The sequence below is a fragment of the Manis javanica genome, chromosome 2, assembly GCF_040802235.1.
Source record: "Manis javanica isolate MJ-LG chromosome 2, MJ_LKY, whole genome shotgun sequence".
In the NCBI taxonomy this organism is placed as follows: domain Eukaryota; kingdom Metazoa; phylum Chordata; class Mammalia; order Pholidota; family Manidae; genus Manis; species Manis javanica.
Window position 1 is genome coordinate 84,117,588 of NC_133157.1, and position 472,655 is coordinate 84,590,242.

At 43.5% G+C, this 472,655-nt stretch overlaps 2 protein-coding genes, 3 long non-coding RNA genes and 1 pseudogene across 18 annotated transcripts; 5 read left to right on the forward strand and 1 right to left on the reverse strand.

The window, feature by feature from the left end:
• Positions 1 to 14,244: 14,244 nt before the first annotated feature.
• Positions 14,245 to 39,149, reverse strand: FBP1 (fructose-bisphosphatase 1). Its single transcript, XM_017654204.3, has 8 exons — positions 38,878 to 39,149; positions 38,472 to 38,743; positions 28,465 to 28,627; positions 26,494 to 26,586; positions 20,491 to 20,631; positions 17,444 to 17,581; positions 16,266 to 16,385; positions 14,245 to 14,674 (listed from the first exon to the last, which is right to left on the reverse strand). Exons 1-8 carry the CDS (start codon positions 38,935 to 38,937, stop codon positions 14,483 to 14,485), a joined length of 1,179 nt encoding a protein of 392 aa, XP_017509693.3. The 5' UTR covers positions 38,938 to 39,149; the 3' UTR covers positions 14,245 to 14,482.
• A 20,497-nt stretch (positions 39,150 to 59,646) lies between these two features.
• LOC108393436 (cell cycle control protein 50A pseudogene) lies at positions 59,647 to 61,014 on the forward strand (annotated as a pseudogene).
• Positions 61,015 to 65,624: 4,610 nt separating this feature from the next.
• Positions 65,625 to 70,752, forward strand: LOC108393439 (uncharacterized). Its single transcript, XR_012127788.1, has 3 exons — positions 65,625 to 65,905; positions 67,534 to 67,737; positions 69,529 to 70,752. It is a non-coding gene; the product is annotated as an uncharacterized lncRNA (long non-coding RNA).
• Positions 70,753 to 88,720: 17,968 nt separating this feature from the next.
• LOC140845076 (uncharacterized) lies at positions 88,721 to 93,140 on the forward strand. Its single transcript, XR_012123717.1, has 3 exons — positions 88,721 to 89,038; positions 91,878 to 92,004; positions 92,580 to 93,140. It is a non-coding gene; the product is annotated as an uncharacterized lncRNA (long non-coding RNA).
• Positions 93,141 to 124,715: 31,575 nt separating this feature from the next.
• Positions 124,716 to 465,370, forward strand: AOPEP (aminopeptidase O (putative)). Of its 14 annotated transcripts, XR_012127789.1 has the most exons (19): positions 124,717 to 124,844; positions 165,227 to 165,389; positions 167,789 to 168,724; positions 179,150 to 179,316; positions 205,888 to 206,041; positions 213,458 to 213,703; positions 311,520 to 311,709; positions 315,567 to 315,673; positions 334,498 to 334,600; positions 335,255 to 335,362; positions 352,256 to 352,299; positions 364,439 to 364,499; positions 395,364 to 395,426; positions 395,575 to 395,646; positions 444,400 to 444,516; positions 459,906 to 459,992; positions 461,492 to 461,635; positions 464,109 to 464,283; positions 464,796 to 465,370. XR_012127789.1 is itself a non-coding variant. In XM_036991155.2 (18 exons), the coding sequence occupies exons 3-17, from the start codon at positions 167,928 to 167,930 to the stop codon at positions 461,630 to 461,632; spliced, it is 2,457 nt and encodes an 818-aa protein (XP_036847050.1). In that variant the 5' UTR covers positions 124,718 to 124,844; positions 165,227 to 165,389; positions 167,789 to 167,927; the 3' UTR covers positions 461,633 to 461,635; positions 464,796 to 465,370. The 14 variants fall into 14 exon arrangements, 10 of the variants coding, with proteins under 10 accessions (XP_036847056.2, XP_073084870.1, XP_073084871.1 ...); XM_036991155.2 differs by lacking the exon at positions 464,109 to 464,283 and having other exon boundaries at positions 124,718 to 124,844; XM_036991156.2 differs by lacking the exon at positions 464,109 to 464,283 and having other exon boundaries at positions 124,779 to 124,844; positions 165,264 to 165,389.
• A 2,550-nt stretch (positions 465,371 to 467,920) lies between these two features.
• Positions 467,921 to 472,275, forward strand: LOC140847724 (uncharacterized). The gene is made up of 2 exons (XR_012127793.1): positions 467,921 to 471,669; positions 471,764 to 472,275. It is a non-coding gene; the product is annotated as an uncharacterized lncRNA (long non-coding RNA).
• Positions 472,276 to 472,655: the final 380 nt, after the last annotated feature.

Here is a 472,655-nt window from a genome sequence, read left to right on the forward strand (position 1 = left end):
CATTTCACAAAACAGTAGAATATGTATATTGCTCTGCAATTTGATTTTTTTTCCCTTTGAAAGTTATTTCAGTCAGAATGTGTTTAGTGAAAGTAATAGAAAACTCAGAGTGATTTAAATATGGGAATTCATTTGTCTTTTATATTCTCATGAGTCCACTAGGAGGTGGCTGCTTGCATTCATTGAGCTGCTCAAATGTGCCCTTAGGGACCCCTCTCTGTCTTTATAACCCTTGGTCAGCTGGCTTTTGCCTCCAAGCTTGTCATCTCGTGGGCACAAAATGGCAAGCACTGCCCTGAGCATGTAGCCACACTGAAGACCCAAAGTGGGGAGGACAGCTCCAACCACATCAGGTCCCTTCTGTTCGGAAAGAAGTATTTCCCTAGAACGCACCCCGCAACATGCTGGTAGACTTCCACTTCCGTAGCACTGGCCAGATTTGTGTCATGCAGTGATCCTGCCGAGGAGCTGGCACTGGTCCTGGACCAAGCAAGCTGAAGGCCATGACAAGACATCTTGGAAATGTGCCCATGCCAGTACACAGAGACATACTGCCTTCCAGTGTGCACTCAGTTTGATTATCTTGGAAATGTCTGCTGCGATCCTGCAACAATCCTGCAACAAACTTCCTTATCTTTGTGCCTGTACTTGTGCTGGTGTGAGGGCTTCAGTGAGATTCAGCTCTAGGAGGGGAACTGCTCTGTCAGAACATCAGCAGGATATAAATTCAAAAACTCTCTTGTTCTTTCCCAAGAGCTCTGTAGACTGTAGAGCTCTGCAGACTGTAGAATGAAACTTTTCTTTCTGACATGTCATGTTGCCATTAGCAAATAACAACTTTGTTTTTCACATGGGAGATCAATGATGACTCTTCTGACATAATGAAAAAAGAGCAGAGGCAGGATATTAGGAATTCTGGGCCAATGAATAAGAGTAGCCTGCCTGACAGTTTCCGGGTTTCCTTTGAAGTTTAACATCATCTTATTAAGGGTCTCCCACATGATAGTGTAAAACAAAGCCACTCATGGTGGACCCTAGACAAATAAACATGTGTATTCACACAAACACCCGTTCATGAATATTTATAGCAGTGCTGTTTATAATTGTCAGAAACTGCAAACACCCAAATGGTATCCAATGGTGAAGAGATCAACAGTGGTAGATCCATAAAATGTAATAGCATTCACCAATAAAAAAGATCAAACCATTGTTACATGTAGCACTGCGATGAATCAGAAAGATGTTATGCTAAGTGAAAGAAGCCAGTCTGAAAAGACTGCACACTGCATGATTCCATTCATATGATATTTTTGAAGAGACAAAATTATATATAGAGAAAACAACTCCAAGGTTGCCGGTGGTTAGGGGTATGAGGAGGGGTCAGGATGGAGCTGTTGTGCACCCTGATCATGGTGATGCTAACTTGAATCTATACGTGTGTTAAAATTCAAAGAACTTGCATATTTTTTAAAACTCATTTTAAACTGCAAAACAAATACAAAGTAGACCATGTCCTGGTCCATGATGAAGTAAGTAGAAAAAAGGAAGTATTTAGAAGTCTCTACAGCAATTTTCCTATTATGTTTGTTCTGAGTATATTTATTAAAATTCAACTAAAATGTAGCAATAAGGTATAATTTAAATTTATAAATATAATTACAATCTAACTAAACAATTGATACCTGTATTTTGTATATATTTGTTTATTTCATTTTTCCAGTATTTTTTAGCATTTTATTTTTAAGTGACATTAAGTATATTCACACTGTTGCATAACCATCACCACCATCATTTATCTCCAGAACTTGCTCATTTTCCCAAAGTGAAATTCTGTGCCTGTTAAGTAATAACTTTCTATTCCCTCTCAATCCCTAGCCCTCAGCAACCACCATTCTACTTTCTGTCTCTGTGAATTTGATTAGTCTAGGTACTTCAAATAACTGGAATCACACAGATTCTGTCTTATTTCACTTTTGTGTTTGGATTATTTCACTTAGTGTAATGATTCATCCATGTTGCAGCATGTGTCTGAAATTTCTGTCCTTTTTCAAGCTTAAAGATATTTCATTGGGTGGATATCCTACATTTTGTTATCCATTAACAATGCTGCCATGAACATGGTACAACAAGTATCTGTGAAAGCCCCTGTTTTCAATTTTTGGGATGTATATTCCCAGAAGTGGAATTGCTGAATCATATGGCAGTTCTGTGTTTAAGTTCTTGAGGAAACACTGTACTAGTTTCCATTCCCACCAGCAGTGCCCAGGAGTTCTGACGTCTCCACGTCTTGCCAGTAGTTGTTATTTTCTGTTGTTTTGATAACAGCCATCCTAATGGGAGTGGAGTGGTTTCTCATTGTGGCTTTAATTGGCATTTCCCTAATGATTAGTGAGGTTGAACATGTTTTCATGTGTACTGGCCTTTCCAATAATGCTTTTTTATTATGGTTTTTTAAAGTATCTGTTCCAAGAGACTGGAAGTCAAACAAATCAACAAACCAGTGCTTCAGCACAAAGGCATAGAGAAGCATTGGTGCCCAGCAGGCTGCGGATGTTAAGAATAAGCAAAAGACTGGGTAATTTGGGGATCAGTCAAATTCATCCATACAGGGATCCCTAGGAGGGACTGCTATTTCTGCCACCGTGGAGCCCAGGCAGACAGCTGAGTGCAGCAATCATAGCCCTTTGCGGCAACATTTAAGTGTTGGAAGTTTGAGTACCCACCCGTCTAAAATTGCAGCTGATGACCTTTCAGCAATTGCCAAAGTTCTTTCAGGGCACCCAACAGGCAGAAACTTGCAGCGCAGCTGTGGTGACACCCCAGGGGAAGGGACAGCAGGACCCAGCTCACATTTATTTCAGTAACACTGCTACACTGATGAGCACAAAGCTATCTATGGCCTTGCTCTTAGTGGAAGATGCTCACAGACCCAAGTCTGAGTAAATAAGGGTACGCACACCCTCCGTGCTCATGTGTAAGGCAAGGACCTCGATGAGGAACTATAACGTACCTCTGAGGGATCAGCTTTGTGAGCAAACTCGGCAAGAGGCTTTACATACACTCCTGTAATCCCAACGTGTCAGATTTTTTCAACTTTTCAAACAGAAAAGGTGTTATTAGAAGACATTATGCCACCAAGTAAAACTTCAAAAAATTCTGCAATTATGGCAAAATATTTAAAAATATCAGCACATTTGTCCCCACGGGCCCAGTACTTCCTACATACCAAACACTGACCACTGACGCCATTTTAACCTGCATCACATGGGGAATCTGATGGCTTGCTGATCACATTCTGTTTTTCTCAGGCACCGATGAAATCAGCTTGATGCTTAAGAATCAGGGTAAAAGGGTAATAGAAAGCCAAGGTGGGAAATACAGAATATAGTTTCTACTTTCCTAGAACATAGTTATACCAAGTCCAGATCTCAATATACAAGAAATTTATAGGAAATTACTATGTACATTTTTCAAATGCAAAAGCAAAGTTAAAGTGGAAGTAGCTTATGTTAGACCTATATTTTTAATTCTGTGTGACCCATTGTGTCTTTTATTTATATTCTCATCATACTATGCTTTTTAAAAATACTTTAAGAACTTTATTTTTTACAGCAGTTTGGGTTTACAATGAAATTGAGAGGAGGTACAGAGATTTCCCACTTCCCCTGTACCCACACATGCATATCCCCATCCCACCCAGTTATCAGCATCACTCACCAGAATGATATATTTTTTACAAAGACTAAACCTACATTGATAAATCATAATCACCCAAAGTCCACAGTTCACCTTAGGGCTGACACTTGATGTAGATTTTGTGGGTTGAACAAATGTATAATGACATATATTCATTATTATAATATTATACAGAGTATGTTCACTGAACTAAAATCTCTCCGTGCTCTGCCTGTTCATCTCTCCTTGCTACCTTTACTCATGGCAACCACAATCTTTTTACTGTCTCCATTTTTTTACTTCTTCTGGAATGGCATATAGTTAGAATCACATAGCATGTAGCCTTTCCAGATTGGCTTCTTTCTTTTCGTAATATGTATCTAAGTTTCCTCCAGGTCTTTTCATGGCTTGTAGCTCATTTTTTTTGGACACTGAATAATATCTCGCCGTCTGGATGTTCTGCAGTTTTCTTACCCATCACCTCCTGCAGGACATCTTGGTTTCTTCCAAGTTTGGACAATTATGAATAAAGCTGCTGTGAACATCCTCCGCAGGTTTTTGTATGGATATAAGTTTGCAGCTCCTTTGGGTAAATACCAAGGAGTGTGACTGCTGGATTATATGGTAAAAGCGTGTTTAGTTTTACAAGAAACTTTCAACTGTCTTACAAAGCGGCTGGACCATTTTGCCTTCCTGCCAGTGATGAAACAAAGTTCCTGTTGGTCCACATCCTTGCTAGTATTTGGTATTGCCAGTGTTCTGTATTTTGCTCATTCTGACAGGTGTGTAGAGGAGTCTCATTGTTGTTTTCATTTGCATTTCCCTGATGACATGTGAAGGGGAGGGTCTTTTCATTTGCTTATTTGCCATTTGTATATTCTCTTTGCTGAGGTGTCTGGCCCATTTTTAAATTGGTTGTTTGTTTTCTTACTGTTGAGTTTTAAGAGTTAGTATATTTTGAATAAAAGTCCTTTATCAGATGTGTGTTTTTCAAATATTTTCTCCCAGACTGTGGCTAATCTTCTCATTCTCTTGATATTGTCCTTTCTAAAGAAGAAGTTTCAATTTTAATGAAGGCCAGTGTATCAATTACTTCTTTCATAAATTATGTCTTTGGTGTTGTGTCTAAAAAGGCATCACCATACCTAAGGTCATCTAGGTTTTCTTTTATATTATCTTCTAGGAGTTTTATAGTTTTGCATTTTATATTTAGGCTTATTATTCATTTTGAGTTAATTTTTGTGGAGGGTGGAGGGTCTGTGTCTAGATTTATTTTTTGTGTGTGGATGTCTACTTGTTCCAGCACCATTTTCTTTTTTTTTTTAATTTTGGTATTATTAATAATCAATTACATGAGCAACATTGTGGTTACTAGGTTCCCCCCCTTATTAAGTCCCCCCACAAATCCCATTACAGTCACTGTCCATCAGCATAGTAAGATGCTATAGAATCACTACTTGTCTTCTCTGTGCTATACTGCCTTCCCCATGCCCCCGCCCCACATTATGTGTGCTAATCATAATGCCCCCTTTCCCCTTTATCCCTCCCTTCCCACCCATCCTCCCCAGTCCCTTTCCCTTTGGTAACTGTTAGTCCATTCTAGGGTCTGTAAGTCTGCTGCTGTTTAGTCAGCACCATTTTCAAGAGACTATCTTTGCTCCCTTGTATTGCCATTGCTCCTTTGTCAAAGATCAGTTGACTGTAGGGGTCTGTTTCCAGATCTCTACTCTGTTCTCTTGATCTATTTGTCTATACTTTCACCAATACCACACTATCTTGATTACTGTAGCTCTATAGTAAGTCTTAAGGTTGGGTAGTGTCAGTCCTCCAACTTTTTTCTTCTCCTTCAACATTGTATTGGCTATTCTGGGTATTTTGCCTCTCCATATTAACCTTAGAACCAATTTTGCAATAGCCATAAAATAACTTGATGGTATTTTGATTGGGATTGCAAGATGGGAAGAACTGATATCTGACAATACTGAGTCTTCCTATCCATGAACATGGGATAACTTCCATTGATTAGTTCTTCTTTGATCTTATTCATCAGTTTTGTAGTTTCCTTCATATAGATCTTTTACATATTTTGTTAGATTTATGCCAAGTATTTCACTCTATTGGGTGCTAGTGTAAGTAGTACTGTGTTTTTAATTTCAAATTTCAGCTGTTCACTGTTAGTAGAAGAAAGAAATTAATTTTTGTATATTAACCTTGAATCCTGAAACTATAATTGCTTATTAGTTCTAGGAGTTTTCTGGTCAATTAGTTTGGATTTTCTACATAGACAATAATGTCATTTGTGAATTAAAAAAACCTATCTATAGATTCTTTTTAGATAGTCTTTATCAAGTTGAGAAAGTTCCCATCTATTCCTAGCTTACTCAGACTTTTTATCAAAAATGGATTTTGTCAAACGTTTTTTGTGCGTCTATTGATTGTGATCCTATGATTTTTTTCTTTTTTAGTCTTTTTATGTGATGGATTACATTCTTTGATTTTTAAATGTTCCAGCCTTCCATACCTGGATAAATCCCACTTGGTCATGTTATATAATTCTTTTTAAAGTTTTTGGAATTCACTTTGCTGATATTTTATAAAGGATTTTGCATCTATGTTCATTAGAGTTATTGTTCTGTACGTTTCTTATCCTGCAATGTCTTTGTCTGTTTTGGTGTTAGGGTAACATTGATCTCACTGAAAGAGTCAGAAAGAATTTCCTCTGCTTCTATCCTTTGTAAGAGATCATAGAGAATTGGTATTATTTATTCCTTAAATGTTGGTAGAATTTACCAGTGAACCTATCTGGCCTTTGTGCTTTCTTTTTTGGAAGGATATTCATCATTGATTCAATTTCTTTAACAGAAATTAGCCTATTCAGATCATCTATTTCTATTGTATAGTTTTGGTAAATTGTGTCTTTCAAAGGATTGGTCCCTTTCATTTAGACTGTCAAATTTGCATAGAGTTGTTCATAATGCTCCTTTATTATTGTTTTAATTTCCATGGATTCTGCAGTGATGTTCCCTCTTTCATTTCTGATAATAGCAATTTTCATCTTTTCTCTTTTTTTTTTGTAAACCTAGCTAGAGGCTTATCAATTTTATTGATCTTTTCAAATAACAGCTTTTGGTTAAGGTTGATTTTTTTGTTTTTAATTTCACTGATTTCTGCCGTAGTTTGATTATTCATTTTCTTCTGCTTACTTTGGATTTAATTTGTTCTTCTTTTCCTTATTTCCTGTGTTGGAAACTTGGATGACTGACTTTAGATCTTTCTTCTTTTCTAATAAACATATTCAATGCTAGAAATTTCCTTCCAAGCACTGCTTTCATTGCATCCCAAAAATTTAATGAGTTTTGTTTTTATTTTCACTTTAAAAAATAAATACTTAAAAAATATTTTAAAATTTCTCTTGAGATTTTTTTCTTTCACCCATGTTATTTAAAAGTGTGTTGTTGAACTTCCATATATTTTGAGATTTTCCAGTTATCTTTCTGCTGATTTCTAGTTTATTTCCATTGTGATTGAAGAACTGACATTGAATGACTTCTCGTCTTTTAAATTTGTTAGGTGTGTTTTATAGCCCAGAATATGGTTTATGTTGCTGAACGTTCCATATGAGATGTTGTTGTTGGAAGAAATAGTCTATAGATGTCAATTAGATGTTGTTAAGCTCAACAATGTCTTTTTTGCTTTTCTGTCTGACAGAACTGTCCACCTCTGACAGAGGAGTATTGAAGTCTTCAACTATGATAATGGATTAACCATTTCCCCTGCTGTTCTATCAGTTTAGCTTCAAGCTATATGAGACTCTGTTGTTTGGCATGCACACATTAAGGATTATAATGTCTTCTTGGAGAACTGACCTCATTGCCCTTTTCTAATACCCTTCTTTATCTGTGATAGGTTTCCTTACTTTGAATTCTGCTCTGTTTAAAATTAATATAGGTACTCCAGCTTTCTTTTTCCATTAGTATTTGCATGGTATATTTTTTCCATCCATTTACTTTTAATCTGTATGTGTTTTATGTTAAAGTGGGTTTCTTGCAAACAACATATGATATTGGGGTCAGGTGTTTCTATTTACTCAGTCTCTGTCATGTAATTGGTACACTTAGACCACTGACATTCAAAGCATTTATTGACAGTTGGATTTGTTTTTACAATATGTTACTGTTTTCTGATTGTTACCTTTGTTCTTTATTCCCATTGTTGTCTTTCATTCCTTTTCTGCCTTTTGTTGTTTTAATTGATCACTTTATATGATTCCATTTTCTCCTTTCTTAGCATATCACTTAAACTTTTTTAAAACTTTTTTTAGTGGTTTCCCTAGAATTTGCAATATACATTTACATCTAATCCAAGTTCACTTTCAAATACTATCTATATCACTTCATTGGTATATATAATAACAAAATAATCCTAATTCTTTCTTCCCATCCTATGTGTCATTGCTGTCATTCATTTCACTTTTATATACATATACATAAGCAGACATAATAGAATACTTTATTGCCATTATTTTGTTACATCATTGAGAATAAGAGAAATAAAAATTTTTATTTTACCTTCATTTTTTTCTTCTTCAATGCTCTTCCTTTGTCCATGAAGATCCAAGTCTCTGACTGTATCATTTTCCTTCTCTCTGAAGAACTTCTTTTAACATTTCTTACAAGACAAATCTAGGGGCAACAAATCCTCTCAATTTTTGTTTGTCTGAGACAGTTTTTATTTCTCCTATATTCTTGAAGGATAATTTCACAGGGTACAGAATTCAAAGGTTGGTGGGTTTTTTCTCTCAACACTTTAAATATTTCACTCCACTGCCTTCTTGTTTATATGGTTTCTGGGAAGTCGTATATGATTCTTATCCTTGTTCCCTATAGGCACAGTATTTATTTCCTCTGGTTTCTTCCAGGATTTTTCTTTGATTTGTGGTTTGAAAATATTATGCCTAGGTATGTGTGTGTACGTTTGAGTTTATCCTGTGTTGTATTCTTGGAATTTCCTGTCTGTGGTTGGTGACTGACATTAATTTGGGGAGATTCTGTCATTATTGTTTCACATATTGCTTCTGTTCCTCTCTCTTCTCCTTCTGGCTTTCCCCTTACATGTATGTTACACCTTTTGTAGTTGTTCCACAGTCTTGAATATTTTCTATTTTTTAGGATTTATTCTCTTAGTCTTTTGGTTTTCAAAATTCCATTCATATATCCTAAAGCTCAGTTTCTTTCCTCAGCCATGTTCAGTCTGCTGATAAGCCCATCAAAGGCATTCTTCACTTCTGTGACGGACTTTTTTCTCTCTCGTTTCTTTTTGGTTCTTCATTAGAATTTCCATCTCTCTGCTTACATAGCCTGTCTGTCCTTGCATGCTGTTTATATTATCCATTAGTGCCCTTAGCATATGCATCCTAGTGGTTTTAAACTCCAGGTTTTATCATTTCAACATCCCTGCCATGTCTGATTCTGATGCTTGTTCTCTCTTCAACTTTGCCTTTTGGTGTGCGCCTCAGTTTCTTCTTGATAGCTTTGTGATGTACTAGGTAAGAAGAAATGCCTTTAGTGATGTGGTGGTGAAGTGAGGGGGCAAGGAAAGTGTCCTATATCCTGTGAGTTGAACTGTTTTTTTAGTGAGCTGCTGCCTCTGGACTATGAACTCACAAGTGTTTCTCAGATTTTTCTCCCCACTGGGATGTATTGGGCTGGAGTTGGGTATTCCTTTCACCAGGTCAGTTAGGCTCTGATAATTAATATCTGAGCAAGTTAGGCTTTTATTTACTTATTAACTGGTTTCCCCCTGAGGGCAGGTCTTAATAAGAACAGAATACTCTGGTTTGTTTCAAAATGGTTCCTTGGTCCTCCGCCTGTCGGAAGGCTGAGGGAATTTTTCCGAGATATTTACTATTGGTACCCGGTTTAACTCCTGGAAGTTAAACTCACACTGTTGTAGGACTCCTCCTCAGCTTGATTAGGTGTTGTAACTCCAGGGAAAAATCCCGGGGCAAAATACCTTTGAAACTGAAATCAGTCAAAGGGAGAAATAAAGTGGTAGGAACCCATTTATTTCTTAGAAGCAGTCCACTTCTGCTCTCCTGTGTCTCTCACCACCAGGCTGCAGAAGAAGGGGCCCCCACCCAAGCTCTCAGGTACAGATAAGCCCTCCCTTGCCCTTGTAATTACCTATTGATATGGAGATAGACTAGTTCTCTCCACCCCTTGGAAACACCTATTGCGTGAAGATGCACTAAAACCAGGTGAGAGATTCTGAAAATACTGCAATTTTACCCACAGGTGTCCTGGAGTTTTTAACCCTCAGGCTTGCCCACATGGAGCCTCCAACTCTTCATCAATTCCAATCCAGGTTTTCACACCCTGGGACTGGCTCCTGCAGCAGTTTTCCATGTCTCTGCTCCAGGAAGTCATGACTGCCTTTATTCACCTATCTGTGTCTCCAGTAGTGGGGGCAGCAGAGGTTTGCCCTGTGTCTTCCCTTGTCTTATGAATCCAGGGACAGTTGTTGAATTTGTTCAGATTTTCCTTTGTTAGGATAGAGTGGCAACTTCCAACCTCCTTACTTGCAGAACCAGCCCAACATACGCTTTTCCTTGTAACCTCAATACCCAATGGCAGACATTCTTGGGGTACCTGCTCAGCCCATGACCCCACCTTGGAGGAAAATGCACCCTGCCACTAAGAGGAAGACTCAAGGGACATTTTTATTATGTGACCCCAGGCTCTGGCTGCAGCTGATTGGACCAGAGGTAGACACTTGACACAAGGTGAGCCAATCATTTTTTCTTTCTTAGAAACTTGGCTTGAGACAGAGACACTAGTGAATTGGACGATAATGCTAGAACCAAGAAGGGTGTGTTCTTACATAAGCTATCTTCTGCAATGGCTACTGGGTTTCATGAGATCACCTTGAATCCTTCCCCAAAATTCCCTCCTGATTTAGATAGAATGAGTGGGTTTCTGTTATTTACAATGAAAATGGCCTTGATTACAATAGGTAGTACAATTAACATTTTACAAATGAAGAAACTGAGATTCAGAGAGGTTAAAAACACCTTCCCCATACTCACTCTTGGGCAGGACTGCTATTGGCGGGAGTAACAAATAAGCCCCAAATCCAGGAGCTTAGTACAGTAAATGTTTATTTCTCCCTCCCCTACCAGTCTGGGGTAGACAAGCTGGCGGCCCAGGCACACACTCCCATCATGCGGTATTGTCTTGGAAATGCACAGCTTCTAGGGCTGGGTGGAAGGGAAGAATGAGGGTGAAGCACCATGTACTGGGTTTCACTTGGAAGCAGTGCACCTCATTCCCACCCGCATCCCATTGGCCAAACCCAGTCACACAGTCCTACTAAATGCAAAGGGAGCTAGGAAATGTCGGTTTCCTGTGAATCCAGGAAGAATGAGTGGTGAGCATCTAGCTGATCTCTCCTGGCTCACACAACTGGTGAGTGGCAGAGGCAGGACTTGACCTCAGGTTAACCTGACCCGAGCACAGGGCACGTCAGAGTCAGTCTCTGTGCCATGCTACATCCTCGGCAGCCTGCCAGTATTCCCAGCAGGCAGAGGTGTGAGGCCCCATACTCACCACCATCCTTCTCTGCTCTGCCACACCTCAGCCTGTGAAAGACCAGGGAAGAGCTGCACCTGAGCAGCAGCTATTCAGACCTTCAGAGAAATGGGAAGTTGGTTTTCAGTGACAGGGCAGGGCCGCTGTGAATTTAATCCTTCAGATCCCTAGGACTGTGCCATCAGCAGCCTCTGCATGTCTTAAGCTCCTGTTTGAGGGAAATGGCCATGTGAAGGAAGACTCTCTGGGCTCTGCTGCACGAGGAGCCTTGAATTATACCCCTTGGGGCACATGGTTAGAAAACACAACCAAGGGCTTTGTCTCCTGGGCAGCGGCAGTAAGTTCCCTCAGACCCGGGGCCTAAAACAGCCACAGTTCATTCTCTCACAGTCCTGGAGGCCTGAAGTTGGAAATCAAGGAGCCGGCAGGGCCGCGTCCCCCACAGGATCTCAGGAGGAACCCTTCCTTGGCTCTTCCAGCCTCGGGTGGCTGTCGGCAGTCCTTGGGTTCCAGGCCACATCACTCCAGTCACCGCCTCTGTCTGCACACTGCCTTCTCCACACGGTCTCTTAGAAGAACAATAATCACTGGATTTAGGGCCCACCTGGGGAGTCTGGGATTATCTCAAAGTCCTTAATTAAATTACATCTGCAAAGACCCTTTTTCTAAGTAAGGTCAAATCACAGGTTCCCGAGATTCAGATGAGGACATGTCTTCTTGGGGCCACCATTCAACCCACTATAGGTATCTTGAAATTATTCTCAAGTCGGAAGTTGAGAACCAAGCCATCGTCATTCTGGGGACTTTGAGAACCAAAGACATTCACATGGAACTTCTATCCCCATCCTGGTCACAGGGAGTCCCTTCAAATGCCCAGCAGCATAGCACATGGCAAAGCCAGGGCACATAGGTGCTTTGAGTCAAACTGGAAGGATCCTCTCTTCACTTCTGGCAAAGGACACAGAGTAGCATGTATGCCGTTACAAACTCTTTTACTGATTTGCTTTAAAATACTTAGAATTTAGGTTTACCTTAGACAGTGAGGGGTATGAACCAAGTCAGACCTGTAGGTGTGAATGGGGAGACATGGGGGCCTCTTCCCAAATCCCACCAATGCTGTCACCAAGGAACCTAATGGAAAATCCCTAGAAGTCAAATACTTGAGTGATTCGAGGGAGAGCACGATCCTTTCCACAGGGAACATCACGTGCTCTGACCGGGAGTGGAAGGAGCTCCCAAATTAGGTAAGTGTGACGTTGTGGAGGCTGAGAAACAGCTGAGAAACAGCAAACCTGAGTCCCTGCCAAGTCAGAGTTCTCCTCTGTCCACAATGTTTGGGGAATACCATCCCTTCACCCTCATTGATGAAGCACGTCTCAGGGTTTCTGAGGTCAAATCCAACTCTGACATTCCAAGAATCCTCACAGAGAATTACTTATTTGTGCTGCTCTTTCTCTGGGCCTGTGTCTGTCTTCCTTTCTCAGAGAGGGAGGGAAAGACTGGATGCGTCCATGGTAGGACACAAAGCATCTGCTGGAAACGCCCAGTCAAGAAAACCAACAGCTCCTTCAAAAGATGCCACACAGAACATACACACAAAAGCAGAGGAAAGGGATCTTTTTGTGATTCTGCTTGGTTTCCTCAGTGCCCTGGGCTGGGGAGTATCACTTCCTACCCAGCTGCCCAAATACTAGCAAATGGCTCCTAGACCACCACCTCCCCTCAGTACTTGGAGAACCAGAAGTTACCAGAACTGAGTTACAAGGAGGTTAATACTGAAAAGGTGCTTTGTGAGTTAGGGGACTTTGCTGAGAGAACTAACCACAGCTGGAGTGGTCCTGGGTCCAGACAGTAGACAAAGCAGTCACAATACTTAAGATCAAACTGTTTCCTGCTGGAACAATGTGGGATTAATGAGGGTTGTTGGCAGAGAAAGGGCAGCATTTACACAGACACGTGTTTCAAGTTCACAAGTAGAAAACATACATCTTATATATATTAAATACTTAAAATATTAACTATTTTAATTAACAAACCTATTTGATTAAATAATATTACATATTTATATAGCAAATAATGTATTTATTATATATTTATACAGAAAATTTTAATCTAGATCTCTAAAAGGTCACAGATGTTTCTTACCATTTCATATTGTAAGATAAATTCTAGCCAGAATAAGCAGGCAAAGAGAGGCAACAAAGGGCCAGGTAATTTATTTAAATACCCCCAGGTGACTTCTATGACCTCTGGCAAAAAGGCCATAGAACCTCACCCGGGGGTATTTAAATAAATTACCTGGCCCTTTGTTGTCTCTCTTTGCCTGCTTATTCTGGCTAGAATTTATCTTACACATATAATTTTTTCATGATCTTGGAATTCTAGTCCAGAAAGAATCAGGGTCAGAAACCGTTTATATACAGAGCATAGTGAGAAATACACTTGCTTGAAACAAATTGTATTTCCTTAAATTTTGTTTTATGATAAATCTTTTTCCTTATGGTAACTGGACCTTAGGAATTATTAGGCTTTGTTAGTTCAATAAAGTGTTATGATTTTGTACAAGTCACCGTTGAATAATAACGTACCCTTCATTTTGACTCAGGTGGTTACACCCATGTAGGCCAAGAGGTCCTGGTGGGTACCACCACTAACTTCTCACCTGCCCAGTCCCCAGGCCGGCATCAATAGCCCTGCTCCGGTTGGTTCTACAGACCCAGACCTGAATGGGTAGCACATAGAAGAAACACGTTAACTCCAAGTTTAGTGGCCAGACGGTCTGCATTCACAGCCCAGTTCTGTAGCTCACTGGCTGGAGAGCTTGGGCAGATACTCACCTTTCTGTCCTCCATTCGGTCATCTGTGAAATGGGTTATTCACTGTACCCAAGTTATAAGGTCCTTGTGAAGATCAAATGAGTAATGCTATATGCATTAGCTGTTATAATTATCATTAGCATTATTTGACACAAAACAGCAAAGACTTTTTGTTTTAGAAAAATGAAGAGTATGTTTATTTCTCCTCTATCCACCAGGGCATTATTGAGACAGCATTTTGGTTAGGCAGTGCCAGGCATTACGAAGTATTTGGGGGTGAACGTACCCACATTGTTTATTTCTGCTGTCTAGAACTGATGGTATAATGCATGGTTAAAATGGGTAGTGCTGTAAAGGAAAGGTCCAGATAAAAAGCCATCTTCTCGTGGTGGCAAAGCCAGCTTTTCATTTGGCCGCGTGCTTCTTAGAGATCTCCAGGAACTCCATCACGTCATCCGGGGACCCCAAGATGACTGGCGCCCTCTGGTGGATGTCAGTGGGAACGACGTCCAATATAGCTTCTTTTCCAGTGGTAGCCAAGCCTCCCGCCTTCTCCATGACGTAGGCCATTGGGTTACATTCGTACAGCAGTCTCAGCTGGAAAACAAGAGCCGGGAGCAGCATACTCATACCAGAAGGCATCTCATAGAAAAGGGATCTGTGCCATAGCAAAATTGTGCAGAGCCCATGGGATGACTGATACTCTCCCTTTCCCCCTGTGAGGTTCTAATAGTTTCCCCAAGGCTGTATTGAAGACCAAATGGTTAATTTAACTATTTGGTTAAATTAAGCCATTCATCAAGCCAGAGCCTGCAATAGATTGCCTAATGCAATGTGAGGCAGACCACCCGGGCTCGGGACTGAGTGACACTTTGGCAGAGCTGATGGCTGGCTCCCTTCTCTTTATAGCCCAGAAGCTGAACCTAATGAGCGATTCTGTTTTGGATGGAACTTTGCCTATTCTAAAAGCATTTAAGAAGTCCATGGTAGTGTCTGGCTGCAGACATCTGGAAAGCAGACTGGCTTCTCCAAACAGTATGATATTGTTTGCAACTCTATGCATTCCTTTTATAATTCTCCTAAGGCTTCAGGGTTGGGATTTAGTATATTATACGTCTTGGCATTTACTCTTAAATATTTTTTATTGTATGCATTTTCATGCGGTCTGCCTACTGAGCAGACAGCTTTTTGCAGGTGTTTCCTGATTCTATTTCCATACAGGTGTCATGGCCAGGTTTGCAAAACTGAAAAAAAAAAAAAAGAAACCTCAATATTTGTGGTAAGAAACAATTTTTTGAGGCATTAGAGAAAAATGTTGTAAAGTAATTGAATCACATTGGCTAGGGGGCCTACAGTGGTTATGACAAGAGTGGTGTGTTAAGTAAGAAAGAACGCCCTCAGTGAACCGGACGCCACATGTAAGCACAGATCTGAACATACCTGAAATATATAGATTTCTAATTGTCTTAAGAGAATTACTGCTTCTATTCATACCCTCACATTAAAAAAAAAAAATGACGATAACCTGTCTATTGGGAAAAACAAAGGGAGTACACTTGGGCAGAGAACACACTGTCACTCTGTGTGAAAGAAAAGTGGGGTGTCCCTTAACCAACATAAGCGAGCACAGCCCACCCCCTAGCTTGCCAGAAAGTTGCAGGCATTTAGACTGATGCAGTCAGTGGTAGCAGCCTACCTGAAAGTTCCATTTTGCCCAGAGATTCTTTCCTTCCCTACAAAGGTATAATTTTCCAAACAGCAAATGCCAGCTCATTCGTTATTTCTACTTTATGCCTTTTGAAAGCAATCAAAGAAAACCTCTATTTGGAACACTTATTTGATTTGCTGCCTTGGTAATGAGGCTGGGCTGTTTTATTTCACTTTATGAATAGAAATCATTCTGTACGAGCCAAACCATGTACCCGCTGGAGGCACTAAGCACCCTTAGTCTCCTGCCCATAACACTATTACTTATCTTTAGTGGAAAGGCTCTCAAGAGACCATTTTTAGCTGATACTGCCTGGCTTTAACTAGCACAACCTTTAATCTAGTAAAGAATATACCACAGACACCCTTAGCACCCTACTCAGCATACAACAGCTATCATAACCTTTCTTTCTTCCTAAGTCAAATCCAGGGCTGCAAATGAAATGCGCTGCTTCTCAACCACCTTTCGGGGAATGTTTACCTTTCCTTTGGGGCTCTTCTTGTTCGCTGGGTACAGAAAGATCCCTCCATAGACCAGGGTGCGGTGGACATCAGCCACCATGGAGCCCACATACCTGGCACCATAGGGTGCTGAGTTATCCTGCAGAATTAAGACCACCAGTAATTAGGGTTGCAGAAAAGAGAGTTCTCTTGTGCCCTGTACACTTACTTGATAAAATGATCACTTAATGACCATTACACTTATTTGACTCAATGATCACTTAACGACCTCTGTGGTGTGCATTTGGGGCCATGCTCAGAAATGTGATGAACTCCCGTCCCAAGGAACAGACAATGGAATAATGGAGACAGTCTCATACACCCAGCTATGGGCCAAATCACCTGCATGGTTGGTTCCAGCTATGGGGTTGGGCAGGCATCACAAAACTGTACCATTTGGCAGGAACTTGCAGGTTGAGGAGGATTTTGCCAAGCTAAGGGGTTGGGCAAGGGTGGGTGGCAACAGCCCAAGCACAGGCCAGGCCACGCAGAGAGGCAGATACCGTCCACCCTGACCCGGGGCGGGGCCGGTACACAGGTGCAGAGCTTTGGGATTGGGAGGGCAATGTAGGGTGAAGTGGAAGGAGACATGATAAAGCTGGAGAGAGGGCTTGGGACCAGCTCTGAGGCCCTGAATGTCAAGTAACAGCATTTGGGCTTCCTCCTCAGAACACAACAGCCTTCAATGGCATTTGCAAGAGTATAACAAAGCTGGATATTCTCACATAAAACCAGTTCTACAAGTAGCTTTTTATTCTCCTTCTATTCAGTAATTTGTAACCTCTTCAGAGATGTACCAAGATGGACACTCTCAGTCTTGAATGAGTGATGGAAATCAGTCAGACCCTGTGGGGCAGGTGCCTAGGTGCAAGAACCCCATTTTGTACCATCTGGGATCAGGGACCCCAGAAGTGAAATGTTTCACTGCCGTGAACTCTTTCATCTGGCTGACTTTATTATCTGGATTTTCTTCTGCCAAGAACAGGTGGCAAAGGCTGAAACAGACTCTCAGGCTCTGATGTTTGGGGGCGGGAGTTCCAGTCCCGGGTACCTAGGGGGCAACTCAGTCACGAGGCCAAACCTCCACCTCCAGGGTAAATCATGAGCCACTGGGTCTCTGCATAAGTCAGGGGCCCACCCCCAGGAGCCCCTACTTACTGGGGGGAACTTCTTCTTCTGGACGTACTCAGTGACTGCAGGGTCTAATTCCTTGGTGTAGCCCTCATTGAGGCTGTAGATGCTCCCTTTCTTTTTGATCTTCACATTTCTGTCCACCAAAATGAACTCTCCAATGGCCTGGGAAGCAGGAAGAAGGGCAGAGGTGAACAGCCAGCTACCTCCTCCTGGCCGGGATGGGGCCTGTGTGAGGGCGGGACCGGGAAGGCTCTGGGTGCTTCTCCCGGCCCTGGGGCACTGGAGGCTCCAGCCACTTCTCCGAGAACTGTGGACTGTGCATAAGAGGCTGGGATGGCGACAGCAGAGGATAAACATGACTTCCGACTTTGCTTTTAAGTGGTTTCAGTAAAACCAGAAAGAAGCCACATAGATACAGGGAGGGCAGAAATATGTAAAGAGCACCAAACCTGATGGAGAGTAAGACGTGTGTGTCCAAAGCAACATAAGATGTACACACCTTTGGAAAAACCCACTGGTGCAGACAGAGCTGGGACACCAGGAGAGGCGGCGGCTGAGCCCAGCTCTGCGTGCCTGCCTTGACGATGGTTTCCCTCCCATGTGTTGCCACAGAGAAGAGCAGAAGCCCGAGCTTTGATTCACCACATGTGTAACTTCAGGGGCCTTTGCTTACTTATCTGCCAAGTGTTTCCCACAACCTGTCCTCCCAAGTCCCAGGGCTGAGCTGATGTTCGTGGGCTTAGGTTCTTCAGAGGACACTGGATTTGAGAGAATAACTGAGGATTGTCTGAGGCTCCTTTGTGCTGTTGCTGAGCAGGGTTGAGGCTCTGCCCACGTGGGCAAGGTGTTGCCCCAGAAGGCAAGAGTTAAGGAGAAGGCAGACACAACAGCCCCTCCCCAGCCTTGCATTTATAGCAAAGATGGACTCCTGCAGACAGGGATGTGTCTGACCTGGAGGAAGGGAGGGAGAGAAGAGGAGGAGGAAGAGAAAGAGAAAGGGAATGAGGAAGGCAAAGGGAAGAGAGAGGAGAGACTAGAATTAACAGTGCTCATTGAAAGGTATCATTGTGAGCAATTTTTTTTCTTCTATGCTTTTTTTTTTTTGCATTTCCAAAAATTTTGACCACACATATGTAGAAATATTCTTCTATAATCAGGAAATTAACTAATTGGATAAACACCTTTACAAAAAGTCTAGAAAACGAAGCCATTAAACAACACAGGCTGCAAAGCTCATGCAGCCATGCTTCACAGATGCCCCGCCTGGTACCCAGCCAGAGCATCCCAGGCACAAAGAAGGCAAGTCTCCTGTCTGTGGAGACAAGACACTGGAAAGCTTTTTGGAAGTTAAAGCCTGCTAGAAATGCAAACAAGCTGTCTCCATCTTTGTAGCAGGAACCATCAGCCTGTCCTTGCTGTGAGCCTAATTGAAGAGCATGCTCAGCTGGTCACAGGCTCACCCGGCAGGCATGTGGGCGCAGAGGGTTAATGAGGTGGACGCAGGCAGCCAGCAGGGAATGTTATAGGGAGCCTGCAAGGCTCCGAACAGAGGGGCTGTTAGGGCTGAGGAGGCAAGACTAAAATACACACAAACTTACTCCCGGAGACACAGGTCTGCAATCTGGAAACAAGAAGATATTTAATTTTTTTCTATACATCCTTTAGCTTAAAGGTTGAGCAGAGAAATCAGCAGGAGTGGCAAATGTAGTAGAAATCTGCAAACAGCAGTGATTTTGGAAAGCTTGCCCTGGCTCAGAGTGGACTTTGCTCTGGTTCTGCCGTTCATTTTCCCCTGAGCTTTGCCTCATTTGGAGGCTTGAGCTAGCCCTCGTTCATTTATTAAGCACCAGTACTTCCAGGGAGGCAAAGTCCAGTTGTGTGAGAGATTAGGAAATGAAGGCAGGCCACATTCTTGTTGTCATGACCTGCAGCTCACACAAACCTGGGACCTCGCCATGAGCAGCCTGTCTGCACAGGATCCCAGTGGCTGTTTGCACCTTGTGTCCACTTGTCAGCAAAAAGCACTATGTAAAGTTTCACTGATGTCTTACAAGGCATTTCTAAACCTAAAAGGTATTTATAAACCCAGCTCTTTGCCCCTTGCAACACTGGCTCAAATGGATAATGAACATGTGGACCTGTTGAAGATGATTCTATGGAGTCTATCTATTAAATATTTGAGCCAAATATTTAAAGAGATTTCTTTTCCCAATTTACCTGCTCTGTTGAAACTGTCATCTAATTGAATATATAAATCACTCCAATAAATAGACATGTGGAAGAAGTTGTCCATGAATTAAAACTGTTCACAAGTGCTTTTCATGGCACCTCAGGCTCCTCTCCATGAGGCAGCTTTTCTCTATAAGGTGGACTAAGGAATTATTCTTCATGTCCTCCTTTGTTTTCACTTCCTTGAGGCCATCAAAGCCTTCTCAAAACTGCAAGTATTCACCATGGTTCTGCGTGCATGTGCACAGCATCAAATCAACTTTGTGAGAAAGCAACACAGTCCACTGCTTCAGGAGGGACACCCACCCACCTCGGGAAAGGGAGCTAGTAATGGATACAGTGGGTGGCAGACAGACCATCTACAGGCCCCATCTGGTCCATACATGTGTCTCTCTTGACTAGCACAGTGTTTTACATTATGCATTTTCAAACTCCAGTATTTCGTGAAACACTGGAAGCCTTGGCAAGACTGAGCCCCTCTTCCCAAACAGTAACAATTGCTGGACCTCTTGGGTTCACTATAGTCCCCCCCGACTTCCCTGACCTTCCCAGCTCAGCTCATTCACTGATTTAGATGGCCTGTCTGGCCTCAGTGGGTATTTGAATCAGTGGAGTAATGTCCATTCCAAGAAATTAAGCATGGAACAAATACCATTTCTCACTGTGTTCTGGACAAATATCATTTCTCATTTTGATCATCTTCTCATGACATGGACATTGTCCCTCCATTTCCGTCACCCCATCGTCTCTGTCCCTCCATGGGCCTCATGGCCCACTTCTACATGCCCCTCATGCACACACCCAGACACGCACAGCACCGACACTCCCAGGGGGTCTCTCACCGGGTCCAGCATGAAGCAGTTGACGCCACTCGCCATGGCCAGGACCAGCATGGTGGCACTGCCATAGAGCGCATAGCCAGCAGCCACCAGGTTCCGGCCTGGCTGCAAAGCATCCTTTTCAGAAGGCTCATCAGTTGAATTCTAGGACAAGAAAAAAAACATGTTTTTGTTTTGTGGTTCTTTTTTCCAGTTCAACCATTACCAAGATGCATTATCAAGGTGCTCTCCTAATGAAACAGGGCCTCGTCCCCGAGGGGCCTTCCTCCACACATCAGTAATATCCTGATTCTATCACCACAGCAGTCTTCCCACCATACCCCAGACTTCCTGCATCTGCATCCTTCTTTCCAATCAGGGTCCTTCTCCAATTTTACTAATCTGATATTCTCTCATTTCTCCATTATCACTTTCAAAAAACAGCATGCTTTCTTGCCAGCATCCACTAATTTAATCTTATTGCAGGCAGCCATGTCTTTCACCTGCCGACTCCATCTTTATTTAAGCAAATTAAGACTGAAGGGCTGTGAGTCTGGCGAGGAAATGAGTTTCCGCAGCCCTTGCCCCCGAGAGCAGTGTGGTCCATATTACTCACACATCCAACATTTTCTCAGAAATATTTAGCCCAGCTCTCCAGAGTCATTATAGGATTTCAATTTTTTGGACCAGGACCCACAGTAAAAAATGTATTTTACATCACAAACCAGTACCCGCACACATATGCACACACAACCACAGAGATTTAATGAAACAAGACTTAGACTATGACATGCCCTCCAACCTTGTCTATTTTTTTTTTTTTTTTTGCAGCTATGATTTTTTTTTTTTTTTTTTTTTTGAGAGGGCATCTCTCATATTTATTGATCAAATGGTTGTTAACAACAATAAAATTCAGTATAGGGGGGTCGATGCTCAATGTACAATCATTAATCCATCTCAAGCCTAATTCTCGTCAGTCTCCAATCTTCTGAAGCATAACGAACAAGTTCTTACATGGTGAACGAATTCTTACAGAGTGAATAAATTCTTACATGGTGAACAGTACAAGGGCATTCATCACAGAAACTTTCGGTTTTGATCATGCAATATGACCTATAAACCATCAGGTCAAATATGAATATTCATTTGATCTTTGTACTTGATTTATATGTTGATCCCACATTTCTCCTATTATTATTATTATTTTTATTTTTAATAAAATGCTGAAGTGGTAGGTAGATGCAAGATAAAGGTAGAAAACATAGTTTAGTGCTGTAAGAAGGCAAATGTAGATGATCAGATGATCAGGTGTGTGCCTATGGACTAAGTATTAATCCAGGCTAGACAAGGGCAGCAAGACATCCACGGATGCAGAAGATTTCTCTCAAAGCAGGGGGGGTGAGGTTCTGAGCCTCACCTCTGTTGATCCCCAAATTCTCACCTGATGGCCCCCCTGCGACTGTGCCTGTCTTCAACCTTGTCTATTTTTGTCATTAAGAACATAACCCACTGCATAGTGCGACCCACAGTTTGTCAATACTAGAGCACAATCTCCAGGGCATGGCTCCTAATCAGTGACTGCTAACTGGTTAATTATCTTCTTTACTAGCATTTGATTGGCTCCTTCAGTCCTCAAGATAGCCCCAGACAAATATTTCAGCTTGAATAATCTCTACTTGAATTTAAACAGAAACAAGAATGGGCAATATCTACCAATGTCATTTATTCTTTCCCCAACCAGAGATTCCAGAAGGGCATCGCTATCATGATACTGGAGATGGAGGGCACCCCAGCAAAAGTGTCCCAAGTAACTTATTCCTGTAACGTTTGAAAGCACGGTCCAGAGATCATTTGCATCAGAACCACTTGGGACATGTTTAAAAATGCATATTCTGGGGCTGCGGTCTGGACTTACTAAGGTGGATCCTGGGAATCCATTTTACCACGCATGACGGAACTGACTCTTGCACTGATGTTTAAGAACTACTCACATAAAAGGAAGAGGCATGAAAACCGTTTCTCATTTTCCCTCTTATCCTTATGCTTCATAAATGGTTTTCATCTAGATGGTTGGGTGTGGGGTCAAGTTATTTGATTTAGTTTGGTTTTAAGTCACAGGGCAGAGCAGTGCAGCTCCACGTGGACTATACACAGCACCACAAAGTCGAGCTGTCTTCCCCAACTCCAAATCTTGCCTGTGTACAACCCTGTAAAAGGAAACAGCTTCCTTCAAAGCCAGTGACATAGTAGTTAGACTGTGACCCTAACTATCCTCCAGCAAATACCTGCTTAATTTAACCCTCCCAGTAGAGCACAAAACCAGACAAAGGCATTCTCTAAGCAAGTGAGCTGACTGGAAGCCAGTAGAGGCTTGAGGTAATCAGTTCTTCACGAAGAAAAGTCCCCTGGAGATTCACCTCACCCAGAAGCACCCATGCCTGCCTGTGGTAAGGGTTCAATAGTAAACAGCCCTTCCCTGAAATGCTGTCAATAAATAATCTTACCCCTGGGCTTCCAAGAAATAAGAAATGGTAACATTGTCTATGATCCACACACTCAAAAGAGAAAATGAATGCCACTGAATTACAGATTTGGAGGAATTCTTCTCTAGCCTGACCTCTCGAATGCATGAATTCCATTCCTGCACACCCCCAGCAGTATATGCCTTTGCTCCACGGGGTCCATTACATTCCCAGGCAGATGCCCTCTGAGCCCCACCTATCTCTGCCAGTCCTAGGCCACCATCTGCTGCAGGTATTGGACTCCAACCCATAAGGAGTCCAGGGGCAGACACCATAGATGCCCGAGACCCGAGGTGGTGGAGGAGGAGGTCGGGCAGAAGTGGGTGGGGCTGTCTTGTCACTCGATAGTCTTCCCTCAGAGGGGAGGCCAAACCCTCCTTAGAGGGTCTAACAGGGCATTTGGCAGAGTCGCTGTAATTCAGTGTTGTTCACTTACAATTGTACCAGGCAACTAGCAGACGAACAGATACGTAAGCTGAGGTTGGTCCCTGCCCTCAGCATGAACACTGATGGGTTTTGCATGGCCAGCATCCATCACACTTCCGCTGACAACGGCACCTTTACCTCCCGCACGACACTGCCTCCCTTGAGCTCAGCTCAAGTTCTACCTGGCGAACCAGACCACTGCAAGCCTCAGGCCACAGGGATTGGTTGAGGGGTGGGCACGTGACCTAAGCAAAGTCAATCAGAGCCAATGAGATGATATTCTTGGAATTGTTGGAAGAGAAGCTTGCAGTTTTCGATTGGGTTACTGAGAGGATTAAATGTGAGCCCAAGGTTGCTGGGAGCCGTTTGGTCACCAAGGGGGAGGGATGCAGTGTTGATGGAGAGGACGTGTGTCCTGATTGCACAGTCTGAGCCTCTGAATGCAGTGGCCCCTGAAGCCAGTCAACTCAACTGGCTTTCTAGTTCCTTAAGCCAATAAGGCTCTTTTTCCTGCCTTCCTCCCTTCCTTTTTTCCTTCTACTAAGTTAGTTTGAATTGTGACACTACCCATTGAATCTTAATATGCAAGACAAATAATAGTAATAGCCAACATTTATTGAACACTTTTTATGTGCCAGCCCGTTTTCAGTGCACTGTACTTAATTTTCAGTACTTCCATTTTACAGATAAGAAAACAAAGCACAGAAAGGTTACCTTGCCTAAGGTCCCACAGAGATAGCAGGTGTCTGTATCAGGAAGCTACATTCCATAAGGATATTAAGATGTCTCCCCATGCTCGGTTAAGGGAAGTGAATTGGATTCTGAGGCTGCAAGAGTGCTTCTGAAACTCTGCTTTTAGTTGTGGGGACTGGATATTTTTAAAGGATGTTGTAAATTAGAATGTGTCCGGTGGGGGTGACCAAGTAGAAAGGAGTCTAAAAATCACGTCATATGAAAGATGTTTAAAGATTATTTTTTTAAAGGAAGGGGGAGGGGAGGAACGCTGTTAACAAACAAGTAAAAAAGTCTTGTTTTCTGATGCTCTAAGAAGCAAAATGAGCAACAGGGAAACAGATTTGACTCAATTTTAGACCACGATGGTCACTCAGTACCTCAGGAGAGTTCCACCCCTCCCCATGTCTCCAGCCAGGAGGTGCTGGGCAGGACCTGCCTGGAACACTGAGCCATGCACCCTTCGAGGTCCCACCACAGCCTGTTTCCAGGCATGCATGACATGAGCCAGACCTGATCAGTTGCCAGGTTCCAGTTACCGATGCTGTACCCCCAGGCACTGAATTCTAGCCCAGAGCCACTTCTGCAGAGCAGGCAATGGCTCAGACACATTGCTGTTTATGCCCCAAAACCCTCAAATGGCTTCAAACAATCAGTAAAATATTTGAAAATTGAAATGATTTAAAGGTGGGTGTCACACTCACCCTTTTTTTCCCATCTTTTCAGAGTCACTTGAGGTTTACTGAGAAGAGCTTGGAGACTCTGTAGAGCTGTTCTAGTATTTGTAATCAAGCTGCTATTGCAAGGTGCTATAATTTAGTTGGTAGCCAATGTCTCTCAGTTTCCTAGGTTTTTTTTTCCCCCTTAAAAGGAACTTTATTTGAGGTTGAGTTGGAGCCTGGGGCTGGCAAACATCAACACTGCTTTAGTCTTGCTGGAGTCATTAGCCAAGCGGCGGCTTCCTTCATATGAAGAATTCTGCTACAAATATCTTGCTATACTATAGATGTCCTACTCTGTAGGTAAACTGCCTCCTCCGCGTCTGTCACAGGAATGGAAGAGAGGGCTGTCGTCCTTGCCTTTCTGGCTGGGGTACCAGAGCCTTCGGCTACTCACACTGCCTTGGACCTGCCTCTCAGCCAAGGCAGCAGAATACATGCCAGTGGCGAACGAGAAGTGTCCCATGGTGGCCCTACGCTCCACACATTTGAGAGGAGATTAAGTACAATGCTAGGCAGCAAGTCACTTTGAAAAATAAAGTACAAATTGTGGCCAGCTGTTAAGTTACGACCTCTGTACGCTGCAACGTGAGAGTTGAAGGAACTCAGTCAGCTGAACAAGCTGCCTCACCCAGGAAGACGAAGAAGCGGGCTGAACAGCAAATCTGAGGTTTTATTTCCGAAATAAACAAGAGCTGAAGCCAAGAGGATGTATTTTAGATTTCATAATGTTTGATGATAGGCCCATGGGCATTCATTCTGGTTTTCACCTGAGTGTTCTTCCACTACTCCCACACACTCACGCTCTGGGAAGGGAAGGGAGGCTCTGGAGGTAGAGGGACCAGCCCAGGTCACACAGGCAGAAGACCCAGGGCAGGAGTCCTGATCCCCACGCTGTGACAGTGTGCAGCAAACTCTTCCCACAAATGGACGGACGGCAAGCATTCTAAGCTTTACCATCACACGGTCTCTGTCACAGCTACTGAACCCTGCTGGAGCAGCTCAATATCAGCCAAAGGCAGTATGTACAAAGTGACCTGACCATACACTGTTAGAACTTTATTTACAGATAGTGAAAATTAAATTGCATATAAATGTCCTGGGTCATGAAATATTATTCTCTGGATATTTTTTTAGCTGTTTAAAAATGCAAAAAGGCTATTCTTTGCTCACAGGCTGTACCAATCAGGCAATAGGCTGCATTTGGCCCCCCAGGGGTTCATAGTTTGCAAGCTCCTGATTTGGAGGACTTACAGGACAGCTCTGATATAAATAATCTCTACTGTCATACTTCACAATTCTCAGTTCACAGTATTGTAACTGTAACTGACCTACACTGTCCTTTATTTTTAATCTCATTTTCCATCACAGATGCAAGGTAAGTTAGAAGAGTGAAATACCTTTCTCTTGACACCCATGTTCTATTATATTTTCTTTTAAACAACTCAATGAATCATCATTATGCAATTAAGGCTGGAAAAGTCAGAATGTGAAATACAAATCTATTCAAACCTCAGAGTTTCATGACACACAAACTGGCTGCTCCATCAATAGTGAAACAGGACTGGTCACTCAACCTTAACTTTCCCTTTGATCCCAAGCCGGGGGCTTGACATATCACATTTTACCTTTCTGTAGATGCCAAAAATGGTTCCAATGGACACAAGGCAGTCAATGTTGGAAGATCCATCAAGGGGATCAAAACAGACCACATATTTACCCTGAGCAAAGAAAATGAAAAGACTTTACTTTTGAAATCAACATGTTATAACAAAACAGAGAATATACACTAAAGGGCTAAAAAGGGAACCTAGGGGCAAGTTGTGTCTTATTTACATATACTGTGTCATGGAAGGTATGAGGCGGCATGCAGAATGAAAATAACAATGACCACAAAATACATATGCCAAAAGATGACTAGGCAGAGAAAATACAACTTAGAATATGAGGTGTAGATGAAGATGGTGGAATACAGATGGCATAAGCATAACTGCCTACATCACTGAGGTAGCTGAAGCATAATTTGAAGCATAATTTTGGTTGAGTCTCCTGAGAGCCAAAGCAAAAAAGAAACAAGGTTAGTCACTTATTTATTTTTATTTATAAGGGAAAAAAATAACAATTCCTTGGCTGAAGCAGAGACAACATTAAGATCAGTAAGAAACTTCTCATGCAGATCTTAGAATGACACTTGAAGCAGAGGGGCACGGAGCTCTCAACAATACCCCACAGGACTTCCCAGAGAAGCGACCTGCTGATGTAGTGAGATGACCCAAATCCCATTCTTTGCACAGGATTTTCAGTGGTGTGCTGGGGCTGGCTGGTATCAGCTCTCAGGGGCTAATGGCACACATCCCTTCCCAGCTCTGCTTTCAGTGATGTGGGGTTGCTAGCGTGAGATCAACTACAGGAGAGATTTATACACCCGAAGCTGGCGAGTGCTACAAATTCTGGATTGTTTTCAGAGGCAGTCTACCAGTACACCACTGGAGATTCTCCATATCCAAATTTACCACTTCAGATGTGGTTTTTAAATGTTCTGCACCAAATTAAGACATTTCTTTGATTCTCTGACCTTTTGCTCTTAACAAATCACCCTGGCTGATACAGGAGAAACTGTCATCTGGAAAACAGGAACATGCCTCACAGAGGCAAGACTGGAGCTCAAGAAGTCTGGGGTGACTGACAGAAAATATTAAATAACAAATTCAATCCACATGCCTAAAACTGCCAAGTACCATGAGAAGCCCAGCAGAGAAAAATATGAATTTGACTCTGACAGCCATAGTCTTTTAGGAATGATGTAAGACAAGTTAATGGGATGTGGTTCCCCACCCCTCTTATAAAGGTCAGGATTGATACCAGGCAGCCTCTTTAAATTCTTCTGGTGGCTTTTTTCTGTTTCCACACCTCCCTGTCCCCAGATCATCTCAAACAGGGAAAGAAAACAAGCCTACACAGCTGCACTTCACATCTCCAAAGGTTTTGTTATTATCACATGATTGTTGTTTTATAAAAGCTGGGTATACTCTTTCACTCACTTCTTCAAATTCATTGTTAAGCCCCTACAATGTGCCATGTACTGTGCTAGAGGCTGGGACACAGAAAAGAATATGTGTCGTTTTCTGCCCTCAAAGAGCAGTCAAATTAATGGGATGCCAAGGGATTCCGAGGCATAAATCAGTGACAGGAAATGTGAGCAGCTTAGATTGGCGGTAGGGTTGCCTGTGAAGGTTGTGAATTTGGTGGGTGGAGATGAGGCAAAAGAAGTCATTAATGGAAGCCAGACTTTGAAGAGTCCTGAACATGACAGTACAAAGCAAAGTTAGGGTGGAGATGAATGTAAGTATGTAGAATCTCTCCAATGCATGAGGACAAGGGAGAGATGATAATGGCATGAACTGCAGGGTTGTGTGGACAGTGGAGGATAGACTGGAGATACACGGTGAGGGAGAATCTGCGCAATGATGACTGATGGTCCTGGAAGGATCTAGAATGATTCCTAGGAACCCAGCTTGGCTGAACAAGTGGAGCCATTGATGAAGTTAGGAGGGAAAATGGCTACATTAAAACTCTAAGCAGCAGAAGTGCAGACTCACCCTTTTCTCAGGTTCTACTATTATGGCATGTTTATTTTCTTCTGACACAAGAACACAGGTAGCGAAGGAAGACTTTAACATGTTAATCACCAGGTCGTTGGAGAGGACATCCAGCTTCTTCACCTGATCACCAGTCACATTGGTAGAGCCTGCAATTCCATAGCTGAGGGAAGAAAGACCACAAAAAATAAGCCATGACCTCCAGAATATGTCGAGGCATCTGGAAACCCCCCTGAAAGAAGGTGCTTAATAGGATTTCGAAAAAAGGAAAGACACACAGTTCCAGAGACATGGAACAAGAAGAATGCTCATCCCTCTGGACTGGCTCCTGGACACAATACTGTCACTCACCTGTCCAGTACCAGTCATGGCCCCCAGCACACCTTTGTGATTAAATCTGTGTTTCTCAACCTTTTTTAATGGCCTTTACAGAGCTTCTTTAGCCTTTCTTTCCCCTAATCACACTCTTCTATGAGATTTTAACTTTAATACTACAGATAGAGTGTATATCTGTTTATGCACTATCTGTATATCTGTACTTTATACATAAAAAGATTGATTTGCCACCTCCTCCAAGAACCAGTTTTTACCCCTGAATGCATGGGTCACTGTATGGTGGATCATTTGAGACAGAGCAAATCAAGGAAACCTGGGTAGAAGGGAGCCAGACATGGAAGCTAAGCCAAAGGATACTATGATTTTATAGCTGAAATATTCCTAAAAAGAAAGAAATATTGGCTAGTCCCACCATCTCACTTTATAGAGGAGGAAGCTTGTTCCATGACACAGCCCTAACACCTAAAGTGAGGAAAAAATGTTAATTTTCTTGTTTACTCTCTCAAGGGAGCGCTCATTCAGGGTTTGCACGTGCTGGTGGGGAGGCGTCTCGGAGGGCCCCAGGCTTCATTCACCACCACACTAGTGTGGTAGGTTATCCCTTACTTCAGGAGGAAGAGGACAGAGGGTGTTTTTCCCCACTGTGTCCCTGCTTCCAGTACACCGTAGGCCCTCAATAAATACCTGATGAATGGCATTCCTTGAGGAAAGCAGAAACCTGAGCCTGAAGGAATGGGTTTAGGAGATGAGCTTCTCTGGTGGCTCTGTGCCACCCCATGCAGGAGGGAGTGGCTGGCATGGTCCCCAGAGGGGCAGCTCCGGGGAGGCCCGGGAGCTGGGGCACAGGTGCAAGGGACCCTAGGCAGGCATGGCCCACGTCCCACCTGCTCAGGTGACTCACTCAGCAGGACGGGGGAAGAGTGGCCAGGCCAAGGTCTCCTACTCAGAAGCTTCCTAACGGCCATGCGAGTGTTCACTGATGCTACAGATCATCCCTGGGCACACAGTGTGCCCAGGAACTGAGCGCTCGGATTACAGGGCTCAACAGCACAGAGAAGCCCCCGGCCCTCGTGGCACTCCTATCCTAGTGTGTGAGGCAGCCGAGAAACCAGTAAGTGCTTAGAATGAATCTGGAAATGTCAGGTAGAGACAGGGCTTCTCATACAACTAAACAAGAAGCCTGACAGGGTGGAGGCGGGGTTAAATGGCCAAGGAAAGTCACACCGCAAAGGGCCATTCAAGCTGGATGGTATCTTGAATGTTTTTCACAAGAAAGGGAGGGTATGAAAAAGCCCTAAAGGAGCCCAAATAAGTCTGCCAGTACTGACTCCAAAATATAGCCCAATTTATCCAAAGAAAAAGGGAATTTTTTTTTTCAAGTATTTCCAAATGGGGGGAAGGAGGGCCCGTGCTTATTTATGGAAGTAACTTTTTAAACCTAGAAGTCTTTTTCCCATGACGGGAGAGATCCAGCGAGCTCTGAAATGCAGGCAGAGGGGACCCAGAGGGGAGGCCCTGCAAGGTCAGTCCTGCTGGCCAAGCACAGGCTGGGCTCCCTGTGGCCATGTCCCAAATGCGGTCTCCATCATGTTTGTGGAACTGGACGGCGTAGGGAAGTTCCTGATCACTGGACTGCATTTTCTCAGTGTGTGGCCCCGGCAGGGGGCCAAACAGAAGGGAGAAGCAGCTCCTCCTGCAGGCCCAGGCCGGGCTGGGCTGTCGAGGTTACAGCCAGGGGCAGGGTGGCGGACTTGAGCGGCAGAGACCACCGTCTGGGCTCCCCACTGCTGTTCCAGGGCTCTGAGGTGGCTCCTGCCCCTGGGACTCGGCAGGCAACAGGTGTCGGGTGGCACCACACCACCCACCGCAGGATGAGCACCGTGCTGACAACTGGTCTCTTCTCTGGCTCTGCCTCCCTTTCCTCTTTCCTTTATCCCAGCTGAGCGTCCCTCCTCTGTTCAACCAGAAGGACCCTTCTCCAACTATCCTCGTTAAGCATAAAAAAATCACATGGAGACAGGATATTCTGAGCCCCTCAAACTCCAGATTCAGGCACTGTGTAATCTTTCATGACCTTCTGAGGGAGTGTTTCCCTGGTGAGACCTGGAGGTAAGAAAGTCTGGTACAAATCACAGCAAAGTGATTCTAAGGTAGAAACACGGTTTAGGAGAGTGAGTTCCCAGGCTGCTATGTGGACAGTAATTATACCTGCATCTCCCTCATATCACTCGGTGTTACCTGCAATGCCTCTTAGCACATGAAGTCAGCCCTGACTCGTGTTTCTCATAGGGTCCTATATTACTCTGCTCAGGAATGACGAGTTGAGCTTCTCCCAGCACAGCACAGACAAGGCCTTGAAGGGTTCAAGGTGTCCCCAGGGGAACATGTTTCCACAGGTCAATGAAAAGCCAGAAGCAGGCATGGCTTCTGCAACTCTGATAATGAAAAAAGTCCTCAGAAATATGTTCCAGGAACCAATTAGCTGAAGAACACATGGAGTTAATTTTCTCCACTAGTTTGCAGAAAGTCCCTTAGCAACAATAAATTTCTGCATTCTGTTAAAAAGAGAGACACAGACCCACTGTGGGGTCCCTTCTGTGGGGCCAAGCCACCACAATGGGGCTTAATACCTAACCTAATTATAGTTTCAACCCTTCCCAGAAATGTAGTCAGTCAGGGTGGATAAGCTAATGTCACAATGCCCTCTCCATCCCCAAAGGGAGGTGAGCTAATCTAAGGATAAGATGAGACCCTTATCTGTACCTTCTCTCACACAAAGAACATCGACATGTCTAGAGCATGATCTTTTAGGACACCACCAAGATGCATCCATGCCACACTGCTTGGTGTATTGATAAAGGTAACCTCTTTTCTGCACATATCCCTCACTCTAGAAAAACTATTTAAGAAGTCTCCAGACAAAGAGGCCCTAGAACAGTTTATCAGAGCACTGACAGGTTGCTCTTGGCCATCGTCCTCAGTGAGACTAGGTGTAAACTGTACCTTTCTTAAACATAACAGATGTGATTTCAGTTAACAGTTCTGACCAATCACCATTCCTCAAAGGCCTGGAAGGAAAGATGAACAAGAGTCTTCACTGTAGACAGATGGCCACATGGAGAAAGCAGTGTAACCTGCCTGTGGAATCCTCAGCAGGAATAGGCCTCGAGTGCTGGCAATAAGGTCCACACCTTTGCTTGGCCACTTGAACTGGGGCTTGGAAAATGCATCAACTGTGTGCCCCAGAACAGAGTTCTAGGTTGACTCCAGGAGAGCCCAGCAGAGGCCAGATGCCCAGCCTGGTTGGCAAGGAGCTTCCATACCAGCCGATGTGAAAAGGCACCAGCACCAGCTGCCTCCATGGGACCTGAGCAATGCCTCTCACACACCACCTGGCCCTTTCTCAGAGCTGAGTGTGCCAGCATCAGGCAGCACTGGGGGCTGCAGAGATGTGGGCAAACCATTGTGCAACCTTGTTGGAAAAGCCAACTGTGCCCAATAAACAATGGAGACAGAGACAAGCCAGGAGGGTGAAGGGGTGGGCTGACCTGAAGGGCTGGCTCAGCTCCCTCTCCCGCCCCACCCAGGGAAGGTTTCGGGAGCAGCCGCGCACTGGTCACTCAGGGGCAGGGACATTACTCTGACTGAGCCAGGGACTTGATCTGCTAAGGAAGCTTCTCCCCAGTCCAAGTCACCACAGAGGGAACGGCAACCCAGGGGCTGTTCTCCAAGGACAGGGACTCCAGATCACTGGGGTGCAAACCCAACTCTGCTGCGGGCAAAGCACCCGTGGGCACGTCACTCAGCAACTCTGATCTTTGATTCTTCATAAGGTGGGAATTTTGTGTATTGGCTTCCTAGTATGTAGAGAGGGGGAGCACATGAATTGATATGGGTAAGGAGCTTCAAACAGAGCTGGCACCCGGGCAAGTGAGCAAGAAATGTCACCATGTCATTCCTGAGGCTGATCTCCCCCGGCGGTAACATAGCCACACTGAGAGGCAAGGAGGGTCCTGGCAAGAGCACTGCCCGGGGAGACCTGGCTCCAGGCTCCCCCTGTCCCCCTCACTGGCTGTGTGTCAAGATGTCTCCACTCCCTGACGGACCGTCTCTTTCTCCAGGTTCTGGAAGGATGGGAGCTCACTCAAGTGGTGCATGTGGTTCACAGCAGCCAATGGGGGGCCTTCATTGCTCTTAACAGAGCCCTGTAGGCAGCTGGTAAGTAAACATGGGTGACAAAGGGGAGGGGAAACCAGTTTTGCAACAGCTTGTGGGAAGAGAGCCAGGGCCCAACCTTGTCACAGGTAATTGGCCACAAAACAAAGGCTCCCTGGAGTCTGCTGGAGATACTATTTAATTTGAGATGCTTAGAACATTTCACTTCAATTTTACTCAAATTAGTTGGCATGCAGTCCAAGTAATTCCAGGCGGAAAAGCACCTGTCAGGGGTTAAGCCCCTGTGACTGGTCCCTTTTAAACTCCTAGAAACACTAAAGTTCTCTTTTTGGGGCTTGCGGAACAAGAATCGATTTGAGAAGCTGCTGTCCATAATATGCCTTCTTTTACTTTTACTGTAAATGTCACTGAAAATTTGAAAAGCTGGAAGTCATTTGAGATTTTAATTCATACAATGAGAAACTCCTTAGAAAGATGGGTTACTTTGGCCAGTCTTTCAAAATCCTTAGAAATTTGGATTAAATATTAGCATTGTTTTTCAAATCTGCATATTGTTTCTAGAATGGAATGAGCCATTTCCCAGCCATAAAGTTTGTGATTTGGGATGACCAGGGGTGAGCTGCCTTTACCATTTCTGAAGCACAGCCCTAGACAGGGTCAGAGCCAGAACCACACTTGGGGAAGAGCTCTCCACGGCTTCCTCGATTTGTTAACTAACTTCAGATCATTCTCCCATAGTGTCAACATGACCACGTGAAGCAGGCAACATTTTTAGAGCAACCGGAAGAGCCAAGCGCGGCAGCTTTCAGAACACCCAGCTGAAGAAAGGGGAGGCTGATTGTTCTTTCATCCTTACACTAAAGTTGAAGATAACAATGACCTGTTATTGATTAATTTCAAAGTAAATGTCCAACTGTTCATCTAGCTGGAAACATCCAAGGGTCAGATCAGAAATAAGAGGTGACAAACAGAGCAGCTTTCAAAGGTCACAAACCCCAACTTTGGCCTGTGTTCATGTTGGCCAAAAATAGGCAAACAGAAGGGAACCCAGCTCCATCTCTCTCCAACTCCCTCTCCCTCCAACTGCGCTCTGAAGCCCGGCCTGGTCCCTGCCAAATCCAGTCCTGGTTTTCTTCTCCTCTTCCTCTCTGTCTCAAAGAAGATGTTCCGGAATCCAGTGGGCAAATGTTAAGTCAGCACTTCATGCCTGACGTCCAGAACACTCCCAGCTGGATAGGGTGTCACACCTCAAGTTCAGCATTTCCAAAATGTTGCAGTCATCACCTCACCCACTCATCCCCAGCCTCTGAAGACCAGCTCCTCCTCTGGAATTCTGGTTGGGGTTTGGTCTGTTTCATTTTCTGCTGGCACAGTCCTGCTCCCCGCTGCTAGAGCCCACTCCTTGAGAACCTAACTCACTGCCTTCTCCTCCAACCCACCAATTCCCCAGGCTCTCTGCCACTCCCCTACACCTGTCCAGTTGGTGTTCTCCGCATCTCAGCTTTCCCTCTTCAACTCTATACTTTCAGCCATATTGTCCCTGCATGAATCTCTTATCAAGCCACTGCCCACCTCAGAAACCTGCACTCTCTCCCCTTTGCATAGCCCCTGAATGTATAAAGTATTCACCTTTGCCATTTGGGGGTCTCCCAATGCATCCCCAATTCAACATCCACAAACACCCCACCATATGTGCCCCATGTTCAGTCAAACCAGAGGAGCAGATTTTTGGGAAACATTTTCCCACCTGGTTTCTGTTTGGATCTTTCCTTACCCACCTGCCCAGCAACAAATGCTCTCCAGCCCTCAGGCCTTCTGACCACCTCTGGCTTCCCACTGCAAATGCCCACCCTGATCTCCACCTTGCAGTCTGGCACTTCTATGAAAACATCTTTCAGTATCTCTATCGTGTTTTATAATAACTAGATCTATACATGTCTTACTCTCCCAACAGCAAAAACTATGTGCTATTCTCTCTCAAACTATTACAGAAATTTGTACATTGTGGGTGTTCAATAACATTTTGTTGAACTGAATGGAACAACTCAAGTGAATTCTTCAAGCAGTGATTTAGAAACATGCACAGAAGTCAACTCCACGTGCCTAAAGCTGAAGTCTAAGCTACCAGAGGACCACTTTCTCCTAAAAGAATTAAGATAAAGAAGGTGGGCAAAGAATTCATCAGATCCATGTACAGGCTGCTGACTATTCTCATGAGAGAACAAAAGGCTGGTACCCCTGTCTGGACTGGCATCCCTCCTTCCCTGACCATGGGTGGTAAGCAGCCAGAAGCACAGAGATAAGGCTTCAAGGACAGGTTTGCTAGAGCAATGCTAGAGCAAGAAGTCAATGGCTTCTTGGGATGAAATTCTTTACTCACATTAAAAAATGTCAATAGATGAGATTTAGAGTTGGGTGAGCTTTAATTGTTGTCTAAAACATAAAGAAAAAGATACATGGTATGGTGAAAAGAGCCCCAAACTGGCCTCCCCTTCCCTGGCCTCAGGGTCCTCACCCACACAGACAGGAGTTGGACTATGTGACTTCTGAATCTTTCAGCTTAAAATTCTATGATTCTGTGAACATCTTATAGGAGCAATGGAAGTGGCTACAACTGTAACTCTTGGTTGAGTGAGGGAGACAGAGACAGAGACAGAGGGTTCCAAGCTCTCTGCTTAAACTTCTGATATGTCCCTGCAGAGATGTCAGGTTGAGCTCTATAGACAGGTTTCTGTGAGGCTCCTGTAAACCTGTGATTACCTTGTCCTGCTGGGTACACGCCTTTCTAGGGCAAGTCTTCAGTGAACAAGCTATTTGCAGGTACTCTGGCCTCTTCATCCAGGACATCAAGCTGATAACGGAATGTAATTTGGAGGCCTGCCTTGAGATCTTGTCTTACTGCTGCCTGCCCTACTGAGACAGCCCGACTCTCATTTTCCCTCCAGGAGTACTGCTCCTGCCCTGTCAGCTACCCACACAACTAGGCATCAACTCCTGTCTCACAGGTACAACACTGTTTGAAATACTCCTGGGCAAACCTATGAAAAGCCCAAACATAGGGTAAGAGTTAAATAGTTTCTGATATCTGTGAAGTGACCCACAAAACACAGTTAAAAAGGAAGTGGCTTTGTATGTCCTGATATTAAAAGATGTCCATTATACATTACTGAATGATGAAAGAAAATTGTAGAATGTTAAGTGTGATCCCATTTTGTTTGCTATTTACATATAATCTATGTAAATACATATCCACGTACAAATTCCTTTGTACAGTTCCCACTATCAAAATCCCACCATCTGTGGTTATTTAAAGGGTGCAGAAGATACATCTTAAGGAAGTTTTGTGCTTCTGAGTCTCTTTGGGGATAAGAAAGATACAACACATTTTTAAAATAGTACAAGAAATGACAAGCACTCTTTTTCCAAAAGTTTCCTGGTCTCAAAAGCTGTAAGGACATCTGTACTTGCTGAAAATTAAGTTTGAAGTAAGACTTTAACTGTGTGTTTCTTAACCAAGACTCTTAGAAATACATTATTAACAGGGGCCAAAGGTGAAACAGCAATGGAGCCACCACCTTCTTGACATACTTGTCCCAATTCCCCCTCCCAGTAAGGCCATCCCTGCTCGACATCTGACAACAAAAGTGATCCACACTCCTTCCTTAAGCACTGGCTCCCCCAGCCCATCCTGTGGGACCTAGGCCAAACAGCTTCCAGAAAAGTAATGCAGGCCACAGGGGTTGCACTTTTTCAGATCAGCTATGAGCATCATTTTTGGGGGGCTCCTTCCTAAGTGCAGGAAATGTTAGAAGGCGTGTGGGCAGTCTGAACCCAGGTACCCTTCAGCTAAAGTGAGGACCAAGCTAAATACCAGAGTAAACCAAAGGGTATTTGTGCTATTTACAGAAAGTCTCACAAGTTTCCTTTGAATCCCAAGTCCCATGATTCCTCTGCCACAGGAATGTGATCTGCAGGCCGGCAGCTTGGGCACCCCGGCCATAGAAGAACATGGGAATGCAGAGTCTCAGGCCCCACCCCAAAGGTCTTGCACGTGGGCTTTTTTGCTGGAGAGCTCTGGGCACACAGGCTTCCACCCAGCCTGCTGATGGTTGTCCTTGCTCCTAGGAGTAAGACTTATTTAGGGCCAAGGAGATACTGGATTAGAAACCTGACTTGGGACCCCAGTTCACTCCCAAGGGAGTGAAGGAGGTCAAAAAAGAGAAAGGGAAATGTTAGGCAGGAAAATAGATACGAGAGAGAATTAAGGCCAATAAAGTCCATCACAAGGGACTCAAAAAGTTAATCAATTAAAACTAGATACCAGAAAAGACTCAGTTAATGAGTTAATCAATTAAAGCTCAAAAGTCCAGGGGCAACCTACAATGTTTGAATATTCCCCAGATAAGGGAAAGTATCTGAGCACAGCCCGTGTCTTCATTGTGTCAATTAGATCATGCCACTGTAAGATTTACTTTGGCCTGCTAGAAGGCCCAGCTATAAACAGTATAATAAAGACAGGAAAGATTCCACCTTAGAGCTAAACTTGCATTTTAAAACCCAAGAAGTTAAGAAGTATGATTCTTAACATATTCTTTAGCAAACAGACAATAACTCAGCCCAGCTGGGAGACAGGGCATGCAGTCTTGATTGATATGCTCCCAAACCAGGAAGCTGCTATCATGGGAGGGATTCAGAGTAGTAAATTTCTTGTGTTAAGCTAATTTTGCAGAATTACCAGGAGAACTGGTAAAAAACTTAATGTCTCATCAAAGATAAACATCTTGAGACCACTTAACAAGTCCACACCCCCAGCTCTTTGTCACATTACTGAAAAAAATCTTTAAAAGGGGGAACCTCCAACCTTTCAAGAGTTCCTCTCTCTGAGGTCGCTTGCACTTTCTAAGTGTGTAGCCTTAAACTTTCTCTCTCCAACCTTTTAGGGCACCTCTCTTCCCTGAGGTCGTCTGTACTTTTGCTCTCTTTAAATAAATAACTTTAAATAAAACTTTGACTCTGCTTCAATAGTGTGTCTCTGCCCTTCAATTCTTTGCTGGGGTGGGGACAAGAACCGAGGAAAATACACAATGACCCCCTAACATTAAGGAAAAGTGTGGGCACCCGCATGTCCCTGTACGAGGCTGGGCTGGGTCGGCTGGGCAACCAGGTGCTCACCCCCTCGCCCCATCCAGTTTCACCAGCAGGCTGAGGGGGTGGCAACGCAGGCTGCTCAGCTCAGGGGGTTAGGTTTCAGGATGGAGGCAGGTGTGGACGGGCCTCCCGGGCGGGGGGCGGGGGTAAGGCAGCCCCAAGCTCAAGGGAGGACAGAACCAGGGCTTGAGTGCAGGTGGGCAACTTCTGGAAAGAAGGGCTATCAGAGACTGACACACAGACTCCCAGCGGGCTGAGAGCGGGGAGCCACAGGACTAGACGTGGGACTGCCAGGCAGTCCCGAAACGGACAGAGGGACGCGGCCGCCGGCCGAAGGCCTGACTCACAGGTGCGCGATGCCCGCCTTGCGCACGGCGGTGGAGATGGCTTTGACCGCCGTGCAGAGCGAGTTGAGCAGCTGGGTCATCTCGCCCGTGCCGCGGGCCTTCCGGCCCTCCTCCATGACAAAGCGGGTCAGGGTCACGATGTCCGTGTCGAAGGCCGCCTGGTCGGCCATGCTGGGGCCGGGCTGCGGCGCGCTGGGCGGCAGGTGCGGGAGGCGGGCGGCGGCGGGACACGGACTGGCAGCCGCTGGTCCTGTACGCTCGCGGCTGCAGCGCTGGGCCGGGATGGCCCGGGGAAGCCTATAGGCGCGGGTCTGCCGGCCCCGCCCCGCCCAGAGCTCCCGCGCCGCCCCGAGCCAGGTGGCAGGGTCCCTCCCAGCCCCGGCGCTACCGCCCAGTGCCTCCCCACCTCCGCTTCCTCCTGCGTTGGTCCCCCGCGCTGTGCAGCGCTGCTCCGGGCCTCCTGCATTTCTCCTTCAGTCCCCACAACCAGTGTGGGTGAAATTGTAGTATTTCAAGAATATCTCGCCTGGCTTTAGTGCATCTACATATCAACGGGCGTTCCTAGAGGGTGGAGAGAAGTAGTTCATCTCCATTATTAATGGATAATTACCTGGGCGATGGAAGGCTTATCTGAACCTGAGAGGTTAGGGGGAAGTCTTGCTTGCTTCTGCCAGAGCAGGAAAGAGAAATGCCCTGGACCGCAGTTTGTAAGCAATAAACGGGTTTTAAACTTTATTTCTCCTTTTGACTGATTTCGGTTTGGGAGGTCACGGTTTCCCCCGACACAGTAAAGAGAAGTGACGGGCTCAGCCCAGGCGGCTGTACCTGGTCTCCGCGCACGTGGTTCCAGCGCTTCGGTTCCCTCCCCCGCGTTCCCACCTAGCCCCTGCTGCCTGCCCTGGGTCCACCCCTCCTTGGCCTGTCACCTCGCTCTTCTGCCTGCTCCCGCACCTGTGCGAGAGCCCATGTCTGGATGTTTTATTCAGGCCTCCTCCTGTCAAGATTGCAGAGCTACTGGGGACCTTCGTCTCCAGTACGTGCTTTTTGCAGAGAAAACAGAAAAAAGCGTCTCCCGGTACCATACTGAGGCCAGAGACTCCACAGTCCACACCCTGGCAGCTTTGTACCACAGGGCTGCTGTGTTAAGGCAGTTCGTTCATGGAACTACACCAATTGGGCACCTACTGTGTGCCACTTGCCCTGGAGTAGAGCCTGAGCAAAGCAGGTGGAATTCCCTTCTTCTTTGACCTTACATTTTAACAGACTATAAAAAATAAATAAATAATATATTAGTACATTAAATTGAAATAGGAAATGGAGATGGGGTGGGAGAGTAGGGTTAAATAGATTATGAAGAAAATGTTCACTGAGAAAGCGACGTGAGCAAAGACCTGATGGATTTGAGGCAGGTGCAGGTGGACATGGGGAGAAGCTTGCTTTCCAGAGAGGAGCAAGTGCAAAGGCCCTGAGGTGCAGAGTGGTGACATGTTGGAAGAATGGCTAGGGCCAGTGGGGCTGGACTAGAGCTAGCCAGGGGCAAGGGGGCAATAAGACTAAGAGGGGAGGGGAGGGGAGGACAGGTGTGCCGCCTGGGGTTCAAGTAAGGTTTGGCTTTGGCTTTGAGGAAACCACTGGACAGTTTCCAAGAGAGGAGAGGCATGATCTACCCTTTGTTTCACATTCCAGCTGCTGTGTTAATATTAGAAGAGAGAAGACAGAGGCTGGTGAGGTTACCAAGAGACAGTGATGCAGGGCGGTAACAGTGGGGGTGGGGAGAATGGCTGGATTTGGGATTGAAGGTCCATCTGACAGGTTTGTTGATAGATGAGATGAGAGAAAGGGCAGGCAGGATGATTCTAAGGGTTAGAGCCTGAGCAACTGGAGGGATAGGGAGGCCCTTTGCAGAGTAGTTTGGGCATGGGGTTGGGGAAATGAAGTCATTACAGGATACAGTAAATCTGAAGTGCCTATTAGACATCCAAGGGAATGTCCACTCGGATTTATCAGTCTGGAGTTCAGGGAAGAGATCCACACGGAGATACAAACTGGATAGGTATTTGGAGCCGTGAGGCTGGAAGGCATCACCAAGGAAGGGGTCAGCTGAAAGCCAAGAGGTCTTGCGTCCCCAGCTTCTGCGGCTTCAGGGGCCCCGTGCAGGTACTGGCGACAGGCTCCGTAATCTCTGGGAATATAGACTCCAGACAGCCAGCTGTAACACCAACAGCCACTGAGTGCTTGCCAAGCGTCGGGCCCTTGCTGAGGCTTCAGATGCCCTCAGCCCAGCGCCCTTCTACTCATACAGATGAGGGAACTGAGGCTTCTCTAGGCCAAATAACTTGCCCTAGATTCAAAGCCTGGTCTATCTGATCCCAAACCCCACATTCCCACCGGCCTGCTGGGTCCCTGCTAGGTGACAATCACTGTGGCAAGGCTCTGAGCCTGCCAACTACAAGCTTCAAAAACCTGCTCTACACAAGTAGTGACTCTGTGGCATCTCACTACATGATGGACAGTGACTGCAATGGGGTGCGGGGGGACTTGATAATATGGGGAATGTAGTAACCACAATGTTGTTCATGTGAAACCTTCATGAGATTGTATATCAATGATACCTTAATAAAAAAAATTCTGCTCTACAAATTGTCTTCCTGTGAGTTCTAGAGTTACTTCTTGGGCCTGTGCTCATTTATTATTTTACTCAGCCAACAGTTATTGAGCACCCGCTGTGTGCCCAAACCGTACCACATGCTGGGTTACAGTGGTGAGGAGGACAGACACATCTCTGTCCACGTGAGGCTTATATGCTTTGTGGGAGAGATAGGAGGCAGAATCACACAATACACAAAGATACAAAACGATTTCAGGGAGCAAAGAGTGCTGTGAAGACCATATCACAGGGCATAGAGGTAAGAATTAATCAGGAAATTTTCTTAGGAAATGACCTTTGATTCCAGACTGAACAAAAAAAAGACTGGAGCAAATGAAGAGCTCATAGAAGAACATAAAGAAAAACAAGCAAAGAGCTACAGGTGCATAGGCCCTGAGGCACAGATGGGCTGGTGCATTCAGGGAAGAGCAGGAGGGCCAGAGCGGGTAGGAGGGCAGTGGAGGGGAAGGGCTATAGGAAACTGTGTTGGGAAGGGAAGCAAGGACCAGATTATGGCAGACCCCTCAGGTGTTAATGAGACCCTGAGGTTCTATTTAGAGTGTGGTGAGAAGCACTGGACGGTGTGAAGCTGGACAGAGATATGACCTAATCTAAATGCGTGAGAATGTGCTGTAGGGGGTCATGCTGAGAGCGGAAGGCCCAGCAGAATGAATCTGATCCAGCCTCTACTTGGCAGCTTGTCATACGTGTGAAGACTGCTGTCATATTCCTCGTAAGTCTTACTTCTCCACTAAATATTTTCAGTTCCCTCAATTGTTCCTCTTTGGCAAGGTTTTGAGGTTCCTCCCATCCTGCTTTGGACCCACTCACTTCTTGAAGCTCCTTCCCACACAATGCTCTGTTTCTATGACTTGTCATGTTCTCCATCTGCTCCACCTCACCCCAGTGGGCCATTCTCCTATATTAAAGAGTAGCTTCATTGTCTTGCCCCTGCTGATAGTATTAGGAACAGGCTGGCTGTTGCAGCAGTGGGCTGGGGCAGACGAAGAAGCTGAGCTATGGTGCAGCTGCAACAAAGAGCTCAGCCAGCCCTGCAGAGAGCTCTGAGGCTGGGATGGCCCTTTACACTTGTCCTGAGTTGGCAGCCAAGAATTCCATCCACATGTCAGTCTGTTATTAGTTACGCTTTGTCTGGAAAGGGGCATGACATGGAGAGGGGGCTCTCTTCTGCCAAGGCAATAGTCACAAGAACTGGGGAACAACTTCTTTGTCATTCATGAAGAGCTGGTGGCATATCCCAGCATCCACTATAATGAGCAACAAAGATGAGCTGGGCAGGCAGCAGGGGTCTGTGGGTCACCACTCTCATCTGTCCCCAGGAAGGGGCACATGTGACGACAGGCATTTTCAGATCTGTGTTCTACCAGCTCAGCTTCTCCCCCTGGTTCCAGCAAAACTCCAGAGTTGAACTCATATGGCCCAAATAAGTGGCTATTTCTCAGCCAACAATTGTTATATGAATAACCATGGCTGTGCTCAAGGGTATAAAGATGCTAATAATTACAAACATCAGTACTACACCTCTTACATAGATTTAATGAAATCATGAGTAACGTCACAGTGCCTAGAAATTAGTTGCTCAATCTGCAGTTGCAGCTGCTGTTGTCATTAGGGTTTCAACAGGTATCGAGGGTTTGTCACCAGGGTAGAACATTCTGGAGCCATGGAGGGATATGAAATAGCATGAGAAATCTGAAGGTGATTTTGAGGGGCCGTGAGTTAGCCAGGCTGACAACAAAGTTTCACTGAGAGAATAACCGACAGGCCTGGGAAGTAGGTTGGCTGACCCTGTGGAGGGTTTAAGCCCAGAAGTAAGGAGTTGGTAATTGTCCTGTAGCCACTGCCACTCCAGGGGAGGATAGGTTTGTTACCTGTCCGCAACAAATACAGCAACTCAGAGCAAAATGTTAGAGCAATTTGAACAAATGTATCTCTATCAAATCTAATAATAAAAACTGAGGACCTGTATCATGTCTTTTTTATTTCATTTTTCTAGAAATTCTTTATCATAGTTTACAAAAACAATCACCCGTAATGGATCAAAAATATTTTTTAAAACTGATTCTTCATCACAGAGTTTGAGAATGCCAGAAGTTGAGGATGCCAGAAGGCCATCAAAGTTGTACGGTGGATGACATGTTACCGGGTTCTACTTTTTCTGGAGGTAACACGTAGGGCGGTTGACGTGGAGAGAAAAAGGAGGCAGAGATGTTAGGTAGGAGGCTCCTGTGACCATCTGGGTGGAAGTCAACACAGACCAGCAGGGGCAGAGATCTCAGGAAGGAAGGAGTCCAGGGCGGGTGGCTGCTTTTCCACCAGCGCACATGAGGGTGTCAATGTGTAAAGAGAATGGTAATGAGTTAAGTACCCAGGTAGGGCTCTACTCAGGAGCCCCGTGTTTCAGATGCTGCGTGGACTGAATCTGGGGCTCGGAGCACAGTATTTGGGCAGGACGACGGTGCTGCCTGTCTGATCCTGCAGATCCGTAATCTCAGCATTACCCTGGCTCTGCTGTGTTCCTGGGCCCCCACATCCAACCAGGCTAGGTCCATTCTGCTGCTGGGACAGCTCTCCTGTCTCCCTGCTTCTTGCCAGTCCCCATTCCCTTGTCTTCCATCTCTGCCTCCATGTTTTTCTCTCTCCTGAAGGCACTCAGGTCACTTCCCCACTCCAGAACCTCTCATGGCTCCCCACTGTCTGGGAAAAACAAACCCGGCTGTCTAACAGAACACTGAAGACCCGGAACCCCCACTGCCGCCGGAGCCCCCATGCCCTCCTAAACTCCCCTTTCTCCTCTCCTGCGCTCCAGCAGCCCCCTCCCTGCTCTGGAACAGCCCCTGGCACTTTTGTTCACCTGGCCTCTCACAGCTCACTCTGTGATGATGAATTTGTACCTCCAGAGTGGGACAAACTCTCCATGGATACTGCACTGAACAAAAGGGTGCGCAGGAAAATGACCATGTCATTCTCAGAGTGGGGGCCCACCCGAGACTGTCTTCCCTGTGATGGCCTTTTGTTTCAGCAAACAAGAGGCACGGTCAGAAAGAGGGCACATGGGCTTCTTGCATGGGTCCTTGGTGCCTGTTCTGTAGTCTAACGTCCCTTGGGACAGAAGGAAGCAGGGAAGAGGCTCCTTTATCTTTCAGGGTCTTGACTGCAATAGGAGCTTTGGTGTATAGGGGAATTATAATGCACTGAATATGTAGGGATGGATCAACCCAGGTCCCACAGTCTACTGAAGTGTTTCACCCCCTTTACACTAGAGGAAAACAAAGCTTAGACAGGTTTACTCTTGTGCCTAATGCCACACAGAGCAGAAGTAGCAGAGTGCGGATTTGAATGCAGGCACTAAACTTATTGCTTCTTTATCATCAGATGAAATAGAGAAAGAGAACACCCAGATTCCAGAGCCAGCCCTGCTAGAAACCAGACCACCACAGGCCTGTCACTCATCTCTGGGCCAAGCTGCCTCATTTGTAAAGTAAGGAGGTGGAGCTAAATGTTCTTGCAAAATTCCTTTCTTCTCTTGCATTCTTTGAGTAATAATAGGTGGTATTTGTTGAGTGCTTATTACACACTCAGCTTTATGTAAGTGAGCTTTTAAGCAAATTATCTCATCTGATCCCACATACCCTTATGAATAACTGCAGCTATGGTTTCCCCTTTGACAAACAAGGGAACTGGTTTGGAGAAGTTAAGTAACTCCCCCAATGTCACACAGCTAGTAAGCAGGCGAGCAAGGTTCTAACTCAGATGAGCTGACTCCAGAGTCCACACTCAAACTATCTGTTTCCAGGATCCCCTAGTCCCTGTCTTGGGTGAGGCCCAGCTCCCTCCTTCCTCAAAGCTGGGCCACCACTGTTTCCTCACCTCAGTCTACCCCTCCCCCAGGCTCACTGTCCTTGTCCTGGGTAATTTCTGATCACCAGGCAGGGTTTCAGAGGCCCAGTGGCCTGGTGCTGGGTTGGCTACCCTCCCGTGGGCTCCTACTGCCACCTGGACCTCCTCCATGATGTACTTCTTACACTGCTGCGCACCTGCCTGGCTTCTCTCTGCCCTCCAGGCTGGGCAATAATGTCCAAGGAGGTCAGGAACTGCCCTGTCATCTCCAGGCATGCAGCAAAGCATTGCACTGTGAAGGGAAAATGTGTCCATTTAGAGCAGCACTTGAATGCTGCTTCACCTTAACTGGTTCTAACTGGCTGAAGTGGCCCAGGATGATGGCCCCATCCTGGATCTCACAGCAGCCTCTTCTGGGATCAAGGGACAGTGGGACTTTTTCTAAACTATCCTATCCAGAATGCATGTTGTCAAGAAAAACAAAACCCTTCCCTTGACCCCCTTACTCTTCTCCAGCTACCATTTCATAGTCAAATCTCTTGAGAAAATGGAAAATGGATCAATAAGTATAAAAACATCCCCATTTCCTCACACTATGGCATGTTAACTTTGACCTCCATTTGGCATGGGAAGAACTCTCGCCAGGGTTGTGAGGACTTCCACTTTCCTCAGACATTTCTCAGTTCTCCTCTTGACTTCTCAGGAATGTTAGACATTGCCAATGACTCCCTTTTTCTTGCAACACTCTCTTGGTTTCTTTGTCACATAACTTCCTGCTTTGCCTTTTATCTGTCTGGATTCCTCATGGGCAGTGGTAATCTCTGAAGGCCGCCCATGGGTTTAATTACCACCTGTTTTCTGATGGCTTCTAAACTCCAATTTCCCTTTCAGATCTCCCCTTGGAGCTCCAGGTTCCTGTATCCAAATGCAATTGCTTCTTTTTAAGACTTGTTTAGAACGCAACCAAACTGACAGGAAGATACAGAAATTTCCATAGACTCCCTGCCCCACACATGCATAGCTCCCCCATCATCATCAGTCTCCAGAACAGTCCATTGTTACCGAGGCCTGGCATCATAATGGCCCACAGTCCACTGTTTACCTTAGGGCTGCTCTTGGTGGTGCACATTCTGTGGGTTTGGGCAAATGTATAGTGACATACATCTACCACTATAATATCATATATAGTATTCTTACTGCCCTAAAAACCTTCTGTGCTCTCCCTATCCTTCCCTCCCCACTGCACCCCACCCCTGACAACCACTAACCTTTTTAAGCTTTCCATAGTTTTGCCTCTTCCAAAATGTCATGTAGTTGGAATTGTATGTAGTCTTTTCAGATTGACTTCTTTAACTTAGTAATATGTGTCTAAGCTTCTTCCATGTCTTTTTATGGCTTGATAGTTCTTTTCTTTTTAGTGTTGAATACTATTCCATTGTCTGGATATGCCACAATTTACCTATCCATCACCAATTGAAGGACATCTTGGCTGCTTCCAAGCAATTGCATCTTGGCAATTATGAATAAAGCTGCTGTAAACATCCTTCTGCAGGATTTTGGGTGGACCTAAGTTTTCAGCTCCTTTGCGCTAATACCAAGGAGTGTGATGGCTCAACCTTATGGCAAGAGTATGTTTATTTTTGTAAGAACCATGAAACTGCCTTCCAGAGCAGCTGTACCATTTTGCACTCCTAACCAGCAATGGATCTGAGTTCCTGTTCTTCCACAAGCTCACCAGCAGTTAGTGTTGTCAGCCCCAATTGCCTCTTGAGTTCTGCATCTAGATGTCTCAAAGCATATATACCCAACTCTACCCTGGTCTTCCCACCTCCTTCACACCAAACCAAATCTTCATCCAGCATTTCATGTCTTGGCTGCTGGCATGACCAAATGGTCAGAAACCTGGGATTCTTCTTTCATACGCTGCCCGGTCCTCTATATTCAGCCCACTCCCAACATTCTTTTTCATTTTTTCTTCTTCCTGTCCTTTGGATTGGGCCAGTTTTCTTTAGCTCCTCTGGTGCCCCTCCAGGCCAACCTAGACTATGGCAGAAGCCTCCTAATTGGTCTCCTCGTATCTACCCTATTCTCTTGGTACAGCCCAAGTGATGCTTTCAAAACTTTGAAATGACCATAAAACTCCCCTGTTTAAAATATTCCAATGACTTTGTTTAAAATAAAACCAAAATGTTGACCCTGGTTCTGGCCCAGCCCACCTCTCCCATGTCATCTCCCATATTCCACACAGCCCCTCCTTCCCTCTTTCCAGTTCAGAAAAATGGTGCCCCCTCCACCCCACCACAGGGCCTTTACACATGGGGTTTTCTGAGTTGGACACTCTTCTCCCCCTGTCATTTGCCTGGTTCTGTCCTACTCATCCTTCTATCTCAGTCAACATCATTTCCGTAGCAGTGTATTCCCTGACCTTGGCCAGGTTTATGCATTATGGAAATAAGTTTTCTTCCTCCAGGGCCCTTATACCAGTGTGTAAACCATATCCACTGATGTAACTACATGATCAATACCTCTCTCCTCCCAATAGCTTGTTCACTCTCTGCAAGCAGGGTGTATCTATTTTGCTCACTGTTTGATCCCCAAGTATTATTAACATAGGACCAGTTAAGGAAGACTGTGGGCCCTCAATGAATATTTGTCAAATTACAATTTAATGTGGGGGGAAAAAAGAGAGGGAAATAAAGCTGTTAGTTGTGAGTTCTCTGAAAGAGTGGGCTATGATGAATTCACTACTGCACCTTTATAACCTGGGAAAATGTTCTATGCCTTGCACTTTTGGGGGTTTAATAAATATTGATAGGGCTGGATTGAACTGAATTGAACTGATATGACAAGCCATCAGTCAGAGTGCCATACACCTCCATTCTGATATGTGTCTTGAGCTATCATTTCCTGAGCATGTCACCATGTGCTTATTACTCTGCTGAGAACTTCTAACATGTTACCCCAGATAGTCCTGAGGGTACCATGAGATGGACATTATTTTTCAATTTTTATAAATGAAAGAGCTGTACCAGACAAGGTCTCTTTGGGAAATAGATGACACACTCAACTTAGGGTGATTTCAAGAACAAGACTATGTATGGGGAGAAAGCCAGACACATGAGAGGATGTAGTATTCCAGGGCCCATAGAGGCTAGGAGGACTTCATTATTACTCTAAGGCCTGAGGGTTACCAGAACCTACCCACAAAGAGAACAGGATGTGGGGAGCTGGCTGTTAGGGGCTGAGACTGTGGGTTGAGGGATGTGGCCAGTCCATGGTGACCCTGAAGGAGCATGAGCAAAATACATCAGCTTCACTTTTCTCCCTCTCTTGAGGCACTGCATTGGCTGGATCCAACTGGAGGCCAGAAAGCAAGGGAAGCCTTGATGCTCTGCTGTGGGTCAGCCTCCCAGGCCTACAGCAACTAGAGAAGGATGGGGGTTTGAGCTAGAGGTGTGAACTAAAGATGCCCAGCACAAGTCGCAGGAGAACAGCACCCAGAGCCAGAGCCTCCTCTTCAAGGTCCAGACTGCCTGCCTCCAAAGACCTCAGAAGGCGCAGACTGGATGTGCATGCACTGCCTTCTCAGAACAGGAACCTTGGAACCGCTTCTCCCAGCCAAATATTGATGAGCGTATGTCTGAGACCAAGTCATTGTGTCATCAGGCCGCAGTGAAACCTCAGCTTGGACAGGGGAGGGTTTGTGACTCTGATTGAGAAAGAATTCTCAAGCAGGTCAGATGAGTGCAGGTAAGGAAGGAGTTCATTAAAGCAAGAGTAGTAGTAAATGGCAGCAGCCATGCAGGCAGTGGTAAGGAAGTACAGAGGGAGGAAAGGAAAGTTCATTGAATGCCTGCTTGGCATGGGGCAGATCCCTTGCCAACTCCTGAAGCCAGGGGTCACGTGGCATCCAGTGTCCATTTGGATCTGCATGGCATGGGAGCTAAGCCTCTACCACCCCAGGATTTGGCTGAGCCACAGAGCGCTGGATGGAATGAGATTATGTTCTGAGAAATTCCCAAAGCAAAGACAGGAGATTCTCAGGCAGGCTGCTAGAGAGCATGATGTACAACCGCAGTTCTGTCCAGGTCACCCAGGCAATGGGAACTTGCAAGCCCAAATTAGAGATCTTAATAGCCCTCCCCTCCTTGTATGAAGTAGAACAGAGAGAGAGAGAGAGAGAGAAAGAGAGAGAGAGAAGACTAGTGCTTAAGTCTAGAAAATTGAATGAAATAGCAAAGTAACGAAGACACTTACCACTGGGAAAAGGGGTCTCATTTATCTCCCAAGAGCCTTGGAAGAGAACGGAGAGAAAACACAATAAGCTGAGCAGTGAGAAGGCTTTATTTAAGGCAAAGCACGTACTGAAGCCTCAGAGACGAGGTGCATTTATAGGCTCAGGACTTGTCTTTTAAGGATTTTCAAGAATGGGATAAAGGGTCAGGGGAATGTGGGCTTGACATGTGGTCCCATGATGTCTGTCTTTAGTGAGAGACATCGCCACCATCTATGGTCAGTCCTCTGGAAGTTCTGGAATATAAACTCAGCACAAGGAATTTATTGATCCTATTCTTCTCCAAGTTAATGATTACCCTCAAGCAGTGGGGGCATATCATTTAGGACTACTTGCCCAGCCTTAAGATAGGGCCGGTTGTTGGCCAATTACCAAAAAGTACATTAGGAATCTTACCTCCTAACTCCCTCGTTTTTAAAATGGAATCTTAGCCTTATGATGAGGTCATTTCTGTTCTCACTATACTGTTTATATGGGCATTTTTCATCATAGGCAGGAAACATTAATCATGATGCTTGTCCCATGTCCCTGCTCTACCTCAATGGCAAGGATGGCATGGGTAAAGGTCAGGAGGATACAGAAAGTACAGAGAGAACATGTCAGGGTGGTTACCACCCCCAGCAACATCCCGCATCTTGGGAGATCTAGCGTGAAGCAGGGAGAGAGAGTCTACCGTGAACTTACCAGTCCACAGGCTTGGGAGGCAGCATGAAATCCAGTCGTCTTGATGACTCATGCTCTGGATCCAATTCTATCCTTTAAAACAGATGGCCTGAGAACATTGCTCACTTGATGTCTATTTCACATTGAATTAAAATCTGGTGGCTGGGGCTCCAGGGATACATCCTGTGTCTTTAGGCAGTGCCTCAATTTCTAAAATGAGTACCAAAGAACATGGGACATCCCAATACTCACATAATCTTAATGTCTATCTGCAAAGGAAGCACAATGAGCCATTATCTTCTATTTATGAACATTCTTTCTAATATCTTCCTCCTACCCTCAACAGAAGCTTTCTAGACCAGCGATATCTGCTAGCTGAAAGAGAGATCTGAAAATCACTTGTTCAGGGGCACCAGCTCTAGCGAACTTGTCTCAGTGGTGATGGTCACTCCTCCAGCTCTTAATAATAAAATCCAACTCTTTGCTGGCCAAACTCTTTTTTATTATGGTGCCACAGGCTGCTTAAAATTTTTATGTCTTTGTCCAGTTTGCATAAACCTGACATCAATAACTTTTTGTCCTATATATTGCCCCTACTCCCACTGTACCAAATTATTAGATGTATTTATATATGGATGTATTTAAAGAACATATTCTCAGATAATAGAAGAATGTCAGATTTGGCCATAGCTTTTATACTTCTCAATGTACAAGTCAAACTGGATTAGGCTTAGACCAAATGTTGACATCCAGAACAGAATATTAGGACAGTAGCACTAAAGAGAACTGTAGTGGGTTGAAAGGTGAGCCCCTCCAAAAGATATACCTGGAACCTCTGAATGTGGCCTTGTTGGGAAAAAGTTTCTTTGCAGGTATAATTAAGAATGTTGAGATGAGATCCTCCAGAATTCCCCAGGTGGGACCTAAATCCAATGACAAGAGTCCTTAGAAGGGAAAGGCAGAGAGAGATTTGAGATGCACAGAGAAGGTGACATGAGGAGGAGGCGGAGGCTGAATGATGCAGCCAACAAACCAAGGAACTCCCAGAGCTGCCAGAAGCTGAAAGAGCCAAGGAAGGGCCATTAAGGGAAGCATAGCCCTGCAGACACCATGCTTCAGGTTTGACTTCCAGAAATGTGAGTGTCTCGCCAATGGGTTTCAGCCCAGGGCAAGTTTATTATGGATTCAGTGAAACTGAGGAATGACAATGGAATGCTCTTGGGGTGAAAGGGTTTATTACCCGGCTTGTTCTCCTGGCCATAGATCAAGCACTAGAACTGCATCTGCATCCAACAGTCTGCAGTCTGCAATCCTCCTTCATCCCTGCCTCCTCCCAGAGCACTGGGCAGAGCTCTTTATATAGTGACTCAGTCAATAAGAGCTTATTGCCTACGGGTGTGGAAGCGGTAACCCAGCAGCAGGCCAGTTACATAATCAACTAGTTTAGGTTCAGGTGAGGATCCTGGCCATAGGAACCCTCATTTATACATAGTGAGGGAATACATTTCTGTTGTTTTAAGTATTCATTCATAACAACTTGTTATGGCAGCCACAGGAAACAAATCCAGGAACTATTCATAGCCCCTGATTGAATTCCTTCATTTTATAGATGAGAAAAACAATAGCTTTAGCAGCTATGAAATGTTTCACATAATTGATTGCATGCAATCTTCAGAGCAACTCTGTGATGTAGCAGTTACTGCTTAAGAGGAGGGAACTTAAGGCCAGAGAGATGCATCCTAGAATAATGGCTGAGCAGCTTGGCAGCAGGTGGATTCTTCTTGAAAAGCTCATACTTTTCCCACCAAATCTCTCTGCCTATGGCTCAGAGAGGTCCATCAAAATGTCCACATCACACAGCTGGTAAGAATCAGTCTATAATACAGACTCCCCATTTTTGCTCCAGGAGTCTGCCCAGGGACAATGGTGGCACCTTCAGGTCAAAACTGTTGAACAGTTAAGAGATTGGTTCAATGGGACAATCTTGAAGCTCATGACCTAGATCCTGGGCTAAATAAAAATTGATGTCTCAAAAAAACAGGGGCAGCAAGCTGCAGGTTATTTGAATGAATGGTACAGGCTGTTCAATTGTTTAGGAAATATGCTTTACAATTCTCCAAACACTCAGACAACCAAGATCATCAACAATTCTCCCAGGCCAAGCTGGTTTGGGGGACCCTCTAGCTGTTCTGGTCTGTCTTGTCAAATTCTTTATTTATGTGCAGCAAGGGGCACCACATCAAAGTCCTAGTGCTTCTAGTGGTAATGAGTGAATAATCCAGTTGAGCAAGTAATCAAAGAACAATAACAGTTGTTCTTGCGATAAAGCCCCCCAGTTTGCAATTACTTAGCAGTTTAAATTCACTTCATTTGGAAAATTTTGCCTCTGCAGCAGGCTGAGGTTCGCATTCGGAGGCCAATTAGATTTAAATTGGGAGTTACACATTAGCTGGGGAGACTGAATTCATTTGGGGTTATTTGCAGCTTTAATAATAATCCAGTCAGGGCCATCCTTTGGAACATTCTTTTGCCTCAGTGGGTGCTGGAGGTGACTGAATACCTGGCAGAGATGCTCTCAGTGTTGTGTGTGGCCAGGCAAGTGACCTCAGGCTCTTTTGTCACCAGATTCTGCTCTAGACCCATTCTTCCAGCTGCTTTGGAAGTCACAAGAAGTGAGGAATTCTATCAAGATCTTCCTTTTAAAAAACAGATTTATTAAGATGCAATTAACAAACAATAAACTGAACATATTTCAACTGTACAATTTGTTAGTTTTGACATATGTATATACCTGTTTACCCTTACTTCAAAATAATCAACATATTGCCTCCCCCCCAATTTGCTTATGTCCACTTATAACCTCTTCCTCCCTGGCTTCACACAAACTCAGGCAACCACTGGTCTGCTTTTTGTAACTATAGATTAGTTTGTATTTTCAGACATTTCGTATAAATGAAATTATACAATATTGTCTTGCCAATGGGTTTGAGCCCAGGGACCATACTCAGCTTTATTTATGTGGGCTCCCAATTTTGGCAGAAGCCCTTGGAGTCAATATCAGCTTTGCTCTTGCATCTTTGGGATGTAGTGGGGGGATGGAATTATTCTGTCTGGATCAGAGATGGGAAAGCTGACTTCCCTGACAGTTCATTCTGCCTTGAGGCAGTGATTACAAAGTGCACATCAGACCCCAGGAAATCACTCCCTCCTTGATATGCTTATGGCTGTGCTGTATGGCCCAATCAGGGTGATTTACCATCCTCCCCCACTAGATTACAGGCATATGCTGAGCTCATACAGGTGTTAAGGGAGCTAGGCATGAAAAATGACATCTATAGTCTGGAGAATTATGGCCCAGATGAGGAGCCTTTTACTGCAGGGATGAGAAATGTGGTGCTTCAAATGCTCCCCTGTCCCTCTTTGGGCCCCTAATGGCCATTCTTGCCCATCACTTAGTGTAGCCCATAAATGAGGTTACCCATATGGTAGTAGACTTGGGAGAGGCAACCCATGAAAGTTATAAGGACCCAGATGTGGGTTAATTTAATAGGGGCAGGAGCAGAAAGAAGGAAATTAGATGGGAAGTCAAATAGAATCTTACTGGAGTTGTGGCAACAACTGAAACTAGAGCAGCAGTTCCAGTCACTGAGAACAAAAAGGCAGAGGCCAGAGACAGAGCCACAAGTCCAGCCTGTGTGTTTATAAGACTTCCTGCTGGAGAGTGAGCCAACCTCACCTTAACCCACACAGAAAGATGATTTGGGGACACAGTTTAACTGAGGGGAACATCAAGGTATCCAGGTTTAACTGAGGGACCAGGATGGATCAGAGGCCACATGTTGAAATATATATCCATTGGTCACCAGTGCACATACAATGTGTCCAGGCTCTGGTAGACACAGGGACTGAATGTTCACTGATTTATGGCAACCCTGAGCAGTTTTCTGGAACCCCCACTGTTATAGGCAGATACAGGGATAAGGCTATCAGAGTGAGACAAGCCCAAATCCCACTGGGAATAGGTAGTCTACCCCCAAAGGAGTATACTGTGTATGTCTCTCCCATCCCCAAACATATTTTGGGGATACATATCCTGCAGGGCCTATGGTTGCAGACCACCGCAGGTAAGTTCAGACTGAGGATACATGTAGTAAAGGCAGTTACAAGGGGTCATGCTAAGCACCTGCCCATAGCTTTGCCTGTAACTTGTTGGGTGTATAATACCAAACAATACAAATTAACTAAAGAAATTTCTTTATGCCTACAAGGCATAAAGAAATTGGAGAAACCCTCCAGGAACTGGAGAGGGTGGGTGTTATAAAGCCCACCCATAGTTCTTTCAATTCCCCAGTGTAGCCAGTAAAAAAGCCAGATGACTCCTAGGGTATGACCATGGATTACAGGGAGTTGAATAAAGTCACACCCCCTTTGCATGCTGCTGTCACTTCTATTGCAGACCTAATGGATACCTTCAGTCACAAGCTAGGAACATATTATTATGTTGTGGATCTTGCTAATGCTTTCTTCTCTATTGACACAGCACAGGAAAGTCAGGCCTTTGACTTCAGGCCTTTGACACAGCACCTTTGACTTCAGGTGGTAAGGCTGGCAGTGGACATTCACTGTCCTTACACAGGGATACCTCCACAGTCCCACCATTTGTCATGGACTTGTAGCTGAGGACTTGGCCACATGGACAAAACCACAAACAGTGTGGCTCTATCACTACATTGATGATATCATTATATCACTGATGATATCATGCTCACGTCCGATTCTCCTGCAGATTTAGAAGGAGGAGTTCCTAGACTGCTGCAGCATCTATAGAAGAAAGTATGGGCTGTGAAAGGCACCAAGGTTCAGGGACCTGATTTGTTTTTAAAGTTCTTGGGGGTTGTCTGGTTGTATAAAAACAAAGTTGTCCCAGAAGCAGTCATTGATAAAGTTCAGGCCTTCCCTATCCCTATAACTGTGGCATTGTTACAGGAGTTTTTGGGTCTTCTAGACTTCTGCAGAGTGTTTATCCCAAACTTCGCAGGAATTCTGAGGCCCTTATACTGTTTGGTATGAAAGGGTGTCAGATGGGACTGGAATGAGACATGTGCATCTGCTTTTACTACAGCAAAATGGGCAGACAAGGCTGTGCAGGCCTTGAGTGTGATAGACCCATCAAGGCCCTGTGAGCTTCATGTTCATGTGACTGAAGACGGTTATGGTTGGGGTCTCTCACAGTGGCTTGAACGAATTCACCAACCTATTGGATTCTGGTTGCAACTAGGGAAAGGAGCAGAGGTCTGATATACCTTAGTAGAAAAATAACTGGCTGCCATGTATCATACCCTGCTGGCTACAGAACCCATCAATGGCCATGATAATGGTAATAAACACCTATCCCATCTCAGGGTGGGTATAAGACTGTACCCAAAAGCCAAGGAGTGGTGCGGCACAGACACCTACACTCACCAAGTAGGGTGCATACCTACAGCAGCATAGTGCCCTTTCCACTAACCCCTTGAGTGAAGAACTCCAATGCTTATTGGGGCCAGTGACATATACTAGTGAAAGGCGGGAAGTATTTACTTTAGAACTATTCATAGCAGAGAGTCCTTATTGTGAGGGAAGAGCCCCTATACCAGAAGATGCATGGTACACAGACATCTTCAGCTGTGGGCAGCCCCCAAAATGGAGGGCCATAGCTTTCCATCCTAAGACAGAGACAATATGAATGGAGGATGGAGAGGGAAAGAGCAGCAATGGGCTGAGTTGTGGGCAGTGTGGCTTGTGATCAGCCAGGAGCCCACCCCTGTAGCTGTCTGCACTGACAGCTGGGCTGTCTATTGGGGCTTGACCCTGTGGCTACTGACATTGTACCATGCCAACTGGATGGTTGGTCACCAGCTCCTTTGTGGGCAAAAGTTGTGGCAAGACTGAATGGGCTCGTGGTCAGACTAAAACAGTTACAGTATATCATATGACAGGTCATTTTCCACTGGCATCCCCAAGAAAACAGTGAAGCAGATGAATTGGCCCAGGTATGCTGGCTAGAAGGAAAGTCTGCTTCTGATGTAGCTCAATGGTTACATCAGGGTTTGTTGCACATAGGACAAAAGACAATGCGGGTTGTAGCCCATTGGTGGGGCCTACCTTTGACCTTTGAAGAAGTCAGCAGAGCCCAGGAGGAGTGCATTGTATGATCTAAAATGGACTTATACCAAGTCCTGCAGCAATCTGGGATAATAACTAAGGGGCTGATACCCCTCATCAGGTGGCAGATGGACTATATTGGGCCTCTCCCTATGTCAGAAGGGTACCAATATGCCATGAATTGTGTGGACACAGCTACTGGACTTCTGGTTGCTTTTCCTACACATTGTGCAAACCAATGGATGATCAAAAGAGGCCTGGAGTGTCTCTTTGTAGCCCATGAGCAACTGTAGGTGAGTGAGAGTGATCAAGGCACCCACTTTACTGGACATACACTAAAAGAATGGGTACAATAATTAGGAATCAAATGGAAGTTTTATGTACCATATAAACCTACCATGGCAGGCATGATAGAAAGGTACAACGGTTTGTTAAAATCTGTACTGAAGTCAGACACCAATAGTCCATGGGGATGGTCAGTCTGCTTATGGACAATGCTACAGCGTTTGAATGAGAAACCCTGTAAGGGAGTCCTGAGCCCCATAAACATGCTAACACATATTGTTGCCTCCCTTATACAACTGCAAGTACAAACCAAGGAAGAATCATTAAAGCCAAGGTTTGGCTGCCAGAATATCTTGCTGTCAGCACTAACTGCACTAAACCCTGGAGACTCCATTGAGTGGATGTGGCCCTGGACATTCTGACACATGGACCAATGATGGCTGGTTCTCCTGGCACCTGGGGGACAAGGCCTGGAAGCTGGCCTCCTGTGCATTCCTGGAGTAACAGCAGAGTGGCCCCCAAAGATCACAGTAGTATATCCTGAATGGCCAGAATGTAAGAGCATCTTACCAGGGAGTTTTATTTCGTCATTATGGCCAGTGCATGTACCTCCAGTAGCACTATATATAGACCCCTCAGTAACTCCCATGGGAAGAGGTATAAAGGTATAGTAAGACCTGGATGGGACCCCCTTCCTGTTACAGTTCTATCACAGGACCACTCTCTTGCATGCATCCCTCCTGATGGACAAGATTTGCCTATGTCAGTGTCATTAAAACATGTATCTTATCGCCCGTGAGGTCTTTGTGGATTGGACACACACCCTAGCAAATAACTGCTACTCACTAGGGTGTATGGAGCTCCCTAGCTGTACCACTACTGGCCTCTCCTGGAAAGTGCAAACCATGAACTGGGACTGGTGTGAATATAACTGGGATGACTGCTTGGTGGCAATTAATTTACTTGAGCTTGAGGCCAACTATTATTATTATAATTATTGTTGTCACAAGATTCCAGCATTCTTGCACAGGGACCACTGCAGAAGATTGATTTCTTCTGTAGCAAGTGCAAGTCATGAACTCATCTGAGTAGAACTGGTTTGAATACAGCTGGAATGACCTCCTCAGCCTTGAGGATTATCATAATTTTTATTATCTGTAGGTTGTTATCTTCTGTTGCTGTTGTGGAATCTGGTTACAATACTCCAGCTTTCTCTCACAGGGACCATCACGGAAGATTGAGAGTGTGGAGATTGTGAGGCAAGAATCATGGAGGGGTGTAGTAAGAGGAAAATGGAAGTGCCTATGGCCAGGATCCTCACCTGAACCTAAACTACTTGATGATGTAACTGGCCTGCTACTGGGTTACCGTTTCCACACCCATAGGCAATAAGTTATTATTGACTGAGTCACTATATAAAGAGCTCTGCCTAGTGCTCTGTACAGAGGCAGATATGGAAGTGGATTATGGACTTCAGACTGCTGGATGCAGACATGATTCTAGTGCTCAAAATACTGCCATGAGAATAAAACTGGGTATAAACTCTCTTACCATCAAGAATGTTCCATTGTTATTTCTCAGTCTCACTGAACCATAGTGAACTTGCCCTGGGCTGAAACCCTCAGGTAAGACAGTCTCAAAGAACAACAGGTAATAAAAGCTCCTGATCCTAATTGGTGGCAGGGCCAGGTATTCTGTTTAATACCACATTCTATCTATTCTGTCATCTACCGATCTATTTTGATCTTTCTATTCAGCTGTTGAGAAATGTGGGCTCTTCCCAGTCTGCGACTGTTACAAATGAGGTGCCTCAAAATTGATGTACTTACACGTTCATTTCTTTTGAGAAAATACCTAGGAGTGGAAGGGCTGAATCATATGGTTAAGTTTATGTTAACTTTTTAAGAAACCACCAAACTGTTTTCCACAGCCACTGTACCATTTTATGTTCTCATCAGTAGCGTATGAAAGTTCCAGTCGATCTACATTCTCATGAGCACTTTGTATGGTTATTCATTTTAATGTTAGCCATTCTAAGAGGTGTGTAGTGGTATCTCATTATGATTTTAACTTGCATTCCCATAACGACAATTTTCGTATGCTTATTTGCCAAGTGTGTATCTTTCCCAGTGAAGTGTCTGTTCAAATCTTTTGTCCATTGTTTAAGTTTGGTTTGTTGTTTTCTTGCTGAGTTTTCAAAGTTCTTTACGTATTTTAAGCACTCAAGTCTTTTATCAAATACATGATTTGCAAATATTTTCTCCCAGACAGTGGTTTGTCTTTTCATTGTCTTAACATTGTAATTGGAGGGTTGAAGTTCTTTATTTTGAGGAAGTCCCGCTGACCAACTTTTCTTTTGTGAATTGTGTTTTGTGTCATTTCTAAATACCTCTTTGCTTAGCTCGTTTACAAAATTTCCTGTTTCCTTCTAGATTTTTACAGTTTTAGGCTAATCTTTAGATTATGATATATTTTCAGTTAATTTTTATATTTGGTGCAAGGTACAAATCTGAGTTCAAATCTTTGCATATGGAAATCCAATTGCTCAGCACCTTCCTTTCTCCACTGCATTGCTTTTCGATTTTATCAAAGTCAGTTGTCCATATATGTATGCATCTCATTTCTGGACTCCCTGTTTCATTCCATTGATCCCAGTACCATATGTTTTTATTGTTATAGCTTTGAAGTAAGTCTTGAAGTCACATAAGTGCTAGTTCCCCAACTTTGTTCTTTTTAAGTTGTTTTGGCTATTCCTGTTTCTTCAAGTCGGATGGTAAACCTAGTCTCTGTCATTTCCCAGTGGGTTGGAAGTCCGAAGACTCTTTGAAAATTCCTGATTAGAATTTCTAATAATTTTTTCTCTTACATGACTGTATCGATTTTCATTTATAGCAGCTGATTCCCTTTTTATTATTACATTATTACTATTATATATTATATATTACCATTATTACCACTATCATTATTAGGCTTTAAAATGCATTCTGGGTCGTCACAGGGCCTATAGCCCTGGCGCGTCCACCTTTTCCCTCCCCGTTCCGCTCTCCTCCCTTTCCCCTCCCCGTTCCGCCCTCCTCCCTTTCCCCTCCCCGTTCCGCCCTCCTCCCTTTCCCCTCCCCGTTCCGCCCTCCTCCCTTTCCCCTCCTCCTTCCGCCCTCCTCCCTTTCCCCTCCCCCTTCCCCCCTCCTCCCTTTCCCCTCCTCCTTCCGCCCTCCTCCCTTTCCCCTCCCCCTTCCGCCCTCCTCCCTTTCTCCTCCCCGTTCCGCCCTCCTCCCTTTCCCCTCCTCCTTCCGCCCTCCTCCCGTTTCCCCTGCCCCGGCCCCTCAGTCCGTCCCCACTTCCTCCGCCCCTCCCTCTGGCGTCCGCCTCATCCGCGGGAGGCTGTCCCGCCCCTTCCGCCCTCCTCGCGGGGGCGAGAGCGGCAGCGGTGCTCGCGAGTCTTCCGTCAGGGTCAACGGGCGGGTCCCCGGGGCGGCCTCCCTGCGCGTCGCCGAGCCGCGCCGCGGGGGGCGATGGCGATGACCTACAACGCGAAGCGTGAGGTGGACGGCGGGCCCCTATGTGCCCGTGGGGGCGCCGCGAAGAGCCGCACGCCGGGCACCACGGCCTTCAAACAGCATCGGTTGCCTGCCTGGCAGCCCATCCTGACGGCCGGCCCGGGGCTTTCCACCGTCTTCATCATCGGCCTCATCTTCATCCCCATCAGCATCGGCATCGCCGTCACTTCCAACAGCGGCCGCGAGATCGAGACGGATTATACCGGAACAAACCCTTCCAGTCCCTGCAATAAATGTTTGTCTCCACATGTGACACCTTGTGCTTGTACCAGTAACTTCACACTGGAACAGCCATTTGAGGGCAATGTGTTTATGTATTACGGGCTAATTTCTATCAAAACCATCGTCGTTATGTGAAATCTCGAGATGATAGTCAACTAAATGGAGATTCTAGTGCTTTACTTAACCCCGGTAAGGAATGTGAGCCTTATCGAAGAAATGAAGACAAACCAATGGCTCCTTAGGGCGCCATTGCCAACAGCATGTTTAATGATGCATTATAGAGTTGTTTCTGGTTGGCAGTGAATCTGATCCTATGTCTCTTCATTTGTAAAAGAAAGGGATTGCTTGCTTGGTGGACAGATAAAAATGTGAAATCCAGAAATCTCCCTGTAGGAGAAACACTGGAAGAACGATACAAAGGTACAACAAAGCCAGTAAACTGGATTAAACCAATATACATGCTGGATTCTGAACCAGACAATAATGGGTTCATAAAGGGGGAGTTTATTGTTTGGATGTGTACTGCAGCATTACCTATTTTTCGTAAGTTATATCGTTGTACAGAGTGGAAAAGTCATTTACACGCCACATTACCAGCTGGATGATACTATTTGAATATCACATACAATTATCCTGTACATTCTTTTTTTTGGTTATTAACCTTTGAGTTTTTTTTATATCATTAATATACACTTACATGAGCAGCATTGTGGTTACTAGATTCCCCCCATTATCAAGTCCTCACCACATACCCCATTACAGTCACTGTCCATCAGCGTAGTAAGATGCTATAGAATCACTACTTGTCTTCTCTCTGCTGTACTGCCTTCCCTGTGCCACCCGCTACATTGTGTGTGCTAATTATAATGCCCTTTTCTGTACATTCTTTTGATGGACGAAAATTGATTATCTTGAGCACTATTTTATGGATGGGAAGAAAAAAACCAATTTTGGTGATTGCTTACATCACTATTGGATCCATCTCCTTCCTTCTGGGAGTTGTATTGCTAGTAATTAACCATAAATATAGAAACAGTAGTAATAACTGCTGACATTACCATTTAATTTTATATTCTGAAAACATTTACTGCATGTGCATCCAGGCCGTCCTATTCAACCTAGCTTTTAAGTGCTTATGTCTGGTTAGTATGTCATTTTTGAAGTTGGCACATAACTTTTTTTTCTTAAACAGTCTTTGTCCTTTGCATCTTGCTTATGGATGACTTATGAAAATTTATGACGGGTATAAAACAAATTAGCTCTGTTGATCATATCAATACTGTAACTGCTGAAATGATGTCTGCTTTTGTTGGGACAGGCCAGTGACGCAGAGGCTCTTTCATGTGAAGCGTGCCTCCTGCTTCAATGTTCTTGCTGTGTTGATAATAGCATATAGACATATGATGCTGTGCATGTGCACCTGTCGTGTGAAGAAAGGATTACAAGATGTATGAGTATAATGACTTGTTAACCTTCCAGGATTCAGAGTTATGAAAAGACGAAAGACCAAATCTAAATAAAACACTTCGTCATTTTCAAAATAAATAAATTAAATTAAATTAAATAATAAAATAAAATAAAATGCATTCTAATCTTTCATTTGTTATAATTATTCCTCAGAGTCAGGGAAGGGCAGAAAGTCAAGAAGAAATTTTCTGACCAGGAAAGAGGCTTGATTTTCTACTGTTTTAATTCTCTTCTTACTAAAAATTCCTATAGAGTAAGTTTTCTCAAATTCTGGTGTACATCAGAATCATTAGAGGAGTGTACTTTAAAAATACAGATCCCCAACACTCCCTCTCTCCAACCCAGCATCTCAGAGTACAGGCAATCTGTAGGATATTTTTAAGCCAGTATTCAGGGGACTGTGATGTATACCAAAGGTTAGGAGCCTCCATTATAGAGAAGCCTTGCAGACCACCTAGACCAGGCACTGGAAAAGTACTAAGTTGTAAATTTCTCTCCTCAGTATTCCCATTCCTTTTTACCCCTCCACGTAGGCTCTTACATCTCTCTGTCTATCCCTAGCAGAGTAGACTTTCACAAATTATTTCAAGTGTTGTTCTAGAAATACCATATTGGCACGTTTTCTCACACTGCCTTCCAAATCACACAGTCAACAGCTTCGTGGGAGATTCTGCCTGCCCCAAGCCCTGCTGGATTATTGGTTCAGGGTGCATATAAGCAAACATCAGCCTTGGGCGGACTGGGTAAACGAAGCAGTGGATGCAGTGTGGACCCCTGCAAAGCGGTGAATGAGCTGGGCCAGTCAGTGCCTACACTGTGCAAAATATGCAGAATCGGTCAGTCCAGAGACAAATCAGACTGGTGGCTGCCAGGGCCTATGGGGAGATGGGGTGGGGAGTGACTTCTTAGGGTTACGGGCTTTCTTTTGAGGTGACGCAATGTTTTGGAACTAGACAGAGGTGGTGGCTGCACTAAATGCCAGGAATTGTTTGCTTTAAAATGGTGAATTTTATGTTATGCGAATTTCCTCTAAAGAACAAAAGGTGGGGAAGTGGGTGCTATAGTGACACCCTTAGGGCCCCCAGGGAAAGTGTTCCATGGGAGAGCCTAGGGGACACACCCCATGTCAGGCATGTGCTGGTGAGGGGATGTCATTCAGTTCTGTGTGGCCACCTCTGCAGGGCCGACAACACGAGAGGAAGGCACAGAACCTGGCTCTCTGAGAGCAGTTGGGGTGACAGGATCCCGAAGCACCTGAGGCCAGGTGGCAGTGTTTACCTGACCCAGGTTGGGAGTGGGCATGATTGCGCCGCAATTACTGTAAGTCTCAGCAGGTCAGAGGGGCAGCTGAGAGGCTGGACCCACAGGGCCTGCATAGGTGCTTCGTATATGTAACAGTATATATATGTAATAAAACACAAAGAACCAGCAGGTTCCTTAGAAACTTGGGATAACCCTCAGGTGCTCAGGCTTTGCTGGGGGAGCTGGGCACACCAGGTCGGGCCCCTTGGGTATGGGCACCGTTGTGGGTGGGGAGGAGGGGTCTCCTGAAGATAAGTCCATATCTGGGATTGAATATTGGGTGAAGAGGCAATCCTCAGACGGAAACGGAGGCGAATGGCAGGCCCCAGGTAGATGAGAGAGGGAAGTCCTCTCTCTTTTGCTCTGTGTCTTTTTCAATGGCCTGGATTTTGAGGACTTTGCCTCGTTGATGGTATTCCAGGATGACATGGGACAAAAGCCCCGAATAAGTGGTGGCAGGCCAGCAGCTAAACTCAGAGACATCCCTGTGAGACAGTAGGTCCTGAATGTGCCTGTATGTCAGAATCCCACAAAAGCCTTAAAATATTGCACACACACACACACCCCCCCCGGGTCCTATCCCCATGACAGTTCTTTCAGAAGGTTGAGGAGGGAAAGGGCAAGTGGGAATCGTATTTTCAAATATCAATTCAGGTCATTTTAAGGTGCTCTTCCAATATGAGCTCAACTGCTTTAGGGAATCTTGCAGTGCCATGGACGACGAGGGAAACGTGAACCAGGGTGAACAGAGTCCCAGGGATGAGGAGGCGCCTGTAGAGCCACAGTGAAGGGTTTGGATTTTATCCTTTTTGCAAGAAGACACTGGAGCATTATAAATGGGGAGTGATAGGATTGATTCACACTTTCAGAATTATCATCTCAGAGCTATTAAAATACTACAATACTAAAGGGGTATTATTATCCACTCATGAGAAAAGTCAGATTGTAAGCTTTTAGGGTCACTTCCCTTCATATCTCCACTGTCTTCAGAGTTTTATCTTAAAGCAGAGATGAGTTAGTCATTTGAACATTTTACCATGGAATAACAAAGCCACAGGGTTGGGAAAAGCCTCAAGAGGACACCTAGTTCAACCTGCCAACCAGGCAGGTTTGTACCTAAATCATGTCAGGGAGAGGAAACCTGACGTTTGTGCCACTGCTGACTCTGAGGATCAGTTTCCCATATTCCCTGGTGTGATAAGATCACCACCACTCTGATGAGAAATTTGAATAGTAAAGAAATTAAACAACAAGAAAACAAGAAACTAAAAAATCCCTGGGACCTTTGGATACTCCAAATACCGTCTGCTTAAATCCCCCCTCTGAAAACTCCAATCTACCATTGGACCTTTTACATAAAATTACATCGGTTCAAATCCATTCCACAAATGTTGATGGAGCACCAAGTACCTGCACGGTGCTCTGCAGGACACAGGGGAGTGACTGATACCTAAGACACATTCTGAAATGGAAAGTTAGGCCTCTTAAACATCATGTCAAAGGAGATACTTATAAACATGGGAGCACGATCACTATATACCATTATGTGAAAATAGTCACGCCCTATCTGATACTGTTTTGGTAAAACCAAAGAAAGTTGAGAGAGAGAGAAGGATTGGAATAATCCTCAAGTTACAGGTATAAAATTTTAAACAAAGACATATGATATGTGTTTAAAAATGATGTGTATAATTGGAAAATTATATCACAGGACTTCTAGTTTACATCACTTGCTAGTATAAGAAAAGGTAACGTAATAAGGAGAGAGCAAAACACAAAATGAAATGAGGAAGCCTCCTTGCAGGATGGCAGGAGGGGAAGAAACACTGAAAAATCTGCCAAGATCCACGTCACCCTGGTCTTTTTTCAATCCTGGTAACTTTGCTGTTTCAAGCACATGCTGACACACGCCAGTAATGGGAACATATTAGAGTACCAGTGCCCGGAAGAATCCATCTGGCTTTCAAACGTGGTTCCATTATGGGTTTCCATGGCGCCTCCAGGTCCAGAGTGTGGGGAACGTGTCCCCTGGAGCTCAAACAAAATGACAAAGGGACGCTCCGGCTCTATGGCAGCAGATAACATTTCCTTTTCCCACAGAACCACAGAGCCTTTTAAACAGCAAATGGAATAAAGATGTGGGCAGAAGGCCCCCTCCCTGGGGATAAACAGATGGGGAGGAAGAAAGTAGAAAGCAGGTGTATTGCCAAAGAAAAATCAGGAACGTGAAAAACAACAAAATTTCAGAGTTAATTACACACTACTCTTCAAGGAATGAGAGATAAGAAGCCAGAAAAATACTAATTCAATAAAGGTCGAACAGACAATTCTTTCCCTAGTAGGAAAGAAAGGGAGAAGCGAGGAGCATCTTTAAACGCTGGCAATTATGCAAATGGAGAAAGAGTAAAGACTAAATTTCACTGGCCATGAAAGCCCACGTAATGAGGGAGGCTGCCAGAGACAAAACACGGTCTGAAGTGTTTACCGTCTGGAGCACACCAACAGCTCGGGAGGCATTTAGAACACATTATCTGAGTTGTGAAAAATTACCCTCAGAAATCTCAGAAATTAATCAAGGAGTTAAACATTTATTAAAAACAAGCTTAGAGATTATAGGGGAAAGGTCAGGTCTCAAGGGCCAGCGAAAGCTGGGTCAGCTAGTTTCTGTACCGTTTTCTGGTTGTGTTTGACCTGGAGCACGAGGTCCAGATGAAGTGGGGCTCCTGGAGGCCCCATCGGCGTCGACGGCCTCCAGTCCGCCCACAGGGAGAGAGCTGCTGGTGTAAGCTGTTCTTGCGAGAAGTCCATGATGCAACCCAACCATTGAACGACCCGGGACTCCTGACCTCCATGACGTTCGTACCCAGGGGAGGGATGCCAGCGTTTATTTGCAGCCAGCTACCTGCTAGGCTTGAGTACTGGGCAATGTTCAAAATCAAACCCAGCCCGTCTTTCCGTCCACAGTTGCCGAGGCCTAGACTGCAATGCCCAGGTGAGTGAGGCACTTGCTGTGGGTGACAGACTTCTGCCTGCCACCGTTTTGGTCAAATTGGAAAGGTCATTTGAATGGACAAGAGAGTCCGATGCGCTTCTTAGCTCAAGACTGAAGACGGGAGACATGCACAGAGTTATGCTGGAGGTGGTGAAGAAGAGGGTTTTTCCTGTTGTCTAGAGAGTTTGTACACACACCCCTCTGTGTGCGAGTCCTTGTCACATCAGGAGTGAGACCCAGCAAGCGTCTGATCTTTATGAACCTTTGCCAAAATGTGATGGGACAGAATCTTCAGGTAGTTCAAGAAGTGGAAACAAAAGGGAAAATTTCCTGTCCTCCTACCTTGGACTCATTTACCTTTTCATGAAGACCCAATTCCTGGTTCCTTTCCCTGTAACTCCATGAATTCAGACGTACATGAACATTTTACATGACCACATTTTCACCAGAAAAGGAAGAAAAGGAAGTAAGATTTTTAAAAAATCCCCTTAGCATCCTTTACTCACATTAGAATTTGCAGCAGATATCCTGAACTTCCTAAAGTTCTGTGACACCCTAAATGTCCTGTTCTCTCAGGTGGATGCTGTTTGGGGAGGTGAAAGTGGAATGGTTATGGGCTTTGGAGTGAAAAAGGTCCAGGTCTTCCAATGCCAGATTTGTCAATTCCTAGTTGTGTGACCTTGAACAAAATTTAATCTCACTGAATCTCTGTTTCATTGCTTGTAAAGTGGAAATAATAACATCTACCTTGTGGGAACATTCAGTGCAAAAATGCACATGAGATAAGATGCACTCAACACAGTGATTAGAGCATAGAACAATCTCAGCAAATAGTCACTATCATTATTATTATTGTGACTAGAATTTTGAAATAAATTTTTTCTTTGAACGATTCATTTAAAACCTTTGTATGGGCTTTAATATGTGCCACCTTCTGGACTAAATGTGCCATATGAATGTATGCAGGTATATCATGACAAAGCCCTCAACATGAAAAATATTGCCTACAAATGTTAAGAAGAAAAAATCAAAATTTTCCTAGCCTCCAGTAAATCTTGTTGAGCCAGGTTTATGTATTATTTAAGCGGGTTTTAGTTTCCCCCTCAAATTGAAGGTAACCTCTGGCATTCTTCCTGATGCCTAGAGTTTTGAGTTCTGGTGGTGTTTACATTTCAATGCCCTACAGGTCCAGGAAGTTCAGGTGATGACATCATATAAACTCCAAAATAAAAGTACGATGTGGAAACATTTGTGTTTCAAGTGATGTGCATTAGTATTCAGAGAAAGGAAGAAAGGACGGCTCCTTGCAGAACTCCTTCTGAATGTAACTTATTGTAAATTTAAGCCTCACACTTAGAAGAGTGAGATGTATTAGTCAGGGTTCAGCAGCAGAAAATAGAGGTGCCTATCAGGAGTTGGAAGAACAGGCCTCCAGGGGCTGCTGCCCTGCCATCATCAGGTAGCGAATCAAGAAGCTGCCCCAGAACTGTTGCCTCTGGGATTTTTGTACTTTTGATGCAAGTCTGGGATTGAAAGCCTTGTGGTCTCAGCTATTCTCTTAGAACCACATTTCTTGCCCCAGATGTGTTGGCAGAAACTAAAGTCCCCCCGTGCCTCTTGACCCCCAGGTAGCTGCGCTGTAAACACTGTTGCTCCATCACAAAGTTTGGCAGCAGCAAGATGCTCTGTGCTAACTTCACCTTCAAACATCATGGGGGTGCATTTAATGGAAGTACCCCAGGTCCAGAACCCAGCTGTAGGAGTCTGGAAAGGAGCTTTCTTACTTCTGAAGGAGGTACAGGAAGGCACTCTAGAAGGAGCTGGAAATAATGGTGAGTACCTACCCATCCCAGCATTGTAAGTTGGGTGGGGCAGGGCGGGGCTCAGAAGCTAAAGAACCAAATGTGACCATTGGCTGTGCCCTTACTCATAACTACCTGATCATGGTTAAAGTTCTTGGTTCCTTCCTGTGTACAGCAAAGAAGCTGGGCTATACTCTGAGCACCTTGATAGTTTTTGAAATAAAAATGTGCTTCTATGAAGAACATGTAAGACCATCTTCTGGCACCATCCGCCTGCCATTTACCTCCCAAAAAGAGTGTTGTTTTGTCTTTGTGGTTATTGTCCTTCCTTGGAAGTTTATGGTGGTAGCTGAATCTTAACTGTTTTCTGCTTACAGGGATCCCCCAGATGCCCTCTGACACATCCTAGCTGGGATCTTTAGAAAACAATGGAATTGGCTGTAGTTAGAAATAGGAAAAGGACAGGAAAAAAAGTTGGCAGAGCTGTGGTTCTCTGATCCCACATCTAAATTTCCAAAAGAGTCCCTGAATTGCTTGTGCTGTCAGCCAATATTCCCTGAGCCAGTTCTGTGAACATAACTGAGCTGGAAAACCTGATTCATGACTTGTATCAGCCTAGCTCATGCATTGGGTTGATATATACCCTAAGAAAATCCTTCTTAAAAAATTGTTACAGCAGTGCTGCTCAGACTGCAGTGTGCACTCAGATCTCCTGGGGTCCTGTTAAAGCAGATCCTGACTCAGAGGGTCAGGGGTAGGGTCTGAGATTGGGTGTCTGACAAATTCAGGTGCTTTGCTGAATTTGCGTGGTAGACCATCTTGGAGCAGTGAGGTCTCAGTTTGCATGCACTACACACCCACCCCTGCCTCAGTGCGTGAGTTAAAATGCAAGTTATCTGCTAGACTGTCTTAAACTGAAGATTCTGACCCTGAAGATAAGGAGCTGAAGGATCTGGATTTTTTTCCCAGTAAATATTAACTAGTGATCCTTCCATAAAGGCTCAGAGACACATATCCCCCGGTATCTGGTCTGTAGTTTCTCCCCCTGCCATATTGTCCTATTTCCTTGCCCACTCTTCTGAAGCTAATTCTCTGGGCTTGGGCCTCATTTCCTCATCTGTAAAATGGGGATAGAGACATCTACTGCATACTGGTTGGAGGAATGGGTGAGACACTGCATGGCAAGAGTACTTAGTGTATTACTAGAAGCTTTGAAATGTTACTTGTTCCCTTGTCATGATTATTGTTATCATTGCCTCAAATTTAATTCACCTTGGCACCTCTCCTGTCGGGCATAACAAAAGAAGTCTCCTCAATATTCTCTCTCATTTCCATACATAGAAAACACGCTATTCACTCTTGAAGGATAAGGGTGAATGCGGAATGGTATGAGATGGAGAATTTTAAAAGCTTGCAAATTTTTAGACTGATGTGAAACCCTGTGACTTTATAGAACTGCTTGGCATAGTAAGTTATGGTAAGAAAAAGGAGAAAAATGTGACCAAAAAAAAAATTGAGCAAGTAATCAGAAAAGTAGACATAAGTTAAGAATGAGGATGGTCATGGCAGCTTTATGTATAATGACAAAGAAATTGGAAACACCCTATCATATTATATCCTTGTTTTTCTTTATAGTATTACCATCCAGCTGCGAACTGCCTGATAAAGTAGTTTTACCTGGCTTTGAACTTAATATATATGGAATCATACTATGTATATTCTTTCATTCAACATCATCTTGTTATGTTTTCTGTCTATTTGTTTTCATTGCTACATGGCATTCAGCTAATGTGTTCTTTGTTATTTCTTCCTTCTCCATAGCCTTCCCTGAGCAAACAGACCCACTGCCTCCATGCCCCAGGGATAACAATGCTACAACTGATCAGGTTAAAATGCTTTTTTTATTACTATTATTTCAAGAGCCCAGATCCTCAAAGATTTTTAGCTTAAACGGATTTACTGCAGGGTGTCTCCACCTCCACCTTGTGGACATTCTGGTACAGCTGACTCTCCACTGTGGAACTATCCTGTGCCACGAAAGGTGTCCAGCAGCATCCCTGACCTCTGTTGACTAGGTGCCAGTAGCACCTACTCCATCCTCCACTGTGACAACCAAAAATGTCTCCAAACATTGCCAAATAGCCCCTGGGGGGCAAAGTTGCCCCAACTTAGAACCATCTAGTTGGAAGAATAAGTAAAGAGCCAATGTAAACTGCTCCAACCACATGAAAATTCTCTGGAAGAGAAATTAAGAGGGTCATAAAGGAACACAGAGAGATGCTGGCACAAGATGCCTGTGAGATGGGCTCTATAGACAACCCCCAACTTACAGCCAGGTCCTGGGGTTCAGGGTCAAACGACTGAAACTCCATGTTGGGATCCCAAGCAGAAGACACCCATGTTCCCCATGCCCAGAGAGATGCCAAGGCACATGTTCTCCTGTGCCCATCAGGATGGGAGAAAAAGCTATTTACGCAGGCAGGTCCAAGACAGCCTCAACAGAGCTTCCTGCAGCCCAGAGAAAGCTGAGAGCTGCTGAATTTGTGGTGAGCACCTAAGGGTTATAACAAGACAACACAGGTGACCAGCAGCTGGGCTAGGGAAGGTAGAGCAGCGATCTGCATGCATCAGTGGCTACATTACATAAAAGCAAAAATGAAGATGACACCAAGGACCAGACACTGCCCTCCCCCACTGATGACTTGAATCCACTTAAGCCCCCTAAGAAATTGGGCACAAGTCCAGAAAATGCAAGGCAGATCTGAATTGACTGATAATTATAATTCCACAGTTAGGCAAAATAGGAGCTTAAGAGAAAATTACTGTTTAAAAATAATTTGAATCCAGGTCAATTAGACAAGAAAAAAGGAGTAGAAGGCATCCACATTGATAAGGAAGGAAGAAGTAAAACTGCCTGTATTCTCAGATGACATAATTTTGCATATAGAAAACCCTGAGGCATACTTACATACCAAAAACAAAAAACAAGAAAAAACCTACCAGAACTAAGAAACAAGTTTGCAGGATACAGGATCAAACAAAAACCTATTGTATTTCTAAACACTAGTAATGAACAATCCAAAAATGAAATAAAGAATTCAATGTTCAATATACAACAGTGTTAGAAAGACATTCAGGAATATACTTAACAAAAGAAGTATACAGGACTTGTGTTCAGAAACTATAAAATACTGTTGAAAGAAACTAAAAAGACCTAAATAAATGAAAAGACATCCCATGTTCGTGGATTGGAAGATTTAATATTATTAAGATGGTGATAATCCTCAAATTGTTCTACAGATTCAACAAAATCCCTATCTATCGAAACACCAGTTGCCTTCTTTGCAGAAATTGGAAGGTTGATCGTAGAATTCATATAGAGATGCAAGAGACCCCAAATAGCCAAAACAAGCCTGAAAAGAACAAACTAGGAAAACTCATACTTCAGTTATGAAGTTATAGTATAATCAAAACAGTGTGGTACTGGCATAAGAGTAAACATAGATCAATGGAATAGAATTGAGAATCCAGAAGTAAACCATTACATTTATGGCCAGTTGATTTTTAACAAGTGTGCTGAGACAATTCAATGAAGAAAGAATAATCTCTTCAACAAATGCTGAGACAACCTCATATCCACAAGAAGTTGGACCCACACCTCACACCACATACAAAAACTAATGCAAAATGAATAAAAACCTAAATGTAAGAGCCAAAAATATAAAATTCTTAGAAAATATGTGTTAACCTTTATGCCTTTAAATTAGGCAATGGGTTCTCATCTAGTACACCAAAAACACAAGCAGATTTTTAAAATAGTAAATTAGACCATTAAAATTAGAAAACTTTTGTGCTGTAAAGGACACTACTAAAAAAGTGAAAAAAACAATATACAGAATGGGAGAAAAATTTGCAAATCATATAACTGGCCACAGTTATTCTGGTGCACCAGAATAGCTTATTTTAATTTTTAAATTTGTTCTTTCTGTGGTCTTAGCAGCACCATACAACCAGGGTTCATGTGTTGGCCAATCTCCCCCCACCCATCTCCATCTCGGGTTGCCTAGATGATACCAAACACACCTTTGGGCTGTTCCACAATTCTGAACTTTGTGGATTGTAGTATTTTATATAAAATATAGATAATATTTTACTAAACTAATTTAATAGTTTAATAAAAATGTAGACTCTTCTTCACCCTCTTTCTAACAGAGCAATCCCTGTGTTTGCTTATCTCTCTGCTGGTATTCCTACATTTTTATTTCCATCCCTGACTCTGGGTCTTTAACTGCCCAGAGAAGCAGCCACAGTGAATTATTCTACTGTGACTTTCTCTGAACATAAATACTTCCTACTTCCTAAAACCAAGCCTTGAAAGTAGCTTCTCTTTACCTCTCTCTGTCTGCCAGTATTAACAGCAATATTTTCACAACTCTTGATAGCTTATTATGGATTCTCACTCATCTCATTTCACTTGCACAAGATCCTTGTGAGATCTTATAGCCATTTCCACTTCAGAGCAGCAGGAAGCTGAGACACAAAGAGTGGCAGATCCAGGACTCAAACCCAGGTCTAAAACATCCAAATCTAATAGCACTGTTCTCATTCCCACCAACCCTAAGCCTCTGTGGAGACTCTGATGCCTCCTTCCACTCCTACACAGCTAGTCCATCCCCAAGATTCAGACTGAGCCTGGGACGAGCTCACAGAAGGTGGCCGCTGATGAGGGTCTTGTGTTACCTCTTCCTTTGTAACCTTTCACCAGGTGGCCCTTCTTGTTCCCACACACATTGCAGGATGGTACGCAGGCTTCAGCATCGCCTGGAGGGCGTGTTAAGCATGACTGCTGGACCCCACCCCAAGAGTTTCTGATTCACTAGGCCTGGGTACAGCCTAAGAATCTGCACTTGCAGCTCCCTGCTGGCCTTCGCTCCCTATCCCAGGTCCTCTGTACACCATGGTTCTACTGACTGGCAGTCTCGTCTGTCTTCCCAACCAGACTGCCTCGTGTCAGCCCACCAGGCCTGGCATGTGAGGCTCCTCACAGTCAGACCTGACCCTTGTCCTGAGTTTGAAACCCCTGTGAGGCTCCTCACAGTCTGACCTAACCCTTCTCCTGAGTTCCACCCCCTGCTGCCAATAACTAGCACTTTGACCTGCAAGCACTCAGCCTCTTCAAGGTCAGTTTCCACCTCTGAAAAATGAAATGCTTATTTTGTGGGGCTCTTGACAGGATTAAAGGAGAATAATTTTAAAAGGCCCAACACAACCAAATGACCAGTAGGTATTCAGTAAACCCTACTATTATTTTTTCCCATTCTGCCCCTTGACTGTGGCATGCATATTTCCCTTCTCTACCTACCTCTTCCCCCAGCCTAGAATATCAGCTCTTTTCAGCCCCTTTTCTCCAATCAAGCCCTTTCCATACTTTCAGACTTTGCCTCAAGTCCACAGCTCCATTGATTTGTCCAGCCTGTGGGAACCAGCCTTTCTCTCTTAAATCTGGAGCCCTTAGCTACCTGTTTTCACACAAAACACTCATTAGTCCACAATTTCATACTGCCTTCTTACAACATCCTTTCCACTACTGCATTAGCTCATTGTCACATATTTTCAACTAAATTGTAGGAAGCTCATGCAGTATTTGCATATTAATAATGTCCATAGCCCCACCCAAAATCTCCAGCAGTATTTGCTGAATGAAAAGTTGTATTGTACCAGACTCAACTGAGAATTAAAATATTCAGTTGTATGGCATAAAGAGAAGTAATATGCAACATGAGAATACTGATTATTAAATGTCTTGGCTTCAGACATTAATTTGGCTGTGGGGACTGGATCTGTTCTCAGCAGGGCTTGGAGTATTTTGTAAGCATGAGTTTCTTGGCTGAAATGCACCACTCTGCAGTGAAACCTGTAACCATTCAAAATAAGTGAATTCCATATGCAGGAAAAGTTGAGAGCCAACTCTGGGAACTTTGATTTTCTTACCTCCCACATTTAAAGGAACCACTCTTGTCCCAGTGAGACAACAGACGCAGACATGAACTTTTGTTCTTGGTCTACAGGATATTTTTTTGAAAGGTGGGGAGGGGAGAGGGGGGACAAACAATTTGGAATAAAGATTTCCAGCATTCTCTGTATTCCTGAAACAATGTTGAAATAGACATTTTCCCAAGGAAGCCATTATAAGCTATTGTGTTTGACCATTGCAGAGCTGGTCTTTTCCATTCAAAGCTATTTAATGTTTGCTTATTATTATTCCTGCAGAAACATTTTTGGATCCCATCCTTTCCCTCCACTCTCATGAATATGGTCAAAATAGTTGCACATTGCCATTGGACCAGGTTTCACGTCTGCCACCACACCTAGCTATCTCCACTGTTACTTTGTGGCTGGCTGAGCAGAAGTAACTCATCATTTCATAGATGAATAGAAACTCTGGTCATTGGCTGAACTCTTAGGAGTTCCTTTCTTCTTTTCTGAATACCTGCAATTGTTAAGGTTTTAAATTCATTATCCTGTTTAATCCTCAAAATGCCTCATGGGGAGATCATACAGTTGTCTTTCTTTGACAGAAGACAGAGGACCAACAGGCGAGATGGCATAACTCAGAAGTGACAGGCATTTGGCCATCTCAGGGGTATATATTGACCAACTGGGATACAAGGGACAGGAAAGCATTGGGCAGATAGTTCCACATCTCCCATGGAGTGGTCACTCTTCCAGAAAATTCCCCCTTGGGGAATGGACATACCTGCGGCACAGTCTGCTGTTTCTTTTTGTGGCTCATTGAGATGCCATGGCCAGTGCAGTAATGTGTTCCATCACATTGATTCACATCTTTTTCTGCCTCACACCACCCTTTTCCTTTACCCTCACTGCCCAAGGGTTGTGCCTCCCAAATAAAATATCAGCACCTTAACCATTCTTCAGGCTCTGCTTTCTTGAGGACCTCGGTCAAGGAAAATTATTTTACATTGCCAATTTACAAAATTTGGTTATTGTTTTTAAAATTGCTCACTGAGTCATAAAGAGAATAATGAGCATAGTAACATAAACCAGAACTCAGAAAAGCATCTCAAATGTAAGCAGTGGGCAGGAATACCTAGTGAATATGGAATGAGTCTGTGTGGATCAAATAAGCGATCATTTCACATAAGAAACAGAAAAAGAAAAAGGTCAAGTTGAATGTGTATTGTCTTTGATTAAATTTTGTCAAACTTTTGCTTTATTTTCACACAAAACAATCTGAGTTCCCTAGTGGCACAACTGAGTTTTTATAGGACAAGCACAAGTTTGTGCTTTGTGGTATGCTAAAGAGGAGGCCAAAACCATAGAGACAGCATTTGAATATGCATCCCTTTTAGTAAAAACAAGTAGTTTACTTAGCTGCCATGAATCTTATAAAACCAGTCCCAAATTTACAAATGTTATGCCAGGAGAAAAAGCAGAGAAATTTATTCACAAAATTCTGGCACAAAACATCTCTATGGACATCACATAAAATTCAATGGCATAAAATGTGGAAAAGCCAATATTATATGTGCATGAGCAGGTATTTTACTTCATAGCTGGATAAAATGCTCATGTTGAACATATGAGTCAACTTTTGGCCCATGTACAAGTCAAGTTAGGCTGGACTATATACGGTAACAAACAAACCCTGAAACCATGCCTCTAAAGCCTGCTGCAGCTGGGGGACCCCCTTCCATGTTGTAGCTGGGCCATGTAGCACAAGGGTCTTTCAAGGTCCCTGCAGCATGGAAGAGATGAAGGAGGCATACTGGCTCTTAAATACATTGGTCTGGAAATGACACGCTGAGAAATGCCAGTAGGAGACAAGGTGGGTACAACATAACATAATGATCGTCCCTGCCATAGCACTTGTATGAGGGACAAGAATGAATCACTTTGTCCTTGCTGCTTACCCATGAGAACCCATACTATGGGAAATGACATGTGTGTGTGACCTGGAAGAGCTGTCATGGGATCTGTGTCCTCAAGAGGGGGATTGCCAGATAAAGACAGGAAGCTATGTCTGAGTGTCAATCCACACTCAGGATCATTATCCCCAGAGAATAGCCAGTGGCTGATGGCATGCATGCTCCAGATCTTGAGTCTGTGTTTAAGGAAATGAAGAAAAGTGCACCTGTAATCCAAATGGATGTACTTTTAGTATATGGATTATAGGTGCAATTTTCCTCTTGGCAAGAAACAAACAGCAAATACAAGACATTATTTTCCTGAAATGAATTGTGACAGCTGTCAAAGTGAAGAATACTCACATGAGGTTTTGAAGTGAAGAATGATAATTTCAGTAAAAATCATTTCTGTGATTTCTGGAAGTTTGTTCAGGTGACATCTGGCAGAAAAATTTTCAGTATCTTGGAAGATCTAAATCAATTGCATCAGACCCAAACTACAAAAATTCTTAGCATTGGGAATAGCCTATCTGGATTTCATAAGACAGCCAAGCTGTATTGTAAATGCTCAGCCCCTGAGAACTGGACTCTTCCCAACTCCAAGTGATTCCTTCACTCGTAGGTGACATAGACCTATGTTGTTGGGCCTATTTAAAGACTCAATTATTTCCAGGAATATATGCAACCCAAGAGTGGGTTAGGCACCCATTCACCACTGTCTCCCAAGCTGAAACACTCCATCTTTCAGCCTTTAAGCAGGATAAGCCCGTGTCACATCACACTGCAGATGCTAAGAGGCCTCCTAAGGAGAAGCTTCCTCATGCTGTAACTCATTAGAAATAAGAAATAAAAAAAAGAGCAAATGGGAACCCTCACCTTTGTATCCACTTACTTTCTACTAGATGCATAAAAATAACAAATATTTTTATTGAAATTTTTGATGTTTTCCTGAAACTTTTAAGTTTTCCTGAAATTGCCAAATATTCACGGCAAACCATTTATAAATGAAAAAATGTTCTGGGAACACCTTACTTGCTCCAGTGAACAGCCTCTGGGGAGTTGGTAGAGTTGCAGGGCTTGTCTTTTCTGTGAGCTGCTAGGCCCCAGGGGAGGTTGGGGGTGGGAAGCCACAGGCCTTATGCCCCTTGTGGTCCCTTTACCTCCTTCTGTTCCCTTTGTCCGCTGTACTGCAGGTCTGAGCAGGAATATCCAAATCCCTAGGGTCCAGATGGTGAAGTTCCATCTAGATGTGAAGCAGATACTCACTTATTAAGGGCCTGGAGGCCAAGAGCAACTATCAGCCAACAGAAAAGTTGAGACGCAGTGACTCTGAATCCCAGGGGAGACAGGAAGGCTCTGCTGATGCTGTGGGCTGTCTAATGTCACAGCATTTCTCCTCTTTCTCTCTCTCTCTCTCTCTGTCTCTCTCTCTTTTGCCTGCAACTATCCATAAGAAATATGTTTCCCAACACAACCCAATACATCTTCATATATATATATATATATATATATATATATGTGCACACATTTATAATGGAAACAAGTTTCCCAAATCAGTACTTCCCCTTCCCCTTTAAAATGTATTCAGATATTTTATCTTATTTTCCATTCTATCCTATGTTTTCCATTCTATCCTATGCTATTTCATTTTTTAAAATGTTGCTCAAATGGGGAACAGATCCGTGGTTTCCAGGGCCTTGAACAAAAGGGTGATGGGGGAGAGGGTGGCTATAAGGGGGTAACATCCCCTTCCGTGGAGAGGGAGAGCTCTGTATCCTGATTGTGGTGGTACAAATCTACATGTCATGAAATTATACACACACAAAGGTGTGCATGGAACAGCTGGTGAAATCTGAGTAAGGTCTATCATTGCAGTAGCTAAATGTACTGGGCCAATATCAAGTTCTTGGTTTTGATGTGATACTGACAACCATTAGTAAAATGTAACACTGGGGAAGCTAGTGGTGGGCATGGGACCTCTCTGAACTATTTTTGCAAGTTCTTGTTCATCTACAATTATTTCAAAACAAAAGTTTTAAAAAATACTACTTAAGACCCATCCAATTGATGTCATGAGGTCACAGCCCATTGTTTAGAAACTAAACCCTATCTCACCGAGGGCAGGTGCTGGATGGGCCTGCAGCTGTAGCTACACACACTAATTCGTCTGAAGAGGTGCTCAGCCTGCGCACACTTACACTTGAGCTGCCCAGAACACCACCCTTTAGCCCTGATATCCACCCCATGGACTGGCTGCCAAGGGCTGCATTCAGGAGACAGGCTTTGTTCCATTGCCTCTGTGCATCATCCTCTGAATGTCCCTACCCTATCCCACCCCCCTAAAAAAAGAGACACTAGCTCCTCATTCCACTTCCCAGACATTAGAAGCGTTTCTCAAAGTGTGGCCCTCTACCCCCTACCTCCCTCACGTCTTTGCTAAGAACGCAGATTCCTGGTACTCATTCAGACTTACTTAACTAAGCTTTTCGGGGGTGGAGTGTGAAAATACACATTTTAAACAAGCTCTGCAGAGATTTCATCATTATTGGGATTTATTATCTTATTAGCTCCCAAGTTATCAGGAGACTTGGAGACATTTGCAAAAGCTGGACACGTGAATACGTGGGATGTCGGTTCCAACAGATGCTGGACGTGTGGCTGTGTTTAGAAGTTCCTTCTTGTGAAAATAGGATTTCTGAGGGTGGCTTTCTCTCCAACTTAGGCAATAAAGTTTCCATGTTGACATAAGCCATGTTTCCTGCCTTTTGTGACAAAAACATTACTATGTAGTGACTCAGTTTCCCCAAGTGTGGGGACAAAATTCCAGTTATCTCCCTAATTCACAGCACTTCCCTAGATGGTGACCATTTGTTCTCAGATGGAAGTGACATTAGCATAAATGGGTGCATATTTTATAAACACAGGCGCATGTGTTTCATATACTACCTAAATTTATTTACACATTCTGTAAACACATGTATATACAGAGCCACATGGACACTTTTAGGGGAGCAAGTGGAATGTTCTGCTCATGTAAACACCACAGTTGATGCCTTGGGGGCTTTTTCCTCAGGTGGCAAATGGGTTACCACTCAGAAGCTCTCAGTTACTACCTTTCCCCAGGTAAAAATGCACCCTGCAGTGTGAGTCAGCCTCTATAATTTTCTCAACCCTCTCCCTCCCTTCAGAAAGTCTTGGCCTTTATTGGAAAACTAACACATCCTAAAATGGTAATGATTTCTAATAAGTCAGTATCATGGCCTTCTCAGATAGCATATCTCTAGGTAAATTCCTAATACCTGACCTTAATGAGGGGAAGTTTGATTAGGTTGTGAGATCATTACTTTCTGTCAATTAGATCTCACAGCTCCCTTCTGATTACACCAAAGGTCTTGGACATTCTTGAAGTCAAGTTAAAATGAACCTAATTCTGGAAAGTCAGACTTTCACCAAGCTGGGGGTGGGATGAAAAGGCAGTAATGATACTCGTAGGTGATGAAATAGTCTCTCTACTAAGCCTCCCCCATGAGAGTGAAATAGATCTAAATGTTATCTCTTGCATCAGGGATACTTAACAATCAGTTAAGCTGTGTCCCCTGAGCTCAATGAGACATTTTTTTTTACTAGGTACTAAATATAATACGAGGGAAAGGAATGTTAGGTAGAAACTGTGCTCCCCAGAGTTCCCTTAATTTAAATGGTGTGTTGTACTTCCACAGACCAGGTGATCCCTTTATTTTTTTGCTTTCTTTAATTTTGTTAAGCATTTTTTTTTCTGATAGTGAAAGCAAAAATAATAGCTATCTCCTGCAGAAGACTTCTGCACCAGACACATGCTAAGCCCTTTACATGCATCCTTAGAAAAGGCCTACAGGGTTGCTATTCTTGTCCGCACTTTATAAAGATGAGAAAACAGATGTCCAGAAAAAGCCAATAGCCTGCTCAAGATTAAATAGCTAGTTAGTAGCTGAGCCAAGATCTGAACCCAGTGCCATGAGCTGGGTTGAATAATGTTCCCCCAAATTCATGCACTACCCAGAACGTTGGAGTGTGACCTTATCTGGAGAAGGGTCATTACAAGGGCATTTGGTTATGAGGACTCATAATGTGACTGATGTCTATAAGAGAAGAAAGGGACACACGCACAGGGAGAAAACCCCACGGTGACGGGGAGGCAGAGACGGGGGTGCTGAGGATTCCCAGCAACGCCAGAGGCCTAAAGACTCGGAACAGATTCTTCCCTAGAGCTTCTGAGACAGAACGGCCCTCCCGGCACCCCACTTTCAGACTTCCGGCCTCCGGGTCTGCCAGATGGGAAGTCTGTGTGGTTTTAACCTGCCCGGGGTGCGCTTCTTTGTTGCAGCAGCCCCAGGAGCGAATACAGCCCATGCTGGGCCCTACAACCTGTTTACAAAGAAAAGGCTTTACCCAGTGCTCGTGACCCCACATCCCGAAGCCAATAGCTGCGAATTGTGGATTCTCAGGTTTTCTTCACTTCCTCCTCTGACCATCCCACCCGCTTGCACCTTTTTGCTGTTACTACCTGCTCTTCTGTTTGACCAGCTGTACTCTCACCGAGAAGAGCTTGTGAAACCGAGAAGTTTCCATGGCAGGAAACATGGCTTATGTCAACACGGAAACTGCGAACCCAGCCCCCTCTGTGTTCTCCCCCGTCCCTGTCACCGTCATCACCCCAGCTCACTGCAGTGGGCCCCGCTGAGACGGCCAGCAGGCCCATCTTTGTTCTGGAGCACGGGCAGAGACCAGAACAGCTGGCTAGGGGCGAGATGCCCAGAAGATGGCAGTGTGGATCATAAAACCCCACTATCCACACAAGGACCTTTAACCACCAGCCCATGGGTCCTGGTTGGAGAGTAGGCGGCAGGTGGCGGGCACGGAGCTCCGGGCCTTTGCGAACAATCTGGGAAACAACTGTCAGGCCATCAACTAGTCTGAGGGGCCACTTGGAGTGGGTTTTTTCCAGCTTGTAAAGCCTTTTCCTCCCGTTAAGGAGAAGCATTGAGCTATGTCTGTATCCTCACTGATGGTTCAGGCATTAGAGATTTCTGTCACCAAAATTTCTGTGTATCAGTTGTAGTTCGCTATGCCGTCCCCTACACATCTGAGGGTTTAAGGCTGGCATCTCAGTCCCTGTGTGTATAGGTTGAGGGTAAAAGGAGAAGGCTGAGAAAGAATGACATGAAAGCTGGAAGGAGCAGGGAAACAGAGCACCAGTCCACTAACTCAGTGCTCTGACCCTGGGGCACCCGCTTACCCGACCTGAACCTAAGTACCCTTGTGTGTTGTGTTTGGTTGTCACGGGCAAAATGTCTACTATGCTGACTCTGAACTGTTGGAATGCAGCTAAAATGAGGAAATGACTATTAAAACCATAAAATATTTTTATTATCAATTCTTTTCATAGAATGTTTGCAAATCACTGTGGTCTAGCAGTGATTCTCAAACATTATCTTGGATCAGAATCACCTTATTAGACCTGCTTATTAAACCATAGCCTTGTGGGCCCAGACTTTTGTACTCAGCAAGTCTGGGTGGGCCAATCTGCAGCCCCGAGAAATCCACAGGTGGCACTGAGGCTGCCTGCGAGGAGGACAGCATGAGAGCCCCCGACTAGAACAAGGGGAGGAGAACTGGGTACTTCTGAAGCCTACATTTCCTGCTACTTTTTAATGCAAAGTTAACTAAATTATTTTCAAAAAATTAGGAAACACAGCCCTAGTCTCTATCCTGTGTGCATACTCCATGCCGAGATGTGGCCTAATGGGAAACTATCTTACAGATCATGTTACTCCAGTGGGTATCGAGCTTGCACAAGTGTTTTCTGCCTCTGACACCTGCAATAGCCTGTCACCATGGCTGCTGAAGCACAGTGGAATCAGCATGGCCTGCAGGGTCCTTCAAAGGCCAGGGGAAAGCTTGCTCAGACCAGGTTGTCTTGGGAATGCTACAAGAGGCAGTTGGAGGTGGTGGGGTCCCTGCTGGCCTTCCAGCCCCTTCTCCTGCTCTGTTTTTGCCACACTACCCAATGCCTTCTAGGATACTTCCCCCTTTATTGGTCTATTTCTTGTTTACAGTCTATCTTTCTCTCTGCCTTCCCCCAGACAAAAAGAGCAGGGAGTTTTCTTCACTTTTATCTATGTCCCAAGAACAATGGCTGGCAAATAACAGCCCCACAAACATTTCATTTCATTGAATGGATGCATAAATTCTGGCAGTGCCCTGCCTTCCAATGACTTACTATTTCCCAAAGCTTATTTGAGCCTACTTACCACCTTCCCGAATGGTATGAGGATCGGGGCATTGTTTCAGCACAATGCACGCTAATCATGATGAACTATACAATCCAGGCATTTGGGGAGGAGGCCCCAAATATTTGCTCAGGTCTTACACCCATCAAAATTCACATAATTCAATCAGGCGTTAACCCATGTCAGTGAACATGGAATTATAGAACCAAAAAAGTTAGCACTGGAAGGGGCTGAGAGACTCTCTAACTCCTGGCACTTTTCAGATCACGAATAGGAAGCCCCTTCCCACTGCTGGCTGAGCAGCAGATGAGGAATAAGGGCCAGGCTCTGCTTCTGAGGCCAGAGCTCCTGCCTAGGGTGTCGGGGAGAAACCTCACGATGACAGTGAGTCCCACCACTGTGCCCTCCTGGTACCCACACGCGGAAAGAGTGTGAATGAGACTGACGACTGGCGAGCGGCTCCCGTCTTGCTCAGCGTCTTCCACTTTGTTGATCTCCAGATAATACATCCTGCATTCAACACAATTAAAAGTTTCCATTCACACTCTCGCAGCACATGGTGGGGTGTGCCACATTTAGGGTTTACCAAAGCTCCTGGATTTTCTACACTGCACAGATTCTGAGGTCGAGCTATTTTCACCAGTTTGATATTCTGTCTTGTCTGATTCTGTAACTTGTGATTTGGGTTTTGCAATGAAACCAGTTGCTGGTTTAGCAAGGTGGTTTCAAGATAATGATTCAGATTCTGCATTGAAAACCTTAATAGACTAGGAAGATATAAAAGTGAGACTCAGAGGAACCAGATGCTCAGAGAAGGCATAACACGAAGCAAATGGATAGGGACACCCAAATGAATGCTCCCCAAGTCCAACAAGTTGACAGACACCATTAGTAGGATGAACATCCTTTGAACCCTGATAATGCTGTACATGGTGAGCCAACTGCTTCATCTTTAGGAACGTTTACTTCCCCACCATCCTGTAATGTATATTCCAGACTGAACCACATAAAACTGTTATTTTTATAAGTCAATAAAGGTTGAATAGCAGCAATATCATTTGGCTCAAATTAAAAATTATCATACCCATTTTCTAGATAATGAATCTGAGCTTCAAGGGGATAAATAAACCACCCTTGGTCAGCTGGCTAGAAAATGATGAGTAGCATATTTTAAACCCAAATCTGATAGATTCCAAAGCCCATTCTCTTTCTACTATATTGCGGGGCTAGAAAGAAGGTTAAGCTTAGGAAGAGCCATAGATGTGCTATACTGTACAGTATACTGCTCAACATTTGTTAATAACTTACAGTTCTTTACTCTTCCTTTACAGTCATAAATAATGCACTTTAGGAGAAGGGCAAGTGCCATCTTGAAGGAGACCTAACTTCTGAAAGAACCGCAAATGGCTGTTTCCAGGTTATCAAATTTTAATAACATTATTTTGTTGCAATATTGCATCTATCCTTTTAAAGAGAATGTTCCAAGAACTCATTATGTGATTATAAAATAATAAGGCTCTTTTCATCGAGTGATGAACACCCTAAGACAACAGCCTACAAAAGCCTTCAGGGTCTGGCGCTTGACTATCTATGTCTAGAGGCGTCCCTTGCCCTGACCTCACTTCTGGTTTCTGCTGTACTGGGCTCCTTACTATTTTCTAACACCCATGTTCTTCCTTCCATGCCTTTATTTACTTTATTTTTATATACAAAGTAAAAAAACACACAATAGATGATCCTGCCCTTCTCTGCCTAGAATGCCCTTCCCCCCTGATCTTTGCTCACCTGCCAGGTGAGCCCATCCTCCAAGACCTAGACGGGGCTTCCCCGTTCCTGTCCCAGGGAGGGCACATGCTCTCCTCTTGCTCCTGCCTCAGCTGCCCAGTAAACATCTCTTTGCCTGTCAGCAAGTTCCTCAGGAGAGGAGACTTCTTTTCTCCATCTCTGGGTCTTCATGTCTGTTGATGGGTGAATGAACGGCTGGTCTGTGCCCCTCAGAACTCCAAGGCAAAAAAATCCAATCAATGAAGCAGACTGCCACAGTTTTACATCACTGTCACTCTGCTATATCCTGAGTGATTTCCTTAATGTTAGCCAGCTCAGTGTGGAAGGTCATAATGCTGTCACAGGGGAGAGAGGCCCAGGGGAGAAGACGGGAAAAGGCAACTATGTGATTTGAACTGATGGGACAGTGTATGTGACTGGCTGTCTCTATACCCTTGTTTAATGCTCTTTGTTCCCTAATAGGCCTGGTTGATTCCTTAATAAGGTGGATCTCTTTCTTGTCCCTAGTCCTATTCTTATAGTGTAAGAGGAGTCACAATTTCTCTCAGTAGGGGAACTTCTCGTCATAAACCCTGTCGGAGTCCTACTGGGTATACACTGGAACAAAGCATAATGGCAGTGCAGGTGCCAGAACAGTGTTCTGTAAAGAAAGGGACAGATAGTAAATAGTTTAGACTTTGTGGGTCAAGAGACAAAATCAAGGCAATTTTGTGTAAATGCTTATATGACCATTTAAATGTACTATTGAAACCTTAAAAAAAAACATCCTTGAGCTGGCAGGCAGTGGGCCAGATATGGACTGTGGGATGTGGTTTGCCAACCCAGGGTGCAGTGGATTGAGAGCAGGACTTGAGGTAAGGAGAGCTGGCCTCAAGCCCTTATTTGGTCACTAACCATGTGGCCTTCAGCAGTGTCACCTAGGGCAGAAGCCCTCCTAGATATTGTCCAATGGGAAGGCTCCACTTTTGAGGGCTGAGACAGAGTTAGGGGTCCTGGCTGACCTCCGCACTCCAGGGCCCAGGGGGGGCTCCGGATCCTTGATCCTAGTGGAGCAACAGAAGAAAGGAACATGGTTATGGCTCTTGACACCCAGGGGACAGACCATGAGCACGAGTCCCAGCCCAACACAACATTTATGGACTTGGGATGCTGGGCCCTGGATAAAGTGAAGGAACTGTGGAAGATGGAGCTTCCATGGCCAGGATGCCTGCTTGCACCTGACCTACTTGCCCACTTGACACACTCTGTGCTGTCTCATGACCCCTCACGGTGAGCATGTGTTGTGGGCTTGTGCTGGTCCGTAGAGCACATGCAGGCTTGGGGCGAACTCTGCCTACCATGCAGGCAGCGCTCACACACGTTGGCAACAAGCCACTATCTGTGCTGCTGTATGCAGACCCCCGCCTAGGGCTCCAAGCAGGCTGAGGATGGCGGGCTCGCCGCTTTGGATGCACTAGATGGGGTCTATGTGCTTCCCCAGCAGTGCAAGAATAAAGCTGGGTATGAACCCTTTTCCCAATGCTCCCTTGTCGTTTTCTGATCTCGCCGAATTCTGAGTGAACTTGCCAGAAACTGAAATCCAGCACTATATGGCCTCAAGCCAGTGCAGAGACCATGGCTCAACCAGAGGCCCCAGCCAACATCTGCCTCTGTGCCCAAAGGTGCTTCTCATCATCAGGGCTCTGCTTCCCCTCTGAGCTGGGAATTAGTGGCACTCAAGCTCCTTATCCAGGGATGTAGTAAGCACCGGGGTTCTCATAGGGTCTGCAGTGTGCTCCTGGGGGCATCCAAAAATGTGCAGAGGTATTTCTTTTCGGTCCATTGACTATCAGGGAAGGGCATTTGCCAGAGACAGCACACGTTCTGTAATTCAAGGAGGAGACCCACACAATGAAGGCATGTTCTGACCAAGTGCCATTGGTGTCCCCACTGCAAAACACTGCTACTGAGGCACTTTGCTGTCCCTGGGCTGTTGGAATGGGGAGGGGGTATCCCCATTACCTTTAGCTCTGAGGAGACTCACCTTCCTCATCTTGTCTCAGAGATGCTTGCAAGGATCAAGAAATAACACATGTGAAAGTCTTTTGCAGTCTCACTATATCAATCATTGTTTTGTTACAAACGTGTCCTCAGGTGAATCCTGAATGTGGTGCCCTGCTTAAAAATAAATTAGATACAACTTACCTGCAGTTAAGTGCACAAATTGGCACAACTCAGTGACTTTCCACAGATGTGTACACACCACTCCACCACCTAGGTGGAGATATAGGATGCTCTTGTCACTCAGGAAGGTCTGTCATACCTCTTTCCAGACCACACCCCTCCCAGAGGCAATCACTGCTCTGAGCTCTTCATAGATTACTGTTGCCTATTCTTGGACTTCATGTAAGTGAACTCATACAGTCTACATTCTTTTGCGTCTTCTTTTGAGATTCGGCCATATTGCTGCTTGTACCAGTAGTTTGTCCCTTTTTACTGGTGTGTCCTGACCCATCTTTTTTAGGCCACAAGGACTTTTTCAGTTGCAAATTCATAGCAGAAACAACAAAGAGTCAGTCCATCCATAGCCTGAGTCTGTGCCTGGCCTCTTTGTGGCCTCACTCTACGCTTGGGGAATGACAAACATAATTTGCTGTCAGCCATGATGGGTTAGGACAAACAAGGTCTTTGAGGGGTAAGGGTTCTGTTCACTTAAATGTATTAATCTACTTGTTTTTTCTTCAAATCAAAATTCTGCTTGTTTCATATTTCACTGTTTTATTTGCATAGAAATAAGACAGACAGACTCCCCTCTCAACGTGAGAGCATGGCGCTTAACAAGACGTTCACGCCCTGCAAACAAGATGTGGGGGCACAGAATGGAAAACGCCACTGAGCCCTTTCCTGGCTGCCTGCCATTCTGTGAATACTTAATGATATATTTATTTTTAAAGCCAACTATTCTCAGGCTTAGGCCAAATTTTCCTTTGCTAATATGGCCTTTTCTTGTCTTCAATCCAAAACAGATTGAGGATCAAGAAAGATATATTCTATCCACAGTTTTATTTCACCAATAGTCTGTTCAATTTCCACTAATCATTTACATATCTTTAAATATTGGTACTAAAGAACACAAGGTAAATGCATAGAGCCCAAGTTAAGCATTCCCAGGAGATTCCCAGGTGCAGGCAAGATGGGGCTGTTTGGTCTGGTAACTCCCATTGCTGGAGGTGACACGCCCCTGAAGGAAATGGATGAGTGGTAGGAAACAGTGTCTTTAAACTACCTATGGGTTTAGGTACATTGTAAGGCAAATGTCTAACACATTTTCTGTAACTGTCAACGGTGCCATATTCAGTTTAGTCCGGACTCCTTAGAGGCTAAAAGAAACCCAGGGAGAAATACCCCTGAAATGTGGCTGTACGTTATCAGCATCCCAGGACAGCCTCTGTATTCATGGCACTCTGTCTCAGAGCTCACCCGCTTGGCTCACCCTGTGCTGCTGTCCCACTAAGGTGTGTGAGGGGCCAACAGATTCTGCAGGCGATGCAGCTAGTGGGCAGGGCAGGCCTTGCCGCATCTCCAATTTCGCCTCCAGTTCATACTGAATGCTGCACTAAGACAAGCACCGGATCAAAGGTTCATGAAAAGGCAGAGACCCTATTTTAAAATAGGTAAATATAAAGTCTTGACTGTAGAATCAGAATGGTGTTGTTTCATTTGCTTCATTTGGCCCAGGAACTGATTAAAAACAATCAGGTATGATGGCGTATTGCCTGCTTCACGAGGCCAGTGACTGTTTAGTTCACTGTTATATCCTTGGTGCCTAGACCAGTGCCTCACACATAGGAGGTAGTCTTCTAATACTTGCGGAATAAATGAGAGGATGTACAAATGAAGGGGTGGGGGAAGGAAGGAAGAACAAGGTCCAGATGGGTCAAGTGCTTGCCAAGACCCCACCACTACAGTAACCTGGATATTCAGGAGGGATTGATCATAACTACCACTCCTCTATTACATCTTTTACGTTGTCTTCATCTCCATCAGCAGCATTCATTGTCTTTACAGGGAGGGGAGCACAAGGGAGGCCGGGGGTAGAACAGGAAGAGGTCGCCAGTTTTCTAGATATTTGTATGAGTCATCTGAGTTAGTGTACATCCTCTCTGCGAAAGGGAGCAATGAAGTTGCTTCGGGATAGAGGTGGTGAGGAGGTAACCAGAAATTTGCTATCTTACTGCATGTCTTTCACATCCACATGCCGCAATGTATCAGAGGCCTTAGCAGGCTGTGACTGTTCTAATTCCACAGATATTAGAGGTCTGGGTAGTAAGCTGCCCTGAGGGCCTTCCGTCCAATCTACTTTTTTTTCTTTAAACATAGCACCTACAATTCTGGTGTACCACCAGACATGCCTGTTGAAAAGGTAGAGTTAATAGTTGATGCTCTTTTTTCTTTATGCTTAGAGTATACTAGAGAAAACTATCTGCTCATGAATATGCAAATAATTGATTTAAAGTCTAACTAATTTGTAGGAAAATTCTTGAATCATCTCTGGGTGTTCTAGGAATTCAGTATTTCTCAGTGCAAAAATCAAAACTCCTACTCAGATGCACCAAATGGAGACTTGGCTGCCTTTGAAGCATCAAATTTACTCAGACAAATGAAGTCCACACTAAGGAGAGAATGTGCCTGATTCTGTCTGATGTTCCAAATGCTTCTTTGCTTAAGAATCACTCCAAAGGGATGCCAGTGTAGACAATGCAGCTTTATACTAAAGGGTGGATTCAATCCAGCTCAATATTACCTATTTATGCTTCAAAAAATTATAAGGCCCACAGCAAGGAGAGGGAGGAACCTGCACAAAAAGAAAATGTATATGTTTTCAGGACAGAAGATGCCAAGATGGTAATGGTACCAAAGAGCCTTTTTAAAAATGTATGTGTGAACTTTCTTTCTCTTTATAGCCTATGTTTTCAAGAAAGAGAGTGCACAAATCCATGACTTCACAGCATTTTCTACCAAAAGGAAAATTATAGTAACCGAGTGTACCTGCAAGCTCGTAGTTCTCCTGGGCAGCCATCTTTAGGTTTATGCCAGAGGCTAATTAAGGCACCTGTGACTAGAGCAGGCCAAAATGAATTTTCTTACAGCTTCCCCTTCATCTCTCAGAATGGTGTCATTGAATGCTCAGGCTGTGAAGTGCTAAAGAGAGCCTGTTTCCATGGCACTATGGGTCATTCTGGATCACCAAGGAGATGTGCACAGAATGTCATGAAGCTTTAAAGAGTTACAATAGAACCTGCGTGGAGGCCAAGCAGTATATGGACAGTTATCTTTCTTTGTAAACAGCTCCTGAAGCCAGAGGGAGCACAGGTAGGAGGCAGGAAACAATGACGTGAATGGCACTGCAGGGCCACTCTGCAGGCTTCCTGGCCAGGGCCTCGTGAGTGGCGCAGCATGGCTCAGAGCTTTACAGGGACCTGAGGATTGGGAATGCCAAATTGCCCACCCTCTTGGCAGATGCAGTTGACCACAGGCAGCTCCTGAGTTATAGGGCTACAGTGTATGGCCACCTGATACGGCTCATACTTGAGCAAGTGCCGGTGGGCTTTCCTAACAGAGATGTATTAGCCGAGTCAGTTTACCTCATTGTTTCCATGAGCACTGTGATTTGAAGAGCCAGGAGTTAGGTTATAGTCCATGAACCAAATCTGTTTCATATAAACATTTTTTTTAGAATGGAGTGGCCCTATTTCATTCTCAAGTGAAAATTACGTAGCCAGACTCCTCTGTTTTTACTGTTTCCATGTGTCTAGGCAGTATTTGGGTCCTTAACCTTATGGAGACATAAACGTCTGTGTTGATGTTGAACAAAACACATGATTACCACCAACTACCCAGCATGTGTTACTAATACCCACTATGGTTCCAGGTGCCAGGAGATAGCATTGATCAGAAAGCTATAATACCTGCTCTTAAGAAGATGATCTTACCACATATTAAAGTGATCAACAACACAAGACAGCCCAAGAAAAGGGCAAAGAAAGTACAGCAGTTTGAATTATAATTAGAAGAATGTGAGGGGAAACAGAGATCAGGAGGGATAAGTGTAGCTTGATAAGATCAGGGAAGATGGAAAGTTATGGGTGACTTTTAAGGAGGGATAAAAAGAGTGAAGGGACAAGTGGGAAGTGTTACAAGACTAGTCCAACTAGAATAAAAAGTTGTCTATATTCCACCTGCAAGCTATCTCAGATGCAAAGCTAAGGAATTTAAAGTTGTTTTTATAGATACTGGGGAGATGTAAAAGGTTCTTAACAAGGAACAAGGAACTTCTGTCATCTAGGACTATTTTATCATAAGTGAAAGAGAAGTCAGCTTGACTTGGCCTAAACAGTGCAGGGAGTGTCTTGTTTACAGTATGGAAATGTCCGCAGGTGTTATGGCTTCAGGTGAGGCTTGATCTAGCAGTCCCAGCAAGGCCATCAGGGGCTGGTTCCTGTCTATGTCAGCTTCATCTCCCAGCCCCACACTGTCCCCACCTTCCCATCCCATCTTCCTCATAGGCAGCTCCAGCCTCTACCCTCGCAGTGGGAAAACAGCAGTGGCCACTTTAGACCTCAGATCTCCTCCCACACCTTAGAGGCAGAGCGAGCATCTTCTCTGACAGCATCTGTGGAAGAAAGAGGAAGCTTGTCTTCCTCAGGCCTTATTTGTCTTCTGTGTCTTGATGGATCTGATTGTGCTGCTGGTATATCTGGGAACCAGAGGAGGAGGAGAGGAGGTAAATGGCAGAAGCCAACAGGCTTAAACCAGCCGGAGCCCATGCCTGGAGTGGGAGGTGGAGTCGATCCCTCCCAAGCCGAGGGGCTCAGAATGAGTTGAGATATCCAAGTGCTGGATGTTCTTGTGAGAGATGTTCTTAGGGAGAATGGCCATTGGGTGGCCAAAATGACAGATGTCCCCGAGAGGGAATAACATGGTAAAAAGATTATGTGACAGGAAAGACCAGTTTAAAAAATTGAAAGAGGTGTGAGCTAACTGCCTAGTTAGCCAACTCCCCGGCTCCACGTAGGCTTGTGTGCACACACCTCATCCCTTTTATGTCAGCAAGTCTTAGGAAGGAGTCATCTTGTTCCCTATAGACCCGAGGGTGATTTCTCAAGTAGAAAGAATTCTTAAATTTTTGTTTGGTAATAAACGAGTTACCTTCCTACAGATGCCAGCGTTTTCCAGAAACCGTATGTGTAGTTTCCAAGTTTATTCTGCTTGCTGACCAGCCAGGAGAAGGCAATAGGCATTCAGAGTTCATGAAGAAAGTGTGGTCGGCCTTGAAAACTGCCCTTTGTATGTGTGTGTTCTTTTTATTAAACCACTGGACTCAGCCCTTTGGCCCTCACAGAAGCAAAGTTTGACGCTGACTTCACTGGGAGAAGGAAGCCACATTTTCAAGAGAAGGGCACTTTTTGTCTGGCTCCAGCCAGTGTAGCCAGAACCCATTGTGAACCACAAAGCTGTCTGTGGGCAGACTGGGAGCACCCACCAGGCCCAGCCAGCTGTCTTGCCTCCTTCAATGAAGTCACAGTTATTGCGGCCACCATAGGTCAGGGCTCTAGCACCAGCTGTGAGGGCTTAGTGTCCGGGCTGCTCAGCGTTTCCAGGGTGGGGGAGAGAGGTGGGTGTGCCCTGCCTGGCCTCCTACTTCGGAAGCTCACATGCTGACCCTGCTCTGGGCTTCTCTGCCACCACTGGAGCTGTTGCAAATGAATGCAATCCCGGGCTAATACAAGACTAGGCAGCTCGGGGTGGAAATCCTGAAATGAGAAGGGTTGGCTGAAGGGAAGGCAGCAAGTTCAAAGGGAGATGGTTTGGCAGGGACCAGAGACTTGTTCCTTAGTGAGTGTGTCTGAGGTGGACATGACTCTCCAGCCCCAGGAGGGACTCCTTAATGCTTGGAAGGTTTTTAATTCATGTGAGCAGGCTGGGCCATAACAGCTCTTGATTGGGAAGGAAAATGCAAGTTCAAGTCAGAAAGAAAAATAAAGAGCAAAGCAGAAGTGTTCCACTGCCAGCCTGTGTTTGTTTCAACTCAACAAACAGCTGGAGATTTACTCTTATCCTCTCTGGCAGTGAACTGACTCAGAATGAGGAACATTGATTTGCTGTTAAGAACAAGGGCACTGGGTTTTAAAAAATCCTCTCCCCCTTGCAGATGGCACACCCTTCTTAAACACAGCAGCTGACGAACAGCCCACTGAAGACAACATTGCATGTCTGAAAAATGCAATACGGATGAGAAGCAAAGAGAATGGGAAACTGGACTGAGTAACAGGGCCGAGGTAAAGAGAGGCAGAGAATGGGGACCAGATGAGTCAGGAGGAGTGGGATAGGTGAGAGGTGAAAGGGGTTCTCTCCGTATGTGACTGGTCACTTAGTACTGAGGTTCTCGGCAGTGACGGGGGGTGAGGCAGAGCCATCCCCAGGAGCCAGAAGCCTCTCCGCTGAGTGCTGGTCATCGAAACCAAGACTTCTGTGTTTAGTTTCGGGTGGTTTCCAGCACATCTCCGTATTTTATGCTTACTTCTCAATTGCTTTACTAACTCTAGACTATTTACTAACTCTGATAAGAAGATGGTGTTTTAGTTTATCCCATCTCTTCCTCCCACATCTAGTGTTTTCCAGTTAGATGATAATTATCAGATCTTCTGTGGGGGAATCTCTGTAACTATGAGCAATAGACTATACTTAAGTATTATTATAGTATAATAAATAGTATACATCAGTCTCTAGTTTTTCTTCTAGCAACTCCTCGCTTCATAAGATGAGGATGTTGCCTAAGTGGGGCTTGTCTCCTCCTTCCCTGCCCTCCCGTGCCCACCCCATGGTGGTCACACCCTTACCTCTATGTCTCCAGGATGCTGCCTGAACTCCACCGAGTCTTCTGTGCCTCATTTGGCTGAGACAAGCTCTAGAAGGCGGACAGTACACGGAAGCTCTGGAACCGCTCTCTTAGTCTTGGTCACTCCTGAAGGGACACTCTCCGAAGTCAACTGCATTATCAAGAACCAACTCACAGAAGCATCTGTTTGATTGAGAGACATAATCGTAACAGAGAGTTTTAGACAGCATCCCACTCATTTCCCCTGCCCAAGAGGTTTAAGATATAACCTCTCTGAGCCTTCTTGCTTCAGTCATTGAAACTGCATAAATCAGCACCATTTCATCTGGGAAACAATTTGTTCCTTAACAGCCCTTCTGGATGCAGAGGACAGAAGACTAAACTACAAAGGCCAGAACTTTTGGCAGTCAAATGCCCCATTTTGATTGGTAGCGGTTTCAAATTGCATTAATCAACATTTAGTGGTGCCACTTGAATTATTTTCTAAATATATAGAACTCAAGAACACTTCTTTCCACTAATGGAGATCTAAATGTGACTATGGTTCATAGGAAAAAATTTGCCTTTTGAAATATAAGCTGGAAAAATTTCTATTGCAAGCTGACATTTCTTGATAAGCGAGAGAAAACAATGCTCACATATTACTTAAATCTTAGAGTACATGCAGTCGGATGGCAGTACTAAACGTATTCTAAGCAGCTACTAAGATGACCAACTGTCCCAGTTTGCCTGGAACTTTCCCAGTTTTAGCACTGAAAGTCACACATCCCAGGAAACCCCTCAGTTCTGGGCAAACCCAAGACAGTTGATCACCCTACATATGGTAACAATGATGATAGTCATATTATTTGTGCTTATTTTGAACCAGCTGTTATACTAAGCAATTTAGATAGTTTTCAAATTTAATCTTCACAATAACCATCCAAAGTAAGGATTATTATCCCCATTTTAGAGATGGAAAAACTACATCCTGACAAAGTTAAAAACCTTTCCCAAGTCACATGACCAATAAGTGGCTGAGCTAAGATTCAAACTCAGGTTGACACCATACTTGCTCCTGTATTAAAACAAATTCCATAGCATTTTGGATAGGCTGTCAGATAAAACACAGGGCGCCCAATAAGATTAAATCTCAAATAAGCAACAAATCAAATTTTAGTGTTATATTCCAGTTGCATGGGGCATATTGATAGTAAAAATAATGGGTTGTTTATCCAAAATTCAAATTTAACTGGATGGCTTTTGTTTTTATTTGCTAAATCTGACAGCCCTAATTTGGAACAATCCTCTTTTCCAGTAAAAATAAGTTTTTATTGATGCTTTATGTGACCCAATATATTTATGGGCTGGTGAGATCCAGCGAAGCTCAGATTTCAAGTTAAAGGAAGTCAAAGAAATTATAGCAAAAATGCATCCACATGTTGCTTTATTTGAGAACCTGTTGATCTAAATTGCCACTCGCTGAGGTAACCTAATAATTATGATCCATTTGACTATGAGAGTGAAATGAAAGTAGGGGACATTTACTCTTTCATTTGTCTGTTCTTTCACTGCGTACTGAGTGCCTACTATGTTCCAGGGACTGTTCCAGATATTGGGTTACAGCCAAACAAAGCAAAGCCCTTATAGAGCTTACATGTTCTAGGGAGGGAGTGGGCATTAAATGGATCCACTAGTAATATGGTTTCTGGAAGTGGCAAGTGCTATGAAAGAGAATAGAGCAGGGTAAGGGCACCAAATGGAGGTGTTATCCGATATTGATACAGTCAAGGGAAGGTATCCAGGGAGGAATAAAACCCTGAATGAAGGGAGCAAAGCCTTCTGTGCATCTGAGAGGAAAGACGTGAGGCAGTGGGGATGGCAAGGGCCTAGGGCCAAGGTGAGCTAGGGCTGGCGTGGCAGAGGCATAGCACCGGGACTGCAGGCTGCTGAGTCAACTGTAGGATGGGAGGCAGGGAGGCCAGAGGGAAAGAGGCAGGTGCTAGTCACTCAGGGCCAAGTGGCCATGATCAGAACCTTGGGTTTTATGCTAGTAAGAAGGGCTGGGAGCTGGATGATAAACGATCAGACTGATGTTCAAGGGCTCACTTCAGATGCCGTGGAAATGAAGGTGCTCTTGAAAAGTAGAGAGTGATGCTGGCAGCCTGCGTTCAGACAGAAGCAGTAGAGAGCAGTGGTATTGTGCCTGGGATTCCTTCAGACAATGTGGCCCAGGCAAGCACAACATTTAAAGTCACCATCAATGACTCAGATGACTCTCCAAGGTTAAGGAGCACCTGTATTTTAAATTACAGTCAACCATGTGGACGGACCATTAGTTCTGTGCTTCTCCATATGGCTGCACTTTGGAGCCACCCAGGGGACTGGGAGAAGATGTTCCAGTCCCACCCTGAGACATTCTGCAAGTGCAAGCCTCAACAGCAGGATTTAAAAATCTCCTTGATGATGACTATGTGCAGCCGAGTTGAACGTTTCTGGAGAGAACAGTGGACACCTGAGTGTGAGGCAGATGATGTTCAGGCACAAGGCAGGAAAGGCCAAGGGCAGATAAACAAGCTCCAAGAATTCAGTGGCAGTGCTTTGTTCTCAAACAAGTTCTATTACAGACACTCAAAAATGGCTGGAAACACGTGGTTTCAAACACCTCTGCTCTGGAGAGGCAGGACAGGAGTCCTGTACCACACATACCTAGGAGCAGCCCTGGTCTCCCTCACCTTCTGCTTCTCTCTCCCATTCGCACTTAGAGGCACAACTGGTCATCACTAGGTATGTCCCCACACTGTTACCTCACCCCCAAAGCCTGCCATGGCCAAGTGGTGACTCACTTGCCAGTGTCATGTCCTTCATCAGTTTTTGCCCAGGTCAACTCAGTTTCCAGGGCACATGTGGGCCTTGGAGATGGCGGAGTAAACGAGGAGGTAACCACACTGTGGTCCTTTTGTTCCTTTCCAGGGAAGGCATATGGTGACCACCCTCCTGTGCTCCCAGGAGCAGCCCTGAAATTCCCTTGCCATTGATGGGAAAAGTCAAACAAAAATCAAAGTAATAATCAATGTCACTTAGTGAATTAGTGATGGAGACAGGAACAAAATCCAGACTTTCTAACTTGGGGATCCTCTTCTTTTAAGTCTGAATGGCTTTTTTAATTTTAATCCAGCTGTGCTGAGTTAATAAGACTTTGACAAGATCCAGTCCTGTATTTTGTAGAGTTAACATATTTGATATTTACCTCAGCTATTTGTTGTCCATTTCGTAAGTTCTGTTTGTCTTCCCAGATGCAAGCTATTTGGCAGTGTATAATCACATACAACTGTTTACAACATTTACCATTTGCTTTCAAGTCTTGCCAAGAAGGACTTGGTGTAAACTAGCTGTCTGCAGCCACCACCCTAAGTTAAGCCTTTAAAAGGGTCTAATCGGGCCTACATAAATAAACAAAATTATATGGAAAATAGCTCCATATGAATTTACCACACTGCTGGCCAGCTGGTCAATACACAGCCCTTCTCTCCTATGGAACAGATAGGATTAAATCTTACTCAGGACAGTACTTACTCAGATCTACATAATGATTACAGAAAGCTAAGTTTTAATTTAGAACCCCATGCAAACCCTAGACTCACATACACACAGAGAGAGAGACATGAGAAAAATACTTTCAGTGGCAATAAATTGCAATCATGTGGTTAGAAAAGCTTCACTCTGACTTTTATTTTCAGGGAAAATGATCAGTGAAGCAAATTTCCTATCTGCTCATTAGAAGGCCAATGGGCAGGTCATGACAATTGGGGGCCTACAGATGGTTTGATCGTATTTTAAACCAATAAAAGACATCAGTAAAAATTCACCAACTAACTGCTTAGGCATATGAAAGAACCTAAAGCATAAGGGAAGCCAGCATCTTTCTGAAAATACTCAGCACAATCAACCCCTCACTGTAAAATAACTCAGCACTTAGCTCTTCCTGACAGGGCTGCAAGGGCTCTGTGGCCCACTCTTTGAATATGAAAACTATACAGTATGATGTAGGACCTTTAGAACTGGCTGAGAATTCATGTTAATAATCACTGGGGTAAGAAGTGAATTTTATGTTAATTTCTTCAATAAATGTTACCTGAATTCTCACTGTGTGTTGGGTCCTGTGCCAGGTGCCAGAGGCCAGAGCAGGAGATTTACGAAGATACGGAAGGCCTAGTTTTTGCTCTAAAGGAATAAAAGTCTAGGAGATTTTGTCTTCTATGCCTTTCTTCATTCTCATTCTTCTGGTGGAAAGCCCTCCCCTGCTCCTTCAGAGTAGGCACACATCCTTTAGAAACTTTTCAACTGCTGTTTGTACCCTTATTCATGGCTAACTCCTTCTGCTTTAAATCACATGTTCTTAGAAAAGCCTGCATGTTCCACAGTGCTCTGAGGACAAGGTCGGATCATGTTGCTCTTTGCATCCTGTGCTTAGCAAGATGGTCGGATCATGTTGCTCTTTGCATCCTGTGCTTAGCAAGATAGGTGTTCAATAAATAATCTGTTCGATCGATAAATGAATGAATAGCAGTGATATTTCTTTGAAAAATAGCGAGGTATTTTAATGCTCCTTTGGAGTGTTTGGATTTACCTCCTCTGAAGTGGTACCAGAATGGTATTTAAGCTTGTCCAGTTGCTTAATTAGTACTGGAAAGGTTTATGTTGGCTAAAATACTGGGAGAGCATTTTTGTTTCATCTAGAAAATTTTGTTTAAAATGTCTTCTTTGGAATTATTGTTGATTTGGGAGTATGTATGATGAGGGTATTATGGTTATGTTTAAAAGGGAGAGTCCTTGTATATCAGAAATACATACTGAAATATTTAGAGATGAAATTAGATGATATCTGGAAATTTCTTCACAATAACTGAGGGATCAAGAGGACTTGAGATGAAGAAAGACCAGCCATGAGTTGACTGGTGGGATGATGGATACATGGAAGTTCATTAGACTATTCCTTCTACTTTTGCATATGTTTAAAATTTTTCATAATAACAATTTTTAAATTTTTCACATTTACAGAAGAGGAGAATCTGGTGTAAGGGTCACAACTGGACAATAAATACACAAGCACTGTCCTAAGTTTCTCCTGCTCAAAGTGCCTACGACACTACATTTTTTGGATGAAGTAAAAGTAACAAATGCATACTTGCTCCATTTCCAACCACTCTATTTCTCAGGCCTTAAATATTGCCATCTTCCTGGGAGCTAAGGTTCATGGTCAAGGATTGCAACTCAACATTTCCTGTTATAAGTGCATTTGTTATACCTGTGACAGATTCAGAGGACTTGAGTAGACAAAGGAAAAAAATGTACTCCAATACCAGGATCTCAGTCCAAAAATATCTTGAGCTCAGTCCTGGGCCACCTCCATCCAGGAGGAGTAAGTGGATTTCTCACCTCCCACCCACACGTGTTCCAGTCTAGCAATTTTCATGGGTCATGTATTTCTTGGATAGGGTGGTTAGATAAAATATACAATGCTAAGTTAAATTTGAATTTCAGATAAATAACAAATAATACTTTAAGATAAGTATGTCTCAAATACTGCAAAAATACTTATTTTTATTTGCTAAATCTAACAACCTTACTCTTAGTTCTAGGTGGTATAACTCAATAGTTAGAGTAGTTGACTGATTAAAGAACTATTTTCCTTATTTAGTTGGTTTAATTATTCTGAAAAGCCTCACTCAGCTCTGCCCTTCACTAGAACCATGAACTAAAAAAGGCCCAACTTTCTACTCAAAAGCACCAAACTCTAAAGAATACCTGTGTTTTTAAATATGGTTATTTTTTATTTTAAGCAAAATAACACACATTGTTAAAATAAAATCAAATAATATGAAAAGGCTGATAATAAAGAAGGTGGCTCCTGCCTTACCCTCTCCTGAGTCCTGGATCTACTCACCCTTTAGAGCCAATAGTGAGGAGAGGCGTCCAATCCTGCAGCTGCCTTCACAGCACTGAAAAATGGTCTCATACTGTTATTTCTTGAGTAATCCATTTTATTTTAGTGGTGTATATTGAGTTTCTTTTGCTTGGTGATTTCATTTTTTTCCCACTATTCTCATTCTCTCTTGCTGGTTTTATTACTACTTTTAGGGAAGTCAATAATCAAGTGTTTGCTTCATTATGACCACTGCCATGGAATGAATTCTGTCCCTCCCAGAATTCATACACTGAAGCCTTAACCCCCAACATGATGATGGTTATGATGGTGGTGATGGTATGTGGAAATGGGGTCTTTGGGCGGTAATTAGACTGAGATGAGGTCATGAAGGTGGGGCTCGCATGATGATGTTAGTTCCCTTATAAGAAGAAGAGATACCAGAGCTCCCTCACTCTCTGCCATGTGAAGGCGCAGCAAGAAAGCAGCTGGCTCCAAGCCAGAGAATTCTCACCAGGAATAGAATCTACCAGCACCTTGATATTGGACTCCCAGGTCTCTGTGTCTGCTGCTTAAGCCATTCAGTCAGGTCGTTTTGTTATAACAGCCTGAGTAGACGAATGCCACCATACATATACTCACTGCAGAGCCAAGTAAAGTATTATGATTACATTTTCTTTCATTCATTGTTTTTAGAATTAAGGGTTTCCTTTTGTATTTGCATATCCTTAATTATTTGTATAGGTTCTATTACAGTGCAATTCAAAATATGGCCCCATAGACCAACAATATCAACACTACCTAGGAACTTACCAGAAATGCTGGAACAATTGGATATTCATAGGTTAAAAAAAAAAGAAAAAAATAACAAATTTCAATCCATACCTTATACCCTTTGCAAAAATTAACTTCAAATGTATTATAGACCTAAACTATAAAGCTCCCAGAAGAAGGCATAGGAGAAAATCTTTGTGACTACAGATTTCTTAGACAAAGATTTCTTAGATATGATCTCAAAAACATTATTCATAAAAGAATAAAATTGACAAATTGGGCTTTACCAAAATTCAGAACTTACACTGTTTGAAAAACACTTTAAGATAATGAAAGCCAGGTTACATACTAGGGAAATATTTTCAACACATATGTGTGATAAATATTTATGCACACTATAAAGAATTCTCAAACTCAGTAATAAAAAAAAACAGCCCAATAGAAAATGGGAAAAAGATTTCAACAGATACTTTATCAAAGAAGGTAGATGGATGGCAAATAAGTAGATGAAAAGACACTCAGTATCATTAGTCTTAGGGTCATGCAAATTAAAATCACATGATATGACTACAAATTTACTAAAACAGCTAAAACTACAAAGACTGACCATACCAAATGTTGACAAGGATGTGGAAGAACTGGAACTCTTATACACTGTTGGTACAACTACTTTGGAGAACAGTTTGGCAGTTCGTTAAAAAGTTAAATGTATGATCCAGGCATTCCATTACTAGGTATTTATCCAAGAGGAATGAAAGCATTTGTTCCCACAAAGACTTGTACATGAATATTTGTAACAGCCTTATTTGTAATAACCCCAAATGGAAACAACACAAATGTCTGTCAACAGGTGAATGGATTAAGAGATTGTGATGTATCTGTACAATGGAATTCTACTTAGCAATAATAAAAAGGAATAAACTACTGATACACACTATGACATGGATGAATCTCAAAATAATTATGCTTTCGAAGAAGCGAGAGTGTATATTGTAGGATCCCATTTATATGAAATTCTAGAAAATGTTGCTAAGCTATGGTGACAGAAAAAGACCTGTGGTTGCCTTAGGAGGGGAAGGAGTGTGGGAAGATTACAAAGGGACAAGAAAAACCTTTCTGGGGTGATGTTAGGATGTCACAGGTGCACACAATTGCAAAAAAATATAAAAATTTACACTTTAAATATGTATAGTTTATTGTATGTCGATTATCCCTGCAAAGCATGGTGTCATGTGGATTGAGGGGAAAGCAAGGAGAGTGTTTCTTTTAGGGCAGCTTTACAGCAGAGGGGAGATGTTTGTAACTATCAGCAGCATTGTCAAAAAAATACCAAGGAAAGTTCATGGCAAGGGTGATATAAAAGAGAAATATTAGTTGCCGATGTATCTGGTCTGCACCAGTGCAAACAACTGCAAATATCTCATCAGGACAGCAAACTAATGCTGCACCAGGCTGTGTGTTTAGCTGGTGGTGACAGCCTTGCTGCCCGTCTAGTCCCAGGTCGCCCTTCTTGCATACTGATCAGCGGGTGCATGTTGTCACCTACAAAGCTTTTCATCGCCCAGTGCAGTGTTTCATCTTCCAGTTGTTTTGAAATTTGAGCCATGATCAGTTGTAGTTTCTTTCTCAGAAATGCTGATCAGTGGAGTACGATGTCATCAGAGAACTATTTCTTGCAATCACTCTCAAGTGTCTCCATGAATTGTCTCTGTCTCTATTCTCTCCTACTGTTACCTCTTACCTCAAATGACCTGGGATATCTAGGAGAGGTTGGATAGACTGGTTCAGGGCCACTGAACCTGTGACTTTGTGCCCTTGCTTCCCCCCTCCCCCCGCCCACCTGCCAACCTTTTATGCTTTGCTTCTGTCATGATTCCAGGAAACGTAGTTTAATCCCAAGTGTGCTGCAGTGTAAGGGATTCCAGAAAGTTCCCCCAGGGTGATCATAAGGGATCTGGATCTGAATGGGGTGTTAAACATTCCAAAGACCCTCTCAAATTGGTATTTGGGGATATTTGAGGGGACATCAGTTTTCCTCCACTATTGGGTGCCTTGAAAAACCTGACCTACATCCAGAGATTTCCAGTGATTTGAACTCCTTGGCTTGCATTGTCAGTTCCTCAGAAGTCTAGGACCTCAGCACAGTAGGAGTGGTGACAACATGCCAGGACATTCTGGAGTTCCGTGTGTCCATACACAGGCAGAATTACACAAATGCTGCTCTAATTAAAGCCACGGGGCTTGTTTTAACAAAGCTCAGAAATCCGTGAAATCCAGGACTGGAATGTCAAAGTGTCTTCAATCAACCTTGATGTAAACTCTCCTCATTGGAAGCTGGCACAGCTCAAGCCAGGCCATCTGGTGTTCCTTCTTATGATGGCTAAAGCCACCCTCACTGTGTCTGGAAAAATAAAGCAGATTTGCAAACCTTATGAAAGATTCATGCAGGATTCTGTGTTGTGCTAGTGGACTTATATTTTCAGAAAAGCCATGAAATGTCTGCCACTCTTAAAGACTAGAATTCATGCTCAAATCATCATTGGAGGTATAAAGTCCACCAGTGACATATCTGCCAACATAAGACCTTTGAAATGGAAAAAGTAAAACAGAAGATGCTGAAATTATTTATGGCTGTAGCTAGAGATCTGCAAGCTTTACTTCACGGCTTGATACATCATCCAAACACTGAACAGCATTTGTGTTCAGCTGAGATAGAACTAGAATTAATAGGGTAATGTCATCCAAGAGTGTCTATTATTAATTCTTAATAGCATGACAGTATTTTCCCTGATGGAGACATTTAATATTCTGGAATCAGAGTGAAGAGTAATATATTAGGAAATAAGTGCTATTTCTCTATCGTCCCCCACAGAGGGCCACCTATGTACAAAATGGTCTTTTTCTTTCCGTCATTTATTCCTTTTTTCTTCTTCGAAGTTGTCACCTTCTGCTCGAAGTAATGGACCAAACAGGTGTCATAAATGGCTCCTTTGTACCCATTGGCACAGGACCATGTACCCAATAAATGCTCATTAAATTGATCTCATAAGGGAACTTTTTGGAAACTCTCCAACTGCTATTAAGAGAGGTAGCAGTCTGTACTGGTTAGTAGCTGCCTTAGTTTGGGTTCCCCCAAAAGCAGGCCCCGAGGCAGGCATTTAGGTGCAAGTAATTTCTATGGAAGTTGGTCCCAGGAAGCACTGAGGGAAAGTTAGGGAAAGGAGAGCCAGTGAAGGGTAAATTAATGATCAAGTTAGCTCTGCGGGCAGCTGAGACTGATCCCTGCTGGGGGCCCTTAGAGAGACTGAGTGGAGCATATCTCAGAATCACCTGAGTGAGGGGTGAGGAAGCTGGACTCCTCATCTCCCAACTCCTCTCCTCACTGGCTCCAGCCGAGGGGCACTTCTGTGAGGTGATTAAATCCCTGTGCACAGGTCTAACAGATGCCACGAGCCAAAGAAGGCCCTCATGCAGAGATAGCCAAGAAGCCCGCAAGCGTGCTGTTGGCAGGTGGCCTCCTGGGTGGAACCAGGGGAATGTGGGCAGGATAGTAACCGCAGCTTCTATGAAAACCCTGGCCAGGCAGACCTCCATCGAAATCCTCATTCTGCAACTGACCAGCTGTTTGGTTTTGGACAAGTTAGTTAATCTAAACATTGATTTCTTCTTCCCGGAGAACAATAATAGTAGTAATAGTAACACACACCTGGTGGTGGTTCCATATCAGGGGTGTTAGGAAGGAGTGCTAAAGGATTTGTTTGGAAGCTGCCTTTCTATAATAAGTACTCTGTGGTTCTTCCGATGTATTTATTCATACGGGGTGGCTGTTGGAGGTTATGAGATTGCCCAGCTTCCCTAAAGCGAGATCAATGGGGCTGCCATTGTATTTACCTTAGAGATAAGCAAATGTGATTACTCTTTTGCTTAAGGCTCTCCAATGGCTTCCCATTACTGTAAAACCTGGTCTCTCCCTATCACTCAAACATTCTTTCCTACTTTTCCCCTCCTCTAAGTTCCTTGGATGTACTATGCATCTGTCGGATCTTTGCACACGCTGTCCCTCCTGGAATGCCACTCAGCCCTCATGTCCACAGGCTAACCTGACCTTCCACCACTTAACACCTCAGCGTAAGGCTCCCACTGTTCTCCCGGCCTGGGCCAGTGCTGCCTTCCCCCACTCGACTCCCACTCTGATGTCACCTATTATCCTCTCTGGAGGGCAGGGAGTTGATATTCAGGTGCCTTAAATGTCAGCTCCCAACATAAAAGCCATTCCTAGGCTAGAGAGGTAAAATGCAGAACACAAAGACTTCTTGGGATGGAGGACAACTAACTATTCCCCATCTGCAGCTATGACACGAAGAACAAACCCAAATTAATATCCTGCCTAGTTATCTCATCTAAAGCTGGTTCCAGACCTTATCCATATCCATTCATAATTAATGTAGGAAAAAAGTTGTTTAATGCTTGAAAGTCCTCTTACATATGTATTATTTTTGTAAAATACACTTCCCCTCAATGTAGAACTTCACAGGCAACAGCTGCTTTGACCATGGGCCTTTTTTGAGTGCATTTCAATCAATGAAACTACTTACTAATGTCTGTTCTTCCTTTAATGCATCCAGAAGAAAATATGGAACCAGCAGTTTCCCTGAATAAAAAACCAAAAACGTAGATGGAAAACAGGAGACATTTGGCAGAACACATAAATGTTTTTTTTCTGTTCAAAAGAACCTCCCAAGAGCCTTTGCAATGTGACTTCACCTCCCACACCCTCCCCCGCCACAACACACACAGCTCCTGCTCTTGAAAACTCAGATGGTATTAAGGAGCTACATGATTTTTTAAAAAACACATAAACATTGGCAATCAGAATGTTGAGGAAAATTCATGCTGTCCCAAGTGCAACTTTATCATAGGCCTTCTTCCTCTTAGAAACTAAAGGTAGATACAGAGAGAGGGAATGTTATGATTCTCCTCAAATTGATTCTATCTTTTCGGTCTTGAGAATTTGAAAACAATGTTGCCCCTCAAATTAGGTTTAAATAACTTAAAAGAGACTGAAGTTAATGAGCAAGAACATAAAAATAGCCCACAGTGAAAAATCTTGTTGGATCTCTAACGGATCTCCATGATGTAATTACCCACATCAGTTTTCTGGCAGCAGTAATAGTGTTCACGGCAAGAAATCTTACTAAAAATTGTTCTGCTATGGTCATTCTTACTCTCAATGGTGCAGCTATATATGCCCAAGGGGTATGCAAGTATTTAACTTAAGATTGCATCTGGTGATCTACGGATTTTAATTAAGTTTTGCTGGGGGCTGCAGAAAAGGGTGGGAGACAGCAGCATTGCTGAGCTGAAAAGATTTACCTTTCTCTCCTCTGTAAACTACTATTCCCATATTGCCATGTGACAGGCCAACATTACCTAGAGCTACATGTCTGGAAACTTTGCATGATTAGCACAGGAATTTGTGTCGTTGGCTAGGTTGGGTATTTTTACACTCCTGGCTACAAGAAATTAGACTTGGAAATCACCTTCCCCCCACTCCCTTCCAAAGAACGACACTCAGCAGCCTTGCTTGTGTCACGTGACTTGCCTCTGGCTGGAGATGACTGGATTGGGGTAGACACTTGACCTGAAATGGTCTTAATCATACTCGTTCTTTCAGTGACTTGTAATTGGAATTGAGATCTGCTGTCTCTCAGGAGGAGATATAGACTTGAGTATTCTGGGATGACCATCTTGCCTATTGCATGGCTAGAGATTCATAGAAAGTAGATATAGCAAGAGAGGAGAGTATAAGAGAAGTTCTTGAAAACAAGAGAAGAGAGGGAAGAGAGTTCTACAGGCTTCCCATGATTCCTGTGACCCAGCTGATTCCTGTTTTTGGGTTCTGGGAGTCACTACTGTTTTGTTTTTTTTTTTTTTTTGAGAGGGCATCTCTCATATTTATTGATCAAATGGTTGTCAACAACAATAAAATTCTGTATAGGGGAGTCAATGCTCAATGCACAATCATTAATCCACCCCAAACCTAATTCTCGTCAGTCTCCAATCTTCTGAAGCATAACCAACAAGTTCTTACATGGTGAACGAATTCTTACATAGTGAATAAGTTCTTACATGGTGAACAGTACAAGGGCAGTCATCACAGAAACTTTCGGTTTTGATCACGCATTATGAACTATAAACAATCAGGTCAAATATGAATTATTCGTTTCATTTTTATACTTGATTTATATGTGGATCCCACATTTCTCCCTTTATTATTATTATTATTTTTTTTTTTTTGAGAGGGCATCTCTCATATTTATTGATCAAATGGTTGTTAACAACAATAAAATTCAGTATAGGGGGGTCAACGCTCAATGTACAATCATTAATCCATCTCAAGCCTAATTCTCGTCAGTCTCCAATCTTCTGAAGCATAATGAACAAGTTCTTACATGGTGAACTAATTTTTACATAGTGAATAAATTCTTACATGGTGAACAGTACAAGGGCATTCATCACAAAAACTTTCGGTTTTGATCATGCATTATGACCTATAAACAATCAGGTCAAATATGAATATTCGTTTGATTTTTGTACTTGATTTATATGTTGATCCCACATTTCTCCTATTATTATTATTATTTTTATTTTTAATAAAATGCTGAAGTGGTAGGTAGATGCAAGATAAAGGTAGAAAACATAGTTTAGTGCTGTAAGAGGGCAAATGTAGATGATCAGATGATCAGGTGTGTGCCTATGGACTAAGTATTAATCCAGGCTAGACAAGGGCAGCAAGACATCCACGGATGCAGAAGATTTCTCTCAAAGCAGGGGGGGTGAGGTTCTGAGCCTCACCTCTGTTGATCCCCAAATTCTCACCTGATGGCCCCCCTGCGACTGTGCCTGTCTTAGGTTATTCCTCCCTTGAGGAATCTTACCCGTCTCTGGCTAACCAGTCATCTTCCAGGGCCATACAGGGAAATGTAAAGTTGGTAAGTGAGAGAGAAGCCATATTGTTTGCAAAGGTTAGCTTTTTACTTCTTTGCAGATTTATGCCCTGTGGCTTCTATGCCCAGCACTTGTCTCTAGGTATCTTTACCACCTGGAGGAATTATGATACTCGGTAAATTCGATATGAGGCATGAATTCTATTTAAGGGTTGTAATTAGGAAGGAAGAAGAAAAGCTATAGATGTAGCATATGAAGGAAACATGGGAGGATTGATTATTTCTTTGACATATCTTCTTGTATAGTACTTAAGTATGTATAGGTTTTAAACTACTAACTAATTTGCACACACATATTAACATAATAGGAATACGGTGACATAAACAAAGCAAATCTATAATTACCATCCATCTCCAGTGAAGCCAAGAAAACCATTTAGGCACCCTAGGCATTTGTGAAAATTTATCTATGATATGATGGATATTGTCCAACTGTACTTAGATAAATTAAAGCAGCCCATTTCTGGGACCTGTTCACATCCCATATGTTCTTTTAACCATAGATAGTCTATAGTCATGAGATTTTGGAGTGCTACAACTTGCACCCCTCCCAACTCCTTGTTGAGTTCCAACAGTACAGATCCGGTCAAATTCGTTGTCTCACTGTATGCACATGCCAGCCTAGACATCTCCCTCCTTATTCCTATGGCAAGTCCAGGAGACGGTGGGCTGGATGCAGCCACAACCGCAGCATCGTCCGGATCCCTGTGGAGGCTTTTTGATGATCATCCCCCAGCACAAGTCCTCCAGAGAGTGCTGATGCCGGAAGCTCCTCCTCATATCGTATCTTAGTTCATTTTCTGGGTATCCAAGCTAGGCCTTGATCTTCTGCATAGAAACAAACAGACCCTTTGCCCACACTTTGACATGCCCTCTATACCACTGTGCAGAACTCATTGGAGGTCAGCACACAGTAACTGCTTTTTTTTTTTTTTTAATTAAGAGAAAGGAATATTATCAGAAAAGAGTACCTCCATAGCTGATCATCTGACATCCTTTAAGTGATCAAAATTAAGGATATTTAAAGCATGCGTTGATCTTTGATTTACCAATAGTTTTATCCTGTCAAGGAGTAATCCCCCTTTTCTTTCTTTCTTTCTTTTTTTTTTTTTAATTTTTAATCTACACTTACATGAAGAATACTATGTTTACTATGCTCTCCCCTATATCAGGACCCACTAACAACCACATTACGGTTACTGTCCATCAGCTTAGCAAAATGTTGTAGAGTCACTACTTGTCCTCTCTGTGTTGTGCACCCCACCCTCCCCTTTCTCCCTCCCCCCCATGCATGCTAATCTTAATACCCCCCTTCTTCTTCCCCCCCCTATCCCTCCCTGCCCACCCATCCTCCCCAGTTCCTTTCCCTTTGGTACCTGTTAGTCCATTTTTGGGTTCTGTAATTCCACTGCTGTTTTGTTCCTTCAGTTTTTCCTTTGTTCTTATGCTCCTCAGATGAGTGAAATCATTTGGTATTTCTCTTTCTCCGCTTGGCTTATTTCACTGAGCATAATACTCTCCAGCTCCATCCATGTTGCTGCAAATGGTAGGATTTTTCCTCTTCTTATGGCTGAGTAGTATTCCATTGTGTCTATGTACCACATCTTCTTTATCCATTCATCTACCGATGGACATTTAGGTTGCTTCCAATTCTTGGCTATTGTAAATAGCGCTGCGATAAACATAGGGGTGCATCTGTCTTTCTCAAACTTGATTGCTGCGTTCTTAGGGTAAATTCCTAGGAGTGGAATTCCTGGGTCAAATGGTAGGTCTGTTTTGAGCATTTTGATGAACCTCCATACTGCTTTCCACAATGGTTGAACTAATTTACATTCCCACCAGCAGTGTAAGAGGGTTCCCCTTTCTCCACAGCCTCGCCAACACTTGTTGTTCTTTGTCTTTTGGATGGCAGCTATCCTTACTGGTGTGAGGTGATACCTCATTGTAGTTTTAATTTGCATTTCTCTGATAATTAGCGATGTGGAGCATCTTTTCATGTGTCTCTTGGCCATCTGTATTTCTTTTTTGGAGAACTGTCTGTTCAGTTCCTCTGCCCATTTTTTAATTGGGTTATTTGTTTTTTGTTTGTTGAGGCGTGTGAGCTCTTTATATATTCTGGACGTCCAGCCTTTATCGGATCTGTCATTTTCAAATATATTCTCCCATACTGTAGGGTTCCTTTTTGTTCTATTGATGGTGTCTTTCGCTGTACAGAAGCTTTTCAGCTTAATGTAGTCCCACTTGCTCATTTTTGCTGTTGTTTTCCTTGCCCGGGGAGATATGTTCAAGAAGAGGTCACTCATGTTTATGTCTAAGAGGTTTTTGCCTATGTTTTTTTCCAAGAGTTTAATGGTTTCATGACTTACATTCAGGTCTTTGATCCATTTTGAGTTTACCTTTGTATATGGGGTTAGACAATGGTCCAGTTTCATTCTCCTACATGTAGCTGTCCAGTTTTGCCAGCACCATCTGTTGAAGAGACTGTCATTTTGCCATTGTATGTCCATGTCTCCTTTATCAAATATTAATTGACCATATATGTTTGGGTTAATTTCTGGGGTCTCTAATCTGTTCTAATGGTCTGTGGCTCTGTTCTTGCGCCAGTACCAAATTGTCTTGATTACTACGGCTTTGTAGTAGAGCTTGAAGTTGGGGAGTGAGATCCCCCCAACTTTATTCTTCTTTTTCAGGATTGCTTTGGTATTCGGGGTCTTTGGTGTTTCCATATGAATTTTTGAATTATTTGTTCCAATTCACTGAAGAATGTTGCTGGTAATTTGAGAGGGATTGCATCAAATCTGTATATTGCTTTGGGCAGGATGGCCATTTTGATGATATTAATTCTTCCTAGCCATGAGCATGGGATGAGTTTCCATTTATTAGTGTCCCCTTTAATTTCTCTTAAGAGTGACTTGTAGTTTTCAGAGTATAAGTCTTTCACTTCTTTGGTTAGGTTTATTCCTAGGTATTTTATTCTTTTTGATGCAATGGTGAATGGAATTGTTTTCCTGATTTCTCTTTCTATTGATTCGTTGTTAGTGTATAGGAAAGCTACAGATTTCTGTGTGTTAATTTTGTATCCTGCAACTTTGCTGTATTCCGATATCAGTTCTAGTAGTTTTGGAGTGGAGTCTTTAGGGTTTTTTATGTACAGTATCATATCATCTGCAAATAGTGACAGTTTAACTTCTTCTTTACCAATCTGGATTCCTTGTATTTCTTTGTTTTGTCTGATTGCCGTGGCTAGGACCTCCAGTACTATGTTAAATAACAGTGGGGAGAGTGGGCATCCCTGTCTGGTTCCCGATCTCAGAGAATATGCTTTCAGCTTCTCGCTGTTCAGTATAATGCTGGCTGTGGGTTTATCATATATGGCCTTTATTATGTTGAGGCACTTGCCCTCTATTCCCATTTTGCTGAGAGTTTTTATCATGAATGGATGTTGAATTTTGTCAAATGCTTTTTCAGCATCTATGGAGATGATCATGTGGTTTTTGTCTTTCTTTTTGTTGATGTGGTGGATGATGTTGATGGATTTTCGAACGTTGTACCATCCTTGCATCCCTGGGATGAACCCCACTTGGTCATGGTGTATGATCCTTTTGATATACTGTTGAATTCTGTTTGCTAATATTTTATTGAGTATTTTTGCATCTACATTCATCAGGGATATTGGTCTGTAATTTTCTTTTTTGGTGGGGTCTTTGCCTGGTTTTGGTATTAGGGTGATGTTGGCCTCATAGAATGTGTTTGGGAGTATTCCCTCTTCTTCTATTTTTTGGAACACTTTAAGGAGAATGGGTATTATGTCTTCTCTGTGTGTCTGATAAAATTCTGAGGTAAATCCGTCCGGCCCCGGGCTTTTGTTCTTGGGTAGTTTTTTGATTACCGTTTCAATTTCTTTGCTCGTAATTGGTTTGTTTAACTTTTGTGTTTCTTCCTTGGTCAGTCTTGGGAGGTTGTATTTTTCTAGGAAGTTGTCCATTTCTTCTAGGTTTTCCAGCTTGTTGGCATATAGGTTTTCATAGTAGTCTTTAATAATTCTTTGTATTTCTGTGGAGTCTGTCGTGATTTTTCCATTCTCATTTCTGATTATGTTGATTTGTGTTGACTCTCTTTTTCTCTTAATAAGTTGGGCTAGAGGCTTATCTATTTTGTTTATTTTCTCAAAGAACCAGCTCTTGGTTTCGTTGATTTTTGCTATTGTTTTATTCTTCTCAATTTTGTTTATTTCTTCTCTGATCTTTATTATGTCCCTCCTTCTGCTGACTTTAGGCCTCATTTGTTCTTCTTTTTCCAGTTTTAATAATTGTGATGTTAGACTATTCATTTGGGATTGTTCTTCCTTCTTCAAGTGTGCCTGGATTGCTATATATTTTCCTCTTAAGACTGCTTTCGCTGCATCCCACAGAAGTTGGGGCTTAGTGTTGTTGTTGTCATTTGTTTCTATATATTCCTTGATCTCTATTTTGATTTGTTTATTGATCCATTGATTATTTAGTAGCATGTTGTTAAGCCTCCATGTGTTTGTGAGCCTTTTTGTTTTCTTTGTAGAATTTATTTCTACTTTCATACCTTTTTGGTCTGAAAAATTGGTTGGTAGAATTTCAATATTTTGGAATTTACTGAGGCTCTTTTTGTGAGCTAGTATGTGGTCTATTCTGGAGAATGTTCCATGTGCACTTGAGAAGAATGTATATCCTGTTGCTTTTGGATGTAGAGTTCTATAGATGTCTATTAGGTCCATCTGTTCTAGTGTGTTGTTCAGTGCCTGTGTGTCTTTACTTATTTTCTGCCCGGTGTATCTATCCTTTGGGGTGAGTGTGTTGAAGTCTCCTACAATGAATGCATTGCAGTCTATTTCCCTCTTTAGTTCTGTTAGTATTTGCTTCACATATGCTGGTGCTCCTGTATTGGGTGCATATATATTTAGAATGGTTATATCCTCTTGTTGAACTGAGCCCTTTATCATTATGTAGTGTCCTTCTTTATCTCTTGTTACTCTTTGTTTTGAAGTCTATTTTGTCTGATATTAGTACTGTAACCCCTGCTTTCTTCTCACTGTTGTTTGCCTGAAATATGTTTTTCCATCCCTTGACTTTTAGTCTATGCTTATCTTTGGGTTTAAGGTGAGTTTCTTGTAAGCAGCATATAGATGGGTCTTGCTTTTTTATCCATTCTATTACTCTGTGTCTTTTGATTGGTGCATTAAGTCCATTTACATTTAGGGTGACTATTGAGAGATATGTACTTATTGCCATTGCAGGCTTTAGATTCGTGGTTACCAAAGGTTCAAGGTTAGCTTCTTTAGTATCTTACTGCCTAACTTAGCTCGCTTATTGAGCTGTTATATACACTGTCTGGAGATTCTTTTCTTCTCTTCCTTCTTATTCCTCCTCCTCCATTCTTCATATGTTTTGTGTTTTGTTCTGTGCTCACTTTAGGGGTGCTCCCATTTAGAGCAGTCCCTGTAGGATGCCCTGTAGAGGTGGTTTGTGGGAAGCAAAATCCCTCAGCTTTTGCTTGTCTGGGAATTGTTTAATCCCACCATCATATTTAAATGATAGTGTGCTGGATACAGTATCCTTGGTTCAAGGCCCTTCTGTTTCATTGCATTAAGTATATCATGCCATTCTCTTCTGGCCTGTAGGATTTCTGTCGAGAAGTCTGATGTTAGCCTGATGGGTTTTCCTTTATAGGTGACCTTTTTCTCTCTAGCTGCCTTTAATACTCTTTCCTTGTCCTTGATCCTTGCCATTTTAATTACTATGTGTCTTGGTGTTGTCCTCCTTGGATCCTTTCTGTTGGGAGTTCTGTGTAATTCCATGGTCTGTTCGATTATTTCCTCCCCCACTTTGGGGAAGTTTTCAGCAATTATTTCTTCAAAGAGACTTTCTATCCCTTTTCCTCTTTCTTCTTCTTCTGGTATCCCTATAATACGAATATTATTCCTTTTGGTTTGGTCACATATTTCTCTTAGTGTTGTTTCATTCCTGGAGATCCTTTTATCTCTCTCTATGTCAGCTTCTATACGTTCCTGTTCTCTGGTTTCTATTCCTTCAATGGCCTCTTGCATCTTATCCATTCTGCTTATAAATCCTTCCAGGGATTGTTTCACTTCTGTGATCTCCTTCCTGACATCTGTGATCTCCTTCCGGACTTCATCCCACTGCTCTTGCATTTTTCTCTTCATCTCATCCCACTGCTCTTGCATTTTTCTCTGCATCTCATCCCATTGCTCTTGCATTTTTCTCTGCATCTCTGTCAGCATGTTCATGATTTTTATTTTGAATTCTTTTTCAGGAGGACTAGTTAGGTCTGTCTCCCTCTCAGGTGTTGTCTCTGTGATCTTTGTCTGCCTGTAGTTTTGCCTTTTCATGGTGATAGAGATAGTTTGCAGAGCTGGTACAAGTGACCGCTGGAAGAGCTTCCTTCTTGTTGGTTTGTGGCCTTCTCCTGGGAGAATAGCGACTTCTAGTGGCTTGTGCTGGGCAGCTGTGCACAGACAGGGCTTCTGCTTCCTGCCCAGTTGCTATGGGGTTTATCTCCACTGTTGCTGTGGGCTTGGCCTGGCTGGGGCTATTCCTCCAAAATGGTGGAGCCCCGTTGGAGGGGGAGCGGCCGGGAGGCTATTTATCTCCTTAAGGGGCCTCTGTGCTCCCTGCTGCCCAGGGGTTTAGAGTGCCCAGAGATCCCCAGATTCCCTGCCTCTGGTCTAAGTGACCTGTCCTGCCCCTTTAAGACTTCCAAAAAGCACTCTCCAAACCAAAACAACAAGAGCAACAATGAGAGAGGGAACAGAAAGAAAAAAAAAGGAAAAAACACGTGATTTATTATTTTTTTTTGTCCTCAGGTGCCGGTCCCAGGCACCCGCTCACTGGTCCTGCTGCCCTGTCTCCCTAGCAGCAGGGTCCCTGTCCTTTCAAGGCTTCCAAAAAGCACCCACCCACCGGTCCCGCAGGGAAAGAACGCTCGATATTCTTTGTCCTCAGGCGCTGGTCCCAGGCACCCGCTCACCAGTCCCACCGCCCTGCCTCCCTAGCACCGGGGTCCCTGTCCCTTTAAGGCTACCAAAAAGCACTCGCCAAAAAGAGAAAAAAAAAAAGGGAAAAACGCGCGATTTCCTCCATCCTCAGGTGCCGGTCTCAGGCACCCACCCACCGGTCCCACCGCGAAAAATGCAGGATATTCTTTGTCCTCAGGTGCTGGTCCCAGGCACCCGCTCACCAGTCCCAGTGCCCTGCCTCCCTAGCACCGGGGTCCCTGTCCCTTTTAGGCTTCCAAAAAGCACTCGCAAAAAAGAGAAAAAAAAAGGGGGAAAAACGCACGATTTCCTCTGTCCTCAAGTGCCGGTCTCAGGCACCCACCCACCGGTCCCACAGGGAAAAACGTGGGATATTCTTTGTCCTCAGGCGCCGGTCCCAGGCACCCACTCACCAGTCCCGCCGCCCTGCCTCCCTAGCACCGGGTCCCTGTCCCTTTAAGGCTTCCAAAAAGCGCTCGCCAAAAAGAGAAAAAAAAAGGGGGAAAAACGCGCGATTTCCTCCGTCCTCAGGCGCCGGCCTCAGGCACCCGCCCGCCGGTCCCGCAGGGAGAAACGCGGGATATTCTTTGTCCTCAGGCGTCGGTCCCAGGCACCTGCTCACCGGTCCCGCCACCCTGCCTCCCTAGCAACGGGGGCCCATCCCTTTAAGGCTTCCAAAAAGCACTCGCCAAAAAAAAACCGCTCCGGTTTCTTTCCACCCGCCGGGAGCCGGGGGAGGGGCTCTATTTTAGGAAGATTTTTCTTTGTTATATTTTCATAGCTCTATGTGTTTTTGGGAGGAGATTTCCACTGCTCTACTCACGCCGCCATCCTGGCTCCGCCCCGAGTCACTACTGTTTTTATATAATACATTCTCTTGCATGATACTTGAAACCAGGGTCCCAACACAAGCATCTAGCCAGGGGTGACCTTTTGTTACGAGACAAGAGTTTAGTGTTTATCAATCCTTTTATGGAAGTGTTTGTATTTTAAATGGATTTTTACATCAGAATCCTTAAAACATTGTTATTACTGGCTGTAATGGTATTAGAAAAATTCAGTGACTTTTGAAAGGCTTTCAAATCAAGTTGGATCCCACAGAGTCTTAGGAAAAGATATCTTTAGGTTGGAACAAATAGCAAGTTTTTGCTACTACTTGAGAAACCTTTATTTTTGGTGGGAAAATGGACTCCAGTTCTTCCTATTCCCAGCACTATCTTTGGTGACCACCACATGACCTGCAGGGTGAGCCCTCCTAGTTACTGACTGGCTGGGTTACCAGGACACAGTCCCTTGTGAGGGGACCCAACCAGAAGGGTTATGCCATTGGATTTGTGCATGAGTGAATATTACATAGGGCTGTGTGAACTCGATATCTAAGTATATGAGATAAATTATGTATTAGAGAGCTGTGTATTAGATATTGATAGATAGAGACAAAGATAGGTATTAGATTAAACTATGCTTCCCTTAGTTCCATCCATAGGGAATATTTATCTTTTCGTATGTCTGCTTTCCTGCCTCCCAAAAGCATGGGCACAAAAGTCATACAAGAGTCTTGTCTTTCATGCACCCATTCTTTCAATAAATAAGTATGTACTGAGCCCTCCCTTGACCTCTCAGAGCCAGGTTTGAGACAGGCTGCCCATGTTAGCCTGAGGCTGGCAAGACACTTAGTCCCTCCCATTCTGTCAGCCAGAATGACCATCCTAGAGATATGCCAGGCTATCTTCCTTTGACCTCTTCCCTTCTACCTTCAGCTTTTTGGGTTTCTCAACATCCATCTCTCCTCCCCAATTTTACCGTCATTTCCTGGTTTGTTTTTTGCTGTATGAAACCACTGAGGACACTGGTCCAGAGCTCTGACCTCTAATGTAATAGACTGCTTTTATCTCCACAATGGCATAGATATTCTTCAATGTCAGGGACATATTTTTTCATCTTTGTATCCTCAGAGCCCAGAATTGCACCTGCTATGCTGATAGCATGCAGGAAACATTGTTGAAAGAAAAGAGTAAATGTGGCTGTACAACCCACATCAAATTGGCGAGAATGCATCTGTAAGTGTCGCACCCTCTTTACCATTAAATGTGCCCCAGCATTAGAGAAGGAAAGAGACACAGAGATGAGGGTAGAGGGGCTCTCTTTTCTAGAAGCCAGAGGCTCTGTGCCTACCATGGCTGAGTCATTTTAGTGTTTATTTTTATTGGACTCCTTGTGTCTCCTTGGTAAAAAATAAATATTTCATTATGAACGCCATTCTTTTTCCAGGAATCACCATATTCCATCCTCACTGGCAACAATTCCTTGATCCCTCCCTGTGTCTCTTGTTTTTTATTTTTAGTAAAAGCAGCATCATTTTCTGCCTCAGGGCTCTTGGAAATGACCCGGTCCCTTCAAGTCACAGACCCTCCTGTTCACTTCTGGCATTAGCCACCAGTGCTAATGATAGGATCTGTGGCCCAAACTGCTGGGAACTTGCAAATATTTCAAATCCTACATTTTTATTTTGACACATTCATCCCACCTGTCTCTCATCAGTCCATAGTGAGTTTTAGAGAGAATTTTTTACCATAGCTCCTGCCTTAGGAGATGATGACATGCAAACCTAAGCTGGGTGCAATATGCTCACTCCCTTTGGTCTGACATGTGGGTGGACAATGGAGACATTAAATGGGCCAGAGACATGGCAGACAGGCTCAGGCTAATTTCTATATTCTTAAGGAAGTTCTATTAAGAGTTTATAGGCTTATGTAACTATGTTCACTAGGCAAAGTTAGAAGAGTAGAAATTTGAAATTAAAAAATGCACAAAATCATTCTCATATAAGTGAGATTGCAAGCTCAGAGAAGTTGAGTGAGTTGCTGGGATTGTATAGGTAATGAATGTGAATAATCATGGATTTTCCTTCAGTGGGAGGGGGTTTAGTGGACCACTCATACCCAGAAATCCTGGGGCCTCCTGTAACCAGGCAAAACACATCTTTGCATGACAATGAAGACCCATTTCCTTCCTGTAAACTCTTTAGAGTTCAGCCCCAAACAGTGGGGCGGGCATACCAAACACTGCGCTAGATCGTGTTAGAGTTACTCAAAAACGGTGCTGTGAAGGTGGTTTAAAGCCAATGTACAGCACAGCAGATCCTGGAGAAGCGTCCATTTAGCCCATTCAAAGAGAAAGATGGTAGCGACAGAGACAAAAAGAACAGGAGTGAGAGCAGAGCCGTCAGCAGCGAGCACCACTGACGCATGGAAGCAAGGCCTGGCATGGACAAGTGAAGAGACAAACCTGCAACACAAAAAGTGCTGGCATTCGTCCTCTCCTTTTTGAATTGCCAACGACAAAAATTAATTGCGACTAGCAGCAGCAGCAAAACGCTTCCTTCAGGGCTAAACCCTGGGAAGTTGGGGGCACGGTCGGCCCGGCTGCAGCTCCCCGACCACGTAGGCGCCCTGCTCCCGCTCCTTCCCTTCCAGCCCATGGTCCCCATGCGGGCTCCCTCCGATCTGTCACCCCACAAGCATGGGGGGTCGGCACCGGCGGCCTCGCTCCCCCTCTAGCCCAATGTTCTTTTCTCAGGAGGTAAAAAATCTGCCCGGAGCACTTGGCAGCCTTCCCCGCCCATCCCACAGACCAGGCTGTGCCAGCTGGCCGCCCTGGGCTCCGCAGGACGCCGGCAGCGGCAGAGAGGATGGGATTCCCCAGCTGGCTTAGATCTGTAACTGTCGGAACTCCACCGGGGCTCAAGGGGTGGGGGGGGGCTATCTTTTCTCAGGCCAGGGGATCTTCTCCCAGGAACCCAGGGCACTGGTTAGCAGGGGAAAGCAGGTTGATCGGTAGGACACAGTGAGTGAGGCTGCGGGCGTTAAGGACTGGCTTCACTAAGAAACTGACTTTAGGAGTTACTGCTGTCAGATAGTATCTCCTCCAATCCTCTGCTCTGTGGTTTCAATGTTTGGCGTTTCTGCAGCAAGCCTCCACTTCTTCCAAGAGGATTTTTCTTTCTGCTGTTCAAGTCTGCATGAGATCTGCAAATGACGCTACTGTGTACTTCTTTTTGACAACTAGTCCTTGCATGAGGTTTGGTAGAAGAAACAGACTCCCAAATAAAGTGACTTAAGAAAAAAGGGCGGCTTGTTTCCTTTGGCTGAATTGCAGAGGTAGACAAGTTCAGAGCTGGTCTGGTGGCTCTGTGCACAGGACTCAGGGAGCCAGACTCCACCCTGTTGCTTTCCCATAAGGCTCCCAAGGTTGGATTACAACCCAAGAGGCTGTTCTAGAAGCAGCCAACACATGTGCATTCCAGTCCATGGGAAGGAAGATGGAAGATGACAGACTTGCGTCCCATCTGTTTATAAGGGGGCTGCCACATTGCACTTCCTCTTCCTGCCATCAGCCTGCACTTAGCAAAGGGCTGCAAGGGACGCTGAAGAAGTGTTGTCTTTGTTCTTAGTGGCAGTTGTTCATTTCAGATGGACTGCTCCATCATCTAAAAACTGAGGGCTCTGTTCCTGAAGAAAGAGGCAGCATAGTGAGGGGCAGCAGCAGCCTCTGTATTCCCTTCCTGCACTGTAGGTATTTTACTTGAGCCAAGTCAGAAATTCTTCTCAAGTTGATAAACTGCACTAAATCTCAGTTGGCATGCGATCAGATTTCATGGAGCTGGTAGCGTCAGAGGGAAAAATATTCATTGATGAAAAGCACATCTGAAACTAGGCTCTATGTACTTCAATTGTGCCAGAACTTAGGAAAATACCTTTGCTTGTGGAATGAATAGAAAATCATAAATATGAGATTTAGAACTGGAGGACTAGCTAAGGATCTCCATGAGTTATTGAAAGAGTACAAAGTGTTGGTTCTGTCATTTTGATCCTGTGAGGTGATGACTTTAGTGTATATGAACACAAACATTTAAAATTATACCTACATCAATAATTTTAATCAAAAAATGTATTTTCTAGAAAATTATTTTTAAAACAGATTTGACAGCATTAGAAGTGAAACTTTCTGAACACTTTTGGGGCCTGATAAAAACTTCTCTTTCGTGAGAAATGTTTTGATAGACCTTTGAGATCTATCTTTAAGAAGTAATATGCAAATTAAGGTAAGCCAAAAGGGAGGGTAGAGTAGACTTCACATTCAGTTTCCATCTAAAAATGAAAACTGTATTAAAAATGTCTGAAGAATGAATCTATGAAACCAGAACGAGGGAAAGTTAAAAAAAAAAGGTAGTGAGCTTTGATTCCTTAAATTTTCTTTTTAACCTATTTTTCTATGAAGAGTGAAAAGTTTGTTGATAGTTACCAAATCATGTTTGAAAATAAAGTATTTATGACATTGCTGTGCTTGTGTGTCAGGAATATAAAATGACTTAAAATCTACCTTTTTCTATGTATTTTGAGATTTGAGAAACTGATTTAAAATTCCCAGATTTTTTTAATCTTTCAAATTCAAACTAAAGCATCTCCTCTGTAGGAAAGATGGCACTTAAGTAATTATAACTTTCACTGTTGTGCCAAAAAACCTTCACAGAACATACATTATATTTGACATAAACCAGAGTCAAATCCTAGAAATGGATTTCTTCAAAAAGAATTACATTTTTTTCATAATAATTTGCTTTGCAAAATATAACTGACCCTATATGACCAGGAGCAGGTGGAAATAAAAAAGACATTGCAAGGGGATGGTTATTCTTCTGAGTACAAACATAACAGTATAGAGCTTCACTGGAGCCTGACTATGACTGGTACTGTAGGAATGACTCAGAAAAACAAGACACTCCTATTTAGTGGGTTGCTATCTTGGCTCCAGTTGTTTCGCTGATGTATACAGACTTTTAAGTGCACACTTCTCCATTTTTCTGAGTTCTTTTTACCCTAAATCATCAAACTAAGTAAACTCTTGCATGTAAACCAACTTTTTATGTGACTATCAGAAATCATCATGCGTTTGATTTCAGATTCGTTTTAAAATTCTACTTGAAATTTTTAAAATACTATGTTAAACTCTTTTATATAAGAAAAGTTATTTTCTGGAGTAAATCTCATTATGCCAACTTAATGCCATGATCAACTTTATATTACAGTGAAACTGTTTCTTGTTTATTTTACTAAAATTATTTTTACTGGAGCCAGTTCCAATTCTTTTACATGTAAACATTACACTGCAGTTATAATTTAGTATTATTTTTTTTCTTCAGGAAAAATTATAGCTATCATAGCATCAGACATTATGAGCTTTCTTTTGTGGTTCATTAATCAAGACCAAATTTTTTTCTGAACAAATTTCATAGATCTAAATTTTGTCAAGACAGTTTGATTTTTCATCAGCTTTTAACAAATGACAATTTTTACCTAGTTTTCCTCTATTTTTCCAGTTTTGCATGTTAATGATCGTTTCTTTTTTAGTTTTTATTCTGTAACAGATGTCCAGTTTTAGCCACTGTTAATCTTGTTTTGTATTGATCATTTCTATCAAGTCTAGTTTTTTCTGTCAACCTGGTCACAATATACTTGGTATTAAAGCAGCCAGGCAAAAATCCACAAAGAATTGTAGGTAACGATTGTGATATGTTCAGTAGCTTTATAAAACAAACTTTTACAAATGGAACAGATCTTGGAATCACCTAGTTTAAATCCTGTCATTTTACAAGTGAGACAACTGAGGTGCAGAGTGACCTCTCCAAAGAGAGATAAGGAAACTGTAGGCAAAGGCAGTGGCTAGGAAGGATGGAGGTGATGGGCAGATGTGGTAATATCGTGAAGATCAAGGTCAAGTCCAATACTGTGGAGACCAAGATCAAGTCCAAGATTTGGTTGGACTGTGGGATGTGGGAGAGGGATGAGTCTGGGATGATCCTGGATTTCAGGCTTTGAAGATTGGGTGGAAGTTGGTGCTATTAACTGAGACAGATTCTTGAGTAGGTTAGGTTTGAGGGTGGGGTAGATGATGAGTTGTTTTAAATGTCAACTTTGAGGCTCTAAACTGCACATCTACATGGAATTTGAGTATTTCAAAAAGAAACTTGTAAAAGGTTTAGGTGGAGCTCTTGCGAGTTATCAGCTTACAGGTGGTAGTCACAAAAGAGTAGACAAAGTCACCACTCTGGGAAAATATCCACCGAGGACGTAAAGTCTTGGCCTGCAGGTGTGTTTTGTTTTGTCTAAAATAACTGTTTAACAAAATTCAAATTAGCGACAAACATTTAAAATTTGGGAGATTTCATGTAAGTATCTGTGTACTGATTTCTTAAAAATGAGAGAAACTGATAGGATGCCAACATCCAAAAGACGGAGGAACAACAAATCCTGGTGAGGATGTGGAGAAAGGGGAACCCTCCTACACTGTTGGTGGGAATGTAAATTATTCAACCATTGTGGAAAGCAGTATGGAGGTTCCTCAAAAAACTAAAAATAGAAATATTATTTGACCCAGGAATTCCACTCCTAGGAATTTATCTGAAGAAAACAAGATCCCGGATTCAAAAAGACATATGCACCCCTGTGTTTATCACATCACTATTTACAATAGCAAAGATACGGAAACAACCTAAATTGGTTGCTAACAATGGTAAAGGACATACAACGGGGAAGCAACCTAAGTTCAGTAGATGAAAGGATAAAGAAGAGGTGGTACATATACACAAAGGAATATTATTCAGCCATAAGAAGAAAAGAAATCCTACCCTTTGCAACAACATGGATGGAGCTAGAGGGTATTATGCTCAGTGAAATAAGGCAGGCAGAGAAAGACAAGTACCAAATGATTTCCCTCATTTGTGAAGTATAACAATGAAGAAAAACTGATGAAACAAAACAGCAGCAGACTTACAGACTCCAAGAAGGGACTAGTGGTTACCAAAGGGGAGGGGTGTGGGAGGGCAGGTGGGGAGGGAGGGAGAAGGGGATTAAACGGCATTATGATAAGCACACATAATGTAGGGGTGGGCACAGGGAAGGCAGTATAGCACAGAGAAGACAAGTAGTGACTCTATAGCATCTTACTAGGCTGATGAACAGTGACTGCAGTGGGTATGTGTGGGGGGCACTTGATAATATGGGTGAATGTAATAACCACAATGTTGCTCATGTGAAACCTTTATAAGATTATATATCAATGATACCTTAATAAAATAAATAAATAAACAAGAGGAACTGACATTACTGGGCTGGCCTTCCTGTTTGGCAGAAATCAACTAGAGCTGAGTAGAGACCATGAACTCCAGTACTCCATCGTCTCTATCCAAGACCTTCACTCCTTTGGGTTCCCTGCCTGGGCTCTGTAGGCTTTTCAGTTTGCAGCTTCTGATGTAGCATAAAAAGATCAAGGAGGATGATGAACTAGCAGAAAGAGAAATCAGAAAAACAATTCCATTCACAATTGCATCAAAAAGAATAAAATACCTAGGAATAAACCTAACCAATGAAGTGAAAGACCTATACTTTGAAAACTACAATACACTCATGAAAGAAATTTAAAAAGATACGAATAAATGGAAATACATCCCATGCTCATGGATAGAAAGAATTAATATTGTCAAAATGGCCACCCTGCCTAAAGCAATCTACAGAGTCAATGCAATTCCTACCAAAATACCAACAGCATTTTTCAGTGAACTAGAGCAAATTGTTCTAAGATTCATATGGAACCACAAAGGACCCCAAATAGCTAAAGCAATCCTGAGAAGGAAGAATAAAGCTGGGGGATTATGTTCCCCAACTTCAAGTTCTACTACAAAGCCACAGTAATCAAGACAATTTGGTACTGGCAGAAGAACAGAACAACAGACCAATGGAACAGACTAGAGACCCCTGATAATAAACCCAATCATATTTGGTCAATTAATATACAATAAAGGAGCTATGGACATACAATGGGGAAATGACAGCCTCTTCAACAACTGGTGTTTGCAAAACTGGAGAGCTACATGCAAGAGAAGGAAACTGGATTATTGTCTAAACCCACACAAAAAAGTAAACTCGAAATGTATCAAAGACCTGAATGTAAGTCGTGAAACCATAAAACTCTGAGAAAAAGACATAGGCAAAAATCTGAATATAAACATGAGCAAATTCTTCCTGAATGCATCTCCTTGAGCAAGGGAAACAAAAGCAAAAATGAACACATGGGACTACATCAAACTAAAAAGCTTCTGTAGGATAAAGTTCACCATCAACAGAACAAAAAGGCATCCTACAGTATGGGAGAATATATTTGTAAACTACATATCTGACAAGGGGTTAACATCCAAAATAAATAAAGAACTCACACACCTCAATACCCAAAAAGCAAATAACCATATTAAAAAATGGGCAGAGGATATGAAGAGACAATTCTCCAAAGTAGAATTCAGATGGCCAAAAGACACATGAAAAGATGCTCTGCATCACTAATCATCAGGGAAATGCAAATTACAACCACAATGAGATATCACCTCACACCAGTAAGGATGGCCAACATCGAAAATACTAAGAACAAATGCTGGTGAGGATGTGGAGAAAGGGGAACCCTCCTACACTGCTGGTGGGAATGTAAGCTAGTTCAACCATTGTGGAAAGCAATATGGAGGTTCCTCAAAAACTAAAAATAGAAATACCATTTGACCCGGGAATCATATTCCTTGGAATTTACCCTAAGAATAGAACTTCTCAGATTCAATAAGACATATGCACCCCTATGTTTATCGCAGCACTATTTACAATAGCCAAGATATGGAAGCAACCTAAGTGTCCATCAGTAGATGAATGGATAAAGAAGAGGTGGTACATATACACAATGGAATACTATTCAGCCATAAGAAAGAAACAAATCCTATCATTTGCAACAACATGGATAGAGCTGGAGGATATTATGCTCAGTGAAATAAGCCAGGCGGAGAAAGACAAGTACCAAATGATTTCCCTCATTTGTGGAGTATAACAATGAAACAGAACTGAAGGAACAAAGTAGCAGCAGCCTCAGAGACTCCAAGAAGGGACTAGTGGTTACCAAAAAGGAGGGGTGTGGGAGGGTGGGTGGGGAGGGAGGGAGAAGGGGATTGAGGGGTATTATGTTTAGTTCACATGGACACATGGTGTGAGGGGTCACGGGGAATACAGCACAGCACAGAGAAGGCAAATAGTGAGTCTGTGGCATCTTACTACACTGATAGACAGTGACTGCATTGGGGTAGGGGTGGGGATTTGATACTATGGGTAAATGTAGTAACCACATTGTTTTTTCATGTGAAACCTTCATAAGAGTGTATATCCATAATTAATTAATAAAAAATAAATAAAAGATCCTCCCCCCCACCAAAAAAGAAAAGATCATGGAGGAAAAAGTTAGGAAAAGGGAAAGAAAGAGGAGCCCTTTGATTGAAACTGAGCTGAAATGGTCAGAGAGGTACAAAGGAACAAAGGGATCAGGGTTGAAAAGAGGAGCAGCAAATCACATGATCTCTTAAAAACTCTCTTAGCCATATTATCCAACTTTTTGCTCAGGTCCCAAATTTAAGAGTCATTTTTGATAGCTTTTTGTCTCTTACGTACATACCTAATCTATCTCCAAGTGTGTCATATCCACCTCCAAATTATCCCCTAAATTTGTCCATGTCTCTTCATCATTTCTTATCTGATAATTGCTAAAGTAGCTGTTCTCTCAGCATCTTTTCTTGCCTCCCCATAGAGCAGCCGGGGTGATCTTCTAAGACGGGATCCTGTCACTCATACCTTTGTAACTCTTCACTGGCTTCTCATTATACTTAAAGTTTGTGCTTCTTACAATGAGTGACCCGGGAAGGCTCTGCCAAAGCTCCATTTGCCTTGCTGATCTCAGCTCCTACTGTCACCACTACCTACTTCCTCATTCTCTGGGTCACCACATTCTGTTCCCTCCTCATAGCTTTTCATCTTTTTTGTCAGTCTTCTTGGTTGCTCGTCCTCAGAACTTCACAGAGCTGTCTTCTCTTCTCAGTTCAATAAGCCTCTTCAGAGGGCACTTCCTTGATATCTAAACTACTTTATCTCCTTTAGTTTCTTAGTATTTTTCTGAGCAGCTGTTTTTCTTCCACACACTCAGGATCTCTACGAACGCATCTGAGTTATTCAATGGTCGCTTTCTCAACTAGAACGAAATCTCCATGAGGGTAGGCACAGAGGTGTTTGTTCACCGCTGGACCCCCGGATTCTGTAACCGTGCTTGCCTGGTGCATAGGACGTCAATAAATTGTAGTGGAGTGAAAATCTATACAAAGGTTGTATATAGCAGAGGCAGAGTAAAACAAGGGGCCAAAAGTGCACTTTTGTATTTCAGTCACATTTTTTTCTTACGTATCCATAAGATTTTGCTGTTAGGAGAAGTTGGGTAACAAGACAACCCTACAAAGACCACTCACGCCATCCCATGCCCGCGGCACCTCTGCGCCTGCGCACACTAGCCCCGTGGCCGAGCCCCGCTCTCCCAAGGGGGCGGGCCAAGCCGTCTGCGGCCCGGGCGCGTGTGGGTGACGTCACTCAGCGTGGCCTGGGTCGTCCGTGGTAACCCTGAGTCTGCGGAAGTGGAGATCGGTGGGCAGGCAGCTGAGACAGGTAACCTCTGGTCTCCCCGTTGGGTCCCACCTTTCCCCGCTCCGGCGCCGGGAGGGCAGCAGGGACTGCCTCAGCCCGTTCCGAAGGCGACCGAGAACTCGCCCCTACCCCGTCTTTCCTTGGTCGGCAAGGTCCCCATTCCCTTCCAGTCTTCCCAGACTCCTGAGGCTGTGCTGTTCCTGGGGCTGGGCTGAGCGGCCACTTCTCTCCGCCTGCACTTGAGGGGTGGCCATGGGCTCTGTCTCTCCCCTCCCTCGTGGCGCAGACCCTTCCTCAGCCCCCGGGGCCGCCTACTTCCTCTCTCGCTTCCAGGCCCACCTCACCCGCTCCCCTCCGCTCGTTGCTTCACGAGACTCCAGCCCTGTTTATGGAGACAGAATGTTTATTTCCATGGGCAGTGTAACTCATCCCCTCCCCCTCCCCCACGAGGATCCTTACTGAGGGCACCAAGTTTTGAGTTTCGGTGTTTCTCAAGCTCATTCGTTCTCTGCGGTCTGCAGTTTTGCTCATTAACGGCTGTATTTGTTGGATAAGGAGGTGGTGCAATAATGTGAAAATCTCTTGTGATAAATTCATGATCCGAATGGGATCCAGTCAGCTATTGAGATGGATGGAACAGTTAAACTGTTCCTGTTTCCTGGAAATTTTTTTTGGTTTTCAAGAAATGACAATTCCCCTTGCAAAGTTAGCCATCAAAATAAATAAGCAACAGAACCCCACCAGGAATATTTAGGGCGCAAACAATAATAGGATTCATATTGTTGATGAAGGAATTTGGGTTATTACAAAAGCAACCTGACTAGATAGGGGAGGAGAAGCAGGATTCTGAAATCTTTGATCTCACTGATGGTTTGGTTTTCTATCTTCTTGTACTCTAAGTATGTTACATTTTTTAATACAGCATTATCATACTTAGCAAAATTTTAATTTGATTCTTCTATTTGTGGGACAGAGTAGAATAAGGTTAGGGAGTTAATAGTAGTTGCTCGTTGTTGCATGAATTGTGTTCAGCACTTTGCACATGTTTTCTCCTTAGTTTACACAACAACCTTTGAGTTAGGGATTACTCTCCTCAATTTACAGAGAAGGCAACCGAGGCTTAGTTATGTGAAATTAACTTGCCAAAATTTATAGTGACTAAATGGTGGAGCCAGGCTTTAAGTTCAGATTTGTGTGTGACTTCAAAGTTGTTTTTTAAATAACTCTACTACTAACAATCAAATTCTAGGCTTTTCAAAATAGTTACATGTTAATTCTGTGAGTTTGTTCACTCATCTGTCCAAATGATTTGACACTTTCTAATATCTTTAGTATTAAGTTTAATATGCCTGGAATTAAAATACCTGGAAAGCTTAATTTTTTACTCCCTTACATACCACATTCACCATCCTCATCTTTACGAATGAGGTAAGTGGCAAATAAGATTGCTCAGTACAGTCCTTGTGTTTGGAGCCCTCAGAGAATGAAAAATTTTTTGATAGTTGAAAGCTTTATTCCTTTAGAAATGAAAATCATAATGGCTGCCTTGGATGAAAAATTTTTAAATGCACTAAACAATCCCTTGCCTTCTTAAACGCTAGGTATACTGAACACATTTTAACCTCCCTTTATGTTTCAACTTTGTAACATTATTAGTCTGGTTTTTGCCTTAGGTTCTTTGAAAATTGCATGCTAGTTCTCTGAAAATTATTATTCCTTGAATGATATTTGATATATGGTAGTTACTGAGTTTACTAGGGAATTAAATTATCCTAACTAGAATCCCTTATCCTAAGCCATTCTGGGAAAAATGGTAACTTAACTAAATTCATTTTCAATGTGTCTTTGTAATATGCCTTTTTCTTGGGGTGTTTGGAGTAGGGATTTCAAATATTTCATTTTATATATATCAAAATAATGGACTTCAGTTTCTGTTTTCAATTTGGGGATATTTTAGTGACTGAAATTATGGTTTATCAGTACATGGGAACCCTCTCTACTTCTGAATTGAATACCAGTTGATTTACACATCCATTTATGGTGCCCTGCTCAAGTATACTACTGCACTCATGTTACGATGTTTCTATATGGATAAATACCTCCTCATAAAGCCACCCTTATTCATTGACCTCACATACAGGTATCTCCTCAGTGTAGTTCTCTTTCTCTTTCCCTTCAAGTTGCTAAAAAAAAAAAATTGTATCAACAAAGTGAAATAATGTTCCTTATGTAATTTGCAAAGTATGGACCCATTTTCAGGTATGTATTTTAAACCAAGGCCAGCTAAGAATTGATACTGATTCCTTTGGTGTCCACAGTTAGGAACTTGAGAATACATGACCTATCATTTATTTTAATCCCATTAAGACTGATACTGATTTTTAACTTTCTTGTTGAAAATACAGGCTGTGTTTTTAAAAATACTTTTTAAAATTGTGGTACAGTAGTCATAGTATAAAATTACTATTTTAGCCACTTTTAAGTGTACATTTCATTGGCATTAAGCACATTATCCTGTTATTTAGTTATCATCATTATCCATTTCCAGAATTTTTTTATCTTTCCAAACAGAAATTCTATACCCATTAAACACAACTCCCCATTCTCCTTAATCCCTACCCCAGCTCCTTGTAAACTATTCTGCTTTGTGTCTCTATGGATTTGCCTCATCTAGGTACTTGATATAGGTGGAATCATATACTATTAATCGTTTTGTATCTGATTTATTTCACTTGGCATGTTTTCAAGGTTCATCCAAGTTTTAACATGTATCAGAATTTCATTCCTTTTTATGGTTCAATGTTACTCTGTTTTATGTAAATGCTATACTTTTGATGCATGTTGAATTATGCTTCTTTCTGCTTCTGATTTCATGTGGTATGAACTTAACACCTGGTGATTGAATTTGACTGTGAGCTCTAGAGGATAGGAATGAAAATATCAACAGTGATACCACTGTTATTGAACTATGAACAAAATATCTGGTAACAGTGTTAAACTGGAACTTGAGTATACTTTATAGTGTTGTTTTCTCACTAATATTTAGTCTGAGAACAGTGAGGACAATAATAATAATGATAACATTACCTAGAATATCTATATCGTGCTGACAGTATGCCAGGCATTATTCCCAGCACTTGACCTGTGAAGTAGGCACTGTCATTGTTCTATTTTACAGATGAAGAAACTGAGGCCCAGAGAAATGAAATGAATTGTTAAAATTTCCAGGCTGGCAGGTGGTGAAATTGGGATTTGGATCCAGGCTGTGTGGCCCCTGAGTTGATTTACCCTAAGGTTTGAGCTGCAACTTAGGTTGGTGTCAGCTTTGTGGTTGTTTTGCTGGCAACATCTGTCCTCCATCCTCTCCTTTTATGCCATTTAAAAAAATAAATTACTTCTTAGCTCAAAGGGCAGCTGAACCCAAACTGTCAAAAGAGTGACAGGTGCTTCTCCATGGATGGGGGTGATTACACTGGGATGGAATTTGGACTGCATTTTCACTGCTTAGTGCGGGTTACCTTTCTTTTGAGAGCCTGTCCCTGAAAAGCAGATTCTGAAGCTTTCTCTGACCTCATATTCCATACACAATGTGTTGGTGGTTGACTTTAGATAGTGTACAATTCCCACACGATTTTCCTGTGGGTGGAAAGAGCATTCTGTTCATAATATTACTGGCTGTCAGAATGGTTTGTGGCACTCTCATTTTGTTGCTAACTCATTACTCTGTATTGCTTTATTCCTGAAGAAATTATTTTGAAATAGCATTTTTATATGCATGATAAATTTCTCTATGATTTTTTCCTGGCTTTTTCTTTTGCTTACATTCTATTTCTTTGACACTTGCAATTGAAGGTTTAGTTTTTTAAATTGATGGGAATCAGGATATACTTGATATATTTTGGCAGCAAAGGTGACAGCCTGTTTCTCTTGCGCTAATGCTGTTTTGCCTATGTGGCCAGTGTGGTGCATACTTGGGGGTATGAACTGTCTGAGTAATGTCTGGTAGAAATAGAAACATAGAGTGTGTATGAAGGGCTCAAAGGTCCTTTGATACATCACTTTACTCTTCACTCAGCAGTTGAGAATCTGAAGCCTGAGATGATTACATGATTTGCCTATATTTATACAGTTTTAAGGTCCATTTTAAAGAGAAGAATCCCTAGGTTTGGGGGTCCTTTGGCATCTACCTCATTGTATTTATGGTGCCTCCTTACTTATAAGAGGGGACTCGCATTTTTTTACTCCTATGTCCTTATTAATCTTATGATAGCATGTTCTAGGTGAGAGACAATGACCTGATTAGGTTGCAGAGGCAAAGAGCTAATGTGATGGATTCAAGAGAAACTTAAATTGTAGGACATCACAATTGCTTGTATCTAGGTGAGAGTAAGAAATCTGGTATCCCCAGGACTATAGCTTAGATAACTGGGTAGATGGTAATGTCATTCACTAGGAAAACTTAGAAGAGATCAGGAGGTTATATGGATTTGAAGTGAGTATTGAATGGATTGCATAGAAAAGCAGGAAAGATTAAAGCTGGAGCTATGGGGCACACCAACATCCAAGAAGTGGGAGAAGGAAGGGCCAAAAAGGTAGGAAGATACAGAGGAGAGAATGGTATCACAAATACTAAAAGAGGAGAGGATTTTAAGGAGGGCCTGGTAATTTGTGTTACTGCTCCAAAATTAAGGACTTAAAGAACCCACTGAGGTTGGTAAGTAGGGAGTCATTTGCATCCACTATGGAATTCTAGTAAGGACTTGAGCAGTGAGTAGTGGACTGAAAGGGAGATGGAGAACTGGAGATGGGGAGTGAGGACAGTTATTTTAAGGAATTTGGCTGTAAGGAGAAAGGAGAGTTGGAGGAAGAAGTGGACGTAAGGAAGGGTTTTTGTTCATTTGTGGGTTTTTTCCCGTAAGAGATTGGAGCATTCGTGTACTCCTGAGGTGTGAAGGGCTGGAAAAGAAGAAGAGGTCGGGGTCGAGGATTTAGAAGCTGGGTGATTGGTGAAGCCAGGTTCCAGAGGAGGACGGTGAGATGACATCCACAGCACAGCCATGATCAGAGACAGCTGGGGCAGGAGGGATGCTTCTTCCCCTCTCCCAAGGGGGATGAGAGAGAGGTGGACACATTTGTAGGATGGGGAAGGAGTATGTGGAACTTCTTGTGTAATGGTAGCAAAATTTCTGAAGTAAAGTAGGTTAATTTGCTGATACTGAGTGTGGATTTGGTGGGGTGGGGATTGAGGGGAGAAGACGTGTGGCATAGTCACTGATGAGAAAGGACAGGAGTTGAGCTGGTGACTAGAGACATGAAGAGTTGCCTGCCTAGTAATGTGGAGGGTCCTGCTGAGGTTGGAATCTGAATACGTAGTCAGCCATTCTGGTTGTCTGTGTTTATTTAGCTTTTTGTTGAGCTTAGCACACTAAGTTTAGAAGTGGAAAATTTGGATGATTTAATTAGATAAGGGTTAGGTTTAAAGAACAGGTGTGTCAGAAGGATGAAATGGCGACAGAACTGAGGTTAAAATGTTCTGAGAGTGATTGAAGAAATGGACTACCTTATGTAGAGAAGGCCACAGAGCAGGATTCTCAACTTCAGGAACATTTGTAATTCTGTCTTGTGGGGGCTGTCCTAAGTGTTGTAGAGCGTTTGGTACCCCAGGACAATAAATAATGTCTCCAGACATTGCCAGTTGTTCTTTGAGGAGCCAAATCACCCCCAACTGAGAGCCACTGCCCTAGAATCAGAGAGAGCAGAGAGATGAGGGAATGGAAAAGCCCAGGAACTGGAGTCTCAGTAAAGTAAGTTAAAAGGGTTGGCAAGTAAGCAAGAGAAAGAGTAGGGAGAATAGGGGGTTGTGTTCTGAGATTAGACTATGGAAATTCAATCTGGCATAGATGTTGCTGTTCCAGGTAATGAAAATGTGAAGAATGAACCGTTGGTTCCCTGAGTAGAGTGAAGGCCAAGGTTGTCGGCACTGAGTAGGTAATTTTGGGAGAGAGAGAAAATAGCCTGTAGTTATAAAGTAAGTTGGAAAAGCAGCAGAGGGACAGCCTAAGAGTTTAAGAAATGAAACAAGAAGTAAGACTTTCTGGATGTTTTTTCATACTCTGCCCATCAAGTGTGTCTTGATTCTTTTTCTATCAATTTCCTGAATGTGTCCTTCCCTTCTGTGCTGTGTTAAAAAGTTAAAGAATTTATCCAGCTTGTTTGGGTTTTTTTTGTATTTTTTAAAGAGTAGTTTTTTTTTTTTGTTTCTTTTTCTATATTTTCTTAGTCTGATTTTGTGACCTTTTACCTCTGAGTATAACTAGTGTTCAAAGGGCCCTGGTTCTGCCCATTTCAGAGCTTTTTTTCTGCATTTGGCATTTTATTTATAAAGTCTACTTTCTTTGGCAGATGAAACATACCCTTCCATCTTAGACTTAAATCTTAGAAATTTTTTTGCCTTTTCCTCCTATTATATTCTCTTTTTTTTTTGAACAAAGACCAGATATATTCTTTATTATTGCACAATTGATAAATTTGATTTCTCTGAAAATTTCTTATACATGGAATTTTTTATGTCTGACTTCTTTTACTTAGCATGTTTTTGAGTTCATCTCTATCAGTTTTTCTTTTCATGACTGAATAGTATTCCATTATATGGATAACATTTTGTTTATCTGTTAACCAGCTAATGAACATTTGGACTGTTTCCAGTTTTTGACTATTAAGAATAATACTTCTCTGAGCATTTGCATTCAAGTCTTTGTATAGACATGTGTTTTAATGCCTTTTGGGTTGAAACCTATGAGTGGAATTGCTAAGTCATATGAGTAACTTTTTTAAAAAAAGTTTTTTATTAAGGTATTGATATATACTCTTATGAAGGTGTCACATGAAAAAACAATGTAGTTACTACATTTACCCAATTATCAAGTCCCCACCATACCCCAATGCAGTCACTGTCCATCAGTGTAGTAAGATGCCACAGATTCACTATTTGCCTTCTCCGTTACACTGTTTTCCCCATGACCCCCCCCGCCCCCCGCCGTGACCATGTGTACTAAACATAATACCCCTCAGTCCCCATCCCCCTCCCTCCCGACCCGCTCTCCCAAACCTCTCCCCTTTGGTAACCACTAGCCTCTTCTTGTAGTTTCTGAGTCTGTTGCTATTTTGCTCCTTCAGTTTTGCTTCATTGTTATACTCCACAAATGAGGGAAATCATTTGGCATTTGTCTTTCTCCGCCTGGCTTATTTCACTGAGCATAATATCCTCCAGCTCCATCCATGTTGTTGCAAATGGTAGGATTTGTTTTCTTCTTATGGCTGAATGATATTCCATTGTGTATATGTACCACCTCTTCTTTATCCATTCATCTAGTGATGGACACTTAGGTTGCTTCCATATCTTGGCTATTGTAAATAGTGCTGCGATAAACATAGGGGTGCATACGTCTTATTGAATCTGAGAAGTTCTATTTTTAGGGTAAATTCCAAGGAATATGATTCCCGGGTCAAATGGTATTTCTATTTTTAGTTTTTGAGGAACCTCCATATTGCTTTCCACAATGGTTGAACTAGCTTACACTCCCATCAGCAGTGTAGGAGGGTTCCCCTTTCTCCACATCCTCACCAGCATTTGTTCTTAGTCTTTTCGATGCTGGCCATCCTAACTGGTGTGAGATGATATCTCATTGTGGTTTTAATTTGCATTTCCCTGATGATTAATGATGTAGAATATCTTTTCATGTTTCTGTTGGCCATCTGAATTTCTTCTTTGGAGAATTGTCTCTTCATATCCTCTGTCTATTTTTTAATTGGGTTATTTGCCTTTTGGGTGTTGAGGCATGTCAGTTCTTTATATATTTTGGATGTTACCCCCTTGTCAGATATGTCATTTACAAATATATTCTCCCATACTGTAGGATGCCTTTTTGTTCTGTTGATGGTGAACTTTATCCTACAGAAGCTTTTTAGTTTGATGTAGTCCCATGTGTTCATTTTTGCTTTTGTTTCCCTTGCTCAAGAAGATGCATTCAGGAAGAAGTTGCTCATGCTTATATTCAGGAGATTTTTGCCTATGTTTTTTTCTAAGAGTTTTATGGTTTCATTACTTACATTCAGGTCTTTGATACATTTTGAGTTTACTTTTATGCATGGGGTTAAACAGTAGTCCAGTTTCCTTCTCTTGCATGTTGCTCTCCAGTTTTGCCAACACCAGTTGTTGAAGAGGCTGCAATTTCCTCATTGTATGTCCAGAGCTCCTTTATCATATATTAATTGACCGTATATGGTTGGGTTTATTATCAGGGGTCTCTAGTCTGTTCCATTGGTCTGTTGTTCTGTTCTTGTGCCAGTACCAAATTGTCTTGATTACTGTGACTTTGTAGTAGAGCTTGAAGTTGGAGAATGTAATCCCCCAGCTTTGTTCTTCCTTCTCAGGATTGCTTTGGCTATTTGGGGTCTTTTGTGGTTTCTTTTTTCTTTTTTGAGAGGGCATCTCTCATATTTATTGATCAAATGGTTGTTAACAACAATCAAATTCTGTATAGGGGAGTCAACCCTCAATGCACAATCATTAATCCATCTCAAGCCTAATTCTCGTCAGTCTCCAATCTTCTGAAGCATAACGAACACGTTCTTACATGGTGAACAAATTCTTGCATAGTGAATAAGTTCTTACATGGTGAACAGTACAAGGGCAGTCATCACAGAAACTTTCGGTTTTGATCACACATTATGAACTATAAACAATCAGGTGAAATATGAAAATTCGTTTGATTTTTATACTTGATTTATATGTGGATCCCACATTTCTCCCTTTATTATTATTATTATTATTATTATTTTTAATAAAATGCCGAAGTGGTAGGTAGATGCAAGATAAAGGTAGAAAACATAGTTTAGTGTTGTAAGAGCAATTGTAGATGATCAGGTGTATGCCTGTAGACTGTATGTTAATCCAAGCTTCTTTTGTGGCTTCATATGAATTTTAGAACGATTTGCTCTAGTTCATTGAAGAATGCTGTTGGTATTTTGGTAGGAATTGCATTGACTCTATAGATTGCTTTAGGCAGGATGGCCATTTTGACAATATTAATTCTGCCTATCCATGAGCACGGGATATGTTTTCATTTATTGGTATCTTCTTTAATTTCTCTCATGAGTGTCTTGTAGTTTTCAGAGTTCAGGTCTTTCACTTTATTGGTTAGATTTATTCCTAGGTATTTTATTGTTTTTGATGCAACTGTGAATGGAATTGTTTTCCTGATTTCTCTTTCTGCTAGTTCATTGTCCTATTCTCTTCTCTTTTGCTCTTTTGGTTCACGTTTATTTTTGATATATAATTACATGTATGTACAATGTTGATTGAGAAATAATTGTAATGGACTCCATAAAGAGGACATGAACTACTTATAGAATATGCCTTTAAATGCTCTTTCCTGTGTTCGATAAATCAAAACTTCCAGTGGAACTTGGTTTTTTACCTTCTCTTAATGAGCTTATCATGTATTACTCATCAAGAAAGAATGGGTACTAACTCCCACCCCTTTTAGGAAGCATCAAAAAATAAACCTTATCCACAGATACAAGCTGACCTAGGTTTTGTTGTATCACAAGTGTCCTTGCAAAGTAGGAAGTAAGTAGGTGGCATTAACCCTTGACATTTTTGCTTCATTCTCACACAAGTTGTTCTTCGTAGAAGCTGATCTATTTGATTTAGTATAAAAAACAGCTTCTATCAAGGAATATACAATGATTGCTAAAACCCCAATTGGTCATTAATAATGATTTTTATGGCCTTCTTATGATTATTTCTAAGATAAAGATTAATTTATTACCTCAGTGAAGATCAGTATTCATACAGACCTGATTTGTTTTAGTGTTTAGATCTAACATTTCAAAGGAGAAATGGATTGCCCTCTCCAACTATAAAAATGGCTATTCATACAAAACAGAAAAGCATGCCAGGAGACATTTTGTCAAAGAAGTTACACTTTAAAAAGCATCAGCATTCAAAAAGACATACGTGCCCCTATGTTTATCGTAGCACTGTTTGCAATAGCCAAGAAATGGAAGTAACCTAAGTGTCCATCAGTAGATGAATGGGTAACGAAGATGTGTTACATATACACAATGGAATATATTCAGCCATAAGAAGAAAACAAATTCTGCCATTTGCAACAGCATGGATGGAGCTAGAGGGTATTATGCTCAGTGAAATAAGCCAGGCAGAGAAAGACAAATACCAAATGATTTCACTCATCTGTGGAGTATAAGAACAAAGAAAAACTGAAGGAACAAAATAGCAGCAGACTCACAGAACCCAAGAATGGACTAGCATTACCAAAGGGAAAGGGACTGGGGAGGATGGGTGGGAAGGGAAGGATAAGGGGAGAAAGGGGCATTACAATTAGCACACATAATGTAGGAGGGTGCACAGGGAAGGCAGTATAGCACAGAGATGACAAGTAGTGATTCTATAGCATCTTACTGTGTTGATGGACAGTGACTGTAATTGGGTATGTGGTGGGGACTTGATAATGGGGGGAATCTAGTAACCACAGTGTTGCTCATGTAATTGTATATTAATGATACCAAAAAAGAAAAGGGCAGCAGCATTATATCCCATGGTTTGCTCTCTAGTGGCAGATGACACTAACCCATCTGTGCTCAGTCTGCAGCCATGCTTGGTACTTGGACAGATACAGGATTCTTCAGTGGTCACGTAGGAGCAAATGATGCCCAGTGACTTTAACTATTATTTATACTAAATCTTTTTGATTCAGAACATGGCTTAATGTGTTTTCTAATAAAAATAGTGTTTTAGGTCCTGGAAATACCATGGTTACAGTATGTGTTGTGTTTAGTCATTTTTTTACAATGATTTAAGAGAATCGTATTTTTTTTCACACCACATGGTAAATTATTAATGACATACAGTATTTGTAATATTTAAGCAGCTATGACTAACACTTTGAAAACATCCTTCTCTATTCAGATAGTTCTATATTTGTTTTCCAGTTTTACCCTCTTTTGTTAGGCATATATCAAAGTCTCAAAGAAAAGTGAACGGTTTAACTTTACTTTCAAGACTTCCTAATTAATTTTAAATGGTCCTCAGATTAAGTGTCATTTATGTGTTCAAATCTAGAGGATAATTGAGCTTCTGAAGATCTTCTAAAGATTTTTATCTTGCTCCCAAATTCTTTTCAATTTCTAGGAATTTGTTGATGTCTCTTTTCTTGGGAAGGATGAACTACATACTTGTTCAATTCACTGCTTAGAATCTGATGCTCAGAGTATATTTTAAACCTTGATGAGATGCATTTGAAAGCTGTTTTGAGAGAATGGGGCATCCATTCATAGTGTGTAAATTCTGGACCCATGTCTGAGTTGAGGAATCTGTTACATATTTATTGCCACAAATGACCAGAATATAAATATTGAGATCTGAATGCTTTTTGATATTTCTATAGAATCTTTGAGTTCATACTTGACCTAACTTTGCCTTTAGACTCAGTACTCATCGGTGAGTTTGCTGTGGCTGTAGTCCTATGACAGTCACCAAATAAATCAGTAAATCGAGGGCGCCTGTCATGGTTTCTGAGTAAAAGAAGTATAGTTTCCTGAGACAGGAAAAGAGGGACCTCTTACCCTTCCTAAAGCTTTCCTGCTGTAGGAATTCTGGTTTCCTTAAGAGGACAGAAAGGTTGTCTGTGTATGGTAGGAAGTGGGGGTGTAGGGTCAGACAGAGACCAGCCAGGTATTGGGTGAGGGAGATGAAGAGTGTTCATCCCTGGAGTTGCCAAGAAAGGACAAGCTTATCACCCATACTGCAAGATTTACATGATGGGAACTTGAAGATGTTGAGTAGCAAGAGTCCCACACAAGAAGCCCTGCAACTGGCTGGAGCATTTGCCAGATGGAGCTGTTTTTGAGCACCATTGGACTCCACAGTGAATCCTGTCTTGCTGGTTGGGAAGAGACCAGAGTTAGATGAAGCCAGTGATTCTCAGTGTCTGATCTCTGGACCAGCATCAGTGTCACCTGAAACTTGTTTGAATGACAGATTCTTGGAGCCTGGGAGTCTGTGCTTTAACAAGATCTTCAGAAGATTCTAAATGCACAAATTTGAAAACCACTTGTGCAGGCAAGTCAAAGTGGTTGAGAACCACTTTGTCTAACTTTGTTGGCAAAGTCACATCACTAAGAAAGAATGAGTGGAAACTTCACTGTGTGCTGGACATCCTTTACTCTTTATGTAGAGATGGCCGTCCTTCCTCCTACTGAGTAAGCTGTGTGTCAAGCTGAAGGATAGAAGAGATACTTTACCTTCATTATAAATAGTAACATTGTGCTTACAGGTGGAGATACCCTCCCTTCATTGCTGCAGTTCACACTGGATTCGAAATTCTGCCAAACTGTCATGGGAGAGAGCTTTTCACCTTGCCTCCTTTTTCATTTTAAATACTTACTCTTTTATTCTTTTTTTTTTTGTACTTCATATGTGTGGTGACCTGTGAGGTCCTCTTCTCATGGCTTTGTAAAATCAAGAGTTGGTTCAAGTAGCTAAGTGGTTCACAAGCACTAGGATACTAAGAATTACCTGGACATCTTAAAATATGGATTTTTGGCCCCTATCCCTGGAGATTCTGATTTAGTAGATTTGACATAATATCCAAGAATTTGTATGTTTTTTTATTTTTATTTTGTTACCATTAATCTACAATTACATGAAGAACATTATGTTTACTAGGGTCCCCCCTTCACCAAGTCCCCCCCACAAACCCCATCAGTCACTGTCCATCAGCATAGTAAGATGTTGTAGAATCACTACTTGTCTTCTCTGTGTTGCACAGCCTCCCCATGCCCCACTCCACATTATAGATTCTAATCGTAATGCCCCCTTTCTTTTTCCCCACCCTTATCCCTCCCTTTCCTCCTATTCTCCCCAGTCCCTTTCCCTTTGGTAACTGTTAGTCCATTCTTGGGTTCTCTGATTCTGCTGCTGTTTTGTTCCTTAAGTTTTTCTTTGTTCTTTTACTCCACATATGAGTGAAATCATTTGGTATTTGTCTTTCTCTGCCTGGCTTATTTCACTGAACATAATACCCTCTAGCTCCATCCATATTGTTGCAAATGATAAGATTTGTTTCTTTTTTATGGCCAAATAATATTCCATTGTGTATATGTACCACATCTTCTTTATTCATTCATCTACTGATGGACACTTAGGTTGCTTCCATTTCTTGGCTATTGTGAATAGTGCTATGATAAACATAGGGGTGAATCTGTCTTTTTCAAACTGGGCTGCTGCATTCTTAGGGTAAATTCCTAAAAGTGGAATTCCTGGGTCAAATGGTATTTCTATTTTGAGCTTTTTGAGGAACCTCCATACTGCTTTCCATAGTTGTTGAACTAATTTAGATTCCCACCATCAGTGTAGGAGGGTTTCCCTTTCTCTACAACCTCGCCAACATTTGTTTTTGTTTGTCTTTTGGATGGTAGCCATCCTTACTGGTGTGAGGTGATATGTCATTGTGGTTTTAATTTGCATTTCTCTGATAACTAGTGATGTGGAGCATCTTTTCATGTGCCTGTTGGCCATCTGAATTTCTTCTTTGGAGAACTGTCTGTTCAGCTCCTCTGCCCATTTTTTAATTGGATTATTTGATTTTTGTTTGTTGAGGTGCGTGAGCTCTTTGTATATTTTGGATGTCAGCCCTTTATTGGATCTGTCATTTATGAATATATTCTCCCATACTGTAGGGTACCTTTTTGTTCTATTGATGGTGTCCTTTGCTGTACAGAAGCTTTTCAGCTTGATATAGTCCCACTTGTTCATTTTTGCTTTTGTTTCCCTTGCCCGGGGAGATATGTTCATGAAGAAGTCGCTCATGTTTATGTCCAAGAGATTTTTGCCTATGTTTTTTTCTAAGAGTTTTATGGTTTCATGACTTACATTCAGGTCTCTGATCCATTTTGAATTTACTTTTGCGTATGGGGTTAGACAGTGATCCAGTTTCATTCTCTTACATGTAGCTGTCCAGTTTTGCCAGCACCATCTGTTGAAGAGACTGTCATTTCCCCATTGTATGTCCATGGCTCCTTTATCATATATTAATTAACCATATATGTTTGAGTTAATGTCTGGAGTCTCTATTCTGTTCCGCTGGTCTGTGGCTCTGTTCTTGTACCAGTACGAAATTGTCTTGATTACTGTGGCTTTGTAGTAGAGCTTGAAGTTGGGGAGTGAGATCCCCCCCACTTTATTCTTCCTTCTCAGGATTGCTTTGGCTACTCAGGGTCTTTGGTGTTTCCAAATGAATTTTAGAACTATTTGTTCCAGTTTGTTTAAGAATGCTGTTGGTATTTTGATAGGGATTGCATCAAATCTGTATATTGCTTTGGGCAGGATGGCCATTTTGATGATATTAATTCTTCCTATCCATGAGCATGGGATGAATTTCCATTTGTTAGTTTCCTCTTTAATTTCTCTCATGAGTGTCTTGTAGTTTTCAGGGTTAGGTTTATTCCTAGATATTTTATTCTTAATGATGCAGTTGTGAATGGAATTGTTTTCCTTATTTCTCTTTCTGCTAGTTCATCGTTAGTATATAGTAATGCAACAGATGTCTGTGCATTGATTTTGTATTCTGCAACTTTGCTGAATTCAGTTATTAGGTCTAGTAGTTTTGGGATGGATTCTTTAGGGTTTTTTATGTAAAATATATATCATGTCATCTGCACACAGTGACAGTTTAAGTTCTTTACCAATCGGAATGCCTTTTATTTCTTTGTGTTGTCTTTTTGCTGTGGCCAGGACCTCCAGTACTATGTTGAATAAAAGTTGGGAGAGTGGGCATCCTTGTCTTGTTCCCGATCTTAAGGGACAAGCTTTCAGCTTCTTGCTGTTAATTATGATATTGGCTGTAGGTTTGTCATATATGGCCTTTATATGTTGAGGTACTTGGCCTCTATACCCATTTTGTTGAGAGTTTTTATCATGAATGGATGTTGAAATTTGTCAAATGCTTTTTCAGCATCTGTGGAGATGTCTATGTGATTTTTGTCCTTTTTGTTGATATGGTGTATGCTTTTGATGGATTTTTGAATATTGTACCATCCTTGCACCCCTGGAATAAATCCTACTTGATCATGATGGATGGTCTTTTTGAATTTGGTTTGCTAATATTTTGTTGAGTATTTTTCATCTATGTTCATCAGGGATATAGGTCTGTAATTTTCTTTTTTTCTGTGGTGTCTTTCCCTGGTTTTGGTATTAGAATGGTGCTGGCCTCATAGAATGAGTTTGGAGGTATTCTCTCCTACTTTTTGGAAAGCTTTGAGGAGGCTGGGTATTAGGTCTTCACTAAATGTTTGGTAAAATTCAGTGGTGAAGCCATTGTGTCCAGCAGTTTTGTTCTTAGGTAGTTTTTTGATTACCAGTTAAATTCTGTTGTTGGTAATTGGTCTGTTCAGATTTTCTGTTTCTTCCTTGGAAAGTTGTATTTTTCTAGAAAGTTGTCCATTTCTTCTAGGCTATCCAATTTGTTCGCATATAATTTTTTATAGTATTCTCTAATAAAGCTTTGTATTTCTGTCATGCCCATAGTGATTTTTCTTTCTCATTTCTGATTCTGCTTATGTATGTAGACTCTCTTTGTTTCTTGATAAGTCTTGCTATGGGTTTATCTATTTTGTTAATTTTGTTGAAACACCAGCTCCTGCTTTCATTCATTCTGTTGTTTCATTCTCCTCAGTTTTTGTTTATTTCTTCTCTGATCTTTATTATGTCCCTCCTTCTACAGACTTTGGGCCTCATTTGTTCTTTTTCAATTTTCATTAATTGTGAGTTTAGACTGTTCATTCCTGAGGTAAGCCTGTATTGCAATATACTTCTCTCTTAGCTCAGCCTTCGCTGTGTCCCATAAACTCTGCAGTGTTGAGGTACTGTTTTCATTTGTCTCCATATATTGCCTGATCTTTGTTTTTATTTGGTCATTGATCCATTGATTATTTAGGGGCATGTTGTTAAGCCTCCATGTATTTGTGGGCTTTTTGTTTTCTTTTCATAATTTATTTCTAGTTTCCTACCTTTGTGGTCTAAGAAGCAGGTTGGTACAATTTCAATCCTTCTGAATTTACTGAGGCTCTTTTTGTGCCCTAGTATATGATCTATTCTTGAAAATGTTCCGTATGCACTTGAGAAGAATGTGTGTCCTGCTCCTTTAGGGTGGAGTGTTCTGTAGATGTCTGTTTGTTCCCTCTGTTCCAATGTGTTGTTCAGTGCCTCTGTCTCCTTACTTATTTTCCATCTGGTTGATCTGTTCTTTGGAGTGAGTGGTGAAGTCTCCTAAAATGAATGCATTGTATTTTATTTCCCCCTTTAATTCTGTTAGTATTTGTTTCATGTATTTAGGTGCTCCTATGTTGGGTGCATATATATTTATAATGGTTATATAGTCTTGTTGGACTGACCCCTTTATTATTATGTAATGTCCTTCTTTGTCTCTTGTTACTTTCTTTGTTTTAAAGTCTATTTTGTCTGATCCAAGTACTACAACTCCTGCTTTTTTCTCGCTGTTAGTTGCATGAAATATCTTTTTCCATCCCTTTACTTTTAGTCTGTGTATGTCTTTGGGTTTAAAGTGAGTCTCTTGTAGGCAGCATATAGATGGGTCTTGCTTTTTTATCCATTTTATTACTCTGCGTTTTTTAATTGGTGCATTCAGTCCATTTACATTTAGGGTGATTATTGAAAGATACGTACTTATTGCCATTGCAGGCTTTAGATTTGTTGTTACCAAAGGTTCAAGGTTAGCTTCTTTACTATCTAACTATCTAACTTAACTCGCTTATTAAGCTATTATAAGCACAGTCTGATGATTCTTTATTTCTCTCCCTTCTATTCCTTCTCTTCCATTCTTTATATGTTAGGTGTTTTATTCTGTACTCTTTTGTGTTTCCTCTGACTGCTTTTGTGGGTAGTTGATTTTATTTTTTGCCTTTGGTTAGTATTTGGTTGGTGTGCTTTCTTTGCTGTGATTTTATTTTCTGTGGTGACATCTATTTAGTCTTAGGAGTGCTCCCATGTAGAACAGTCCCTCTAAAATACCCTGTAGAGGTGGTTTCTGGGAGGTAAATTCCCTCAACTTTTGCTTGTCTGGGAATTGTTTAATCCCTCCTTCGTATTTAAATGATAATCGTGCTGGATACAGTATTCTTGGTTCAAGGCCCTTCTGTTTCATTGCATTAAATATATCATGTCATTCTCTTCTGGCCTGTAAGGTTTCTTTTGAGATGTCTGATGGTAGCCTAATAGGTTTTCCTTTGTAGGTGACCTTTTTTCTCTCTCTGGCTGCCTTTAATACTCTGTCCTTGTTTTTGATCTTTGCCATTTTAATTATTATATGTCTTGGTGTTGTCTTCCTTGGGTCCCTTGTGTTGGGAGTTCTGTGGACCTCCATGGTCTGAGAGACTATTTCTTCCCCAATTTGGGGAAGTTTTCAGCAATTATTTCTTCAAAGACACTTTGTATCCCTTTTTCTCTCTCTTCTTCTTCTGGTACCCCTATAATGCGAATATTGTTACGTTTGTATTGGTCACACAGTTCTCTTAATATTCTTTCATTCCTGGAGATCCTTTTATCTCTCTGCATCAGCTTCTCTGTGTTCCTGTTCTCTGATTTCTATTCCATTAATGGCCTTTTGCATCTCTTCCAGTCTGCTCTTAAGTCCTTCCAGAGATTGTTTTATTTCTGTATTCTCCCTCCCATCTTTATCCTTTAACTCTTGCATATTTCTCTGCAGATCCATCAGCATGTTTATGACCTTTATTTTGAATTCTTTTTCAGAGAGATTGGTTTAGTCTATCTTCCCAGGCCCTCTCTTGGGTGTTGTCTGGGTAATTCTGTACTGGCTGAAATTCTACTCCCTTTTCATGGTGATAGAGGTAGCTGTAGGCAGATAGCGTGTGTGTCAGCTGGGAGAATACAAAGTCCTTTCCTGCTTGCTGGTCGCCTTGCCCTTCTCCAGTGCCTGTGTTGGTTACCTGCACTCCTGGAGCAGCCACCGGGTTAGTCCCCTAAGCTGCTGTGGGTGGGGTCTCCATCAGGGTAGCACAGAGCCCTGCTGGGAGTGGCAGGTGTGCCAGGTGTGCTCTCCTGTGAGAGTGGTGCCCCTGCCAGGCAGCTCACACTGGTGGCGACCTTTGAGTCTGGCCTGGGCAGCTATGCACTGGGAGGAACTTATGGGCAGCTGCTGGGGGGTGCAGCTGCTCCTGGGCTGCTCTGCTGCCACCACTGCGGGCTTGCGCGGGCTGCTCCTGGGCTGCTCAGCCACCACTGCTGCCGGCTCACTCGGGTCACTCTCCTGCTACTGGGCCAGTGTGTCGGGGTCCACGCCAGTTGGGGGAACAACTGGCAGGCTGCTTATCGCCGTGAGGGGCTTCAGAGCTGCGCTGCCGCCCAGAGGGTTAGGTCCCTTAGAGTTCCCTGGGATTTCCAGCTGCTGGGCTGAATGTGCTGGGATGATTTCCTCCAGCTGTGAGGTCCCTTTAAGACTTTCTAAAAGCACTGGCTTTTCTTTTCTCCCAGGAGAGCCGGTTGCGGGGACCCACTCGTAGGTGTTGCTTTTCTGTTTCTCTAATATCCAGCACACTGTGCACTATGTGTCTGTGCTCCTGGTGCAGATTACTAGAACTGGTTGTTTAGCAATCCTGGACTTTCACTCCCTCCCCGCTCTGACTCCTTTCTTCCCTCTGGGGAGCTGGGGTGGAGGGGGGCGCTCAGGTCCTGCCGTGCTGCAGCTTGTGTCTTGCCCCCTTCGTGTGATGCTGATTTCTCGCAGATGTAGATGTAGCCCAGCTGTTGTACTGTATCCACTGGTGTCTCTTTTAAGAACAGTTGTATTTGTTGTATTTTCAAAAATATATATGTTTTTGGGAGGACATTTCTGCTGAGCTACTCATGCCGCTATCTTGACTCCCATCCAAGGATCAATGGGTTTTATAGTCAGTGTAGGGAAGAGTTGGATAAAAGAAAGAATTCAAAGGAGTAGAATTTAAAAGTTGACAACTGACTGGATAAAGTTACAAAGGAGAGGAGTCAAGGTCAGGCTGAACTTTCAGGCCCAGTGGAAGGTGATGCCACCATGACAGATGGAAATGTGGAAGTTGGTGTGTGTTGGGGAATAATAGAGGACCAGTTGGATGCAGAGCAAAGGCCAAAACTAGATGGTAGCTGTCAGCGAGCAAGGGAAAACACATTCTGTTGTCATTATCATTGTCCAGTAGTAAAACCTGAGCAACTTTAAGGCTCCAATCTGCTGAGAGTTGGGAAAGTAGATGTGGGAAGGAGAAGGAGGTGGTGGTGTTCCATGCCCTGTGCAGCAGTGAAGAACAGGCCATGGAGTGAACCTGGGGCTGCCTGAAGAGGAGTAGAGCAGTAACCAGATAACTAGTGGTAGACAGCAACCTAGGGGTGTAGGTAGAAGGGGAGTGCATGGGAATTTGCAAATCCCTTGGATTCAAACTGCAAAGTATGAGATGGGGCATTGTTGGCAGTGACATCAGTCTGGCTGTGTGGCCAGTGTTCAGTGAGCAGGGACTAGATGCCCTAGAGGGAGCATCCATGTGATGGTGTGAAATCGTGGTCCTGACCCAGTCAAGGAGATTGGGCTTCTCATTCCATCTGATGCTCAGTATATGAGTCCTGAATAACAACTGATGGGGGAGGGAGGGAGTGGGGTTGTTCAGTTCCAGTCGTAGTCAAAAAAAGAAAAAAATATGGTACAAAATGGATTTAAGATAAGATTATTTCAGCCTTTATCTTAAACACAATTATTATTTGCTAGGAGCATGAAAAAAACATAAGCATAATTCTAAACATTATAAAATTTGAAATGTGCCTCAAAACCCCTACCTGTCAAAGTAATCTTAGTGATTTTTCATTTTCATTGAACTTTCTATTAGGTATTAAGTGGGACACAAACTGGGCAGAGATGAAATATCTACTGTTTATCCCTTCCTTAGCCTAATGATTCTCCTGTCACGGTCCTGCGCTCAGACCTCAGGTTTCCCCTCACCCTTTGCTCTTGTCTGTGCTGGGCCTCTTTGGTTTTCCATATGTCATAGACACAAAGTAGCATGTTATGGTGTCTACCTGAGGGGAATTGCCCCCAGGCAAGCTCACTCTGAATTCAGTGAGATGTGAGACCAACAGAAGAATGTTGGGGTGAAAAAGGGTTTATACCAAGCTTTATTTTCAGGGTGGCTGGTCGAGTGCTGGAATCAAGTCTGCCTCTGGCAAGTCTGCAGTCCATTTCTATCTCTGCCTCTAGGCAGTGCACTGGGAGGAGCTCTTTATATAGTAACACTGTCAATAAGGGCTCATTGCCATCAGGTATGGGAGCAGTGGCCTAGTAGTAGGCCAGTTACATCATCAAGTAGTTTAGGGTCTGGTGAAGATCCTGGTCATAGGAACTTCCATTTCCCCCACATGTGGTTACTCTATAGGAAGGATTGCCATTCAGTGGAGGCCCTGGATATAGTGGTTAAGGATACTGGAGTCTAGCTGCTTGAGTTCACATCTTGGTAATCATGGGCCCTTAGCCTCTGTTAGCATCATTTTCTTGTCTGTAAAGGGAGATAGTAAGAATAAAAAGGATTGCAGCAGATTAGGAGTTAGATACATAGTAAGCATCAAGTATTTAGATTATCTCTGATAGATGTTTCCACTGTGTGTTGCCTGAGGGTTTCAGTCCCGAGCAAGTTCACTCTGGATTCAGTGAGATCGAACCATGACAATGGAATATTGGGGGTAAAAGGGTTTATACCCAGCTTTATTCTTGTGGTGGCAGGTAGAGTGCTAGAATCTTGTCTACCTCAGGGCAAGTCTGCATGCAGCAAGCTGGTATCTGCCTCCAGGCCTTTCTGCCTCCTCACAGCCCCAGAGCACTAGGTGGAGCTCTTTATATGGAGTCAGTAATAACTAATTGCTCACACGTGTGCACGCTTGCACCTGTGAGCACTACATGTGTGCAGTGAGCGAGAAAACCAGGGTCAGGAGGATCCTGGCCATGCAACTTCCATTTTCTCTACACATTGCCTTTTGCTAATTTTAAATTTTTCATAGGTGAGCTTTTAAAAAAGCTGACAAATCAAGTTATTTGCCTCTGGATAATGGAGAGTTGTCAGTATATATCAGTCCTGTGTCTTAAGTAGCAAAGGCCAAGGAAAGTGGGAAGTATAAAGGGATTAGAAGAGGACACATCAAGCTTGACAGGAGAGGTGTACCCACAGCAGGCCATGCTATGACTGATCAGTTCTTTGTTGTGTTCTATTGACATGTCTGTAACAGTTTGACATAGAAAGGCTATTTTCTAGTTTAAAAATTCAGGTATTTCATGTGAAAACTTTAATTATTGATGGTTCCAGGGAAAGAGTCAGTTTTGATTAAGACCATTACCCAAGGAGGACTTAGATGTTGCAGTTCAGCAGGTAAATAACCTTTCCATTGCCTTCAGTGGTTAGTCCATTGGGCAACTGTGGCTTTTTGAAAAAGGAGTGGGAAAGTGAAATCTCCCCTCTAGCTATAAGGAGTTCTCCCAGGAGTCCTTTTCCGACCACTCTGCTGTAGTTTAGCTGAAGCAGCACACTTGAGAAAACTGAAACAAGTCCTGCTTTGGAAGCAGGTAGCAATCAAAGGGATAAATTCCTTTCTGTTTGAAAATAGAGTGAAATCACTTGCAGTCTGATCTTCACAATCCAATGCCTGCCGATAATGTGAGCATGAACACATTAGGTGCCAAAGAGGATGGGATGGCATCTGGACACTACGATGTGATCAGAGTAAACACAGGCTGTTGTCAGGGAAGCTGAATTCCATCTTATCACATCAGGTGGAGGCACAGCTCAATGTAGCCATATACTGACTTGAGTAAAAACAGTTTTTGTTTTCAATGCTTACATTTTAGATCTCTCCTTCCCCCTGACTGGGTATAAAAAAGTATAAATCAAGCCACAGCTGACAGTGATTTGCTTTCTTTATCTGGGAAAAGGTCTTTGACTTGTTCTGTCTGGCTGCACTCACTGATCTTCATCACAAGCACTTTTTATAATTCCTACAACGTTCACTCCAGTTGGTGGTGGTGGGTGGATTTTGCACATACATATCACAATCAGGGCTTTCATTATGTGATCACAAATCATACACAGCCATTCTATATGCTTCATGAAAGCAGTAAATTTAAAGAAAAGAGAGGCTGTTTAAAATAAGACCAGAGAACACAGTTTATCTTATTTACAGTTTGGCTTAAAGATTGGTATTTAAGTTAATATCATACCACATGTGCTAATCCTGCAAAGTGTTGCACATTTTTATTCATAGTTAAGTGAATAAAGCAAAATCCCCTTTTCATTATGTTATCTTGCATTATTTACTCAGTGATAAATGACATTGCCTTGCAGGTATGAGTTCTGCAATGAAAGACCCTATTGTAGAAAATATTTATATGGGAAGGTGGGGGTGGCAGGTTGTTAGGGTTACGGGTCCAGAGGGGATTTAAACTCTAGTGTCCTGGTACTTGTTCAGTTAAAACATACATCTTAATGTTGTTTTTAGCACCGTATTTTTACTCATAGTTAAAGAAAAATAAAAGGGAATGAAAAGGGGAAAAGCTTAACATTAAAATGCTAGGAACTGAATAAAATGACTGAAGGCCTATCATCATATCCTAAACTCAAAAGACTAAAACTGTAACAGAGATAACAGTGATCCTTTAACTGACTTGCTTCTGCTGTTTAAAAATGACTTCAACTTTAAAGTTTTTTTTTAACTATTTTTTTAACTATTTTTTTTTAACTATTTAAGGATAACAATTTCCACCAAATTGGGGAAATTTAAAAATGAGAAGCTAAAAAAAAAGTTCTGAGGGATCAGAGAGATTAATAGCAGCCCAAACCTTTGAGTAGAAAACCTGTTCCATGCTCTGTCAGTTTGTTCAGTATTCATGAGATCTTTCCAAAGAAGGAAAGCTAGATGTTTTGGAGGGAGGGTTAGTCTTTTAGAATATATTTATTTTGAAATAGTAAGAATAACTAAACAAATAGGATGAAATACCCATTTTGAATAAAGTAGAAATTAGTTCAGTCTCCATTCATTCAACAATTTTGGATAATTTAAGCAGAAATAGCTGCTGTGTTGCTAAGTGCAAAATAAGGACTTCCTAACAAATTACAAAATAGATAAGATTTTAGTACTAACATATTTGGGGCACATATGCTCCTCACACCCATTCATTCAGCACTTAAAAAATAATTCCATTGTTTTTTGGTCCTCCATTATTTTTTATGAGAAGTCAAGCATCATTTTGATGAGAGGCCAATGGTCATTTGTGTCGTTGTCCCCCTACATGAAATGTCATTTTGTTCTGGCTACTTTCAGGATTTTTTTCTTAATTTTTGGTTTTCAGCAGTTTGAGTATAATGTGCCTTGGTAGGGTTTCCTTTGCATTTAACCTGCTTGGTTCAGGTTCTTGTGCCTTTAGATTCATATCTCTCACCAAATTTGGAAAATTTTAACTATTCCAAAAATAAATGGTTTCTTTTGTAATACTTTTAGGTTTACCGAAGAGTTGCAAAGATAGTATAAAGTTCCCACATATGTATCACCCAGCCTCTCATAATGTTAAACTCTAACACAATCATGGTGTATTTGTTAAACTAAAAAAATAATAACAATGCTATTAACTACAGTTCTTCACTAATATCCTTTTACCCCCTGCTGTCCCCATTATAGCCAGTCTAGGATACTATGTTATAATTTATCACCATATCCCCAAATCTCCTTCAGTCTGTAAGAGCTTCTCAGATTTTATTTAAATTTTTTATTAAGGTATTATTGATATACACTCTTATGAAGGTTTCACATGAAAAAACAATGTGGTTACTACATTTACCCCTATTATCAAGTCCCCACCCATACCCCAATGCAGCCACTGTCCCATCAGTGAAGTAGGATGCCACAGATCCACTATGTGCCTTCTCTGTACTACACTGTTCTCCCCATGATCCCCCACACCATGTGCACTAAACAAAATACCCCTCAATCCCCTTCTCCCTCCCTCCCCAGTCACCCTCCTACAACCCTCCCCTTTGGTAACCACTAGTTCCTTCTTGTAGTCTCTGAGTCTGATACCATTTTGTTCCCTCAGTTTTACTTGATTATTATACTCCACAAATGAGGGAAATCATTTGGCACTTGTCTTTCTCTGCCTGACTTATTTCACTGAGCATAATGTCCTCCAGCTCCATCCATGTTGTTGCCAATGGTAGGATTTGTTTCTTTCTTATGGCTGAATAGTATTCCATTGTGTAAATGTACCACATCTTCTTTATCCATTCATCTACTGATGGACACTTAGGTTGCTTCCATTTCTTGGCTATTGTAAATGGTGCTGTGATAAACATAGTGGTGCATATGTCTTTTTCAAACTGGGCTGCTGCATTCTTAGGGTAAATTCCTAGAAGTGGAATTCCTGGGTCAAATGGTATTTCTATTTTAAGTTTTTTGAGGAACCTCCATACTACTTTCTACAATGGTTGAACTTATTTACATTCCCACCAGCAGTGTAGGAGGGTTCCCCTTTCTCCACATCCTTGATAACATTTGTTGTCATTTGTCTTTTGGATGGTGGCTACCTTACTGGTGTGAGGTGATAGCTCATTGTGGTTTTAATTTGCATTTCTTTGATGATTAGTGATGTGGAGCATCTTTTCATGTGCTTGTTGGCCATCTGAATTTCTTCTTTGGAGAAGTGTCTGTTCAGATCCTCCACACAATTTTTTAATCAGTTTATTTGCTTTTTGTTTGTTGAGGTGCGTGAGCTCTTTATGTATTTTGGATGTCAACCCCTTATCAGATAAGTCATTTCTGAATATATTCTACCATAATATAGTATGTCTTTTTGTTCTGGTGATGATGTTCTTTGCTGTACAGAAGCTTTTCAGCTTGATATAGTCCCACTTGTTCATCTTTGCTTTTGTTTCCCTTGCCCGGGGGGATATGTTCATAAAGAAGTTGCTCATGTTTATGTCAAAGAGATTTTTGCCTATGTTGTTTTCTAAGAGTGTTATGATTTCATGACTTGCATTCAGGTCTTTGATCCATTTTGAATTTACTTTTGTGTATGGGGTTAGACAATGATCCAGTTTCATTCTCTTACATGTAGCTGTCCAGTTTTGCCAACACCAGCTGTTGAAGAGGCAGTCATTTCCCATTGTATGTCCATGGCTCCTTTATTGTATATTAATTGACTATATATGGTTGGGTTTATATCAGGGCTCTCTAGTATGTTCCACTGGTTTGTGGGTCTCTTCTTGTGCCAATACCAAATTGTCTTGATTACTGTGGCTTTGTAGTAGAGCTTGAAGTTGGGAAGCGAGATTCCCCCCACTTTATTCTTCCTTCTCAGGATTGCTTTGTCTATTTGGGGTCTTTTGTGGTTCCATATGAATTTTTGAACTATATGTTTCAATTCGTTGAAGAATGCTGTTGGTATTTTGATAGAGATTGCATTGAATCTGTAGATTGCTGTAGGCAGGATGGCCATTTTGACAATATTAGTTCTTCCTAGCCAAGAGCATAGGATGAATTTCCATTTGTTAGTGTCCTTTTTAATTTCTCTTAGAAGTGTCCTGTAGTTTTCAGAGTTCAGGTCTTTCACTTCCTTGGTTAGGTTTATTCCTAGGTATTTTATTCATTTTGATGCAATTGTGAATTGAATTGTTTTTCTAATTTCTGTCTCTGCTAGTTTATTGTTAGTGTATAGGAATGCAACGTATTTCTGTGTTTTAATTTTGTATCCTGCAACTTTGCTGAATTCAGATATTAGTTCTAGTAGTTTTGGAGTGGATTCTTTAGGGTTTTTTATGTACAATATGTCATCTGCAAACAGGGACAGTTTACCTTCTTCCTTGCCAATCTGGATGCCTTTTATTTCTTTGTGTTGTCTGATCGCCATGGCTAGGACTTCCAGTACTATGTTGAATAGAAGTGGGGAGAGTGGGCATCCTTTGTCTTGTTCCCGATCTTAAAGGAAAAACTTTCAGCTTTTCGCTGTTAAGTATAATGTTGACTGTGGGTTTGTCATATATGGCCTTTATTATGTTGAGGTACTTACCTTCTATAGCCATTTTGTTGAGAGTTTTTATCATGAATAGATGTTGAATTTTGTCAAAAGCTTTTTCATCATGTATGGAGATGATCATGTGGTTTTTGTCCTTCTTTTTGTTGATGTGGTAGATGATGTTGATGGATTTTCAAATGTTGTATCATACTTGCATCCCTGGAATAAATCCTACTTTATCATGATGGTGATCTTTTTGATGTATTTTTGAATTTGGTTTGCTAATATTTTGTTGAGTATTTTTGCACCTGTGTTCATCAGGGATATTGGTCTGTAATTTTCTTTTTCTGTGGTATCTTTGCCTGGTTTTGGTATTAGCATGATGCTGGCCTCATAGAATGAGTTTGGGAGTATTCCCTCCACTTCTATTTTTTGGAAAACTTCAAGGAGAATGGGTATTAGGTCTTCACTAAATGTTTGATAAAATTCAGCGGTGAAGGCATCTGGTCCAGGGGTTTTGTTCTTAGGTGTTTTTTTTGCTTACCAATTCAATTTTGTTGCTGGTAATTGGTCTGTTCAGGTTTTTTGTTTCTTCCTTGGTCAGCCTTGGAAGGTTGTATTTTTCTAGAAAGTTGTCCATTTCTTCTAGGTTATCCAGTTTGTTAGCATATAATTTTTCATAGTATTCTCTAATAATTCTTTATATTTCTGTGGTGTCCATCATAATTTTTCCTTTCTCATTTCTGATTCCGTTTATGTGTGTAGACTCTCTTTATTTTCTTGATACATCTGGTAGGGGTTTATCTATTTTGTTTATTTTCTTGAAGAACCGCTCTTGCTTTCATTGATTCTTTCTATTGTTTTATTCTTCTCAATTTTATTTATGTCTGCTCTAATCTTTATTATGTCCCTCCTTTTACTGACTTTGGGCCTCATTTGTTGTTCTTTTTCTAGTTACATTAATTGTGAGTTTAGACTGCTCATATGGGTTAGTTCTTCTTTCCTGAGGTAGGCCTGTATTACAATATACTTTCCTCTTAGCATGGCCTTTGCTGCGTCCCACAGATTTTGCATTGTTGAATTATTGTTGTCATTTGTCTCCATATATTGCTTGGTCTCTGTTTTTATTTGGTCATTGATCCACTGGTTATTTAGGAGCATGTTGTGATGCCTCCATGTCTTTGTCAGGTTTTTTCATTTTCTTTGCATAATTTATTTCTAGTTTCATGCGTTTGTGATCTGAGAAACTGGTTGGTACAATTTCAATCTTTTTGAATTTACTGAGGCTCTTTTTGTGGTCTAGTATATGATCTATTCTTGAAAATGTTCCATATGCACTTGAGAAGAATGTGTATTCTGTTGCTTTTGGGTTTAGAGTTCTGTAGATGTCTGTTAGGTCCATCTGTTCTGTTGTGTTGTTCAGTGCCTCTGTCTCCTTACTTTTCTTCTGTCTGGTTGATATGTCCTTCAGAGTGAGTGGAGTGTTGAATTCTAGAAGAAATGCATTGCATTCTATTTTCCCTTTTAATTCTGTTAGTATTTGTTTCACGTATGTATGTGGGTGCTCCTGTGTTGGGAGCGTATAGATATTTATAACGGTTATATCTTGTTGGATTGACCACTTTATCATTATATAATGTCCTTCTTTGTATTTTGTTACTTTCTGCATTTTGAAGTCTATTTTGTCCAATACAAGTATTGTAACTCCTGCTTATTTCTCTCTGTTAGTTCCATGAAATATCTTTTTCCATCCCTTTATTTTTAGTCTGTGTATGTCTTTGGGTTTAAAGTGAGTCTCTTGCAGGCAGCATATAGATGGGTCTTGTTTTTTTATCCATTCAATGACTCTATGTCTTTTGATTGGTGCATTCAGTCCATTTCCATTTCAGGTGATTAATGATAGGTTTGTACTTATTTCCATTGCAGGCTTTAGATTCATGGTTACCAAAGGTTCACGGTTAATTTTCTTACTATCTAAGAATCTAAGTTAACACACTTAATATGCTGTTACAAACAGAATCTAAATGTTCTTTTCTTTTTCTCCTACTTTTTCTTCCTCCTGCATTCTTTATATATTAGGTATCATATTCTGTATTCTTTGTCTATCCCTTGATTGACTCTGGGTATAGTCAATTTAATTTTGCATTTGCTTAGTAATTAGCTGTTCTACTTTCTTTACTGTGGTTTTATTACCTCTGGTGACAGCTATTAAACCTTAGGAATACTTCCATCTATAGCAGTCCCTCCAAAATACACTGTAGAGATGGTTTGTGGGAGGTAAATTCTCTCAGCTTTTGCCTATCTGGAAACTGTTTAGTCCCTACTTCAAATTTAAATGATAATCTTGCCGCATAAAGTAATTTTGGTTTGAGGCCCTTCTGCTTCATTGCATTAAATACATCATGCCACTCCCTTCTCGCCTGTAAGGTTTCTGCTGAGAAGTCTGATGGTGGTCTGATGAGCTTTCCTTTGTATGTGATCTTATTTCTCTCTCTGGCTGCTTTTAATAGTCTGTCCTTATCCTAGATCTTTGCCAGTTTAATTACTGTATGTCTCGGTGTTGTCCTCCTTGAGTCCTTTGTGTTGGGAGATCTGTGCATCTCCATAGCCTGAGAGACTATCTCCTTCCTCAGATTGGCGAAGTTTTCAGCAATTACCTCCTCAAAGACACTGTCTATCCCTTTTTCTCTTTTCTTTTTCTGGTACCCCTGTAATGCGAATATTGTTCCGTTTGAATTGGTCACACAGTTCTCTCAACATTCTTTCATTCTTAGAGATCCTTTTTTCTCTTTGTGCCTCAGCTTCTTTGTATTCCTCTTCTCTGGTTTCTATTTCATTTGTCACCCCCTCCACTGTATCTAATCTATTTTTAATACCCTCCATTGTGCTGTTCAATCATTGGATCTCTGACCAGAATTCATTCCTGATTTCTTGAATATCTTTCCATACCTCCTTGAGCATTAATGAATTTTATTTTGAACTCCCTTTCAGGAAGATTCATGAGGCCCATGCCATCTTTCTCAGGAGTTGTGTTAATAATTTTGCTCTGAACCAGGTTCCTTTGGTGTTTGATACTTCTGTATGGCACCCTCTAGTTTTCAGAAACTCTATGCTCTGGAGCTCCTGAGCCCCTGAAGCAATCTCGGGGGTCACAGGGGAGTGGTATTGGTGCTTGGGGGAGGAAAGAGCTGTTTCCTGCTTCCTGGCTGCTATGCCCGTCTCCACTTCCTGAACCAGTGGGCCGAGCACAGAGGTATAAGCCTCTATGCTTTGCGTTTATAGTTGCTATGGACAGATCTTCCCTCTGTTTGGCCTAACGCCAGGGTAGAGTTTGCCAGTTTGTGAGCCAGGTGGGGCTGGCTGGTAGAAAAGCGCAGTTGGCTTGGTATCATGGAGTGGGTCCTTGGAGCTATGTAGCTAGCCAGGGAGCTGGACCACCTGAAAATTGTGAAAGTGCCCAACCTGCTGGGCAGAGTGCACCTGGACAGTTTTGTCTACCTGTCCTTTCTCCTGGACAGGTTCAGCTCTGTGCAGTCCTTGCCCCGTTAGCAGCCCTCTTGCTAAGGGCTTCCTTGTTAGGAAGTCTCTCAGACTACCCATCTTTCTTTTGTCCCAGAGCAGCCAGATATGGAGCCCTGCTTTCCTCAAGCAGCTGGAATCTCAGTCTCCCCAGGAACTCTGCCCATCTTAACTTTCCAATCCCCTAATCATGAGAGTATCATGAAAGCACCATGAAATGTAGGTTTGCGCTCCCAGAGCAGATCTCTGGAGTTAGGTATTTGGCAGTTCCTGGCCTCTACTCCCTCCCTACTCCATTTCTCTTCCTCCTGCCGGTGAGCTGGGGTGGGGGAAGGACTTGGATCCCGCCGGGCCACAGCTTTGGTATGTTACCCTGTTCCATGAGGTCTGTTCTTTTCTCCGGTGTATGCAGTCTGTCTCAGTCCTCTTTCCTGTTGCTCTTTCAGGATTAGTTGTATTAATTATATTTTCGTATTATATGCAGTTTTAGGAGGAACCCTCTGTCTGACCTCTCACACAGCCATTGTTAATCCTCTGAGCTTTTCGGATTTTACATGCTTCTCATTGTCCTGATATTTTTGAAGAATATTAGTCAAGTATTTTTTAGAATGTCCATCAGTGTTGGTTTCCTGTTTTCTTATGCTTAGAGGTTATGGATTTCAGAAAAAATACTATGGCGGTAAGGGTTCCTTCATATCAAACCATATCAGGGGTAAAGATATTGATATAGCTTATCACTGATGATGATAACCTTGATAATGAGGTTAAGTTTACTTATGTCTGCCAGATTACTCTACTGTAAACTTAGTGTTTTTCCTTTTCCAATCTCTATTCTTTGGAAGTGTTAGAAATGGCATAAAACTAAATATGATTTATTCCCAGAGGAATTAGCCTTTAAATAAAAGGTATTGACAGGAAGCCTACGTGTCAGAACATGTACCAAGGAGTCACTTTGGCTAGAAGGGGAAGGGAAATTGAGAAAGAGCGGGCTGTGTCTCACTTCAAAAAAAAAAAAAAGAAAAAGTTTTAAACCAGCAAATAAAATTAAGACAAATGTAAAGAAAGCCTAATATGGGTATAACTGGCTTAGATGACATCCAGGAAAGAATTGAATCCTGTAGTACTCAGCCAATGAAGAACCAGGGGATGGACTTGTGCGCAGAGGAATTAATTGCTTATTGTAACCCCCTGAGTGTGCCTGCTCACCAGACACCTGATCTTGCAAGACCACCATTAAAGGCTTTGCTCTGCTATTCTCTTTGATTCCGTGTCCACTTTTTAAGTTTGGACTAGTGAGCATGTTTCTCACAGAAGCAAGTCACTTAAGTACAGTTCATACTCAAGGGGAAGGAAATTAAACTTCACCTCTGCCTCCTGGAAGAGGTAATATCTACATCTAGAATTTGGAATTCTTCTCTAAGAAGATGTATCTCCTCCCACCCCCGTTTATCAAACAGAACAGAGTCATAGGTATTTATTTTATTCTTTGGGTTCTGATCCAATACTATCATGTTCCTGCTCAGATTGGAACAATTGTTCCATCTTTGGCCAATTGAAGCTCTTTCAGTTGGTTCCCTTGTCCTTTTGTGATGCCCTGCCTACCCACCCCCTTTTTTATTTTTACTTCCTTATTTTGAGGCTTATATGAAGCTCTAGGCTCATCTTGTATTTCCTCTGCCCAAGTCGTAGAATCAGCCCTTTCTCTAAGTAGGCATGATTCCTTACTTATATTGGAAAATGGTATTTAGAAACCATGATCTAGATACTGGGTTTTCTCACTGCTCATTAGTTTTTGAAGTGTTTTTTATTATGGCAAAAAAAAAATGTTTGCTTCTCTTTCACCCATCCTTGTTGGACTTCAATTACAGAAATATTAAGTGCTTTGATTTTGTCGCCAATGTATTTGGGACTGTTTTTTTTTCATATTTTTTCTATATTTTTTCTCTCTGTTCTTAAGATTATATAGTTTCTATATACATATTATCAAGTTTGCTGTATTCTTCTATAATATTTAATCTATTTAAATGCCAGTCAGTGAATTTTTTACTTCAGATTGAGTATTCTTCAGTTCTAGAATCCCCTTTTTTAAAAAAAAAGTAATTTCTATTTCTCTGCTGAGTTTTCTTTTTAGTTCATTCATTATAGCATTTAAGTCCGTAATGCTAATAGCTGCTTTAAAAGTTTTGTTTGCTAATTCTAATATTTGGATCCATTAGGTCAGTTTCCATTGATTGCTTTTCCTTTGAGTATTGAGTATACTTTTTGAGGTTTATTTCCTTGTTTGTTTCCTAGAAATTTTGGATTTTATCTTGGACATTGTGATTGAAACCTTAATGGTAACTCTGGATTTCTTATGTTCCTCTGAAGAATATTAATGTTTTGTATGAGCAGTTAGTTTGGCTCTACTCAGCCTCCCAACTTCACTTTCCCTCCAGTGGGTATCAGTAGAAATCCCAGTCCAGTTCAGTTCATTTGGCCATAGTAGACTGTTTTGGTCTGCCCTTAACAAGCTCAGGTTCAGGGGTCAGTTAGAAGATTGGGTAGTTTATAATGAGGAATATGCGGCAGTCACCTTTCATAAGGTTTTCCTTCTTTACTTTCTAGCTGTTGAGTCAATCCTAAATGCTACTTCTAATTCTTCAGTAAGATTACAAGTTCTTCAGTGAGTAAGATTCTGACTGGATTTTAGCTGCTCTGCATAGTACCAATGAGGGCATATCCTCAGATGAAAAACTGTACAACAGGAAGCTCAGTGCTATTCCCTTTTCCTAGGTATCAAGTCCCCACAGTTTCTGCTTTCTGCTCACTTTCATGTGCCTTCAGCTTTTTGTTTTTGTATAGAGTTTATAAGTGCCATCAGTGGGAGGATGGGTCTGATAGAAGCTACTCCACTCTTATCAGAGGTGGTACTCCCCTTGATTTAAAGAGGAGAATCTTAATTAAATCAAACAAATCAAATAATCAAATCAAGTGGAACTATATTATGTTCTGAAGAAGTACAAGGTGCTATGCTTTCTAATAATAGGGGAACTTGACTTAATCATGTGAGGAAAGTTTTCCATGAGGATATGGTGGGAAGAGGGAGAGAGTTAATAGAGATTAGAAGAGGATTCTGTCTAATAGTTGAATGAATAAGTAATATAATCCAGTTTTCTCTGCATCTTGCCTTCCTTTGTTGCATACCTTTTTGTCCTCTCAGTCTTTAATCATCTCCCCAGGCTTTTATGATGATGAAAGGAAATCTATAGCTGTGGTGCCTATAATGTTATACAGTGAAGCATGTCCTTCATGAAAACTTCTTGAGCCAAAGCACTGTGGGTATGGGTCACTTAAGTGGCATAGTGGGGTCTGTGGGATTCTGGTCAATGTGACTAACTGAATTATAAGGCAGTCCCCTCTCCCACTTAAAGTATTTAGAAATGCTGGATAAAGTATAACAGCATATACACATCCATATACGTACACATGCAAATTCAAAACCAAGCAAGAGTTGTCCTAGTTGACTGAAATGAAGAGGGAATATAGAGTCTGTATGGTGAATAGGAGCCTAACCTGAGGATGCTCTCACAAAGGAATAAGTATAGGCCTTAGTAGTAGTAGGGGTTGGGCCCCTGGTCACCAAGGCAGGGGTGCCCAACTATAGACCCAGTACAGTGCACACTGAAACGGAGTTATCTGCATAAAACCAGAAGCCTTGAGGGTGTGATCTCTGTTAAATGGAAGAAAGATAATTACATTATGCTGTCTCAATAGAGAGGAAAGGAAATTTGCTCTCTAATCAGGGCTATACATGGAAAGAACTCCTGAGTCCTCAACATGAAGGAACATACTGAATCTGGTGCAAACCAAATAAAAGTAAGTCTACATTTAGACACATTGAGTTAAACAGTAGAACATCAAAGATAGTAAAGAAATGTAAAAACTACTACGGAGAAAAAACAGATACCTGTCAAGAAATGCAGATTAATAATAAATTCCTATCAGCAAAAAAGGCTGTCAGAATATAGTAGAGTAATACATTCAAAGTGCTAAGTGAAAATAAGTGTCATTCTAAAAGGCTACACTCAGATAAGAGATCATTTAATAGTATGTAATAAAGACATTTCAAACAAAAGTGTTGAAAGCGTTTATTACTCATGGGCTTCTCCTGAAAGAATTATTAAAAATAAGGTTAAGTAAAAAGGAAATTGTGGCAGATTGTATTTTCCAAAAATGGCTATGATGATATCTACTGTCTTACATACTTTTCTCCAGTATGCCACTCCCTGCTCAAGACAGAGTTGAATTCCCTTTCCTTGAATCTGGACTGGCTATATGTCTTTCTTCTAAAACCACTGGAATGTGGTAGAAGTGATACCACATTGACTTTGAGGCTAGATCAGAAAAAGTCATTCACCTTTCAACTGGTTCTTTGGGACACTTGCTCCTGAGCTGCCAGCTGCCATATAAGATGTCCAGTTGTTCCCGAGACCTTCATAATTAGAGAGGCTATGTATAGCCACTCTGGTCCTCAAGACCTCCCTGACCCCTGCTGCCCAGCCCATCCTCCACCTGAGCAGCACCGAAGCCATGGTCAGATTCCAAAGGTGTGGAAGAATGGCCCAGCTGTGTGTTACCCAAATTCCTGACCTACAGAATGTAATAAAATGGTTGCTATTTGAAGCCACAAAGTTTGGGCTAATTTGTCATGTAGTAGTAACTGGAACAACATTGAACCCTGAAGGAAGAAGTGGAATGTATGAATCAGTCATGAGTAAGGAAGCTGGGGAAGAAATACAAATAAATACTGACTTCTTTCCCCTAAGTTGGATGAGATTGTTAAAAACAATGTAAGATACACGAACAATAATAAGAAAGCTAATAAGCAGTGGGGAAGAGAAGAGACTGATGATAAAACTTTCTAGGATCCTTGTATTGTTCAAAAGACTGCTGGTGATTGACTTTAAGTAGGCATGTTAAAGTAAACAGGAAAGAATTACAAAAAAATTCAACAAAAAGCAGAAAAGTAAAAGTAAGAAAAAATTGTGGTAGATAGTAAACAAATTAAATTGGCTGAGATAAGTACTGTTACAATAGTAATCATAAATAAAAATTAACTTCAATTATTAATAATTATAATTTTTAAAATGCAGCCAAATGCCTCATATCGAATTTACTGAGTATCATAATTCCTCCAAGTGGTAAAGATACCTCAAGACAAATGCTGGGCATAGAAGCCACAGGGCATAAATCTGCAAAGAAGTAAAAAGCTAACCTTTTCAAACAATATGGCTTCTCTCTCACTTACCAACTTTACATTTCCCTGTATGGCCCCGGAAGACGGCTGGTTAGCCAGAGACGGGTAAGATTCTTCAAGGGAGGAACAACCTAAGACAGGCACAGTAGCAGGGGGGCCATCAGGTGAGAAATTGGGGATCAACAGTGGTGAAGCTTAGAACCTCATGCCCCCTGTTTTGAGAGAAATCTTCTGCATCTGTGGATGGTTTATTGCCCTTGTCTAGCTTGGATTAACACATAGTCTACAGGCACACACCTGATCATCTACAATTGCTCTCTTACACCACTAAACTATGTTTTCTACCTTTATCTTGCATCTACCTACCACTTCAGCATTTTATTAAAAATAAAAATAAAAATAATAATAATAAAGGGAGAAATGTGGGATCCACATATAAATCAAGTATAAAAATCAAACGAATTTTCATATTTCACCTGATTGTTTATAGTTCATAATGCGTGATCAAAACCGAAAGTTTCTGTGATGACTGCCCTTGTACTGTTCACCATGTAAGAACTTATTCACTATGTAAGAATTCGTTCACCATGTAAGAACTTGTTGGTTATGCTTCAGAAGATTGGAGACTGACGAGAATTAGGCTTGAGATGGATTAATGATTGTGCATTGAGCATTGACTCCCCTATACAGAATTTTATTGTTGTTAACAACCATTTGATCAATAAATATGAGAGATGCCCTCTCAAAAAAAAAATGATGTTAGATACTTGTAGTACCAGTTAAAATACAAGTGATTATGTGATTTCTGTCTATTTTTGCTCTGTGTTTGTAAATTTAGGATCCTGAAAAGGTCTGTAAATGTAAATTTTTAATAAAATTCACATTATTTAAAATAAAAAGAAGATGCAGCCAAATGTTGCTTTAAAGAACACTCAATGCAAAACAACCCAGAGCAGTTATAAAAATAAAGAGGTAGAAAGATGTATAAAGAAAAAAACAAACCAAAAGAAAGCAGGCATGCCAATATTAATATTAGGCAAAATGGTGTTTCTGGTGTTTTGCCCAGGAAACACCTGCATATATGCCCCAGGGGACATGTAAAAGGGTGTTCATTGCAGCTTTGCTTGTGATAAGGACAAATGTAAAATAACTTAAGTGTCAGTAAAGAAATATAGAGATAAATTGTGGAATGTTCATATAGGGACACTATAAACAGTAGTTGTTAAACAAGGTAAATTTATGAGTATCTACATGGCTATATTTCAAAACCATTGAATGAAAGAAGTTACAGAATGTGTCAGTGTGACATTTCTAAACACAAAATAATACATTGCACTTCTAAGATTCCTTCTAATTCTGAAATTACCAATTTCACAGCAATGAGCTATGTTCCTATGACTATGCATTTGAGTATCTGAGGAACTGTGCCCAGAAAAGTACACTTAAGCAAGTGTACTATAAGTTCGGGGAAAGGAAATCCCCAGGCAAAATACCTCTATCAGTCAAAGGGAGAAATAAAGTTTAAAACCTGTTTATTGCTTTCAGACTGCAGTCCAGGCCGTTTCTCTCTCGTGCTCCCACAGAAGCAGAACCAGCACTCCCCCTCACTTTCTCAGGTACAGATAAGCACTCTTTGCCCAGGTAAATTACCCATTGATATGGAGAAGAACTTCTCTCCACTCCTGAGGGATATGCAAATGCATTAAAGCCATACTTCTTTCCACCTCTGAACGCCTGTTGATATGCAGATGCACCAAAGCCAGGCAAGATATTCTGGAAATATTATTACAGTTTCACCCACAGGCTACCCCTCCAGAAATCTCACCTTAGAATTTACTCATTCCCCTACTTCCAACCAAACTAATGACATACAATAGGAACAGCAATAAAATTATGACAATCCTCAAGCCAGGATTCAGCCTATGCAGATTAAGTAAATGTACTTTACAGCACAATCTCTCACTGTGCACAAAATATGTTTCACACTTGTTTACCCATTCCTGACAAACCATGCTAGATTACTCACAAAACTTTTAGCAAACATTAAACAAAGTCAAGCCTATCTTTAAGCATTTTTTTCTTGAAAACAGCAATACAATCATGACAATTCTCAAGCCAGAGAATTCAACTAGGTTCAAAGTCCCATGTAGATCAAGTCCAAAGCTTGTCCATTCCAGCTGTCATGCAGCAGCTGTAGCCAGGGGGCGCATCCAGGACACAAGGACTGTCGAAGCCAATAACCTTGATTTTAGGGGGTCACTTTGCTGTTATTCCAGGAATACACAGGAGGCCAGCTTCCAGGCCTTTTCCCCAAGGTGCCAGAAGAGACAGCCATCGCTGGTCCATGTGTCAAAATGTCCAGGGCCACATCCATTTTATTCCTAATTGTTGCACCTGTCCTTGCAATGCATATCCAATAAAGTGGGTGCCCTGATTGCCCTCAATCACTGGTGACTGGCCATAGGCTGCAGAGAGACACTCTAGGTCCCTCTTGGTGGTTTGCTGGTCTGCACAATGTGCAGGGCACTTCTTCCGGGCTTGGCTGACTTCTTCAAAGGTCAATGGCAAGCCCCACTGATGGACTACAGCCCACATTGTCTTTTGCACCATGTGCAACAAATGCTGATGTAGCCACTGGGCCACATCAGAAGCAGGCTTTCCTTCTAGCCAGTGCACCTGGGCCAATGTGTCTGCTTCATTATTCCCTGGGGATGCCAAAGGCAAATGGCCAGTCACATGATATACGGTAGGTGTCTGTGCCACACCACTCTGTGGCCTTTGGGTCCAGTCTCTCACGCATTCTGCGATGGAATAGGTGGTTATTACCTTGGTCAGAGCTGTTGTGGCAACGGGCTCTGTAGCCACAAAGGCATGGTACACAGCAGCCAGTTGCTTCTCTATCAAGGTGAACTGGACGTCTGCTCCTTTCCATAGTTGTGACCAGCCCCCAACTGGCAGCAGGAGCAGTGGCAGCAGAAGTAGCCTTAGTCTTGGGCCATGGGCCGGAGTTGGCATGGCCAGCAGTGGTGGTGGCGCCTTCATGACCACATGAGTGTAGACACACATCCCTTGGCGCGAGCACCACTTCTCCCCATCATTTCTAGGGGCGGCTCTTCCAACGGTCACACCCATTATTACAGATTTCCGGTCAGAGGAATTCTGTTGACTAACACCAGATGTAAGTCTGGGGAAAGGAAGTCTCAGGGCAAAATACCTCTAAAAACCAAAATCAATCAAAGGGAGAAATAAAGTTAAAAACCTGTTAATTGCTTATAAACTGCAGTCCAGGGCCATTTCTCCTGCTCCCGCAGAAACAGAACCAGCACTCCCTCTCACTTCTCAGGTACAGATAAGTCCTCTGTTGCCCAGTTAATCACCCACTGATATGGAGAAGAACTTCTCTCCACTCCTGAGGGATATGCAAATGCACTAAAGCCATGCTTCTTTCCTCCTCTGAACGCCTATTGATACGCAGATACACCAAAGCCAGGCGAGATATTCTGGAAATATTACAATTTTACCCACATGTACTGATCACTGTATCCTGAAGAATAAATATGCTTGAGATAGCAGGAAGCTGTCCTCCTCTAAACAAGTTATCTGTAGAGTTAAATACTTTGTAACTACTCACAGTGCACCCAGTACTATACAATAAGCATATATTTTTTCCTGCAGAAATCTCTCCTTTTCCTCTAAGTTGCTTACAAGAAGAGATATGTCATAAAGAGGTACAGGTATATCCTGAAAAGAAAAAATGAGAGCTGTCTGAAGGAGGATGTTTGTTGAGCAAAAACTTTCTACTAGGACCTCTACAGGCCAAAATCCCTGTTCTGTAAATAACTAGATATTGAACTCACAAATGTCCTCAGATGTCAATTCCATAAATATTTATTGGGAACCTCCTGTGGGCAGGGTATTCTACTTCACATGGTCATGAACACAAAGATGAATGAGGGCTCCCAAGATGTTTATAGAACCATTGGAAAGTGCAGATGACTCTAAAATGAGGCACGGTAAGTTAAGGGGCATGAGAATGATATACAGACTTTGTTGCCTGAAAGGAGAATGAAATTATTTTCTTTGGAAGGATCCAGAGTGGCTCTACAGAGGCTATTTCACACATTTGTAAATGTGTGCATTTGTGCTTGGGTGAATGAAAATGGCAGGGTAGTTTCTTTGTTTGGTATTTGATACCTGCCCACCACCCCACCACCTTCCTTAAGAAAAATATTGCTATACTTTAATCCTTTCAAAGCCTTTAATGGTGTTGCTGAGACAATCATTTAAGCATTTAAAATACAGACCACATAGTACACTTACTTTAGAGGCAGCAGTGGTTAGCCACTGGAAACTAACCATGTGGTGGGGTGGGGGTATTTTATATGTTATGGCTTATGACAGAGAATGGAAAAATGCTTCAGTGAGATGGGCTGGTTTTTTAAATTGGAGCACAATAATAGCAAAAATGCTGAAGTCAACAGACTGCTTAGAAATATGTTTGCTATTTGCTGAGAGAGGCCTTTCAAAGTGGCCAGATACACGCATTTGCAACCACATTTGGTTTAGCTCTTCCCTAAATATGGGACCATGACCCTGATTGACGTCAGAGAGAGTGTGTACTTGCAAAGACAGGAGATTTAGGTCATCCACAAATCCAAGGCAAGCAGGAGATAGGTGTAATAAGCAGCAGGTTATAATAGATGTACATTATACATAACATAGGTTGGAGATCATGCAAAGGTGATGGTGATCTGAGTCCTCTGGGGCTGTCTTGTTACAATTTGAATTTTCTAGTTCGCTTCACTTGAAGAGGATAAAACAGGTAGGATGGGGACATGGAAGATAGTCTTGGGAGGTGACTTTTGATTTATGCGTTGGACAGCATGGAGGGAATGGACATGAGAGCTGGAGGGTGAGGATTCCAAGGGAAAATGTCAGCAAAGCCCCAGTAGAAAAGCCCCATAAATGGATGACCTTGGGCAAATTGCTTCACCTCTCTAAGTCTCATTGTTTTCATTTGCAAAAAGTTGGACTAAGGAATTTTTTAGCTCCAAGATTCAGAGAAATAAAGACCATGTAAACTGGGCAACAGGGCCAAATGTAGTTTTTGTTTGTTTTTATTTTTAGTTTTATTGAGATATAATTGACATATAACATTGTATTAGTTTAAGGTGTACAATGTGATGTTTTGATATATGTATATATTGCAATACTTGTTTTTAAAGATGATGGCCCTAGGAGTGTTTGAAACATTGGGAATAGGATGGAAGAGAGGGAGAAAAGGTTGGCAAGAGAAACATTTTCCTGGTCAGATAAACCAAGATTTCGAATTAGAGGGGATGGTGTTAGGGGGACTCTTTTTTCCTATTTCTGATGTTGCCTTTCTTGTGGAGGAAGCTTAATTACTGTAACATTCCTGGTCCCTTCTATTCTGGAGGAGGTGGAGTGACTTATTCTAGTAAATTTGGGAAGAAGAGACTGGTCATGCTCTGCTCAGCTTAGCCCCTCCTTTTTGCTTTTGACAGCAATCCTTACTACAGAGGGCTGTTCTTACTCCTCCAGACCCTATGTCTGACCTGGAGAGGGCACCTCTTCTTCTGGAAGCTTTGACCTGATCCAGCATTGCCTCGATCTCTGCCTTCAGGGACAAAAATGGTGAAAACTGCTCAACTTATATTAATTTCACAAGTAAGTGGAAGAACCTAATTAGGGTTAGACAATGAATGGTTATGTCTATATTGTCTCAAAGGCTAAACTGTTCTTCATATGTGGTTCGTTTAGACAGCCACAAAGTTAACAGCTCTCTCCGCTTGTTCAGATTTTCCTCTTGTATGTGTTTGTGAGTGTGTGTATCCAAGTCTTCTTTTCTCAAAAAGAAGTTTTTTTTTAAAGAGCCCAACCAACAAAACACTGTATTTAAGTTGTTAGCACCAAACGCTAGTAGGACAATGTTTGAATATCCGTTGTTCCTCATTATGTAGATACGGCCACCCCTGGCTTTATTTATTACATAACGAGTTCATTCGCTCTCATGGGCTACTCCCTTGTCCATTGACTTCTCTAGGACCAAGGGAATACCAGCTTCTCCATTAAGTAATTTCAGACTATTCTTTGCCTCTCTGATTCTCTCAAATCTATTACTTTTAAAATCAATGTGTGCCAGGATAATAAAGATGGGACATCTCACCCAACCACTGTCAGTTCCTGAATCTCATAGGTATGTGGAGGGCTAATCAGTCACTAACTCATATGAAGTACAATTTTTAGCCAGGTTATCCTAACACACTGATGTCAATCATAACTCAATTTTCACCAGAATTTTAAAGATGAAATCTAAACAACAATGCTAATGTAAATTAAACCTCCCATTAGTTAATTTTTTTTCCTAAAAGATAACTGCTAAATTGTTTTAAGAATACAAATTGCTTAAACCTCAATTGTAATCTTTTTCACAAAATAATAAATTTCACTATCACACTTGGAAAAAAAAAATCAGTGTGTGTATTCACACACGCGGTTTGCTGGGGAGAGGGAGAGTAGAGAGGAGGAGTGGATTTCAGGAGGCAGTTGTTCTTGAACTAGGTGTAGAGGAAGGCTAGAATTTGGCAAGTGGATATGGGAGGTAGGAGCCAGGAGCTCTCCAGGTAAGGCCCGTGGTTTAGTCCAGTAAGCGTGGGGACATGGGGTCAGGCCATTTTCAGGGAGCAGTGTGTTGAGCAGGCTCTTTGGCTAGAGGACAAGGATGCTCAGGGAGTGTGGTCTTCATGACTGGGAAAATAGCATGAAATCAGATTGAACAAGGCTGCAGGAAGCCAGATTTTTTTAGGCTAGGTGAGATTTTTGATGAGAAAATAGCCTGTGGAGAGGTAGAAAATGAAAACTGAATAGGTTTGATTGCTAGAATGAGATTCTAGAGGGAAGGGAAATAAGAATCTAGTAGACAGGCAGATCAAGTCGGAAGGGAAGCAAGGAGTTAAACAATGAAAAGAGAGGGCTCAATTTTACTTGAAAAGCCAGGCAAGTAATGTTGTTTTGTAGTTGATAGAATACCTCCTCGTATGTAGAATACAAAAAGTATTTAAAATATATCTGCTCTATCAGAATTTTAATTTTTTTCCCCTTGACATTTCTTTTTCATTTTTGGTGAAAGATAAAAAAAACAGCATATGCTGAAGGAAATGAGGTATGTAACAGGAACCAAAATAATTTCAAATAATTTTCTTTTAGCTGGATTGCTGTTATGAAATCAGAATACATTCTGATTCAGAACTTTTATGAAGAACTTGGGCATTTTAGTGTAACATCTGTTTCTACATTTTAAGTCCTCTACTTCCTTTTATAGGTATTTGCATACTTTTTTTTTATATGAGAAGACCTTTTTGTTTGCCTTTTTGTTTGCCAAGAAGGCTATTATCCAGAATGTTAATGGATTTTCAGCTATTAAGATGTAATGATATACCTTGAGTATTTAACTATAAATTTGAAAAATCTCCATGAACAATCTCAAAGGAATACTTAGAATGCACTCCTGGTAAATTGGCTCATTTTCCTGTAATTTACTGGAAGTGCTGATATGAGAGCAGTCCTAATGTGAGAAGCACATTAATCCCTGGAGCTACATTGTATTAAGTTATTACTCTCAAAGAATAAAACGGTTCATGGCCATTTAGCCTTCATTCACATTTGTTACTTAGAATCACGGTAGAGAAATAATCACTTACCTTTTGATGCACAGAATTTTAAATGATACATTTAATATCTTTTAAAACAAAAGGCAAAGTGATGCTCAGTTATGCTTTTGCATAACAATTGCTCTTTTCCAAAACAGGACTGTTCTAGTCAGGAGCATGATTCTTCTGGCTTTGTGTAGGCCCCTTTCATTCCATTGATAATTGAAATATTTTTAGAAACCCATAATGCACCTTTCTTTGATGTCAGTCAAAAAGATTAGTCTGCCTTCTAGCCATGAGCTTCTACCAGGTTGGGGGGATTTTTAAGGAGGCAGTCAATTTGCAGGAACAGCAGTTCTAAGAACATTTAGGGTTTTGTTTGGGATTTTGTCTAATTGTTTTGTTCTTCTTTGCCAGGGTACTGAAAGTTGGTGGAACCAGAATTTGTGACATCAGGTATCTTTTAGTATGCAGCCATTCATGATTTTGGAAAACTAAGGCAGATAGGAAGCCCCTTCTGAGGTTTTCAACAAAGCTCTTGAACAACCTACACACCATGGATGTAAAGCTGGACCCTTCCCGAGATGACCTGCCTCTCATGGCCAACACCAGCCACATTCTTGTGAAGCACTATGTACTGGATTTAGATGTAGATTTTGAAAGTCAAGTCATTGAGGGCACTGTAGTGCTTTTCTTTAAGTCTAGAAACAGGCTCAAGAAACAGAGTACGTCCACCAGGGAAATGTGCGGATCAGAGTCAAACGAAGCCTGCAGAGTCAGCTCGCCTGAACCCTGCAGCAGCCCTGTGACTACTACAGGGACCTTCTCATCTGACATGGGATGGAATGACTTTGTAATCTGTGGTAAAGGTGGAAAAGATACTGCTGGGAAAGACTGTCACCATGACAACCGGGAGCAGGCCTCTGGGGTTTCTAGCTCAAAGCACTGCTGTGGCACAGGGAATCATGGGAGTGAAGATTTTGTGCTAGTGCTGGATTGCTGTGATCTATCTGTGTTGAAGGTTGAGGAAGTGGACGTTGCTGCTGTGCCAGGTGTTGAAAAATTTACAAGGTCTCCCCAGCTCATGGTTGTTCCGGAGGAGCTCAGGAATCAGATTGTCCATGAACTTGTGACTCTGCCTGCGTATTGTTGGAGGGAGCAGTTAGACTATTATGCTCTCTGCAGCCAGGCTCCTGGCTGTGGGGAACTCCTGTTTGACACTGACACGTGGAGCTTACAGATCAGGAAGTCAGGCGTTCAGACAGCCACTGACTTTCCTCACGCCATAAGGATACGGTACAGAACCAAACCTCAGGGACGATCAGTTATGTGGACCTCAGACCAGAGTGGCAGGTAGGTTACCTGGCACTCCCCAGCTCCCTGCCTGTTCATCTCACACACAGGGAAATGAGTCTGCCAGGGTGCTGTCAAAGGACCAGCTCTTCAAAGATGCTCCCCTTTATTCTGTGGCATTACCCATCCAGCCTCAAATCCTTAGACCCACAGAGAGGCAGGTAAATTCCCAGGCATGCACAGCTCTTAATAGGATCACTTCCTTAAATCAGGATGAAGAGATCACTTTATTAAGTCCTGTATGAGTTAGGAGATAGAAAGACCAAACCTAATGATTAAATCCCAAGCCTCATTTTCTCTTGAGATCTCTGCGGGGGACTTCCAGTGCTGTAGATGGGAGCAGTATGTGTCTTTGACTAAATACTTTCTCAAAGTTCCTTCATATTCTCCCTGAGGGAGTCAACTGCTGCCTAGTTGGGTCCGGGAGAAGCCTGGCAAAGTGCTTCCAAATAAAGCCAGCTCTGCTGTGTGACTGTTATTCTGGCTGTCTCCTCGCAGCTGTGCTGCCCTGGACCGTGTCAGCTGTCATAGAATGTGAACCCTCAAAGCACAAGGAAGATCTGTTTCTGAGGACTGTGAGTCAGTCCTGCTGAGCCTGCACACTGGCTTCTAGGCCACGAGAAGGGATTGATGAGGCATCGATTTCCAGGGGATGTATTTAGGCAGCCATTTGTTCTTTTCTTCTTGCCCTTTCTCCAACAGTTGTTCAGGATTTTTAGAATTGGAGAACTTTTAAATCAAATTTTATTGATTCCTCATTATTTTACCTATTTCTTTGTGCTAATGTACTACAAATCAATATGTAATTATTGCATAGGCTGGCTAAAGGAATGCTGATCTCTGAGCTTGTTCTGAGTACCTTCTTTCATAGCGTGGGACTCCCTTGATGGAGGCGGTAGCCTCTGTAAATGCTTACATTTCTTCTCCAAGTCATCCCCAAAAAACCTTTTAGTTTTTTCTTTAAGCATTACTTTGACTTTGAGCTCTAATTATCCTATCCCTTGCCTCTAATCTTACATCCTGTTTCTGGTCTCCCAGCCCACTCAGAATGAGTTCACTTCCTCTTTTATCTCTGCTAGAGTCTGAGGCAGCACTTGGGAAATTGCAGGGTTGGTGCAAACTTACATCCGTACAAAAGCATAGTGATTTATTTATAGCATAACTTGTTGTATATTCTTGGGACACCATGAGGTAAAGAAACAGGTGTTCTTATGGCATCTTCAAAAGTTTAAATTATAAAGGATGATTTTTAAATATGATTTAACAATATACTGTCTCTGAATACTTAACTAGAAAATTGTATTTTTATACTCCCAGATATTTCATTTTTGAATTAGAATAATGGGGAAGAAGAAACTATTGATGGTATTTGGAAGAAATATTCATTACTGTCCTCAAATATGGCTCTTTTTTCAGAGCTCACTACAAAGAAAGAGATTAGACTTGTGAATTACATTACATGTCAAGTGTTAGGTAGGAATGAATTATGGATAAATGCTGGCTTCTGTAAAGTAACAAAAGAGGTGCTTGGGTATCCTCGTTCCTGCAAGATTGAGTTGGCAAATTTGCTCTTGAGGTCTTCTTTTCTGATAATTCAGTAAATTACATGATAATAACAGGAGTTTAAATGATATCCTTGGAAGGTTGTGATTATATGTTAGTAAATGAACGGCATATATGCAGTCTTACAAGGACAATAAATATTGTTTTAAAAAGAAATCCTCAAAAGATGTTTTCTCTCCTTTTTTTCATTTTTTGGGGGAAATTTTAAGTGAAGATAATCTTACATAATCGGCCACCAAATCGCTCTTAACTTCTCCCACAGGTGTAAGAATAAATCTAGGTATATATTGGTAACTGTTTGGATACCTAAAGACTTTAAAATGTGTAAGAATCCTAGGTTTCTAGACAGGAATATCCTTAGTGATAAGAGTGGAGAGTAATCATCAGAGTTACAAGGCTTTATGAATATAATTGTGTGAAAATATAAAATTTCAGAATTGTGAAAAACATGATTGGGTAGAGCTTATTCCCTCCAAGGCATAAAGTCTACAGTTATTAATACTAAAATAGCTGTTAATTTTTACCTTTGAATGACAGAATACTATCAGAATACTTTTTATTCCCATTTTACCAGTAGGAAAATCTAATAAAGTTACTGGAAACTCCTAGAAAAATCCATGTCTCAATTATGAAAGAAAGCTGTATTTTTTATTCTTGATCTTTACCATGTTTCTTATTATATGCAAAGATTTCAGTACATTTAAAGAATAAATGAATTACATTAGCTTTCCATAAACTTCTGTTTTAAAGCAAATATTAGAAATGTAAGAAAATCTCTAAATTGGAACCTTTCCTTTGGCGGCTTCCATTGGTGGCTTCTCCTTTTCCCACCCTCAAACCAATCCCATGTTGAGAATAAAACTTGTCATTTTGTTTGCTAATATATAAATAAATAATCATTCAGAAGGTCAGAAGATCCCAGGATGGAATGAAAATGTGACAAAACAATCTAACTATTAAAAATGTATGAAACAACCTCATTGCAGTGGATGGGGGAAAAAGACTGACCTAAGTCACTTTGGAAATGAGTGGCGTCTCTAAGACTAAAGGCAAGAGGAACTGTACCTAAGTACTGTGCTATAGTTGATAAAGCTATAAATTTGGTTGTTAACAATTCTAGTACCACTATATGTGTACATTGGAACTGAGCAATTAAGTAAATGGATGGCAGGTGGTGGGAGCCAGGTGTCTCCTTGTTGAAGTGGAAAGTTGCAGCGAAGCAAGGGGAGGAGGCCAGAATGACCTGTGGTAATGGATTAGAACTGGAGACATCACTGTTAACTCATGTTCTGCTTAATATAGTTGAGAATGGTTGCATATAGAAATACTTACAAATGTGTGTTTCCTGGAGTTAGCAAATACACATTTCCTTACCTGTCAGCTGAGAGGGTTTGGAAGCAGTGAGCACATCCTAGTGCCTGGACCTTAGTGTCTAATGCCATTCTTCAATAAAGGAACCAGGGCTTCTTGGGGACATGGTTGAGTGGGAGTAGGCATTATACAAGATGAGCTGGGAGCATCTGGTAGTACCAGAAACTAAGGAGGTGTTCAAACAGCAGCAGGCTGGTCACAATGTATGTCACAGGTCCGAGGAGCGGTCTGAAAGCTAGCGGCTAGTGCTGACCAACCAAACGTGGTTTTGGGTGAGCACCCAAAGTGTAAAATAAACATCCGTGAGTTCCTATCGATGTAAATGTACGATTGAATAAGGAAATAAAGGAGCGAAAGTCGTACAAGTTGTGTAGAGAGTCCATCCTCAAGGAGGTGGAGCCTGACCCCTCACTCTGTAAGTATGGTCTACACACAGTGACTTCCTTCTCACAACACAGTGTGTGGAAAGGGGGAAAGAAAGTAACTGTGCGTGGGAGAAACCTGAGCAAGGAGATCAAGGTTAGCATCAGTGGTGATGAGTTATGTTGATGGGACATGTCCCTGGTATGATGTGATGAAAATGACATTTTGTGATGATGTTTTTTCCCCAAACCTATAGCCCCAATCTAACGAAAAAAACATCAGATAAATCCCAATTGAGGAACATTCAATGAAATACCTGCCCAGTACTCCTCAAAACTCTCAAGATCAGCATAAACAAAGTCATGAGAGACTGTCACAGTCAAGACATGATGATTAAAAGTAATGTAGTATCCTGGAACAGAAGAAGGACATTAGGGAAAAACAAAGGAAATCTGACAAAACCTAGACATTAGTTAATATATCAACACACCGGTTTACCAATTGGGACAAATACACTAGTGTGAGATGTTAATGAAACTGGGTGTGGGGTATTCGAGAACTCTGTGTATTACTTTTAAAAGTAATCTTGTGTTTTTAAAAGTAAATTTAAAAACTGATCTAAAGCTAAGTTTATTAAAAACATAAATTTCAGATTTAGAAAGAAGTCATCATCTTTCTACCCTGAAATCCCCATTTTATAAGGGTGCCTTGCCAATGGGTTTCAGCCCCGCACAAGTGCACTATGGATTCAGTGTGACCAGAGAAATGACAGTAGAATGTTCTTGGGGCGAAAGGGTTATACCCAACTTTATTTCCACAATGGCAGGTCAATCACTAAAATCCCATCTACTCAGAGTGAGTCTGCACGCAACAAGCTGGTCTCTGCTTCTGGGCCTCTGTCCTCAGCGCTGCCGCCATTCCAGTCTCTGCTCAGCTCTCCTATAGCCTTGCAGCCATGCCACCGTGTCGCCCAGAGCACTGGGCAGGGCTCTTTATATAGAGTCAATAAAAATGTGTTGCCCACACATGTGTAGTGAGCTAGCTGACCAGGGCCAGGTGAGAATACTGGCCACAGGAACCTTCATTTTATCCACAAAGGGTCATCTTCCCATTTTTACCAAGTGGCAGTGTTCTCTGGAGGAGAACTGAGAATATATTTGAAGCTACAAAAGAATATTTCTTCCAATAATGGTCAGTAATTTCTTGTTTTAGTTCTAAAATGAAATATATGGGAGTATAAAAGCTTCATTCATTTACCTTAGTTTAGCCGTTGTAGAGTTGTGGCAGCTCTCGAACCAAAATGCTCTTGTGTCCATCATTTGGATACTGGATTTTAGGTAACATTAAAAAATGACTGAGGAAACAAACACATATCTAACAATCTGATACAGCGTCCTTCTTGGAAATGATGTTTACTTTTGTGTGGTGTGAGTGTGTGTGCCCTTTTAAAATATTTTGAAGAACTATTTGGGAACAACAGGGTCAAGTATTTGTAAAAGTATTCCTGCTAATCTAGAAAGGAAGGAGACTTAATATCTTTTTGATTTTTAAATCCTCAATATACCTAAGAAAAAATCTTTTAAAAGTGGAAATCTTTATTCATAGTTTAAGTACTTTTCTGCATTTCCCCAGAGTTTTTCTACTCCACTGAATAAAATGTTACTGAAAACCAAAGCATTCTCTCTGGTCACACATCCTCTTTCCCTCAGGGTCATTATAGTAGATGTGGAACCAGCCAGGGGGTCTAGGAGCTCTGGGCTTAAGTTGATGACATCACTAAGCATGAGTTGGGTGGAGGGGAAATGGGATTAAATATAGGAAATTTATTTTAAAAACTACAATTATTTGGATCATCATTAATAATAAGGAAACTGACTAGGAAAACACATTATAACTTAAAGTAATAATAAAATACAAAATTTTGTAAATCATTATGATATTTGTTTTAGACAAGACCAGGATAAAGTTGGCAAGACACTAAGGAGACTGACATTTTCTACGTTTATTTCCCAGCTCTTGGACCAAAGAGGATATAAACTTCTGGAATATTTTTAGTTTGATATCAAAACCATATGTTAAAATGTGCCCCACCCCTGACCTCCCGCAAAAATAGTTCCCTTGTTTTATATCCCACTATAAAGGAAAGCTTTAAAATTAAATGAATGAGATATTTTAGAAGAGATTTCATGTTTAAAAGGAACATCTTAACAATTGATACCTTTTTTTCCTTACTTGCTTCAAGGAACCAATACAAAATTCAGGAGAACTGAAGTGGAAATACACATTAATATAATATCACTGTATAATTGCAAAGAAGGAATCAATAATCCCAAATTTGAAAATGTTTGGAAGGTTTCTACTTCAGCCTCTTTCTCCCCTTGCTGCTGCACATTCTGGATCTACTGCTTTTTGTCCCAGATTTCAGTCCTTTACTGGGACTAGGAATCCCAGTCAAATAAGGGAGAAAAGACAATAATGGACTATCTTTATTTAAACAAGTAACCATTACCAACCAAACAATAAAAAAAAAAAACCAAACATTAACAGAAAACAACAAATCACAATGACCTGTAACCGAGAACATAGTATGTTGAAAACCTGGAAAGTGAGAGCCCACAGACCTCAGAACTCAGAGCTGTGCTGCCAACCAGCTGTGTGACTTCACAGAAGTCATTTTACATCTCTGGAACCTATTTTGTGTGTAAAGTGAGATTTCATCTGAGGATCTATAAGTGTTCTCCACAAAGAAAGCCATGTGTTCACAAAGGACTTCCAGATCAGAAATACTGTCTTTGCTGTTACAAGCATTTTGCCTGTTATACTCCCAAAACACCTTTGTTGAAAAGTGGTGAGTTTCTGACTCAAAGCCACTTTCATTCAGTACACAAACTGAATTTGACTGCACACAAATCTATCCGCGTCAAAGCAGCATTCCCTATGTGCAGGAAGACTGATGAATCCTGGTTTTGGTGATTGTGCTGTGAGGTAGAATATAGTAAGGAAGGGGTGTGTGTGCAGCGGGGAGATAGTGTCATAGTTGGCATGCCCTGTTTTAGTAGCCTGGCTCTTGGTTTTTGTGGCGTAAGAAATCAAGAGGGTTGCCTACCTGCAATGGAGATTGTCACTTGGATTTATGAGAACACAGTTGTGGAAAAGATCAGGTGCAGAAAGAAGAGATGGAGAGAAATTGGAGGCCTGAAGACGTTGGAACCTTGGGAAGCTTATAATAGAATATGACCCACTAAACTGGCCCAGCTGTAGCTCCCTGGCTTCCAGTGACCAGGCCAGTGCCTCATTGTGGGAAAACACCCCATCAAGCCACACACCTGAGGGCTCATCACCTCCTTCTCCTGAAGCAGCCCTCTCTCAGCTCAACTCAACTGTGATAACCAAGCCCTGTAAAACAGGTGATTTTATGGAAAGTAGTGGAACTTGAAACATTTTTTAAACTAAAAATATCCCCCACCCCAACTGCAAAAAGACAAATGCATATAGTAGTCTGCTGAAGAAACAAAATACATGGTTTCAGTCACCCCCTTGAAGTTTTGCTTTATAGATGGCTTCCCCTCAGGAAGACAGTAAGCACAATAGTATTAGTTGCTCTCTTATCTTGGAAGGTGTACATCGCAGTCTGTCTGGGGTAGTACAACAAAAGACCAGAGAAACTGGGTGGCTTATGAGGAACAGACATTTATTTCTCACAGCTCTAAGGGCTGGAGCTCAAGTTCAGGGTGCCAGCACGGTTGGGTCCTAGTGGAGACCCTCTTCTGGGTTGCACACGGTCACTCCTCATTGTGCCCACATGGTGGAAGGGGCAAGGGACCACTCTTGGGCCTCTTTTATAAGGACATTAATCTCATTCATGAGGGCCCTGTCCTAACGACTGAACTACCTCCTAAAGGTCCCTCGTCCCAATACCCCACCACATGGGGCATTTGGATTTCAACAGGAATTTGGGGAGGACACATTCAGACCATAGCAGTATAGTTAGTGTGTCTCATCCTCGTTTGACCACTCTGTGAACATACAGACATGAACAGGAAGCTCAAGTAATGTTATTCTGACAGATGCTCCCTCAGTTTAGAAGTTCTTTAATGGCAGCAAGCCTTTTACCCCTACCCTACTATTTTCTTTCTGGTTTTCAGTGGCCCTTCCTCCCACCCCCAAGATTCCTGTGCAGTTAAATGGGCTCACCAAGGAGTCTCCCATATGGGTGGGTATCCCAGGGGGTGTAGGATGGCCTTGGTATGAGAGAGTTTTCCTTTGCTGGAAGGAAACATTCCTTGATATAATGAAGCTAAAAGCATCATAATTTCAGGCTGGAGCCTGTGCATTTCTGTGGATAAAATGAGAGTTCCTGTGGCCAGGATTCTCACTTGGCCCTGGTCGACTAGCTCACTGCACACCTGTGGGCAATACATGGCTGTTGACTCTATATAAAGAGCTCTGCCCAGTATTCTGGGCCGACACGGTGGCACAGCTGCAGGAGAGCCAAGCAGAGGCTGGAGTGGTGGCAGCACTGAGGACAGAGGCCCAGAGGACGGCTGTGTGAGACAGCTGTGCAGAGAGGCCCAGAGGACGCTGTGCGGGACGGCTGTGCAGGCAGAGAGGCCCAGAGGCAGAGACTGGCTTGCTGCATGCAGACTCGCTCTGAGTGAACTGGATTTTAGTGACTGACCTGCCACCTGGAAATAAAGTTGGGTATAACCCTTTCAGCCCAATAACGTTCTGCTGTCAATTTCTTTGGTCACATTGAATCCATAGTGAACTTGCCCGGGGCTGAAACCTATTGGCAAGACAATTTCTCTCTGGCAACGTGGCAAGGGTGCAAAACTGTGCATGGCCAATAAACACAGCTGCATTTATTTTAGTGATTACACATTCAGATAACTGCAGAACATCTTTAAATTCACAGATTTTCTACCCTTCCTGGGGGTGTGAGGGAGTGGGGAGGGCAGGAAGTTAGCCCTCCATAGAGTTCTCATTTGAATGTGTGCATGATGGGAGCCATCTTCACGCTTGAGTCACCATTTAGGGAGCATAATTTCCATGACATATGAAGACCCCATGTCTACCCATTCTACACTTTCTGTCAGATGCCCAAAATTCCACCCCTAGGCGTTTATCCAGAGGTTATAGCTCCATCCTTGTTTAAAGAAAGTTGCTTAACTTTAAATTGTGTTAGATATTTGCACTATGATGTGTGATATGCATGAGGATACTGGATTGTAAAAGCTCAAAAGGCCATTGGTTATAAAGTCACTGGCCCTTGGTTTGGGCATGTTGGGAAGGGAGGAGTGTAACTGAGAAAGAGGAAGGGCCAAAGAGGAGTAGGCTGAGAACTTGGAGAATCTGCATTTTCAAGAAATTTTGCCTAGGACTTCCTGTTCTGCAGTTTTCCTGTTTATGAAAACATTCCAATAAGAAAACGACCGAGTGTTATACCAGACTTGGGTATACATCTAAGTGTAGCTTTTAGTTAGATACTTGATTAACATTTTCAGAGTTACGGTTTTTGAGACCAAATGGAAAGCCAGAAAGAAAATATAGAGTCGCAGAAAGCATGCGCCAGCTGTGTAAACTGTAGGGTAGCAAAGGAGAATTGTGAGGAGAGGTTGGAGGTGAGAGTTTCCTGGGGAGCTGGCCAGGTAATTTATCCCCTGGTGGGAGAGCTCAGATGCCCAGGCACATGATATGGCAGGAAGAGCCTTCCCAAGGATGATGGGAGATCAGGACAAAACTCGAGAACAAAATACCTAGAACTAGACTATTTGGAGGGGAAATAGAAAATGGGAGAGGAAAGGATAGTGATATATACTTTTTAAATTCCGTCATTGGAAGGATTTCTCTCCGACCCCCATTTTGTGTGTGACACTTACTTTCCTATCTGCCTGCAGCATTAATGCTAAATACTTCATAAAATTATTCCTTAATTTGCCTGGGGAGTCCCAGCTGCTTACCAGTGTGGGTTATCTCTGAGCTGCCTCATGGTCCCCTGTTGGGCTTCTCAGCTCTTCCATCACTTGTGTAACGGATTCCCTGTACCAAATTACCTCTGTTAAGAGCAAGACTGATTTCTGTCTTCCGTCCTGGACCCTGAGTGGTGGAGTAGGCCTATCATTCTGTGTGCTCTTGCACACTGTAGGGTGCTCAGGCATGGTGATGCTAATGGAAAAGGAAAAGCAGTTTATTCAGGACAGGTAGGGAGTGCTCTGCTCTATGCATTTACTTTAATAAAAATCAAGCTAGTTAAAACTACATTGTATATGTCATTAACTCCTGAAAAGCAAAAAGGGGAAACATTTTCCTAAGACATTTTCCTGCGGGTCAGTCTTGTAACTTCTGTGGTGTCAAAAAATGGATTCCATTGATCTCATATATCTTTTCCAGCTCTGTCAACCATGACTGACTCATGGAAGGGATTGTTTTGGGTAAGAGTGGCTTTGTATTTTTTAACTGTAGCATGGTGAGCTCTAACATCATGCCATTGGTTTCCTATGCTCGCTTTGGTAACAACTCTATACTTGGCCTTCCCATCCCAAGCCTGGTTGTTGTGACTTAAAGTCCCATTTATATGCCAACCCCTGTTCTTGGCATCCACACAAGGATTCCCACAAGAGTTCCATTTGAGATGGTGGTTTCCAAGATTGGGGGTATCTGCCTGCCAGCACTGGATCTGAGACCATCAGCTTGTTTTTCCAAGCATTAATATCTCTGTGATCTCCAAACATATTTTCTTTTCCAGAATGCTTTCCAAAAGGTTTACAAGATTGTCTCTCAAACTTATTTTGGAGGCTTAGGGCCTAAGGAGAGGGGCAAGGGTAACAGAAATTTTAACTTGGCAGACTAATATTTCAAACTTTATCCAAAAAATATTTTTTCCCTTTTAAAAAAATGCAACTCTCTTTACATATGTAAGTAATTCATTTGGGAGAAATTACCACTAGGCTGTTCACATAGCCAGTCCTTGGCAGTTTCAGTTCAAAATGCTTTGAAACGAGTCAACTACAAAGCCTCAAATGTTTTTCTCTTTGAAAGCTCAACTGAACTTCACAACCATGGTGGTGAGAAAAGTGACAACTCATTTTAAAGGTTTTCTCCCTTTGTTTCTTTGTCTTTCTTCTACAGGCCATGTGTTTATACTATGGGATCTCCCATAAACAACAGGGCCCTTTTTCCATGCCAGGAGCCACCCGTTGCCATGTCAACATGGCAGGCCACCGCTCAAGCAGCTGCATCTTTTGTTGTTCTAATGAGTGGGGAGAATTCTGCCAGGCCAGCACAGCTTCAGGAAGGTACTGTACATGTGTCCTCTGCTTCTTTGTGTATTGAACACAGGCTGGACCCAGGAACCCCATACTGGGTGTTTTTCTCAACTTGAAGGAACTCCTTTATGAGTTGGGTTGGAATGAACATGTTATAGGACATCCTGCCAGAGAAAACAGAATGGGATGCAAGGGGAGGAGCCCTGGGCGCCTGGGTGTGGCATGTGGGTTTCTTCATGCCAGAGTCCATGCCAGAGTTCAGCCATTGCTTTTGCCTAGTGGTTTGTTGGCTGTGAGCATGTGGTCTTGGTTAAAGACTTCTGGGCAGGCAGGTGTGTCATGGAGACATTACAGTTGCATTGTCTGTGGTGGGACCGTGGAGCCTGTGCAAGGCTATTCCTTATGCTGAGTAATGGGGCTCCTGTTGGCCGGCCCACTGGGCTTGTCCTGGGAAAAGCATTTGTTCTACACACTGTTTGCCCGTGAAGTTCTGAACCAAAGGCTTCTGAGTTCAGTGAGTCATGAGGGCCCCCATTTCCCTGGAGCTTCACCCATCTGATAGGCAAGAGAAGGTCTCCCTTTAATTTGTATTAACTTCGTCATCAGTGAGGGTCCATGGGTCCTTATGTGTTTGTTGGTCATTTTCATTTCCTTTGCCCCTTTTTATACCACAGTCTTCATGAGGTTTTCAAAAGTTTGTTTTGCCTTTTTATTTGATGGGCTTCTTGGAAAATAAAGATAGTGGAGTTTCTGGGTTGGTGAATACGTGGAGATGGGAGAATGATGAGCGCTGAGAGGGCATGGAAGCTCCACACCACGTCCCACGTACTCTCCATGCAGCTCTTCCATCCAGCTGTCGCTAAGCCAGCTGTCAGCTCTGCAGACCCAGCAGGCGAGGGCACAGGCCTGCTCCTTCAGGTCTTCCTTCCTTACAGAGGCTCCCATGCCACTGAAGACTTACATCGGGTAAATCTGGAAGCTATTCTTCTGTTTAAAAGAATAAAAATGAAATTAAAGATACTTCTCTGTTATGGTATTCATGAAAACATTTTTTCCCAGTTTTTAGCATGCCTTTGTATTTTCTATAATGTTTCTGATCTATAGGAGATGTTAACTTTTATGTAGTCCAATAAGTCAGGTTTCTCTTAGTCTTTCTTTGCTCTGAGATTCGCCTGTTTTGTTCTAATGTTTGGATTTAATTTTTAGTTTAATTTTTGTAATTTAACTCCTGAATCTGTTTGTAGTTTACTCTGGTCAGGGGGTGAAATGAGGACTAAACTTTTTGTTTGTTTGTTTGTTTCAGATGGGAATAGGAAACCAGTTGCTTATTTATTGACTCTTTTCTGATTTGTGATGTCTCCTTTATCAGAAACTAGATTTGCGCATGTACTATAGTCTTTAATGAGTTTACTTGATTCTGAAAGTAAAAACAGAACAAGACAAATAATACCTTTAAAAGTTTTAGTTTTAAAAATAGGTCACATGCTCTGTAGCATCTTAGTATGCCAATGGACAGTGACTGTGTGTGGTGGGGACATGATAAGGGGGGGAATCTAGTAACCACGATGTTGCTCATGTGATTGTATATTAATGATACCATAATAAAAAAAAAAGTAAAAATAGGTCACATGTACACAGTTCATTTACAAGTCAGCAAAGGATAAGAAATTTACAATAAAGTCTCCCTTTTGCTCCTAATTCCCAGCTCCCCAAAGGCAGCTGGGGCTAACCAATTTCCTTTGCATATTTTTTCCTCTTCTGTTGCACAGATATGAACATGCTATACACATTTTTGTACTGAACTTCCCCCTTTAGAATAAATTTATCTTATAGATAATTTCACCTCTGAACATAGTTTCCTTATTTTTATGACTATAGAGTATTCTATAAATGGATGGTTCACGATTTAGTTAACCAATAGCTCTTGACTTTACATCAGGTAAGGTGTTAATGGGCATTTATTTACTTCTGTCATCTTCCTCACTCACATTCTCTCGTTTTGATCAATATAGTTTGGGGTTTGGGACTCCTAATTGTCTCATATTTTGTTTTTGTATCATAGCTTCTCTTCTAGGAATTACATTTATTGTTTTACATTTTTATCCAGTTTTGAATCCTATTTGCAATAAGTATTTAGACTTTCTTGAGCTCTTAAGCTTAAATCATCTCAGTCTGCGAAATGGCTTCAACATTTCTTTTTTCTAGAAGGGTTGGATATGTGATATATTTTCTGAGCCCTCCCATATTTAGATTGCTTTTTTTTTTTGTATTCACTTATGGACAGTTCTTAGCTAGGTGTAAAGTTCTGAGGACTTCTTTTCCCTCTTAAATGGCTATAAATGTTTTCATTATCATTCCTTAATATTTCTGAGGACAAATCTGATCATTTTTTTAAAGCAGTCTGATTTCTTGCCTAGAGACGCATAGAATTAAAAAAATAATATATGTAATACACAACTTTATAGAATGAAGCTAGCTGTGGGTACCTTTATTATTTTATTATTTATTTATTTATTTTTTTTGAGAGGGCATCTCTCATATTTATTGATCAAATGGTTGTTAACAACAATAAAATTCTGTATGGGGGTGTCAATGCTCAATGCACAATCATTAATCCATCTCAAGCCTAATTCTCGTCAGTCTCCAATCTTCTGAAGCATAACGAACAAGTTCTTACGTGGTGAACGAATTCTTACATAGTGAATAAGTTCTTACATGGTGAACAGTACAAGGGCATTCATCACAGAAACTTTCGGTTTTGATCATGCATTATGAACTATAAACAATCAGGTGAAATATGAAAATTCGTTTGATTTTTATACTTGATTTATATGTGGATCCCACATTTCTCCCTTTATTATTATTATTATTTTTATTTTTAATAAAATGCTGAAGTGGTATGTGGATGCAAGATAAAGGTAGAAAACATAGTTTAGTGTTGTAAGAGAGCAAATGTAGATGATCAGGTGTGTGCCTGTAGACTAAGTGTTAATCCAAGCTAGACAAGGTCAACAAAACATCCACGGATGCAGAAGATTTCTCTGAAAACAGGGGGGGTGAGGTTCTAAGCCTCACCTCTGTTGATCCCCAATTTCTCACCTGATGGCCCCCCTGCAACTGTGTGTCTTAGGTTGTTCCTCCCTTGAGGAATCTTACCCGTCTCTGGCTAGGGTACCTTTATTTTTAATCAATTTTTTTAAAGTATAGTTTACATATGAAATGCACAGTTTTTGTTCAGTGAAGTTTGACAAATACATACATCTGTGTAATTAATCAGCAACCTTATGAAGATGTGGAACATTTCCAATATTCTAGAAATTCCCTTTTACTTTTACCATTCCTCCCTAAGTCATTCCTCCCTACTGCCACTCCAGGTAACCACTGATCTGATTTCCATATCTGTAGACTAATTTTACCTCTCCTAAACATTCATACAAATGGAGTCATTCTCTGTGTGCTCTTTTGTCTAGATTTTGCTCAGCATGTTTGTGAGGTGCATCCATATTGTGGGTATCAGTAGTTTCTTCTTCTTTTTTAAATTGGTGAATAATAAATAGTCCATAATATGAATAAACTACAGTTTGTTTATCCATTTGCCTATGGATGGGCCTTAGAATTGTTCTTGGCCATCACAAAAATATGCTGTGAACATTCATGTTTAAGTCTTTTTGTGGACATAGGTTTCATTTCTCTTGGGTCAATACTAAGAGTGGAATTACTGGATCATACAAGGCTATTTTACTTTTGTAGGTATCTGTCAAACTGTTTCCAAAGTGATGGAATCATTTTATATCCCACCAGCAATGCATGAGAGCCCAGGTTCTGTGCATCCTTGTAAACACTTGGTGTTGTCAGGCCTTTGAATTTTAGCCCTCTTAACTGGGTGTGAAGTACTATCTTGTGATTTTAATTTGCATTTTTCTGATGACAAGTGATGGTGAGCAACTTTTCATATACTTATTGAGCATTTTTTTATCTTCCTTTGAAGGGCATCTCTTCAAGTCATTTGCCTATTTATTTAATGTGGGCTTTTTTTGGTTGTTTTATTATTAAATTGTAAGAATACTTTATATAGTTTAGAGACAAGTCTTGTCAGATATGTGTATGGCAAATCTATTCTCCTGGTTTGTGCCTTTTTGTCTTATTTACACTCTGTACCACTGATTTTCCACAGATAACATTGTGTGTGTTCTTTAGTAATTCCAATATACAATTAAATTCTTAATTTAACAGCTTCATTGTAATCCCTCCTCACTCTGTTACACTGTTTCAGCCTGTTATTTTCTCATGGTTTTTTACTATTTTTTCATAGAAGTTATAATTTCTAATATCCTAATGGGAATTCCAGTGGCCTAAACTGGTGTTGGTTTCTGTAGTGAATTGATTTCCAGGCTGGCTTGTTCTTTCTGAGTCCTTAGAGCAGTGTTTCCTTTTGCTTTTATTCTGCAGTACTTTTCCCCTGTGCTCATGGCTCTCTCCTCTTTGGTGTGCACCAACAGACGGGATAAAGTCTGTGAGTTTCCCTTTGCTCCATTCGCTGTCCACTTGGTGCTGCCTAAAACTCCCTCTCTATTCAGTAGACGAGGGTTACTGATGCTCACAGCTCCTTTGTCCAGGTTCTAGTGTCTTGCTGGTAACTACCTGGTGAAGTTTGCCGGACTCACACAGGCTCTTTTCCTACCCTCCTGGCTTGGTTCCCTGGCACTCTGAACTGAATCGAGTATGTGAAACAGTGCAGTCTTCAGCAGGCCCTGATATCTGGTCTCCCAGCCTCTATTTCTGCCCGTAGTGGTTTACTTGGCAACCACGCCTCCCAAGATGACCTGTGGCTCTTCCTGCCTTACCTCGCCAAACCTGTGCACCTTCTAATCCATGGTTTGGCGCCACAGTCAATACAAAGGGTGTGTTTGGCAGTGTTTCTCAGACTTAAGAATTATTTTTCTTTTTAGAGAGAAAAAATATTTCAGGTCCACCAGGGTTGACTTAAATTATTCATATTAGAATGATATTTCTAAAACTATGTGTAAGACTATATATAAGCTCTGTATGCTTATAACTCTTACACATCTGTAAAGCCAAAAGTATAAATACACACCAGACTATTAAATCAATAAAACTCAAGTGCACATCTTAGATTTACTGTGAAGATTAATATTTTGGTGAAATGGAATTGCCTCCCACACCATTAGGTGGTGCTGACAGCTGCAGGAAGCTCCTTTGAAATTGCTGTGGGTCTTCATTCTGAACCATGTGGTGGTTGTGTTTCCACCACTCTCCTTCTGTGTACTCTTCTGTGTATAGGGTATGCCATTATGTCATTTAGACCCTATTCACCAATAGCATCTCTTCCCCTTTTCTCAGGACTCAAGGCAGTGCCTCCTGCCCCTGGGTAGTCCATACGCTAATGTGGCTGTGAGCTCTGAGATGGGGTGCAATGCTTGGACCCGAGTGATCAGCCTGCTATCCAAATCCAGTGCTCTGTCTGTTTTTGGAAATAAAGTCTTACTGGAATATGGCCACTGCTTATGGCTGCTTTGGTGCCACAAGGGCAGAGTTGAACAGTTGCAACAAAGACCGTATGACTTGCAAAGCCCAAAATATTTACTGACTACCCTTCACAGAACAAGTCCTCTGACCCCTTCAGTATCTGTCTCTCACTGTCTGTCTGCATATCTATTTGAAGATTATCATGATAAAGTAAAATGAGAATTGACTTTAAAATTTCCATGGAACATTTTCATACTTCTATGAATGTATCTGTGGACCCTTTTTTCAGAATTATCAGTTCAGGGCAGAGTTATAATAAAGTAGAGGCTAATGGAGGTTTTCTTATTGTTCACACCATTTATACCTTATATGGTTATCATGGAGCAGACCGTACCAGTTCAAGCTGAGGGAGGCTTGAGCTAGAAAAGGGGAAAACTGTGTGCCTACTATTGCGGTTTCTCCTGCAGCCCACAGCTAGGGTTTACCAGAGGACACTGGGAAAGAGTACTAGCCAAGCTCTTTGCCAGACCCAACATGGCTGTTCTGATGATGGGATAATGCCTCCAAATGTCTCCACACTCCTTAGGGAAAAAGGGTATGTGGATGCACGATGATACTCCTTCCCTTTCCAGGCCATGTTTTCTAGCTCGGTGGATTGGTCTCAGAGGACTTCCACTCTGTGAGCGCAGTGCCCTTTACATGATGAGCTAGCTTTGAAAACATGAGCGGCAAAGTCCGGCCTGCATGTCACGGTTTCCATCATAGTGACACAACCTGATTAGCACATTTGCCAGGCACCAGCTGATTTCCCGAAAGAGGCAAAGGGTAGCAGCATAATGTAATGAGGCAGATAATGGTGACAGAAGTGACAGCAGCCCTAGGCATGGGGTGGAGATCAGAAGACGCACCTCCAAGTCCTTGCTGCAAGAGGAAAATCTTTCCTTTTAGCTGTTTTTAAGCAGAAGGCTCACGGTGTAGACTCTAGCGTGATGAGCATCTAAGAATCTTCCTAACTAAGCAGTCATTACCCTTTTCTCAGGAAGGCCAAGCCAAGGCCACAGATGTAGATGGACTTGTTTGGTTCCTTTAATTTAACTTCCTTAGCATAATCTCATTTGCGCAGACAGAAATGTTAGGCTGTGTGTTTTTGTCGGCCTGTTTTCCCTGCCAAAATGTAGCTAAATTATTAAGCACAGAAACCCAATACCCAGTGCAGTGCTTTGTGTAAAATAGGTGCTTGGTACTTATTTGTTGAATAAATATGTTCTGTGTATCAGACAGAAGTAATATGTTCGTGGAGGAGGCATTTAAAGCCACTCCTGATACTGACAAAAATGATTTCTGGGTCATTTCTTTAGCTGTGCTTCTGATTAGTTTATGCTTCCTGATTAGAGTTATGTTTCCTGTAGGCTCAATAGATTTTAAAAGAAAAAAAAAACTGGTGTACTACATTCTTTTTTCCCCATTTGGTAATTTTTGTTTTGTTTTGTTTTGTTTTTGTGGAATCTAATTTAGTGTTCCTACTTCCTACAAAAATAATACACATTTTTCATGGAAAGCCTCAAGTAAGTGAGCAAGACTGATTAGGCTACTTTCAAATGTAGGAGAAAAAGCATATGAACAAGTGGAAAGTGTTAAAAACTATAGTGTCCTCGTGTAGGATCTGATTTCATTTTTCTGTGCAAAAGTAAGAGTGTAGACATTACTTCATCCTGGGCAAAATGCTGCTACTCTGGCCTGCTCAATAGACCAGCTCTCTGACAATCTCTCTCTTGACTTTGTATGGGAAATTCCAGGAAAAAGCCAAGATTTCAGGGTCCAGACCCTCCTGTGTGTAATTGAAAGCCAACTTTTCTTCACTCTTGATGGCTCAAAATGGCAGTATTCCTTAGCTCCCACAGTATGCAACCAGGAATTAATTACATACAAGGAAATGGTGGATTAAAAGACATTTAGGAATGGTTATGATTAAATGTTGTCACCATAAAGAGAGAATGCATAGTAGAGAAAGCTCCTTGTTTCCAGAACTGAAGAAACTTTTTTCTGGGCTGGCACACAAGCATGTGTGTCAAGGGGAGGAGCAGAGTGATGCACCCTCTTTTCTCTTTGGGAATCTCCTGGTGATGGAGAGCTGTGTTCTGCTCTGGTACCTCCCTTGAAAGGTCTCATACAGCTCCTCGCCCTTTCTAATCCGTGTCAGGGTCAGTCTTTCATTTGTGATTTGCTTTGACTAGCTCTCGTTTGCCCTCCTAGCGCTGCACATACCGTACTTGATACATGGAGAAGTCACATGATGTCTTTTGGATAATGATGATTCTGACAGGCATGTGTATACCGTTTCTTGTTGCCGTGGATTTTTGTCTTAAGCTTGATTCGTGCGTTTTCTCATGTGAGCATAGGACAAAAGTGTTCCTGTAACCATCTGGAGCAGTGAGCTTTGATGCCTGGTTCGCTGATCCATTCTGTACTTGGGTTTACAGGGAGCCAGGTTATCTGTGTCATAGGTCAGACCGCAGGTGAGATTTGGAATAACAGTGTATATTATTCCTTTAGCTATTCATCAGCCGCTAGGGAACACCTCAGACCCTGTGGAGGCACTGGTGTTGTCTGTTCAGTAGGTGGCGCTCTTTCACCTGGTTCACAAGAATGATGTTGAAGGTCCTCTCCCCGGTCCCAGGTGCCCTTGGCATACCGTGTTGCAGGTTGCAGGGAAGGGAAGCCGAAGCCTTGCCTGTGGCATCAGTGCTTGAGAGGTGGTGGCAGGATCTGGCACTTGGCCCCGGTGAGGCAGTGCCGGTGCGTACCCACCCCGGGCGTTGTGTCTCCTCTGTTCTGCTGCCAGTTCCCCGCCCTTGAGCAGCAGCGGAGAACTAATGAAAGACAGTCACGCCATGGGTATTCAGGAGGGCGGCCCTAGCTCATAAAACCAGAGCGTTGAAGACTCAGCACCTAAAAAGTAGTGAAAGGAAAGGAACGGGGGTTTGCTGAAAAAGTCCAGGCACTGGAGACGGAAGCCAAGACAGGAAGAACAGCCCACACTTGGAGCTTTCGCTCCTTTTAATGTATCTCTTATATTTATGATAATAAGTCCACACAATACATATAGTATATATACTATATATACTGTGTCCATATACACTTTTAAATACACATATTCTTATATATATGTTCTTATGCATATTGTCAAACATCTTTAATCTGTGGTACAAAGACATTCTAAAATCATGAAATAGCTTGAACTATGGGATAGTGTGGGCAGGAAGTTCTGAAATTAAGAATAGTGGCTAAAAAGAAACAATCTTGAGGTAGAAAAGAAGAAGGAAGGAAAGAAACAATCTTGGGCTACAAAAGAATTGAGTAAAGAAATATGATATGTTAAATAAAAAGCATGTGTCAATTTGGTGTTTCCAAATGCTTCATACTGTTTGTCTAACCTACAGTGGAAAAGTTTAAAAGATAAAGTGGATGGTTTTTATAGGAAGAATTTAAGTGGCTGTTTTAATTTTCAGTGAAAACAATAACTTTTCAAATACAAGAAATAGGAAATGTTTAACTTTGCAAACAAATCATCTGCTTTTGCCTCTGTTGAAGTAGGGTGGTTTTGTTTGGTATGGCTGTGCCTTTAGAGTATGTTGTGTGACTTTACCCAACACTCCCCTAAGAATAGGACAATGACTTTGCATCGGTTTTGCATTTAATTTACTACTAGTGGACACGGTAGTGTAAAAATGACTACAGTATCTTGACTTCTTTTCCTCTTAAAACTTTTCTCTCTTTATTAGCAAAGTTTTGGATAGGTTTAGCATAAAAAGTTCTCTCTGCCCTACTGACTACTGCGTCATATTCTTCATTTCATCCTCCCTCCCTTGGAAGATAGAGTCTTCAAAAGTATTGATAGGATGGTGTTTCAGAGTAGTAAATGAAAAAAATAATTAAGGTAATTGTTGTAACATTCTCTAGTTGCAAGTATTTCCAAAACCAAATTTTAAACTACCTCGTGTGATTTGGGAAGTCACCCATTTGAAATCCTTGTCATACCTACAAAAAGCACAGTTACCTCCAAGGAGAAGTGCAGTCCTGTTTGGGAGGGGAATGTTTCTGTTTGAACCATGAATCAGCTGCTAGTATAGATTATAAGAACAATTTCTGATCTGATAGATCTGTCTTGCTAGTGAGAAATTACAGTATAAGAATTTTCTCTCCTAAACAATAAGTTCCAGTTTGACAAAGTGGTGTAGGGGTGTTCAGGAACTTTCTGAGGAGGACCAGAAGGGAGGTGAGCTGGGTGGCTGCTCAGGCCTGCAAAGTTAGGGAGCACTGCTTCTCAAGGCCCTTCCTACCGCCACTCCCTGTTAGTCTTGCTTGTGAATCTGGCCTGGCCCTGAGTCATCCCATGGTGTGATGGACTTCTGGCCTCTGCAAAGGAAAACTCCGGGTAAGGCAAGTACAGCCCGTTCTCTTTGTTTTGCAGCTGGTGTAGCAAGTGAGTCTAGGGCAAGGGGATTGAGTCAAAAAGGAAAATGAGGGCATTCACTGGCTGTTTCATCGAGGATGGCTCATTTAAAGTAAAACCATTTAAATAGTCTCCAAATGTCCCATTCTGTATGAAGTCATACAGGATGCCCCCTTTGGGCTGTCATTCTCCTTTAAATGGATGGCTTTGTGTGCACTGCATTTTAATGCCATTGAACCTTAAACCCCATATGTGGGCCTCATCAGGCAAAAGGCTTCAGTGCACATGTGCAAGCCATACCTTCAACATTCTTGTCCCTGCCTCTAGATGGGCAGCCAAGCAACAGGGGGAGGTACTTACAAAGATAACAGCAGTTAACATTTCTTTAACACTTACTATGTGCTAGTGACTTAGGCCTAGTGATTTCTACATATATGATCCTCACATAAGCCTGTGAAATAGATTCAGTAATTATTCCCTTGTTATAAATGAGGAAATGGATGTACAGACATTGAGCAATGTGCCCAAGTTGGTGAGTGTGGGTCAGGAAATTGAACCCCAGCAGATTCTAGAGCTGGAATTCTATCAATGGACATATTCAAACGAAGTAAATTTTCATCAGTTCTCTTGCAAGGCACATATACCCCAAACTATACGTAATCCAGAAATTGTTTCTCTTTGGAATGCAAGTTCTCCATGAGGCAGTATGTCCACCTTGTTATTTACACTTCTTGCATTTCGGTTGAAGGCACAGTGAGTTCCCTGGGACAATGGACAGTGTTCACATAAGATGGGTTTAGTGAATAATCTCTGAACGGATGACCCAGAAAGAGACTGTTGTGCCGCGTGAGGACCCTAGACCTGCCCTCACAGTGCTGAACTGCTGAAAGCCTCCCCCGAGCCCTGGGAGTGTTTAGCTGTCCTGGCAGCAGCTTCAGCATTCACCTGGGGCCCAGCAAGAAGCGCAGGCCGGACACCTTTGAGAAGCCTCTGTGAAGAGTCCTATCAGGTTCTTTGGGAAGTGGGTTCCTGGCCAGTTCTTATTTGGCCCAAGCTATTGATCTATACCTATTTGACTGTCACTGGTGGTAGCCTGGACAGATTTTTTGCTTTAAAAACTTTAAGTATGAAACAGTTTATTCCAAATGAGCTTTCCATAGGAATCTAAAACATTTACAAATCTTGAGAGCGGTATAGGAGAAAATCATCTTGGGCATTTAAAAAACGGGTTTGGGTGATGTTTTCAGTGCATTCCCTGCCCTACCCCACCCCAAGTCCTTTTCTTGCCATTATCTAACTTCAGAGAAGACTGTGAGGGAGCAGTGACAGTTCCAAAATAATTTTACTGGACTTGACTCAGATTCCTGCTTGCAAACTCCAGGTCGTGTAAGGTTTCTAACTTTTAAAAAAAGTTGCTTATCTCATTGCTTTCCCCTGCCATATCTCTTTATAGCTTCCAGTGCCCTCCCCACATCACGGAGAGGAATAACGTTCTGACAGAGGTGCTAGGACAGGAAGTGTTGGGCACTCCGTGTGGCTTCTCAGTGACCTGTGGAGTCATCTAACAGATATCTCTCCCTCCAGCAGCAGCGAGAACAGTGCTCACGCATGAAAGCAGGTCAGCTCCGCCATTTCTCTATCTCATCTCATCCATGTGCTTGATGGAGGGCACAAGAGCCAGGGGGCATCAGAAAATCAGCCCATCAGAAACTCAGTGCAGGACATAGGCAGCCTGTTGTGTGTAGTGTTTCATTCTGTTTTTCCCCAGTTTGACTGAGATCTAATAGACATTTAACATTAAGGTGTACAGTGTGATGATTTGTTATATGTATATATTGTGAAATGATTCTCACAGTAAAATTAGTTAATATCCCTCACCTCACAGTACAATTTGTACTCTTAAGATCTACTTTCTTAACAATTGTAGATATATAATAGTATTGTTAAATACAGTCACCTTTCTGTACATCACAGCCTCAGGATTCATTCATCTTGTAGGTGGAAGTTTGTACCCCTTGAATGCCTTCACCCATTGCCCGCAACCTATGCCCCATCCCCTAACCCTGGCAGCCACCAGTCTGTTCTTGGTTTCTGTGAGTTTAGTTTTTTTAAGATCCACATGTAAGTGAAATTATACAGTATTGGTCTTTCTCTGATTTACTTCACAATGTCTCACGCCTTCCAGGTCCATCTACGTTGTTCCAAGTGGCAGGATGTCCCAAGTGTGTGTGTGTCTGCATGTATATGTAGTGCACATTTTCTCTATCCATTCATCTGTTGATAGACACTTAGATTGTTTCCATGTCTTGGCTATTGTGAGTAATGCTGCCGTGAACGTTGGAGTATACATATCTCCAATATCTGCAATACGTAGATAATGATTTCATTTTTTTCAGGTACATTCCCAAGAGTAGAGTTGTTGGTTCATATGGTAGTTCTGTTTTTGATTTTTTGAGGAACCTCCATACTGATTTCCATAGGTGACTGTACCAGTTTACATCACCACCAACAGTGTACAGGGATTCCTCTTTCTTTTTTTCAGAAGTAGCCACTTTTCTGTTTTAGCTACTTATTTGTTATTTACACCCATCTTGTTCAGTAAGAAGGTTAATTGTTCAGGGTCGGTCTTTCCATTATGGCAGCTAAGGTTTTAGCTCTCCTCTCCTCCCACAGCCCCACCAGTCACACACAGGCTCCCTTCCCAAAAACCCATCTTCCCAATATAATTAATATCATAGCTTTGAGTAGATCAGTATTCTTCGCTTACATTATTCTGTGTTTGTTATTTAGAGCTGAGTCTTATAGTAAAACTGATTACATTGTTACTCCCGTACAGCAGCGTTAGTTTTCCATAGTTAATAATTGTCTTCCTGTTTGCTTGGCTTTCTGTGTATTTACCAACCCCAGATGCTTTGAAGGTTGTTTAAAGCTTTTAAGATGCTCAGATACATCAGGTTTTCTCTCAGTTCATCTGAAGCAATCTCTTCCAGGCCCTGCAGTCTGCTCCAGAAGGTGGGGGTTACCCCTCCAGTGGGCACACAGCTGGCTCCTGGGATTGCCCTCCTTCTCCACCATTCTCCAAGTTCCCTTTGCTTCTCTCTTGTGTTGGCTTGTCTGTCTTCCTTTTTCTTGGTTTACTGTCTGTTTTTGACGCATACTTTGCATACTCCAGTATCTTGCAGAGAATAGGATACGTGGGAGGTGAATTTTTTTGAAACTCTGCATGTCTGTAAATGTCCTTATTGTATGTGATTTTTTTCTCTTTCTAGAAGCTTGTGGGATCTTGTCTTTGACCCCAGGGTTTAAATTTCAAAATGATGTATCTTGATGTGGGTTGATGTATATCTAGTGTCCTGGGTATTGTGTTCCCTTTCAATGTAGAAATTTATGGCTCCTTAAGTTTGGGGAAATTTTCTAACTGATGACTTTCTCCCATTTCTTTTCTCTGCTGTCTTTTTCTGAAGCTTGTATTATTTGGATATTGGACCTCCTGAACTGATTTCTATTTTTTCATCATTGTCCATTTCTTTCTTTCTCCTTCCCTCCCTCTCTCTGTCCCTCCCTTCCTTCTCTTCTCTCTCTCTTTCTTTTTCTCTCTCTTTTTTTGCTCTGTTTTCTGGAGGAGCTCCTCAGCTTTGTATTTCATGTCACCCCTTTTAGTGAGCATTTCTTCTATCATATTTTTAATTCTCTTTACTTTGGCATGTTCCTTTTTTACATTACAATGTTCTTTAGCACAATAAATTCTTTTAGGTCTTAGTGGTATATGTCTGGTATGTTTTTGAAGTTTTTTTCTTATATGGTTATGTCTTCCAAGTCACTTATTTCTGTTTGTTTAGGTCTCAGTTTTGTATCAAGGACTCTCTGAAGATTCCTGGAGGTCCTTGATTTGTCTGCAGGTACTTAGGAACAGGGTACTGAAATGCTGGTTGGAAGTTCTGAGTGCATGAGGCTTGTCAGCTATGATCTTCATCATAGGCTGATCATAGAGAACCTCCAGTGTAAGTGTCTTTAGTTGTCTTCCCCTGGGCTGGTCAGCTTTTTCATTCTCCTGCCTGGAGGGTGAAATCCTGGTTGCTGACATTCTGGAAGCCAAATAAGGAAAGGTGGTGAATGGTCCCCTCATCTGATATGCATACGTTCATCTAATCTAATCCCACTCATTTGCCTTCAACTGCGTCACTCTTTCCCTAGTCCCCACCCCTGCTGGAGGCCCTCTTTTACTCTTTATAGAAAGTAAACCTCCAGCTATATGCTGAGGGGATGGACAGATAGTTCAGGTACGTGGGGAGTATGGATCTGAGGTGCTTCTTAGATAGTCCTTCAACCAGGCCTCTAGCCCAAGCCTTTTGGGGCTTTTAGGGATTGAATGAGGTAGATCCTGTCTTTCCCCAGTGCTCACTTAGGGTTCCCATCTGCTGTGTTATTTACCACTCTTGCATCAGCATTCTAGCTTCCACTATTTTGTAGCTGTTGTCTCCTGTTTTATTCTCCCTGTTTGTTGGTTTATGGATTTAAAAAAGAAATCCTTTTACTGTTCGTTAATTGGGTTTTGGAAGGAAGCAAAGGTAGCTTCATGAGTTCAACCTTCCATTTTTACCTGCAAGCATCATTGCTGTTTATTTACTGAACCTCCAAGGGTCTGAAGTTTTTTTTTTTTTTTTTTTTTGAGAGGGTATCTCTCATATTTATTGATCAAATGGTTGTTAACAACAATAAAATTCAGTATAGGGGGGGTCAATGCTCAATGTACAATCATTAATCCATCTCAAGCCTAACTCTCGTCAGTCTCCAATCTTCTGAAGCATAACGAACAAGTTCTTACATGGTGAACGAATTCTTACATAGTGAATAAATTCTTACATGGTGAACAGTACAAGGGCATTCATCACAGAAACTTTCGGTTTTGATCATGCATTATGAACTATAAACAATCAGGTCAAATATGAATATTCATTTGATTTTTATACTTGATTTATAGGTTGATCCCACATTTCTCCCTTTATTATTATTATTATTTTTATTTTTAATAAAATGCTGAAGTGGTAGGTAGATGCAAGATAAAGGTAGAAAACATAGTTTAGTGCTGTAGGAGAGCAATTGTAGATGATCAGGTGTGTGCCTGTAGACTATGTGTTAATCCAAGCTAGACAAGGGCAATAAACCATCCACAGATGCAGAAGATTTCTCTCAAAGCAGGGGGGATGAGGTTCTGAGCCTCACCTCTGTTGATCCCCAATTTCTCACCTGATGGCCCCCCTGTGACTGTGCCTGTCTTAGGTTATGCCTCCCTTGAGGAATCTTACCCGTCTCTGGCTAACCAGTCATCTTCCAGGGCCATACAGGGAAATGTAAAGTTGGTAAGTGAGAGAGAAGCCATATTGTTTGAAAAGGTTAGCTTTTTACTTCTTTGCAGATTTATGCCCTGTGGCTTCTATGCCCAGCACTTGTCTCGAGGTATCTTTACCACCTGGAGGAATTATGATACTCGGTAACTTCGATATGAGGCACGAATTCTATTTAAGGGTTGTAATTAGGAAGGAAGAAGAAAAGCTATAGAGGTAGCATATGGAAGAAAACATGGGAGGATTGATTATTTCTTTGACATATCTTCTTGTAGAGTACCTTAAGTATGTATAGGTTTTGAACTACTAACTAATTTGTACACACATATTAACATACTAGGAATACGGTGACATAAACAAAGCAAATCTATAATTACCATCCATCTCCAGTGAAGCCAAGAAAACCATTTAGGCACCCTAGGCATTTGTGAAAATTAGTCTATGATATGATGGATATTGTCCAACTGTACTTGAACAGTCTGAGAAAAATCAGACAAATTAAAGCAGCCCATTTCTGGGATCTGTTCACCTCCCATATGTCCTTTTAACCGTAGATAGTCTGTAGTCGTAAGATTTTGGAGTGCTACACCTTGCACCCCTCCCAACTCCTGGTTGAGTTCCAACAGTACAGATCCGGTCAAATTCATTGTCTCATTGTATGCACATGCCAGCCTAGACATCTCCCTCCTCATTCCAATGGCAAGTCCAGGAAACGGTGGGGTGGACGCAGCCACGACCACAGCATCGCCCAGATCCCTGTGGAGGCTTTTTGATGATCATCCCCCAGCAGGAGTCCTCCAGAGAGTGCTGATGCCAGAAGCTCCTCCTCATATCGTATCTTAGTTCATTTTCTGGGTATCCAAGCTAGGCCTTGATCTTCTGCATAGAAACAAACAGACCCTTTGCCCACACTTTTGACATGCCCTCTATACCACTGTGCAGAACTCATTGGAGGTCAGCACACAGGGACTGCTTTTTTTTTTTCTTTTTTTTTTTTTTTATTAAGAGAAAGAAATATTATCAGAAAAGAGTACCTCCATAGCTGATCATCTGACACCTTTTAAGTGATCAATATTAAGGATATTTAAAGCATGCATTGATTTTTGATTTACCAATAGTTTTATCCTATCAAGGAGTAATCCCCCTTTTCTTTCTTTCTTTCTTTTTTTTTTTTTTTTAAATCTTTAATCTACACTTACATGAAGAGTACTATGTTTACTATGCTCTCCCCTATATCAGGTCCCCCCTAACAACCACATTATGGTTACTGTCCATCAGCTTAGCAAAATGTTGTAGAATCCCTACTTGTCCTCTCTGTGTTGTGCAGCCCACCCTCCCCTTTCTCCCTCCCCCGCCCCATGCATGCTTATCTTAATACCCCCCTTCTTCTCCCCCCCCCTTATCCCTCCCTGCCCACCCATCCTCCCCAGTTCCTTTCCCTTTGGTACCTGTTAGTCCATTTTTGGGTTCTGTAATTCCACTGCTGTTTTGTTCCTTCAGTTTTTCCTTTGTTCTTATGCTCCTCAGATGAGTGAAATCATTTGGTATTTCTCTTTCTCTGCTTGGCTTATTTCACTGAGCATAATACTCTCCAGCTCCATCCATGCTGCTGCAAATGATTGGATTTTTCCACTTCTTATGGCTGAGCAGTATTCCATTGTGTATATGTACCACATCTTCTTTATCCATTCATCTACCAATGGACATTTAGGTTGCTTCCAATTCTTGGCTATTGTAAATAGTGCTGCGATAAACATAGGGGTGCATCTGTCTTTCTCAAACTTGATTGCTGCGTTCTTAGGGTAAATTCCTAGGAGTGGAATTCCTGGGTCAAATGGTAGGTCTGTTTTGAGCATTTTGATGAACCTCCAAACTGCTTTCCACAATGGTTGAACTAATTTACATTCCCACCAGCAGTGTAGGAGGGTTCCCCTTTCTCCACAGCCTCGCCAACATTCGTTGTACTTTGTCTTTTGGATGGCAGCTATCCTTACTGGTGTGAGGTGATACCTCATTGTAGTTTTAATTTGCATTTCTCTGATAATTAGTGACGTGGAGCATCTTTTCATGTGTCTGTTGGCCATCTGTATTTCTTTTTTAGAGAACTGTCTGTTCAGTTCCTCTGCCCATTTTTTAATTGGGTTATTTGTTTTTTGTTTGTTGAGGCGTGTGAGCTCTTTATATATTCTGGACGTCAAGCCTTTATCGGATCTGTCATTTTCAAATATATTCTCCCATACTGTAGGGTTCCTTTTTGTTCTATTGATGGTGTCTTTCGCTGTACAGAAGCTTTTCAGCTTAATGTAGTCCCACTTGCTCATTTTTGCTGTTGTTTTCCTTGCCCGGGGAGATATGTTCAAGAAGAGGTCACTCATGTTTATGTCGAAGAGGTTTTTGCCTATGTTTTTTTCCAAGAGTTTAATGGTTTCATGACTTACATTCAGGTCTTTGATCCATTTTGAGTTTGCCTTTGTATATGGGGTTAGACAATGGTCCAGTTTCATTCTCCTACATGTAGCTGTCCAGTTTTGCCAACACCATCTGTTGAAGAGACTGTCATTTTGCCATTGTATGTCCATGGCTCCTTTATCAAATATTAATTGACCGTATTTGTTTGGGTTAATGTCTGGAGTCTCTAATCTGTTCCACTGGTCTGTGGCTCTGTTCTTGTGCCAGTACCAAATTGTCTTGATTACTATGGCTTTGTAGTAGAGCTTGAAGTTGGGGAGTGAGATCCCCCCTACTTTATTCTTCTTTCTCAGGATTTCTTTGGCTATTCGGGGTCTTTGGTGTTTCCATATGAATTTTTGAATTATTTGTTCCAATTCATTGAAGAATGTTGCTGGTAATTTGAGAGGGATTGCATCAAATCTGTATATTGCTTTGGGCAGGATGGCCATTTTGACGATATTAATTCTTCCTAGCCATGAGCATGGGATGAGTTTCCATTTATTAGTGTCCCCTTTAATTTCTCTTAAGAGTGACTTGTAGTTTTCAGAGTATAAGTCTTTCACTTCTTTGGTTAGGTTTATTCCTAGGTATTTTATTCTTTTTGATGCAATGGTGAATGGAATTGTTTTCCTGATTTCTCTTTCTGTTGGTTCATTGTTAGTGTATAGGAAAGCTACAGATTTCTGTGTGTTAATTTTGTATCCTGCAACTTTGCTGTATTCCGATATCAGTTCTAGTAGTTTTGGAGTGGAGTCTTTAGGGTTTTTTATGTACAGTATCTTATCATCTGCAAATAGTGACAGTTTAACTTCTTCTTTACCAATCTGGATTCCTTGTATTTCTTTGTTTTGTCTGATTGCCGTGGCTAGGACCTCCAGTACTATGTTAAATAACAGTGGGGAGAGTGGGCATCCCTGTCTGGTTCCCAATCTCAGAGGAAATGCTTTCAGCTTCTCGCTGTTCAGTATAATGCTGGCTGTGGGTTTATCATATATGGCCTTTATTATGTTGAGGTACTTGCCCTCTATTCCCATTTTGCTGAGAGTTTTTATCAAGAATGGATGTTGAATTTTGTCAAATGCTTTTTCAGCATCTATGGAGATGATCATGTGGTTTTTGTCTTTCTTTTTGTTGATGTGGTAGATGATGTTGATGGATTTTCGAATGTTGTACCATCCTTGCATCCCTGGGATGAATCCCACTTGGTCATGGTGTATGATCCTTTTGATATGCTGTTGAATTCTGTTTGCTAATATTTTATTGAGTATTTTTGCATCTACATTCATCAGGGATATTGGTCTGTAATTTTCTTTTTTGGTGGGGTGTTTGCCTGGTTTTGGTATTAGGGTGATGTTGGCTTCATAGAATGAGTTTGGGAGTATTCCCTCTTCTTCTATTTTTTGGAACACTTTAAGGAGAATGGGTATTATGTCTTCTCTGTGTGTCTGATAAAATTCCGAGGTAAATCCGTCCGGCCCCGGGCTTTTGTTCTTGGGTAGTTTTTTGATTACCGTTTCAATTTCTTTGCTCGTAATTGGTTTGTTTAACTTTTGTGTTTCTTCCTTGGTCAGTCTTGGGAGGTTGTATTTTTCTAGGAAGTTGTCCATTTCTTCTAGGTTTTCCAGCTTGTTGGCATATAGGTTTTCATAGTAGTCTTTAATAATTCTTTGTATTTCTGTGGAGTCTGTCGTGATTTTTCCATTCTCATTTCTGATTCTGTTGATTTGTGTTGATTCTCTTTTTCTCTTAATAAGTTGGGCTGGAGGCTTATCTATTTTGTTTATTTTCTCGAAGAACCAGCTCTTGGTTTCGTTGATTTTTGCTATTGTTTTATTCTTCTCAATTTTGTTTATTTCTTCTCTGATCTTTATTATGTCCCTCCTTCTGCTGACTTTAGGCCTCATTTGTTCTTCTTTTTCCAGTTTCAATAATTGTGATGTTAGACTATTCATTTGGGGTTGTTCTTCCTTCTTCAAGTGTGCCTGGATTGCTATATACTTAAGACTGCTTTCACTGCGCCCCACAGAAGTTGGGTCTTAGTGTTGTTGTTGTCATTTGTTTCTATATATTCCTTGAGCTCTATTTTGATTTGTTCATTGATCCATTGATTATTTAGTAGCGTGTTGTTAAGCCTCCATGTGTTTGTGAGCCTTTTTGTTTTCTTTGTAGAATTTATTTCTACTTTTATACCTTTGTGGTCTGAAAAATTGGTTGGTAGAATTTCAGTATTTTGGAATTTACTGAGGCTCTTTTTGTGAGCTAGTATGTGGTCTATTCTGGAGAATGTTCCATGTGCACTTGAGAGGAATGTATATCCTGTTGCTTTTGGATGTAGAGTTCTATAGATGTCTATTAGGTCCATCTGTTCTAGTGTGTTGTTCAGTGCCTGTGTGTCCTTACTTATTTTCTGCCCGGTGGATCTATCCTTTGGGGTGAGTGGTGTGTTGAAGTCTCCTACAATGAATGCATTGCAGTCTATTTCCCTCTTTAGTTCTGTTAGTATTTGCTTCACATATGCTGGTGCTCCTGTTTTGGGTGCATATATATTTAGAATGGTTATATCCTCTTGTTGAACTGAGCCCTTTATCATTATGTAATGTCCTTCTTTATCTCTTGTTACTTTCTTTGTTTTGAAGTCTATTTTGTCTGATATTAGTTCTGTAACCCCTGCTTTCTTCTCACTGTTGTTTGCCTGAAATATGTTTTTCCATCCCTTGGCTTTTAGTCTATGCTTGTCTTTGGGTTTAAGGTGAGTTTCTTGTAAGCAGCATATAGATGGGTCTTGCTTTTTTATCCATTCTATTACTCTGTGTCTTTTGATTTGTGCATTAAGTCCATTTACATTTAGCGTGACTATTGAGAGATATGTACTTATTGCCATTGCAGGCTTTAGATTCGTGGTTACCAAAGGTTCAAGGTTAGCTTCTTTAGTATCTTACTGCCTAACTTAGCTCGCTTATTGAGCTGTTATATACACTGTCTGGAGATTCTTTTCTTCTCTCCGTTCTTATTCCTCCTCCTCCATTCTTCATATGTTGTGTGTTTTTTTCTGTGCTCTTTTTAGGAGTGCTCCCATCTAGAGCAGTCCCTGTAGGATGCCCTGTAGAGGTGGTTTGTGGGAAGCAAAATCCCTCAGCTTTTGCTTGTCTGGGAATTGTTTAATCCCAGCATCATATTTAAATGATAGTCATGCTGGATACAGTATCCTTGGTTCAAGGCCCTTCTGTTTCATTGCATTAAGTATATCATGCCATTCTCTTCTGGCCTGTAGGATTTCTGTCGAGAAGACTGATGTTAGCCTGATGGGTTTTCCTTTATAGGTGACCTTTTTCTCTCTAGCTGCCTTTAAAACTCTTTCCTTGTCCTTGATCCTTGCCATTTTAATTACTATGTGTCTTGGTGTTGCCCTCCTTGGATCCTTTCTGTTGGGGGTTCTGTGTAATTCCATGGTCTGTTCGATTATTTCCTCCCCCAGTTTGGGGAAGTTTTCAGCGATTATTTCTTCAAAGAGACTTTCTATCCCTTTTCCTCTTTCTTCTTCTTCTGGTACCCCTATTAATACAAATATTATTCCTTTTGGTTTGGTCACATAGTTCTCTTAGTGTTGTTTCATTCCTGGAGATCCTTTTATCTCTCTCTATGTCAGCTTCTATATGTTCCTGCTCTCTGGCTTCTATTCCTTCAATGGCCTCTTGCATCTTATCCATTCTGCTTATAAATCCTTCCAGGGATTGTTTCACTTCTGTGATCTCCTTCCTGACATCTGTGATCTCCCTCCAGACTTCATCCCATTACTCTTGCATTTTTCTCTGCATCTCATCCCATTGCTCTTGCATTTTTCTCTGCATCTCTGTCAGCATGTTCATGATTTTTATTTTGAATTCTTTTTCAGGAGGACTGGTTAGGTCTGTCTCCTTCTCAGGTGTTGTCTCTGTGATCTTTGTCTGCCTGTAGTTTTGCCTTTTCATGGTGATAGAGATAGTGTGCAGAGCTGGTACAAGTGACCGCTGGAAGAGCTTCCATTCTTGTTGGTTTGTGGCCTTCCTCTCCTGGGATAATAGCGACCTCTAGTCGCTTATGCTTGTCAGCTGTGCGCAGACAGGGCTTCTGCTACCTGCCCGTTTGCTATGGAGTTTATCTCCGCTGTTGCTGTGGGCGTGACCTGGCTGGGGCTGCTCCTCCAAAGTGGTGGAGCCCCGTTGGAGGGGGAGCGGGGAGGGTATTTTTCTCTGTAAGGGGCCTCTGTGCTCCCTGTTGCCCCGGGGGTTAGAGTGCTCAGAGATCCCCAGATTCCCTGCTTCTGGTCTAAGTGTCCTGTCCTGCCCCTTTAAGACTTCCAAAAAGCACTCTCCAAACCAAAACAACAACAGCAACAATGAGAGAGGGACCAGAAAAAAAAAAAAAAGGAAAAAACACGTGATTTTTTTTTTTTCCTCAGGCGCCCGTCCCAGGCACCCGCTCACTGGTCCTGCTGCCCTGCTTCCCTAGCACTGGGGTCCCTGTCCCTTCAAGGCTTCCAAAAAGCACCCACCCACCGGTCCCACAGGGAAAAACGCACGATATTCTTTGTCGTCAGGTGCCAGTCCCAGGCACCCGCTCACCAGTCCTGCTGATCTGCCTCCCTAGCACCAGGGTCCCTGTCCCTTTAAGGCTTCCAAAAATCACTTGCCAAAAAGAGAAAAAAAAAGGGGGGGAAAAACGCGCGATTTCCTCCGGTCTCAGGCACCCGCCCACCGGTCCCGCAGGGAAAAATGCGCGATATTCTTTGTCCTCAGGTGCTGGTCCCAGGCATCCGCTCACCGGTCCTGCTGCTCTGCCTCCCTAGCACCAGGGTCCCTGTCCCTTTAAGGCTTCCAAAAAGCACTCGCCAAAAAGAGAAAAAAAAAGGGGAAAAACACGATTTCCTCTGTCCTCAGGCACCGGTCTCAGGCACCCGGCCTCCGGTCCCGCAGGTAAAAATACGGGATAGTCTTTGTCCTCAGGTGCCAGTCCCAGGCACCCGCTCACCAGTCCCGCCGCCCTGCCTCCCTAGCAACGGGGTCGCTGTCCCTTTAAGGCTTCCAAAAAGCACTCGCCAAAAGAAAAAAAAAAACCGCTCCGGTTTCTTTCCACTCCCTGGGAGCCGGGGGGAGGGGCGCTCGGGTCCCGCCGGGCCGGGGCTTGTATCTTACCCCCTTCATGAGGCGCTGGGTTCTCGCAGGTGTGGATGTGGTCTGGATGTTGTCCTGTGTCCTCTGGTCTCTATTTTAGGAAGAGTTTTGTTTGTTATATTTTCATAGCTCTATGTGTTTTTGGGAGGAGATTTCCACTGCTCTACTCACGCCGCCATCTTCGCTCCGCCTCCTGAAGTTTTTAAAAGAAAAATTCAGTGGTCTATGGTAAACACTTCCAAATATACCTCAGAGAAAGAATGCCTAGACCACAGCCTTTTGAGTAAGAGAATTCAGTTGTTTGAGATTTTTCTTTTAAACCAAGGCTGTTCCAAAGGTTTAGTGCCTCACCCACAGCTTCTTTCCCCCCCTCCATATTCACCCTCGCCCAGCTTGCACCAGCTCTCGTTATCTTGTGCAGTCCCAGTGGAAGTCCTTCTGAAGCAGCCATGGGAGGCGTCAGGTGGAAGAGTGAGGTAGTTCTAGGAAAGTGGAAAAGTGCAGGACACACGCAGTACAACCTGTCACGCCAGCTCCGCGCCATGCTTCTGGCCAGACTGCTATAACTGTCGCCGCCCTCTTCTTCCTGGCTGGTGCAGTATGCTCCTTAAAGCCGTGGTTTCCCTTCAAGCCCAGTGGATGGGCTCCGGCATCTTGGGATCTGTTGTTTCAGTAAGAGGAGCGCATGCCTTCTGCTTCTTCAGCTGCGGGCAGAGTGATGGTGAGAGTGGCCCTTCTCGCCTCAGAGGCAGGATGAACTTCCCTGCAGGTTGGAGGTGGCGGCCGCCTCTGTGCTGGGCTTCCAGTAGTTCTGAGCCCTTCTCCGTTCCTCCTCCAAGTATCCGCTCCAATGACTTCCAGGCTTGATATCATTTCATATTCACTCCAACTTGGTGTCAGATTAATTTTTTCCTTAAGTTTAAATCTTTTTCTCTTTAAAATTTTGACTTTTGAATATATTTCGTTGGTAGAGTTTCAGAGGGTAATAAATAATGACCCCTCTGCCTTACTGAGTTCAGAATTAATTGAGAGACAAAGAAGCCAAGCATATGGAGCTCAAAACTCTAACCTTCGTTATTGATTTTACTGATAAGCACTTTGAAAAATGTCATCTTAGGTCTACTGGTCAGTACGGGCATGTTAATACTTCAACTCTGTATTTGACATCTATACACTCAGTGACCACACTGGGTGATCACAGGCCACTCCATGAGTATCTAACCCTCTAAAATTTAAAGCAAGAAAGAGAAGAATAGCTCCTTTAAGGAGCTGGTAAGGGGCAGAAAGAGAGGCAGGGGTATTACTCTAATGGAAGTACCTACCCCCGTGAGAACGAGGAGTGGAGAACTGTGTTTGTAATAGGAGGTGATACCAATCTCCCCTAAGACACACCATCAGTTTATAGCAGATGCTCAGAAAAAAATGCTATTTTAAGTAAGGTTGTACAACACATTCAGATTTCAGAAACCTAAAAGTCATTTTCCCATCTTAGAAGTAAGGATATATTGTAAGTTACCAACCATTTCTTCCTTTGGTAGAAACTTTCTATGGTTTGTACTAAATGGAGGGCATACCTTGGCTGGGGTGGGGAGCCCCATCTGAAGTTTGAGCCCTGTTACAAACTAGCTGGAATCCTTTTCTTCATTGAACCTCCCTAGGCCTGCTTTTCATCTGCTCGGAAAGGAATGCAGGCCAGCTTAATACATGGACAGATGAAAAGAATAGGTCAGACCCGAACTTCCACAGCTAATTAGCTTCAGAGTTGGGACTAAAGCCCAGGTATCTTCATTCCCTATTCTCATTCTTTCCTACTGTATACATTTTAGATTGACTTGATTTGAATTCAGATAACATAGTTCAGCAGCAGAGAAGTGATCATTCATTTGCTCCTTCATTCACTTAACAGAGAACCTTTTCCTTTTTTTATGCCACATATTGTGCTAGGCAATAAGGGAGCTGAAATGTTCTTATCTTTATAGCAGCATACAACCTGTGTGCTCACATTACAGATGTAGGTGACCACCTCTGCCACCACCCTTGACTTACAGCCTCACTGGAAGGGCTTCAAACTGATCACTGGTCTTCAGGGAGATCCAGACCTCCTTGGCTGCCCTGAAACCATCGTCCCTCTTATGCTTCCCTGAGACCTGGAATTGTGCCCCTTTGGTTGACATGACCCATCTCTGAGAATTAACTTAGAGCATCTTTTTTTTTTAATTAAAGTATCCTTGATATATAATCTTATGTTGGTTTCAAATACACAACACAGTTGTTCAACAGTTGCCCATATTATTAAATCCTCACCCCCTCTAGTGTGGTTACTATCAATGTAGTAAGATGTTACAGAATCATCAACTGTATTCTCCGTGCTGTACTACCATCTCTGTGACCAACTTATATTGTGATTGCAAATTATTGCACCCCTTTATCCCTCTCCTCTCCACCCCCACCAACCCCTCCTCTTTGGTAACCACTAGACCCTTCTCAGTGTCTGTGAGTCTACTGCTATTTTGTTCCATCTGTTTTGCTTTGTTTTTATATTCCACAAATGAGTGAAATCATATGATATTTGTCTTTCTTCTCCTGGCTTATTTCACTGAGCATAATACCCTCTAGTTCCATCCATGTTGTTACAAATGGCAGGATTTCTTTTCTTTTTATGGCTGAATAATATTCCATTGTGTATATGTACCACATCTTCTATATCCATTCATCTATTGATGGACGCTTAGGTTGTTTCCATATCTTGGCTATTGCAAACAGTGCAGTGATAAACAGGGGTGCATATGTCTTTTCAAATCAGGGATTTTATTTTCTTCAGGTAAATTCCTAGGATTTGAATTCCTGGGTCAAATGGTATTTCTACTTTAATTTTTTGAGAAACCTCTGTACTGCACAGTGGTTGCACCAACTTATATTCCTACTAGTGGTGTGCGAGGGTTCCCACTTCTCTGCATCCTTGCCAGCATTTCTTATTTTTTGTCTTGTGGATAGTGGCCATTCTAACCAGTGTGAGGTGATATCTCATTGTGATTTAAATTTAGATTTCCCTGATGATGAGTTATGTGGAGCATGTTTTCATGTGCCTGTGGCTATTTGTATTTCTTCTTTGGAGAAGTGTCTGTTCATGTCCTCTGCCCATTTTTTGATCAGGTTATTTGTTTTTTGGGTGTTGAGGCTTATGAGTTCTTTATATATTTTGGATGTTAACCCCTTATCAGATGAGTTGTTTATGAATATATTCTCCCATACTGTAGGATGCCTTTTTTTTTGTTCTGCTGATGGTGTCCTTTGCTGTACAAAAGCTTTTTAGTTTGATGTAGTCCCACTTGTTCATTTTTGCTTTGTTTCCCGTGCCCAAGGAGATGTGTTCAGGAAGAAATTACTCATGTTTATATTCAAGAGATTTTTGCCTGTGTTTTCTTCTAAGAGTTTTATGGCTTCATGACTTACATTCAGGTCTTTGATCCATTTCAAGTTTACTTTTGTGTTTGGAGTTAGACAGTAATCAGTTTCATTCTCTTACATGGAGCTGTGCAGTTTTCCCAGGACTAGTTGTTGAAGAGGCTGTCATTTCCCTATTGTATATATCCATGGCTCCTTTATCATATAGCTCATAGAATCTTATACAAGTTCTTCAAGTGCCCAAAGAGAAAAACTACAGAAAAACTACCATTCATTGCCCTCATTATGGTTTTTCTATTTCTGTTTATAGGGTGTTTAAGCTGGCATTACTATGTAACCATGCCAATGCCAGCTTCCACCTTCACAATTGCAGTGGGATCCTGGGCAGAAATGAAGTTAGATACATGCCCATCAAGCAATCTGGAAACAGAGAGCTCCTTCTCACCCTCTGAGGCTGACTTCAGGTTTGTATTGGGAACTTACTGAAAAACAAACGCTTGAGGGGTGGTGTGATGCAGTTATTCCAAGCGCTGGGATGGTGACTCATCCCTGCTGAGAAACTAAACCAAAATATGATTAATCAAAGCAGGAAAAGCCCTACTGGGAGGGAAAGAGATTGAGAAGCAGAAATGTGGGCATATTGTTTGTGCAGAAAGAGAGAATGAAAGAAATATAAATGAAGTTTGTGAAGTCAGGTGAACTCTTTTTATGTGTTTGGCTAAGTCAACAGAATCTTCAGATTCAACACTTTCCCTTCTCCTCCACTTTTTTTTCTTGCTTTGGTTTTCAGTGCTTATTTGGTTAAAAACAAACTTAATAGCATGAAGTTGCTGTGGGCCCCTGTGGGCCACGAGGCTGCTGGGCTGGCAGTGTGGCTGCATGGGGCCTGTCAGCCTAGGAGAACAGGACACGAAGACGAAGGCCATGGGGTTGCGAGAATCCTGCAGGGTCATGGCCCTGTTAATAACTTCAGGAGCAATGTCTTCTTTCTCAGAGTGGAGCAGAGCAAATCAGTTTAAAGTTTTAGAAAATTAGTATAGGCCAGTGATACTCACTTGCAGCATTCCCAGACGTTCAACTCTTTCTAGCTTTGAGATCCAAAAGGGAGAAGAGGATGCACCTAAGAGGCACAATAGTGTGCTAAACGTACATCATTGCATCATGCTCAATTCTAGGACTTTTCCACCAGCTCAGCAGATCATTTCTCCTATTTACAGATAGCCAACAGGGCAGTGCCTTCAGCCGGGGAGAGCCCAGGGTATTAGGGCAGGTGGGGAGTCCGCCTTGGTGCCGGTTGCCCTGTGCTGCTTTACTCTGCTGGTTGCTTTGCTCATGCTGCAGTGACCCTAATGGTCAGTGTGGTGAGGAGGCAAAGCCATTGAGCCCTCCCCTTGACTGGTATGTCTTCTTGCCTGCATTTGCTTTTTGAAGGAAGGGAGATCATTTCCACTTCCTGCTTGATAACCTGCCTATTTCAGACGCTCTTCCTTAAGCTGTGTAGGATATCCTAGATTGCTTATTAGATTTTGCTTATGTGCTTTCAAGGGAAGAAGGGAGTTGTGGACAAAAGGGATGTGTAACTTTCATGTGGGAACACGTGAGTGTGAGCTGCTCCAGCATTCTGTCCTCCTAAGGTCACAGAGTGGGCCTCATTTTGCAATTTTGGGCAGCTCGGTAGGGAGGACAGGTGCCCGGAGAGTCACTTGAATCTGCAGTGGACATGGTTTGAGCAAGAAATCAACCGTTTTGTGTTAAGCCAGTGAGACCCTGGAGGTATTTGTTTTTTCAGCATATTCTAGCCTATCCTGAGTTGATACAGAAGCTATTGGATATCTGAAGTCATGGGAAATCTTGATCTAAATGTCATTTTGGTTAGTCCTGAGGAAAAGCCTGTAAGATAGATAGGCTTTATTATTTCCATTTTGTAGATAAAGATAGTGAGTCTTCAGATAGCAGCATGTGCAAGTTCACATCCCTGCTAAACTGCAACATCTGGAGTCATTCTGGGCTCAGCTCCTCTGGAGAGGTGATTCAGAACCATACTTGGAGGCTTAAAAACTGTACCTAACATCCATGCCAACCTGGTATCTGATCCACTTTCACAGCTGGAGAGTCAGGGCTGTGACTGAGTCCCTGTTACTGACTGGAGTGTGTCATGTTGGAACAGGAGACAGAGTTGGCGAGCACTGCCTTTGAGCCTGAAGGTGACATCCCTGCTGGTTGGGCATGTTTCCTTGGGCAAAGCCAACTTTCCTTCTCTGCAGAATGAAGACTCCACCTGGGGCTAAAATGCTGGTGAAGAAGCCCTCTGCTCTTCACCTACTCCTGCAGGGCTGCTGACCGCTAGAGCAGGTGTGCAGTTGAAAACAAGTGCCTTAGGAAGGCTGGGGATGGCAAAGACATCTGCTGTTTTGTCCTTCTAGCCATATCCCCAGAGACATGAGGTGGGGAGTGGGCAGCAACCATTTCTTGTGTGCTTTCTCTGCTGCCCAGAAGAACTGAAATGGCTTTTCACTTTTCTTGCATCTATAACTGTGGAGGGAGGAGGACATGGCCAAACCAAGTGAGGATTCTGGGAAGAGGGGATAGCTGCCATTCCTGCGGGGGCTCATCACAACTTTGCTCTTATCCTCCTGAGTGTAGAACCAATTGAGAAACAGAAGGAGAACAAAAGAGAGGTTTCATTAGTGATGGAAGCTGGATCGAGGGGACTCTCAGTGGAGTCTAATACTCCATTTCCAAGCTTACCCCCGAGTTACCTACCCAGCTGGACTGCTGGCAGCCTCCACAACACAGCTCATGCAGCCTGCCTCATGGCCAGAAAGTACCCATGCTGTGGGCAGGCAGATTTGAAATGAGAAAGCCCAGAGCAGCCTAGCCAGTCCTACCCTCTGGAGCGAGGTCATGGGTACAATGCCAGGGAACACATCTTGTGTGGGAACTCGAGGCCTGGGGATGGCGTCTCTCCCACACTCCCTCCTGTGTCTGACATGCTATGACTAAGTTTTCCCTTCATTTATCATAGTGCTTGTCCATCAGAAATGTGCTGCTGAGAAAATAATAGCTTACATTTGCCTAATCCTTCCCTGACTGTGTTTAGTGATCAGAGGTGGCCTGTGTTCTTAGCCATTAAGTCTCTGGCTCCATGCTGTTTGCCAGCAGAGGTGCTTGGAAGTGCCAGTGGCAGTGGTGTTTTGGTTATGTCCACATCTGGTTGCCTTGCCTTCCCCAACCCCCTTTTCTACTTCAAGCCTTCCTAAGACCACCAGTTCATTCACGTAAATGTAACTTTTACAGGGGCCTTACATACCACAGGCTTTTACTTGCCTAAAGTGCTCATTTGGACCCTAGAAATTTGGACTAAGTTCTGGTTACTGAACTTCTGATCACTGTTTGTGTGGGCTAAATTACGGGAAGAACATTCCCTCCTCCACACACTGTCCAGCTTGCTCTGGTGGGGCATTTTAGAAAATATGTTAGTTGTAAGGCACTTAGGTAAACTGTTGAAAGTTTATTAATTATTCTGCTGTAGTATAATCTTCTCCAGCCACACGGGAGGCTATGCGATGTCTAACTTCTTGAGGCTTTTGTTAAAGCATTGTCTTCATATTGGGGCCACCCAGTTTAAGCACAGCACAGAAACATGGATAAAATCCAGAGGAACTCAGCAAAAATGATTAAAAGCATGGAAATGGGCCCCATGAAGAAGAGCAAAAGGCTTTGAAGGAGTTCATCCAGAGGAAGGGAGACTCTGGGCTAGTGTGGAGGGGGTTCTTTAGAGTCAGGAAGTCTTTGCAAGTCATCATGTGGACCTTGCTGCTGTGTCTGAAAGCCTAGAGAAAGAGGAATGGTAGATCTAAATCATGGGGGAAATGTCAGTTTCCTGTACACACTTCACTGTGTATGAGGGGAGCCTTCCCGTGTCTTCTGGGCTTGATTTGATTTCTCCAGCCCTGCTCCCTCAGGGTATTTCTCTCTCTGGCTCTTACTGCGTGTATCTCATTTTGCTTTGTAATATCTTAATGCCCTAAGAAAACACAGGCAACTTTCAGACGTCACTGCATCATCATATAAATTGATGTCATTGTCAACATATTGGGGGCTGGTGGTGGCATTTTGAACACTTGTTATTTTTATGGTAACCAAGCATCTACTCTGCTTCCTAAAATATGTTAATAAATTGTATAAACATTCTACTGTGTCCTGTACTCATCAGAATTTTTCATTTTTTCTCCCGGTAAAACTGTAAACTCCTTAAAGATAGGGTTGGAGATGTGTTCATATGTGTGTACATGGCAGCACCCTGCTGGTGCCTGAATAAAGCAGGAACACAGGAAATACTACACTGTCAGTTGAACTGAGAGGGAGGGCTGTGAAAAGGGGATGTGCCTTCCCAAGGGAGACTTTTTCTAGCGGTTCCTCCTGCACCCACATGGGGAAACTGTGTCAGGGTGTTTCCATGCAGTACCTTTTTGAAACAAGAGAATGGTTAAAGGAGAAGCCCTTGAGGCAATTTTCAGTTCTGTGATTATGATAAAACATGGTCACTCTTACTCATCAGAAAGGCCTCTTATAAAATAATTTCAGCCTAGCAGTTGGATAGCAGGGAATCATTTACCATCCTAACATATATTTCAGTTCTTCCCAAGAAGAATCCCAAGATTCTTCCCAGAATCCCCACTTGGTTTGGCCATGTCCTCCTCCCTTCACAGTTATAGATGCAAGAAAAGTGAAAAGCCATTTCAGTTGCTTCTGGGCAGCAGAGAAAGCAATATTAATGGGTGGAATCAACAAAGAAGAGCACAACACCAGAGAGCCCAGAGCAGGTGAGCTCATCTTCAAGAAGGTTCCAGGTCAAAGTTTACCCAAGAACTATAATGAAGTATGTGGAAGGAGGGCCAGGAGGGAGAGCTCTGGACTCATGCTGCGAGGAAAAGGCTGGTTCTCGTCCCTTACGGGTGATGGGATTCATCAGGACAATGCATAGACAGTGTTCAGAAGAGTGCTTGGCACATAATAAATGTTCAGTAGCAGTTGTGATAGGCAGCATTATTGTTTATTACCCTTATTATCATTGGTATTACAGATTACTAATAATAAGCATTATTCTTCACTATTAAAATGTTTACTCTAATTCCGAGTCTGGGCACAAGGAACAGCTATTTGCAAAGGCTTGATTTGTTGACGATCTCGAGAGCATATCAAAGCAGGCACATAGACAGACATGAACAACGGAAGGTTGGTGTGGGAGGCGGCGGCAGCGTCTGTGTGTGAATACGGTTCTGTGGAGGACCGTTTGTGGAGTGAGGGACATGGCCGCTTAGGAAGAGGGGCTCGTATGGTGAGTGTCATAGACTCATGGTGCCAGAAAAAACCTTAGAAACCATTTTAGGGTTTTTGTTTATTCATTTTTAATTAAAGTATTATTAACATACAACAAATGTTTGGCTTGATGAGCTTTTGATAATCGCATATTCTGTAAACCGTATGGAGAACATCCCATTACCCTCAGTTCCTCTCCCCGGTGGCCACTTTTGTGAGAACACGTGGGGCTTCCCTGATGCCACTTCCGTTCTCGTCGGGAGCCTTGATGGTCTCGCTCACTCACCACTCGATTGCCGTTTTCTCCCAGGCCTTGGTCATGACGAGCTCGCTGATTCACACAGCTGGAGTGACTCTGACAGCCCTGGCAGTGCCCTCCATGTCCAGAGAGAAGTTAACTCCCTTCTTCTCACTTTCTTCCTGAAGAAACTGGCTTCTCTTGGTGTATCTCTGGCTACCTCAAGCTATTCTCTAACCTTTGGGGTTCTTGGCTACAGGAAATAGTCTTGCCCCACAGTGTGTTTCTAGCCAGGCTAATGGAATGCCTTTTTGCAGAACTGTGCTTTGATAGAATTACACTTATGCCCCAACTTTGTCCTGAAGATGCCTCTACACCTCCCATTTCACCATTACTTAATGTGCTCTGAAAGCTTTCTAATAGAGACTGCAAGCTTAAGTGACTAAAGCACATTATGTATCTGTGTAAATACAATGGGAAAAGGTATTGTGGTAGTTAATGTGGTAAATAGCTTTCCTCACTTGATGAGACCTTTGAATTGATGCAGCAGCACAGTACTTATCATTAGGTGGCCATTTGCAGCCTTTTCAGTTAAATGTTTACCAATGGGCCTCTTTACTCACTTTCTCCATATAGCAAGGTTCTCAATCTGGGGATTTTGGCTGGTGTGCAATGTCATTAATGTATTCTTCCCATCGTGTCCTTGCAGACATTTTTTATGGGTCTCCATCCACTTTCCTTACCCCTCAGCTGTGGTGAAATGTCGTGGGTGCTGGAAGCAGTGTTCTGTGTCCCAGGCTGCTAGAGGGCGAGGCTTAGCTCCATAGCCCTGGACATCTCTTTGTGCTGTGCTGGCCATGGGTGGGTGAGAGACACTTCAGAAATTGGGAGAGATATTACTGTTGCAGCTCTGCCCACATTGGGACATGCCAGTGTTTTAAGGTTTTTCAGTATTTATTGTGAACCTAATAAGCACCTACATTTAGAATTATCATTTGTAAATTCAAATTAGAGGGGTTTTCCATTGTGCTTAAATAAAGGATATGTTAACAAGTGGAAAAACAGTTCCTTTTGATGTCAATTTCTTTGGGTAGAGAAGTTCTCTTGAGGCCTGTGAGTCACTAGGTTCTAGGAATTCTTTCTCAGCTCCACCTTTAATGGAATATGGCAGTGTTCAGATGGTGCAGGCAGGCTCTGAAAGGTTTCCTTAAAAGGTGAGTTTAGTTAATTTGTATTGAAAGTGGGTTGGGAAAAATACAGTATCAGAAGTGCCTCTGTGTTCCTTAGCAGCACAACTTCTGGTGGCCTTTGTAGAGAAGACCAAGATGACTTTTTAATAACGTGATTTGTGTTCTTTTGAAAAGTTGAAACCTGTACTGCCATTTGTTTCATTATTCTACCTGGGTCCACATCTTTTATTCTGGAAATTTCCAGAATGGGGTCTTTAATGTGGTTGCATTATCCCTCGCTGTCTTGCCAATGGGTTTCATCCCCGGGCAAGTCACTATAGATTCAATGTGGCCAAAGAAAATGACATCAAAATGTTCTTCGGGTGAAAGGGTTATACCCAACTTTATTTTCAGGTGGCAGGTCAGTCACTAAAATCCCATTCACTCAGAGCGAGTCTGCAGGCAGCAAGCCAGTCTCTGCCTCTGGGCCCCTCTGTCGGCACAGCTGTCCTCTGAGCCTCTCTTCACAGTCGTCCCACACAGCCGTCCTCTGAGCCTCTGTCCTGGGCACTGCCACCACTCCAGCCTCTGCTCTGCTCCCCTGCAGCCTTGCAGCCCTGCCACCGTGTTGCACCCAGAGCACTGGGCAGTGCTCTTTACATAGAGTCAACAGCCATGTATTGCCCATGTATTGAGTTAGTCAACCAGGGCCAGGTGAGAATCCTGGCCACAGGAACTCTCATTTTGTCCATACTCACTTTCTGAGTTATGAATCGTCCCTGATTTGGAGAAGATTTTTCCCATGGTGGCATTTGAAAAGCACACTTCTGAGGGCAGAAATTGCTTTTTATTTTGGGGAGGTGTTGTTTTGAGTCTTGGGGTTTCCCCCTCCTTGTTCTAAAACAAAACAAGATTCCACTACTTTCACTTAGCTTAGATTGAAGTTACTTAATCAGTTTGACACATCAGTAAGTTTATTTTTCAACAGTCCAGAAACAGACAAGCCAAGCCCTTAAGTGAACTGCCTTTGCTCAGGAGCCTTTCTGAACCACTGCCTCCTAGAGTTGCCCATGTCCGTGAGAGCTCCTCACCTCCGTGCAAGAATAAACCTGATTGGCCATAAAGCACATTTTTATTCTGTGTTGTTCCAGGTATGCTGATGTTTGTGGCCACACAGAATACCCCTGCCGCTTCCAGAGTGCTTCTGCTGCCACCCAGGCTATCATTCCTTATCGGGTCTTTGCTCCAGAGTCCCTCAAGGGTGCCTGCCAGGAGACCCTTCTGCAGCTGATCCCACTTTGCCTCTCAGCGGCACACTCTGTCCTGGGCACACACCCGTTCTCCAGGCTGGACTTACTCATCGTGCCCGCCAACTTCCCAAGTCTGGGGATGGCCAGGTATGTTGTTCCCTCATGGCACTTAGGGAGTATGCTTTGGAAATCCTTTGGCTGTTTCTTGCTTTCCCTGGGCAAGGCCAGAGCTGTCATTTGATGAGGATGGGACGGCCATGGTTGCCCGTGCTCGGACACCTCATTGCTGCCTTGTTAACAGTTTGTGTGTAGACTCCACTGCTCATGAGCTTCTGTGTATCATGGGCTAAACTCAACGGCCTTGAAAAAGAGAGAGCTCATACTGGCTGGGATTGAGAACACATTGTGCCCCTGAGTGATCTATGTTGGATTGTGGCTGATGAGTGGCTAGTTAGCTTAGGTGGTGAGAGCATAATGCTAATGAGCCCCAGGCTATGGCCCTGGGCAGAGCAACACAGCTTGGTTCCAGGGCCGCAGGCTCCTCACCTATTGCTGCCCAGCTGTCTCATCCAGTCTCGCCACTTGTCACAAGGGCAATGGCTTGAGAGCCCCTGTGTCAGAGAGACCGTGGGTGGGTCAGTGTAAGTCTGTCAGCACTGCTGGAAAGCAGCTCAAAGCATGGGGGCTCACTGGTGGGCAGGGGTCTCTTGTCTGGGTGCTGTTTTTAATATAGTAAGTGCATTATTCTCACAGTGTTGTCCCAGTTTAGTGCCTATAGAAAATGAAGACCTGCATGCTAAACCTTTCCCTATGTGCTCTTTACACCTAACCATTACTGCTGTTCTTGTGGGAGTCAGAACCGGCATTCCCCTCTGTTCTGTTCTCTCTTCAAACAGAAGATATTTCTGTTTGAAAGTCTTCATCATTAACAGTGGATATGCTTGACCAAGGGTGGGAAAAATCAGCTCATCAAAGCATGTGACCTTAAATTTTTCCCTATTAGTCAAGGAAATTCCTGCTGCCAAGTAATTTCCATGCTTTTGAGCAGCTGTCATTTGTGGTGTTTTCTCTGAAAATTACACACATTCTTAGTAAAACCCGTGAATAGAAAAGAACTGACCAAAACATTTGCTTTTGATCTTTACTATATATGTATACTTTTTAAAAGCTGGCCGGCTAGTCTTAATCCTTGAGGAGGTCTGAGAAAGTCATTTAGACTGATTTTATCCTGTGTTTATGAAGACAATGGCAATGCAGAAACTAGGATAATTATAGATCTTTGGTTATGTGCATCATATATTGTTTTGGATGTCTATATATAGACTTCGTCTTTACACAGGGGCCTCTTTAGTCCTTTTGAAGAGTCTGCTGGACTTAATTTAAGCATAATTATTGGCGAAGAAAGGGTTGTTCATTAAATGTTTCTCATTTGCACAGTTTTGATGGGCTATATTTATTTGGGAGTTTTTAGCAATTTATGGGAATTGAAGTTTTTCAGGGCATGTTTGCTAACAGTTCCAAGTTCTGACCTGAGGGAACCAGAGGCAGAGTATTTTTCCTACAGAGGACTTTATTTTCTATAGCTCCTTTCTGACATCAGTCTGCCAAAACCAGAATTTGTTGACCTGCAGGCCATTCTATAAAGCTTTTCTTTTCAAGTTTGCATGCCCAAGCAGATTGGCTCTGTGTTTGCTGCTTTTTGAGATATTTAAAGTGATTTAAACATGCTTAACTGTATTTTTAAAGTAATAAGCCTAAGTACCCTAAAGCCAACTGTACCAGACCCAAGTGTCAAAAGTGTGATGGTGATAACAACTTTGGAGCAACAAGACTGCTTTTATGCATAAAAACAGGAGACCAGTACATTTAAAAATTGGTGGCTGGCTGTCAAATACCATTTCCCGCCCCCTCCCCCCCCCATTTTTTTCTTTCTTTTTAGACTGTGGAAGTAGTCTGCTCTGGTCTAGTGTTTTCTTGGGCTCAGTTACCATTCCCTGCGTTTGAGCTGTGGAGGCGACTGTGGTATCTTCCACCACCGGGGGCAGGCTGAGGGAAATGTTCTGTTTTTCCTGACTCTGACCTAAATTGATTCCACTTGCTTGGCTTGACTCTCTCGGGATCCCAACACCTTGAGCCACATGTTACTGAGTGGAGTTTATGACTCAGCTGGCTCCTGGGGCCCTGCTGCCTTATTTATGATCAGGGCTTTGCTTGAGGCTCTGTGAAGCAAAGTTGGAACAAAAATGACACCCTGTAGGTCACTTCTGTACCTTACGCAGGACTAGAGAAATCCCATCCACTAGGAGCCATCCACAAAGACCTCTGCACCGAAGCTTGTGCTGTTGTGATGTTTGAGAGATCCAAGGATTTCTTGGAGAACTGAGTGGTTCTTTCCAAGTCTGCATTTATAAACATGAATGCAGGATCATAAATCCTATACCCCTGACTTCCTTATTGACTTGGTCTTAATCATAATGAACACCATTTATGCCAATTTAGTATTCTTTTTAGGTAAATGGCATTTAACATTCCCACACAAACTAAAATGGGTAAATTGAAGAGGTTTTAAAAATTTTGGATGATATCCAGAATGATTTGGCTGCATTTTAAATATTATGTATCATAGTTTGTATGAATTATCTGAAAACTCCCTCCTCCAAGTCTGTTTTTGAGCGTGATTCTGATATTTCAGTAAAGTGGGGAAAAAACACATTTGTACAATTTGAATGTATGATAATGACAAATCAGTTTATAAGAAGGTAAATAGCAGAGTGTTCTAGAATTTGAAATTCTTTTCAAACATAGCAGCAACTAGAACATTTATCAATAACTGCCCTTCATGATGTCTGTCAACTTTTAATATTGCTCTTTTAACCAACCCCATCCCCAGTCCTTTTCTGCACTACTGTTTGAGGGAGAGGTGCTTTCACTCCATTCTCTTTCTGAGGAAGGTCTAATTTCCTTTAAGATGCTAGTGGCAGACCTTGCGGTTCCGTCTCCTGTCACCTGGGCCTCCTCAGGAGCTCTGAGTGTGCCTCTCTTGAGTGGAGCTCTGTGGTGTCTGTGTGAAGATCTGAATGCATTCTCAGTGGCTCTCCAATGTGTAGACCAGCTCTCTTATGTTAGTATGGTTAGTATTCTGTCGTTCCCATCGTGTCCTTGTGTTTTTTCAGATGTCTCAGCTAGAGGTTGACTATAAGCCTAATTTCCTACATATTAAGAAATCCATAAAAGGCACTGAAATCATGCTTAGACTCTCTGTTATGATAATAACAATGTTAATGGGATAATATGCTGGGACCAGATGTATGACAGTTGCTTAAAAATTAATACCTCATTCTTACCTATCTGGGTGTTTATAATAAATGTTTTGCCTCACCATTTGTCTTTCAGCAGTTCACAGTTCCACGTCACCAGACATAATGAGGTTGGCAGAAGAACCTTGCTGACATCCAAATGCCTTCTTGTTTTCCTGCTCTGTTTGAATGTCAGGAATCTCCTGCCAGTCATTCCTAAGTCGGTTTATGAGGAAAACACTGAATAAAAGAGCTGTGCCTCTTCTGTGGCTCTGCCTCCCTGCTCTGCCATCCACGCACAGCTTCACCCTGTGTCCCACTCGGAGAATGGGGGAAAATGGCCGTATAGCAAATTCTGCTTTGACTTTCTTTCCACTGGTTCCGCATCATATTGTCTGGCTTGTCTGTTGTTTATTTATCCATTTATTCATTCTTACAGTAAAATTTCTACCAAGCACATGCTGTGTGCCAGGTGGGATTTACGATGCTGAGTGTACAAAGGTGAACAAGATTGATGAGATCTCTGTCCTCATGGAACTTACACTGTAGTCAGGGGGGAAAATAGTATACAAAGAAACAAAGAATGAAGGTGTGTGCTATGAAGAAAATAAAACCAAGTAAGTGACAGAGTGACTGGGGGCAGGCAGCACTGGCAGGGTGGGGAAGCAAAGGCTTCTTTCAAGAGTGGCATTTGCAGTGAGACTGAAGAACAGGAGGATGCCAGCCTGTGACAGTCCGGTGAAAAGCCAACCAGGCTTTTCCATCACAAGTTCAAGTCCCAAGGCCCTGAGGTGGGAACCACTGCAATGGGCCAGAGAGGAAGAAGGAAGGTCAGAGCAGTTAAGGGGCGAGGAGCTTTTGGAATGGCTTCCCTTAGTCCTTCCTCCAAGCCATTTGTGCATGGGGGTGTTCCGTGGCCCCTCAGGGCATGGGTTCCCTGAGCCATCTGCTCACCAGCAGCAGGAGACCTAGGAACTGCCACTAAGGAATGGCAGAGGTTGAGTGGGGGCTTGATGTTTCCAGGCAGTCAGGTGTTGTGGGGAGAGAGTCACAAGATACGTCAGCTCTTCCTCAATCTTAGGGGGACCAAGGAGGCTATACCATCTCTTGATTGGCTAGCCAGTGCCTGGCATGTGCTGTCCTTGAGCAGAATCTCCACTGGTTGGTGGGGAGGGCATCTGAGTACCTGGTGCCCAGACTGGCAGCTGTCCCTTGGTGGGGAAGAGAGAGAGAAGTCTCAGACCACCACATTTCCTTCCCCTGAGCTGCTGACTGGTTCCTTGCTAGCTTTCTAATACAGTGGGTCACAGGCAAGGAGGATGCATTTATATATTTGCTAATTTTAATTTTTAAATTTTTTGAAAACTGTGTAACAATAATATTGATAAATGAAGAGCATAGAGAAATAATCACAAGTGACTCATATATCTTCAGTGCACTTCATAGTGGAGAAAAACAGTAAAGCTCCCTATTACACATGGCTTGTCCTTAAAAGGTGCGATTTTGTAATAAAAGACTTCTGAATGTTTTTACTAGTTCCTGACCGTTGCATGAACAATTTTCTTAAGTACCTCAATTTGTGAATAAGTGGTGTGCACATACATGCCCAAGAATGAACATGACTGGCTTTGTCTCCACCCCCTCCTCCTCGGGTGAGGCTGGGTGTTGTCCTGTTTATTCTTATCTCCCAGCCAGTGTGTAATAGGATAAGCAAAACAACATGCTGGTACAAAGGGCTGTTGTTTCCAGCCTTCTAACTGAGCTCCTCTCTGCTGAGGAGGAAGCAGCCACGCGTCTCTGTCATTATCTCAGGTAGCCGGGCTCCACAGCTCGTGGGGGTTTTCTTTGCTTGTTCTTAGTGAGCCTCTACTTGAATTTTTGATCCCTGCGCCCAAAGCTGCCAAACGTTTAAAGACTCCTTTAGATTTCAGGACCCCATGACCCGTGATCCCAAGGCAGGATGGGTGCAGCCATAGTGATTCTTTCCTTCGGGAATCTGATTTGAACCACGCGTCTGTCCCCCTTCGTGTTGCCCTGCAGCCCAGCACCTCTGCTCTTGCTCTGTCTGACGTGCTGAGGATCTGGGAGTCCGTGTGGGTTTGTTTCCCTGTTCCATTGTTGTTGGTTTCCCAGTCTTTAATACATTCTCAAATTTCTCTCTGTGTAGATTGTTTTTAAAAATATTTTGAAGAGGAGTTTCTTTCCCCTGTTTTTCCAGTATGGCTCTTTCTGTTTTTTCAAACAGGTGGGTGTGAATGAGGGAATGCAGCTCACACTGTCCTCCTTCTCCTGTAAAACTGTGACCCTTCATTTACGGGCAGCCCAGCCATGCTGCAGTGACGGCCAGCAGTGCACCCGGAGTGGTGAGGTCCCTGCGAGGTGGCTTATGTGCCCCCCAGATGCTTCCCCTTTGTCCCTTTCCTGGTGTACATTTCTCCATCTTCTTTTCTGTTTCTCCTTTTCTTCTGGAGAAAATTAATTTCACTTTGTTTCTCTCCTGTCTTATAGAGAAGGGTTTCTCCCTTCTAACTTGTTCTGGTTTTTCATCTTTCTTTCTTGAAATAGAAGCTGCTGTTCATAGGATGATACTCTCCTGGGGCTCCGATCCCAGGGCTGCGAGCGTCCTTGGCTGTGATTATCTGCTTAGTTTCAGCAGCACCAGTTTGTCCTGAGTGAGGCCAATGGTGAGAACGTATATGCATGTCCCTTCCTGTGGCCCAGGGGCAGGCAGATGTATGCTGTCCCCAAGCCACTTAGAGCCAGGAAGGCAGAGAGAGAAGTAAAAGGGCCTCGGCCTGGGATGGCTGTCAGGGCTGGGCTGCAGACTCAGCCCCCGCTAAGGTGTATATGTCTGCTTCAGGGTGTCCCCGTGAGAATCACAGTGCCTGAAGGCCAGCGTCCGCTGTGGGCTCATGCTGAGGCAGCCACAGAATCGGAGTCCTGGGTCCCCAGATCACTTGAGTATCTGGAGCCAGGCCTTCTCTTGGCTGCTGTAACAGCAGGCTGAGTGAGCTCATAGCTTCTGGCTTAGCCGGCATCACCTTGCCGTCACACAGCTGTGCAGCCTGTCAGATCCAGAAGTAGTGTTTTATCATTATCATGCCATGGCTCCTCACCCTCTGAAAGGTTACACTGGAGTGTTTTGTTTCCTTTAAACTGTTCTGCACACACATAGACTGACAGTCCTGCCTTCAGAGAGCAGTGCTGGGCTGCCCTTCAAGGGAACTTGTCAGGCCTTCGAAAGGCCTCCCCTGAAGCAGTCGTCTCTCTGCCTACCTGGTGACCTTCCCTCCCTCTGTGGATGTCATCGAAGGCCCCCAGTCTCTTCCAGCCCTTGAGCTTGTGACGGCCAGTCGGCACTACCTTTCCATTTCTTCACTGCAAGGAAAAGGCTTTTATTTTTTCTGCCTCCCACTTATTTCTCCACAGAAACATCATTACTGAGTAGAAGGTACACTCCTTGGGTGAGAAAGAACACCTAAATTCAGTGTACAAAGTGGCCCACATTAGAATATTCCCAGTCTTGTGGGTTCTCACTCGTCAGACCACCACACAGAGTCAGCAAGGGCTCCTGGCTTCTGGACTGTGTCATATACATGTGTGGGCATGGAGCTGTGTGTGTATCCTTTGAAGGCTAGCCTCCTTTGGGGACAGTACCAACTCTGGAACAGCCCCCAGGCAAGGCCCAATGTGTGCACAGCTCTGCTTGGAGGGAGCATTGCCCCTGTGTGTCACAGCCAGGGCGCACTTGGCACCTACGGACTTGTGGGCCACAGAGGTCTGTCTGTATGAGGTGGGTAAAAAATAAACTGCCTTGTCACTTTACCCCACCCTACAATTGGCAGAGGGTCCCAGCTGCCTTTTCTTCAAAAGACGTGTTCACTTTAAAAGGCCAAAGATGTGAGGAAGTGCTCACTTTAAAAATAATTACTTTAAAAAAAATTGATTACTCTGTGGAATTTGCAGGCACAATGCAAAAGTCCATCCTGCGTGGAGCTCAGAGTAGAACATTTGTATTTCTTGGTTCACGTACCATGCTATTTACAGAGGTGACTCCTCAGAAAGTCTAGACATTGTTCCAGGAAAACAGAATGCCAGCGCTGCCCTTCGTCTTTCTAGTTAGCTAGCTGAAAACAGCCACCTCCCCTTCTCCCTATAAAATGGGAGCCTTGGAAATCTATTTCAGGAGACTGTGAATGATCCTTGGGCTCCTCAGCCAAAACTTGGGATGGGCAAACAGGAGGGGGTGCCCTAGGAGCCTGGCGCCCCAGAACCATGCCTTTGTTCCATAGAGGCCGGCTTACTGAGTTGTGGGGCCTGTGGCTGGCGGGTCGTCTGAGTTGGTCTCCTCTCAGAGGAGAGCCTGTGGGCCTATGCTGAGAATGAGCCAGCTGCCGTTTCTGGCTTTTATCATACACGTGTAGTTTCTGAACACCCTGCGGAGAGCTGGCCGCTACAGAGGTATGGAGGGGCAAAGCCAGGGGTTTGTTAGTGGGCACAGTTCAAGGACAGGTGTGATGAATGCTCATGATTTTGTGGCCACAAGGAAATGTGAGAGCTTTAGCTTGAACAGGGTTTTCCCTAGTGATGCCAAGGAAGACTAATTTTGTGGAATGTTAATAATGTGGGAAAAGGAACTGTGGGTTTAATTAGTTCAGGAATTGAATGGATTAAACAAAGTTAAAATGGAGTCTTTGCTGGAGGGCTTCTAAGAAAGCCTTTACCGTCCTTATTATCCTGCTTCAATATCCTGGTGTATATGTCCCAGCCAAAGATGAGGCCAGAATATGCAGTACTCCCCCAGACATGTGCCAGGGACCCCCCTTTATAGCCTTTGTTTCATGTAACCACTGTGGTCAGAAAAAACCCACCTGCTCAGAACACACTGGGAAATGATTCTATTCAGAAATACCTTTGAGTCCACGGTACAGCTGGCTGTGGAATCAGCCTTCATTCTCTTAGTGGTGTTTGAGACCTGCCATGTGTCAGGCCCTGGTGAGCCTTGTTTCATCAGTGAGGATGAGGGGCTTAGAGTTTAGAGCAGGTGGCCCAACGCTGTTCTGATTACAGATCTCTCTTTGAACAGCCACCCGTCTATATATTCATATTTATTTATAAGTTGTGCACATTTAGACAGCGTATGTTTATTAGTTACACTGTAAAATACACACACATAGAAATGCAAAGGCATGAGAATGTTCTGTCATGTCTCCAGGCACCTCAGAGGACTGGCTAGTGCCCGGGACCCCTGCAGCCACACGGGCCGCACCAGAGAGACTCTGATTCGGTGTTTTGGGTAGGGTCTTGGTATCTGCAATGTTAGCCTGTCTGCCCAGGCGATTGTACTGCAGGTGTTAGAGAGCCGTGTGTGTTTGCTGGGATTTTGTGGGGTGTCTCTGGACAGGTAAGTGTCTCCTGGGAAGCTTTCAGACTCTTCCTGTTGTCTTGGCTCAAGTGGGAACATCAGGCTGAGGAAAGAGGGCAGTGATGCCCCACGCTTGTCTCTTTCCTGTAGGGAAGGTGCGTTCCTGAGGGGTTGGGCCGGTGACGGCCGGGATCCTGGGCAAGTCAGTGGGCTTCCTTGGCCTAGTTTGCTTCTCTGGAAAAGTAAGGGACTGATTTAGAATCGCCTGCAGAGTGTCTTAGAGCCTGAACATTCTTTGATTTAATTAGTTTTGAGTTTTTATTTTGCACAGGGGTGGGAGTGATTCAATTTCATTCAGCAATTTACATATGCATATTTTCTCTTTGATGTAAGAGCTAGTTAGATCATAGCCTGGGATTTTCTTGTACTCCCTGGGCACCTGGACAGCAGTAGGTGTTGACGCTTTAGGCCCACAAGCCCGAAGGCTGAGAAGGGGCCTCTCTTACCCCTAGTTAATTGCAAAATAAACAGATCTCAAGGGCAAGGGTGCCTTCCTTTCATAATAACCACCTCTGCTCTGTGCACAATCAATATAAAACAACATTTACAAATACCGCATCAGGAGCGTGCTCCATAGATGAAGCCCTCTTCCTTCAGCCCAGCAATTTACTGCTCAGAACCAGCCCCCCACCCCTGCCAAAAGAGTTAGCAGCTGACTTGTTCACCCACCCCTAGTTTTTAGCTTCCGGATACTTCCATTTGCAAGCTAGTAAGTTACACGTACATATATTTGAACAGTTGTCAGGCTTGTCTGCCGCTCAAACTGCTTAGGTTTAAAACAAACAACAACAGGGAACCCACCCAGAGTGGGGATGGATGAAAGCATTTCAGCTGTTCCTGCAGGTGCTGTTGTTTTGACCTTGACAGGCAGTTTTAAACGACCTGTCAAGCACCTTTGTGTGCTTCTGGGCACACCCACCTGGAAGATATTATAACCCCTAAGTTTCCTGTACCCCAGTAGGCAGGCACCAGGTCCCTGGATTTTGTTGTCATCGAAATGCATGCACGGCAGGACTTTACTGAGAGGGGCCAAGCTGCAAATGCTGTTTTTCATTTAATTCTGACTTCTCTTCTCCCTTGGCCTTAATCCTCCCACCCTCCTCCCTTCCAGACTCCCCCCCACCCCAGGCAGCCTTCCCTGCTCTTACCCTCTCTCTTTGCCTTCAAACCACTTCTTCCTGGCTTTGATATCTCCTTGCAGAGCTGCAAGCAATCAGGGGATTATGGGTCCCAGAGCTCAGCAGGGCGCACTGCCTGGCAGGAGGCTCAGGCCCCAGGCCAGGGCAGGAAATCAGACCCAGAAGGGCTGCCAGCCTCCAGGACCCTCCACCCCATCCCCGGGCCTGTTCTGATAACCAGCTCCACTGACTGGGGCGAGGCACCTCCTCAGCTTGCATGCTGTCTGGGAGACCTGTTGGAGAATGATTCTGACTTTTCCTCTGTGATCCATGATCACCTCTCTTGCATCTGTTTGAATTTTGTCTTTTTAAACTTTGAGTCTCTCCCCTCCTCTCTAAGCCATACATGATAGGGCCTGGAAGTTGGGGTGAGGAGGGTAGACAGAGGAAAGGAGCCCATTGGATCCAGCCTTGTACTCACCGTGCTTGAATCATTGCACGTTCGCTGAGCATGCAGATGGTGGCTCTTTATACAGGCAGTGCCTCTTCCTTGGCTTCTATGTCTGAGGCCCCAAGTTGTTGAGGGAAACTGTATATTTCTAAAGCGAGAGATATTAGAGCAGATGCTTGTTCTCTAGATCAAATGCACATTTTGTCATTCTCTAATACTTCCTTCAAAGTCTGAAAGAAATAGGCCCAGATCTAGTTACCTCCCCCCCAAGCAGTGTGTCCCCCCTCAGTGGGCTCACAGAGACAGCTGGGGAGACTGCCACTCCCTGTGCTCTGCGTACCTCACTAGATGTGACTTGGGAGCTGAGAGGAAGACCTGTGCTTCCCCGCCTGTCTTCTTCAGGTCCTGGGAACCTCCCCAGGCCCTGGCAGTGCATCAGAGACACGAACCACTTACTCCTCATCTCCCTGCCCAGGGGCGCCTCCCTATTGGAATCTTACTACTTCTGGCTCAAGCCCCTCCCTGGGGCTTCTCAGCTGGAGTGAAGGGTAGAGGAGACCAAGTGTGGTATGACAGTGCTTGGGCTATGGTTCCAGTGCCCGGGAGGAACCCAGCCGTAGAGAGCGTAAGAGCAGTGAAACCTGGGAGGGAAGAGGTGTTTGCATGCCCCTGTCCTCCACGTGGGTCTGTGCGCCTCCCTGTGAGTGCTCTGGGTCCAAGCTGGTTGAGTTAGGGGTTCTGTCTTTTACCACCCAGGGCCCTGACTCATTCACAGGGCTTCTTTTTTGCCTCTAAATTAAAAGCATCCTTAGATCTTCAGATTGGAAAGAGGAGTCAGTCACTTTGAGCGACTCTGTACCCTTTCCCTTGCAGCCTTCTGATTCTTTAACAGTGATACCCCCTGGTTTGCTGAGTGTCTTCATATATTTATTCTCTCATTTGCTCCTCACAAACAAGCTCTTGGCCCTTCCGTGGCCCTGCTGTCACAGGCTCCCCACAGCTTCCTTGAAGACCAGCCTTATCATGGCTCACCCCAGCCTACCTGAAACCTAGAATTCCTTCTACTCAGAGGCCTCTCTGCTCAGCCCCTGCCATGGTTTTCCACCCGCCAGGAAGGGCAGGCTCTTTCTGCTCACAGAGTAGTTTGTCTTTTGGGATGAGGAGTCCCAGCAAGTGTTGACAGCTGGGATTGGAGCCTGGGCTTCTGTGACTCTTGGCTGCTGAGGCATAGGGCAGGTGGATCATGGTTGTTTGAGCTGAGCAGTAGAAGCCTGTAGAGCTGCCACATGTCATACGCTAGGCAAGGGCAAGCCCCAGGGCACTGAGTGTACTTAATACCTCTCCTTTTGTTGATTTCTCCTTGCTTAGTCTTTTGAACACCATGCTCTTACCACATGAGTCTCCTGTTCATGCTTGCACCCCTCAGGACCCCATGTGAGATGGTGAAAGAGAGTGTCGACCTTGGAGTCAGAAAGCGTGGGCGTCAGAGCAGCTGTGCCACTGGGTGCTGGGAGGCCCTCCCAGGTCCTCATTTGTGAAATCCCCACAACTGCTCCCCTCTGGGGCCCCTATTTCTATTAGATAAGATCACAGGCAAATGCTTGCTACATAATGAGCCCTCAGCAAATATAGGTCCCTGCTTCAGTAAGCTCTGAGAAATTTGGTAGTTTTGCGGGTCAGAAACACCCAAGATTTGTTGCTTATTAGCGTGATCACAAACTTTAAGGCCCCTACCAACCCAGAATGTCCACAATTCTCTGAAATAATAGCTCCAGGGGGAAAATAAAAATAGGCGTGGTAAATTACCATGGTAGTATGAAAATATGAATGGTTTGTTACACAGAATTACTCAGATTGTACTAGTGGGATTTCTCAGTTCGCTGAAGGAGCATTTTAAAGTGCCACTTATCTCTTTTAGGTCGTCCTTTGAGTATGTAACTTGAACTTCAGTAGTTTACAGATTACTTTTTCTTCCCCTGCCAGAAAACATAATTGAAGAAGGCAGCAAGCAGAATAAAAACCACTGGACGATTACGGTTCATGTCCAAATGCATTTCCTAGTTCCTTTTCCACATCTAATAACAACTGGAAAGAAATCCTGATCTTGTGGGGATTTGGGACCCCACCTGCAATCTCTCTGTACTCTCCCAGTCCCTGGGGGTGCTGGGTCCACCAGCTGGACAAAGCTCTGTGTCCTTGACCTCTTTTCCATCTTTTGGATCAGCGATCAAGCCCTGTCTGTTGCCTAAGCAGCTGTCTCTGGTCTGTTCCCGGTGGTATCAGAGGCATTATCTGACCTGTGCTTGAAAGGATCATATGATGGAAACTTCCAAAAGAACCCTGTCTCCACACCTGTCGCCTCCAAATGGAGTCAGAAAGGCTTAGGCCAGGATGGAGGGGACAAGCACAGGATGGAGGGGGGTTGGGGGAACCTGCTGCGTTGCTCTCCTTCGAATTACCAGTTCTGCTGAGGTGGCCTTCCCAAGGCCCCTCTTCCAGAAGTACACGCAGCATTTTGTAAGTAGTACCTACCTGGGTTGGTAGAGACCATCCTGTAGGGCAGCATAAGAATCACTTTAAAAGGCCTTTGAATAGTCAGTTTCTTTAGTGAAATTGTTTTCTATTTTTATTCCCACCTCTGTTCCCATCTGCCCCAGTCCTCTCATTCCTTAGGTACTTTTATTAGCTTTTTGTGTAACCCCCTGTGTCTCTTCATGCAGATACAATAATAAATAGCCAATAAGACTATCTAGGTTATTATTCCTCTTTGCCTTTCTTACACAAAAGCAGGCAGAGCACACATCCTGTTTATACTGTGCTTTTGCTGGTTAACATCATGTCCTGGGTATCTTTCTACTGGTATGCCTGAGAGAGTTTCTCATTCTTTTTGTTTAGTTGTATGACAATCTAGTCTTTGGATGTTCTCAGTTTATTTTTCTAAAATATGGGTCTTGGGGGTTTTCACAGTATTTTCCTGTTGTAAACAATGCTGCGTTGAGCATTTGGTACGTTTGAAAGAATCAGTAAATCCAAAGTTTCCATTAATGTACCTGTCAGGTTGTGTCTGCATGTTATTTATCCCCTGCTAGTGCTATAACTGTGTGGAATTTCTGTTTTGGGAAATTTCAAAAGCAATCGAATATAAGCACTTCTGTGTGGCTCACTAAGATAGAGAGGAACCTACTGCAAGTAAAGCAGGGATGGAAGTAAGGAGAGTAAATCCACCCCAAACATAACGTCACTGTGACATGTTTAGGCCCAAGGCCTCATCTAATAAGCCAAGAGGAAGCCATGATGACCCCCTTCTCAGTGTTTCGTAATGATGTCATTCTCCAGAGGTCATTCACTTTAACATCTGTAAAGTTGTGTTCGTCCTATTCTCAGTAACTTTGAAAGTTTAGAGAGCCTCTTTTTAAAAAAATGAACCCACATATTTGACAGTTTTAAATAGCATTAAGAAATGCCATTTATTTTTCTGGTTAAGAGAAGTAGACATTTCTTACATAATTTGGGCCACCAGTGTTCCATCTTTTCGGGTTGTGCCTTGCTGTGGGAGTGAGCAGGCCCAGCCTGTGTGGGAACCTACTGCTGGCCTTCAGGGGCACAGCTGTGACTCCAGAGACACGGGGGTGGGCTGGCAAGAGGCTATGCTGAACCTGGGCCAAAGGCCGGCAAATAACACCACTATGTTGGTTTCAAATCAGAAAATCTGAAGGGGAAAAAGGAAAATATTCTTTAACAACACTGAGAAAAAGATGAAGGGGAGGCTAATGCTGTCTCTTTCCTGAATAGGAGGATGTTGAGAAGACAGATTTTTTAATGGTTTTAATCTCAGACTTGGGCGGAAGGCCAAGTGTGATCTGAATAGAGAAAAAGTGGAATTAATGCTAGGAAGGGAAGTGGAAAGTAATGGGTTATGGAAACAGCCAAATAAGTCCAAATTTCCAGGCTCTTCAAGTAGTGGGTTGAATCATGGCAGAGTCACTGAAACACTTCATAAAACTCAGTTGAATATCCATTTGCCGCCCTCCAGATAATTCTAGAGCGTATCACCCAAAACTCAATTTTAGATAGTAGACCGTGCCTAGGCTGCTACCTTGTTACGGTTTCATGTTGACCAGAATCATCTAGTTTTTTCAGTGACATCAGTGGGACTCAAGCAATGGGTGTGATTTACCTCAGCCTTAATAAGGTATGACACTAAAGAATGAATTTGGAAAATGTTCTTTACTAACACAGAATTTTTCTAAATTTCTAAAGGACAACTGTTTTAGTGGGTACAGAATAACATAAGCTGTAGGCCCTGCACTGTGTGTGTGCAAAAACATCGGCACAAGCATTCAGCCTGTTGGCCATGCTGGGAGTTATTTCCTGTGGACACACAGTGAAATGGTGCCCACACGGGTTTGGAGGGACAGTCATTCCCTGGGCGAAGAGACAGAACCACTGTAGAAGGGCTGAGAGCTGAGAGAATGCAGTGAGGGGACTGCTGGTCATTTGTGGCTCCCCTGCCTAGCAGGACCCCTTTAAGGATGGGATGGTCTTGTGAGGAGCTCAAGCAGCAGATGGAGGGTCATTTTCCTTTTGCTTCAAATGGTGTCTGATCTGACAGGAAAGAGATTTGTGCTTGTTTCATCTCCAAGGCCAGGGGAAGTGACTCTTCATAAAAAGAAAATTACAAGGATGTCCTTTCTTGTAGCTGGCCCGTGCTCCTCGTGCTCAGCAGCGCCCCTTCCCTCACGGCCTACTCCAGCTGCAGAGGAGCTGGTCACTCCAAGCTGAATTACTGCTCATTTGCCATTACTAAACCTTCCAGCTTTTGCTTTTCTAGGCTAGATAATCCCAATGGTTTTGAGTTCCCTTTTGTAGTTTCTATTTTCCTTCTCTTTAATCACCTCAGTTGCTTTCTTCTAGATCACTGTCTTCATTGCTCAGATGTTGAAAAGTCCAAAACCAGGCAAAGGAGGCTGCAAAGGCATCTCCATGGTGACTGTAGGGTTCACTTACGGATCCCATAATTCCAGGCCCAGTGTTGTGCTGAGAACATTTCGTAAATTGTCCCGTTTAGGCTTTACAACGTCTATTGGCACTTTGCGGTTGAGGAGATGGAGAGGAGAGTGGCTCTGTGTCTTGGGCATCTCCCAAGTGGTACAGCCTGTAGTCTACCTGGGCCTCTGAAACAGCGCTGTTTCTCCTGGGAGCCATGGTTTCATTCTCCAGTCCCAGGATCTTATCTGTGATTCTGACAACAGTACTGGGCAGCTGACTCTCTCTAAAGGTCATTACCGCCCCTTTTACCACTTTATTAACACAGGGTTAGTTGTTCCTTACTTCAGACTGGTCCGCTTGTGTTCCTGAAATTCGTTTCGTTTAACCACTTCTCCAAGTTCTTTTATTCTCCTGGAATTCTAATTGAGCCCTCCCACTTAGCTCCCCCAGGCTTACATGTTGGATGATCTAGTGAGGCCTCCTAACTGGTGACCCCTTGTGGAGGCTTGAGTGGCCAGGACTCTCCCGATGTCAGTCCCCACGTGACCCTGGCCCCTGGGTTCCCATGGTGGGTGGAACGGACCCAGGGCCCTCCCAGTGTCGGCCCCCACACACGCCTGGCCCCCCAGGTTCCCATGGTGGTTGGAATGGAGAAGGTATAGAGTGAGCAATGGTATTGGTTTTCCAGGGGCAGTGAAATTTTAGGCATCTGTGTTTTCAAATTTGGAGGAATCACCAGAATCACACAGTAACTTCAGAACTAGGCAGGTCTGACTTGGGTTTGTTTCAGGCTGGGGCTGTTGTGTCCTTGGTGTTCTCACTGAGGACCTGAGACACTACCATGGTGTCAGTCTGTGAGGGCCTTGCCTTTTGGAGTGAAAACCATGCCTGTGAAAGTCCTCACCTGACGCTGAATAGCAGCAGCCAGCATACCACACAGCACCCAGGCTGGTAGGTGACGCTCAGCTGCTGTTTGTACAGTGAGGGAAAGAAGGAGTGTGGGAACAGCAGTGGGGATGGAGGCAACTTCCGTTTTTGCCAGGATACCTGATTTCCCAGCATATGGACACCAGCTTAAGCAGGGAATCACCATTATAGTCATCCTCAAAATCAAAGTAAAAAATACTCTTTCATAGCACATATTGTAGGAATAACAAAAACAACAACAAAATCAATGTTCCGGAATCCCTTCAAGCCCTTAAAAAGAGGATTTCAAGGTTCTTCAGTCATGCGCTTTCAATTCCTTCTGTCCTTTTCTGGTTTCTTGCCCAAAGATGTTAAAATCAGCCAAGGATGGTCTCCTTTGAATCCCTTGCAATTTTCCCCTTCGTTATAGGTGTAGTGTGACCTTTGCTGTGTTTCACAACTCAGAGGATCTTGGAACCACTGCTGGAGATAGTGCCTAACTTCCAGGTGGAATGAGAAAATAAACAGTTGCTGCCTCTACAATTATGCTCTTCCAACCATTTGTCAAATTCAGCTCAAAACAGGATCTTGAGTACAAAATATTTTTTCTGGTTGCTGCATAGCTCAGTTAATCTGTGAACCACGGGACTGTGTTATTAAGAGCATTTGCAGAAGGGTGGAACCAGGAGCTCATGGCCTGAGCAAGAAAATGTTTCATTATTTACAAAGCAGGGAATGGAAGTCTCAGGGGTTTCCCATGTCTCCTCAAGGGAATAATGGATGCATTCCTTTACTTTGATGGAGGAGAAAAATTAAATGGAGAAAACAACCGTGCTTCTGCATTTCTTTTTCCTCTTTCAGTTTTGCTCCCTAGTTTTTGTAAAACCCTTCTCAAGTCTTGAAAATACAACTGCCTCCCATTTGGTAAGCTATTTTTTTCCCCTTTTCCATTTGGCAACAGCATTTTCCTGTGTTTTCAATGGCACCAGAATTAACATGGCTGTTTTTATTTAACAGGAACAACTTCAAGTTTTATATTACACGCCCAGCCAAAGAATCTTTGATTTCACCCTGGCGTTTCCCAAGATGTTTGTGTGGCTTTGAAAACAGGGCTGCTTAACTGCTGTTGAAAAGACTGCAGGGGGAATCATTGGGAGGGGTGAGGGAGCAGAGGAGATGAGGGAAATTGGCCTCCCCCAAGTTACTATTTTTAAAGTTCGCTTGCCTACTGAATAGCTCATTTTACAAACCCTACTGGATATCGTTTTGACCTTCCCCAGTTTTCTTTCCTGTTGAAAACGTGATGGATGTGTTGGTGGGAGACAAACCATTTGTTCATAGATTTTGCCGTGTGCAAACTCCCTTATGAACGCCAGACGCTCTGCTCCCCTCAGTGTGGGATGCCCACATTGTCAAAGGCATCCTGCAGTTCCTTAGGAGGTGGGACCTTCAGTCCCAATTAGAAACACCCCAGGAAACACACATCTTTATTTGTTAAGCAAATAGTCTTATGTGAGCCTTGGCAAAGGCACTCATTTATTTTCAATAAGTGAAGTAAACATTACCCTGCTGGGAAGTGCCTCCTTAGCAGGCAATCACTTTGAAGCCCAGTTTTAAGGTCTTAAGTTGGAACATGCACCCTTCTTGGCTTGGGGGTCTAGGGCATTGCTTCCTCATTTGGTGATTGGAGAGTTAATGGGGCTCTTTGTGATACTACTGTAGAAGAGAGATTGTGTTTTATTCAGTTCTGAGGCTATAATTAAAGTGGCGCCCATTGGCGTGCTTAGAGTTAAGGTTGCTTCAGCTTTTCCAATATTAACTCATATTTCAGGGGTTTATAACCAGCTATAAAATTTACTTCTAGCTACAGACCTGGCATATCCAGTGTCAGCCTAGGAATAACCTTTACTTTTTAAGAAGTTTTTTAAAAAGGATAATTAAAAATTCAGTTTAGCTGTTGGTAACTGTTAAGTTACAAGGATGCAAGGAAATAAAAATAGCTTTTTTTTTCTTGTAGCAAAACTTGTGACCCATTTGTTTTTAATGTGGATAAGGTTATTAGATTTTTGTTTGTCTTCAAAGGAAAATACAGCAAAACCTCTGTGAAAGATACTTTAAAAGGATATTGTTTCAGTTTTCCTCCTGAGGACAGGCAGGGCACTGATCAATGACCCCGCTGTTCTCCCATAGGTGCCTCCCACAGGACTACTGGCCAGACTGTTGTCTGTGGGCTTCAAGTTCGTTCTAACGAACCCCTGGCCGAGGAGTGCACAGCAGCCTCCTCCCAGCAGATGGAAACACGGCTAGCTAGCCCTTCCGGTCGTGAGGCCAGGGCTACTCACTTCTCCCAGTCAGCCCTAGCCTCTGGACCCCGCATGTTGGGACACAGCAGCCCGGGCACACCACCATGCTTGAGACCCTCTTGGGGGCCTGGGGAGCCTTCTCCCAACCTTTGCTCTCTGGCCCACTGGGTGGGGTTTGCCTCCCTGGGGACTTTCTTCCATTCAGGGGCATTTGGTGCAGCAAGTGGCTTTCAGTGAGGCCTTTTCTGTACATGCTGAGAGATGGGTGTGATACATACAGTTTGCACAGGTGATTCAACAGTTCTCCAAATAGAGGGGACAATTAATGACTCTCTAGCATCTTACTACACTGATAGACAGTGACTGCAGTTGAGGGGGGTGTGTGGAGACTTGATAATATGGGTGAATGTCGAATCCCTGTGTTGTGAATGTGAAACCATCAGAAGATTGTATATCAATGATACATCAGTAAAAAATTTTTTAAAAGTTCTCCAGATAGAACCTTCTTTAAGGCTTCACGGCAGGCAGATTCCCCTTTAACCATTCCTTCCCCGGCAGCCAGGGCCTTGGTTGGTGCCCCGTGGGGACAGTGATGGTGGTGGTGGTTGTGATGGGGACAGAGAGGTGGCACTGGTTTTGGTGATGGAGCTGGTGATGCTGCTCGTGGAGAGGTGATGGCCCTCACGCGGTACCATCATCAGGAGGAGCTGGGGGAAGGGACGGGCTCATGGCAGTGCTGGGGGCTGTGGACTCCCACCTGCCCGGGCTGCTGGCAGGGACGCTCCTCCTCTTTGGCAGAGCAGTAGCCGAGAGAATCTGCTTGTTGTCCTTCCTTCGCACAGTATGCCCAGCAGGCCTAACAGCTGGCTCTTGGTAGATGCTGCCTTCCACTGAGCAGTGAGTCTGGGTTGTCGGAGAGATGGGTACATGTCCTTCTTCACAGGTGGTCTCCATTGTAGAGCCAGAGAACAGTTCATCTTCTATGGCTTCCAGGTTAAGATCAGGGAATATGGTGACCTGAAGCTCTGGAACCCCAGAGCCATTAGTGCAGAGAGAGAGAGAGAGACGTTTCTAGTCTTTCTACCAAAACTGACCTGCTGCTGTGTCCTGGGAACTGTGCCCTGTGCTTTACATATATAAATCCTGTCAACAACTCTATGAAGTAGATTTTTGTTATCTTGGTTTTACAGATTAGGAAAGTGAGTGTTGGCTTATAGGTAACAAAACTAGGATTTGAAAACTGTGGCCTGTTGGTCTGTGTGACCTCAAACCCTTTACATCTTCCCCTACTGCAGCCACCAGATAGCTATTTCAGCCCTCCTAGAACATTCTAGAATGTTTCTTTTCTTTACTTAGGTAGTAAGGGTATGGGAAGAAACTCATCAAAGAATATTCTATATTTGGTTTCCTTTCTTAGCGTGAGGGCAGAGAATGTGTTTCCTCCCCCACATATTTCCTTACACTGGTGGTGTACTTAGTTGACCCTTTCAAGATTCATATGGGAACTGTTTGGAGGCTCTTCCCGCATGTTTTCAGGGCTGGAACTGTGGAGTGATCTTTTCCTGACCTGGCTGGTCTTTGGCCAAATAGGACATTGAGCAAGCCAGAAACCAGGCCCCAACAGAAAAAAGCAAATAGAGAGATAAATATTTATCCTCATCCCAGTGGGATCCTTGGGTTTTCAGGATCAAAGGCCTCTACTTTGCGTGTGTCTGTTCATAAGCCCTGGATAAGTGTACAGAAGCAGGCGACCTGCAGGATAGTAAAGACTCTATGCTACCAACCCTCTTTACCCTCAAACAGATTCTCAGACGATGTTTAAAAAAAAAAGCAGAATCCCATATATAAAAATAAAAATATAAATTGCATTCCCTAGGTACAAAATCAGACAAAGGAGGTGAAACACAGGGGGAATAAAAAGAACAGAATGCAGATGAGAAGAAATGGAAAAGAAAGGACTGGACAAAGACAGCAGGGAAGGAGGGTGAAGAGGGTAGTTTTGCAGTTGGTGTGGTGATGTTTTTATTGGAGGCATGGAGGCCAGAGCTGTGATGTATGCTTACTGTTCCTGCTCCATGGGTTGTCGTCTCACTTTCTCAGTAGTATCCTTGGAAGCACAGAAGTTCTTATTTTTGAAGTCCAATTTATGTTTTCCTTTGGTGGCCAGTGCTTTTGGTGTCACAGCTGAGAATCCATTGCCTAACCCAAGGCTATGAAGATTTCCACTCATTTTCTTCTAAGAGTTTTATAGCTTTATTTCTTGCATTTAGGTCTTTAATCCATTTGAGTTGATTATGTGTCTGGTTTGAGAACTTCATCCTTTTGCATGTGGATATCCACTTGTCCCAGATTTTTATTCCTTAATTCAGCAAACATGTATGACATACACATTGCATGCCAGGTATTGTGCTGGATGCCAGGGGTAGAAGTGTTAACAAAATAGTCACCTATGTCAGGGTGTTGCAGAAGCTGGGGACAGAAAAAAAGCAATTCAGGAAATTTGGGAGGTAAGGTAAACAATTTCAGAGGATTTAGACTCCTAAGCAGAGTTTTGCAAGGATACTGGAAAATGAGGAAACCTGCATTAGAATTACCTGGATTGCTGGTGAGAGCATATTTTATTTATATATGATTTTATGTATCTATGATTCTTACATAATTCAAGTATAAGAATCACTGGTTGATATTTTGAAAGCTAGCTAGGCCTGGTTATTATTTCCTCTTAGATTATTATCAAATATCTGAATATCACTGATTTGTATTTTTTCAACATGAAGAAACCATCAGACCTATTCTGTGGCATTTTTTGAGACCCAAAGAAGCGAGGCCATTGTTTTAACCACATACCAGACTGCAGTTGTGGTAGACATTCTTCCAAAAGCCTGTTGGTGAAGATATGGTTTTACATGGAAAACATGATATATGTCTAGAAAGAGAAGTAAGAAACCTTTCCCCATTCCTAAATTGGATGCACTTCACAAAATAGGCCATGGCCATGATACCAGAGCACTGGACAGAGTTTCCTGAGCAGCTGGCTACAGCCGCTCCTTCTACCAAAATCCTCTGTCTTCCATAGAAATACCCCCTACTTGCTCTGACCACATGGCAGATGCTAAATTGTCCCAGGAAGAATCCATTACTCCTTTGCACCGAGGTTTCCTTTGCTGTTCATTCCCTGAATAGAGAGGGAACAAAATGCCTGACTCTGGGCATTTGAGACACTTGATGGTTTGGTATCTTCTGATTTTTATGACTGCAGGTGTCACAGGGGAGCTTTGAAAAGGAGAAGCACAATGACCCGTTCACACACATGTCTCTGCCCTTTGCTTGCACAATCCAAGGGTTCATGTGTATGAAAGAACAGAATGAAGGGAGTGACCACATGAACTACATCAGGTGTTTGACTTTTAAAATGGGAAATGAGCTGCTTCCAATATGTGAACTGACTGGACATGACTGCTTTTTTATATACTCTGAGGGACTAAAGGGAAAGAAGTAAGGATAATTAAAAATATTGTGTTGAGTCCTAGAAGAAGACATGAGTGAACTCCTTCATTAACCTGAAAGTGAAGAAAACTTCTGGTTTCAAAATCCAGAACCAATAAATGAAAGATTGATAAATTACACCAAAAAAAATTTTGCATGTAAAAAGAAGAAAAAAGCAAATGACCTGTTGGGAAAAAATGTCTGCAGTTATGCCACAGACAAATAAATAATGAGCTTCTAAAAACAGAGTAGAAAAAAACACCTAATAACCATATAGAAAAACTATGAGCTAGAGATACACAAGTCACAGAAAAGAATTGCAGATATCTCTTAGACCTATGAAAAGACCCTCAACTTTTCCTGTAATAGGAGAAATGCACATCAGAATTGTGCTGCTGTTTCTTACCTATCACATTGGAAAATATCCAGAGTTTGACAACCTACTCTTTTCATTGAGTTGCAGCGAAACAGGCAATCTGTGTTGCTGGTAGAAATGCAAAACAGTTTTACCTCCATGGAGGGAAGTTTACGTATCTAGCAAAATTAGGCCTTCTATTCAATAGTTCAATTTCTAGGAAATTAACCTAGAAATACATTGGCACAAAAATATGAAAATACTCACATATAAGGTTAACTATTGGATAGCCAAAGATTGGAAACAACTCAAATGCTCATCAATTTGGGCTGATTTAAAGAAGCCATGTTACAGCCACACAATGGAGTACTATGTTGCTGTAAAAAGGAATTCAGACTATCTCTAAGCCCATGTGTCGATCTTTAAATCTGTTGTTGCATGAAAAGAGCAAGGTGGAGAAAGTGCATATTGATACTAGGAATCACTCCCATTGATGTTTAACAAAAACAATGGAAATATAAATGATAATTTTTTTAAAGTGGCCACCCATAGTAGAATGAGGAATAGGGTGGTGGGGAAAACAGATGGGAGCTGGGCTTCTCTTGACCTTGTTTTGTGCATTTGATTTTGGAGCCAAGTAAATATTCTACATAATTATAAAACTAGTTATTTTTGAGCTATTCCTAAAAATTAAAAGCAAAATGAATCAAATGAACTGAACTGTGCTTCAGGCTGACAGCGTGACTACACAGAATAACTATTCCAAGTGACCTTAAAGTACAGTAATTTGATTGTATACTGCCAGTGGAATTACTCTATTCTATCATATCATGAATCATAGTAATAATATTATTTTGAGGCTGTTGTCCATTATAGTATAACACAAGTGAATGATTATATTGGCATCTTTGAGAACTGAGATTTAAGGCATGAAAGAAAGAAGATCTAAATGTAAAATTGATAAAGTTAAGTAAAAAAAAAAACTATAGTCGTGAATTGGGATTGGCAGTGTTTGTATGAGCTCATTATGTCATTCATCTTGAGAAGAAATACTTCCTAACTTGCTAACTGAAAGGCTGAGGAATCATGTCCATCCTGGTAGCAATGAGCATCCCTAGCATGCAGTTTGTGGTTTCTAAATACCATTTCTCTCTAAAGGGAACTAGGACTGCTTGTAGAAATGACTGTTTCCAAATTTGGGGCAAGAATGTGCAACTTGTGCTTGGAGTTCCTTGTCGCACCGGAAAGCCAAGAAGCTACCAGAGACCACTACACAGCCACAGCCCAGGGACCCAGGAACCAAACTGAAGAGGTTCCAACTGGGGCATTTGTATCAATAGGATAATAACTACACTGGCTTAAAATACATCAAACATGTTTAAACCCATGTAATAATAAAAATAAACTCACATAATTGCTCATCTTTTAAGGATGCCAGAGGATTAACTCATTACTTTGAAATCAGGTAAAGAGAATCAAGCATTTATCCTGTTTTTCCTGCATACACTACATCTCAGTATAATCAAATTGTTGAGAAGGGGTTGTTGTTGCTGGTGGTTCTCTTTATAGAATAATTTCACTAATAAATTAAGAAATGATGATAGAATGAGAATATTGTCATTTTGTAATCCCTAGTAAAGGAATTGATTTAGGCAATGATCCTTTGTGCCTGCTAATGGGAGTACACAGCACACCTCTGTTGAAATATTCTTGCCCAACTGAAACCAACCTGAATCTGATCAAGCCTCTAGATCTGATTATCAATTTACAGGAAATACAGAAGACAGAGAAACAAATTAAATGACACCACAGGAATACAATGAACAAAATTCAGGCAATCTTAAAGACAACCTGGTTTCTTCAACAAATAAATTGCAAGGAAGGTAGGTGGGGAGACCTAAAAGAAAGAGAAGTACCAACCAATTCCAGTATATGGATCTTATTTGGATCCTGATGTGGACAAACACACTATAAACAAGCACTATGAGCTAATGAAGAAAATTTGAACACTGACTGGATAGTTGATGATATTAAGGAATTATAATTCTTAAGGTATAATGTATTGTGGTTTTTAAAAAAGAGTCCTTTTAGAGTTACATACTGAAATTTTTATTTGAGGGATACATGATACATATCATGAACAATTATAACATGATATAGTGAGTGGTATGAGAGAGCAAACATCATCTTTGTTTACTTGATTCTTTCCCCACTGGCCTCTGGGCAATGACCCTTTATTTTCATTTCTCTATCCCCAGAGCCTACTACCTGTGCCTTACCATGGCAGCGCCTTAGTAACTCTTGCTATTATATCTCTTATGATACTGAATCACATTTAAGAATGAAAGGGTATGGCATTGGCATTATTATGAGTATAGTAAGAACTATAGGCAGTGAGAGAAAAGATCTGTGTCACAGTCATCAGGGAATGCTTCGTGGAAGAGGAAGAGAAACATTTTAAAGGTAGTAGATAGAGCATCCCAGGATGACAGGAAGACAGCATCAGTCCTCAGAGTGATAGGGCAGCAGTGATAATGACATATTCAGGGAATGGGGTGGGGTTTGAGGTAGATCTGGCTGAACCAGAAAGTTGTTGAACTGAAGTACTTTGAATGTCAGAATGGGAAATTTATACCTGATTTCATGGACAGTGTAGGGTCATTATAGGTTCTTGAGAAAGAAAGGATAGGGATTCTAGAAGTTGACCCACACAAGTATGGTCAACTCATTTTTGACAAATACTGGGTTCTTTCGGGGCAAGGGCAGTGTTTTCAACAAATCTTTCTGGAACAACCAGATAGTCATTTCTTTTTTTTAAGTGGAAACCATGGACTTAAAATTTTTTTTAATTGAGGTATAATTGACATATAACATTATATTAGTTTCAGGTATACAACATAATGATATATTTGTATATATTGCAGAATGATCACAATAAGTCTGGTTAACATCCATCACCTCACAGTCACATACTCAAAAATTTTTTTCTTATGGTAAGAACTTTTAAGATCTCTTTCAGCAACTTTCAAATATATAATAATAGAGTATTGTTAATAGTAGTCACCATGCTATACATTACACCCCCATGATATATTTATTTTGTAGCTGGGGGGCTTGTACTTTTTAACCCCCTTCACCTATTTCCCTACCCCATCTCCCTTAATTCACTGTATTAGAAATGAATATTGACACTTACCTCATGCAGTACACAAAAATTTACTCAAAATGGATCACAAACCTAATATAAAAGGGAAGCATAAAACTTCTACAAGAAAACATAAGAGAAAATCTTAATAACCTTTGGATAGGAAAAGAGTTCTTAAGATACAAAATACATGAACCATAGAAGAAAAACATTGATAAGTTGGAATTCATCAAAATATAAAATTTCTGCTGTTTGGAAGACATAGTTATGAAAATTAGAGCCAAGCCAACAGATTGGAAGAAAATATTCACATATCTGACAAAGGACTTTTACCCATAATGAATCAATAATTCTTACAACTCAATAGTTGACAAAAGATATTTTTAACAAATACTTAAGAAAAGTAGATATACAAATTGCCAACAAGCACCTGAAAAGTGCTTAAATCATTGTTCATTGACCCTCAGTGACACCTCAAATGACCTCTGCACATTAGAATGGATAAAACTAAAAAGACTGACTAACCATTTCAAGTGTTGACAAGGCTATAGAGCAACTGAAACATTCATACATTGCTGGTGGGACTACAAAATGGTACAACTGCTTTGGGAGACAGTTTGGCATTTCATAAGTTAAAAATACACTTAACAAATGACTCAGCAATTCCATTCCCAAGTAGTTCCCCAAGAGAAATAAAATGTATGTATGTCCACTAAAGACTTGCACACTAAATGCTCATTGCCACTTAAACTGGAAACAACTACATGTCCAGCATTAGGTTAATGGCTAAACAAATGGTGGTATATCCATATGATCCATATAATGGTAACCTTACCAACAATAAAAAGAAATGGCACACAGAGCAACATAGTAGAATCTCTAAAGCACTATGCTGAAAGAAGCTAGATATGAAAGAGTACATAAGACATAATTCCATTCATATGAAACTCAAGGATAAATTTTTAGTGACAGCAGATCAGATTAACAGGCATGAGGCACAAGTGAACTTTTTAAGATGGACAGTATTCTGTATTTTGACTCTGCGGTGTTTACTTGGTCATACAGATTTGCCTTGACAAAACGGAAGCTTTACACTAGTGCATTTTAATGTATGTAAACAAGTGAGCAGAATGGACTCGTGGACAGGAGGCTGCCTAGGGCACTGCCCCCACAGAACACACAAGAGTGATTTCTTCCCAGCAATGTGTATTTTAGCCCTCTACTAAGTGTTGATGTCATCAGGGTTTTGCTTTGGGCCAACTGTTGCCTGCTCTGTGCTCACCCTTCCTAACCTAGGCCAGTATTTTCCTTCAGTCTTTATTTTATATCACTAGAAACAATCAGAACACTGGGGATAATCTGGTGATTGATGGAAAAGGGCACAGGAAACTTTCCACTGTCAAATAAGCCTCTGTTTTTTCTCCTTTAAAGGAAGTCTGACTTGCTCTCATGGTCTCTAACTTGGTTTCCTGCATTTCTCAGTGGCTTAAGTTAGAGGTGTAAGGCCTCTCTAAGAAATGCATTGAGACTCCTGTTTATTTTTAAATTTTGCTCAATTTCTTTCCCTTTAAGCCAGGCAAGAGCAAAGACTTTAACACAATTTATAGATGTGTGCTTGAACTTTTTTCTTTATGCTTCAGTTTGAAATTGTATCTATGTAAAATTCCAAAGAATAGGTGAGTGGAAGGAGTCGAGAGCCAAGGCAATTCTTTATTTATAAATATTCTCAGTGTCTCTTCCAGGCTATGCATTCAGAGCCTTCTTTGATTAGATGATTGATGTTTCAGTGGGTTTTTCTGGATTTTTCTACCATTCTTTGTTATTGTCTTTGTTCTGTCTCTTTACCCCACCAAAATCAGTCAATCTCAGAGTCAGGGATCTCGAGGTCAGAGATGTTGCTGGGCAGGGTTGGAGTGCACAACTGGGAGTGCATATCTGTAGGGGAAAGTGCCTTCGTGACATTGCGTGCATTTGATTCTTTTTCCTGCTAGCTTGAGTGTGTGTGTGTGTGTGTGTGTGTGTGTGTGTGTGTGTGTGTGTGTGTGTTCATAAGTAAGATTTTTCAGGCACATGTGCCTTTCCCAAGGAAAATGTAGTTGCCAGACAACTTAAACCATGCACAGAACACCTAAAATATTCATGCCCATGTTTTTGTGTGAACATAAAGTTTTATTTCTGTAGGGTTAATATCTAGAAGAAGGATCACTGGATCATATGTTAAGTGTATATTTAAGTTTATGAGAAACTTTCTAATTCTTTTGCAAAATGGCTCAACAATATTACATTCCCGTTAACAATGAACAAGAGTTCCCCTTGCTCTGCACCCTGGTCAGCACTTGGTATTGTCAGTTTTTAAAATCTTAGTCGTTCTGTTAGGTATTTAGTGGCATCTCATTGTGGTTTCTCTTTGCATTTACCCGAGTTAACGATGTTGAACATTTCTTCATATGCTTATTTTCCTTAGCAGACTGTCTCCTCAGGTATTTTGCCTTCTGTTAATTGGGTTGTTTGTTTTTCACTACAGGTGTACCTCAGAGATACTGTGAGTTTGGTTCCAGACTCCACAGTAAAGTGATTATCAGTATAGAGCAAGTTGGATGAATTTTTTGGGTTTCTGGTACATATAATAAAGTTATATTTATATTATACTGTAGTGTATTAGGTATACAATAGCATTATGCTTAAAAAAAAACAATGTACATACCTAATTGAAAAAAAACTTCATTGCTAAAAATGCTGAACTTTCAGCAAGTCAGACTTCCTGCTGGGGAGGGTCTTGTAGGTGGCTGTTGAAGGCTGGGGTGGGGGGCTACTGCTGATGGGGAGGATGGCTGCTGAAGGCCAGGGGTGCTGCTGAGTGACCAGGGGGTAGTTGCTGCAGGCTAGGGGTGCTGCTGACCAGGGGGTGGCTGCTGCAGGCTGGGGGGATGCTGCTGACCATGGAGTGGCTGCTGCAGGCTGGGGTTGCTGCTGACCATGGGGTGGCTGCTGCAGGCTGGGGTTGCTGCTGACCATGGGGTGGCTGCTGCAGGCTGGGGTTGCTGCTGACCACGGGGTGGCTGCTGAAGGATGGGGGTCTGCTGACTGATCAGGGGGTGGCTGCTGCAGGCTGGGGGTCGCTGCTGACCATGGGGTGGCTGCTGAAGGCTGGGGTGGCCATAGCAACTTCTTAAAATAAGACAACAATGAAGTTTGCCACACAGACTCTTCCTTTTACAAGCAGTTTCTCTTTAGGATGCAGCACTCTGATAGCATTCTGAACTTCTTTCAGAATTGGAGTCAGTCTTCTCAAGCCTTATCAGTTGGGTCTGTGTCATATTCTAAATCCTTTGTTGTCATTTCATCTGTCTTCACAGCATCTCCACCAGGAGCAGATTTCATCTTAAGAAACAACTTTCTCTGCTCATCCATAAGAAGCAACTCTTAGTTCAACATTTACCATAATATTGTAGTAATTCAGTCATATTTTCAGGCTCCACTTTGGATTCTAGTTCTCTTGCTGTTTCCACTGCATCTTCAGTGACTTCCCTCACTGAAATCTTAAACCCCCCAAAGGCATCTATGAAGGTTGGAATCAACTTCCTCCTGTTACTGCTGATATTTTGACCTCTTCTCTTGCATCTGAAATGATCTTAATGGCATGTAGAACAGTGAATCTTTCTCAGAAGTTTTTCGGTTTACTTTGCCTAGATCCATCAGAGGGATCACTATTTACGGCATCTATAGCCTTATGAAACATATTTCTTAAATAATAGGTCTTGAAAGTCAAAACTACTCCTTGATCCATGGGCTGGACTGCATCGTGGATGTGGTGTTAGCAGGCATGGAAATAACATTAATCTCATTGCACATCTCCATCAGAGCTCTTGGCTGACCACCTACACTGTCCATGAGCAGTAATATTTTGAAAGGAATCTTTTTCTGAGACACAGGTCTCAACAGGGGGCTTAACCAACTCAGTAACCCATGTAGTAAGACATGTGCTGTCATCCTAGCTTTGGTGTTCCATGTATCAAGCACAGGCAGAGTCGATTAGCATAATTCTTAAGGGCTTTAGGATTTTCAGAATGATCAGTGAGCACTGGCTTCAACTTACAGTCCCCAGGTGCATCAGCCCCTGGCAGTGTCAGTCTGTCCTTTGAAGCTTTGAAGCCAGGCACTGACATCTCCTTAGCTATGAAAGTCCTAGATGGCATCTTCTTCCATTCTAAGGCTATTTTGTCCACATTGAAAATCTGTTGTTTGGTGTAGTCACCTTCACTAATTATCTTAGTAGATCTTCTGGATAACTGCAGCGTTTACATCAGCACCTACTACTTAGCTGTGCACTTTTATGTTGTGGAGATGGCTTCTTTCTTACATTTCACGATCCAGTCTCTGTTGCTTGGGAGTAACCTCGGGAGTTTTTAAATGACCGTAGGGGGTCCTGAGCCCCTTCCTCTCTGCAGTCTCCTTGATACTTACTATCTGGTTCCTTGGGCCTCCTTCTTTTGTTCCAGAAAGCTGGGGCTTTAGCCTCCCCTGTCACACACTGCCCATGACTCTGCCCTTGTCCAGGGCCAAGCAGCAGGAGTACTGACAGAGGAAAAAAAGAAGTGGTGGGCCACAGCTTCTCCAAACATGAAGGAAAGTTCCTTCTGAGTTGCAGGTACTCTGCACCCTGCTGTCTCCACTGCCTGTCACCACAGCCACTCAGGATTACCTGGGGCTGGGGTTTGAGCAAACAGAGCAAAGGAAAGAAGAGATTTCTCTCTCTCTCTCTCTCTCTCTCTCTGTCCTCTCACTTCTCTCGTCTCTCTTCTCCCTCCCCCCTCTCTCTCCCTCCTTCCCTCCCCCCCTCTCTTCCTCTCCCTCCCCTCTCTCCCTTTCTTCCTCCATTCCCCTCTGTCCTTCCCTCTCTCCCTCTTTCCTCTTCTCCTGTCTCTTCCTCTCTCTCTCCTATGCTCTCTCCCTCCCTCTCTGTTTTCCTTCCCCATCCTGTCCCCCCCCACATCAGAGGATCTCTCCAGGAGTTCTCTATATCCTTGCCTTGGTGCCTATAATTGGATTTTAGGGTGCTTTGAGTTCAGTCTGAGGAATTCTGCAGGAAAAACAGGGATTTCACCACTAGTTCAATAGTATTTTGAATTCTAGTCTTCATCTCCAACTCTCCTGCTATTATTTATTTATTTTTCAGAGTCTTCAAATAGTTGTTCCATGAATCTTTCAGTGTTTTATATTTGCATTCACTGGGAGAGAGAGAGGGTGAAGTGGGTTTATTCCATTTTACTTGAAGCTAGAAATCCCCTGTACCTGTATTCTTTTAATTGACTTTTGGGGACCCTGCATGGACCAAGAGTTTTCCTCAAAGGTCTTTATGGTACTCTTTTAAGTTTTGCTTGTAGTCTGCCTTGTAATGATACTAATAAGAGCTTAATTAATAAAATTCCAAAATTTTTTCATTCTATAACTGAAATGTTTATTTTATATAGAAGCAATAATACTTAAGAACAGAGGTGGTAAGAAAATGTTGAAGTGTTCAAAGATTCCATGCTTTCCCCCACAAAACTTACTCCTATGTCAGTAAACTTACTGTATTGTTCAAAGGGCACAGGGTGCAAGTCCTGTGGTTTTCAGTTTCTGTCAGCAGGTGGGGTCAGCTGTGTCACCTCTGCCTTATTTAATGGGACCTTTGTGTGGTGCAGCAAGTGTAGGGGTACAGTGCCGGGAAGTAGTGTCTGACCCCGTGACACCAGGTGTCTCCAGAGAGGTCGGAGGCCAGGGTACTTGTGCCTACTCCCCACTCAGGCCAGCCCTGGAAGCCCCAGAGAACAGGCTGACTATAAGGGAGGCCCCACCACCACATTCAGCAGAGGACAGCAGGCATAGACCCAGCCACCGCCTTAACAGCTGGCACCTTCCTCTCACCCCTGTTCCCCTCTCCTGTCTTGGCTAGTGACTTAGGACACAAACCTCCACATGAACCTGAACTTGCTGGCCTCTTGCTTGCTTCATCAGTCAATGCCTGTTTTCCTCCAAAGTACCCCTGAAACTGGCCCTCTCCTCTCCCTTCTGAGGGTTCTTCTTGATTAGAGTCCCTGTCACCTCAGTTGGGATTTTGAGGAAGCCTCCTCCTGCCTCTGCCTCAAGCCCTGTTCCCTCAAGTCCATTAGAATCATCCTCCTAAAATGCAAACCCGATTATCCAACCTGCCAGAAAAGCAACCAGAAGTGGCTACTTACCACCCTGGCATGATATGCAAGGCCCCTCCCTTCCTGCCTCTGCCGATATCTCAGCGCTGCACTCAACAGAAACATGATCTCTTCTCAATCCAGGTGCTCCATAAGATGAGGTTTTCTGAGACTCTGCACCTTTTCACATCTTGTTCCTTTTGCCTCGCTTGCCTTTCCTGGTTCCCCACCCTATTCCCCTGTTGTCTGGCAAACTGTCCTCATCCTCAAAAACCCACTTCATGAGTTTCACCCCTGGTGGCCCATCTTTGACCTCCCAGAATGAGTTCACTTCAGCCTCCTCTTTTCCCGTTGTATACTGCATAGTTTTTGTTATTGTACATCTCATATTCTATTGTCATGGTCTGTGTCCATGTGTCCTTAGCCTTAGTTCTCAAGGAACCCACGGTCTACTCTGTCTTATTTGTACTCATGTCCCCAGTCTGGCACAGTGTCTGGCATCTAGAAGAGGCTCAAACAGTGAATAAGTGGCTGGTTTCTTATTATCACTGTTTTTCCTCCTTCAGCCTCCTGGCTAAGTTAGGTACCAGGCATAGAATACCCATTAGCCCTTGAAATGAAGTTTTTTTTTAAGGAAATACAGACAAAAAAGTTTAACTTACTCAGTTTAACTAGAACTTTTTTTTATCTTGTCTAGTGTTACTGTAATGATTATGGCTCTTGAAACTCTATTACTCTTCAGAAAGGAAAAGATCATATTATCTCATACTTTTTTTCTTTCATAATCCAAACTGTAGTGTTTGTATTTAGCTTTGTGCTTCCCTTCTTTTTATATATGTCTCAGTATCTTGTTTTTCTGTTTTTGTTTCTTTCCAATTATTGCTATCTTGATGTTAAGGTCTATGCTATGAAAATCATGCTTGGATAAGTCTAGGTACAGTTATTGCTTCATCTAACTACATCTGAGCTATTTTTGTCCATAGAGTTTCTTGGTCAGACTGGCATATTATTTAAATCCACAAATACATGGTCAATAGCCACTTTGTTCCCCAAACCCTTAGCACTGGGGATTCAAGTTAATCCAATATCTGTGTCCTAGAAGAACTCATGGTCTCAGGGTGGGAGATGACCCTTTTCTGAAGGCTGTCCATCCAGTCAGAACAGACCAAGGAGGGGCTGCCTTTGGGAGTGGAGTTCAAATGGGATGTTGTGAAGCCTTGTAGGCCAGGGTGTAAGTTACCTGAGCCAGTCAGTGAGTACCATGTAGAAATTAAAAAGTGTCCGTTTCACGAAAAAGTAAAGAAGCCCAAGAATTTTATCATTCAATCTGTCAATTAACAAATATTTGCTGAACACATTTCATGTTCCATGAACTATTCCAGGTGCTCAGAACAGAAAAAGGCCATTCCATCATGAGGCTTAAGTTCTGCTGTGGGAGACAAGTACTAGATGAACATGTAGTATGTAGTGACATAAATGAAAGTGCTGTGTGGAATACAGCAAGGTAAGGGAACTGAGAGCATGCAAACTTGCTGTTTTTCAAATATTGACAGTTTTCTCTTTCCAGTTTGGATTCCTTTTATTTCTTTTTCTTGCCTAATTGCACTGGCTAGGGTTTCCAGTACTGTGTTGAATAAAAGTGGTGAGAGTGGGCATCCTTGTCTTATTCCTGATTTTTCAGTTTTACACCACTGAGTATGACATTAGCTATGGGGTAAACTTTCTATTTTATATGGTGAGTTCAGGTGGTACTTTTGGATAATGTGATATTTGGGCACAGACCTGAATAAAGCAAGGGCCAGGGCCAGGTAAGGTTAGAGCCCCTGAGATAAGAATGCATTTAGCAAGTTGGTAGAACTGCGAGAAGCCAGGCTGCTGATACTGAATGAACAAGGGAAAGAGTGGGAGGAAGTATACTTGAAAAAGTTGCTAAGGACCCAGTTGTGTGGTGCCTTCTAGATCTTTTATTCTGAGTGGTATTGGGAGCTGCTGAAGGTCTTTTTCGTGTGTGATGTGATTTGATTTTTCCTTGGAAAGGTCATTCAGGAGGGCTGCCTGGTATTTTGGTGTGGGGGGTGGGGCGGGTAAGAGCTTAAGCCAGCATACAAATTGGAAAGCTAATAGAGAAGTCCATGTGGGACGTACTGGTAGCTTGGTCTAGGGTGGCAGCAGTGAATGATGTAACAAATATTCTAGGGTGATAGCAGTGAATAATGGAAGAAGTGTTCAGGTTTGGGATATTTTGAGGCTAGAGCTGGTGAGATTTTGGAGTGGATTGCATGTAAAAAGTGAGAGAAAGAGGAGTCAGGGACAACTTTAAGATTTGTGGCCTGAACAGTTTTTTCTATTGAGATAGAAACAGCAGGGAGAACATAAAGTTGTAGGCAAAAGTCAAGATTGGTTTCAAGATTGTTGGGTTTGAAATGTCCAAGGCCTGAAGAAAATGTAGCTGGAATTCACTGGGAGATAAAAATATGGGTAGTCTTTAGTATACAGAAGTTTATAAAGTCATGGGGCTAGAGGAGCACATAGTGGAAGGAGGTAGAAAGAAGATGAGAGGTGTATGGACCAAGGGTGGTGGTCAAGTGTGTCAGCCACTGAGAAGGGGGATATATGAGGACTGGAGGATGGACTATGGTATGTGGTCTGAGGTCACTCACTGGTACCCTTAAAAAGAGCAATGGTGATGAGATGGTGGAAAGGAAAGCTCAATTGGAGTGAGTTTCTGACAGAATGGGGACAAGGAGGTTGAGACGTCAAGTACAGGGAGCTCTGTCCAGCAGCCCTGTTGTAGAGGAGGACAGGGAAAAGGAAGCTGTGGAGAAGTTGTGAAGCCAGGGAGGCTGTTTTAAGGACAGACCATATCAGAGTACCTCTGTCTGCTGATGAGAATGACCTGAGGGAGAAATGGATGGGAAGGAGAGAGTCAGAGGGCAGGAGATGACGGCAGTGACCATGTGTGTTGTCATGGCGAGAGGAAGGGGGGTCCTGAGCAGGAGTACAGATGCCTTTGATGGGAGCAGGAAAGTATCCCCACGATCAAAGACAGGGTGGCACCATGGAGGTGGGTGCAGGTAGGGAGACAGATTGAGTGGGAGAACAAGTTGGGGTTCCATTTTAAATGCTTCTGTTTCCCACAGAAGGACCAGGTGGAAAAAGGCTGAAGGTAGGAGGACAGTCCAAAGCTGTGAGCCAGGTGACATTTCTCTCTGGTTCTTCATGCTGTTGATTCTTGTTAACATCTACGTTTTGAAATGGAATAGATTCTTATAGAAGATTGAGGACAATGAAATTCATTCAAGAAGTAATGAAGAACAATATTTTTAGCTTCCAGGCAAGTAGCTGATTTCTATAATAAGCTGAATCATTAATAGGATGGGAGATCAAGGCCTTCGTGTGTGGTAAAGGAGAAAACAGATAAGAGTGGGAGAAAATTTGAGTTATGTTGGAACTGAAACAATCTCATTAGTCACTATTCATATCCTTAGACAATTCTGGAGGGACAGTCAATACTCCTTAACAGATGAAGAATGAGAGCCCAGGGCATTTCAGTAACTGACTGTATAGCACCCAGCAAATTAGTGGTAGAGCCAAGATTTAAATGGTGTCCTTGAATTTCTAGTTCTTTACTTGGTCCCTGGACTGAAGCAAAGTGATAAATCTTGACTGTAAACCACCTGCAGAGGTGGGGACATGTCCCTCGGTCTTTAGTGTTCACGCCTAACTGTCACATAATTTCAACAACTTAAAGTGGGCATTATTTGGCTACCAATTCCAGGGGAAACATAATACCGCAGTAGTCATTCAGTTCCATTTTAAGGCCCTCTGTGGAAGAGGGCATCTACTGCACATGTACACACACACACACACACACACACACACACACATATTATTACAGTAAATGCAAACATTGAATGTAAGATGCATCCTGATTTCAGCATGTTAAAATAGGGGTAGGGGAGAAAACGTCTTAGAACTGGAAATTAGCTTAATTTTTCATTTTACATTGCTTTGTGGAAGCATTTACACTATAAAGAAAAACCTGTAATTTGTTTACAGTTTGCTTTAATAGTGTTTTACTGGTAAACCTGCCTCCATAGACTGGTTTTAGGATTAAAGGAGATAAATCATGTAAGGCATTTATTGTTAGTGCTGTCTCCAACACATAGTAGGGCTCCAGGAATATTCGTTATAAATAACAATTATTGTATTTCTGTTAATATATTTCCCAGGGAGCAGATATTTTGAAGTATTTGTATTTGTAAACTCTTACCTTTTGTTAGTAACATCTTTTTGCTCTCAAGAAGAAATGGACCTTGTAAGTTATTAAAATGCAAAAACACAGATGAACCTATTGAATGCCTAAGTGAGTGTGGCTCTGTGCTCAGTGCTAACAGAGGGAACTTCCTCCCCCACAAACCTGGTCCCTGCCAGTCATCTGTTTACAATCCACAACAGATGCTAAGGAGATGACCACATTTACTAAGCCTTACTGTGTGCCAGAGTCTACTTTAAGCACTATACATTTAATCCTCCTGGCAACCCTCTGGGTTAGAAACTCTCAACAGTCCTTTTCAGAGAGAAGAAAACTGATGCCCACACATCCAGTTCATAAGTGGTGCAGTGGGATTTAAGCACAGTGCCTAGCTTCAGAGTGGTTTCCCTTACCACTGTGCTCTGCAACCTGTTTCTAATAGGAGGTGAACTGAAGCAGACCCTACTGGTTGCCTGCCAAAAGCCTAGTTTTGCTTCTGCTTGCTAAAAGAGCTTGATTTTATTCGGTTGTTCACCCCTTCCTGTGTGTCTCAGAGCAAGTGAGTCCTGTCATGAGTTAATCCTGGCTCATCTAAGCCAGTCATGGTGTACCCAGGAATCTAGGTAGGCCAGGGAATCGACAAGGTTCTGGCTGAGGGAATATGAGGGTAACGTTTGCAGGTTTCTAAGAAAGGTTTCTTCACTGAGAGAGAAACACATGAGGAAAGATACCTTTCTTCCTCCCCTGATCACATCTGGGTGTGATGCTTAGCTGGGTGGCAGTCTTCTTATCACCAGCCTGACAAGAAAACCAATACCCAGAAAAAGGCAGAGTGAAGAAAATGGCAGAGCAGCAGAGCAGGGCATGACTTTCTGTACCTGGAGGCCCTCGCATTTCTTGTTATGTGAGAGATTAAGACCCTTCCTCGTTTAAGACAGCTTGAATCAGGCCTTCATAGCTAAAGGCATCCTAATTTGGAGCATCCCCACAGGTGCGCCTTGTTCTGCAAATGTATACAGGTGTACTGGGATATAGATGCCTTCACTTCTCAGGTGGCTGGGAGGGACCAGGGCAACCAGAGTCCCAGACCTGTGCTCTAGCCACAAGCAGCCTTAGGGGTGATCCAGATAACTTACAGGGATTTTCTCTGTGTAACATGAAATTAAAAACATTGGGAAGATGAAAATATGCTTCAAATCGTATGTCATCAGGGGAATACAAATTAACAAAACAGTAAGACACTGATACACACCTGTTAGAACAGCCAAAATCAGGACACTGATAACACCAAATGTTGGTGAGGGTGTGGAGCAACAGGAACTCCTTTCATTGCTTGTGGGAGTGTAAAATGGCACAGCTACTTTGGAAGATAGTTTTGTATTTCTTACAAAACTAAGCATAAACTTAACTATACAATCCAGCAATAATACATTTATCCACTTACATTCACATAAAAACCTGCACATAGATATCTAGGAAGGCTTTATTCATTACTATCAAAACTTGGAAGCAACCGAGATGTCCTTCAGCAGGTGAGTGGGTAAATATGCTGTGGTCCATCCAGACAATGGAGTGATACTCATCAGTAAAAAGCAGTGAGCTATCAAACCATGAAAAGACATAGGGGAACCTTAAATGCATATTATGTGAAAGGAACCAATCTATACACCGTGTGCCTCCAACTACATGACATTCTGTAGAAGGTGAACTATGAAGGCAGTGAAATCTGCATGGTTTCCAGCCATTGGGTTGTGGGAGGGATGAATAGGTGACCCAGAGGATGTTTAGGGCAGTGAAGGTGCTCTGTATGAACTATAATGGTGGATACATGTCACTGTATGTTTGCCCAGATCCATAGAATGTGTAATAACATTAAGAGTGAGCTCTGGACTTGGGGAGGTAATGATGTGTCATTATAGGTTCATCCGTTGAAGCAAATGTACCATCCAGTGTGACATGTTGAGAGTGGGGGAGGCGATTCATGTTGTGGGGCCGGGTGTGTGGGAAATCCTGTACCTTCCATTCAATTTTGCTGTGAATCTAGAACAGCTCCAAAAAGGAAATGTACTTTGAAAGACCAGAGTGTACACACACACACACACACACACACACACACACACACACACACACCTGTAAGTGGGATGAAAATGTACCTGTGGCTAGGACAGATGGTTGGGGAACTGCTGATTAAAAACATATAATAGAAACATGTGTCAGTAGGAGTCTATAATAAAAAAATTTTAAAGGCAAATATATGTTTCTAGGAAAACATGTTTTGCCCCTTTCTTTCTGGGCCTGATGACCCTCAAGACCCCGCTGAAGTGTCATTTCCTCTGGGAAGCCTTCCCTAACTTCACAGGCCATTACTTGCTTCCTCTGTGTCCTATAGATTTTTCATATTTTCATTATAGCACTTACATCACTGTGATTTAAAGGTTGGCTTCAAGTCTCTTTCTGCCAGTGGACTGTAAGCTCTTGAGTGAAAAGAAGCTCCTTGTCGAGGAGAGCTGCTGGGAAGCTCAGATTGAAGCTTAGCAGTGGTGGGTCTCTACATCAGAAAGATGCCACAGGCCTGGAGTATTGATTCTCAGTCTTGCTGCTTTTTTTACCACATGCATGCCTGGTTTCCATTCCTAGAGGTGTGACTTCTTGGGTGTGAGATGCAGCCTGGTCAGTGGTACTTTAAAAGCCCCAGTAATTCCAAATGCAGCTAAGTTGTGAGCCACTGTTGTGGAGAGAGAGAAGAATGCAGCCAGAGGGAAGGGTGATGAAGACTGTGCTGGCAATTGTGATGACCAGAATCGGCAGGTCCAGCAGATGGGGAGAATCCAGCAGGGAGCTCGTCCCAGCGCCCGCGAGAGACAGGACACCAGCAGGGTGTGGGCTCGGTGGGTGGGATTGAGGGCCCCAGGGGGATGGCTTACGGTAGCGCCACCCTGTGGTAGTGGTTCTCACTTGCCTGCATGTTATAATCCCTGGGGAAACTTTTTAAAAACGTAGGTACTTGGGCACCATCCCAGGGATTCTGGTTAAATTGATCTGAGTGGAGTCTAGGCAGTGGTGCTTCAATTTTCTTAAAGCTCTCCGGGTGATTCTAATGAGTGGCCAGGGTTGAGAACCACTGCCTTGTAAGAACAGCAGTAGAATTTGACTTGGCTTCATTATTAAAAATGGAGCTGAGATTATCCCAAGCTCACTGCCTTGGGATGCTGCGAGGTTTGCATGGACCAGGGATGGTGAGAGTGCTGGCTGGAAATTGGGCACAGGCCAAGAAATGTGGAGAGAGGACAAACAGTTGTCCATAAGATTCAGTCTGGGTGGCAATGGGGCCTGAAATCCACATCAGTTTTCCGCCAGGTGTTACACAGACTGAAGTCAGCTGGGCAGCTTCTACCCCTCCCCCCACTCCATTCCTCCAGGGGGTCTGCAAGTTCTTTGGAAGTTTGGCAGCATAAATCAATGAAGTCATTTTAGTCACACATATTTTGCTAATTAGAAATAATATTATTTCCACAGGAATCCTGTTCTTAAGCTCCTTGTTGAGGAGAACAGGAGCTTAACAGAATCTGTGCTAGAACGACTGTCTATCACTTTGTCTTGGGTAATGCTCAATCAGCTAGGTTAGGTTCATCTCAACTGATATTTTTACATCATCTGCCATTATTGCTCACATGAATTTTCATTCATTATAGTTATTATATGCCAATTCAAAAAATGGCTCAGTGGTGAAGGGCAAAAGTAGAATGGAGTGAGCCATGTAAACATTAGCACTCATGATAATGTGGGAACTGTAAACTGTGAACAGGACCCCAGGGCAAACAGAGGACCTGTGTTCATAGCTGATGGGGCAGGTGATTCTTTGAATAGGATGATTTAATATAAGCAGTCAAAGAGGGAGGAAGGCGTGACAATGAACATCTGAAATTAGGTCTTATTGGAGCAGCAGTCCATTCAGCCCCACCTCACTCTATATTCTGTCCTTTCATCAAATAGTGGCAAGAAGTCACATGGATAAAATGAAAGTTCCTGTGGCCAGGGTTCTTACCTGGCTCTGGTTGGCCAGCTCACTGCACACGGGTGGACAATGCGTCATTATTGACTCTATATAAGGAGCTCCGCTCAGTGCTCTGGGCAACACGGTGGCACGGCTGCAAGGCTGCAGGAGAGCAGAGCAGAGGCTAGAGTGGTTGGTGGCAGCACCGAGGACAGAGGCCCAGAGGACGGCTGTGTGGGCCAAGAGGCCCAGAGGCAGCGACAGTCTTACTGCATGCAGACTCGCTCTGGGTGGATGGGATTTTAGTGACTGACCTGCCACCATGGAAATAAGGTTGGGTATAACCCTTTCACCCCAAGAACTTTCTACTGTCATTTCTTTGGTCACACAATCCATAGTGAACTTGCCCAGGGCTGAAAGCCATTGGCAAGACAAGTCATTAAGCTTTTCAGTCACTTTCAAATTCAGCAGAGGTAAATCTGACAGGTTTTTCCAGAACAAATCCAAAACGGCTTTTTAAAATGAGATTGATGAGCTCTACAATGAAATCGGAGAAGTCGAAGTGACTGAGACAACATTCCGTGCTTCCCCCGTGACAAAACCAGGAAACAACAGGCACAAGTCACTGTCGAAAGTCCCAAAGTTAATCTCCAAGTTAATGACAAGTATAATTCTCAGAGAAAGCAGAATAGAATACTTGGAAAAATTCTTCCATCACATGGAAATTGCATGAAATCCGTGGTACAGTACAGAAGAACAGTTACTAGTGAATGTACATGCTAGCAGATCTTTTACTTCACGTTTGGCAAAGACCAGTGATGTGCAGATTGGCAAAGGCATGGTGCTCACATGAAAGAGAATTGCTTGGTGAGCTTTTGTTCATCAGAGAAGAATGGTTTGGTTTGGTTAAGAGATTATATTGTGAGCCACGAACAACAGTGAAAAGGGTAAGCTGGGGTCAGTAGTGGCAAGTAAGGGAGGGAAAAGGACATGCTGCATGAATGAAGGGAGCTGCACCAGGATGTGGGCAACAACACTGTTTATTCTCAGAGAACATTGGTGGTCTGCACTGTGTATCTTAATCTTGATTCTAGTAGAAAGAAGTAGGGAAAAGTGTGACAGTTTCTCATAAAAGGAAGAAAGGGGATGCAAGTAGTGCACCGGAGGCAAAGGTACCTCACAAACGACTCTGGGATGTGGTATGAGGTAAAGACATATCTTCCTTACTTCTGACTGGTGTCTATAAAGGCCATGTCTATTGTTCAGCGGCTTTCTCAAGTGATAGGCTCTTTGCGGGCTGAACATTAAAATATTTAATGTTGAGAAGAGGAAATCCTGTTACCTTGTGGGTCTGTGAAGACAGAGAACCTATCTTGTTTCGTACTATATCCTGAGTGCCTCTTCAGGAGCTCAATAAATATTTGAATGAGTGGAGACAAATTTAACTAGTCAGAGAAAGAATGGATGGTATGTTATAGGTAATGTTTTAAAACCACATCCAAGTGTTGCAGTGTGCTTGCCAAATGCAGCCAAAAAGCAGGTGAGGCATGTATTGGTTGCTCTTGTCCCTGGTGGGACATTCAGCCCAGTCTTCTAAGCTCTTGCATCTAATGTCCTCATCAATTTACCAAGCACTGAAAGAGGCCCTTGGGGAGAAATCACCCCAAATGTCTAGGACTGTGCTGAATCTGAGCATCCTGACAGGCCTGTCAAACACATGCAGCCTTTTCTGGCAATCTCCCCATGAGAGGATTCCAGTTTAGTAGAAATAAAGAGTAAGACAAGAAACTTGAAGATAGCTCAAGTTATTTGTCATTAGATCAAAATAGTCAGATACACATGAGCTTAACTAAATACTCTAAGCCAAATCATCCCGTTTACTGATATGAACTTAAAATTTTGTGATACCATGTTTTCATTTAACCTTTAAAAATTGTGAACAATCTTGCATTTAACTTGCCTAAAACTATTGGTTGGAATGTGGGTCAAATGTCCAATAGGTTTAATAAATAATGGCCTAGAGATAGAGACAACGTATTTGCAAATTATCCTCATACAAAGTCATAGCACAAAGTCACAGTGTTCTTTTCTTGAATTATGGGGAGAGACTCAAAGAATATCATGATGGAGAGGCATGCTCACACTCCGAGTCCCCCCGAGGAAGCATGAGGTTAGAACCCGGCAAAGGAACACATACCCGGGTTCCTGCCTCAGAGACACTCATATCCTGAGTTCTTTCTGCCAAAGGCCAAGAAACAAACTCTTGGTGGGGAGGCTGACAGTTTGGGGTACCAGCTGTGGGTGGGGGTACAGCAGCAGGGAGGGTAATGCCTCTCAGCGTGATGTCTAGGCACACACCACACCTGGTGCATCCGATTCAGGCCACATGCTCACAGGCCAGCATGTGCATGTGCACACACACACACACACACACACACACACACCCAGTGCCAACTGGGTCAACACAGGCTGCTATCTTCAGGGTGGCTGGTAGTGACCCACGTGTAAAAATGGGATAGTCTCAGTGAAGACAAATTATTCAGCCAACATCTGTCACCATCACCGTCTAGGAGAGAAAGGGGCAAAAAGGTGATGGGTGCAACATCTGTTTGAATGTCATACTGAAAAGAATGGTGAAAGTCAGCTTCAAAAAGCTCATTATAGAATAGATTTACAGTGCTTAGATTAATTTGCATCTAAGAAATAAAAGATAATTTGTCATTGTTTAAGCTAGTAGATGCACCCCTCGTGTCTGAAATGCAAGGGCATCTTGGAGGTACTGTGGGTTCTGCTCCGGTCCACCTCAGTAGAGCGCCTCACATGCAGGTTTTGTTTCCCCAGTGCATATACATATTGTGTATACACTAAACTGTAGTCTCTGAAGTGTGTGATAGTGTATGTCTAATGTACATACTTTAAAATATTTCACTGCTAAAAAATGGTAATCATCATCTGAGCCTTCAATGAATCATCACTGATCACAGATCACATCACAAATATAACAATAATGAGAAAGGTTGAAATATTGCAGGAATGACCCATGTATGACAGAAAGACACAAAAGGAGCAACTACTGTTGGAAAAGTGGAGCCCACAGACTAGTTCAATGCAGGATTGCTGCAAACCTTTACTTAGTAAAAATGCAGTATTTGCAAAGTGCAGTAAGACGAGGTAGACCTGTAAATGTGGGGAGGCAGAGCCCCCAGTGTGCTGGAGGAGGGCCTGACAGACCTGAGTCTGAATCCCAGCCTGGCCACTGGACAGCTACTTGTTCTTGGGAAAGTGACCGAGCCCTGGTTGGCCTCAGTTTCTCATCTATAAAATAGGGCAGGAGAGCCAAAAGATCTCTAAGATTTCTTTCCTACTCTTAAAATATTATCATAAATGAAGTACTTTTTAATATTTCTAACCATTTCCCAAATATGCTCCAGGCTCTCTGAGAAGCATCTTTGCTCAGGAGATTTTCTTACCTTGAAATGTCCTCACTTCCCAGCCTTGCCCTCTGTCAAGACTTACCAACCTTGAGTCCCTGCACCTAATCTCTGTATTTCCCTCTTGCTCTCATCATCTGGAGCCCCCTGTATGCTCTCACAGCAGTTCATAATTGTCATTTCTGCAGCCACACTTTTAACTGCTGAGAGTTCACCTCATGTATGTGCATCTTGAACTGCAGAGCCATATTGACAACAGCTTTGAAAATGTCCCACTTCCCCTGGCAGGATTAATTTCCAGTGACTTAATATCCTCTTCCCATCTGGAAGCTCTGAATGGGATAATAGCAAGATGGCTGCTCTGGCAAGAGAGCTATTATTCCTGTCCTCTGGGTGGGAATATTGAGAGAGTGTTAAAATGTAATTCTTCACATGGTGTCTCACATCATAAATACTGACTTTATGTGATGTGAAAATTTACATTTCTAGGCCTCTTGTCTTACAAAATTATAGGTTGTCTTAAAGCAGAGTGCATTATCAGTCCACCAGATCCAAACCTTTAATATATAAGGCAGAACCATGATTCAAGGGTGGGCTGAAAGATGAACTTGAAATACAAGGTGTTTAATTTCATGGAGTAGGATTCTTTAGACTAAACCAGATGTTTATCTATTATAAATTATTTACTGTGTTGTGCAAGTGAAAGCAGAAGATCTCCATGGATGCAAAAATATTTTGGAAGCAATAGTGAGACATTGTTTATTTGGTTTTCACATAAGTCCTGATTTTTACCTTCATTTTTCTTTGTAATGTTCTCATTCCTCAGTGCTAGTCCTTGACCTCGGGGCGGCACACTAGGGCTGGCGCTAAGAATGGAGGTGCTGTGTTTATCTGTGGCTGAGCTGGGTGTGGCACAGTGCGGATGGGGGACCTAGGGAGGGAGGGGAGCCTTCCCTGATGAAGACCTCCATGCTAAAGCAAAACAGTGCCATGGACCCTGTGTTGGTCTCCCTTCTGCTGTAATGAATTGTCACAACCTTGGCACAAAGGAAAACAATGGAAATTGATTCTCTCCCAGATATGAAGGCCAGAAGTCTGAAATCAGTGTGGCTGGGCTGAAATCAAGGTGTCAATGTCAGCAAGGCCACAGTCCCTGCCGAGGCTCTAGGTAAGAATCTGCTCCTTGTGACCTAGCAGCTTCTGGTGGCCTCCAGTATCCCTGAACTTGTGGCCACATCACTCCAGTCTTCAAGGCCAGCATCTTCAAATCCCTCTTTGCTCCATTTCTGCCTGTTTCCTCTGTGTGTCAAGCCTCCCTCTGCCTCTCTCTTCTAAGGACACTTAGGATCACATGGGGCCTGCCTGGATAATCCAGGCTGATTTCCCCATCTCAGGCTCTTAGCTTAATTGCCTCTCAAAAGACCTTCCCCCTTTTTTCCTTTTTTTGGCCATATAAGGTAACATTCACAGATTTCAGGAATTAGGACATGCATATCTTTTGGAGGCCATTTCTCAGCCTGTCACAGATTCCATTGTTCCATTGTTAGTGAATTCCATGAATTCACTAAACAGCAAGGTTCCTTTATCTCCTATATATTCTCTCTCTCTCCTGACATAATCTGGGAAGTGTTAAGAGCATAAATATATTAATTAAGCATATATTTATTTAGGACCTGCTTTGTGCCTGCCACTAAATTCTGTGGTTACAGTGATGAGCAAATAGATATGGTCCCTGTCTTCATGGGCGTATAGGCTGGTTGGGAAGATGGATGTTAAACAAATACTGTCAACAATATAATACCACAGACTGGTAAATGCTATGCAGAAGTGTCTCCTGGAAGGTCCATCTGGGGAGGTAATGTTTAAGCTGAGGTATGAGTATCAGAGAGAAGTGAGCCAGCCAGGCAACTGGCAGGAAGGAGAGCATTTCATGCAGAAAGCCCCTGGTTGGAAGGAGCATGGAATTTTGTGGGACCTGAGGTATTGATAGGACTTAGGGAGCCAAGGGAAGATTGAGGTGAAGTGAGGTTGGAGATGTCACCAGGAGTCAGGCCAGGCAGGGCCTACAGAAATCTGAACTCACCCGAAGTATATTGGAAGACCTCGGGTTTAAGCAGTGGCAGGGTGGGAATAGGGGTGGGCATGACGTGCTCTGGTTTATGTTTTTACAGAATTACTCTGGCTTCTGGTTGGGGAATGGGTTGACTGGGACCGGAGTGGTGCAGGGGGATGGTGAGATCAGAGGTATGGCCACAGTCCAGGCAAGAGGCAAAGATGGCTTGGATCAGGGTAAAGATAGTGATGGCGGAGAAAACTGGAGATGCAAGATATGCTCTGGAGAAATGACAGATCTTTGAAAGTTTTATGTGGGGAACATGAGGAAGAGGGCATTCCTGGAATAAGCAGCTAGGTGGGAGGACAGGAGGAGCAGACATGGAGAGAAGATCCTGAGCTGAGGTTTGTACATGCTAATCTTTGAGAATCACTTGGCGCAGCGGCTGGTGCGGAGTGCACCGTAAGCATCATCTGTTCCCTTTCAAAGTTGCAACTGGCCTTTGGGTCAGTAGACTGTGGTTCTAGCTCTGGATAGGTAGCCCCTCTGGCCATCAGGGTCCTTGTCTGTGAACTGAGCCGGTCAAACTGGATGCGTTTGTGGTCCCTTCAGCTTTAACACGCCTCCAATGCTCTGAGATCCTTCGGTCTCAACCACCTGGAAGCTACTCCGTCAGCTGGACGCGCTTCAGCAGGGCTGATGAGTAGAACTTGCATACGAGTGGCAGTCTCTGGTGGAAGCTGATGCAGAGGCTTCATGATGGAGGGGAGGATATGGTTTGCAGAGAGCGGCAGCTCTACCATCACCAAGGATGCATGACACTCACCGAGGGCGAGGATGGCTGTGGGCCAATTTGCGGGTGAATGTGACTTGGGGCACATGGAGAAATGGTGCTCTGAGCAGAAAGAAGCTGAGGAAAATCCTGTTTCCTTTCCTGTGTGCTCATCTGTTACTGACATGTGGTCATTGTCGAAGCCAGAGTGGGCGTCAGGGATAGATTGTCTCCAGGCAAACTGCCTGCCTTTACAGATGATGAGACCAAGGTCAGCAACAGGTTCCACAGTGGGCAGCAGAGCCAACCGTGCCTTGACTCTCTTCACACCCGGCCTGGGCTCTCCTGCCCCACCAGGCTGCCAGGGGATGATTCCCGGATGGGGAAAAAGACTCGTTGGGTTCCATTGGCTTTAGAGCAGATCCCAGAGAGATTATTCGCTCCCCCTCACCTCCAGGTATAGAAATGCTCCATGTAATGTGTTCCACACGGGCCTTCTCCTCAGTCGGGGCTTTATTACTCACAGCAAGCCTGGCGGGGCCCCGGCTCCCCAGGGACCCTTCTGTATAACTGACCTCATCAGGCTCCTCGGGTCCTAAGGTCACATGCTCTGATGAATCTTCTTCTGCGATTTCAGGCTGTGCCTAAGGCTTTGTTAGATGGGATACTGCCTTTCTTTTTCTCCAAGCTGTGGGTTGGTTGATTGCCCTGAAGCTGCCCGAAGGCTTTGTCTACGAGCAGCAACTGAACGGGAACTTACTAGGAAAGTTGCAGCCGCATCCTGTGATTGTGGTTAGTCTGTGAGTCTTCGGATTCCCTGGCCTCTTTGGAAGCAGGGACTGGTCAGGTTGGCCTGTGGCTTTGTTGCCCTTCCACAACATAGGTGGCAGAATATGCACCCTGCACCCGACAGTTTGGTTTCAGACACCTCAGCAGAGGCTGAAGCAAGGCTTCAGGTGTGCCTGTTGCCAGTAGGAAACTTTTTTCCAGAAGTCCCTGTGGGACTGCAGCCGAGCACGGTTCCCAGAGGGAAGCAGGCCGTGGGCTGAGGGCACACTGGGGAGGATCCTAAGCAGTATCAGGTTCATTTATGTGCAAGGCAGGGTGGCTCTGGAGCAGAGATTCATCTCCTAAGTGGGGGTGAGTGGTGAGGTAAGCCATCCTTTCTGGGGACCCTCCTCCAGGCTGAGAGACCACCTTCTGAGAAGAGGGAGGGCTCTGTTTCCAGAGGCCATGCGTCTGGCTGACCTCCTTCCTGTCCCCTTGAAGATGCTGTGTTTCCCTTGTGCTGGTCCCCACCTGGGGGACACCCAGCCAGTTTCCATGGCTGCTCCAGGTCTGCCCCTTCTGCAAGGCTCACCTCCTGGGCCACTCCTCCCTGGAACGTTCCGGAGAACACCAGTCCTCATGGCCCTTTGGTCTCTGAATTCCTTACACAGTTAATTGCCACCTCACTGCACAGTTTCACTCTGCTCTTGGCTGCTGTTTGTCATCTCCTTGTTGTTCCCTCTGGGTGGGTACGCTGGGGAGGGGATGGGCATGTTCTTTTTCCCTGGTTAAAACACTGACTTCTTAAGGATAAGAACCCAGTCTTGAATTTCTGTGTATTCTCTCATAGTATCAGATGTGATTCTGAGGACAAAATATGTGTCAGAATAGTTGCATACTCATTGGAAAGGGTTCTCAGTGTGTTTATCAAATAATAATTTTAAAAAGACACAAAGTTGGGTTCAAGTTACTTTAAAAATCATATTGCTAGGGGTGGGAAGGGAGGGATAAGGGCAGGGAAGAAGAAGGGGGCCTTACAATTAGCATGTATAATGTGGGGGGGTGCATAGGGAGGGATGTGCAATACAGAGAAGACAAGTAGTGAGTCTACAGCATCTTACTATGCTGATGGACAGTGACTGTAATGGGGTTTGTGGGGGGACCTGGTGAAGGGGGGAGTCTAGTAAACATAATGTTCTTCATGTAATTGTAGATTAATGATAATAAAATGAATTAAAAAATAAAATGAAATAAATTGAAAAAAAATCATATTGCTAAGATTTGATTTGGCTGCAAGTGACAGAAAATTCAAGATAATAGTGACTTAAGATAGAAGTTTCTTTCCTTCTTCATGTAAAAGAACAGAGGTGAAGAGTCCAAGGTAGAGTGTGACTCTGCAGGGCAGGAACCCAGCCTTTTCTTTTGCTGTTCTACCCTCCTAACTTATGATTTTCATCCTCAAGATCAACTCATAGTCTGCAGAGGCTGTTTGAGCTCCAGCCATACATTCATATCCTTGGCAGCAGGAAGGAGAGAGGAGGAAGATGAAGGGGCAAAGGGCTCCCACCGGCTGTCTTCCAAGGAGCTTGCCGGAAGCTGCCGCAGAATGCTTCTGTCTGTTCCTTACTCATTCTTACCTAGTGACTAACTGCCAGGGAAGGTGGCAGACATAGCCTTTTTTCCAGGAGGCCATGTATTCAATGGGAACTTGGGGTACTGAGGAAGGAGGGAGACAGCTAGAGACTCTGACACATGGGAGCAAATGGAAAGTGAGTCTTTTTAGTTTTGTCTCATCAGACCATTCATAAATTCTTCAAGGAGCCCCTTTCTGTGTCTGTGTGCCTGGCACTGTGCTATGTGTGCAGGCAGAGCAGAGCCAAGACAGATGTGACCTTTACTTTCAGAAAGCTTACAGTTCAAGTTGGGGAGACCACAGTAAACAGGAGGACAAGTAAGTCAAGGTACTATGAGATAATAGGAAATATTAAAAAGAAAATAAAATCGCATAGCCTTAGTTGCTGTCAAAAACTAACTATTGGATATGCTTAGAGTTGTTTGTTGCATGAATGAAACGTTCAGTCATCTTCAAAGCTATTTTGGTTCCTCTTTTGGATTGTGTCTGTAAATCTCTATGAGCTTTTTCGGGGGAAAATGCATTAAAAATTGCTTTGCTGGACCATTCATAAGAGGATTTATTTAGACTGGAAAGTTTTAAGCTGACATTTCTAAAAAGTTCATATCTGAGTATGTTTATATTAATTAAGGTTTTATTTATATAGGATAAATGCACATTTTCAGGAGCCATTTATTTAAACATGTAAAGACCATTAAGAAAAGTGTTGTCAGTAATAGAAGAGCCTTCTAATGGTATGTGTTTAATAAAGCCGTATAATTTATAAAATACTTAGAAAAATGTTAATGTTTTATACTTTTTTCCCAAGGGAGGAATTTTTATTTCTCTACATGTCCCACACAATGGTATGATTCAGTTATTTAATTTTATAATTGGTTTCCATTAGACCCAGATATGTCTTGGCAGAAATTTTTTTTTTTAGTGAATAAAAGCAAAGAGCCGCAGCAGCAGCATTTGTGTGGCTCTGAGTTGATGAGTCCAAGTTGATTTCTAGAATTCTGTAGTAAAAAGGCTTAGGGATAAAGAGGTACTTTATGAAACTTGAATTTTTTTTACTCTTCATTAACCCATACTGGAGTAACTTTCTAGTTGCCAATATTAATTTTCAGCTATTTCAATCCATGGTTTACCATCTCTTAATTATGGTGAAGATGACAGTCTGGAGAAGAAAGAGAAAATCCACATTGTTTAGAATATCTTTAAATAAGAAGTCCTGGAGAATAGTTCTGTAATTTACATGTAGAAACGTTAATCAACAGCAATAAACTGTGTGCTGACGACATGTTTAAAACAAACTAAGACTTGGGAAAAAAACAGGAATTTGACCCAACAATTCTTCCTAGTAACAGGTTTTGTGTGTTTTGGTTAAGATCATCACAGCTTGTTTTAATTCTTCTTTAACTTCCTTCCAAAATTTGATCTAGTTTCTTTGCAGTTTTATATACAGCTTTTATTTAATAAGCACTTTTCACTTCAAACGAACTGGATTCCTGTAACAGGAATTGCAAATGAAAGGAATCTATAATGAAATTCTAATGCTGCGTATCAGTCCGCAGGCAAATTGGTGTTAAAAACTGCTAATTAATGAGTCTTTTGCTAGACTAGTGCTTAAACTGTCTTCAAGCCTACTTCTTAATTGGTAACATTATCTGGCGCTTTTGTGGAATAGAAATACATTATACTTACCATTCTTAGCCTTATTCTTATTCTTAATTTTAAACTTGACCCTTTGTTGCCATCGTAATGCAAGAAACCATTCCCCATTTAATCTGGGACAGCTGCAGATGCTTAGAGACTATATGCCTAAATTCTCATAGAAATCTGACCTAAAACGGACAGATGTTTGAACTCCTATGTAAAATCTATTCTAAACATTCTGGGCTACTGCTAGACAGGAATGCCAAACATTTCCAACCACAAATTATACTTGATAATAACCACCTTGATAGCAGAAAGCAGCAGACCCCCAGTTCCATTACATGATCTGGTTGGAAGATAACAGGTCTTTGGCATTTTAGCTTAGATTTGTTATATTTACAGATGATTAAGGCCAGTGCAAAATTGCATCGTTGTGAAAGTTAGAAACTATTAGTTCATAAACAAAAATACTCTGAGCTCAAAAATATATACTCTCTTCTCCATGTAACTGGACCATAGCAGAGAATTGCTGACTGTGACGCAGGAGCAGGTCTGAAACCAGGCAGGCTGAGCACACAAAAAGCCACATGGCTCACGGGGGAAATGGACACGAGTTCCTTTTAAAGTTTCTGAAGCCAGTGTACTCCTGAAGAACCATTTGAGTAAACTCACCAGCATGTTTTATTTTATGCAGTGTGGGACATGCGGGTTATGAAATGGGAACCCTGAAATGTGATCCATCCATCTTAACCAGCTCAGGGCTTTATTCAATTCTTCAAGCCTTAATCCTATTAACTCTCATGCACAAAGGAAATGCAGGGCTGCTCTCTGATGACTCTGCCCAGGCCTCATGGCATTTGTAAACCAAGTTTTGAATTTTGCAAATAAAGCTTATTGGTTGATTAAAAATAAAACAAGCACCAGCCAAGCCACTTTTTGGAAAGAAGAGTTTAGGTTGTTTACTTTAAGAAAAGCCCCTGGAAGAGACTGATGACTTCAATTACTATTAATTTTGAGGATTTAAAAAAAAAAAAGTAATTCACTTGGATATGCAGATTTTTGGTGTAAAGGACATCAAATATATTGCATTTTAAAACCAAATCTTTTGTTGTACAAGTAAAGCTTATTGGTTGATTAAAAATGTAAGGAGCGTCAATGTAACCACTGTTCAAAAAGGATTTTTTAGACTGTTTACTGACGGGGTTTCAAAAGGTTTGATGATTCACAGTTGGTTTATAAAATCAAGGATTTTTTAAAAAGCAACTGTACTTAAGTCAAAATTTTGGTGTAAAATGCATCAAACATATTTCTAGCTGTATGTCCTTTGGGCATAGATCTAACCCAGCAAAATACCAAAATCTGATTATGCTGCTGTTGGGAGTTAATCTCATTGCAGTGAACATGAGGTAATAACACATTAGTCCAGACTGTATTATATACTTTTCAGTCTGTGGCCTGCCATTTTGATTAAATTTAGCTCCTACCATTCAGATTTGAAACAGCAAAGCCTTCCTATTACTACCTATCAACTTTATAAAGCCTTGCTCTAAAATTTTGAATGACTGTAGATCTCCATTACTTACCAAATTATACCCAATGTAAAATTGTATCTCTAACGTGAAATAGGAGAGGGCGTTTGCATCCCTCCCCTTTCTGTTTGGAACTGGCTGTCAGTGATGGACAGGTGATGGGCTGTCATCAGCACGGTCTTGCTGTGGTGGCCTGGGTGGCTGGTCATTGTGGTTTATGTGAGAGTATCCCTGGGCTGTTTGCACTGAGGCCGCCTCAGTGTCAGCCTCACCCGCTACATGTAAGTCTGCCTGTTCCACATGATTGGCAAAGGAAAAAAAGACGTTTTACCAAGGCATCCACCTGACTTAGCCTAAATTCTTCAAATATGCATGAAGAGAATGGTAAAACTCACCTCATGTTCTGAAGAATAGATTTATTTTTCTGATTTTCTGTTCTGTCTTACTCTTTTCCTGCCTGGCAGGCACCTGGCGTTTTAGCCAGGACAGCTGACTGCTCCCTTTCCAAACTCTGTGGCCTGAGGTTAGGAATGACACTTAAATCCTCACCAAGTCCTCCCAGCTCTGATAGGGTCTCTTCTGATTCAGAATATTAAGGAATGTTCTCCTGGTGAATGAACCTGCCTTCTTATGTACTAGTACGTTATATATAGACTTCCCTGTAGCTGGGTAATTTAAGCCAGTTGCCTTTCATTTCAACGATGTCAAAGTATAATAAAGGTATAACATCAGATCAGCCAGGAAAATGAGAGTAACATGTTTATAATATAAAAAAACAATATAAGTATAAAGTAACATGTTTATATAAATCCTTCCTGTTGTCTCAACCCCCTGCTCCCCTGGCTGTTTTCCATTCTCACACAACACTCTGGAGGTTTGTCTACAGACAACAGCCACCAATTTAAGGATTTGTAGATTACTTACTAAGGAAGATTACAAAGCTCAAATATACAAACCCAGTGTTGGGTAAAACATTTGGACCCCAGATCCTCAACATGCATTAGCATTAGTTACCCTAACAACCGGGATGGCAGGCCTTGTGTGACTCGTTCCCCAGGAAAGCAGTTTAGAGGTTGCAGGCGCCTTTATCTCTTGTCCTGTCCAGACCCACATGTCCCAGATGACCCCCAGTTCCCCGGTGTGGGGAGGGCTGGCCGGGAGTAAGAATATCTGAGTCCCTTGATCGCGAGGACCATGTTTTCTGACCTTGGCGAAAATTTGTATCAAAACATTGATTTTTCAGTCATTATGCATCACATGTCTCTCAGGCTTGTGAGGAATGTTTGTAAAATACTTTATGTAGGATAAGTAAAAGTAAAACCAGAGACCTGGTTCCCAACCAACTGCCTTAGAACTAGGCTTCCAAACACGCCTCTGTAGAGTGCAGGTGGCCGAGCGGGTGCTCACCCTGGGCTCGTTCTCTCACAGAGCCGTTCCAGGCAGATTCACCAAAAAGCATGATCGTATTTACTGATGTTTGGTGAAAAGATGGCTCAGAAGAGAATGTGATGAACATTAAGAAGGAAAGCATATATTCCAATTAGATTCCTACCATCCCTTCAGAATGGCACAGACTTAACAATTTTTCTTTCTTTCAAAGCATGTGTTCCAAACGTATACTACCAAGGTGCCTTTCAGGAGATGCACCTAAAAACAAACATGACCAATTAATTGAACGCTCTTATCAGTCTGTCAGAAGCCACGCATCCTTTGTGGGAGAACTTGGTAGTTAAGTGTTCCCTGGACTGGCTACATAGCTGATGGGGCTCTGTACAAAATGATAATGTGGGCCCACCCCCTTATTCAAAAGTGGGGAAAAGGTATTAATATGGAGAATTTTCCCCTTTATTCTTCAGTGTCTGTCTCAACTTGTTACAGTGTATTTTGTTTACCATTTTGTTATTTTTAAATCAAAAATTTTAAAAATTAAATTATTAGCATGAATTTTACAATTCATCTTTATAGCATGCAAAGCCAATTTTAAGTACAAATATAAGAACATTTAACTCACGTGCAGTCTTTGAAAAATTATACAGGTCTTTGTAGCTTGTACACAGTTTGTTTTTTTTCTTACCAGAACAATGGAAAGGCTGAACAAACCTCACTGTTTTAGTTCAATTCTTGATACACACATGCTACCAACACTCTGCCTCTGACTTACTGATGGGAAAGGAAAAACTCCAAGGAAAATGAACTGTAGGTTGCCCTGTCTTCCCTTTCTTTCTATGTCAGCAGAAGTGGGAGCCTAGTACAGAAAAGTAACAGGAAAAAGAAATGATGGGGTGGGATCCTTTGGCTGTTAGTGTTTCTTGGAACACTTGCCGCCTCTCCACATTTGAAGAAAATGCTGGCCCAGATGGAAACAGAGCCTCTGGGGCTGTCGGCAATTAGACAACACAGCCGCTTTGTACTGGCTTTGCGACTTGCTGAACGCCACGAGCTGCAGATCCACCAGAATTCTTGGTTTGCTGTGACTGCTTTCGAGGGTGGGGTGGCAAGGAGATGGCAGACAGGCATAAGGCCATAGCTTCTCTGCTCGTGCACATGATCCTTGTCCCTCCAGTCTTTTCTTACAAAACACAAGTTCAAAGATAACACTCCTAAAAATTTCAAAAGAGCAACATTAAACCAAGCTTAGTGTGGGGCCCTGTGTGACCACACAGCTCGCATGCCCATGAGGTCGGCCCTATAACTCCTGTACTTCTGCTGAGAACTAGAAGGATGATGGGGCTTCAGTCTTCCCTGTCTCACCTAGTTTTCCCTGTGGGCAAGGTCTTGAGAGCCGGAATGAGTCAGAGGCGATGCCGCACCCTGACCCAGGTTGCCCCTGCCAACCCCTGATCCACAAGTTTTCTCAAGGAGGGGCCTCCCCACTTCAGCTCAGCTCCCTCTTACCTAACCCTCCCCTGGCTGCCCCTACCCAAGCCAGTGAGGTGGAAACGAGTTGCTGGGATCTTTTTTATTATTACTAATACCACACAAATATCATCAAACAGACTTTATTTCTCTCTCATAGGTCAATGGTTTTCAGTCATAGAATTATTTCTGTATTTTTTTTTTTAGTATGAATTATTTTAGAACTATAAAATGACTTAGAGACTTACCTAAGTGTCTGGGTACCCATCATCCAAAAAGGACCTAAAACATTACAGATGCAATAGATGCTGACTGTGGGTTGTTCCTCTCCCTGCCCCCCACCTCCAGCAACCACTGTTGGTTTTCATTCTGCATATCTTTGTTATTTTACTTCATATGTATGTATTCTTAAAAGATGTATTTAGTATCAACTGTCATGTTTTAGAACTTATTGTAGAAGGTATCATTCAGTACATATGCAGCAGCCGTGTGTTTGAAATCTGCCCATGTGGCTGAGAAAGTAGCCTCTGTGTGAATTTTAATTTTATGTTTCCAAAGTTCCAGGTTTTCGGTCTTGTAGAGAATTGTTGATTATTAATGGATGCCCTATTTCTAGCCTAGGTGGATGTCATCTAGTGATTAGCCTTTGAGGCTTTATTTAACCAAAAATTTGTTTGGAGACTTGAGTCATCAACATTTATCTGTTTCAATGAGCTTCCATTCAGCCCATTGTCTGGGCAAAATGTGTGTTGGAAAAGTTTACTGAACTATGTGTCCCTTGGCAATCATTGGCTGTGTGATGGCACAGCGATGTAGAATGAGGTGGGTAATGTGTTTTTGGGTACACCGTTTGCCTTCAAATTAGATCGAATCAGTATAAAAGGAAGCATGCAGAGATGTATAGTCCAAGCCAGATAAGGCTCACTTACCAGAGCAGAATGAATGAGCACTCCTCCAGAGAACTTCCGCTGGGGGACAGCCTGTCTGCTGTGACTCTCTCCACACAAATTATTCCTTTATGTAATCATTGCCCAATACCATTACATTCTTTGCATCTTAGTGAAATTGTCACTCTTTGATATTAGGGACATTCTCAGATTGACTTCTCTCCTAGAAACCACACGGTGGGACACGATAAGGGCACTTAGCACTTGGGCAGGGGAAGGGAGTAAGGCACTTTGAATTGTTGAAAAGGGAGAGGGAATGGTGAAAACAGGATTTTTCTTTAAAGAAGAAGAGTACAGAGCACTGATAATGAACACTTTAGTTTCCAGATTGCCAGGCCCATGCCCAGCACATGTGTTTTACATACATTCAGATCCCGTTCAGTCCCCAACCCCCCTGCAAAATGGTGTCTCCTTTACCATTTCACAGATGAGAAGAATTGGAAGCATTAAGACAGTCCCTGCAAGGTCCAAGAATTGGTAATGGAGGGGCTGGGATTGGACCCCAGTGTGGCCACAGAGGCAGGCTTACACACCCCTGTAAACAAAGCTTCAGTCCTGCCCTAGACAAGAGTCACCAGCGGTGCCTGGCCCAGGGTGATGACGAGATGTGTGCTGTGACTTGTGGGTAGGGAATACATACATTAGATGTGGGAAAGAAGCAGAATGTTAGTGGTTATGTGGTTTCTAAGGAACAGCCAGAAAAATGAAAAAGTTACCATGACTTGGTTTTTACAGCTTCTTTGGCCTCAAAGGATCGCTGCCCTATTTGAGGGCTGACTGTGGCTGACTGGCCTTCTGAAGGGCGGCCGAGCTGTCACCCGCCTTTCCCAAGACTGGGTGAGGCCAGAGACCCCTGTTCCAGCACTTAAATAGAGTCCTTGATCAGTGCACATGGTCAGCCGTGCCTACCTCCCTCCCTCCCCTCTCAGCCTTCTGTCCCAACTCTTCTGAAGCATGGGCGTAACTCCCGGTTCCATTCCCTCAAAAGGTCTGCACCCTGGAGCATGTTCTGCTGCCCCACCCTGACACCACATTTTTGAGTCTGTGTCAGCAACCTTTCTATGTACTCTCATCATAGTCCTTTCACATGACCTTGATTCATCCTGCTATCTTTAGCTTTGCTCTCTTACCCATAGGCACAGGTAATGCCACCCTCAAGTGATCACTTTATCGCCAGACTGTGGTTGCTTTTCAGCCTGTCTGCTTTAAATGTGTCCTCTGCTTATAATCTACCCACGATCCTCTTTAGGTTGATGGCACAACTTTCAAACTTCCTGATATCTGAATGAGGCACATACACGCCCTCCTTAATGCTGGCTGATTTTAATCTTCTTGGCCACAATAAATCTGACACGTACCTCAAGCCAACAGCATATTCCTCTTGATGTTTTGATCCTTTTTCCTTTACCATAGAGATTGTTTGATTCCAGAAAGTATCTCTGGCTTGTACTGTTTTCACTAACATTAGGGTGTCCAGTTGGCTTTGCAGAACACTTAAATCTCTGCAACCCCTCATCAAGCTGATGATCCCAAACTCAACAGTGTTTTACCTGTATGGTATTTCTGGTACTGTAGATCAGTTAGGTCTTCTTTTTTTTCCTGGCTTTTGTCTCAAAGATTGATCAGAAATATGATGGGTTGAAGATTTTCCCCAGTAGTTTTTTCCAACAAGATATCTGTAGAAAGTAAATGCTCAGGCAACAATAAAAGTGGTACCTAGAATTTCCCTATCATGTTTCTTCTTTTCTTCTCTAGATCTTATGTGGATGACGTTTCTCTGCCTATCTGAATAGGTGATCCTGGAAGCAGGGGAGGAAAAAAGATGAGAATGAATCACTTAAAATAGACTGATGGTGGGGTAAACACTCGCCCTTCCTGGTGCAGATGTGTACGAGAGGACTAATTCTTTAGTCTTGTTTGTTTTGTTGGCTTGGTTTTTAAAGGTCGTCTGTTCAACCGCCTCATTTTACAGCTGAGGAAACTGAAGTCAAGGTAGGTTGACCTACTCACGAGTTACTCAGATGACTCGTGGCAGAAATAGGCTGACACCCAGGACTCATGAGTTCATATACTCAGAACCTCTAGGAGGAATATTGAAACCTCATATTCACATAATATTGGGTCACACTAGCTGATGAAGCAAAGGAAATTCCTCAAGGCAAAAGTTCTTTATTCCATTATAGAATTTATATATAGCCTCATACCCTTGTGTCTTCTATATTTTTGAGTAAAAGAGCTTAAATATCTAAAACTCACTTTATCTCAAATCTCATTATCCCCAAATGAGGCTATAACTTATTTCCATGAGATGTGTCCACCACCCTACTCAAGCAGTAAACTATTTGGTAAATTTATACAGTATGTTTTTCGAGACTTAGACATAATATTCCTTTTGAGTAGCTGCCTACTCAATTGGAAAGAAAAGACATGAAACAGTATCTAACAGTAACGAAGTGCTCATTGTGTGGTACCAATCGTTGGTGCCATAGAACTTGAGGTGAAATAAAAACGACTGGAAGTTGGAGTGGGAGAGGACCAGATAGGATTCTCACTTGCAAAGTGAATAGCCAGGAGGAACCCAGAGGCCAGGAGATGCAGCAACAGCAGGACATGCATTTGGGGCAGTGAGTTATGGCACAGATAAGCAGATGGAGGAGCACAGCGGAGACACAGATGATCCAGAGAAAAACCAGCAGGGAAAGAGTGGGAAAAGGAGATGAGGGGAAAAAATGGGGAGGAAAAAAGATGAGAATGAATCACCTAATTAGTGGGTGGGAATGCTGGCTGATGGCTTCCAGGGGCTCTACTTCTAGTCCAATAATCTGTCAGAAATACTTTGGCTTAGTGGCCAAAGGAAACTTAGGAGAAAACTCCCTGCTAAAATACTTGAATGTTTTCCCTAAACCTCTGCTTTTATTTTTCTTATTTGGAAGAATATGAAGGAAGGCATTATACCTTTTGACTAAGACTATAACTTCATAGTTCTGATTCTAGAATTCTTTGGAATTAACATATGTGTGGTGTGGTGTTTATCTCATCACTTTGGGAAGCACCTGACTGACGTCTTTGGAGCCAGCATGTAAAATACAGTACAATTGCCTAGGCAGTTAGAACGCTGAAAGGAGCTCAGGACTTTAGCCAGCTTGAAAGTAGGAACAAAGAAGAGGGGAAATCACTGCTCTGTATTTCACTTTTCTCTCCCTTTGTATCTGGTTTGTTCACAAAAATTCATCAACTCAGAGAATCTGAGCAGTTATTTGTGGACTATAAAGGAAATAATTCTTTTTTTTATTCTACTTATTCTACTTACATACTTAATACATACTTAATAAAGGGTGAGAAAATGCTTAATGAAATTTTTTTCAAACAGCTTCTTTGGAACAGTAATATCTCATTCTGTGTCTCATCAGCATGCTACAAGAAGTTTTAGGAGGTAAATGAGATTTCCCAACATAATTCAGTCTAGTCACAGCCACTGTGCTCTGTGAAATGGGAAGATTTTACTCTGGTCCTACTCAGTGGAGGTTAAGTAAACTATTAGTAGTTGAATATGTTCCTTCTTGTGTGCAACCTGGATGTGCTATATAGCTTCTCTTTTAAAAGAGAAGGGAAGACCCAGAGCATATAAAAAATATGAGAAAATTATGTTCTACTTCATGATCATGGAGAAATATGGGTTCCCATGAAAACTGAAAAGAAAAGTGAAAATTTTTTATAAGAAATTTTTTTGTTATAGGATATTAAATAGGACTATAAAAAAGTTTTTTTAAAGCATATGATACAGTTCTCCAGCATTATCATACAGGCAGCACCTTGAGTGTTCGCAAAGGCATCGCTCAGCCACCTACTCCTTTCTCTTAATCCTAGCAGTCCTGATGATTTAATGTAATGTTCTACAAAAATAGCCTACTTTTGGTGTTTTTTTTTCTTAATCAGTTACAAACAGCAACCAAAAGAACATTCCCTCTTTTTTTAAACCACCACAGGAAAATTGAGTTATTTGATTAATGGTAATACTTTATACAGGTCTGTGGTCTTTCATCCAGGAACTTCCAAGCACTTTTCAAATGTGGACTCATCAATCCCTGTGGCATGCTTAGAAGACTGGGCAGTGATTCTTCTTCCATTTGATTTCAGAGAACTTACTGTGTTCTCAGACATGTGGATGCTTTTTCCCCTTTTTTTCTGTTTCTTTTCTCCTTTTTGTCTTTCTTTCTCCTGTCTTATTATTATTATTATTTATTAAAGGCTAGAAGCAATATGGCTTGATCCCAACCCACTGAGAACACAGTGTAGTGAAGGAAGGAGCCATGGAAAAGCTTTTACATTGCCCGCAATGCACACTGTGACCTAAAAACCAGAGACAGAAATCTCTGCATATTTCTGAAGGGTCCCGAAAGGCATTCAGAAGGTTTTGAGCCCTAAATTATTCCAAGATACAGAAGGCAGACTTGCTTTGCTGAATTGATATATTAATCACTATTTTTCTTAATTTTTTTAACAAGGCAATGGTGTAATTTATAATACCCCTGCCAAACATGAGTTTAATGCCTTTCACCTGTGTAGGCAAAGAAGATCAAGGATGGATTCTTCATCAAAGAATTTGTCCATAAAAATATTTTGTATCACAGGCTAAGGATAGGAAAATGGGCTGCCAATAATTAAAAGTTTTATTAAGTATCCGTTAAGATTTTGACATTCATGTAGCTGAAGGGGAAAAAGCATGGAGGTGTGCACGTGGGAAGTTTTTATGAGCCGGGCCTGATGGTGGTTAAACCCACTCCTGTTCTCATTCCATTGGCTATGCTCAGGCACATGCCGGCACCCAACAGGAGGGGAAGCTAGAAAATGTAGCCTAACACTGGGAGTCCAGCAATAGAAGGAGAATGTGGGTTTTGGGGCAGATTTTAAAACAACCCTATCACGACCTTCAAATACATCAATAATCCCCTAGTTGTTTCTCTCTTTCAAGAGATCAAGTGGGTAAAACACATGTGTAGTAATCATATTTTGCTAACTGAACATTGGGATGTGTGGCCTGAAAGAATTTTTTTCTGATTTCTGAAAGCTTTTTATATGAAAAGTCTTACAAAATCATAGAAATTAAATTAATTTGGTTGTATGTTTAGTTACCTTAATTGAAAAGGATATCATTGTGTGAAAGCAGGGCAGGGCCAGGAGATCTGAAGCACGTTCTCTGTTCAGTAACAAATAACATTATAAAATCCACATTTACTCCATTGGCTGAGCAGCCAGGTCAGTGTCAGTACAGCCTGAGGTTAGAACAGCTGAAACCAACAGGTGTTGGTGAAAATTAAAACCACAATACATTGTGGATCATTGAAAGCTCTAGGTGGAACACAGGGTCAGAGTAATAAAAAATCATCTGATGAAAAAGCTAACCCAAGGGAGAGGTGGAAGTGGTGTGCTTCTGACAGGTGGTGGGCTGTGGAATTTCCTTGGCATTTTTCTGAAAGAACACAAATAAAATAGAGCTGAGGGCCAGGTATGCTTTGCTAGGTGTGTAAACACCCCTGAGAAGATGTGCATAAACTGAGTTTGTAAAAACCCAATTTTAATGCTTTAAAAAAGATGACCTATGTAATGGAGCCCTAGAGAAATGGTAATGTCTTCATGAGGTCTGTAAGCCTAAGCATTTACTAATTTTCTTAAAGTAGATTATCCTACCAGTTCATGTTACATGTTTAAGAAAGCAGACTTGTGATAATTTAAAAAATCAGGATAGAAACAGGCTAACTTTGTTTTCTCTTTCCAAATTTTCTACAATAAAGGTATTACTTTTAGAATTAAGTAAAAAGATGATATGCACGATTTTTTAGAAAAGGAATATAGACTGACTTCCCACAGTAGATTGCTCTTTGTTCCTTAGTATTGTTGAGTTGTGGTGGGACAATGGAGTCAGTTTTACATAGGTATATAGAACATTTTAAATTAAGTTCATAAGTCTAAAACTTAAATAGCTGCAATTATCTTTAAAAGCCCTTAAAGCACCCAAAATATATACTACATGCAGATCTGTTTATATAATCTATCATGTAATATTACTGTATAATGCAGATTAATGTACAGTCAGTGATGAAATATACATGCAAGTATTGTCTTCTGGTACTATTTAAATCATTAGTCTCTGTTTTTTATTATGAGTGGGTCTGGCTTACTGTAAAGTAAGTCCACAGCAGATGAGATTCCATGACATAGAGGAACAAGTACTGGACTTGAGTTGGAAGTTCTGGCATTTGTGACCTTGGGCAAATCATTTGACCTTTCCAAGGCTTGTCTCTGTTGTCTGTAAGATGAGGCTAGTTATAAGTAGTTCTTAAGTTATATAAACGATCAAATGAAATGATATAAGCTCTAACATGCTGAAAATGCCTACAGTTCCCCACTAGATAGAGAATGTCAACAGGACAGGCACCACATCAGTCTTACTGCTATTGAATTGTCACGAGTCTGTACTGGAAGTCATGCTGGTTAACCCAGTCAGTGAGATGGTTGAATCATCCTGTGTTTGTTGCAGCCCACGGGTACACACACCCAGAGGCCCTATGCACAGAGCATGGTTAACATATCTGAAACAATGAAGGCAAACTAGGCTCTTTCCATGAACTTCAGCCTGTGCAGAGAGAAGCTGGGATTGTTCATGTTTTGGTGAAATAAGCCCATAGAGAAATCTAATGTAAACACTAGAAGTTTCTCTCATTAGGCAGTGAGCAATGGGTTTTACTGGGAACAGATTTGTTATGCTAAAAATTTATAATTTTAAGGCTATTGTTTGCTTTACCTGACTATTGACAACATAGTTCACCAAACTTTCACCTTTTTCCAATATTAAACCTTAAAAAGAGCATTATTTTAATTAATAGCATATAACTAATTTAATGACAAGGAAAAGAGTGGCAATGAAAATGAGTGAGAGACTCTATCCATAACAGCTGAGATTGCAGTGTTAATCAGAATTGTATTCCTTTCTCTGTAAAGTGAGACTTTAAACACTTTGGTCAATGTTAATCCATCATAGAATAATTTGAGACCCTGTATGTGTGTGTTTACTTTTTATCTTGACATATTTATAGAGTCACAGGAAGTTGCGAAGAACAGTACAGGGAGGCCCCATTTACCCATCACTCAGCCTACCCTAGGGTTAACATCTTGCATGACTACAGCACCCTGTCAAAACCAGGTAATTGACATTGGTATGGTCACAGAGTTTATTCAGATTTCACCAGTTATACATGCGTCTGTGCGTTTGTATGTGTGTACAGCTCCATGCACTTTTATTCTGTGTGTAGCTTCTACCACATATAACCACTTCCATGATTAAGATACTTACATAAACCATCACCATAGGGCTCTGTGATGTTACCCTTTTACAGCTGTGACTGTCCCTTCCCCATCCCTGGACTTTGGCAACCACTAATCTGTTTTCCTTTTCTGTAATTATGTTATTTCACAAATGTTATATAACTTGTATTATACAGTATGTATCATTTCGATATTAGCTTTTTTCACTCAGCTTGATTTTCTTGAGGTACATCAAAGTTGTGTGTATCAGTAGTTTGTTCCTCTTTGTGGCTAAGTAGAATTCCATGTTACAGATGTACCACAGTTTGTTTAACCATTCACCACTGAAGGACATGTGGGTAGTTTCCATGTTTGGTTATTTCAAATAAAGCTGCTGTGAACATTCATACACAAGTTTCTGTATGAACATAAGTTTTCATTTCTCTAGGTAAATGTACAAGGCAGTACAATTGTTGGGTCGTATGGTAAGTCCATTTTTAGTTTTAAAACGAACTGCCAAACTATTTCCCAGAGAGGCTATACAATTTTACATTTCCCACCACCAGCCTACTTTATCCACATCCTCATCAGCATGTGGTGTCATCACTTTTTTATTTTACCTGATCTGATAGGTATGTAATGTTATCACATTGTGGTTTATTTTGTATTTCTGTAATGCATGCATTTCTCTAATGGATAATGATGTTGAGCATCTTTTCATGTGGTTATTCGCCATCTGTGTATCTTCTTCAGTGTAATGTCAGTGCATCTTTTGCTCATTTTCTAATTGGACTATTTACTTTTTAATAATGTTAAGTTTTGACAGTTTATAGTTTCACTGATTTATGTTCTTACTTTAATATTTTCTTCCTTCTGCTTGCTATGGGTTTATTTTGCTCTTTTTCTAGTTTCTTGAGGTAGGAACTTAGATTATTGATTTGCTAATATAAAAAGTTGGTGCTCTAAAATTGCCTCTCAACCACTACTTTAGCTGCATCCCCCAAACTTCGATATTTTCATTTTCATACAGTTTTTAAAAAATTTCCTTTAAGACTTCTCTTTAACCCATTGATTATTTAGAAGGCTGTTGTGTAATTTCCAAGTGTGTACAGACTTTCTTTTACTGATTTCTTGTTTTTTTCTATTATGGTCAGAGGATATTTTCTGTCTGATTTTCATTCTTTTAAATTTGTCACTATTTGTTTTGTGACCAAGGGTCCTTTGTGATGAATGTTCCATAGGTGCTTGAAAAGAATATATATTCTGCTCTTGTTGGGTAGAATGTTCTAAAAGTGTCAAATTATATTTTATTGGTTGATGGTGTTCAGTTCCTTACTGATATTTTGTGTAGTAGGTTTATCAGTTGCTGACAGTGGGGTGCTGGAGTAACCAACTGTGGATTTGCCTATTTCTCCTTTGAGTTTTATCACATTTTGCCCCATATACTTCTAGTTTTAAGCTCTGTTGTTTGGTGTATACACATTTAGGGTGGCTGTATCTTCGTGAAGGGTTAACACTCTTTGTCCCTGCACTTTTCTTTGCTCTGAAGTCCACTTTATCTGACAGTAATATAGTCAGTCACTCCTGATTTTTTAAATTCATGTTTAAACGATATATCTTTTTTCTACCCTTTTATTTTCAACCTACCTGTGTTGTTATATTTGAAGTGAATTTTTTGTAAACAGTTTCTTCTGTAGTTAAGTTGGGTTTTGTCTTTTAATTGGTATATTTATTATACCTAATGTAACTATTGGCATGTCAGGGTTTAACTCTTCCATTTCATTATTTGTTTCATGTTTGTTCTCTGTCATCTCTGTTTCTTTTTTCTTGCCTCCCTTTTTGATTATTTATGTTTTTGAGTATATCATTCTTTATGGTTTTCTTAGTGGTTACTCTAGGTGATACCATTTACATATGTAACTTATCATAGCCTACTGTTATTGACATTCTACTCCTTCAGCTGAAGCACAGAAATCCTAATTTTAGATCACTTTACCCTCCCCACTTAAAAAAACATATTTTGTCTTAAACATTTCTTCTATATACATTGAGTACCACGTCAGGTACTCCAACCATAAATATAACTAAAGAAACCTGTGGGGAGAAGGATAGTTAGGTTTACGTCTACTTTTTACCTACTCTGTTCTTTTCTTTCTGAATGTTCCAATATTCTTCTGTTGTCATTTTCTTTTTGCTGTAAGAGTTTCCTTTAGCTGTCCACTAGCAACAAATTCTCTTAATTTTCCTTCACCTGAAAATGTCTGTATTTCCTCTTTATTCCTGAACAGTAGTTTCACTATATATAGGGTTTGGCAATCTGGCATTGACATTTTGTTTAGCACTTGAATAATACTGTGCCTTTTATCCTCCTAAGATTTCAAATGAGAAAATTGCTGCCATCAAAATTGGTAATGCTTTATAGATAGTATGTCATTTCTCATTGGCTATTTCAAGATTTTTTTTCTCTTTGGTTTTCAGAAATTTAGTTATGTGTGTTACTGTGGATTTCTTTGGCTTTATCCTATTTGGGATTTACTTATCTTCTTGAAACTATAGGCTTATGTTTTTTCCCAAATTTGGGGAGTTTTGTGTCATTATTTCTTTGAATACTTTTTCACTCTTTTTCCTTTCCTTCTGAGACTTTGGAAGGCAGCTGTGCTAACCACTGTCCCTCCAATGCTGTGGCTAATTATATGAATGTTAGATCTTTTGTTATTATTTCCACAGAGCCCTGAAGCTTTGTTTATTTTCTTGCTCTTATTCAAATTGAGTAAGTTTTAATAATCTGCCTTCAAGTTCACTGATTCTATCTTGTGTTATCTCTACTCTGTTGTCAAGTACATCCAGTGAGTTTTTCATTTCAGTTCATGTGTTTTTCAGCTGTGTAATTTCCACTTGGTTCTTCTTTATAACTTTATTTGCTTAGATTTTCTGTTTTTATTGTTTGTTTATTTCAGGAGAATCTTAATTGATTGTTGAAACACCTTTTAATGACAGCTGCTTTAAAATCTTTGATGACCCTAGCATCCATTTTTCTTGGAATTGGCTCTAATAAAGGGAAGTTCAGGATCCTAACTTAAAAATTTTTTGAAACCAGTGGTGAGATGACTCAAACTAAAACTGCAATAAAAACCAAGCCACCATTAGACTACAGGTTATACTGACTTGGCCTGACTTAGAAAAGGGCATACCTTTTCCTGGGGTAAATATTATCTACTTAAGTCTTTACATTTTCTAAATTCTGAGTTGAGTATACAATAAAAAACATTAAATTAAAAGGCAGACAGACTTGTGAATAAACAGGAACATGTGACCCCCCCCCCCAAAAAATCAGACCACAGAAAACCCAGACGTTAGAATTAGCAGACAAGGACTTTAAAAGAACTATGATAAATATGCGAAAGGATCTAATAGAAAAGGTAGACAATGTATATGAATAGATGGGGAATAACAGCAGAAAAAAATTAAGAAGAAAAACAAACAAACAAAAAAGGGGAAATTTAGAAAGGACTAAATGAAAAATCCAAAACTGAAAAATGTCATAAATGACACTTATGTAATGGGAGGAAGAACAAATTAGACACAGAGAAGAAAGGATCAGTGAACTTGAAAACAAGTCAGAATTTATCTGAGACAAAATGAAGCATAAAGAGAAAAAAAAAGAAAACACTGAAGGAAGGTTCTCAGAACTGTAGAACATTATTAAATCATCTGACATATGTAGTTGGAGTTGCATAAAGGGAAGAGAGAATGAAAAAACAAAATATTTGAAGAGATGGCCATGAGTTTTGCAAAATTTATCAAAGAAATTGACCCACAGATCTAAGATACTCAGCAAATCTTGAAGCAGGATAACAAACTACAGATAAAACTGTGTCTAAGTATGTCATGTTAGAATACTAAATATCAAATGTAAGTAGAAAATCTAAAATACAGCCAGATTAAAAAGACGCATTACATTACACTCAGGGGAACAGCATTAGATATGATGGCAGACCTCTTCTTAGAAACAATGGAAGCTGAACACGGGGTGGTATTGCCATAAAGATGACAAGCAGATCAGTGAAGCAAAATGTAGAATCTAGAAATTGACCATACATGTATGATCAATAGGTTTTTCACAGAGATGTCAAGGGAAATCAGTAGGGGAAGTGGAACTGAAAAAAAAAAAACTAGATTATCACTATGGGAAGAGATGAACCTCAACAACTACTTCACTCCGTAAACAAAAATAATTTGACATGAAGGGTAAATTAGATATGAAAACTAGAACCATAGCTCTTCTAGAAGAAGATATAAAATATTTTCATGACCTTAAAATACAAGGTCTGATTATGGTGATGAGTAACACAATAATCACTAACTATTGATCCATTGGTTATTTAGTAGCATGGTGTTAAGCCTCCATGTGTTTGTGAGCCTTTTTGTTTTCTTTGTAGAATTTATTTCTACTTTCATACCTTTGTGGTCTGAAAAATTGGTTGGTAGAATTTCAATATTTTGGAATTTACTGAGGCTCTTTTTGTGAGCTAGTATGTGGTCTATTCTGGAGAATGTTCCATGTGCACTTGAGAAGAATGTATATCCTGTTGCTTTTGGATGTAGAGTTCTATAGATGTCTATTAGGTCCATCTGTTCTAGTGTGTTGTTCAGTGCCTGTGTGTCCTTACTTATTTTCTGCCCGGTGGATCTATCCTTTGGGGTGAGTGGTGTGTTGAAGTCTCCTACAATGAATGCATTGCAGTCTATTTCCCTCTTTAGTTCTGTTAGTATTTGCTTCACATATGCTGGTGCTCCTGTTTTGGGTGCATATATATTTAGAATGGTTATATCCTCTTGTTGAACTGAGCCCTTTATCATTATGTAGTGTCCTTCTTTATCTCTTGTTACTTTCTTTGTTTTGAAGTCTATTTTGTCTGATATTAGTTCTGTAACCCCTGCTTTCTTCTCACTGTTGTTTGCCTGAAATATGTTTTTCCATCCCTTGGCTTTTAGTCTATGCTTGTCTTTGGGTTTAAGGTGAGTTTCTTGTAAGCAGCATATAGATGGGTCTTGCTTTTTTATCCATTCTATTACTCTGTGTCTTTTGATTGGTGCATTAAGTCCATTTACATTTAGGGTGACTATTGAGAGATATGTACTTATTGCCATTGCAGGCTTTAGATTCGTGGTTACCAAAGGTTCAAGGTTAGCTTCTTTAGTATATTACTGCCTAACTTAGCTCGCTTACATACACTGTCTGGAGATTCTTTTCTTCTCTCCCTTCTTATTCCTCCTCCTCCCTTCTTCATATGTTGTGTGTTTTGTTCTGTGTTCTTTTTAGGAGTGCTCCCATCTAGAGCAGTCCCTGTAGGATGCTCTGTAGAGGTGGTTTGTGGGAAGCAAAATCCCTCAGCTTTTGCTTGTCTGGGAATTGTTTAATCCCGCCATCATATTTAAATGATAGTCGTGCTGGATACAGTATCCTTGGTTCAAGGCCCTTCTGTTTCATTGCATTAAGTATATCATGCCATTCTCTTCTGGCCTGTAGGGTTTCTGTCGAGAAGTCTGATGTTAGCCTGATGGGTTTTCCTTTATAGGTGACCTTTTTCTCTCTAGCTGCCTTTAAAACTCTTTCCTTGTCCTTGATCCTTGCCATTTTAATTACTGTGTGTCTTGGTGTTGTCCTCCTTGGATCCTTTCTGTTGGGGGTTCTGTGTAATTCCATGGTCTGTTCGATTATTTCCTCCCCCAGTTTGGGGAAGTTTTCAGCTATTATTTCTTCAAAGAGACTTTCTATCCCTTTTCCTCTTTCTTCTTCTTCTGGTACCCCTATAATACAAATATTATTCCTTTTGGCTTGGTCACATAGTTCTCTTAGTGTTGTTTCATTCCTGGAGATCCTTATATCTCTCTCTATGTCAGCTTCTATACGTTCCTGTTCTCTGGTTTCTATTCCTTCAATGGCCTCTTGCATCTTATCCATTCTGCTTATAAATCCTTCCAGGGATTGTTTCACTTCTGTGATCTCCTTCCTGACATCTGTGATCTCCCTCCGGACTTCATCCCATTGCTCTTGCATTTTTCTCTGCATCTCATCCCATTGCTCTTGCATTTTTCTCTGCATCTCTGTCAGCATGTTCATAATTTTTATTTTGAATTCTTTTTCAGGAGGACTGGTTAGGTCTGTCTCCTCAGGTGTTGTCTCTGTGATCTTTGTCTGCCTGTTGTTTTGCCTTTTCATGGTGATCGAGATAGTTTGCACAGCTGGTACAAGTGACCGCTGGAAGAGCTTCCCTTCTTGTTGGTTTGTGGCCTTCCTCTCCCCTTTCGCAAGGCGCTGGGTTCTTGCAGGTGTGGATGTGGTCTGGATGTTGTCCTGTGTCCTCTGGTCTCTATTCTAGGAAGAGTTTTCTTTGTTATATTTTCATAGCTCTATGTGTTTTTGGGAGGAGATTTCCACTGCTCTACTCACGCCGCCATCCTGGCTCCGCCTTCAACAAGTATTTTTAAATGTTCCTCTCTTGTCTGCAACTCTCCCTAGATCCCTGTGGAGAGTCTGCGCGAGAAGGGCCGCCCCACGCGACCCGCCGCCGCCCTCGTAGCCGCAGCTCCCTGCTCGCGGTCAGCGCCCCCACCTGTGCGCACCATAATCACTAACTATTAATGATAAATTAATAAATTTAAAAATTCTGATTATATGAATATATGAATAGGTTAGCTGTAGACTTGGACAAAATTATTCATGTTACAAAGGGCTTATCTTCAGAATATGTAAAGAAGACAGATAACCCAATTTAAAATATGGTAAAAGGCTTGCAAAGTCATCTCACATACACACAAAAAGATTTATAAATGGTCAATAAGCACATGAGACATATACAAAGTCATTAGTTATCAGGAAAGTGCAAATTCAAACCACTCTAAGATACCATTTATCCCACAAGAATGACTAATGGGTGTGTAAATATTGGCTAAAATAAAATATTATTTTATTTTACAAAAAGTTGACAAATATGTGGAGCATCTGGAACTCTATTGCTGGTGAAAGTATAAAATGGTACAGCCACTTTGAAACACTTCTTGAGTTTCTTGTAAAGTTAAAAATACACCTATTATATGACCTAGCAATCCCATTCCACGGAACTTAATCTCAAAGAAATGAAAATATATCCACAAAAAGACTTGTATAAAAATATTTATAGCAGCCTAATTCTTAACTGCCTCAAACTGGAAGGGGCCCAAATGCTGACTAATAAGAGGTAATGAAGTGTGTTACATTAGTACAGTGAGGTACTGCCCAGCCATAAGAAGGGATGAACTACTTATGACACAACAGCATGGATGTCAATGATAGTGTGTTGCCATAAGAAGGGATGAACTACTTATGACACAACAGCATGGATGTCAATGATAGTGTGTTGAGCAGAAGACAGGAGCAAAAGAATGATTATATGACTGTATGATTCCCTTCATATGAAACTCAGGAACAGGTAAAATTAATCTATCTGCTAAAACTTAGAACAGTGGTTGTCTTGGGGGTGGAGGTGCAACTGACTGGAACAAGGCATCAAAGAGTTTTCCAAGTAATGGAAATGTTCTGTATCTTGATTTGGTGATTACTTATGGGTATTCAATAATGGAAACCCATCAAACTAAGATCTGTTCATTCTGTTGTATGTAAAATTTAATTCAATTGGAAAAAAAACAAACTTCTCTAAGTCTCTCTGGTTTCAGAGTGACCTGAGTTCTAGGCCTCAGTTCCACCATTTATTAGCAGTAGCGTGTTGGGTGAGGTATTTTACCTCTCTGAGCCTCATCTGAAAAATGAGGATTAAAGCAGTATCTAACCCCATAGGAATGGTTGAGGTTTAAAAGTGGTTTAATACATATAATTTGCTTAGCATAGTATCGAGGCGTGTAATAATATCTAATGATGTAATAAGTAGTCATTAAACTATTAGCCATTATTATTATTATCCTTTCTTTTTCAATTGAAGAAATTGAGAATGCTTAACTAATTTTCTGAAGGACACTGGTAGTATATCTCAGAGACAGAAAATGAATCTAAATAGTTTCACTCCATAGTGAAACTTGTATATCAAATTGTTTTAGTAAGGACATAGAGAATGCCTTGTGGGTGACGGATTCACTGGTTGGTTGATTGGTTAGTTAAGCCAACAAAGGGATATGACAGGCAGCTAGTCATCTTGTAGCTTTGAGCTGCTGGAGGAAGAGTGCTCTGGCAATGCTGTGTAGGACACACTGGGTCTTATAGAAACCGGGTAGCTGTGAGGCAGTTAGAGTTCTCCAGAGAAGGGGGCTGTCCTACAAGCCTCAGCAGGGTGGTTACAATGGGAGGAGAAGGGAAAGGATGGATTCCAGATGGATAGTGGATTCTTATCACTTGACAACTGAGTGTTGAGACAAAAGATGACTCAGAGAATGGCAGCACCATTATATGAGGAGGAACCTCAGGGAAAGGAATTAGCTGTGGGGTGGGGAGTAGAGGAGATGAGGTATGACTAAGTGAATTGAATGTGAGCAGCCAGCACAGCACCCAAAACATACATTGTATCTGTCAACACAGTGTCTTACAAAGAGTTGGCTGTGTGCAGCTGCTCCAGAGGGGCAGCCCAGCGAGGGCAGAGACACATGCGAGTAGTGTTTGTTGTTCTCTGAGTGGAGCACCAAGAAGGAGTGGGAGCTGAGGATGGCCGCTTTTGAGGTGGAAGAGAAAGAAACTGTGGAGCAGGGCAGTTGAGGACTTCTGTGTTCTGTAATGGTGCTATTATCGGTTCATCAACTGGATATACATTTTATGCCGTTTTCTTAATGTGGTTGCCCCTCTGTCTCCTTCATAGAATCAGATATATGGCAAAACTAATGCATTTCAAAAGCTTTGAAAGGGAGTTAGTATGGCCTTATTGAAAACTGAGCCCTGAAGATGGAAATTGCATAGCTAAGGTCATAAGACCATGATGTGTTCAAGTGTCAACCAAGGTACTGAGTTCTCTTCACTTTTCTCTTGTCGATACAACAGGCATTTATCGGGGACTCTTCTGGACACACTGTAGGGTAGAAATCAAGGAGCTACAGCTTTGCCAGGAAGACATATATACAGAACAGCTGGATAACAGTTCAAGGCCCCTTTGAGCACATGCCCAAGTGAGTCCAGTCAATGAAGGTCAGAAGAGTAGAGAAAGGAGAGAGTCAGGGAACTCAGATAGCCTGATTTCATGGCTGAATCAGGACTTGAGCCTCCAAAGGGAGTATAAAATGAGCAGATGGGAAGACATTTATAAGAAAAAAGAAGAATATACAACTAGGTTTTTAACAACCTACTTATGAAATCCCATTTTAACTTCTTTATTGATCCTTTACTGTGGAGCCCTATGAAATGAATGGCTTAGTAGTCCCATTTGTCTTGTGCTGGTATAAGGATAGGCTGTCCAGAGCCAATTAACCCCAGAACAATAAACCCACGGAATACAGGCAGCATTCACTCATTCATGTATTCATTCACTCAGCAACCACTTATGTACAACAGCTGTGTACCAATAAGAGCACCAGGTATTAGAGTTACAAACATGAGGAACACGGGCTTCCTGCTCCTAAGAAAGCAACAGAGCAGAAACAACTTTACACTGTTTTTAAAAAGAAAAATGTAAAGTGCATAGTTGTCTTCTTTAAAAAGTACGGTTTATGGAACATTGATAGAAACCAAAATCTCTGAGGACTTACTAAAAATATCAATCAATTCCTTAAGAAAGAAAAAAGACTATCTCTGACTCTAGTGCAATGATTAGGAAATAATAAGAGGCACAAGGCTCCCCCTTCAGCCCCCAAAAATCTTCTCTGTAACATGGAAGAAATTAAACCTAAACTGCAGAGTATCTAGAAAAAAAAACATAGAACTGCATGGTTAGGGCTTGTTCATGGTAAAAACTCATAGCCCAAATCACTTCTTAAGAGGTTGGAAAACAACCATAAAATCAACCTAAAAATCACAGAGTAAAGATCAAAGTAGACCTGAATTAACTAGAAAGCATGAAAAAGAAAACCAGAATTGGTAAATGTATCCAAAAGTTGATTTTTTTTGCCAAAACCAATAAAACAAGTAACATTAGCGAGCTTAATTAAGTGGTGAAAGGGAAGAACTCAGTAATTAATGCAAAAGATTAGAATGAAAACCGACCAACAGCAGCAGATGCAGAGGAAATGAAAAGAATCATCAATAGCATTTTGTGAACTTCCCTGCAAATAATTTTGACGACCTGGGTGAAATAAAAGAACATCTGAATCATCAAAAATTGATACTAGAACTATTACTAGACAACCTAAATAAACAAGCCCATGGAATAAAGAAGGTTATCAGAGTTTTCCCTGGAAAAACATCAGACCCAGGTGGGTTTCATAAATGAATTTGCTCAAAATTTCGATAAGCAGGTAAGTCCTAACCATAAAAATATTTCCATGGAAAGGAAACCTTTCAAATTGTATTTTTGAAGCCAGCACAATACTGGTACTTAACCTGACAAGTTAAAATAATAACATACATACTACAAACAACTCTGATTTGTGAATATCAATGTAATAATCATACACAGCTATTAACAAGAATGATTCAGTAATACATAACATACCAAAGCATGATAAGGTGAATTTTGCACCAAAAGTATAAGAATGGTTCCATCTTAAGAAATGTGTTAATATATCTTACTATATTTATAGATCAAAGATGCCAAAATTCAGTGGTTGCTAAAGAAGGGAAGTTAACACAATTCAGTAATATTCCTTATAAATACTTTTAGAAAAAAATAGGACAAGTTGGATATTAATTTAACATTATTTAAACAGTGTACATGTGCATGTGTTTGTATTAAGGAGCTGAATCCCTTATTTTATACAGTGTTCTAACAAATATTTTTAAACATCTTTCTCCCAAAATGAAAATATAATAATCCCAAAAGAAAAGTGGGCAAATATCATTCTCACTTATTTTCTGGGTGTGTTGTGGGGAAGAAATTTGTGTAACTTTGAGGGCAATTGGCAATATTTGGTAAAGTTTCAAAAGGATATTCTCTTTGATTCAGTACTTCCACTGCTAGGAATTTCATCAAAGTATAGGCAGGTAAATGGGCAAGAATGTTCTCTTCAGCATAGTTGGTAAAAACGAAAAGCAAAAACCAACCCTCTGTTGACTACCTAAGGGTCTGTTAATCAGAGCCAGGTTGAATAGATTCTTCTGCACTGTTCAGTGAAATTCTCGGCAGCCTTTAAAAGGAATGAGGTAGAACTTTGTGTGGGAGAAGCCCTGAGTACAGTGTCAGCTTACGACATGTGTCCATCATGTACCTGCCCTACATATCTGAAAATACTTTCTGGAAAGATTCATAAGCTTTTAGCAGTAGTTATCTTGGAAAAAAGATTCAAAGTGGAGGGCTGATAAGAGGCCTCTTCATGTACTGATTTTTACACTGAGACTTTTTTGCTGTGTATGTTGCCTTATTAATTATTAAAATTACAAAAACAAATAACAAAGTACAGACACATTTTCTAATCAGCATTATAGAATTTTAAAATGTACCCTGCTTGAGTCCTAAATCACTCTCTCCCTAACTAGAATTAACACACTGAGTTAAACTTAACCAAAAGCAGAGAATTGGTGCTTGAATATGGGTTGCCTTTTTTCCAGCAAATATATAGATTCAATTGAACTTTGTAAAATCCTGAGCATAGTTCATGCACTCCCTCGGACTTAGAAGACCAGAAGAGGCTCTGGGAGTCCAGCCTGGGAACCACTGTCACGCTATGGAGAGCCCTGGAGAGGCGTCAGGGTGCGTCCGAGTGACACCTCTGGCTGCCAGCTGCCACTCACTCACTGGGGACTTTAAAGCCCCCACCCTTCCTGAGCCGGAGTTTTCTCCTCTGTAAAATGAAGCTGTTGGGTAAAGGGCGGTGACAGGGGACCTTTCTAGCTATCAGCTCTGTGATTTATAACATTCCACTCGGTGAACTTTCAGTGCCACCCAGGTGATTGTGATGACCACAGTAGCCAGCCAATGTAAACATTATTCTTCAAGTTGCACTTTTAAGGACCCAAACAATGTTCTCCCCCAGTCCTGATGCTGTCTTCCTACATCCATCATTGTGGATGTGGGTGCAGAACTTCCTTTTCTCACTATTTCTGGGCCTTTCAGACCTTCTTGTCCCCCACCCCCTCCTGCAGGAGAATCTCTTGCATCATCACCTCCTCCTCCGTTCTTCGGGTGCTCCCTCCCCCTGTTGGATTAGCAAAGTGGTACTTGGGAGACGGTATCTTGGGAAACAAACTCTCCTCTCTGAAACAGTATTCAATACTAGTAAGTCTCTGAGACATTTTCCTCTGCATATCCGTGTCTTAGTTAACGTTCAGGTTTTCCCCAAGTGAGAATGAGTAGTATAGATAATCCAAATGTCATCTATGTTTGGCTTCAGAGTATGTTTTCTACTTAACTTTGAGTTCTGGATATATCTGAGATTACGGGAACTGACTTTAAACAAAGTCATGGAGCTTCACAGTAAGACTACGTCATCAACTCACAAGTTAAGTGGGATGTCTCCCAGGTGGCCCATTTCTTAGACCCTGCTCCATCTTTCCTAAATAACTCCATGCTTGAATTAGCCTGCTTTCTCTCAGATACTGGAAAAACTGACCTTTCCTGGATTCCCTCATATCAGGACATAGTTAGACTTGGATTTCTATTTCTGATTCATGCAAAGTTGAGTAAATAGTATGAAGCAGCACTTCAATAACTGTTTAGTTGGGAGACATTATAAAAACAAGTAGAATGTGGTACCCACTGTCAGTAAAGAGGAATTCAAAATTTCATAATCTTCCCTGACTTATGTGGAGTTGATTTATATTTATGGTGCCTTCCTCCTTTTAATGGGCAATGGCAAAAAATAAGAGTATTTAAATTTGCTCAAATTAAAAAAGAGTTGATTCTTTCCTCCTCTATGCCCCCATACCTCTCAATACGTTTTTCCATTGTAGCAATTTTAATAACCTAATCTAGTATAGTATAGAATAATGTTTTTCCCATTTTTATTTCTTAATTGATGTATATGACATATTACATTAGTTTCAGATGTACAACAAAATGATTTGATTATGTATGTATTGCAAAATGATCAGCACAATAAGTCTATCCCCAGGCATAGTTACAAATTAATTTTTTTGTGATGAGAACTTTTAAGGTCTCCTCTTACAGCAGATTGGAGGTACACAATAAAGTATTAGTAGCTGTCGTTGCCATGCAGTACACTGCATCCCCAGGATGTGTTTTTCTTATCATTGGATCTTTGAACCTTTTGACCACATTCACCCATTTTGCTTGCCATCCACTCCTTGCTTCTAGCAGCCACAATCTGTTTCTCTGTATCTATTCAGGTTTATTTTAGATTACACAAATAAGATCATACAGCATTTGTCTTTCTCTTTCCAACTTACTTCACTTAGCATCATGCTCTCAAGGTCCATCCGTGTTATTGCAAATGACAGTATTTCCTTCTTTTTATGGTGGAAAAATATTCCATTGTTTGTATATACTACATTTTCTTTACCCAGTTGTCTGTCTGTGGACACTTACGTTGTTTCCAGTGTCTTGGCTGTTGTAAATAATGCTGCAGCGAACATGGGAGAGCACCTGTCTCTTCAAGTTAGTGTTTCATTTCCTTCAGTTGTGTTCCCAGAAGTGTGATTGCTAGATCACATGGTAGTTCTACTTTTAAGTTTTTGAGGAGTCGTCATAGTGTTTTCCATAGTAGCTGCACCAAGTTACATCTTCTCCAGCAGAGCACAAGGGATCCCTTTGCCCTATGTCTTTGCCCACACTTGCTATTTCTTGTCTTTTTGATAGCCATTCTACCAGATGTGAGGTGATATCTCATTGTGCTTTTGATCTGCATTTTCCTGATGATTAGAGATATATTAACTTTTCATATCTGTATATGTTTGGCCATCTGTATGTCTTCTTTGGAAAAATGTCAATTCAGATCCTCTGCCTGTTTTTTAATTTTGCTATTGAGTTGTGTGAGTTCTTTTAATTTATTATATTAACTCCTTATCAGACATATGATTAGCAAATATTTTCTCCCATATGGTAGTTTGCCTTTTCATTCTGTTTGTGGTTCTGCTGCTCTGCAGAAGCTTTTTAGTTTGATATAGTCACACTTGTTTATTTTTGCTTTTGGTTCCCTTTGCTTATGGTTTTAAATTCAAAAAATTATTGCCAAGACCCGTGTCAAAGAACTCACTGCCTTTGTTTTCTTCTAGGAGTTTTATGTTTATAGTCTTACATCCAAGTCTTTATCCATTTGAGTTAACTTTTCTATATAGTGTAAGATAGTGGCCAGTTTCATCCTTTTGCATGTGGCTGTCTGATTTCCCAACACTGTTATTAAAGAGACTGTCCTTCCCTATTGTATATTCTTGTCTCCTTTGTTGTAAATAAATTGACTATATGTGGTTTTATTTTTGGACTCTCTATTCTGTTCACTGGTCTAAATGTCTGCTTTTATGCTGACACTATACTGTTTCACTATAGCTTTATAGTACAGTTTGAAGTCAGGAAGTGTGATGCCTCCAGCTTTGAAAGAAGAAAGAAAGCTCTTCTTTCTTAAGAGTGCTTTGACTATTCAGAGTCTTTGTGGTTCTGTATAAATTTTAGGATTGTCTGTTCTGTTTCTGTGAAAGATGCCATTGGAATTTTGAAAGGATTGCATTTGAATCTGTAGATTGGTTTGGGTAGTATGGACATTTTACCAATATTAGTCCTTCCAATCCATGAACATGAAATATCTTTCCATTTATTTATGTCTTCAGTTTTTTTCATCAATGTCCCATAGATTTCAGTTCCTTGGTTAAATTTATTCCTCGATATTTTATTCTTTTTGATGCAGTTGTAAATGGGATTGTTTTCTTAATATCTCTTTCTGATAGTAATTAGGATATAGAAATGACTGATTTTTGTATATTGATTTTATATCCTGCAACTTGCTGGATTCACTTATTAGTTCTAACAGTTTTTTGGTGGGGTCTTTCTATAACATTATGTCATCTTCAAATAGTGACAGTTTTACTTCTTCCTTTCCAATATAGATGCCTCTTATCTCATTGCTTTGCTAGGACTTCTAATACTCTGTTGAATGAAAGTGGTAAAAGTGGTCATCTTTGTCTTTTTCCTGATCTTAGAGGAAAAGGTTTCAGCTTTTCACTGTTGAGTATGATGTTAGCTGTAGGCTTGTAATATATAGCCTTTATTATACTGAGGATCTTGTTACAAGGCAGATTCTGATTCAGTCCTGAGATGGGGCTGAGATTCTTCATGTCCATTGAGCTCCCAGGAGAGGCCAATGGTCCTGGTTTCTCTGGATCACATTTTGAGTATCAAGAACTTAGAGATGACTTGTATGTGCTATTGTTGAGACTGAGTGTTTGAGCAGGGAAAAAAGACATGCTTTAGTTTCCCATTGAAAATGTCATTAAATATTTCTTACATTTATGTAGAAAGGTGTGAAGGTTTAATAGAGTTCAGTGTGAATCATGTTCACAAGGCGAGAAAGAAAAATGATGAAGCTGACTGGATCTTGCTTTGTGTGCTGTGCCTCAGTACAGGAAACAGATCCAGAGTTTGTATGGAGGTAGGAGGTGTAGGTGAGGGGTCAGCTGCTACAACACAGGTTACTGTGGAGGTGAAACACAGCAGCTGTTTAATGATACCCCAAAAACATGCCCCATTTAGGACTAGAAACATAGGAATGTATTATATCCAAAAGAAATGACAGGGAAGGTCATTTTAGACAGGCCGGTGGCAATTGCCCAATTGTGAATTTACCCAAGATACCATCAGTGTAATTTGTGTGACTTACCTTCTACACAGATGTGTTATGTATCTCTTTTACCACAATGTAGGTATGCGCCAGAGCCAAGATTTCACCTCAAGTATGCCCGGCCTCCAAGCCTGTGCCAGACCCACTAGGTCTCTGACTGTCTGCTGTGGGTCTAGGGCACTGAGGGTCGTTCAGAGGCTCTCCCACCCTGCTGCAGGTAGAGCCCTACCTCTTATAGCACCCACACTTTTGTTTTGTTCTGGCTTTTTAAAAAAGTGTGCCATAATGTAGAATATGAAAATCTCAGTTAAAATACCCTTTTTATCACAATTAACAATAAAAACCGGGAAGATCCTCTCATTACATATTTCATACCTCTTAAGAATTTCTCTTTGCCTTAGTTGGTTTTGTTGAACTAAGTGAGTCCTAAGGTCTTCTATCTAGGACCTCAATTTTATTTTTCAAGTGTCTTTTCTTATCACCTGAAAATCTGTGTGGGGCATACCACCCCTCCTCATTAGAAATAGGTGTCCTCATAGCAATTACAGTAGTTTGGAAGGAGTTGACTGTGCTAGGATCATAGCATGTATTTCAGCTGCACTATTAGCATTCCATCTTAGGGGAGTTTATTGTTCCACTTTTAGTCATTATAGCGCAGTCCTGTTTAATATTGCATGATACGTGGGTCACCATAAACTTGGTACAAATTGGAGTGCTGGTGTTACATGAAATGAAGCGCCTTTCTGAATGCAGCTGTTGTTTTCCATGTAACAAATTAGTATGTTGACATTTGCCCCTGGTGGATTTCATATTTGCTGAAAGGGTTTTAGGGGCTCTGACAGCATGAATGGTTTGTCCTACAGACTTCAGAGAATAGATAAAAGCATCCTTGTTCTTCATACAAAAGCACAACAGATACCTTATTGATGGACACACAGAAAGGGATGGCTTGTGTAGCTGCACATAAAATAAATCGAGAGAATAATTTTTGAGTTGCTACTTATGCCTTTATGTGATTTCTTCCTCTCATCTTTTTTTCCTGATTAAAAAATGCATTTTCATTCACTTTAATAACGAGCTCAAGAGCAATCAGTGATCTTTTAGTAAACCTAAAATATTTGTTTCTTTTTACTTGGCTTACATATTGCTTAAGAAGGGTGGTTTTAAAATGTTATAAAAGCAGTTACTGTTTAGGGATTACATTAAATAACTGTCCCAGATCCCCAGGTAACAGAGAGGTAAGATGGAGGAGTCAAGCCTCTGGATCAAGAAATTAAGAGTTGCATATAGAAAAGACAAATATATAAAAATTTGATTTAAAAGTCTGGTTTACTCAAAACAGCAAAAATACATGGTCTTTTGACATCTCTTTCCTGTGAATATATTTGGAGGGACAGCCTTGTCATTCACGGTTCAAATGTACCTTCACTGCCAGATCATTGAGCCTTCCTGGAAAGCTGCTTACCTCACACTTTTGCCCCAACCCTGTTAAAAACCATCATAAAATGCACTCTGGGAAACAGACACACACACACACACACACAAACACTTCCAGTAAAAACTATGATAGAAAGCCACAAATAATGAAATCTGCCAGTGATCAGATAATAATACCCACCCCTGCCAATGGCAACAGCAGACTGGGGCAGTCAGGCCCTGTGTGGAGTCCATCCATCACTGCTGTCACTTCTGTGGGGTGCATATCCATCCGGGGGAGGGAGCAGAGGGCAAAGCCCAGGGGCACAGGACCAAACATGGCTGAAAGACAACACCACAAAAACCCAGGAACCCAGAGGGGGAAGGAATGGAACGACTTAGTAACTGAACACAGAATCTCACTTACAGAACGTTTCCCTGCTGGACTGTCAACTCCGTGAGGACCTCAGTCCCTGCCCCATCTGTTTGTGAGTGTACCCCAAGCACCAGGCACAGGGCCTGGCACTTAGCTGGTTCTCAGTAAATGTTCGCTAAATGACTAAGGGGTTCAGCCTCAGTATCCACCTTCTGCGTCCTCTTTGTCCAGCCCAGTCAAGAATTTATGTTCCCTGAATGGAATCACTTTGTGAACCACAGAACCAAAGCTGGTCCCACTGTGTGTGTATTCAGAGTAACATTAGAAAGAAAAGCTGGACAAGCTTGCTGTTCCTGCTTGACTTTTCCTCGTTTTGAGCCTCCATTTTCTCACCCAAAGGGAAGAATCCGCAAGGCTCACAAAGCTGTAAGACTCAGTTAAAAACAGAAAGAAAAGATGGATGTGAAGGCATTACTATTGACTTTATTAATGGAAGGATTTATCTTTTTGGAGGTCACTGATGGAAGAGTTAATTTAGTAAGGAAAATACAAAGACTTTGTGAGTGACATAGTGGTGTTTTAAAATCAGGCTTAATTGGTTTCCTGAAGCCACCGGGGCCTGTGGCCTCACGCGGGACATGCGGACAGCCTTTTCTGTCACTCGGGTGGGCTGCTCTGCAGTTGTCCCTCAGCTGTTGCCTCAGGTCATTTCCATGGAGGTGGGAGCTGAAGAACTGTGAGAGCTGGTGGGTGGTCCTGGCCCCAGAGTGCCTCCTGCAGTGCAGGGCGCAGGGCCTCCTGCAGAGTGTGCTCACCCCCCACAGCACGCTGTCTTCTGTGTGCCCTGTACACACACATACACCAGCCTCTCCAGAGCTGCTTCTCAAGCAGGATCTTGGGCCATGGGTGTTACAGGACAGAAGTGTCCCTTCAGCCATCCGTGCACCTCCCTTGAAACAACCCCACCACAAACTGGAACACGAGGTGTTTCTTCTCAGAACCACAAACAGAGGTGTGGGCAGTGGGCCACCCTGGAAATCAGGGGGCTGACGCACAGTCCCTAGCCTCAGTTTCCTTATTTGCTCTTTGAAAGTGGAGATGTCACCAATGACTGTCAAGTCGCTTTCCATCTCTAAGGCCCTCTGGACTCCAGGCTGCTTCTTTTCCAGTTTATGGAAATCACTTTGCCCACTTTTCCTGAGAGGGGAAGTGTGAGATCCCAGGCTGTCGCAGACAGCTGCCAGAGTGGCTGTGTTTTAGTGGAAAGTCGGCTTCCTTCTCAGGTTGCTTAACATAGCAAAAGCTTCTGGAGAACAGAGAAGCCCAATGTTTCCCTCTAGCTTTTTGACGTCATTTGCCCGTGGGTGGGTTCCCATCCGCTGCTGCCTCCCCAACCACACCAAGTTTAATTGCAGATTTAAAAAACACCTCAGTGTGGCAGGCCACCTTAAGAAGCAGTTTAGCTCAGGAGCCCTGCCACTAAGCTGTGGCCAAGAGAGCTGGTTCCTGACAGTGCCAGAGTCCTGTCTGGAGGAGTAAATTAACCATCCTCTCCCTCCCGGCCCCCTGCCAATAAAAGCAGAATGTTCACTTTACATTATCTCATGGGGATTTGAAGAATCAATTCTACACATGGACTTGAAAGCTCTTAGCTATCTAAGAGAGAGTAAGAGAGAGGGACTAACATTTGTGACAGGTTTACTGTGTGCCAGGTATGGGGTAGGCACTTGACTTTTTTCTTGATTTAACTCAGCTACATAATCATCATACACAAAACTGTCAAACAGTTGGTTATTAGACCACTAAGAACCTAAAGCTTTTCAAGAAGACAGTGGAAAAGCAGAGAGAAGGGAAACCAGCCCTCCCGCCCAGCCCTGGGAAGATGGATGCCTTTGGCACACTTAACACTGTCCATGCCAAGTTTAAAACCTGACCATGTCCATTTGGAATGCACAAATAGGAGGCACTGGAAATACACCTTTAACACAAATAGTTTGCTTTCGAGTATCAAAGAGTTCAGCTGAGTGACTGCACATCTAGCTGCTGATAAGTAACAGAGATGTTAGTTTTATTCTAATATTTTCCTTTCTAAGTTAAAAAAATAATTTTGCCAACCTTCCTAGTATGTACTTAGGTGGTTAGTCTTCAAATGGGTAATAGGTGGTAAATTCAGGAGAACTGAACTTGGTTGCCAAAATAAGCAACATTGCCCATGACATTATGGAATAAAAACTCCCTCGGCTCAGTCTCAGGCTTTGAGGCGCCCATTGCCTGGTAACATGAGCAGTATTCGCAGTGAGGCGCATGTGTGGAAATCACGCCACACAAAAGCTGTGACTCAAGTCTGTTCTCAAAAGAACTGACGTAATGGCTATTAATATTTTATTTCACATGTTACAGTGTTTGCAAAAGCAAATGCTGTAGTTACGGTTCCCTGCATGGACACACTCCTGCATAATCCAAGTTTTCTTTATGCCAGGTTTTCTTTCCACAGAAGTGTTCAGCCCAAAGGGGAATTTTCAGAGCCTTAAAAAGATGAATGAAAGAACAAGAAAGAAAATTTGAAAACAGGTAAGCCGTTATAGTTACACAACTGTGAAAAATATGACACTTATACTTAGAAAATGGTAGGAAGTGTTTTCTTTTTCTTGTTTGGTGTTATTTTCCTCCCACGTGAAACTGGTGAAGAAAAACGGAGAACTGCTGTGGTTGAAACTTCCCTTAAGGGAGGGCAGCCCTTTGTCAGCAGAAGAGAAGTCAAGTCTCCCCAGAGTAAGTGCCCTAGAAGGCGGCTGCTGCGATGAGGTGGAACACCTGTGTCAGAGCCTTTGTGAGTGGCTGCAGACCATGGCATGCTCAGGTTGGGAGGGAGCCACCAGTTTTGGGCAAGGGGGCTCCGCTGGTTCTGCTGTGATGGGGATTTTGCAAAAACAGTTTTGAATTAAACATCTTGTAGACTTGTGTCTGATGTGAATCAGCTGTGGCACACAGGCACCTCCCACCACGTGGAACAAGTGAGCTGCCTGTTTTCTCATAGGCACAGTGGCAAGCAATGGGCCTCTAAGAACCCTGTCGGGTCTGCCCAGGGATTCCAGAACCAGCCTCTCACCTTCTCCAGCTTCAATGTCAGCTCGTCTGTCCACCCCAGGCCACCTCCCCTCCGTGAGCCACGTTCTGTGTAGGGCTTTGGATCCGCGTGTCCCTGCCCCTTCCCTGCCAATGGGCTGACGCTCTCCTCACTGCACTCTCACACTCTCCCCCTCCCTCCTCACCCCCAGGCCTCCATGAAAACAAACCAGTGCCCTTTCCCAGAGCCTTCCTGACAGCTGGCTAAACAGGTATGACACGTGTGTCCCCCCTATGGGCTGTGGCTCTGAGACTGTGCTGTCTCCCGCTAGGCCCTGGGCCCACGTAGTGCCTTAGTCCACTGGGCCGGCATGAATGCTGGGCCAGCCCCCTGTGGCAGGCTGGTGGGCTGAAACCATGCTACCCAGCTGGGATTCAGCTTCTCCGTGGTCATGTCCCAGCCTAGCTCCTCTGGCTTCCAGGTGTGCATGTGGGTCTCAGGTGGCCTGTGGACCTGGTCAGCTCTCCTTGAGGCTTGAGGGGAGTTGCTGCTCCAGGCTCCCTGCACCCACTGCTCCTGCTGTTGACTTGAGGGTCTGTCCCTAACCTCAGGCACCTGGTTTCATAATGAGCAGGCAAAGGGCAGAGAGGGTGCTGATTGGGACACTGACCTTTCCAGCTCTTTCCCAGGACAACGCGGTGCCATCTGTACAGGACCTCTCAGGTGCACTTGTCCATAGTGGGACTGCTATGACGTTTCTGCACAGAAGAATTTTTGGTTGGGGAGGGATGGTCTGTTAGATGAGCCATATGGCGTCGCCCATTTTGACCATTTTGAAAATGATCAGTTATCAGCAATTTAATGCCATCTGTCTTAAAAGTTGAAGAGACAGAAGAGGGTCAGGGCCCTGGCCTGATGTTATGTTTGCTAGGTAACACACTGGGTTTTTTTGAGAGTATTATGTTACAAAACATCAGTATTCTACCTCAGAGAATGCGATTGTTACTATTCTTTATGCTGTTATTTTTACGGCTACTACTAGAGGTCCCTTGAGAAACACTGGTAAAATAGAGGGAACACTAAACCCCCCTGGGAGCCACCACTGTCCTGGCCCGGCCCAGGCCAGCTCCTGGCTTTCTGCTTGGGCCTTGTTACTTGAAAGGAGCTCGCCCTCACCCCCACTCCTGTCTTGTCAGCCAGTGTGGTTAGTTTCAGTGATAAGGGATGTTGGGTGATCAACAGCCTCAGAGGTACAGCTGCAGTTTCATTTTCAAAATGTCATGGCAGTAAAAAAGCCTTTTGCTAATAAAAAGGGTGGGGTTCATTGCCAAGTGGCATTCATATCCATGCTGTCGCTGCCTCACCCACATTTCCTAGAGCAGACGCTGGCTCAGTGTCGTAGGTGAATGATGTCATTTCAGTCATAACGTAATTTTCCAGCTGGCCAGGATGGAGGAGGGTTTGTTATTGTGGCATGTTTTCCAGTGTGCCTGAAGAAATGGGTCTGTGACAGTACCCATTCTGTTCTCACAGGTGGGTCTGAAAGATACAAAGTACCTTTCCCTTCAGGAGAAATGTGATTCTAGTAAAAGCAAAGTAAAATTTTTTTTCTCAAGAGATTTCTATATTACATATATAAATATGTATATATAAAATTAGTGGCATTTTATATGGACATATAAATGGACATAGTGTTCTCCAGTTGTGAGAACACTGAGCTTGAAGACTCAGGGCAGGCTGCCCAGTCTCTAGTCTTATTTCTGCCCCTACTGACGGGACTCTGGTTTAATCTTTGCCTTGATTTCTCCAAGGAGAAAATGAGACCTCCCAAAATGTTTGTTTGTGTGTTTGTCTGTTTATTTTTAACCTGTTCACTGAAATACAATACATGCAGAAAAGTGCATATCTTAAGTATATAATTGGTCAAATGCTCACAAACTGAACACGCCTCTATAACTAGGACCCTGATCAAGAAATAGAATGTGATCAACACCCCAAAAGACCCCTTTCCATCACCTCCCACTGACACACACAAGGATCAGTGCCCTGACTTGTACAATATAGATTTTTATCCAGTGAGACCCATGTTGGGCTTCTGACCTGCAGAACTGTAAAATGGTAAAGTTGTGTTGTTTTAAGCCACTGAATATGTGGTAATTTGTTTCAGCAGCCATAGAAAATGGATCAAATGATGCAACTGGTAAAGAGAAAGTCATGAGTCAAACCCAGGGTTCTGTCCCCATAGCCTGAGTTCTTAAACCGCTATAACATACATGTATTGCCTTTAACTTTAATAGGCTTTCAGTCTTCCATGGAGAGTAAGAAGGTAAATAAAAACCCAAATGCCAGGCAGCATCAGGCTAAGCTGGGAAATAGGTAGACCATGTCTTTGAAGAACACTTATGTGCCCATCCCACAGTCCTCAGTTCAGAATGCCTCCTGTCTAGAGAAATTTAGAGATAGATACTAATACTTTAGTGTGAATTATTTTAGTATATTCTTCCTTCCTAAAGTCTTTGCATTCTGGAAGACCCAAGGAATGCCTCTAATCTTTATGAGAAAGAGGGCTACACTAGGGTGCTGTAGTCCACCTGTGGACTGATGAACCCAATACCAATAAGCAAACCCTTTCTTACTGCTTAACTCTACCATAGAAACAGAAAGCCAGAATCTCTCTCATGTTGCCGTATAGCTTGGGGTAACTAGGCTTGGAAATTTGCTATGAGCTTTCTAGGAATAGTTTGCTTCCCTGATGAAAGAGATGGCTATCGCTGGCACAGCACCCTTCCTCTTCCACCTTTTCTTGAACATGAACGTGACTGGTGCTGCAGCGGCCAACTTGCGATCGTGAAGCTGCAAGCCTTAGGAGGAGCGTGGACATAGTGAGGACAGTGGAGCGGAACACAGACCCGGGCTCTGCCTGCATTGATGAGTCACTGAACAACCCCAGCAGCCCCCCACCCCCACACCCGCAGGGCTCTTGTTATACTAGTGTGTGTGCCAGTGTTAGCTGTCTTTTCTGTTATCTGCATCTGAATATATTCCAAACAGATCCAGACCCCATTCTAATCACGAGAAGGCAGCCACCCAAAAATGGGGACGTGGGCACTAAAGAATTATTTAGAAGGAGAGGAGTTCCTTCTAAGTAATTTCACCTTGGTGTACACATCCAAGGAATGACAGATCAAGGGAACAATTGCAGAGAAATGGAATATAGCTATAGATATTGAGTAAACATGGTGCATGCCATTTAGAGAGAAGAAATGCAGGACTTGTAATTTTAAATGAAAGGTTAGTTTAAACCAGGAGACTTTGGAGAGCAAAACCTTTTGTTTGTTTTTGGTTCTGGTGAGGTTTATTACCTTTTAAAGGGAACTGCTGTTAAGCTCAATACCTGAGAATGACCATCTGTCCCAGACTTTCTAGGAACACCCTGTTAAATATGAGACATATTGTCCCTTTACCTCCACAGGGATGCTGCATTGGTCTGTTCAGAGTCCCACACTGAGACTGGGAAATATGGCTATTGTTTTTTTTTTCTCCATTTTGATGTATCAAATAAAATAAAAAATAAACAATAAATTTTTTTTATTAAGGTATTATTGATATAGACTCTTATGAAGGTTTCACATGAAAAAACATTGTGGTTACTACATTTACTCATATTGTCAAGCCCCCACCCATACCCCATTGCAGTCACTGTCTATCAGTGTAGTAAGATGCCACAGATTCACTATTTGAATATGGCTATTGTTTTAAAAAGCTCAGTTATTTGTGAACTCCCAATACCAGGTGATCCTTATCCTTCATGGCTCTTACTGATATGGTAGGGCACTGTTCAAAATTCAGAGACATTTACTTGTAAGCCACTGCTAAGAATATCTCTGACCAGATAAAGATAATTTGAGCAGGCTGATCCTTTTCACAAGAGTGGTGATATATATTGTGGCAGCTGAATGCTTCCTTTACAGCCAGGAGAACAATCATCAATTCATTCATTTAATTCATGAGTTTTTTTTCTATTTACACTTTAAACAGACATGCCAGTTGTTTGCTTAGATAACAAGCTCTGCCTTTATTATAAGTCATTAGTGACTAGTAATAATTGAAACTGTGTTTGGATTTCAAAACTACAGTAAACCTAATTAATTCTGTCTTTGTAATATGGAATTTGTAGTGACTGACTTGAACTAGGCTGAAGATGTCTGCGCCCCCTCCAAGTGAAAGTTTGCTCAATCATTTTATAGCCATCAGCAGGGTTGATAGTAGAATTTCTCATAAGAAAAACTAAACCAGAGCTTAAATCCACGTGCCTATAAGGAGTCAGGCAGCAGATGTAAATAAGCGCCTGGTAAAGAATTCTCTATGAAATTCTTATCCTCTCTGCCTACTTTTGATGGAGACATGAATAGAAGACAATTCACTTTTCTCCTAATCCTGCTGTGAGAAAAGGGAGATGGGAAAGCACACACGTGATTGTAAATGACAAGTGGACTCAGCCAGTGGTGGGAGGACAGGAGGGAGTGGTGGAGAGCGGTTCATCAGAAATTCAGATTTCCATGGGCAGCTTGTATTTATTGACCCATCCTATATCTAGGTGCTTCTGAAACAAGCTGATGTTGATCAAGCAAACAGGAATATGAGCCAGGCTTCCTGTGTTCGAATTAGCTGTGACACATACTAACTATGGGATCTTGGACAAACGATGTAGCTTCTCTGTAGCTTGGTTTACTTGTGTGTAAAGTGAAGATAATAATAATCTCTCTCTCATGGGGTATTGCCAGAATTGAACAAGGCAGTGAACATAAAGTACTGTGCCTGGGGGCGAATAAGCAACATCTAGGAGTTTACTGTCATCGACACTGTGTTCTTCCTCTCCTGTTTCTCCACCAGCTGTCAGGGAATACTTGAACTCAGCTTCCTTCAGTGTCTTCTCCAGGATCTGACTTTGATGTGGCTACAGAACTGGTTCTGACACTCTAGGCCCTAAGGTAGCTTTGGAATTTCAGATCTGCAGGCAGGGTAAACGTGTGCCATCTTCCGCACCAGCATCTGCTTCCAGGACTGTCCGTCTGTGGGTCCCTGCCGTGTCCAGGCCTAGGGCTGTGCAGACACCATGCGTACAGACGTCTCGTGTGTCTCCGCCAGGCCTCAGCACACCACTTAAATGTTCTGACTACATCTTGGGTGTGTTCTGGTTCCCACGGAGCCTGACTGGGAGTCCCAGCTGTGTTCTCAGCTGTAGGGGCACCTGATGCCCCCCTTGTTACTTTAGGTGCTGAGTACCCTTTGGGACATGCCCACAATTTCTTTCTCAAGATAAGAAATGTGGAAGACATGGTCTGCGGACCCAAAGGGTGCTCGCACTCTGGTTAAAGGAGTGTGTGACCACAGTGCTCTTGTGGAGGGTGGTGCAAATTACCCAGATGTGTCCCTTCTTGAAGCAGCCTTCCAGACTTCCACATGACCACAAAAGATGGACTTGTACGTGCAGTGAAAACCAACAGGATGAGCTATTATGGTTCTCAGTTGTGCCATTTTATTGCCATCCTGGGAATGAAGCAAAGATGCATTATTTTACTAAATAAAGATTTTTCCTGTATTACAGGGGAAGCTAATTTTATTAGCTCTTTTTATGGGAACAAACATCATCACCCTGGGTGGGGAGGGCGGGAGTAGGGGGCTGTGAGAGAGAGGAGAGGTCACATGCGCCCATGCAGTCCAGTGGAGGCTGCCAGCCTGTTTTAATTGGTAATTACTCACCAAAGGAGTTCTCCAGATCATGCAGTAAATGCACGGTTCCCGATTCATAAATAATTTAGAGATGATTTAAAAGACCTGTTCAGCTGCGGTAAATATTGTTCATGTAGTTTGGGTATGGGTGTGTCCCCGGCATCCAAAACACCAGTGTTCAGTGACTTCCCCACAGAAGAGTTATTTTTTTGTTCTCATCTTTAAGAATCTAAAGACCCCTTAGGTTGAATATGTACCTTAAGATTCAAAAGGAAAAGCATCACTCAAATTCTGGTTCTGCCTCTGATTGTGTAGCTTTAATACCTGAGGCATCCACGCGGCTTTTGTTAGCTTTTCAGGCGAGCCTAACCCCTCCTTGCCGACAGCGCCACCTTCCAGGCAGAGCAGCCTGAGTTCCGTCACCACCTCGTGCCCACTGAGGGCCTGCACTGCCTCGCCGGGCGCGCAGGGCTCGGCTCTAGGTGGTGCTTTCCGTGGACGAGTTGGCCGGTGGGGTGGAAAGGATGTGTCCACCACTCTGTTTATGGGTAGCTGAGCACCCTTCCAATGGTGGTCTCTGTTTTCTAGAGCCAGAGGTGGTTCCTGTGTGTTGTCATTGCCTCACTGTTATTTTCCCTGCTAGTCACAGGCAAAGGCCAACACAAACAGAATTATCATGTAGGCACAACTGTTTTTGAGTCCCCAGTGCCACACCTGTTCCCTCCTTGTGCCTCACAAGGAGCCCTCTCTCCTCCCAGCTGCCATCTGTGCTGAGCTTTAGAGCCTTGCCCCATCTCACATGAGCACCCACATGGGACGCTGCTGGGCTCCAGGCATCGGTAGTACACCTCAGTGTGCAGCAAAGCCACGGGCTTCTCCCAAGGCAGCTGCTCAAGGCAGCTGCTTTCACTCAGAGATCGTAAACTTGTAGCTCCCATCCATAGGTGTACGTGCTTTGGCATAGTGTGTTTCAAAATTGTTGTCTGTAGCCTGTTATTTTCTACTTCCCTTCACTGTCACCTTTTTCCCTATATTGTTACTGCCCCTCTATTCTCATTTTCTACTTCATCTTGTTATCTACTTCCAGTAGTGGAGGAGGAGATGCGGGAGTGGAGGAGACCGGGAAAAGAGGGGAGATGGGGGTACAGGAGGTCTTATCTACCACCTTCCTTTTGTAATCTGATGTCTTCATTATACATGTTTCCCACTTTACCTTCTCTGCTTCCCCCATCTCCTCCCCTCCCCCTTCCCCTCCTCCCCTCCCCCTCCCCTCTTCCCCTCCCCTCCCCCACCCCCTCCTCCCCTCCCTCCTCCCCTGCCTCACCCCCTCCCCCATTCCCTCCACCCTCCCTCACCCCCTCCTCCCTTCCCCCATCCCCTCCTCCCCCACTCCTCCCCTCCACTACCCCTCCTCCCCTCCCCCACCTCCTCCTCCCCTTCCCCAATCCCCTCCTCCGTCTCCTTTCCCCATCTCCTCCTCCCCTCCCCCATCCCCTCCTCCCCCACTCCTCCCCTCCCCCAATCCCCTTCTTCCCTCTCCCACCTCCTCCCCTCCCCCCACCGTCTCCTCCTCCCCTCCCCCATCCTCTCCCCTTCCCCATCCCCTCCCCCACCCCTCCTCCCCTCTCCCACCTCCTCCCCCTCCCCTACCTCCTCCCCCCTCCCCCAATCCCCTCCTCCCTCTCCTTTCCCCATCTCCTCCTCCCCTCCCCCATCCCCTCCTCCCCTCCCCCATCTACTCCTCCCCTCCCCCAATTCCCTCCTCCCCTCCCCGGCTTCTCCCCTCCCAGTCCCCTCTTCCCCTCCATGTCTCCTCCTCCCCTCCCCCATCTCCTCCTCTCCCCGGCTCCTCCCCTCTCCGTCTCCTCCTCCCCTCCCCCCTCCCCTCCTCATCTACTTCACCTATTGTCTCCTTTCCCCATCTTGTTACTCACTTTCCTTGTTTTGTTGTGTCTTGGCACCTGAAGCCGTTTGAATTTATGACCTTTAAACCATGTCTTCTTGAAAAAAATTAGGTGTTTTTTAGAACAGTGAGACCACTGTGTATAATATAATGGTAGATTCCTGTGTTATTCATTTGTCAAAAACCCTTAGAATGTATCACACCAAGAATAAGGTCTGATGTAAACTACAGGCTCTTGGTGATGATACTTATTAATTGTAATAAATGCACCCTTCCTGTGGGGGTGTTGTATGTGTGTGGGGTAAGGGGGCATGTGGGAAATCTCTATAACTTATGCTCAGTTTTGCTGTGGGCCTAAAAGTGCTCTAAAAATCGTTCTATTTAGGAAAATGAAAAGTCAAGCTTTAGTAAAAATGCGTGAGCAATAGAGGCCAGGGGGAGACAGTAGGTACTCAGGTGTATTCCCCTTGAGGGCTCCTGGAATTGTCCTTAGGGACCCATCTCTAAGCACCCGGCACCTGCTTATCTAAGCATCCCCTTACGGTGACCTGCCTTGTGGGGACTCCTGGCATAGGACAGGGTTAAGAAGCAGCAGGTATTGCGTTCAGGACTCCGGGCTCTTTGGGGGCATCAGCAGAGGCGTAGTGAGCTCCTCCTGCTTTGCTCTTCCTCTCTACCTCCCTTCTCACAAGGGAGAGGCAGAGGCTTTGCGGATCAAGAGGTCTGGTAGCCCCGGGCCGGTTCTATGGCGATGGTATAAATGTAGGGAACAGAGGTCCCAGTCATGGCTGGCGTCTTCCCCTGGCTAGACTCTGAAGATGGAGCTCAAGGAGGCGTGATGATCATTGCACTGCTGGGCTTGGTGCTGGTACACATGGGTGCTAGCCAGAGTCACTGGTCTAAATCCAATGGCCCTGGGCAGAGCAGGCCAGAGTGAGCTAGCTTCAGGGTCAGCAGTAGACACACCTGCTCCGTTACTTGCCAGGTATGTGAGCTCTGCCTTGAGCTCCTTACTCTACCTCTCTGTGCCTCACTTCCATCATCTGTTAAATGGGGATAATAATGAAATCAATCTCCTCTGGTGTGGGCTAGATTAAATGAAATGATGTATATAAAATTCAGTGCCTACAAGGTAGTTAGTAGTTTAAAACCTATACATGCTTAAGGTACTCTACAAGAAGATATGGCAAAGAAATAATCAATCCTCCCATGTTTTCTTTCATATGCTACCTCTATAGCTTTTCTTCTTCCTTCCTAATTACAACCCTTAAATAGAATTCCTGTCTCATATCGAATTTACCGAGTATCATAATTCCTCCAGGTGGTAAAGATATCTCGAGACAAGTGCTGGGCATAGAAGCCACAGGGCATAAATCTGCAAAGAAGTAAAAAGCTAACCTTCTCAAACAATATGGCTTCTCTCTCACTTACCAACTTTACATCTCCCTGTATGGCTCCAGAAGATGACTGGTTAGCCAGAGACAGGTAAGATTCCTCAAGGGAGGAACAACCTAAGACAGGCACAGTCGCAGGGGGGCCAGCAGGTGAGAAATTGGGGATCAACAGTGGTGAGGCTTAGAACCTCACCCCCACTGTTTTGAGAGAAATCTGCATCCGTGGATGTTTTAAGGCCTTATCTAGCTTGGATTAACACATAGTCTACAGGCACACACCTGATCATCTACATTTGCTCTCTTACAACACTAAACTATGTTTTCTACCTTTATCTTGCATCTACCTACCACTTCAGCAGTTTATTAAAAATAAAAATAATAATAATAATAAAGGGAGAAATGTGGGATCCACATATAAATCAAGTATAAAAATCAAACGAATATTCTTATCTGACCTGATTGTTTATAATTCATAACACATGATCAAAACCGGAAGTTTCTGTGATGAATGCCCTTGTACTGTTCACCATGTAAGAACTTATTCACTATGTAAGAATTCGTTCACCATGTAAGAACTGTTCATTATGCTTCAGAAGATTGGAGACTGACGAGAATTAGGCTTGAGATGGATTAATGATTGTGCATTGAGCATTGACCCCCCTATACAGAATTTTGTTGTTAACAACCATTTGATCAATAAATTTGAGAGATGCCCTCTCAAAAAAAAAAAATATTCAGTGCCTAGCCTGAGAGCTCGGACTGTGTGAAGCACATAGGAAGCACTCAAGCAATATGAGTCTTTGGAAGGAGGATATGATTTTGGTAGAAGTCTCTGGAATGTGGCCCTTGGGTTTCCCCAGCTTCTCTTTGCTGTAGTCATGTTGGCAGTTTGAGCGAAAATTCACTTAGATTAGTGAGTGGATGGTCCACTGCCTGTTTGCTATTTAGAATTCTTGAAGGATCACTTATACTAACTAATGTCAGCTTTTTCTCTCACATTGATCAAAGTAGAAAGTAAAGCTTTTAGAACTGGTTTCCACCTCCCCAAAAGAACACTCCCCTATCCCCTGAGGCTCCACTTTTGAGACTACAAGATGTGACCACAGTGGGATATCATATGGGGCAAATGGAAGGTACTGGTCCATACTGGGCAGTTGTAGAATCAGAGGGAGCAGTGGCCCTCCAGGTCATCAGGGGCACCCCTTTGCCTTTGGGACAAATGCGTCCCCTCCATTAGACTGCATCCAGGAGAGAGGGGCTTGGAATTTCACTGGGAAGAGGGGGCTGGAGTTAAGCATTTGATTTGTAAACACACCAGTGGAAGTGCTGGCATACATCACTTTACACCTGAGGAACGAAAGAGAAAACTGTTTGGAACCTAAGGGTAGGGGAAACTGCAGATTTGACCTCCTTCTCAGATTACCCGAGGCTACATGAGCCTACTTCAGAGGTCCAAATTAAATTGGCAGGTCATTAAGTCATGCAGCAAAAGTTGCTTTCACGGTTATTATGAGACCCTTAGAACTAGTTTGACTTTGGAGGGAAAGAGGCTATTTCAGTCCTTCCTTCCTCTCTATAATGGGATATTGGGGTCCACATGTTGTTGAGATGGTGAAAAACTTTGAACCCGTAAGAAGCTCAAGCTTGGTGAACATAAGCCTGTTTTCTGGAGGCACCTCCCAAGGGTCTGTGTAAAAAGGGACTCTGCCCCTGAGGGGAACTGGGGTCTGCTGCAGTGTAATGGGAGGGTGGCTTGGGCTCTCCTGGTCCTTAACAAGAGCAATTTCCTGCCCTCTTGATCCCACTCCGGCCTGCTCTGACCTGCTGAGACAGCAATGGGGCTGAGCCCAAATTTTGGGCCTCCCCCTAGCCAAGAGTTGGGCTGCACTGGCTACATCTCCCTGGACAAAGCAGAAGTAAATCACACCCCAGCCCCTGCTTAAAGTCTGATAAAAGTCCCCATTTCCGCTCCAAACTGCATGCTTCCTGAAGGACTGGAGCGGCTCCTGAGAATAATGAAGGCGCCCTGGCCTCTGTGGGAAGCTGTTCTCCATTAAGGGGCACAGCCGTCTACTCTGTGGGGATGGAGCCCTGAGGAACAGTCTTGACAAACTGTTTTCAGACCAGAAACGGTGTCTTTAACCCCGAGGGTCAAGGCAGCAGACACGCAGTGCCACGTGGTGTTTGTGGGGAGGCAGCCCCCCTGGTGGTCCCCTGGGGGGGACAGGAGACTTCACCGCCCATTGCGATGCCCCCGCTCCCCGCTTCCCCAACTCATGGTGCCCCATCCCTCCCTCCTTCCCCCATCGCAGTGCCCCCCACCTCAGTTCCCCCCTCCCCCCACTGTGCCCAACCATCATCCTCAGCTGCTGGGAGAGGAAGAGAATTATGATGAAGAACACAGGCTCTTTGAGAGGTGAAAGTATTACTTTCCCACCCATCTCTTGTTTGGGGAAAAGGACACATTTTGTGATTAAAAAAATAAAAGAACTGGTTTTTAGGATGAAGATGTCACTGAAGTGATCACCTCGCGTCCTGTGTAATGATGAACCAACAATCTGGCATTTGTAGAGGTGGCTGACACAGACTCTTTCAGGGACAGAGAGGAAACCCACTTACAAATGGGCCCTGGCAGAGCGGGGACTGATGGCCGCTGGCTGAGCAGGGCCACGACTAAGATTCTGAGAGCTCGGAGTGGGTGAGGAGCACGGGGCGGACGGACACATCAGTTTAGGTCAGAGTAGAAAATTCTAAATGTTCATTCTGTATGGAAGGTGGGCAGGAAGTAGGTTATCTGTTAGAAAGGAATATTGAATATTACTCCCTGAAGTGAGCTTAAGAGCATGATTGTTGCTTTCTTCACTCACTGTTGGAAAAAGCAGTCTAAAAATTCTACCTAATTGAGAAATTCTGACCTTTAGGAGTTGAAAGAAAAGGAGGAAATTCTCCTTGAAAGAATTTCTCTGTCCTTTTATGTCAGAATTTTGTTAACAACCCTAAAGAAAGGTTACCAAAATCACATTCGATGTTTTTAATTTAGTTTTAAGAAAGAAGCCATTTCCTTCCTTGGGAAATAGGTGCCCAGAGGGCCCCACGGGTAAACCCAACCTTAGGGAGCAGGTTGGTGGTACAAGAGAATTTGGGGTCTGGATCTTAACTGGAAAATTGCTTTGCTCGTCAAGATAAGGTCACGTGTCCCACTGATCACAGGGTCGTTTACACCAGGTGGAATGCTCTTCCCATCCAGGAGGACGTTTAAGCCTCGGTGTTTCTCAGAGGACAGTAGCAAGTACCTTTATGTTTATCACTGGTGGGAAGGAAGGATTGTGGTCGGGAAGTGGGAATTCAGGGGGGGCATTCCAGCAATGCCAGGGTCCGTCCTGAGCCCAAGAGGCACCAGGGCTGCAGTGGTGTCTGCTAACCAGCAGCAGGTGGGGCGGGTCTGGTGGAGACCACAAAGGCTTTTGGAGGAGAAAAAAATTAAAGGGCAGGAAAACAAAATGCCACCCTCACACAGCTGCTTTTGTGCATTCCTTCAGACCCGCGCAGACTTTGATTGTTTGCATAAACGGTCTCTGGATAGGTTTCCACACTGGGACGGCCTGGTCACCACAGAGAGGGCAGGCTTTTCCTTTGTGAACAGTCTTGCTATGATTTCAGCCATTAGCTTGTGTAACCTTCCTGGGTTCAATGGACGGGTCAGCCCCACACTTCATCTAACTGCATGTGCGCTGTCTGTGTCTCTAGTTGCAGACCCTCCCAACACAGGCTTGCCTTTCAGCCCGTTTACAAGGCCTGAAGTTACTTCTGTTTTGTTTTAGCCAAAAGGGTGAATGCGGCCAGCAGTATGTCTGGAATGTTATTTACTTGGTACATTTCTGTGGCTTTTCTTAGTAGCGTTGCACATGCCAGAGCAGTGGGTCATTTACTTGAAAATGCCGGGCTTCCCAGTTTGTCTTCTACACGGGGCAGCTTTCTCAGTAAGAGGGAGCTTAGCTCCTGTGCCTCTCAGCTCCTTCCTGTCTGCACGCATGCCTTCTTCCTCCTCCTTCCTTCCTTCCTTCCTTCCTTCCTTCCCTCCCTCCCTCCCTCCCTGTTTTTCTTTTCTGAGCTAGTGCTCTGAACTACTGTTGGTACCCGCCGCACCCCTGGCTGGGCCCTAAATACCCTGAGCACTTCCAGTTCCTGGGGTTTCTGGTGGGCTCTGCTGAGAGCCTGGTGAGAGCTCTTCGTCTGTGTGCCTGCCCTGTTACTCCTTCATGAAAGCTGTTGGTTTGGGCACACAGGCCTCGGGCGATTTCAGTTGAGTCCTCTGAGCTGAAGGGTGATGTTGTGCAAGGGAAATCCAGGTGGGGTTTTTCCGCTGTGGCCATGGGGGTGGAGGGCAGATCTGTAAGCAGTACTGGCCTGCACAGAGCTGACATGATGGCAAACCAATGGCTTTAGAAGGAGAGAGTCGGTGTGTGCAGTTCCTTACTTTGAAAGGTTTCACAACTGCTTTTGTTCAATTAATGGAGGAGAGGATTTTTTTTAAGACCAAATTTTTCATTAATAAGTTGTAAACAAGTCCTGGATAAATGACATGCCGAAGATGGAAGCATAGGAGGTATTCTGTTTGCCTCTTTCTTCAGCCCCCCTCCCCTCCATTTCATCTATGCAATTCTAATCATGGTATTTTGGGTTTAAAACCAGGAATGGAAAATAAGATTAGATAAATCTCCCCAGCTGCGGCCAGCCCTGGGGCTGTTTGCACACCTGGGTGGGTTAGTGCCCATTCCTCTCCCTCTCTCAGACTCTCTCCCCTTCCTGATGTTGTATGGCACGGACACACAGAAGCCTCTGCAGATGGGAAGTGATGGCTGTGAAAATCTTTGCCTTTATCGGACTCTCCTGGAAACCTCACCCAGCCATAGCTCCTGTCAGTTTGATAACTCCCAAACCAGCCCGTCTAAAATGAAAGATTTTTCGTTCCCTTCTTCTGCATGACTTCTCAATTTGTTCATAAACTGCTTGGAGTTTTGGCTGACGGGTCTGCTTTGATCACGGTCTTAACAGTGTGGGCTTCACATTCTCACACCTGCTCTTCTGCAGTCCACATTTCAGAGTAAATGTTTCCATTGCCTTATAATTTCTTCCATATAAAACTCTGGTGCAGGTTACTTATTACAGGTAATAGCTGTTTGATGATGGAGACAACTGCTTGGCAGAAATGGCAATGTGAGCCACTGCCAGAAGGTAAACTGCAACTTTCTTTATTTCTAAAAGCATCTGAGCTGCAAGTCATGATGTAGCATGCTTGTGGTAATAATAGGCTCCCAGACTGCAAGAGCCGCCATGGGGTAGCTCAGAGGGCAGGCTCTAACAAGACTCCATGTGCTTTCTCCCTGTTATCCACAGCCCACACATCATCTTCCTCTCTCAGAGCGTCTTGACAGGAATGCGCCATCTCTGTGGGACCCGTCTCTGCCACGAAATTGCTCATGCCTGGTTTGGCCTAGCCATTGGGGCCCGTGACTGGACGGAGGAGTGGCTGAGTGAAGGGTTCGCCACTCACCTGGAAGATGTATTCTGGACCCAAGCACAGCAGGTGGGTTTGAAGTGACTCTAAGCATTTCACTGCCTGGAGTCAAGTTCTCTTCATAGTAATCCATTCATTCAAAATATACGAATTCATGCTTATAATGCACTAGGCACAGTTCTGTTTTCTGGGGAGGGAGCCGAATCAATGAGAGGGAAGTCTCTGTCCCATGGGAGTCACAGTCCAGCCTGGGAGAGAACAGAGATGCAAACAAATCTGTACCATGGCAGGTGGTGAGTGCTGTGAAGAAACATGCAGCCGACGGACCATGGTGGGACGTGCTTCTTTAGAGGGCACTTAGATATGGGACTATGAACAATGACCTGAAGAAAAGGTCATGCTGGGGCATATTCAAGCATTCCTTATGAGCTATGCTTGTGGTGACATTGCGTTTTGTGTTTCTTAATAATGAGATTAAAGTGTAAATCAGGAATCATGATCACAGATGTCCACTGGCGAGTAATGAAGAGTTCAACAGTTGGTGTAGCTCAGGGAATGGTGAGGACTGTGGAAACTTGGTCCAGTTGCTCTCCAGCTCTATCCAGTTGAAAGGAGGGCTCAATGTAGATCACACTTTGAGTTGTTTAAAGGAAGTTGTAAATCTGGATTTTTGTGTGAAATTTACTAATTTTAAAAATGTTATATAACCAAACATACCCAGAGGGCAGACCTGGTCAACAGACTCCCAGTTTACAACCTCTAAAGATTGGCTGCCAATTCTAATGAGGATCTGTCAGCTAAATTGCTTTCTGCTTATTTTCTGGTTACTAATATTTGGTCTTTTCCTTTCCCCATCATCCCTAACCCTAACAACCCAGACTGGTTCACATTTTCTGAAATTCCCAATTTTGTGAATACCTATATGATTTTGTTCAAGTCCCTTCTGCCTGTTGAAGTCCTATTTATTTTTCACTCACCAGCTACAGGTCACTTTCTCTGGATAGCGCAGACTGATCCTTCCACTCCAGTCCAGTACTACTCTTCTAGAATCTTTGAACTCCGTACAATTTGGCATGAACTTACCTCTTTTCTCCTTACTTTTTTCTTCTTCCTTCTATCTTCACAACCAGACGATGACCTCTTTCAAAGGAGCTGTGTCTTGCTCCTCCCCCACCCCCTGCACAGCTTAGCTGTTGAGCTAGTGGTAAGCACATCTCTCTGTCCCCTGCCACACAGAGTGGGTGAAGTGAGGCCACATGGCAGGTCCAGGAAAAGCCAGGTTTGGAGCTGGGTTTGAAGGTGGCCTGGGCTCAGAATCCCAGCTCTGAGGTACACAGCTTTGTGCGTGTAGATAGCTCATGCAGCCTCTCTGATCCTCAGTTTCCTCATTTGTAAAATGAGTATAAAAATGTTCACACGTGCAGGATGAATGGGATATGTGAATTTGAGTGAGCTTGCCAAATGCAGTATGTCCAAGAAATAAGATTCTCCTTTCCTGTTCTCTTCTTCTTTTTAGTTGACACCAGCTTGCAGGTAGTAGGCACTCCACAAGAGTTAACTAGGTTAATGTAAATGTGCCTCTATTGCCATCCCTTCTCTGGGGTGCTTCCATCCTGAGACAATCAGATTTGGGCTTTTCTAGTCATCCTAAGTCTGTTGCAGGCATCTGATGAGGCTCTCTCTGACCTTCATCTCCTGCATCCCCAGAGCGTTCATCCTTCACCTTTCCCCAGCTTGCACTTCCAGGGGGTCACTTCTATGTCTTGTTGTTGGGTTCTGCTCTGACATCCCTAAATATACCCATCTCCACTAAAAGGCAGGAAGCCAGCCTGGCTGCATCTCACAGATTGCCCTCCACGTGTATACTCTGTGCTAGATCTATAGGGGTAACAGGATGAAAGAGCTCTGCTCAGAAAGAGGCCAGAGTCTAGTTGTGAAGGTAAGAGAGGTACACAGTAGAAGCAAGAAGAAAATAAGGTAGAAAAGAAAGGTAAACACCAAGAATATGTGAGTTCAAAGGTGGAAGAGGCCTGGTCTGAGCAGATCCAGAAAGTCTTCCTGGAGAGGTTGACTGTTGTGGGCCTCAAAGGGAAAGTAGGGGTTGAAGTTTCTCAATCCTTCTTTTTCCCTTAACCCACCTCCTCAGCCTTCAAGGTTCACACAGTGACTCTGTATGTGAGACACAGTCCCCTGAGGCTAAGTGGCCATTCCAGTTTCCAGCACTTGGAGACATTCCAAACTTGGAAACATTTCCACAGCATGTCCATCACTTTCACCCTGCCTTGAAGGGTGGCACTGAGCTGCTGTTAGACCCTGCTGAGTGCCCACAGCAGCCCTTCCAAGCAGGAGAAGGGTGGGGCTGAAGGCCCCACCGGTGAAGGAGGTGTGAGGGCACATGGGTCCCTGTGCTTCCGGAAGACCGCCTGGCAGCCCTGGGCATCAGAAAGCCCAGCAGAGGGGAGGTGGGGAGGCACCGAATGAGGAGCTAGGACCTGGCATCCCACCTGGAGTGGCGTTCCCAAGGGAGAAGTGAATTGAGTAAGTTGCAGGATTGAATTGTGTACTTGTCACCAACTTGGATAAAGTGCCAACTCCTTCATGGGCATCTAAGTCAGCTCAGGCAGCCATAGAATTCCACACACTGGGAGGCTTCACCACGGACACTTGTTTTCTCAAACAGAAGTCCAATGTCAGGTGCTGACAGGTGTGGATGCTGGTGAGGCCTCTCTCACTCTGGCTTCTCACCTGTACACACAGGGAGAGCAAGCTCTGTTGCCTATTCCTCTGATGAGGACACCAGTCCTGTCAAATCAGGGCCCCACCCTCATGACCTCATTCAACCATCATTCCCTCCTTAAAAGTCCCACCTCCAAACAGTCACAGGGGACTTAGGGTTCAACCTGAATTAGGGGGGCAGGCGCAAGTAAGGCCCTGACAAGGCGCACAGAGGCTGTTTATCATCTGGCCTCTGCCAGCTGCTTGGTAGCTTGTCTGTCCAGATGGCAGCCTGCTCTGGGCCTGAGCATGCCCTTGTCATCCTCTGAACACATCCCACCCTTTCCAGGCCCCACAAGCCTTGCACATGCCTTCCCACTTCTTGAAGCCCCCTTTTACCCGGCTGGGGACTGGCTCAGGCTTCACCACCTCCTTGGGAAAGCCTCTGAGGACCCTGGCTCCCCAGGGGCATCCAATTCCTCCTTCACTGCTATCTTTGCCGCACTCGGATGGTTAGTGTTCTTAGCTGTCTTCCTGGGCTCCTCAAGGCAGGACCTGTGTCCATAATGGCAGACACTAAGCAAGAATTTGCTGAATGAATGATTAGGGGCCTTTAATTCACAGAGACTGGCAGGTACTGACATTTCCCTACCAATGGGTGTCTGCGGCCCTCCCTTCCGGAGATCATAGCCATGAGGTGTCATGAGCACACCGAGCAGCAGCTGCCGATTCTGAGCAGCAGGGCGGTGTGCCCTGGCCTCCCCAGCCCCAGAAGGAGGCCAGGCGGTGAGCTCTTCCAGGAGGCTCCACTGTAAACTGAACTGAGAGCCGGAGAAAGTGGAAGGAAAATGGAGGAGACCTTTCCACTCTGTGCGAGAGACAAAGACGGAAAGGAGTGGCTGGAATCAGACTGGCCATGGGCCCCTAGGGAAGCTGGCTCTCTCGAGGCCAGGTGTGTGTTTGTGGGGTGGGCTCTGGGACTAGGGGGTGCCTCCCACACAGGCCCAGCTCCACCACCAGCACCAGAGCTGAGCAGCTGGGCTTCTTTGGCCCTTTGACTTTTCTGATGGGGCACCAGGGTCAGCAGGGAGGCTGTCTGAGCCAGTCCCTGGAAACCAAGAAGGCACTTCACCCGGGGTTTCTGACCCTGCACTGAGACAGTAGTGACCATGTTTTGTGCATATGTGTTTGTGTGTCTGTGGCCCAAGCAGCTGGCCGCCCACAAGGCCCAGGAGCATCAGGAGCTGAGGGCTTGTCTACACTGGCGTCGCCTCCAGGACGAGGTGCAGAACTCCCCCGAGGGGATGCAGGTGTTGAGGTAAAACCCCAGTGACCTATTTATCTCTCATCTTCTCCCTCCCACGCTTTCCCTTTACGAGCATCCCGATCCCGGCCACTTGTGGAATCTGCTGTTCCTTTCCACATTAAACTGGGCTCAGTTGCTCATTCCCCAAGGATGGATATTATTGTTATGTTTTAAACCTTTCAGGGTGTGGGTCTTGGTTTGCCTTCTGACGTTTCCCTGGTGTCTCTATTCAGGAAAAACTAGCACAAGGTCATTTCCCAGAGCAGGTTCTTCACTGGGAGTTCTAATAGTTTGTGTGGTGGCTTTGGACTTGAAGAAGGTGGGATTTGGTAGCCTGGCAGACAGTAACCATGTAAAGCCCAAAGAAAAAAAACCCTTAGGAAAATACTGCTTTCTAAGTGTTAGTAGGAACAGATGTGTCGGTGGGCCTTCTGTTGGGAGGGTCCCAGCAGGAGGCTGCGCTGTGCTTCGGGGTTGGGGGGGTGGGGGGTGCTAGCTCAGCTCCTACTAGTTTTCAGAGTGAGTCCTGCAGCACAGGGAGGGTTACTCCTGTCATTTGTCTGGTTTTGTCCCTCTGCTTTGCTCCTTGTCTTCCGTTCGCCACATAGTTGTTTATCTGAAACCTAGAGCCCAGGCCGCAGGAAGGCCGTGATAGCAATGGCGACAGAAACCCTCATCCCGCCCCCACTTGACTAGTGTGTGGTGTCTGCAGTCACACAGGTGGGGAGGCGGCTATCCAGGAATTGTTGCCCTTAGATGGCAGTCCTGAAGGCCGTGTGCCTCGTGGACAGGAGCCTGCCTGCATGAAAGAAACGGCTTCATGCTTATTTGTTTTTAAGTAGATAGCCCACTCTGCAGGACTGCCTGCCCGCTGGGGCTGACATCTGAGGTTAGCAGAGCCCAGCCTGACCCAAGGGAGGCTGGCTGGTACCTTTATGCAGCGCTGTGGGTGGCACAGCCGCGCCTCCCCTGGCCGAGAGCCCTCTGTCATGGCCCCCTGGCTTCCCCTCCCAGTGCCCCCCGACCCATTCACTCTTCTCTCCATGCGACAGTGAGACGGCTGTAAGTGACCAGCATGGATGGCATGGGCCATCACAGAGCGCCCGCCTAGCGTGGCTCTGCTGTGCTTCCGGCTAGTTACAGGTGGTGGGAAGTGGCCCAAGGACCGGCCTCTCTGAGAACCACCATGGCCCTGAGGAGGGAAAGGGCTTGGCGTACTGGTGCTCGGCAGACAGAGGGAGAGAGGCAGGCAGGAACCAGGTCAGCAGTCTTACTCCAAGTGCAGAGGAAGCTGCCCCAGGGCCTTCAGCAAGGAGGCATCGGGACCTGTCTGGTGTTTTTGCAGTGCTGCTCTAGCTGTGGTGGGGACGGACCACGGGCCACAGATGGAAAGCAAGGAGAGAAGGGCTAGGCTGTCGCAGTACTCATGCAAGAGGTCCTGGTGGTGGCAGTGACAGACACAAGAGGCAGACTTACTGGAGACATGTTTGCGCAGTAGAACTGGCAGGTTTTTGGTTAAGTGTGGAAAGAGGGCAGTGAGAGTGCCCAGAATGACTTCTAGGCTTTTGACTTGAGCAGGTGGGTAGATGGCAATGCTATTTGGTGAGACAGCAAAGATTTTGAGAAGAGCAGATTTTGGAGGGAAAAACAAAGATTTCCAGTTTTGCAGGCTTGTTAAGTTTGAGATGCCAAATAGATACCCAATATTGAGATTCTGTGAGGTCTACAAATCAGGAGCTCATGGGACAGATTGGATCATTCAGCCTATAAATACTTAAATTTCTGAGCACATTGAAATCACCAGGGAGAGAGGAAAGCGAGAGGAGAGGCCGGGAGGAAGATGGAGAGCCGGCTGAGGAGCTGGGAACTCAGTGTGGAGAAAACCCTGACACTGGTGGGTGGGAGGGGCACGGAAGCTGGGGGAGAATGGGGTCAGGAAGGTGGGGTGGGCTGTTGGACACCACTGGGGGCTGTGTACAAGAGTGGGGGAGGAGTGGCCTTTGGGTTGGCCCACAGGAAGGGTGTTGGTAACCATGACATTCATGCATTTATTCATGAGCTGTAGAGAAGGAGGCCTGTAGAGATAGAAGGGTATAAAAGAATGAATGGCAGGTTGGGAAGCAGAGACAGTTGGGGGCACTTTGAGAAGCTGAGCTAAGAGGGGTTGCACATGAGGGTCCAGCAGGGTTGTTTGAAGGTGAAGGTGGTGGACATAGCAGCATGTTTACGTGCAAACACTGTAATTGTATAATTGTGCCAACCCCTCCCCTCTCAGGGCTCCCTTTGTCCAGCCTCCAAGTCTCTAAGCACCTCTGAGGCCTCCAGTTCTACGTGACCATAGTCCCTGGTGGTGTGAGCACATCTTCATGATCATTGGCTGATGGGATGTATCCCCAACTTATAGGCAGGAAGGTTGCCTACTGGGCAGTCAGAACCCACTGAGGAGAGCCTTACCTCCAGACTCCATCAAGCTGTGATCAAACCAGCTTCTGAAGGCTAAGAGTTTCCCCTTTGTGTGTGGGGCTGGGAGAAAGAATACGCTATTTTTAGACCTTTGTGCTCAAAAGCTTATTATGGCATTTGTTTTTCTTTTTCTTAGTATTCAGAAATTGTGTTTGCCTATGTTTAGGCTAACCATGAAATGACTGCATTTGAAAGATTTGTTGCACATCACTATGGAAAATATTATTATCAGATGCACTTACAATGAAGAGGAAATATTTCTGAAACTGCCCTGAATGATATAGTCTAAGTTTAGCTTACTCTTGTCCCTTAGGATTCTCCCTTAAACAGGCACAGAAAACCTAGAAATTACTGCAAAAAAAGATATTACTTACAAATGAGTTGTCAAAATGTGTTCTCATATTTTACTTTATTTTATTATGCAAATAAGACCTTTGGAAAGAAGTCTCTTAAAACAGTCTAGTGATCAAAGATGCTGTCTTTTTTTTTTGAAGATACCCCATGGTCTTGACATGAGCCAAGAGCAGTTTAGAAGCCTCGGTTTGTGTCTTGACGGTTCCCTTCTCTTGGTCATCTCTGCGGCAGCTTTTAACGTAGTTGGCTGCCCCTTCCCTCCTAAAAGCACTTTCCTCTCCTGGCTTCTGTGCGTCACACTCGCCTTGATTTCCTTCTACTTCGCTGCCAGCTCCTCCCCAGCTTCTGGCCGGCTGCTTCACATAACATCTTTTTGTGATGACTTGCCACTCAGAAACACCGGCTGAGGTGTCCAAGGTCACACAGTAACAATCCCCTTTCCCACACCGTCTGTCTCCCACCTTCTAGCAACTTGGTACAGCATTTAGTTGCATTAAAAAAAAATGCTCCAGGTATTTTGACCTGTGGAAGGACAGGAGGGTCAGGTTAAAAAAGTATCCCTGGACCAACATGTTTATCAGTTTATATGTGAGCATGTGTTTGGTCATTTCAGTAGATATTGGGGGGAAAAAAGAAACCTCAACATTGTGTTGGTTATTACCAAAGTGAGGAGAGAAAAACTAAGATTGTATTTGTCTCTGACTTGCTAGTTTCATGAGCAGTTTATAAGCACCGTTTCCATCCGGGCCTCCAGTGTGGCCTTCTGTCTGGCATTGTGGCTCCCATCAGATGTGTCTTAGATTGTCTTGGTTGTAAGGTTCATTTGGTCACGGAAGTGCCTGTGTTTTCCTAACCTTCTTGGGCTTGTGGCTGGGGAGCCTGTAATGTGGCTGCAGGCTCTTGAGGCATGGCAATTTGCTCATAGCTTCAAAGGGCTCACGTTACTGACTCATGCCTTTTCTCTTTTGTTAATTATTAAAGATAATACGAGACCCCAGTGTCTTTCTCCAGGTCCCCTCCCCTCTCATCAGCCCTGGGCTGACCACGCGGGTGAAGCCTGAAGCCCGACCTTGTGGCCCTGCTACTCTGCGTGCCTGCTGCAGCCACCCCCAGCTCCCCTGTTGTTCCCACCCACCCCGGCCTAGCAGCTCCCTCTTGACTGGAGCACAGTCACAGCTCCTGCTGAGGAAGTTGCTAAGGGCTTCAGAAAGCCTTCTGTGCCTCTTGTCCCTAGGGCACGACTGGGTTCGGGCATTTTCTCTAAGTGCTTTCAATTAGCACTCTGACAGGCCGGTGGGGTTGGAAGAGCTATACTGCTGGGGTCAGAAGAAATCTGTAGGTTTTTATTGTTTGTGATTTATTATCACTTCCCCCTTTTTCTGGATTCATCATTAAAGTCAAGCTCATGCTGAGAAGAGCAGTGAAATACATCACGTTGAGGAGGCGCTGACAGGCCCCGCGTCTGATGTGGCTCTTTCTCCTAGCTGCTGCCTCCGCTGTCAGTAGGATTCTAGAGAAACACAGACATCTTCTCCTACCTTCCTCATGACTGCCTCACCCCCAGTCACAAAAACATCCCGCAAAGTAATAGGGGAAACCCCAAAGTATGTAATGCTGTCTGCAGCCAATATGTAATGTGCCTGCCCTCGTGGTCGGGTCTGGGAGTTCGCCTCAGCGCTGAATGTCCCATTCAAACAGTAAGACCTGCTAAAGTAAAAGTCCATGTGTCAGTCTCCCCTAGCATACAGGAAGTTTTCCCTTCTAAAGTTTCTCCCAGAATTTTTATTTCTGACCCTTGAGGACCTCGCAGCCACCCCCAGCTCCAAGACTCCGTGGTCGCCTGGCACCTGCCTCCAGCCCAGCGGCTCTGCACTGCTCCCGCCCTTCCTTCCTCCGCAGGGGCCGGACTGCGGAGGAGCCTTTTGCCTTCCCTGGGCAGCTCCCTCCCCATCTCCTCCAGTGCTTGTTTCACACCTTCCTGCTCTCCCTCCTCTTGCCTCCTGCCCTACAGAGAAAACTATGAGCACAGCCATCTTTCTCTTCAATCCTGTTAATAAACCACCAGCCACATCTACCCTGACCTCTGATGCCCAAGTGGGAACCCATCAGTCCTGCTGCAGCTGAGGACACATTTCCAGTTCAGAGGTGGAGCTGCCTTGATGCGGATCCCAGAATACACACACACACGTGAGCTTTAAAACCCTCTGTCTGTGGGGAAGAAGGGATTTGGACCATGGTCTTGGGAAACTGCTCTCAGGTCATTGTGCCCTAGGATCGCTGGGCTTGTATTATAAGTACACATATTACAGTTCTTATCTTATTGGACTCTTCTGCTTTGTTTGGTACAGTTGATAACTCTTCCCTTCCAGGAATTTCTATCATCAGCTTGCGTGGCAGCCCCTCTTTGGGCTCTGCTTGTCCCCGTTGGTGTCCCTCCTCTATCTCCTTCTTGGGCTTGATCATCATCTGCCTGCCTCTGCGGAGCTGGAAGGCAGACAGATCCTGGGTTGCATCCTCAGAGCTCCCAGAGCTGGGAGCTTAATATTTGTAGGCTTAGTGAGAAGGGCCCTGGGATGGGTGTGAAGCTGAGTTGGGATGGTAGGAAAGACAACACTGAGACCACGGAGAGCTGGAGGGAAGGGAACTCGGGGAGCAAAGCTGGCAGGCATAAACAGTGAGCTGAGTGTGGAGACAGGCTTTCAGTGAGAAGGGTGTACTGGAGAGAGAGCCAGTAAGAACCCTAAGACTGAAGGTGAACCAGGGAAGGACAGGCCAAGTGACGGAGATCTTTAGGTGACAGAGATCTTTAGTTGCCGAATTTGCCAGTTTGCATGTGACCATCTAGGCAGTGGGGAGCCCTTTTCTCTTCCAAGATGATATCATGAAAATGGAGTTCTGGAAACATTACCCAGCCTGTGGGATAACACATGATCACAGACAGAGTCTAGCGGCCAGGTAGAACTAGGTGGCCGCTTTGGTTGAGGGGGCTTGGCATGCTCTTCTTGGTTGTGCAGGCTCGGAGTAAGTGAGTCACCCATTTGGGGCTATTCAAACTGATTGAAATGTCAGTACAGCTTCAAAGAAGGCTCTAATAATGTGTGTCTTGCCAATAGGTTTCAGCCCCAGTCAAGTTTGGTATCAATTCAATGAGACAGAAAAATAACAATGGAACATTCTTAGGGTGAAAGGGTTTATATCCAACTTTATTCCCATGGTGGCAGGTCAATCGCTAGAATCCCATCCACTCAGAGCTAGTCTGCACGCAGCAAGCCGGTCTCTGTCTCTGGGCCTCTCCACCTCTGCAGCCATCTCAGTCTCTGTCCTCAGCACCGCCACCACTCCAGTCTTGTGTCTGCTCTCCTGCAGCTGTGTGGCAGCCATGCAGCCGTGCCACTGTGTTGCCCAGAGCACTGGTTTGAGCTCTTTATATAGAGTCAATAGCAACGTATGACCCACATGTGTTCAGTGAGCTAGCTGACCAAGGCTGTGTGAGAATCTTGGCCATAGGAACCTTCACTTTATCCACAATGTGATACAAAGCTTTCTCTGATTGCAGAAAAGGTTTGACCCATTGAAGGAACTGGTTGAATATGTGGGCTTTGTGAAGTTTGTTATGACTTTGAACAAAGTGAAAGGCAACAGTCCAGTTTCTTCTTGACCAAGGTCTGGTCGGTTCTGCCTCATTTAAGAGAAACAACACCTGAGGACGCAGGCCTAGAGGTTTCTCCAGAGCTTGTTAGGTTTTGGGTTCACCCTGGGAGGGGAGTACAGAGCTTTTAAGAGCAAACGTGGAAGCCAAATTGCCTGAATTTGAGTCTCATCCTGACTATGTGACCTTGAGAGAGTTAGCAAGCACCCTGAGCTTTAGTTTCCTCACCATAAGAATGGGGAAAATAACACACAAGGTTCTACTTTATAGGTGAGTGTGTCGAATAAATGCAGTGAATATGTGCAAATCATTTAGAACATGTGTTAAGCTGATCATAGGAAATTGCCATTTTGGTGGCTCTAAAATGGCTGAATGTTGTCAATTTCCTATAGTCCTGCCTATAGTAAATGCTTAGCACATGTTAGATGCTGTCATCTAGATGCTCTGGCACCTGGTAAATGTTGGCCCAACAAATGGCAGAGGGCACAGGGGTACAGCCTGTAGCCAGGCCTCCTTGTTCTCTGTCTTATCCCGGCTCCTTGCTCTTCTTCCACGGCTGCCGCCTTCTGCTGGTGACCACAGAGGCACTGTGCTCCTGTCTCTTACCAGTCAGAGCCTGGGAACACCTAACTTGCCTTCTGACAAACTGACAGTTGGCTGGAATGTTCAAGAAGTTAATTTCACTATTAAGTTAAGAGGACGCTTCAAAACATTGCAAAAATGCCTGGTTACAAATGAAATGATGGGATTAAAAGCAAAAACAATCCCCCCAAAAAAATCTGAAGGTTAAACAAAGATGTTGAAACTAATAGCTTGAGGTTAAGAATTAACTTGGCAGTGCTTCTAAGACAAAAGGACTCCTCATACCCTGGAACCTACTTCTCATCTGATCTCTACCTAAGGGCCACCCTGGTGTCCCCTCTGGCTCCACTCTGTACAGCAGCCCTGGCCACTGCAGGAGGGCCTCCCACAGCCCTGAGAGGAAACAAGTTGTTGCCACGAAGCCCTTCGAGAGCCTTTTCCTCAGCTACGGCCACTGGCTCTAGCCTGTGCACTTCCAAAGGTCTCTGTGTCTGGATGTCTAGATCGTGTACTTCCTGCCCTCCAGCCACCATCCATCAGGCCCAGGATCCCCTCTACCTCTTTCGTCTTGTTTAGTTTTCTTTATTAAACCACACACAGCTGCAAGCTCGCTGTGCAGGTGGTTCCTACCGTGACAGGAGGCACTATACCTGTGCCAGCATTTTCTGGAAACTGCAGGGCTCTCAGCCAGCCAGAAACAAACTCTGCCCTTTCCTGTTTCAAAGGCCAGTTCCACCCCCCTGAGCTGCCCACTCAGTTCCTGTTTCCTGTTGGAGGGACACCCTGAGCTCTCACTTCTTCTACCCAGCAAAGATGACAGACATGTCCTGTATATTTGAACTCAAATAACCCTCTTCCATTTTTCTAGAACATTCCGTGGTTACTCATCACTCAATTATTTCTAAGGGTGGGATAGATTTCTCCTTGATAGGCCCCTAATTACATAGTTACTGTTCATGGTGTGCCCTTTTTGCAGTAACATTTAGTCTTTTTTTTTTTAATAACAGAAAAACACAAGAAGTAAAGAGGTTCATAATCACTGCTTACTTAACCATGGTTGGGCTTTTTTGTTTTTGTTTTTTTTTGTTCTTGTTAATAAAAGTACATAGTAAGAAAACTCAGAATTTTAGAAAGATAGAAAATTGCATCGCTATCACGGTTGTCCTCACCCTAAGATCATCACTGCTAGCATTTTCTTCTGACTCCTTCAAAAAGTAAATCTTATTCTTCTCCTATATACTTCTCCTATATACTTCTCCTATATACTACTCCTGTATGTGGCCCTGATTCATCAGAACACTATTTGCCTAGGAAGTATTTACCTAAAAAACATTTCGTATATATAAACCAGTCTACAATAGTTCATTTTTTTTAGCGTAGCATTTAAAAAAAATTTTGTTATCATTAATCTACAATTACATGAAGAACATTATGTTTACTAGACTCTCCCCTACCCCAAGTACCCCCCCATACAATAGTTCACTTTTATTTAGCCCATCCTCTGAGTCCATCTCATGTGCTCAGCCCATCCTGGCACTTTGCATATTACACTTTGGCTAATGAATCTCAGTTTCCAATTCAGTAATGCTCACCCAGTGAGTGCCTTCTCATGTAATCCTAGACAGATTTTATTCTACAAAGTATTTGCTTACTCCCAGAACCACTCCTCTCCTGTAACACACTCACACCACCACCAGTTTAGTTTGTGTTTTGGCCAATAGTTTTGACTCAGATGGCTGAGAGAAACTATATTTGGACCTGCTGCAAAGACACGAAAGGAGAGTATCCTGCTAGTTTTACAGTTTCTCCTTCTTTCAAGTCAATGTTTGAGGAGAGGAAATAAAAGAGATGGTTCTTCTGCTTGACATTGTACTGGAGGTTCTAGCTAAGACAGTTAGGCAAAAAACTAAACTAAAAGGCATCCAGGTTGAGAAGAGGTAAAACTCTCTCTTTTTGCAGATGACATGATCTTCTATATAGAAGATCCTAAGGAATCCTCTCCCCCAAAACTGTTAGAACTAATAAGTTCAGTAAGGTTGCAGGATACAAGATCAATATACAAAACTCTTACATTTCTAAGCACGAGCTATAAATAATCTAAAAATGAAAATAAAATAAATTCATTTATAACAACTTCAAAAATGACAAAATACTCAGGAAAAAATATTTTAAAGAGTTGCAACACATATCCAGGAAACTATGAAGTATTGTTGAAAGAAACTGAAGAGGAACCAGATAAGTAGGAAAACATCTGTGTTCATGAATCGGAAGACTTAGATTATTAAGATAGTAAAATACTCCCTAAACTGATCTATGGATCTAATATAATCCTTGTCAAAGTTTTGGTTGCCTTTTTTTTTTTTTTTCCAGAAATGGACAAATTGATCCTACAATTCATATGGAAACTCAAAGGATTCAGAATAGCCAAAGCAATCTTAAAGAAGAACAAATCAAGGGCTCACACTTCTCAGTTCAGTACTTACTACAAAGCTACAGTAGTGAAGACAGTATGGTACTGACACAGAGACTGTCAGAGGGTCAGTGGAATAAAATGCAGTCTAGAAACAAACCATCTGTCTATGGTCAGTTTTTGACAAGTGTTCCAGGATCCTTCAATGGGGGAAAGAATAGTCTTTCAACAAATGGTGCTAGAACAACTGGACACCCACATGCAGAAGAATGAAGTTAGACCCTGTGTTTCATACCACATGCAAAAATTAACTCAGCATGGATCAAAGACCTGAATGTAAGAGTGAAAACTATGAAACTGTTAGAAAAAAAAAACAGGTATATATTTTCATGACCTCAGATTAGGCAACCATTTCTTAGATATGATACCTACAGCACAGGTAACCAAAAAGTCACAGAGTTGAACTTCACCAAAATAAAAATCTTTGTGTTTCAGAGGACTCCAACAAGAAAGTGAAAAAGACAACCCAGAGCATGGGAGAAAATATTTGCAAATCACACGTCTTAGGAACTGGTCTTCAGGATATATGTGGATGTAAAGATCTCTTACAACTCAACAATAAAAAGACAACCCAATTAAAAAAATGGGCAAAAGATCTAAAGAGACATTTCCCCAAAGAAGATAAACAAGTGGCCAAAATAAACACAGAGATAATTGGCATTATCAGCTATCAGGGAAATGCCAATTAAAACCTCAGTGAGAAAGCACTGCAAGCCTGCCAGGATGGCTGTAGTGGAAAAGACCGGTAAGAACCGGAGTCAGAGAGGATATGGAGAACAACAGAGTGCTCATGCCATTGGTGGGGGTATAAAATGGTGCAGCTCCTATAGAAAGCAACCTGGTATCAGATCCTCAGAATGTTAAACATCGAGTTGCCATACAACCCAGCAATTGTGTGTTATATTCATACAATGGGCTATTAATCAGCCATAAAAAGGAATGAAGTACTGATACGTGCTATGAAAATGAACAAATCTTGAAAACTCTGCTAAATGAAAAAAGTCAGAGGTCAAAGGCCACACACCGTATGATTACTTGTATCTGAAATACCCAGAATAGGCAAATCCATAGAGATGAGGGTAGATGAACGGTAGTTGGGCTGGGGTGGGGAAAATGGAAGGCATCTGCCAGTGGGTGTGGGGTTTCTTCTGGGGCAATGAGGATGCTCTGGAGTCAGGTATTGGTGGTGGTTGCACAGCCTTATGGATACACTAAAAGCTGCTGAGTTCTACATTTTTTTAAGTGGTAAGTTTTGTGACATATGAATTATATCTGAATATTTTTTAAAGAGAGGGATTGATGTAGTCATTGGCTCTTTTTTCACTTCTCATCATATCACCATACCTTTGTGGGGTTGACCAGCAACTGTCTGAAGGGGAGATGAATGGGAGGCAGCTGGTCAAGACCTGAGGAGCCGCTTCCAGTGCTGGGGGCCAGGAGGACGCCTCCATAGTGTCTGTGGTGTAATCACCCCAGATAGAGGTGCTTCAGTTTCGAGAAAGTGTTCCTTGCATGACATAAGCGTGTGTGTTAACTATTTCCACCTCATGCTGTACCTTCCATTTTTCTCTTAATAATATGATCCTGACTCTTCTGTTATTGACATATGTAGGACTTTTTTTAACTGCTGCCGCATATTCCAGGATATGAACGTCCTAGTTAACCACTGGACATTTGGTGATTTCTTAGCTATTTGCTTTCACAATCCATGCTGTGGTGAATGGTCCTACCATCACCGTTGGCACACAGCATGTTAAATATAAGGCCTAAGTGGTATGCAGTTGCCCTGAGACTGAAGAGAGAGAGCTGCTCTCCAACTTCCACTCCTGTTTTACATCCTGGTGCATGTTGGGCTTCAAAGGCAAACCTTCCGCCCCCTAGCGCCGCGCTGTTCTCCACTGAGGAGGGAAAAGTCCTCCCTCCCCCACACCATCTGCGCCTCCCTGAGTCCTGAGATGGAGCGATCCCTGCATATCTGGGCGCACTGCACCACGCGTGTTCATGGTGTTCACAACGTGCTTCTAGCTCCCCCTATAAAAGGAAGCCCATGTTTGTCTCATTTGCCTTGTTCGGGGGTTTTCTGACACAGTACAGTAAGTGTTTTATTGTTACCCTTTTTGCTGTGGCATCCTGTACTGTTCAGGTTCCCTGTATTCCTGTGTTCTGAATGTGGGGAGCAGACTGACAGCCTGCTTTTCATTATTTTCCCCTTAGCCTGAGCAGAGTGAGAGGCCCTTATTAACCTGGCTTATGAGGACACCAGTTGGGTGTCCTGCATGTGCACCTCTCTTTCCTCTGTCCTGTCCCCCTGGACACAACACTGTAAGATGTATAATGAAAGCCTTGTGTTGCTTGAATTCTGTACTCAAGTGAAGTCTATCCCCAAACATATGTGGTTGAAAAAAATTTAGTTAGTGTTCCTCTAATTCATTTAGGTGGGGTTTTCTCTTGTATTTTTAATCAAAGTCATCGTGGGTGCTGCTTGGCCTGTCTACCCATGGACCCAGCAGTGGATGGATGCTGTCTAACTTCTAAATGCTGCAGCTGATGTATATCCTGGGCTATCTCATCTCCTAAAAAGCTCAGCATGTTAGGGTCAGAAGAGACCTTAAACTGATCTGGCCCAGTTGTCCATATCTCTGCCTCAGCTACTCTCTGGGTGGTTCCTGGACCCGGTCCTCACTCCCCAGTAGGCAGCCTCCCACTGCCACGGTCTGGCTGGCATGGCCTGCCTCCCACTGGGCTGGACACTGCCTCGCCCCAAGGCCTGCCTGGGCCTTAGCCCTGACCTGCAGAGCTGCGTGGGACTGACCTTGTTCTCACCCAACCCCCTGTCTGGAGACCGCTGTCACTCCTTTCCCTGCCACAAGGTCACTGGGTTTGGTAAACGTGTCATATGTGCTGTGGGGTGGAGGGACGTTTGCCTTCCCGGACCTGGCCCTTTGGTGACAGCAGCCTTCCCCAGATGCGACAGCATGGCATATGCCTGCGAAGAATGCAGGGGGACCATTGCTTCCTTTGATCTGGCTCGTGCATAAGAACAAGGACAGCATAGGTGGAGTTGGACACACATAGATGCCATGTTTCATTTTGAAGCCTGGTGCTATGCACCTTCTCATGGCAGTCTAGCCCTTGCGACTCCCACACACTTCTTTTCCTTAGTGATATTCATTGAGCACCTCCCAAGTGCCAAACACTGTTCTGTATTATCCCATTCGGTCTTGCAAATGACCCTCAAGATGGCCTCTAGTACCACCTTCCTTCCTGTCTGGGACTGGGGAAACAGGCATAGATAGTGCTTAGCTGGCCACATTTGCACAGCTGGTACGTGGCAGGGATGGAGTGAAGCAGAGGTGAGCCTGCTTCCAGCTCCCTGGCTCTTACCGCAGCTGTTCACGCAGCACTGCCCACTGCATTCTCATTGCTCTCGTTGAGCCCACCTACCACAGTGTTTATTGTTTTGGAAGCTGCATCAATCATTTCTTGCTGCATGTTGAGTTTACAGACAATATACCAAATTTAAAATCTGCTTCTCCTTACTTACTATTATTTATTAATGTTGGATCCTCATTGCAGCCTTTGGTTGCTGCTCTTGACTGTGGGTGCTAACTGTCCATCAAGCTGCTAGCCTGCTGGCTTCACCTCATATGCAAATCTGCTAGACCAATAAATCATGGGACTCCCTCTTGGTTATAGCAAGTAATTAATCAGCAGCCTTGGGGTTCTGTTGTTTAATCTTCTTTGAAGCCATGTAACGACCGCCATACACCCACCACCATACATTGCCCACCGCATTCACTCTGTAAGCTGCCTTGTGCCCACAGGGACTTCTGGAAGTGGCCCTTGAGATCCCATGCTTCCCCCTTAAGGTTTCCTTCCTCATTTTCTCCTCTGAACACTGACAAACTGTCTGACCAATAACCCAGCCACTGATTTTATTCCCCTGCTCCGATCTTCTTTTCCTTTACAAATCAGAACAGCATTTGTGTGTCTCCATCAGCCCCTGACCCGCTGTTGCCATGATTTGATTGCCCAGAGGCCTGTGATCTCAGGTGGGAGCTCTCAGAGCTGCAGCAAATCCCTCACCCGCGCCTGGACTTGGAACCGCCCGAAAGGATGAAGGCACCCCTCCACCGCTGGGAGCCCAGGCGCACGTGTGTGAAACAGCCACTGACTAATGCTTGTTCTGCTGTGCCAGGTCTGAGAATCATTCTCCTCGGCAGGGAAGTTGAAGTAAAGTAGGAGCCAGGTAGTGCTGTCCTTTCCGTCACCTCGTAACACTGGTCTTCCCTGTGCTCCAGACATCGCGTCCTGTTGTGCAGACCGTTCTCCCTCAGCCCCGGCTCACCCCCAAGTCTTGCCTTCCTGGCTTCCTGGCTCTCTGGTTAGCTTTGGTTTGTTTCTTTCCCCGACATATAACATTTCTGTACCTTCAGTCATTGTGCCTCCATTCTTCACCCAGAATTTCACGGAGTCCGTTTGGCTAGGGGCCGTGTGTCAGGAATATGCCCTGACCGAACTTACTAGAAATTTAAGTAACACCTGAGATGTGCTGTTTTTTTTTATTTTTTGATGATTAAGCCCCCGAGGAGCAGACTAAAAGACCAACCCCTGAAGGGTTTACACTCAAAATCAGGGGTCTTGAAAAGGGGAGGTATAAGGTTATATTAATGTGCCATCTTTTTGAAAAAACTTTATTTTGGAATAATTTTAGGCTTGTGAGAAGTTACCATAATAGCGTTCCTGTGTGTGCCTTGTGCAGCTTCCCCCAATGATGACATCGTACACAGCTAACGATGGATGGTGTCTTTCTAGTGTCTCTGCCTGTCAGAGGAAGGTTTAGCTAGTACTTGCTGAAGCTGATCAGAATTCCTTATGATGATAATAGCAACATGTACACTGTGCTTACAAATGCCCAGAGGGACTCTGGCTATGCATGTTTAGATGCTGCAGCAGCCTGATGAGGTGGGCGGCCGCTCTCCTTGTCCCCTTTTTACAGAGGAAGGAACTGGACTTCATGGGGTTGCGTGACAGGCTCAGGATCATGTGGCACTTAAGCGACAGAGCCGGAATCACACCTGATCTCTTAACTAGTGTGCTGTGGTGCTTCCCTTCAGTTGTGAGGCCTCAGTTGTGCTTTTGGGACTCAAATCAGTACTGTGAGGCCAGTTTCTACACAAGGTGGCATTTCCTTTCCTCCATCATTGCAGGGTGAATGAGGCCCTGCTCCTGGACTGTCAAATCTTGTGGGGCAGCTGGGATGGATAAACAACGGTGTTGAAATGCCGATTAATCCCTTTCTGTTGTATTTCTGGGATGCTGAGTCCCTGACTCAAGCATTGCAATAGTGAGTTTATAGGTGAAGATACTTTGTGGCTCTCACTTTTACTGCCAAGGAGCCGGAGCCAGGGAGCACTGGCAGACGGCCGTCTGGGCTGTGGTAGAGCAGACGGTGTTCAGACCCAAGCTGACACACCTGAGCACATTTCAGAGGCGTTTTCCCACATCCCTTGTGATGGTCCTATAGAATCAGCCCTTTCTTCAGGAGGCTTGGTTCTAAATCAAATCATGTATGTCAAGTATCTGCCATATGCCAGCTTGTCAGTGTCCACTTCGCTTCTGTGAGTGCAGTAGGAAAGGGACAGGAAGGGAAAGGTGATGCTAATCTCAGTTGTTACATTCCATGCCAGGAACAACAGAAAGCAGGGGCGTTTAAGCCCAGGCGACCTTGGTAACTTGATCTGTCACATTCCATGTATCGAGCCAAGGAGATAAACACTGGTGTATAATGTGAGGAGATGCTTACGTTTACAGAGTGCTTTCACGTTATCTGAGCCTCATCACGCTCTCTACAGGTGAGGAAGCTGAGCTTCAGGGAAGGTAGCAACTTGTTTAAGCTTCTCCACTTATTATTTGGCACAACCAAGATGGGAGTCTAGATTTTGGGGAGGCCCCAGAGTTCAGCAAGGACTTCGGTGTTTTGCGAACCCAGTTTCCAGCCTCAACTCTGTCACTAACTACATTTGTGGTCTTCTCCAGGCCTCACTTTCCTTTTACATGGGCAGAGTCGTACAACTTACTCCCTCAGAGTCTTGGGAGGGTAGAAGGATATAATGCGTCAGAAGAGCTTGGTAGAGTACCTGCATAGTGGGTAACAGAAAGGGGTAACTGTCAGTGTTAGCTTTATTCTCCGTCTGTTAGGAATAGATTTGGCTACAATTAATGGAATAGGAAAGCAATGTTGATTTAAACAAAGAGGGTTACTCTTCTCATCTAATTTGAAGGGAGACAGCCTGGGGCTGGCCAGCAGCTGAGTGATAGCCTCAAAAACTATCTTCTTTCATCCCATTCTGGTCTCCACAGTTCATTGATTTGCTGCCTCATGATTGCGATGTGGCTGCTACAGCTCCATCCATCATGTTTAGGGGAAAGAGGGACAGTACCAGTCATATTTCCCCCCTTTTGAAAGGAAGGCAAAAGCTCTCCCAGAACTTACCCCCACTGCAGCAGACATCTGCTTTGTCTCACTGGCCGGGCTCTGTCTTCTGAGGATGCAGCACTACAGGGACGCTTGGAAGTGAGCATCTTACTTCATATTTAATTGTCCAGGTGGCAAGGAAGAAGGTGGATGAGAATGGGGTTGAGCCACTTGTATTTGCCGTAGTTCCTTCTGCCTTCATGGTACCGTTTAAAAAATGTATTTCAATGGTCCTCAAGTGCAGAGGGCTTAGTTCATCCTGGTCGTGTGACTATGCACATGAACAGCCAAGCCCCTTGTCTAGACTGATTCCCTTTTCTCACAAAGTGTGTGCCATTTTGTTTCATGTGCATCTATTTTTCTACTTATTAATTGAAATATAACATATATGCACTAAAGTACACAGATACTTCTAGATGGCTCAATGGGTTCTTACTGTTTATGTTTGTGAAGCACCACTCAATCAATATATAGAACATTCCCAGCATCCCAGAACCTTGCTTTTAACCCACTTTGTCAACATGCCCTCCCAAAGGTAGGCATTAATCTGCCCTCCACCCCTACAGGCGTGTTTTGCTTGCTCCTTGGCTCCATTAGTGGAACCTTGGGCTGTGCCCTTGGGGTGGTGCCTTGTCTTGCCCACCTGTTCTCGTGGGTCCTGATAGCTACCTGACCCCCTGCTGGCTTTGTGCCCAGACTGGGGTAAGCAGCATGGGAGAACCAGAGGAGCAGAAACGCAAATCTCTCGTCTTCTCTGTGTGAGCATCTTTTCCTCATAAAACCCCCTCACTCTGATTTCTTGAAGAGCTTGCTGGGGCACTGTTCTCTCCAGCACCATATCTGCTTTAAAAGGAATCTCTGGGGAACTTGTCCGTTTGCCTTGGATGCTGTCAGCATAAAAGAATTTTCTTGAACACTTCTTCATTTGGAGAGGGTGGAAAAGAGAATAAGAGAGGGATGCTTTCTGGAAGGACATTTTTAGGCAAAGCGAAAAGCACCAACTAAAGATATCATTAAGAATGTGAGCCTGGAAGGCAGGCTTGGGAGAGATTTACAGTCCTCTGCGCTCCTCCCTCCCGGGAGTCTCGGTTTAGAACTCCAGGCCCTAAGAAGCTCACAGCAACTCTCTGTCCTGGGGCTGGGGAAACTGGTTTGAGTTCAGAAGCCTTCCTCCCCGCCAGGCTCTGGTATCAAAGCCAGCCTGGCTTTCTTTATAGAAATGCTCAACCCCAGGACAAACTTGAGGCAGGAATAAAGCTATTGCTTTTCAATGGAGGCTGAAGTGAAGATGAAAGAGACCAGTTACTGCTGCAAGTGTGGTCATGTAGGTATATCAGGGATCAGGTAGGAAGATGGAATCTACACAGCCAGCTCCAGTGGCTGGTCGCTATCGTCTCTCCTGCTGCTGGTTCAGTCCCAGTGTCTGCTGGGACAATGTGCTGGACTATTTGAAAGAGACTTAACCAGGCCTCTTTGCTGGCAGCTGCAGCACACTGCAGAGGGACTGACTTGGCAGGCTGCATCATCCTCAGCACTTTCATTCATCCAGCACCCTCACACGTTTATGTCGGTGGGCATATGGGATCAAGTGGGAGAACTGTGAAATCCATGGCCTCTACATCAGATGACCAAACTTGAATTTAGCAGTACTTATTGCTAACAACTTTAGAATGTTTTTTAAACTTCATTGAGTCATTTCTGTATCCCCAGCCCTTGCTTGGGGCTCTGCATATTTTATTTCAATTATTCCCCAGAGGACCTGGGAAGCTAGGTAGGTTTATTCCCATTTTGCAAATGAGTAAATTGAAGGTTAGAGAATTTAAGTCACCTGCTAGACAGGCAGTAAGATGTGGGGTTGAGATCCAGCACTAGATCTCTCAGATTCCAGAGGCCATGTTCCTTACACCACCACACTACCCTTTAAAAATATTCCCCTCCTTTCTGTTGTGCCAACAGCTGTCTCAGCCCTTAGCTTCCCCTTACCCCACACACGCTCTTCTGTATTTGTCTAGGAAGTGACTGGTTTGAGGACAGCTAAAAGCTGCAGTCCTTCCCACAGATTTTGCTCTTACCAGCTGCTGAAGCTTCACTGTAACACATTTTTACTAAAGGAATTTAAAAAAATATCTGAAACCATAGAACATAATGGAACACACCTGGATAGATAACAAGGAGGCATTTTTCAGTCCTAATGTCAGCATGAATCTAAAGCTGTGGGACCTTGGATGAAGACTTAATTTCTTAGTGCCTCCATTTCCCTCATTTGTGAAATGAGGAGGTTGAAGTATATGATTACTGATGTCCCTATCTGTTCTAAAACCACAGGCTTCTATAACTTTGTTTTTGTGATTCTAACATGGCTTCAGAGTACAAATATTTCTTAAAGGAGGCTTCCTTACTAAATGCAAATCAAGAGAAGTGGATAACATTGGGGCTTTCAGGATTTTTTGAAAAAGAAAGAAGTTCTTTGCTCTTCCAAGTAAGGCTACATTTTCCATGGCATTTCCTAGTCCATCATTTCCACCCAAAGAAAAGCATATAGGTTCTTAAATAATTCATATTGGAGTTAGGTTCCTTGAGGGTCTGGCATGCTTTAATCTTGGATAAGATGCTATAAAATATTGCCAATAGCCAACCACAGGTTGCCAACCCAAATACAAATCCCTCCTTGTTCAATATATGAATGTATAATGTAAACTGTTTTAAATTATACCTGGTACTATTGAATAGAATTAAGATGCTGTTGAGCAACTCTAAAAGTAAGAAGAAAGATGATATTGTGGTCTAATTAGTTAAGAATGTGCTATATGCTTAAAGAAAATTTTACTGCATCATTTTAGACCTAATAAAGAGAGAACTGGCCATGTGAGTGACTCGGGATCGTCTGTCATCAGACATGGGCTTAATCCAGAGAAGGTCTTCATGCAGGTTCATTATCTGAAGGTAAGGGCATTGAAGTGGCAGAAAACGATCGTTAGGGTGCAGCACTTTTTAGGTCATCTGTGTAAACAATGAAAATTAGGAACATGGTTGGGGCCAAACAAAAGAATCACCAACACAGTAGTGACACTTGACTGGGTGATATCTGTCCAGTGATTAAAGCACTCTGTGCCCCAAAAGTGAGGCATGAATCAAAGGAAGCGGAACTGCTCCCTGCTCTGCATCTCCCTTCTCCCTGCTTCATGCCAGTTCTGAAGAGCAGAATCTTATCATTGCTCTCAGGTTTCAGCAAAAAATCGGGAGTAATGGGGATGTATTTTAAGTTGTAAAGGCCTTTTTCTGGACACTGAGGGAGAGAGGAGCCGAGCCCCTCATCCCTTTTGGGCCACAATGGATATCCAGGCTTCATGAAAACCGAGGGAAAACAAGAGAGTGACGCTATTAGCAGGTGAACTGGGAGCTAAGTAGTCAGTTCCTAACTCCCAGGCCCCAACGTTACTGGTTTGAGAATATAAAGGGCAGCTTGGGACGGGTCAGATGGAATATTCTGGATGTGCATAAAATGCTGGTGGGGAAGTTAGAATTGACTGTGTCTGTGTTTTTCTGATGAACCCGTGATAGGCATCTTTTTTTCTTCTTTTTCTTTTCTTCTTCTAGGGCTATTTCCTCCTCCGGTTCCTTGCCAGAAGACTTGGAGATGGCACCTATTTTACATTTTTAAGAAGATTTGTGCACACATTTCACGGGCAGTTGATTCTTTCCCAGGTAGTTTATGCATTTTCATGAGTCCATGTTATGCGATTGTGGGTGTGGCTTGTGAGGAATAGTCGTGTGACTGTTAAAATGTATGGAAAGGTTTATGGCTTAATGCAACAGGAAAATCAGCCAGTCAGTGATGTGGACAAGGGAGGTGCTTCTGGAGGGGGATGTCCCCGTTGATTTGGGACAGACTGTAACCTAGAGCAGTCCTAGTAATAGCAGTGTGCATAGTTGAATCCTAAAAATAAAAGCGAATGACCACGCGGGCTCCTCTGCTGGGCGCTGTCTTTGTGAGTTGGCTCCTTCTTGTGCTCTTGTCCTGCTTGAATGTCACTGTCAGCCCAGCTGCGCAGACATGCATCTGCCCTGTTACTCTCCACCCTTTGCTCTTTCTGTTACCTTCACTGTCACTGCCATTATTTATGGGTACATTTTCATTTATGGTTCCATTGATTCTTTCCTATATCTTCCATTCTGTGTGTAAGCTCAACAAGGCCAGACCATGCTCTTTCTTTCACCAGCACTTAATACACAGTTGCACACAGTATGGACCCCATATACATTTGATAAACAAATAGATTAATGGCAGGATGCATTGAAACATTCAAACAGCCTGGCCACACAGTCAGCAGAGAAAGATAGTGTCAGCTTATGTAGGTGTGGGGTTGAGCGGTATACAGCAAGAAAGCTAATGAAGAGGGAGGGGCTCTGAGAGCTGGAGAACCAGAGACCCAGTGTCAGCACAGCATGGACTGCTGGGTGTTTTTGACATTTGATGGTTGTGCCCATTTGGAGTTTGGAAGCCACACTGTCCAGTGTTGCACCTAAGGATGGGCATGTGTAATCAGAACCCATGTGGAGGAAATAGCATGAGTGCAACAAGAGGAGAGATGACTATTCCTCATCTCTACATCCTTTTTATTCTTTTGGTTGTGGGGAGAGAGGGTCTTCCTAAATACGTACTTGGAAAGGCAATTTGAACACTGGCTCAGAGTCTTACATGTGTGTCTGATTAGCCCAAATTCTTACTGCTTAAAACCACTTCTCCCCAAGATCCTGCACTGTTATGTGAGTGTTTTTGCATTTACACTGACTTCCGAGATTGACTTCAGCTTCCATCAGGACACTTGGTGCTCCCTCTGCTGAATCGCTCAGATTTTCTTTTGTTTCTCTCTGTTGAATAGTAGCTTTATTATTTTTTCATAATAGCGTTATTGAGATATAATTCACACACTGTGAAATTCACTCTTAAAATGTACCAGTCAGTGGGTTTTCATATATTCACAGGATTATGCAACCATCGCTCCCTCATTTCAGAACAGTCTCATCACCCCCAGAAGAAAGCCCTCCTCCATTTCACAGTCCACATTTCAGCCTGACCCCACCCCTAGGCAACCACTGGCTGCCTTCTGTCTTTATGGATTTGCCGTCTATTCTGGTTTTTTTATGTAAATGGAGTTATATAATGTGTGGCCTTTTGTCACTGGCTTCTTTCATTTAGTATGTTTTTAAGGTTCACATTGTAGCAAAAGTCGGTACTTCATTCCCCTTTTTTAATTTTACTTTTTAAATTGTAGAATAACAAAATTTACAATGTTAGCCATTTTTTAAGTGTATATTTCAATGCATTAAGTACATTCATGTTGTTGTGCAATGTCACCACCACTATTTCCAGAATGTTTTAACTTCCCAAACTGAATCTTGTATCCATTAAACATTAATTCCACATTCTTCCCTGCCCCTGGCCCCTGCTCCCACCTTTCTACTTTCTGTCTCTACGAGTCTGATGGCTACAGGAACATCATATAAGTGGAATTGTACAATATCTGCCCTTTCATGTTTGGCTTATGTCACTGAGCATAATGTCTCGAGTGTCATCCATGTTGTAGCCTGTGTCAGAGTTTCCTTCCTTTTTAAGACTCATTATTTCCTTGCACATATAGACCACATTTTGTTTATCTGTTCATCCATCGATGGACACTTGGGTTGTTTATACCTATGGCTCCTGTGAATAATGCTGCTATGAACATTAGTGTACAAATATCTGAGTCCCTGCTTTCAATTCTTTTGAGTTGAAATATACCGAGAAGTAGAATTGCTGGAGTATACGGTAATTCAATTTTTTGAGGAATTGCCCTAAGTTTTACTACAGTGGCTACACCATTTCAGTCTCATGGACAGTGCACAAAGGTTCCTGTTTCTCCACCTCTCACCGGGACTTGTTTTCTGTGTTCTTGGAAATAGCCATCTAGTAGGTATGAAGTGGTTTCTCCTTGTGGTTCTAATTTGCAATTCTCTGAAAGCTAAAGACGTTGACCATTTTTTCCCATTTATTAGCCATTTGTATATCTTATTTGGAGAAATGTCTACTTAGATCCTTTGCTGATTTTTATTTAGTTTGTCTTTAATTTTTGAGCTGTAAGAGTACTTTGTATATTCTAGATTTAAGTGCCTTATCAGAAATGTAATTTGCAAATATTTTATGGATTCTCTTTTCAGTTTTTTTTTTTTTTTGAGAGGGCATCTCTCATATTTATTGATCAAATGGTTGTTAACAACAATAAAATTCTGTATAGGGGAGTCAATGCTCAATGCACAGTCATTAATCCATCTCAAGCCTAGTTCTCTTCAGTCTCCAATCTTCTGAAACATAACGAACAAGTTCTTACATGGTGAACGAATTCTTACATAGTGAATAAGTTCTTACATGGTGAACAGTACAAGGGCATTCATCACAGAAACTTTCAGTTTTGATCACGCATTATGAACTATAAACAATTAGGTCAAATATGAATATTCGTTTGATTTTTATACTTGATTTATATGTGGATCCCACATTTCTCCCTTTATTATTATTTTTATTTTTAATAAACTGGTAGGTAGATGCAAGATAAAGGTAGAAAACATAGTTTAGTGTTGTAAGACAGCAATTGTAGATGATCAGGTGTGTGCCTGTAGACTATGTGCTAATCCGAGCTAGACAAGGGCAATAAAACATCCATGGATGCAGAAGCTTTCTCTCAACACAGGGGGGTGTGAGGTTCTAAGCTTCACCACTGTTGTTCCCCAATTTCTCACCTGATGGCCCCCCTGCGACTGTGCCTTTCTTAGGTTGTTCCTCCCTTGAGGAATCTTACCTGTCTCTGGCTAACCAGTCATCTTCCGGGGCCATACAGGGAAATGTAAAGTTGGTAAGTGAGAGAGAAGTCATATTGTTTGAAAAGGTTAGCTTTTTACTTCTTTGCAGATTTATGCCCTGTGGCTTCTATGCCCAGCACTTGTCTCGAGGTATCTTTACCACCTGGAGGAATTATGATACTCGGTAAATTCGATATGAGGCACGAATTCTATTTAAGGGTTGTAATTAGGAAGGAAGAAGAAAAGCTATAGAGGTAGCATATGGAAGAAAACATGGGAGGATTGATGATTTCTTTGACATATCTTCTTGTAGAGTACCTTAAGTATGTATTGGTTTTAAACTACTAACTTACGCACACATATTAACATAATAGGAATACGGTGATATAAACAAAGCAAATCTATAATTACCATCCATCTCCAGTGAAGCCAAGAGAACCATTTAGGCACCCTAGGCATTTGTGAAAATTAGTCTATGATATGATGGATATTGTCCGACTGTACTTGAACAGTCTGAGAGAAGTCAGACAAATTAAAGCAACCCATTTCTGGGATCTGTTCACATCCCATATGTTCTTTTAACCGTAGATAGTCTATAGTCGTAAGATTTTGGAGCGCTGCAATTTGCACCCCTCCCAACTCCTGATTGAGTTCCAACAGTACAGATCCGGTCAAATTCGTTGTCTCACTGTATGCACATGCCAGCCTAGACATCTCCCTCCTCATTCCAATGGCAAGTCCAGGAAACGGTAGGGTGGATGCAGCCACAACCGCAGCATCGCCCGGATCCCTGTGGAGGGTTTTTGATGATCATCCCCCGGCACGAGTCCTCCAGAGAGTGCTGATGCCGGAAGCTCCTCCTCATATCGTATCTTAGTTCATTTTCTGGGTATCCAAGCTAGGCCTTGATCTTCTGCAAAGAAACAAACAGACCCTTTGCCCACACTTTGACATGCCCTCTATACCACTGTGTAGAACTCACTGGAGGTCAGCACACAGGAACTGATTTTTTTTTTTAATCTTTAATCTACACTTACATGAAGAATACCATGTTTACTGTGCTCGGCCCTATATCAAGTCCCCCCTAAAAACCACATTACGGTCACTGTCCATCAGCATAACAAAATGTAGAATCACTACTTGTCCTCTCTGTGTTGTACAGCCCTCCCTCCCCTTTCTCCCGCCCCCCACTATGCATGCTAATCTTAATACCCCCCTTCTTCTTAACCCCCTTTATCCCCCCCTGCCCACCCATCCTCCCCAGTTCCTTTCCTTTTGGTACCTGTTAGTCCATTTTTGGGTGCTGTAATTCTGCTGCTGTTTTGTTCCTTCAGTTTTTCCTTTGTTCTTATACTCCTCAGATGAGTGAAATCATTTGGTATTTCTCTTTCTCCGCTTGGCTTATTTCACTGAGCATAATACTCTCCAGCTCCATCCATGTTGCTGCAAATGGTAGGATTTTTCCTCTTCTTATGGCTGAGTAGTATTCCATTGTGTCTATGTACCACATCTTCTTTATCCATTCATCTACCGATGGACATTTAGGTTGCTTCCAATTCTTGGCTATTGTAAATAGCGCTGCGATAAACATAGGGGTGCATCTGTCTTTCTCAAATTTGATTGCTGCGTTCTTAGGGTAAATTCCTAGGAGTGGAATTCCTGGGTCAAATGGTAGGTCTGTTTTGAGCATTTTGATGAACCTCCAAACTGCTTTCCACAATGGTTGAACTAATTTACATTCCCACCCCCACCAGCAATGTAGGAGGGTTCCCCTTTCTCCACAGCCTCACCAACATTTGTTGTTGTTTGTCTTTTGGATGGCAGCTATCCTTACTGGTGTGAGGTGATACCTCATTGTAGTTTTAATTTGCATTTCTCTGATAATTAGCGATGTGGAGCATCTTTTCATGTGTCTCTTGGCCATCTGTACTTCTTTTTTAGAGAACTGTCTGTTCAGTTCCTCTGCCCATTTTTTAATTGGGTTATTTGTTTTTTGTTTGTTGAGGCATGTGAGCTCTTTATATATTCTGGACATCAAGCCTTTATCGGATCTGTCATTTTCAAATATATTATCCCATACTGTAGGGTTCCTTTTTGTTCTATTGATGGTGTCTTTCCCTGTACAGAAGCTTTTCAGCTTAATGTAGTCCCACTTGCTCATTTTTGCTGTTGTTTTCCTTGCCCGGGGAGATATGTTCAAGAAGAGGTCATTCATGTTTATATCTAAGAGGTTTTTGCCTATGTTTTTTTCCAAGACTTTAATGGTTTCATGACTTACATTCAGGTCTGTGATCCATTTTGAGTTTACCTTTGTATATGGGGTTAGACAAAGGTCCAGTTTCATTCTCCTACATGTAGCTGTCCAGTTTTGCCAGCACCATCTGTTGAAGAGACTGTCATTTTGCCATTGTATGTCCATGTCTCCTTTATCAAATATTAATTGACCATATATGTTTGGGTTAATTTCTGGAGTCTCTAATCTGTTCCACTGGTCTGTGGCTCTGTTCTTGTGCCAGTACCAAATTGTCTTGATTACTATGGCTTTGTAGTAGAGCTTGAAGTTGGGGAGTGAGATCCCCCCTACTTTATTCTTCTTTTTCAGGATTGCTTTGGCTATTTGGGGTCTTTGGTGTTTCCATATGAATTTTTGAATTATTTGTTCCAATTCATTGAAGAATGTTGCAGGTAATTTGATAGGGATTACATCAAATCTGTATATTGCTTTAGGCAGGATGGCCATTTTGACGATATTAATTCTTCCTTGCCATGAGCAGGGGATGAGTTTCCATTTGTTAGTGTCCCCTTTAATTTCTCTTAAGAGTGACTTGTAGTTTTCAGAGTATAAGTCTTTCATTTCTTTGGTTAGGTTTATTCCTAGGTATTTTATTCTTTTTGATGCAATGGTGAATGGAATTGTTTTCCTGATTTCTCTTTCTGTTGGTTCATTGTTAGTGTATAGGAAAGCTACAGATTTCTGTGTGTTAATTTTGTATCCTGCAACTTTGCTGTATTCCGATATCAGTTCTAGTAGTTTTGGAGTGGAGTCTTTAGGGTTTTTTATGTACAGTATCATATCATCTGCAAATAGTGACAGTTTAACTTCTTCTTTACCAATCTGGATTCCTTGTATTTCTTTTTTTTGTCTGATTGCCGTGGCTAGGACCTCCAGTACTATGTTAAATAACAGTGGGGAGAGTGGGCATCCCTGTCTGGTTCCCGATCTCAGAGGAAATGCTTTCAGCCTCTCGCTGTTCAGTATAATGCTGGCTGTGGGTTTATCATATATGGCCTTTATTATGTTGAGGTACTTGCCCTCCATTCCCATTTTGCTGAGAGTTTTTATCATGAATGGATGTTGAATTTTGTCAAATGCTTTTTCAGCATCTATGGAGATGATCATGTGGTTTTTGTCTTTCTTTTTGTTGATGTGGTGGATGATGTTGATGGATTTTCGAATGTTGTACCATCCTTGCATCCCTGGGATGAATCCCACTTGGTCATGGTGTATGATCCTTTTGATATACTGTTGAATTCTGTTTGCTAATATTTTATTGAGTATTTTTGCATCTACATTCATCAGGGATATTGGTCTGTAATTTTCTTTTTTGGTGGGGTGTTTGCCTGGTTTTGGTATTAGGGTGATGTTGGCTTCATAGAATGAGTTTGGAAGTATTCCCTCCTCTTCTATTTTTTGGAACACTTTAAGGAGAATGGGTATTATGTCTTCTCTGTGTGTCTGATAAAATTCCGAGGTAAATCCGTCCGGCCCCAGGGTTTTGTTCTTGGGTAGTTTTTTGATTACCGTTTCAATTTCTTTGCTCGTAATTGGTTTGTTTAACTTTTGTGTTTCTTCCTTGGTCAGTCTTGGGAGGTTGTATTTTTCTAGGAAGTTGTCCATTTCTTCTAGGTTTTCCAGCTTGTTGGCATATAGGTTTTCATAGTAGTCTTTAATAATTCTTTGTATTTCTGTGGAGTCTGTCGTGATTTTTCCATTCTCATTTCTGATTCTGTTGATTTGTGTTGATTCTCTTTTTCTCTTAATAAGTTGGGCTAGAGGCTTATCTATTTTGTTTATTTTCTCAAAGAACCAGCTCTTGGTTTCATTGATTTTTCCTATTGTTTTATTCTTCTCAATTTTGTTTATTTCTTCTCTGATCTTTATTATGTCCCTCCTTCTGCTGACTTTAGGCCTCATTTTGTTCTTCTTTTTCCAGTTTCGATAGTTGTGATGTTAGACTATTCATTTGGGATTGTTCTTCCTTCTTCAAGTGTGCCTGGATCGCTATATACTTTCCTCTTAAGACTGCTTTCGCTGCATCCCACAGAAGTTGGGGCTTTGTGTTGTTGTTGTCATTTGTTTCTATATATTCCTTGATCTCTATTTTGATTTGTTCATTGATCCATTGATTATTTAGGAGCATGTTGTTAAGCCTCCATGTGTTTGTGAGCCTTTTTGTTTTCTTTGTAGAATTTATTTCTACTTTTATACCTTTGTGGTCTGAAAAATTGGTTGGTAGAATTTCAATATTTTGGAATTTACTGAGGCTCTTTTTGTGAGCTAGTATGTGGTCTATTCTGGAGAATGTTCCATGTGCACTTGAGAAGAATGTATATCCTGTTGCTTTTGGATGTAGAGTTCTATAGATGTCTGTTAGGTCCATCTGTTCCAGTGTGTTGTTCAATGCCTGTGTGTCCTTACTTATTTTCTGCCCAGTGGATCTATCCTTTGGGGTGAGTGGTGTGTTGAAGTCTCCTAAGATGAATGCATTGCAGTCTATTTCCCTCTTGAGTTCTGTTAGTATTTGTTTCACAAATGCTGGTGCTCCTGTGTTGGGTGCATATATATTTAGAATGGTTATATCCTCTTGTTGGACTGAGCCCTTTATCATTATGTAGTGTCCTTCTTTATCTCTTGTTACTTTCTTTGTTTTGAAGTCTATTTTGTCTGATATTAGTACTGCAACCCCTGCTTTCTTCTCACTGTTGTTTGTCTGAAATATGTTTTTCCATCCTTTGACTTTTAGTCTGTCCTTGTCTTTGGGTTTGAGGTGAGTTTCCTGTAAGCAGCATATAGATGGGTCTTGCTTTTTTATCCATTCTATTACTCTGTGTCTTTTGATTTGTGCATTAAGTCCATTTACATTTAGAGTGACTATTGAGAGATATGTACTTATTGCCATTGCAGGCTTTAGATTCGTGGTTACCAAAGGTTCAAGGTTAGCTTCTTCAGTATCTTACTGCCTAACTTAGCTCGCTTATTAAGCTGTTATATACCCTGTCTGGAGATTCTTTTCTTCTCTCCCTTCTTATTCCTCCTCCTCCATTCTTCATATGTTGTATGTTTTGTTCTGTGCTCTTTTTAGGAGTGCTCCCATCTAGAGCAGTCCCTGTAAGATGCCCTGTAGAGGTGGTTTGTGGGAAGCAAATTCCCTCAGCTTTTGCATGTCTGGGAATTTTTTAATCCCACCATCATATTTAAATGATAGTCGTGCTGGATACAGTATCCTTGGTTCAAGGCCCTTCTGTTTCATTGCATTAAATATATCATGCTATTCTCTTCTGGCCTGTAGGGTTTCTGTCGAGAAGTTTGATGTTAGCCTGATGGGTTTTCCTTTATAGGTGACCTTTTTCTCTCTAGCTTCCTTTAAAACTCTTTCCTTTTCCTTGACCCTTGCCATTTTAATTACTATGTGTCTTGATGTTGTCCTCCTTGGATCCTGTCTGTTGGGGGTTCTGTGTATTTCCGTGGTCTGTTCGATTATTTCCTCCCCCAGTTTGGGGAAGTCTTCAGCAATTATTTCTTCAAAGAGACTTTCTATCCCTTTTCCTCTTTCTTCTTCTTCTGGTACCCCTATAATATGAGAATTATTCCTTTTGGCTTGGTCACATAGTTCTCTTAGTATTGTTTCTTTCCTGGACTCTCTATGTCAGCTTGTATACGTTCCTGTTCTCTGGTTTCTATTCCTTCAATGGCCTCTTGCATCTTATCCATTCTGCTTATAAATCCTTCCAGGGAGTGTTTCACTTCTTTGATCTCCTTCATGACATCTGTGATCTCCCTCTGGACTTCATCCCATTGCTCTTGCATTTTTCTCTGCATCTCATCCCATTGCTCTTGCATTTTTCTCTGCATCTCTGTCAGCATGTTCATGATTTTTATTTTGAATTCTTTTTCAGGAGGACTGGTTAGGTCTGTCTCCTTCTCAGGTGTTGTCTCTGTGATCTTTGCCTGCCTGTAGTTTTGCCTTTTCATGGTGATAGAGATAGTTTGCAGATCTGGTATGAGTGACAGCTGGAAGGGCTTTCCTTCTTGTTGGTTTGTGGCCTTCCTCTCCTGGGAGAATAGCGACCTCTAGTGGCTTATGCTTGGCAGCTGTACGCCGACAGGGCTTCTGCTACCTGCCCGGTTGCTTGGAGTTTATATCTGCTGTTGCTCTGGCCGTGGCCTGGTTTGGGCTGCTCCTCCAAAAGGGTGGAGCCCCATTGGATGGGGAGCGGCCGGGAGGCTATTTATCTCTGTAATGGGCCTCTGTGCTCCCTGTTGCCCTGGGGGTTAGAGTGCCCAGAGATCCCCTGATTCTCTGCCTCTTTGTTAAGTGTCCTGTCCTGCCCCTTTAAGACTTCCAAAAAGCACTCTCCAAACCAAAACAACAGCAACAACGAAAGAGGTGAAAAAAAAGGGCAAAGCACGTGATTTTCTTTGTCCTCAGGCGCCAGTCTCAGGCACCCGCTCACTGGTCTTGCTGCCCTGTTTCCCTAGTATTGGGGTCCCTGTCCCTTTAAGGCTTCCTAAAAGCACTCGCCAAAAAAAAAGGGAAAAACGTGCGATATTCTTTGTCCTCAGGCGCCGGTCTCAGGCACCCGCTCATCGGCCTTACTGCCCTGTTTCCCTGTTATTGGGGTCCCTGTCCCTTTAAGGCTTCCAAAATGCACTCGCCAAAAAAAAAGAAAAAAAACGCTCCGGTTTCTTTCCACCCGCCGGGAGCCGGGGGGAGGGGCGCTCGGGTCCCGCCAGGCTGGGGCTTGTATTTTACCCCCTTCGCGAGGCGCTGGGTTCTCGCAGGTGTGGATGTGGTCTAGATGTTAGATGTTGTCCTGTGTCCTCTGGTCTCTGTTTTAGGAAGTTGTCTTTGTTATATTTTCATAATTCTATGTGGTTTTGGGAGGAGAGTTCCTCTGCTCTACTCATGCCGCCATCTTGGCTCCACCCCTCTTGTCAGTTTTTTGATATTGTCTTCTATAGCCCAAAGCTTTTAATTTTAATAAAGTCCAGTTTATCTTTTTTCTCTTATAGTTGCTTGCACTGCAAGTGTTACATGTTTGAAACCGATGCCTAACTGATGGTCATGAAGATTTACTCAGCGTTTCTACTCTAAGTCTTTTATAGCTTTTGGTCTCATCCATTTTGAGTTCATTTTTGTACATGGTGTGAGATAGGGGTTCAGCTTCATTCTCCTGCATGTGGATGTCCAGTTGCCTCATGACCATTTGTTGAAAAGGATACCTTTCCCCTCTGCTGCATTGTCTTGGTGCCCTTGTTAAAGCTCAGTTGACCAGGAATATGAGTTTACTTCTAGACTCTCAATTCTATTCAATTAATCTCTGTTTCTTTCCTTATGCCAATACCACACTAAGTTTGGAAATTAATTGCTTTTTCAGCTATCACATACTCATTATAAGAAAAATCCAAGCAATACAGAAATGTACAATGAAGAATGTAACATATCAATCAAAATCCTCCCACCCATAAATACGTATAATTAATATTTGGTGAATGTTATTCCAGAAATTGCATTTCTCTATTTCTCTCTCTCTTTCTATATATTATATATGATATGCATATATGTATTTGTATGTATATGGGTATATAGTATATATGTTATGTGTGTGTGTCTATGTACGGTATATGCATGTGTATAGATGCAAAGATACATTTAGAAATAATTTTATAAAAACAGGATTATATGTGCTTTTTAAGTATGTGTTTTAGATTGTATTTTACTTGAATTTAACAAATTAAAATAAACTAAGGTAAATATAAAGGACTTTCCTGAACTTTAGAAAAGTGTAATAAAGATAGTTTCCTAAAAGATTCTTCTATGGTGAAGAAACATGATTACAAAAAAACTTTAAGAGTTTGATATTATTATTTTTTTATTTTCAGCTATGTATTTCATTTTTAGAAAGCCTCAATTTATGCACTTCTGTAAAAGATAAGAAAATCAGCAATTTTGTACTTGTATTACTTTTCCCAATTCTGAATTTTTCTTAACTTATATTTTTACATAGTTAAAGTTTGTGTTACTTACAGTATGTGCTATAGCCATAATTTTCACAGTTGCATTGTCTTAGCCCTGGATTTAAAGGATTTAAGTATCCACCACCAGTGGCTTACCAGGCTTCTATATTCATGAGTGCTTTATTTTGATTCAGCTCTTTGTGAGCTAAATTTCTTTATCAAATTGATGTTCAAGTTGTAGACTCAGTGACTCTGTGATTTCTTGAGTTTTTACAAGCTTGATAATGTTTGCCTGTGACCTTTTATATCTGAATTACAAACTGTTGGGAAAAGTGTTCTTAGGTCTCATTTCCAGTTCCTCAGAACTTTGTGGATATTGCTCATCTGCCTCTGGCATTAGAGAACTGCTGTTGAAACTTTGAAGTCTGCCTACTTTTTCCTTTTTATACCACCAAGATGACAGAACAATTCTTTATGTTTGACATTTAGTAATTTAATCAGAAAATTGCTTAGTATCCATGACAGCATCTGTATTTTCCTGGGAAACAGTGCACATTTTTAGTCTTAGCTTCTGTTCTTCCTTCTTTCAGTGAAATTATATATCTTTGAACACATTGATTTTTTCCCCCATGCAGCATACTAAATTTCAAAGTTACCAATTATCCTTATGTTATATCATCTTTATCTGTCCATATGAGTTATTTTCTAATTGCTTTTGTCTTTTTGTTCTTCACATCATATGTTTATCTCAAGCAACATTATTTTTATTACTATTGTTTTTATTATAATATTACAATAATGTTTTTCTCTTAAATGCCTGTTCTTTTCCTTGCTGCTCCCATTTTATTAATGCTCCTGTACTGGTATTATTTTGGTCCTTCATTTATTTCCTTTGCTTTGAAGTCTCTCCTTTCATCTCATATTGCTGTTTTATCATCTTGTCTTTGAGCTTTCATTTTACTGAGTTTATATTCTTATGATCTTTTGTTAATTTATTTCACAGTATAAAGCATTCATGGAGAAGTTTCTTCTGTTCCTTGGATTATGTTTTCTTCAAGACTGGAATCTTTGTCTTTTATATTTTGCTTCTTATTTTGTCTCTCTCTTGATTTTCTTTTTTGTATTGGTTTTCATAGTTGATGTACTTTTCTTCTTGCTCATTTTCAGCATGAGTAGCACTGTCCTGACCTAATTTTATTTATTCTCATGTGTATTGGAATATTATCTTTGATTTCTTTCCCAACTCACCTTAGACACGTTTTTCTTCCCCTATGAACTACAGTTTGAAGTTTGGATATTATGCATGGAGGGGGTGGAGGGGAAGAGCCCCTCTAGAGCTGTATACAGCCTTGTTGCAAGAATTTGGCTCTGCTGACTCTTGAAATTTTGTTAAATGTTTCCAGCCAAAATTCTCTTCACCTTATTTGGTGCTGCTTTTTCCCATTGCAGGTACTCTCACAATTAATGTTGTTCTTCCACATCAGCTTACAGTTCTAGAACCTGTACAGCTCATCAGAGTGTTATTCTCAGTTTATTTTCAGGTTTTGCTCATCCTTCTGCAAACATTTCTGCTCCTCCTCAGACAAAAAAAAGAAGAAGAAGAAAGATAAAGATATTCCTGTTTTTTTCCAAATGTGTGGGTATTTGAGAGAATTTGCTGGGTTTTGACAATTCACCAGTCCTACTCCTGCTAAGCATGGGTTTGCAGGTGGCGCAGGCGGAGGCTTTGAGGCCGTGTTGGAATCTTATGTTTCTTTCCATAGTTGCCTCTTTTTGAAGTTTATGCCATGATTCTATATTTCCTCCCTTATTTGGATGCTGTTAGTGAAGGTTTTTCTTTTTTTTAAAGAGTTGTGTTTTGGGTTATATTGCTAGTTATTGGTGAGGAAGGTTATGATCCAGTTTCTCTACTCAGAAGTCCCTCAAATTCTCCTTTTTCCAATTTACTTTTTAGTCCTTTCCCTTCTGAATAGCCCACTTGTCCAGCATTTTGGTATCATCTTTCCAGCCCCAGTGATACTTTTCTTTTGAGCTTATCAATGCCTTCTTCCTGGCCATTTCATTCCATCCCAGTTCTTATCCTGCCAACCCTGTCCTTCTTTCAACATTTTTTATTGTTTTCTCTCTCTTACCCCCCACTCACCCATACCATGGTAGTTATTCATAAAACATCTGATAGAAATTGTTAACTCTCTGTGATTATCAAGCCAATGTCAGTTTATCCAGTAGAATCTACATGCACCTCCACTTATTGAATATTTCCACAAGGACTAAAATATAATCAACAAATTAGCCTTGTGCCCAAAGTCAGTGTATTGATTGTAATGCTTAATTTAGTGTTGTTAGGTGTTAATCAAAAAAACTGTCTGGAACTGACCTCGTTAGCAGATAGATTATTAGAAGAGTAGGAAATGAAAAAAAAAATTCTCAAGGAATATAGTTTTTGATTGGGATATAGGCTTGTAGCAATTTCCAAGGATCCAGGCAAAATCTCATCCCAATCCACTATCAAAACAGCAGGGTTTGTTTTTTGTTCATTTGTTGCCTTTGGTTTTAATCTTTTCTCAGACACACTGTAGAGGTGACAAACTGAGACCTCTAACATTTGTTGCTGAGTAACTTTGTCAATGATCCTATAATCGGCCTTGAAGAAAATCCCTCCGTGTTCAATTAAGATTTGAAGTTGCTTTTACAAAACTTCCAGAGGTGTTGAATGAAGCGAGAGTAATAAGAAAGGCCTTTCTTTTTATGTCTTTCTGTCTTTCTGTTGTGGAGAGTCAGGAAGAGCATCTCCCATGAGGGCACTCTAGGGGCATCTGCCAATTTACAAAAAGAACCAGGAAAGCTAGAGTTTTGTGGTTACAGATGGAGTCTAGGAAAGGAGTGGGAAGGGTCAGTTGGGTGGATCGCCCTGAGAGATAGTGTGCTGACTGCCTGGGTTTGACAAGTGTCTCCCTGAGGTGGGTGGACACTGCATTCACATTGCCTGTGGGAACTGTGTCTCAGAGGTGCTGAAGGTGTTAAGTTGCTATGACCCAGTGTGATCCCTGAGACCTGCTGTCCCCAGCATTGGCTGGCAGCCTCTGGCACCCTGCCATGTGGCTACAGGTCTCAGCTCCAAGGCAAGAAGAGGCAGATGGCCACCTGCTAGGGATAGGACAGCTGTCTTTCTTAACAAATGAAGCAGGGTTTCTTAGGGACCTCCTGCACATTTCCTGCCTTCACACAAAACTGTGGAACATTGGCCTTTGCAGTGCTGTAAAGAAAGATCTGATTGTAATTGGAAAGTGCAAAAGGGCAGAATTAAGGTTAACTCTGAATTTCCTGCTTCTCATGCAATTAAATTTCTCCCCCTTGCCATTGAGTTAATGTAATTTTCCCCCCAACACACATACATAATTGAGCATAAATTGCTGGACAAATACGGGATATGTTGATATGGACTTTAAGAAGATAAGTGAAAGTAGTAAGTAGTTACAGTTACAATACTCAGATTTTTAAGAAGCATGAATACTGTCAGGAAGCCAAGGAGCTATTTGCAAAGTAACCTAGTAATATATCGGATTGTGATAAATTAATTTTTAATACAACTTTTCTTACAAAAATAATTAGAATAATAAAAAGAATGACTTAAAGAACTTCAAGCAAAAACAATGCTTTGTATTCTAAGTATTCCTCGTTTGCTTTCTTGCTGTTGTTTTTTCCCACATACCCATTGCAGGTGCTAGGGAGGACTTCAGATGCAAGGCATGTTTCTCTTTGGGGTTGTCCCATCCCATTTTGACTGCATCATCCATGGTTTTAATACTAGTTTTGTTATTCTTTGTATAAACCATTTTAAGTGAAGCTGCAATAGACAAGTAATGCTTAGAAGGAGAACAAGGTCCTGAGAATTCAGTCTTTCATTCATGCTCTTAAATAGGAGACTGCCTCTGGAGAAATGGGCCTAACATACGGAGGGGGTGGCTGGCTTTGCCTGAGGTTTAGTGCAGTAACAGAGGAGGAACACCTTGTCATGCAAATGGTTAGCAGATTTCCTTTCCTCTGTAATTCCATCTGTTTGTAACACGAAAGTCTCTGCTGCTTCCATCTCCCGTGGAGAGTCAGATGGATGTCAGGAGACCCCTGCACTGACCCCGGACCCACAGATGCAGCTTGGGGCGGGTGCCTGTTCCCATGTGAAGGGGCGGTCATTCAGAAGTGTCATATTTGGTCATCTGGGCTCACACATGGGCCGCTTCTTTGAAGGACCTGTTTTAAAAAATTATTTTCAACTTATTAAAAGAAAAACTTTGAATGTAGATCTTATTTATTGCTTCATGTCATCAAGTCCCTAGAAAGATAAATATTGCTCTTCGTTTCATGTTCTGTATTTATCTCAAATGTATCTGATCAAACCTTCAGATAAATGGAGGGTTATTAGTAGGCTTACCCATCAAATAAAAATACCAACTCCCAGTTCAATTCAAATTTCAGATAAACAACGAATTTTCTTTAGTGTAAATTTGCCTCCACATTTACTGGGTGTCCTATATTTTATCTGACAAACCTAGCTGAGATGAAGTCAGGATTCCAGAATTAGATGGGCAGAAAAGATTGGTCACCATACTCAAGGTGTAAATTAAATATAAATGTGATATTGAACATTTTCATATGTAAATTTTTTTGGCCTTATGGTATTGTGGTTATGTTTTAAAAGAGTCCTTATCTTCTAGAGATATTTACTGAAACGTTGATTGGTAAGATTAGGTCATGTTTGGGATTCAGTTCTAAGTAATACAAGAGGTAGGTAAGTGGATGGCAGATTGGCTGTGGATGGATGGGTACGTGAAGGTTAATTATACTCTTGGCTGCTTTTAAGTGTGTTTGAATTTTTCCGTAGCAAAGGAAAATATAGGTGTGTGTGTGTAAATTACTCCTTTAGGTTAAAAAAAATCTATTACTGAAACATCCAAAATGTCAAGCAGTTGAGGACTCGCGCAGTGGCAGTAGAAGAGGCTGCAGATGGAGGCAGGTGCTAATGAATCGTTTGGGGATTGGGATATATTTGTTCCTCCACTGGGATATTAATCGTGTTGATTTTGTGTTTATCTTTGCATAGAGCAATGCAAGAAAGTTGCAAGTTAGTTACTAGCCTCTGGGAGTTGAAACTGTTCAGAATATAGCAGGACCTCTAGGGAAGTTCTGAAGAGGATAACAGGTTAAGTAGAGGGGCTGGTGCCTTGTGCCACAGCCAGCCTTAGCTCTATGCAAAATGAAATAAACTGTGGGGTCAGGTCAAAATAACAGACCTTACATTTTTTAATTTGTTTGTGGTTTTTACAAAACAAGTCTCTTTAACTGATTGGCCTGAAGTCCTGGTGAATTAATAAATTGAGTATACAGTCTAATTAATCAGCCCAGGTCTCCCTTTCCTAGCAGGTGAGCTCTCAGCAGCTGGGAGCTCTCGGTCTTCAGCATGATTCCGGTCAGAGTTATTTACTGATGGACATCTTTAATGGTTTGCTTTTTTCTTATTCCAGGATTTCCTTCAAATGCTGTTGGAGAACATCCCAGAAGAAAGAAGGTGAGGACCAATTTAGGAATTGAGAGCCCAGTTATAATGTTAAAAACAACTTTGCTGTTGTTTGCTGTGTCACAGTCTTCCTCTCACACTAGAGGCAGGGACCTAGCCCAGCCAGCAGGGGTCCTGGGATGACCAGCCAGACCTAGACACGGACCACTTGGATATTGGGAGCCAGGACACACGGCAGATGTCAGGAGCCCCGAGAGTAGTATAGGAGGCAAATTACAGACGCTCTGTGGCTTCAGCTGCTGTGGGAAGAGTGGAGGGAAGTTCTAAAAGTTAGGGTGGCTCTAGTGGATGTGGCTACCCTATACATGTACACCCAATGTAGACCCAATACAAGGCAATGCCGCTTAATCGAAGGCAAAAAACTAATGTAGTGACAAGAGTCTGGGATTTGGAGTCAGGTTCTTCTAGGTTCTAACCCCAGCTCGGTCCGTTGTCCTGTATGAGATTCATCCCTCCAAATTTCAGTTTCCCACTCTGTCGGGCAGAGTTTTAGGGAGGGTTAAAGGAGATACCGAATGTGAAAATGAGGTTCTGAGTTAATGACTGGCTTAGTTAAAACAATGATCCTCTCACACGTGTCAAGTGCTGTGTACTAGGTCGGCGCGTGGCAAACCGTGTTGTCCTCAGCACTGACTCATCACCATCAGGGTGACCGTTGTAAACCAACACTTACTGGAAGGTTCCTGTGTGCAGGCACTTGGTGAATACTCCAGAGAAGGCTACTGGGTGCATTATGTCTCTGTCCCCTCTGTACCAATAAGACTGAGGTCTGAGGGGCTGAGTGAGCAGCCAGGTGTCTCGCAGCTATGTGCGGCCACGCTGGGGCCAGTGCCCTGGCAGCCTGGCTCTGGAGCCTCTGCTCATATCCACTGTGTTCCGCAGGAGGAAACTGAGGCTCCCAGAGGATAGTAACTTTCTAAGACCCCTTCCTTAGGAAGGGAGATGGCGTGGATAGGAACAAGTCTGGCTCTTACCCATGCTTATTGCAGTGTGACTTTGGTGCCCTGGAAAGGAAAGGGCTTCTCTTTTCTGGAAGTGACCAGTTTTAGTCTGGCTGACTACCTAGAGGGATTCATATAGGAGGTTTAAGACCTACATCAAAGTTTAGACTAGATTCATTCCAACCCCTTCCTTGTAATTTCCTCTCTTAATTTTGGCACTAAAAGGGAATACCCTCAAATAGAATTTCTAGTAGCAAAATTGAGATTCAAACATTAGAAAGGGCATCTTGAGAAATTAAACATTTCTTTGAAGAAAAGCCAACATTACTTTCCTTTCTGATCCACAGTTCTAGCTATGTTCTTATGCTCATAACACATTTCCAAATGTGGAAATGAATTCTTTCACATAGACACAGTCTTGGGTCCCTGCAAGGCCAACACCTCCACGCTGATGACCTGTCTCATAGGGGTCTTCTGGGTAAGATGTCAGGGCTTTGCTACTGGGAGGTGACAGGCAAATTCAGGGGAGGGGCCAGGGACCATAAAGACATGGAGATTTTTTTTTTTTTGGTATCATTAATCTACAATTACATGAAGAACATTATGTTTACTAGGTTCCCCCCTTCACGAAGTCCACCCCACATACCCCTTCACAGTCACTGTCCATCTGTGTAGTAAGATGCTGTAAAATCACTACTTGTCTTCTCTGTGTTGCACAGCCCTCCCCATGGCCCCCACACACTATACATGCTAATCGTAATGCCCCCTTTCTTTTTCCCCGCCCTTGTCCCTCCTTTCCCACCCATCCTCCCCAGTTCCTTTCCCTTTGGTAACTGTTAGTCCATTCTTGGGTTCTGTGATTCTGCTGCTGATTTGTTCCTTCAGATTTCCTTTGTTCTTATATCCACATATGAGTGAAAACATTTGGTACTTGTCTTTCTCTGCCTGGCTTATTTCACTGAGGATAATACCCTCTAGCTTCATCCATGTTGTTGCAAATGGTAGGATCTATTTTTTTCTTATGGCTGAATAATATTCCATTGTGTATATGTACCACATCTTCTTTATCCATTCATCTACTGATGGACATTTAGGTTACTTTCATATCTTGGCTATTGTAAATAGTGCAGTGATAAACATAGGGGTGCATCTGTCTTTTTCAGACTGGAGTGCTGCATTCTTAGGGTAAATTCCTAGAAGTGGAATTCCTGGGTCAAATGCTAAGTCTATTTTGAGCATTTTGAGGAACCTCCATACTGCTTTCCACAATGGTTGAACTAATTTACATTCCCACCAGCAGTGTAGGAGGGTTCCCCTTTCTCCACAACCTCACCAACATTTGTTGTTGATTATCTTTTCGATGATGACGATCCTTACTGGTGTGAGGTGATATCTCATTGTGGTTTTAATTTGCATTTCTCTGATGACAAGTGATGTGGAGCATCTTTTCATGTGTCTGTTGGCCATCTGAATTTCTTCTTTAGAGAACTGTCTATTCAGCTCCTCTGCCCATTTTTTAATTGGATTATTTGCTTTTTGTTTGTTGAGGTGTGTGAGCTCTTTATATATTTTGGATGTCAGCCCTTTATCAGATCTGTCATTTATGAATATATTTTCCCATACTGTAGGATACTGTTTTTTTCTATTGATGGTGTCCTTTGCTGTACAGAAGCTTTTTAGCTTGATGTAGTCCCACTTGTTCATTTTTGCTTTTGTTTCCCTTGCCCGGGGAGATATGTTCATGAAGAAGTCACTCATGTTTATGTCCAAGAGATTTTTGCCTGTGTTTTTTTCTAAGAGTTTTATGGTTTCATGACTTACATTCAGGTCTCTGATCCATTTTGAATTTACTTTTGTGTATGGGGTTAGACAGTGATCCAGTTTCATTCTCTTACATGTAGCTGTCCAGTTTTGCCAGCACCATCTGTTGAAGAGACTGTCATTTCCCCATTGTATGTCCATGGCTCCTTTATCATATATTAATTGGCCATATATGTTTGGGTGAATGTTTGGAGTCTCTATTCTGTTCCACTGGTCTGTGGCTCTGTTCTTGTGTCAATACCAAATTGTCTTTATTACTGTGGCTTTGTAGTAGAGCTTGAAGTTGGGGAGCAAGATCCCCCCCACTTTATTCTTCCTTCTCAGGATTGCTTTGGCTATTCGGGGTCTTTGGTAGTTACATATGAATTTTAGAACTATTTGGTCCAGTTCGTTAAAGAATGCTCTTGGTATTTTGATAGGGATTGTATTGAATTTGTAGATTGCTTTAGGCAGGATGGCCATTTTGGCAATATTAATTCTTCCTAGCCAAGGGCATGGGATGAGTTTCCATTTGTTAGTGTCCTCTTTAATTTCTCTTAAGAGTGTCTTGTAGTTTTCAGGGTATAGGTCTTTCACTTCCTTGGTTAGGTTTATTCCTAGGTATTTTATTCTTTTTGATGCTATTGTGAATGGAATTGTTTTCCTGATTTCTCTTTCTATTAGTTCATTGTTGGTGTATAGGAAAGCCATAGATATCTGTGTGTTAATTTTGTATCCTGCAACTTTGTTCGATATTAGTTCTAGTAGTTTTGGAGTGGAGTCTTTAGGGTTTTTTATGTACAATATCATGTCATCTCCAAATAGTGACAGTTTGACTTCTTCTTTACCAATCTGGATTCCTTGTATTTCTTTGTTTTGTCTGATTGCTGTGGCTAGAACCTCCAGTACTACGTTGAATAACAGTGGGGAGAATGGGCATCCCTGTCTTGTTCCCGATCTCAGAGGAAAAGCTTTCAGCCTCTCACTGTTCAGTACGATGTTAGCTGTGGGTTTATCATATATGGCCTTTATTATGTTGAGGTACTTGCCCTCTATGCCCATTTTGTTGAGAGTTTTTATCATGAATGGATGTTGAATTTTGTCAAATGCTTTTTCAGCATCTATGGAGATGATCATGTGATTTTTGTCCTTCTTTTTGTTGATGTGGTGGATGATGTTGGTGGATTTTCGAATGTTGTACCATCCTTGCATCCCTGGGATGAATCCCACTTGGTCATGGTGTATGATCCTCTTGATGTATTTTTGAATTCGGTTTGCTAATATTTTGTTGAATATTTTTGTATCTACGTTCATCAGGGATATTGGTCTGTAGTTTTCTTGTTTGGTGGGGACTTTGACTGGTTTTGGTATTAGGGTGATGTTGGCTTCATAGAATGAGTTTGGGAGTATTCCCTCCAATTCTGTTGTTTGGAAAACTTAAAGGAGAATGAGATTTTTTTCTCCGCAGATTTTTGCCTGGCCTTTTTTGTTTAAAATCCCCACCTTCCACCTTCAGTTTTGCTTTAACAGTTAGAAGTGTTGTTTGTTTGTTTTTTTAAATCAGAGGGGAGCCTGTGCCCATACGGCAGGCAGGGCACTGTGCAGAATTAACATACCCATGTTATTCCATGACTTCTTCTATTGCTGCCTCTTCGTGTTTGTGCCTGCTGATGCTGAAGGAAGTCTTATCCATGGAGGTTGTTGCATGGGGCTTTAGAAATCGGCCGAGATTTTAACTTTTCAGGAGGCTGTTCTCAGGAAGTGCAGCTTCTTTTGGAAGGTCTGAAATATTTCAGATTTACCGTCCTTCTTTTTAAGTAGACATATGTGTTTTCTTCATAGAAAAACCACGTCATATGTGGCCACTATTCCTAAAGTCAAGAACAGCAGTTTACCTACCAGATATTTTTTCCTTTTCTTTTGTACCTGCCCTGGAGTAACTTTTTAGATCCTCTGATACAATCGAACAGTTTTCTTAGGAGCTTATACAGAAAAAAAAAGAAAATGAGTAGAAATGGAATATCACCACCTGTTTCCAAAGTTTGTTTCTGAGTTGGAACTATGCCGTCTTTCAGAAAAACTTTTAGGGCACAAATACAGCAATTCTCATGGAAACAGAAAGTGTACTTTTAGTTGGGGCTGTCTTTTTCCTTTCCACCCTCTTTGCAGTAAAGTCATGGAGTTCATCTGGATGGCCCTGAGTCTCTGGCTCTGGGGGACGTGGATTTCATCATTGTGAATATTTACCAAGACGATGCACGGTGGGCCCACAGAGAGACTTGTTGTGAGTGTGGAGTTAGGGGCAGCATCTCTGCTAATGGCAACTGCTGACTACCCTCCCTCACCCTCGGACAGAGTGCCTCTCCCACTTAGGGTCATGCCTTGGTCAGTGGTTTTAAGCAGCTTTTTAAAAATTTCCCTTAAGGACATTACAGTTAGCATGTATAATGTCGGGGGGGCATGGGGAGGGTTGTGCAACACAGAGAAGACAAGTAGTGATTCTACAGCATCTTACTACGTGGATGGACAGTACTATAATGGGGTTTGTTGGGGGGATTTGGTTGAAGGGGGGACCCTAGTAAACATAATATTCTTCATGTAATTGTAGATGAATGACAACAAAATAAGTAAATTGATTAATTTAAAAAAATTCCCCTTAAATGCTAAGATTTTCTTCCTATAATGAATCTGTTTCACCACATATACCAAATAGTTCTGAAACTCAAACCTCTTCTTTCCTGCTAACTAATCTCAGAATCTAATTCAGCTATTAAAACAGACTGTTTATCCTTTTACCTATGCCACATATTGTACCAATTTTATCGAGGTCTCCAGAAGCCACGTTCCTACCCCCGGAGGCTCTAATCTTTGGCCCTATTGCAAACTGATTCCCAGGCACATCTGTCAGGCGCGTGAGCTGTTCTGAACATGGCAGAGTTCCTCAGCTTGGGCTGGCGGCTGGTGTTCAGGCCCAGCACCTCCGGGCCAGTCTGCCTTTGCCTTGCTCCCTTCTGTGATTGATGTAACGTTCTCTGTTGAGCACCCCGCATGTTGGGGTTTAGCCTGGACGCTAGTGAACAGAAAGGAATAAATTCCAGCCCTCAGGGAGATCCCAGTCAGCTGCTGAAGACATACACGGGCCATTTCATTATGACACAGGGTAAGAAGTGCTGTGGGGGCTTCAAGGTCCTGGGTGCACAGGGAAAGGGCTTGTCAGTCTAGCCCCGAGCCTTCAGGCAGAGAGGAAGCACTGAGGGCGTTCAGTAGGGAGTGCCACCCTCAGACTGGAGAGCCATGCTGGGGGGCCCCTGGAGGACAGGTGCAGGTGGGGAGCGCTGGAAGGCAGGAGGCCCCTTAGGGATCAATACAGAGGTTCCCTGAGACCTAGAGCTGGAAGCCTGGTGGGGGGTGGAGCCGCCACAGAGGGATACCCCAGACATGCTGCCATTACCACGTGGTTGGTTGGTTGAGAAGCTGAGCAGGGGAGTCCAGCATGACCTGACTGCTCTTCTCTCCACTCAGTTACATGCTGCAAGTGCAAGGGCAGCTGTTCTGTCTCAGGAATCAGTACACAGCGGAGGCTGTGGAAGGGAGCGTCTTTGAAAGCAGAGAAGGGGAGACGAGGAGTTGTGTGGTAGACATCGTCAATGTGATTTCTGTAAGTGCTGATGTTTTATGAGCAAGGGAAGAAAAAGCCACAAGTGCTTGGAAGGAAATTCAGGCCAATCCTGGACTCCAGCCTGCCTGCAAACAGAGCGCCTGCCCTCCTGATATGAATCAACAGCAGTTCTCCTTCTGCTCATCGATTGTTATGCTCGTGCGCATGTTCCTGTATTTGTTTCAGCCACTGCATCCTCCACGGAGCTAGGGGGCACTTGCTGGATAAGGGCTTCCTCAGGGTCTTCATTATCTACCCAAGCACAAATGACTTGTTTCACCAAGAAATAAGTAACCATATGCAGAGCTTTGAGATGCACACTGTATCCATATGTAGAGAGGAAGCTTAAAAACATCAAAACAAATCTGTACAGAATGTGAGCTGCATTCCAGAAAAAGCGCATTTTCCACGTCAGACCCTGAACACTGAAGTTCCCAGTGCTCGCATCCATCTGGTACCTGTGCTTCCAGAGTTCGTTCCATCTGTCATTCAGTTCATGTGAAGGTTGCTGGGGCCATTGCTTTCCTACAGAGGCACTGGTAGAATGTGATCTCAAGAGGCTGAAGCAGGAGCCAAGGGGGATAAAGATGTTTCTCTTGATGCACAGAAGTAGCAGATAGGGCTGATAATCAACTCCCCATCCTGTCATTCTGCCCTCGGAAATCAACTGAACAAGCAATATAGCACATGCAGTACCATTTTCTCACAAGCCTGCGTCTGTTTCTATGTATTGTAACATCACAAAGAGATGAACATTTGGCTTTAAACTTTCTCAGCTTGAAACACAGTTAATTTTTCTAGCCAGCATTATTCCAGGCTGTCCAACATATCTGTCCTCTACTGTGACCACATATCTTAGATGAACTGGAGATGGACCCTCAAACTCCGCATTGCCTTGCAGAATGCAGGAGTACAACAAGGGGACTCTCCAGCCAGAGGGTGCAGCCTGTTGCCCCAGATACCCTGGAACTTAGCAGTGAGGTGGGAGTCCCGCTCGCTGGTACACATCTGGAGTACATGCAGTTGTAGTTCTGTGTATTGTCAGATCTCTGTATAAAATCAATTTCCATAGTGATCAGACATGCAGAAGAGTAATTTCCTGTAAGTCCTGGGTCCCAGCAAAGTGGAAATGCTTCTGCTTGTCTGTTGTGATTATTTAAGCCACATGATCTCAGAGGGGAAGCATTCACCATCGGCTTAGACTCTGAGTGTCCTGATTTGAAAGAGCCTGTGTTTACTTTCCCACTGCTGTATATCCAAGTTCAGACCTAAAAATTCACCTGTACTGTCATCTGAGTAATTATGATTGAAACAGCAAAACTATGTATGTTATTTTTTCCCCTGAAACATACAGTCCATTTCTTCCCTGAAAATTAATCATTTTCACATGTTCTCTCATAATTTCCTGGGGAGGTAGGTCTGCTTACAGTACCTTAAAATTTTTCTTAGTAGCTGGATTTAATACTGTCATCCTCCTCTCATAGCTTAACATCTTATTCTATGTGGGCAGCCCCCCAACAGCCTCATGCTGATGCTGGGGATCTCGAGACCTGGGTGCTTTCTTTAGCCCTGTCTGGGCTGACTTTGGCCCGGCCTCTTATGCTGCAGTTTCTCCATGTGCTAAAAAGCCTCACAACAATTGACACCCAAGTCACAAGGATCTTACGGGAAATGAAGTGACAATGGTTATAAGGTGCTTTGAACCTTTCCAAAGGAAAATGATCTGGAAACACAGGTTCTTTCCATTCCTGGTGAGTGTCTTTTGCTCCTTTTGCAGCTGAATGATGAACTCTCCTGCCCTCACCCTGCCACCCCTCCCAAGGGTCTCCCATCCCTTCAGAACTGTGGCTGAAGGGCAGACAAACAGGGCAACCGTCAGCAGGGAAGATGTGAGCCAGGGGAATCAGTGTTTTAGAGCAAGTGGAGGCCCTCCCACCGTGTGCGCCACAAATCAGGAACCAAAGTGTCCTGACACCCAAGTTCAGCTCTGAAAGGAAGGTGTGGGCCCTGCAGCCAGGCAACTTTTTGAATCCTAGCTTTTCAGGTACCATCTCTGTGGCCTTGAATGTATCCCTTAGTCTCTCAGAACTTTTATTTGCTCATCTCTAAGATGGGGATGATGACATTGATCTTGCACAAATATTATAAGGTTTAAATGAGATTTCTGTCTGTAGTGTGTGGTACCTAGTGGGTGTTCAAAAAACACTAGCTACCTTTCACTCCTTACCACTCCACAGTGGGTAGAGGAGACTGTTTTGTGTTTCATGCCACTATGCCATAGTGTGTGTAAATACTACATGCAAAATTTGTCTTAATACTTTGCAATGAAGTAACCTGACTGGTTGTCCAGGTCATAAACTTTAGCACAGATTGTACATAGACATGAACATTCTCTGGAAAGCCAGCCTGCAGAGAGCAGTGGGGCCCACTGTCTGCACTTCACCTCTCACCCCTCTGAAGGGACCCCCCCAGCACCGCCCTCCCTGTCCGTCCCCAGCATCCCCTACCTCGACACTCTTCCCATAGCCTCATGCTTGAATACACTCACAGCCTCCACTGGGATGGCCCTGCTCCAGCCTCTTCCTCAGGCATTCTTCCTTTAGTCCATCCCGGCGGTGCCTTTCTGTAGCCATGCTTCAGAGCCGCCTTGTTGTTACCAGACTCAGGGAAGGACACCACATCTTTCTCCTCACAGTCTGTGTGCTAGCCCAGCTGTCCATGGCTCTGGGCTTTCCTGCCTCTGCTGTCTCTGCCCTGCATGAGCTTTCTTTCCATTTCTGCTGGCCCTGCCTCATTGTTTGGGCCAGCACAACCTTCGTCCAGAGCACAGGTCAAGCTCTGACTCCTTGGAGGAGACCCCTGATGCACTGCCGCATCCCCTCCCAGCTCTCCCTGTGGGCACCTGGCCCTGCTACACACAGTCCCTCGGCTCTCGGCTCTCCACAAGCCCTGGCAGCATTCTGACTTGAGGGCTGCTGTATGTCCTGGCCAGATCTCCTCGCCCTGGGGGTCTTCTCAGCCTTCCCCAGAGCCTTGCGCCCTGTAGGTACCTGGGGTGTTGGCTACATGGAGAGGTGCTGCCTGTTCCTCCATCTGTACTGGTGAGGACTCTGACCTCACTAAATAACATTACAGGGCCCAACTTCCCAGCCCTTCCCCATGCCGTCGCTCAAGCAGTGTCTGTAAGGTAAAATTCTCCAAAGAAAATTTATGTCCACATCCTCTTACTCCTCCATGGGGATGCACAACAGCTGTTCACCATGTTTGGTAAAATCACTCGAAAATGGCTGTGAAGTCAGTCCCTAGACTTTCTTCTTCAGGATATTTAATCCCCTTCCCTTGACCTCTGGTGGGTCCAGTGCACCTATGCCTTTGATCGTCACTTCTGCTCTTTTCTAATCCTTTCTGAGTTCTCCATCTTCCTCTTAAGTTGTGGCAGGCATAAGAAGGCCTGTTTTCCTAGAATGCCCAGTTCAATAAAGCTCGGTTCAGAGCCAGGCTCTGGCTTTCCTGAGGCCGCTGAGGGGGTGGTGATGGGGGCTTTGGCCCCCCAGCCCGGATGCAGAGTGCCTCTCTGGTCGGAAATGAGGCGCATGAACCAGCCACTTAGACAGCAGCGGAAGGAAGGACAGGGAAGAAAAAGCCAGGCCTGTCCATCAGGGTGGACAGTTTGAGTGCCAGCCAAGCCTCCACAGCCACAGAGCCCAAGGACCCAGGGTGGGAACACAAGCCCACAAGTGAACGCCCACCCGGTGCAGCCAGGGCGGGACATCCCATTCTTTCCGAGCAAGCACAGGCCTTCACAGAGCATCCTGTCCTCAACAGAAATGACAACATCCATTTTACCATCCAGCCTCTCACATGCAGTAGAAAATAAAACAGTTTCAAGTCTCCTGGGACACGTCTCTGTAAGTGGCCCCGTCAGTCCCACTTTCCTCCCGGGGCAGATGAGTGAAGGGCATTTTCAGGGCCTCTCCCTGCAGCCAGCTGGACAGTTCAAGCTCAAGAGGAGCAGGCATCCCCACCCAGGGTTCTGGGAGAGCGGCCTGCTTTCTCCAGTGGCCCTCAGCCTGCACACAGTCTCACACGCGTGCACTTGGGAGCACCCGTGTGCTAACATGTTCTTGGTTCACTGAGCGCTTGACCATTGGCACCGAGATTAGTTAGACGGCCACCAAAAGTAGTGGGGTGGCACCTGGCCTGTGATCCGAGGCACAGCCAGTGATCCTGCTGAGTCTGGGCACCTGGAGGACCCCAGTGCAGGCAGCATCGGAAGGTGGTCATCTTCCCCACATTCACTTCTGGCCCCTGCCTGGACGTTCCACAGGTGGGCATCATCTTGAAAATGCCTCCAACCTACGTTCCCCACTCAGTCCCTCATGCCCTCTGTATGTTTGTTCTGTTTTGAAATAGCAGCAGTTGCCTCCTTTGCACCCTTTGCTTTTGCCCTGGCAACCTGTGACCTGCTTCTCACTGGAAAGGAAAAGAAGGGGAACGTGGGTCAGCCCTTCTTCTCCAGGCCCACCCACTTCAGCACCTTAACAATGTGGACAGCCTGGCATTTCCACTTCGTTACAACCCCAGGAGGGAGGGAGGAAAGGAATATTATACACACGCACATATAACAGTATATATTATATAAAATTCAAAAAGTACAGAGCTTATCAACTTGGGAGAATCTTACTGGGAAAGGTGATTTTCAAATTATAAAGGAATACTTTTTGTTGATTTATCAGTGAAGTGTATTTTCATTGATTCAAATAAAAAGTGCCTATGGGGATCCTCTTTTATACCAGGAACTATCCTCAGAGCAGCAGACTTGGGCCCTGATCTCAGACGGTTTGGATCCATGAAGAGACAGTTCAAAGTCAAGTGACCAAATAAACAGCACTGACAGACTGATGAATGCCTTGGCACAGAGGACGGGGAGCACAGCATGGTGGATACTACACACAGCTTGGAGAGAGCTTGAGGAAGGCCTCTGAGCAGAGACACAAGGCGTGAGCGGGCATTATCTAGAAGGTTAAAGGGGTTTGCTTTAAATGCCATTAGCCAAGGAAGACAGGAAGACACAACCTAAGGTCTGTTGAACTTAACATATTGGATAATCGTAAATTTAAGGAGTATTCAAATCAGCAGGGTGTGAAACCAAAAAGATTTCATCTAACTTTGCATCAGACCTAGTAAGCAATTGCAAAATTTCAAATAAAGCAGAATAATGGGCCTGCTTGAAAGCTGAGGCAGTGGGAACCACACGTGCTCTGTGCAGTTGGGCCTCTCTGTGTTATGATAAGGGCATTAGCCCATTGTCACTGTAAAGTTCGAATCTCATCTTGATGCACTAAGTGCTGTACTGTTCATGTCTCTCTTTGCTCCACCACTTTCTGGGAAGCAGTCATGCCGGACGGGTCCTATGAACGTGAACGAACCATCCTTCCTGAAATGGCATTCCCACCATTCAAAGGCCTTCTCAGGGCACTGACAGCCCTGTTGCGGCATACCTCTCCTTTTTGGATTCCGTCGTGCACATGCCTGCAGCTGAAGAGCAGCTGGAAGGAGTGTGGCCCGGCTCCCTGCCAACTTGACCTGGGATGGTGTTGCTCTTCCTCCAGAGCATAGTTACTTCTCTGGAAGATCCGTCTGTCATGTGACCAAAGAGAGAGAAACAGTCTGTGTTAAAAGTACCCTGTAACTCTTTAATCTTTTACATTTTGTTGTTTTATCTTTAAAGGCTGGAGTTGTCTGTTGAAAACATCCTCCGAGACTGGCTTGAGAGTTCCGGGATACCACAGGTGCGCCCGAGGTTACCGCGTCAGGGGTTCTGTGGAGAACAGTGAACTTGCTGCTTAGTGCACCAGGCGTGACAGTGATTTTTGTGCATGTATATGAAAGTATATGTATGTTTATATAAAGCCATGTAAATATATATAAAAGGCACCATCTTACTGAGTTTATCCCCAAGTTAGGAGGTAACGGTCTCCCATCCTTCTCAGCCTTGCTGCTGGCCTTCCGAGTGCTGGACCCCAAACTAGGTGTTAGATCAGCTCTTGCAAAGCATGGTGTATATTTTGGGTGGTGTCACCAGGCAACAGTCCAGTGCCGCCAGTGGGCTGAGCAGCTGGCCTCTATCTCTGCTCTTTGGATGCAGCAGACAGGTGAGCTGACCTGCCTGTCCTCTGACCCATCATAGCCCTAATTTCTCCATCGTTTCTCAGGTGCAGCTTCCAGGCACCATGTCCTCTGGGTCTGTATCCCTGTCTCTAGCTGTCTTCTCATTTGAATGAGCCATTTAGATTCATTTCTCTGTTGTTGGGAGGGTTCTGCCCCTCCTGAAGGTTTTACTACCCCTCCCTTTCAGCCACAGGCAGTTCTGTGGGAGAGGTGGTTTTCACCCATTGCAGCTCCTCTGTGGGAGCCACCCAGCCTGAGCCTGCACCCCCACTCTCCTGCCCTTGACTTTCCAGAGCCTGAAGGAGGCCCTGAGTGCCTACCGGAGCTAGAGCCTGGGCCCTCGGGAGTCTGAGGGTGGTGCCTGGGTGGGGCTGGGCAAGGACCCTGCAGGCCTGGAACTTTCTCAACCTGGGCCAGCCCCCAGGGCAGCTGCAGACCCGTAAGAGTGGGCTCTGGTGTCTGGGGGCAGGCCCCCTTGGCTGTGAGGAACTGTGCCCTGGGCCGAAGCAAGTGGCCCCATTAGCCTGCTTGTTTCTGGTTTCATGGCAGGTTACCTGAGCTTCCCCTTGGGAGTGTCTGGATGTCAGTGAATGTCTGTGAACCGGGGAATTGAGGAACAGGAGGGGCAGCTCTCAGTACTTCTTTATCCGTCTACCCACATCTTTGTCCTGCTCTGCCACACGGGAAAATGTTGGCTGCCAGTCACCACGAGCTCATCCCTAAAGGAGGCATTGCCTGCAGTTCAGGAATGCATGTCACCTGTTGAAAGTTATTTGTTTGGCCCAATCCTTCTGGGAGCATAAAAGAATAAAGTCCAGGTCCTAAAAAAGCCAAAAAACCAGGGGTGGGTACAGCCACACCCAGTGCTGGGAGGCAGTGCCTTTACGTTGTATATGTATTGTAATGAGGTCCTGTGATGTCCAAGACCAGTGGCTTCTGAACTAGGCCGTGTGCTGAGTACAGGAATCTCAGGAAACAAAGGTAAGGTTTGTCTCCTCCTGAGCAGCCAAGCCTTGCCCTTTTTGCTTTAGATGGTGGTGGGGAGTTCCCTGGGGCTGTCCGCCTGTGTTCCCAGGCCACTGTTGCAAGGCTCCCAGACATTCTTCGCGCGGCCTGGAAGCTGGGAAGAGTTGGGAGCTCAGAGAGCAGAGTCCTGAATTCTCTGGCTTCAAACAACAAGGCAGCTGTATTCAGTCGGCAGTTAGCCCCGAGGGAAGAGAAAAGAAAGTATCCTTAATCAAGTGCCCAGAAGCAGGCACACCCCACTTGGGTTGTAGCACGGGGCTGACCTGCTCACTCCCAGGGGGTTGTGCAGTTTCCCCTGAGAGGAGCAGGCTTTGCCCAATGGAAGGCTTTTTGCTTTTCACTAATGGGGCAGGGGCATGTGGCAGGGAGAGATTTGCCACCAAGCGGCACATTGTTTCCAAAGGTCTAGCTGCATTAGTGACAGCTTACAGTGTAGACAAGATCTCTGCTATAAACCCATAAATTCTGTTGTTAGCTCAGCCAGGTGCAGTGAGTCCAGCCCTGCTATAAACCGACTTTAAGACCCGACTGGTGTTTCCTTGGGTGCTCAACTGTTCAGCAAGAACAACAGTGATTTAGTAAGACACTGATTTAGTGCACACCTTTCCACTGATGAGTGATCAGATGGCATCTTTTCATCTCTTTACTCATTTCCTGCCATTATTTATATGGTTGATGCTGATTTACCTGCTCACAGCCCTTTTCACACTCCAGGAGAGTTCCTTCTCATTTCCACTTCATTCAAGCTCTGCAGCCCTGACCCCTCTGGCTGCAGAAGCCTGGCGGTGAATGGGACACCTTGTTCTTTGTCCCCATCATAATATAAAGTTACCAGTGTGCTTGGCCTGCGATGACGACCAGAGCCCTCGAGTCGCTCCGAAGCTCTTTGTTCTCGAAAAATTTCGATCCACCAGCAATTGAAGTCAGCCATGACAAAAGAGTCACGTTCTGCTGGCAAAGTTTTCTTTCCTCAGGCTACAGAGGCTTTTTGTCCCCTCTCAGGAAGGCCTGCCTTGTGGTTGGCCTTGATTTTCCTTTTTGGCCACACTGAATGGAAATCATTTTTTAAAAATGAGGAAATAGCTTCAGCAGCAAAAAAAGTAAGCATGAGCCCCAGACAAGTCAAAGAAATTGAATCCAAACCTCTTTCAGGAACTCCCAACCCTATTACCTTTGGCTTTGCAAACAGATTCTGAATTGACGCTACCATCAATATTATAGATTATTTCCTTTTATGACTTTTTGCTGGTTATTACACATTTATTTTGGAACATAAAAAGTTTGTTATAAGAAAATCAAAATGACCCAGAGATAATTTTTTGGAATAAACCCTTTCATTTTCTGGATGTATGAACAAATAGTTTACCCTTTTCTTTGTCTCCCTTTTGAAAAAACAAAAATAATTTGTTCTCTGTAGCAAGTTCAAGCAATAGCAAAAGAGAAAACATAAAAGCCATTGCCCCCTCCAGTCTTACTCCCTAGAGATTATCCATGCCTGATACAGCTTGGTAGTGTCCTTCCAGCCCTCTTCTGTACCACATGGCATGTAGGTGCATATCCTTTTTAAGTAAAATGGAATCTTATTATCCAGACTTGAAGATCTCATTTACAATTATGTCTTAAGCAGTTTCCCATATCCCTTGATAGAATTCAAGAGCAGTAATTTTTAACAGCTGCATAGCTTCCTAACAAATGGCACCATAATTAATTTACTCATACCTCCCCCTTCCCCACCCTGTCCCCCACTGTTGGAATAGTATATATTATTATTATTATTATTATTTATTTTTTTGGTATCATTAATCTATAATTACATGAGGAACATTAATTATGTTTACTAGACTTCCTCCATCACCAAGTTCCCCCCACATTCCCCATTGCATCATTGTCCATCAGTATATATTATTTTTAAGAAAATTGCCCATTCTGCTTATTTGACAGTTCTGTAAATAGATTTTGATTTCTTTTCGTGCCTGCCCAAAGCTTTCCCCCACCCTGTCCCCAACGGCCCATATGTACATATATTCCAATCTTCTTTTGAATTGTTCATAAGAAAGTACATTAGAAATAACTTTTCCCATCCAGTCTTTCTTCTATTCTTCCTTATTTTAGTTGCTACAGAACTCTCTGACTCTTCTCTTTCTTTGGTTTCCTGCCTACATTGCCAAGTCCTGATATCCCTATGTACCTATTTATTAAATTTCTAAATTTCTTTCCTGGTGCCACCCCCATTTTTTCATTATATTTTGCTTAGACAAGTACAGTAGCTAACTGGTCTTTAAGCTGCCAAGCTGTCCACTTTTCATACATCACCACATCAGTACTCAGTGAATCTTCCCAAAGTACAGCTCAGATCCATCCTCACCAGGAACTTTTCCCCATTAACAATGTATTTGCAGTTAACCCTTTGGCCTGCTCTTTGGGGCTCTCAGCAGAACTGCCCCAAGCACCTTTTTAAACTTTAGCTGCTATCACTACTCCTAGGTATGTAGCCAGCCACAATTACGAGTCTCCAAGTGTCTGTGGGCTTTACCACTAGCCTTCCTTTGCACCTGGCCTTTTCTCTCCTTGAAATGCTTTCTTTCTCTGCATTTAGTTAAGTACTGTGACTGGCTTTTTATTGTTACTGTTTGCTATGATGTCTCATACATCCCCTCCCTGACCTGGGAAACAAGGGTTGTGTTTGGCCTATCCTTGTCTTCTTACCTGCTGTGATGTACATAGTAGTTACTCAGGGGTGCGCTGTCCAAAGTGGGAGCCACATGAATTATTAAACACTTGAAAAATATCTACTGAACCAAAGAGCTGGATTTTTAATTTAATCAAAGTTTGAAATCTAATAATTCAGTTATTGTTTGGAACAACTTAGCTATGTGAATGAATCTACTTTTTCAACAGGAAATTTTATGAAATCTAAATAAAGACCAAGTATTTCTGAAAATTTAGCATCCAAATTGAGATGGACTCTCACATCAGATTTAGAACATATAGTACAAAATAAACAAAGGCAAAGTATCTTATTAATGGTTTTTGAGATACTGGTTATATGTTGAAATGGTAATATTTTGATACATCATAACCTAACATATAGACCCAAGAAAATATACTTTTAAAATTTCCTTTAGCTGGTACATCTTACTTTTCAAATGTGACAAGTAGAAAAGCTTAAATGACAACTGTGGCCTGAATATATACCTGTTGGACAGGGCTGCTCTAAAGCTATCAAGAGGGTCAAAATCTGAGTGGATAATTCCTGAAAGCCCCACGCTGAATAGGCATAACTGGAGTCATCTGTATGTTTGTTAGATGTGTGGATGAAGGCAGAGCTGGCCCCTCCGACACCCCAGTCCCTGGACAGCACCGACGGTGACAGTCCATGGGCAGTAGGGCTTGTTCTCAGCAGGCATTCAGAAGGGCACCACCAGCTCAATACCGCCTCACCACAGCTCTTGTTCAGCCTCCAGGTGACCTGTGCCCTGAGGTGCCGACATGTAAGTGATTGTGCGCCTTCCAGCACCTCGGCCTCCAGGGGAGCGCTCAGCAGATGCCGAGAGGCAACAGGCAGCAGAGAGATGGGGAGGGCAGGTGACAGCCCATGGGGTGTCACAGGAAAGGCAGGAATCGGCTCGGGCTCTCAGACCTGCCCCTGATCCCAGAACTTAGAGCAGCTGGTATGGTACCATCTTGGAAAATGCCGCTTCTTTCCAAGAAAACACCTGCGAGTCGCCAAAGGCCACGCATAGCAAATGATGGAAAGGAAGTCTGGAGGGGAAAATGCTACAGGCAGAGGACTAAGGAAACTCACTAAGACACAGTGCTAGGGACTGTGTGTCATTGGAGCTACTGTGTGTTTTGAACACAGAGAAAGCCAGGTGATGTTTTAGGGACTAACTTGTAAGCTTCTGTTAACAAGTTGATGTAATATTACCAACACCGTTTTAATGCTCATTAAGGTCCTCAGACTCAGTGTGTCTATAAGAATTCTACATTTAATGGTCATTCTAGAAAACTAAGACTGACTGTTTTGCAAATTCCAGAGGAATTATATCTTTCAAAGTATGTGCTATGAGATCCTTGGTTCTGTTATGCCAACAAGAGCAGTTGCCATATGTGATGCTCTTTGGGCCCCTAATAATTCTGCTGTCATTTTTGTCTAGCAGCTCAGCTCACAGTTTCTTAGTGACTAAACATCTTGTCAGGGGTCTGGAGACACATGTTCACTAAATTCTCTGAACCCACCTGGGAGGGTGAGTCACTAGGTCGCTCCTGCTCCGCACAGATTGCGACCTTCCCCGCAAATCCTGCAAAGTGGTGCACTGTCTGGCAGTAACAGGAGACAGGGAGGGATTTGCTTAAAAATCCTTTCATTTTTAGCCTAATTTCCTCTATTTTTGGCATCTGTGCCTTTATGGTCATATTAGCCTAGGCTGCTGTAAACAAAGCCACACTGGGGGTCTTAAACAACAGGCATGTATTGTCATTGTTCTGGAGGCTGGAAGTCCACAATCAGGGTGTGGGCAGGCGTGGCCTCTCCCCGGGCCCATCTCCTTGGCTTGCAGACAGCCGTGTCCTCTCACTGTGTCCTCACATGGTTTCTGTCCTGTGTGCATGGAGATCCCTGTCCTAACCTTGTCTTATAAGGACATCAGTCAGATTGGATTAGGGCCTACCCATTTGATCTCAGTTTACCTTCATCATCTCTTTAAAGGCCTTATATCCAATAGAGTAATATTCTGAGGTATGGGAGTTAGGACTTCAACATGTGAATTTGGGGGGAACAAATTCAGCTCATAACAATGCTTTTTCCCAATATTTCTCTGATTAGTTCCACATTTGCTGTGAATCCCTTAAAATGGCCAATAAAAATCACTCAAGTCAACCTTGCTATATTTATTCTTCTTTGGATGAATATGCTTTGAGTATAAATTTGGAGGTCCCAAATGACATTAGTATTTAGCCCACAAAAATGAAGTCTCTGGAGGAATGGGAGAGAAGGAGGTGTGGGAAGAATAGTCCATTCTTCCAGAGAAAGGGTCTGCACTGGGCCTCGTGTGGTACCAGGGGCATCAGATTTGACACTGTGCAGACATACTGACTTTACAGCATAAGGCACCATGATGAGACAGGGCCCGGTCCCTCTGGTGCCTCAGGAGAAAACTGTGTGTCCTTCTTTCATTTTTCTTTCATTCAAACCCTGATTTCTGGAATTTGAATCTCACTCACAATAGTCTAAGATGAGACTCCATTGAATAATGATCAAAGGTGTTGTTTCTGCTCTCTTCAAGATTTCTTTTGTAACCATGTCAGAGTTTAGTAGTGTCCCAGACCAGATGGGTGAGATTTGCAAGAGGAAGCTTCTTCCAGGATCTGAAATCATACCTCCCAGTCTAGTGCCTTCCCTCCCTACCCCTTCCCTTCCTCCCATGAAGAGGGCTGGTCGATCTCTCCATAATGAGGGACTGAGCATGACTCAGAGATGAGAGAGTCATGAGCCTTGCCCTCCCCATGCTTACAAATTCATTAGAGACAGTAGGTGCACAGTAACTGGTCTAAGACAGTAAGTGGTGGAAAATGAACTAATAACCTTTTGAGTTTGGAAGGAAGAGGTCATTTCCCATACATGGAAGCAGGTTGAGGTACCGTTTGAAGCCACTCTTGAAGGATAGGTATGGAAGGAGGCCATTTCAGATGGAAGTGGCACAGCCACTATATGGTGGTAGAAAACTGAGCGTTCATGTCTGTGCATTTGGATAGAGACAGATCTCCGTGGTGGGCTGGGGGCTGACACACCAGTTTGTCATAGTGGGATTAATGGTCAGCAGGTAGTGCCCAGGACAGAGCTATGGAGGAGGCTTCTGCTCCCAAGCTCTATCTTCCCCACCCCCACTCAAAGCAAGGCTGTTCTGCCCCTGGATAGTAGAAGAGTGAATGTAGTTTTTCTTTAAATTTTGGTATCGTTCATCTCCAATTACATGAGCAACATTATGTTTACTAGACTCCCCCCATCACCAAGTCCCCCCCACAAACCCCATTATAGTCACTGTCCATCAGCGTAGGAAGATGCTAAAAAATCACTACTTGTCTTATCTGTGTTGTATAGCCCTCCCCATGCCCACACCCTACATTATGTGTGCTAATAGTAATGCCCCTTTTCCCCTTCTCCCTCCCTTCCCACCCATCCTCCCCAGTCCCTTTCCCTTTGGTGACTGTTAGTCCATTCTTGGGTTCTGTGAGTATGCCGTTTTGTTCCTTCAGTTTTTTTCTTTGTTCTTAATTAAACTTCACAGATGGATGAAATTATTTGATACTTGTCTTTCTCTGCCTGGCTTATTTCATTGAGCATAATACCCTCTAGCTCCATCCATGTTGTTGCAAATGGTAGGATTTGTTTTCTTCTTATGGCTGAATAATATTCTATTGTTTATATGTACCACCTCTTCTTTATCCATTCATCATGTGATGGACACATAGGTTGCTTCCATTTCTTGGCTATTATAAATAGTGCTGCAATAAACATATGGTGCATATGTCTTTCTCAAACTGGGCTCCTGTATTCTTAGGGTAAATTCCTAGGAGTGGAATTCCTGGGTCAAATGGTATTTCTATTTTGAGTTTTTTGAGGAACCTCCATACTGTTTTCCACAATTGTTAAACTCATTTACATTCCCACCAGCAGTGTAGGAGGGTTCCCCTTTCTCCACAACCTCGCCAACATTTGTTGTTGTTTGTCTTTTGGATGGTGGTGATCCTTACTGGTGTGAGGTGATATCTCATTATGGCTTTAATTTGCATTTCTCTGATGACTAGCGATGTGGAGCATCTTTTCATGTGTCTGTGGCCATCTGAATTTCTTCTTTGGAGAAGTGTCTATTCAGATCCTCTGTCCATTTTTTAATTGGACTTTCTGCTTTTTGTTTGTTGAGGTGCGTGAGCTCTTTATATATTTTGGATGTCAACCCTTTATCGGATCTGTCATTTATGAATATATTCTCCCATACTGTAGGGTACCTTTTTGTTCTATTGGTGGTGTCCTTTGCTTTTCAGCTTGATACAGTCTCACATGTTCATTTTTGCTTTTATTTCCCTTGCCCAGGGAGCTATGTTCATGAAGAAGTTGTTCATGTTTATGTCCAAGAGATTTTTGCCTATGTTTTTTTCTAAGAGTTTTATGGTTTCATGACTTGCATTCAGGTCTTTGATCCATTTCAAATTTACTTTTGTGTATGGGGTTAGACAATGATCCAGTTTCATTCTCTTACATGTAGCTGTCCAGTTTTGCCAACGCCAGCTGTTGAAGAGGCTGTCATTTCCCCATTCTACATCCATGGCTCCTTTATCATATATTAATTGACCATATATGTTCGGGTTAATGTCTGGACTCTATTCTGCTCCACTGGTCTGTGGCTCTGTTCTTGTGTCAATACCAAATTGTCTTGTTTACTGTGGCTTTGTAGTAGAGCTTGAACTTGGGAAGCAAGATCCCCCCCATTTTATTCTTCCGTCTCAGGATTGCTTTGGCTATTCAGGGTCTTTTGTGGTTCCATATGAGTTATAAAACTGTTTGTTCCAGTTTGTTGAAAAATGCTGTTGGTATTTTGATAGGGATTGCATTGAATTTGTGGATTGCTTTAGGCAGGATGGCCATTTTGACAATATTAATTCTTCCTAGCCAAGGGCATGGAATGAGTTTCCATTTGTTAGTGTCCTCTTTAATTTCTTATAGTGTCTTATAGTTTTCAGGGTATAGGTCTTTCACTTCCTTGGTTAGGTTTATTCCTAGGTATTTTATTCTTTTTGATGTAACTGTGAATTGAATTGTTTTCCTGATTTCTCTTTCTGTTAGCTCATTGTTAGTATATAGGAAAGCAACAGATTTCTGTGTGTTAATTTTGTATCCTGCAACTTTGCTGAATTCTGATATTAGTTCTAGTAGTTTTGGAGTGGAGTCTTTAGGGTTTTTTATGTACAATATCATGTCATTTCCAAATAGTGACAGTTTGACTTCTTCTTTACCAATTTGGATACCTTGTATTTCTTTGTTTTGTCTGATTGCTGTGTCTAGGACCTCCAGTACTATGTTGCATAACAGTGGGGAGAGTGGGCATCCCTGTCTTATTCCCGATCTTAGAGAAAAAGCTTTCAGCTTCTCGCTGTTCAGTATGATGTTGGCTGTGGGTTTATCATATATGGCCTTTATTATGTTGAGGTACTTGCCCTCTATCCCCATTTTGTTGAGAGTTTTTATCATGAATGGATGTTGAATTTTGTTGAATGCTTTTTCAACATCTATGGAGATGATCATGTGATTTTTGTCCTTCTTTTTGTTGATGTGGTGGATGATGTTGATGGATTTTCGAATGTTGTGCCATCCTTGCATCCCTGAGATGAATCCCACTTCATCGTGGTGTATGATCCTCTTGATATATTTTTGAATTCAGTTTGCTAATATTTTGTTGAGTATTTTTGCATCTACGTTCATCAGGGATGTTGGTCTATAATTTTCTTTTTTGGTGGGGTCTTTGCCTAGTTTTGGTATTAGAGTGATACTGACTTCATAGAATGAGTTTGGAAGTATTCCCTCCTCTTCTATTTTTTGGAAAACTTTAAGGAGAATGGGTATTATGTCTCCTCTAAATGTCTGATAAAATTCAGCAGTGAATCCATCTGGTCTGGAGGTTTTGTTCTTGGGTAGTTTTTTTGATTACTGCTTCAATTTCGTTGCTGGTAATTGGTCTGTTTAGATTTTCTGTTTCTTCTTCAGTCAGTCTTAGAAGGTTGTATTTTTCTAGGAAGTTGTCCATTTCTTCCAGGTTTTCCAGCTTGTTAGTGTATAGATTTTCATAGTGTTCTCTAATAATTCTTTGTATTTCTGTGGGGTCCGTCATGATTTTTCCTTTCTCAGTTCTGATTCTGTTGATGTGTGTAGATTCTCTTTGTCTCTTAATAATTCTGGCTAGGAGCTTATCTATTTTGTTTATTTTCTCAAAGAACCAGCTCTTGGTTTCATTGATTTTTTCTATTGTTTTATTCTTCTCAATTTTATTTATTTCTTCTCTCATCTTTATTATATCCCTCCTTCTGCTTACTTTGGGCCTCTTTTGTTCTTCTTTTTCCAGTGTCAATAATTGTGACTTTAGACTATTCATTTTGGATTGTTCTTCCTTCTTTAAATAGGCCTGGATTGCTATATACTTTCCTCTTAGAACTGCCTTTGCTGTGTCCCTCAGAAGTTGTGCCTTTGTGCTGCTGTTGTCATTGGTCTTCATGTATTGCTTTATCTCTATTTTAATTTGTTCATTGATCCATTGATTATTTAGGAGCATGTTGTTAAGCCTCCATGTGTTTGTGAGCTTGTTAGTTTTCTTTGTACAATTTATTTCTAGTTTTATACCTTTGTGGTCTGAAAAGTTGGTTGGTAGAATTTCAATCTTTTTGTATTTACTGAGGCTGTTTTTGTGTCCTAGTATGTGGTCTATTCTGGAAAATGTTCCATGTGCCCTTGAGAAGAATATGTATCCTGCTACTTTTGGGTGTAGAGTTCTGTAGATGCCTGTTAGGTCCATCTGTTCTAGTGTGTTGTTCAGTGCCTCTGTGTCCTTACTTATTTTCTGTCTGGTGGATCTGTCCTTTTGAGTGAGTGGTGTGTTGAAGTCCCCTCAAACGAATGCATTGCATTGTATTTTATTCTTTAATTCTGTTTGTATGTGTTTCATATATGTTGGTGCTCCTGTATTGGGTGCATATATATATATAATGGTTATATCCTCTTGTTGAACTGACCCATTTATCATTATGTGATGTCCTTCTTTATGTCTTTTTACTTTCTTTGTTTTGAAGTCTATTTTGTCTGATACAAGTACTGCAACACCTGCTTTTTTCTTCCTATTGTTTGCATGAAATATCTTTTTCCATCCGTTGACTTTTAGTCCGTGTATGTCTTTGGGTTTGAGGTGAGTCTCTTGAAAGCAGCATTTAGATGGGTCTTGCTTTTTCATCCATTCTATTACTCTGTGTCTTTTCATTGGTGCATTCAGTCCATTTACATTTAGGGTGATTTTTAAAAGATATGTACTTTTTGCCATTGCAGGCTTTAGGTTCGTGGTTACCAAAGGTTCAAGCATAGCTTCTTTACTATCTAACCATCTAACTTAACTCACTTATTAAGCTATGATAAACACAGTGTGATATTCTTTATTTCTCTCCCTTCTTATTCCTCCTCCTCCATTCTTTATATGTTAGGTGTTTTATTCTGTACTCCTCTGTGTTTCCTTTGACTGCTTTTGTGAATAGTTGATTTTATTTTTTGCCTTTAGTTGGTATTTGGTTGGTCTGCTTTCTTTGGTGTGATTTTATTTTCTCTGGTGACATCTGTTTAGCCTTAGTAGTGCTTCCATCTAGAGCAGTCCCTCTAAAATACCCTGTAGAGGTGGCTTGTGGGAGGCAAATTCCTTCAACTTTTGCTTGTCTGGGAGTTGTTTAATCCCTACTTCATATTTAAATGATAATCATGCTGGAGACTGTATTCTTGGTTCAAGGCCCTTCTGTTTCATTGCATTAAATATATCATGCCATTTTCTTCTGACCTGTAAGGCTTCTGTTGAGAAGTTTGATAATAGCCTGATAGGTTTTCTTTTGTATGTTATCTCTTTTCTCTCTCATACTGCCTTTAATAGTCTGTCCTTGTCCTTAATCTTTGCCATTTTAATTATTATATGTCTTGGTGTTGTCCTCCTTGGGTCCCTTGTGTTGGGAGATCTGTGAGCTTCCGTTGTCTGAGAGACTATTTCCTCCTCCAGTTTGGGGAAGTTTTCAGCAATTATTTCTTCAAAGACACTTTCTATCCCTTTTTCTCTCTCTTCTTCTTCTGGTACTCCTATAATGCGAATATTGTTCCATTTGGATTGGTCACACAGTTCTCTTAATATTCTTTCATTCCTGGAGATCCTTTTATCTCTCTCTGCCTCAGCTTCTCTGTATTCCCATTTTCTGATTTCTATTCCATTAACAGTCTCTTGTGTCTCATCCAGTCTGCTCTTAAGTCCTTCCAGAGATTGTTTCATTTCTGTAATCTCCCTCTTGACATCATCCCTTAGCTCTTGCATATTTCTCTTCAGGTCCATCAGCATGGTTATGAACTTCATTTTGAATTCTTTTTCAGGAAGAGATTGGTTATATCTGTCTCCCCAGGTCCTCTCTCGGGGGTGGTCTGGGTGATTCTCGCCTGGACCAAATTCTTCTGCCTTTTCATGGTAGTCACAGGCATGTGGCACATGTGTCAGCTGGGAGAACAAAGTCCCTTCCTGCTTGTGCTGGTTGCCTTGCCCTTCTCCGCTGCCTATGCCAGTTACCTGCATACTGGGAGGAGCATTAGGGTTAATCCTCTGAGCTGCCATGGGCAGGGCAGCCCTCAGGGGAGCCCAGAACCCTGTGGGGAGTGGCAGGCATGCCAGGTGTGCTCTCCTGCGAGAACGGCGCCCCTTTGCACCTTGCCCTGGCTTCCTCTACACCAGGCAGCTGCGCACTGGTGTCAGCCTCTGGGTCTGGCCCGAGCAGCTGCACGCTGGGAGGAGGCTCTGGGCAGTTGCTGTGGGTGGGGCCGCTCTCTGGCTGCTGGCCACTGTGGTGGGGCAGTGCCGGCTGGGGGGAACGACTGGCACACTGCTTATCACCGTGAGGGGATTCAGAGCTGCGTTGCCGCCCAGGGGGTTGGGGCATTGTGCCTGGATGATTCCATTCAGCTGTTAAGCTCCTGTCCCTTTAAGACTTTCAAAAAGCACTCGCTTTTCTTTTGTCCCAGGGGAGCCAGCTGCAGGGACCCACTTGCAAGTTTTACTTTTCTGTTTCTCTAATATCCAGAGCACCTTGCAACGTGTGTCTGTGCTCCCGCTGCAGATTACTAGGACTGGTTATTTAGCAGTCCTGGGCTCCCACTCCCTCCACACTCTGACTCCTTTCCTCCCACCAGAGAGCTGGGGTGGAGGGAGTGCTCCGGTCCCCCCCGGATTGCGGCTCTGTATCTTACCCCCTCGTAAGATGCTGAGTTCTTGCAGATGTAGTGTAGCCTGGCTGTTGTACTGTATCCTCTGATCTCTCTGTTAGGCATAGTTGTATTTGTTGTATTTTCAAAAATATATATGGTTTTGGGAGGAGATTTCCACTGCCCTACTCATGCCACCATCTTGGCCCCTCCCTTCATGAATGTAGTTTTTTGCAGCAATAAAATGCATCAGGTGCGTCCGTTTGGGCCACAATTTGGAGCAGTGACTTTCCCCCTCCATCTCCCTTGTTATAAATGAGTTCACTGTTGCCTGTTTGCACAGAGAGCAGGACCTGCAGTTAGGATTGGTTAGTAGAGCAGGACACAGCCATGCTGTTCAGGGACTTGAGCGTAATGAATGATTCTCACAAGATTTGGCAGCCACGGGAGCCACCAAAGGCTTCTAAAAGGAGCCTGGTATTTAGATGCCTGAGCAGGTTGGCCAGCAGACTGGCTAGGAAGAACACTTTCTAGATGAAAGGGAAGCTACAGCTTTCCCTTCTGCACAGATGCTAGGGAGTCTGGTGGAGAGAGAGGATCAGTTAGACTTACCCCCCTGGTTTTCCACTTTGACTTTCATGTTCAAAAGCTATTCATTTCAATGGATACTTTAGAAAAACTTCATGGAATATTTGGATGGCCAGTGTGTCTCTCCAGAAAGCACGTGCACTGGGTGCCCTCAGAGAAATGAGTAGAAAGCCACATGGGACAAGCACAGATTCAGGTAATGCAGGGGATACGCCTGAACCCTGCTAAGAGACAGAGGAGGAAGCTGGAACATTGCCCGGGATGGAGGCCCACCTCCTTTTGCATCTCAGACTGGACATACATTTTTAAAGTAAGCTCAGAGGAAGACATGGGAGAATGGCTTTCTCGGGTGGGTAAAGGGCATTTCAGAACTTTTTTTCTTTAAAAAGAATAAAAATTCTGAACTGGCCCAGAGGAACCTGGACATGTTCAGGGTGTAACACTGTGGAGAAAAGTTACTCTGTGCTTGGTGGACTAAGGGTAAGCCTGCTGCCTGCCTTTTGATCCAGAAGGGACAGGAAGCAGGAGCCGTGAGCTTTGAAAAGTCCACTTGGCTCAGCTGAGGGAGACCATTGCTAGTCACCTGTGCACACGGACTTTAGTTAAGGGGGAGAGCTGGTGGCTTTGCAGGCTCGGTGGGAGGCCATCAGGGCCACCTAGCCCAATTATGCCAAGACCTGGACATGAGAATCATCCAGGAAGCTGTTTAAATCTGTAGTCCTGGACTTAGGCCACACACAGTGAATGAGGGTCTTCAAAGGCAGAGCTGGGGCCAACTAATAGGATTCACAATTATGTCATATTCTGGAATATATCCTATCAAAAGAAATTTCCTTTGTTGAGTACAATCTAAACTCTCAGAGTCCCTTCAATTTTATATTTTTCATCAGCAATCCACATATTTGGCTGTGTAGTTTAGTGTGTTCAGCTACTGCCCACGAGCTCCGTCTGGGACACCTGCAAGCCAATCATTGTTCAAGGCCTGCAAGGGACCTCTGCCCTGCGTTTGAGATCTGCGAGGAACCGTAGAGGCTGACTTCTGTATTTGCCACATTCAACTGGGAGACTCAGTCCGTTAGAAGAAAAAATGCTTGAAGGCTGGACACTCAGCTTTGTGCCACTTGGTCCCAAGTCGGCCAGAATATTGTCCAAAGGGGCCAGTGTGATTGCCCTAAGGTGCCAAGTCTGGTGGGCCATGTTTGGAATACTGATGTCCGTACCTGTTTGTCAAGTTCATACATACTGTGCACCTGTAGAGAGAGTCTCTTGAATCAAGACTTCGCAGCTCTCAGAAAGAGGGATACCATTTAATAAGATTTCACTGTAATGGTGCTTTATTTTGTAGAGAGAGGTCTTTAGAAAGGAGGAAAATAAACACAATGAATTAGGACAAAGATACAAACTTCAGATTGTAAACCTTTATGTCAGTTTGCCTTGATCTCCTCCCACTCCCAGGGGACAGCCTGGGGACCTAGTAGTGCCATGAGCTGTGCAAGTGGGGGCACACACAGGCCTCCGTGGCTCTCTGACACTGCACAGCATCGTTGCACGTGTTGATGTCCAGATCTGCATCCCGAGACTCTGGGCAGCAGCGCTGACGGTGGCCTTCCGGGACACCTGCTGCCAGCATCTGCCTCCAGAGCACCTGCTGACAAGGAAAGCTGCTGGGAACACTTAGCTGCTTGTAGGACATGGCGCTTTCCTCTTTTCTGTGGGGATCCATTATGTCACTGTGTACTGACTATCTTCATTTTCTTGGGTGTGGCCTCTGTTGCTACATCGTTACTATTAGGCTTTTCTGGTGTTGCATGACTTTGCATCTGCTTTAGAATCAGAGTCTTGGAGAAGAGTGAGCTTCTTGCCTGTGCAGCCCAGGAGAGATGTCTGAATCCACAGGAGCTCACAGCTTTAGTGAGGGGCAGAACCTGGGCTCAGGATGGAAGCTGTGGTCCTCACTCCGTCCAGGTAACCCGTTTTGTGTTTTGAGCAGTGGTGTTTTTAATCAGCTTGGTCCTATCCTTGCCTTGATTTGTACAAGAGCTATGAAGAGATAACAGATGAATACAGCAGAGAGCTTATTTTTAATTAATGGCTGTTCCTTTTCCTGAATCTTTTCCTTCCTATTCTTTCTTTAGTGGGCAAAAACGTGCTTTGTGCATGCACGAATGGGACCTCACTTTCTGGGGCTTTCCATAAATATGTGTCAGGGTGTACATGTTCTCCATTAGATATTTCTAAGTGGTAGCTCTGTTATCTGACTGAATACTGTGAATTGCACAGGAAATATTGGGCTTTATTGCATTGAAGAGCTGGTATCTTTTTGGTGTGAATGAATGTGCATGTGTGTAGAGACTAGTCTTTGCCTTTGGAAAGATACAGCTCCTTCTCCCTTGAGATGGAGACTGAATTAGGTAATAAATACCAGGTCACCAAAACAACAAATGAAAAATAGCAATTGATAGAACAGAAAGGTGATTTGACATACCTTCTGAAGCATGTTTCCTGTGTCCTCTGATTGGTTTTCAAAGGAATCTCCAGTGAGATTCTCTGGCTTTTGCCCTTGCTTTGTCCCCTTTGCTGGCCGAGAGTGTCAGGGACATAGCCGGGTGTAGCCAGCCAGCGAGTGTATCACAGGTGACAGTAATAGTCAGTGATTGTCAGACTGCCGGAATCCAAGTGTGTAATTGAAAAGGGCAGTGTTCATGTCACACGCATGTCTCCATGTGGCAGTGTTCTTGTCGCACTCATCTCTCTGTGTGGCAGTGTTCGTGTCACACTCATGTCTCCGTGTGGTAGTGTTCGTGTCACACTCATCTTTCCATGTGGCAGTGTTCCTGTCACACTCATGTTTCCATGTGGCAGTGTTTGTATCACACTCATCTCTCTGTGAGGCAGTGTTAGTGTCACACTCATGTCTCCATGTGGTCGTGCTCGTGTCACACTCATCTCCAGGTGGCAGTGTTTGTGTCACACTCATGTCTTCGTGTGGTAGTGTTTGTGTCACACTCATCTCCCTGTGTGGCAGTGTTTCTGTCGCACTCATGTCTCCGTCTGGCAGTGTTCGTGTCACACTCATCTCTCCATGTGGCAGTGTTCCTGTCACACTCATGTCTCCGTGTGGCAGTGTTCGTGGTACACTCATGTCTCTGTGTGGCAGTGTCGGTGATTTGTTGGTGCTCCATAATCAGTGTGTTCAGCTCATTCAGCAGAAGGCCCCATCCTTCCACGTCAGTCCTCTGGGCGGTCCTTGACAAGCTCAGTAAAGCTTGTAATCTGTTCCTGGATCCACCATCACACTCATAGTGGGGGCCAGACAATTTGATGCATAAAATGCATGGCTGCATTATTTTGAAGTTGGTGAGCAAGAGTGGAGGCCGGCTGGAGGAGGAGAGTCAGTTGTATGCGTGCAGCTTGCTGCCCAGAGCCCACTGTAGTGAGCTTGTTCTGCAAGCTTCATCCAGTATTGGGTGCAGGAGGGACTGACACATCAGATGCCGCTTGGGTGGGCACCTGACTCGGTGCTGCTGTGGGGCTGCCGCCTGCCTCCCGAGTCCTCCCTGCTGCTTTGGGGAGCGGAAGGGGCTGACCTGGGTGGAGGCCCGAGCTGCCTTTCACCTCCTGACCCTTCAGGCTGTGCCCAGTACTTGCTGAGGCCTGAGCTCCGTGTGTGCCTGGTCACCTCCGTGGAGACGGAAGTCAGTATTTACTTTTTCTCCAAGTGTTTTACTTTTCTCCCTGGGAGTCTATTGAATTGTCCTCAGCTTGAAACTCGCCCTTCACCTGTCATGGTTTTGGGAGGGTTTTCATAGGATTCATCCTGAGTGATGGTTCACAAATGCATACTTTCCAGAAACCCTGCTTGTGCCTTTATTTTCTCATCCACTGGAAAGTGGCTATTTGAAAGATTATTGGGCGAACTCTTAAGTAACAACATCTGCAAGAGCATTTGTGCGGGTTGACCACATGCTTCTAATTCAGATCAGTTACTCACAGATGTTAACCTATTTGGCCAGCAGGAGATGAAAAAGTTTTGCTAGAGTTCTTACTGAAGTTCTTACTTCTTGAAGTTCTTAATGTTTTGAGATTCCTGCCGATCAATAAAAACTGCAGGTGAATTTTACCTCAGACAGTGGCAGCTAGTGTTTATAGGATACATTTTGAGCCATAAAAATAAGTACTTGTTTATGTATATTGCCTAAATGACCTTGGGAGAAGATGTCCAATAAGTGCTGGGTTGCCTTTTGAAGGAGGGGAAAACGAGCATCTCATTTTTTATGCTTTTATACTGAAATCATCAGCATATTTCCTGCTTTGAAATATGAAACAAACAGTTATGAGATGCCTGTGAGAAATGGCTTATGGTCGCTGTATAGCTCGTAGCATGATGTTGCAGCTTTCCTTATATTGTGAAAGTAGACCTACTCAGCTTTGAGGTATAACAAGAAATAATCAAACCCAGATGCTTTCCAAAATTATATTTTCAATGCATTTATATGTCTGTTACAAAGTGTGCTACAAGCTAAGAAGATTTTCCTCTTTAGGCCAAGGGAAATTTCAAACCACAACAAGGGCTACATAGATCAGATGGTTTTTCTTAAGAACATTAAGGGCATCCTGCTTGTTATTAGCTCCAACTTTACAGTACAGCATTATTTATGCCAAAAATCTTCACAATTTGGTTCTTAATTTCAGCAACTTTATGGGCATGAAAATGCATGGAAGGGAGGCCAGAGTCAATACATTAGAACTGAGGACTAAGACTCCAGGGCAAACAGTGATAATGAGATTGGACTGGGGAGGACGCCTTCATCCCTGTGGCTGTTTCCATGGGGAGAAGCCGCCTCCCAGGTCCATCGGCAGCTTATCTCCTTTTCTCTCTGTGTCCTCTTTCTTCTCCTGGATGGCATGCGCTGCCACATTTCATATTCCGTGAGGCCAAGCAAAGACACATCCTCTTTCAGACTTGTTGGTTGTGTTCATTACACAGTGGGAGTCTCCTGGGCTCTCTCTGGGCCCCTCCTCCTCAACGCATGTTTCTTTGCTACTGTCATCAGTTTTGTACTGAGAGGTATCTGTTTGGGTTTTGCATAGGTGCAGCTCGTGAATTAAGCTGTACGTGGGTAAACCCAAGAGTACATGGATTGTGTAACTCTCTGTAGAATTACTTCTAAAATTTAATCCTGTTCCCTCCCCACAGTGTGCTGGGGTATGTTATTTTGTTTCGAGCGTCCAAAACGATAAAAAGACCATCATCTTACTGAGTAGGGTCAATGCTAAGTGCATCATACACAATAGCTATTTATTCCTTCTAGTCACAGCTCTATGAGAGATATTATTATACCCATTTACAGATAAGGAAACTGAAAAACAAGTCTGTTAATTTAAGAGCCCAAGCTCCTAGTTATCACATTGGCTTTAAATGATTGTAGCTCCTGTTAGGAATTTAGGTATTTTTCTGTGTAGCACCTGGTCATGTACCTTCTGAGACAAAGTAGAAGTATCAAATTTCATTTTCTGGTTTTCTTGTAACAACAGTGGGCTTACTGTTCTGAGTGTGATGGGCCCAGAGCACTCCCCCTCCCTGTAAGGCATATGGACAGGAGAACTCACTGCTTGGGTCCGCTCGTCCTTTAGGAAGGGGCAGGCACCTGCTGGCTGTGGCCCAGGCACACTGTGGCTCTGTGAGCTCCATACATTGGTGTCCCATCTGTGCACTGAGCAGGTGAGGCTTTGTATTATAATGTCACAACTCATCTCATACCTTTGAAAGTTCACTTATGTTCAAAATACCCAACAGGCTTTTGTATCCTAGGGAAAAGAGGAAGGGAATTAGCATTTACTAGTCTACTTTGCTCTCATTTCATCTTCACTGCTGTTGTGAGGCAGAGCGTGGTCTCCATTTCATAGGCTCAGAGAGGGTGTGTGGGTCACACAGCATCCAGCTGGCAAGGATGCAGGATGCCTGGGTGTAACTTCTCAGCTATGTGTGTCTCATCCCACTTGGTTTTGTATGGAGGACGTTAGGCCACATTCATAGGACAGCACTGAAAAACAACCACAGTATGTTTGGTGTACATCAGAAGGATTTCCAGTGCCCTTGAAGCTCAGAAAGCCAGACAGTAAAATAGGAAATGCTCAAATAGGAGGCAAGGCTAGGACAGGCCATGGGATTCACATAATAAACTGAAATCCATAATTGTAAAAACAGTCAGAAATGACCAGAAGATTGTTAGGTTTAAGAGAGTCTAGCATACCTAATGTTAATCATAAATCAACTAGATGCATTCTGAAGTTCTTCATATTAGGGATGTTTATGATGAGTCTAATAAAGCCCTAATGTTTTCTGTGGTTCTTTTCCATCTCTCATACTGCTAAGCACAAGAGCTGTGTTGTGTGTGGACTGGCTGGGCTTATCCCTAGTAGAAAGAAGTTATGTTTGGTATCTAAAGGACAATGAGTTCCCTGCTTGGTTGATCAATGCTGGATCAAGTTCACATTCCTCGGCTCCTACTCGCCCACCTACACATGCAGTGGGTGGAAGCAAAGCAAAGGGAGGGAGGGCAAATCCTTTTTCCACAGAGAGATGTGAGCTCAGGCTTTCCTAATATGGACATGGCTGGGTCTGGGTAGCATTAAACATTGATTTAATCCACTGCTGGAGGAAACATCTATGAAAAGTAAAGCGATTAGCAGCCAATTAATTCTGGCCCTTCCCCCTGGTTTTCCTGGAACATGTCTTCTATGGATCTAAATGTTTGGTGAACAAACTTTCTGGAAAAAGGCTTTTTCTCATATATTATTTACATTTGGGACTGTCTTCCCACCCCCAGCTGCAATGGATGGCACTTCCCTTACTGTGAGAGAGAGAGAGAGAGCGGGAGTGTGTGTGTGTGTGTGTGTGTGTGTGTGTGTGTGTGTGTGTGTGTGTGTGTGATTGTCCTTTGAATAGAGGTAGGATGATTCAGGCCCATTCCTCTTGTTTTCAAATTGGGACTTCACTGAGTTCGCTGGTGGGGGCCAGATGACAGGCACAGTCTGAGTGCCAAGGATTTTTAAAATAGACATGCTGGGGCCCCAGACTCCCAGTGCATAGCCTCCTTTAAAGGCACCACAGAGCACAAGCAGCTCCGTGTGCATGTGCCTACAGATACCATGCCTGTTCCACCTGAGGGCCTGGCCACAGGGGCCCCTACACAAGGCTTTGCTCTTGAAGCTCCTGAGATGTTAACATAGATGTCTGTACTTTCCATTAATTGGTGACTGATATCTTTTTTAAGGCATTTTGTCAGAGTATTTCTTATAGCATCGAGGTAGTGTGTGTCTTTTCAAAGTAAGAAAGCCCATTTGGGTAGAGCATGGACCTCAAGACGAGGTGGCGTCCTGAGTGGAGCAGTTGCTGTGTGGAAGACCCAACAAAGTGTCTTTTCTATTGGTGCACACTGTGCCCTAACCCTAGCCAGGAAATGGGGAGCAGCCATCCAAATGCAAAACGTCTGTTTCCAGGGAATGGGGAGCAGCCATCGACATAATTAGAATGATGTCTATAGGGAATGAGTTGGAAATACCCTTATGTATACAGCCGTCCAGGTCAGCACTAAAATAGGTTCCCTGAAGGCAAGGATGTATGCTCTTTTCACTCAGGATCCAGAATTGGAAACCATGAGTCTGGAAAAAAACCTCTAAAAAGTTAAATATCCATTCTTGCCTCCCATCAGAGTGGTGTTAGAATCTTCCACTTCTTTTCCATTTGTGTGTGTGTGTGTGTGTGCGCGTGTGTTGTGTGTGGACTGGCTGGGCTTATCCCTAGTAGAAGTTTATAGTTTATCCCTAAGTGTAGCTCTAGAAGTGCTACCCCAGGTCAGCCCACAACTATCCTGCCAGCACTGTGTCTGCTATCTGCCCAAAGGGACTCATTGTAATAGAACATAACAGGTGGCTGTCCTCTGTGGCATTGACCTTGAGATTTAGATATCTCCCAAACATCTGGAATTTCTTCACAGTATCTGTTAAAGATGCGTCATCATGAAAATGATGTAGACCAGTGGTTCTCAGCACTGGCTGCACATTGGAGCCACCAGGGGTCTGGTGGGAGGGAAGGGCTTTCCAAATGACTGATGCATGGGTCCCACCCACAGAGATGTGAGTCCAAGTGGTCTAGAGGGCTGTGTGCCACTGGGATTGGTAATGCGCTCCCTTGTTCTCCCCGCCCCCTCCCCCCGATCTAAGTAAGCAGTCAGGGATGGGAACCACTGCTCAAGAGACACCCCTACATAATTTTATATCTTGCCTGCTGTGAAACTCTGTAAGGTTTTATGTCCATTAATGTCCTTACTTCTGCACTTCTAAGTGTTGTTAATGGAAATATTAAAACCATAGCATTTCCAGATCCTATTTTCTTCCCACCAAAGAAGAAAAAATAAAAGAAAAATAAACCCAGAGTATTTTATTTATTCATACCCTTTGTCTAAAATGGAAGTTTAGGCAGCTTCCAAAGTGAAATACAGCATGATAAAAATAAGTTAAAATAAGAAAATGAAGCAATGGTAGGAAAATGAGATGGGGCCAGGAACTAAATTAGCATACAGTATATAGCCCCTGAAGTTCCTATGCCCGGCTTAATGTGGGGTCACAGAGTGTTCTAGAAGAGGGAAAAGGGATCAATCTGTGGTGCTCTTGAGGCAAAACACACCAATTGCCTGAACACAACTAGCCCTGCTGGGATACCAGAGAGGTTTTTCCTGTGGGTCCTCGCAGAAAGTTAATGTAATAACCTTCTAAAACCATCCTTCCAGTAAACATTGTGATAGATTTTATGGGCTGTTTTTTCTAACACACCTCAAAAAAGGTCGATGGCTTCTTCTCAGAACATAGTGCAATAAGAGGACGTCACAGAGCGCCAGTGAGACGCAGCCCAACACTGGCTCTCCGGTGGTCTGCCCTGATCCAAGGGACCTTCAAGTACCTTGGGCAGGAGTGTGGACATCAGAAAGCTGTGGTGTGTGTGGCGGTCTGTGCACGAAGTGGGGGGGGTGGCTTTCAGGGAGCCAGTAGCTGATAGCTGGTGCTCCATCATGTTCTCAGAGGAGGTCAAAAGATGGAAGAGCTGAGTACTTGCCTCAGACAAGCCCTGTAAAAGTTTTGAGCAACAGTGTGAATTCAGGGTTATGTTTTTTGAGAGGAAGAGGTTCTTTTAGCCAGTTCACCACAGAGCAAGTGTGAGATAGATTTCCTTTTTTGAAAACTGTGCTTTATAAGGACTTTCACGGAGAGGTCCATTTGGCATGGCCAGAATCCTCTTCAGAAAGAAATTCGAATTCATTCTAACAAAGAGACTAAATGGGCAACAATACAAATTGTATTTTTTTATAAAATCAAATAAAAAGAGACCATAAAAGCATGTTACATTTTGAAATGACAGAGCAAAATTTAAAGACAGACATTTGATGACTTTGCCCCTATTATTTGCAACTTAAACTAACCTTGATTTTATTTCCAGTCCTGTGTTGACTGTTACTTTTTAATTTACCCTTAATATATGTTGGCTATTGAACCCCTCCAAAAGCAGCAAAAACTTCTGGATCTCTCCACCTTGTTTGGTATTAAAAGGTCTTCTGACTTTGTGCATGGGAGAGTTTTCCCTTTGCTGTGCTCGAGGGAGTGTAATTTGCCATCTGAGGCTGTTTGGTCTAATTAAAGGGCTCCCCTGTTTGCTCTTCCAGCCTCCAGGTTGATTTGGAAGGCGTGCGGCTGCTTCTCATTCCTTGGGATTGTACCTCATCATGAAGCAGAAGCACCATCCATGTTAACAATATGCAAATGGCATTGTTTTCCAGTGAAAGGAGTCATTTCTTGACTGAACAAAAGAAGAAAACAGAAAAAGATGTCCCCCCCCCCAAAAAGTAATTGCCAGCCACTAAGTAATGCTTTTACTTTAAAGCAAGCAATGGCATTTCCTCAGCCTCTGACATTGTCTTCAGCTACTATAAACTGCTTTGATGAGAAAGTTTCTTAGAACAACTTCCTTTCAAAACTTGCATCTCTACTATAATGGGGCATTTTTTTTTAATTAAGGTATCATTGATATACAAACTTATGAAGGTTTCACATGAGCAACATTGTGGTTATAACATTCACCCATATTACTGAGTCCCCCCGACACCCCATTGCAGTCACTGTCCATCAGCGTAATGAAATGTTATAGAGTCACTAATTGTCTTCTCCATGCTGTACTGCCTTCCCTGTGACACTCTACATTATGTGTGCTCATCATAATACCCCTCAATCCCCTTCTCCCTCCCTCCCCACCCACCATACCCACCCCCTTCCCTTTGATAACCTCTAGTCCCTTCTTGGAGTCTGTGAGTCTGCTGCTATTTTGTTCCTTCAGTTTTGCTTTGTTGTTATACTCCACAAATAAGTGAAATCATTTGGTACTTGTCTTTCTCTGCTTGGCTTATTTCACTGAGCATAATACCCTCTAGCTCCATCCATGTTGCAAATGGGAGGATTTGTTTTCTTCTTATGGCTGAATAATACTCCATTGTATACATGTACCACTCCTTCTTTATCCATTCATCTACTGATGGACACCTAGGTTGCTTCCATATCTTGGCTATTGTAAATAGTGCTGCAATAAACAGGGCTGCATATGTCTTTTTGAATCTGGGTTCTTGTTTTCTTCAGGTAAGTTCCTAGAAGTGGAATTCCTGGGTCAAATGGTATTTCTATTTTTAGTGTTTTGAGGAACCTCCATATTCCTTTCCACAATGGTTGAACTAATTTACATTCCCACCAACAGTGTAGGAGGGTTCCCCTTTCTCTGCATCCTTGCCAGCATTTGTTGTTTCTTGTCTTTTTGGATGTTGGCCATCCTAACTGGTGTGAGGTGATATCTCATTGTGGTTTTAATTTGCATTTCCCTGATAATTAGCGATGTAGAGCATCTTCTCATATGCCTGTTGCCATCTGAATTTCTTCTTTGGAGAAGTGTCTGTTCATATCCTCTGCCCATTTTTTAATCAGGTTATTTGCTTTTTGGGTGTTGAAGCATGTAAGTTCTTTATATAGTATGGATGTTAACCCCTTGCTGGATATGTCATTTACAATATATTCTCCCATACTGTAGGATGCCTTTTTGTTCTGCTGATGGTGTCCTTTGCTACATAGAAGCATTTTAGTTTGATGTAGTCCCAGTTATTCATTTTTGCTTTTGTTTCCCTTATCTGAGGAGATGTGTTCAAAAAAAAGTTGCTCATGTTTCTATTCAGGAGATTTTTTGTTTATGTTTTCTTCGAAGAGTTTTATGATTGCATGACTTACATTCAGGTCTTTGATCCATTTTGAGTTTACTTTTGTATATGGAGTTAGACAATAATCCATTTTCATTCTCTTACATGTAGCTGTCCAGTTTTGCTAACACCAGTTGTTGAACAGGCTGTCATTTCTGTATTGTATATCCATGGCTCCTTTATTGTATATTAATTGGCCATATATGTGTGTGTTTATTTCTGGCTCTCTATTCTTTTCCACTGATCTGTGGGTCTGTTCTTGTGCCAGTACCAAATTGTTTTGATTACTGTGGCTTTGTAGTAGACCTTGAAGTTGGAGAGTGTAATCCCCAGCTTTGTTTTTCCTTCTCAGGATTGCTTTGGCTATTTATTCAGGGTCTTTTGTGGTTCCATATGAATTTTAGAACTATTTGTTCTAGTTCATTGAAGAATGCCATTGGTATTTTGATAGGGATTGCATTGAATCTGATTGCTTTAGGCAGGTTGGCCATTTTGACAATATTTATTCTTCCTATCCACGAGCATGGGACGTATTTCCATTTATTGGTGTCTTCTTTAATTTCTCTCATGAATGTCTTGTAGTGTCCGGGGTATAGGTCTTTCACCTCCTTGGTTAGGTTTATTCCTAGGTATTTTATTCTTTTTGATGCAATTGTGAATGGAATTATTTTCCTGATTTCTCTTTCTGCTAGTTCATCATTAGCATATAGGAATGCCATGGATTTCTGTGTATTAATCTTGTATCCTGAAACATCGCTGAATTCAGTTTTAGTTCTCATAGTTCTGGGGTAGATTTTTTTAGGTTTTTAATGTACAGTATCATGTCATCTGCAAACAGTGACAGTTAAACTTCTTCCTTGCCAATTTGGATCCCTTTTATTTCTTTGTGTTGTCTAATTGCCATGGCTAGGACCTCCAGTACTATGTTGAATAAAAGTGGGGAGAGTGGGCATTCTTGTCGTGTTCCTAATCTTAAAGAAAAAGCTTTCAGCTTCTCGCTGTTAAGTATGATGTTGGCTGTGGGTTTGTTGTATATGGCCTTTATCATGTTTAGGTAATTGCCCTCATTACTCATTTTGTTGAGAGTTTTTATCATGAATGGATGTTGAATTTTGTTGAATGGTTTTTCAGCATCTATGGAGATGATCATGTAATTTTTGTCCTTTTTGTTGATGTAGTGGATGGTGTTGGTGGATTTTTTAATATTATACCATCCTTGCATCCTGGAATAAATCCCACTTGATCATGATGGATGATCTTGTTGATGTACTTTTGAATTCAGTTTGCTAATATTTTGTTGAGTATTTTTGCATCTATGTTCATCAGGGATATTGGTCTGTAATTTTCTTTTTTTGTGTTATCCTTGCCTGGTTTTGGTATTAGAGTGATGCTGACTTCACAGAATGAGTTTGGAAGTATTCCTCCCTCTTGTACTTTTTGGAAAACTTGAAGGTTTCCTATCCATGAGCATGGGATGTATTTCCATATAGGTCTTCACTAAATGTTTAATAAAATTCAGCATTGAAGCCATCTGGTCCAGGCATTTTGTTCCTAGGTAGTTTTATGAATACTAGTTCAATATCATTGCTGGTAATTGGTCTGTTCATATTTTCTGTTTCTTCCTGGGTCAGTCCTGGAAGGTTATGTTTTTCTAGAAAGTTGTCCATTTTCTCTAGGTTATCCAGTTTGTTAGCATATAATTTATCATAGTATTCTCTAATAATTCTTTGTATTTCTGTGGTGTCTATAGTGATTTTTCCTCACTCATTTCTGATTCTATTTATGTGTGTATACTATCTTTTTTTCTTGATAAGTCTGGCTAAGGGTTTATCTAACTTGTTTATTTTCTCAAAGAATGAGCTCCTGGTTTCATTGATTATTTCTATTGTTTCATTCTTCTTAATTTTATTTATTTCTGCTCTGATCTTTATTATGTCCCTCCTTGTACTAACTTTGGACCTTATTTGTTCTTTTTTCAGGTTCATTAATTGTGAATTTAGACTGTTCATTTGGGATTGTTCTTCTTTCTTGAGTTAAGCCTGTATTGCAATACACTTTCCTCTTTGCTGCATCTCACAGATTTTGGACTGTTGAGTTGTTGTTTTCATTTGTCTGGAGTATGTTGTTAAGCCTCCATGTTTTTGTGGCCTTTTTTGTTTTTTTGCGTCTAATTTATTTCTAGTTTTGTACCCTTGTGGTTTGAGAAGCTGGTTGGCAAAATTTTTATCTTTTTTAATTTATTGAGACTCTTTTTGTGACCTACTATGTGATCTTCATGGATTTTTTTAAAGATATTTTTAAAGATATAATGGACATTTTTAAAGATATAATTCAAATAGATAGCATTTTTTTAAAGTGCTTTTACCACATTCTCAAAAATCGCTGTGTGAGAATTCTAGTTTTTATGAAGTAGTCTTCCTCCAGTTTTTCCACACCCTCCCTTCATTTCCCATGAAGAAAGGGAGGTTTAGGTAGACAAAAGGAGGGATGTATTGAGGCTATGCTTGTCACAGTCAAAAAGAATATTTTCCCAGAGTCATGCAATATGTTGATATTTCATTCTAGATTAAATTCGGCTCCAAGTACCATTTTGTAATACAATTTTAGTGATTAATATATGAGGAAATTAGAAATCTTTATTTCTTATTTCTATTTTTATTTTTTAAAGGTCATTTTAGAAGTACCCTGGCAATGTAACTGATGTCCCATGCTCTCTCTTTTTTACAAACACACAATTCTATGCTCTTTACAAATTAAGGCATTTTAGTAGTGGAACAAACATTTGAAAGATCCTCATCTTAAAACTTTTTGTCTTGAAATTTCTCATGCCATTCATTCATTCATACATTCATTCATTCATTCCTTTAGCCTTCCATTCACTTACTGTATTCTAGCATTGAGTATCCGCTACATGCCAGCAGTGTTTTTGATGAGTGCACAGAAATTAAGAACAAGAGAGACAGGATCTCTTTCTTCCTGAACTTTAAAGTCAAGTTGGGAAAATAGACATTCAATAAATTAGTTTTAAAAATAGCAATAGTAGGACTTTACAAGACAAAGAGTGAACCCTAATGTAAATTGTGGGATTTAATTAATAATGATGTATCAAATATTGGTTCATCAATTATAACAAATACACCACAATAATGCAAGATGTTAGTAACAGAGGAAACTGTTAGCTTGGCACCTGGGAACTGTGGGCTTTCTGCCTGAATCTTTGTTAACTGCTCAAAGAAGTCAAATCTCTTAATTAAAAATAAAAATGAATAGCTCTAAGCACTTTAAAGGAACTAGGATGCTATTAGAAAGAATAGTGGGGGTGACATAATTTAGACTGGGGTGTGAGGAAAGACACCCCACTTTCTGGAGAAGTGTTGCTTAAGCCCAGAACTAGAGAATAAGTAAAAGCTAGCTGGCCAAAGAGAAGGAAAGGCATTCTCAGTAAAGCATTTTCAAGAAAGTGATACCATTTAAACTACCTTTGAAAATATCATTATGGTTTTTTTGTCCAGGATGCCCCCCGGTGGAGGTCGGGGGGGGCGGTTGGGGAGGCAAGAGTACAAAGGAGATAAGTTAGAAGGCATTTCGAATGGACCACAGCTTTTGCTCCCCACTCAAAGCAGTAGTAGAGCAGAGGATGTTTCCTTTGCTCAGCTTGTGCTAGAGAACTGTTATGTTCTCCATGAACTGGGTGCTGGGAAGCAAGCAAGCAAGACAGGGTTCCCAGGTCTCCATTCCGAAGATCTTTCCAGTGGCTCAATGGGATTTATAGAATGAGGAACAGTCGTATGTGTGTGTGCGTGTTTGTGTTTGAGACTACAACCAGATGAGAAGTATAAGAGAAAAAAAGCCTTCAAGCACTAACTACCCAGCTATAACAATGGGTTTTCATAATAAGTTTGTATAAGATTTAATTTGCTAGTTACCTTTATTCATGCTACTGTATTGTTGGAACTTACTGTGGTTTCTAGTTCTTCTAAGACTACATGTTTTAAAATTATTGACAAGTCAATAAAGAGGATACTTTTTAGGTAGGGCACTGTTTCAGTACATCAATACTGAGTGGTTTGTATCGGAGTTCTTAGGGATGGTGAATTCCCAAGGAAAAAAATTCTAGTGAGTAAAGGGAATTGTCTGCCACTGATAGATATCTTATATTGATTCTGGAATGTTATTAGTAGCATGGAAGCTTAAATAGCTCAAGGTTTCATTTCCATTTAAAATTAAGCAGCTCTACCATTACATAATCCACTTCATCACTTGTAACTTTTACCTGCCTATGTGTATATGCACTCAAGATGTGCAAGGCATTAACTATTTTCATATATTTATAGTACAAAAATTGTATATGATGGTTGTACATTTTATATAAGATCTGATAATACTGAAAAATCTTTAGCAAGTGAGCATGCCTTTACTAGCACTTAGCTAATGATACAAAATGGCTAATAGATCTGAGTCTCTAGATTTTTTTTTCATTCCTGGAAATACAAACACTAAGTCAAGAATCCCCCATTTGAACAAACCTGTTGTTTATTTTAAGGAAATATAAGTGCATCATCAATGTGATTTTGAGTAGCCCAGTTACGAATATGGGTTGAAGGGATAAAATTAAGTTTTCCACTCTGATGTCTCCATTAAGGAGCTCCTCTTTGTGTAAAATACTCCATGGCAAAGTTGCTTCTATTTAAAGTAGTGAGTTTGATCTTGGCTTTGATCTAAAGCTTTTGATCTTGAAAGGATGGAGTAGCAATAAAGAGAGGACAAGACAGATTTTCTTTAAAGAAATGCGATAAAGTTAAAGGGATGGTCAAAATCAGCAAACACGAGTGAGACCCGACTTTTCTCCCCAGGCGCTCGCCCCCAGGCTGCTTCAGCCAGCTTCTGATGAGGATGGGGAGAAAGCCTGTTGGGGGTCGGTGGAAAAACGGGGGGTATCGCACACTTTCACAAACTAATTGGAAACTTCCCCCTCGTTGTGGAGACAGACTGTCCTCTCTTAAAATTCTAGCAATCGCTGTTCGGTGTTCGGGCCGGGCGAGGGCGGCGCCGGCTGCGCGGCTAGAGCGCGGGGCTCGCTCTTTACGCGCTCGCGGCTTCTCCGCCGTGAGGTCACCTGCCACCGCCCCGCAGTCCGGAGGGGCCGTTGAGGAGCGTCTACTTAATGGCGTCTCATCCACGGCCGTAGCACACTACGCGGGGAAAGTTGTTGTCCGTGCGCGCAGCCAGCTGGACACGCAGGCCCCTGACGCGCGGAGCGAGCTCCCGCCGGCCGCGGGGCGGGGGCGCTTCCAAGCCCTGGGCCTGCGGGCGGCCGGGCGGCACTCGCGCCCCCACTGCGGCCGAGGAGCCTCTCGCGGACCCCGCGGCGGGGGCGGCGGCGGGAGCCGGGCGCGGGCCTCCCCGAGGGCCCCGTCGTCGCGGAGAGAACAATGAACGGGGCGGGGGCGCCTAGACCTTTAAGGCAGGCCCCGCCCCGGCCCGCCCCCGCCCCGCTGTAGGTGCGGCGGCCCCGGACGCTCGGCAGCGAGGTGCGCGGCTGGCGGGGCGCGCGGGCGGAGGCCGGGCGCGCGGAAGAAGCCTGACTGTGTGCGCTTCCCCCGCAGCCGTTGCGGAGCGAGCGCCGGGCCCGGGCGGAGTGCGGACTCGCGCGGCAAGTGAGCGCCGAGGTGAGTGCGCGCCCCTCGTCCGGGCGGCCGACGGCGGGAGGCGCCCGTGGCTCCCCAGGCAACCCCGGGGGCGCGTCGCTGTTCTCCTGCGGGGCGGCCCCGGGACCCCTGCTCCCCTTTAAAAGGCCCTGTGGTTTTTGGACTTCAGGTCGCGAAATGGATTCGAGCGAATCGGAGACCCCGAAAACGGAAACGAAGGGAGGCCGAAGTGTTCGAGGAGGTAGGGCCCCGAGGGGCGCCGCCTGGGCTGCGGGTGGGCTGCGGGTGTACCGCGCGTCTGCCCCGGGGATCGTCCGCAACAAGCAGCATTTCCCCTCGAGTTCTAGTACATTCGCAGTGCGCAGTGGCTGGGAGTCCAGCGGGGCTGCTGATGGCCCCAGTTACCCGGGGGCCGGGCCCTGGGGTTTGGGGCTCCGTGGCGTGGGTCCCGCAGTGCCCTCTGCGCCCGTGTTGGGCGCCTCCCGAGCGCGGTTCCCCTAAGTCGCCCACAGTGCCGGGTTTCCCCGGTGAGAGACGCAGCGCCGCACCCGCTCTTCACCCTTAACACTTTAATCTCAAAAACCGGAGAGGAGGCCGAAGAAGTAGATGACTTCTGGTCACCAGGAGAGACTGCAGTCACCGTAAAGCCACAGAGAGATTTGTTTCCTAAACGTAGAACTTCAGTATGTGGCTTTGCAGAAGTTCAGACTGCCTGTTTTCTCCTGAAATTGTGTTAAGCTAAACCTTGGTTTGCTGTCGTTGTAACTATTACGGAAGTAGGTAAGTAGTCTGGTGTTTTCTAAGTGACTTTTATTGAAAACTCTTAAAAGTGAATAATGTTTTTACAAATGTTACAGCAGATACCATTTTTCTTTTGCTTAATTTTCTTACAGTATTTTGATTCTTGAGAGCACCAAGGGATTAAAATAGCGGTGTTGTTTTTCTGCTGCTAGAATGTCTGATGAATCACTCCGGGGCTGGAGCCAAGTCCCTGCCGATAGCCTTGCAGCCCGCGCCTATGAGTTGCCTTAGTATGGGCATCGTGGCGCCGCGAGTGTGCACACGTGCATCAGAATGAAGGTGGTGCCGAAGTTGCCGAGTGCGTTTAAGGGCACCCAGAGCAGGGCAGAGACCTGGGAAGAGCCGGCCGAGGGGTACAGGCCTTTGCAGGGAGACATTCAGTGAGAGAAAAATAGTCCCCCAGCCCTTACCTTTCTGAACATGCATGTCCCTCCAGTTAACCAGTAATAGAAGTTGTCATTTTGACGACCATACCTCTGCATGCTGTGGTAGGTTGTTATTTGTTTAACTTTCATGGTCGAGGTGTTTTTATATTTTTAAAAAAATTTTTAAAATTTAAAAACAAACTTACCCTGTGCTCAGCTGTGGGTTAAAATAACGGACAATGAAATAAAGTGAACTGGGTGAGTGGGAGGTACCACCCGGAGAAGTGATTTAAAATGCTCTTCTGGCCTCTCTGCCCTGGTCGAGGTGATTTAAAAATGAGATCATAGAAGTTGCAAAGAGGGAGAAAGGACTATGGTTTGCTTAATATATCAAAATTAGCTATTACTTTTTTGAAACAAATGGTGACCGAAGCACGTCATGTGTTGTGCATAAAAGAAGGGGAAGCTGGTACCCTGGGTTACCAGGAGCCCTTGCTCCCAGACTCTGACCATTGCCTTCTGAGAATGAGGAGGGGGCTGAGGCAGGAGTTCTCTCCTGAGCCTTTCTCCTTGGTAGAGGCTGTTGTGTTGGATGGAGCTCATGTGGAGGACACATATTTGACTTTTCTTCTTGAAAATGTGGGCAACAGTTTTTAAGAGGCTATGAAGATGAAGTAGGTTGGGGCTGACAGGCCGAATTTCTTTTCAAGGAATGAAGCCTAAAGCTGAGTAGCTTTGAGGGTTGGAGGTAGGGAGGGCAAGGCGATGGGAAATCTTAAGAGTTGTACCTGAGAGTATCAGTTCTCAGCCTCTCCAGCCTTTCTTCCTGGCTCTGCATAGCAGTCGCCCCCTCTGCCCACTGTTTGCCGCTGCGGTGCCTAGGAGAGGGTTTGCCTCGTTGAGGCAAAGCATTCGATGTTTTCAAGGACAAGGTGAGACAGTGTGCCCAGCAACCAGGGGCCTTAAACAGGTCCTGAAAGGCACAGAAGCATGCACTGTAAACTAGGTGTGTCCCCTGATCTCACTGGTGGGTATTCCAAAATACGGATTGAGTTCTGTGAATGAGCATTCACACTGAACTTCTGTGTTAACCTTTGCTAGGATGTGAACCTGGAGGTAGTAGGAATCTAGGTAGTTAACTTACTGTTGAGTTTACCAAGTTTTTCAAAATGGCTGCCATGCCACAAGTAGAAGTAAATTAGTCAATCTCATTTTACATGCATCCACTGTTTTTCTACATTAAAATAAAATGCTTTTTCTACTTTTATTTATTTTATGTTACTTTAAGAAAAAGCATTTTAGTCTTTTCTGGCAGGCATGTATTTTGAGCCTAGTCATGGCCTCTACTTGCCTCCTGTTTTCTTTGCCCCTCTTTGTCCCCTGCCCTTCCCTCTGTCCCCCAAGTCTCTGGTTACATCTCCAGGCTTCACCCAGGATTCAGCCTGCTGAGTGAACTTGGTTTGCTGGTCTGCATTTAACTGTGCTAGGGTCGTAATATTTTTCCTCTGATTTTTACTGACTTTTGTGGAAAGCAGGGTCTTGTGACCTGCCTGAAGAGGGAAAATAGAGCAACGGCCCAAGACCAGCATCTAGAAACAGACACTGGGAGAGTACTTAGACATAAAGAATATAATCTTACAGGAGGTATTTGTTTTCCTTCTTAAAGAAAATCGGGGAGGTGCTAAGTGGTAAGCACAGTCTAATGTTAAGTTGAAATACTAGTTGAGTTTTTCAATGAACTCAGAGGGGAAGCAAAACAAACTTACCCTGTGCTCAGCTGTGGGTTAAAATAACGGACAATGAAATAAAGTGAACTGGGTGAGTGGGAGGTACCACCCGGAGAAGTGATTTAAAATGCTCTTCTGGCCTCTCTGCCCTGGCCTGTGCAGTGTCATCCCCACAAACCTACCCACCCACCAGGTAACTCTGTGCTGTTGACAAGTTTTCATTTCTGTCTTTCCTAAGGTGTATCATTCTTAGGCATCTTCTGTGTTCTCTGACATTTACTTTCAGGGTCAGGTCGTTTTATCTTTGTAGTTTAGCCGTTTTCCCACTAGTGTAACTGAATTCCTTTACACTGCTTTTTGTTCTCTTCATTTTAAATTATAAAATTCACCTCTTTTGCTTCTGGTCACCAGGTATTTTCTCCTCAAATCCGATGTTCTTCTTTTTTCATTATTGTAAGTTCTTTTTATTTAGTTTGAGGTAATTTGTGCAACAGAAAAGCTAGGAGAACACCAACAATTGCACAAAGCCATCAGGGTGAATGTATCAGCCTGCTCTGCAAGGGGCAGCCGGGTAAACAATGGTGATTGCAACAGTGAATTGCGCAATGGGTATTTAAAAAAAGTAATGTTAATGGGTTTTACCAAATGACTGTTGGTTTTGGAAGAATACTTTTTTCCTGCTCTTAATCTTCAACTGATTCAAAGATACATACAAATTATCCATCACATTCAAAGTTTAAGGAATAATAAAACATTTTTATAAACATATACATGCGTAGTCATACAATGTTTAAATGATTCTTTTATCAGTATTTTACAGGATTAGGACATACTATCAAATAGTATTTCATGAAATTATATACTTGAGGACAATGTATGAGTGGCATATGATTCTTTTAGAGGAAAAAAATTCCAATTGTCAGATTCAAATGAAGCAGCCTTCCTACTTTATGCGTATCTGAAAATATAGAACAAATTTTACAATAGTTATTGGTCATCAGTAAGTAGATATGGCGATGTCAGACACATTCATGGCATACTTGCAAAACACTGAAAATTCAACAATACTAAGGTTGGCTATCATTACTAACAAGGGGTCCTTTGTACGTGTCAGTTCATTTCCGAGCAGGCAGCCTTGGCTAGGGTGAGCACAACTCATCATAGGAACCCTGGATGCAGATTGCTTCCAGAAAAGCATGCTTTAAGGTTACTTTAGCTCTTCTTTTCTGCCAGGACCTGAGGAACAATACTCTTGAGCATAGGATTGTTTTAAATTGGGCGGGATTATTATTGAAATATCTAATGAAACAAATCTAGAAAGATGGTTATGAAAATGTGGACTTTATACTATTTAGTGGCCATATTTATTGGAGCCAAATGATAAATTCTGTTTTCTGAGGCTTTGAGAAAATGCTGCAACTATTTTCTTTGTTCTGTAATACGCTTTCTAAATTCTGGGTCATTTTCACTCTACTTTATCTTGTTTGTTCTTTCCACACACTTGATTCTGAACTACAGTCAGTGATAATCTTATTATGAATAGTAATTTACAGAAGATTTTTTTAAATTGTAAAATCCAACTTGGTGTATGTATTTTGCCACATTTGCTGATCCTTTTCAAATTTTATGTAAGAGTGCTTTTATTATAATTCTAATACTGAAATACTCAGTATGGTACAGGTAGGTACAGATTTTAAACTGCTTAACGAAGTACCTTAGTGCTGTTTGTCTTTTGTGATGAAGGTTTCTTTTATATTTGGTTTATGATTTCTGGAGAAGTCTGTAAGACAAATTATCTGGCTCTTTTTACGGACCTGTGACAGCAGACGGCCCTGTGTTAGGCTTTCCTCTGGAGCCATCAGGATACAAAGCTTAGCAAAATGGCACAAGATAAGTTTAGGGAGTACTGAATCAAGGGTCCTTCTGCTTTGTGGGAACTGCCCGGCCTTTCCCAAAATATAGGCTGGGCAGCTTCTCTTACCAGCTTCGGCAGCATGAGGGGTGAGCGGTTTCCCAGCCATTGGTTCTGTGGCCTCCTGTTGAAAGTATCCTTGCCCTGTGAGAAACTGTAACTGGTCTGCATTTATATAGCTGCAATCTCTCCCAATAGCTTCACTGATACTTGATCTCCATAGAGAAGCTTTATGGATTGTACAAGGCAGCTCTTGAGGCCCCGGCCACCCTCCCCCATGTCCTTCTCATCTGCGAGTGGCTTTGTGTCCTGTGTTGAACTGATTGTGCCTTTGGGTGACAACTTACTTGAGTGATGGGTGGAGGCAGAGTAATTTATTAAAACCACAAAGAAACCTAACAAAAGGAGCAATAACAGCACTATTAATAAGCAATTCGTTATTTTACTGCTGAAATATTTAGAACTTGGTTTTATTTATCAGTCTCCTGTTTTTCTCTTGTAAAATCCCTAACAGATACATAATTTATTGAATTTTCTGTACCCAGATTCAAATTAGATCAAGTTTCACAATATCTTAGCTTTTTTTTTTTTTTTAAAGCTGGACCAGTGAAGAATTGCTGATAAAATGTATTTTTGGTAACTTCAGGAAGAAAGTCTGATCTGTATAATTTTGTACCATTAAATTTTCATCTGTTTACAGATTTTCTTTTATAAGAATCTGCAATTTAAAAAAAATGTTCTGAAAATTCTTGAGTGTACTAAAATCCCATTTTCGGCCAGCATAATGGGGAAAGTTAAAGTATAGTCACCCACTTATCCACATACACTTATTCACATATTTTAAAAAGAATTTTTGAATGAAACTATTAATATAATAATAGCTGACACTTGTCATGTGTCAACCACCATGCTAAGTGCTTTGCATGTACCAGCTCGTGTAAATGTACCATTAGAATCACAAACCAGCATTAAGATGTGAGCTCTGTCAAATACTTTGTGAAGGTAGGTGAGTATAAACAAATCAAATAATTGCTAAAGAAAAGAATGCTTTGGGCAAGGTCTAAAAATTCTTTTTAGCCCAGGCTGTTGGCAGTCCTAGACCACCAGTGTAAAGCACACATTCTAAATGAGGAAAATTCCAACCAGCATGTATTTTGAAAACACTTGAAAGTGTGCAGATAATTACACTATTGTTGATTTTAACAGATTTGATGCCAGCAACCATCGACCCTTCTATGCCATGAAAGATGAAACCATTTTAACATAAAACATAGGAATTTGGCTGGAAAAGGGAGACAGCAGAGAAAAATTTTGTGACTGTTTAGTTACTTTTATAGGGGCATTAGTTCCATGCCTGTGACAGAATGCTTGATCTGGCACTCATTCTCATCGGAGGCATTTTAATGAGCTGCTGTTTGGTGCCTGGTATCCTACGGCACCAGTAAGATGCATTATTTTAGTAGCACCTACTGGTGTCAGGGTAGTTCAGGGCCTGTCATTGTTTCCATTAATCTTCTATCTTAGGAGGAAGACACTAGCATGTTGCCTTAAGTGCAGCCAGTATGTGTTTCATTTATATTTCTAAGTCTGAATGCAGGAAGAACAGCACTCCAGCTTTATATCTTCAATACTTACAAAAAGGTTCTGATCACATGCAGCCTTGATAAATATTTGTTGAGTGAAGTTGATAAATAAATCACACAAATGCCACTCACAAAATCATACCTGGCTATTGCCTTTCTAAAAATGCTCTAACGTCCAAGTTTTCATTTAATCATTTGATCTTTAACAACAGAGGTTTTCATTAAGGCACGGCTGTGGGGCTCGCCTGGCTTCGTCCTGGGTCCTTTTCATCTCTCCTAAAAAGAGAGCTCAGAGCCTGGAAAACCTGGCACTAGTCCCAGCTCTGCCCCTGATTATCTGCCCCTGAGTTAGTCATTTGCCGTTTGCTTTCATCTGAAAGTCCTTTAATTTAATAGACCAGGTAAGCCAGTTTACATTAAGTATGAAATCAGAGTTTGGCCTTGATTTCTTCCACCGTTTCACGGCGCGTTTTTCCTTTTGTCGTTCTGTTATCGGGAAGGCCATATTGCTGCTGTGATGCTTGCTTTGACGTAATACATTTTGCTTGTCTTGTCCACTTTTTTTGTGCTGTGTATATTGATTTCCTGCTCTGAGCAGTAGTGAAATTAGATATTTTCTTGTCCCTCCCTCCTTGCCTTTTGCTATGTGAGTTAAAATAAGCTGATTGTATTTTTCATACATTCTTCGCACCCCCCCCGTTTCGTAGTCATACTGTATTTATGATGCCAGAGTATGTAGACATTATGTACTCTATTGCATCCTTTCTAAAATCACTTAGTTTTAATTTTGCAAGTAAACCTGTGATGTTCATCACCCACACTTAACTCTAGTAGGTTTCCTAGGAAGAGTTTGGGGCACCTGTATTTCCTGAGTTCTCGCATGTTGATAATTTTGTGCTCTTTGTACGTGAAGGTCATGTCTCTGGATCCTATTTTCTTTCTTTGAGTATCTTAAATATGTTACCCTGTGGGCTGATGCTAGTCTCATTTTCTCACCCTCAGGGTGACCTGGTCTTTTCTCCTGGATGCCCAGATTTATTTTTTTTCAATTCCAAAAATTTTACTCTTAATGTCTCCTGGTAGGTCAGTTTTTCCAATTGCCACTTGGCCTTTTACGTTATTTTCCTCATTTGTAAAATGAGAATAATGCTAACTTTTTTTGTTGCCTATTCAAGAAGTGGATTGGAAGACCAAATGAGATACTTTATATAAAGCATTTTAAATTTATATAAAGCATTTTAAATTTAAAATTGCCTTGTTATCTTTTAAAGTCTCTTCTTGTTAGGAACTTTAAAATTTAGAGTACTCATTCCATGGCAGTCAGACCTGAGCTGGCTTTGTAACTGTGGGAAATCTGAAGTGGATACTCTGAAGACTTTCATCTGTATCCCAGCTGGAAATACACTCACTCTGCTTCCGTGTGGTGAGCAGGCTGTCTGCACCCACCCGTGGAGAACTACTGGTCAAAACAGTGGTGCCCTTTGAAAGTATCTCACCTAGAAAACTCCATTTCCATTGTCTTCTTACAGTCTTGGTCATATGTTTGTGGGCCACACAGAACTCTGGGTTTACATGATCTTAATGTATTTGTGCAGAGAACAATGCATAGGAAAAAAAATTAAGGATTCTATTTTTCTGATCATGGGAACTGAAAACCCAAGTCAGTTCTAATCAGACAACGTGTTTTCTTGGATTTGTACCTAAGGCCCTGTGTAAGAAGCTACTGGAAAATACCAAAGAAACAGGAGATGTCATCTCTGGCCATGAGAGATAAAACACACACACATGCACACAACATATCAAAGATCATTTACAGAGCAGCATGTGATAAATAAATTCAAACCAGTGTAGCACAAACAAGAGCATGAGTATATGATGTGTTGTTTTACCTGAGGCTACCCTGGACTAGAGTTCCCATGCCTGGGCCTTGTTTCGATAAAGCAGCCCTTTACACATGCAGCTGGAAGTTATGGTGGGAAATTGGGTAATTGAATTAGCTGAATCCGTTTTAATGCTTTTACCTGATTTGTAAGGCCAGATAGGAGTTTGATTGACATACATATAAATAGTGTTAGTATCTTTCTTTGAATATGTGATTTTTAAAAATACTTCTCGTAAGGCTGAAACCCGTCATAAAAGATGTGCTGACACTTAGGATAATTGGAAACCCAAAGCTAGAAATGAAATCTGTGTATAATTCTGTGTATGACACATTCCTTATTAAATTCTATATTTAATAAACTTATTTACTAACTTTACCGTGTATCTGCAACATACAAAACCCAGAGTAAGGACGAGAGAGCACAGAGGTGAATAGAGAGCAGTCCTTAATGAGAACATACTGAGCGGGAAGAATAGAAAACCACTGGACAAACCTGTATGAGAGGCACAGTGTGTGTACAGCACGAATCGGGTCTAAAAAAAGAAGGTCCTATCACTTTGGGTTATTTTTGCATGATCCACAAGCCTTGTCCACACAGATAGCAGAATACAAAAATACTTGTTCCAGTTCATTCAGCTTCTGTTATTTTGTACAATTGAGGATACCATAATTTCTGTTCTCAAAATTCAGATTGTCTGCCTGAAACCACGAAATTAATATTTCTTTGGCTCACTAATGTGGAATCAAAGTGCTGCAGCAAGATGAGGCTACGTCTGAATTTGGGGACAAAGTTTTCAGTCTGTTTCACTCAGTTTTTTTCCCCTTTTTATCCCCATTGTTAAGTTTCAGGTTTGTTTTTTTTTCCCCCTCTAAATGTTTGGTTTCAAGACCTAAAGAGAAATGAGAATGTTTCATAATTGGTGGTGGTGACTACAAGTCACCAGAGTTTCCCTCCTTTGTGGTTTTGGATGTTCTGTTCTTTCATTCAAAAAGCATCCCACATGTTTTCAGCACCACAGATACGGCCAAAAAATATATTTAAGAAAATATGCCCCTTTGGGTCTTTCTGATGATGAGAACGATTGGACTTGTCAAGTGGGTCACAAAAATGACATTTAAGTGTATATTCCAATCATTTAACATTTTATGTATCTTTCTATAAATCAAGAAACATTGGTGTTTCAGGGTGTTAGACTTTAACTTTTATTTGGTGTCCAAGAAAAATTCATGACATCCACAAAGGGCATGAGCTGTCAACGAAGAACAGCAGGAAGAATCTGGAAGAGACACAGAACACCCCTCCGGACTGTGTTCATATGCAGTTGGGTTTCTGGTGTTTTTCTTCCTTAATGGTGACACATACAAGCTTCAGTTTTCAGTGTTGAAGATACACCTTTAACATTTAACCCTGACAGTAAAGATAAAGGATGCTGAGCGCACCCCTGGATAAGAGAAGTGCTTCTGAGTTACTGTTACATCTATTTTATATGCCATGATACTCACCCTTGTACAGTTTGCTGAGTTTTAAGAAGCACAGTTGTTCGGCCATTGCCACAGTCCAGTGTGAGAGCATTCCCACCACCAGAAAGGCCCCTTGTGTCCTTTGCAGTCCAATCTTCATCCTGACACCCAGCCCCAGGCAGCTGCTATTCTGCTTTCTATCTCTACAATTTTGCTTTTCTAGAAATTTCATAAAAGTGGGATCATCCACACTTCAGTCTTTCAGGTCTGGCTTCTTTCATTCATCATGTTTTGAGGCTCTGTAGTGTTGCACAGTCAGCAGCGTATTCTCTTCTATTTTGAAGTAGCGCCCTGTTGTGTGGGTGTACCCATGTCCTAGGTGACAGCCTGGTTTTCTTTTTGCAGTTGTAGCGGTTTAACTGTGTTTGTGTAGATATCTTTCTCTTGGGTAGACACCTAGGATGCGCATGGCTTGGCCATATGGTAGGTGTATGTTTGACTTTTCAAGAAGCTGCTAAACCATTTTCCAGAGTGGCTGCACCATGGTGCCTTCCTGCCAGCAATGACTGAGGTTTCCCAGTCTGTGGGACCCTCATCTGCACTTGGTGGCGACAGACCCTGTGTTAGCCGTTCGAGTGGGTGTGGCGCCAAACTGAATGCTTTCATTCCTTGCAAGGACTTCAATGTCCCTGGGTGACATCCTAACATCATTTGACCTCCATTTTACAGATCAGAAGGTGGTGGTGCAGTAAGTGGGAAATGTAAATGTCTCACCCCAGACCTCCAAACGAGTCACGGAGCCTGGAGTCCCAACTCCCTCTTGTGGCCTGACTCTTGGCTCCCTGGGACTCTGGGCCCTCTTTGTCCCTGTAGGCTTATTGGGTGTGACTTTCCTTTGATCACTGTTGAATGATCCATCTTATCTTCTCTGGAGTTTTGTTGGATGAAATCCAGGTGTTTCTACAGAGTTGAGCTTGTGCCATGGAGAGGTGACCTCTCTGCTGCTCGGCTGCTGAACCTGGGCCATGGGTGGCCCCCTGCTGACATGCCACCACGTGTCACCCTGTCGGGGCGGGGTGGGGGGGTAGGTACTTGCCTAGCCAGAGCCTTGGGGGAGTTAAGTGAGGTGACTTACCTAAAACAGCTGGTCCTTCCCAAATAAGTAATAGGTGTTGGAGCACCTCCTCAGTGATGACCGTGAAAGGCTGATTGGCATGTGACTGGTAATGCCATTCCTCTGGATGTTTCCTCTACTGTGGCAGTCAGACAGGGAAACATGCTCAAACTGTTTCGCAGACCAGAGAAAACCACCTCGGCTTCTTCCTGCACCCTCTTTGGTCTGCAGCAGACATAGCAGGAATTCACAGGTCAGTCTGTCCCATGTTGGGCTTTATTTAAGACCCGCCGTATTCCAGGGCTCCTGTGTCGTTCATTTGCCTCTCGCTTCAGCATGCCCACTGCAGTAGAATTGATTGCTCTTGTTCCCATTCTGATAGGAAGCTCCTCACGTGCCCTTCAGCCTACTGATACGGTTTGTACCCCAGCACAGCTCCGTTTAGGCTAGTCTGATCCTCCCTTACACTCAGTAAGCCATAACAGGTTTTGCCCAAAGAAGTTCCTCTGAGGCTGGTGGGGCTCGCAGGGTGCCCAGCTCATAAGGAGCCCTCGTGAGGAGGTGTCTTCTTCCGCTGTCACCTCGCAGCATATTTCTGATTTTAGGAAAGTGCCAGTTACCTCTGTTACCTTTCGCTAGACAGGATTGCAGTCGACATGACAAAAAGGGAATTCTAGTACAGGTTGTTGTCTGTGAAGTGGTTATTTTCTCTGAAATCATCCTTGGTCATGTTGAGTTTCTAAATGTTAACGAGAACACACCTTTTGGATCTTTGGAAATCTCATCTTGGTATCATGCTGCCCCACAGAATATCAGGAAGAACAAAAAAGCTGAGATAACTTCAGAAAATAAGATCACCACCAGCAAGGATCTGTTTAGAATAACTGGGAAAGTTGTAACCCAGGCAACTGAAGAGGGGGAGGGGTGCTTGTGAATATAAGGTATGAAATCTACTTGAGGACCTGAAAGCTTGAGTGTTCTGGGCCACAAGAGAGGAAACAGAAACTGGGAGAGTGTCACATGGAAAGTTGAACACCTTGGGGCAGACTCTGAGGGCTCAGTCATTCCAAAGAGCAGACCAAGACCCTGTGGTGAGGCAGCTGGGTGACTGCAAGGGTTGGTGTGAAATTTTCCTTTTTGTGTTAAATCAGTGCATTTTGCGAGGCACAGATTATTTTATATTTTTGCGATACTTGTCATGGACCGGGCAGCTGCAGCATGAAAGTGCTGTTTTATAATCAAATATAAGTGTGACCAGGTAACTAGGAATTTATCTTGGAATGTGGTGTAGGTACCTCACAAATGTCTTTTTTACAGTCTGTGCAGATATTTTTTAATGTATGTGTTGTATTTTCTCTCAAATGCAAGGAAGGCTGTTTCCATGTTGACACATATCCATGCCTTGATGTATTGCAAATTTAGGGTGAAGTCAACTTTTTCTACGGTCTGACTTGGCTGTTTGCTCACAGGCCACATCAGACCGCCCCCACCCCCAACACAGCACTGAGAAAACTACAGCTGAACTCAGATTCCATAGAGTTTAGTTTAGTTCCTTGGAACTCTGTACTGCTGGTAGGGCAAAAGGAGTTGGAATTTTATGGTTTAGGAAAAAAACTGCTTGTGTTTTCTCTAGCAGATAGGAAGGATAATGCCTAAAATGGGCAGGTAGAAAGAAAAGGTAGGTACTAATCTGCTTCAGACCTGTAGAAGGTGCCTTCCTCTCCCAGCAAAATGAAAGGTGCTGGAGAGATGGCACTGACGGGAGGGTAGCCCTGACATAGCATATCAGAGACTAGGTCACTGAGGGATGCCAGTGAAGTGATCCAGTAGCTCCAAAGAGTGTGATTGATCTTCTTTAATAAAGCCAAAAGACAGAGCTTACAAGCATTACCCAATTGCAGAGCACCAGATTCCATATGATATATTGAAATGATGCTGAACGAGCTTCCAGAAAGGATTATCCATGTACCAGTGTGCATGTATAGCTCGGGTGCGGTGCCTGTGCGTATGCACAGACACATCATATGTGCACACACAGATGCACACAGACACATGCACAGACACAAATATAGAGACACATGCACACATACGTGCACGCACACACTTACTTGTCCCTGTTTCACAGGCCTTTGACCTCCAAGCCTCGGAGCTGGGCTGAGGCCTGCTGTGTGACGCCGTCTCCCACCCTGGAGGGAAGCAGCAGGCCCTCTTTCCAGGGCTGGCCACTGTTTGCATATGACTTTGACTCACACTTGCGGAGAACTGCCCTGTGTGTAATGCAGAATCCTTGTCTTCATTAGCGGTCTTAGGGAGAGGCTCAGTGGAGAGCGTGAGGGTGCGGCACATGAGGCCGCAGAGCAGAAGGCAAAGAGGTGTTGGTTAGTTTCATTTAACTTGATATTCGCCTTTTGGGGAACTGCTGTGATCCTATTGAGTTCAAGGTAATAGAAGGGAGGAAATCTGACTTCTTGCCACAGAACTTCTCGCTCTAGTGTTCAAATTCTTAACCAGGAGAGGAGAGGAGAGTATAGTAATCATATGTGGTCTTTGTGGATTTTGAACGTGTCTTTGTGATTTCTCAGCTTTCACTTTTTTGTATTGAAGCTGTTTTTCGAACTTGCACTGTTAAGAGAAGAGGGGGGACACATTATAAAATACGTGACCTTCTGTTTTATTACTTGTCTTCAAAATGACCTTCCAGTTACAGGAAGATGAAGAATAAAGATGTATCTGTAGTGTTCTTGACTGGACTTTTGCCTGTGTAAAACTGTTACCAGCGTATTTGGAAATGCTTCCTTTATTTTTTTTTAAGTATAGTTCATTATTGTGAATCTTAATATCAGAAATAATTCAAAATAAAACAAAGTAACTGTTTAACAATAGCTCAGTAAGAAGAGTCATTTGTCAAGAGCGTTTTCTTCCTAAGCAGTTTTCAACTCAAGTTTTCTTAGCATGAGGACCTTAATCTGTTATGGGTGGACACTTTCTGCCCCCTTTTCCCAGAATGTGCATGGTTCCACTAGGTTCTTTCTGCAGAGCTTTGGAGTTCTGGACGCCTGGGGGTCATCTATGCTCTCAGAATTAAATTGAAATCTTGAAGTACATTTCAGCCCCCTGTAGGCCTGCACAGCATGGAATTCACAATGAAATCCCACCCTCACCCCTTCCTAGCTTCTTCACTTTGGACAAGCGAGCCTGTGTAGGATTCAGCTTCCTCCTTTGTAAAATACTCACTGTGAAGCATTGCGGGCAGAGCCGCGGCTGCTCTGTTGCTTGTTGACAGTCATTAATGTTGATGCTGATGGGCTTTTCCAATACCATTATCAGGGTTCAGTGTCATCTGTCCTCTGTGGTGTATGATGAGACCAGAGGGAGCCATGAGATCCAATAGGATAGACAAGAAATGTAGCCACTGGAAGAACGGCCATAGGGTGCCTGTTGGGAGCATCAGGTGGTGTCCATGGGCCAGCTGAAGTGTCCCCAGCACTGAGACCAAGGAGGGAGCCAACTGCCTCTCTGGCAGGTCCCAGCGTCCCCTAGAGGAGCACCTGTCTCCAGGCTGACCCAGGAATCTGCTTGGTGGGTGTTCTGCCCTGGCAATTACTGCCTCAGGTCTGGTGGAAGTTTCCACTAGGCTCCTCCAGAGTTTTAGTTGAAGTCATCAGAGTTGTTTTATTGATTTGGTTCAGATCCTAATTAAAGTGATCTCAGTTTGCACAAGGTCTGGCCATCCAGAAATACAATGCTTGCTGGTGTCCTGAGCCTATAGGATCCAGGAAGCTCTCAAAAGGTGTTGAGCTACCCACCTCCCAGCAGCTATGGAGGTCTGAGTTCACAGTAACTCTTTCTTATGTAGAACTGGCTCAGAATATATAAGTTTGCCTAGGCGCTGACTTGCTAATAGAACCCCACTTAGACACTGAAGAAATGGGCCCAGTGTTTGCCTCAGCTATGATAATATATTATGCATGATTCAGAAAGGCTTCTCAGAATGCCCTTGCTTATGTAAATTAAGGATCAATATTTTTTAGAAATAAGTTTTTATAGATAAGCCATAACATTATTTGATAATCAGGCATCATTTTCATGTAGTTAAAAGGGTCATGGTACAAAACCCAGTGGACTGACTTTGGCTTCCTGGTTGCTAAGAATGGGAACTCCACAGGCCCTCTAAATTATGCACATGCTTGAATATTTTATGGGAAAGAAATTACATTTTTATGTAAGATAATTTGCATGTCAAATGTTGTATAGCCAGCTAGCTCTGTTGGAGTATACAGGCCACCAGTTTTACTTACTGGATCCCCACTCTTCCTCTGTGCAGGTCATTTTAGAGAGAAGGTGGGAAGGGGAGGAGGGGAATGAGTCATGAGAAAACACTGGCATTCTTGGAATAGTCTCCCCTCTGTTGACAGAGCAGCAGTCAGCTGCTGGCCCACAGCAATCAGGGGCAGTGTGGGCCCCCTGAGGAGGCCAGGCTGCTGGAACATTCTCCCTAGGAGGTGCTCAGATCTCCATGAGGGACGAGAGCAACCCAAAGGCCTTCATGGCAGGGGCGCCCCGCAGCGGTTTGCAGCCAGTTGTGGACCTGCCTGAGCGCTGCCTGCCACAGAGGCAGGCTGTGTGCTGGGTGGAGGGGGCACGGTGACCGGTGTGTCTTGGGAGGGAGAGCCTTGACAGGGAGAGCAGTTTTACTGCTTTCTTCTCAAAATAGAGGAAATACTCAAGGGTGGTGGGAGAGGAGGGGGTAAATACCACATTCTGTTTTCCGGCTCGTGCTGCTCTTTTCCACAGTGCCTCATTTCTCATCAGGTGGACTTTTATCTTCCTCTGAATGTCAGTTAAAAATAATTCCACACCGTTTTTATCACATTGGCCTTCTTTCCACTTAAGTACTTTCTAATAATATTTTTCTATTCAGAAATTTTTGTACAGGGACGCCCTATGACCTTGTCTTCCTGGCATGCACATGTGTGTGACTTCGGTAGGACTACACGTCAGTAGGTGTCAGGGGTGCCTGGGCATCCTTGCTGTGGAGGGTCAGAAAATGCTGGCAACCCCACTAGCTTGTCCTCGTGCTTGTTTCTCCCATGACCTGCTTCCCAGCAAGGCTGTCCATAGGCTTGTACCCTGCCCTCCCAGCCCACCATAGTGAGCACTGCAGTTCGCAAAGCCACTGGCACTCAGGCTGGAAGGCCCTGCCTGGCTGAGGGAAGCAGTGCATGTATAGAGTCTGTGCTTGGCGGTAACTTGTCTCAGTAGGAGGTGGGGCAGGGGCCAGCTCAGTAGTTTTGGGACACCGTACAGGTAGGTGTGTGCCAGTATACCAGGCTAATATGTCTCATTATGCAAAATGATTAAGTTGATACTGACTTTTGGCTAGTAGATCTTAGTACATGAACTAAACATGTATTACCCACTTTCTCACTTTCTAATTGTTCAGATGGTCGTGAGCATGCTTAGCCTCGCACCCGGCCTGGGCTTACCCCTTCCTTACAAAGGTGCTGTACTTCAAGGGTGGGGGACCCTGTGCCCTGCATTCCTAGGCCCCAGCGCTGCCCTGCTGGCCACAGGCAGTGGTAAGTGAGCTACTCTTGGTTTCAGGCTAATAGGGTGGTGACCCGGTCTGAACTCCATAATGAGGAAATAGCAGATCTATTTGCTGCTCCTGCACGTCTTCAACTCCCCATGCTCCTTTATTATCTTTAAGAGGAAATTGAATAGCAAATTCTGCATTCTCATAATGTTAATGGCCTGATGTCATCTTTTCCCTTCTGGAGTTGAGAAAGGAAGAGGGAAAACCAAAACACAGATTTAACACTTTGTAGCTGCCCAGAGCCTCCGCTGTGGGCTCTGTGCTGTGTGTGTATGTTTTGAACAGCTTGCGTAAGGTGCAGTATACAAATCATAAACTTCAGTGTGCAGTTCAGTGCTTTCAGTAAATTTGGTAAGTTGTGCAGTAATTACCAGAATCCAGTTTTAGAACATTTCCATCATCCCTGAGAGATCCCTGGTGCCCATTAGCCATCATATCCTTATTTCCTTCCTCCTCAGCCTTGGGCTCCCAGTAATTTACCCTCTGTTCCCACAGATTTGCATTTTCTGGACGTTTCACCCATAGAATCCTGCAGTGTATCTGTGCATCTGCCTTCCTGGGCTCAGCATAGTGCTGGTGTGGCATCATACAGTGGAGTTTGCTCCTTTTTGTCCCTGAATAGTATCCACTATGTGGAGACCTCATTTTGTCACCAGCTGATAGACATTTGTGTTGGGGGCTGTCATGACAGATCCTGCCTAAAGACTCCACAATTGTTTGTGTGGGTGTGTGTTCTCTTCTCTTGGGTACATACTTGGTGGTCATACAGTAAATTTATGTTGAACTTTTCAAGAACTTGCCAGGTTGTTTTCCAAAATGGCTACCATATTACACCACATAGTGTTGAATGAGGGTTTTGTTTATTCCACGTCCTCACCACAGGGTATTTTTAAGGAATATCCTTAACCTTTGCACAGAAGAAAGCTGGGAACTATTTTTAGTTTTTTGTAACTTTTCCTTGGTTCTCTGTCCTCCCTAATCTCCGTGTTCTACCACTACGTGTGCTTACTGTTGTCTGACAGCATCCTGTGTGTTTATGTCTATTCTTTTAGACTGATAGAAAGTTAGGAGGGCATGTGTGTATGTATATGTGATGTTAATTATCTAAACATTAAATTAGTTTGAGAAGGGATTTATTTTTGGTAGTTTTTTTAGTTTCTTTTATTTAAACCAAAGGTGGTAAGTTTATATTTCTGATTGTACATGTTGTTTTAACGTCAAATAGACTCACATGTCTATGGAACGTGTTTTATTGTGCTTCAGATAATTAAATGGTGAAGTTTCTAGTTTAAACTTAGGTCCATGCAGTTAGGGCTGATTGTATGAACGTGCTATTTCCAAAGTCCTCACAGAAGTTGTAATGGAAGAGTTTTTCGTATTGTTGGACATGGCAGGGACTGGTGCGCTTTCAAGAGCAGACGGAAGTCGTTCATTAGTTTTGTTTATTCTAGGATTTGCAGGTATGCTTTATTTTTTGGCAGTTAGCTTTTGGATAAACTCAGTTTTCTAAGTAAGTCATAGACCGGTCAGGACCAAAAGTAAAACAGCCCTTCCATCACGGGAGGCTCATGAGCGCTCCTTGGGTGTGAGCAGCCGCATAACCCTGAGTGCACTGGCTGCAGACTGTTTATTCCGTGAATCTGTGTTGTCCTGGGCTGGTTTTAGCACTGACCAGGGCTTCAGGGGGCACCTGGTCTGCCGACAGGAACCAATGAGAGGCACACAGGTGCCAGGGACAGAGTCCACAGGAGGAAAGTGAGTGAAAAGATTCTCTTTGGTCTGATGGCTGAAGAGAAACCTCAGCTGAATGGAATTTGCAGGAGTTACTCGGCCTCTGGGGGCTCTTTGTCTTGTGGGGGAGTTTGGTGCAAAGGAGTGGCTCTCGCAGGCCAGAATCCCTGCCATGGGGCAATGTGAGTGTTCCAGTGTTGGGGCACTCCCAGCCACCCCTGGGCTGAATCCAGGAGCCTTATGCCTGCCGTGCACAACACACAGCATGGTGAGGAGATGGGCCTTGTCCCGCATGGTCTTCAGGCGCCTGCTGGTGAGTCACATGCACAGAAAACGTGTGTCTAATATTTGACATTAGAACCTAAGTCTTCTCTGTGCACGGTTTAGTATTTAGTGAAGTTTCTAGGAATGCAACTGCCAGGCAAATCTGGGAAGGTAGTGTGTTGGTGAACTTTCCCAAGGGTTGTTTACCATTTCAGAAAACCTTTTCATCAGCGGGAATGTTTTTGTGTCTGAGCCGTACACAGCACACCTACTTCAGTTTGGGTTGATTGCTGTGTGCTCGTGGGGCTCTGTAGGCCTCTGTCGCCTCATTAAGTCCTGTAGGGGGACTCAGGCTTGCAAATCCTGAAACCCGTATAAGCACATTCTGACCCACTTTTCATTCTTTATGTTATAGAAGGGGCATTCTGTTAAGGCCCTGCACCAAGTATATGTATTATGTGTGTTACAGTACATAGGAATTTCATTTCAATATAGTTTTAAAAGTGAGACCTTGTTTCTGATGCTGAGAGAGCCACTGGGTCCATGTTACAGAAATACTGAGTCCCTGTGTGTGTGGAGGGAAGCGGCAGAGGTGATGGGAGGCAGTGAGCCTGCTTGTGTTCTGTAGACGGGTCCTGGGGCGGGCGCAGGAGTGTCCCTATGACTTCTATACATGGCTCCTGGGGTGGGCGCAGGGGTGTCCCCACGACTTCTGTACACAAGTCCCAGGGCAGGCGCTAGAGTGTCCCTACAACTTCTGTACACGGGTCCCGGGGTGGGTGCTGGAGTGTCCCCAGGACTTCTGTACACGGTCCCAGGGCGGGCGCTGGAGTGTCCCTACAACTTCTGTACACGGGTCCTTGGGTGGGTGCTGGAGTGTCCCCAGGACTTCTGTACATGGGTCCCGGGGTGGGTGCTGGGGTGTCCCTGTGACTTAAGTACAGGGGTCCCAGGGCGTACGCAGGGGTGTCCCTATGACTTCTGTACATGGGTCCTGGGGTGGGCACAGGGGTGTCCCTATGACTTTTGCACATGGGTCCTGCAGTGGGTACAAAACTGTCCCTAGGACCTGGCCTCCTGCACTTGCTGCCTTCACCAGTGCAGAGCCTCCCCTCACCGTGTACCCTCTTGGTGGGGAATGGAGTGTCCAGAGGCCAGCCAAGCATTTCCAAGGAGAGATCAGTTGAGGCATAGGCGGAGAGGAGTGAAGAGTCCAGCTGTTGGCTCTCATGATGACATTGCCACGCCCTGTAGGGGTGTTGCATAGACACAGACAGAAGTTGTCCACAGTCTCATTTCCCTGGCCTGTGCCCTTTTGTCTGCGTGTGTCCTGGTGCGGAGCAGTGCCCCAGCTACACCCAGTAGCCCCTTCCGCAGCCTGCGTTTTCCAGAAGGGTGTTGACTCAAGCTCTCAGGGTAGGTGCCTTCTCCCTGCTGGGCTCCTGTGCCCTCAGGGCTTGGGTGAACATGCCATGTGTGCCCCTCCCCGGCCCCTTGGTGCCCTGCCAGTCACTCCACCCCTGGGTTTGAGGGACGTGGCGGTTTACCAGCTTCTAACAAGCTCAGCATTGGTTAAAGTTTGTGGATTTTCCACTAGTAATTGTTCTCCTCCTCATCCTCCTGTTTGTTGTTGACACAAGCACATTTCAGTGTTTAATGAGCAGCTTTTCCAGCGGCTGTGACAGACACGTGAGTGGGGAGGAAGGCAGTCCCCTCAGCCAGGTCGTGGGAGCTGCTAGGAATGGTTGCCTCGGGGGCAAGAGGCTGAGTTCATGTTAACTTGTTCCGTTGTGATGCCCAAGCCTTCCGTTGGTGCCAGCGCCTGAGTCTCCACGAGGTCCGTGTCTGCCTCTGAGAGTCACCCTTGGGGGAATCTGAGCGATGCTGCAGGGGATTGGTGGCTGTGCCCAGTGGGCGGCTAATGGGACGGGCTCCCTCAGATTGTGTTCTAGGGCGGTATTCTCCCTACGTTTTTATTTCAGTTTAGCATATTAGTCCCCCTTCTAGTTTCAAATAAATCAACTTGAGCCAAGAAAATGAACATTTTTTTCCTCATTATAAGAGTGACACTATCAGAAAAGATTCATAAAATACAGGAAAGTACAAATAAGAAACTTGAAAACTGCCAGTAATCCAGTCATTCAGAGAGCTACTTTTAGTATTTTGGTGTTTGTTCTTTAGGTCTTTTAGTAAAAATAGTTACTGAAAAAGAATGGGAGTCTGTTTTATATTTGTGACTTCTTCTCTGTGACTTCAAAGGTGGCTCACTCATGCTACTTTAACAATTTTTAAAATTAGATTTAGTGATTTTTGAAACTGACTCCTTGGAAAGATCTACTCTGTGTTTTCATAAAAAGTGCCTTGACTGACAGTGCTGGACTTGGGCATTTAACTGCAGCTGTGGTCCCGCTTCTCCGGGACTCATGCGCCTTCACATCCCTGTGCACTGGAGGAAACTTGTAAGATGCAGGCAGATCTGACAGCTCGACTCACCCTGCCGGGCCGGGTAGGGTAAGGAGGCCTGGTGGGCTACACTACACCTCTTACCTCTGACTTTGTGCGGTGACCATTGACGTCCAAATAGATGAGGCCATGCTGTGATTCCTCCTCCTCTGTCATCGTGAACGAAAGTGACATCGTCTCAAGATCAGAGGGCATACTCCTGGCTCCCCTCATGACTTGGTATTGAGCTGTGGATGCAGCGTGGAGGTCATGGAAGATGAGCGTCCAGTCAGCAGTTAACCAAGGGCCATTTCTGATCTACTTGAATAGTCACACTAAAACGGATGCGCACACCTCACTTCTGAGCAGTACACAGTTACACATCCATCTCCTGGTTGCTTACTTCTGTTAAAATGCAAACAGTCTTTACTTCAGAGTGGTGTAATAGACTCTAGAAAGGGCTTGTATCTCTGGTGCTTTGCCTCGTCCTTGCTGGTCTTGCTTATCACCTGCCATGCCAGCCCTTCTGACCGTCCTGCTCTGTGTTGATAGAAACCCTTCTGATGAGCCTTGGTCCCGGCTGGCAGGAAGTCTGGTGTGTGCAGATATGCACACCCGCGGGCCCAGCGGTGCTACCACAGAGTGTGTGTCTAGCCACAGATTTGTGTAGGTGAAGCACGTGAATTGTTTTGGCAGTTATGGAGTTTTCTGCGTTTACCTGTGTTACCCAAAACGGAGCCAGTGCATCTTTCAGCTTTTGCTCCCCCATGTAGAAAGAAGGTCAGGGAGCTTGCCTGGGCTCTGCGCTCAGTCACTAGTCGCAGGACATGCTCTGGTTAGGCAGGCTACCTGTGTTTCCAGAATGCCGGCAGATGGCGTCACATAGGCCTTTGTTTCCTGTGAGGAAGAATCAAGTCCCTCAGAGCAGTTTTTTACAGAAACTGACACCCAATCAAAACCTCACCACCCTTCAAATACCAGGAGCATAGCTCTGTGCCTGCTCCCTGATGGTGGCCAGCTGGTGGGGCATGAGGTCAGAGAGCATGATCTTGAAGATGAGAGGGGCTGTTTGGCTTCACTCCCACTGGGAAATACAGAATTGCCCTCATTTACCTGTGCACTGGGATTCTGCTCCAGCCCAGCTCCCAGAGGGTGGGAGAATTAAAACTTAAGCTTCCTAAACTTTGCTGGGCTGTCCTCTTGGCTCACTGTGGAAAGGTACCTCCGTTAAGACCGGCGAATGTTCTCTGCCCTCCCCCATCTTTGAGCTTGTCCCAGACGTTTGGAGTACTGTCTTGTCTGTAGACCTAGTGCTCCGGCTGAGGGGCTTTGATGTCCCATAGTCCTGCCCCTTCTGTTGATTACATGTGTTTCAGCTAAAGACCTTTCTGGGTTTCCACTGGCTGTGAGTACATTGCTTCATCCCCTGTAGCTTTTTTTACTTCAGGAGTCTCTCATCCTGCCGTATTAACCATAACGTGGGAAGGGGCCAAATCAGAAGTCACATGCCAAGGGATACTGAACTACTGTGTGGGGTCAGAACCCCCTGGGGAGACTTGGAGTGGGCCTGGAGTCATGCTTTGTGTATGTGTCTGAGAAAACCCCTGGTGTCCTGACTGCCAAGCCAGCTGCTTCTGGTTGTGCGCTCTTCCTTTTGGGGTCACCCCTTCCAGAGCTGCAGGGACCCCTGCTGGTCCCCCTGATGTGTTGTGGAGGTAGGCTCTCTGCAGGTGCAGGGTAGCCATTCCAGACCCCATGGTCTGTGGGGCCTCTTGGCCTATCAGAAGGTCTGTCCCTTTGGGACCAGGGAGGGCTTCTGTCCCCAGGGAAGTAAGGCAAGTCCTACTGCACTGGTTTGAGATGTGCCTTTCTGGTATGTTCTTGGTTAAGTAATTCTGCCATCCACAGGTGTTTCTGTTGAGGCAGAAGTTGCAGGGTGAACTCTGGAGATGTTTTCCACTGTCCCTTGGGGAACCAATAGAATACGGCAGTGACCACCATTGGGTGTTCAAAGGAACTGGTCAGAAGAGCCTGTGTTCCACCAGCAGACTTTCTGCTCCGTAGGTCTGTCCAAGGCACATTTCAGTAGCACAGAGGCTATTTTTATAACTAGTAATGGTTGTCACTTAGGAATACTCACTGAAACTAGTCAGTAAATGCATGACTGAATAAAGTCAAATCTGTAATTGTTGCTCCTTCCGTGCCTTTATTCTGTGGTAAAATAGCCTCATTGCTGACCTGATAGGATGTGATGTCCTAAAGGATCCCTAGATGTCCCTACTAGCTGGGGATGGGCGCATGGACGCGTGTGTAATAGGTTCGGTCTCTCCTGCAATTGTGCCAAGTGCTAGAACACTAGAGGTCATATTAGAGCAGCTGTACCCATGGACCTTCCAAAGAGATTTCAGGAAGAAACTACAGTCTGGGGAAGGTACCGCCACACCAGCCAGCAGACAGCAAGGAAGAGCCTCAGCCCATCCACTCCTAGCCTCTGGGCAGTCTTCACCTGGGCCGTGGTGGGGGAGCAACCCCTGTGCAGGTGCCGGGCTTGGCACAGCTGAGGCGTCAGCCCTGTGTGTCCTCACTTCACCCCTCCTCTCGTACCTTTGCTCCTCTTTCTGGGGCACCTGTAGATTTGGTTCTACATGTGTGTGGTCCCTCCCCACCGGTCAGTGATGCTGCAGGTTAGGGAGATTTACTGGAGGTACAGGTCCATAACTCAGGGTTTCCTCCTTGAAAATGAAGTAACTAACTTAATTCTATGACATTGCAATGAATAAGCTTAACCTACTTAATATATGCCTTTCATCAAAAAGACCATTTGGGAAATACCTGACATTTAGAAATAATGAGCTTTACATTGAGTCTTTGGCAAGATGTAGCAAATTGCAATACTGTTACTTTGTATTTATTATGTGCCATTTTGGAAATGAGAATAGAATATGAATTGTATAATGGCTCTACCTACAGAAACGAGAGCATCGCTTCCAGGGACGTGCCCCTGCCTTGTCTTCCAAGTCCTGACATCCATGCTGCTTTGTTCTCAGGGTGCACATTTGAAAAACGGAGTTTTCAGTTGTATTTGAAACATGATCATGTCAGATAATTGCTGGACAGTGTTTTCACAAAGTGGATTCTTGATGGGAAAATAGATACAGACAACCACTAAAACCAACTTTTTTCCCCTTTTTTTCCTTCCTTGCAGTATAGGTTGATCTCATGTGCTAGGATACCAGAGGACAAAGCTGATAAATACAAATGAAGTTCTCTGACAGATTATATAAGTGACAGAATTTGAGACCATATACTCTGAGAATTATAAGTGGGGCAGAAATGGTATGAGGGGTGAGGTTGAAGCAAATTAACAGATGAGTTAGCACTGAAGCTCTACTTGGGTATTGGTAATTTTCCCTGTAAACCGTACTCCATGGCTTTTAGTGCCTTCTTTGGCTCATCAGTGTTATGTGAGCTAAAGGCACTTGTTTGGAAGATGTAAACATCCTCATGCTTTAGTGGAGAGAGGTTGGAACAATTCTGCTTTCAATTCTGATCAACTGACAGTCTTTGAATTGACAGAAGCCATGCTGAGATAAAGCACATACTGTTTCAGTGTGGTAATACAGACCTCCGCAAAGAGGAGCTGGACAAGCAGACCTTGCTGTGATTCTTAATGGCTGGCATGAACTGATTGATACAATTCTGGTTTTGTTACTCACCTGGAGAGGAGTGGGAGAAGTCCTGTACACCTAGCATTTCAGTCAATAATTTGGAAGAAAAAATATTTTTAACAATAATTACAAGTTTTCTCCTGAAACTGGAAATTCTTGTTGTCATATTTGAAAAGTCTGCCCCGATGTTGTATCCTGTGGGCACTCGGTAACTGGAGCTAACAGTGTGACCAAGTCGAGGACCAGTTGGAACACTTTAAAGATCTAAGCAGTAGTAAATCTCTAAGGAATTCCCTTAATACTGACAATTTGCTGTTTTTAAGTGAATCCCTTTGACGACAGACTCAGGTAATGTTTGTTAAAGAAATTGCTGCATGGCCCAGCTTGTCTGTCAATAAAATTAGGGCAACTCCCAGTCCTTCATTCTCCCAGACTCACCTCCTACCAAGCGCTTTCAGACGCTTCACATGAAAACAGGCCCGAGAAACTGCAGGCCTCAGGGAGAGGCCCTGTGACCTTGGTCATGGTGAATGTACTTGAATACAAAGGATTGTACAGATACTTGTTTTAAATAAATCTCTCCAGATTTTTGCTATCTAGTAATTGAGATGTCTTTAAGAATCTCTGGTGTGTTTTAAGGGTTTCTTTATGGAGATGCACATTTCCTCAAAGCTTAAACTCCTTTAAGCTCAAGGGCAGTTGGAATCTTCCCATGACCTTGCTTGCTTTTACAAGATCTAACTCTGATTCTTCAGAAGAACATTTAAAAAAGAATTCAGTTACTTGAAAGTATGAATGTAAAATCTTTTGATTTAATTTTTTGAAGTCATAATTCATAAAGATTTATCTGCTAGGTCCTACTTGGTTTGATCTTTGCCTATGGAAAAGAAAATCCTACATTCTAAATAAATTCCTATGAATAGCTACCCTTAAAATGACAGGACTCAGAGTAAAGGGTATGGGAAGGTCTTTCATCCCTATGAAGGTGTTTAATTTTTCTGTAAAGAGCTCTCCTTACTTCCTGTTTAGCTATAGGCCATAAAATAAAATATGTACATATACTTGCTCTTAAGCAACAAGTGTGTCATCGCTCTCAGCAGATGTCAGAATAGTGGGGATTTTTCCTTAACATGGGAGAACAGTAGTTTTCCAGATGTCACCAGGCCTGGTGTAACTGAGAGATGGAGGCAAGCTGTCTCTGTGGGCGCCACATCTGACCGAGACACTGGCTTGAGGTCAGTGGGGGCATGTGGGGGTGCTTTGGAGCTCTGATCACCTTCCAGCCTGGCCACCTGCTTGCCTTAGCTGTCCGTGCCCCAGGTGGCACTGCCGATTCAGTCCTTAGCAGGTCACACATTCTGAACATGCCACTTGCAGAAAGTGGCAACATCTGTGAAACTTCCATTTGAAGCCAAGTGTGCTTTTGTTTAGTGGGAACATCACAGAGGTAGGAGGTCTCCTCAGCCTAAGAGTGAACATGAAAATTATAGAGAACTTGGTGGCGTTTTGGAGTCTCACCAAGATGACCTTAGAGCAGGGTTGTAGTTTGGTTATGGATAACTGTTCTTTGAAGTTTCAGGAATAATACATTTTTTTCAGTCCAACTTTCAGTCTTTATTGTGATTCTCTCTTTTTTTTAAATGGATTTTCTTATTTTCCTTTATCAACCTCTATTTTAAGAATTCTTTCTGAAGTCATACTTTAATCGAAAGGTGTTATGAATTCATTGACAGTAAAAGATAGGCCATGCAAATAACCATGAAAAGTATTTTTGTCTTTGGCACCTAAAAGTCATCGAAAATATCCCCACATTCCATTATAAAGGGTGTGCAGGGTTTTATTGTTGAAGATTATGGTATAAAAACATGTCTTGGGTACCAAAGCTCAATGAATTCAGGTGTTTCCCAGGAAGTTTAACTTGCATTTTTCCCCTAGGATATCCACTTTTCTTTCTTGCTCCTCTTTCTTTGAAGTAAATAAAGCATAACCTTCATTCTGGGCACAGTTTTCTAGGACATTGCTGATGGTCTCAGAAAAGGGCATTTTAAGAATTCACCCCCCTTCAGCTGCTCTCTGCACACTTCCCGACACTTCTGGAGATGGAAAGTGCTTAGTCCTGAGAACTGGCAATACTGTAAGTGATTTATCTAAATAGGGGAGCCTATTCCCTGGCAGAACAAGCAAATAACTTCTAAGACTTTATCTGGCTTCACTTGCTTGAGCCCCCATTTACAAAATGTGACCAAGAGTGTGATGATGTGGAGGGGAGCATGGGCGCCCCAGACACGTACAAACACATGGTGCTCTTCAGGTGAAAGTTGCTCAGTGTGGGAGATGCTTTTAGTGTAACAACCTCCTGTCTATCCATCCATCCATATGTCCATCCATCCATACCCCACGTAAAGCAAGTTCTCTGCCACTTAGGCCTGTACTCCTAGATGTAAAGCCACGTGTACTGCCCCGACATAGGAGAAGGGACATAAGTTTCCTGAAGAATAAAGTATATTCAAGCAAGGTGAAAAAACATTAATTTCTCTCCTACCAAAAGTGATGGTATAACTCAAACTCCATGGGAAGCTAGATTCTGGCAGCCTTGCCTGACAGGGCAGATAGGAATGAGCCTGGCTGGAGAGCAGCAGGGGAACATGCTGTCTCCTGAAGCTGCAGTTTAGCATCCATCCGGCTGTGGGCTCTTCTATACTGTGGTTTCCAGGCAACTTGAATAAATCTGAATATAAACATATACACATACTGCCCTCTTCCTCACCCAAAAAAAAAAAAGTTTAAATAATAGCCCACAACTCTTGATAAGTACAGTGAACAAATCCAGGCCACTAACTAGCTATTTAGAAAGTTTAGTGGCTAAACCTAGGAAATAAAGACAAAGCAACTGTAACTAACTCCTAGTGTTGCAAAATGGAACAGTATGAGCAAGCCATGGGTGTCTGCCTCCCAGGTCCCCCGCACAGGAAGGGATCTCCCCATGGAAGTGGTTTGTGTGGTTAAGGTATATTTATTTTTGCGTATTTTTTATTAGTTCTGCATTAAGATTGTTGGAAGTTGTAGATCTTGGTGCTGCCAGCAGCAGGCGCTCTGCCTGTGAGAGGGGTACGAGACAGGTTCCAGAACATTGCCTCTATTGTTCAGGCTCAGATGCCTTTCCCTGTAGCTGCCCTGAGCACTCATTACAGAGGCCAGGTTAATTCTGGGTGGGCTGGTGTGCATCAGTGCCTCCACTGCCACCAGGAGTAGTCCCAGGATCAGCATGGCTTAGTATTGCTATGGGGTCTTGGGACCTGGAGACAACCTTATTGGGTTATCGTCACCAAGGTGAGGCAAGTTTAGTAAGGTTGCCAGTAAATTTGCAGTCCCAGTGATCTTGTTAGATCAGGGTCTGTCTAGATTCATGTGGAGAACTATCCCATTCTAGTTTGAAAGAAGGGTTATTGTGGAGCTAAAGGGTGGACAGAATTCAGATGGAACACCTGTGGGTATGTGTTTGATGCCTTTAAATATTTAATCATGTAATGCCAGGTGGGTTGGGGGTGATCAGCCTTGATGCTTCTGGAGTCTGCATCTGGAGCAACGTGGATCGGTTGGTAAGGGTCTATGAAAAAGTAATATTGTAGGGATAAAAAATAAGATGTACGAGAAAAGTGTTTAAGAATTGTATTTGTTCTGTCTCGTAACAGCAATGTCTGGGTCTCTGGGGGTGAGTGGGCACCATTACTGTGAAGAACAGTGGTCTGTGATGGCAAACTAAATTTGTCGTTTGTGTCTCTAGACAAGTTATGAAGTGCCTCTTGCTTAAAGCTCTCCTGTAATGAGGAAGCCATACATCATGCCATCTTTACATTTGTTCCTGTATTTAAAGGAAGTGTTACCCTTTTTTTTCACAGCACAAAAATGAAATGACTTAAATTGCATTGACAAGTTAAGAATTACATTTTTGCAAATAATAAGTCAACAGTAATACATACACCTGCAGTAGAAATGCTTGATGAGTCCATGCATTTTTACATGGCTGAGTGGTCATTGTGGCCTCCCTGAAAATAGGGTCCCAGTGTTAAGCCCTGTGCTGCCATCAAAGCAGTGTTTCACTTAAATACTACTTCTCTCAAAAGCTCAGGGCTACAGACAGAAACAGCTTGGTTTGCTGACTGACTTATTGCTGTTAGAGACATCATGTTTGTCTATTGTCATTCATTCGTTTTTCATGTTACTAATTAAAAGAAATCATTAAAATAGCCACCGGCGTTACTGTGAAGAACAATGGTCTGTGATGGCAAACTAAATGAGATGGCTCACATTTTTTACTCTTCAGAGTTTGTAAAAACAGTTTTCAGGATATTTTTATAGTTACTGCTGATTGATGTGTTTCCTTTTCCCATAAAACTAAAGCATGTTAAAGATGCTATTTTTTAATATATATATATATATATATTTATTTATTTATTTATTTATTTTTATTAAAGTATCATTGACATACATTCTTATAAAGTTTTCATATAAAAAACAATGTGGTTACTACATCCACCCATATTATCGAGTCCCGCCCGTATCCCATTGCAGTCACTGTCCATGAGTATAGTAAGATGCCAGAGTCACTACTGTCTTCTCTGTGCTACATTGTCTTCCCTGTGACCTCCCCCACACCATGTGTGCCACTAATAATCCCCTTCAATTCCCTTCTCCCTCCCTCCCCACATACCCTCCCTCAACCCTCCCCTTTGGTAACCGCTAGACCCTTCTTGGAGTCTCTGAGTCTGCTGCTGTTTTGTTCCTTCAGTTTTGCTTTGTTGTTATACTCCACAAATGAGTGAAATCATTTGGTACTTGTCTCTCTCTGCCTGGCTTATTTCACTAGCTCCATCCGTGTTGTTGCAAATGATAGGATTTGTTTCTTTCTTATGGCTGAATAGTATTCCATGTGTGTGTATATGTACCACCTCTTCTTTATCCATTCATCTACTGATGGACACTTAGGTTGCTTCCGTATCTTGGCTATTGTAAATAGTGTTACAATAAACACAGGGGTGCATCTGTCTTTTTGAATCTGAGAACTTGTATTCTTTGGGTAAATTCCTAGGAGTGGAATTCCCAGGTCAAATGGTATTTCTATTTTTAGTTTTTTGATGAACCTCCATATTGCTTTCCACAATGGTTGAACTAGCTTACATTCCCACCAGCAGTGTTGGAGGGTTCCCCTTTCTATGCGTCCTTGCCAGCATTTGTTGTTCTTAGTCTTTTCGATGTTAACCATCCTGACTGGTGTGAGGTGATATCTCATTGTGGTTTTAATTTGCATTTCCCTGATAATTAGCGATGTGGAACATCTTTTCATATTCCTGTTGGCCGTCTGAATTTCTTCTTTGGCGAAGTGTCTGTTCATATCCTCCGCCCATTTTTTTGATAGGGTTATTTGCTCTTTGGTTGTTGAGGCATGTGAGTTCTTTATGTATTTTTGGATGTTAACCCCTTGTCAGATGTCATTTACAAATATATTCTCCCATACTGTAGAATGCCTTTTTGTTCTTCTGATGGTGTCCTTCGCTGTACAGAAGCTTTTTAGCTTGATGCAGTCCCATTTGTTCATTTTTGCTTTTGTTTCCCTTGCCGGAAGAGATGTGTTCAGGAAAAAGTTGCTCATGTTTGTATTCAGGAGATTTTTGCCTATGTTGTCTTCTAAAAGTTTTATGGTTTCATGACTTACATTCAGGTCTTTGATCCACTTAGAGTTTACTTTTGTATTAAAAGTACTATTTTAATTTAATTCTGGAACTAGAATAAGGATAGCCTCCAGGACACGCAGAAACTAGCAGAGCACAGCACAGGCCTTGCCCCTGGCAGATGGGTGGTGTTCCTGCAGTGCCAGAGGGCCTCAGGAGAGGGGCAAGCACAGGGTCAGGGGACTTGGAGGCCATAGCTGGCTTCCTCAGAGGGCTCGGCTCCCCACGGGCTTGCACCCACCTCGATAGGCACAGCTGCCCATACAGAATCAAGCAGCCACTGCATTCCTGCTCTTTGTAAAATGTAATGTGTAGCATCTTTATTCTGTGTTTTGATTTTCTCCTTTAGAATTCTGTTGCTACCAGGAATGATGCTGAGAACTAGAGATGAAGGCTGGATGTTATGGTACACAAGTCTGCTAATAAAATGGGTGATCAAACACAAAGCCAAGGTTAGCTTCCAGCCTCTGACCATCATAAAGCCACATGATAAGCACCTATTTCTAAAGAAAAAATGGTGACTCCCGGGTCCACATGTTTCATCTTGGGCTGCTTCCCACTGCCTGAGGCTCAGTGTTTTCCACTTTTCCCCCAGAAACTCTGTCCTTCCCTGGGAGAACTCTCTTCTCTCCTTCACTTCCTTCTGGGTAGGGGCTCTGAGGGACGCTCCTGGTGATGGCACACGTTCAGCTCCCTCTGGGATGTGTGCCCCTGGAGGTGGGTTCCTGCACAACAGGCCACCTGGCTCAACCTCCTGTGCTTGCAGGGGGGCAGGGGAGCTTCACTTAGAGTGATCCTAGTTCCTCTCATGCCAGTTCAACTTCACAGACAGTAATGACAGCAAGAGCCACAGATATGAGAGACAAGCTCTGAGGAATGGTTGGAAAAAAATGCTTTTCTAATGCAAGACATGGTAAAGAATTGCACTTGATTCTTCTATGAAGAGTGTGCCTGGAAAGAAATGGCTGGGTAATTGTTTCCCTTTGTAAGACAAAACAGTGTGAACTTTAGAAAACATCATAGGCAGGCAGTTCTGTGACAGTCTCTGCACCATGGGAAACAGAGTAATGGCATGACTGCTCTGCCTCCTAACCTGTCGTTGCACTACCTAGGATTTTGTCAGACTTCCCAAGCCCTGTGCCAGTTAGGAATTCAGCCAGGTTTAACACACGTGAGTGAAACATTTGGGAGCAAGGAAGATCCCTTTAGCAGCAGTAATGTGCCCTTTGAACCGGGTAGGAAATGGCCTCATGAGAAAGATTGATGTATGTGAGAAAAAATAGAACATGAGAAACTTCAGAAATAATAATCTTTTAAATCAATTCTGTAGTAATGTAAAATCTGATACAGATTGTAATTGCCATGCTGCGTATTCAGCGTCCTTGGGTGTATGTGGGGGGTAAGGTGGGGGGTGGGGAGTGTCACTTTAAAAAACTACAATAAGCCAGACTGTGGTCTCACCATATGTGTTGAATTGAACACAACTCTTCTGCATTTAATGAAGACTTTAGCCTTTAGGGGTAAATAAAACATCACTAAACAGGGATGGCCTGAATATTTTTTACTGGCTGTAATAATTAAAGCCATGAAAAAGGTGGTGGGGTTATGGTACTTATTAACTTGAATCACTCTTAGATTTGATCAAGACGTGGTTGCCCATGGCATTTGGTTTCATGTTTGTCTTTTGTTTCCTTGACATTCTCTGCCCTGCCTCTGTGGCGCTATAAAGGCAGTGAAGCCGACCCAGAAGGGCTTACAGACCTCCTCCTCTGCTTGCTTCTTGTCCTAGCCCCACCTGATCTGTGTGTTCTTGTACTGAGGGGAGGGCCCTGCAGGGAATCTTAAGATTTCTCCAGCAGGAAACTGAGCTAGCAGAGTGCAAGTGTATCTGAGAACTTTTAGAGATGCTTTTTGTTCCCCTCACATGTTGAACCAAACATTAAGCAGCACTGAGGTTGATTATAAGAGAAACGTGGAACCCAGATGTATTAGTTTCCTATGGCTGCTGTAACAAATTACTACAAATTCAGTGACTTAAAACACAGATTTATTATCTACAGTTTCTGGAGGTCAGTCTCACTGGGCTAAAGGCAAGATGTCAACAGGCCTTTGTTCCTTTCTGGAGGATCTAGAGGAGAATCCATTTCCTTGCCTTTCCTACTTTTTAGAGGTCTCTGTAGTCCTTGGCTGGAGGCCCCTTTCTCCGTCTTCAAAGCTAGCAAGGCTGGGGCTGTGCTTTCTCTCACACTGCTCTCTCTCTGCTTCTCTCTTTTCTGCCTGTCTTTTTCACTTAAAAGGACCTTGTGATTGCATTGGGCCTGCCTGGGTAATCCAGGATCATCTCTCCATTTTTAGGTCAGCTGATGAACAACCTGAATTCCCCTTTGCCATGTAACCTAATGTATTAACAGGTTCCAGGGATTAGGACATGGCTGTTAGCCTGCTTCCCACACGAGAGGATGTTAATAAAGGGTAGTGACCGGGAAGTTCATAGGGTAGGATAAAGGACAAATACAGGGTGTAGTATTAGAAGTGGGTCTTTATGGTTTCTTACAATTTCTCATAACTACTATCAGGAAAGGTACACATTTATTTACCTGTACATACATATTTACACACATATGTATACCCCCCCCACACACACTATAATACAGTGGAAATGTGAAAGTTGTATTTTTAGCTGAAGTGAAGTTTATTTTATTGTCATATCTAATGTCAACTACTGAATACAGAGTGTTAAGTGTGACATACAAATAATTTATTATTTTAGTTTGGGGGAAATTGGCATTTCTCTATTCAAAAGAATGATCCAATTATCATAGTTTTATTGGCTTAAGAATAATTGAGTTAGTCATGTTTTGTCTTGTGATTACTTTGTGCTATAGTTTTTATTAACACTTAACCTCCAATAAATTAACACTTAACCTCCAATAAATGATACTCTTTTCTTAACACAAACTTTCATTTTGGTGCTCACATCTGTAACATTGTTTATGGTAGCCGTAATCGCTGTGTACCTGCTCTTGTGTGTTAGTGGCTTGACTTTTCTGTGTCCCCTTTCCTCAGTCATCTCAGGATTGTGGCAGTAGTGTGCCGCTGTCTGCAAGGCCGTGGAAGTGTGTGGGTGTCTAAGAGAAAAGCACCACCTGCATTTGCTAAAACGAGGTTAAGTGTCAGCAGCTTCTTGGTAGAAAATGTCCCTGAAGTAGATATGCCATTACCTGTAACGGCTTTCTTCTCCTGTGAAATTAATGATGTAAGGCTCTTTTTCAAAGTGATTTATCTTTGAATTTCTCTTTTAAAGTTCATACTATTTTAACAGATTTTCATCATTTAGTTGCTAAAAAAAAACAGTGCTAATGGGCACAAGATTGAAACTTTGATCTTGCTACAAGACAGGTCACATTCATTCAAAATAGGCTGTGTTGGGGGTGGGGCAGTTGGCGGGGAAGGCATTCCAGTCCAGGTCTGCAGGGAGCTCAAACGTCGGAGCACTTACAAGCCGCGCTCTAAACATTGTTAGGTGGTAAAAGAGAACTGCCTACACGGAAAGCCTGAGAATAAAACCCAAAAAGCAAAAATTGTTTCTGGAAAGGTTTTTGAAAAGTGGTTTGGAGGGAGGGAGGATGGAGGGACGGAGGGACAGCAGGGCGTTCTGGGCAGAGACTGGTATTAGCAGTTCATACCAGTTTGCCTGCAGAAAGGGACTGGTTGAGCAGAGGATTGGCCCTGGAGTTGAGCTACTGGAGGACACCTACTTTGTGCTATAGGTCACTGGCGCCGACGGAGGGGGGCAGGGGAAGGACGACCAGGCCCGGACCAGAGCTGTGCGCGGTGGCGCGCACCTGGCCTGGCCGTGGTCCTGGCAGCGGCCCGGGCCGGACATCAGGGCGGGAGAACGGAGCGCTGCTTAGGGTTGCTTGGTAGGGTCCCCGGTGGCGCTGCGCACCCGCCGCTTCTCTGCTCAGCTGGTCTTTAATTGGAAGGCTTGGTGGGGGGTGGGAGCGGGCACTGTAAATTCACGCCCAGGACCGAAGCGGGTCTCCAGACAGCAAGGGTGCCCACGCAGTTTCCCAACCCCACGAGAGCGCGGAAGCCGCGGAGCTGTGCCCAAGGTCACCAAGTGAGCGGGTGGGTGAGACCAGGTGGCCAGTGACTCGCCCTCAGAAGGCGCCCCAGTGCCTGTTCTTTGTGCTCGGAGAAAAGGATGCTTGTTCTCTTAAGAGGGCGAGTGTTCATCGCCTGTTCCAGGCAACACCCGGGACCCTGGCCCGCCACCCCTCCGCGCAGACGGTGAGGCGCGCGCCTTGGGCGCTAGCTCGGCGCGGACTTGAGCCGGGGCCTCGCGGCTGTTGCGGGCGGGGCGGCCAGCTGGGACACAGGGGAGATGCCTTGGAGCGCGCCCTGCGGAGCCCGGGGTGCTGGTGCCCTGGCGTTGCTCGCTCCTCCGGGTCGTAACGCGCTGCCCCGCGCGTCGCATTTGAGTCCTTGCTTTCAGAGATGGGCGCGCTCCGCGGCAGGCGTCCGTGGGGTTCTCCTGCTCTTCAACTTGGTGGCGCGGTTGAGAGAAGGGAGAGAGACCTGTGGGTTTAGGGGCACCTTCCTGGAGGAGTCTTTCAAAGGGGCACCGGCCCTGTTCTGCGGGGCGGCGCCGTGGCTCCGCGTTCTGCTTAGAGGAAAGGGTTCCCAGATGAGGTTTCTTTGAAGAAAATAGTGAACCTAATTCCATGGGGTGGGTCTGTTGATTTGACTTGCAGAAAGGGAAATGGTAATTATAAAAACAGTTCGAATAAGCAGTATCGGGATCAATGAGGAATGAAATCTCTGGTGTTGGTGACAACCCATGTTCAGTGGCGATACTCTCAGGACAGTGTGTGGTTTTTGCCTGAAATCTTGCTCTCTACCTTGCACTTGGAAGCAAAATTGCAGATCAGTTGGGGCTGACTTTGCCTTTTAAAAATAAACTCTTTAAGAAGTTTGTTTCAGTGATGAGACTAACCTCAGCTTGGGGGGTTGTTAGGTTTTTACTTTTACAGGAACATTTTGGTACATTTTGTAAAACTTATTGTCTCACATTGCAGAGTATTTGTGTCGTTTATTATCTGGAGGTAGATATCAGTGTATTTTTCCAACTGGGAAATTCTTTTTTTTTTTTTTAAAGAAATGTATGGATGATTTCACTGTTCATATATATTTGAAAACATGCAAAAAGTTTATTAATGTTCTTAACATTTAAAGGGAAGTGTTTTGTCTTGCATACAAAGAGACTGACTTAGCTCAGAAAGACTTTAAAGCCGTGTTAAGACTTAGGTCTTGACTGAGTGGGGAATTTTCGTGGAGTTAGTTTTTTGGGAATGTATTTTTCCTGAAGAAGCTTCCTCTCTATGTTCTAATTTGCTGGTCATGCTTACTTCATATGCAGAACAAGTGTTTGGGAGTCTTTTTTTTTTTTTTTATTTCCCAGGCACCTGGTTTTCTTAGTTTAAGCATTTTAGAATGTCATCTTGTTTTCAGAGCCTTCAAGTTTTTAAGCTAGGTAGACATATTAGCATTCGAAAGTGTTTGCATTTGGTTTTAATTGTTTCCTTGTACTTCCTTTAACTTGAAATTAGTTGATTTTCTTGTTAAAAGAGATTAACTTTTTAAGTTGTTACAATGAAACTAAATTGTTCACATATGTGTCATACTAATATTTGGAGAGGCAAACTTAGCAGCTCAACAAAAATAGCATTTTGTAACAAAATAAGATACTAAATTAGTTTTCCATAATGTGAACAGTTCTTTCTTTCATTTAAGAAGAGACATTAATAGAGCATATCCTGGTGAATGCATGGAATGGGACTGAAAACAGTACTTACCTGAAATTGTGAAAAAATTAAAATCTACTTTTGAAAAAAAACCATATTGAAAGAAAACATGAGTCATATAACCTATCTTGTGCAGTGTTTTGTTGTTTTTATTATTTTTCTACCCCACTCAGTAGTTTACTGCCTATGTATTTTTTGAGTTTTTTGTTTCATCTTTTGCATAAAACTTCTGAGTTGTTCCATAATTCTTCTGAAATGGATGCAGATTGCATTGACGATCAAACCAGTACTGGAAAATAAAGTATGAAAAGGCTTTTTTGTTTTGGTAATTTATTTTTCTAAACACATATTTTATGGTTATAATATTACTCATCCTGAAAATACCAGCATATGTTTAAAACTAGAATGAAGGGTGTAATACCCAGAACTGTGAATGGACTGTATTACAAGTTTCTAGGGAAAAGAAGTCTGACCATGTCCCTTCCTCATGGTTCCTCTTTTGGGACCATATTATCTTTCTGGTTTTCTTGTGAAGTACGTTTTGAACAAATGCCTGCCTTCGGGTTATTCCCAAGGAATAAATTTCCCCATAATCCTTGAATAGTTATTGTAATTGACAGTAGTTGCAATTTTTGATTTCTGTATAGGAATCTGTGGTGGTGAGCTTCATCTACCTGAGTTGCTGTAAGATGGCCTCTAGTGCTGTCTGTCGGAAGTGTTCTGGTCGTTCCCGGTGAAGATAACTGGCGTACCGCATTAAGGGTGTCCTTGCACCCAGGAAACTGATCTGGCCTTTGGTGGTTTCCTCCTTTGGACCCGCAGGTTAGCCATTCAGCTGATAATAGTGTGAACGAATAGTAGCCTCCACCTGTACTAATTATGAATTAAGGAGAGATGCCCTGGGCCGTTTGTTTCCCCCTTATTCACATAATATATGAAATGTAAGAAAGCAGCACTCCCATCTCTCTACATCTTGCACGTTTCCACCAGATGACCCAGGAACATTTGGAGACACCACACTTAGAAGATGAGAGAGATGAATGTGCGATGTTGGTGAGATTCTATTTGAAGTGGATTTACTCTTTTGAAACTTTTTTTTTTAATGTGTTGGTTGTAGCCGATGTGGTCTGGTGTTTTTCCACAGAAATGCTAATATCCTTGTGAAACGGGATTTACGCTAGAGGTTAAACTTTTTCTCTGAAGTGCAACGTGCAATGAAAGTCTCCCCATTCTGTAAATTAGAGGAGAAATTGCTACATCTCTGATTGCCTTTGTTCTCAAAGCCACTTGACTTGCAGGCTGTGTTGGGACTGGTTCGCACGTCGTTTAACTGCTGAGGCTGAAACTTCTCATTAGAGTAATTACCGGGTGTGAGAAGACCGACAGCCGGGGTGGGGGCCGCGGGCGAGGCTGGGCCCGGGCGCGCGCGGTGGGAACCTGGCCGCGACTAGCGGCGCGGGGCGGGGCGGGGCGGCCTCTGCGGAATTGGCCGGCGGGACGGGGAGGCGGGAGCGGCTTCTGCGGGGATTGGCCTGTGGGGGCGGGTGGGGGGCCGGGAGGCCTCTGCGGGGATTGGCCCTCGGGGCGTGGTGGGAGGGGAGACCTCTGCGGGGATTGGCCCAAGGGGCGGGGCGGGAGCGGGTTTGGCTTTGCGGGGATTGGCCGGCGGGGCGGGGATTGGCCGGCGGGGCGCTCTCTGCGAGCTCTGCGCGTACGTGCCGGCGGGGACTCCCCGGGTCTGCCCGCGTCCGACGGATTCCCAGTAAGTAAGCCGCGTTCGTCCTGTGGCTCTTCTCCCTGCTGCGGCGCTGGCCGCCCCTCGGGTGTCCTTAGGCAGTCACAGGGGTTTCCTTGCCGCCTTCCAAATCCCTCCTCGGTTCCTCTTCGGAGCCTCGTCGCTCCAGCGAGAGCGGCTCACTTGTTCGTTGGGCCCCGTAATCGTGGCCTTGCCCGCAGGTAGCAGCCGTTGTGGAGCTCGCAGCCCCACAGCGCTGGTGGACCGGCTGCCTTTGGAGACCCTAGAGGTGCTCCTGCCGGCGGCGCCCCTGCCCAGAGGTCCGTGCGCGGGAGTGGTGTGGGTGCGGCGTTGGAATCGCGCTGTTCTGTGTGATGCTGACCTGCACGGAAAGACCGGCCCGATGGTGCTTTCACTGAGCGCCGGGAAGCCGGTTGAAAGATCCATAGGAGAAGCTGCAGAGATGGCTGCTTCGGGTCGGAGCCGCCTGTACTAATGGCCACCTGGTGCCCGGCCAGGGCCCCGCTCTTCCCTGTCGGGCGTGTGCGGACCCAGCAGGCTTCTGGCCCTAGTCTCGGCCCAGCACACGCTCTTGGACCGGGTCGCACACCGAATCCCCGACTTCTAACCACACGCAGGGAAACAAGCTGCGTGTCAAACTTGGACTGTAAAGAATTGTTTTGGGTTGTCCTCTGGCGATCAGCCAGATCATGTTTTGTTTTTTAACGTTCTGAGAGGAGACGGTGTTGTGAAACCAGCAGAAATGTGGCCCTCAACCTGTAGGGTTCGCATTTAGTCACTTAAAAACTGTGTCTCCACGTTTTTCACGGATCGTGATCTCTGGTTTTTCAAGTTTATTTGTTTTAAAAAAAGTCAGGCTTCATTTTGGAATAGAATGTGTAGAGTGTGTGATTGGTATGTTGTAACTTTGAGGTAGTAAAAGTAAAGTAGCAGAAATCGTTAAAATGTGGAGAGTAAATACATTTTTAAGAGTTTTTTTTTCATTTCTACTTTTAATATATAAGCAGAATTTCTCAAAACCTATGTAAAGAAAACTGTTTCATTCCTACTTTTTTTTAAAAGATAAATTCCAAGTTAATTTATACAGATAAGCTGGGATATACAGACGAGAAAGAAAATGTGGTTTTCCATAGACCATTTTCCATTCAAAATGGTAAACATCAGAAAACAGAAATGTTAGCATTTCCAGTAATTTCCAAAAGTTCTGTTCTGTTAAAATGTATTGTTCCGATAAAATAATACGAAGTTTTTCTTACATGAGCACATTATACATATGAAAAGGAAGGTTTAAAAAGAATAGGAATGCTAAAACATAACTATAATTTCTGTGAAGTTTATTTAGGAGGCTATTAAGAGTAACTTGCATGTGCTTGAGATTTTAATTTGCTACTAGAAAGCACATTATATGTTAATCATGTTCATGCCAACACCTGGGAAAAGGTGTTGGGAGGACTTTGATTTACTAGGATTTCAGATACAGAAATCAGCATTTTAGGATTTTAGATACAGAAAAAATTTAAGATCCCTGGTTAGTTAAGTGTCTATTTGCATCTTTGAAGATGTACTACTTAAGGTTCCTTGACTTTCAAGTACCTGAATTTTACATGAGACAGTATTTCCGTGGCTTCTTTAAACAAGACCGCATTCCAGATTCTCTGCTTCCGTCTCAGCTTCAGGCTGCTCCGGGCCACAACCCACACTGGAGCTGGAGCTCACAGTAGACATTAAGAATGTAAAGTCTAAACTCTCCCAACAGTAGAGTGGGCGGTCTGCCCTAAAAGGCATAAACTTTTATGTTTGCCATTTTTGTAACACTCCCTATTTCAGTCTCCTTGTTTAGTTGGGAATAGTTTCTGTCATGATGGGTAGTATGTCCATTTTTTAATTATTCAGCCATTTACACGTTACATAGCATGCAACTTTGGGTGAACATCTGGCACATCCATGTGGTTTCATTGTTTTGTTTGCCATTCACCTGTTTGTTTCTCCTCACGATCATATGCATGCACAAGACAGCTATTTCTCTTTCATGCACAATGCTGGCCAGTAAAACTTGGATTCTTTCTGATGAGCTGTTATTGAGGTGGGAGAGAGACAAGGAGGGAGCTAAAAATGAAGTAAACAAAGTATGTGGAACTTGTTCTCTGCATTTCTGTCTCTGGAAGTTCTTAAGACCATGTTTTTTTCCAAGAATACAAATTCCTGTTAATTGTCGAAGTGACTCTTAAGAAGTTAGTCCTTTACTCAGTTCCTCACAACTTTTCAAAGTTAATCTCGGATATAAAATGTCTGGACTGGAATCCATAAGTGTACAGAATTTTAGTGAAATATGACTCTTGTGCTTTATATACACGAAATCAATCTGTGAAAGAACATGAGAATGCCAGATAGCAAATTGTACAGTACTCTCAACACATTTTTATAAAGTAAAAACAACTATATTCTTTATTTTCTCAGCAATTTCATGAAGCTTGACTCCTCACCGCTCCCAACTCCGCTGCCCACAATTCATTAGTTACGGTTGGCTATACATATACTTAAGGATATGTTTGTCAGTTTTTTTGACAGAAACCACAACAAATTGTAGACATGTGGCAAAAATTTATGCTTAGTTTGGATTTGGTAGAAAACACAGAAAGATTATTAGAAAATAAAACCTAACCAAAAGATATTTGTGTTGTTTTGACACTGCATCTGTGAAGGAGAAAGGACGGTTACTGGGAGTGATGGAATGTTAGTATTTTAGACCCGAATAAACACTCAAGAGTGAAATTCATTTATAAGCTATGTTCCCTGCTTAAAAATACATTGAGCTGTATGTCAGTGCCCTCAGTCATTTGTCTAAGCTGAGAGCTACAGAGATTGACTTGGTTTTTCCTCCTGTTTCTTATCTTTTTCTCACCTTGCAACTCTTGTTAGTATTATTATTTCTGACATGCTTTTGTGGCCAACTTGTTTTTTTGGTGGTTGGTTTGGTAATTTGAAAAAACTTCATCTTTAATAGCAAATGTTAATAGAAACTATGAGAAGCAAAGGGACAGCTCGCTCTTGGAGATACTATGGAGTTTTTGCAGTTAGAACAAAATGGGTTGTTACAGCTTCTCATGCAATCTAAGTTTTTATCAGCTCTTAAAAAGCATTTGCAGAAACATTTCATTGATTACAATTGAAGAGGCATTTCAGTTATTTTACCATTAGCTTTTAAAATAATCATCCACATCCATTATTGTACAGAAAATGTTTATAAAACTTTAAAAATTGATAATTGTGTGTGCATTTTGTGAATTTTTGTTTAGAAGTGAGAGTCATTTTTGCCTGAATTTTCATGTGTAGCTATATAATTTTTTTTAAACAGATTTACTTAACTCACTGAATTATTGGTTGACATTGACAGTCACTCTTTCCATCAAAATCACTGTATTACTCCATCTTACTCTGTTGGACAGTAGGTCCTTTCCTGAAATTTGATAAATAATTGAGTATCAGGCATGGAGTGGGTGGCACATGAAATGAGCAAGATTAAGATTGTATTCTAGTCCTTAAGGAGTCTCCTTAAAAATGTATATTGTTTTTTAGAAGTGAAAGTATGATTTTGCTTGAACTCAGTTATTTTTTTGTTTAAACTTAAAAAGAGAGGATCCTATTTTTGTCCTTAAGATACTGAGAAGCTATTTTTAGGAAAAGCTTAGTTTTTTTTCCGAGATGCTAATCACTTGTAATTTAGAGAAAAAGGCTCCAGATTGAATGTTCCTAAGGAAGGCATATTTGTGCTCATGAACATCTTAATTTTGTGGATGTTATGGATCGCTTTTTATCAGGAATATAGAGCTACGTGAGGTGAATTCAACCAAATGCTACGAAGAAGAGTCTAACATCGGTACAATTATTTACTAAAAGGATTACATTTGTAATAAGTATTCCCACATACTGTCTGATTTTGACATATTGGAGGTAATACAGGAAGTTAGAGGAAGATGGGAGGAAGTTCTGGGTTTGAGTGAAATTACAATTACTATTTCTCCCTTGGAAAAATCTCTGAAAATATTTGATAGCTCACTCACATTGTAAGTGACAACAAAAACCTGAGCGTACAGCCGTCCGATACAGTGCTCCGTATATATTTGCAAAGCATTTGAAAAAGTAAAAAGCTTTCTGGTGTTTGAGCATTGCTTGCACAGAACCGATGTCTTACGTTCAGCAATACTAGCATCCCTCTTGATGTAGACATATTGAAATCAGAACTTTGGAGATATATGTTACTTTCAAATATTGTTGTATTTTTAAGACCAAGAATAGGGAGATGCTGATAGGCTTCTTGGTGTGCAGTAGTGCTAAGGAGCCTGTAACTCAATGGACTTGCTTTATAGAAAACCCTGATTTCTGATTTGCTAGCTCAGCACTTCATTGGGCCATGTGCTTTAGTCATTTACACATTTCAGTGCTCAGATTAAACTTCAGTATTGAATTTCTTCATAAAGTAGGTCTTCTCTCCATTAAGTAAATTATTAGGAAATATTTTTAACATTTAAGAAAAATAATTAAGGTTGAACTGGAGGCAAGAAAAAAAAACAGGTAGCTCAGAAAAAGTTGTTGGAGAGAAAGTTGTTGACAGACAAGGAATTAATTTCTTTTTATGTCTTCAGAAATTATTTATACAAATTCAGCCATAATCTAATTCTATTCTTAACTGCTCCCCTCCTTCACAGACATGGTAATAACATTTGCTGCCATCGTACCATATCACAGAAACATTCTGATCTCAATCTTTTTAATTGCTGTATAGTACTCCATTGTGTGGTTATGTACTGTAGCCACAGTTTTGACACACAAAACCAGCTGACGTTTTTCACAGTAAGTATTCATTCATATGCTGGACTTCAGTAGGAGGTCATAAATTAGTATGCAGCTAGAATTTGGAATTAGAAAATAATACTGTTTATGTAAAAATAGAAACTCCAGTTCGAAAATATATACTCTTATTCAAGATAAATGCATCAATTTCAAATACAATATTGTTGGGAAAGAGTATTAATTCTAAGCACATGAAAAGAAGCAGATTTCCATTTTTAAAAACCTGGAATTGTAAAAAAGTTAGAGGCATGCCCTGATACTTTCAAGTGTCCAAATTCTTTAGAAATCCCTAAACAATCCCTGCGTTGAGCATGCCACTGTTGTCATGGCAGGGAGAATGGACTGTGTCACACAGGAATTTATTGTTTCTTTTTCATGAGCAATGATTTTCTTGGGAAGAAAAAAAGACCTGACAAACATATCCTTAAGTATATATATAGAATTCAGCTCAGAATGGTCTCCCTTTGGCCCCTTTCCTTATTGCTTTGGCAGGTTTCAGGGTACAGGGTGAGGACATGAAGATCCCAAGCATCTCTTGTAAAATACTTGGGAATTTTCAGTGAGTGTTTACGAAGATTTATTTCCAAAATGTGTAATAACATAAACCATTCATTCACACATGGTTATAAGAATTGACAGGAGACTTGTATTTTATATGGTTTATTAAATAATATGCGTTGTGTCAGGACACATATAGGTTGGGTAATACGTTCACAAAAGTTGGGGAAATGTTAGCACATGGCAATTTGCCCTTATAATCTGGAATATGAGAATGATTTATGCCAGTACATTATTTCAGATGCCATCTGCTAATGATGCATCCGTTTTTGTCTCTGTGCTATCCCTTTTGGAAGCACCATGACCAAACCATGGGTTAAAAGTACAACCGTCTTTTAAAATTTTACCTGTTAGAATTGTTACCCAAAAATACAGTAAATGTGCAGTTTTTTCCCTGTGTGAAATGGATTATATGAATATTTGATTTTTCTAAAATTTGAATGAAGGCATATTCCCTAAAGATGTTTGATAATCCAAAATCATTATGTGGGATAAACTTGTGCCTTTGGATTGATTTCCTTATTTTGAAGTAAATTATTTTCACTTTTAATTGCTTTATTTGGTGACTTTTATTTGTTGGCAAATCAAATTTGTGTATTTGTGTTGCCACGGTAATATTAACTAGATTTCTTAAATTCGGCAGTTCTTTAAAATGTATGAAGTTTTTGCTTCGACATGTTAAAGATGGGTTTTCTTTTGTGAGTTTTTTAGTATGTTTTCAGTAGCAGTTGGTTTGCCAGTTGTGTTTTTCCTCTATGTAAGTTACTAGTTTAGATTTAAAATAGTTTAATCATACCATGGTGTCCTAGCTGACAATAACTCTTGGCAGACACTTTTGTACATGTGATCAGATAGTTCGTTTTTGTCACTTCAGAATGCTCATCATTAAGAAGGTGACAGATCTTACCCTAACAATGATGTAGAGACCATGGTTCTGGCCAGTGTTTGGGGAAGGCAGGGTCAGCCACCCCAAGGTTCTGATACTCTCAGGATCTTGTGTTTCTTTTTTGGGTTGTGAGGAAGGAGAACGCTTTGAGAACTCATCAATTATATCTTAATTTTACCCTGTTTTCAAAAGTCACCATATGAAAATAAATACAACTTAAAGATTTTTTATTTTGTTCTATTTTGGTTCAGAGCTGCGTCTGAAAGGTGACTTGGCTTAAAGTTCTGTTTGCATCTTGTAGTCGAGTTCCTTGTCACCCTGAAGGAGAAAGCTGAATGGGAAGTTTTGCCTTCGCACCTCTGGACAGGGTGCACCCGAGAGTGTGTGGTTACTGTGTTTTGTGGGAAGTAGAGGGAGTCTGTTAGACTCTGGGGAAATCTTATGAAAAAAGACTTTATATTTACTGGTTTACCTTTTGAATCCAAGGGCTGAAGGAGAGCTGTCTCTGTGGTGCCCCTACGCAAGGAAGTCTGTGGCTTTCAAGGGTTGGGCCTCTTCAGTTCTTGTCTGGACCCTCCTTGTGTTGAATTTCAGCCAGCAAGTCTCCAGTATACAGGAGAATTTGAGATTTTTCTACCTCCCCCATTTCTTCTGTTTTTGTTAAGTGTAAACAGTTCCTGCCGTAGTAACATAGACAAATATAGCAGAGAATGCTTTTCTGGAAGAAGAATGCTCCCTAAGCATTTTTTAACCATTTTTGGGAAGAATTGATCTTTCTGTGTATTTCAGACAGACTGAAAGAGAGGGAGTGTGTTGCTGTAAATTGAAGTGACATCATGTGTATTGCCCCATTGATCCGCTTTTAGTCTCTAGCCAGGATAAAAGGAAATGGCATCAGGGAGGAAGCAGGCTTCATTTAGGCACAGATCCCAGAGTGATAATGGGGTAATAATAGAACTCACGCCACTGTTGGTCGGTGGCTGCGTTAGTCCCAGGCTCATTCCCAGTCTGGGAGCCTCCCCGAGGTTCCCTTCATGTTCGCCTGCAGAGGCCAGCGGCTGCGCAGGGAGGTGCTCTCTCTCCTCGGCCTTTGGAGGGGTGCTGGCAGCGGGGCTCCAGCATTCCTGAGTCCTCACGTCGGCCCTCCTTGTGGATGGTGTGTAAGTAGTGAGATGCGCCCGTGACATTTTCTGAACTGGGAGGCGAGCTGGCCTCTTCGGCATCCAGCTAAGGAGAAGTCGTGGAGGGCCTCCGTTGTGTGGGTGGTCCTTGGGGGCCAGGCGTGTGAGTGATGTCCCTGTGACAGCAAGAGGCTTCTGGGAGTCGGTCTATTCTCACTGTGCAGCTTGTAGATTAGGGGGGTGGGTTTGGAAAATTTATGCTTTCTTTTCAAGAGCCTGGGTAGAAAGAAACTCTTTGGAACTGTTCAGAGCTGAGCCATTTGCCTCCACTCTTAAGCTGACTGGTAAAAATACCAGGTAGGCTGGCTTTCTCTGTGCGTTTCTGGGTAGTTAGCAACCAGGGGTCCTCCATGCTTAAAGCAAGAATAGAGACTTCTAAGTCCTTACCAAATAGCACCAGTACCAACTGAGTCCCTTCAGCATTTTACTTCTGTAGTTGAGTTTTACGTTGTTGCAAAGTTCTCTATTTCACATACCCACATGGCTTTGGCACCCCATAGTCTTATTTTGTCTAAGTTTCTGAGGCAGATGCATTTTTAAAATACCGAGCTGTTTTCCTATGGAAAAAATAACAACCCCGTCATGAATTCCTTGTTTGTGTAAAGGGGAGGACTTTCTATTCCTATCACTGTTGAACTGTGGGTGTGAGCACTATTAGACCTTCAGAATTAAAATGTTTCAAAAAGCTGCTCTCTCAGGGCATAATGCTCTGGAACAAGTACTTTGTCTTAATCAGTCCATAGTATCTGTCCTTCCCAGTACTGCTCTTGGCCTAGAAGTCATGTGAAATGTAATTTGATTTCTCTGTGGGTGGAAGTGCCAGCGGCCGGGGCTGACGGCACCCAGCCTGCATGTGGGCATGTCTGCCATGCAGGCTCTTGGTTGCTTTGCAAACATTTCGGTTTATTACATAGTACTCCATTTTCATTGTAGGGTGGCTTTCCAGAGAGTAAATGTTTATTTTACAAAGAGAAATGCACTGTGTTAAAGCAGACTACTATTTTCTGCTTTCTACCCTTTTCAAGGTCAGCCGTCTCATGGAAAATTTATGTGTTTACTTACTGGTTTGTGAATGAAAGGGAAATTTTTGCTTTATTGTCTGTGTACTAAAATGGCACTTCATCAGTGATTTTCTCATTATTTAGAAACTGCATGTCCCCGTTTAATAACAGTTATAGTTGAAAGCCAGGTGGCTACAGGTTGCTTGCTGAAGGTTCGTACAGTGCATCTGCAGAGCAGGAGGAGCAGGGCTGCCAGGGGCCGCAGGAGTGTGCTCCTGGCTGCAGGGGCCCTGGGCCTGCTGCCTCCTCCCAGCCAGCCCCAGCCAGCTCTCGCTGCAGCCCGGGGCACCCTGTGAGGGAGGAGGGCTTGCAGGCCAGGTCTGTGGGCTGGCTTGCGCTCCTGTTTCTGCAGTTCGAGGAAATGAAGCTCTCTGAAGAGCCATACAGTTTGACTCTCCCTTGTCTCAGCTGTGCGTCTTAAGTCAGGGGACATGACTTTAAATATTTTTCCATGGCATAAAATTGGGAGAGGACAAAAACTTTAAGTTTGGTTCTGTTTTTCTGGACAGATACGTGAACTTCCTGCCTTGAAGAAAACTGCAAGAGGTATCAAAGTATGAATCCAGATATTCTGATAGGCTCACACATTTAGTACTTATTCCATCTTAAACTGGACTTAAGTGTATTGGTTAAACCCAGTGGGGGTTAAGTTGGGGACCAAGTTGGTCATCTTACTCCAGGGTGTCCTTCCTCCATGGGTCCCTGTAGTTAAACCAGATCCCAAGCCTGAGTTCTAACAATAGGCCTCTTTGTAAACATGGCACATAATAGGGTTGCCTTCCTCTCTACGCTGCCCTTCCCTGTAATTCTGCAAATTGGCAGGCCTGGTTCCTGCTGTATTTAGTTAGGAAAGCCCCCATGCCGGCCAGCAGGTGTTCTGCACTGTATCAGGCTGGACCCTTCCCCAGAAGCCTGTTTTCTACACCAGGAGTGGCCTTCAACAGGGAGCTGTTGGCAGCCCTGGGGCTCGTTGCCTCAGTAGCGCCCGGCTTTGAGAGTGCCCCTCTCCTGAGGGGCAGGGCTGGGTGGCCACTCTGACCCAGTCTGGGGCCCACCCCAGCCTCTGTAGAAGCCAGTGGGCTTCTCCTGGACGGACCCCCACTGCAGGGCCTCATGAAACACACTTTGGAAAAGGAAGTGGTGGGGCCAGTGTAGAGAGATGGCGATGGGGAGAAAAGGCAGGCTATGTGAAGAGGGGTCAAGGACAGGAGGGCAGTGGGGGAGTGGCCTTAGGGCACTGAGGCATGCACTCAGGAGGAGGCCGAAGGCTATGCCTCCACTAGAGAAGGGTTCCTGCAGGGAAGAGGGAGCCAGAGAGGGAGGCTGGAGGGCCGTGGGAGTCTGGCTACCCCACGAATCCCCACCAGAGAAGTGCTAGAGGTGTGAATGGGGAGGAGGCTTCCCGGGATTTGACTTGTTTTAAACAGATTCCTCTTCATATCATAAAAGTAGCCTCATGCGTCTAAAACTATAGAAAATGGAAGACTTGTGTGTTTGTTACTAATATGGTAATTTGATACCTTTAATGCATCTAATAGACACATGACTTGGAATGAAAGAAATTTAGTTATCTGGGCATTAGCAGGGATGAAAAAAAGTAAATGTAGAGAGTATTGACAACATTCATAGTAATAATAATAAAACCTTGGTTTTCAAATACATATTTTTTAGTTTCTGAAAGAAATTTTAAATTTATGTTTTTTCTCCATTTATAGTTGATATAAGCACTGGTCCATGCTAGGGCAGACAGACACTGCAAGGCAGTAGTGAATTTCAAAGACGTGTTTTAAGTTCTTGGATTTCACAAATACTGTTTGTTCATAAATTAGTTTTTGTTATTTTTGTACCATATAACAACACCGATGTCTCTCTGCCTTTATCAATACACCATTTTTGACCTGTCCTATATAAAAACTGAGGAAATGGGTATTTTGTGTGTGTGACATCATGGGTACCTGTGAATAATCACGAGTACAACTATTTAAAAGTTTTTAATGAAATAATAAACATAATTTTTATAATGGAGGGGTTGTGAGACATAGTACATGCTCTTTATTTCTTGGGGTGTATTTGTAAGGTTTCGATGGTAAAGGAGATCTACAAGCTGCTCCTTATTTCTATTAAACTTCCATGTGTCTGCCTAAGATCTGATGGCTTCTTGAATCTTTGTTTAGGCTAAATGCCATTTTTTGGCATATGCATGCTTTAAAGGAAGGGTTAAAATAAACCACAGTAATTCTTTATTTAAGATATATACAGTTTTTATCATTTCACCATGTTTATTAATATTTAATCATTACATTTTACACCTTTTAAAAAAATCACATTGTACAACCTAAAAAAAAGGAAAAAGAGAAACACAGTTTTGATCTATTGTAAATACAGAACTGGAATGAAAGCCATGGAGAACAGGGCTTACTCAGTGCCCAGAATGCAGTGCCTTTGGGCATACAGTGTAAACCCCAGTGTACACCATGGTCCAATCTGTAGTCTCACCACATTTTAGACATCTGCTGACGTACCCAGGTTACTCTGGATTTGCCATCTCTGGGTAAAGGCTGGGTTAAATTTCTTGTAAACTGACTGGCGTTTTCATGGGCTGTTCTGTTTTGCCCTCAGCTTCTTCCAGACCAGCTTGTCTTGCTTCTGGAACATCTTTTGGAGCAGAAGACGCTGAACCCCCGAACTCTGCAAAGCCTCGAGAAGACGTACCTCCTCCCCCAGCAGGATGCGGAGGTAACCAGGAACACCCACGGAGCTGAATTGGGGGGCTTGGGCTGCTGGTGAAGAATGATAGTCCCACTACATCCCAGATTCTGCAAGCTGCTCTTCTGTGAGCAGCACCTCATGCTGTGTGCTTCTGAGTGGAGAGCAATTACTTGGAGTAGCGTGTAAACTTTAGTGCTAAGGTGCCTGCTCCAACAGGGGGCCTCTGGTCCTGCTATTATGGGGTGATTTGAGGTTCTAAGCTTTTCCTCTTACCTCCTAAACCATGTGGCGACATACGGAGCAGGGCAGGGTGGAGTGTTTCTGAGCTGCAGGCTTGGACAGGTCAGCTTGGGCGTGATGGCGGTATGTCGTGCTGCACATGGAGGAAACTTCCTTCTTGGTTACATTTGGTTAGGACGGAAAGGAGCCATGTGTACAGGAAATGAAAACTGGATCTAACAGTCCTGGTTTGTGCTTGTGGGAAAGCAATACGGTGTGGGTCTCAGTATCTTTCAGCTTATTGTGAAAAGTGCAGTGGAACCTAAGATGAGCCCAGGAGTTTTTATCTGTGTAAAGTGATAAATGTTTATTGTGTTTAGTCATCTTAAGTGAAAAATAAGAATACAGTCAAAAAGAAAAGAAAAATCATACAAAACTCCTAAAATGCCAGTAAGTTTGGTTGAAAAATAATGGGACATGTAAAACCTGTAGAGTCCATGGTGGCAGCTGTTAGGCACATGTGGCTGTTTTGAATTGAGATATGCTTTGAGTACGAAATGCACAGTGGATATTGGAGATGGAGTATAAAAAATACTTAGTAATTTCTTCTTATTGATTACAATGTCATGATGTTATTTTGGATATGCTAGGTACTTTAGTATGTTTAGTATTTTAGTATAAAATACTAAAACAAACTTCACAGTCATTCTAAAGGAATTAGTGGAGAAAGCCAGCTCAGTATTAAAAGGTAAGATGTAGACATTGTTACACATTTTACAGCCCAGTAAATTCAGGAGTTAATTGAAAACTCCAGAGAAGCCACATGCAGCTTTTTATCCACCTGAGCACATATCAGATGTGTAACTGTTGCTGTTTATTTCAGCTCTTATATTTTTGTTTATAGGAGTTTATAAATGCCAGCCTGTTACTTTAAATTAGTGTTTAAAAGACATTTCTATTCTTAGGCATGAGGTTATGTTTTAATCAGAGCTGATAACACTGAAATGCCAGGCCCTTGTGATGGGCGGTGGAGGTGGGGGGATGAAAGCAGGCACCTGTCCCTCTGCCCAGAGGCCAGGAGGTGCTGGACCTGCTTCTCCTGCTTCCTTTGGCATAAAACAAATTGCGCTCTCACAGATCAGCTTAGTTGTTATGCATAACATCTTAAACGTCTGAGGAGTTCAGCAGGTTTTATTTGGCTGCTTATCTTACATCTCACAAAACTACACCAGGAGGCCTACGCCAGGGCAGTGAGGACGGCTTTGTTCAGTTCATATAGCCAGTGTGGTCACCGTTCTGCAGTTCCCAAATCCTTACTGTGCTGGGCACTGAGGACACAGCCGTGGGCACAGCAAGCAACATCACCCTTAGGAAGTTTCTGTCTCCTGGAAAGAGAGCTCATTAAGTAAATGAAAAGGATAGTTTCAAAAAAAGAGCTGTGGCGGAGATGTACAGGGTGAAGCTAGCTCTAGGTGGAGAATTCAAGCTGTCTGTCGATCCGGAATTCAAGGGAGGCACACAGGGAGAGTGACATTTGAGCCAGGACTTCAGGAGCAGAAGGATCTGGCCATGCAAAGCCATGGGGCCCAAGATAGCAGCAAGGTAAAGGTGTGAGCTTGGTGTGCACTAGGATGTGGGTCAGCAGGCGGTCTCTTGAACAAATAGTTAACGTTTCCGCTGTACAGTTTTTGTGGCAACTGTTCAGCTTAGCTGTTGTAGTGTGAAAGCTGCCATAGACGGCACATAAATGAACAGGCATGTCTGTGCTCCAGTGGACCTGGTTTTGGCGCCTGCAACTTGAGTTTTATGTTATCACTCGTCTCCAGGTACTCTTCCTGATGTTCAGTAGCTGCAGATGTGGCTGCCCCTCTGGAGCTTGTTGACCCCTGCGTCTGCAGGGCTGAGGTCATGGGTGGGCGGGAAGGCCTGGGGGCCCTGGCGTGCAGCTGGGATTTTACGTTAGCAACCTGCTGTTGCCTTGCCTTCCCCTGCCTCCATGGGTAGCCATGCCGACAGCTTATCTCACTGTCAGATTTCCTTGAAGTGTCACTCAGAACCAGAGGAGCAACAGGAGTTTGGCCAACAAGAATATTTCCTAGAAACTTAATTAGTTAAGTGTGATTTTTTGTGACACTGATTACCAAGAATTCAGCTGAATAACTCTCTACCTTTGTTTTAAGTGAGAGGACGTTTCACAGGAAAAAAGGATTTTACTTCGCTGAAAAGTTTTGAGGATTCTGACGCTATTCTTGGTACTACTCCTTAACCTGAACAACAAACAAATAAGAATATTACTTGTCAGTCATTGTTAGGGCTTTTAAATATGAAAAAATAGCAATCACTTGAAAGGTAGCTGGAGATCCTGGCGTGTGGTAAGGTGTGTATGGAACATCCCTGTGGGAGGTGGCTTGGAAGTATTCTCCCTGCAAGCAGCAGGTGAGTTAGGGCCCGGATGCCCTGCAAGAAGCAGGCCTGTGGGCACCATTCTTCCAACAGCATTTTTGCACCTCATGTCTCTGTGTCACATTTTGGTGATTCTCAGAATATATCAAATATATAAAAAAATATTATTATATTTGTGGTGATCTATGATCAGAGGTTACAATTCATTGAAGGCTCAGATGATGGTTGGCATTTCTTAGCAATAAAGTATTTTTTAATTAAGATATTAATGGGTTTTTTGACATAATGCTATTGCACACTTAACAGACTACACTATAGTATGAACATTTATATGCACTGGGAAACCGAAATACTCATTTGATTCACTCTATTGTGGAATTCCCTCTATTTCAGTCAGGAACCAAACCCACAGTGTCTCCTGCACACATCTGCTCTGGGAGGGGAGGGGTACCATGAGCTCAGAATCCCAAAGGACAAGTGCCCAAGGACAAATGTGACCAGCTGTGGAACCTGTCATCCTACCTGCCCACGCTCATTGCCCCACCTGGAATGTGGGGCCCTAGTTGAGGGGGTGTTTGTATTCCTAGCCTGGAGGGTAAGGCTGACAGTGGAAGTCAGCCATCTTTTATAACCTGAGCAAAGAAACTACTAGACATGTGCTGGGCTACTTCAACCACAGTGGAAAATGAGCTGAAGGAAAACTTAGTTCATAGAAGTATGTTGTCTATAGTTTTCGAGCATGGGCTCAACGAGCCATGAAAGTTTAAAAATATATTGGACAATTGATTCTTGGGACCAAAGGTATTTTCTGAGATACCTTTTAAAATAATGAGTTTCCTACCCTCTACAGCAGGTGTCTTGAGCTGTGAAAGTAGCTGCTCCGTGGCAGTGAGGTGAGGATCGTGCAGCTTGGCTGTGACCTTTTCCCCCAAGAGCCCCACAATTGGCCACAAAACAGCTTGCTTTCTACAGACAACAGCTGAACACTTCAAAATGGGGACACACCTCATGTGAATTTTTAGGAAAATTCAGAAACAACAACTCACTGTCTTACCTGGTTTGGGTGGGAGTGGTGGACATTGGACAGGTCTCCCTGGTGGCGTGCACTGTCCTGGCACTGCTGCGCTTCCCGCTTTCTCACAACAGCCAACTGGCAATGAAACTCTCACAAAATTACCTCTACTTAGGCATTTTCTGTCATTTCCTATTTCATTTTCTTTAAAATGCCTTGCGGTGCAGTAAATTGATTTTATGAACCACCAGTGGGTCGCCTCCCACAGTTTGAAAATGCTGGGTGTGCAACGCTGTGCAAGGCCCCCGCACCTGTCTCTTCAGGATTTGGGTGGAGCCCTACACCCCTTCTTCAGGGTCGGTGAATGTGACATGAGGAAATGTTTGTGAGCATCCATGGTTTTAATGTAATTTCTCTTGGCAGAATTGCCAAGTCTCGTTTGGTGTGAAATAGTCAAATTTAGTTATTGAACTGAAATGACCTTTGTGTTGTGTCTTTCCTTTAGTCAGGACTGGCGGGGAGGAAGAGGGAAGAGAAACTACCCAACTGTTAGGGCCCCTAAGCCTCTGGTCATGGAATTCTAGGTCTGGGTGTTGCTTGGCTTTTCTTTGGTGGTGGTGGGAGGTGGGGCAGAGGGGAGCATCTTGCTCTGAACAAGGTCTCGCAGCCCGAGCACTGTTGACATTCTGGACTGGTCTGTTCATTGCGGGTGTCCTGCACATTCCAGGGTGGTTAGCATCCCTGACCTTTGCCCATGTGGTGTTAGCCACCTTCCCCACCCTGTCTCCAGTTTTGGCTGTCACTGCTGTCTCCAGATACTGCCAAATGTTTCCCAGTGGGGGGCAGTCACCTGGTCAAGAACCATTACAGAGGCAGCCGGCTCACAGAGGGCAGTTTTCTCCTCTTGTCTAATAAAGTGCCTGACAACTGGTTATAACATAGTCAGTAGGTGGAAAGATGGTTAACAGCTGGGAGGGCATACCCTTCTGAGGATCCAGTGAACATAACCTTGGGAGAGGTGAAAATAGAATCTCTCACAGGACAGAAAGGGACTGCAGGCTGAAGCAGTACAGGGGAGTCTGGGGAAACATGAGTCAGGAAAGACAAACCTGATTTACCACTAGTGTGTCAGGAGAGCCACGCCAGCACCTGTCCACAGTCTTCTCTTTGCAAATGGAAGGACACTCACCTTGTGGGCCTTTTCCCATGGCTGAAAACCTTGGACAAGGGCCACCTCCATGGTGGGATTCCCATGGGGCGGGGGCGGGTAGGGGCGGTGCGTGCATTTTAATACCTGTCAGTGCCACAGCTTACTGCTTGCTTGAAAAGAAAGTGCCTGCCTTTGTTTGAAGCCCAGAGGTCTGACCATCCCAGTGGCCGTTTCTGACTTCATCTGTGCCAAAAATGTACCCTCTCTGAATTGAGAGCATGGTAAGTAACAGGCCCCTTGAGAGGCCTGGGGAGAGGGCCGAGAGCAAAGGTAAAGTCGGGGTCAGGTCTCCAAGTTCTAGAATCAGGTTAGGAGCTGGGATTCTGCCCATTCCCCTTAATGCAGACACCTCCCATCCAAGGTGACGGCTCCTGCAAGTGTCAGTCCCGGGGTCTGCTCCTTTGTGTGGAGCACCTCGCTCTCCTTTCTACCCTGGTTGCTTTCCTGTAACATTCCAACTGAAGAATAAATAAAGCATGTCTATTTGGTTTTCGTTACGAAACCACTTAGAGGAGAGGTTAGGTGTTGTCTCCAGGTTCTGCTGCCTCTGTATTTATCACAGGGCAGTGTCCTGAGTGTGGTGCCCCTTCCTCGTGAGTCTGCCTCCATGCAGAAGCTAAGTAATAGGCCGGAGCTGACATCAGGTCCCGTGGCGTGGTGAGTGAGGGGCTGTTGCCAAGACCCCTGTACCAACCACAGGACTGCGAGGATGCTGCCCAGCTCGGTGCTGTCCCCTCCCCACCCACCTTTGGAGCCACCTCACCAGGGCTCCCCCATTGTTGCTGAGAGCCACCATTGTGGAACAGAGTCCCATGAGGCAGGTTTTCAGATTAAACTGAAAAAGACCATTATGGAGGGCCAGACTAATGCATGGCATTTCGAAGTGTTTTTCCAGGGAAAGCTGGGTTGAATGGGAGCTGCCAGAAGAGCAGGTTGACAGCTGCCATTCCAGCACTGGGCTGTTTGTCATGACTTCTCCGCAGGGATAAGGGCTCTGGGGCTCTGATTTGTTGGCCCCTTGATGTGGTCAAGCCCAGCTTGCAAATCAAAAGGCCAGATGCTGATGAATCTGAAAACTTGAGGATGTGCGCTGTAAATAGCGTGCCTGGCTGTCAGTTCTGTAAAAGGCCAGCACTGCTTGTGAGGGCACCGCTGCAGCGCCGCCCTGGAGTCTGTTGGAGCGGGGCCGGGTGTGGGTCAGAAATGGGATGGGGGTCATCTTAGTTCCTTTCGACACACCTGCCACTCAGCATTTGTCTGTTGTGATGTGGGGAGGAGCAGAGGGCTTACACAATCCCTTAGTTATGTTTGTCCTTTGTGTATTTGGTTTACGAAGCAATTAGTGTTCTAGAACATTCCTTTAAAGTTGGAAAAATATCTCTAGGTATCTCTTCGAGTTTTCTTTGTTACTCAGTTCAGTGCTTTTCTTTGAAAATCTTGCAAAAAATTGTCTCCCGTCGAATGTGCTAAAGGGATTATTTAAAAAACTGATCTAAAAATAGCAAAGTCAAAAACTTTCATCTTTGAGATTAATATTCCTATCTTGTCCCTGAGGCCTGGGACTGCATTTTGTGTACCTCCAGTTGTTACAGCACATCAGAGCCAGTCAGATGTTTGTTAAATAAGGAAGGTAAAGAAAAAAATGAGCCATGGTAGAGTAATCTGCCGAATTTTTCTTAACAGGACCTTCTAAGTGAACAGGTATAATCAGTTAATAATACTTAGAATTCATCTGTGTAAATAAAAGGAAAAGAGAACTAGTAGGTAGGCTCTTAGCTACAGGTTCAGACAGCCTCCTGTTGGGGCGGCTCCTGGCACTGGCAGCCTTTTTCCCCTTGCTGCGCTCAACAGCACATCCTGCTGCAGAGAAGGGCTGAGGGGCCTTACCTGCCCCTGGTGTAGACCCTCCCCATACCCCCAGGCTGGACAGGTCTTCTCAGAACAATGGGACAGCGCGTTTCCTTGGGGCTGCAGGTACCTCGGCCCTGCAGCTCTCCCTTTAGTGGAGCCCAGAGTCCAGCTCCACCTTGTGTCCATTTTGTCTTTAAAGGTCCCATGAGTCAAATCAATGCAGGGGGCTTTACTGGTGCTTTTGGGTTCTTTATATCTCGTCAGTTGTTCACATATTTTTTTTATTAGAATTCTGTGCTGAAATCCACACCAAAACACACAATTGTCTGTAAACATTGCCATTTTCCCCCACAACTGTAAACTGAGCTACATTCACACTTTAAAGTGTCCCTTAAATGTCCTAAAATAGAGGGCTCACTTTTGCCGCATGCTCAGTGTCTTTCCAGATTACTTTTCTTCCTTTGGTGCGTTTCCTCACACTTTCTTTGCTGTCTAGTTCCAGGGCACATTGGAATTTGAGATGGTTTTCTGGCCCTCGTGCTGCGGTGCCTGCATGCCACACCTCGAGCGTGAGCTCTGCCCACAGCACCAGGCCCAAGTGCCTGCCCTGAACCTGCCCCGAGCCTGCCCTGCAGGGAGGTGCAGGCACCATATACCAGCATTTGCCTGTTTCTGGCTGGAAGCCGACAGCAAAAAGAGAACAATTGTATTGGATTCAAATTGTGTAAAAAATTAAAGGGTCCCTACTTAGGTGCAAACGATGATATTTGGTGTGTGAGTCAGGCTATGAAATTTAAAGATCAGCTAAACTTGATGGGATGGCACTAAAAATGGATTTTTGAGCTACTTGGTCTGTGTATTGGGCCACATGGAACCGTGTTGCACAGACTTGCCCATCTGTGGGAGAAGCAGGTCCTCAGGCTGAGCCAGCAAGTCCACAGGCACTGGGGCATCCACTCCCCAGAAGGCCGTAGCCCACAGCCAAGCCCATGTACCCCTGCCTCTGCCATCAGGACCCCGGAATGTTTCCTCAGGAGTAGACTGTGTATGTTAGCGCCCTCTGCTGAACAGCATTTCCCAGCTTGACTCTTAGGTCGCTGTTAGTAACAAGTGTTTTGAGAAACAATTCACATATATACCGTATAGTCACCACGTAAAGTGTATACGTCAGTGGTTTTCAGTCCATTTGGAGTTGTGCCATCTCCACAGTCCACTTGAACATTTCCATCAGCCCATAGGAAACCCTGAAGCCTTCAGCTTCATCCCCATCTGCCCAGTCCTAGGCAGCCACCCCGAGCTTCCTGTCTACAGATGCGCCCATTCTGCACTTGCATGTAAATGAAACCCCTTGCAATATGTGACCTTCTGTAACTGACTTTTCACTTCACGTACTGGTGCGGGCTCATCCATCTTTTAGCATGTCAGTACGTCATCCCATCTTATTGCCAGATATTTTGGGTTATATGGATAAACCACCTTTGTTCATCCACTTGCCAGTTGGTGGGTACTTGGGCTGTTTCTCCATCTTGGCTTGTGAACAGTGGTTTCATAGGGAAGGGTGTTAGAAAAAAATCACCGTTAAGAAGACATGGGGTGGGGGGAGGGAAGGTTGAATTTTTCGTGGAACATGTGCTGTGGCTAGATGCTGAGCTTAGGCTGCCCTGTTTGGTGACTGGTGTCTTGCCCGCCAGCCTCAGTGTGCATGGCTCCTTCGTAGAGTGTTCTGGGTTGCCCCTGCCCCACCGTTGCACCATGTCCCATTCCTCTGTGGCGTTTGTCACTGGCTTGAAAGTCTCTGCTTGCTGGTCCCTGGATTTTTCTTAGACATGCTACCGAATCAGGAGTTCCAAGAGGGCAGGTGCTCGTCCGCCTTATCGCCCCCTTTACCTTGCTTTGCATTTTGGAGGACTCTTCTGGTACTCACAGCAGCTTCCACTCCACGGCACGGCAAGGTGGTAGGAACAACTTGGTGGGCTTGGTAGGGCCTCCACAGCCCAGTCTGTCCCCAGGGAAAGCAAGAGAGGCCACAGGTGTCACTCCAAGCCTACCTGGGGAGGCAAACACGGCCACGTTTTCTGCCAGCAGAAGTCCATTTGCAGCAAAGGCTGCATATCCTATTAACCAAGTGAGGGAAGAGGGTGGAGTGGAGCATGTCGTTCCCTGATTGGCAGAACCCCATATTGGAATGTACTAACCCCCTTTAGTGTGTGGCTTTGATATGGAAGGAAGACAGGCTGTGCCATATTTCAAGGTAGACCCTGCATGGGCTTCCGAGGGTGACATTTGGGAGCCAGCTGCCTTTAACAGCATTAATGTCATTAATGTCATTACATAAAACTGTCCATTGAAGAAAGAGGGTTAGAACTTGCCTGAGAGACTCCTGACATTTGCATCACATTTGACCCTCACCATCACCCCCAGTGTACACAAGTGGGTGATGCCAGCAGCAGTTTTAGGTGACCTGTGCTCTGCGTGTTGCCACAGCTCTAGTTACAACCAGTTCCAGCCAGCTGACATGTGGAGAAGAACTTTCCGGGACTCGAGCAAGGTCAGTGAGAGCCCTTGAAAAAGAGCTGAGAGCCTCGGATGCCCCATATGTTGTCTTAACCCTGAGTCTGGGGATTTACTGACTGGTTCTGTGACAGCAAAGAGAGTAACTTTTAAGTCCCTTTAGATTAAAAAAAGTCAGGATTTGTAGCCCTTTGGGAATAAGGGGCAGTAAAGGTGAGGAAAAAGGAGAAACACTAGAATGAGAATATAGGTGTTGGAAGCCTTTATGTGACAGTGACCCAGCTACCTTCTCAGGAGGCTGAACAGATGAGATACCGCGGGCCACTGCAGGCGCCTCTGAACACAGCACCTGCTGGAATGGCTCTCTGTCCCGGAGCTGCTTTCTGAAGGCTTCTCTGCTCCCAGCCTGCCAGGCAGGCTTCCCTCACCAGCAGTAAACCCGCTTTAAAACAGAGTTATATCTAATACAAGAGCACAGACTGAAAAAGTGGGTTTGTTTATTGCTATGTTAGACTTACTAACTCACAAAGCCCTGAGCCTTTCTTGGTCTTTCTGTTTGCAGATATAAAATCGAGCTCTAAATGAGGTTTAACAGACTTCCCAGATCATGTTCTCTGGACAAATTGTTTTCCCTTCACAGTAAATTTTGAAATCAAAAGGACTAAAGAGAAGGGAGTGCTTCCTGTCATAAATAGGATGGGTGGCATTCTTCAGAGCATTTTATGGTTTCCAACTGTGCCTTGTAATTTCAAAGTAGCTGAAAGCATTCTATGTTTTTAAAAGTGCTGCATTCATTCAGAAATGTTCATCAAGCATGTACTGTGTGCCGGGCATTGAGGCAGGGCCTGAAGATGGCCAGATGAGCCCAGGCCCCTTCCCTCCTAAGCCCGCGGTCTCGGGTGAGTGCTTGCATACCCAGGTGAACCAGGAGACACCGTCGGAGAGCCCTGTGAGCTGAGGGTTACAGACGCAGTTCTGCGCAAGTGACCAAGGCCCGGGTGGAGAGTGTGGACATGTAGCTCAGAGCATGGGTGTCCTTCTGTCTGCTGGCCCCTCACGCCTGCCTGATCAAAAGCTAAAGGCCTTACCACACTTGGAGACTTTTTGGACACACTTGATGCTTACTTTCTGGCATCATCTGAGGTTGAAAGGCTAAGCAGAAGAGATGCCCTGTTGTCGGTTTTAATAAGTGAGAGCATGTGGGCACACAGCAGGGCAAGTGGAGAAGGGGAGAAACACAAAATAACATATCTGAGTTGATGGCTGCTGTTGAAAGATCAGAGAGAAGTTTGGCTGAATGGCTAGAACTTTATGTTCACTGGGTTCTCGATTTATGTAAAGTTACTGTTTATAATTCTAAACATTTAAAAATAAGGGAAGCAGCTGCCTACACAGACCATGGGTGTTTTTACAAGAAGGGATGTGAGTGTGCACACCAGACCCTGGCTGCCGGATTACAGTGATGGCGGTGCAGTCAGTGTCCTGTCTCTGACCTGGATTGCCTGCTCTCCTTTGCTGATGGCCACCAGGACCAAGTTCAAGGGTACTGGCCAGGTTATTAGGACTCATCTGTTGTCCTGTGCCTGTATTCTGGCTGTGTCAGATGCTGGTCCCAAACTCCACCTCTGAGGAACCTGGGGCCCCAAAAAGGAATTTTCTATTAAAGATGTTTCCTACTTGGCATGAAGGTTGAAACTGCTTGAAGAATCCACTTAATATTCTTCTCTCCAAACTCTTTATATACTGAGGTTCCAGGCTACATTTTGATTAAAAGAAGAGAAGTTTGAAAACCACTTTGGAAAATTAGTTTTATATAAGCAGGCTGTGGGGAGCATCGTCATATAAGAATTTTAATTTATTTCAAGTAGCTTAATGGGAAACACACTAGAATTGAAGTGAAAACAAACAAAAGCCAGCTTGAGAGAAAAGCTATAAGAAATCATTGAAAACTATAAAGTGTCAATAAGCAGGGGACCTGTGGTATGTAGGGATTCGCAGAGGGAAGAGTCTGTCAGTGTGGGGGCAGGGGGAATGTGCTCGTGGGGGGACCGCGCCCCCTGGGGCTGCGCCGCCTCCATGTGCCGCACAGGGCACACAGGCCTGAGAAATGCCTTCTCAGAAAGAATGCACGAGTGTGTTTCCTTGCACAGAAGGAATTTAGTTTACAGAGGAAAGAGCAGGACTCGAAGGCCCCACATTCAAGAATACCCCAGATTTCCTGGCAGGACCAGGCTGAGGCTGGCCAGAGCCAGCCCACCAGGGCCTCCCAGCTCTGTGTTCTGTGCCTCATGCAGGTAGATCCTGGGGGCTAAACATTTACTAGAGCACCACTGCTAGCCTCATGCTGGGAGCCTGAGGCATGGGCTCTCCTTCCAGAGCAGAGGTCAGCAAACTACAGCTGGACCCGTGCAGCCCACCCCTTTTTCGTAAACAGAGGCGTATCATCTCAGACTGTGAGTGACAGGGCGCCAGGCTCTGTGGGTCCTGAAATCAGTTCAGTAGGTCCCTAACTAGCAAGAAGAAACAGAGAAAATATCAGAGTGCAGAACAGGGTAAAACACACTTCTGTCTATGTGTGTGTGAAAACAGGTGTACACGCAGAACACCTTTGGGTACCCCGGCTGTGTGCTCAGGTCCCCCAGATGGCTCAGGACTCTCAGCGCCCCCACCGTCCCAATGGGTCTTGCTGTGGTTGGGGTCTGCTTCCGTGGAACACTCACCTGGGTTATTCGAGGCTTTAATGCTCTGTCAGCAAAGGTGCATCAGCTCCTGTACCTGCCCTTCGTTCTCCCCGCCCCAGAGTCTGAGACCCTCCCAGCAGCACCCGGCTGGTGCTGGTGCTCCTGGAAGCACTAGTGCCTGTGTGCTCACCACCCTTTGTGGGCAGTGCTACAGACACCTGGGCACCTGGGGAATCCGTGTCCAGTGGCATGAATCTGCCGTGCTGTTAACCCACCTGGGTGCTGAGGCAGCACCCACGTCATTTTTCTGTTAAGTGTCCCTTGAGCAGAGCTGTGACATTGTGGGAAGAGCCAGGGACTCTAATGCCCATCTCCGTCATCCTTCCTCACCCTGGCACTGTGCTAAACATTCTGCTCGCATTCCAGCTGTGGGGTTGGCTTGCCTTTCACGGCACCAGCAGGTAGCAGTGGGCGGGCCAGCTGCTGCACCAAAGGCTGGGAAGGGAAGGGCGGGCCTGTCCTCGGTCAGTGAGGCTTCAGGCCCTGGCCGTGCACTCGGAGTCCCGCTCTCACCCCCTGGGCAGCTCAACCTCTGCCAGCCCCTCAGTTGCCCATTTCCTGGTTCCCTTCAGGCCGCTTGTCCTCTCCCATACTCCCCGCCCTTTGTCCCTTACTATCCTGCTGTCCTTGAGCACGTTGGTGGTCAGGGCTGAGACATTGCTGACTGAGGGTTTCGGTGATTCCTCCCTAGCTTGGGTGTGGGGTGACTGCAAGTTTGATCTGTTTGGGCATATGGACACACCCGAGGACACCAACACACCTAGCAGGGTGCAGAAGCCCCGGCATGTGGGCCCTGCTAGCACCGCCTCGCAGGTGAGTGCAGTGTGCCCGGGCATCCCAGTGAGGAGGCAGCGCGCCTGTTACCTGAGCTGTTCCGAGGGAGGTGGCAAATGGGCGGCCTCCTCCCTAGGTTGGGTCCCTGCCTCCCGTTCAGACCCCTTGGCACGCAAGCCTGCTTCCCTCCGCTGTTGATGGAGAAGGAGCTTGGGGTACATGCGTGAGGGCCTCCTTCGAGGGCTCTCCACGCTTCTCCGTGATGTGCAGAAAGCTCCCTCTGTGGAAATGTGCTGTAGGAGATTGAAGCGAGTATCACTCTGGTGCCAGCTTATGACTAAGGGCTGTTTATGTTCCACGTGGTGATCAGTAGCCATCAAATTATGGGTCCTTGGGAATTTAGAGGATAGAAAGTAAGGACTTTGCTTCTCAAAGATAGAAGAGAAACAGAAACCTGAGCAGGAGAAGGAATGTCAGCTGGGTCCTCAGCTGCAGCATCTCCGTGGGGCTTTCGAAGTCCTGTTGTCAGCACGCTGATGTGCACGGAGCTCTGTGATGACAAGGCTCATTTTTCTGTTCCTCGTGGGGCGTGGAGGGAAGTTGGCCTGGACTTCCTGGATGCCGCGTTAGCCTTCAGGGGCCTGGAGACTAGGTCTCTTACTGTGATAGTAATTTCAACAGTAGGAGAATTGGAAGCACCGACTTCATGTTGCTGTGAGCGAGCCTTTCACCAGCCTGCCGTCTGAACCCTTCGCAGGGTGGGGACCGCCTGCCTCCCGCCCACCTGGGGCCTTCACCTCCTGGAAGTAGCCCTCGTTTGTGCTCTGTTACTTCTGGGTGTGTGAATAAGGGGAAGGGAAGAAAATGAGAGGCTAATCCCTTCATTCTCAAAGTCGTTTCTAAAACAAAGAGGGTCGGTCCCAGGCTTTAGAATGCCAACAGTCACCAACGGTGTGGTGTGATCAGGTCACAGAAATACATTCCCACCGTGCAGCTGTGAGAAGGGGTGCTCCTTCCCATGGCTCCTGCTGTCACGCCTGCTGGCTGTGCCCCGTCCACACTGACGTGCTGGGGTCACTTTCACGAAGCTCACAGACAGAAGGCACACTAACCGGGACGGGGGCTCTGAGAGCCTGTGAGTTGGAGGGAATGAGCGGCGTCTGGTGCTGGGGGGTTCTTGCCACTGTGGCCTTTGGTTCTTGAAGCAGAGCATGCTGGTGGCTTCCTCTGCTCTGTGTCGGGTGGTGCGCTGGCCTCCAAGCTCCGCTCCCTGGTTCCTGCTGCTCAGAGTATCGCTGGAGCTGCGCTTTCCCTTTTGTGGCCTTTCCCTTTCTGCTGGACATATGGGAAAGAACATGATGAGCAAAGACTTCCCAGACCCACCCAGTCCAACTTAATGCCTTTTGTTGCGGTGGTTGAGGCTGTTAGCTCATTTCCACATGCCTCTGAAATTCCTTCGTGGATGTAAAGTTTGTTGGTATCCTGTCCTTGGAAGATCAAAGGACCTGACTTCCCGCGATCCAGCCGTGTCTCGGAGGGCCCTGTGGCCCAGGGCAGACGTTCTTTCCAAAACATTTGTTTGCCCGTCATTCCTACTTGTTCCTGTGTGTAAATCTATTTATAGTAGATTAAAGGATAGATCCAGCCAGCAGTGGGTAATGATATAATTTAGAGAGGCCCCGGCCAGAATGTTGAAATTGGTTACATCTTAATGTTCCCACAAATGGATTACTAGAAAGGGGTCTCTCTTTCAAAGGCAGTAAAAACAGAGTAATGGAAGGAGGCTCTTTCAGATGCATGTAATCACTTCCATGTACGACTAGTGGTGACCCAGCGATGCAGTGTAAAACGGCAGACTGCCCACTCCATGTAACCGAGGACTTTGATGCCACAGAAAGTGGCCTGAGCCTGGACTCTGAAAACCGCATTCCAGGAGAATCTTGGAGATTCATAAAGAATGTGCCTCAAGGGCCCAGAGATGCCCAGGCTCTGCCTCTCTCAGCAGCGCCGTCAGGGCTGGGACCAGAATTCCATGTTGTCTGTAACGGGCTCGGGGCTTCTGGCAAATCCCTGCTGGAAAAGCTTGAATAAAGTGTGTCCTCGGCACCCACCTTTAGCTTGTCAGTGTCCAGTTTGTTGGCACCCCGGCAGCGTGCGTGGGCTGGGCACACTGTGGGCGCCGTGGCTGTCACATGGTCTGCCCTCCTGACTCTCCCCTCGGGCTGACACCCCAGCCTCTGCGGAGGGCATGTTCTGCCCTCTCTTAGGCATGTGGACAGTAGTGTCTTCCTCCTTTTGCTGTGCACAGTGGCGGGATCGGTGGCTTCAGAGTGAACCGGGTGCTGTGGGACTGCAGTAGTGCAGTCTTAAAGGAAGACTTCACCAACGTGCCCTGCAGGCCAGGGCGCCAGCCGCCTGGCTGGGGTGTGCATGTAGTTCCCCAGTTACGGTTGCATTTATCTGTTAGCTTGAAAAACTATGTTTCAAAACATCTGAATACCTAGATGAAAATGCACTTCCTCCACTAATGTTGACAGACAGTCCTCCTAAATGGAAACGTGATTCCTTTCTTTGTAAAAGAAATTAAACTAAATGAATTAAAAACTTCACCATTAATATATTTCAGAGAGTAAGTTTTTCTAACAGATTCTACCAAACTCCTTCAGCTGCTCACTGGATTTTCTTGTTTCTTAAGGTTCGCCACCGGTGGTGTGAGCTCATTGTCAAGCACAAATACGCCAAAGCATACAGAGACGTGGAGAGATTCCTGCTGGAGGACCAGGTATGTCTCACCTCCCTGTTGATGGGAGCTCTCTGCATGCTGCCTCCAGACCAGTGCACTGAACACAGGGACCCTGCTGTCAGCATCTCTTTCTAACAAATATTTAACTGTTTCCCCAAGTTTTTAAGAAGTAGGTAGGAGTTTACTTAACACACTTCGGGCTGACACTTCCCTTCTCCTGGTGTCCCTTTAAGAGTACCTTTGCCCTGTAGGAGTACCCTTGGTTTACCTGGCTGTGGGCCTCTGCACTTACCTACTGCAGACTAAACAACACCTCTGACATCAGGTTAGGTCCATGGTGAGTGTGCTGTGGTCTGTGTCTGCAGTGGCCCCAACCTAAAGGACGTGTGAAGATGAGGCTGGGAGACCCCGGCTGGCTGGGATGTGTGCTGAGTGTCGTCCCGTGAGAACTGTTCTCGCCATTCACTGGGGAGAGCAGTGCCCTTCCAGGAATGCTGCAGGAACATGTTTTGGGGGTTCTCCTTGCCCCCCACCCTGGCTGCCCCTGGTGTGGCTGTGCAGAGCAGTGCCCGGCTATGGTTCTGGCTGCTGCTGGGGGTCAGTGCACAGCTCCTGTTAGCAGGACCGTTGTACGCCTCTGAGCATGCCTTCTGCCCAGCACCGCCACTCACAGAGGAGCCATGTTCCAGTGTGAGTGGGGCAAACAAAGGACTTTTGATGGGGCCTGAGCATGGGGGCAGCCAGCAAGTAAGGGCCTGTTATCCCCACAAGGAAAAATACATGACTCTGTTCCAGAAGAATGTCACATTTGCACAGTAGAGCAAGAGGTGTTTGAAAGCAAGAGGGAACATAAGGACAGAATTGAGCCCTTAGGCTTTGTCTAACAAAGGCCACCATATCCCAACTTTTTCAGCAAAGACTTTTTGAACCCCTAACTACCAAGCTTTTATCTTGTGCATCTTTGAGAGCCTTCTTTTAGTTTGCTGCAGCAGAGCATAAGCCATGGCGTGACAAAGCTTGGAGCAAGAGAAGAGGCAGAACCAAAGGGAGCTTTTGGCTGTTCTAAAACTGTAGGACAAACGCAGATTAAGTCTTTGCAGCCCCGTGTCCCGAATGCGCGTTGAGGGGGCCGGGCTGACTGGGTGCAGCGGACAGCCCTGCAGGGGGTGCGGCGATGTGCCGGCTTCACCCCTGCTGTGCCCAGGGGCATCTTCCCTGGAAGCACCCCCACGTCTCTGCTGTGGAGACGCAGGTCTCCAGGCTGGTCATTAAGGAAACTTCCCTTCCCGACCCGAGCCTTCCTGACAGTCCCCCTAGAGAAACACTCACTTCATCACCAGCCTCTGTTGATAGAATTGATAGCAAAAGATTCTCTGGTTCCAGTGAGGACAAGAAAGAGGAGGAGGTGGAAACTGCAGATCCCAGAGGAAGCTGTTCAGCCGTCTGTTTCAGGAGCAAGTTGTGTGAAACAAGTGAAGGTGATGCATACGTGTGCATGGACCCACCTTTCTTCTCACTCTCTGGCTTCGCCCCTGCAGGCCATGGGTGTCTACCTGTACGGGGAGCTGATGGTGAGTGAGGACCCCAGCCAGCAGCAGGTCGCCCGCAGGTGCTTTGAGCTGACCAAGGAGCAGATGGACAGGTCCTCAGCTGAGCTGGTGGCCGAGATGCTGTTTTAATAGGTGATTCTCTCCCTTTCCTCTCTCCATTGTTCAGTTCTAACCCAAGATTCCTCTTCAGAGCTGAGTCAATAACGAAACGGTGAGTGATGAGCAACAGCGCTCAGCTTGGGCTCGGGCAGCCCGGTGCCTTGGCAGAGTGGTCCCTGGAAATCAGGCTGTCCCACCGACAGGGCGGCTCTCCTTGGGCACTTAAGGTTTTGTTATTTGTAGGAGCTAAAATCACGGGAGAACTTCATGAGCAGGTTTAGAAGGTGGACAGGGACGTGCAGTGGAAGCACTCATCTGTCTTCAAGGTGCAGGTGACTCAGGGTGGCCGGGCAGCCGCACGTCCTGAGCCGTGTGCACACCCCTCCTCTCAGGCTGTGCGAGACCTTGGATGCCAACCTCCTGGCTGGCGGGAGGCCTGGCGGAGAACGTGCTGCCCACAGCTTGTCTCTTACCATGTTGGAACACTGTTTCTCTCCACTTAAGTCAAGTGGCAGTCCTAAATGATTTAAATTGCTTCCTCTGTTAATTGTGCTTGGAACTGACCTGTTAGATTTACATCCTAGCAGTTAGTTTTTAATTATGGGTTTCTGCATCTGAAAAGTAATTTAGCGATGGTACATAAAGTTTTATGAGTAGAACAGCAGTGTTATGAGTGTATTTCCCCTAACAAACATCATTTTTGTCTTCTCAGTTTTTCTTCAGGGTTTCTGCATGATACAATAGGGTATGTCTAACTTTGAATCCTTTTTTTTTAGTTAGTGCCAGATCTCAAACATTTTTCATGTTCTGTGGCTTCTCAGTAGAGAAACATTTTTAATGGTATTAGTATTTTCTGTTGATATTCTTAGCCCATCATTAGGCACTTAGTTTGCTTCTACTGTTTTGCTCTCATAAAAATCACTTCTGCCTGATAGGTTTAAGTGTCTATTTACTTGAAGGAACTCTAATACCGAGGGGAGAAGGTTTTTCTCAAGGATGATCTTGTTCTGCCGGGAGAGCTAAGGAATGGTGTTGGCCAGGAAGAGGAAACAGTGGAAGTAATTGTGCGTCTGTACATCTCGTAGTGAAGCAGCTGCGTGCAGACGCTCCCGAAGCCTCCCCTCAGGCTGCATCTGCGCCTGCTTAGAGACTGGCCAGCTTAAAGAACAGAAAGATGCTTGGTTACCTTGCTATCAGCCCCATACAGTACTCTGCATAAATCCTGTTTCTCTGTAGATTCTTAGTTTCTCAAGAGTTTGTGTTCTTGACAGGCGTGGCTCCAGAGGGGCTGATTCTTCTGTGGTTTTTTGCCCCAGGCAGGCGAGGCGGTCATCCTGCTCAGAGTCTGTTTCCTCTGACGCTTCCTCCCTGTCCCCTCCCCATTGCCCTGGCCCCCATCTGCAGGGAGGAACTGTGGGCTGCTCCTGAGTGGCCCTTCCAGCACTGGGGGTTCCTTCCCTGCCTGCAAGGGCACACGGACACGCCAGGCTCCTTGGAACCCATGCCCCAGGAGTTGCCAGCACTAATGACTAAACGGGCAGCTGCGGAGGGCGGGTCAATGCATCTGTCAGCTTGCATCCCAAAGCTGCCCAGGAACGCATATGGTCGTCTCCGAGTCCTTCTCATTTACAGTGTCCCTCTAGGGAGCCAAGGAAATGCAGAGCGAATAGAAGTGAAACCCACTTGGTAGCATAGCAGGGCCGGAGGCGGTGACATTGCCTTGTGCCACGGAGCCTGGTGCGTGGGCCATGGGCTGTGGGCGGCGGGCATGGCGCCGCCGGAGTGCTCTGGCTGCTTGGGTTCCTGGCATGCTGATTTGTGACTTAAGATTAAAATCACATTGCCAGGGATTACCACGCAGCCACGGCCTTGGCCGCTCCTCCCGAGGCCGCAGTTACTCCCTCTCTGCAGTTGGGGAACAGATGCGCGTCATAGCGCTTTCTGGAAACAGAAGATGCCAACAGCCGTGGAAGATGCTTGCCGGCCCTTTGATTATGCCCAGCCGACGGCCTCTCTGACAAGGTGCAGAGCTTAGCTGATTGGTGAACAGTGACTGGTTTCTGCTTTGTTCACAGTGGCTAAGTTCTGCACCTGAAGAGAAGGTGAGATGGGGACAGTTAAGTTGGAGCCGCTGGGGCCGAGGTCGCTGCTGAGTGGTCAGCTCGGGTGCTGAGCTCGATTCTGGAGGATGAGAGACCTGCTCGGCCCCCCAAGGATGCACTTTCTCCTGGCACGAGTGCAAGGAATGTGCCAAAAGTCTGGGAAATAGAAGTCCACTAATCAGACATCTGAAAGGTCTTATGTGTTAGAAGCTGCACAGATGATTTTTATAAAAAGCTGAAACCAGACTCATCACAGCATTGTCCACGGTGGTTGCATGCAAGGAGGGCTGCGTGCCGTCAGACGAACCCTTGTTTGGTTTCCCGAGCGTCGTGGTTTGTTTGGTTTCCCAAGTGTCGGGAACTCTCTTTTGTGTTTGCAGCCTAGGTTTCTGTGTCTTCTGCAGCCACCAGCAGGAAGATGCCGACCCAGCAAGCCCCCAGCGGAGGCGCTGCTTCTCCGGGCTGTCGATTGGACCCGCCCTCCGGTGCCTACTGAGCTGATATCAGTTCTCATTTCACACACTGGCTCAGTTCAGCAGGAACAGGAGTCGAGCCCTAGAGCAATAAGCCTTCCCGTTTGTGAGTGCCCAGAGGCTCGGGAGCTGAGACTCCACTCCCGCAACGATAGACCCCATGGCATGGCAGTGGTGCCTTCTGTACGTGGGCCTCTGGTGTGGGTAGTGGTAGAAGATAAAGCCCCGTGGCCACAGAAGCTGATGCCCCCCTTCCCCCTGGAAGGCAGAACGCAGGCTGCCTCACCCATGTGACCCAGGCAGCACCCACCTCCTGCACGGTGTAGAGTTTAGACTGAAAGCAGTTGAGCAAATGCGGGTCTGAAACGGGCTGTGTAGTGTCTGTCCTGTGACCAAAGCCCAAGGTACAGCCACCGGCTTTCACAGCCACGTGTGAGCAGAGCGAATGGTGCGTGGTTCAACTGTGAACCCTGTTCTTGAGGTTGTGAGATGTGGCCCAGTCCCATCCGTCTGCCATTCCGAGTCCTCTCTCCAGAGAGCACAACAACGTTCCTCATTTACAGGAATTCCTCCATTGTGACCGGGCAGTAAATTTCATTGCTGTTGTTTCCTTTACAGGGAAGATCACAGCAAGATTCTTTTTCATGCATCTTCTCGTAGCCGTGGTGGGACCAGGATCACAGTGACCCTGGACATCAAAGGAAGGGTTATAGGGCTGCTAAAGCCATCAGCCGACAGCAGTGCCCACGTCGGGTGCTTCTCCTTCCAGAGGCCGCTCTCAGCAGAGCCTATGTGAAAGGCACAGCCCCATAAACGGTCTCCATGGGGCGGCGTGGTGCCTTTGTCCCCGTCCCTGAACATCACCACAGCACTGGGTCTGGCGCATCACTTCTGTGAGTTTATGGCAGTTCTTTCACACAGATGATGAAGGTGTCTGAGACACATGGAAAACGCTAAGCATTTTGTGTCAGTCCCCTCTGTGTGTCTCCAGATATTTGTAGTTCCAGGAACAGTTTCTGTATACGGGGACCTGTGAACACCATTTGATGTCCTCCCTTGGGTGGTTCAGAAGGATACTGCAGAATGATTTTGATCAGTATGTCCGTTTATTTAGATTTTCTGAAATTTTAGTTAATTTTGGTAAAAGTACAAGAATCTAAGATGTATTAATAATAAAATGTAATGAATCAGTGCTTTTGTGTTCCTGTTTGCTTCTGAATTGAACACTGTCTTTAAGAACTCTGCACCCGGGTGTCAGTCCTTCCCACTCGCTGACTTCTCTGCTGCTTTCCTGGTGAACTAGCAGGTCAGCCCCCTGCCCCTGGGGTGGGGCATCAGGCACTCCCGGCTGGTGGGCATAAGGCCTGCCTTTCCCACAACTGTTTGAAGTTAACACACAAAACAGACTGAGCTTCCCAGTTCTGTCCAAAGGGAAGGAAGCTTTGACACCCATGAGGGCCGTGTGGTGACACAGTCGCGTGATAGGCTCAGACCCGCGGCTGTGCCCAGCTCTGCCCCTGGCCTGTGGGACGAGGTGTGACTTCACCACTTTCTTCAGCAGCAGCTCTTGGTCTTCGAAATAACCTAATGGTGACTCATTCTAGTCCTTCCAAGGGGTTGCCATGTGCAGTTGACCATTGGTGGAAAAATGAAAATTTGATTTTTAAATCTGAATAAACCCAAGAACACTGCTTTTTGTGAAGACATGGATGGAATGATGCTTTCTTCCTCTTGGTGAGTGTTTGGTCCGCTGTAGTGGGGCAGGAGGGGCCTGGAGGCACACACAGCCCCTGCCTGCCCATGTCCAGACAGCTCAGACCTCTTGGTGGGCTGAGCACGATCAGCCAGCCCAGTGGGTTGGTCTGGTCTTGTTTTTCCAAAAAGTTAAAGTCCCGCTTTGTTGTCTTCAGAAGCCACAGCGGGCTCTGATGTGTAGGAGGTGGCCTGGGCCTGGGCTCTGAAAACCATATTCCAGGAGAATCTCCACGGAAAGAATGTGCCTCAAGGGCCCAGAGATGCATGGGCTTTGCCTCTCAGTGCTCCAGAGCTGGGACCAGACTTCCATGTTGTCAGTAGTGGACGTGGGGCTCATGGTGATCCTCTGCCGGAAAACCTTCAGTGAAGTGTGTCTTCACCAAATGGCACCCTCGTCTGGCTTGTCTGTTTCCACATACGTGAGGTTTTGCACAAGGATGAGTGATTCCCTTGCTCTGGGACCCACCGTTTCCTGCAGCTCTCACCACTGGCTGTGGCTGGCAGGCAGCAGGCAGAGCCCTGCAGGAGGTTCGCCTTCTCTGTCTGCAGACACGTGCTTTTTGCTTATGCCAGGCATCCCTGCTGGCAGGAGGGGGTGGGAAGAGCGAGCAGGACCCCCAGGGGGACTTCTGGCTGTGCTCCCCACTTACCGCTTTGCCTGTTCTTGGAACAGTTCCCCTGCTTGTTCCTCTAGCATCTCCCTGGAGGGCTTCAGAGGGCGTGTTGCAGTGGGGCCTTTGGCCGGGGCCTGGCACAGACCCCTGGATTCCAGAGAGGCTGCCCATCAGTGAGGAGACGATACCCAAGACGAGAACTCTACATTTGAAGTGAGTCGTCTGATTGGGAAAGAAAACTTCACATTGGTAGTGGTGGCAGACCCCCAGGGTGTGTGTAAGATTTGTGTTAGAAGGCACAGTACCCACTGGGGCTGCGTTTTCTGCGTGCCCATAGCACCTTACAAGAAGTGCTTTGGCCTAGGAGTGTTTGAGAGGACCTAGGAGCCCTAGAGGAACAAGGACCTGGCTGTGCCTGCCCTTGCCAGGTTCCACGGATGGCCAGGTGAGGACAGGTTCATTGTGTCCCCAAAGTCACACACTCAGTGACAGGCAGAACTTAAAAAGCCCAGGTTTCCCCTCCCCCCTACAGCACATCATAGGGTGTGGACTGGTCGTTGATCTTATTGCTCAGTCAGCCAAGACTGGAGAGGCCTGCACTCGATCCGGTTTGCTGTAACGATGGGCCTGGGTGGGTGGGGGGCTAGGTGACACCTGCTTTGGTTAGCAAGGGAACTTGAACTTGCCAGGATTAAGTCACCATAGGGACGTCGCAGGGACCTGTCTGCACGACAGTCGGCACACTTATTTTAGTGCCACAATTACTAATCTCCCCTCCTTTGGAGGAACACATTTCTGGCCTCAGCGCTTTCCATGACCCGTCAGGGTTCCCATGTTGAGCAGACATGGGCTCCAACCCCTAGACTGAGCACAGAAAGGAAGGAAGGAGCCTGCCTACTGCAAGGTGGTGTTGCCATGCAGCAGAGGAGGGTCCCTTAGATTGCCGCCAGTCCCCTGGTCAGTGAAAGCCAAGACAGCCCAGCCCCTCTCCCTGTCCATTCAGCTTCCTTAGGCTGTGTGTCAGCTGGGCCCCAAAACACTGTCTGCCTCTGGCTGGCAGGCGTCGGTCAGTCCGCGGGGGCTGATGTAGATGAGCAGGAGGTGCCCCGGGCCAGCTGAACCCCTCTGGGATCGGGCACATGATGCCACCCCGCCTGGTGGTGTTTTGACTCAGCCAGAGTGAGAGGAGGCAGCTTGTCCTCAGAGCAGGTTAACTGGTTAATTGCCAAGCAGTGGTCCGGAGAAGCAAGGGCCTGGAAACTGAGCCCCAGGCGCAGGGGCACGCGGGTCCAGAGGCCAGCTCGGTTTCCAGCACGTCCCACAGGCCGGGGCCTACGGTGGCGCTTGGCCTGACTGGGGCCCTGCTTGGCCTGACTGGGGCCTGGCTGCTTGTCTCCTACCACCTGTGCGGTCAGCCCCCACCCCCTCTCCCACCGGCGGCTGAGCTCTGGAACTGGGGCTCCGGTACCGGGGGCCCAGGGTGGGAAGCAGAGGTGGGGGTGGGGGTGGAAACACCACGAGGACAGTTCACACCTCCCTCTTGGCCTCTCTTCTAGGATTATGGGGTTTTACCATCTGTTTTATTGGAATTTCAAGTCAGAACACTGAGATTGTAGCCACCATCTGGCAGAACCTGATGCTTCACATGTAGGAACCAGAAATGGGGGACTCGTCCCAAACCCCAAACCATCTCTGAAATGAAGAGCAGAGCTCTAGAAGAAAGGTTTCAGGCATGTTTTCCAGGCCGCCTGGCTTTCTCCCGCCCTGCTTGATCTGGCTGGACACCTGGTGAAGCCCTGGCCCAGTGTGCAGGCCTGGGGTTCCTGGGGTCGCCGTGGCCACCACTGGCCTCACTGAAGGCAACTGTAACCCACTGGGTGTCTGGAAAGCAAAAGCTGAGTGATGTTCAAGGGCCCGTGTTTTTAGAGCCTTATGCTCTAGTCATCCACCTCCTCATTGACAGATGAAGCCTGCCGAGTGGGAGTGGGCAGGACAAGGGGGTCTGTGGGGCAGACCTGCCCTGGTAAGTGAGCACAACCCGTCCCAGTGTGTCTCCTGCCAAGCAGAACTTGGTGTGTCCCAGTCCACGTCCTGGGCTGGCTAGCCTCCCCCTGGCAGTAGGACCTGCCACACCCCATTCCAGGGAAGGGGGTGCTGTCCCTGGCAGTTTGCCAACAGATGACAAAGCACTGCAGCTTTGGGGACACAACTCCCTTAATGGTCCCAGGGCACCTTGAGCCTCATGAGCCACCTTGGAGTGTGGTCAGAGGGAGGGGTTACGCAGGGGCCTGGCCATGGGACAGACCCCAGGCGGATGCCGGGATGGTGCAAGCCCGACGCAGCCTTGCTGGGGCCTCCTCAGCCCAAGGCCGGGGCTGGAGGAACCTGGGAGTCTGAAGCCCAAGGGACCTGCCAGGGGCTGCCGGGACCTTCCAGGGCAGTGCGCAGAGGCCAAGCTCAGTGGGCAGGGCAGGGACCCTTGGCCCCCAGGCCACTATTCCGAGGACAATGACCAGGACCTTCCCTGGCTGGGCCCTGGGGGTTTACAAGGTGGAAGGGGGAGAGGCCAACAGGGCTATTCATAGGTTTTATGGGGCCTTTCCCACCCTCTGGCGCCGTCTGGGAGATTGATCGGCTAATAAGGCATTTCTGTTCCAGACCAGAGGGTGTGAAAAAGAGGGAGGAGGCCTCAGCAAGCCCAGGGGGTGGAAGGATCTACCATAAAACTACAGATGTTCCCACGAGGAAGCTGAGAGCCTCCTGCCAGGACAGTGGGCGGGCATCCGCCAGCCTGGCACCGGGGCATGGGGGCAGAGGTCCACCCGGCCCTTGAGGGAGGAGCAGCCCATGGAGCCCAGCCCATGGAGCCCACCCCGGGGGCTGGGCGGCGGGGGGTGGTGCAGGGAAGAGACCAGAGACCCCAGGCTTGTCTGCATGCGCGTGTGGGAGTGCAGGGCAGGGGGCAAAGGTACAGAGGAAGGCCTCTCTGAGCACGTACTTCCCTCTCCTTCAAACCGCCCATGTCGTGAGACTAACGTGGTCCCAGCTGGGCGTCCCTGAGATGAAACAAGTTCAGGGGTTTGACTTCTCTCTCGCAAGGACTAGACGGGATCTGACGAGCTGCTCTGAAGGCCTGCCTGCGGCCCCTGCAGGGCCTACCCAGCTCCTCTGGGGCTCAGCCACGTCCTCCAGACCACTGGGGGTGCGAAGCTGGGCCCCACGGGCTTGGCAGCAGCCTTCCCAGGGGCTCCTCTGTGGCTCTGCCAGGGAAGCAGAGGCAACTGGGGGCACTGTGGTTTCTGTCTTATTAAGCTGTCTGTTCTGCCCGTAGTTTCTCTCAGTTCAGGACATTCCACCTGCCCAGGAGGTGCTGGGCCTTGACCCCACTGCCGAGATGCCCAAGGGCCTGAAAGTTCTTTTCCACCTTAACAGTCCCCCTTGTCTCACAGGGTTTGGCCAGATGGGCCACGGAGACAGAAGCGAGTGTCCTCAGGCTGTGAGGATGGGCAAGATGAGAAGGGCAGGGGTAAGGTGGCCTCTCCGGTCAGGGTCCCAGCGCGGCTCATCCCTGACACCTCGCGTTCCATGTTCTGACCGCATGATATAAGGTTCCCAGGACTTCAACATCAATTGTGTTTAAGGAGGGAGGCTCAAGAAAAATGTGAATTACGGCATAAATTAGAGATGATGTAAGAGGAGCTGGTGTGTTTTGATGGGGCTGTGTGAGTGTGTGCTTATACTGGGTTGTAAAGAAAAAGATAAGAGAAAGAAATCATAGTCCTATTTTACCTGCTTTAGTAAATTAGGTATGTTGAAGCAGAAAGAACAGCAGAAATGGTGACATCAGCGCACCTGGAGGCAGAGGCGGCCACTGTATGGAGCCAGGAAGCAGTGGTCAGTCCCCGCCGAGGGCACGCTGATCCCCTGGCCCCAGGGTCCGGGAGCAGGGGACAGGCTGACACTTGGGAAGTCGGGTCATGGCCTGCAAACTGCTCCGGAGGGGGTGCCCAAGAAGGCCCTGTCCTCAGGCAGTCCTCCCTTTCCGCTGAGGTACCTGGACCCAACCATATTGAGCAAGTCTTTTTCTAGAAAACTCTACCCAGTGCTGGAACATAAGTCCTGTGTGCAAGCTATAGACGTGCCACCAACCTGGTGACAGCACGGAGGCTCCTCAGTTACCAAGAGCACTGGGCAGCCTTTCCTGCTGGATAGCAAGTGTGGCCTGGAGCAAACAGCCTGTACTGACGACCACAGTGCTTTCCCTGGAGATCATATGTGCAAACACATATAAACAACATGCGGGCAAAGACTGCATGTTCCTCCACAGGTTTATCTGGTCCCTCCCCAAAAGCCATCACTGTGAGACACGGACAGGTCTCTGCTCCGGCAAATGCACGTCCACACCCCGACTTCATGCGCAGATGGCTATACGCCGATCTTCCCACATAACAGTATTTCCAGGTTGGCACGTACAGAGAGCTTTGCGTCTGTTCTGATGACTGTTGTCTGGACACCATGTACCCCAAACAGCATTAGTACATGGTCGTCCCCGGGTTTCTTTGCTCAGAGCCCAGCCCTGCATCTGTGTAACCTTTCTGGTTTCAGTTTCCTCATCCATGAACTGTGGGTAACTTTGTTGGGTGTTGGGGAAATTAAATGAAGTCATGTACCAACCTGGACAGGTCCCAGCGACCTGCCTTAGCGGTTTGTGCTCTTTGCTCGTCTGCTCACTTATTTCATCAGCCTTCCAGTGGTGTCCCTTTGAGGCATTTCCAGGGATTTCTCTTTCCGGAGAGACCCATGCAACAGGAAATGGGCAAGACTGGGCTGAAGAACCGGGTTTTTGTTACTGCATGAAAGGACGTATAATTTTTTTTAAGTTTAATTTTTAATTGTTGTATGGTAAGTATATCATAAAAGCTGTCATTCTCAAGGGTACAGTTTGTGGTTTTTCAGCACTCACTGGTTTACAGCCACCACCACTTTGTTCCCCCCAAAGTGAAACTGTCCCCACTGAACACTAACCTCCGTTTCTCCCTCTCCAGTCCGTGGCTTCCACCATTCTGCTTGCTGTGTCTGTAGATTTGCCCACTCCAGGGACCTCATGGAAAGGAAATCCTGTGGTAACTATCCCTTTATGACTGGCTTATTTCACTTGGCATAATGGCCTCAAGGTTCATCCATGTAGCCTGTGTCAGAACTCTGCTCCTTTTTCAGGCTGAGTAATATTCCACATGTGCACGGACCATGTTTTGTTTCCTCATCTGTCGGTGGACATCTGGGCCGTTCCCACCTTTTGGCTGCTGTGAGTCATGCCACATGAGCATGAGGTTTGATTTCAGGACCACTCCTCTCCGAGGTCCTGCTTCCAGTTCTTTGGGGATGATCTGGGAGTGGAATTGCTGGTCACATGGCATTTTCAGAATGTGTACACATTAGAAATCAGTGTATGAGCCCTTGTCCTCCTTCCCTCGGGCAGGGGAGCCTCTGCCCCACTCACCAGTAGGGCAGAATCAGTCGTTTGTCTTTCCCAAACTGATAGGGAAGAAACTATTAATTTGCATTTCTCATAAACTTAAATATTTTAAAAAGTCTTTTCAAAGTCATTTGTGTTTCTCCTGTTAGTTGTGTGTGGTTTGTGTCCCTGGCCATCAGGTTTTGGGTTAATGGTCTTTTTCTTAATCTGAAGAAGAGCTTTTAGTTCTTTCTTAAATGTCACAAATACTCTTCCCAGTTTGTTATTTGTTTTGGATCTTGTTTGGCTTTACTTTCTGTGCGGTCCGTCTTATCCATGGCTTTCTGTGGTTTCTGGGTCTCGTGCCTTGCATAGAAAGGGATCCCTTGGCGGCCCAAAGGCTTAAAGTGGAGGATTCTGTGTCAGACCACAGGCCCCTCCCCACCTCATGCAGGGAAGACCCTTCTATTCCAAAGGTCTAAAAGGTCTCCTCCGAAGCAGCGACCCATAAGCTTGGAACTTATACCAGGCAGGGGTTTGGGGAGATGGGGAGGGGGAAGCCAGAGCTGGAAAATGATTTATGTGAAAATCTACAAACCAAGATGAGCAACAAGTTCTAAATGAAATGCAAGAAATTCTTTCTACATTTGGGGA

Coding starts and splice junctions, on each gene's coding strand:
- FBP1 (XM_017654204.3), bottom strand. CDS start 38,937: ATGCAGGAGGCCCGGAGCAGCGCTGCACAGCGCGGGGGACCAACGCAG. Junction 38,744..38,877: donor CAACGCAGGAGGAAGCGGAG/GTGGGGAGGCAC, acceptor ATCCCGGCCCAG/CGCTGCAGCCGCGAGCGTAC. Junction 26,587..28,464: donor TAGTAGAACCTGAGAAAAGG/GTGAGTCTGCAC, acceptor TTCTTTGCTCAG/GGTAAATATGTGGTCTGTTT.
- AOPEP (XM_036991155.2), top strand. CDS start 167,928: ATGGATGTAAAGCTGGACCCTTCCCGAGATGACCTGCCTCTCATGGCC. Junction 206,042..213,457: donor CCCTCTGAGGCTGACTTCAG/GTTTGTATTGGG, acceptor GTGTTGTTCCAG/GTATGCTGATGTTTGTGGCC. Junction 335,363..352,255: donor GGCAGTTGATTCTTTCCCAG/GTAGTTTATGCA, acceptor TTCTTATTCCAG/GATTTCCTTCAAATGCTGTT.